The sequence below is a fragment of the Sturnus vulgaris genome, chromosome 3, assembly GCF_052056855.1.
Source record: "Sturnus vulgaris isolate bStuVul1 chromosome 3, bStuVul1.hap1, whole genome shotgun sequence".
Classification (NCBI taxonomy): Eukaryota; Metazoa; Chordata; class Aves; order Passeriformes; family Sturnidae; genus Sturnus; species Sturnus vulgaris.
In genome coordinates this window covers 47,558,356-48,026,601 of record NC_142245.1, presented here as the reverse complement: position 1 = coordinate 48,026,601, position 468,246 = coordinate 47,558,356, and the positions used below count along the sequence as shown (strand labels likewise).

Here is a 468,246-nt window from a genome sequence, read left to right as displayed (position 1 = left end):
CCTGGGGAAAAGATAGTATATCCACACAATTGGGAATCATTGTCACTACCCTTCCAAAAGGCAAGCAAAGAGAAGCCTTATTTCCTCTGCTGTCTTCACGAAGGCTCTTCCTTGATCACAGGAGCCAGAATGGAACGTGGTGCTTAGGGAGCAAACAGTTTGTAGCACACTACAGCATAGCCAGAGAGACAAGAGAAGGCAGTTATTTCATTATTATTCCTTTTATTTTATTATAAATTAACATTCTAAAAAAATTGGAATAGAAACACTAAATACAGTATTGCACATAGTGATCTTTGTTAGATGATCTATTATTTCATTTAGTATAGTAATATACATACTGTAGGTACTGAAGAGAACAGGAAGGCTACAAATGAAAACATGCTACTGTATCCTTGCACTTAGGAGCAAAGTTAGGAGGAAAAGACTATTGTTTACATAAATACAAACATGGATTTGAATCAGTGCCATTAAAATAGCTTTACTCTTTAAAGTTTTTTTTTTTTCACCATAAGTTAGTCATAACAGCAAATAATCTCTTATTTTCTCTTCCCCAAATAGTAATGTTACTCCCATCAACACAAAATTTTAGAATTCCATTCTTGGTAATTTATATCCCTGACAGAAATTACTACTAGTACAGATTTTCACATAGGTTTATCAACAACAGGAGACTTGCTTTTCACACAGTGAAAAAACCCATATTTTCTAGTGCTTGGTATATGTGAAGAATAACAGATTCCTGAGGTCATATTTTGCACTTCCTTTTATGACACCCTGTAGAGTATTTTAGCCTCTGAATAGCTCGGAATGTCTCTTGATGTGCTAAATTAGACAGGGAATAACACAACCCAGCAGGTTAGAGCTCGTTTGCCTTACCCCAGTGTCTTTCAGGCTCCAAAGCTCCGAGGCGTGCATCCAACTGAGTTGCGCACATGGTCTGCTTTCAGGAAAAATTAGCTTTGAAAGAAAAATGTTATCAATCAAGCTGATTGGTTTGGGGCTCTTAAATAAGAGGAAGGGGTTGTTATCAGCTGAGCAGTCCAAAAACTGATACAGCGAATTCTGGATTGCAAATAGGAAGTAAGCATGTGGTCTAAAATGGAAGCCCTAAGTCATATATTTCAATCATTAACCTCCTAGTCAGGGACACTGAAAGGCTGGAGGAAATGTCTATAATTCTAAGTGTGAGATTGATGTCAATTAGTTGGTAATCTATGTTCTGTCACTAGAATTGGCTACTGTTTTCCATAAATGTTGTCTCCATGTGCATCTTTTAATGGCTCTCTAAAGGAGTTTTAAATTAACTGTAAAGCTAATTCCAGAAGGGAAAGCATGTACATTTGGCCAAAAGCCTGTCTGACTTAAGTGATCAGCAGTTAAAACTATACCTTCTAAAGTTCATGTAAAAGTATTAGCTGCTTTATATATTAACAAACTATAATAGACAAATCTCTCATACTCTCTATCATACTTCTGTGCTCTTCTGTATTTTCCTGTTTTTTCACTTTTTTTCTTTTTTTTTTCTTTAATGCTGGATTTCTGACCCCCATACCACCTGGCATTCACTAACTGGCAAAAGATGAAGTAAAAGTATGCTGCCTTATCGATTTTAAAGATAGTTACAGTAAACATCTTGTTCCACAAATATTTAGTCATGGAGGGCAACCAAACAAGTTGGGAAAGCATTGATTATACTGTATAAACAGCACTTAACGATTCAAAATACAAATTACAAATGCCAACATGAAACGGATACAAACAATTCACTAGGAGTAACATTTCTTTCCCTAATCTAAGTGCAGTGCCATGAAGTATTTGTGTTAGATGTTGCCAGTAGGAATGGAAATGTTTTACTGTACCAAGTAGCATTCTTATGAAGTTCAACTTAATGCAGTTTTCAGCATGTTCAGAACTGATGCAGATGCCACTTTTTATGCATGCTGACTTGTCCTATTTGTAATATACCATACACTTTACAAAATACCATTTTTGAGTGGCAAAGGAGATACAGAGTACAGGGAAGGTGTTTCAAGTCCATACCTAGTCTATTTCTGGGCACTCCATTAAAGTGATTACATTCGTGAAGGAATGTACAATAACATATCAGTTGGTGGAAAACTCTAGAGAACAAAACACAAATTTTAAAAGGTCAAGGAAGCAAATGATCAGGATGATGTAGTTTCCTTCCCTCACTCCCCACCCACAGGCATGTTGAGTTTTGGTAACCAGGTAACAATGGCTTTTGAATTTCTTCTCTCAGATTTTCATACTTATCTTTGCTTTCTGAAAAATAAATTTAAAAAACAAGGACAAAATTTGAGTATATACAAAACCACCTTACACAAATATGAAAAGCATAGAAATACATAAGCAAATGTTTGATTATATTTACTGTAGAACTGACTTCACAACTAAACTTTGAAGCTAGAACTGAAGTAGACTACACATATGCACTGCTTGTGAAATTTTTTTGTTTACTTTCCTTTTCACTCATCAATTTCCACTAAGACTGAAGGTCCTTGTTTCAGTGCAAATAAGAATGATATGGGAATAATTAAGCAAATAGTTATTTCTTAAAAGAAATCTCTCAGTGTCTTCATATACAGTAGTATATAAGCAAGATGGAGAAATCCAAAACAATATTAATTTGGGGTGGTTTTTTGGAAATACCATGTCCATCTGCTTTTAAATAAAATTAATAAAATGTAGTTTATAATTCCTTACCAAGCTAGCACTCCATTTACATTTCTTGTGGCACTAACTACAGTCAACTCTTACTAAACATTCAAAACAAGGAACAATAAATGCAATATTATTGCTTCCTGTGTCAGATTATGTTAGTTAGAATACAGTAAATTACCACACGCTTCATTTGCAAGATGTGTCACAGATGATATGACTACACAGCTATGACTCCAAAGAATTAAGTCATGTCTTGGGGTGGTGGGGCGCAGAGGACACAGGCAGGGACACAGACACATGAAAAAACCTTCTAATATTTTTCAAATATAAATGATGGCCAGTTGCTACAGTTATGATTTAAATGTGAGGTACCAGAATAATTTTTCTACAAAATCAGACATGATCCTCACAATAGTTAGGCAGTCATAGGGGAAGGGCTTCATTGAATGATCAGAATTACTCCTCTATTATCACTGAAGTTTTTTATTTGTTTTCAAAAGAACGGTGAAAGCACGGTATTATCTTTTTCCAGCGTTTCTCTATTCCAAACAAATCCATATCAGTGATTCAGAAACCACTGTATTTGATACAGTGATCCAGCTTGAACATGTGTAACTAACAGAATTCTGCCTTTCATTTTTTATCTGTAGAAAAGAGAGTGAATACAAACTGAATAAGCTGGAAGACTGAAACTGCCTTTCTGCCTTCTATGTGCATCTTACATCAAAACCGGGAAGAACACAGATTGGGACAGTGGGGCAATAATAATCTGCTCTTGCTTGTGCTACATCTATTTTGTGGAGTAATATTCATAGGCAGATTTCAACTTTGTTAATTTAACACGTCTAAAGAAAATGTTAAACATTAAAGAAAAAATAAACAAAAAACCAACCCAGAACAAAAACATACATCAAAAATAACCTACCTATAAAATGCAAACGGAAAAAGGTAGAACAAGTGGTATAAACAGAAGTATTGCTACGATTTTTACTTACAATTCCAGAGTCGTGTTTCGGTCTAATATTGTATAGTGACTTCCCCTTTTTCTGCCTGCAGACTTCCTCTGCTTCTTTGACTCTGAAGAGAGACAAAATCTATAAATACTCCTGTACACCAACAACATTTACAAAGAAAATGCAGTATATAACTTACGAGTTAAGGCCTGAGGACACAAGTGGATAACTTTATTCTCCATATATTCATTAGCATGCTCCACAAAATAGTTCTTGCACTCCAGGGCTGTTGTAGGCATACCCAGCACTTACACAGACAGGAGTGATCAATTGCATAATCAATTCTAGTTACGAAAGCAATCAGTACTTACTGCAGTTGAAAATTCAAATGTATGAGGGTTTTAAATACACTGGATGACATGAAATTTACATTTCATAGCACTCATGCACATATTGCTAAGAAAACTCCTTTTTATCACTGTTTAAAATAATTATTCATCTATCCCAACATTTGTCACCAAGCTACAGTCCCTTCCACCCATTTTTATTTGTATTTAAAATGGCAAAATAGCTGAACCTATATTTCCAGTCTTTACTCTCCAACTTTCAGAACAAAAACCTTGAGGAACCTCAAGGCTTACATGACCACTGGGGATGAATGCACTTGGGCTGCTTGGATGTAAAGAGAGGAGCAGGTTCTAAAACTAAGGGTCCACTTCTTAGTGCTTCTTGACATGGCAAATAGTACCAAGTTAGTACCTTGTGAAATGCCACCACATTTTTGGTGAGAGAAATGTCCCTTTTTCATGCAGGCAGGAAACAAACTATGAAAGATAGAGGACTACATTCAGACTGGGAACCTGCCAGAATCAAGCTGATGGGTTCAATGTCACACTGTAAAATGTTTCTTTACAATTTTCACTCATTTTATATATCAACCTTGTAAACACACATGATTGCTGAATCACTGATAATAGAGACTTATGTTATGAATTCTCTGAGCTGCAAAGACCTAGATAAACACTTTCTATAAGAGAACATTAAATTATATGAATTTTTTTTAATGAGAGAGATGAGAATTTTATTGATAAATAAGAAAGTAGAAAACAAAAATGTAAATCCTATATTGGCATGATCTTGCAAAAAATATGGACTTGAGTTGGCACTTAGCCTGACTTTTCACCATTATCTAAGAGTGAAAAAAGAAACAACATTTAAATGATAATAAGAAGTAATATATCCTTGGCTAGTTCCTCTCCAGAACAGTTCATCTCCAGGCACTTGTATGTCTGTTCTTTCACTGAGGCTACACAAGGCAATATGAGAACTCAATTCTGTGTTACTATTATTTTTGAATATTTTTGTGTGTGTGGTAAGGGTCAAAATTTTGAAAATAAAATTCCAGCAGAGTCAGCTAAACACATTAAAAAACCTGCCTTAACATTCATCTCTACTTTATTCAACTTCACCAGACACACCTTGTTCTTTTCATAAGTTTCAAATTTATGCTTTCAAAAATTAAATTTAAATGTCAGTTCTTTTCCAGCACTTCCACAAGCTGCCCTCTTCATTTGATGGCCTTGTATGTTGCCAGTGTAGGGAGACCTTCATGTGTACAGGTCGGGAGGAAAAAACATTTGGAAACTTGTTATTTCAAGCTGCAATGCTTTCTTTCTGACTGCAAATCAGATAGACTGAAGCATAATCTAGAACAAAAATGTCAAGCAGCCAAGTAATTCACCTTTAAAATGTATTTAAATAGATTCAGTAAAAGTGGCAGCCAAAATGTGGTGATAGCTTCAAATAGAATCTTATGGGAATGATGCAGAATGAAGAAAAATTAAAAGACATTTTCTTTTCCCTATAACAATTTTTCTTCTGCTTCACATATACTTTCCTCCAAAGGAGGAAAAATATCTGTGACATTGGTCTATGATATTTTCTAAATATTCAGACACATTCTAACCTATCAAAACCCACTCTTACAAAGTCAAATATAAAACAGCACATCTAGAATATAATTTCCTCTTTTATAGAAGTATATCTGTCTCCCATCACTGTAGACATCATTTAAATAACAAAATAAAACCTAACTTGTGAGTAAATTAGTGTCAAATCCCTGTACTTGTACAGGGACTATACAAGTACTGTACAGTTTATCAAAATGACGGTTTTAACGAAGCAGTGCATGTAATATATGCAGGTATTCGGACTACTCAACATGAAATGGCAGCATATGTAACATACAAAAATATTTACCAAACCAGTTCACACAGATCCAGATGTTATTCTTGGGAAATGCCAGGGAATCTTCAATTCCAGTCTTTGTCCCACCTAAATATCCCCCTTCCAGGATGGATTACCCAGTGCTTGCTAACACACCAGGCCATGAAACAACACAGCTCCCTGTGGATCTCATGTTAATTCAAAACAAAAATCCTCACACAGTAAGTAAACCTGTAATTGTTATAACAGAACTGATAATGCAGTTCTTTTCTAAAGACCATTAAGTGTCACTGTCAGTTTAACACCTCTACATATTCCGCTTCAATTAGAGGAACAGCTTTCTTGAGAAAGGCTGGCTCTGCTTGAAACAGCAAAACATTAATAACACACCACCCTGTGAAGGAGGAAGTCAGAAGTTCTGTGTCCCTGAGACAGCACTTCAAAAAATGATCCAAAACCTCCAGACTGATAAGTGACAATCTAAAGGTTGTGTTACCCAAATTCCCAGGATTATGTAAGAGGTGCTGGTCTCAATAGTATGTTTGTGGTCCTGTGGTTTTGAGAGCTTTTATGAAATTCCTTGGAGTTTGAGCCTATTTATTCATACCAAGGGAAATACAGAAGATGAGAAGCATTACTCCCTAATGCACTTAAAGCTGAGAGCTAGCAACCACTCAGTTCCAGTTCCAACCATATCACTGAGTCACTGTGTGGGTTTGGGACAGTTCACAGCCTCCTGGCCCGCATCCTGCTCTCTGTGCAGGAAGATCCAAGTGGCTGGATAGAGCCTCAGTGAAGCCCATGTGACCCATACACATGGTTCTCAGCAAGAAATGCCCTGAGAACTGTAAAGATAGCACACCAAAGGCTCATTTCAAGGAGGTTTGTTTGTGACCATAATAAATCTAGAAGCATGGAGAACTGTATAAATCCACAGCTATATCTAAACAAGAAAAGCCAGCAGACTGGTGAAATAGAGCCAAAGGCAACTAATAGCCTTCCACAGGACTAAATCATAAACCAGCGAGTGTGGTTATCAGTTTTTACAGTGTGCAAACATATTTTGTGAAGGCTGATCATTCAGCTTAATTATGATCTTATTAAATGTAAAAATAAAATAAGTTATTCCTTCTGGAAGAGGAAAAGGATGTGTTTTGTAGGAACATCTGCACTGTTTAAACTGTGTGATCTAGAGAAACAGATAAAAGGTTGCCTCTGAAGTAAGGACAATAGTCTTAGTTCAGTTGGAAAAGAATTGCCACTGGCAAGTTTTTGTCATAGCTTTTCTCTGTTGGCCGTGAATGTTTTTTCATCTTTCCATGAAATTAACAAGATTTAGTCAAAACCACATTGCTTCTGTCAGTGCATGCCTAGTTCAAGCCATATTTCTCAGAGGCAAGCAAATCCCTGTGTACCTTCCTTTTGCTCAGGCTTTTCCTGCACTACTTCTCACTGACTTCAGTGAGACCCTGATCAGCATGAGGGTGCAAGATAATAATAATCCAAGACAAAAAAGTGCAAAAATTGCATGAACACTACTGATTATAGGTTAACTCAACTGTGGTGAGTTGATAGAGGTTTATGAAGAAACTAATGGATCTAATTAAGTAACAGAAGGAGGAAAAAGGATTTTTAGAGAAAACAACACAGGACTCCCAACAGTCACAAAAGGAAAAGCAATAGCATACAACAATATATTTCCAAGCTCCAGGCCAAAACGACACTACCACTGTGACAATGCAGAGCTCAAAGAGCAAAAAAACAGTTAAAAAGACATTTCTAGGAGAGGAGTGGGTACTCAATTGTCAGGCCTTGTGTAGAAAGATAGGCTGCCACTGGGGAGCCTCTGGAAGAAAAGCCTGAGGAAGGTGAGTGTTCCCCAGTTCCTGGGAATTATGACCATTAGACAAAGGCAGGCATGTGATAGAGTGATTTATTGTTTTAAAAATCTGTTTTTACTTAAACTATTTAGTTCTACACTGCTAATACTTTCTGTTAGAGAAGCTGTTTGCAAGTCCCCTTATAAAGCCATCACTCTCAATGGCAACCAAATTCCCAGAAGCAGGACAGATCTTCAAGACATGATGTGGGAGAGGAAGATGGAGGTGGAAAGGACATGGTGTGCTCTTGAAGAAGCCAGGTAGAACCCTCAACTTGATTAGTATGGTGGGAATGACTTGCAAGTTTGCATTGTGTTAAACTTTGCTGAACTGATGCTCAAACAATCCCACTTCATTTTTTTCAACCACTTTTCAAACTCACTTTATTTCACCAAATTGACTTTGGTTCATTTACTATCAACCCCTGTCCCATGTTATGTCAATTCTGGCACCAAAGTGAGCATAGGAGTTTGACAGAAAAGGTAACATCAGCCTGTGTTACTGTTAGCAATTTTTGCCTCTTTTCCCAAGTAGTTTCTTGATTTTTGTCTTAGAAAATAATTGAGAAATATTGAGAAAATAATCCTACAAAAACTAGTCTTCCCAGCCTAGAGAGCCAGAGAGTTGATTAACTCTCACTGTAGTAATCTGAAGAGCAGAGTTATACAGGCCCAGAGCAGATTCTAGAAATACTTATTAAGATGGTTCATCACTTGAATCTCCTTAAATTTAGCTAAAGCATTTCTTGCAGTATTTCAGAAAGAATATACTTCCAAATAGCCCCAACTATAAGAAAACATGTTGGGAACTTACAACACTGGGCAAGCAGTGGATCAGTTAAAAAAAAAATTAAACAAAAAATCTACAAGGGAATGAATAGCCAGTGACTTACAGAGCCTAAGAATATAGTCCTGAAATCTGCTACTTGATAAGATTGAGTCTACCAATTGTCACCTGTAACAAAAGAAGTAGTTGCTTATTTCCATCACAATAAAAACTTTCCTCCAACACTATCACCTCCTTGTACCTCATATTTATTGTGAGACAAACTTACAAAAACTATGATTAAGTTTAAAGACAGCCTGTAAGATGAATAAGCAAGTTACACTTCAGCATGCACACAGGAAAAAGAAACCAGACATGCTTAAAAACCTAAAAGAGTGTTTTTATCTACCTTCTAGACCAAAAGCCAGCCTGGCCACAACCTTATCAAAGCTTTGAGACTTTCTGTCATCATTCAATCCATTGAAGGGGTAGCCACTTCCCTGCCACTAAACATTAATAATTTTGTCTGAAGTATCGGTGGCAGACAGATTCATTTCCTACTGGCTCCATCTAGGCTTGGTCGCCTTACACTTCACTAGTGAGCACTATGACATGACAAATGTAATCACAGTGAGAGCACTGGAAAGTTATGCCTTACATAGCCGAGCTGCTCACAAAAACTTCCATGATAAACTCAGACAGATATTACTTTTGTGGGTGACAGTTTAGTTCACGAAACCCAAAAGATATTTTTCTGCAGATATTCTGCATTTTTTAACACAAAACAAGGCTGAGGTCAATACTTTTTATACTACTAAGTGCTTATTATCAGTTAAATAAAAGGAGTGTTGCCAAAATATTTTATGTAGCTTTATCTGGGTTGAAGATTGACTTAACTTGTTTATAATACCTTTACATATAAAAACAAATAAAAAAATCCTTCACTAAATTATCAAATGCCAAATATCTTTCAGATTTCAAAGGCAGAAAACTTTAAAACTCTCTCTCTGTAAATTCTTCCAAGGCAATATTCCTATATTTTATTTCTTGACTAAAATATTACAAATATTTTTGCTAAGAGAGAAACCAAAACATAAAACCCAGGATGGAAAATTACAATTTCCAATATAAAAGTAGAATAAAAAAAATGTAGACCTTTTACTTTCATGCCAATAGGGTTGAAGCGATGACACAGATATGATTCAGTAACTGACTGCAAAGACTTTATACAGATAAGAAACACATTGCAATGTACCTGGTCCCCTCAAACAAACTGATGAAACCTAACCTTAGCCTACCAACAGAGAGATAATGTATTAGACTATCCTGACATCCCTGCCAGCTCCTTGCATGGTTAATTCAAAGACTATGAGGCAGTGGCTGTTGCAAAGACACAGTGATTAATCATAATTTTACTCCGAGGATCACAGACAAATAGATTAAAATGTTTTAATCTGGCCACTTAACATAAAAAATAATCTGTAGCAGGACCCTGAATAAGATACCTCCTCTGTCAATAGTAGATGTTGAGGAATACATTTCATAATTTTTAGTGTGAATCACGTAAAATGGGCCTAAAATAAAACTTCGAGGCCAACTAAAATGAAAATTAAACTTTCCCATTTACAGTCTCACTGCGCTTCACCAAACACCTGAAAATATTCTCAAAGTATTTCACTTTAGAAGTATTTAGTATTTGGTTCTCTCTGGCAATCATACTCTTGGTGATCTAGGAGTTCTGCTCTTATCTGTGAAGAGATATACAGATTTGAACAAATCAAATAAAGATAATACTTTGTAAAACATGATTTAAAGACTATAATTTTAACATTAAAGAGGATTTCACATTGAAAATGGAATGAAATTTAAAAATTGAACTGTTCAAGAATGGCTATGTTTCTAATAAAATGCAAACATACAAATCCCCACTCAAATAAATTAAATACATTCAATGACCTTTGTAATTAAATTGTCAGAGTGGTCAGTATTTCAGGCTCTACCTGGCTACCTTCAGGAAAGATGGAAGTCACTTTTCTACAGACTTTACATATCAAGATTGAAATTACTCTAAGAAAAGATAGTCATCACCTTCCACTGTTTGTCTTGGAACTGAAGCCAGGTTGCTCTCAAAGAAGCTGGCTACATTTGGGATATTTGGTTAGGAAATTCAACAGGAGATGATAAGGAAAAAGAAGACGACTAGAAGTGAGGTAAAACTGGTAACATAATCAGCAAGCAAAAGAAGCTCATGAGTTACAGAAGTGTGAACTCTGTGTTATCTGTAAAACATTTTTAAGCACCAGGCGGGGTAAAAACAGGCAAACAACCCAAAGTGTAGGAAAGGATAAGAAAAGTCTCACTAAACAGACTACATGGAGAAGACGATTCTTAAAGAGAATATGGAAACACACCCTGGACAGAAGAGTTGCTGTACTGGGTGTGTTGGGGCTACTACACTGGATAATTGATAGCTACCAGATTGGTAGTACAAGCAAATATGAGAATTGAGTGAATACAAGGGATCAGCAAAGAGAAAACAAAAAAGCTGAAGTCAGCTGGAGAGCCACAACATTTAGAGATCTTCAGTGAAGGAGATGGGAAAGTAAGAGGCCTTGAACTTTGCTGCATGAGGTAAGACGTGCCCATCCTTAATTATGTAACAACTGAAAAATGACTGCAGACACAGTAAGATTCTTCTCAAATATGTAAGAAAACCTCCTGATATTAGACTATTTCCTATACTGATAGCATAAAACGTGCCCAGAGCCATGCACTTACACTTAATGGATGCTGCCATTGTGCCAGCTCCATGCACTGGTTTAGAAAAATTCTGGAGAGCAAAGAAATTCACATCTTCAGTAGTTCAGGATCAGTCTGGGTTACAGTAGGTTTTGGGAACATTTCAAACATTTGGGAACTAATGTTTAATGACAAATGCTGCTCATTTGTAAAACATTACAATGCTTTATTGCACCTCAAATGCCAAAGTGATAATTTTGCCTGGGAATAAAACCACTAATAAGTATAAAAAGTGTGGTGTCTGACAAGAGTTCTCTTTAAAATTTTTAATTATAGAATTATATTCACCAATATGCAAGTATCTATTGAATATGTAGCCCCTGTTTTTATCATAGAAAATTGTCATTCTTTATTCAAGAGGTGGTGAATCAGGAAAGGTTAAATAAAGATAAAAATGATCACCACATGGTAGGAATAATGGTATCCTATCCTATCAGTACAGCTTTGGCTATCACACCCAGTCTGACATTACAACCATGAAAAGAGTCTTTAAATTTCATTATGAAATTATGATTTGTAGCTACCTTCTTTTCATGCAAAACACACATACTAGGATGCAACATAGTGTGCCAGCATGATACAACACCATCACCAGATGCATATTACTGAAGAACCCTTTGCTGTTTACGTGGAGGCCATTCTGGAATCCAACCTCACACAAGTCACAAAAATTAGGAAATATAACGCATTTGGAACTAGTTTTTACTAGATCCTTCACTTTGTTTAAGTTTACTATTTTGTAAGCACCAGTTGGCCCACAGCTGCAAATGGGAATATCTTTCCTGTCTTATAAAACACAGGATTGCTTAAAAATATTACATTAAGGTATTCAAAAGGATTTTTCACCAAAAATCCAGACTGAGAAATGGATCTCCAAATGCTTTTTTTTCCACTAACTTTTCCCTAAAAAGCAGTGCTAAGAAATGAAAGTTCTGTTTACCTCCCTGAAAGCAAAGTATGATGATGCATTAATTAAAAAAAAAAAAAAAAAAAAAAAAAAAAAGACTAATCGCCAAAAAATGCACAAGGAAGAAGAAAACAAACCATACATGTTGAGCAAACTCTCTTATCTGGACAGCAAACAGTGTCTTTGCAAGGTAGTGCCTCACAGCTAGCTGCTGAATCTTTGGTGTGTTTAGGCTTATTAAAGTAGGTTTTCCAGGGCCCATAATAGTATATTCTGACCAGAAAGCTATTAAGGTTAACAATTTTGAAATACTCCCAAAAACGGAAGATCCATGTAATTGTTCAGTTTAATGTCATATAAAACTGACTTCTGTTTTGAAATGTCATTATAACTGAGTTGTAAACCCATGCCTACCAGCATGCAGCTCAGTTGGTTAGAGTATAACAAACACATTGAGATTAAAGCTTCTAACAGACTCAGCAAATGTATCTGCCCATGACTACTCACTAACATAACCCTTGGAGTTTTTAGTTGGCATTACAGGAGCATGCCAAGCAAAATGTGACCCCTCTAAACATACTCCACATGTTCATCATTTCCCTCTCATGTTGCAACTCCATATACATTTTTCTTCTCTTTTCTTCCATCTCTGCATTTCTTTGCAAGTACCTATTCCCATGTCCCTCGACTTCTCACTCTCAAGTCTGGCTCACTGGTTCATATTATAAGCGTTAAAAAAATATCCCTTAAATTACTCTAAGAGGACATTGCTCGTGCTATGGGATTTAATGCCCTCCTCTGCAAGCAGAAGTGGCAGCTTACCAATATGCTCCTCACTGTGCAACGTACAGATATCCCATGCCAGACTTTAAATTGCTCAACAGCAAGTTTTAAATCATCCTGCCGAGGAGTCTGTAGGGAGACATACCAGTCTTTCTGCGGAGGGAGATCAATGAGCTGTGGAGACATGCTGGCCAGGAATCTCCCTTTCATCTAGATATACACAGTGTGACACACCAGGTGCCAGCTTAACTGCTATTCTTACGGGAATGGGCAACTTCTGCATTTGAGAGATGAGTGCATTTTTCTGAGTTTATAGATTATTTTTAATGTGTCAAAGATTTATCATGGGAGTTAAAGGGTTGAATAAAGTCAGCCAAAAGAAATTCTCAAGCTTAGTGTGATGCAAGATATCAGGGACTTACAGAATTTTACCATCGTGTTGATCCTGCTTATGAACTCTCCTCTGCTGGTGTCCCTGACACAGCCTCTGTTCAGCAACACAACTCTTGGTAAAGGCAAGGGCCTTTGTATACCTTATACCTACGTGTACAGGGCACCTATACCTGCCCCTTGCTCCTTCCTCCTCCAGCTCTCCCATCTAGAAATTCAACTAATATAAGGTAAATCTGCCAAGTTGCACAAGCCCTCTAGAACAGCTAACAGTGTGAAGAGAGGGAAACACATCCAGAGCTGGAGAGGACTGACAAGGTAAACACGTCACTGGCACCCAGAGAAAGGGAAGGTGGAGCTGCAGTCCTGCATACCAGTTCCTGCCACATCACTGATCTGTTTCTAGTAAGGTCTGAACTGGTATCTATGACCTGAGGATATTGATGCTAACATTTGACAGCAATGCAACTTAAAAACTTAAAATTTCCTAAAGGACTGACTGCTTTTTTTGCTACTGTAATGAGCCAGGGTGTATTTAACGACCATAAAGAAAAGATGTAGTCCTAAATATTAATCATTGCTGTCCATAGCAATATGAGATTTTCTGATAAATAACTGTATTTTTATATTTTATTTCCATGACCAGCAGTTGCTTAACTTTTTAATTTTTTAGAACATTTCAAGATTTCCCTCTTGGGACGTTGCTTCATGAGCTCTTTTTATCCTTCATTCTTAGGACAGGATATCTTTTCTTGATTGTAGGAAAATGGTAGTGTCTGGGCAACAATTCTGCAGGCCTTTGGTGGATGTCAAGAAAAATAAAAATACTTCTTGCTCTCACAGAAGTGCTAGACTGGAATAGAGCACTTAAAATTGACTACATCTAACTCAGAAACATGAAAAAACATTTTTAGAAGCAAAAGAAAGATAAACGAGAAAAGGGTTAATACATTGATAGGTCAGCTTGTAAAAGACACCTTTTCAAAACAGGAGGGAAAGCCAGGCATTTGTAGATTGGTGGTCTGATTGCCTAAGAGTTTTCCTAAGAAGGGGAGACTTTTGCACAGCTGTTACTGCAGCTGTGAATTGTCTGAGTATATTCAGAGAGCAACGTGCATCTGTGGGTATGCAACACCTCAAATTCATGTATAGATATTAAGAGTGCTGAACAGGAAGCTTGTGAAGTCCAAAATCATACTCTCTCTTTTCAAACAGCATAAAAAAATATTAGGGAAAATGTGTGCTCTTCTAGTCTTTCTTGCTGATTAAGCACAAAATGCAGGCTATACTGACAGTAAATCTTTCAAGAGTTTGCAAAGTCTGAATGAAAACCACAGACTACAACTGACGTGTTATAAATATATTCAAAGGACAATGACAACAACACAACTGTAAAAACTCAAAACATGCCCCATTAAGTTTGATTATGGCTTTCCTTTTTTGTGTGTGTGTGCTTTTCTGCCTTTTATTTTTTTTTTTGGCAGGCTTTTTGTTTGTTTTGGATTTTTCAAAAGTTGCTTGATCAGAAAGGAGTAATATTTGAAAATTTTCACTTAAAAGGATATAATCAGAAATGTCAATCTCCACAAAATATCATCAAAAACTTTATAAACAACCCAATATCAATTTCTAATGGAATGATTTAGTTAGCCTTAACTGGAGTGTGACCACAAAAAATAATACTTCTCAGAAAGCCTCTTGGCAGACCTATGTTTTTACTTTAATTTTCAGGTGCATTTTTCTTTTTATTTCTACTGTATTTTAAAATTTATCATGCATAATTTTCCCTATAGATGGTATTTTCCAGTTCTGCTTTACTTCAAGTGAGAAAAGAGCAAAAGCAATAGAAAACGTCATAAAAATTAATTGTTTTTAACTTTGAACCATTTTTCTTTTCTCATCTTCTCATAAGGAAATATAAATTCTGACATTTCAATGTTTATGTTTTGCATATAAATGCCTGGCAAACCAATAGGCAAGTTGAAATGCCAAGTGAAAAGTGTTTAAAATAAGAACTGCCTGACTACCTTCTTTAGAACATACACGCTTAACATATCAGTAGCAAAATATAGCACCACCTTTCGTAATACCATCTATGAAAATCCTGTAGTTAAACTATTGTAAAGCAATAAGATTAAGGAGTTAAATTATTGTAAGCACATATTTGCATAGACTAAATAAGGAACAGCCACTATTAGTAGTCCATATGGAAACTGGGATACAAACTATTTTAGAAAAACCCAAACCAACCAGGGGTTGATAAAGATGATCGAACTAAAAAAGACAAGGGAATAAAGTTTTACATTTTATAAATAATTATTGTAAATAAAGTACGTTTCATGAAGCAGAAACCTGGTCAATAGCTCACCAAGGTGGCATTCCAGAGTCTTTGAAAAAGTCTCACCGTATCTCTCCCCTGATTTTGCTGCCAATGAACAATTACAGAAAGTTTCTCCTCAACTTTATCAGCAGAAAAAAAATCCAAGAAAATTGCCTGGGAAAAATCTACTTTCTTGAAATAATTATTTATATTTCAGTGGCAATAGGCAGTTTACAGATTTTTGTCACCTACAAATCTCTTGATCTAGGCTGAGATTTTGAAAATCATCACGATGTACATTCTTATACCTCTGGGCAGCACATGTATTTTTCCATTGAGATTTTTCCCCTTGGACTTCTCAATACCAAGACACCTTCACAACACACCATCTTGTCTTTTATTAACAGAGAGAAATACGAAATCAAGAAAAAAAGCCTAAAAGACAACTTCAGATATCAGGCTGAAATATGATTGAGACAAAGTATTTTCTGTGCAAAGACTTTGATAAGTCAGTTGTTTAACCAAAGAAGATTCTTAATTTTTGGGAAAATTATATGTCTTACTTGAAAAACTGTTACTCTTACTGCCAATTTGGCCAAAACATTCTAATTCCTAAAATGCCATGAAGAGAGCTTGACTGTGCTAGACCTGACACAGCAGCATCAAAGATCTCAGAGTTGAGCACAACCAAGACATCAAAGGTCCCCAAAGTCTGAACCCTGCCTCACCTGAACAAATTCAGTAGAGAAGAAGATTGAAACTCAATGAGGCAAGTAACAGCTGAAATTCAAACCCAAAAATCTACTTGTAATTCTCAAGATGTATTATTTTTAGTTCTAATCTCAGTAACTTCCTGGACTGAAGTTACAGAGTGAAAGCCTCCTTCAACCCATCAGTTCTGAGTCTGGGTTTGAACAATAGTCTCCCTGCTGTTCTCCAAGGGATCTCCCAGTTTCTTTTCCTACTCTAGTCCTTCTCACTGTCCTTTTCCTTCCCTGTCACATCTTGCCCCTACAGACATTTTGTAGGTTATACATGTTCAGTTCCTTTTGGGCTAAAACCACCCTTGCCCTAGAAGGGACAAGCTCGCAGACAGCGTTTTTTCCCTGCTGCTTCAACACATTCTCTTAGTATACACATACATTGAACTCAAAGAGGGTCAAATGATCCTATCTCAATCCTATTCTTCTCTTAAGCTTTAGATATTGAAGGAGGAAGAAGTTTTGTGCTAATTTAGTTAATGTCTTTTAAAGAAAACTATTTTGCAGTGAGAATCCTCTGGAGGATTTTTGTTTTTTTATAAAGAAAAATAGCTTAGTATTTTAAAATAAAAGGACACGTTTCTTAAATCCTTTTCCATAAAATATGGAAGACTAAATAAACCTGTATTAACTAGGCAGCTAAATCCCTGCACAGGAAACCAAAGATATTTAACTGTCAAATCAGTTTCAAAAGATATACTTAATTACATAAAATTAATTCAGACAATCAGTAATATGAAATAGATCTCCAGAGATCTGCTGTACTGTGTTAACATTTGCACCATGCTTTTGCTATAGTAGCAGAATCCAGGTTTTTTCACTGAGACTTCTTGTTCCAAATGTACCCACTTACAGCAAATATGTATGATATACTCGACTATATATATACATTGACTATATAGATGCTTCAGTAACTTTCTAAATCAGTAGTCAGATGTCTGTGAAAATTACATAGGATGAGTACACTTGGAAAAAGAGCCTTTTCTTGTCAATTTACCTAATAACAGGCTGAAGTCAATAATTTAATGAATGTAAAGCTTCAACCCCATCAATGTCTAGGCTCAGATGTAGCTTCAACTCAAGCTGCTAACAGTTGTAGGATTATATAACAATGCTTAGAATTTACATGTTTGAATTTAATTTTTCCTTATATGACATTTATTACTTTTTAAAAAACTGATTAATTCTTGGCATAATCTTTGTGAACACAATGGACTATCTGCATGCAGATGAGTACAGACTTAATTCTTCTAAAACATGAACCAGACACCATGGCTGATTTTTCAAAGCTACTGTCTCATTTCTTTATGCCATGTTATACCACACTTGCCTTTGTGTGCCCCAACACCTGGGCTGTGATTTGCAATACGATTCAGTCTGAGTCTTTTTTTAGCACAGGGCTAATTGACTTATTCCTTCTGTCTTCCTTTTTCCCAGCATTGTCAAAAAAATGTTTACAATATGCCATGTCTTAATGCCTTGCCTTTCTTTGACTAAATATGCTGCTGGTGAAAATCTTTAATCAACTTTCAGGCCTAAAACAAGTTTTCCATTCCTTGGATTCATAGTAGCATAGTAGTTCCATGCTCTGCCAAAAACACTGTTCAGGTGATGGACTCAAAAGACTTTAGCACAAGCTGGTATTAAAATCCCATTCAAAAATTAGGATGACTGGGGGGCTGTGGGTGGTGGGTGTGGGTGTCATGATCTGTTAAAAAAACAAAACCTGAAAAAACTCCAAAAGGCTTTCAATAGGTTGTGTGCTAATGAAGTGTGGCTGACTGGTTTCTGTGCGATTGCTCCCAATAACATTCTTTGAGAAAAGCCTTTGAACAAACAAACAAATGTACCTTTCTTGAAGAATAAGTTTGTTTTCCTTCTTCCAGAAGTCTTTGAAGTCAGAACTGAATTCATGCCAAATACTGAAGAAAGAATGTGGGGACACCTCCTTCTCGCCCATTTTTGGTTTCATACAGAAATAGGCTGTGGTTTCCAAAAAGCTGTCAAAGAAAGCAGAAATAGCAAATGCTTCAATACCCACTGTTGTATCTCTTTTTTACTTGACACTGACACAGCATTTAATTATTCTTGATAGGAGATCTAAAATAAAAGAATATAAAAACATAACACTTCTGAGCTCTTCATATACAAGTAGGTACACAATGTAAGATGATTCTTCAGTAAAGTTTGGATCTGGGATTTATCACAGTTTCTAGTTTTGACCAAAGTATTTTCCATTTCAAAAGCTAAAATGAACACACTGTCCACAGCCCTGCAAATCCAGATATCCACACCCATCCATATACTCCTTTTCTGTTGTGTTTAAAGATGTTTTCAAAACACAGAGTCAAAGACCATAAAGGACTGTAAATAAACTTCAAGTTCTATTAGATCTGTGCTACAACACAATAGCTTAGGCTGAAGACTACACAGAAATATTAAAACTCAAACCTGCTTTGTACTAAACAAGAAATGACGCAACAGAAAACTTGGCCCAGGAGCAGCTGTGCTAGAAAACCGGTGCCCATTGTGACTCTACCAGAACAATCCAACAATCCCTTCTGAGCACAGCAAGAGTACAACTAGTGTAGCAATCCCACAAGCTACTCCTCGAGCAAAAGCTACTCTTGAAATGCAAAGGTCACATTTCCCACACTGAGTGAGGATTGTGACTGCAACTAAAATTTAATGTATTTCTGAGTTTGAATTTTATTTCAGGAATGTTACAGGAAGGTACAGAATAGTTATTTTTTTTAAATATTGCTTGATTAATTATTATTCCATTTTGTTCTTTTCACTGTACATTTTGTAAATACTGGAGATTTTAAGAATGTTTTCTTGACATCATGCAAGCCACTGGAGAATTGCTTATTTTATGAAAAATGCAACAGAAAAATCTCGCTTGAAATATAATTGTAGGCGCTTTGTTCACTGATCTATTACTATTCATTGACGCCAATGATAATTTTCTCTGAATCATACATCACAGTTTTAATCACTCTAACTATGGGGAAAAATCCAATTCCAGCTAAATGGATGGAGATGTAGTTTTAGTCACATAACTTCATTCATGGATTATGACGATGAATATAACATACAAAGATTCAACCATTCAGAAGGGTCTCTCATGCTCACAAATTGTTCAAGGAAATGTTTACCCTAATTCTCAAACCTGAACATTCCAGTTGTTCTGCCCAACCTGAAAAATAATCATCTGCATATCATACTGCTGAATAAAAAAGGCTGCATCTTAAAAATTTAACATCAATTTACCAATGAAATTTTACATCACATATTTTCTCCTAATTTGCAATTAATTTTTCCATCTGCTGAAGCAAACTGAAGATGTTGCACAACAAAGATGTAGCACATAAGAAATAGAAAACATACTCATTTTTAAACCCATGACGTTACTCAAAAGCCACCTTATATGATCATGTCATTTCTTCAGCTCTCTCAGCCTATCATGGCACTCTGCTCTGTAACTCAGTGCTTAGCCAATAAAATGCCTTTTTTATTTTTTGCTGGGTTCTGTTGTGGGTTTGATTTGGGTATTTTTTTCAAATTATTTATTAATTATTAATACTATTGGTTAAAATAATCCCGTTTGCTTATTTACATTTTCCCCACAGTTTTATATTGGGAAAGATATTTATTATCAATCCTCTGATTTCACAGAATCACTCAAAAAGAATATCCCTGACATTGCAGTCAGCTGTCCTGTTTTAAACTTCTTCATATTATCACATAATTCCAAATTTTTCAAGACTGCAAATGTTATCAGGGAGGTATTTTTTCTCCCAGTCTCTTCCCTCAGACTGACAGCTCTGCAAGCTGGCTAGTGGGGAAGTCATATCAAAGGCTCATTTGAATTTTCAGAATGAACGGAGAATATTTTTGGAAGAACATGAGGAATAAAGAACAAGAGAGAAATCTTGAGGTATCATTTGAGTCAATGGCTTATATTTTAAGAAGCTCTTTGAAAGAAGTCCATTAATGATTTACAAAACAGAGCAAGACAGAATTTCATATAAGAAACCTTGTTTTGAGAAATGTGTTCAAAACATTTTGCAAATGACAAAGATAAGAAAAGAATTTGACGGTGAATGGCCATCCCAAGTAATCCATTAATATATGAGATAATGAGCTAGAATTCCATCACAGGAAAATATCCCAAGAAACAGGAAACCAAACAAAATTAAATTCATACTGTATAAGAGAAAGTTCAATTAAAAAAAAAAGATAAATAGCACTAATATCTATTAGAGATGCAAAGACTTTCATTATTTTTCAATTATTCCAACTATCCTCTGAGAGTAGGAGGAGATAACCAGTGTTTTTAATCTGGTGACTGAAAACCTCCCTGAAGACTACTTGTATAACCATTGCAAACTTGCACATTCATACAGCTGTGTCTAACAGCTGTAACATAATTACTAGGTTTACAGAAAGCACAGAAATGCTCATACAGGTTGCTTGACTCCCTAGCAGTTAGTTTGGGAGGTAAGGAAAATTAACTGTCTGTGAAATGTGAAACAGCAGCAGCATAGCAGGTTGTCATTGTTAGTATGTCACACCTTTCTAATGCCCAGTAACAATGCATAAGACATCAGCTGCAACACAATAATACTTCAGGGCACAAATCTCCACAAATCAAATAATTTTTTCTATACATGCAGATCAAACACTCAAGCCAGTTCTCATATTTTTTTTCCAACCAGAGAGGTCTACCCTTCTTTAGCATTAAACTCTCTTAGAGTTCATTTAGAAGACATATGGAAACCTGCTTGCTATACATTTGATGCTGTCATTTTTGTAGTACAAGACAAAATGGCATAATTCACACATGAAAGACAAAGCAAATAAAGCCAATCCAAATGCATCAAATAATAAAACATGGACAGCAATAAATCCTCTCTGTTTCCATGGTCTTTAAATATCTGATTTGGAAATGTTTACATATGTCAAACTAGACATATCTCAAGGCTAATTCCAGGAGGGGACATGCATTTTAAATACAAAGAGAAATTTTGATGACATTCCCATAGCCCCAAGACTAGATACAATCCTGTCAGACTTCAGTCAGGCAAAAAATGCCTTAAATATCTCTGGTGCTTTTCCCTGGGACAAGTCATACAAATTTTCCTGTTCACTCTTTAGCCGATTTTGAAACAAAATATCTGCAAATACCATTGTTACTATTCCTAACTGTGCATCACAGATATTTTGAATCAAGTAAGGGACTAGCTATCAAAAGCCTTTTGTTCCTATATTCAAGTTAATTTATGCATCATACAACCCTGAGAAACTCATCTGACCTGACTCATCTGAATTTCATTTCACCTTTTCATATGCAAGATTAAATATTTATTTTGAAACAAGTACTGCAAAGCTTGTTTAGTGTCCATTTCTCAAGTGGAAAGGTTCATACTTATCCATACTCTGAGAGTCTTAGAGGAAAAGAATGTGCATTAGAGAAGATCTTTGAGTCATGGAAGAGGGAAAGAAGGGCATGCAACTTAGTTTCAGGGATTAAAAGAGGTAAAGGAGGTCACTGCCTTTGCTTCTAACAGCCTGACTTTTCAAGCATGATTTAAAATATGACAGTGATGTTCACATTACCGTCTTACCCTGACATGGCAAAAGCCAGAAATATTTAAACAGGTTTCAGACTGGGTTTCATATCCCTTATGCTGGACCTGAAGGAGAATTAAATAATATCACTTTTCTCAAAAAAATGGAAGAGTTGCTCATCTCTCTGACAAGTAAGGAAGGAAATAAGATCAGGAAAGATAGTTCCTTTTCTTCCTTTCTTGTCTTCTAATGTCTTTAGTTCAAGTTTTTGGGTAATTCAATAAAAATCACTTCAGACTGATGTATGAACTCACTACTTACTCAAACGTGGAAATTTGATGAATGAATCACTGGACTTTTATGTGTGTTCCCTTGAGTACCACTATGAGTCTATGAAAGTGATTTTTCTATTTGGAGGGAAGAAAGGAACAGACGTACTAACAGCCAAACCAATTTAATCATATGAAAAAGAAGTTATTCACATTGCAAATGGCTCATTGACAGCAATACTAGCTAATAGACCTGATCCATTAGGAATATCTTAAGAGCAGCTATGGATTATTCAGCTTTTTTTTCCCATTCCATTCTGCAAACAGCTGGCAAAATATTGCAGAGAACAATTCCAACCCAAGCCTGATGTATGGGATGCAGTGGTTGGTTTATAAACATGTAAAAAAGCAAATCAACAATACTAAAACAGCAGTAGTTTCATCTCAGCATTATTTGATCTGGCTTCCTTGTCCAAACAAATAGCAAAGTAACCACAGGTACAGACACGCCCTGGCTGACCTTTCTGAGAAATGCTGAACACATGCACAAACACACATGTATCTGGTTTCCCCATGCAGCAAACGAAATCACCTGCAAGGGTAAAGATTTGCTCCAATGTGGATTTAAAAGCAGAGAAAAGTGTTTCTATTCTGCACCGTTTAACAGACTACGTATTTTGGTTGAAGTTTGAACATGGATATTCTTGCCTGTTTTGGCTTTATGAATCTCTAAGCATCACTTACGTACATAAGAGATTAAGAACAGTTATTGTAAATGGTGTAACCTGTTACTTCTGTGAAGCTGCTGTGTTTCAGAAGCAGTTCTAAATCAGGCTGAAATTACCAAAGCACCTTTCAGTTCTATTAAACTCACAAATAAAATTTAGAAATAAGAACATTCTACCAAAAGAAAGAAGGTAAAAGGAAAAGAAGACACTATATGTGCCTCCTACTACTTCAAATCTGACATAAGTCTTATTTAAAGCCAAACTGGGTTGATGGGCATGTAAACTCATTCAGTGTGTTGATTCTGAATTGTTGGCTACATATAGAAGGTGAGTACAATATATAGGTAATAGTATTTGCTTCCTGGATGCTAATAATTTGAATCACCATCTCAGTATCTCGTTTGTTTTATAAAGAGGCCAAGGCTTTGTATCTATTTTCTTAGTGTATTCGACATCCAAAAGCAAGAATTAATCTTCAGACAGAATACCAACAGTGCAACATGGTCACACAAAATTATGTAAAATAAAAGAGCATCAGCATCCTGATGATTAGCACAAGACTGTTAGGAAAGTTTATATGCAGAGCATTCTATGAAGGCTGTAATTTTCTGTTGATGTATTTTGTTGAGGGTCCTTCTCTGCACTATAACTTTACCTCATTTTCTTCACCTTTTCTTTTCTTTTAAAAAAAATTATAAATTCCTTTCCTCAGTGCTGTCTGTTGTTCTGCATAATTTTAAGTAGAAAAATGTAAAAAACAAGTATAGGTTTATTCAAGATATATAATACCTAAATGCTGGTAAGAAATTTCTTATTTTTACAAAGGAAGAAAAGTAACTTTCTTATATTAAAAAGAAAGTTGAGATAATATGCCAGCTTAAATTAGCTGCCAGAATCATTAATCTCTTCTCTTATTTGCCAATTTTTATTGTGTAACTATGTATTTTGTAATATTGTTCCTTAGAAAACAAAGCTCTCAAGAGATTTTTCCTTTCCTCTAAAAAAAACCTGCCAAACTTTTGCAATGTTTTGAATCCTAAGTCATCTCCCTCATGCTTGATCCCTTGCCTCCTATAAATTCATATAAAAGAGAAACTTTTTTATTGCTTCAACCATATGAAAATTAGCAGCTTCAGTACCAGCAAAAAAAAAAATTCCTATACCTTTGAAGCACCATTTTTTTTCTCCCAACAAAAGCTCAACAAAAAATATCCAATATTAAGAACAGAAAATTGTGTTTTGACAGGCCAGTCTATCTTGTTCATGAGAATTTTAACATCCTCCCTCCGACTAGTAGGAATGCATTACTAATTTAATGATCATCTACAATGATCAGTATAATCAGTTGTACTTAATTATTAGTAACATGAATGCAGAACTTCCATATTTTATACTAAAGGCAACAGACCCTGTAACTGAATGCTGTTACATAGTACAGACTGTTAAATTCAATAGGTATTAGGACTACAGCTTTGCACTTGAACATTTTGGGAAAAATAAAATTTTAGGAAGAATGATGATCTCATAGTGTTAACAGTGAATAAACCCTTCACATATCAGATGGCCATTTCAACTTCAATTTAAACTGTTATTCCAGACCCTTCTATTTACTTAATTCAATGGGAGAGTATTTCTTTACTCCTGTCTTTTAGGAACAAAGTGCCTCATAACAGCAGGTTGCAAAACAGCACAATAAAATGGCCATAACTAAATTAAATCATACTTGTGTTGAAAGGCAAATGTGAGCACTGAAACTTTCAAAATCTTTATTTTAGAAAATATTTTTATCCAGATTAAAGTACATTTGTTGGGTATGATGAAATTTGCCTAATCAATTCTTGTTGCTTATACGTTCTGGAAATATTAGGCTATCAGGGATCACAGTTAATACTACATTAAAAAAAGCATTCTGCAAGATCTTCTTTCACTGGTTTAATTATTTTTTAATTTGTATTTTTATTCTCATTCAACTTTAAAACAATAGGCTACAACTTGGTTTCTCTATATGTTTGGGATGGGTTTGGGTTGATTCCAGGATTTTTTGCATTATTCTGATGTAAACAAGTGCTCCAGTCATATAACAATACCATCTTTTATCCAAGGTGGCATATGATTCAGTGCTAAATTTTATCATGAGTGAGCTATCTTGGCGAACAGAACTTTTCTGGTGACAAAAAAAATAATGTGCTGAAAAAGACATTCTGCATATATTGAGTCAGATTCCAGCCATTTGAAAATCAAAGGTCAGGAAACGTAGGCTAGAGGTATTTTTGCTACCTTCATTATATCATGTGCAAAGCATTTGTCAGCTACATCTCACCCAGTAACGGGTTTATGTGAACCTAAATTCTGCTGTGAATATTTAAAGATTGTATTTCCATTCAAGAATATTATTCAGAATAAAATATTAATTGAGATAATACACTAGAAACGGAACTAACTTTGTCTTTTTTTTTTATTCTGACATTTGCATTCTAACAGGCCGCTCCACAAAAAAAATTAAAATCAAGCATTTTGTAGAGTGATTCTTCAAATGCATTTTTAAGTTGCATGTGCTTTTTCAATATAAGTTTGAAATGACAGTTTTATATCAGTTCAAACTTTCTCACAAAACCTTGGCTTGAGGTAGTTAAAGTTCTCTAGATGCATTGGTGTTAGCTGCAACCCACTGTTACCTGAATACTTTGCATAAATGTATATGCTCTCCATCTTGGACTTTAATGTTAATGCTTTTAATTCATGTTAGCATGGATATCATGCCCATGCCTGCCAGCTAAGCTGCTCCAGACATATGGTTAGCTCTGTGCTAAGCTAGACACAGGCAATATGAGCACGTGTAAAACAATACCATATAATTTTGTGCACTGGAGAGTCAGGCCCAGTAACATATCCAAGAGAAAACTATTTTTCTCTCTTAAAAAGACAAACATGTGAGCTTCAAAGATATTAAATAACCCTTGACTGGTTGAACTTCAAGAACTAACACGGTGCTGTTAGACACAGAATACAGTGGTAGAATGAATTTCAACAGCAGTGGTCTGACACAAAAGCTGCTGGCCTAAGTTCTGTAAGAAACAGCTAAAAGCCTCATATGAAAGCCCAACTTGACTTCAGATCTTTCTATTAACACTCCTTATGTTCATTTCTAAGCAACCATTATTACTTAAAGAGGTTATAATTGCACATGGAAGTAGTGCAGAACTGTTGTGCACTGTGTTAGAAGCTTATGATGTTTAAATTTATTGATTTCAGCCTCAGTCTTGTAATTTGCCTGCTCCCATGGTGTGGCTCATTTTTATAACTGAAATTAATGAAGAAGCAAAGTCAGGGTTATTTAAGAAAATAATAACTATTATATAATGAAATAATTTTTCTTAAATCTAGAGCAGATTATTTAGATACCTAGATGGAAACCACACACATGCTTTACAAAATTTCAGATACATATAAGATTAACTCATCTCTAAGAGTATGATTCAGCATAGATAAAATTTTATATATGTACATTGACAAAAATGCACTCTAAATCCAGCAAATGAAATGATTGCACAGGGGTTTTTTTGGCCTAAATTATTTCTATTTTGGTGCTCAAGCCAATTTAAGTTTCAGTTTCTCTTCTTTGAAATGGTATTCTTTATAGAATAGAAGTGGTCTGAAATACTTGGGTATTACAGAACATCCTAGCAGTTTAAAGGTCATTTGATGAAGTTTCACCTTAGCCCTTTGTGGTTGCTCTGGAGAGCATTTTTACCTAATTCAGTCTGAAAGAACTCTCTCCTTAACATACATCTCATATCATCATGGCCAGCATAACTATGAATAGAAGACTTCAATTCTTTGCTGAAAACGGAACTGTTCATGGGGGCCTTCATATTCTTAGAGTCAATTAGAACAAAATCCCATGAAGGGAAATTGAAAGACTTTAAAATCTGTATTGATGAACTGTCAGGTTGGTTTGCATTTTTCAAAGTTTAAGCACTTGAGATTCAAGTCTCAAGTTATCCCAATATATTCTCTTCATAGAAGTGAAAGAATCTTTGTGTAGCTGAGTACAGAAAATGAGCAGCATTTTCTATAAGGATTGTCTAAATGAAAAGGTGGCAGCCACTGGAATTAATAGAAATACTGTATTAAATAACCGTATCAATTCTGGATCATCAATATTCACACATCCAAGTAAAGCTAGACAAACAATATTCCTTTGGCCTGAGAAAACTATCTCACTTCTAGAGGAGCTGTTCCCATCCCTTCCAAGGAGGCTTCACGGTGTTTCTGGTCTGGAGTGACAACGCCCTAATTGTTTTCTTTAGGGTGAAGCAGGAAGTTTTACTTCCTCCACAGACTAAGGTAGAGCTATCTTTCACGCAGCAACTGAGAAAACAAGTGGGTGAGGTTATCTCATGAGAAGCCCTCCTTTAAGACGCAGTACAGAAGAGATCTGGCCTAGTAAAGCTGTTTCTGAACTAGCTCGTTAAAGCAGTCAAGAAACAAGGCAATGAGGCTGAGGAACAAACTGAGGAAGAGCAAAGGGACAATGCTTTTTTCTCTAGTCACCTAATCTCCATAGATGAGAAGCACAGCAGAGTTTCAGCATTAGGCTGAAGCAATCCCTACATTGTGGATTGGCTTGTGGATGGCAGCCTTCCATCAGCTGGAAATTGTTATGGAAGGAATGACCTATATTGCACAGATTATTACTGGATAGTTCCCAGATGAGTTAATACAGCAGTTTTGACCTAATTAAATCCCATCCCTGACGTTCTGCTTCTCTATTTGCATATATATGACAACAGCAACATACTATTGTAATACTTCAAGTAAATTGTAACATCCAGCAAAAAGAAAGGAACTACTCCCATGGCAAATCAGCGTAAGAGAGTAAAAGAGACACGTTATCCACATTTAAGTCACAGTCCTTGCAAATGCAAACACTGACTAGAAGGTCTTAGGAAACAATCTAAGCAAACAGCTCAGGTAGACAATATGATGAAAGAAAAGTCCTGCTGAACATAATCAGAAGCTGATGCACAAGGGGGAGGCACTGGAGCTAATCACACATACACACACGCAGACAAGCATTTTACTTCAGCTGCAACAGCTCAAGAGGAATATCTTGAATTTTTGAGGGCTACTCAGTGAAACCACCTGCTGAACATAAACTGGAAGCCAAACAGAATGTGACACGTTGAAATACTTTAATTCATGTATTTTTTCCCACTAATTTTATTAGCTACATGGTTCTTTTATGCTTTTCTCTTTTTTTAATCCTCATGCAGATGCCATATCATTAGTTTGGGGTTGATCAGACCCAAGTTATGTTAACTATATTGTTATCAGGGTGTTAGCTGTACTGTTGTCAATGCTATTTAGCCGTGGAACTGTAGTTGCATCTTAAACTAACATCCTTTATCTTTTACTGTAAGATCTAAGAATAACCCTCCACATGAACTTTAGAATAAGTTGCATAAAAATCAGTTTACATTGCAGAATATTAGATCTCTGAATTGTACCCCAGTCTGTTAGGAGTTATATTACCATTTGTTCATGCTAGCATTGAATGCCATTAAATGCAAACTCATTTCAAACCAATAAAATAAAATTATTTTTCAAAGCAAGTAGGCCAAAAATCTTCAAAAGAAAAGATAATGCTCTTACAGGCAAAAATCAATCATCCAAATGCTTAAGGACTTGACAAATATTTTCAGAAAAGGACAAGGACTTCATCTCCATATTTTAGAAGAGACTTTCTGACATAACTAAACTGCTGGCTAAGTTTCCATTACTGCATATCTACTGGTCCTGATATTTTGTCAGAGACAGGATACTAAACTAGAATGATCCAAACTGTTTAACAGACTGTAAGCTTCTTCTATACACATTTCCTCTGCTCAGCAAGTATTTACTTTTTGCTGATCCAACTAATGTATACCTACGGTCTGAAATGTATTACCCTTAGCAATTCCAGCCTACACGCTGGGAGCCACACATTGAGAAATAGACATAACAGTGAAGCAACCAACAATAGATGAATGGCCAGAGAGTAGTGAAAGACAGACTCCAATAGCATATTCTTGCCTTTCAGTTAAAAGTTTTCTCCTGTTTTTTTTTTTGTTTTTTTTTTTTAACTACATACCTCTTCCATTCTAAGCTTTTCACCAGTTTATTTGTATCATTAACTCAATTTTCACTTTAACTTTACAGTTCACTTTTGGAAACAATCCAAAACATTGTGTGGAGGGTAGCGAGGTGGGAGGAACATTTAATGTTTTAAAGGATTACCAGACTTAGGTGCTACATTTCGAGGTGTTGCTTTTCAGCAGTGCCATTGTACCATACTGTCTGCTATTTCTCTAAATGTCATCAACTTGTCAACTCATAAGCAGGTGTAAACCTTTGTTCCTCCCCAAGTTCTCATGTTCAGTGATGTCAATGGAAATCTGCAAAGAGTGTTGTGTCAAGAATACTGGGGTTTTTTTGCAGGCAATTTAAAGGTAAACATTTCTCTTCAAAATTAATGTCATTTTGTTGCTACAGCAAAAGAAAGCAACAACACATTTCTAACTGGATTATTAAAAGTCCTGAAAACAGAAGAGGTGCCTGGGAGGCTGCAGTCAGAAAGCACTTAAAAGCCCAAAAATCACTGGAATGTGCAAGTAATGGAAGCAAATTATAAATTAAACCAAATAAAAATATCCAGACATGGAAAGATGAGCACTTCATACCAAACCACACACATCCAAAACTCCCAGTTGATACTTACGTCAAAAGGCAAAAAGTCCTGTTTGACTTTTTATAAAACAAATATATATTCTCATAATGCACTGAGATTTACTAATGAAAAAATTAAATTCTAGGACTTTTTAAAAATCAGCGATGTACAGCAAGCCAGGACAGCAAGTGGTATTTCTGTCTTTCCAGGTCATGTTAGGCATCAACAGGAAAAACAGGTGAATGGTTTTAAACCACCAGCATATGGGACTGTTGACTCAATGACTTATCACTTCAAGCACTGTTATACTATCTGAAATACTAAAAACAAAACAAAAAAACAAAAACTGGAAAGATCTTTAGTATTCTTTAACATTTCCTGCATACATTGTCTCTTACAGGAGTGAAGTATGAGTTAATTATACGAAATATGAGTAACTGAGCAACTTTCAGTTCTGCTGAATTGAATTGAGAATCAAATGCTTCATTGTTAGACTGAGAAATATCAGGAAAAATTAAAGATGATCTGACTGTGTCTTGGATATTAAAAAAAAATAAATTTAATTAAATGTTTGAATAATTCCCAGGGTGTTATTCCAAGAAGAAACAAATGTTTGCAGATAAAGGGGAAGGAAAATATCATCTTAACTATTTAAATGGAAGTCATATCAGTATTACAATTCTGGATTTATTTGCTTTTTAAAAAGATGTGAAGCTGGAAGCCTTCTAAGGAGATGAGAACTTACAGGGTGAGGTACTATAAGAAGCAATAAAGTTACATGTTATTCCTCTAGAGCTATTCAGCTGTTAGATAGCAAGGCAGCGAATTAAGACCTTCAACTTCACTGAATACCATTTCTAGTAACTTCAGTCATGTTGTTTAGCTATTGGTTCTTCAGAAATGAAGTGCAAGAAGAGGAGTAACTAACTCATTTCTGCTTGTAAGTCTGCAAAATGGCATTTCTGCTGCTACTATTGCCTTTCATCCTAGCACGGCAAACAAGGTATCACTTGTCATATTATTTGGACAATAATTTTGTTGTAATCTTGGTTCCTACTTGCTGTGGATACTGTGATAAAAGTCTATCTCATTCTGAAATTGTATTAAGCATACCTGCAAACAATAATACTTAAATTACCTGAAAATATGAAAGATATTTAGCACTAAGTAAATTAGCATACAGAAAACAGAGCATATCTATAATACAAGTCTTGGGACATACAGCATTATTTCAAATCTAAAAATAAAAACAGAAGAAAAAAATAAAGGGGCACCGAATTGAGGACTCCTAACATACAGAAGCATCTCTTTCCCCTCCTCCTCTCTCTTTTCTGTTTTACTTCTTTCACCTCCCCCCAGAACGAGTGATTTTTGCTTTAACTTGACAAGTATTTCACAGTTTCTCAAGCATTTAGCAATGAGGATCTAATTGGAAAGTGCCAGGTTCTTTCTTATTACACTTTATCAATATTGTTAAGGGAATGATGTAATTGTTTGGGGTTTGGTGAAGACATTCCATGTCACTTCAGTGTTAATACCAGGCTGGAGCCTTCCTTGTCTGCCTGCGTAAGCTAGATAAACATAGACCTGTGTGCTTTCTTCTCATCTCAGGATACTTACTAAGAGAGATCTTGGAACATATGCCTATTGCGAGCTAAACATTTCACTTTTCATTTTATCCATGTGCCAGAAATCCATTCCTTGGATAAACACTTTACATACTGACACTCTTAAAGTCACTAAACACGATAAATAAAGAGAGAATACATCATTTCAAAACTGATTAAACATTTTCTCACTTGTGACAAATGAACAGCTATACACTGTATGGAGTCCCTGGAGCAGACATTCCATTTTCTTTGTCTTCTTTTTCTGTGTAAGATTAACTTTCCATTTCAGCTCATCTATTGCACAACTGAGCTTTTACAAAATACATATTACTGCATTTTCCCCAAATCATTCTTCATTTCAGAAACATTTTTTGTTATCGCTACAAGAGCTTTGCTTTTGGACTTTTGTATTTTAATGGAGACAAACTAATAAAAATAACAATAACAATAATAATTTTTTGAAAATCAAAGTTTTTAATGAAAGCTAAAGAAATGCTTCCATGCAATAGACCTGAACTTATACATGGGCTGAAGTCATCCACTTCAACAGGGAAAATCCAAGCACATTAATCACATTAACTTTGCTCCATCTAATCCATCACTTTTCCTTGCAATACTTGCTTGTCTTGTCATCCTATGCACTGCTATCTACCTATGATTAGTCAAATGCAACTAATCTTTCACTTAGCTTTTTAAGCTCCTATCATCTTTTTCACCCACCCCAGCCAAAAAGGATCCCAAGCATTTTATTTCCAAGCTAAATTAAAAATCTTACTGAAATAATCACACATACTACTAAAACTGTATATGAAGTTGTCTTCAGTGTTCTAACAAATACCACTAATCTGATCAAGAATTTCAGGGGGAAGGTAGAAGGAAGAAAGAAAATATCCTTGCTGGATATTCACAAAAAGGAGGAGCAGTGAAGCAGAATTTTGCTCTTTTACAAACTGTGCTAAAGGAGCTGGGAGAAGAAAGAATTAGGGAAAGCCAGGAGAAGCAAACCAAGCTGAACAAGAATTCATGGAACAGTTTGCTTTCTTCCCCATCAGGCTAATAAAACCAATACAAAGTTTTTGATATGATGGTTCCAGTCTAGTCTGGGAAAAAGATTAGAAAGGAAAGTGAATTAGACACCAAAAGATAGTGATAAATCACAAGATTTCTGAACAGATTGAAGATTCCACTGTCATTAGATTTCTGTCACATTCGGACTTGTATTCAAATCCATTTTTTGACTGGACAAATATTTTCCTCAAAAGAGCAATCAGGACCACAAAAGTCTCCTAACAGTGCCATCTTCTAACAAAGTTTTATTGTGAAGGAAAATGTTAAAGGTAAGAATTATGTAAGTGAGCAGATAAACAAACCTAAGAAATGTCAGGAATGCCTGTCATATACTTGAGCAAGAGGTATGATACTAAGCCAAAGCAATACCCTAATATTATGTCAGCTTGTCAGAGCATTGTGCTAATAGCACCAAGGTTGTGGGTTTGATCCCTTTATGGGCCACTCATTTAGGAGTAGGACTCGTTGATCCTTGTGGGTCCCTTCCAATTCAGAATGTTCTGTGATTCTGTAATGAAACTTAAGGGAACACAGACCCGCTCAAAGCAGCTGTCTGTGATTCTCTTATACTCCCTTACTGCACCAGCATGATGCCACATCACTGACATGCCACTCAAGGACCCATCATCTCCTTACAAATAAAAAGGGAGGTTCTTGTGGCACTCACTCCTCTTGGCTTCTTTTTCAGGTGTTCTCTTTAGTATGTGGCCCAAGGGAATAGAGAAAAAAAAAGTGATATTCTACCAGGAAAGACACCAACCACCTCATGGCATTACTGCAGGTAGCAAATTTGAGTGTTGGGGCCATAGAACGGCTAGCAAACTGTAGTAAAAACTAGAAACTTTTATAGTGATAACTTCTAGAGGAATCTTATTGAAGGACTTCATAATTCTGGGAATATATAATGGATATATTCATTAGTATGTATTAAGTGATAGCTGTAGCTAGTACAAAAAGAAAATGCTATTTTTAGTGAAAGAAACAAATAGACTGTGAGTTTCCCTAAATTTGGGCTATAAATGCTGTGCACCATATTTTGATCTCTTGCTGGGACTGATAAAAATCTGTCCCATTTAAACACTGCTGCTGGGGAACTCTCCAAAAAAATCAGAACTAACCACATATTGTGCAATGCAGACAGGCTCCCAGTTTTGGAAACTGTCTCAACTGCACACATCTATAATGAAATTTAATGATGTATTTTTCTTTTTACAACAAAAAATATTTGAAGATCTACTAGCTATTCTAGAAAGGAAGTCACATTTAATTATAAATCTTATTAGTTTATTAGAAAAGGTTATATTCTTTATAAAATAGACATTTTATAAGCACAGGAAGTGATACCTAATGAGCAATACTTGTTTGGGGAATGCTAAATATCACTCAATTCACCACAATTCTGGTGTAGTATGAACAGTTTTCTCTCAGTCCAAATGGTATACCCAGAATTTATTTTTATATAGGTTTAATGCATTTTCTGAAAGACAGGAGTAATGTACAATATTTCTTTAAAGAATTCCAATCTTTCTTCATTGTCAAATTAAACTTAACAATAACTAAATAACACTTTTCTTTCTGAGAGTAATTCTATACCATTCAAAAACACAGTAATGCTGGCTACCGATACAGCAAATACTAAAAACATACTTTTCAAAGAAAGGTCTTACTACATTGCTCTTTCTTACCTCTTATGTGTTTCTGTCAGTGACTTCTCTTCATTTTCTTGGTCTATTTTGGCTGTAAAAATACAATCAAATAATTAGCAACAAGGTGAAAGATAGGGATGTTTCAGGATAATTTCAATTTTAAATATGTCATGTGTAAAATATACTGAAACCGCCTGAGGATATTCTCATGTAGGTCAATTCCAAAAAAACCAACCATCTCCCCATTCAACAAACAACCACACAGACAAACTACACAAATTGGGATAACCAAAACCACCACTGCAAAAAGAAACAATTCCAAAATTCAAAGCCTTGGAAATGAACAAAAAAAACAAACCAAAAATCCTTCCAGTAATCTTAACAACAATCAAGTCATGAAATTGACTTAAAATCAAGTTATAAATAATGATTCCCAAAATTCAAATAATATGAGGAGGAGAAGCTGAGTAAGAACAGGAAGGATTCAGCCTTACATAGCTTTTCTACAAGTTACTTGGCAAATACAAATCAAATTCTTCCCTCTCCCTGTACACACATTCATTAGTGAAGTACTAAGGCTGTAGCAGGCCTGTATGGAAAACATGACTAGTTTTATATTTTATAGCATGTAGTGATCATGTGAAGGAAATTACAAATAAGAAACTGTCATTCCCACACATTGATGAAAAAACTATTTGCCACATGTTCTCTCGAATTTTCTGTGCACATTTCACTTAGATCGCTGAAAGAACACTTAACAAAAAATCCACAAGAATGTGCACATTAACTTAGGCATCACCAGTGTGCAAAGCAATTGTCAATCTGCTCTGTGCATGTGCCTAGGTTAGCTGAAATTTATATTTATGTAGTCATTCAGGTAATACAACTGAATTCTCATTTAAAGTCTGCATGCTTAAGCAGAAAACTTTTTTAATTTGGTACTTTATTCCCTTTTCAAGGGAAGTCTGCTAGACTCTGGCCTGTTAACTTGCAAGGAAAATTTTAGGATTCCCAAGAGTCAGAAAGTTTTGAAGCCTGAAAAGGCTCTGGTAAAAAATGTCAGTGGTATATAATTCATATAGAAATCTAAAAAAGAAACCTTTCAGCTATTTTTTATTCCACTTTCCCTACACAGCTCTACAATATTAAGCCATTAAAAATATTTTTCTGCATTGTAGATATACTGCCTTGGAAGATGTAAACCCTGATTTTAAATTTGTTGGGAAAAAAAGCAAAGCAATGGCATAATTAAGAAACAAAGATAACTTTTTCAGTTCAAATGTTTAAATCAACAGCAATTTACAAACATACACTCAAATAGGCATGTGAAATCTGTAGAAAAGATATACAAATGGAATTTCCCTATACTTTCCCCAGTCACAACAATGATCAGAGCTTTGTCTAGTGCTGCAAATGCTTTTTATTAGTAGCAATGTAGTTTTCTGAGCAGTAGCACTGCTGACTAGTGCCCAGATATTTGCAGTGAAAAACACTGTATTTAGTAATCATTACTTGAAGACTTGGGCTCCACCATTGTTATCCTGAAAGTGGAAAAAATATCCTAGCAAACCACAGAAAACTTGAGGGAGAGAGGGGTAAATGTTCTTAAGGAAATTGAAGAGCACGTGAATCCTGCCTGATTACAGGTTTCAATACTGACTTGAAACTTGGCCCAGATTCTTCAGAAGGTTTGTGAAGGCTCACAACCCTTTTGAGTGAAGTTGAGCCCAGTGCTGAGCGAATTTGGGCTGACTTGGAGTTTTTCTTGAAACCCTTGCATCGCTTTGGATAAGAAACCAGGTGAAATGCGGCAGCTTTTACAGAATTTCATTAATATTTTTTTTCATACTTCAATCCTGAAAATCAAAGTATGACCAGCAAAAACATATAGCCCAAAAGAGAAGAAGCTGTACACAAACTCTCTGGATGAAATGAGATCAAATATCTCATTCTGCATTAATACAATCACTAAGTATCTGTGGATACAATTCTTAAAATAAATAATTCTATTACTGAAAAATGCAATTTGGACTTCTTTGTCTTACAATGCTTAGAAGTAAGTCTACCATATTCCATACTGCAACAGACTTGTATTCATATGTCTCATTCTTAGGAATCTTTTTATCATTTCCAAGACTGATGCGATGGAATATCATTAGAACTGCCTTGTTTTAGTCCTTTCTTCTTTATTTCAAATGTTCTGCACATGTTTACAAACTATTATTTACCCACCAGTAATGGAGCAAATATTCCACCATTTATTTTTCAAAACAGTGTAAGCATAACATATTGTCCTAAGCTTATCAAAGCATATCAGAATATCCCCATTCTGGCACAAATTTCCTTTCAATTAAAAAAGAAAGTTATTGTGGTCTAGAGAAAAAGAAAAACAAAATAAAGCAAAACAAAACCAAGTTATTTTAAATAAATTCATAGAGAATTGGTATTACACAATAAAATGAAACTCTAGAAACCCTGAATGGCAGAGATACATATACTAGCACTTTTTTTTTTTTAATATTAAGTACTTATGCATAAGGCAGCTATTATACCCACAGAGAAAGATTTCATCCTCCTGCATCAAATCAACTCTTGGTATTAAACAGAATCTTGCAAGGGAAAGAACTTTCTCTGAAGAAGAATTTCCTTGTAGTTTGTTCCAAATGTGATGATATTTTAAAGCCTTCCTCATTTTATGAAAAAGATACTACGCAGGTGAAAATTTAATTTGCAATCCTTTTGCATTATCATTTTTCTAGACAGAAAAAGTTACAGATATTATGAAAACAATTCTGCTACCACAAGACAACAGGTGGCTTCAGTGAAAGAGAAAATACGATGTATACGCTCAGATCTGTCCCTGTCCAAAGAAAATAATCAGATGACTGCTTTTGCACCAGACACAGTAAACATCCAAGAGCTGTAGGGAAAACGGCTAGTTGAAGACATGCAGTGAAATTTAATCAGTAAGGGAAGAAAACCTCCTGTTATCAAAATGAAAATTTTTCTTATCATCTGGATACAATGGAATAACTATTAAATGTTAAAGCAACTGGAGATTTTTATAACTTGTGGAATGGGAATATTATCACCTGATATTAGTGTTATATGTACTTTGCTCTGTACTAATCACTCCATTGGTAAACTACTTCCAATTAAGTTTTCCTCTGAGTAGGGGAAGGAAAAAATTTAGTTATGATGGATCCAGGTGAAGTGTCCCAGAATGCATTATACTTCATCATTTCACTCAATATTATGCATCTTTATTATCACTTTATTATCACTTCCTCCTCCAAAGCAGTTCATCACAGGTGTAAAAAGAGTGCATGAAAGGCACTGGTTTGGCTCCTTCATTCTTGGCATATATTCAATAAGTGCCAAATGCCAGCTAAAAGGTGCCCACCTTGGAAGAACATTTAGGGGAGAAAAGTGTACTTTCTTTTACAAAGAGAACACCTATAACAGATGAAATTAAAAAAAAAGTATCTATACCCAGTCCACAGTGATCATGACCAACACAGAAAAATTAGATAAATCCTGGGATACCATAGCAGTTGACTATATCTGAGCACTCTCTTCTGCCTCTACAAATACTCTCTATCTTCTAGAAGAAAGGTTATTTCAAAAATATTATTTGATTTTCTTTGGAAAACATTAAAAGAAATCTTGTAGTCATGCAGTATCCATATCTGCTTTCATACATATTTGGAATCCATCAGCTAATACAGCAGTGACTGCTTGCAGGTTTACTGAGAGATGTAGGAATTTCTGCTTTTGGGTGAGTTTTCTTCCCAAATATTTCATATTTTATTGGCTTATCTTTTCTAACACCCCCAGCTAAGAACTTGATTCTTGACACTAATTTGCTAAAGTACATGCAAATAATCTGTTCCAAATCTATTAAAGACTATGTCATACCAGGAAATACTAACCCCTCTATTTTGTGTAATACATTGGTAAGCAAAAGTAACAGATTTATGTGTTGGCCTTGACACACTCTTTGTATTGTAGGGCTTTATATGCAGCTTTCATAATCCTAAAGATATATATATTCTGAAAAATCTACTTCAAATAGTATGGTTGAAAAATAACTTTAGGTCATATTGAAAAACATGGTCATCTCAAAATTCACAGCATTTTAGAGTCAAAGTAACCTCTAACAGAGTGAAGCTACTTTATCAATGGTTTACAACATGTACTGATTTAGTTATATTTTCCTTTTTTAGTTTGAAAGCATCTTTAATGCCTTCTTGTTGGATGACATTCCACTGTTTGCCTGCTTTTTCCATTAAGATACCTTCAGATTATTTAAAGTTGGTCTCCTTTTAGAGCAAGGTCTATACTTCCTAAACACTTCATATATTTGGTCAAAATTCAAGTACATTCCTTCCTCCCTACGTCATTGCTTACCAAGTGTGAAGACTGTACTATATCCAAGGCTCTTATATCAATTCTTTTAACTACAGGACATATGTATCTCTTCAAAAATTACTCACCATCAGATGTCCTAATTTCTATTTTATCACTTCTTTTTTAAATTTGCTTAAACTTACTGATTGGTGTTTTATAATTGGGGCATAAAACTCGATTTCATGCAATTCAAAATGAGCTTTCAAACAAGATCTCACAAACGAAATCTAATTAACTGAACTCTCAAATCTTCTGTCCTTATCAGCATATACCCACATTCCAGAATGATACATGCCATTGTTTTGTGTGTTTGCTTTTCCAATTCTTTTTTATTAGAGTCCTGCAAATATTACATATAAGCTTCTACAAAGGCACATATATGAATAAGCATACTAAAGTGACCTATGCATTTATGAAAATCTCATGTATCTCACCAAATTGAATGTGAGAAATAGACACAGACATTTTAGAAAATCCTGGTCTTCAGAAGAAGAAGGAAAATGCATTTTTCTATAAATAGTTCTTTGTTTTCAAGAAGCCTAGGAGATGAAATTAAATTAAATGGGGTTCAAAGGCAAGGATATAAACCACCGATTGACCACAAATTGTCCCCTCTGACCTCAGTGGACCATTTTGGTTGTCATGCTAAGTTCTCTGCAGAAATCAAGCCACAATGAATGAAGATAACTGCCAAGTATCCTTTCCTTTTAAGTCCAAAAACCTCTCTCTGCTAGTCTCCTCCAAATTTAACCACTATACCTTGTGCACTAAATCCGACTTTTAAAAAAGCTAACAATGTGAATATAGCTATTTTCCATATGTACAGACTATTTTCTCTGTGGACAGATATCGCAAATAATATCTATTCTCTCTATTATCAGTTGTTGCAATTTCTTGTTTGAAAGTGGGATATTTCACTCTATCAAATCTTCCACAGGATTAGAAAAATCTAAAAAAAAAAAAAAAAAAAATTTGGCTTACAACTAACTGGAAACTCAAGACATACAACAACTGTTTCAGACTAGGATTATTGTGCTCCAGTGTTACATACATATAATTAAAAAGCAGGAAAATTCATAGAAATCCTTTTTACTGAAGACAAAAAAATCATAAAAGAAAACAATTACTAATATTTTTACAAATCCTTGTTGGAGATTTACCAGGATCTTTAAAAAAAGACATATTTTCTTCCACACTGGTTATGAGTGAATAGTAGCTGGGGCTTTGGAAATACACTGAATATCTCCATTGGCAGAGGTACAAATTCAAAAAAAGTCCCAAGAAAACTAAACTAAGGACAAAAGAGAGGGAATTCGACCTTTTTGCTTAAAAAGTGTACGGAATCTGTCACTTCTGACCCATCTTTATTAAGGCCTGAGGACCTGAGGTATCTGAGCATACCTTCTGTAGGTATCTCAAGCATGTGACAGGGACAGAAAGAAAATGGATATAGAAAAAATACTGGTTGAACTACCAGGACAAGAAAGAGAATGAAGTTACTCTGCTATTATTTGGATCTAAGGTCCAAGTCTACAAGAGCTCTGTCAGCGCTTCTGAGAAAATTTCCCTATTCTCCTTGGTAGTACATATACTTTTAAACACCCTCAGGAAACTCCAAAATAACACTTAAATAAATTTTTTTTTTTTTGCAGTTAGCATACTATTCAAGATAGTGTTTTGAAAACCCTTGAAACACCAAAGCAGAATAGCAAATACATCAGAATCAATAGAAATTACTTGAGAAAAGTTTCTTCTCCTCCCTTTCTACCCCTACTCCCTTTTAGACTTTCGAATTTGTTTTGCCCCAAGTTTTGGATTTTGTTGGTGTTTGTTCTCTTTGCATGTTTTATTTAGTATGGTTGGGGTGTGAGTGGCACTAGGAAGAACTAAGCCAATTTAGATGGACACTATCAAAAAGGAAATGGGTTTTGGGGAAGACTGTAAAGAAAAGTTAAACAATCATTAAATTTTAAATGATAAGCCAGGGGCTTATGCTTAGTGGCTTTGTGAAAAAAAAAAAAAAAAAAAAAAAAAGCATAAAACTCAAGCTGAGAATTGAATATAAAATATGGGAGGGATTTGATGAGAAAAATAGACTCAAAGCTAGCAACTAATAAGAATTATAAATGTCCTCCATGTGTAAATGTACTAGATAAGCATGGTCACACAACAAGCTGACCCATTGGTGCCTATTCAGAAAGTATTCCAAGTAGATCTTGTAAATCTACTCAAACTGCATTCAAACACCCTGACAGAGCTTTTGTTCCACCAGAACTTTTTGTTGTTGGTTTGTAGCATGATCTTGACCTAGTGATTACTGTCTGTAGTCACCGTCTGGCCCCAATCCCTGCTGCAATTTAAGCTATTTCTGCTGAACCAGTTTCAAAGGGCTATGAGTAAGGAGATGCACGAAACTGCCATCCCTTCTCATCTCCCGATCTCTCTTAAGGGAATATCACATCTTCTCAGGTAATTGAATACAGGAATGCATCTGAGTAATCTCAGATGGAAGGCAACAAGAATCCTTTCATCTGCTTGTCGATGTCTTAAATATTTTTGCTTTTTTCCTCTCTTTTTATTTAAAGTGTTAACTAGTATTTGTTTATAATTAACTATGAATGTGCTTTCCAGTAACTTTCAAGTGGAGCCAGTTGTTTTTTTTCTTTTTTTTTAACAGATACAAAGCCTTTTCAATGACTCATTAGAGCTGAGTTGCTACAGTTTTGAGAATTTCTATTTACACTGAAAAAATATCCAAGTACATTTGGATGGCTTTTTATCAGGTAAATTCATGATAAGAAAGCTTTACAAGAGAATAAAGCAGGATTTATTCTGGGAATCCTATCAAGAGTCTTACATCCTTCTATACTTCCTATGACAAATGCATAATAGGCTGTAAGCACGAAGAATACCTGTTCCCCCTCGCCCATTTTTCAGATATTTTTATGCATACATGTAACAGAACACTTAAATAGAACATTCAAATTTAAACATTCAGACCCCAATTTCTTGAAAGATGACTTGGGATAGAACATCCAACATGCTGAACATTTTCCTAATGGTGTTGTTCCTTTTTTTCCAAAAATCTATGATCAGTTAAATACAAAAATATTTATATTCATTCCAGCCAATTATACTTGCTTATGATGTTATATCCTCCCACAACAGGAATGTAAATTATGTGCTAGAAATTGTGGCTGTCCAGTGAAGTTTCCAGTGACTGGAAAAAGGGAAACACAAAGTCCATTTTAGAAAGGTAAATAAGGAAAATCTGGGGAACTACAGCCCAGTCAGTCTCAAGTCAGTGACAGGCAAGATCATGGAGCAGATTATCCTGAAAATTGTGCTAAGGCAAATGGAAAATAAGGAAGTTATTAGTGACAGCCAGTATAGCTTCATTAAAGTGCAAAGACTGCCTGACAAATTTTGTGGCTTTCTATGATGGGGTTCCAGTGTTGGTAGATAAGGGAAGAGTACTGATGTATTCTGCCTGGAACCATACAAAGCATTTGACACTGTGCCCACATGACATCCTTATCTCTAAGCTGAAGAGACACAGGCTTGACAGATGGGACACTGGGTGGATAAAAAACTGGCCGATGTTCACACTCAGAGACTTGTGGTTAACAGCTCCAAGTAGAAAGTAGTGACAAGCAGAATTAGTCAGAGATTGGTTTTGGGACTAGCCCTTTTTAACAGCTTTTTTGGCAGCATAGACAGTGGGACTGAGGGCACACTCAACAAGACTGCTGATGACACCATGCTGTGTGATGCAGCCAACACCATAAGAGCTTTGTGGTGTTGGGAAGGGATGCCATCCAGAGGGACCAGGACAGGCTTGAGAGGTGGGCCTGTGCCTACCACATGAAGTTCAACAAGGCCAGGTGCAAGGTCCTGCACCTCAGTCATATCAATCCTAAGTACAAATATAGGTTAGGAAGAGAACGATTTGAGAACAGACAAGAGGAGTAAGACTTGTGTGTTGGCTTATGAGAAGCTCACCATGGCAATGGATACTCACAGCCCCAAAAGGCAACCATGTCGTGGGCTGCATCAAAAGCAGCGTGGCCAGCAGGTCAAGGGAGGTGATTCTCTCCCTCCACTCTGCTTTTGGGACACCCCACTTGGGGTACTATGTCCAGCTCTGGCACCTCCAACCTAAGCAGCAACCTTCTGGAGCAAGTACACAGAAGGTGACAAAAAGGATGGAACACCTCTCCTATGAAGACAAAAGAAAAGAAGGCTTTGGGGCCACCTTACAGCAGCCTTCCAGTACCTAAAAGGGGCTCACAAGAGAGCAGGTGAGGAACTTTTTACAGGATATTTAGTGATAGGACAAGGGGAAATGGCTTCAAACTGAAAGAAGGTACATTTACATTAGATACTAGGAATAAATTCTTGACTATGAGGGCGGTGAGACATTGGAACAGGTTGCCCATAGAGTTTGTGGATGTCCCATCCCTGGAAGCATTCAGGGCCGGGTTGGATGGGGCTCTGAGCAACCTGGTGTAGTGGAAGGTGTGCTGTGCATGGTAGGGGGTTGGAACCAGATGATCTTTAAGGTCCCCTCCAAACCAAACCATTCCATGATTTATCTGCCTTTGAAGGATGACATCTCTTGTCAGCTGAATTCAGGGAGAGAAAACTGGAGTCCAAATCCAACATTCTAAAAAACCCCAAAACATAGCAACAACCAAAAAAAACTCCAGAAAAATCACTCCATCATACTTAGTTATGTAATTTTAGCAGTTACTCACTATAATGTTGTCACGTCAGATTCACAGAAGTAAAATGCATTGTATTTTATGTGCAGCTTTGAGCTCGATGTTCCCTGCTACTGATCTTAAATCCTGCACTGCTTAAAGGTCTCAGTCAGGTCAGGACTAGGCAGGAAACAGATGTCAGTTAGACAGCATACCTATGACTTTAGGTACAGTAAAGATCCAGCAAGAGAATTGTTCATCCATGAGTCTGGCCTTCAGAGTGCTGAAGAATATGTGCCATTGTGATGAAGGACCTAAGTGCTCTTAAGCTTTAATGTCCTCTTAATTTTCATTTTCCACCCCAAGAACTATATCATAAAAGAACTCTTATTTGATTATATTTTTACTGGAGAAGAGATTTGAAATGTGAATTTTCTGCCCTCCCCTGCCCCCAACTATCCACAAGGTGTTTAGTAACTTTTTTTCAGAAGATTTTTTTTTCAGTCTTTTGAGTTGGATGACTTCATGCTATTGTGATACTCATACATTGTTCTCATGTGATGACAAAATATCTTTTCTTGCTCTACCACACCTGTGCTGTCTGAAACCACTAGGATGCCTACAAAAATGATTAGATGAGATCCTGTGCCAAAGGCACAAAACAGCTGACAGATCCAGTCTAAAAGTTTGGTCTTTCATGAACTTTGAAGCATGGTAAGGCTAATTCAGTGAAGCCTGGCTAGTGTTGCAAATGCAACACAATCTGAATTAGGATTATTATGTAAAAATGCACACCAATGGAGGTGCTGACATCTGAAGTAGGGATAAGTTTATATCATGCTGAAGTTAAACTATTTATCAGCATTAAGATGTCAGTGGGAGATTAAAAAAATACTTTCAGGACTCAAAGAACAAGTTTTAAAAGCTCCTTCAATAATTCAACAAAAAGAATACTAACAGAAAAATGTAAACATTCATAAAATTAAACTGTTTAAGTTTAATTCCTCCATCTTTTGTTCTAGTGAGTTTATTTTGTTTGCCCTTCATACTCCTCCAACATTTTCTTCTCAAAGGAAAAAAAAGGTATCTTTTAGATCTTAGTAATAAGTATATTTTGGTAATCATAATAATATTTAAAGTGAATGTCTCCACATAAATTACTAATATCCAATCTCTTAATGTTCCATGCAATTTTTTAAAGAACAACAAAAACACATTTATTCATTTATCTTCCTAATCATGTTTTGGTTACATTTTCCTCAAATTATTTTTAGAAAAACTATGAATTACTGCTGTGTTCTCCTTTATATTTATCAAATTATAAGAACAATATTTAAAGAAAATGGAATCTGAAAAATCAATCATTCTGGGTTAGAAAAGGCCAGAATGAAGATTACCCTAGCAGCACTCATTTTGCAATCATCTACAGTTTCTGGAGCCAGGAACTTAACCCAGACATCCAAGATTCAGTCTGATGCCTTAGTCTCATTCACAATCCATCATTTGATGATGCACAGCCTTTTGCTACTTGACCTAAAAGAACAAGTCATGAACAACTATCTGGTTGCAGCTACAACGATAAATAGAACTCACTGTGATTTATACATTCCTTTAGTAACAGTTTGGAAACTGGATTCCTGAATGCTCTTCCAGGAAGAAGAAGGAGATAGTTATAGAAAGTTCAACCAAAAGGACAATTTTAGCATCTTTATCCTGTAAGATCATGAGGATATGACTAGAATTTAGGTCTGGAGAAGAGTCTATATTATTGGGTCCAGCAGAACAAAACCTCGTGCTGGTATTAATTTACAATAGCAGAACTGCAGAATTTTGCAAAATAAGACTGGAAGGAGCAAAAGCTTGAATGGTTACCCTGTGGTCCCAAACTTAAAATCACACTAGAATAATTCTTATTGCTTTTAAATGAATTAGTCAAACATCAGACATTTTTGTTTGCACTTCGGCAAACAATGCATGTACTTCTCCCATGGCATAATTTTTTTTTTCTAAAGTCTAAAGCTAATTCTATTGACTTGGCTTCTTAATATGTTGTAGGATGATTTGCTCAGATTTGAAGTCCACAACATTTTCACAATTTATAGAATCTCAGTGGAAAACTGTGATTTCAACATATTGAATCTTACCACTATTCTGAGGGAGTGATGGTTGCTTCCTCCTGCCATAAGTTTCCAGCTTTACCAAGCTGACAAGAATGCCCAGCCTAGACAGCATCCCAACAGCAAACACCCAGAGACTGCTTTTCAGTGCAAAGTTAACCACAGTTAAAACCTGGAGACTACGAATCATTTGTGGTTCATGCACACACAATTCTTTCAGCATGAGCTGGCTAATATGTCCAGTGGGGACAAGGTTAAATTTAAATTACTAACTGCTAATGAAATTCCTCTACAAACTGCATAATAATTAGTACCCTCAGCATTTCCCCACTGTCTCATGTCAGACTCATTTCCACCAGGAAGCTTTCTGAACTGGTGGATGTGATCTCTTATGTATGTGCATCCCTATCTATCCACAGGTACACATGGAACAATGGAGACAAGGTTCCCAAATAGGGCTTTGCTTTCAACCTTTCTCATTCAAATTGTGATAACTTGTGGGGAATAACTGAAAGACAAAAAATGTCACTATATACAGCCTATATTGGGGACATGTAAATTTTAAATTCCTACTGTTTGGTATGAATACATTTTCATTAGAAAAGGACAATTGCTTTACTTAATTTCACAGTTACATATTACATATTGGAAACACTTATATAAATGGTTATAAGAAACTAAATAAGAAACAAAATAGTTTTGAAAAGTTTTGTTTTTTCTGACAACTTTTCTTCAATATCCTTTTTGAAGTAAATTTTCCACCATTTTTCCCCCTTTTCAAATCGTATAGCTATGGAGTAGTTAAGAAAAAATATAATTGACATTTGTAAGAATAAGAGAACCACATCATACATTTGGAGATTTGATGTGATCACAGTATGTGAACTCAAAAAGAGCATATGAAAAGAAAACAAGGAGGAGAAAACATGGAAGAAAACAAGAGAACCTGGAAGAACAGAGAGGAGGTTTTGAAGCACACAGACCCTCAAAAATCCAGTACAAAAGATAAATCATGCTTGCCAATTTTCGCTAAGCCAATGTAGAAAGGAGAGCACAGGTAATTTAACCTTCTGTTAAGTATATCGATCATTTAAGAATGATCATGAAGTCCTTCAAGAAGGGACTGGCATCCTGTCACTAATTTTATGCATTTAATGCAGTATACTTTAATGCACATGTTGATTGTTTAGCCTACAGACTTGGATAGCAAGGCAAATACTGAACAGCCTTCATCACACATACCACTATCATTTTCATCTAAAAATTTCATGATTCTGAGCACATTCTTGCCTCTTTCCCTTCTTTAGCTTTCAAATGAAACCCTCTTTACAATCAAGCTAGTGATATACAATTTTGTTTGTCTCTGAATCTTATAAAAGTGTTAACATTAAAGAATTTTTTTTTTAATTAATACATCATTAGCAACAATCAGCTAGACTAGTTGCAGTAACATAACTCAAAGTTATCTGGTTGCGTGTGACAGTAACTATTCTTATAAAGCATAGCCTTTCTAATCCCTTGCCAAGGATATTTAATTTGGTGTCCAAGTTTTCTTGCCTATGGGAAAACCATTTTCCATTTTAGCTGCTTGCAACATGTACAAGTGAATATGTTATAAGTAACTAGCTACTTTGAACTTTTGGGTCCCATTATGCACACAAGTTATCTACTCTGAAAAGGCATCAGATAAACATGCCAAATTATTCAACCTTATGAAAAATGCTTTTCATGTGAATTATAAGCTAAAACTTTTTCTGACTTTAGAGAAACTGGAACTTGAAAAGATAAAAACGTAAGGCTTGATTTTTCTTTGCCCAGAGCATATGTTATATAAACAAAAAATCCCCAAAAGGTGCCAAGAATTGTCCCTCTGTTTTTCTAAATGATCACGTGTGCAGTCTAGCTGAAAAGACTCATCGATTATGTCTACACAAACAACAAAAGCCCTTAGAAAAAATATCTAGATCAAAAGCCTGTCAAACACTGAACAGGAAAGAGAAATCCTGCTTTAAACATGGCCTCTTTCAAGTCGGAATTCAATCCCATGAAGTAAAAACAAAGGATTTCATAATGAAAGGTATTTAAATTACTATATTTTTGGAACTTAACCAGGGATTCTTTTTTGCTATATGTTAGCCTTTGTCTTTCTTACATTGGGACAGAATTTTGCGTAATAGGCCCCAAGGTTTTTAAAAAAATGTAGAAATTGTTTAGTCACACTTTACTGTGTTCACAATACACATTTCCAATTATTTTGATCAAAAGGGACAGTGATATTTTTACTGATATTATGGGTTTCTCCTTTTGTCAACCACCCAACAATGTACACTATTAATATGGGAACACAGCAAAGCTTGTAATGAATGTGATGGATATCCTTTTTTTTCTTTTCTTTTTCCTCACTCTACTAAAGCACAGACACATAATCACAAAGAAAATTGCATATTCTTTCAAAATCAGATCATTATACAGCATACATAAGATTATATTTTGGAAGGTATAGCCAGAAATAATAAAATAAATATAAATATAGATACTTAAAAAAAAATATGATTTCTAAAAGAAAAACCACAATTTTAACAAATTTTACTGTCTGCTGAGACACAACCATATAATCATAGAATGGTTTGGGTTGGAAAGCACCTTAAAGATCATCTATAGTTCCAACCTCCCTGCCATAGTCAGGGACACCTTTCTCTAGACCAGGTTGCTCCATCCAACCTGGCTCTGAACACTTCCAGGAATAATCCCCATGTTTGATTTCCTACTCTGTTAATAAGATTAAAATGAGATGATTTACAGTACGCCAGTAGTGATCTCTTATAGACAAACTTGTGATATCCCCTATCTATACATAAAAACTAGAACATAAACCTAATGCAAAACATTTGCTACATGTTCAGTCATACTCCTAACTGCAATATTTATATGCCATACACATAACCAGAATCCAGTTTTAGATCAGTTCATACCTGCTAGCACTGGAGACAACATCCTGTTTGCCAGGTTTGGCTAGTAGACATTTGTCTTAGAAAACATCAGTTCACATTTGACAATTAAAAATATTGGGTGTGCTCAATTTATTTCCTGTAACTGAAGTCCTATAGAATGGACCAGCACAGGAGCAGCCTGATCCAGTCCCCTCCAACCCAAACCATTCTATAATTCTGTACGTACTCCACTTACAACATTTAGATAGATAGGAATCTTGGATACTCTAACCAGGAAGATATATAAGCATATCTGACAAAGCACATTCAGCGCATATCAAATACAAAGCACCTTCAGTTAAGAACTATTTCTAGATATGGTAGCTCTAACACATCGCTAGGTTAATGAATTGATGAATAAGAACTAGAAACAGAATTCTCCCATAATTTGCCTGCTCAGGAGACAACAGGCAGACATCTTTGATTATAAGAGGAAATATCAAAGTAGAAGGAGCAGCAAAATGTTAAAATTATGTTGGTATACTCATCAGGGTATTTTAACCCTGATGCATTGAATTCTGACTTGTATTAAAGAGCAAAATGCAGAGTAGTATTTCAAGAGATGCTCTGACATACCGTTAGACAAAACCTAAAGTTATCCATATTTCCTATAATCTTGTCAAAGAAAGGTCTAGTAAAGCACAGTCTATTCATTTTTCAAGTGTTTTTCTACTAATACTCAGGATGCCAGTTGATCCTGGATATTTCTAGCATATTTTTTCTTGAAGTGTTAACTTTTAATCACATCCAAGTATTTCATATGGATTTGCATTGTATCTGGAAAACCTTTAACTACTTTTGTTATGCTTATTCCATGTTTTTGGCGCATACAAAGGAATTATCTCATTGGAATGAAGTTAACGAAACGGATCCAGCTTCAATAATTTTTGAAGGAACAAAGGCTGCAAATTTGTTTTCTACTGGAATGTTGAACTTAGAAAATCACATACTCAAGCCAATAGCATTTGTCTTTGCTGTCATGCAAAAGAGAGTGAATCACCTATGGTACAAGAGAATAACTTTACAAATCTGTTAGAACTGTGTGGCATCTGATTAAACTAATCCATGTCTTTCTGTGATGCCAAAATAAACAGTCCCTTTCCCACAACGTATAAACATTGTTCCCATAGCTTTCTTTTGAAATGTCATGAAAAGGTTAAGTGACGTTTCATTATTTACCTTGACTAATGAATTGCTCCATGTTGTCTTTGAAGGGCTGTAGGTGCTCTTCTAGTGATAGCTGATAAACTTTTGCTGCTTCTGTCTCACATGCTGAAATTGAAGTAACAGATTAGTTTAGGACGACACATCACAGCATGGATCTGCATACTGTAATAAAAGACACTAATTCCTATCCAGTGAAAATGCTGGAATATGTGCCTCAAACACACTACAAGTACAAACATTATGATAATAGAATCAGGAACAGTCATGCTCCCAGTTATATATTTTTATGTGCAGATAATTTGTGGCCAGCATGTGAGTTTAAATAAGTGGTAGCAAAAAAGTTAACAAAATCATTCAATTATTTTGAAGGAGAAAGACAAATTTAAGGGGCAGAATTGTATGGGAACAAAATAAAAAACTTGGATTCCAGGCTGTGTTGATATACCTGGCCCCAGGTTATAGTGCCTAAATAAGATTTGGATGCCAAACCTGCACCAAATAGTAGGAATGACCTTAATTTAGGAAGTTAAGCCAGATGAGGGCTTGATACTTGATAAAACCACAGACGTAGTGAAGAGTTTTGCACTGTTTAAAAATAATAGCGCAAAAGAATTAAAGTGAAAGATTTTAAGAGTATGGTACTTATGGCATGAACTCTGTGAGAGAACTTGAACAAGAACACCTTGCTACTTATTGGACTAAAAACCAAGATAGAGAATCTGGAGTCTAAAGCAGCCCTGACACAAAGATTATTTGTAGGTAAAGTGGTAATATTATACTTCCACCAACTACCCAAGATAATTTAATTTAGGTCAGGAGAAGACCTGAGAGTATTATTTCAGGTGAATTTTGTATTCCAATTTCCACTAAAAGGGAAATCTCTTTAGGCTGTGATAAGTTCTTATCATTCAACAGAAACGAATCCTGCTTGATTCTGCCTGAGAATTTCCAGTTCAAGTGCACACATTCCAAAACATGCATTTCCTTGCTTACCCTCCAGGGTTTCTTTAGGAAAAAAAGAATTATTACTATGTCTTTAAAGACAGAAAACTTGTCAAAGGTTTAAAAAATATTTTGAGGTAGCAGAAAGCATTATCCTAATATTTAAAATGCAGATATACCAAAAAGCAGAGTGACTCAAATAACTAGTAACTCCACACCAGTCGAGTAAAACCAGGGTGATAATTTTAATTATTATTTTTTTAAGGTTAGAGTGAAATAGAAATAATAACAGTAGACTTTCAGGGGAAAGATAAACATGAATATGTCTACTTAGGTAACCTACTTATGAAGCAATATTAAAATTGTTTTAAAAAATGAACACGCCCCCCCATCCCCCCAATTTAGTCATATAATATATAACTATATAATGGGAAGCCTGTAGTTTTAAAAAAAAATACTAGTCAATACATGTGAAATAGAGGTGGGGATCAAAATGATGATGGATTTTCTTACAACATATAACAGAAGAAAAAATAGAGGACCTATATACTATTCTGCAAAGGGAAATGTCCTGATGGTAATATATACAATTTGGATTTTCTCTTAGGCAGAAATACGTGTCAGAGCTCAAAGAGGCAACAGAACCTACCATAACATTTAATATCATCAAAATTCCATACCTTTTTTAAGAATATGGATTAGATATTTTTCAGAGCAGTACAGCATTATACTCTCTTGAATGTCTGCAGCTTAGTTGAACCAATGATCTCCCAGCAAATGTGAGAGAAATATATTATGAAGACTCACACCCACCAAAAATCTTAGCTCATACCCATTTCAACAAAACATGTAATATTGATTGTCAAAATGAAATTTCTCTTTCTTAACTGTTCAGATACTGGAAGCTCTCCCATAGTTGACTTGTTTTTGCACATATGTGTGGTGTGGGAAAGGGTGTGCATTTAATCATAGCTTTGTTTGTTCAGTTTTTGGTGGAGTAATTTTTGCTCTTTTCTGCCCACATCCCTCCCTCTGTGAAAAGACTAAAATCAATGATGTTCAGCAGAATAACAGTTCAGGCCCATTTTCTACCTTATTCCTGAATTGCAAACACTGTGTAAATAATTTAAAATCAAAAAGGAAAACACAGGGAAAACAATCCCTTTCTCTTGCTGTAGAGAGAGTAAATAAATTGTATATAGCATTCAGACTTTTAAAATTTAAAAATCCAGTCATTATTACCATATTAATGATTATTATGGTTGTTAAAACAAGTTAGTTCATCAGTTGCCTCCTCCATCAAAGAATTAATATACCTGTAAGCTCTTGCTAAGTTTCTCAATTCTCCAAATCACCAAGACTGGAATTGAAGTCTCCCTGCACAACCTGTTGGATATAGCACTCATTTATTATTTTCTGTAATTTGTCACTAGAATATAAAGCCCCACTATTCATATGAACTATTGTTACTTCTCATTGTAACTGAAGAAGTTAGTGTTGGTCAAATGAAAGTAGTACAGAATACCAGTTCCCAGTATTTCTACCCAAATGAAGAAATAAGATACTGAGTAAATGCTTGTGTCAGAAGGGTATTTCATAACTTCTAAGCAACGTGGAGAAAAAACACAGGGAAAAAAAGTATGAGAGGATACAAACAGCCTTCTAAGTTTTGTTTTTCGTCCTCAGCTTTATACTCAGACACATTTATCTCCATGAAACAGCTCAGCTAAACATCCCGAATATCAAAGGAATAGATTGGCAAAGGAGATCTGCTGTGACGACTTTGTAAAAGTTCTGTCTAAAGCAAAAGCTTGTCTGATTATTCTTAACTGACTCAAAACTTGGTCTTAAGTTCCCTATTCTCATGTTTAGCTATTCCGTCATTTTAGCAGACGTGTATGCAATTGAAAAGCTTAGAGGAAGCTAGCACGATTACTTCAAGATTTTAAATTTTCTTATAGTAAAAGAATGGAAAGGTATTCAAGGCACCACAAATGAGACTCATACAGGCAGTCACAAAAGCCAAGCACTAGGTAGAAATTTATCTCACAAAACTGAATTGTCCAAACAGGAATAAAGATACTTTTAGTTGCTTTGAAGCAAGGTGAAGGTTTTGGTATCCTCTAGTCCCAGATCATGCACTTGAGACCTTCCAAAGATCTCACATCCTAAGCAGAAATTGGCAAGGGCAGAGACACCTTTTCTCCAGCTCTCTATATCAATTTTAACATAAAAGCAACATATAAGCAATGGAAAGGACCAATAATAGTTCTAATTTCATCTCAAGATCATATGCTGCAGAGAGCTGTGTGTCATTTTTCACAGAACCAATCAAAATGGATTCCTGTGGGCAGTTCAAACTGGTACCTTTTTGCCCATACATACACAGGGGTCTCAAATGCTCCTGATCTGGAAATTGATGTGAAAAATCAGTGCCCAAAATCAGTTTAGAGATTTAAACAAATTGCAATGCTAGCTGTATCCAGTATCTCAAGAATTCAACTCATTCTCTATTTCTGTGTTAAAATAAAATTAATTGCATTTTTTCAAGCTATTGTGTTAGCCTGCTCATCCTACTTTTTTCTTTTATTTTTATTTAAGGTCAATTTACTAAAAAGACATTTAAAATTTCACAACAGCTAATGTCACTTAAGAGACATCCATACAGAAAAGGAAAGTGACAAACAGTCTGTGCTTTGCACTAACATTTTCAGAAAGTGATTCTGGTAAGAGATGTAAAATGCACTCTGTCTTATTATTAGAAATAGTTACTTTACCTTTCTGAAAAGGAGCAAAAAAAAAATTTTAACATTCAGAATATCTATCTTTTTAATGCACATTTCCCAGCTGGTTCTGTTGGATGCTAAATTTTAGCCCTGGAAGCACAAATCTCTTCTAAACATAAAAGATCTCTATTTGAACAAAATGGGTGAGGAGATGACCAGCTGCTCCTCAGGCTTACTGCATTTTCTTTGGCCAGGATAACAGTGGGCAATCGGATTTTTCTTTTCAACCCTCAAAACATAAAAACTAAATGAAAAATAAAAACAAACAAATAAAGGGCCCAAACCCAACAATAAAAAAGTCTAAATCTATCAAAAAAAGGGGGGGGGAAGCGAGCAAGCAAGCAAACTAATGAATTATCTTGTATGAGTAATTAACAGATCCATTAAGCTGTTTTTGTTAACTAATTCAGAAATGACGTATTTATCTATAGAAGTCTGCTAGAAGCCTGGTGGATTTTCAAAATAGTTAAAGATATTTGGGAGCACACCTTTAATTGAGACTTGATAGAATATTTGCTTTTAAGCCTTTATGGAAGCTTTGAACAGATGTCCCTAATTTTCTGAGGTTCTGAGTATTCAGACTTCCACAGGAGATGTGCCTGTGTCTTACTTGTCTGAAACCTATAGAACAACAATCGTTGCTTCCTCATCTTCCCCAGTGCTTTCTGGATTCCTTACAACTGCAACCTGTGACTATAAAGGGAAGTTTAGACTTTATCTAAAGGAAACAATGCTGGCCTCATCAAAAGACAAACTCTGATGAAGCCAGCCACAAATGCAGAAAGAGCTCTTAATTTTCTCCTATTTATTTTTTTTGGAATTGTAATGACTTACACTAAGAACTGCTGAGTCTTCAAGGGCTTCCATAGACAGCTCCTTGTTTGGAGTTTTAAGGACAGTAAAATATGACTCACAGATTGACTGAAAGCCTGGCTTTAGTTTACATCTGGTTTAGGTTTAGGAATCTGCATGCAGCATAGCTGCAGCAATTAACCCTTTCAGTGATAACTGAACAAACAGAGTTTGTGGATATACTGTTGTTAATGAGCAGGCAAATGTAAAGATTTAATTTGGTTAAAACAATACCTGTTTCTGTAAAGGTAGCTGGTAGAGATAATTGGATGACTGACCCAAACCACCACTGTTGCTATATTATTTTGCTATTAATTACCTTGAGTGATTTTTTTATAAAAGACTGTAGGATTTTTTCATCAGAATATGAATTTATGGATCATAAAAGAAAAATAAAAGATCTATTTTTTAATTGGGAAACATCTTCATTCACATTTACATTAAAACTATTGACAGAGAATGACAAAACCACAAACATTTCAAATTGTCTTAGAACAGATTTTTTTTGACTATGCAATGAATTCAAACTCCAAAGAATACTTTTTTTTTCTCATTTCAGTTCTCTCTACTGCAGCTCCCTCTTCTCTTGAAACATCAGTGTATGAGCACATTCAAAAAAACTTTTTGGGAAATCTCTTAGAATACACTTTATTTCACCAAACTTTAGTTTTTTTAAAAGACAAATCAGTAGATTAGGCTCAAGGCCTTTCCTTAATTGGAAAACCTATCAATCCTTATTGTCCCTCTCCTCCTTTAGGAGAGGATAATCAAATTTAAAAGTGCAATCTCTTTCCTTTCTTCCATCTAAAGTGGGGCTTTAAATGGCTTGAGGCTGATCAAGTTTCTTATTTGAAGTTAATAGCACTCTTGCTTCTGATCAAGAAGCAGCATCGAAATGTTGCCAGAGTCTTAGATCCATAATCGGAGCTGTGATGGAATACAGTCTTGAGAATATGAAAAGATACAAGGATACATGTGTGTGTGCATGTATGAGAGAGGGGCAAATAGAATGCTGCATTTTAAAAGTAATTTAGTCTGAAAACAGTAATATTACTTATTAAAGAACTAATAGTGGATGCAATCTTATTTTGAAAAGTAATCCCTGCACCTCAGACACAGATTTGACCATGAAGAGGAAAATTCCCTCTCAAACGACAGCTTGAGTGAGCTCTCAGGGTTGGGAACTCTTTCTAGGTATTGAGGGTAACTTTTACTGAGGCAAGAGGAATGATCAGCAAGCCAATTGCTGTCCGAACTCTCTCAGTGGCACATTGACACCATCCCAAATACAACCCTTAAAAGCCTTTTTATTGCACATGGTGGTACTTCCAAAGCTGTTATCACACAGCAGGTGTTAAACACGAGAGCACATAACAGCTCTACAGCTAGCAGGTCCAAACTGAATAGGTAACTTTAGGTGACTCTAAGAAGCACTGGAAAAAATAGCGAACGTGTATTTGTCCAAGATACTCTGGGGCTTTTCTTGGAACATACTTTTAAAATACAAAATGTTCTGCAAATGCTTAACACTTTATAAACATTCTCAGTCACATTTATTCCAAATCAGGGAGATGTACTGGGCCACACAGCCTAGCTTCTTTTGGATGGAGAATTTTCATTGAGTTGTAAACACTCAGAATAGGAAAAGAAAGCATCATACAAAAATAATATTTAATTATCATAATTATTGCTTGCAGTCAGTTTCAAATCAAGTATATTAAATATGACATTATGACATATAAACAAGTACTGACAAACTCAATTTCATAGCAATCTGCACTTCATTGTACTATTAATCTCTTGTGCTAGTCAGATTTACTTTCTGCCTGACATTGTTTCTAATTCCTTTTTAGCTGAGCTTCAGTGAAAGTTTTGCAATAAATGACAAGTGATGAATTAGTTTCTGATTAGCAAGAATAAACTTAATGCTGTAAGGCTAGAATGCCAATGTGTAGCCAAAGAATAGCTTCTAAACATTTTTAATTTGCCATAATTCTGTAACTCTCAAAGCCATTCTAGTGCTCTAGTTCTTTCCTAAACTAAATACATCTTGAAGAATTTAATCCACATCCATTGTGGATTTGGGCCACAAATCCAACATTTTCCTAAACCCAAATTTTATCTTGAGAGTGTCAGAACAAAGAGCTTTATAATCTTGACTGATTTCATACATGTATTCCACATCTTTCTGCTCTACCTGGAGCACTCTGAAGTGTCTAGAAAAATATACTGACACTAATGGTTATATAACAGAGGTCCTAATCAGTGAGAGTCACACACTGCTCCTGTGACCCTGGATGCCCAAATTTCTTTACATGGTGAGTTGATTTAAGTCATGTGGCAAGTGCTAAAGTTTCTTCTGTGGAATGACATAGGAACAGAAGTCATTGCTTGGCATGACTGCATCAAGGAACGTTGCTGACAGCCAGGAGAGATCAAAAGCAGATCAAGTTGCTTAATAAACTATATGTCACTGAAGTCAAAAAGGCTAAAGTGGGAATCCTGGAGAGCTGTGAAATCTAGGAGCAACAGATGGAGCCAAACTCACTTGATTTGTTAGTAAGAGGATCTACCTGTTTTTTTGTCTTCTATCTTGCAAAAAAAAAAAATCTGGTATTTAGATTTTATCCTTTGTATTATTTAAAACCCTCAGATTTCTATCTTACTCATCTTGGAACAGGCACATAGCATGCTTCTAAAAGTCTTTGGGACTTGCAATTTTAATCTGAAATACTAGAAGAGATTTTATTTTCTAAAATTTTACAAAACTGCCAAGGCATAAAGTTCATAAACACTTGAAAATGGAAAATAACCTTGATAGTCAAAAGTGAAGAATGTATAGAAGTTTGAACATCACAAGTCCTTTTTCTTTTTAACCAGTCAGCATAGCTAACACAAACATAAACCAAAACTCCAAACTGCAAAAGAACATGTTAAAAAATAATTTTACAGAATCATTAAGATTATTTATATCTGCATGTCTGTGTGTACAACTGGTATCTTTAGATGGAAAAATATACAGCAGTATTAAAATGAACTGCTATTGTTACGGCTATGAAACTTTTTAAATAATTGTCCTCTACTTTGTGGGTATTCATTGGATTTTTAAAAATTTTATGAAAGGATCTTTCTGGAATGAAGTTTACCTCTGAATAATGATCATGGAAAGTTTTCTAAGACAGCAATAAAATACCTGCAGAAGATTTTCTTCCTGAGTGAGCCAATACTTCCTTCCCAAATTGAAATAAGCATGATCTCACTGCATAGATTTCAGCATATTTGAAACTAACATGAACAGAATACCTTTAAACTGTTGATACTGCTTGCATCAGTATTATCTACAAGTTTCAGTTTCTCAGTGACAAAGTACAAATCTAACACCCGCCCTCACCAAATGGCGAAATCCACTCATGAAATCTGCCCTCTAATGACTGATGAATATAAGTCTAAGGTTACAGTCCACATCTCAGTATAAAATTCTAATGTATTCGGGGCATTTATTTCTATGCCTTTAAAGTCACTGTTTCCCAGGAATAATCAATGCTTATTTACTCGCACTGACTTCAAAAGAATAAGTTCATATTTAGAATTTTGACAGGATTTTCTCAGCATCATACAACCCTCTTGCTGTTCAGACATTTGATAAGGCACTTACTAGCTCTAGTAACTCATAAGGTTCCACATGTTCATTAGTAAATCTGGTAGCCAAGTTAAAGTAAATGCAGAGAAAAAGAACCCCTTTGAAGTAATTGTATGCATTCTGTTAAAATTTGTACTCTATTTAGAAATTACTGTCATTGATACAAGGTATTCTATCTCACTGAAATCATTACAACAATTAAGCTATCAGAACACACAGAATTTTTAGCATATTACTAGATTTTACTAGTACTGCTCTTGTGGTCATAAAATGTTTTAACACAAATGGTATTTAATTTATATTGACACTTTCCTTTGAAAAAGAAAGCTAACACAATCCATTTTGCTTATCTGGAGACTATTAAGAAGTCATGACCAATATTGCAGTCTGGTGTTGAAATTGTCGCTTCATATTCAGGATAGGATGAAGCTGCTGATGCTGTCCCCAAAAAAGGTTGTACACCAAATGTAATAGGGAAAGAGCAATAGTGTTTGTAGTTACTCTTCAGTTTCCTTAACTACAGAAAACGCTGACAACAGAGTCTTAAGCCTAATGGTTGGATTGGAAGCACAGAAAGAATTCAACTGCAATCTGAAGGCAGATCGAAGCGTGTAATTTCCATTTCTACAGAACCCCTGCTTTGATCACTGCACAGTGTGGATTTATTCTACAAGAGATTTATGTCTGCATGCAAATTTCAACCTTGATGTGAAAATATTCAACCATTCATCTATAAAACCCCATTTTTGGTGAATTTGTGAGAAATAAAATCTTGTATATTCATTAACATGCACTTGAATTCAAGTATCTTTTTAAAATAAGATCTAAGTATCTTTCTTCTACATGTGCAAGCTTTGATATCAGCTCTGAGATTATCTGGAAGTTGCAAGAAGTATAGAAGCAAGTTTTCATGACTGAATTCTGAGATTTTTGCCTCCTAGATTGTTCAGGAGCAGTAAATGGATAATACTACTGTTCACTCCTCAGTGTCACACTGAGAGACTATGATACAACTTTAAATACCAAAAATACTAAATAGTGTAAATAGTCAAAATATTTAAAATATTTTTTTAAATATCAAAACAAAGTTTTATAGGAGCAAGAAGAGAAGATCAGATATCATTTAGTAACCGTGTTATGTTTTTATTGTAATTGAGAGGTTGAAAACCTCCCATTCTAGGTTGTTCAGGGATTAATGGATTACCACACCATTCCTAGGTCTCTAGAGGCATGGCACTTAAAAGCAGCAAGGCAACAGTAATATCACTCCTTGATTTGTATCTCTCCCTCAAAGATTTAGCACAGTAACGTCATTGACCAGTTTAGCAGAGATCTTTTGCAAAAATATTGAAGATCATTGATCATTTCTTGGTTGCATTTCTCTCGCTTAACAAATTTAGTGCTTAGATCCCTATGTTAACAGAAATACATGACAAATGTTCTTCATTAAAGTCTAGCAAATAGATCTTAATCTTGCTGAATTCATTTAAAGAAAACACTTCATAGAAGGAGAAAAAAGACTTTCTTAGCATATTACTGTTCAGTAAAGTCCAGATATTTCAAGTGTCTCTAACAATGCCATGCATATTATTTTATCTGCTAGATAGTATTTAGACCTTGTTATAAACTTTTTTTTTTAAATCATCAACATGGCCCAACTATTTGCAGTGCTTTTTATGGTCAAAGACTTGAAATCACCTTGCACAAAGGAAAAACTAAATTCGTTTTTTGGTTTGGTTTTGGTTTTGAAAGATTTAACCTAACTGTTTTGACGCTGTATAATTTAAAAACATCTTACAGGTTATCTACGGAAAATTACGGACTAGGGCATAAATGGTCATATAAAAGCAAATTAAAGAAAAAACCAAGTAATTAAGAAGTTAAAAATACCCAACTATTTTTTAGATTATCATCTAATTTCTCGAAATGATACAAACAAGAAGAGAAGACATAAAATTGTAACATAAAATTAGCACTTAATGTAGGTTAAATACCTCGCAAATCTTTTTTCATTTTACGGAGATCTTTTTGAAAATCATCAAACTTCAGCTGTGACGCCTGGAAGAGATCTTGTGGATCCGGAAGAGGAAAGATGCATTGTTCTCTTCCAGCATCCTGACAAAAACACAAATGGACAGTTACATAGTGCTCATTATGGTTTTTCTATATTAAAATATATAAATGAAAGCACAGAGGATATATGTATATATTTTTGCATCTTGCCCGCAGAAGAGCGAATTTAGTAATTTGGGTTGCTTAACCTGAATTGAAGAGTTAATTTTAATTTTCACTCACCTCATCGAAATTACGCAAATAATATGAGACAATGTAGGATAGAAGACTTCTGCTGTTGTCCTGTATAGAAGAGGATAGAATTTGCTGTGTTACTGAAACTCATATTAAAAAAAAAAAAAAAAAAATCAGAAAAGATAATTCTGATAAACGAAATATTTAGTGTATAAAAAATACTTTGCTGGTTTGGTCCCTTCACTTAAAATAAAAACAAAAACACATAAAAAACCCCACTCAAACCAGAAACAAACAACACCCTGAAGTTCTATTTAATCATTAAATAAAATGAAGAAAGAGAAAGCACTCATGTAACACACTCCTGATTTTTTCAAGTCTACCTAATTGCAAACCAAACTCTTGCATTCTGAAATTTCCCAAGAAGGAAAAGAGAAATTGTTTCTGAGTTCACGTATACAAGTTCTTCTGCAACACTACAACTATAACCAAAGCAAAGTTAAATTAAGCAAAGAAAGTTATTTTTATAAATGAAATTTGTGGAGCTGGGGGAGGGGAGCATTTGGGGTTGAGGGAGCTTTTTAATTGCTTCCCCTTTGTAATCTCACTAATGAAACTTCAGCAGAAAGTCTTCCATTTGAAGAGGATTTCTGACAGAATTAAATTTTCAGGTATTTTCAGAAAAGTGTTTTGTAAGGACTTTCCTGATGATCAGTAGCAAATAAATTGAAAATGTACCTTGCAACTGCAAGCTTAATAGCCATATTTCCAGCAAATTACATACCAAAGTCTTGAGTTACCAAACTAAATTTAGTGTGCCTAAATTTCCTGCTGAGCAGAGCTCGAAAACTGGTGATGTATTGGATCTAGAGTCAATTTGAAGGTGCAGCTAGAGTAAGCTGCCCTAAACGTGTACTGAAGTGTCATTCACATCTCTGCTCCCTTGGTTTACCAAAGAAACAGCATATAAGAAGGAATTCCTCCACCCATTAAAAAAGGCAAATGGCTGACATTCTCTCTCAACTCAGGATCTGCTCACATGACCTAATCCAGTAGCTAAAAAACGCATATTTAGTGAGGGACCAAGAAGGGAAAACAACTCTCTTTTTTTTACCATTTGCAGAATTGAAGATCTTGACAGTGACTCACCAGACAGATGTAGGAAAAAAACTTTAAGGCTCAATAATTATTTTTATAATCTGCTGCATTCAGAGGAGGTTTTTCATTAGCCATAGAAACTCTAAGTTTATTATTTCCTTGTAAACAAAAGCAGATATTTGAATGCAAACTCCAAATGATTAGCCAAAGCCTAAAAGTGCTGGTAACAGAAATTACAGTTCAACACTGAGCAAGAAAAACCACTACTTAACATTCTCTTTACTAAGCTGACTAAACTAGACAAATCTTGAATCAATAAGTCCTTTACTCAGGTGGCTGCATGTTCCAATGCCAAATACAAACTCTGTAATCACAGCAGACAAAGAATGAATTTTGGGTTATCCCAAATGCTCTGGATGCCGATTCAATCATTTTCAGGAATTACATTTTCCTCCTTACAAATATTTTGAATTAGCATGGAGCTCCTTCCACTTCCATAATAAATTTTTAACAGTAAGATCATATTGCTTCTAATTACAAGAAAAGTTAGAACTATGAAGTGTAGTGAAAGTCAAATGCACATCAGACTAATATAATTTTAGGTATTTTTGTCTGTACAGTAGTGAAAAGAGATGGTTAATTTCCATAATTCTACAGAAATACATCCAACACTAGAAGTGGGATCAGATAAAGTAACAAAGGAAGTCCCTTCTACATGCCTTCATAAGCTTCACACCATTTATTCAGAAACAAAGTAATTTTCTGAGAATTTAACCTCCTCAGGCCTTCAGGAAGTCTCGAATCAACTTACACTGCTCTTGACATCTTTCAGTTTTGGCAGGATATCTAGTCCAAACCCATCAGCCTGTCCCCGTGTCCTGTTTCCACCATTCATGTAATTTCCAAAGGCAAGAACCAAACCCAAAACTCGCATAACTCCCGATTCATTCTTCAATGTCTAAAATACAGGGGAAAAAATTCTGTTCAAAGTTCCAGTAATATTTATAGTTAACGAGCAGATTTGTTGATGTTGTGTTTAGAAAGAATACATGTATAAAGACTCAGATAAAAGAAGCTACCTTCTACTGCAACACACAAAAGTAGAACAACATTAATATTTAATTTTTTTATGAATGGAGAATGCTATCTCCAAAATGAAAAATTAACAGAAAATCTGTACAGTATTACTAGACATGACCTATTAGAAAAACAAAATAGTAATACTTAACTGATACTTGACATTGTGAATAGTATATTTAATTTCACAGAAAATTCATCAAGAAGTTCATAAAACACTCAGATTGAACAATTAAAACACTTAATCAAATAAAAGATATTACACAGTAAACCATAAAACTGTTGAAACTGTTTTAAGTTATTAAAATACTGATGAAACCTGCATTTTGAAGATACATATTTGTTTTTCATGGGACTGCAAAATTCCAGGAATCTCTTTTGACTAGATACAACATTGTTTTCTCTAGGTGATTTTAGATATCAGAGATATTATTAAGTTGCAGATGTCTCAAGTCCAAGCAAACACAAGGTGAGCTGAACTGGAATTCCTTAGAGAAAGAGTGATAAAGGCGACTATGAAGAGGGAAGATTTTGCTTTAACAAAAGGAGAAGGTGCACTGTTTTCCAGAGACTGATACACACGGATGGCAAAAGCATTATATAATTCAGTAGCAAAAGCTAATCTTAAAATTCACTTTGAAGTTAAAGTTCAATCATAAAATGTTCTATTTTGCTATCCTTCAGATTTTTAATGAGTACTTTAAGTAAATGAAATGAAAACTTTTGAAATAATAGTAAAGCTTAAGATTAAAAATCAGAAATATAGACATATTTTTTCAGAGAGCACAACGTACCTCACACAGTTTCTGTAACAATTCAAGTTTGCGACGGATTGAACCAATGCTTTCTGAAAATGTTGATTGGAACAGGATGCAAAACACACGTTCTGAAAAGTTGGGAATCAGTGAGAGTTCATAGAGGAACCTGAAGAAGTGATTAAAGAAAATTATTTGAGTCAGTGTTAGTAGGTACAGGCTTGGTGGGTTTTTTATGTATATTTTACTACAACAGAGAAGGTTTTCTGAAATGAGCAAAATTGCTCTATCACAAGTATATTCTTACTGTTCTGGCTTATCCAAAGACTTGGCGTTTTCTTTTTCCTTGGATGCCTTGCTATGCTTTTCTATTTTTTCTAGTTCATCTGATTGTGCTCTCTGGAATAAAGGAAAAAAAAAAGGTTGTGACTAGCCAAGCAACAGAGATAAATATGTCTTTGTAACAAATCAAATTCATAGATTTTTCTTTTGTTTCTAGCAAGTGCTTATGGTAAAACTATAAGAGTCCACAAAGTGATTTTTAATTATAAATAGATCTGATGGAGAATAGAATCTCTTGCAAATAATAATATTGACTAATAGCAGTCTGCAAAGTATTTACTCATTCAATGATGCACTGAGAATCTTCATTCCCAGTTCCTTTTCTTTGCTCATTTATGAAGACTTTGAATTGAAGGACTCAAGAGGAGAGTTTTATTTATTTTCACAATTTTTTTTGGTTACATTTGAATGTGATCTGATCTTTAAATATGTATTTAAATACATTTTTTTAAGTAAATGAAAACAGCTTTGTATTGCTTACTGTAATTTAAATTTTATTTGGGATTTGAAAAAACACTTCAGAAAAAAACATATTTGATTTATAATGGAACTATCATACATATAAAACATAATAATTTTACTCCAAAGAATGATGCAATATCTTTTTTATCTTAATAAGCAAAAAAAAAAATTAGACATAAACTGCCTAGTTTCTTGAAGAACTCTGTGGCACACTGTGAAGTCTCTTCTTCAATATTCCAAACAATACAAACTGAGCCTCACTTCTTTCTGCACTCCAAGCTATGCTAAAATTTGTTTTCCAAACTGTAGTACTGGAAAATGGAATGGCATGGAAAGGAATAAAAGTGAAATGAAAATTTCTCCTTCTGACCCTTATTTTGACAATCACAGGAGTTATCAAAAGAGATTTAACACATTAATCTGCCCAAGAATTAAAAAAAAGTCTATCTACCTTTATTCCTTTAAGAAAAAAATACACTCATTTTTTTAACTTTCTCCACCACAGAACTTGAAGACAAAAGTGGAAAATTATATTCTGATCACTCAGACAATGGCAAAGTGTAAGATACGCTGCATCTGCATTCTCTCTTGAATGCTTTTGCAGGGTTAGCAGAAGAGGGATAGAGCTGTTTCAAATCATAGTGCCTGCTCCATCAGGAACCTGAAACTAGAAAGTTGGATTTGGACACTTTTTCTGAGATTGTTGAACATCTTCCCACTTGAAAAGGGAGAAAATACTGATATGAAATAGAAAGATAAAGAGTTTGAAGAGTCACATAGCAAAAGCCCTTCTGAATTTTTCTTATTACTTCAGTAAGTCTGGAATTGACTAAAAGCCACCTGTCTTGGATGTTACATAACCTAAAATTTAGTCAGCATTTCTGTGGATGTTCTTCAAAGGTCATCTCTAAAGCTGTCTGATCTTATATATTAAATACTTCAACAGATTGAAAATATTGCAGACATAATTTTTGTCCAGCAATCAACTTTGTTCTTGACACTAAGAAATTATAATGGTGGTAGTACCTGTACCAAAGATTAATAGAACAGCTGAGGTTTGAAGGGACCCCTGGAGACTGTCTAGGTGAACACTCTGACACAAAGCAGAGGCAGCTAGAGAAGCTTGCTCAGTATCATGCCCAACCAGATTTTGAATATACCCAAGGATGGTAACACTCTTGCAGTAAAAAAAACCAAACCAAAACAAAACAAAAAAACCCCAAACAGTTTCTATTTAAATGGAATTTCCAGTGTTTCAGATTCAGGAGGCCCACTATGTCTTGTTCTTATGTTGGGCATCCCTGAATCTAGATCTGTGTTCTCTACTTCCCCTCCCCAGCCAGGTATTTGTACATGCTGGTAAGACTCCTCTGAGCTTTCTCTTTTCTGGACTGAGCAGCCCCAGCTGTCTCTCAGTTCCTCCTGCTATAAGACTCCTCCAAGTCTGTAACCCTCATCGTTGCTCTGCTCTAGCCTTGCTGCAGCATGTCACTGCCTCCCGCCCTGGAGAGGCCACAGCTGCACACAGCATCCGAAACCTGGTCACACTAGGGCTGAGCAGGTCACCTCCCTCCACCTGTTTGGGCCTTCCTTCATCTGCTTCTTTATACAGCATCAGGCCTTTCTCAGTTAAGGGCTAGGCTGAGGCTTATTTACGAGTTTTTAATTCTAGAATACAGGCAGTGGCCCATTCATAACACTTCATTTCCTGAATTCCCTACCCCAGTTTCACTTCAGTGTGAGGAAAGAAACTTGGGGATTCATCCTCCAAAGGTACCTTTCTGCATAAAGTCAAGGCAGATATAGGACCAGTGAATATAATTACTGTAGCAATTGTTTCTTGTATAATGCTATCCTAAGAAGAAGAATGTTTCCAAGATACTAGGATCAGAAAATTTAATCTATTTTTAATCCAATCTTAGAGGACTCTTACAGAGACAGGATGAGGACTAGAAAAGATACAGCTAACTGCAGAAGTATTACCTTAAATATTGCATGTGCTGTTGAGGAGAAAGCTTGGGGTTGGTTTTGTGTTAAAAAAGCTGATGTAAATGAGACATGTCCACACTTAATCCAGAACACTCTTACTCAAGAGAGAGCTAAAAGAAAAAAAAAGTTTCCACCACTTTTCAAATCAATAAGACCTCTCTTAGCAATAGGTGAAATCTACAGATTTTAGAAATTGGAAGGATGCCAGGAGAGGTAGCATTGTTCCAGTGGTCACATCATCAGAGCCACTGAGGCCTAGGTGTGCAAATGCCATGGCTGTGTGGGAGAAGCTATTTTATTTATTCAACTTACATTTCAAAAAGTTCATGTATTCAATTTACACTTGTAAATTAAAAAAAAAAAAAAAAGCTTTTTGTAGAAGTAAATAAGATCTCATACTAATAATTTAAATTAATTTCTGACCAGTCTGTAAAGTATGTTCCCTTCTGTTAAACTGAAGGAAAATCACTTGACTTTTTTTCATAGCAGTTAAAGAGAAGTAAGTATTTTAGCACAGAACATAAAACTAAATGGTTATTTGCAAGTATTTCAGAATAAATACTTAAAGTTCTCTCTCTCCTGGCCTACAACACACAGTGAAATATTAGAGTGCTTATCACAGCAATCTATTACATACATGCATGTTCAAGCTCTTAATGTTTTTCTCCACCAAATCCCATGGGCAAAGGTTAGACAGACTCCCCATTCCTTATTTAAGCCATTATTCTCAGGTTGTGTATGCAAAGAAGTAACAACTGTCAAATGTACAATGGCTAAGCACGATCCACTCATGGGCAGGCCAGAGCAAAAACTCGAGAGAAAAGATTTACACCCTTCACCAAAATCAAGAAGTTGAAGTATATGGTCCAAGTTCAGAATCAAACCTGATTTTCAAGTCACCAATTATAGTTCAGGTATCCAGAATTGTGATCTATGGGTATTTTAAATTCTGACAGAAAAAGAACACTGTGTCTTTTGCACAGGCATTATCAAAGATAATTTTTCAGATTTTTTACCAGCTTTCTTTATTGTCAATGCCTATAAGTTCTCTCATTTATAGATGGATAATTTAAAAATTGCTTTTGTATTGCCCTCCAAATTTGTTTCAAGAGAGAACACATTCAATAAATACTTCTCATAAAAGTAATTAATCTGATTGCATTATCACCTCTTTGAATATTACTGCTCTTTCTTTCCTTGAATTTTAGCTATATATAGAGAGAGCATCAAAATTGGAAAAAATATCATGTACTAGAATTTGATATTAACTATAATCTGACAGCATAAATCTGAATTAAATTACTGCAAATATATTCTGCTTCAGTTTAATTCTTTTCCCATTTTTTTCAAGAGTACGAATTTAGCCTGTATTTGCTTTTACCAAAGTTCATAAGGGCCCTTTTTCCATATCACAACATAAATCTCATAAATTTCGTAGTTAGCTTTTTCTTTCCTTGCAATAGAACCTTAGCTCTGGGTTTAGATCAGTTTAAATGTATAGAATTTTAATTTTTTGCAAACCTGACTTTAAAAGTTTGTGTTCTATATTTCAGAAACATTGAGTGAGCAGTCTAAGGAATTTTGTTAACAGTAGCTGAAACAAGAAGGATATATAAAGATACACCCTGGTTAATAATAAATATCATATTCTTTTGAAGCTGAATCATCAGAACTCAAGTACAGTTTATAGGCTTTGCAAAAAAAGTATTAAGGCATCAAACTGTAACTGCTAGTTAACAAGAAAAAAATCACAAGAAACAATTGAGGAGGAAGTTTGAATCTTAGTGGCAGAGAAGTGTCATGTACTTCAGACTTCTGGATGCCTGTCTTGCAAAGGCATGTTTAGGTCTTTGAAAGCATTGACTTAAGTCTTTTAAAGACAAAGAGTGGTCAGTTTACTGGGAGTCTAATTATGAAAATATGCATGTTTGGTTTGTGATGTAAAAAGGGCAAACCCATAGATGAAAGATAATAAATTATTCAATAGCATTCTTAATCCATTTTTTTCAACTATTTTCATAATACAGCAAAGATGCAAGCAGAAGCAGACATACCTTGTTTCAGTGATACTTAAGCTACAACCCCAGCTGCTAAGAGGCAATCTGTTTTCCAAGTAAACTTTCACTGATTTGTAAACATTCACTGATTTGCCAATTGCTACATTTCTCATTACAACCAGTATGTCCTAACACAATACAGCAACTTGAGTGAATTTTACCTCCTTCTCTCTCTAATTATTGCTGTCACCTGATAGCATTGTTATTAGAGAAATTGTAAAAGCACATTTAACTAACACTTCCACATGTAGTTTTATCTATCAAGATTCTCATATTGAAACTGTCTAGATTCTAATACATAACTGATTATAACACGTATTTAAACAACTCTTCACAAAGCAAGCTACACAACCACATGTAAGAGCATTTGACTGTATGGTACAGTGCTGCAGTAACACAGTCCTTCTCACTTAATGCAATTCAGCTTAATAATATTAAATAAATTATTGAGGGCTTGGGTCTTTGGTGGGGTGTGGGCTTCTTCGTTTATAAAAAGTCACTAAGATATATACAATAACTTTGTGGTTTAACAGGAGTTTAATTCCTCAGTAAACAGGAATTGAGCCCTTGGGACTGTGGCTTTTGAAATTAGGGTGTGTTTAGGTTTGGAGACTGCCCAAATTTCATTCACATTTAAGAAGAGAAAGCACTATGCCAGACACATGCAATCAGAAAAAAATGACTACATTCTGAAGGAAGACTGTAAAACAAATGCTCCCATATGTTCCATACAGCTCAAATAGAAAGACTGAAGACTAGTACAGTGGTATTTAAATACCTATTAAAAAAAAATCTCAATCCACTAAATAAACCCTAAGAACTAAAAATTAAGTTAATGGCTACAAAGTAAACGAATGCTGCAAAGTTATTCCCACTTACAACACATGATGAGATTGAGAAACAAGGGAGGAATCAAACATGCCAGGCTCTCTGGTACCACCCATTGCTTACAACTGTTATTGAACAATATTGTTATAATTAGTGAAACTAGCAAAGGAAGAAAATGCAAGGTTTGAAGTGTTTTGACAAAAGGCTGACAGAAAAATAAGAAAACAAAAGTCAAGTAAAAATAAATCTTCTTTAAGACACAGTTTCATCAAAAAGAAGATCCAGGATTAAAATTCAGGTCCCCTTATAAAACCCTATCCAAGTAAACTGAGGGCTTTTCTTGCTCTCTGTTTGGTTTTTGGTTGGGCTTTTTGGTTGTGGTTTTGGGGTTTTTTTCTGTCTTGTAAGCAAGCAAATATAATAAAGCTGGTCTGGTCTGTTTTCTATTCAAAGCAAAAGAAATATATCAGACATTCATAAAATTTGAGTCTTTCCTGAGATTACCATATGGTATTTTCCTTAATCAGGACATTTCCTAGACATTTTCTGTAATAATTGAAGGTAATTACAAAATGAACATAATGATATTTGGTTATTTCAATTAACTGCAAATTTGCAAATAATTCATTATATTTGGATTCTGAAGTATATTAGAGACGACATTAAGTAAACATTTGAAAAGTATTAGTACATTATCAACATAAGAGGAATATTTTTTCAAAGCAAAATGAAAAAAAAAAATCTGGTATAAGAGAGGAAAGTATGCAAAAACTGATTATGACTGCAGTATCTATTTCATACTTCCCGCAAGAAAATCTCTCACATTCACACATATGTAGCACATAAAAGTAATTTTTTTGCATACTAAAAACTGCATGGCATGGGATCTATCTGTACTGTGTACGGAAGCAGATGAAAAATAAAAATGTTGTGGAGCAAGGAAGAAAAGTGTTCATAGAGATTTGGAATGGTGTTAGGTTTTTCTTTTACCATTATCTTCCTAAGCAGTGTTGGGTAACCTAGTTCTTCAGAGATTAATAGTAAAATTCCTTTCTGGCTCTTGTCAGACTTTTGGGTCTTTTTCTGTCTTGTTTAGCTCCTCTGTTTTTCTGGAAAGTGGACTAGAGCTTAATAACTCTCTTTTTGCACCTCAAACTGGATTATTTAGAGGAAACTTCATAAGTCATCAAATCATTCCAAAGTAGGTGACTAAAAGCTAAAGTCTAAAAACCAAATATCTGAAAGGTGTAAAATCAATTAACATTATCAAAACTATATGAGGGCAGCTAAGGATCCAGTACAATAGCATACATTGACCTTCAATGCCATTCTGTGGCTCACAGCTTTACATCTCGTGTTTCCAGGTTCTTTGAAGGGCAAAGAGAAAGCCTCTCCACTCTTCCAAGAGATGTCTAGCCAGACCTCAGCATAGCCAGGCAATGCACTCACAGAAAGGGGAAATGTTCACTGGCCTCAGCTAAGACACAAACATGTTTTTAAGATACACAATTTTGAATTTTTTATGACAGGCTTTGTCAAGTTTTAGAACATACCAGAGCATATTCTGAATCCCTGATTTTACATACCTAGAGGTGACATCTTTCTGATTATTACTACCGGACATTTATGAAGCCCCTGGGAGTTTATGCTAATTTTTATTACATTGCCTTAGAGAAGTTATTTTCCATTCAAAGAGTTAAAATTATTTTGGAGGCAATCCCTGAAGCAAAAATAATTAAATGTTCCAGTTCCACAAAAAGAATGATTTCTCTTACCAAGACTTTTCTTTTTAGTTGAACAGTATTTTTATATTAGTGAAATTACAAAGTGAAGTCAAAGGTGTGGAGGGTAAGGTTTGATACTATTGATCAAAGACTGCCACACCCAAGAAGCAAAAAAAGGAGCAGAACTAATGTCTGTTTAGTCATTTAGAAGTTGATCATGTTACTTATGTAGAAATACATGCACTTCATAAAACACACAATAGCAATAAATGCAATTAAAATACTTGTATTTTCATTGCTTTTGGGGAAGATAAAGTCACATCAAAATAGGACTTGTTCTACAAGCTTTCTGAATATAAACAATACCAAGTAAAAATACCTTCCCCATGGACACATAGTATTCCTACATTTTATAGACATCCTCTGATTACTCACATTCTCATACAGGGCTTGCAGCGTCTCTAGATCAACCACAGAGTTGTCCAAGTTCACAACAGCTATAAAAAAGAGAAAAGAAAAAAGAGTTAGTTGTTCAGGATGATAATCCAGCTGTGAAAGAAAGACTAGTCACAATACTCAGCAACAGTTTTTATGACCTACTGGTCATACAGCTTAAGGGTTTTAACTTTATTAATGCCTTGAATAGTGCCGTTTCTAAGAGTATAGCTGGAAACCTGGCAGAGCCAGGTGTCAAGTGTTAAAGAATTCATCTCCCTCCCCCCAAACACACAAACATGATCCCACGAGTATGGCCATAGTCAGAGATCAGAGATAAGCTTTACATCAGACTTTCATGGTCCAGCTGAAAGCATTATAAAAATTTGTAAATCTGCACCACAGCCACACACACACACTCACACAACAAAGCTCATTCCTGTCGCTGGTTGACTTCAGTCTTAAACTCATTAATCCATAAGTCAGCCAGTTAACTTCAAAACACCTGACAAGGGTCAAGTCTTCTATGCACTAAGCCGACACATTTAGTATGGATACAAAATATGCCTTTCCTGTTCCCAACCAATTCTGGTGCCACACACATACTGTATTTTGTTCAGCATTAAAAAGCCCCAGTGGACCAGCTCAAAGAGAGTGATTTCTATCTACCTAACCTGGATTAAAAAAAAAAAAAAAATCATTAAGAGGTACACACATTTAGAAATGGAATTCTGACTCCTCACTTGTTACAGAAACACTTCACAAGGCACGGGAAATATTTATGCTAAATACTGAAAAATTGTTCTCACCTAATACAAAGATTTAGTTTTCAAATAGTGCTTTTCAGTCTTCCTCTTACATGTTTTTGCAAGCACAGTGACCATTCATTTAAAACCTATATAAATCAAATTTTTCTCATCCAGATTTTATATCTTGAAATTTAGAATATTGCATTGGAGTATATGTGATGGCAATTAATAATTTTTATCATATTATACCAGTCTTTTCCTACTTAGCACTTCATTAATTTGTACCCTTTTTCTGTAATGGGCTTTGTGTGTGTGTGTACTTGTACAATAAGCTGAGCAAGTCCCTAGGTGAGATTAATCTAGAAATTGCAACATGGATCAGAGATAGAAACCTAGGTTATTTTTTTGTCCTATAAATCTATGTCCTTAACTGTCACAGAGAAATTCTGTACAGACTATAGTTCAAGCTCCTGTGTTTCTAATTGCCCTAAAGCATAGACTAGAGATAGCACTCTGAGTCTAGGACTCATCATGTTTCCCCTTTCCAAGCCTGAGACACAGTTTTAGTAGCAGTATAAGAAAATTATAAACAAAAAAACATTGACCTTGATTAAACTAAGCAGGTCACACTGTATCTCTAAGCTAACTTTTAGGACTAAACCAAAACGTAATTTTAAAATTCCTTTTTTTTTTTTTTTTTTTCAGAAATAATGTGGTTTTCCTATTTTATCCTTACCACAAAGCAATGTAACAGATAATGCCTATGTAACAGTTAACAGTTCAGAAAGCAACATGTTTTTCGTTTTCTTTTGGGGTAGGGGGCACATGCAGAAAGCTGCTACTAATTATTTGGGGAATTTATAAACTTCCCTCCCCATCCAAGTGTAATAATTGTTGCAACAGAGAATTAAATATGTCCTCTACACAAGGCATGGTATTATACATTGTATTTAATAAAACCTGTTGCTCAATAAGACTATCTGTAGGCTTAAATGTGCCAAATTTGCCTTGTAGAACTGGACACTAAAGTTAGCATGCAAACAGAAACTGAGTCTAGATAGGCTTGAGAGCTCTACTTTAAGAAAGCACTAACATCAAAGCCTATATACAAACAGCTTTATTAAATCCAGGATATATTATGAAACTCAGTTAAGACTATCTAACATTTCAGCACTTTTATACTTACGCAATGTTTTCATATATGGACACACTCACAACCCTTCAACTATTTATTTTGAGTTGTGGCTGCCTTCTCTCCACCCCCCTTCCTTCCAGAGGCTGTCCACTCTTGCTCTAAGAAACTTAACATAAGTTCCTGCCCTGACTTTTGCTCAACATTAAGATCACCCACGGATTACTCGGGGAGCAATAGAACACTTTTGTTTGAATGCTTGCAGGAGATAAGAGAACGCCTGGCAAACACAATGGTGCCAGGTCTGTGTACTTTCAACAACACAGGTATGCAGAAGAGTGTACATACTTCAGGGAGCTGCTTAAAACAAATTAGGCTGAGACAAGGACATGGAGAAGTTAGATCCTAGGATATATCTTACAAGTCTCTGCCTTCAAAGAGAACTAGATTTCTATATGTTTCATCTAAACCTATATATGTTCATAAGCAGCACTCCAACATCTCACTAGGATTTTTTCACGTTCACCTTAGGTGTGGTCCCCATGCTCTGAGGAGTCAGAATATGAGCTGCTGTTCTTAGGCAAACCTGTAGCATTGCTATACGGAACATAATAGTTGGCAAAACAAATCAGAACTACAGCGCATTTAATTCCATTATCTAGACAATTTGAACTGAAAGAGAAAGATGTTTCCTTACGTAGCCAAGCTTACTAGTTAAACATGCCCCCTACAATCAGCATGACTATACAAACATCTAACCAAAGGATTCCATATGTGGTGGCAATAGGATGATGAAACACAGACAAAGATTAATTTCCTCATATGAAAATATTTTTAGCCATGCTGCAGTTCTAGTATACTTTGATGCAAACAACTGGAGAAGGGTTTGTATTAGTCTTGCAGTTGCTGGATATTTTCACCCATGTCACTGGTTTAGAAAGCGATTTTTTTTCTTGTTTCAAAGCTGACATTGAAATTTCTTGGCCTTGACTGCTATGAAAGTGAAGAATATCTATTGGCTTTTGCTCCAACAGAAAGAACTTTAATCACATCAGACCCAGGAATTTAGTTCTTACTGTCAATATCTCACAGTTTTGTTATTTTCTTACATTCCTATTGCCACTACTGCCAATAAAACCAGATTCAGTTTCAAGCCCTAAAATTGTAAAATTATTTGATGTATAAATATAATTGTGTATATATATAAATACACAGACAGAGAAAAATAAATTCCGAAGGATTTATAGCCAAATTAAAGGGTTTAGGGAACTTTTGCGTCTCCTAAGCTTTCCTGATATTGTCACTGTTTTGGTCACAATCTACATGGAAATCTAAACTGCTATCTTTGTGACAGAAAAAAATATCTTATTATCTAATGGCAGAATTCGGAAATTTTAGCAGAATGGAAGAGTTTCCTTTCAATTATGTATTTCTACAATATAAATTGAATTAAAAAAAAATATATATATATGCAAACTCACATTAGAAATACCAATTTAGATATTAGATTGAAGCTAGAAAGACAAGATAAAAATGCAAGCAGAGAGACAAAGATTTACTATTCTTATTAATATCAATTGATTTGCAAGAGTACAAGTTACATCCCCTGACAGGAGGATATATTGTCATTAAAAAAGTGAGATTAGGGCACATGATCACATTCAGAGGCATATTTGAACTGAGAACTGGAGGATCTTCTTCCATATACACAAAAGACAATTTAGAACAGAGACAATTAAATAATAAAACAAAGCGAAAACAAACCAACAACAAGGCAAAATACTAAAAAATAGATCAAACAATAAATTATCACCACCACTGTTACAAGACAGTAACCAAGCTAACAACAAGATCAAACATTTTGCCAGCAAATGTAATCTTGAAGAGAATATGTATGAGAAAACACCATCAGCAGGAAGCTGCAGAATGCCCAGTATATTGTCAGGAGGACTATAAAAGGGACTTGCTGTACTTTTTCCTTCGTTAGACAGATCACTGCTGTTGATATTCATATATCTAGGAGCACACGAACTATCAGCTGCCACTAAGCCAAAGCCGATGGGCAAGGCAGACACAGCTATCCTACATTTCCCTAAGGCTATGACTCTAAATCCACCAATGGTACCACTTACATAAGCTGTTAGAGAAAAGACAACTTCCTACAGTTACCCAGTCCTTGGAAATGCTATTTCGTTTCAAAGTCAAAAACTTAGAGATTTCCTTTTAAAATGAAAAGGCCAAAATTCAAAGTTTCCCACTGAGTAGAATTTCAGAAAGAAAAAAAGTGTTATAAACCAGACCCTTTGGATCCAACTTTTGTGTCATAAAACTCTCATTAGTTCAATCACATATGGATGATTTTCAGAAAACTGGTATTCAGTTGAATTCTTAGTATTAGCCTTTCGTTTTCTCAGGGCAGGTTTCAAATCACACTCCATTTCTCTGGGCTTTCCAAGTATGCTTCCTAAGCTTTTCTGTCTCTGGACTCCATCTAAAATTAAGTGTCTCCTTCTTGAAATCTCCTGGAAGCACTGCTGTCTCCCAAAAAACTGACTAAGCATTTTCCAAATCCTACTTGACTGATAACAGATTACAGTTTAAGTCCTCATAAAGAAGCAGTAGCTGAATTAAAACCATGTCTGAACCTGTACTGCCCTACTCAGATCCATCCTTCAGGGAAACAAACTAGCAAACCCCTCATCCAAGTCCTTCCTGCTGATTTCCACCTCAATTGACTTCTCTGTGACTCTCCAAAAACCAAGCAACATTGCTTCAGGAGGCCACTCCTTTTTCCCTCCTGCACGTCTTTGCCTCCTCACTTTCACATCTGCTCTCTTTCTCTAGAACTCCAGGAGTTTCTGCAAGACTTCACAACTTCTCTGACAAATGGCAGAAACAGATGGTCAATACAGCAAAATACAAAGGCCGATCTATTCTTCTTCACTGAGTGAAGGACCTCCTGTTTCTGCAGCAACTAACCACAATACTCTTACCACATAGTTCTGTGTGTGGCACAGATTTGGGGGTTTCTCAGCTGTTACACCCTTCATGAGACTCTAACATGCAAGATTATAGGATACTGAGAGGTTCTGATTTCCATGGTACTTTATCCAGGCTTTGATCCCCCGATATTGCTCCCCCACTGAAATCATCTATACCCCAGGAATATTACAGTAAGTTGAAGAATGAAAGAAACTGAAAAGCTATCAACCAACCTTAAAACAAAAAATTGACTCTGCTGTTATTAGGAACCTATATCATTATATAGAAATGTAGAAAGAGTGAACTTTATATAATCAGAGTCGCAAAATTACTACATAATTTTTTAGGCAGAATGGTACCATTAAAATTCAATCAGCCAAATTTCACAGGACTTATAATTATTTAAAATTATCTAAAAAGGGTATTTGCAAGGAAAAAAAAGACACGTAAGTAGATGAGTAAGTCCAATGTCACTTTGAATGATCTTCCTTGAATTATTATTCCTGAGTTAATTAAAAACAATACTTTCCTCAAGAAAAATGTACAGACAGTAAATTGAAAGTGGTCAAAATCCAACACCATTAGAAAACTAGCATACTGGCAAAACCTTAAACTGAGAACTCTGATACAAGAAAAACAAGTCAGATAATATATAGTTTGATCATCTTATGCTTTTATCAACTAACAAAAAAAATGAATAGATACAGAATTGTTTTGTGGATACAGAATTGAAGTCTTCTTTAATAGGTGTCTTTGGAGGAAAATGCAAGGACATGACACATGCAAACACAAGCAAACTACGAAAAGTCTCAATGCAGACCATTTCATCAGGTTCATTGGAATGACTGACAGCTGAACTGCTCAATTCAGAAGTAGTAGAAAAAACACCTGCATCAGTGTTCTCATCAACAAAAGAGCCACAAGAGCCTAAGAAGGTGATCAAATTGCAACAGCTTCTTTTGCGCCTATAAACATTACGTTTGGATGTAATATCAAGCTACTTGCAAAATAAACCCAGATTTACATCCATTAAATACTTGGCATTTATCTATTTATATTTATCATGAAAAATTTTCAGTCTCTTATTGGGTACATAGAAAACCTACAACTTCCAAACTTCATATCCCTTGGTTCCTCCCTCCTTCCCACCCCCACCTCCCAATCCTGCGACCCAACCCCCTTCCCCCTCTACCCCGCTCCATTTTTTTCTTTTTCCCCATGTCACTTTTGGCATCATTCATCTAACATTCACAAGGTCATTTTTTTATTTGTAGTAGTTCCAACAACTTGACAACTACTGCTATTTTCTTGGAATTCTTTATCTTAAGTAATAGAAGTGTGAATCTCCAATGCAGAAAGTTAAATCCCATATGGGAATCTTTGAAATAAACGTTGTGCTTATGTGACAGTGCTAAAACCTTATGTCCCTGTGCTAACGCAAGTTGTGACAATTACACAAGGGTCATGACTGCATAATTTTTAAAGATTCTCAGAAAATAAGTGAAAGAAAATAATTCTTAAACATAACTTGCATAACAATTACCTCCTCACCCCCACTGAAAATTGGTAGGTGGGATATGGCAGCATTGAGTAGAGTTAGCATAAATTAATAATTTCATATTACTGTCCTCAGTATCTTTGTGTATATTTGTCTATTAAGAAATACTCAGTTTTCATCCTGCCAGTGTTAAAGTGCACAAAGCACAAGGGAGACTGGAGTTTCAACACAGGTACATACAGCATGGAGCAGAGGCAAGACACCACTTAGAACTGCTTGCACACAGTTTTACTGTGGCAGTAATTCACCTTGATCTAAAGCCTGTGTAAGAAACCAGAACAGTAAACAAAATTTCCAAGCAGAAGCCATGGATTAAGTTGAGCTGTTGCTTCAGACTGTTTTTAAATGACTTAATTTTAAATACCTTCAAGAACATGCACTCCCATTTCTAGGAAGCAATAAATTAAGAATCAATTAAGCATGAATATGTTTTGCAAAATGTGAAGTAACATAAGTAGAAGACTTCATTGAAATGAGTGAATCTTTGGCATGATTTTTCTCTTATAAACATAATTCAACTTTCAGACAGTTGTTCTGTTCCCAAACTTGTATCCCTAATATAAAAACTGTATCAATAGATGTTTTCTACATACATGCAAATATATATTCACACATGCAACAAAATATATCACCAGATTTTATACAGCTGTATACAGTTAATATAAACAGTTACATTATATATATTTCAAACAAGTGCCTACTTTGTTAAGGACAGCAGTTACTGATTATGTGAAGTCAAACTTCATACACCTATACAGTTTGTTTACAAAAAGTGTGCAAGTTCAGCTCATAGAGAACAAATATATTTTGTTTGACTCAGTATGTCGCCTTCTTGTCTAGGCAGGAAAAAAAAGGGGAGAGCAATGCTGTAATCCTTTCAGAATAAAATGTTTAAATACAAACATGATTGCCATTGTAGACTGTTTAATTTAGAGAGATTGTGTTTCAGTTCTGGCTTTGAGAGGTTTGCTGATTTGACTATAGAGAGTACTTCAATGCTTATCTTAATTGTTTAGATAAGATTTGTTTGAATTTGGCAGGTGAAAAAAACATGGGTGTGGGATATAGGAAGGTTGAGAAAAGACTGGCATTTTACCAGATTGTGCGCATTTTAAACTACAGTGCACAGGGGAGCAAACAGTCGCAATAAACCTGCCAGGGGCATCGGGGAGTGAATTTGAAGTGCAAGACTGAGTGGCAAGATTCAAGATTTTCAACAAACTGAAAAGGATTACTATGATAACTCCCAAAACACTACTTAAGGATTAACATAGTACACAAATGCAAATTATATAGGACACATTTAAATAAGTTAAAAAAAATAAAATAGTGCTTTATGATTATAATAGGGGGTTGCTCTCTAGGTGAACTTCCTGACCCTTAAATGAATTTTTAAAGTGTTTCAAGAATAAGATTTCACTATTGGCTTATAGGTATATTTTATATGTAAGAATTTCTCTTACAGAAAATATAATTGCTACTATAAAAAAACCCAAAGCTCTTGGCTTTTATTTCAGTATCAGTTTGTGCTAAGCTTTTTCACTTTCTGGGTAAGGTAATACAGCATGCCACAGGCATTTCCTTTAAAGATTCTCAAAAGCAAGCCTGTCATACCTGTCAAGTATATATTTTTTGGGGGCAGACTACTAAAACATGATATCTGAGGAATATATTTTGGGGATGTTTATGTGTCAGTACGTATTTACAGTACATGTTATAAAAAACAAACTGTACAAACACATCAGCTGCAAAAGCACATATGCAGTAGGTCTGGCATGGTGTATCAATCTGAAGACAGACATGATTTCTAGCTTTAAATTCATGATTCAGGTGACATAAAATTTAGGTTTCCTGTGTGTTAAACTTTTCTTTTAGATCCTTGGTTTCAATGGCATTAAGACTAGGAGTTCCACAGGCTAATTGTACCAGTGATTGTGTAACTGGAAGACATTAGCAAGACTTATTTGGAATACAAACGAGACTTCAGGCTTCAAAACAATTTTAGACTTTGAATTACATGTGGATTTTTTCAGAATTCAAATTTGCTGACTTTTGATTTAATCCCACCTAATCTATTTCTATTAGAATAGCTCACAGTAAACAAAGTCATGTCTAACTCTCAGAAGTGTAGCCCATAAGCAAAGAGACAAGATTTTTATTTCTTGCTTTAGGGAGCTCATTATAAATTATAAATTAAAATAAAATGTGGGAGGGGGAGGAAGAAGAAATTTATTTGGAACCATCCAGTAATGAGCTACTGCTTTTTATAAAGTTATCAGGGCAGATACCTAACACATTTTCTTTTCCCCAAATAATAGATTCTCTGCAAGAGCAACAAATTTGGGATCTTAGCTTTTTTTTCCCCCCCAATTTACCCATAGTTAGTGCATAGTTAATGAAGCTCCTGGTGACTCTGGTTGGAAATTTAGAATACTTAATTAAATTATTTGTTAACACTAAATGAGCTAATAACTGCCCAGCTCATAGATCTGAAAACATAATTGCTCCCGAAACATTACCACAAAGGAAAGAATATCTTAGGCCTTCATAGAACTCTGCTCTCAGCTTACACCAAATATCTTTATCAACATTAAAAAGAAAGATATTAAAAATAGTGATTAATCCTCAATGAAATCTCGGTGGCAACGCTAATGGGAGAGCTGCTCTTTGCTGAGCAGACCAAAACTCACCCAAAGAACTGCTTTGATTGCACTCTTTGTAATCATGATCAATGACTAATCTAAAACTCTCAAGGAGTGGCTAGAAGTTAAAGCAATTTTGGACTACAGCTAGAATCAGTGTAGTATCAAAAAGACCAACAAAGGAGACAGGGAAATGACCTCAAGAACTTGTCTTTCTATTGAATTGCTTGATCTATTTAACTTACACAAGAAAGTTAAGAAGCCACATGATTACATACCTGCATGACAAGATACCTAAAAGTAAATGGCTCTGTAATTTCACAGACCAAAAGCATGAAAGAATGAAGGGTATCTGTAAATTAATCTGGCAAATTCTCGATGGAAAGCATATTTAAAGTGCTAAAACTGAGGGAAAACAACCTTTTGAACAATGTTTCATGGGATATGTTGACTTCTCCACCACTTAAAGTATTTCTATGAAATCCTAGACTCACCAAAGCCAACTGCAAAAATTTCAGCAACTTCAAAGAAAGCAAAAGGTTGAAGGGTCAGAATTTCAGCTGGAACTCAAGATCATTTATACTGCTAAACCATTCATATTTATATAGACTAATAGCCTGAGGTAGAAATTAGCAGGCAATATTACAGAACTTGCCTTATTTAGCAGCCAGACTAAATGCTTAGAATGCTCTAAAAACCTAGACTTGAGCTGCATGTCTGCCCTTTGCTAAGTCTCTCTGAAATTCTCTAGCAGTCTTCTGTAACATCACCAAGCTTAAGTCATTTTACACAGACTACATGGAATGTTGTTACCATTCGATGATTTACAACAGAAAGTACTGGAAGTTCTTTTAGCCATGAAGACACCTATTATCACTCAGAAAAAAGCTTTCCCTGCTTATGGTTTCAGCTAGCCAGTTGTGTGTGATATCAGTACCCATACCATCAGAATTAGCCAGGAAGCACTGCACTGTGGAAATGTACAGGGTCTCAAACATCATGCAAAGCAGGTCCTCATTTGCCTATAATTGCTTTGCAAGCAATTGTTTTAGTCACAACTCGAAATGCAAATTTTCTTCGTCGAGAATTATGAAAACAAACCATTTGAGAGGTTTCCTCTCAAATCTAATTTTTTTTTCATTCTGTCAGTTGGTGGTAGTGTCTCACTGAAAAAAAATGTTTACTGTATTCTCCAAATCAAATTAAAATTTTTTTTTTTGGCACAACAGAGAGCATATTAGATGTTGCCTAGTATTCTACATGACTGCCCTGTCTGATGTCTGGATAAACACACCAGAGATTTCATCGTATTAAGGCACGTTAAGCCTTTCACCAAATATTCTGAATTTAGAGTACTAAGGAGCTACAGATGCTAAGAAAGTGATGTAATGATCTTGTGACACCACATTATAAGTGTGGTAGGATTATGAAAATAATGCAAAAAGATTTTTGGCTAGGAACATGACAGATGACACCACTTTACTAATTCAAATCACAATACTGTGATAGCTGAGTGCAGAGGGATGCCTGTATATGGTTTAAGTTCCATCCTTTTTCACACTCCAAAGCATTTTTTAAAAGCTGGTATTAATTCAAGGAAATAAAGGCTTGAATAGCCAAAAAAAAAAAAAAAAAAAAAAAAAAAAGGCCCATGTATGCAGAAAACCAAAATACATACATTAGAAAAAAAAAAAACCCTAAAAGTTAGTTGCTAGCTTGGCCTACTGAGTACTTTAAGATCATGGGAGGCATTCGACATTGCTTCAGTTCAATAACACTGAGCTGTATTTTGTGTCTAGGTAGCAAAAGCAATTGCAACTTGACTAAAAACAGAAAACACATTACACTGAAACAGATCCTAACACCCATTGCTTGGGGAGGTTTCGTGTGAAACAGCAGAACAACGCAAATTAATCTGATCTTTCACTGCCTGCGGATAACAACAAAAGAAGAGAAAGATGAGAGAGCAGTAAGTAGAGAAATCCAGGTACCTAATAAAGTGACAGGTACAGGAGCACCAAAAGACTGACTGCAGCATGGGGAGCAGCGGGCACTCAGACTAAGCAAAAACCCGTGATTTCCCCGGCACTCCTTCTTACTCTCCCCTACCATGGATGATGCATGGACACAGCAAACAAGTCACTCTACCATCTTCGCATCATGCTTTCTTTTCCCTGCACTCGGAGCTACTGTTTAAAGGAGCTATTCCCTGCCTGAGGACCGTGCCGAGAGACAGCGCCTGGCGGAGCCGCAAGGTCGAGCGCCTTGCCCGGCCGGGCGCCTGCCGGGCGCTGCGGCAGCGGCTCCGCTCTGCCGGCGGCCGGGCCGGCTCTCCAGGGAAGGAAAGGCGGCCGAGGTCCCGCCGGCGGCGGCAGCAGCAGCGCGGGCCGCTGTTGCCACCTGCTGCCCGAGCGGGGAGCCGGGCCCGGGCCGCTCAGAGGGCAGGAGGCGGCACCGCGATGTGCCCAGGGCACCGCGACCGCCCCGCCCGGGGAGGAGAGCGAAGCGGGAACGACTATGGGAGGCGAGGCGGAACAGGCGCTCGGGTAAGCCGAGCTCAACGGAGAAAGGCCGGGCTGTGTGAACGATGTGTGTCCCTAGAGTCATCTAACATCTGCAAAGGGAAGATTTGTATCCGCTGGTGGATGCAATGGTGTTCCGAGTGGAACAGAAGGACGATAAACAGCTTGACACTAACAGCGTAAAGCTGTACACGGTGCCATAAAGGCTTACAGAAGAAGAGAGGCAGAGAATACGGAAGAGAGCATTAGCCGGGTAAAATAAAGCAATTGAGTGTAAAAGATCTACCACGTTCCCTCTGGAGGAAGTTCAAGCCTAAATAGAAAAAACACAGTCAGTGCCCTCTTACAGGTCACTCAACAAGCATCTTAATAATGACTCCTAAATGGTATTTTACCATTTATGTGTAAGCCAGTATGCCACATAGAAAACACACCAGCGTAAGGTTTAATCTGTCAACCGTATTGCTTGAGCCATCATTCGGATCTAAATTTTACAGCATCAGATTTATTACTCAAAGGAATTAGGCAGATTTACCAAAAGAGGTGAAGTAACACCTGATCTACTTCTGAATAAAGTAAAAAGCACCTGGAGACATCAAACCAGCTTTTGCCAAAATTTTTCCATAGGATGAGGGAATAAGATTTTTAGGAGTAACATCATAAATTTAGATTTTACAACCAGAAACTAGCATAAAACGAGAGGACAGTTGAAAGCCTAAAAAAAGTCGAAGGTGAGAAGAAAGATTAAAGATACTCCATTAGAGCCACAGAGAAAAAAGTCAAATGATAAATTTAAATGTACCCTTTTCTCCTCCCTTGTCTTTTCACAACCCCAATATTCCTACTTCTCAAAATCACATATATGATTAAGTATAAAAGCATGGGGGACACCTGTAAATAAAAGATACTCTTCAAAAGTGGAAATCAGCCAAAGAAAACAAAAAGCAAAGTCTTGGAAGTTCAATGTAAATTGGACAAGAACAAAAAGGTCTAAACCCAACTTGCCAAATGTATAAAGCTAGTAATAAAACTGCTTGCAAACACATCACGTGTATGAAGCCTGACAGGAAACAGCTGGGCATGCAGATAATCTGGCTGTAAAAAGAGCAGAAAAGAAAGACAATCAGAAAAGGTTAAACAAAGTATTTTTGTAAGGATTCACAACCACAGAAAAGGTCAAAGAGGTTCTCAGACAAGTTCTGCACTGCATCGAATTGAACAAGCTTCAGAACATGCAAATGAAATTTTAAGAGGATTCCTTTGATGATACTGGAAACTACAATCCAGTCAATCTGCTTTTTATACCTGGAAAATGCCTATGTATTATACAGAAGGTTTTTTAAAGGACATGCAGCTAAACCAATGTAATGAGAAAGCAAGGTAACAATTTGTAGCAGGAATTCACGAGCAATAAATTAAGTAGTGTTCCTTTAATGGAGTGTCCACAAAGGCCCATGTAAGTATGATCAGGTAAATATTGAATTTGCAAAAGGATCCTTACTATCCTTATCTAATGTTTCAGAAAAAATTATGCTGTGGTGATATAAGAAGAAACATCTACTTGAATTAAAAGCACTCAAACCAACAAACAAAACCAATAAAAAACCAAAACCTGCTAAAAAAAAAAATCTATTACCAAAATAAATTCTTAGTTTCCAAAGTAGAAATTTACAGCAAAGATACCTTACTAGGACCTCTAAAGGTTACTGTGCTGTTTAATGACCTTGAGGTGTCAATGTTCTCAGATAGTAACGCCACTTAAAAGCTGACCACAAATACATATAAAAGGATCTCTCAAATATTCAGTGTCAATACATGCAAATTAGATGGGAAAAAAAGAACCCAGACTGTAAAAGTCCTATGCAACTGCTACCCCAAAAAGACAACCATTTTTTTCATAGTTTGCTGAAAACACAAACTCAAAAATTAGGAGGAGTGAAGGGCAAACAAAATATCAGCAACAATACAGACAAACAGAGCCCGAAGGAAGATGATGTGGTATCTTGGCACAGGCATATGGTGCACAAAGATCCTGAAAGCAGCCTGCAGAGCTGGTCAGTCACCTCACTTGCAAAGAGAAGAAAGAATCATGGACTGTAGACTGGGGACAAGGAAAAATCAAAAGAACAGATAACATGAATGAAAGCTGTTCCAAATAAACTTTTCAGTTTGAAGTGAACTACTACAATGAGACCTACAAAAATTACCTAATGAGCCGTGAGTGCCACTCACCTTAGTTTTTTATTTTCATTTTATGGTTACCTACAGAGTAGATCAGGCACAAAGCTAGATAGATCTCCACTTGGTCAAATATAACATATAGTTTTAATTGATTTTTTAATAAAAGACTGATAAAAATACAGTTATAGGCACACTGAAAGTAAAAAAAAGATTTACCTATTTTTCTTGCAATGATACTAAAACCCCATTTTAACGATCTTGTATTTAAATTATTAATTGTTAGCAGCTATATACATATAAGTGGCATTAATTTTTGAATGCAAAATTTTGCATGTATAAATGTATTCAAATCAAACAAACACATGAAAAATCACAAACTGCTATAAACAACAAACATATTTTTGTTTTAAACATTTTTATTTAATGAAAAAATATGTAACTATTATTAGAAGTTCTTAATTAATAGGGATTTCTTAATTTTAATAATGCTAGAACCCCTATGTAGTTCAGCAATGTATAAGAGTATGACCAGTGGAAAATACTTCTGCTATAAAAGAGACACAAGGTGCTCTTTTTCTCCCTCCTGCCACCCAATTTTGACACGGTACTAATGCTAATAGCACACATTTTGTTGCTTTTATGCTAAGAATTTTGTAATCATCCTTCTTCTGAGTGAGTACACAGTACACAAATGAGAAATAACAGTACTGTGGTTTTTTTTCCTTCTGGAAGAAAAGAACATTCCTAACTCGTTTTATCTAACTTTTAAAGTTAGCTCAGATTTGCAAGAAAAAACCCCATGGTTTCAACTGAACAGACAGACAATGCAGTTACATTTTCTTACAAAACTCCCCTATTAAATTACATTCATATGTTCTTAACAACAACAAAAATCTTTAATTATCCAAACTGCCCAATGTGGCAGTAATTAGTCTGTGCTGATTCAAATATTGTGAAGAAAACTCAATATTATTTCCCTCATTTAAAATGCTAAACTTTTGTTCTTTAAAATGCATTTTGCCTTATAGAAAAACACTTGTATAATTCTATACATTTGTTTTTAAGTGTAAATTACAAAGAGATATATGACATAAAAATTCACTTCATTTCTTGATAATACTAATATTTCTGCCCTTTATTATCTTGTTGTATCGTACATTTATTAATAGAAAATTATGATTGAAGTTGTATTTTTCCCTTAGCAACTGTTGCTATTGCTTTATTGACCTCTGGTCACTGTAAACTAAGTTTCAGAAAATCTTAGAAGATAGAGGAGTAGAGGCATGTTTTAAATACTCAGGACAGGCTTTCAGGACCTTCACCCACAGCTCAGGGGTTTATGCCAAATTCATTGGAAACTCCACTTGTCTCCAAGGACTTTTGTTGTCCTTCCTCCCTAACTGCATCTGACAGGAGTGATGAGACAAGGGCTCCAAAATCACTGCTCAATACAGAACACTGTGGGCATAATAACAGCATCAATACAATAGAAATATCTGCAGCAATACATAAGTATGACACTAATTTAACTCTAGCTTGTATGCTATAAAATTCATTTTGTGTATTCCATATTTTCCCTTCCCAATAATTTCCCAATAGGAGCTTCTAAAGTAATTATAAGTGAATAAAACATGTAAGCATACAAGCTAACAGCAGGAATAATGTAACAAATATGGTAGCATAAAGTCAAATAGAAGTAGAGGAGCAAGACTCAGAATTATGATGTGAAGTTTTAAGGAACTACTGGTACAAGAGACAAACTGCTGAATCAAACCAATCTTTACTTGAGTGCGTCTCTAAAGAATCTAGATAGGTGTTGGAAAGGCTATCAGAAGTTTACACCATAATCTTTTAAGGTTTTGAGTGCACTCATAATATTTGATTAGGAAAGAAAAGAGAAACATTTAAAGAATTTAAATTCTCTACTAATAAACCAGAAGTAACAGGTAAAGTTGCAGACTTTGTAATTAACCTGCACTGATTGCAATAACTTTATTTATCATCAATTTAATAAAGAAATAGACTTGCCACCTAAGAGAAAAAAAGTCTGCATATTTTCCTATAGCCATAATTTCCCCCCATAACTTTAATGGGCCGAAATAACAGTTTTGGGCAGCAGATTTACATATACTTTCTAGTATAACAGTGGCCAGATAACTTGATCCAATCATGTATTGTTTTGTCCTCATAACTTGTTTAATCAGTAAGATGTCTTTTAGGAAGGTACTGAAATATTTGTGAAGAATGGGTGCTATAAGGTCCAAATGATTGTGCTTATGCACACACATTGGTGTTAGGATAAATAATGCTCAGTTTACCTCTGGACTCTCTATAAAATAAACTAATCCTGAGTCTTATTTTCCAGATGTTCAGTCATTCTTTCCTGATTGCTTTCCACTTAGACCATCTCTTGGACCCAGACTACGTGATTGTTCAAAACACAAATAATTCCTGCTCAGAACATTGAAATAATGCAGTGAAAGAGACATTTTATCATCCTTCTCTAGTGAAATCATTCAGTTAAACCTTTGACAAAGCCTCTCCTTGCTCATCATTTCTACATGTCAGCATGACTGGTCAAGTAAGAAAACAAACCCAAGATTTTCTCTTGTTCTTTTGTCACTAATAGTCAAATACTAAGAATAAACATTTCTTTTTCGTTCACTTCCTGCACATCTGTCTTGAATTCAGAGCAGAAGATATGTTTGTTGTTCAAAGTTGTACTGCTGTTAGCAGAACAAACTCTGCTGCAGATAAAACTTCCAGTAAAATAAGCTTAAGTCCAGATTACAAGGTTGGTTTTTACCAGCTGTTAGGTGAATCTTCCTGCCCTTTCTGTAATATTTTTTCCTATTTAATTCTTTTTTGAGGCCTGTAATAGAAAATGTCTTGGCCTTCCCTTTTTTCCCCCCCCCTGCAGATATCAGAGTGGGACAGGTAGTTCCATCAAGTTCTGCTAATGTCTCAGGTGGAAGAAAAAATTACTTATTAAATGAGGAAAATGAAATTCATCCAAAACTCAGAAACAGAAATCTCCAAACTACTTCCAACAGAGCCAGGGCAACCACAAGGCACTATGCAAATTTTACAGAAAAATAGTTGAGTATTGTAGCAACACAGTCCCTGGAGTGACAGCCCTTGTTCAGAGAAACTTAATGAATTGGAAAAGATAACAGACAAATTCAAAAGACAAAGAACTGCATATGCAGTTTCTGAGAAAATTTAAACTTTCAATATTTACAAGACATGCTTAAAACTAAGACAATTTTCATGTCCTAAGGCCTAATTTCCATATATGAAATAAATACTAAATTAAAATATCACTGTGTAATAAATTTAAGATTTAGCTGCACAAAATACCAAATTTGCCTTTTTTCCTGGCTGACATCTTCAATTAATTTTTTTCTATTTCTATGCACACGCAGAAGAACTTTCTGCTCTTCCTACATCACTTATTACCTCTGTTGTAAACACAGAGGATGATACACTGTTTCTTTATAAATAAGGGGATTGGAGAAGTCACTGACAAAGTTATCTGCACCATGGCTGCAGTTTCAAACAATTGTTATATTTCAAGTGCTGACAGACAACTTGAACAAAGACGCCTTATTTACAAGACACGGTCCCTAAATGCAGACACAGCCTTAACGTGTAATTAGGTTTTAATGTATAGGGTGTTCATCACACGTTACTCTGTGCAGTTACACCAGAATCTTCTTGTATCCCTAATCTGAGCACAATCAGCATCTCTGAAACGTTAAGAAACCCTCACAAAATATAAATGTTAAGCCTTTCTCTAGGAAGAAAATCTGAACTATAAAGAAAAAGAGGCAAGAAGTGCTTGTCTGGCATTTCTCAAGTTTTGGCCTTATCATTCAGCCAAAATCCAGCAATATTTCCAGTGGGAACATAACACTGGATAAAGAATATTTGCGGTATAGTGAAAACACAAAAGCAAGCAAAATGCCGGGATGAAGTGTTTTGCATAGTTGATAGATGATTGCAAAAAAACCCAGGCATCAGTAAGACCTTGCATGAAATCAGAGAAACCACGAGTACTCGTTTTAGTGCTAATAACAGAGAAAGGGAACTTCAACTAAAGAACCAACATTTCTTACAGTTCTAGCCTTGTCTGCATAAAGTAGATGGGAGATCTGTTAGAAATTAGAATCTAGTAAAAAAAAATTCCCAAAATAACAGAAATTACCCTAGCAAACTTTGAAGCACTACTAGAAAGACACACTAGAGTTCAGAACAAATGTTCTCCGATTATTAAAACTACTTTTTTCACACTGTAAAAATATTTTAAAAGCAGAAAGGCTCTGGGCATTTGTCTTACTAAACCTATTTCCAAAGCTGGAAGCAGACAAATGGAATTCTACAAGCAGACACTTAACAACCATGTAATAAAAGAAAACTATTTAAGATGTATTACAATACACTGAGATCTTCTATTAAATGCCACATCTGATCAGATATGCAGACAATATTCTTTCAGGCAACATTTCGTCATTATTTTTTATCTTAAAAAGCAAATAAAACTATACCAAAAAGACCAACCAAAGAACAAAATTTTACAAGACATTAAATACAACATTTGACAAGGTCTCAAGCTATTCTAAGGGCTTCATCTAAGCACGATAAGATTTAAGACTTGAAATCCTAAATTTATTAGGTGGATTAGTACCCAGCATAAATGTTCTGCCTTCTGTTCATGTAGAACTTGAAAATTTTTCAAAAGCACCAGAAAAATACAACACAGTAAGATGCATGTAAAACAAGAAACAGAATATTACACAGCACTGAAAGTTTCTCTCTTTCTGGGTTCCTTTCTGAGACTAGTAAAAAAATAAAATTACATTTCTGTGATTTGCATGAACACTGCATCCTAAAAATATGCTTTATATTTGATATAGGGAATATTTACAAGAAAGCTGCAAGTTGCCTAGTACCACAAATTGTCAGGAGGGGGTGGGCGAATGTTTCATTTGACTACAGTACTTATTTATGGAAAACAATTTCTTGTATTGTACTGAGGTATGTGTAAGTTTACATGTCAGTGTACATCAAACACGAAAAAACCTCAAGTCCACTACTAAAACACTGGGCCAAGGGACAAAGAACACTAATCAAATTTTTTACTGTATTCATTGTCATAGAACTGAAATATTAACGTACAAAGATGCAAATACATCAACTGACTATTTTTGTTAATGCAGGCACTCGATCATTATTTGAATTTTTGTTAGTACATTCTTGTTAGTATATTCAAATTGCAACAGAAAACCTTAAATGCTATAACACTCAAATAGATGTAAAACCTTTATTTTTAGCAAGGAATTAACAACCTGTGGACACAAAGGTAAAGCTAAGTACTTGGGGTTATGATTCCAAAATTTCTGCATGGCATGGGCTCTATGGTTAGATCACTCAGAGACCTCTGCATGGAGTGAATGATGCCAGGAATACTTTTGGCTAATATCTCTATTTTCCTTGCCCCATCATGCAAATTTATTCCCTTATCCCCACATTTCCTCCATGCCTATTTTATTTTCTTACAAAAAACCCCCACAACTCCCCCCACCCTGATTTCTAGCGCCAACAATTTCCACAAATTCCCCCACCAGAAAAAAAGTTTTCTGGTGTTTGTTAATCACTTCTGCACAGCAAGGGAATAAAAGAACTATGAAATTCCCTTTTGCAAAGATTTTTGATTTTAGAAAACAGCTATTGAAAGAGGAATATACAAAATCTGCGCACAGCTCTTAGATGATCATGTGTGCTTAATATTGTAATAGGATAAAGGTTAAGAATAATATTGTTTGACCCCTTCAACTACTGACATTCATGCCATGTTATTGTTAGTGTTGCATGTTAAGCAAGCAAATTTTCAATGAACTTGTGTTGGCTTTACCACAGACACAGATGTTAGGCGGACTCCTTCTTTCATAAGGTTCTCATTATTAACTGAAACCAAGTTGAATATTTGACTGAAGGAAAGGACCATATCATTGTTTTCAGATTTTTCTCTATGACTTAACTGAACTACATCTGCCAGCTTTGGAAATACCAAGTACTTCTTGGCGCCAGCACTGGCGCCTTGCTCTATGACTACCATCTTAAGCGCTTCAGCTTGAGGAAGTCTAGTAACCATCAAAACAGCTTAATAAAACCTTAAAACTGTGATTACGAGTTACTCACTAGATGACAGAGTGCTCTCAAATTTGTTCTATTTATGAATAATTTCGCAAAATAAGTAAATCATAGTAAACTGAATGCATGGCTGTAAATACGTAGCCTAGAAAGTTCACAAGATGTTTCTGTGATTTATGAAGTCTGTGTTATACTTGAAACCACATTTATTTAATAGATAGGCTGGCACTTCACAGGATAATTCAATCTGCTTCAAATCTATCCAAAGCCTTTGGGAAACATAAGGGATGCTCTGAATATAAATGCAATTCCACTTTTCACCTTTTTGCACTACTGTCCCTTAGCATAAATGTGAAAAATATTACACTCCCCTAAAAGATCTCACTTTTTAAAAAATGCTGTTGAAGATGAAAGAATGCCACAGTTTGTGCTAACCCAAATAAAGGAACTACTTTGTAAAACAAATAAATTGAACACTATAATTCACTTTTCTGGATATATCCCAAGGTTATCTGAATTAAAATAAACAGCACATTATTCTTTCCTTTCTCAAAAAGACCAAAAATCAAAGTATCTATATTATATAACACTTATACAGCTGATGCTGAAAAGGGAATATAAATGCCAGAAAAAGCTATTTTCAGAAAATATAGTGCAAAAAAGGTCTCATATTAATTTATTTTATATATCAAAAGATATAAATATTTAGCATTTCCAGATAAATAATTATGTGTTCTGAGAATAATCAATAGTTATTTCACTTACCATGCTGAATGTCCTTCATGTCTAAATGAAGGCTAGACATTAATATTCCAACAGCTTGAGATCTTTTGTTACTTAACAACTTGACAACCTGCCAAAAGAAACACAAGTATTGCTATTTTATGCAGGAGAACGTACAAGATATTTTGCATTACTAATGACATATTCAAGAAATAGTTCTTTGTAGTCTATATACATATCCAAAAATGAGCAAATTTATTATCCTTAAAGTTTGCTTCTGCTGTATAAATCCATTACAAGTGTATGTAACTTTGTCACCTAGTTGAATTTAATCCTAAAAGAGTCACTATAAAGGTTCCCCTGGTCTTCCTTCTTCATTAGAATGCACACTTTACTTCACACCGATGTTACTAAGTGCATGAAACACATAGTCAAATAAAAAAAAATTCCAACTGTGTCTATCTTGGAATTGCTTTGATTTTTCAAAACCACACAATGACTTCCATCTTTGATGTAAGTTAAGACTGTGAGAATTTGTATTTTATTTGAATGTTTGACGTAGTAGGCGCCAATATGAATTTTATTTTAAAATCAAAATAACCACGTACACATTGGGGTTTTCTTTGATCACTTTAAGGATTATAAAAGGTCATAAAACTTTTTTGTTTTCAAAATAGAAAAAAAAACCAAAATCAAGCCATCAGAATGTCTTCCTTCAGGGGGTTAAAATCAGTGATTAAAATAGATTTTCATACACGTTGGTTTAGCAAGCATAAAAGCAGCATGCAATTCACAGACTACCTTACATAGGGCTCTAAGTTGTTTGAATTCAACCTGATGTAAATTTTATATCATTGTTAAGAGAAACAAGTAATGCCAGAAAAGGACTTTTATCTGTAAAATGACATGATTCTAGATGAATTAATTTTCAATGCTGGGATTCAACCATTGCATAGAGGAAAGAGGTTAAAATTTACTCTACATAGGTTGCCGAGTTTTACACTGTACTAAATGCATTGATGAAAACCTTCATGAGTTACTTGGAAGAAAAAAAGAAAAGACAGACAATCAAAACTGTTAGTTCATGTCAGGAATCATATACATCTTTTTTCAAGTTACACCACTACTGTTGTAGCACCAAGAGGCTGTATTATCTACAGACACACTGGCAAAATTATTTACAAATTAATTAATGGAAAAGAGATTATAAAAAGTAGAATTAATTTACCCAGAGTAAAGAATTTCATTATCCAATTCACATCTTAAAAATTCAAAAGTACCCAGAAGATGCCCTGTGACTCATCGATTCATTGCCAACTTTGATTCACTTACATTTTCATATACAAGTCTGTACACTGATATTTGAACAGTAGGAGAAAAGCCTGACCCTGATCTCGGCCACTGGAACTATTTAGGAAAGGAAACTTGAGAAACTCACTGTACTTACAGTATAGGTTTTCTAAGGATGTGGTTGGCTGGTTAACTGTTTTGGGTTTTTTTCCCCTTCTTAAATCTTCATAACCATTGATTAGGAAGATATTTCATCCCCCTTTTCTCACAGATGCCAAACTAGCTGTAGTGGAGTGAAAATATAGCTGTAGAAGGCCTGAATATAAGGCATGAATGTCTATGTCTCAAACATGAACAGCCAGATCACTGTGCAGCCAACCAAGGATCCTTGGTAATAATATGCTGTGAGAAGTAACAGGATGTGGCAGGAGAAGGGGAATTACTGGGGTAGGGCAGCAATTTTCTGGGACACAAATCCTTATTCTGGCTCCTGGAGCTAAGCACATCATGGTACAGTGCACATGCATTAATGAGGTTGAGAAAAGGGATTGTTGACCAAAAGCCAACCCGGTGGTAGAGGGGGAATCAAGACACCAGAGACCCGCCCCCCCCTACCCAAATCCCTCCAACACATTTCCAGAAAGGTCTAGAGGAATGAACTGTGCATAATAAGTTTCTTGCTTTCTATGCAAATCAGTTATCTCCAGGATGGAGAAAACTAATCTATAAATAGGCAGCCCCAAGAAGCTCAGGTATACATGCTCCATGACTCTGGAAATCCCATTAGCTGGATTGACACTGGAGCAAGGACTGGTGATCTTTCTCCCTCCCTCTCTCCAATTTCTCTTACTCACTCTACTTCTTTATTCAAAACCCACCACTGTGTGCTTATACTGGAAAATAAGGGAATAACATATCAATTTCCATGACAAGTGTATAATTTTGCTAATAAAACTTTGTAAGATTTTACAGACCTTCTGACTTTTGTAATTCTGTTTTGACCACGAGCATCTGCACACCTTTGTGTTACCTTTTCTTTTGGGGTAGGATGCCTCAACAGCAAAAATACTGTTTGTTAACTGAAAATTTTAACATTGGAAAACAAGTACATCATAATGATGTTCACAAGATCAAAGACCTAAATTCAAGGCATCACCTGTCAAAAATTATCAAGAAATTCCTATGTACTTTTAAAATCCATTTAATATACTATTAGAAATTTAAAACTGAAGTCAAATAGACTGAAATAGGATAGGATAGTCAGATTTTTCTGAATTCAAATGTAAAATTAATGTAATTCAGAAAAATACAATTAGGATAACCTGCACTAGTCTTCTAATAGGCTATAATCACTCTAAATATTTTTTAAATGGAATGAAAATTTCATTCAAACCTGGAACTGGGATAAAGCAGGGTCAATATGAGATCTTCTTCTTGTAAAGAGAAGCTGTTATCAATTTATTTCTTTGCAGCTACAAAAGGATTACAAAATAAAGTAGATCTTGGGTAGCAGGGTATAGATCAAATATTTCTAACAATTAAGTTGCAATCTGTAATAGCAACCAAACAAGTATTTTCCATTGTAAAAAAAAGTGTACAAAATATAAAAAATAACATAATTTCTCCAACTAATGTTGCTACAAAAACATACTTGCAGGAAAGGCAGAGCATCAAAAGAAACAATGCCATATGTTACATTAATAAAAGTTCAAATATCTCACCTAAAGTTGTGTATTCCTATAACATTGAAAAGATTTGGTTGATTTCAACTCCTATCATTATTGCGTAAGTCAGAAACATCTTGTATTAATAGCATGACTAACTTGCTGGTGTCAGCATATAGTGGGAGTCCTTTGTTGCCTTTATTTTGAACTAGAAAACTATCCCAAAGCTGGCAAATAAAGTGAATTAAAAATCAAATGCACACTTATTGCAAAAGTGCTATCAGAAAACAACAATAGTCACACAAAGTGGCAAGAGGTCATCTGAAGTAAGCTTGTATCTTTCCTGCCCCTCAGATTCTGCAAAAATGAAGTAAAAATTGAACTGATGCAGGATACTATGTTATGCTGTAAAACAAAAAAGTAAAGTAAAACAAAAGAAAATCGAGAGTAAAATATCTTTGTGAAGTGGTCTTCCACAAAAATAATTACAACTGCATTCATGTGTGAACCTACCTAGAACCAACTTGACCTTTCCAAGGGAAGCTGAACTACACTATTCCCTCTTGGAGGCCCAAAGAACAGGGATGAGTTGGAGTCTGCTCTTGGGAATGTCTCACTTCTAATTCATCACTCATGTACTATCATATTTGCTTCAAATTGTGAAATCACAGTTTCTATCTTCCCTCAGAATTTAAAAGCTCAGAGAGCTACTATGATCAGTCTTGCAAGTACAACAAGGGGATCAACACTAGAGAGAAAAGAAACAAATAAATTAACTATGTTGTTTTCATGCAGGCTAGAACATGATTCCTGTCAGACAGCAAGACCAGACTTAGTGACCTAGAAGATCCTTTCAAGTTGTGGCTTAAAAGTCAGCAGGAAACAGAAGCTGCTTTTTCCGAAAATGAGCTGATAGACAGGAGAATAATTCATTGCTGAGTGCCACATCTTGACAGTGATTAGAAGCAAAACAAAAAAAACCACTGTCTACATTAATAACTTAATCTTTGCTGCCAAAATTCTGAATCACGATGATCTCAAAAGGATGACAAATACCATGACTGTCAGGTGAATGGGTGCACAACAGCAATAGATAAAGCAGTTTCGCATAGCATCTACCAACTTCCTCTGGTTTTATTTAAAATGTAGGGTTTATATCAACTTCTATAGCTCATTCCCATTTCAGTCAATTGCATGAATACTGGAGTTTCTTCCAATAGAATGAATGTAACAATACAACTCTAATTCAGAAAATATGAACATTAGCATAAATGCCTAAAGCAATTCGCACATTTAAAAGTAAAACAATAAAATAAATCAGCTGCATAGTCTGGGCCTACAGGCTACAGACAAGGGACGCCATTTAAAGGCAGAACAACAAAAGTTCGATAAATCCAATCTCTACAAGATCTAAAGCCTCAGACACAATACACAGCTCTTTTTTAGTCTGGATCTGGAACTCTGCTTTAAACAAATATTAAAAGATAAATAAAAAGGAAGCTAGAGATATTATCTGCAGCCTGAAGTCTAGGATAAACTTTCTAATTGTTGAGTAGTTCTCATTGTTGAGCAGTAAACAAACTACATGCCAAATTTGTTCCTGATTGTTTAACACAAGCAAAAGTAGTCAGAGATATTTAGTGAAAGGTAATGCAAGACATATGTCTGATGAGAACCCTGAAGCAAAAAAATATGAAGATTCCTTTTCCCCAGAATAATATTTAGTTAATGCATGGAATTTTTCAATGATTCTTGCTTTCTGTTTCTGATTTTGAGAGTTTAGAAAAATTATCCCAAAGTTCTCACTGGTTAAGAAAAACTACTGTACATTACACAGTTACATGCAGGAAACACCACTTTACAAAGACCTATCACTCATTCATGCAAAAGAGAAGAGGCAGAAACAACAAAATTCCAAATATAATGTTAAGAGGCAGGATCAGGGCAGTAATGCAGTCACCTTCTTTTCTCCAGATTCAAGTGTATTTCAAGTGTAAAATGGGCAATCACAAAAGTGGACCCATCATATATTTCCCATGTATATCCTTCTTATAGGTATAACAGAATGATATACTCCTACAGGTGGGGCTTTTTATGTGTATTGTGGGTTTTAGTTAACCTTTTGTTCGCCTTTATTTAAAGGTAAATTCAGAAGTAACTTCTGGCTAGTAATGACAATTGTGAGAGTGGAAGCAGGGACTACTTCAAATAGTGTGGTCACTTTGGTGTAATAGGCAATCAAAAACTTTTCCTTAATATCTACAAAAAACCCCACTAACACCCAGTCCCAGTTGTCTAACAATATATCCATGCTGATGGCGCATAATGGCTTAACTGAACTCACTGAGCATCAATAACAAAGCATAATTTTCAGCATCTCTCTGTCTCCTATCCTAACCAAAATGGAAAACCCCCTCTGGAAACAAGCTAGTTTCTTTACCCACTGAAGAATTGTATAATCTATATCTTTCTCTTTCTCATATAATTTTAGATGCAAGTTGTTGACATGTTACGCAAATTAGTGAAGTCAGGCAGCCATGTCTGAAACTTGAGGGTAAAGATGAACCATAATATTTACTTTTCATACATTTTCTCTATTACCCTGTTGTGTTATTTCATAAATAAAGCTTTTACCAATATGGATGAAAAACAATTAATACCTTTTTGTGTTCTTTTTACACTAAAATAGCACTGTTTGAAATTAACATCTTAAAACTATTATTGTAGGAGTAATCTTTTACTAAGAGATTGCTGCCCCAGTTAATATTCATCATTTATGATATTAAGTGAAAAAAAATACTTAGATTGCTTAAATTCAGTTAGAAACTAGTTAAGTTAGATAAGTATTGTGCTCCTCAATAGGAGGCTGAGTAATACGAAAATGCCCCTTACTAAAAAACAAGAACCACATTCTAACTCTAAGGACTGGAGTGGCATTTTATTTCCAGAAGTATTGTCTTCACACAGCTTCTTTACGTCCAACTTAAATTTCAAATATCCTGAAATCATAATCTAAACTGTTTCATTGATACATCTTTTATGCACCTAAGGCTTTTGAAACGAAATGAAATTTTAGCAACCTGCTATTTATATTCTGAGGCGGAAACAGTGTTTAAATCTTAATGTCAATAGACTCATAGTGGACTTTCCACATGAGAAAATCTTTAACATTTTTTTCATTTACATGATAGATTATAAGCACATGGTCTGTGATGGAAAAGTTCACTGCAGTTACTTCAATAATATTTTCCAAAAGTACAGTTAGAGGATTACCAGCAAAGTTTCTAAAATGACTGTTCAAAAGTTAGGAAAGTAAGCTATGCAAGCCAGCTCAGTCCATTTTATATCCTTATGCTGACTGATATCAAGGGTTTCTGGTTATGTACCATTTTTCCACTGAACCCATTCAATGTACACTGGCCAATGTTTGCCATGCAAGTATATTCTAAATATTGCATTTACTATCATTCTTGAGTATGTGGCCTTAATTATGAGAACATTTTCTTCTTGCTTTACTCATTATTCGTGTTTTAAGTGCTGCAACAACTGCTATAAAGCAATTTTTGACACAGGTAACAGCTTAATTTAATAGGTCATCGTTATGTACTGTGCTCATTCCATGCAGATGGCACGAGCTATGGAAAGGATTCTATGGAAAAGACTACTCAGCCACATAATCAAAACTAGTATTGTAACTACATGGCACAGCTGAACAAGATAAAAGAAATTTGCCCTCTGCTTGGGTCAGGCACCACAGGTTTGATGAGACTGACAATTTGGTTTAGGGGATCATTCAGGTCAAAACCACCCCAGTCTCACAAAAAGTTTCTGCGTGAAATTATTTTAGACAGAATGAGAGGTGACACAGAATCACAGCTAATATGTTCTGTATTTTCAGCTGTCAGACCTCCTCAGTTATTTAATCCTTCCCCAGTTACTTTCTTAGTCTTCCTTTGCCTCCCCCCTCTTGGCTCCTGTTTTGCAGACTACCAGTAAAAAGTCAGAAAAAAATCTTCAGGGTTATACCTGATGTCCCTACTAAGCAACAGGAACAGAACTATAACCTGTAGAGTGTCAAAATGCAAGACACCCTTTATACAACTAAAATTTTACATATAATAAAATTTCTCCATAATTCAAGTCTATGAAACTATGCAGACATGAGCAAAACCAGACCTTGATTCCCTTCTTAACATTGACAAAATGAAGGAGACACAAACTGGGAGAAAAAAACCCAACCCAACAAAACTTGCAGTCTAAAGAGCTAAATGTTGGCAATGTTTTAACAGGGACTTTTCTAATGAAAGTCAGACCACTTTAATAGGTAGCAATGGCAGCCCCACCTACAATATAGTCTATAAAGGACTTTCTTTGAAGATTTAGTAGGCATTCTCATTGAGTGAGCCTGCACACATTTACAGCAGCTGAGAATTTGATATATATGCATTAGCAGAGCAAAATAAATCACAGTTTTTGCCATAGCACCAAATAAGAGTTAGTACGAATAAAATCAGCTGCATTCACAAATAAATAATAACATATCGTCGTTTCTCTTTCTTTAAAATTCTGGAATGGATTTTAATGCAGCCTTCATTCAATGCTAGGTGTAATATTGATTTTTTAAAAAGCGTTACAGATTTCTATTGTATTACTTGCAGATGATCATACCAAGAAAACAATTGCAACCAATGGATGGGTAGGGTGAAACGAACTTAATCATTAACAAAAAAAACCCAAAACCAATCAACTCAGAGCAATAAGAATAATTTTACCACTTAAAAAGTGCTCACTATTCAGAAATAATTATATCATGCATACCTATCTACATACACAACAAACATATGCATACACTCTCTGGCTTAGAGAATGAAAGCCTTGTGTGCAGAATAACAGTGTATTTTAAAATCATTAATCTTTCACCCACTAAAGCATCCCAAAACTATCAGATCTTTCTGCAGATTACCTAGAATTCTCCCTCCTGCCATGTACAAAAATACATTTTTATTTCAGCTTGCAATAAAAAAAGTTGTATTAAAAGCATATGTTTATACAGAGTACCAAATACTTTATACACTTGCAAGTTATCTGTACATTTTTGCATGACTACTATTTCCAGTGTAGCCAGTACTTTACATCCAATCCGTCTAAGCAATGCATTCATTCAGCACACCCTGCACATCAACTCAAGGAGCAAAACCAATTGCCAGACAAGAGCTTTTCCAGAAAGCAGCAGAGTGAGGGTCCTGGTCCTATTCTGTACAGTGCTTCTTCATAGCTCAACAGGTGACAAAACACATCTGCTTTGCATAACATGTCCCTGTAAAAGTCACTACAGAAACACCATTTGTAAGATCTTTATAGCACCCGGAACTATCATAGAAGCCATGTAAGTCAGTAACCACTTAAAGAGCACTTGGTGCTCCCTGTAAAAAACATACTTGTGGAATTACAGCCATGCTTTCCCCAAATAACTACTTCTTGTCCTAAACATGGATAGACTTCATTATCCAAGTGTTTACTGCAGTATAAATTAAGAGAATTCTAAAAATGAAGTCCTGCATTCCAAATTGCTGAGAGGGTGGAATATGTTTGTGAAGCTGTTCTATTTCAAATGTTTTATGTCAGTACTTTGAAAAGCCCTAACTGGATTCTCACACATGAGTATTTAACTTTGACATCTGCAATAAATGATAGATCTAACCATAGTTCTAATGAAAGCCTGTTTATCTGTTTAGTCAATCTTTTCTCCCCAGATACTACAATTCAACAAGCCATACTTCTCTATTAGGCAATTTCTTTGTATTTTTAAGACCAGTACATTTGTTTGATTATCAGAGGAAGAGAAACAAAATTCTTTCCTATGAATTAAGGTGGCCCACAGGAATGTTTGTCCTAGGTGGCAGCAACTACTTTGATTGCCTTAAACTTCTGTGGAAATTTCTGTCAGAAAAAAATTGTTCTTTTCAAAGAAGCCAAGCACAGTCAGTAATTTTAATTTAGCTTTGGCTACATTTTTAAAAAATCTACTGACAACATATCTAAACTTATGGCATTTGCAAGAAAAAGAAATATTTAGTATTAAAATCCACATCTAATGTACATTCATAATCATTGTCTGTCTTTAAGCTTTCTTCATGTTACAGAAGTAAGCAGTCATGCTTTCTACTCTGTAGAGAGATTTTCATCACCAAATCTTATGAAATGTGCAGGGACATACAGCATCACTTTTTCATTCCTTTTTTCACAACTATGACAGTAATTAAGCTAAGAATAACAATTAAAAATGGCTTTTTCTAGAAGGAGGAAAGAGGAGAAAAGGTCTTCTATTTTGCAGATTTATTGCAGGACAGCAAGATAGGAACAGAACTTTACATTTCCTCCCATCCCAGTTAGCACAGCCCAGTGCAGCACAGTGGCACATGTTTGCATTATCCTTCCCATCCATCCAGAGAAAGGCTTTACCCAACACCTCGGGATAATCATCCTGACTTCATCAGCAGCTCTGCCGCAAGTTGTCATCACAGTAAAGCACCTGGCCAAAAGGTGTGTATGGGGGCAAGAGCTCCAGAACCAAGAGGTGGAGAACTAATAAGTCATATTCAGATACAAGGTCTAGGGAACTGAGATTTTAAAGAGTCCCATTGTGTGTCCCATGTGGAATAAAGTCTTGTACAGCACTAACCTGCATGTCAAACAATGATGGAAAGAACTGCCTAGCTTTGAATTGAGCACAGGAACATGAAACCAAGATCAAACAAGAACTTTAACTGCTTTTTAGGACCCCACATAAGACCATCCCCTCTCTGATCTGAAAGTTTAATTGAAAATTACTTCACATACAACCACAATTTGATTTTTACACAGATACCAAGAAGATTACAGCCAAATAGTCATGTAAATATTCCAACTCAATTTTTTTACTCGGGGGTTTAAACTTCTACATTTTAAAGTATTCTTCCCATTTTTATTATGTTGAACACCATTCTGTCTCAAGAAACCGGTTTGATTAATGTTGGATTTTTCCCAGCTGTGCTTGTCATTTATTGTCTGTATAAACTTCATTTTCTTTATATACATAAACACAACACAAACTTAAAACCATTCTTATTGGTATAACACTAGGAATTAAATTCTGAAGCATAATTTTTCTCTGAAGTCATGGTACTTCATATGCAACTCATTATTTAATGTATAAAATTAATCAGAATAACATATATATTACTCCTTGAACATCTGCAGTCAATTTCAAAGCCTGATATATGCACCTAATTATTATAGTATTATTTTTGCTAAAGTGGATAAAGCAAAGATATTTTAAAGAAAATACATACTTGAAAAGTAATTTATGTAAAGAGAAATCTTCAGCCTTTAACATGTACAGCTTTGAAATCCATATACTACATTGTCTCCTTTTCTAATTTTTCTATAGTGTGTATTTATATATGGTAACAATTCCACACCAGACATAATTCATCTCAGCTGCATGCAAAAATCTGTCTTTATGAAAAATACAGCCTAGTAAAGATCTGAAATTAAATGAGTACTCACTTGTTTAGTCTTTGTTTTTGTAATGGTGTCCGAAATGGGTTTCTTCCTCTCTTTAACAGCTGTTTTAGAAAACAGTTCTTCAAACTCATGATAATCTATGGAAGGCTCTTCAATTTTTTCCCACACAAGTGAAGCACTAGAATCTCTAAAGTTAAGCAAAAGACCTATGTAGGGCAATGTCAAACTAAATAAGGTCATAAATGGAGGAATTAAAATATAAAATAGTAGCAATTTAAAAGTTGTTGCCTAAATTCTACTAGCAGCATTTTGATAAGAACTACTTTTGATTCTTCCTCACACTGCTGGGTTTTCTTCTTTTTTCACATGTGATATGGTCAGGCTTATTTATGTTCACCCACTCTACATGCACAGGAATAAAAATAGGCTGTATATAGGCTATAAAACATAGAGACATGGACAGGAAGAGAAGTAGAAATAGACAGTTATTTACAGACCACCTGTGAGACAGTGGCAAGAACTTGAAAAGAAGGAATAAATTCATCATTAAATAACAGCAGATGGGTTTTAAAATTATTACTCAGAGATATAAGGAAAACATTTATAAAGAAACATTTTTCATGACCAATAATGATCTTTTACAAACAAAAACCCTAAAAAAAATCAACAGCTGAAACCAAGTCATATCAAAGTAAGGGCTATCAGAATCGCTTTATGCAAATAAATTGCAGATTGAATATGAGTCTGCTGGGTGTACTTCTAGGTCACAGAAGAAAGGAAAGAGAAGGATAGAATGCCTTCGGCATATGTTCATCTAGAAGGACGACACTACCAAAACTTGCAAACTGCTCAGAGAGAAACCAATGCTACTTTGAAATTAGAAGGGGAATCACAAATATGACATTTGAAAAAAACATTTCACAGAGCACTTGGTGGAACACCATAACCCTAGATCTCTGATCCACATGTGATATGTAGCCCCAAAGGACACTGAAAACGCTACCATCAAAGAGTTTCCATGTGAAAATAACATTTGAGCACTCTAAAGAAAACAGAAACCCTATTTAAATATCCAATTACACATAAAATCCTGTTTGCACCGATGTCCTCTCAAAGATCTACCTATCAGGAAAGACTTCTGTTAATGACAAATAACACTACCAAGACAGCCATAAAGCAAAACCACCACTCTACACAACTTTATGACTTACCTTTTACTGTGGAGTTGAATTCTTGTCCAGTAAAGAGGCTTCATTGGCCGAGAAGGCTCTATCACATGTTTCCTGCTCCCTTTCTCCTGATTCATCCCCATTGCAAATAAACCAGATGGTAACGGCGGAGGAAGAAAACCACAGCCCTGTGGGACTACTGGGTAGCTGCCGCCCTGGACTGGTGCTGGAAGGGGTGGTGCACTTCCAGGCAATGGTGGTGGGGCTGGAGGAGGCATCCCCAACCCAGGCAAAGGAGGGGGTGGTGGAGGAACACCAGCACCAGGCAGAGGAGGTGGAGGGGGCACTGCTACACCAGGCAGAGGTGGTGGAGGGGGTGGAGGGGGTACACCCACACCAGGCAGAGGTGGTGGAGGGGGTGGAGGGGGTACAGCTACACCAGGCAGAGGTGGTGGAGGGGGTGGAGGGGGTACACCCACACCAGGCAGAGGTGGTGGAGGGGGTGGAGGGGGTACACCCACACCAGGCAGAGGTGGTGGAGGGGGTGGAGGGGGTACACCCACACCAGGCAGAGGTGGTGGAGGGGGTACACCCACACCAGGCAGAGGGGGTGGAGGGGGTACACCCACACCAGGCAGAGGGGGTGGAGGGGGTACACCCACACCAGGCAGAGGGGGTGGTGGAGGAGGAGGGGGTGGAATGCCCCCTCCAGGCAGAGGTGGAGGAGGTGGTGGCAGTCCTGCTCCAGGAAGCAGTGGTGCTGGGGGTGGCAATCCCAGGCCAGGCAGAGGAGGAGGTGGAGGAGGTACACCAGCTCCAGGTAAAGGTGGTGGTGGAGGGGGAGGTGGGATACCCCAACCAGGCAGAGGAGATGGGACTCCTACTCCAGGCAAAGGTGGAGGGAATCCAGGACATGGGAGGAGAGAAGCTGGAGGCATCATTGGTATCTCTCCACTTGGCAAATGTGGAGGAGGAGGGAGAGGTGACATGGTGCCTGGGAATGAGTGGTCCAGGTGTGTCACTGCTGAGACAGCAGAAGGGAGTCCTGAGTCAGGCAGGGGTGGTGGCAGTGGTAATCCTGCCGCAGACATGGGAGTAGCAAAGGAATGGCCATGTGCTCCAGACAGCGGGGCAGCCTGTTCAGTCGCTGGCAGTGATGGGGGAATGCTACATGTGGGCTCTGGGGGCAAGGAAGGGGGATGTTCACGACAAGTTACATCTACAGTACTTAGAGGCTGATGGGAAACTGACATTTCAGTCTCTCCCTCAGATGCAAGGGACAAATCAGCTTTGGGTCCTGGAAGAGGTGACTGCGGTATATTCTGCACTGCTTGGCTTGCATCCAGTGGCACTGAGATGAGCTTCGGTGACAGAATTAAGGAGACTTCAGAACAAAATGTGGGCTGTAGTTCTAGAGCTGGCAATTTCTGAGTAGGCCCTTCACTTTTGCCCCCTTCTAAATGCAGTGCCGGGGGTGGCTGTGGCAGTGCACTGGCTGAAGGCATTGTATGTGTTAAATAATCCTCTGTTGGTGACGTCTGTACAGATCTGGCCTGTGACACAGTCCTGGGTGTGGTCTCCTCTTCATTCCTTTGAAGAGTCACACTGCTGAGCTCCCCAGAGTCTGCATGTGCGTGCTCATTTTCCTGCTCCCTCCCAGCAGTCTGTACCTCTGTGGCAGGAAACTGTTTCTCTAGTTCTGCAATTTTTGTCCTCAGATCCTCAATAGTTTGCTCAAGTTGTTGGATGACACTGGCACGCTCCTCAGACTTCACCTCAAAATCATCCTTTCAAAGAAAACAAATAATAAACTCAAAAGAGGATAACATTCATCACCATATAAAAATTGAATTTAGATTAAGAATACTGCTATTCCAGAGGTTCAAAAATAAGCTAGTTATATCAACGCTTTAAAAAGCGAGGAATCATTTTGGCTAGCTACATTTTAAGTAGGAAAAAGACAGTTTTGGAAAATTATTTACTTCAGTATGACACTCCCTTCGTCAGTGCAAACATATTTTAGACTGTGATTATACTTGTCAAAAGCAAAAAAATCAGTAGCACTCCCTCCCTTCCTGCAAATAACCTGACTGAGAAAACATCCAACTGCTGAGCACAAGTACTGCAAAAGCACTTGCCTACACGCGGATGTGAAGATATGGTGGTGGGAGGGCTCAGCATTACTTTAATTCTCTTAACTGAAAAAATTTTAAGTGTTTTTTTAAAGGGATGCACCATGCATAACAGACTCAACACAGTATTGACTGCTGCATTTCACTATACAACTCAATAATACAACACAGATCAAGAATGCAGAACAATACACATGCCATCTTTTGGAAAACACCTAAATCTCAGAACAGAATAATTATGCTTTTCTCCAGCCAGTATGACTAGGGAAGAAAAGAAGCAAGAAAAAGCTAAGGGAGGACTTTCATCCTACCTCAAATTTATAACTCCTTTGCCAAGTGGCAGACTATGATAGGAAAGACCTGGCTGGAATGATTATTCTCTGTTTGACAGGTTTCACTTTTTTATCTCTTTTTCTAAAGCATCAGATCCTACTTTCTGTAGACTGAGTAGAGGAACCATTAACCTTAAAGGCACATTAATACCTACATTTCTAAAAAAAACCTGTAACAAACTGGACTACATTGAATAGATATGTGTTTTTGTCCAAACCCGCCAGTAGAAGCAATCTTGTCCAAAAATAGCCATTTGTGCTTATTCAGGATTGATGAACAAGAGATAGACATGCCCTTACAACAAAAACTCTTCTAATAAATAAATTATTTTCTAGTTGCATACATTTAATTTTTTGGCGCTTTTTTTTTTCTCTTTCAATTTAAAATTAGCCAGCACTTCAAGTATTTAGTTGAATTAATTTGGTCATGCAACAGGTTTCACAAGTTGTTACAGCAAAATTTGTTTAGTGCCTTTTTATTCCTTTTTACCAAATCATATGCTTCTCAGATGAGACCGTAAGCTTGCTTAATAGGAAATATTTCAAATATTCAGCTTATAGATTTTGTAAAGAACCATACAAAAAAACATACAATACTTAATATACCAATTGCCTTGATTTGTTTCAGGAAAATATTTTTCTCATCTCTTGACACATGAAACTATTAAAAGTTTTTGTTTTTTTTTCTGGAAAAGAAAGTCATAACTTCCAGCTGGGGATTATTAATAAAATATAATGTTCAATAATACATAAAAAATGCTTCTGCACAGAATTAGTTTTCAGACATAAAAATTCAATTTCTTATTTACCTTAGAATTTCTTAGTTGTCCTAAAGCAATCCCAAAAATAAAACAGCAACAACATTTAAACCAATTATTGCTTGATTTTGAAGTATCATTATCAAAAAACTTACAATCTCTTAGATTGTTTGAACTTTTTAGAACAGCAGTTTGAACCAAAGGTTGTGTATCACAACTAGGTCTCCCTGCCACAGGCTGACAAAAAATGTAAAACAGAGAATAGAGCATGAAAAAATGAACAGTAACGGAATTAACACAGACATAATAGCAAAAAGTATGATAAGGGAAAAAGGCTGAGAAAGACATTTCCATTACAAATTACTCATGATGCTTCAGTCCATCCAGGTTCCTTTAATAACTCAATACTGCATAGCAGCAACAGTTTTGTTGAAGAATTTCTTAATAAAAGGAGGAATACAATATTATTTATCCCTTTGTTTCATCTGCTCTTATCCCCCTACCAGTCACCTGCAAATACAATAAGGCCTATCAGTTCTTCAAAAGGCAACACTATCAAAGGAAATATGTTACTAGGATTATTGAGGCCACACACCAGTTTTCAGATGAGATCAAATCCAGTTTCCCAGACTGTAATTATCCTAAGCTCCCATTTTACACTGTAAAAACGCTCCATATGGGCTTTATAAGAGATAGAGTAAATTCATTTCTGCCATAAACAAACTGCAGCCAACAGGATTAAGCACAATATTCAATGGCTTTGAAGTGATTTTTCTTAAAAATGGCTGATCTCAGAACAGTTCACTGTTTTAAACACTCTTTTACTCGGGAGATTAGATTCAACTTTTAACAAGAAAAAGAAGTAATTCTTGAATACTGTAATACTACGTTAGCTGCAGGATAAACTTAGAATTCACTGTTCTACAAGACAATTTACCCTGCAGAAAATGAAATTTCTTTCAAGAGAAGAACTATTTTAAAAAGTTTTTTAAAAAACGAGCAATCCAATGAGATGAATTAGCGATTCAGACAAGAAATGAAAATGTACTGATGAGTTAAAGGGGCTGTTTAGCCATGCCCTAAGAAGCAGTGCTTCTGCTATTCTTGAAATACAGCATTTCAGACAAGCTAGTGACTTCCTATCATGTTATACCTAAGAATCACCAGCATATCCAGGTTTTCATAGAAACAGCATTAGTATGAACAAACAAGACTTTGATGTGAGTGAAGAGATATTTATCCAGAGGATATGATGTACTTAAATTTATTTGGTCTAAAAAATGAGGAAACCAAAAGCAAAACAAAACACAGCCCCCATATTTATGTGTTTCAGTAATTATTTTAGACAGCGATATTTTTCATTTAGATTTTTAAGATACCCTTAGAGAATTTTAATTGGATTTTTGCCTTTGTCCTCATTTAAAGTCAACCTCTAGAACTGAAAGGGCTTACCAAACAAATGTAAGTCACAGAATGCTTCCACTATCCTCAACAAAGAAGGAGATCAAAATTATATCTATCCAATCTGAAAATTCTACAATTTCTTTAGAGAATAAGCTAGAGAATACTTAAGTTTTCATACATGTAAAAGATGGTCAAAAGCTGTTTACAAGGACCAGAAGACTGAGATTAAAAAACCCACACATAATGAAAAGAAGTTTCATTTTCAATTCAGGGGACAACTCCACAGCAGAAACCTACAGGGTTTAAGAGAGATATGAGGAAACTCTGTCTTGCCTAGACTTCTTACCCAGGACCCAGGTACTGTGGAACAGTCTTCTTTCTGTAAAGAAAGAAAGAAAGGTGGAAGCTTAACCCTTGCTTTATCCTGGTGGCTCGAGTATGAAAGATTGAGCAGGAAAAAAACATTTCAGAGGTGTGGGGCTATAGAACAGTGCCCAGCATTTCTCAAACAGGCTGTACATGTTCCATGTGCAATGAGTTGGATGCTCAGTCTGGGACTGATCTCTTTGGGGTGCACTGATAGGATTGTTTGTACATGGATCTGGAAATATTTGCTTTACTGGCTAAAGGTTGTACACTTGGATCTGCACATGTACATTACATACAATTCATTCCAATCTTGTCAGGTTTTCCACATGTGCATTTCAGATGTCCAGCATAAAGCTGATCTATATAGATAGAACATGTCCAGGATCTTCAAACATGCAAGAGATCAGACTGCAGCTACCTCCTGCCACAGAGTTGAAAACCTAGTTTCTCAGATGAGTGACTGAAACCTATATATCCTTCTATAACGAAGTTTCCAGGCAGAAAAACCCCACATTTGTAAAAGTTAGCCCTAGTCTTATATGTATATATATGTATATATATGTATATATAGATATGTATGTACATTCGTCTATGTCTTTCTATCTCAGCTTTCATTCACTAACATGTTTTATAAACAGCCATAATGCATTTTTTTTAAATAAACATAATGACAGTTCTTATTGGTAATTTTGGCATATTTGAAAAATGAAGACATATTACAGTTTCGTTTTTAGAAGTTAATACCTTATACTATTACAAGTCAAAAAGTTGCATCACAATTTTGATAGTTTTCAGCAAGTTGTCACAGTGTCATGAAATTTCCTCTCTGGATGGAACTTATATTTGGATGATAGGATTATATTTGATTTGATTTCCTTTTTTTTTTTTAGCCAAAAAACTTTGAATTTTTAGTTTCTCCACATCAAAATTCATGAATCGGAGTCTGTGCTGCTGCCTATTTACAAGAACACAGAGGAAATAGAAATATACCGTTAAACACGATTAAGATGGCAAAAAGGCCCCTCAGGTCTTTTAGTAAGTGTGCCTGGGAGCACTTGGTGTTACCAGCAGTGCACAGGAACTTGGAAGGATGCTCTTTCCACTGCTCTATTAATAAATAAAGCCTCTTTTCTACGCGAAGTGAAACATTTTTGAACACACACGCTCACCGAATGGCACAAAGTAGAGCCACAGTAAGAATTTAATTCAGTCAGAGAAATGTGATTTCTATTCAGGTTTCTCTCTTTAAAGCTGTCTCATTTTCAAAGCTACTTCTTGCAACTGCAGATCAACCTTAAGAAAAGGAGACACAACATTTAGCAGGCATTTTTAGTGCTACAGTAATTGGCAAATGAGAAGTACTGGTGGAGACTTGATTGCATTCAAACAAAATAGCATCCATCTAATTAATTCTCACATTTCACTTAATCTCAAGGCCCATCGCAGCATTTTATTTTTACATCCGTAGAAGTTGAGTCAAAAGTTGGCAAACTTGCTGATAGCATGAGAGAGAATTACTGAAGGAATAGAATTAATATTAGATACTAGTTTGTTCCTCAGGCTACCTAATTAAATCTTTTTGAGAGAAACTTTTGCTATTCTGAAGTTGCACATATGAGAACAAGGGGTACATATTTTCATAATAGTCCATTTTTGTTCCTACAACTGCAAGGAAACAATGCAGAGCTCCCCAGTATAGCAATGAACAAGCAAGCCCTGAAACAAAATCAGTTTGGTGAATTGCCTTGCCCGAAGTCATAAAACTTCCTTGGTAAGTGTGAGCTACTGCCCACTCTGTGACACCTTGCAACAGATGAATTACAACAGGCTGCACTATGCTGGCAATGGACTAGGTAGCTCTTCCTGTTGTAAAGAGCTGGAACATCTCTAATCAACCTAGTGGTTTTGTAATGACCTATCATCTGTGACAAAACCTCCCCAAAACCACTACATGCCAAGATCAATAATTATTAAAATTCAAATAGTTCAAATACACAAACACAGAATCAACAGGGAACATACACTTTTGAAGAAAGATGCATGCATTGAAAATGCTGACTCGGAAAGCTGGAAAATAGAGCTTAGTTTCTTGAAGTTTCTGTTCCTGAAACAGCTTGAATTCCTTATCCCTGAGCTAAGCTTTTTTCAGAGGATAAGAGCTCAGTTCTTTACGGCACCCATTTTAATAAATAATCAACTTGAGATACATCAAAGATGGAAAGAGATTTCTCTTTTTAAGGTGTAACCCTTAACTTAGTTGGAAAACAACCTTAGGTTATCCCCAAGTTTTACTACGGTAGAAACTTCAAAAGAATTTTCATAGACTACAGACAAGACAAGGTAAAATAAAATCTCACAGAACCACTGACCACCCTAGGAGATCCACAGGAGCCGAGTTTAATTACTATAGTATTACACAGTATTACTTTAAACCTTCACAAATAACACTTGTGGAAGCTTAAGCCTCGCTTTATCCTGGTGTATCCTTGAGTATGAAAGAATCAGCTAGAAAAAAATACACCGAGAGCTGTATGGCTATAGAACAGTCCCCAGCATTTCTCAAACAGGTTGTGCATGTTCTATGTGCAATGAGCAATGATTATCCAGATTATCCTGATTATCCAGGCTGAAAAACCAACCAAAAAGTCCTTCTCAAATCTTGAAGGTTTCTGTCCTGGCCTAGATGAAATTTCATTATTCAAGAATTATGAAACAACACAGCAATAAATAAGACTTCAAAAAGGGTTTACCAATCCACACAGTTTAATTTAGCTCAGAAATTCATTTAACTGTTCTATCACTCATCCCGTGTAAAATAAGTATGTAAATGAGACTGGGTATTGAAAGAAAAGTTAAACTTTATTAATTTTAATATAATCTTATGTTGCCTGTTTCTGGTGTCTTATTTATTGTGCTGTGGATTGCAAAGAGACTGCGAGAGCAGATGAAAACATAACTAGAACCTAGCCACTTATGTCAGCAGTCCATAAGCAACAGGTAGCTTAAAAGTCACATTTCCTTAAAAGTTGAGATAAAAGCTGTCTGGATTTGTTCTCAATATTAGATTGCTTACTGAAATGCCTAACACATGATGAATTGCTTCCTTTCTTCTGTCACCTGTCTTTGTTCTAAAGTATTTCCACTGTGATACTAAAGTGTTCAGTTAGTTTTCCTGTGTATCCAGGCCAAGACATTTGAACATTACTGCATTGACATATTAGAGAAAGGTGTTAAACTTTTTCATACCAGATTTTTCCCTGATTTTCAATTCCACTTAAAACTGACCAGCAACCTCGAAAGCAGTCACTAATTAGTGCAAACTAATTCTATTATTATTTTGTGCCCTTTACATGCAACAGTTGTAAGCTTTTATGTTAGAAATAACAATATGGATTCTATGAGCCAAAATGTGAACACTAATATTTTAAATTTGAAGGGCTCAGAACACCTTTAGTCTCTAGTAGGGGAGATCAAGAAAGGGAATGATTTTCCAGATGAACTTTGCCACTTCCTGATAAGCAACTGCCCAGAGTATGATACTTCTACACAGTACTTGCCCTTTTCATCCAAGAGTTCAGCCAGACCACAAAATGGGAGGTTCACATGTTGCTTTTGCCTTAGGCCTCCAACAGGGAATAAGCAGCAAAAAATATCTGCAGTAAGAATAAATATTTGTAGATACACTGAAGCATGAGCCTACTACTCACAACAGAAAAGGTGTGAAGAAACAGAATGAGAGCCTTCACAAATGTATCCATGAAAATGCTGAAGGCAGGGGCCTGAAAGCCTCTCATCATCTTTAACCTTTTAAAAGCGTGAAAGCTATGTTAAAAACGAAGGTGTATCACTTGGAGTGAAAGAACCTTAATAAAAGCCAATTAAAATCAAGTAATCAAAAATGAACTTAGGTATTGAGAAGTTAAATCTTTCTGGCATCATGGGCTTTAGAAAAAAACAACTTGTATATTTAGAAAAAGCTGAATAATCTAAAAGAGTAATTACACATTCTGGAATATGTGAGTTAGTTTTCATGAATAGTTTCAAGCTTGTTCTCTATAGAATAAATACAAAGAAAAACAGGTATTCAAAATACAGAAAAGGAAAAAAGTGATTTTACGGCTTTTATTTATCCCAACTTAAGATGGAAAAAGTAATTTTATCTAAATATAAGTAGAAGATAAACTGGTTACTCTGCCTTGTATCCAAAGAGTAGAAATTATTCCTAGCCTTACTTTTAAGTTCTCATTCAGGTTTGGCAGTATGAAATAGTTTGAGGGTTTTGGGTTTTGGAGGGTTTTTTTTGTTTTTTTGTTTATAAATTAGTTAGGGTATTTCCAAGTTAAACAAATACTTATTTTTACTAAGAAAAGCATTTCTTATCTCCCTTCTACATAGAGGGTCCTGTGGAAAATCTCAGGATCTACACCACTGAAAGGTATCACCTGATATTTAGTGCCAAGAGAAATATAAGAAGAGCTTGAAACAGTTCTCACTTTTAAATGAATGAGGTCTCTCAAATACTTTAAGTCCACTTGCCAAATGAAATGTCCCGCTAGAAAAGTCATGACAAGTTTTCACATACTGATATGTACACACACACACACACAGTTTTTCAAACTGCTTTCCTGTATTTCATGTAATTTCTTCATCTGTTCACTTCAATTTCTGTGGAATTATTTTTTAAAAGGCTTGAAAAGTAAATACTATAGTACCAAAACTATTCTACATAATCCAGGTCTAGGATATTACCATTGAACAAAAAAATCTGTTTTCACTGCTCTCCAAAAGATGAGAGAAATTTCATATGTAAATAATGAAACTTACAGTACAAAAAATATTTTGGTATAAAAGGAGTTTACAGATTTTCATCTGAAATAGGATTTCTGATTAAGAGAATTTAAGAAAAAGAATGTATTTTAATAATTAATGAATACACCTCAAATTTTGCTCTAACCAGGAATGCATACATGGCATGATCACTACCTCAATTTATCTATTTTCATGAGCAAAAATAGTGAGGAGTCAGAAGATAAGAGAGAAAACAATTTAAAGAATTTTCAATAAGTATACAGCTAGCATGCATTTCTATTCACTGTTCCCTGAGGGAAGTTACAATACACTTATTATTTTACAAGAAACTCACTGTAAAAGGCAAGAGAAGAAATATATTAATGCTTAGAATCAAATACAGACAGAAAAGTGATCATTCTTTCTATACAGTCCCTATCCCATAGTTCTCCTTTTTGAAGGAGTGAGTCTCTCACATTATAGTCAAGGATTTAAAGTATTACCAAACAATTATTGTTAGAATAAATTATTTTCTCAGTTTTACTCATTCTCCTTTTCCCCATCACTTGTTGCCCAAACCCTAAGGTTGGTGCTATATTTCCAAGAATTTGTACCTAAAATGACAAAAAATCCCTGTCTTTTTCTAAGTATAAAGCATAATCAACAGACAAAAAGGAGAATTCCCATTATAATTAAAGGATGCAAAATCTATAGTATTACTATTTTTGTTGTTATTATTAATAAACATTCTCATAAAATCTGTGATGAAGCTGTGAAGTGAGATTAATCACAAGAACTTGACCCGGAGTTTTCTAAGAATTTTAATCAATGCCTGAAAGGACTTGAAATAGGATTAACTCACAGGAAATACAGGGTTTTAGAGCACACATTTTCATCTCTTTTAGCTGTTAACAAAACAATGCATCAGAAACAGATCAAGACTTACCATTTTACCACTGACTAGGCAAAGCAGGAAATACATATTACTATTACCTCATACCCATACTCAGAGATGAGCAAAGTCCTTTGAAAAACCACCAAATATCTAAGCTAACCTTGCTTGGAGGAGGGTGTTAGTGGAAAAGGGTTTGTACAACATGACCACCTTATGTCCACTCAACCCTGAACCATGCCATGATTTTTATGTGTTTCAGATCTATGATATATTGCTCTCTCAAAAATGGAAAAACAGAATAAAGAACCTTTGAAACTAAAATGAGCACAGAAGTAAAACTTCATTTTGACGTTAAGAACACAGATTAGAAAAAACAAATTTTAGCCTCACCATGACTAGGAGGAAGAGTGCAAAAATGTGTTATTGTAACTCCACTGAAAATAATAAAATGCATTGTTTCTTTTAAAAAGGCAAACACTGCCTTCAAGCAAAATAACAGAATTCAATCCAAGTATTGTGAAGTCTGGATATAATACAAAACACTAATGTTTGTTCTGAGAATTAACTGCTTACATTTTTCTACCGCACAGGAATGACATTCCATACTCCTGTATTTTCATTTAAATACATAGTCTGTGATTTATATTCGATATATATGTCAATTAGTTATGTCCAATGCAATTTTTTCCCTTTAATTTTCTTTAAACTTCAGCTTCATCAAAACTAAATAGAAAACGGGTTCACAATTGTGGTTGAAGAAACAAATTTCATCTTCAACAGAATATTGGCCTCTTTACTTAAATGATGGTAATTCACTGATAATTTGCTAATTATCACTTCAAAGGCAGTCATCCAGAAAGCTGGTAGACTAAACCAAATGTTTTCCTATAAATGGTTTAAAAACAAATAAACTAACTTAATAGTGACAGAACAGTGCTTTCTAAATATTTAGTGTTTTGAGGGGTTGGGAGGGTAGAGGATCTGCTTTGAGACAATCTCAGATTGCTAAATCTTGGTTAGATTAAACCAAGCGAGTAACTGTATGTACATTCTTAAGGCTAACTTATTAATTAGCAGAGAGCCACTCTTTTGACTGGGACAAAATAAATTCACATTCCCACTGCACGGCATCTGCAGGACCGCCCGGAATGATTTGCAAGCGCCTTGCAGTCCATTCAAAAATACTTAACTGCCATCTAGTGGCTGAGGAGGCAGACTTCTAAATAAGTACCTCCTTCCCTCGTTTCTAATATTTCTATTTGTCTTCTCATCCTTCTTTCATGGTCTAAGAAACCCAAACAGTATCAGATGACAGTACTTAATTACAAAGTGGCTACTAGCTGTTTAGGAAGCAGCACAGTCTCTCTGGAACAGACAGTCTCTGTTTAAACTATATTAAAGTCTCAACTCAGAGAATCTTACTTAATATTTCAAAATGTTCAGTTAATTTACCTGCTACAGTTTTAGAAAATAAATCATCTATTTGTGCTTGTAAGGCTTTCTGAAAACAAACAAAACAAAAAATCTGAAAGTGGCAGCACATTTGAACTGAAAAGTAACATCTAATAGTAAGAATCTAAGCATTCCATCAATAAAACTTGAAGTTTCTGCATAAAAATTATTTGTCATGAACACGGGCATAAAAGACTTGATTTGCCCTGGAATTCCACGAAGTTAAATTCCCCTTTACTTCCTGAGCAAAACGTTCTGCAATTCAGCAGTTCCTACGACTCTGACAGTAAAGTCTACTGCCAGGTTTATATCTCCTCGTTTCCTACAAACTTTGTTTCCTTTCTGTACGTTTCTGATAAAACGTCATTTACTCTGAATGCTAACAAGAAAACAGTATCCACATATGCTTCCTGAAGTTCATCTGCTTAAAGCTCAGATACCCCATTCTAACATTGGACCTTGAACTAGAATATAAATTCCTTCACAATCATATTACAAATCTGGGTTTATATTTTGCAAGATAAAAAACCCCAGATATATACCTCTGAATTTTCTGAACCTTTTGTTTTCTGAAATTTGGGTGTGCTGGCATGATTTTGCAGAAAGTTTACATTGATACAGTTCTTAAAAAAAGATACACAATTCTATTCACTATCATTTGATTCATATGGAAACATAAAATATTTGCTTCTATCATAATCCCTTATTTCCTCAATGAGAGAACTGTATATAGTAGATTCTTTTGATTATGTCATACTTTTTTTAATTGGCTTTTTTTTTTACCTAAGCATGTAACTTATATTTCCCTGCTAAAACCTAAGACTCTGGTAGTCATATCTTTATAGGAAAATAATTGTTTTAGAGTAACTGTTTATTGCTTCCTCAAGTCTTCTCTTCCCCCTTACAAAACATAACCTGTCAAATAGCAAAAGGATGTGAAGGGAATGACACTACTTCACCAGTTTTTCTTAATAAATATTTCAAGAAAGACCATGCAAAATCGGACAGTGTTAAAAGTGCCACAGTCACAGAACTGTTTGTGAGCCAACAGAGGATGAGTTCCCAATTTTCCTCAGGTTCCTGTTGAAGCCAGTGGTTCATTAGTCTTGTCTATAGTTGGTCTATGTGCTGATGAAAACCATGTAATACCAAAATAAAACAGGTTTTATACCAGACTACAAGTGTCATAACAGTCTAAAGCAGGTTTATAAAATCTCCCCTTTTTAAAGATTCTCTTTTGTATTTCACCATTTCAGATTAATCTTTCATCTACCTTCTTTATCTTACCTTCACCTATAAAGAATAATCTCTGAAATTTCTTTTAAGAGAGTTTTGGGCAGTATGCATGTTTCTGAGACAAATTCTAGCGGTGACATTTTATAATAATGAAAAGTAAATTCCAGTCCCACCAATGTTTTATACTTTCTAAACAGACTGATTATGTATTTATCTTAAAGGATTTCAGAACCTTTTTGCTTGTATTACTAAGTGTCAAAATTGGAACATTTCCAATATCACTAAACTATTGCCCTAAGGAATTATAATAAATCATAGTTAAAAACTAGCATAAGAAGAAAGGTCCCTGCTGAGAGAGGAATTACCAATAAAGTGGGGTGGTTAGGAATATTCTAAAGATACACTCCATGAATCTGTATTTATAAAGCAAAAAGTATCTTCAAGATGGCAAAACCTGGCTTGTAGTTTAGTTTTATAAGATTTGCATTATTTACCTATGATATAGCTGGAAAGTGCACCAACAGATTATGCAGTAGAAACTCATCTTCAGCACCTCAGAACTGGCAAAATTTTGTCTGGCTTTTAGTACTAGTGGAAGTACTTGAAACTCCAAAAAGGCATATAATTTTGGTTGAGGATTTGTTTGTTGGGTAAAATGTGGTGAACCAAACCAAATTAAGACGGAAACATTATGAGCATAAGAATTTTTTGATGACAAGCTTTTCTAACGTAAATATAGTTTAAATAGTCCGTGCAAACTATCTTATAGCCAAACTGCTAGAGACTGCAACAGCCTGACAAAACCTCCTCTCCTGAGGGAGGAGTATAGAGACCAGGCATGAAGTATTCATTATATCTGAATGCTGACAATTAAATAATTGTAACAAGCGCTTTATTTTTAAAATTGTGTGGTCCACAGAATAGACTTGCATCACAAATGATCAAGAATATAAATTTAAAATAATTTTATAATATGGTGATAAGACAATGTTTTTAAGTGCCTTTCAAACAACTTTAGGTTTCTGGCTCTGTGATGTCCCTCTACAAACCAAAGCCTAGTTTACATGTACTGTTTTACAATTATTCTTTTTTTCTTCAACTTTTTGCTAGTAACCTATTTTTACCTACCATATAAACAAAATCAAGTTACTCTGAAAAGTGAGTTAAAATGTAAGGAAAATTGCGAGGATAGTACAAGAGATCAGGGGTACAAACAGAACAGAAATTGGTTCTTGCACAAAGTTTGGCTGTTAAATTTAAAGATCAGGTTTGAATCTGGAGATTCTAAATTAGGGCACTCAATTTTTCTCTTCTTTCACTAAAGGAGTTAAGCCTAACAAAACTTTCTCTGTTTGTACTGGGAAGACTAAGCAGACATCACTGCTATTTGGCATTTCAAAAACAGGAATGGAAATGGCTGCCAATTTTTCTTCTTTTTCCACTGCTTAAACAATTCCTGTACTAAAAGCAAGAACACCCCCACACCCTCATTTTTTTAGCTGCAATTTAAAAAAATTAGATATTTTGTAAAAAACACTCTTAAAAAGTTTCAGGAATTATGCTGTAAAACATACAGACTGTATCTAATTTTGTGAAGATAAGGAAATGGAGAGGATATACATAAAGTAGCAGCTTCAAGTGACAAGAAAGTACAGAATCAACACTGTAGTACTTGTGCCTTTAATTTAAAATTATTCTGATTCTTTTAGTTAACTGTTTACCATAACAGATAATTTATCAACACATCATGTTACAGCTGTGTTTTGGCCAATAATCTTAGATTATATTAGTAGTATATCTTTTCCCAGAGAAAGGAGAGGGAAGAAGTCTGTAAGAAGACTTAGTTGATCAAGTCACATTTTAAACTAGAGCTCTCTCTCATTTATGTATGAAAAGAAAAAGAAAAAAATCATCTACTAGGCCACCTCAGCCAATGCTTCCTTTTTCAGAAATTAAAACTATAGACAGCAAAAGAGAGTAATCTCTAATAGAAACATATTCATCACTTAAAACATGTAAAAATAACACCAAGAATGATCTGATTGCAGTAAAGGATTTACCTACAAAGATGATGGCTATTCTACATTCTAGATGTTTTTATAGACTGATGTAGTTAAACACCGATGGATAGGTAAAATATGCTCAACTGCTTGGGACACTACAAAAATAATTTAAACACATGACAACATTTTATCCACATACATTTCCTCAAAAGAAAATACCTCCACTCTGATTTTTAAAATAAACCAGGATGATGATATAATACAGCAAAGGCTTGAAATTACTTTCTGCAAATGAGGTGATCCTGTCAGTTCTGCAGGTTATTGATGAATAATAGTACAGAATGGAAGAAGTCCATGTTACTGCCAGAAGAGATCACCACAGAGTAAGAGGGATGTGGATATCCTAAACACTAACAAATTGGACAACATACTCAGCTAGTTCTAAAAATAAAGGAAAGCTCCCAGCATAACTAAATGCCATTCAAGCGATCACGCAGTGCTCCAGAGCTCCTGGTTCAATTTCATTCTCATAGTAATTCTCATAATACTTTTTTTAGTAGGTGAAATAACTATGTATTCATAAACCTATTTTAATTAATTACATTTCCAATAAGAAAACCATTTATGGGTCATTTCTTGCAATGAATTCTAATACTAGAGACTGATTAAATATGCTTCTTACATGCAATAGTTTTCTGTAAGTATAAGGAAAAAGTGCTTTTCCACAATAAATACTGGAAACCATTGTTAGTGAGACCTGGGTGACTGGAATATGAAAATAGCATGAGAAAAATATATTTAGGTTAAACTTAAATTCCCGCAATGAAGAAGTATTTTGTAATATTATTTTAATTAATGAGCTGCAGTTTTTAATTGTTCCACATTATGAATGTAGAAGAATTTTGGTAACCAGCTAGAAGAACTCTTTAAAGTTGCTTGGCAATGCAAGCCATAAAGTTAATACACATACTCTCCCCATCCATGGCTCACGAAATACGTGATCAAGCCCAAATTAAATTTACAAGTCTAATGATGTATTTAATTACGCATTCCTTATTTTTCCCTGAAAAATCACTGACCATTTTCACAAATGCTGCTTGATACAGTGATGCTTGAATGGCCTTGTCACTAACACAAAAAGCCCCACAAATACCAAAAAAATTCTTAAACCTCACAACAAGCCACCCAGCAAACAAAACCAATCAAAAAAACACCCCATTAAAAAAAAAAATCCCGAAACAAACCCAAAGGGGAAAATGAGGGAAACAAGCTGGGAAACAGAGAAGGAAGAAAAGAGATTCCAAGAGCTTTTGGTCACTACTTGTTTCAAATCAAGATTTCAGAAATTATCCTTCCTTCTAATGACTTTCAGAACAACTGAATAGTGATATCTACAAGTTCCTGTTGAGGAAACAGAATTTGTAGTTTTTCAGCCCAATTAAACTGCACCGCCTTTAATGACTAATAGAACATGGATGTTGACATGCTAAAAAAATAAGACAGATTGTGTTTCTGAGGCATAAATCCAACCCAGAATGTCTCCATTGTCCCAGTATTACATTATCTCCTTTTTTAGTCCACTATGGCCCTCAAAACCTGTTCACATGCTACCACTGCTTTAAGCTTGAGGAGAGAGTCAGAAAAAAATCCCTGCTATTACTTACATGAACCTTTGTAGATTAGCTATTATAATAAGATCTTTTATAACTATTCCTTACTAAAGCCATCAGAGGGTTAACTTACATTTGAGTGGACAATAACATTTTGTAAGAATCACCTTCAGCAGGCAGGAACCTTCAATCCTTATGCCTAGATACACCATGGAGCATATAAAACAACCTCACTTTGGAATTTTTTCATACAGAACACAATGCTATTTCAAAAATGTCTGTAAAGAAATAGTGCTTTTTGCCCTCGTTTTAAAAAATGATAAAACATTTCTGTTAGAATCTTACCTGTGCCTGCCGAACACCACCTATGCATTGCTTCTCTGTTTCTGGGACTGTAGATTTCAACTCTGAATTTGAAAAGAAGATAGAGATTTTAAAATACTACAAATAAAACCATTGACCAATCTTTTGAAATACACATTAAGAAATTCATGAAATTAGTGTAAAATTAAAAAGGAAAGAATGTTAACTGTCCCACTTTCCAAGTTATCCCAAAAATTATCTGTCCTTAAAAACACGTTACTCTTGTCAACTGTTTTCCTTTCTTCCACTACCATCGAAATTTGAAAACTCCACAATTACATAGGTAGCAATATAGATCTTAAACACAGAGCAAAACATAAGACACTGCACAACTATATTCTATTTCTTATTTTAAAAACCAGATTACTTTTCTGACCTTAAAGAACCACACTGGGTCTCAGTTTCTTGCCCAATAGGAAATAATCAGAAAAAGGAAAGCAAACAAGCAAAAAAACTCCATGGCAGCTACACAGTACAAAGATCTTGAATCAGTATGGGAGCTACTGCTAATGATGTCTCTTTACTGATCATAGCCCAGGCATTTACACATAACAAGAACAGAACTATTTTTCTTACACCTGTGCAGAGACTATATATGTAGCATCTTTCCTATACGCTTAAAGGTACCAGTATTAAACAAGAAAATCTCTTGACCATTTGCAGAAAAAAATGAAGCAGCTGCGAACCAGAGCCTCTGGATTCATAATTCCTAGACATTTGGCCTCCTCACAGCTTTCTGACAATCCCAGCTTTTGGGAAGTGAGACATACAAGGAAGAGATTTCATTGCAAGTGTGAGTTAGGCCACAAGGCTTGAAAATTAACAGTGCACAACTTTTTTACCTGGATGTAGATAAGATGCTCCTGACAAGAAATAACTCATCATTTAGATTTTAGATTTCTCTGAATGAAATCTTAGTATCTCTTTGATCGTTGCTCACAACAGATTTATTCTATTTTCTAGTATTATATATTATATATGCACTGACAACGCTTAATATTTTCTGCTGTGCAAATTAGCACAACTACCTGCTTTACATAAAAGTACTTCAGAGAATAGGAACCAACCGCTCCTATGTATTGGTCAATATTTAACAATTTGACAGAATTATCTAGCTTATTTTTACCTCAGAAATGTTATCCTTCTAAAAAGGATTCTAAATATAAGCTGAAGAAGTCAGGGTGATCTGAGCAGTTAACTTTAACGTTAGCTAGATGAAATTTGGCCAATATAATGTATTCCAGCAAACTAACCATTTCTGCTAAGCAAAACAAAAGAAAACCCCCACTACCACCACAGTTAGAAAAAAAAGGTTTGGGGAAAGGAAAAAAGTGATGTTTGAGAAATGAAACTTTTCCTTTTGGCTAATTTTTTTTGTTTGGGGTTTTTTTTGTCTTTTTTGGTTTTTTAAGAGACTAACTTATATTTCAGGTTGTAAACCTATACTGATATTTAGTGGGCTGAGACCATTTCATTTTGCAGAAGTTGCATAGTCTTTGAATGTCTCCACAAGTGGTTAAACAGCCACATGTGAGACAGGATGACTGGGCTCTAGTGCCTGCTTACTTGCCTTTTCTGATATGTTAAATAGAATAGTGTCATCAGCAAAGAATTAAAATAACTGAATTTCAAATACCCTGCTGAGTTTAGATTCAGGCAATGTGCTGAGATGTGATAATGGTAGAGTGAAATGCCATAAGAAGAGACAGGAACAGATTTGGGTGTTCAAATAGAAAATCATTCCCATACACATTGATCTTACTGGTGATGTTGGCTCATTTCATCCTAAACTTTAACTGAATCCAGAACTGAAAAATGTTTTTAGCATAAGTACTTGCTGACTTGAACCTAAATTCATATTAGGTATTTCCAAATGCCCATTTTTAAATAAATAACCAACCTAAAAAATCCCCAAACAACAATAATCAACCTGACCAAACCCACTGCCCCAAAACCCCCAACCACTCTAATAGCCCTATTCACACATCCAGCAATGCTTCACATGATACAGAGCATACAGCAAGACTGTTAAATAAAAACTATACTAAACAGATGATTAACTACTTTGCTAATTTAGAATGGATTACCTAAAACCTTGCAGAATTTTGTCTTGCCTTAAAGTTTGAAGGCCTACTATTGTTCCAATTCTAATGTACATAATAAAAACAAAGATTCTATAAAAATGTCTTGTTGCATTCCTCTCTCAATCAATGCTTTTTTCTAAAATGCATGTTTTTGTTTATGAGCTACTGTTTCTAATGTTAATACATCTCTTTAATCCAAACAGCAATAATTCTATATAAAACAAAATACAGCTACACTGCACATAATAATTTAAACCTTTAAAAAAATTTTGTCCCCTACACACTGCAAAGGTGTAAATATACACTTTAGTTATTTTGTTACAAATTTTAAGGGAGGTGTTTATCCTCAGGTTTCACATCACTCACCTCCAGATTCTTCCAAATGGCAAGCATGTGAACAATTAAAGAAACTTAAATTATTAATCTGCCTGAGTTGTATTCAAAAGAATTATAATTTTTCCTTTTCCTCCATTCCCTACACTGAAAAAAATCACAACAAAATTTCAATAAACACATCTTAAGTACTACTTACATTGAACTTAGTAAAACCCCCAATTACACAATTTTAAACTTTATTTCTAATTATATTTCTTAATATTTTTGATCTTTTTTTTTGAGAGGGCAGTGGCTGACATCAGGAACAGACAAGTCCTGAGCACATTACATCCATGTAGTAGGTATAATAAACAGAAAAACATAGGATGGAAACCAAGCACATACAAAATGAATGCATTTAAAAATCATTATTGTCCTTTTGATGGAAATACACTTCTAAGTGCATCTTTACATTTCAAAATATTTTACATTATCTGCATTCTTCTAGATTTTAGAGAAACTAAACTCTTGTTGATTTACACCAACCACTGCTGGGCTAAAAGCTCAAAATAACCTAATTTGAAATTCACCCTTTTGTTTTTCTAGTGCACAGTATGTTCATAAATACTGTGATCACACATCCATTAGCTAAGTCCCCTAGCTGAGAAACACATCTCTTAGAGTAGATGGCAGTGAATTTTACCACATATGGAAGCACTTTCATTGAATGAACAAGAGATCATGGGTTAAAAACTGAACTAGCTCAACAGTCCAGCACAGCAGAGTTCCACACTCTGAATTGGATCAGTGAGATGGATGCAGAGATGTTTCCTTGATCTCCAATAGAATTCCTTTGGTAAAAGGCACAGCATAAACAGAATAATACATCAGTGTTGCATTTTTGTGGGCATCACTTGTTTTTCTTGTGAACACTGAAATAAGTGATACCAGTAAAAGTAAAAAGTTGCCATGGTAAAAGGTGTCCAAGCAAAAAATACTTTGCTCATGTTCCAGAGGAAGTGGCAGAAGTCCCAAAGAGAGCAAATCTGAAATTAACTGCACCCAAAGCCTACAAGTATTACAAAGAGATCTGTTGAAATAACAACTTAACTCCTCAAATCTGAGTAATGAAAAGGAGGAGTGCAAAGAAATGAAAATTTTGAGAATACTCAGTGGTTCTCCATGAAGGGCATAGGGATGAATGCAGTCTACAGTGTTGAGAGCTGCTGAATACTAACTAATTGAAAGCAAAGACTCCGGGAACCCATGGTATTTATGGATCAACACTACTAACAGAAAACAGGCTTGAAATCCCCTTCTAAATTTCCTTTCAACTACAAGGGAGGTTTTTTTCTTGTTTGGTTTTAATTTTCAGTGTAAACAAATTTCTTAAAGAGCATGAAGAAGATTGCAGAAATTTGGCTGGTAGCATAACCTCACAAATTTTAAGGTAAACTGAATTTGTAAACAAGACCTCATTTTATTTTTTCAGATACTCCTACTCCTCTGTCAGCTCAGGACTGCTGAATTTACAAAGGAATACCTTACACCACTAATAACTTTCAGTATAGCACTAGTCTGCTTCTGAAGTTTTACATATTTTTAAGAAGAAAAAAGAAGTCATATCTCATAGCTCTGAAGATATGCAAACTGGAAAAGAATAACAATCACAGCACCTGGCAAAATCCATTTCTCAACAGATGCCAGGTACACATCTTGGTTGCTAACAAAAAGAATGCATTTTTGCTGAATATTTTTTATTAGATTCATACTAGCTGACATTATTTCTGATGCTAATCCAAGACTCTCAAAACCAGCTGTTTGTTAGCAGCTAAGATACCAAGTCTATATTTCAGATTCTAAAACACAGCAGCTTCGCCTATCCTATACATTTATCTTCTCTGTATCCAAGAACTGTACCTTCTGAAATTTTGAGCCTTTGTTCTTCATCTGGAGGTTTGGGTGGAGGCCATGCAGATGGAATTCTCCTTGGAAAGCTTCCTTCAATGTAATCTGCTGAATGCGTGGGTTGGCTAACTGCAGCCCAAGTATAAAGCTGGTCTTGCTGTGATTTAAAAAAAAAAAAAAAAAAAAGTGGTGGAAAAGTTAATATAGAAAGACAAGGTCAACATATCTAAGCTTTTGTTTCCAGTACAAATAACTCAATATCCCCTATATCAAGACAGACTTTGTTTTATGCTCTTCAGTCTGATAAAGGCTAAAGAAAAATCTATATTAATATAGTTATGTTCATTAAAAATATAAAATTAAGATTTTAGTTTCCTACAACCCAACGACATGTTAGGATACAGTTCAGCACATTTTTGAGTAAGGAACTCTTTGACACTTCTTAGAGACACAACACATTCTGTCCATCATGACTGCATTTGGTCACATATGGCTAGTTTTATGGCTTGGAGGGAAATATTTCTCTCCACACAGTACATAATCATTTTACACCAAACACACAACCAAGGAAAATGAACAGAGTTATTTCAGCAGAAATTAAACTGATATATGCACTCTTTGAAGCCATACTTTTAGAAAAGCAGGTGAAACCGTGGATTTTCTTTTGGAGTAAAATGGAAAAAACCCAAACTGACAGCTAAAGGTATTCTCAGTCTTCTAGGCTCAAATCAGATTATATCCTTATTGCTCAACAGATTTGAGTTTGAGTCTGTGATTAAAAGTAGGACACAGAGTTTCTGATGAAAACCAGAGCAAACTTATGCTTTAAGCTAACAGCAAGATTTTAGATGACCACAATTCAAGTAGCTATTCTTGTGACTCCTAGTCTGCATCAACATGCACACCTTGTGATTAAACATTTAGAATTCTGTAAATTCTATGGAGATCATTCACAGCAATTGGACAAGTAGCCTAGTAAATTATCTGGAAAGATGCAAGTATTGTAGAACAAAACCAGAAAAAAAAAATCCAATCACAGGATGAAAATATAGTCATATCACAGTTATATCTTCTTACAAAGATGATGTTCGTTAGACTTCATTCATTCTATTGCCCGAATAAAAACTGGCACATATTTCATTTTTAGATTAAAACTTTTTAAAATTATTTTTTAATTTGAAAGATAATAAACTTTGAAGAGATATGTAAGAGTAAGAAGAAAATTCTGCTTGTTTTTAGGATAATCACTATTCTGTGTGACTAAGTTTCTACTTGCCTAAAAATAAATTCTTGTAAGAGTGAAAATGTTATTTTGGAAGCAACTTACTTGAAACAGACAAATGCTGGTAATAAAGTAAAAGGCTTTGCTTTACAGAGAGTGCCTCAGTCAGGGTCAAAGGAAACTCATTAGAGCTTCCCAGGAAGAAAAACATGGCAAAAATCCAGACATGCACATTGACTTTAGATAAAGGTAAAAATAAATGTATAAAAAGCTTAATAAAAAATAACATCAGGTTCTTTACATAGTCCTGAACTCTATGTTCCTCAAAAAGTCTGTCCATTAGAATAGTATTACCTTACTACTCTATTTGAACATCTGAAAAGGCTTGATTAATTCAGTCCTTTGAGTCAATTCTTTCCCTTTGTCTATTTCCAGCTTTTTAAAGGATATATATTTCTGAGTTTCTGCCCAATTTCCAATACTGTTTGAGTAAAAAGGAGAGTGAGTCCTACCTGTACATGTTGTGTGAAGAAAAAGTGCTGGATTTTTCTATTTGTCATGTTCCTGCACCATTTAAATCTCAAAAACACAGAGGAAAATAATACTTGAAAAAGTCATTGAGACAAACCAGAATAATTCTTTTCTTGCCCACTCTACCACCTTTTACAGTCCAGGGAGCACAGGGAAAAACATGCACTGCACAGGGTTAACTGACAAAGCACAGATGACTTTCAATAGGATTACATGTAGGGTTATAGGGCAGTAAAACAAAAAAACAACCAATTGTAGATAATGTTGACATAGCATAAATGAGGAAGACAAACAGTTCCTAGACATGACATTTCACCATGCCAGCTCTTGAAAGATATAATACTATAATTTGGCCATAGATTCTTGAAATAAGATTGGTCTACATGAATAAAGAGTATTAAAAAAACACCCCACCCTCAGAATTATTGTACAGATGGTATACATTTTGAAGGTAAGAAAATATGAAGTACCTATGTTCCTGCTGATACAATTTACAGTTTCTAAAATATGAGCAGTTATAAACTGAAACATCACACGACTTGCTAAAAAACTCTTAACTCAGCGTGGGAGCTTTGTTTCTGAGTATAAAAGACAGTAATTCTTGTTTGTATTGCATTTGGGGAGGATTTCATTATTTTCTATTCAATACAGAGAAGGACAATAGAATACACTCCTCATGTAATGGAAATTTATGGATGTAAATGTAGATTTTCAAAAACGCCTCCAAGGGACTTGCACTACAATGAAAGCATACCCATTTTCAGCATATAAACAAGTTATTTAACACCAACTACCTTTAGATTATTTGCAAGCTTATAAATATAATTTAAAATGTGAAAAACTCTCATAACAGAAAGGTAGTCTGAAGCTCTGGATGGAAAGCTGCTGGTCAATAAATTACACTTCAAAACAGAAAAGATTAACCCGGTCTCTATTTTCATGCCCTTCAAAAGATACAAATCATTTGAATGTCCTAATTCTTATGCACTGAAGCTATGGTCCAAAACCTAATCCTCTTTATGTTTTGTCTTTAACTCCTTGTCAGTTAATACACTAACTCATCTCATTTCTCCTTTATCAAATCTGATAATGCCATAAATGTCAATGATTATTAGAACAGTTTGAAGAAAGGTATGCAGCCAATTCTGTGATGCTGAAGTCCTGTTCAAGCAAAAGAAACAAAATAATACAAATTTAAAAATCCAGATTTGTTTTCAGTATTAATAATTACAAAGAAATCATCCATGAACCTAGATTTCTACATTCAAATTTTTATCCTTTAATCTTTTCATTTCAGAGGCAGTTTTTACTAAATAGCATTGTACTTATAGTAAGTGAATCAAGTTTTGCTTACCGTGATCAAATTTCGGCTATATCTGGAATTTCCCTTTCATCTTGCTCAAACACCACTGTTTAGTCTTTAAAACATCTCTTTTGAGAGAAAAAATAACATACATATCCTTGTAATAAGCCCAGTCTTATTTATTCAGACTCATATCTGGGCAGACTCTGGAAGCTTCAAGCTGTCTGAGTCCAGCGCACTAAACATGATGTCAAGAAGAGTTCTTGTTTCCACACATCCTTACACAGCACTTTCCACTGGTTCTTAAAAGTGCAGAGCATCTGCACATGGGCGAGGCAAACTGCCTGCAGGATCTGATGGTACCTAATCAATATACATTTTACCATTTATAGATGCTAGCATTTAGAATCATAGAGAGTCAGGTCTATAGTTTAACTCACTCTCTTCCCAGACAGCTCTCAGTATGCACAGAGAATGGCTTTATGTTACAACTTTTTATTCTCTGCTACCACAGTGTTACAGTTCAACTAGGTAATAAATTAAATATTAAATATTCACTTCACTGCTTGAGCTGGAGATTGTCTTCGGCTCATCTTTAAAGATGGAAATGAACATTGGAGGCTGCTCAAAGGCCTCTAGTAAATGTCATGTGGCTGGTGAACCCAAAACTAGAGCCATGAGTTAGACCTGCAGCAAACATCAGAAGTCATTCTGGCAGGCCTGGACCTTTCAGAAAAGGGGTTACAAGTTTTTCACACAGAGAGACCAGTTTTGTTCCCTGGGCCACAGACTGAATTACAGATTAGTACATCCCTCACTGTAGGAATATAACATGCAACCTCAAATGTATGCTCCTGGAAATACACAGGCAGTACGACTTTCTGCTCAATGTCATTTCAGTTTTTGATCAGCTGTTTATCTGCTTCCAGTTCAAAGAACAAAAAGTAGCCATTGTGAGAAAGGCTTAAAAGAGGTAGAGGAGATGGAGTTGAAATAGCAATAGGTATAGACACATTTGCCCCAAATGGTTGCAAAAGCTTGAATTAGTAATGTAAGGATCAAGCGGAAAAATTCTGACCAGGTTCATGTAGACAATTTTCAAGGAAAAAAATCAAAACACATTAAGGTGGGAAGGAGAGGCAGTACAGCAGCACAGTGCTCTAGTATTGGGAAGCAGTACAGGGAGGAAGCATTTTAGCAATACCTCTAAACTTTCTTACATGAGAGTGCATGGATACTAACTTGCCTGATGGTTCCTGTGCTGAGCTGTGATGCAATAGGGCTCTTTTTTGTAGAACTTCATTTTTTTTAATAGTAAACTTGAAAATTTTTTCACTAGAACCATAAACATTCAATGGTATCCTGAATAGGGAATAACAGCAGTATTCAAAAGTTCTCAGGCAAGTATAAATGGGCCAGGAATAAACACAGAGCAGTAGTTACAAGAAGGTTCCTGCTCATCAAATCATTCAGAACGACATTTTTTCAGTGGGAAGAAGTTGAAGAATGGGGAGGGGAAAAGGTGTAACTGCATTTAAGATGGACCGAGACAAACTCGTTGAGGAATTCCACCTCACGTTACTTGGGATAAGAAGGGATCAGACTCCATGCCTCAGAGGTGTTTTCCAGGCTAAGAGCTCCAAAGAACTTGTCCACATTTGTATAGAATTTCTTGTCATTTTGTCTGTTTCAAGTGTGTGGAAGGAATTTTTTTTCTTCCATGCAGGAGATTTAATCAATCATTCTAGTAAACAAAATATACAGCCTCTAAAATGAAAGAAAGTCAACTGCATGTCCTCACTGCATACAAAGAGTTAATTGTAGAAGCAAGGTTTTAGTCTGAGAAACTAGAGCCAGACTACCTCAAAATGCTCTTATCAGCAGGAGACTGCTTTATTTTAAGCAGCTTTTAAAATAAAGAAATCAATACTTTTAAGAATGGGAAAAGTAGTTTACTTTTTGAGGACAGGTTCAGTAACAAAGCTCTGTCTTGCCACTGACAGAATCAGAGCAGTGATTAAACATGGCCCTTGATTTGTGGTACCTTTGGCTGCAGTAGTGAGCACAGATGCTTTCCAAGGCTGAAAAACAGCAAGTCCTTCATAATGCTGTAATGTATAGCTGAAGCAGCACTATCCTCATGAACTAGATTTGTTACAGAAAAATTTTACTTGACTCAAAGGGTTTTTTTTCTTTTCAGGGAACCAATGTACCTCAACAATGAATTTTAAAACACTTCAGGGTGTCAAAAACCATGAAACAATTATTTCCCGTGAAATTACTTCAGCCTCCTCAACCAAAGAGAAAAAAACATGTTTGATCCGATCAAACTTTGGTCAGAATTCAACACTATATCCCAGGAGAGGCAAAGAGAGTCAATAGTCCTGCAGTTAGAGCTCTCATGGGGAAAGAAAACCAGGAAACTAAATTTCAGATTTCCACATCTATTCTCATTCTGTTCCAGTGTTGTTGCCTTGGTCTTCCTGCTCCCCAGTAACTTCTACATTTAATAGAGCTGAATAGGTTCAAGTGCTGAGCTTACAGTAGACTTTCCTTGGAAGAAGGAACAGTGGCTAGCCTTCAAGAAAACAGGTCAATACCTAGCCTCTCTACACATCCAACTAGAACACCCTCTTGGAAGGCCACATCCCAAAACTACCAGGTTATCAGCTACTACTGACATGACCTAAGGGTTTGTCCTCTCATTGACTCCTCAGAAAATGTAAGCTGAACAAGAAGCTGCTTCCTCAGCAAGTGTTTTCATTTACAGTGACACAGTTCTTCCGTAAGTTTGGATTCTGAAAAATTTGAATCACCCAAATCAAACTGCTTCCTTAGAAAATTCTATGCTATTTGACAATGTAATTTTTACGACTGTAAAAACTCTTTGAAAGAGATATGCAATATATGCAAATTCAACCCTCAATTTATTTGCAATTCTAAGTGAGAAAAGACATCTTTTTATGATTGGTGTTCTGAAGGAAAAGAAATAACCTACAGAAAGTCATAAAATATAAATATCTCGAGGTGACAGGCTGACCACCACCTTCACCATATGCACAACGATACTAAAAAATTTAAAGAGTGCTGCAAGCTTTATATTCAGTATATGGCTCTTGAATCAGTTCTTCAGAACAACAAGCAAGTAAACAACGCTCATTGCAAAAAGAAACCTGATAACCCAGCAACATCCTACACATAAAACATCTATGCTGAAAGTGTATACAGTAGCATCACCACAAGGAAGCAGAAAGAAGAAAGAAAAAAGAAAAGGAATAGAAGATTGCAGGGCCTGAGCTAAAAACTGTAAAATAGAATAATTTTTTAAATAACTAGAAGCAGGGAAGTATCATAAGAACAATACTTTGGCCCAATGATAAACCGTTTGCATTTTACTGCACTCAAAAACATTCAGAATTGCTCACCACAAAAGACCAAGTATCACAAAGTGTCACTGGGCAATGGAAGAGGAGACATGGGGGCTTTGGTAGCCTGCACTACAAACAAATATTAAGACAGCAGATTTACCATCTGTTTTCTCTGGTCTAGTCCACAATTTACACTTTTCACTTTTAAAGTCTTATTGAGTATAGACTCCAATGTACTACTCTGATAAAATTGAGTACTTCAATGTACTGCTCTGATAAATACTGCTCTGAGATGGGACTACATTCAGTCTTACATAACAGATGCCAAAGTGTTGAAAGTATGCTTGAAAAAATGCTGCATGTATTGCTGCTAGCTATGTGCTTCAGTTTTGAAGTGCTGCTAGCTGATGTCAGTATTTGGGAAAGTTCTTTGGAAACTTATCACTTGTATTTTGGCTCTCTGTCTTCTGAGAAAGGAGTCTATCTGCAATCTGTTTACCTACTAATTTTCAGACTGATATCAGCAGTGCAAATAAGTTAAAATTAAGTCAAGCCTTCATGTCACTAATTTCTCTTCTTTCCGACTTGCTAAGTCCCACCATCTGCTACTACTCAGCAGAAAGAAAGCAGCGTCTTTATTTCCTTAGAAAGCATTTGCATCACCACAGGTGGCCAGGAGATAATAGGAAAACAGACATTTTTTTTCAGTATTTTCCATTCATGCTATCTGTCTCTCTGCTTCCTTGGGGAAGGATTATTTCAGAAACAGATGACAGCCTAGTCAGGCATCATAATTGCAAATGGCACAAGGGGCAGAGCCTATCCCAAACTGTCAAACATGACTCTCTATAAAATCACATAAAAATACCATCCACTAGACTTTATTTAGCTCTTTCGTTATAGAATGTGCTGAAAGTCTTGATAAATCAAAAGCTCTTGATAAATCAACTATTTTAATTAACGCAGTAAGAGCTGTACTCAACACAGTAAGACCATTAAATGGAAAAACTGAAAAGCAATGTAGAGATATAGCCAAGTCAAAATAAAACCACAAACAAAGAAAGATGAAAGAAGATTATATTTTTTGTTATTGCCACTTGGAAAGTGGCCATTACTGGACCCTTCAGTGTGAAATAGAGATTAAGTTCCTCAAATGAAGAGAACAGTATGGATACTAAGGTATCCTCACTTTTCTTCTCAAAAGCACTTACAAATTTATAAAAGAAAGCCTCAATCACAAAATGTTTCATACAGATTTTAATTGTTTTAAGCCTAATGCTCAGAAACAACACAAAGTTACTTGAAAAGCTTACCAGAAAAAGGTAGGAACTTGCTAGGAAAGAAAAAACGCTTAGACTATACAACATGAAATGTAAAATCTGAAACGGGAAGTCACAATTAGGGACTACACATCCACTGTGCGTGCTAATTGCAACCACTGGATAAAATGCAAATACCAAGTACTGTCAGTATTTCTTAGCACTGAGATGCTAAAGAAAGTTGCCTCACATTGATAGGAAAATGCCAGCTTCTTCCTTGTTAAGAACAGTTTAAATTCTAATGCAAATAGTTATAATTTATACACATTACTGATGGCTCCCTGAAGATAGCTATCTTATACCTTAGGTGGTTATTAAGAGAGGAGCTAAGCAGATGAGACCTCTACTTATTAAAAACTGTGACCTTCCAACAGGCGAATGAAAGATGTTGTTACATTCTTGCCAAAGATGCACTCTTTAGACATGCCAATTTCGTGATTATTTTACTCTAATAGGGTAATATAATGAGGTAACATGCCAATAAACTTATGACTACAGCTGCACTACACATAGGAAGGTAGGTAGCTCTCACAGCTAACAAGTGACAAGACAAGAGGCAAAAGCTTCAAGCTGCACCAGGAGACGTTTAGACAGGGTGTTAGGTAAGATTTCTTCATTGAAAGGGTAGTCAGGCATTGAACAGGCTGCCCAGGGAAGTGGTGGAATCAACATACCTGGAAGTGCTCAAAAGGAATGTGGATGTGGCACTTGGGAGTATGCTTTAATGGTGAACACCATAGTGCTGGGCTAAAGGTTGGAATTGATTATCTTAAAGGTCTTTGCCAACCTTAACAATTCTATGATTCTATGGTTTGTGAATGGAAGATTTTTCACGAGGCATTAATGTCTTGCATATCTTTCACTCAGAAGATATTTTGTTTTAATTTGAATCTTTAGAAACCCTCTTGAATAACTCACAACTGCTAAAAAGGGAAAAATTTAAGAGGCAAAAACTAATCAAAAGGCAAACAATTTTTTCAGAGAACATGCTTTCTGCAGGCTTTTCCTAATCTATCTTTCTATAAGTTGTCCATTTACTTGCTTGACTTGATTAATTTTTTAGTTAAATCCTCTGGGGTTTTTTTTATAAAATACTAGCAGAAGCATGACAGATTAGAGACAGCCTGATGAGCAAGTTGCCCTGACATACATGAAGCAATAATTAGCAGCCTCACTAGCAAAAGGGAAACCAGCAGTAAGGGCAACATATGTCTAGACAGAGTTCCTGCCACTGAACATTTACTTACTTTTTAAGTTACTCTTTACATTGTAAGAGTAGGTAGGAAGAGCTATAACAAAAGCTTCCACTGCTTCTCAACAGCAAAATCTTAAAAACACCAACCCTTTTCTATTTATGTTACTTTTAAAGCTTTTTTTCAACTTGTATTTTTCAGACTACACTTTTATTCTGGGCTACTGCCATCAACTGTTTAAAAGAAAAAAAAAATTGACAAAACAGACCAAGATTGCACATGTAAGTTTTCATATGTTCTTGAAACAGTTCTAAAATTTCTGTCCTTTGGGCTAATTTGACAAAAAGTTCAGAGATACTTCATGAACATGTCATCTCCAATCATCATTAAAATTTACCCAAAGACCTGAGTAATATATAAGCCTTTGGAAACGGAACACTATCCTCAGCATAAATGTGGTGACAGCTGCTATTTCTCTGAAGATTATGCGCTCTCATTCAGCATTTGCTGATCCTTCACATTTGCCTTATATGGAAAAAGGAGTAACCATCACATCCGCAAAGCATAGCCTACACCAGAAACACAATTGCCAAAAATTTAAATTAAACTGAATTCTAGGATTATAAAACCAGCCCAAGAAACTAAGAGCTGTGAAAGTTTTCTTTACTTTTAATGCACTGCTTAATTGAAATCAGATAGAGGGGAAGAGAAATAAAGAGGATCTAAAAAGAAAACAAAAAGAGGGCGTGTACTATTCTTTAATGGCCTACACTGAAGCCTGGAATATCTTAGGAGGAAAAAAGCAAACCAGATCTCTTGCATTACTGAGAATAGACGCAAGATTTGAATAAACATTTCTAAGACAGGGAGAAGTAGAGGTGACCAGTGGCATGATTAATAAAGAAAATGAGAATATAATCAAAATGTGCAATTGCAAACATTTCAAGAGATTTCAGCATTAGCTATGTTAAATTAAATTCACTAGAGGCCATCCAGAAAAGGGGATCAGAGTGAGAGGATAGGACTTTTAAATAATCTATTTCTATTCATCTCAAGCCATGAACAACAGATCATAGAGTGAACAAAACTTACTGAATTGTTTTCATAAAATCTAACCTAACATCTTCAAAAAATAAAGTCTAAGGGACCACACTTAAGCAAGAAGAGAAAAATGGATTTTATTCAATTAAAAAAAAGTAGTACTTTAAAGTTCAGAAATATAAGGGGTAAGTCACAAAAGAGGAAAAGGATTCAAGGATGGGTTTCAGTGGAAAAAGTGTTGGAAATTCTGAAAAAAAAAATATATATATTCTGAAAGAGTGACATAAGAGACTTTACAAGCACCAGACTAAGTTGAAAATCAAAGTAGCCAAGGAAGTAACATTGAGGAACAGGCAAGCACCATGGCTTCAGGAAGGAGGGAGGAAGGCCAACAAGATGGCAGAGACCAGGACAGGAGCTTTGCTGATGGCAATTTCAGCTAAGTGAAAAGGATATCAGCCAAACTGGAGGCAATCCAAAATTGAACTGGGGGTCTGATGAACTCAGAGATGAATGAAGAATATGGGTCTGGCTCGGCTCTCAATTTTGGAGTAAAGTCAAAAAAAGATGTACCTCTTAATTCTTGATGAGTGAAAGATGGGTGAAATTTATGTCTTAAGGCTAGTCCTTAGTTAAGTCCTGATTCCTATGTCTTTATAATAAATATTAGATCAACATTGAAGTTTAGCTCTAATGAATTTTAAAAATACAAACAAACAAGAAAAATGTGAATAGGAAAAAAACCCCAAAGAATACACATGGAGAGAGATTAAAGACAGGATATGACTCATCTACCTTACATGTCCTTTTTAAAGTAATATTCAGTATCATCATAATTTTTTTTCAAGCTAATTTTTAATTATTTCATTCCCTTACATAAAAATTAGCATTTGTATTCTGTAAAATACTTTAAATTTACTCTAAGAAGAAAGGAGATGCACAATTTTCAAGTTTTCAGCCATTAAAATTTGTACTCAAAGTTGTAAATATTTTTTTTTAAGAACGTGCAATGAATAAACTGAAAAGGGTTTCTGTACCGAGGTCACCAAGGCTGCAGTAGAAACCTATTCCAAAACTCAGCATCAGCAGCTCTCAGCTGTGCACCATGTGGAATTCAATTATGGAGATCTGATGCTCAGGACAGCTGTATGCTCCTTTGAAGTACCATGAACTATTGGTTACATAACAGTGTCGTACACCACTTCTGACATTGTTTTACCAGGAGTGCCATCTATTTAGGGGATTTATACAGAAAAATTGTTACAGAAGCTGTGACATTTGTGGCTTACTGATAGACCAAATCAAATTAAGTTCACTCTAATCCAGCATCATCTTAATTTCCTGGCCTTGACAGATGGTTGACATGGCACTAGGCTACTACTATGCCCCTCCTTTTGGACATGTTAAACAAAAGATAACTAAAATATCTGTTACTCAGACATAGCATGGTATATCAGTTTAAAAAAGAGCCTTTTCTGTTCCTTTGAAAACTTTGAATTTGATAAAAAAATCTATTTAGAATGTAAGAGAAGCTTTTAAAAATATGGTATTCAATAATCTAAAGGATGAATATATAGTAACAGCAGGAGAGTGGAAAATGCTACTAGACTCTTAAACAACCTGAAAAATAAGAAACTTGTCTTTTCAAGTAACTTTTATGAGTATATTTAACCACAAGCACTTCCAAATACTGTGTGATTTTAAATTGCCTGGGTAACCTCAGTTTTATAGTTAAACTGCAGTTTTCAATTAATTTCAAAAACCAGTTAAAAAAAGTTTCAAATGTTGCATCTCAAAAAAAAAAAAAAAAGAAAAAAAAGAAAAACAAACCAAACAGTAACACCAAAGCCAAAACATACAATATTGTTAGAGGGACCATGGGATGACTTTGTAGATAAACTCAGTTATTTAGGAACACCTGTATAAGAATTCATTGGAAAAAATTATTCTCTCAGTTTTACCTTTATCAGTTGTGCTAAACTATTCTTCAGGAAAGATGAGAAAGATTTAAAGAGTTAAAAAATGATCATGTTCTCTCATATCTATGCCAAACCTTTTTTGAGTGTTTGTAACCGAACTTCAGCTTAAGGTGTAGAATAGGGATGGATCTTAACTATACCAGCAAGACATTATGTAGATTAGTTAATATTTGTATACTCTTTTAAAGCTAAATAGTGAAGACAAAATCTCGAATTATCTTTAGCCACATGAACCAATACAAAATGCCATAGGTTACAACAAGAAGACATCCTAATGTTGAATTAATTATCCAAGAGAAAGGAAAAGCATGTAAGATTATGTCTACATCCAGGTTTGTAACAGTGGGCAAACACCTGGCCAGATAGCCCACTACAGCCAGATAACACTATAGCCGGAATGTCAGAATATTTGCGTTGACCCCTGCACTATTTTGTATCAAAAGTATTTCCAGGGAAAAAAAACAAAACAAAAACCTAGCATAGACATCTAGTTTTTGTTCTGTAAAATTTTGTGACATGCTGTTCTCTGTTTTTCCTTTAATTTCTATTTTTTGGTGAAGTACCTATTGATGGAAATCTTGGTGTCACCAAGTGCTTTGATTCAAAGAAGACAACAAAGAAAACTGCAAAGGAAGAACAGACTAAGACTAAGATATGACTTAAAAAGCTAAGTCAAGTTATAGGAGAACATGCTTATGTGGCTACAAAAGCATACATACCTGACCACAGAAAAATAGCTGGTCACTCTCCTAAGGGCAATTTCCATTAAAATGACAAACTGAATTCTTTCAGGAGGAATAAACTATTAGAAAATCATGTCTTGCTTCACAAAAGAGACAAAAGACAACTTTTTCAGTACTTACATCAAACGTGGGTGTGCTTTGCTTGGCACTCTGGTTGCATGGCTCTCTGAAGCAGTCAGTGAATGGAAGCAAAAGACCCATGGCAATAATGCGGGAACACAGTTTTTCTGCTTCTTCTTGTGGTGCATTTTCCTGCTGGTTGAAGAGCTTTTCCAGCAGAGTTCGTCCTGCCAAAGTGATGAGAGATCAATAAGAATTCGTAGCTATACACAGGACACAAGCATTTAGGCATTACAGTGTGTACTGAAAATCTAGATTATTAGAAGTAAAAAATATTAAATAAAAAAAATTGAAAAATGTATCCGATAATAAGTCTTTAATAAAACATATTTCTACATAATGATTGCAAGTAATCTGGAGCCTGATTAATTAGGACATTCAAGAAAACATATGTATGTATTATATGCACCACCTGCACTGTGAAGTAGGAACAAAAACTATGAATTGTTATTGTAGCATCAATTTCCTATACAATTGTTCTGAAGGGAAAGTCAAGATATTAGCAAGAGAAACACTTCTTCCAAAGATGTCACAAAAAAGTTAGTATAGAGTTTAGCCTCCCAACTCCTGGAATGAGCCTTTGTTTTTTGAATCATAAAATTATTACAGTCTTTAAGAAATATTGCTGTTTCTTTGGAGAAAGTCTCAATAAAAGAATAGTAGCAAAAAGCCTCATAACTATTCTGTACAAAATTGTATTATATACAGCTCCAGAGTGGTGGAATACCCCAAACTAAAATGCAGTGTCACAAGCAGCAATTCAGAGAAGTAAAGCTTTTAAAGAGCAAGAAGATATTTGTTCCTCTTTTAGGGCCAGATTTCATGATCAAAGTGTTTTCTTTTGTTATCCAGCCAGAACATGAAAGGAAAGCATATGTTATAAAATATATTAGAGGAGAAAATGTTAGTGGTTTGAAATATGAAAATGCTTTGTGAGTTTAGCCAGAAATAGAGTATAAAAATTAGTTACATACACAGGTTGCAGTAAAATCTACAAGAATATGAAGTTGCTTAAGCTCTAAAATGTCAGACGTAAAAAGATGCCAAAGTTCAGAGTCACATGATTTTGATAAAGAGATTAAATAGATCTACTTAAAGAGAAAAGACAAATGGAGTAATAAAGTTAACTTCATGTTTGAGTATAAACTAGCTAGGAATATAGTTTGTACCTAAAAAAGTTTCTATAGCCTGTTTTTCCACCCACTCATTCAAAGCCAAAGGTATTTAAAAAAACCCCAAAAAACAAAACTGTGTTAAGAAAGAATTTTAGTGAAATTTAACATTATAACAATAATATTGATAATTATAATTCTGCTGGTTTTTACATGCACGATTTCTAACTGAACACTGACTTTTTTCAAAATGTAAAATTTCCCAGGCTGTCTGAACATACTAAAGAGATTTTTCTTTTAAACATCTGGAAGCAATTTTCAAGGGATACTCTAAGTGACATTTGGCAAGAAGTTTCTGTATTATTTTAACTTCATGTGGCAATACACTCTAAAATAAACAATGCATCAAAATGTTGGAAGTTGTTTCCACATCTAGAAGTCTGATAATTATCTGATTATTAGTCCAAGTTTGCTAGCCCTTTATTAGACAAAATACAATACATTCAAGGGAATAAAACAGGAGATAAGCTTTGAGATAAACTTGTACAAGACATAAATTTTGTTACTTTTGCCAGTAAGTTTGCCTCTGCTTGTTGGTTATGCCACTTAAAATGCAATGCCAACAAAACGGCTTATTCAACATTTTCCTCTATCACAGTTCAGCTATTAATTCTTCAAAATGGTTTATTAGTTCAAGGCAGTCTTTCTTGTTGACCACAGGGATCACTTTGCTCACACCCAAACAGAAAGAATTATGCAAGAAAATCACACATTTCTGTGATATATATTGAAAGGTTATCCATGACTACTGAATGTCAGACTTGAGAGATTTTCTTTTTGTTTCCCCCAGACATTTCACCATTTGAATAATCTTGTCATGTTTAGAGAGACTTCTTCTATTTAGAACCAGAATAACCCCTTCCTTTTCCTTTGACCTAATAAGTAGGAACAGTATCTGTAAATTAATAAACAGGAGATGAGGCTTTTTTCCCTTTTAATCCACCCATTAATTTGCTAATTTTTATAGCAATTAATGTCTTGCTCAAGTTCAAATACATGGTACAGAATCTTAGTTGCTATTTAGTTGGAGTTTAATTTTTTATAGTAGTTTTTGATTATTTTCTAAAAATAATTTAGTATTCAAACAACATAAAATATGTTTAAAAAAGTCATTAATGAATTTAATTAATGTAGATTACGGTAAGAGAAATTATATAATTTTGTCCATCTGAGCATGAAGTAGTATTGGAACAAATATGATAGCAAAAATTATTTAATAATTAGCAAGTACTTGATAACATAGAAAAAAATCAGCAATTTGATTTAAACTGATTTCAGGCTAAATTTCAACCAGCTACAAGATTTTGAGCTACAATTTTGCATTGTTAGTTTATAAATAAAAGGCAGCAGCAAGAGCTTTTGGCCTCAGATACATTAATCACCTCATATTCTTAACTTACATGAGGTAATACTTTCAGGAGATGAAGATGTTTGCAAATAATCTGGAATAATTAAATGATTAATAATCTCATAATTATTAGATGATTGGCTGATTTCTGCTACAGGTTGAAATGGGAAGGCAAAGAATTTCTCTTGACTGCCTTTACCTGCCATGAAAACAGTAAAAACTAAAACCAAGGTCTCTGAGATGTCTTTTTTCCCTAAGAGTTTAAATTACCGCTATTACTATTTAAAACATTTCTTCCTAGAAATCCCAGGTCATGAAGTTCCTGAATGCTATTCTTACCTTTCCCCTAATTATTTTGGCAAGAGATGGGAAGCATACTAAATTTTGAACTAGACAAGAACTTCAGCTTTAGATCGAATCAGTATTCTGAGGATCCTGCCAAAAATCTTCCGCAAGTAAGATGACTATAAACTCAGAAGATAATTTTTAGGAGCTTAGAATGACTTATTAAAACTGGTAAGGGATAAAAAGACTTATTTTTAGTTCTCTTGCAAGGGATTACACAATTAATCAACTGAAAGAATGGGAACATGAGATTAAGTTTGGAAGTATCAGGTATTCTGGCCTTCTGTGGATATGTTGTTGTAATTTTGCTACAGTGACTCAGCCAGAATCTTCTGGCTCAGCTTCCGAGTCCTTGTTCTCCATCTCTATACCATCTGCCTCTTTCTCCCATGAAGACGAAGCACAACTGATCTTGTCTCCTCCACTATGACACAACAGGTGCTCATCCAATCCCTATGATCAAGAATTGAACACCACTGTTCATGAAAGCCATCTCTGCAGAATATGTAATCTATTCCCTACTGAAAATTCACATGTCCCAATATGGTTTCCATTCATACTGTCTCCCTGTATGAAAAATGTGGGTAAAAGAGTGTTCAGTATTGTCCACAGAGAAATACAAGCAAATCCTGAATCAATGAATTCACCTTACAGATGATGGATATGCTCAGAAGACAAGCCTATCAAAGAGCTACAAGGTGAGCAAGAAAATCCTTAAAAAGCAGCAATATCATAGAAATGTTGTTAGCTTTGAATACGATTAATTATTGAGGGGAGGAACAGACATGAATGGAAGTGAGAATTGGAAGAAAACTGGAATGGTCATAGTCATACTGAAAACACACACACATGCACTGAAGCACTGCTCTGCAGCAGAGTTTGCAATAATACTTCCCTGAGGATCTTGCTGTTATAATCTCACATTTATCTTTAAAGATGTGTCTTCTATCCTCCTCACACTGGATTTGTAAAAGCCTGGAAGCACAGCTGTCAGTGAGCACCAGTTGAGACTAATGATCAAAATGAGTTATACTCCAAAAGCTCCCTCTTCTGCCAGTCTCAGTGACTGTCTCTCCAAAAAACCAGAGCACTACACCACACTTTCACCACGAATACAGCAGTTGCATCAGTCCATCTTAACCTACACACATTGGAGACAGACTTTCCATTCTTATTCTTCCTAATGCAGAGTGAATGGCTTCAGTACAACACCAGTTCTGAATGTTCTATTCAGTCACCTCAAGAGTTAACTTGGTTTATGCACATATTGCTCACATCTTCAAAAGCTGAAATCTGCTTGCTTCCTTTTCCCCAGTTTACTCCTTTTTTTGTCCATTTTAGTAAGAACAGAAATGCTCACACAGCAAAGTGATTTCATAAGCTTTGAAGCCAAATATACCATAGGCCTTGCTCTATTTTTGGGAGACAGTACAGGAAATAAAGGAAAAGGAAGAAGAAATAAACAAAATGGTGAATTTCCATTTACAATATTTTTTTTCAGTCTTGCAAAATGTGAAAAGCCAATCCTAGTCTTCTTACGGTTTCTCATTTAAAAAGTACTTCAATTACATAGTTTTATAAACAAAAAATAACAACAACAAAAAAAACCCTAACTAAAAAAAAACAGAGAGAAAATAGGAGGAAAAAAAGAAAGAGTTGCATTCTAAAGTTAGGAAATGCTGTGCTTCAGCTATCTGCTGTTCCATATTAGTCTAAATCATTCCTTCATTCCAATCCTTTTTGTATCTCCTTTTCTATGTATGCTGCCAGCAAGGCGGCAGCTGACTCTGGCCTCAGTCATCTGGTAAAGCACCTGAACAGTGCAGCACCAAACATGCTCCAGAATGCCAGAAGAGGACAAACATGTTAAGAGAGACAAAAATACTGCAAAAGCACTCATATTTTTAGCTGAGATAGCAATTGCAACTATAGATAATTTCTTAAATAATTTTCAGTACACATTCACACTTTCATCATATTCACTCAAATTATACAGCAAAAGCTTAATGAATAATTTTTCAGAGAAAATCAATCACACTCCATTTTCATCTTTTTGCTGTTCAACGTACTTTACCAGGTCTCAAACATATCAAGCACATTAACATTTTACATATAAAACTATTACCTCGATGATAAAAAAAGTATTAAAGTTCTCCAATGTTTTCCTTTCATTTTAAAATCTTTTCAAATTTCCAGTTTTTCAGCTAACCTGTACTAGTCATCCTAAATATAAAGTGCAACAGGTGACTGCTGAGAAAGAAGAGGTTTTCCAAGATGCACGTGCAACCTGGGGAATGAAACAGAAATTGTTATTCTAGCCAACTTTTCTTCAAATAATAAGCCTAAGTACTGCATAAGTGCATATTAAGTATGCATTTGCAGTATAAAAGAAGCAATTTAGTTTTGTCTGTTATTTGCCTGAAGACTGACCTGGGAGGTAATGCCAAATATTGCAGGATTAGAAACTTCATTTATTGTTCTTTTTCACTGCAGAGTTTCTAATCCTCTTCTGATTGGTAAACTGTTCTAGATTTTTCATCCTGTGAGGTTGCTTTAGCGGTTTTGTTGTTTTGGGTTTTTTTATTTTTTAGGGGATTGAATTTTTATTGACAGATACTATCCTAAAATCACATGACAGATTTCCTGGTTACGTAAAACATGGAAAACCTAGTAAGCAACAGGCCTCCACACAATACAGTTTCATAACAAAAAAAAAAAAAAAAAAAAAAAGCCACCTGCTTTGAATACGCACAAAATAAAACATGGTTTAAGTCTATAATTTCTAGGCAACATAAACCTTAAATTTAACAAAATCGGTCAAGGTCTACAGTTAGGTCACACATTGCCATAATACTGGAAAACATATTTCCTTTTGTTTTTATAATCAGTATAATAGCTGATCTCTGCCTTCACTGGTTGTATAAAAGCTTATGTTTCTAAGAGGAGAAAAAAACCCATACATGTCATATAATGATATCTTTATATATTTATACTGTATATTATCATATTATACATAAATTATTATTTTTTCGTATTTATACCCTTTATTTTAGTATTTAGAACATTAATAAAGTTAGGGATGTGTGGAAATACCAAAGAAGATTATCCTTCCTTCTCTGATGTTCTGCCTCCAGATTTCCTGGCTATGTTTACATGGATGGTATGTACTAAGCCCACACATCATCTTAAATTCAGAAGTCAAAGTAGAAAGCCTGTCTAAGCCTGAGAATTAAGAAAAAGCCATATATCAACACTATCTCCCTCATTCCCACAGTTTTCTATGTCTGCCTACACACGGTTCAATTTGAAAGTCAGAAATATCTGTTTAATACAGTGAACAATGTATTGATTGAATACATTCATAAACTATTCAAACAACTAGAATAAAAATATCAGTTACTAATTTTACATTTGTCAGTCCTGTACTTGATTGTCACAGTAAACACTATGCTTTATTTTTTCCAAGCTGTCTGAATTTCTTGGCATCTCAATCTCACTCCTTTTATAATGTCCTATTTCTCATAGTACCCTTGTTTACTGTTAAAAAATTTCCATGTAACTCTTCAGTAGCCCTAAGGATAGGACCAGAGTACATCAACCCCCATGCAACTTAAGTATTTTTTCCTTTATTTCAGCCTTACAATTATCACCAAAAATTTAAACAGATTCTGGGCTGTGCAAGACAGCTTTATTAAGCATATAAGTGAGATTTCAACTCAGCCAAGAACAAGCAACACATTACACAGAAAAAGAAAGAGCATCACATAATGCTAACAGCTTCAAGTGGCTGAGACATCCCAAAGAGAGCTAAGGAGCACGTATGCATGTTCCCTTTTGGAAGGAAGGGCATTAGCTGCCCCTGGAAGAGAATCCTGCCACTGCCCCCAGCCACCGCAGTGCACACAAGGGCTAAAGTAGCACCTCATTCAAATGGCCCTGATGGAAAAAGTAGAGGTCTGACAAAATTTGAAAAAAGGATTCTCCACAATTAAAGGTGAAAAAGAGAGATCACTGAACTAAGGAAGTAAAAAATTCACAGCAGAAGGGATGTTACAAACAGCTTTCAAAAAAACCGCATCTCCTATTTCATCTCTAGTTTGCCTTAACTGAACCAAGCAGCTGTATTTTAAAAAAACCTGATCATTTGTGCTGACTATGAGGCATGACAACACCACCAATTTCAGAATATAACGCAGTGGCCTATTATAAGATTACTTAAACACACACCATATTTCCACAAATCATGCTAGAAAGCATCTGAAAATCTAATTAATGCAGACCTTGATCCTGAGCAATGAAATCCTAAGGTCAGCTCAGTTCCTAATTTTGAAATTTGTGTCATAAAATAGAAAGACAGAAGCAGAATGAATATTTTACTTGGTAGTGAAAATATCAAGTCCTACAAATGCTATCGTCAGGACAAAGTTCAGGACACAGGTCTACTCTTGTGTTAATTATGTAATAAACTTTCCACAGCCTGACTGAGCCCATCAATCACTACACTGCAGGGAACACGCCAAAATGACCTTGTTCCTCTGGTGGCAGTGAAGTAACATGACAGAGTCCCTTATCTAAAACCACCAGGACTTTTCTTCTTTAGATAAAGGATTTGCAGTGTTACCAATTGCTATGCACGGAAATGCAGATGAACGCTTTCCTACCACTCTTGTGTTGTCTAGAAAGCAGCTGTAAATAGAATGTTATCAATGCAGTCTTACTGTTCTTTGCTAAAACCATGCTGCATTTTATTGTTTTTCTTTACCCTTCTGTCATATACTCAATAGCTAATTATATCTTATCCTTTCCTCCTTCAAGATTTGTTCCAAAGATTTGCTTGCTGCTGCAGTCAAAAACATGATGAATATTAGCTTGATTATTTACAATAGCAATATTTTACTTTTTATAAAAAGCAGGTATTATAGCTTTGCCATCACCAGAGCTTCCAAAGATATTAAAATATTTGTGATTTTAGGCTGTGACAGTGCTTTCAGCATTCTTCCAGATTAGAAAGCCTGTGAACTATTCTATCTCCCTAACTTGAACATAAGCTCCATGAAATTTTGCTTCCATGGTGACTAAGATTTTACACCTTTCCCACACAGTGAATTTTCTTACATATGACATATGTATGACAGGATAAGCTGAGACAGAATATAAAACTATTATTTTATCCCCAACTTTTGCTATATGTCATTTATACATGTCATTTAGTGACATACATATGTAACATATATAGGAAAAGATAAATATACCTTTTTCAGAAGCTGAAGATTTAAAATTTATTTCTAAATACCAGACAACTCCCCAATTATGATGTAGCAGTGGCACAGGTACAAAATATCTTCCTAAAAATATCAACAAGATGCCCTCGCACCCCAACAATTAAATTATATGTGTCCTTCCACCCTGAATTCTCTTCAGGTTTTAATGCAGTATCATTTACAGAGGTATATTTATAAAGCTTCCCTAATTATACCAATTTATTATGAAGGAGAATCTATATGTGTCTCTTAGGCACCATATGTATCTTTGGCAAATTTCATATTGTGTTTTCTGGGTACTTAGCTTCCTCTCAGCAAGTATTTAATTCTGTCCTCTTTATGCTTTTAGTTTCTGTGGTGATTTGTAATGTGAAGGCAGCAATCTGTGCCAGGTTCTCACAGACTGCTGGAAAGCCACAATTCTTTCTGTCTAGCTCTTTTCAAGTAAGAAGCTCCTCTGGTATCTTTTTGGGCATCTATTACTAACAGCATTTTTTGTCAGTCCAGCCTGACACACACTGTTCCTTACAAACCAATTTCGTAAAACTTTATTCCCAATGGTTTGACATTTCATTCCACATTCAATACAGTCTGGCCTCTCTCTACCTTAGAAGTAAATCCAGGTGTGTGCTCAAGCAGCCAAAAGTCACAAGGCACAACTGAACTCAACCAAACTAGGCAGTCTTTAAGGTGGGACAAAAATAAGACATTTCTTTCAACCAACTTATTAGCTACCAGGCATGCCTTAGCTTGCTTTCTCTTCCAGGACCTGTGTTTCCAAGGCCTGCTAATCTCCAGCTTTAGTAACTGCTTTTTAATATTTATCAAGGTGTACAAAAGCTTTTCTTTGCATCTATAAACAAACAACAGTTAGATAAAGAAGGGGGAAGAGCAGGAAGTTAGAAGTACATTCCACAAAAACCAAAACTAGACGTGCACATCTATGTATTTCTGCAGATATATTCTAGACTTCCTTTGAAGAAAACCTAGGAATACAACTCCCTTGCTCTAACTGGGCCTTTATATTTTTTTAACTGATGTGATCAAATATTTCCCTCAACAATTTCTCAGCATAAATTATTTCTTGACTCTTTGCATGAAAAAATAGCACTTGGATATACAACCTCTTTTATGAGGGCAATGTTTTGGGGTTTTGCCTTTTTTTCAATGAAAACTCCCTTTTCTTCCATTACTTTTAAGAGATGTTAATGTTGACAGTTATTGTGATACTACAACATAGATTTCTTTTTTACAGTGATTTTTTCCCCTTATCAGTGCAAGGAAGAGGAAAGGATAGGTGTTACCTCTTCCCTGGTACATACTATCTCTGCCTCTTCAAGGGACATCTGAGATCCCAGCATCAAATGAGCTCTAGGATGAAAGGTGTCTTCTGTAATTAGTTCCACAGTAAAGTTATCTGTGTTTTCTCCTGATTCAAATTCACACCAGGTTCAGAGCTCTGTCATTCCTGAAAACTTTTATATAGATCCCAAGACCAAAAAAATTTCACACTTACACTGACAAATAAGAATGTCTCAATAAATCTCTTTTTTTACTAGGCTTTCCTGCCACCACTTAGCTATATATGTAAAAAAATTAGATTCTCAATATTTGTGTACTTCTATATTCATGTATTTACATTTAGCTTTATACAGATTAGGGTTTACTTTTACAACTTCTGATGTTTGCCCAAACAATTTCATAACCCCTGCTTCTTACTATGGCAAAAATGACAACTTATTAATGGTTCTACTGCTGTGAACTACAGATGAAAGAAGTAATGGTGAGTATTTATCCAAGAATAAAACAAGGTTTAGCATCAGAAAACATAACCCACTTCCTGGTCAGAAAGCCTAGTTATTCCATTAGCGTGAAGAAAAAAAAATTCTGGACAGCAGCAACATAAAAACACAAGGAGGAACAGTAATTTTTTCACTCAAGGTAACACAGCCCACCTTATTGTCCCTGATTTTTTTTGCATGAACTGCAGTGTAGGAATGCAGGAAGCTGCTGCTACTTCGAGAAAATAATAGCATGACACAGCTATGCAACTGACCTTCTATTATCATATGAAGAGGCAGGAATGAAGTGACACAATGTAAAGTCCTAACATCTGTCCATCACCTTCTTTCACAGCTTCTTTCTGCTTCTGCCCTGTACCCTTTGTACCAACTCACCCCATTCCCAAAAAAGATGAACTGCTTGCATAAAAGTAAGTTTCTGGAAACTTGCCGTCCAGCTAACTTCTACAGAATGATGTTTTCAAATGTACCTAAAAATAACCAGAGCTGCAGTCACCCACACCTACACATATACGGTTCATCACCGCTACTCCTTATGTAAGCTGAAATTTTGGCAGAAGTAGTTCATAAGGAGTACACTTGGCCATACCTTGAGCTTGATTAAAACAAAATATCTTGGGTAATTAGTATTTCTGTAGTTTTTAATCACCAAGATTCACATTAAAACTTAATCCTTCATATACAGTCAACCTAAAATATCCCTAGAGCTGATTTTCAAATCCAAGTTTATTTTTCCTTAGACAGAACAGCAGAGGGAAAAAAAGGTCTGTTTCAAGAAATAGGGGTTTTTTTTCTGCAAATAAGTCCTACACACAGTTGTTTTTGTTTTTTAATAGACCAGCCATGCCCCAAGCTATTAAAAAATACATGCATATTTAAAAAAAAATAATAAAACACAATTAGATCCAAGAAATAGAATCAAGCAAACTCCACATAATTATTCCCACTGCTCATTTTACAGAAATTAAGTCACTGAAGCACACAACATCCTTTAATGGTCAGTTCCAGACAGATGCCTTGTGTGACAGATATTCTAGTGGTACTGTGTCTCAGAACCAAGTAGAGATGCATAGACCTCAGTTATAAATCGTCCCTTTTCTTTTCCCCCTTTGCACCCCAAAAAAGACCATAAGACAACCAAGACCACACATTCCTACTGCAGACATGTCAGGCTGCCAGTCATACCTCAGAATGTGGTGCTGCTCAGAATGTGGTTGCCCAACAGATAGAACCACTCAATCTCATGACCAAAACCTGCTATTCTCAATGCAGTTCTAGATAAAGATCAAAGTATCAATCATGAGATTCCATCAAAACAAGCCTGTGGCAGTGGTGAATTCCAGTGAAATTACTCATATGGCTCCAAATCCCATATTGCAGTGCTGGCACAGTAACATTAAAGTAACTTATCAGCACTCAGCTGTCTTTCAACAACATATTGCAGCCCACTTTCAAATACATTTTAGTACAGTTGAAGTGCAGTATTGGAGTCGTCCCCCACCCCACAAGTTTCGTGTGTACTAGGCAAAAAGAGGAGGATCTTTCCCTTCAGATGCTTGCTAGCCACACTCAGTCTAGCGTGTGATCACATACCACATGTAGGGCTGTAGTTAGAGTAGGCAACACCCCATCTGATAAAAGAATTATTTGTATTACTGCTAACAAACATCAGCAGTGAAACAGCAAACCATAAGTAATCTTAAATAACAGCTGCCTGATAAACAGTCCACTCAGGGTGCCAACAGACACAAATCCATGTTGTGTGCAGCATCACATGAATTAGAAAGAAAAAAAAGCCTTGAAAAAGCATTTTAAAAAATCTACTTTATGTATCAGAAGTAAACTTTGATCCAGTTTTTTCAAGTTTTCACATACCTATCTGTACTTAACCTTTGTATATGCCTGTAGACACTGCACTGCAATTCCAAGTGGGAAGATGGTGTTAGCATAGTACAAAATAAAGTGGCAGAAATCAGAAAGCAGATATGAGTATACCAGCACAGCACTGGTTTCAGGTTTTATTTTATGGTAGCCAGGAGTTTTTGTCTCCTCTTTACAGATAGAGCAGAAAAAAAAATCTCTGAAGAAAAATATAAAGATAAATTATCTCTTTGAAAGAGCTTCATTCAGCAAGTGTGTTACAACCAGCCAACAGAGAATAGGAAGGGCATGGGCTTGTCTGGGTCAAGTTTAATTACCATCTGGGGCAGCTGATGGGACTCATTCAATTTATGCAAAAGACACCCTTATTAGCTCCTCTGCAGTCACTGCACCTCAAATTAATGCAAGAATGAAATCCTTTTTACTGAATCTGTCTATTGTCTCTTTCATTTCAGTGATGTTAATGTTTGGAAACATCAATTTCATTTTCCCACCAAGATACTCTCCTCACGTTAGTGTAAATCATTCACTGCCACACACCAAAGTGAAGGAACCAACTCTTATTGAGCTCTTGCTCTCCTGGGACCATGATATAAAAACCATGGCTCCACTGTGCATTGGGTAATCTAGAACTTGTAATTACTGTCACTACAAATTCAAATACAGGTGTCCACAGAAAAAATGAAATAGATCCAATGCTTGAATTACAAAATGCCCATAAACTAGTGCATTCCACTTTCCTAAGAAATGCATCGAATTCAAAACACTGTACTTTCCTTCTTATGTAAAATAAAATTAAAATATGCAAAGTCTCTGCCATTCAAGTCCTTGGCTTCCATCTACATTTTACATTAAAGCAGTCTTAAAGAGTTCGTATGGCTCACTGTGAAAACCAAATGACACACAGCCAAACCACAACATGGTGTGAAAGTAGGCCAATCATCTGCATAGAACCCGCTGTCGCTGAAATCAATGATAAAGTGGTGTGGAATATTTCACTTGATTCTAGTTAGAAATGCAGAGCAACACTGCAGTCACTGCACAGCAAAATGGAATTTAATGCTGTAGGAAAGAAGATGTTTGGGATTGGCTTTGCTTTAGTTTTGGGGTTTTTTTAAGCTAGAAATATCCCACTATCAAGAATGTAATTTCTAAAAGCCTGATGCTAATACCCAAATTAATGTATCTCATGCATGCAAGTAAAAGACAACATTTTTCACAAGTAGTATCAAATTTCAAGGAAATTATTTCTGTAATCATTACTGTGAAGAATGGTTTATTTAAAGAGGCTTTTCTGATCTTACAGCAATGACAGTTTATGGAAATAGTAACGTGAAGTTTAATTTCCCTTGCTTATGTACGCTAGTTGCTATTTTTTAAATTCTTGACAAATTTTAGGTTGTGAACACATTTTTTAAAACTATGAATGGCCAAACAGAGATGAGTCATTTCCAGTTCCCTCACTTTAGGCTTTTCTGCATGAACTGAAAGATATAATTGTCCTCTGCCCGTAAAGACAGCTGGTATGTACATGCAAATGAGGGTCACTGTAATTTCCATAAGAGATAGAACTACTGTTGCACTGGACACTGGTCCCTTCACAATAACAGTCTAAAGCATTGGTGGGAAAAAAAAAACCAAACCGAAACAAAAATGATCAGTAAGTAAATCAGAACCTTGTGAGGAAACATGAAAAAAATATTTCCTAGAAAAAAGGTATCTAAAAAGAAATACCATGTTCTTGAAGTTTGCCACATACCATTTATTTCCATCATGTCACCACCATAAAGTCTAATTACTGTTGTGGCAATTGAAAAATTTCTGAGTTGTTTATAAGCTGTCAAATGTTGAGAGCTAAAAAAACCCTAGTATGCTTTTTATATGCTACAAATCTGAAAGGAGTGAACACCTCACACTAGAAAAGTTTAGGTAGCATGTCTGAAATTAAGAAACAGGTGAAAGGGATTTAAAACAAACAAACAAACAAAAGATTCAGCTCACTTCACAGAGGGCTAGTCTCAGAGGGGACTGATTTTTCTGTGTTAAAAAAATTTTCTAGACTAAATTTGGGGATTTTTGTCCAAGACTACTGAAGAATGAAAGCATTGTGATTTGAATCTAGAAAATAATTTTAGTTATTTACTTCTTAAATCATACTCTTTTGTTTACTTTTCATAAAGCCACAAAAAACTCATTCAATTTTTTGCAAAGAGCTTGTGCACATATATAGTTGCTGTGCTCATGCATCTAGAACTGACTTCATTGAAGAAAAAACTTATTTCATCTAATAGCAGGTGCTCTTAGGGTATGCTCTCTTAGTTCTACAGGTTTCTGTAGTGAAAAATCTATGGAATATGTTGCTGAGTTTTCTCTGTATACATACCTCCAATGAGGTAAATATAACCATTTACTCACACTCCCTCATTTGTGAACTTTCTATTCCCTTGTCTTTGTGACAGGATGTAAGATGCCTAACAGGCAAGGTAAAGAATACTTTACTGAATGAGTCACCTTATGTAGCCTGAGCAGCAGCCTGTCATAGCTACCAAATTGTACAACCCTCAGTTTCCCTTCTCCTCCCCTGTTTTTGCTGTCTTTCAACATATTAACATTTTTTTCTTATCCTCCTTCCCCCTTCTGAGGAGGAAATTGGTTTCTCTCTGAAGTGCTGTCCATCTGTGCTTGCATGGCTTGTTCCTTTTTGTACTAAGCAAATCCTCATAATTTCCTCAGTCTAACACCAGGTGCAGCTCTCACATGTTTATTGTACACTAGAAGAGTACCTAGCACAAGAAAACCCCAAACAGGACCCTGATTACAGAAAGCTTTGCATTTGAGAGATCTATTTATGCAGAGAGCTGGTCTGCCTACAACAGTTCAGCTTTTACCATTTTCAACAAGAATAACTTTAGGCATTCAGCCTTTTCCTACAGGATGTAGACAAAGGAGACAAGTAGAAAGAAAAACTTCAAAGAGTTATGCACTTCCTTTACTGGCAGTACTGCCAGACTCATGAAATGTGACTGTGTTTGTAAGATCAGGCCTTGGATTTTAAAGCTGTCATCACACATAAAGATGACAATGCACGAAAAGTATTGCATGCAACGAATTAAAATATTTTTAAAATATTTTCAAAGCTGTTGTGGGGGAAAAAAATCCCCAAAACAACCCTTAATACAGATCACTCACCTGAAAAGACATTGGGAAATGTCTCTGTGGAAGCCTGGACCCCTGAGGACTTTCTTGAACGAGTCAAAGGCACTCTTTCTGCTTGAAACTTCTCTCTAAACCCCTTGTGCTCCAAATAGTCTGCAGAGCTCACTTTCTCTGTTATCTCGCTTTTGTGATTAGACACCTCTTCTGTCCAGTCTGCAGAACGACTGAACAAACCTGCCAAACTAGCAGACCTCTTCTTCCTGAATGAGACTTTTTCCTTTTTGTGGAAGGATTCCTGCTTCCTTGTGAAAAGCGGGCTCTGGGATGGGGAGGGAGAAGGGGAATGGTTGGGAGAACTCAGTTGCCTAGTTGTGGTTTTGATGTAACAAGGATTAATTAGATAGGGCTTAAAACATCGGGAACCAAGCATCGGGCTGTCTGCTGTTCCTTCAGAGGACAAACTGCCATTTTTCATTTCCGTGGATAAACCATTATGCAGCTCCTCTTGACTGGCTGACAGAGTGCGTTTCCCTTCCTGAGTCTCAGCAGCATGATCACGGCCTGCATCTGAAATACTACCCTCTGTTACCGAGCCCTGAAAATCAACAGCCTGCACTTCAGCAGTTTTAGCCTCAGCATCAGCCACTGAAGCTGGAAAAGGTTGTGTGGAGCTGTGTGTCTGAGACCCGTTTTCTACTGCAGTTCTATTCGAACCATCTTGTAGTTCACTGGCTACAGCATCCACTCCAGCAAGGGGCTGTTCCTCAATCAGTGGCTGACGTTCTTGTGTTTCAAACAAGCTGTTACCAGGAGAGCCTGTGCCATTCACTGCTCCTTTCGGTTCGCGTTCAGTTGCACAGGAGACGGGAACGTTTTCCACAGTTTCCGATACTGCTGGAAAAGCCCCCTCAGTGCCTGGGCTCCTCTCTTTGTCAGTGGTAGTTACTGAAAAAAACCGTTCAAAATCCAAGGGGGTTGCTTGAGAATTAGCCATGTGTCGGCCCATTGTTTTGGTGACAAGGTCCTCAGTTCCAATGTTAATTGCCCCCTGCTGCTGCTGCTGCAGTCTAATAGCTTGCTGGATATCAGAAAGCAAATCCTCTTGTTCTGCAGCTGAATGGAAACTGTATATATCTGTATCAGAGCCAGAGCTGGTCCTTTGTCCATCCTGTGTCTCCGCAGCAGCTGGAACAGTTTCATTTCTGATTTCAAAATGTTCAACATCTGTGTCTGAGAGACCCCCTTCATCTGCAGAGATGCTTATATCGGGAGTTTTGGTTACAATCGAATGAGTACTGTCCAGCTCGCCAGGCTGCAAGGCCTGGCTTTCCAAAACATCCTCCCGTGAGCTGCTATTCCCATCTTTTGCCTTGGACAGATTTTTTCTGATCCTCAGATTTGAAAACACAGAGGGCTTGGAGTCAGACTTACCCTTCTTCTTACCCGATTCGGTCCCTTTTGCATGCTTGCCCAGTCCCTTCCTGCCTCCCGATACCTTCTTTGTGCCGTCTGTATCCTTGGGCCCAGAGGCATCTTCTCCTCCTTCCTGCACATCACCTGTATTTTTCTTTAGCTTCCCATCTTGATTCCCCATGATTTTTCGCAGTGCAACACCTTCGGCAATCAAGCCATCCTCCCGGATTTCATTCCTTTGGCCTGCCGGCGAGATCCCCTCTAGCGATCCAGGTTTGTTTTCAAGCGGTGGTGATGCAAGTGAGGCAAATGCTTGCTGTGCCTCTCTCCCATCTGCTAGAGCTGCCTTTTTGCATAATGTGCTGCTCGCCCTGGGCTCCGCTGGGACATGCTCAGTACAGCACTGAGAGCTGCAGACAGCTCCTTCCAATGGCTGCTGCTCTTGGAGCTGCCTGCTCGCCGCGTTTCTGCTGCACTCTTGTTGCTTTAGGAAGGATTCTGTGAAAAGTGTTTCCTTTATAAAAGTCACTTCTTTTTCCACGGTTTTTATTGCCTGCATTGCAAGCTCGGCTTGTCACCAAATCATTTATAATTTCCGTACTTCAAGCTCCTGAAGAGAAAAAGGAGAAAAAAATAAAATTAAAGCAAAGTATTTTAATTACTCTGGAACTGCTTTGCAATTGCTTAAACAAATAAAACTAACAAACGTGGAAAGAAAAATATTGTGATTATTTAATAGTTTATAAGGTGCTTAAGCATATGCTACTTTGACAGATTACACAATACCTCTGGTGATTTATATGCTTGCTTTTAAAAGCCACCAAAACAATATAGAATTTTAAAATAAGAGTAATTCTTCTTTTAAAGTAGACAAAATAAAGATAAAAAACAAAGTTCTTTCCACAGTTTTAAAGAGTTGCACTCAAAATTCAATGCATAGTGGTAATTATGCTATAAAAAGCCTCCCACAATTTGTATTCAGAGAAGGTAGATATACTGTTATTCCCAGTAGAATCAGCTCATCAATATTAAAACACATCACCATTGTTTTCCCTGATAAGAACATCTGGCATGAAACAAGATAAAACAAACAAGAAAAATAACAGTATTCAAATGCTACTAAGGAAAAAGATATGGTAAAGTATTCCTCTATTTCACTCTACATATTTAATAATTGATTTAGATGCTGACACTTCCTAACTATTGCTGCTTCTCCTTCATTTTTGCTTTAGGTGTGTAAGCTTCAATATTTCATAAATACATTTCCTGAACTTCTAGACAGATATTTCTTTCCACTTTTAAAATTTAGAATTAAATAACTGGAATGGATACCGAAGGACTTGAGAATGCCAAATTGCCAAGTTGGATCAGTTCAGCTGTCCAATACCTTGGTTCAACACCAAACAAGTAGTAATTAGATAAATTTTCTGTTCATAATTTACCATCGCTGAACTGCCCAGTCTATTAGGCTCAGTTTCTGTGAAAGACTTTATTTATTCCTCATGGCTATAAAATTTCCTTTTCACCAGAGATCGCTCAAACCAAACATCATTCCAGGGAAACACATTCTCCTGGTTTATCTATCTCTTACTTTTGATGTAATTCCTACCAGAGATTTTACTTCTTTCCTGTGCCTTAATAGATGTTAAAGAAGAAGAAGAAAGAATATCATTCACATTAAAAAAAACATACAGGCATATCTCCCGCTGCTCCCCCTTCCTTCTTCCAAGGTATACACTATTTTTTTCCTCCCAATGATTTCCAAGTAGCATTACAAATCTAGGCTCTGGTTATATAAACAGTAAATAATTGCTGTGTATTTGGTTTGGACACAATAACACTGTTAATAACACATGCAATTTAATTATTTTGAACTATTATAATTTCTTCCTTGTGCTTCTTGGTCACTTACTGCTCTGATGTAAGCCCTGTCCTGAGGGGCTTGTGGTTCAGGCATGAGAAACCTCTTGCCTACAAAAACTTGACTGTTTTATGTGGATCAGATGACTTTGTATACTCAATGGGATGATTTGGTTGTTTTTGGGTTTTTTCAAGTTATTTTTCCTTATCTAACCATGCCAAACGTCTAATTTTTCCACTTTTAACGCTTAAAAACTAAAAATATACTAACAAGAACTAGTATAGCAAAACCTGCAAGAGCATGTTATGTGATTTTGCTTTTTAACTCCATTTCTGCTTTTGCTTTCTGTTATCCTGCTTAGTTTCTACTTTGTTGCAGTATTTTGCCTCTTACAACATTATTATATATTTTCAAAAGGCTTTTGAAAGCACGTATAATTACAGTCCAACTGAAGATACATGTTAAGATTTAAGGCAGAGTTTGAGAGAACCATTGTAGTAGAATAATACCTTGATGGGTATTTTCACTGACTAGAACTGACAAGGATCTAAGCCCTGATTACAACTGGAGTACTTGTATCTTCCAACATCACTTAAAAACTCTTTCCCTATTAAAGTCTGCCAGAAATTAACATAATGCAGGAGTAATATACAGATACAATGGACTGAATTTGTAAGGGAAATGTAGAATTAGTGTAATGCTCTGAAACACTCCCTTTCCTTCCTTCTCTGTGAACTTGCCTGGCAGATCCTATACACTTCCATTACAACTCATAACAACTCACCAGCACTGATTGCTCTGCAAATTGTGTTACAAAACCAAGTCATCAGCAGGTAGGCTTATAAGAGAGTCAAGTTCATTTTTTAATTAGATGCTAGAAGCTTATAATAGTTTTAATCATGTAGGTGCATTATTTCCTAGAAGTTTTCATACAGCACATACTGATGAGTCAGTTCTTTAAAAAGACCCACATAATGCATAGCCATAGATATTTTCAAAATTTAAATCTATCACAATAAACAAATGTTAATATTTTGGGGTCTGATTATTTTCAGTCAGTCTTTCAGCTTTTTAGAGAGAGAAAAACATGTTAACAAAAGTCAAAAGGATACCAGAACATTTTGGCATCAGTACAAGCTACATTTTAAAAGCTAATATGGTATTTAATATTCTACACCAAACAAAGAGAGACTTTCAACAGACACTAAATGGAGAAAAGGATTTAGGTGTTCAAGAAGGATATTTCATTTGAAAGAGTGATAATAACTCATTCTGAATTACTATAATTTATTCTTAGCTTGCAATAATTTTTCAACAAACTACTGAGCCTAGTCATTCTATATGTGCCAGGGCTCAACCCAAAACACTGAGGGGTGAGACTACAAGAATAGACCTGAGATCCTCCTAAGCTCAGGAGGTGCAAATAGCAACACACAGAGAAGAGTCAAGACTTACAACTCAAGGCACGTTATCCTTGCACTCCCAGAGACCTCCACATTAACACATTACTGCTAAAAACACAAAACCCTGTTGCAGGACTGTGATTATTTTCAGGATAGTTACCATTTCCTGCAGCCCCTCTGGAAAGGTGAGCAGCTCCCCCAGCACTGCCTGCCTAACCCCTTGATCAGCTGGGAGGGGAAGGGCAGCACAGATTGCCCACACCTGGGGTCAGGACTCAGCCTCCTGGAGCACAGCCAAGGCTGAGTGCTTCCCTCCAATTCCTTACAGAAAGGCTGGGTGACCAGTTTGGACCTATGGCAAACATGGGGTGCCTGGAGGAAAAGAGAGCTGCCTAGGGGAGCCTGCTCAGTGGAGACAGAGCTTTTTGGGGGTGGATGAGTTTTCACTATGCTTCACTGCCTGTAATATTTCATTCTGCTCTCAACAATGGTTGTTGAACAAGTCCCAGTAGAGTGAAGACAATATCTTGTTCCTGCCTCAGGCTGTGCCTGCTGGAGTCCAAGCCTTTGGGCAGGGTTAGGCTTTACCCACAGGACTCCAGGAAAGGGTTTAATGCACAGAAGTGCTGGCAGGATGCAAAGGACCCAAAGCAGCATCCCAGCAGTGATGCTGCACCATCACCACTGCGCAGCCAAGATGTGGAGGGCAAAGAATGAGCTGTGCCGTGTGCCCCAGAGACTGAGGGACAGGCTCTGTACTCACAGCCAGCTCTTCCAAGAGCCCAAAGGGGCTGGTCAGGCTACATACATGTGTCCACATGGCTCTGTGCCCTGCCACTTCCCTGCTGGGACACTCAGGGGAGATGAGGCTGCTGCAGCCCAAGGCAGGTGCTCTCCTGGGCATAAGACACAACATGGCAGGCCAGGGTAGAGGCTGACTAGAGGGGGCTGAATCTCAATCTCCAAGGACTCAGACTCTATACAGAGGTGGGCTGAGGCAGCAGCAGTGTGAGAGCCTCAGCCCTAGTGTACTGCAGGCCCTGGGAGCTGGGCTCTGCTCTCCCAGCACTGGGTGCCCTCCAGCCTCCTCTACACCACTGCCAGAGAAGACAAGGCTCCAGGGGATCCTCACGTCTGCCATACACGCCCGGCAGAGATTAATTTTAATGAATGGCTCAATGTGCATGGGTTTGGTCTGGAGATAAAGGCACATAGAGTTACAGGAGTATTTTAAAGTACTCTGGTGTCACATTAGTGGGAAATGGTAATGTAGAAGGTGTGAAGAAAGACTTGTTTAAAGCAGACCAAATAATTTCACCCATCTATATTACTAAAACCTGAGTTTTCATACTCATTCTCATTCAACTCAGTGCTGGAACCTGATCCCAATTTCTGCTGTCCTGTGGCATCAAGAAGCTTTCCCTGGCTGCCATTCTGAGCGTGATGTAAATTTTATCTTGCCAGAAGGCATCAGCTACCATTAAATATCCCCTTACACTACCAAAGTCATGCTCCAAGCTGTTGAAAATTTTTTACGGCCCCCACATTTCCATCTCTTTCAGCTATAGGGATAATTGCCTTTTAGGACTTCACAAGCTTTAGGTGTGACTGGCAAGGGACAAGTCAGGAGATCAGAAAATATAAAGTGAATTAAGAGACCATAGTGGCCAGAATTAAAGCTAGTCCTGCCCTTGCTTCATTTAGTTTCTAGTGGATATGAGATTCTGTTCTTTCTTTTATTACTTGTTTAAGCAACATGAAACCATGCCTTATGCATTGTATTTATATTATGTATAGGTGGTCCAGCTACTGGGAAACCTAGTTTACCTACTAAAAGGCTTCCTTTAGGAAGGTTCAAGGAGCTTGAACCTAGCAAGCAATGGTCCTAGGTGAGATTTGACTTGCTTAGGAACTTTCATTTAGTGCATGAAAAAATGTTGACTAGGATTTTCAAATGCCTGCTAGTGCTGAACTTTCTCATAATTTCTATCTAGTGAGAACTATCATTTAAAATTAATGTATCTGAAGAAGCAGTGTCTCCAGCAATGCAATGGTTGCCAGCTACATGCTGCAGAAGGGCACTGGCTAGGAGCCAAAATCTCTATGAAGCATTTAACCTCCTGAATTTTTCACCTAAATGCAATAATTCATTTATGCATTGTGAAATAGAGTGTTTTTTGTTTAAAAATATGATCAGCTTGGCACAGCAAAACTCATACATATGCCAATAAGTCGCTTTATTGTTTTCCCTTTGCATTTCCATATTCTTACTGCTTCTTTATTGTAAAATATACTTTTCATCATAAAAGCTATACAGAACCTATCCCAGTTACTTATACGGGAGGAGTTGGCTGAACAGCTGCACACAAACCTCTGCCAGCATTCCGGAGATTTATGCATTGCATTTCAGGGTTAGGTCACAGAAACAGGCTCCAAAAGTCCAGGCCTCCGCAAATATTACAGCCAGAGACTCCTGTATTTGGAGCACAGTGACTACACTGCTACCGTATCCAAACCCAAGCAATGAGGAAGTCTGGAAGATTGGAAGTTATTCCCTATTACAGACTGAAAAGTGAGGTATCTTGTGACACAGCTTCCCCTATTCCTTGCATGAAGTTTATTTCAGACAAATTGTATGCTGAATGCAGGTTGCCAGCATTTGTTTGCTAGTATATGCTGAACGAATTCAATGCAACACATTTCTTGGCTACACCAAGAAAAAAAAATTAGCAAAAATATCAGATTACCAGACTGTTAAAGTAAAGAAAAGCCAGTTTCTACCATTTAAGCCACTGTTAAAGTACAATCAAAAAACTGGAGTAATGGTCTAAGTTATAATTTTGTTTTCTAAGGAATGAAATTTAAGCAATAAGGTTATTTCTTCAGACCTCATAATAGCTTTTGAACACAATAGGAAACATCAACCAATCTTTTAAGATGGAAATCATTAAACCCCTGCAAAATTCACATGTGCAGAATCACTTTTTGCGTAGAAGGGGGAAAGATAAGCAGAACTGACTGTGTCAGTCGATCAAACAGGATTAACGTAGTTTATAACTACCCACCACAAGCAAGTATTTCATAGGAAAAAATGAGAGTGGACAAGATTTATTGTACTGGAGGATAGAGAAAGGAACAAAGAACACAAAACTGTAGGAAACTGGGCCTCCTCATTTTCATTCCTTAGAAAAGAACATATTCTGTTAAATCAAGCGGAAAATTACATATTGTCTTGTTGGTTTTCTTGGACAGCTCCCAGAGTACTTAATGACAGGTTTGAAAAATGTAGACTTTGATCGTATCAGTGAACCTTTTTGCTTGCAGAGAGCCCAAAACGCCATGAAACAATGGTGTATTTTTGAGCCTACTCCTTTTCTTCAGGAGAGAAGGGATTAACTAAACTACTTAGTGCTCTAATTTTATATTTTCTACTGGAGAAATTATCTGCTAGTCTGAAGGAAAACTTGAGAAAGATTTTCCTGAGACTAATTTTTTTTTCCTAAATCTCAACCAAGTACATGGATTGTTTTTAAAAATATGTGAAGAGAAGAAATAATGTTAATTTTTACCCTCTTATTTTTGGCATCAGTTATTATTCTGCTGCATGCACATATATGGATGTGTACAATTTGGATCAAAGAAAAAAAAAAAGAGAGCATTTGATCAGCTTTCATTTCTTGTTGAAACACCAACCATTCTCCTGTCAATTGCCATAAGTATGTTCTCCATAGAAGGAACAACCTTGGGGCAAACTCTGTAAAATCCTTGGACAAGTTTATAAAACGTGATAATTTTTATTTTGTACTAATTTTTTACATTGTTTCAAATACTTTTGGCAATTAGAAAGCAGGACAATGGACATCAACTGGTCTACAAGTCTACCTAGACACAGTACTTGCTAGCAGCCAAGCAGTCCTGGCTGCCTCACTAGGCTGAATTAGCTGTGATTAGAATTACCTGCACCGAGACACCTACAACTATGCAAAATGGGCTCTATCCATAATTTATGTTTTATGTCCTCAGCTAGACCTTAGCATGAGGGACATAAAGCCTAGTTAGCACAGTGAAGTCCTATTGGTTTTGTAATTAAAATGGCTTTCCTTTTGTGAGCTGAATGGTTATCATAATAAGCTGAGCTAAGGTCCTGATCATCAATAATGATTGCACAGGTGGAAAACTATTTAACTACAGTAAGACAGAAGAAACATGGTCCAGATTAATAACCCAGATGCTTAGATAAAGGTAATGAAATTCAATTAGGATGATGATGTTTTTATATCGAAAGTATTATGATATGTATAGAAGCTGCCACTGAATTACAGCTTTTGTAGGGCTACATATGTAAAGCAATTAGTGTGATCCAGACAGGGGACTGAATGTTTATTCCATGAACAATAGAAAGCTAAATTTTACCAGATGGCTGTTGTGCTCACTATGCCCATTCCCAATCTTTCATAGTCTTATGCCTTCTTCCTCAACTTCAACATCTTAATCTGACTAAGTACCTAATGTCTTACTTAATTTTTTGTCTTGAGCAACTCTCCTTTGAAGTACTCTCCACCACTTCTGTATACAAGAATTTTTTGTTTGATGTCTCTTTTCATTCCAAGATTTATCCAAGGTCATCCACAGACCAAGAACATCCTCAATATTATGGGCAACCTGCTTCTAGATACAAAATGGCTCCTCTTTTTCTATATTGGTTTATCTTCATTAATTTCTTTTTCTGAAGTTGTTGATCATTTCAAATGATTGCATTCATTTTGCCAGTTTCTATTGCACCTCCCCTTGCAGTGCCTTTTTTCCCTCCTGCTAATTAACCCCATTCTCTTCTATACATCATAACTCTCCTGTCCTTAAATGGTGTATCATCAGGTTGTATTACTTTAAAAAGTAAAAAAAACCCAGGATTTGGACTGGAGATACATCTGGTTCAACATCAAGGTTCTAGCAGCTGTCAGCCTGACAGACTGCAGACAATGATGTAGGAAACACTCTATGTGTAAGCAATGAGAAATTTATTTCCCCAAGTCTGTCATTCACGTTAATGGATGTCCTTAGATAAGGGGGTTGATTTGTTTATTTTAATTGAGTCTCACAACTCCAAACAGTCTTGTGGTGGACACCTTGTTCAGGGTGTGTATCATGTTAGCTATGTTTTGTGCTCACAGAGCCAAACGTGAGACCAGCTGCACCAAACACTAAGCAAAGTGCTACAAGCTCACTGTTCCTACAACCAGAGAGCTGATAATCTAAGCAGACTCACATGGATAACCTCATTAACTCAATTACATTTATTCTCTTCCCCCTGCCTGTCACCGCTTTCACTTTAGCATCACAGTGCAGTGAAAAGGTATTTGATGGACAAGTATCAGTAGCCTTCCAGAAATAGATTCTTAATGTGGAAAGGATAGACATCCTGGCCTAGTAAAATTAAGTGGTTGTTTCATGTTTATAGCAAATATGTGTAAAGTGGGAAAAGAGAGTGCTAAATCTGTCAGTACTTTCAAATCAAAGGACAATGAGCTAAAGAAGGGCTCAGGTCAGTACAGATCATAGATGTCACTGACATGGGATGAATATGACAGGAAATGCTCAATAACAATATAGCATTATAAGGAAGTGAAGGAAAGTAAAGGAAGAATTGGAAAAGGAAAACTGAAGACAGATGGAAGATCTGTCTATTCCATAATACATCATAAGGAAGTATTGCTTTGAACTGCCTTGAACTCTCTGATTTCTTGGTTTAACTGTGGCTGTAGACATTAATTTCATATTTCCATTGCATCCAAATACATGAATTCTCAAGCCCTGAAAAAGCAAAGACGACCTTTGCTGTCACACAGATACCAAAGTCCTGGACTTCTCCTGCACAATTGCAAGAAATATAATTACTCATGTGGCTGTACTAAGCTTTATTTTCAACCATTACTGTTACCAGTGCTACTTTTGTGACAAGGTACTGTAGCTCAACCTGAGTATACAAAGAGAAGGAAACAGGACTGATATTGACATTAGGCTCTAATATAGACCAAGGGCTCACTGTGCACTAAGCATCCTGTAAGCAGAGCAGAAGACAAGGCTTGGGGTTTTGGCAAGTCTGCTTGGTGATTTTCGTTGGTGGTGGGTTTGGTTTCTTTTATTTATATATTTTTTTAAAATTTAACTTGGGGCACAAGGCAATGACTGATAAAGCAAAAATATGCGATATTAGAAAATACACCTGATTTTAATCCTATCAGATAAATATCTTATGCCAGTCTGAAAAACAACGAGAAAAGAATTTGACAGGATATTTACAGATTCTGCTTTCTTTCTGTTCCTCTCCACTGACCTTACTGTTATTCACTCCCATTAGGGACTATTCATACACAATTGTTTTTCTTCTACCATCATGTCAATATCTGATTAGACACAAATAAGCTTCTTCTGTTCCTTCTAATTCAATGCTAATAAAAAATATATCAAGTGCCATAACAGGCTTCCAAGTAGTCCAAAGTTTCTGTGTGAAATTTTATATTAACAGTCTGACATTTCTCCTTCTGATGTGGAAATCCAGCTGTGTCCCAGAGAGAAAATCAGATGGCTTTCCATTAAACCATGGCTCTCAAGATTGTCTGCACGGTCAGGAATAAGTCATTTGGAAACAGTTGTGAATAAACATCTGTTTAGCAGTATGCTGGATATATGATTTTTTTTCTGATAATAGAATTTGAAAAATTTCCATATATATGTTTATCATAATTCCTTTTAAAGATATAAAAAGCATAGAAGATATAATATTTAAATTCAACTCCTATAGTCCTCAGCACGGTTGCAGTTCCTTAAACTGGCATTAACCCAAATCATGTATTTATAAGTCTGCCTATGTTGCCAATTAAAGCCCTAACTGCATGGAAGGTTTCAGGGAGACCTTAAGGCAAAACCCACACCAAAGCCATCTCGATTTACAAATATACATGTATCCTGACACAGCTGCCTTGATCCCTCAATTAGGGTCTGCTCCAGCTGTGTCCTAGAACCCTTGATACTCCTGTTGTTGTAGCTTGGAATGAATAGATCCTGCCTGCTGTTTTCTGGGGAAGGCTTGCAGATAAGACAGAAATACCTGGTTCATGACCTAGAAAACCATTTCTTACTCAAATATTAGCATGCAGTATAGCTTGTATTTCAAAGAGATAGAATGTCATGTTACTTAAAAATTTCACTAATAATAGTGTCTGCTGTGAGTTATTCTATTTTGATTATGTTTCATTCCACATTTTCTTCTGATTCTATCCTGAAAAGTAGTGCAGAGAACAGAGCTTTGAAATATTTATAATGAGTATATGTCAAGGCTGCTTTAGAGAATGCAAATTTAAACTCTCTATTGAAATACAGCCTGTACATAAACTGCTGTGTTACAGAGTATAACATTCAAGGAAGTGATAAAGTTCTGACAGAAAAGACTCTAAAGGCCCAGGCTATTGCATGAAGCACAGAAACCTTCAGATCGGAATGTAAAATGATGAAAGGATTGCAAATAAACTGAGTTTTCTTATGTACAATTGTGAAGACACCATAAAGAACTTAGTATAAGTAAGGATTAAACTTTTGAACACGTAAACATTTTTTAAACTCAGATCTTCATAAGGAACAAAGATTTCTTTTCATATGCTGCAAAATGAATTTAATTAAAAAAAAAAAAAGAGTTATTGTAAACACCAAGAATTTCAGTAACTGGAATTGATTACAAGATTATTTCAGATCTATCTGAAGTAAATTCTCACTACTTACTTGTCCTTTTACCTGGCACATCTAGATTTTTCTGTTATAGAACCATTTCTGTAAAGACTTCATGAAAGAACATTCAATCTCACTTTTTTTCCTGTTAAAAACATTTCTTAATAAAACCTCAAAACAAGATGTTTTGGAATTCTTCTACTCTTGAGTGCAACTGGTTTCTACAGGACACAGATATAACTTTGATTATGTGGTATTAGTTATTACACTGTTTCTTCTGCTAAAGAAATATCCACAGAAACTGGGTTTATATTGCCACCTCATTTATCATCTCAAACCAGATAAAACTCGTCTGATGTACTAAGCCACCTACTTGGTTGGTTATTTTTAAACACTGGGGGTATAGCTTTTTGTCTGTAGTAAGATTTCCCTCTGCTTCTCACTCAACGTCTCTAGACAACTCATAACTTTTTATCAGTTAAAAATGGTAAGGTAATGATGACAATCCAGCTTAGGGAAAACACCAGCTTAGAGAAAACACTTGCAGATCTTGGAAGACTGAACACGAGCTGCTCTAAAGCATCATTATCTGCTATTTATTTATTTAACACACTCATCATATTTTTCTTTGAGGATTTGTCTTTAAATGAAAATCCCCATCCAGCATAGATAGGATGAGCACAAACAGTCTGACACTACACCAAGGCTATTTGGGAAATATTAGTCTCCTTTGTCAAATTAATTGGCACCTATTTTTCCTAGTTTATCCCTACCATACCTCCTCTTGGAGGCATGTAGGAAATAACTTTTTTGATGAAAGAAAATTAGAAAAACAATCCAAAACAATCCATCCATTCAATCAGGTAGCCTGGGTCACATAAATATAAGTTAGTCCAGTGTTATATAAGTGGGCAGCATGAAGACCCTGCCATGTAGTTACAAAGGAGAAAAAAGTGCTGTCCTGCCAAAGCAGCAAACCTCCTGTGTGGTGAAGCTGCTTCTCTGCCCTGTTCCTTTCCTACTTGTGCACAAGCAGAGCAAAGAGAAGAAAAACAAAACACAAGGGACTAAATCTGTCATACTCTTGCTTCCATGTAGCCAGGAACATGCAAACAGTACTGGGTAACGAGAAGGTAGCTGGAGACTGGGGAGAAAGAGTTAATTACTCTTCTCTGTTTCTCCTTTCAGAAAAGTAGCGTCTTAACACACACCCTAACTATCTGCATTGGCCATTCTGAGTTTAGGCTTTAAAAATGTCCTAAATGACAGATAAAGTTTAGAGAACTTATCTGAGCCTATAATTGTGATCAACGTTTTTACAACAACAAAAAACCATTTTCTTTTTTGGACTGTGAGCTTCATAGGGAGTTAGGAATTCAGTTACAGATCTTCTGCTATGCTTTTAGACCGTCCAATTTCTCTGAAAATATCTGCATATGTCAAGTCTTCTGTCTTAAATATATTTAGCTACACTAACACCTTTGGAGGCAAATGCAAGTGCAAGTCTGCAGCTGCTCCTAGTCCACCCATCTCTGACTGGCACAGTTTTCTGTCCTTGATACCACCCGTGCAACACTCCAAATAAATTTCATTCACATGTGCACAGAGTTCAGTTTATCTCTCAGTCTTCATTGCTAAAAACGCCCTTTAACCTTATGCACAGCTGGTTGCATTGTGGCATTCCCTCTACTTAAAAGGTGGAAAACCTCTTAAGAGCCTTAGGCTGTTCAGATCTACTCCCTGGAGCAGTTATCCCAAATTCAGCCTTCTATCCTGTGAGATAATTCCAATGTAATCCCAGAAGAGTTTCAGATACTGCTAGCAACATGTGAGCCACTTAGCCCTGTGTCCAGCCAGAATCCTTATTTAGATCATTGTGTTTTTCTCCAGCTCTTAGAGCATTTATTTCCCAAACATACCTTAATTAAAGGTAATAATGATAATAAAGTGGTCATAATGCAGCCTTACCTTGTTTCCTGCCAAAACGTATTCTGATGTGAACTCAGCAACTTCTACTTCTGCTCAGAGAAACATTTCCACACAGACTATACTTATATGAGAGTCAGAATGTCTGGCTTTTTTGCTCTGGGCACCATTTCCAGTCACATGAACTGGGAACAGTTTGATTCAGAGGTTAACAGCCACCGACATTTGCAGGAATGTTAAAAAAAATAAATCATAAATGCCTTAAGAAATTTCACTGCTTAAAAGACTTAGCACAAAAGTTGTTAAAAAAGCACTGTGTGTTTTTTTTGGAGGAACATAGGTGTTCACAGTAATATGTCACATAACTGTCTATTATGTTATGGAGCAAACCATATTATGTTTTCTTCCCAACTTTTAAGTCTTTACAGTCTCACTAAAGTAGAACTTGTGTGCAAATCAGGGAAAAATCTGACATTTTAATTTTAAATGGATATTGGAGTTTGAGAAATTAAATGAGATTAACTCCACAAACTGACAAAAGTAGTGGATTTGAATAAATCTGTGATTGGTACCTAAGCTTCCAGTAAGCTCCCTTCACTCCCTTTATTTATTTTAAACACAGTTTTTAATTCTGTAAAGTGATTTACTTTTATTGTCTCAATTTGAAGGAGCTCTGCATCAAGGGGAGGAGGGAAGACGACAGATTTGTGGTTTACATTTCATAGGACTGTGAATACAGCTCTCTGTTCCAATTCATTTCATGCTCTGAGGAAGTCTCATGCCCAGAAGGTGACCTTCAAGGGGCATTGCTCTGTGCCTGAATCACTGTATTACAGGATAAGTCTTAGCTGACAGACTCTCATTCCCCTCAATGTAAATGGAAGTTGCATGGATTATTTTAAGCCTTCCTCCCACCTGAGATACTTTCTTTTTGCACTCTCTGGCTTTTTAATGTGAACAAAAAAATAGGAAACCTCATGAAGCCTGCAAGGAGTATTCAGAAGTTTTGAAACCTTTTCCCTTTTAAGGTCAGTGAGAGAGGAAGAAATAACTCCAAGCCAGCTAAATGTAGATAAAAGCAATACATGCTCATTGTTCCTTTACAAATTCTTCATCATTCCGGGAACAGAATATTGGTATTTTTCTAAGAAGAAAACAGAGGAATAGAAGCAATCTATTTCCTCATTCCTCATAATCTGATTCTTACAACTCCTGCACCTTCACTAAAGAGGTAGCCAAATGATTAAGAAACCAAGATTCTGTGCTATGCACCAGAAGAAAAATAAATTGGTGAGTGTGCAGTGACAAGTTTAATGCAGCTGGTAAACTCCTGCTGTCCTGTGCAAGTTTTGCAGGAAAAGCCTACGCATGTTTTGTGGTCATCAGACTTCCTAACTAGGCACAGATCACCTGAATCATACTTCTGCATTAAGTCCATCAAACATTTGTCAGAAAGGGCATTTTATTGTCAGATTTTTTGTGTTTGGATGAGCAAAGGACAGAAGCAAAGAGTATCCCTTTGTAAATGACAATTTTTTTTGTTGTTCAGAAGTTAATGGTAATCTAAATTAATGATCACGTCCTTCAGAGATGAAGTACTGACAGGAAACTGCCTCTTCCATAAGAATTTGGGACACCAGAAGCTTGTTGTACTGAGTAAGAATGAGCTACACAGCCAGTGCCATTGTTCCACAGACATGGCTGGGTGTGGTGTTTCAGTAAGAGCTACTATCCTATGGTGTAGCACCCATACTGGAAAATCAGTTTGATGCCTTCGAGTAATTGAGTGCAGATATGATCTTGCAATTTGTTTTGAAAATTCTCCTGAAAGATATACAATTCTTGAGTATGACCCTGCATGTACATCCCAAAAGTTATATGTAATGAGGCAGCCAGTAGAACAGTTGCTTCATTTAGTTTGAAAGCATGAGATGTTACTGTTTATTTGCCATATTTTCAGTCTAGATTACAGCTAAATTGTTTCTTTAAAACAATATATACTTTTAGCCAAAATGTGTGAAATTTCCACACTCTAGAATAAAGAACTCCAGCAACCTTCAAACGCAGCCATGTGAACATGACAATATTCCTGCTTCATGAGATTTTTTTCCCCAATCTAACATTTAAAGGACTAGATCTAAAGGATATTATTGAGCCCACTATTTTCTCCATCCTCACAATTACTGCATCATCATTATTAAGACACAGAATTAGACATAGACATGACCATCTGAAAACTCCACAATTCAAAATGCAGGAATTAACCTACCCAAGTGGGTTATGCATAGTAAATTATTAAGATTATCATGAAGACATCATTTGAGATTATTTCTTGAAGACATCTTATGAAGCAAAGATATCGAGAAGAAGGAAGATAGCATAAGCAATATAAGAAGCTACAGGACAATCCAAAAATTCAGAAAATATATTTTCTTTAAAAAAAACCTGAACACCCTCTACCCCCAAAAAAAGCCCCAAACTGAAACAACAAAAAGACACTAACAAATTGTGGCAAGATTGCTTTAGGAATTTAATGGAAACATTTCCTTTTGACTACATTTTGTCTATGGATAGAGTTGTCACACAGCAAATTAAACAGATACTGAATGTGCTCCTTCTCACCAGCCTACAGAGCTCCCTCCACTTCAATTACAAGACTTTGTGTGGGATCCCCTGAACTAACAGCCTTGGTTTCAACCCTCCATGGAGGGCTGTGCACTGATCATTTACCAAGTCATATGAAGGTGGATTTGTATCTTTAGCACTACATGAGCTACTTTAACTGCAAGTGGAAGTCAAAGAAATTGCTCCTGAACCTGTTTTCCTCCAATTATTAAATGATTCTATCTTAATGTTTACACAAATATGATAACTAATGCCCTGCAAGGAAAGCGCTTGAATGGAGGTGTTGTGCTTCATCTCCCAGTGTTACAATCAAGAGAGGAAAGTGGGGTTTGGTTTTTCCTATATGCCAGGAAAAAATAATATTGAGAAGTTGCGATATTTAGTAACATTGTTTAGAAAATCACAGCAGTGGAAGAGCTGGAGAACGTGGGATTTTTTTGTTTGTTTTTTTTCTCGGTTGATTTTGAGTTTTTGTTCATTTTTTGTTGGGGTTTTTTGTGTGTATATTTTTTTTTGTTTGGTTGTGTTTTTTATTTGTTTGGTTTTGTGGGTTTTGTTGAAGTTTTTTTGGCAGTGTTTTTTCTTTGTAGTTGTTTTCCTTTAGTTTCTTTGTTTGCATGTTTGTATTTTGTTTCTTTTTGGGTTTTGTGCAGGACATAAGTAGAAACCTAACCTTGGTGAAATATAAGCAGAAGGCAGTATGAATTAAAATCATTGCCCTGCCAAAATCATGCCTAGGCTAGCAACACTGGAATAGTTTTCCACTGCCCAAAGCAGCATCTAGAGCGAGGTGGAATGAGAACACTTGCCTTTTACCCCATAGGCCGTTGAAGACAAACTACAAATGTTATTTCTTGGAAACTGAGTCACCAGCTTTTTTGAAGAAGAATCTTGCAAAGGTTCTCAGTATTAAGAAATCAGAACTCAGCTTTCTATATGTAATATAATCTTCCCAGAGGAGAAGATTCCATATGCTGGAAATGAAATGTTACATTACACTTTGAAGCACTGCAGGGGCCTTAGCTGTAACAAGTTCTAATCCTACCTCCATTGCCAAAAGGGGGCTTTAAGATTGAAAGCCACACATGTGACTTAAAAACTGTAACTTGGGACATATCGCTCCAATGTTTTAGAAGTGCAAAGCAAAAAACAGACTAGTTTTAATATAAGGAAATATGTTCAGTAAGTACACTTTCCCTTGTTTGAAAGTTCAGCACTGGGCAAACTCTTTCACTACTCTCAAATCCTGTGGTATCATATTTGATTTGATTTCTTGGTTCTGTTAGATGTGTGATGCACCAGTACTTGTGATGGTCTAGGCACTGAAATTCTTGCACACAGAAATACTAAGCATTTTAAATTGAATTGTTGATCAAGATAGAAGAGGATCACACCTCAGTGAAGCACTCCAAAGACACAACAAAAAACAATTATGGAGGAGCATAAAGGTCTGCACTGTCATTATAACTGCTCAGAAGTATATCTACACATACAGGGAAAGAAAGAGAAAATCTCCTAATATCCTTTTTTTCCTGTTTTGCAAGGTGAATAATTTCTCTAGCACAGAAACCCATAAAAGATTATGTGATGAATCTCTATAAACTTGTATTTAATTTTCAGTCTTTATTTTACTTTCTGGTCATTATTTCGAGCCCATTTATGGAAATACTGCTGAACATACTGTTTTGTCAGAGTTCCTGCAGAGTAACTTAAGGCAGTTACTTTGAATTAGCATTTTTCTATGTGATATAAAACATCCTCAGAACACCAGATGGATATTATTAAATTTTATGATAGCCAATACAGAGATAACACTCATTTTATGGAGACAGAAAGAGTCATAAACCAATTAGAGTATCAACTTGGTCTCTATATTATGTTCTGCATTTCAAAGGCAGAGGCACAATTCCCAGTTAAGTCCCATCAGACAGCACAAATGGCCAGGAATAGTACAGAATATGTCTACAAAACAGTACTATTGAAAAACATGCAGTTCTTGCCCTCAGCCAGAAATAGTACTTCATTGCTCTACTAGCTGCTGTCAACTGCAGGGAAAAGCACCAAGCAGGGGATTCTGAGGAGAATCATAATCCCAGTATATGGGATAATACCCTATTACCTCAGAAATTAGGTGCATGCCAGAGAATATACTCCAAATTTTAACACTGTGCCTACTGGGTGTTCCATGCAGCTTCTAAAAAAGAATTTGTGTGATGGGAGAGAAAAATAGCAAGAAGATAAAGGGAAGATGAAAGCTGATAATTAAGAAAATAAAGCTGTTGACTTTGTTTACAGACAACCATAAAGTTTCTTTCTGAAAATTGCAAGGGTTGGGAAGACATTTCACAGTTCAAACTGAAATTTAATTCTAGTGTCTGTCATGGTTTTCTGGCCAGGTCCTGGGTAATTCACACAGCTGAACTTCTATATAATGCTCTACATGCTTGGCAAAAACCCAAATCAGGAGGGGTCCAACGACAGGAACCACACTGACACCTCAGTACTGTTTTGTCCCTTTTACAAGCATGGAAGCATGGACAGACAATGTAGCCTACCAAAACCTGTCGAAGAATTAAGCAATAGAACTGCCTCGAGCCAAAGGGTCGTGCCCAAGTCACTGAAGACCACAATCCTTACCAAAAAAGCCCATTGCCTAAACTAAAGTTGTATCCCTGTTTTGGGGCCCCAGCTGGCCCTCAGACTCCACTTGTGAGAAAGGTCTAAAGCTGTACCTGCATGGTGGTGCCAGCTGCACCCAGCAAGACAGACACTGTCTAAGGACAGAGGGAAATGTGGCTGTAGATGCATCTGCTTTTAGGTGCTTCTCAGGGAAGAGCTGGACCCACCATGTGCCAGCGGGCACACAGATTTATGTTCTCTAATGTTTGTTACAAAAACAAACGTATCCTGCCTAAAACTGAGGCTACAAGTGCTGGGACAGATTTTCTCACATTGCTTTCCAAACTCACCCACCAGCCTGAAATTTTCTACTGACAAAAGAATATTGTTTTGATGTACAGCCTGTATACCTTATATGCCACTTCCTCACTCTTCAATTATTTTTTCTTCATTTAGTGCTCAGTTCCTTCTTTAAAAAACCAAACAAATTTGCTTATACATATTTTCCTCCCTCCACAGCAAGCTCTGAATATTTTAAAATATGTGCATCAATGAAACTTTGCATAATATTCCTGTTCTTGAACTTGGTGACCTTCCTGAGTTTTAGTTTGAAATAAAGCAAGTTATATTTTGCTACCAGTTAAAAGGTTCCTACCCTTAAGTTATAAAACATTAGCTGTATACATGTTTTTTTTTAAAAAAAACATAATTATTTCTGCTTGCAAAAGGCTTCTTAAAAGACATCTTTATCCTGTAAATATAACTTTCACAGAGATAATATTGTCTAAAAATAATAAAAATATAAGAATACCTCCTGGAAACATTTTAAAAATTCTGATTTTAATAAATATATAAAGATACATTTCTTGAAACAATATCTTATTACCCAGTAGAAATCCAAGGAAGTCACTAAAATGACAGCAAATCTTACCTTAAGAAGAATCAGCACACAGCTCTAGTTTTTCTCTTACCTCATATTCAATCAAATGCTTATGGCAAGACTTAATGCTGCCTCCTTCCACCTCTCTAGTGGTCAAAGAACAGATAGACAGAATCTAAACTCTCCTCTAGGTTTGTCGAACTGAATGGGAGGAACATCTGGCTTTCTGCCTGAAATTAATTGGAGAAATGTATTACAGTCTGTGTACTTATCATCAGCTGCCAAGAAGCATTTAGATAATGCTTCTTTACAAGAGGAGAAAGGAAAATTTTTCATTTTATTTCCAGAGAGATGCATGTACACTGTCAGGCAGATAACAATTAAGGACTGACTGATAAATATCCAAGAAAAAAACTGACATAATTTAGTTTTTCCTTAAAAAAAAAAAAGTAATAGCAAATATGGATTTCAGGATGAAGAACCCAGTTGATAAAGTTTCAGTTTTAAGGTGCTTTGCCTTTGTGTCTTGTTTAAGCACTGAAAGTCAGATCTACCTTTCCCTCTTTTGATAAATCATCAGTAGAAATTACCGTTTCTTCAGGGCTGTGAAATTGCACCTGTGCCTCCTTAGCCCCTCTTCTGACTCTGCCTCAGGTGTCCCAGTGCCTATGTTAGGGCTGCATTACAACTGTTAGCAAAGGATATTCAAATTGTTTTCTCTGTGGGCTCCTACAGGGAGGAACCAGAAAACAATAAAAGCTGAAAAATATGGGCAAAGGGGAAAAGAAGAGCTCCCTGAAGAGTATAAGTTGAAAGACTCTTTCCTGCTAAAAGGCCATTAACATTGCAATGTATATGGTACTCAAAAGTCATAATAATCTCTGTTTATTATTCGTACTGTTTATGATTATATTATTATTATTGCTATTATTGCTCTTAAGCAAGCAGCTCAAACCAGGCATACATTTGGATGAAGATGGATGAATATTATGGCAGATAATAGAGCAGGAAAAAGAAAATAACAGAAATAAAACAAGGCAGAAATTAAGCAGGAAAGAAAGAAACTAGAATAGGACACAAAAAGGGTTTGGGTAGAAAAAATACGGCATAATCTTTTTTCTATTCCCTTTGCTTCTTGGGTCATATCACATGTCAGGAAAGGCCTGGAGTGGCAGACATTCCTCAAGAGTGTGACCATCAGCCTGGCTGCCTTGAGAGGAGGGTCCCAGCAGGATGCTTTAGGCAATGGCAGCAGGAGGGTCTCCCCAGCCCAGGATCAGCTGTGTGCCCACTGTGACTGGTGGGGGATCAGGGCTTAGCCAGGCACACAGGGCTGTGTGGCAGGAGACTCGGTGCTCAGTGAAGTGCTGTGGGCTGCAGAAACAACCACACTCTTTCAAGCAGGAGGGAGCTGTTGAATGCCTTCCCATAAGATTGGCAGTCCTGCTCGCAGAGCAGGAGGGTTTTTTTGCCTCCTCGCTGGTAGCAGATCCTCTCTGCTCTGCCTGCATGGTGAAATACAAAAATGTGAGGGCTGGCACTGAATTCTTCTGGAGCTGTTTTATGCAGAGCAGATGTAGCATGGCTTAACAGTCCAGAGTCATTCACTGTAGGCTGGCAAGGCAACTGGAATGGAGCTGCATGATTCCCAGTCTTTTGGCATTAACATCGATGAGCAGCACCAGTTTTCCCCACGCATAAAAACTCTTTTAAATCATCCCTGCAAATTTACCTTGAGCTAGTCTGAAAAAATCAAGAAAAGTTTGTTTTGTGCACAGTAACATCTGGCACAAGTTCTGAAGCACTGGAGTTATGCTTGGTGAGGCTCAGTAAACTCACATCTATGAAACAGGGAAGGTGCTGCCCACATAGGGAGCTGAATGCAGGTAGAGTAATGAAGAGAGAGCTGTGGTACAGCACAGAAATTAGAATATAAATCAAGATTAATCTCCATGAAAATATTTTTATTTGGGTCCTGACAAATACTTTATTTCAATTAAAAGCAGTCCTACAGATTATCAAATTATTCCCAAATTAATTTCTGCAAATCTTACTGTATTACTGATTAAATAATTTCATATTTTTATTCTAAAATGTGGTGTAAATGAGCACACACGTAGCAGACTTTTATGCTTGCACAGAGCTGACTTTTCAATCACTTAACTAAAAATGTTACAAACTAATTCAGCCATGAGAATAAGGATGATGGCCCCGTATGAGAATATATATATTTATCAGCTCTTATACTTACATTTTAATTAAATGAGGTCTCTATACTGGTATAAAGGCAAGTATGTGGATGGTTGAACAGAAAAAAGCTGCAGGTTCATATATCTGATAATGATTCTACGAGCTACACTTTCATCAGGAAGTCATTATAGTTAAGCTGCGATAAACTTTGTGCATATTTGTGCATTTTGGATGATACTAAACATACCTGTTTCATTTGGTTTCATATGGATTTGTTAGGCTTTTCTGCATAGCTGGATTAGCAAAATAGCATAATGGAAAAATAAACAGTCCACAGGCATGGGTTGTCTTTCACATTTATTGATACAGCAAACTAATTAAGTGGAGCTAGGCTTAGCCACCAAATTAAAAATCTAATGCTGAAATGGGGAATCAATCTCCCTGTTAGTATTGCCAGTGATGTCAGCAGGACAGCACTTAGGAAAGGTTATATTGGTCTCTTTTCTGTTCAATGTTATGTTCTTTTCTTCTGCATCGAAATAAATAAATATGGCTAAGATAGCAATCTATTTGAATAGTTGCTATTATTCAAATATAGGTCATAGATTTTGAATCAAATTTCTCTCCCCTAAACCACACAAATAGGGAATTTCATATAACTATCCAACCCCAGACAGTGGAGCATTAGGAAAACACTGCAGCATGACACCAATTTGATGGAAGCTGCTGGTTTGGCAGCTTTTAGAAGTCACTGTATTTCTCTTTCTGATCCCCAGTTTTCTCTTCCTAGGCTCCTTTTCTGATCTTTCTTTTTGTATACCTTAAAGCAGCTCTCTTTCTCTAGGCCCTAGTTCTTTGCTCTTCCATTTCTTGGCTCTTACTAAAAGAGTTGTCTTTTTCTGTTAAAATGATATGAAAAATTTCATACCTGGAAATGAATGTGAGAAACCCCAGGCATGATAGTGGGACTGTTAAGAGGTTACAGTGCTTTTATTTGTCAGTTGGGTTTAACAGGGAAAGCAGGCTGAAAAAAGGATTGTTTACTGCCAGGGCAGAAAGAAAGATTATACAGGCTAGAGGCTATTAGTTCTTGGGTTAGTTGATCCTGAAGGAAGCAATATACTAAGGTAAATACTTTTAAAATTAAAGCATTTGTACTAGCAGAAAAAAAAGTCTTTCTCGATGTCAGTGGCCCACATAAATATGCAAAGCTTTAGAGCTTGTTGTGAGGTGAAGGCTGCTGAAAGTGGTAACTTATTGTCCTAGAATATTGATAAAAAGCTGCCTAAACCAAACAAGCAGAAAACCCAAAGGCTGAGACAACATCTCAACAGTTTTCCGTTTCTGAGGTAGGTGTATCCATGTACATGGTGTTCAGAATTTCATGTGCCCCCCAAAGAAGAGCTTTCCAACCAAAGTGGGTGTGCCCTTGTGTACAGACAAGAATTAGCAGTTGTACAGTGCCTTTGCAGAGCAGGAATTGGCTAAACATGTAGGAAACATGGGAAAGGTGAAGCTCTCAGTCAATATGGCCAGGGGAACTCACTGGTCACCAGTTAGAGAAGGGTAGTGTTGGATCCCAGAAACCTGGGGTTTTTGAACTTTCTATGCTTTCTGGCACTGACCCCCTAAAAAACACTACTTTTAACCTGAGGCCTTAGAAAAAGCTTCTAAATTTAAGTCATAAAGTTAAAATCACGAGTGTATAATTAAATAAAAGTGTGTACTTTCGCATAGCAAAAGGATTTAAATTTAAAGTTTTTATAGTACAGTAATAAATATAGAACAAAATAAAAAATTTTCAGTGGCGTCTCTTTCGGTGTTCATCTTCCTTCTTCATGAATTTCAAGTAGTTGTTTCTAGTCAGTGTCACATTGAAAATCATGGAAAATTAGTTATTAAGTTAAAAATATAAATAAGTGTTAATTCTCTATTGAACTGTTTAACTTAAAAAACGTTATAACAACTAAATCTTCCTCCATTTTACTCACTTCTGACACGTAGCTAAAAGTGCTGCTAAACGCTTTGTACTTTTTAATGAAATTTAATAAACAACCAAGCCCGAACACAAAAAAATCCATTTCCTTAGTGTATTTTTTAATGCTGACTCTAAATAAAAACAAACCACTAATAAAGTGGTGCAGAACTCCCACCACTGTTACAGGTAGGAGCTGGGAGAGGCGGGCGGCAGCTCCTGCCCACTTGCTGAGCCTGGGGCAGAGCCAGTCTGAGCTGGGAGAGAAGGAAGCCTAGCGCAGGAGACTCGGACTTGCTGCAGCATAGCTAAAGGTGAACCTCTCCTTCCCGACCTCTCTTCCAGGAGTCTGTATGAGCATTGGCTCACAGGGCCTTCTGAAAGAGAGACATTCTGTGGAGTAGGTGTTCAGATCAGCCTCCTCAGGTCCATATCTCAGCTACTCTTTCATGGTCCTACCTGGAGAGCTGGCAATAGAAGGCTGTAGTAAGATTAATGTATTTTGCTTAGAGTGAAAAACCCTAAGATGACACTGATCTCTCATGATTAACTCCTAGTTGTTCTGCCTTTTAAGACAATACCAGAGGAACAATATTAAGTAGTTCTGTTACAAATTTTCTCTTCCCCTGTGGCAAGTAATATTTGCTTTCACATCAAGAACCACAATCAATGACTGTTTTACCACAGAGATACCTTCTGGTTTTTATTTTTCCAGAAGGTGGAATTTAGAAATAAATACTATTTATCATTGCATACTCTTTTATTTGGAGAGTATATATAGTGTGGGTATGTATAGATATATAGATACAGATAGATACTCATATAACTATATATTTAATGTTAGAGACTTCAAGCTAATTTAATGGAATATATTTAATAAATTTTTAACAAGCTACATTAAAAAATTTCAGATATTAACTATCTTGATATATTTTCATGCTTTCTTTCCTTTCTTATATTTTTCTTTCTGTCAAATGATCAGGCAGTGCCACCTAGTCGTTGCTGCTGAGGTTTGCAGAGAAAACACTTAATTGAAAACAACTACTTCTCTGAAGGGTTATTAAAGAAGTGATTTTCTTTGACTCTTGGGAGGAAGGGTGCTTAGGTTGTTCCCTCATTATTATTCTAACATCATTTATTTACAGAATATTTAAGAATTTTACTTTTATGTCGATTTTACAATGCTCATGTTTATTACTATGGCATACAAGACATATTTATCTGAACAACATACAAAGTTACCAAACTTCCAAGACAATTAAGAAGTGATGCTTGAGAGGAGCAGTTACAAAAAAATATGAATGGCTACAGAAAAAGAATTTCCCTCTACATGTTACATGTGGAGGTCAGAGCAAGAGGTAGCTTACATTGCAGTCACAGGAAAATATGAATGTTAGCATGAACTTGTGGCAGTAGCACAGCAACTCCTTGGGTCTGATCCTGCACTTAATAGATGGACACCCCTCAGCCCAAACAACAGCAGCCATATGGTCAGCCTCAATTTAAATATGCAGGTATAATATAATCATAAGAGGAGCGTGACTGGTTGCTTTTCAGGTCTTAGAATTAGGGTGTGTCTTGCCACAGTTGTATGAAAACTTTTCTGTTTTTCTGCGGATCTGCATCCCAAATGTTTACGTGGTAATCAGCACCTTCATGTAAGCAATCAAAAGGCAAACTAAACAAAAAAAAGTAGGATTCCAGCATGTAACAGATACAGAACAGAATTTGAAAACACAGACATCAAAGGCTTAAAAGCTCAAGTGTTAAAGAAATTATTTCTCCTACCTTCTTGCTTTCTTTAAATATACATAAATATATTTTAAAGTCCCTAATTCTGGGAGTACTAATGCATGACATTTGCAGTCTTAGTGTTAAAACTGATTGTATATCTTAGATCAAAACTTTTTCCCCTCAGAGAAATGGTGAATTAACAGATTTTTGCAGAGGAATGATTTTGTGCAGGTTTTTGGGTGTCTTCTAGGGTATGTAACAGGTTCAAAGAGTAATGCATGATACAAGTTCAAATTCAGGTCCTTTATAAATGAATAAGGGCTAATATTTAATATTAGCCATCCTAACCGGTATTGTCCATTCCATCTGACTTTTAGACTTTCTCTTCATATTGGAATTTTTGAAAGGTGAGTATAAGGAAGTGTCTAACTAATACAGGACAGCTTCCTGCAAAACTGAGAAGCTCCATGCAGATATAAGAAACTAATCCATTGAAAATCTAACCAGACCAAGAAATAGGCTTTTTTCTTGATTATTTGTTGATCTGTTCAAGAAGATCCTGTTCTTTTAAGCAAGTATCCTTAAAAAAGCTTTTAGGATCACCTGGTGGTTTAGAACATCTCGAAGAACATCTGTGTGAAAACACACAAAAAAATCAGTGGATGGCACTGTTGGCTTGCATGTAAAGAATCATCTCCTAAATTACAAAATATATATGGATTTTAAGGTTAGCTATATATATATAGATTTGTGTTTGCCTAGTACTTTACAGATTTTGCTGTATTTGAGCAAATCCATTTTTAAAAAAATGTTCATTTTCATGCTAAAGCCTCCAAAATTAAGAGTTTTTAATTCTAACATTTTGTGGTTTGCTTGAAACAGAAAGTTTTTGGACTAAGTATTGGACAGAATAAATCATCCCTTAAAATCACTGCAACGAACAGACTAGGTCTTGCAACACTGAAAAATGCCTGATTTTACCTTTTTACTCTTTAGGTACAAAGAATGACAATTTGGTTTATTGAAATCTTGAACAAAAACCCACTTTTTCTGACCTATAGACTACCTCAGGAACCAATTCAGGCTCTGATCACTTTGTCTCTGTTGATCACAATTAAGTTCCCTTAGAGCCTTCAAACACTCTTTGAAACAAGGTAAGACAGAGAAAATTATATTGATGGAAAAGCATCACATGGTCAGTGTGGAGAGGCAACACAAACCCAGTGACAAAGCAATTGCCTTTCCCAGAGCACAGGGCTCTGAGAACATTTGATGCTTGGCAGGATTTATTCTGTCCTGCAGCTTAAGTGTTGCATGTCATAAGGAGGGGGAATTCTGCAAATCTTTCTGATGTGGATCTTATGGGTAGGCAAAAGAATAAAAAACTGCCAGGCTCCTTTGCCATGGGTAGAGAGGCTGAGGCTGCCATCATTCACAATGGAGTTAATCTGAAAATAAAGTATGCTTGGAAGTTGTACCTTGGGTTTGAATGCAAACCAAACCACAGCCTCAGTGTCAACCTTAGTTTGAGCCTGCACCATGAACACAGTGTTGTACACTCTGTTTGTGAGCAGAGATAAAAATGCTCATCTCTGTGTGACAGATGGACCAGGAAAATGAGGTGTGTTGTGTCTATGCTTTAGCTTTACAGCAGGATTTGCTATCAAGTGAGCCAAGGGGTCCCCTCCTCGGTGAACCCCCGTGTAATGTGGCAATGGCACCAAAAGATTGTAAGTAGCCCACAACTTACCTCATTGTTCTGACAGTGTGGCACTTATCTGCAGGTGTGCTACCCAAATATGCACATGAGACTACAGGAGCTAAATCAGGAGACCTGCTAAAGCTTCCAGAAGCTTGGAACACTTTAGAATGCTGTAGGATCTTTCCAGGTAGGGAAATATAGCTTGAGGGCCAGAAGCAGTAAGCACTGAACACAAAAGAATGATTTCCACTGAAATTAAAGGGGTCTCTTTGTCCTCGGTTCTAAATTCCAGCTGGATGGATATCTAGCTGTGGCCAGAGGGAATACACTTTCCCTTCCTCCTTCCTATTAGGGTTTTTGCAAAGATATTTCTGTTGTTACATTTTATTGGAACTGAAATTTTAAAACTATTTGTTATTTTAGTATGGGAAGAAAAACCTGACTTTTATTTTTTAAACTGAGCACTGTAACTCTAATGTACCAGTCAAGGTCCTAGAAAGTGGAATACAGACAGGGATTGAGTAAAGACTTAGGGATTATTTTCCATTCACTTGCTGTAGAGCTTACCCTGCCTCTCTTAAATTGAAAATAATATGAGTTAAAACACCCTCCAAGGGACTTTAGTTTTGTGACTCAAAGGTCTTGAAGGAGTCTTTTATCATGTCAGATAATGCATTTCTGGCATGTCAGTTGCATCTCCACACTTTTCATCTAGGCACCCACGGTTGTCATGACTACAGTATCCATACTCAGGAAAATAATAAATAAATAAAACCCCTTTGATCACAGTAGAGGAAAATAATATTTTTTCTGAGTACATGAAAAGCAGTTTTCTGCACTAGACTTATTTTAAGATTACAATTTCAAATTATCAGAATTTTGTTGCAAATTCAGTTTTATGCCCCCAAATGTGAAGCTGGAATATACTGGGTGCATCTAATCAACAACCAAGCTCACAGCTGGGCACTACTGGAATAACAAGAAACACTGAAATAGCTAATGAATCAGCATCTCTTTGTACTACCCCTGAAATCTCCCCTAGAAATTTGGTAGGTTTTTTTATTGCAGAAGGGGCCAAGATTCCTTAATCATGAAGATCAAATATTTCAAGATGGATGTAGCAAAAGATTTCTTCCATGTAAGTAACATGGGAAATGCAGGCAGAGTCTGTGGTGTAACTCCATTAAAAATGGAGGGATTCAGCTTCAGGAGCACAGTTAAAAATGACATGTTTCCAAATGTAATCTCGGAATAATTCTGCTAACCAGTAGATGACTCTGCTTTGAGCCAAATCTTCTAGGCTCAGGGATTGAAAAGAAATGTCACAGAGATTTAATTCTCTCACTATTGAGTTTTGTAAAGCTAGCACTACTATAGATAGATCAAAATAATGCTCTTGTCAAAGTTTACATAAGGCATCGTGCCTTATCAGACAAGGCAGACAGTCCCTGCTGCCTCACTCATGGCTGTTGGGAGGCTTTTGTGAAACTCAGCACGATCTCCTTGTCATACAATCCTTTCCCTCTGGCTGCTTGCACTGGTCTCCACTTGAGTCCCACAGCCAAATTCTTACCTCAGTTGTGCTGTTAATAAGCAAATGCCTTCACTGTGGTGCATAGGCATAACGGCAAACAGGGCATGCAAATTGCACAGCTTGCCTTCACTTGGTATCATTCTTCCCAAAATGTTCAGAGAAGCCTGCTTACATTACTGGTTGTCAGAGTGTTTCTGTAAGGTCAGACCTTGGCTGCCACGATGCTTGCGTAGATTTCTTCCTTATTGAAATGGAATGGCTCCTCTGCCCTGTCACACATAAACAGTTCTGCTCTGGATATTGTCATAGGTGTCTGAATCTGAAAGAATTCATTTCTTGCTGGCAATAGCAAACCTACTTGCTAATACAATTTAGTATTAGCAGCACCAGGCTGCTCACAGAGCAGCTCCCAGACATCTGCCATACATTTCCCTTATCTGACAGGACATTTCCCAAGGCACATGCCATTTATCAAGGAAGGCATGTGATGCTCTCTCTTACCAAAACCTGTTCTCTTAATGCATGTGTAATGAGGTGGCTAATGCTTTGTGAGTAGGAGTGCCCAGCCTTAATAAATACTGACATGCACTAAATTATATCATAGGCTTTGGAGTTATCCTGAATAAAACCTCTCACATATATATTTGCATACAAAAAAGTTTCCAAGTATGATTAAAAATCGAATATTTTTGTTTAATTTTTTTGGTTCTCTCTGTTAATCATACAAAAACAAAACAGAAATTTCACTCTCTTGGTGTTGTAGTAATATTAACAAAAAGAAGCCCACAACACCTATGCCCAAAGAATGCCTTATAACTAAACATTTTAAAGCTAAAAGTAAACATTTACAGAGAGGAAGGAATAGTTAAACACAATGTATAAGTTTAGGGAGAAGACCATCCTTATCTGGCCAATAGCCTTTTTCAGCTCAATATTGCAGACAGCAATTCGACTTCTGATTTTTGTGTGTTCTGAGAAAAATTACAGGTTCTTGTCTTCTGGTATAAGCATGACTCTAATATCAAGAATGTTTTTAAAGGCAGTCTTTCACCTTCTCTCTGATAATCAATACACATATTCCTTTGCTTCCTTTTTCCTTAGGAGGTTACACCACAGACTCTTCACCTTTGCTGTGCAACATCTCTGCAGGCAAAAGCTGCTGTTGGGACCATACAGTCTCCCAAGTCCAAAGCCCATTATACCAAGCACTGCCTTCTTCAGTTGCATGGCTAACAGCTCTGCATTTCTCCAGAACTACATCCTCTGATTTCTTATTTCATTCTGGGGTTTTTCTACAGCTATTCACCACAGGCTGCTTGGTACAGACAGCTGCAGCCCCACTCAGTGATTTTAACAGTAGGAAGCCCAACGTAATTTTAGACAAAATGTTTCTTACTGGGAGAAACTACTCTACCCCCACACAATTTTGCCCAGCTGAGGCTAGGGTGTCTTATTTTTTTCTTCACAAAACAGCTATTATTTAAAACCCAAAAATGCGCAGCATGTGCCTCATTGGGTTCTCCCTGAGCTGGCATGCAGGGCTACAGCCACCAACTTGGTTTAGCATCCTGGGCAAGCTGCTTCATTTCTTTGAGATGTTATATGTACAGCTGGAATAGTCTTTGAGACTACATAGCTGTCTGCCATTCCCTCCACAAGAACAACCGTGTTAGCAATTAACTGATTTATACGTTTATAGGATTAAGGGATCTGTTTTCCCTTACTAGGTCAGTTTACTCTGCTGTAATTAGCCTTATCCTCTTCTTACAATTAATGTCACACCAAAGCCTCAGAGCTTAACATGGGCAAAACTTTGGGAGTGATCAAATTTGTCTCTCACAGTTATAATTGAAAAGAGTTTGCAATCCTGTATAACTCTGTATGTTCTACTTGAACATATACAAGACACTTTAAAATGATAATTTAGGCTTGAATGTAAGAGTTTTACCCAACACAGGGATGCTGAAAGTGACATAGGAGTTTCCAGAGAAACCTGTATAATAGGTGAGCACACAGCCCACTGCTGAATGACCTACCTTCACGTCACTGAACCAAGCTGGCTAGATGTGAGCAAGATCTGATTTGAAAGCAAGTTTACCACCAGCAGGACTTATGGACGTGTTGGAGAAATCAATGCTTCTAATAACCATTCCTAGTGATGCTCTCTTCAACACTGTCTGGAGCTTCACAACCTTTGCTCTTTGATCGTCTTGAATGATCTATAACTTACCTCCTCTCTTTGGATAATTCTTGACTCCAGTATTACATGTCCCACATGTAAACTAAACCACAAGCAGGGAACTGTTTAGCAGTGATAGTCATTCTAAAGCATGTAAGAAGAGTTGCAATTGCTGTGCTCTGTGAGTAAGGAGATGCTGAGAGACTGTGCTCTATCGCCAAGTGTTGCACACATTTATCAGTCGTTGCTCCTTATGACAGAAGAATGGTCTGTATAGTCTTTCTACATAATAAGAGATGATGCCCATGTATGGCATATAATCCTCCTCCCATCTGGGACACCTGTGGCTGATGAAAATAAATGCCAAAATAACCCAGTCTCCTCCTTGCAAGGGAATGAATGGGCTCAGCAGAAGAGCCAGACCTCTTTGTGCTTTGTGTGAAACCCGCATTGGCAGGCTTCCCCTGTGTAGCAAAGCATCACAGTTTCTGATTCTTGGGCTTTAATTTTACCTTGCCCATTTGGAGTCAGTGTCCTAGATTAAAAGCAGCTTCAGAATCTAATCCATCAAGAATCTCCCTTATATAGCAGGAAAAAAGTCAAAACTTTTCAGGATTAAACCATTCCAGTTAAGTTTAATTTCCCTCAAGTCCCCTGAATTTTGGCTGTCCTGTCTTCAGCTCAAAATAGCCCAGGTTTATAAAAGACTTTTTCTCTGTTTCTGTAACTTCATAAAAATAGTAGATGAACAGATAGCAAATTTAACTTACTCAAAATGTGTCTAATATATTGCTTTAACTATTCTATGGTGTAGTACTGGGCTGATGTTAATATATAACAACAGCTAGAAGCCGGGTTTTAAAATTCTTTAAAATTTAATATTGTGTCATTAAAATGGTGAATATCTGCAATACAAAGGAATTCTTGAAGAAATTGATCACATGTAGATTAGATGATCTGCCAGTCAGGTAGCTCTAAATAAGTCTTCTGACAAGAAACTACCAGCAACTGGAGGTCAACTGTTGTTGGACCACTCACTGAACCTCGTGGATGTTCCATGCATACTCTTCAGCAGCCGAGACTGACTCATGAAAGAAGGCCTGGTGTTCACAGAGGGGAGGGTTATCTGTCTGATGCTTTTGCAGCTCCTTTCCTTTTTGGTCTCTTCTGAAAAAGGCGTTCAAAAGAAGGTTAACAACACCCCGTATTGACAGACAGAGAATTCAAACCACACAAAAAATTATGAGAATTATCAGAAGACTGAAGACAAGATGTTATTTTCTCTTGCTTTCTGTAACAGAACCAGTCTGTAATGTAATAGACTTGGTCTCCATGTACACTTCCTATACCCTTGCAGTTAATTTTTATTACAATTAAATAGTTCTTACCATTGGAGACATTCCATCTCAACAAACCATCTGCTAAACATAAACTAGACATGAAAGTCTGGGCATTTTATGTTCTATTACTGTTGCAAATCACTCAAGCAAAATATATTCCTATTCAGGAGGGATCAGACTCAGCCCTGAAAATTAGAAAAATTTAATTTCATTACACTTAAAGTAAAAAAACAGTTTCTGAATCTAATACTATTTCTTAAAATAAAATCCTTGAAAGTCCCAGATAATTTTCTTCCATGCACTGTCCTTTCTTCTTTTCCCCCTTCCATCCAGTTTAACAAAATACTAGTCTTAATTCTCACAAGGAAAGATGCTGGCAAAGAGTGTACATCTTCAAAAACAAGGCAGACTCATTTTTGTACTATATAGCTAAAATAATTCTGAATAAAAAAATAATAAAACTGTAAGTACACATATAACTGTAGCTGCTCCATATCATCCTTCTCTCTGCACTCAGTAGATCTCTCTTGTTAACAGTTACATCCAATTCTTATTTTTCCCTGTTTTTCCACTAAGTTTACATAGGGAATACTGCTATGGTCAAAGCAGTGTACAGACTTTCTGCCTGTATGGATTGGATCTCTGTTTGGGCACTCCTGTCCTGCCATCACTTCTCATATATATCAAGAGGAAAAGATATTTGGCAAAACCTTCACAAACTTCACAGCTTGGCATATGCCGTGAAGGAAAAAAGTGCTGTTTTCACAGCATCTGTAGACTTTTATTGTTATAGACAGGAGAAGCAAGAGGCAATTATTTCCTCATTTCTAAAATCTTTTGACCACATTAGTAATAAATACAAGGGACTCTTGTAATTGTTCTCATTCTGTTCAAATAATCCAAAACCAAGACATATTCATGCTATGCAAGATCCCTCCTAGCCTGTTTTGTGTAGAACTGCCATTAAGGTAATTATCTTTCAGGCTGGCTACAATCAAGATGACAAATCTTGAAAAGTGCAAAAAAGCACAGAAAATAAAACTGATGGGTTTTTTTTCCCATCATATTAACTGGAAATTTTTGTGCTGCTCTTGCTTTGTATCCTCAGTGGATATTTTTTGGGGAAAAAAATCCCATCTTTTTGTCTTCCAAGTTAAGCAGATTTTAATTTAAGCCATGTAAAAGTCTGCTAAGTAGCTAACTTCATAGCTACAGAAAGATACCTATCATATTTCAGAGCAACAAGTCTATATTATTAATGATAATGCAAATCCTTGCTGAAGCAACTTTAAGAAAGTGTGTGCTAACTTTGGGAAACAGACTATTGTCCTCAGGTTTGAGCAGCATTAGGAACTGTATTACTTTTTCTTTGACCTCAGCTGAATGGCAGTAACAAAATATTGTTGTTAAACCTTTTCACAAAGTCTACTTCCCATGCTTCCCTGCTGACTTACTACTCCACGGCAGAAGAAACAGCTTCAGAGAAGATACAAACAACTCACATGTAGTTGCATTAAGTAACACAGTCAAAAAGCTGTGAAGAGTTGCATCAGCTGTCTGCCGTGAGTACTGAAAAAACACAGCATATGGATAGTTGTACAATGAAGCAGAAGTAAATTTCCATTTTGAAAGCATCATCATGAAATAGCTTGCTGGCTAGAGGAAAGTGTTTGTTATTTTACATTTTCTCATTGCAGCGACCTACCAGATGTATTTAGCTGCCATAGTGGCAGCTATAACTGGTTACAGGACATAGCTTACTGTTTTATTTGACAAAGCATCCTAAATTATATTTATAATGAGGGCAGCACAGTCCCTTGCATTAAGGAGACGATTGAGGATATTCAGAGAATTAGGAATGAATAAGCTTCATAAGGGCTATTATCAGGGTTTCTGAACAGGAGTTGGACTATACAACTTCCAGGTACATGCACCATAGTCCCAGTCCAGAGTTTCTTTAGAAATGCTTAAGAGCATCTTTGAAACTCTAATCCAGGATTTTAATCTATAACTGCTTTAGCCTTACTTGGAGCATCTAACCTTTGAATGCAGCAACAAGACTTGTAAAGACAGATCTTTCCCTAGCATGCCAATAGCCAGGACTTCTTTTAGTCTGTGCCAAGCAAACTTACCAGTCCATTTCAGCCTCACAAGGTACTGCAAAAAAAACCAAGCCAAAACAAAACAAAAACCCTCAAAAACCAAAACCTTCCCTTTCCTTCTCTCCCCTCTTTATTTCACCTCTTTCAGCATTAAATAGGTCAGTTTGTATCAGCTGTGAAGGCACTCCTAATCTGGGTGGAGTGTCAGCACTCTCAGCTGTAACTGGGAGCGTGTGTTGTCACTCATCTCCCTCCTGAGTCTGGCAGGAGCAGCTCGCTGTAGATCAGCCGGCTGGGGCTGGAGGAGTGGCACCCTCAGCTGCTCCCTGCATCCAGCTGTTATTCTGTGAGTTATTCTGTGATCCAATGTTCACAATCATTCCTGAAAGGGTCACAATAAATCTACTCCATCCTGTAACGAAAGGAAGGAAAACGGACAGGTGAAATTTGATAACGATGAAAAAGAAAGGCTCATGACACAAGCAGATGCCGAATGACATATTATATGACAACAAAAAATAATCCACCTTTGCAATAATGATAAAAAGCAAACATGCCCATTTCACAACATCAATTTCCCTTTTCTATTATGTGTGGTTCATGTCCAGGCCTTGTCTTTGTCTTTTTGTATTTTATCTATTTTCTCTACCACCTTATTGCAGAGATCATATAAAATGACATGTTTCTAGCTCTCATTACATTTATATTCCTCAGATCAGCAAGCAGAAAAAGAAGTTGAATCACTGGAAGAAACCCCTCCAGTTAAGCTCATTCCTCCCATGACCTCTCTTTTATAGCATCTGTAGATATGAAACTTAAATGTCTGCAGATGATTGCATTTCATAGGAACTAGTGGTCCTTGATGTATGGAACATACATTCTGCACCCTGTTACACACCTGGCCTTTGGGCTGGACCAAGGAAAAAGCTGGAATTGTGCAACCATTCCAAATGGCTGTGAATTTGCAGGTACATCCCATAGTGTACAAGGTGAGGAAAGTACTTAAGACCTCTACAGGTTGTGCTTGTGGAGGAAAGTTCTAAAGCCTTTCTTTCAAGATGAAAGGAAACTGGAGAAGTACTATTTTACTGAATCAAATCTCAACAGTGGGACTGATATTTTAAGGTGTTCTGCAAGTTCGACCCACATTCATTGTTGTGAGAGGTCTGAATACCCCACACTTCAGAGAGCCTGGAACGACACGTGGTATGATGTGGAAGCCTTCAGTTAGACAGTAAAACCAAATCTTGTAGGAAAAGAGAAGGAGTTCTGACTTTTTGTTCCCCTTCACTTTCTGATGTCCTCTTGGTGTGAAGCACTGAAGTGGCAATCCCTTTCCAGGACTTCTGCAAAGTGTATCCCCAAGTTCTCACAGCTGCACAGGCAAGAACAGCCCATGTATTCAATGAGAACTGGAAGACATAGTTAAGAACTCAGTAACTATCTCTTTTAGTAAGGAACAGAATTAAAAGTATTTAAATAATGTACTGGATATAAATGACAGCTGTGACAGGAAAATGAGAACAACTTTCATATTTTTATTGCTGCCTTAGAAGCAATTGATAAACAGTACACTTCATATATAAATGAGCATGTGTCAATATATGACAACAAAAATAAATTACAGTGACATAGTATTTAACTTTACAAGGTTGTACAAAATTTCCAAATATGAATAGATTTCAACTTAAAAATTTGAAATAAGTTAAAACTTCAACTATTCTGAAGACTTAAAAATATACATACAGTTTCACTCAATCACATAATTTACAGTATGATTTTTTTTAAGCTGTTTATTCTTATACACCCATATATTTTTGACTGTATTAGTGGAATATATCCTGCTATATGCAGCTTTGCTGGAGTGGGATAAAGGGGTTCCCTGAGGGCACAGAACAGGCTTTGAGTTTACATTTTAAATAATTTTATTACATTTATTAACTAGAAATATAAACTCAAAATGTTATTTATCTGTCCTATAGTGAGAGACTGATTTATCTGTTCTTTCTAGAATTTCCATTGATGCTAATGAGAATTTTGAAGAGAGCTTAACAGGGTTGAACTAAACTAAGTCTGTTTAGCCAAGATGAATTAGGTAAAATTATTTAATGAACTATTTGAAGAATATCTGTTTTGTATTAGATGTCATTATAGATTACATACCTAGTCCTGGCTATGCACTGACATATTTGCTTCCATAAATAATAGGAAAATATACTTGATATGGTACTTTGAAACAATGGGATGGCTTATGGATTGGCATTTTTAAACACCTCATTTATATGCACGTGATTACTTTATTAAATATTATGAAGATTAAAAGCATTGCCCAAAACTCCTTGGCTGTTGAGTATGTGATAATTGAGTATGTCAAGGATCGAATTCAAGCTGTAAAATAAGGTAAGGTGGAGGAAATTTGTACTATGACTGGATCCCTCAGGATAACTTCAGCTAAGGGTAGTGCAAACAGACTCTGCACCAGCAAAAAGGCAAAGGCTTGTAAATTCAGAAAACATTTGTGAGGAAACAGACAAAGAAAGAAGTTTGAACAAACTGGCACATGTGAGAAAATTGCTCAGTTGTCAAAAACACAGGAAGACAGTTGTGCAGAGGTGGGTCTCAAATTGCCTGGGATGAATTTGGCAAGAAATAAAATAGAATTCCAAGATGTCTATTTGTGAAACTAGATTTTCTCTTCTCTGAATATGTTAAAATATCTATCAGAATGCTGCGCCAGTTATCCACAATCTTTCCTCCAAACAAATAAATGTTCATTTAAATGTGAAAGGAAGAAAAGAAGTCATAAACAGGACAGAGCTGTGCAATTCCTCATTTCCATTTTTCTCTAATGTTACTGGTAATAAAGACCACTGCAGTCTGCAATTCAGCTGGAAGTTATTTAGAAGCCACTGGTTTTTGTTGTGTGAATATGCTGTCATTGGGCAGCAGGAAGGAGGAAGGCAACTGGAAGGAGATGTACATACATATACACACACACACATACATATATATGTAGGTATGAAAATGGCTGGGGGTGGCTTGCCCTGTTTGCTCTATATTTTCTGAGAGAATTTCTTTACAGGCTCATGCCCAGGGAGTGAAAGGTGGGGGGCACACAAGTGGAGGTCTGTAATGCTGATGGGAGGACACACAGTGCAGCCCCACACTATGGTGAGGGGCCTGGCTGCCTCGGGCTTTTCTGGGGAAGAAAGTTAATTTCAGAAGCACAGAGGGAGCCCTTCCATCAGCTGGAGCTGGGCTTGGATCAGGCCCCAGAAAAGGCTGTTTTTTTCACTGTCGCTAAGAGAGCGCAGAGCAGTTTCACTGAGCAACAGGCTGGGTCATTAAGTGAATTAATAGCAGTCAAAGAATACTGTAGCATATGACTGGAGTCAAAACTTCCTTCTACAAATCCACACCTAAGTGGAGTCCTCCCAGACTGAAGGGAAGGACAGTTTCCCCAAAGGAAAGCATCTACATGATGAAGACTTCAAAATATTTTCTAGATTGTTTATCCCTCTTGCAACTTCTAATCTCAAATTACTTCAATCAAAACAATTACATTTCTCTTAATTGCTTGTTCTGTGTTCTGCCCCTGTTTTGGCTCCTGAGAGGAGAAAATAACATGGAAATATATCTCAAAAGTTCAAGCAACATCTAGCAGTTATGTAAACCTTACCTCACCGCCTGCTTGGCACACAGTGTATTACTGTACAATCAGATATGTTTTTTATATCCCATAATTTGCTTTTTATCTTAACTAGCAAGCCACTCTATGAGCAGCAACTAAAGAAATGAGTTTATCTGCTTATATTAATGCAATTGTTATCAGGGGCATACAGGGTAAAAATCATTTGTAGATTACAGTAATGTATTTGCAGGGAAATTTCCACACGGGAAGGTGCCACCTGATTAGTTTTCTGTGGAGAGTTAAAAAAAAAAAAAAAAGAAAAAAAAAAAAAAAGGATGTTAAAGCATCTTGGCAGGAGAAAATCTCTTAAGAGCACAATGTTCCACCGTGATAGTTCAGTGGGAGCCAAGTTTTAACAGCACATTTTGGGCTGATACCCATGCGGTGAAAGGAGAAATGTGAGCTCTCATGGGACACTTGACCTGGACCGACGCATTGATTTTTCTACCAACACACAGCCATCCACCTTCTGCCCTCAGGACTGCAATGGTGGCAATCATGCCAGAGGAGAGAATAAAACATTTGAGTCTCTCTCAGTATATCTTCTCTTATTCTCATTTTTATTAGCTACAAAAGGGAAGGTTCCTCTAAAACACTGAAGCCAAGCAAAACGATTGCTCTTCATCATTACCTGCCTCTACTCTTCCAATTACTGTGCTAGTGTTTTGCAAACTGCTGGCAATATGAACTAGGGCCAAGTATTCTTTCTGAGAGTTTACCAACACATAGAATTTAATTTCTTGGCAGAAAAATTGCTGCACAATAAGGTAGGTGCTAGCAAAAAAAGATCAACTTGGCCAATCATTTAAAATATGTTAATATTCAATAGACATCAGATTTTAAGTGAATGCTCAAGCATTGTCTTTTTACATGGCAGAAGTTAAGGGGCTCCTTTGTACTGTTTCCTGTAACTTTATGAGTTTACAGTACATTCAGCTCCACTGGTTTTGCTGAGGAAAATCAGTTTTATAAGGTGTAAAATTCCAAATTCCTTTTCATTAAAACTATTTCTGAGGTGCCTAATTACTTCATACAATTTCTCCATATATTTCAAAATCAGAAAGCAACCGGCAAAACTCAATTTATTTTAAATTTTCAAGCCTTAAAAGTATGCATTCAGATATTGTCTCTGGGATTTGTTTTGCTCCATTACCAGCAGAACAGAAAGCTTTCAAGTAATAGGAACATATCAGGAAACACATAAAATATGTTCATCAGATTCCTGCAAATGTTATCTCTATTTCTATCACAAAAATACCCGCTATCTCCAAATAGAAGCAGGAAGCTTATGGCTCTTTCTTGTAACAACTTGACTGGTGTGGCCCACACCCTTCCTGCCGTGGGGTGGCAGGGGCAGGAGTTCAGTTCCAACTTCCTGTGAGGCAGAAGTCCCATGACTGCTGGTCAGCTTTTAGGCAAGGAGGAATTGGGTTAAGAGGCAACTGGGTGGTGGGGCGCCTCTAGAAACCCAGGTATAATTAATATTTTAAAAATTACATCTGCTTCTCTGACATCTTCTAACATCTACAGCTTACATCTACAAAACTTCACATTTTAACATTTTCTCACTTCTTTTGGAAAGCAATGAATCGTAATTCAGGCTTTTTACAGCTTTAGTTAAGAGCTCTTGTGTGCACTTAGTACATGGACTTCAATGATCCATCCCTATGCAGCTTGCTTTTGAGAGCAGCTGTCCATCCTTGGCCTTTATATTCCATCTCTAATGATGGATTCTGTGTCAGTCAATATGCATTGCAGAGACTAAAAACCAAAATAAAACAAAACCAAAAGTGGCACCTGTGCACATTAGTTTAAGTCTCTCGCATTTTTCATGCTGATCCTTCCTGTCTCACAGCAGGAGAAATATGCAACTACATAACGTAGCTGTACTGTTTTGAAAACAAGAGAGAGGACCTGAAAAGACCTTCCATCAGTGAAGTGCAGGGGCAGAGCAGGAGATAAATGCTGTTCTATCCTTTACACAGAGGATTTTGTTCAGATCACATTATTGCCAAGAAGTCACACTCACTTTGAATAAAGGAACGAAACATTTACTCGGATGTACTTCTACAGGCTGAAAAGTGAAAAGTTTTGGTCCTAATATCACTTGTAAAATAAACATTGTTAATGGCGATATGAGGCAAGAAAATGGAATGTATTTCTGAAACAGAAAAATTCATGCCAGTAGAGGATAAAAGCTGCTTAACTCCAGCTATATCTGATTTCATATAGCTTTGCAGATGCAAAGAAATGAGTATTTCTATATTGAAGGCAGAGGGTATTCAATAGGTATATTTAATAAATATATGTGATAGGTGTGTCCAATAGGAGGGGAGAGATCTATGAGAAGAATAAAGGTAATGAGTGGAAAAAAAGTCCTGAGCATCAGGAAATACAGCACAAGCCCATTTCTTGTGATGTATCTGCATAAGCAGAGTGCAACACTGTGAAGGGTTCAGAGTAAATTGGCTTATTTCTTTTGCCCCATGGTGTTATTTAGTCTGTGCCACAATGGTAATAATAATTCTTAATTTGGACACATTAAGCACAAATTAATGAAGGCCATTTGGCCATTTCCTGATTCCTTTGGCATGTCTGGAGTAGGCAGTATTTCAGGAGTGACTACATTTGGTTTGTTACCCAAAGATTTCAAAAGAGAAGAAAGACAGGCTCAAGAAGACTGGATTTTGAAACTACATAAAGAATCAGATTCTTGTCCAGGGACTTTATTTCCATGATAGTGTAAAATTTTTCAGATCTTTTGAGTATTTTCAGTAAATTAACTATGCCTGTATGAATGAATTGAAAAATAAATTTGTCTTGGCACTATAATATCCTATGCTTTTCTGATTGTTAGGCACGGTTGAGTGATGATTACCAGATCATTGCAGGAGTAGTTTCATTCCAGAAATTGCACTAAATAACTTTGGACCAGGAGCGAGAAAGAATCTCCCATCCTGGAAAATACATATGCACCCAGCCAAACAAGCCCTGCTTACATATTAAGGCCTTGTTATTCAGTCCTAGAGTGATATAATAAGGATCTCTTCACAGAGGCCTGAGTGGGGTGTCAGGGTGCTCTGCCAACAGTGTAGCTAATGGTGATGCTTGCTTTTGGCACACAGAGTCATTCATACACTGAACTTCTTTGGGCACTGTTTACATGTGTTTATTCACCATTATGCAAGGAGGATGTGCACATCTATAAAGCCTTTAAATGTCTGGGGGTTTTTTCCACATTTTCTGCCAAGTTTCATAAATTTTATAGCTTCACTAGCTTGGAAAAAAGTTACCTCTTCTCACCACCATTAGACTGAATGGTTTTATCATAATTTTCATAAGACATTCCCTTAAGCCAGCATCATACAGTCAAGGATTTATTGTTTGAAAGCCCAGAAGGGGGTGAATGATCTAGATATACTGGGTATTTCTTAGTCTTACCAGGAAAACAAGGTTTTTAAAGCCTGCAAAATTCCACCCATGGGACTGGCAAATGAAAAGCGTACCATGCAACAGAAAGGGCAGAGCAATAGTATGGGATGAGAGAGGATGGTAATTTTTTACCCTCTCGTTTCTAATGGAAGGAGTGCTGTTCTTACCTCAAAGAATTTGCAGTGGTAACTTGCCTTTATATGTTTGTGAAATTTGCCTCAAACAGTTTTCATAGTGACTGGATTTCTCTTTCAACTTTGAGAAAGTGGCAGTGATGTTCACATGGACATAGGAGTTTCTCTTACACGAATCTAGATAGAATCTAGCCTAAGAGGCCTTTTTTTCTTACTTGAAAAAAGGCAGCGTGAGTTTGGGTAATGTAATGGAGTTAAACCTAGTGCAGCCTTGATGCAATAGCTCAGTAAGTGAAATACGTTCATGCATTTCTAAATTTTGGGTAATGTCTAAAAAGCCTGCTCAATACACTGAAAACACCATATCCAGAAACATGGGCAATGCAATTGTAAAAAATATGCACTAAGGAAAGATGTGGAAACTTTTCTTGCAAATAAGCAGAAGAGACTTAAACACAATTTCACTGTCCAGTTACAACTGATGAGGCATCAAAGGCAATGTTTGCCGTGGCTGACAATTTCAGCATAAGTTTGTACATACCTCTATAAACATTGCTCTAGATATGGTCTGTAGATCTCTCTGTATGTCCATGCACAGTAGAGTCACACATATGTTATCCTGAGATATACACAGTGCAAGGAGAGGTATAGGTACAATATACACACCATACAACACATATTGGAATGAGCCATGAAATAAGTAGCACTTTTCTTAATGTTTTCCCATGTTATCTGTGCTCCTTCCATTAAACGACCCCTGACATGGATCGGCTCTTTTGAGCTACTTTGATATCTAAAATTAAACAAAGCATCCTCAAGCACATCTAGGAATGTATTTGGAAATAACTACAATTATATTTCTCAAGGAAAAAAAATACAGTCTATGTTATATTTTGAATGTGCAGTGTGAGTAGTGAAGAGGAAAGTCCCAAATGCCAGTACAGCATAGGTAATGAATTTGCCAGTTAAGATTGTGAAGAACTGTCAGTGACATCAAATACTGTGATGATCAGTCTCAGCCAGCTGCAGTGCTATGGTGTATGAAATGAAATAAACATAGTGTAGAATTCCCATTCATACTCAACTTGTTTTCAACAAATAGCACAACTGCATTATCTCTACCTTACTTTAAAAGCTGAAGCACAAAAATGCCCAAGTATCCAACATTACAAATCAACGTTTTGCCTGATATCTTTCTGGCAGCTCAAAAATATAGAAGCAGAAAAGTGCAGATGCTATAAATGATCTATGCCTGCTACAAGGAAGAATATCCTAATTAAATTAAGTTTTTAACGTCATGAAAACCTGAATGTCATGCATGCTTTAGCTAAGCTTCCAAACAGAAGTGTTTGGGTATCATGGGAGTGCAGTGCATGAGTCAAAAAAAGCAGCCATCATTATGAACACCTCACCTCCACCAGACATCTCTGCATACCCTTCAGGCTCACAAGAAGCAACCTACAAATATGTATCACTTTGAATTCCTCCCAGAAGCCAGTGCAGTGGTATTTGAATGGGCAAATACATAAAAGATAAAAAGAATACATAAAATTGAAAATCACAGAGGGTGGAAGCAGGTCGTAAATAGGGACAGCAGTTTTGCATTAGTCAAAGAATATTCAGAACTACTACAATGAATATGTATGTTTTTTAAAATTTCCAGATGCATTAAAATACATGATTATTGATGATCTGCATGAAGTTCAAGCTAGTGGGGGTTTGGGAGAACATCCCTAGGGACAGGCCATCCCCTGGTCAGGCTTGGTGAACAGACCATTTGTGGCACAGATAATTTCCGCCAACATGGACCTGGCAAATGTGAAGCCTTCTCCAGTTGTTTTTGGTATGTCTTATACATCTTTAGAAAAGAAAGTATCAGAACTCAAAACTATTAAACTAATGTAATTAGTAAAGTGTCTTTTGATAATGTAAGATCAGATAAGTTTGCATAGGGAGATTGTGAAAGGGAAAAGAAACCTGCCTGATAACAAGGCAGGCTTGTAGAGCATCTTTTAGCATAAGAATCTAGGAGCCATCTGGAGGAAAATGAGAGTTTAGAATCCCAAATATAAATTTGAATAGCGATGCATAAATAATTAGATGGGTAAGGGGTGAGTGTAAAGCAGTTTATAAATAGTATGACAGTGCTTGATCATCCCAACTGTATATAGGGTAGCGTGATGAAAACTTTTAAAAATTATTGATGCTGCTGATTAGGGAAAAAAAATTAAAACTTCCTTTTGCTTTGATGTTTGCGTTCTGTAGAGGCAAACCAAGTGTACTTTGGGATCTCTACTCACTTTTTAGATATATAAGGTTGATAATGGATCAAGACTTTTAAGAATCTTCTTGTAGAATAAGAAATATAATAATCAAGACAGCAAAGTAAGAAAATGAAGCTGTACATAATTGAGAAAGCTCACCAACTCTCTCTGAATATCTCTGGGCATATTTCTACTGCCAGAACCCTTTAGGCCATTTATTGTTTAGGTTACACAGATCCACAGGTTTAGATCCTGGGAGCTACTCCGTCATTTCCTATATTTATTTAGCTTTAGAACAGTGCCAGACTGATTTGCAGTTTACTTTTGTTGAAAGTGTGTTATGCAGGAGTAGGAAAAAGTGCTTCATGCACCATGGCCCCTGCCCTCAGATCTTCAGATCAGATATCTCTCACTGCCTGTACCGGTACAGAAGTAATAAACTTCTATCACAATTTTACAATGAAAAAGCCAAACATATAATGTATTTTTTGCCTGTTCAGAGGCTGACAGTGACTGGGGTCTATTCTACAAAGCTTTCTCCAGACTACCCAATGGCTCCTGTCTGGCTATCGCTTCTGACTCTTTGGTCCTCTTCATATGGAGTCTAATCTTGTATTATTGCAATTAACGGAGACTGGTCTCTGAAAAGCCAGCTTTCAGAGCTGTGAGGAGAGTTAATGGGACTGAGTTGTTTGTCTGCCATCAAAATGATGCTTTCTACTGCGATTCTGACTTAATTTTCCTCAAACCAGATGAAATATTACACCATTTGTACTTCTTGAAAGTAATTCTGTGTCATTGGTCTTGCATTGTTCTTCTGCAACCTATTATGTGCTCCTGTGTTCATAAATAATATATCCACTAGTTCATACAGCTAAAATTTTTGTGTGTGCATGGGTTTAAAGCAAACATAGAAACATATAAAATACAAATTAAATTGATGCCCACTGTACTTGTAACACAGCCAAATTCTTAATATTTTATAGTGCATATTCCATTAAATAAATAATAACTAAACTGATCTATGCTACAATATGTGTATACATACACATTTTATGATGCCTGTAAATAACATTTTAAAGCCTGTTCACACATCAAAAGACAGGTTGTTTATTTCTCTGTTAAAACAAGCCAAGAATTGAACTCCTCCTATTATGTAAACAGTGGTGACAGACGCTTTCAAGGAAGCTTAACTTCAATAAAAATAATAGTTTCCCATTTTAAAATCAATACTAATATACCATAAATCCCCCGATGAACTCTGGCTTCCTTACATGCTCTCACATTTTGTGTATTAGGGGCACAGCACTACTCTAGATATCAGAATATAATAATATGGCAATATATATAGATATAGATATATATTTAAATGTTAAAACATTTTCAGGTCAACTTGAGTAATGAATATATTTCAAATATATGCCTTTTTCTATAAATAAAGGTAATTAATTTTCTTTGCAACATGGGTGCCTTTGTATGTGGCTAGCAAACTAGCAAAACAATTCTTGTATTTCAGTTCAAAATGCACTTGTGCCATAGATGAAGCTTTAACTTTTTTCTTTTTCGTACTAAAATTGTATTTGCAGTAGAGTTTCAATATAATTTGTGAGATTTCTTTAGGGTAGACATTTTAAACAACTCATACAAAAGAGAATTTATCTTATTGACAAGAAAGCTAGGTATAGTCTATTCATTTCTCAAGCAGACCTTTATGAATCACTTTAAAAGGACACTACAGCTGAAGACTGAAGAGCAATATTTATCAACATTAAATAAAACATTCGGTGAAATATGTATAAATATTTCTTCATATGAACATAACACAAAATTAAATAGTTCAGATACACAGACACCATTTAATATATTTCCACTGTTGTCAAAATCATCTGTAAACACCATCTCACACTGAATACAAAAGCAGCTTTAACATCAGTTCTGTGTTCACAACACTGATGCCCCTTTGTAAAATAAGATACTTGTTTTATTTTCAGCAAAATAAGAGTCTAAGCAATTAAAAAAAAAGTTTTGGTCAGTTCAAAGGAGAATACAAAATAATCTTTCAACATGTAACTGAATCAGATTTAGAGCAACAGTTTAAAGTACAATCCTTTCCCCAGGGGACCTCTGACTTTTATAAATCATGTTCGGTGCAGACCACATCACAAATACCAGGAAATACTGGTCATATCTAAACTATAAATATTAAAGCCCTTTTAAAATTGTCTTTATCAAAAATTGCCAGGTTACAAATTGGCAATATCACATTTTTCACACCACTGAATAACCTGGCGTCAAACAGATTTAGGTGCACTTCTCCTGATGATTTTTAAAACAGGTTGTGGAAAACAAACATTTTTTAGTGAGCATCCTTCACGTGCAAAAATAAGCATTTCTTTGAATCAAATCATTTTTATCTGAAGATCACCTGGGCAGACAGTGCAAGCAGCAGGGCTCCACCAGCTTTTGTCAGAAAATTGCAACTTGAACTTTCATCGGAAGCCGTACAGATACTGCACACAGGATCTGAGCTGGCTCTGAGAAGGGTGGTGCATCCCCACGGTGCAGCTCAGGACAAGGTGTTGCAGGAGCCATGTGTGCCTCCTGTGCAGCACAGCCTCCCCAGCAGGACACGGGGCTGCTGCTGATGGTTGTGCCTGGCTCCTGAGCAGCTCCCTTTGAGCACTGGTACCGTGCAGCCCAGATCTGGGTTCTCATCGTCCTGTGCCCTGCAAAGACAGCTTCATGCTCTTCCCTGAATGTAGCCTTCAATTCCTTTCCCCTTTGTATCTTTTAAAGAGGCATGATCACTTTGGGGAGAGACTCTGCTCAAGATTAAGGTTTTACTGGGCAAATACCCCATTATAAAACTGTAAACTCACAGGCTATGTTTTGGTTTTCTCAGTTTGAACTGCGGACACTGTGTTTTGGTTCAAGAGATAAACTTGAATTTCAGGTGGCAAATAATGAGCTATGTAGTTATAACACAATTTTCTGACTTCAAAAAATTTCAATCACATGTAATCATGATTGGGGGCCCTGTAAAACCTGGAACAATAGGTCACCTCTTTCCTGGTATGCATTTCAGACGTGTGAATGCATGCTGTGCATACACACACACATTCACACATATATAACATCAGCTGAACACATTCTCAGATACTCAGAAATCAGGAATCAGGGATACAATTAACAATATACCAGAAGAGAAGTAGACAGGAAGCTCTACCGGGACAACAAGAGGCAATTTTTCAACCTATACAGTGTCTCAAATAATTTCACAATCCTGTTTTGCTAGGTTGCTACATATGTATGTAACTTGAATTTAAAGTTGTTGGATTCCTAGGAAAAAGAAGAGTTGGGCTAGCTAGATGTGCTTACCTGAGATCCCAGAGTTGATTATAATCAAAGAACTGGGCAGATCAGTAATGGGTTTATAATTGCTATACAGTTTCTCACAAATTCATAGGAAAACTTTATTAAATCTTTCACTCCTTAGTAAAAATGTTGAAGTTTCTTAGTTTTTGCTGAATGTGGATTGACTTTTATATTAAACTGGATTTATTGAAAGGATAAATAAGCCTGGCAGCTGCTTTCATCTCTTGATGTTTAAATCATAGAATCAGCACCCTGGAACCACCTTCCCACCCCACCCCATCCCATCCCTCACTATCCTGCCCATCCTGCCCATGCCATCCTGTTCTGTCCTATCTCATCACATCCCATCTCACCCTGTCCCATCCCATCACATCCCTGCTTCGTTATTTTTTTATGTAAAAAATACTATTCTAAGAAGCCTCCCTAGGGATCCGCTTATGAAAAATGACGGACTGCCTTTGCTGATACTGCTGCTTGCGTCGTTTTCGTTTGTCACACTGGCACAGCAGCAGCATCTTGAAAGTGTTTCTGAATGTTTTGTTACACAGTGCATAGCACATGGGGTTCACTGTGCTATTGATGTAGCAAAGCCAATACCCCAGGTGCCAGAAAGTTTTGGGGATACAGGTGCAAAAGGTGTTCACCAGAACCATGATGTTATATGGGGTCCAGGTAATGATGAAGGCAAACAAAATGGCACTGAGTGTCTGTGCCGCTTTCTTTTCTTTGATGAGTGACATTCGTTTTCGTTTTGTGATCTGACTTCTGGTCTTCAAGGCAAACTTTTTTGCCAGGGTTGCTTCCTTAAAGGACAAGGGCAGGGCTGTCGACGTCTTGGTCACTGACGAGATGCCATCAGAAGCTGTGGTTGTCTCTTCTGACTCTGGTTCAATTGGAAGCTTAGTAAAGCTCTTTTGGAAATTTCCACCATCCTGAACACTTTTGGGAGGGTGCAATTTTTTAGGTTTCTTTTCCTTGGATTCTGTGTCGGATTTCTGCAGTTCATCCCCTGACTCATGCAAATCTTCCGAGGAGGGTAGTTTTGTGGAATTGAGGATAGCACTGTGACCAGGAAGCTTCAGCACAATTGAATAGATGGCTCTGGTCTCTGCAGCAATGTCTTCTTCATCAGAGGAGGCTGAATTTTCAAGGGAGGCAGCAGCATCATTGTTGTTCCAGCTGTCACTGCTGCTATGCTCTTGGTCCCCCTGATCTGTGCTGGGCTCCCAGCTCTTCATTGTGAGCCAGAAGTGGCAGCGTCTGTATTTCTTTCGGGAGCTGCGTTTCATGTTCTGCCGTTGCAGCTCGTAGCTGCTGCAGCTCCGGGAGCTGCCTGTCTGGTGCACAAAGCGTGCTGCCTCTGCTTCACTGCCCGAAGCCTGCAGCCCTGCTAACTCTTTGGTGCGTTTCTCCGTCTCCTTGTAGATCCTCCAGTACAAAATACTCATAATGGTGACCGGCAAATAAAAGGCAGCTATGGCAGTGCCAAAAGTGATGACAGGTTCGGTTAGAAACTGGATGAAACATTCATCAGGAGGCACAGTCCTCTTCCCAACAAAATACTGCCAAAACAAGATGGCAGGGGCCCAAAGAACAAAAGAGACGATCCATGCTAAACCAATCATTATCCCAGCCCTTTTAGTTGTTCGTTTGGCTCTGTATGTTAGTGGCCTAGTGATGGAAAAATACCTGTCAAAACTTATCACGAGGAGATTCATGACAGAGGCATTACTGGCGACATAGTCAATGGAGAGCCAAAGATCACAGGCCAAACTTCCCAAGGCCCAGTGGTCCATGATGATGTACGTGGTATAAAGATTCATGGAAAGAACACCGATGATCAAATCTGCACAAGCAAGGCTCAGCAAGAAGTAGTTGTTGACTGTTTTCAGTTGTTTGTTAACCTTAAACGCAACAATCACTAAGATGTTTCCTATGATGGTCACCAGTGCAAGAATCCCAGTGAGGAAAGCAATCAAAACTACCTGCCAGACAGTGTGTCCACCCAGAGGGTCTTTGCTTGTGGCATTTAGGGTCATGTTTGTTGATTCCACAGTGGAGAAAGGAAAACTCTCTGTAGTCTGAGGAAAATCATAGCTGCCAATGAGTGATGCTGCTTCATCAAGGAGTCCTGATCCATGTGAATCTCTCTTCCAGAGGGAGCTCACATTTGGAAAAAGAGGCGAGGATGAACTGTTATTTTGCATGATCATTGTGGCTCTCTGACATAGTCTGTAGCAGAGAAAAACCAAACAAAAATCAAGTGAACAGGTGAAGATATTGAATAAATAATTGTCCTCATACTTGTACATAAAATCACTTTAGCACTTTAAAAGATGTCTTTAAAAAGTCAAGCTGCCTATGACACATTTCAAGGCAAACCTGTATGTGATAGTACTCAGCTTGCAGACTGAGATTAATGTGAGCTCTTTATAGTGATCACATTGTCTTTCCTTATAAACATTCAATAACAGAGGAACCAAAATCCCAGGAGAGTTTGAACCCACAGTAGTATTAAAATGCCCCTGAACTCTAACTCTGAATTAAAACAGTCCTTGCTGGATCTGTCCTGAACTCAACATTTGAAAAATACACTATTCTGCAACCTTCAAAAATTAAGTTCCAATCATATGGAGCCACAAATCTTCCAAGTTCCAATCAACACTGGTCCCCAGTGCTATCCTGGCTCTAGCAAAACAGAGCCACAGCCTCTGTTGCCTCTAGCTACAGCTGATGACAAACAAAAATATTGTTCTGCTTTTACTTAAACTATGGACATACATCATTTCACTGTGTCAAGCTACTCTAACCGGTGAGGTGGCAAAACTCGTCCCATTTTCATTTACCTTTCAGCTATCTGATAAAAGTAGTAAAAGTTCTCATTAGGACTTTTTGCACACGCCACTAATAATTTATTTCATGTACGTTTTTATACTTGGACTAGGGATTTTGCACATCTAATGACTTCAAAATTTCTTTAAGGGCAACACATGGTAAAAATTCCTTTGAAACTATGGTCTCCAGAGTCAGGAAAAACCTTTGGTAGATGTATGTCAAAGCAATCATTAAACACTTTGGGAAAATAGGGAAAAAAAAAAGCATGAAAGGGATTAATAATTAAGCTTTAATCCTTTTCCCCAAGTACTAACATAAAATGAAAACATGCTCAGAATAGGAACTTGCATTTATTTTATTTCATTAGCTTCTCTAGTCATCTGACTGGATCCATAGTAATAAATGAATTATATCATCAAGAAGAAAAAATTATGATGAAAAAATCCATCATTGACTGTAAGCATTGAGCAAAATATGCTGTCAATGTTTGTTTGTTTGCTAAATGTGAGTTCTTCCAGAGTCAATATATAATGGCACGAGATAATGAGTATCATAATACAGTGATCTGACACAAAAATATTTACCCAAAAGAGGAGGGTTTGGTTCTGTTTTTCTAATTATTTCTAAATTCATCTTTCCCTTGAATTTTTGCTCAAAATGTTTTTGTTACAAAGCCATAAGACACTGTGTGATATTAAATGGTGCAGTTTCTTTGATATATGAAGTAAATAGACCAGCAATTCCTTTCCTTCATTCATGCACAATAACTAACACAAACCTCTCCCCTATGTTGATATCTAGTGTAAATGAGGTATTATTGTTTCTTTTTATTTAAAGGAATACAAGGTTACAATGACGATGCCATATTATAATCTAATTCAGTCCACTTTTAATGCATTCATCATTGTGTAATTCAGAATATGAACACAATATAATAATGAATAAATATTGCTCTGGTAAATCATACAGTTAACTTTTAAGTCTTAGAATGATTGAAAACTCAGAGAAGCTCAGCTTCTAAAAAATAAAATGCTAAGACAGGACTTCTGGAAACCATCCTTCTTGCAATGTTTTATTTAGGAAGCAGGCATTATTTCCAGAGCTGTCAGAAAGGATGAGGTCAAAACCAGAATAGTATGAGAGAGATCTCAAATAATGATATTTGCTAAATATATGCCAGAAATTATTAATGTTATAGGGTGCAGATCTTCCTTCACTCACACTAGGGATGAAGAGCAGAGGATGAAAGCCAGAAAGCATCTGCTCTGCAGCCCTAAATTTCTAAAACCTCTGTATGGCAACAGCCAATCCAGTCAAGTATTGGTTGAGAAGTCTGACAGGTACACTTAGATGGCAATGATGTCATTATGCTGTTTTTTCATAAAAAAAGGACAAGCTGGTATCTTCTAACACATAAGAAAAGATCAGGAAGAATATATTAATAAAGGAGACCAACCTTCCACTAAAATGGATAGAATAAAAAGCTATGTCACTTAGAAGTGATGGTAAAAAATAATTGCATTACTAAGAAATAAAAATAGTTAACAGTTAGGTAGCAGTTCCCATTTTCATTGTATTACACAACCACGAACTAATCTGTTAGCCTTGGAAGTCCAAAACAAATACCACGTAAGAGATACAAATAATCTTGCAAAATTAACATGTAAAGGCCGCACTCTCTATCACTACATCCATAAACCAATTGTGAATTCTATTTAACTGTAGACTTTGAAATGGAGTTCCAATGGAAATGAAATGATAAATCCTTTTGGAAATGCCATGATTCAAAAGACTCATGATGAGGAGTCCTGGGATCATCATAATTCAGCTCCAGTCTTTCAGACACTGACGAAGTGTTGGAACCAAACCTTTCTTTCTCAGGTCAGTTCTTGCATGTCTGGACTTCAAAGTAGATTCTCTAAGTTATTGTTTCAATGAAAACATGAACAGTCCTTAGCAGTCCAGTAACTGAGGAAAAGGAGAAACTGAGAACAACTCACCATCTGTCTCCTTCTGTCCAGTGCAATCCTGCATCTGAAATTTGGCTTTTTAAACTCCACAGGGATTAAAGGGAACCCTAAACTTGCACTGACTGCACTATTTGATAAAATGGAAGTGCTAGTGGGATGATTAGTACAGTCTTTTGTTATTCTGCCTCATCTACAAGCTCCTGTAATTGAACCATTTAATTCAATAAAAAATGTATTAACCACATGTTCATCTGCACAGAAAAAAGAAAATAACACTACTACTACCACCATTATAACATACCAGATCAGCACAGCTGGATTTTCTTGCCGTTAGGAAGCCAAGGCAAGCTACATTATCCATCATTTTCCAAAGCTGCCATGCAGTTTCTGCTTTCTGTATAAGTGCTACAGGGAAAGAGTGTCCTGGGTTTGACAAGATGACAGCGGGAGTCGCAGTGCAGCCGCCAGCACCTGCCCGGCAAGCCAAGCTCGGACAGAATGATGTGTGACCAAGTGGGAAAGCAGCCACACATACTTTGGTAAAACAAACAGTGCAGCACTGTCTGAGTGAGGCAAACAAACCAAACTGTGAAATGATTATAGCTTTACATACCATGATAAGAATTCACAAATCATTGGTATGATAGACTACATCACAATTTCAAGGAAGGGAGTAGCAAAGAAAACTTCTTTTAGCTTAAGAATGTATAATTACTTACCTAAGATCATAGTAATGGCATTCCCTGTGGGTTTGAGTCTTTTAGTTCCTGTTTCTGCTTTTTAATAGAATCTTATGAAAGGTACAGGCCAGAGAACACCAGATGAAATGTACACTTCCCCGGATTATTCAGGAAAAGTGTAGGCCCAGTACAGGCAGTGGCCATAGAGACTTTCATACACATCCATCCAGCACACCTCTGCTCTCTGACCAGCCAGAGGGAGTGAGATATTTGATATCCCACTAAGACCAACTGGAAGGGTAGGAGAAAGCATCCAGAAAAATGATCAGCGATTTCAATAAATGGGTATAACCCAGATTTAAAAGTCTGAAATTTTGACTAGTCTAATTTATTTCACATTGCTGTAAATAGAAAGTAAAATAGAATAAACAGTAGTAACAGTTCTGTCACATATTTTCAGTGCATTTAATTTCTCTCTGCTTATTTAATATTTAAATGCTTTTGTGCATACTCCACATTTTGCCAAAATTTTTCTTTTCCTTAAACCTCCCTATTCAAGAAGTTTATTTTTCTTGCTGTCTTTAAAGTGCTCTAAGAAGCATTTTCTGGAAAGTGAGATGGCATTCTGTGGGCTTGGCTATCTGTGAGCTCAAAACTAGCAAGCGCAAGCCTTTACAGCTGAAGAATTTCACATTGCACCTGTTTACACAGACAAGAAAATTACTTACCCTATTTTTCCATTTTTTTCTGCACTGCTGTTATATATACATTAGCCTAAACAGCAGAGGGCTCCATGCAGTGATTTATAAAAGACTTTTCTAACACAGCGAATGGAAGCCTTCAGAATGCTTAATACAGTTACCTAAACTAGCACATATACTTTGCTCCAAAACTATTATTTGTTAAAATAAAAATATGCATCCTAGTTTTAAGGTCTTCCTAAGATCATTAGCAATATTATGTATAACAATTTTTCAAAACACACAAAGGTTTTTTTGTTGGTTGTTTTTTTTCTTTTCAAAATACAATAAAGAATTTCAAAAGTTCATAATGGAAGATGAAAGCATTCACAGTTTTACATTTATAGTAGCTCATATCAACTGAAGTTAGTGTAGCACAAAGTACAGGATTCCATATGAATGTTTACGTGGCAACAGGAAGCACAGTGTAATTATCAGTGAACATGACCTCAGATTTACCATAACTAAATCACACTTATATTAAATATATTACACTAAATATAGTTTTGCTTCTTTGCTGAATGAGAATACAGAACCATAGAAATCAAGCACACCACAAAAAATCCTGGCCACTGTCTTGCACACTCACAGTAGCTAAAAACAAATGACTATCATATACTTTTTATATATGTACATTTACACATAATTATATCTACATACAAATGTATGTCACATACAGTGTGACGAGTGTACGTATATAGAGCTGCAGATGAAAGTATATGTACATATACACCTATGTGTGTACACACACACACACACACATATCTGCAGCTACATATACATATAATTTTGTCACATTATTCCAAGTATTCTTATGAGGGAAGACTATACCTTTCACTTATTAGCTATCAACTTGATACAGATAATGTTCAGCCAAACATATCCCAGTTACACTTCAACCCAAACTCTTCTATTTTGAATCCATAAATATGTTTCGTTTTCTAAATTCACCTGAATTAAATGCCAGTGCTTTAAAATCACTTTTGTGATTAATAAATTAGATTTGCTCATTAAGTACTTACTCTATTTCTGCTGCTAGTTCGAGGTCTAGCATGAGCAAGTTAGGAACTCATTTCTCTAATCATATGGATCCTTTTCATTACTTTGAAGAGTGTATATAGAACCTAATGCATAGCACTGAGCTACCTGATCCATCTCCCTGCAGCCCTGCAGTCACAGGAAAGGAGCATCCCTGGGGGGCAGAGGCAAGGGGATGCTACCTCAAGTGCTCCTGCTGGGGCACCCAAGGATGCCACACTGGGAGTCTGGCACACTGAGTCTGTGTGCCTGGCACAGCAAAGAAATACACTCTAAAGCTGGGCCATGGCAAGAGCCTCTTCTGTCCCTAAATTTGCTAATTAGCTTTTGCCAAACGTCTACCATCTCCTTCACTAGGACTGACAGACTTTTGTTCATATTGCTCAGCTGTACCTGCAACGTCCTCTGGGGATGTGATTGCTTAAGCTGTGTTTACTTTTACAGAATATGCTCTTTCAAACAGCTTACTTCTTGTAGTACAAACCCCTCACCAAGGGCTTTTGTATTATAATAGAAATGTAACTTTTAATGTGTTTCAATGGCCAGCGACTTTAGTGGAAACATCTACTTATTTATATGGCCTCAAAAATAAGAATAAATACTGTGTTGTCATTAGGATCAGAGAAGATAAATCTCAGACGTTGCACCTGTGCAAAACTCCAGATATGCACTTCTGATCTCTTTCACTTAAGACTTCCATCAAAGATTGAATTTATTATACAGCCTGTATAATTCTCTTGCATATCTTTTTTTAGAAATATGCCATCTATAACAAATATATATCCTAGTCTGCATAGTTAAAGGACAGTGATTTTTACAGATTTACTGAGTAAGTGTTTCTGTACTATTTATTATTTATTTACTCCATGACCCAATACTCATTCACACCATGACTTTCAGTCTTGAAATCATCTTGAAATCATCTAAAATGATTCTTAGAGGTTTCAGAAATGGGCTACTAATCTCACTTGTGATAGGCCTCAGGGCAGTGCACAGGTGTCTCACATGTAGCAGCAGCAGACTTGCCAAAGGAAGGGTACTTGTCTTTCTTGGACAAGTGCACTTAGTGGTTATTGTCTAAACAAATCATATAGGACAAATTGAAATCTTCAAAATGAGCTTGGACATGCCTAGAGTTTTCAAACACTTGAAAACCAGAGTAAATGAAGTCTCGCCTAATTAAGATTACAGTAAATATCGATTATCGGCTCAGTTAAATCTTTGCAGTACAATTCTATAAAGAGAGGAAATTATTTAAATTCCAGGCAGTTTCAGTGAGCCTTATTAGAATTACACCCCATCTGTCTAATTGACATTGGAGGAAACAGACATGCAGCTTGAAGTCAGTAAGAATTACAAATACTGAGAGTTTTATTCACTTTGAATAAACCACTGCAAACTGACATTGTGGGTATCTAGGGACAGGAAAGTTTGGAAGAAAGATTTATTACTACACGGAATAAAAATACGGTATTAAATTTAAATGAAAGAATATATGCCATTCCATTATCTCCTGTATTTGTGAGTAGTGAATATTTTTCCCTTGATTAAAACCTGTGCTGTAGCCGTGGAAAGGGGTTTTAACTCTTTAAGTGCAGCAGAAATAAGATGCACAGCTACATGGTCATCTTTCATGACAGGGAGAAAGAGACAAGTTTATTCAGAAACACACTTGGTTTTATAGCATGACTCGCAATTCCAAGAGTAGAGAAGAGGTGATTGGTTCAGAGAGAAGACACCCCATTCCCAGGGCCTGGTCACACACCACAACAGGTGTTCTATCTTGTTATTAATTCCTTTTTATTTTGACCAAATTATCACCCTGGGAGAAATTCTCCCTAGCCTTCAGCTGGACCAGCTTATCGGCTGGGAACAGAGCTGAAAAGCTCCAGCCTGAAATATTTTTCAGGCTGTAATTTTCTTACTTTCTCAATATGTGTCCCACACTGTGCATCTCAGAGAGTTCATTTCAGTATTTTATTATATCTGCACTTTTTAACCCAGGATTTATTAATATTTTGTTAATTAGTATAGGTTGGATCAGAGTTGTGATCTAGGTTTTCAGCTCTCTCCTTATGAAACCCTGTCCATTGACTCCACAGATAATCCTCCCAGTTAATATTTAAAGTAACATTAACATGTTCACTATGCTAAATAAAGGGAACTCTTATGCTTAATGATAACATTCTCCCAGATGTTGTTAAATGTTAGAATACCTTGAATCAACATGGAAAAACAGTGTCTAAAGAGAATAAAAATCAAGCCTTGTAAGTGATTTCTCCTCTTTTACTGAAATGGAATAGTCCTTTATAAAAATAAGCATGTCTGACTATGTTCATATTGAGAAGAACTTGTTATGAATTCTAGATAAAGCAAAAAAAATATATTATATTTCTAATCCTGCCCTACTTTTAGTAATACTTGCATGCATTTAAATTCCATATTTAATGTGAATATTAGCCATGAAGAACCTTTACAGGGAACAAAAAAACCTCATAGGCAGATCTCTTTACTTTCTTAATTGGTACTGGTTTAAAATGAAGTAATCAATTGATTATGCCTTAAAGAGAAATAAACTTGCTTTTTCTGTTTGCTCACTACACAATGCACCTCCAGAGAAAACTGGAACACCATACAAACACTTTTCAAGTATCAAAGAATTCAGAGAGCATGGAAACTGAGCTCTAAAGAAGCTCACCTGACACCTGACACAATCTTTTCAATTTCATTTGTCTGCAAGAAGAAAATAAAATGACAACATGTCTGTCAAGCCTTTAAACCAGAAAATTGAAAATATTTTTTTCTGGAAATCTTTTTCATGGTGGGAAAATAAATAGCCCAAACAACAACAACAAGAAGAAAGCTGTAAAAAAGCCCCCTCAAACCACAGATTTTCTGCTTTTCAAAACAATATGGTTTTTACCTTCAGAAACTAATTTAATTTTCTCTCAACTTCGAACTGAGTCTCAGATATTTTGTGACAAGAAGTGCTGAAAAAAGACAAGTTCCATTCCATTGTTCATTGAAAAAAATTATAAAAATATTTGTGTTTCCATCAAGGTCTGGCACAGAGCTGTCCAAGTCTCTGGACACGATGTGATGTTTCCCTGGTGTCAGGTCCTGTTATATGAAAGATCTCTAACATACATTATTTAAATGTGTTAAACAACAAGAATTTGAACTTCCCTGGAATGTCAGAGAATCTAAAAGTTTCTAAATTGAGCTATTGCTGACCACTAGGTATCCTACCGTAACTATGGCACTGCATGCAGGTATTAAAAGAGGAGACTATCTACTTTGGCTTTTATTGATGATGGACAGTGTGGCAATTAAACGTAAGATGCAATAAAGTGACTTGAAAAATGCTAGGAAATGCTCTATTAAGGGAAATTTATTGTTATTGGCTTTGGTGATTGAAATATTACTGCTATCTACTGTGGCATACCCAATACTCCCACACAGGACAGATGGTTTACTTAAAAAGTGAAAGAAAAAAACCCACAACCCTGTTGAGGGGTTTCAACTAGAGAAGAAAAATAACTTAGAAAAAGCTACTGGCTAATGAAATCTACTTAGTTTTTTGGACATAAACTATTTATATGGAAAGGAAATTTTATGAGAAGTTTTGTCAGAGTGCTATGATTTTAATATAAAACACTGCTTATTATTTTGTCTAAATATTGCCTCGAAGCATGCAATCATAATAATGTGTTAAAGCTTTTTTTCTTGGTGACAAGTAGTGACAGTTCATCAGAAAATAACATTTTTATTGTATTTATTCATTTAACTGTTTTACAGAATGGAAATTCCTATCATCTGAGATTTGGGGATATATTTTCACACTGATAAGCTTATGAATTGTGCTAGTAATTTATTGGAATGGATTAATTGCTGGAGAGGTAAAGAGTTCTGTGTGCATCCTTTTTATGTATATTTCTTTAATACAATTGCAAACAAAATGCTATAATATGGTAAAAACTGAATATTTTTAACCTCAGAGGAACACCTTGGTAAATAACCAAGAAAAAAGGGAAAATACTTTTTGTTTTAACATGTCACTCATTTATTTTAATAAATACTTTGTTTCTTTATTCACCAGTATGTTTAAAGTCCACCTTTCTATCGATTTAAAAGTGTAGTTTAACACTCACTAGGTGGCACAATAGTTATTCAGAACCAAAAGTCTGGACTTTGCAACAAAATCTTAACCAGTCTCTCATAAAGCCTTTGTCTTATATACAGAAATTAGAAACCAAGTTATATCTATTCCTTGATAGGGACAGCAGATAAAAAAATGCATGTCATCCAAGTACTGGTCTAAATCAAACTAGCAGCCAAATTGCAGAAAACGGTGTTTTCTGTTGTAGTTTAAGTTCAATTCTTTTTTTTCCCTTTAGAATAGACACATTTGCAAGTCCTAGTGGAATTCTGTAGATTAATCAAAATGGCCCATTCCAAACTTCAACCCCTTTTATGCATGCTGCCAGGAATTTGTAAAGTCTCTGGGAAATCGATGGTGGCAGGCACTGTGGATTTTAATGCATGCAAGTGATTGCTCTTTAGTGAGATACAGACAAGTAATCAAATAATGCTCCAATGCTATGCTCCTTTTTTAGTTTTTTTTTTTTTCAGGGCTTGTGGGTTTCTTTGGCTGTTCGCTCTTTTGAGCTACAGAACAAAGACGTGCCCAGGTGGGCATATCACTAAATGGAGACATCTCCAATGAAAAGACTTGACAGAGAGGGAGGAGGTGCTAAGGAAAAATTCATTTTCAGTTATTCTGCATAAATCCCTGTTGTAGCCCTCATGACAGTGTCCTCTTTCTAAGATTTCACTAGATTTGCTTGACTATCTCCTTTTCTGCCCACTTGAAATATATCCCTATAATTTGAAGGTTTTGAACTACAGTTTTAAAAAATCACTGCTAGTATAGAGAATACACATTCACAAGGTAGTGATTTTATTCTGTGTGCAAAATGGATCTGCTCCAGAAATTCACTGCAGTTACACCGCAGAGTATTGATTTCTTTAAGACTCTTGTCTGATGGTTGTAGCAGGTTTGTAGTAAAGGAGGCACAAGGCTGAGGAGGGAAAATGAAGTACTCAGGGTTAAGAAAGTTAAATGTGGAAGTCAAGTGTATTCCTAATTTTGTCACAGTATCTCCAGACACTACAGAAGGAGTGATGTGTGCTGATCTTTAAAATAATATCCTTGAAAGGGTAGAGCAAAGCTGAATTTAGTAAATCACAAGTATTCCTCAACTTTCATATATGCAACTTGGTAAAATGAAGGATCTTGAACTATATCTTTGTAGGGCTTTGTCTACACAATTCTGAAATTTTAAGATCATTCCATCAACAAAAAGGACTGGTTTTATATGCAGCAACTATATTTTCATTTATTTCACTACAAATTTTCTATTCACTATCTAGCTAACACAGCCATGGTACTCTGCAGTCCCTCCTTGTTTTTGTTTCTGAGGATTCAGGCATGTTGCACATGGTAAATGGAAAGACATGGAGATATAATTACATTAGCTATAAAGGTTGCTATCTAAGTAACAGGATTTTGCTTCTAAAATAAGAAGGTAGAGTGGACTCATGATTGTTTGCATTTTCCCTTTCAAGCCTATAAAGCCTGCATTTTGTAAACCCATTACAGTCTAGGACAATCAACAAAAGACTTAAAATCAGGAGTCTTACATAAATCACAAGGAAAATATTTCTCCAGCTTTGATAGGGTTGCTCAAATGGCAAATATTTTATTTTCAGAAAAGAAGAAGAAAGCTAGAAGAAAGAGAATCTGTACCTGGAAAAAATATCTCCTGCTTTAAAAGGTCAGAAGTATTTTAATGCTTGAACTAAGAGTAGGGATACATGCTGCACATCTTTTCACAAAGTCCCATTGTCTCAAAAAAGTAGCAATAATGCAGCATGATTTGCTTCCATTCTTCTGTATCTTCCAGCTGCTCCACTTTTACTCTTTGATTTGCCACTGAGCTGTACTTCTAGGCTGCTGTGAGTCAATCTGACCAATTATTTTTTAGAATCAGAAAAGAATTCTCTATTTGGTTGCCACTCAGGAGAGTATTTTCCTTGTTGTTCTTTTAATCTTTCTTGCCAGTCCTACAGAGATACATGTGGGTAAAAGCTCCTAGGACTGAGTAATCTTAATTAGGTAAGTATCTGCAGCAACCTGTGGACAGACTCCAGAGAAGATAAAATGGTTTTGGATTTCTACTGGTGGACATCAGAGAAGAGGACAAATTTAAACTTGCTGCTATTGGTACCTCCTCTCCCCATTTCTTGCAGGATTAAAGGTTTACTGTAGAAAGACCAGTGCAGGCTTTGTCTTTTTTCTCCTGCATGACCTGAGCAGCAGCTCTCAGGGGTGGTTCAAACCCAGTATTCCCAGTTTGCAGGACTTGTCACCTGGATCCTTGTATTCAGCAAGAAATGTGTACTGCACTGTAACTATATTCTTCAAAAACTGTTCTGTGGGCCAGGGCACGTCCTTTGGAGAGAATGAGGTGTGAGTAGGATTTGCATCCAGGGCAGGGATACCAGGGGAAGCATAAACTGCACATGCTCGTGTGCTAAAAGCTCCTGCACGAAATTTCACTGCACAAACAAAACCAATCTAGATAAAGATAAAAGGGACACAAATTATAAAATACAATACAAAGATGTACAATGGTGGAATGTTGTAACTCCTTATGGAAACCTGAAGTCAACAGGTAAAGCAGGGAGGGCATGCAGACAATCCTTCCTTTTGGGATAACGTTTCTTGTAACTGAAAGTAGCAACAGAATCACTTGAAGGTAAAAGGCATGTCTATTAGTTGGAGCAGAAATTCTCTGTCATCAGTTCTCCCTCTTCCTATGGTGCTCTCATGGCTAAAAGAAAGGCTCTTACAACCACATGTAGTCAGGAAAGGAGTCCAGGTATAATGGACTGAACAGGTCAAGAACAGCTGGGGCTGTAATGCTTCTACAGAAGAAAGCATCTTCAGCAGTGAATTACTCAAGAGGAAGAATTGTTTGAAAATGGCTGGAAAAATGCCACTTTCCTAAGAACCTAAATTTTTGCTTGTCATGGTAGAAATACAGACTCAAAGAGTAGGAAGAGAAGAACAAAGGTTCTGTTAGCATCAGAATTTTATATCAGAACAAGACAAATGCATGGAGTTGTTTTGGCATATATTATAAACAAATCAATGTCTTATTTCTCATATGTCTGACAACAAAAGTGCCAGTGATGATCTTAGTGAAGAGAAGGAAGAAGCCACACTGCCGCCTAGGCTTTCAGGAAACCCACACTTTTTGTTAAATAAATACATAAAATCTCTCACCCACTTATATCACTTTTATACCATTTCAGCTGAGACTTGAGATCTGATTGCTGATGCTTAGTACAGCAGTATGAAGAACAGAATCAGGTTTCCAAAGAGACCAGGCATCATGGCAAAGCCAGTGAAGCTGTGAGCCAAGTGATGGCAGATAAACACGTGGATTTCTAAGTCCTGCTTTCTGCCACTCCAGTTGCTGCAGGCAAAGCACGTCCACTATGCTTGCTCCTGAAGTAGTCATTGCATAGCAGTCATTGCACGGGATCTCTCTGATTCAGTATCATTTTATGAGAGAAAGGAAGCAGGGAGAACTGAATCTCAATAAAGTAGTCAGACATTAAAAGTGATAGACGAGAAAAAAAATGCATTTCCAGGCTTAACCTGACATCAGTCAATGGCAGTAGCTGGGACCCTCAACAACTCCTTGCTACCAGAGAGGCAGTGGTTGATGAAAGAGAAGGAGTTTATGGTATTTCAACAAACCTATGGGCACAAAGAAAATACACTGGATTTATCTGTGTCACCTGAAATACAGGAGCAGAGGACATGTGGAAAAAAACAAGCTGGCTGTTCAAGTGGCTCCAAGCCAAAATATCTGAAAGATACACCATATCTTTTATACCACAAAATACCATAAAAGACCTGGATTCCACATCCCAGATGGCTTCTCTATATTTTTTTCTTAGAAGTGATATTCATATTATAGTGAGAACTAAAGGCAAGGGATATAGCAATGTTTTTAGGAAAGTGAACATGTTAATGTTGTAACATTTGGAAAACCCTGGTCTTCAGGAGGTCAAACACTTGCAATGTAGTACTGTTAGCACTAGCCAGGCAACACGGAGCAGTGTAGGAATGTGCCTGAGCTGCTATATTTATGTACGTCATCAATACTGCACACAGCAGGATTTTCTAGATTTTTTTGCTGTATGTGGATTTATCATCAAAATTGTGCAGGATTTCCTTGCCATTCTCATTGCTGCCGGCCAAATGTAAATTTTCTAACTAAATAATTAATGAAAATTAAAGCATTGTAATACTTATCCATCACTGAAAAGTAGCTATTGACTTTGAATAGGCATTTAGCATTCAGCGTCTCCAGGTTTTTCAAAAACCCAAAAAATCCTACCTCAGCAAATGTAGCCCAGTTTCAGAGATTAGGATTATCTGCATTTCTGCTGAAGTTACTGATAAATTTTAAATTAATAAAGAAATTGAAAGATTTTGAAGGAAGTAATATTAATTTAACTACTGAAACTTCAGAATATTAATTGCTGCCAGAATACTGGTAAGACTTTCAAAAGCCAAAATGTAGCCATGAGGGACCGTGTTGAATCATAGTCACTTGGATATGTATTAATGTTTACCTGAGCTTTTGAAATAGAGACTAACACTTAAATCTCACTGTAGACTGTTTTGATCTGAGCTTGCTTTTCCAAATGTCTCTGTGGCCCCATCAATCCCTTTCACTAATCCTTACTGCTGCTTCAAAATTTTTCCAGCTGAAAATGTATCTCTCCTCCAAGCTCTATATTATTAGTGAATATAAATAAGCTGTGACTCTTTCAGATTCATGTAAACCTATCAATATTCCCATGCTGGCGGTGCTTTCAACTGCAAGAGAAACACTCCACACCAACATCTCCAGCATATTAAAAATAAAAAATGAGAGTTTTCACGGCACTTGCATATTTCTGCCCTTTCATTTGTCCTCTATCACTCATTTACTCACAGGAGGAAATTACTTTTCCTGCCAAGGTAGAGGTAAAAAGTGTCAGACAAGGGTAAATTTAAAAAAAAAGAAAAAAAGATTCATTAGTGAACCAGAGGAAACAATTTCTGAGATACAAAGTATCAGCAGAAATGAGTTTCTACTGTTGCATTCCTGTGACCTTATTCAAAAAGGCATAATATACCATCTATTTTTTGCTACTAGAAATAATTTTCAAATGATAGTATCTAGCTGAATCAATGTTTCACTAGACTCTCTCTACTTATAAATACTTGGGTTTTTTTTCTTTCACAAAAATGAAGAAAAGCTTTTCTGAGAAGTTGAAATAAAAATGTCTGCTTTACTTGTAAAAATCTGAGAGTTGGGAAATTATAATAAATGCCAGTGTAATTGGAAATACTGTCCCTAATTCCAATGCTGCAAGGTTTCACACTGAGTTTATTTCAACACACTGTTTGCAATTTAAACTTCTTTTCTATTTGAGTAATTTAAGCACATTTGCAAAGCTTCTCATTGCTCTTAGTTTGTAAGGTAAGAAAGAAAGAAAAAGAATGGAAACCAGTATAAAACAATCTTTACTATTACTTAGGACTAAAAAATCTGGCCATTTGAAGAAAGTAAACTGAAGCCATAAATATGCAGATTGGCTGGCATGGGCAGTGAGAAGTTCATCTGGAAATGGGGGGCCCTAACCCATAATGGAAGAAGAAAGACAAATACTTGTATCAGAAGAGGGAAATGGAAGATATTGACAGTCTGAGCCATATTACAACCTCTAGTACAGGAGAGTTTCAGGGAATGATGGAGATGTGGCTTACAGGGAGCTCATGGTCAGTGACAGCACACAGAATCTCTAGAGCTATTACCACATTTGCAAGCTGTCATTACCCCAAGGAGATGAAAGGCTGGGATTTTACTCTATATGTGCCAAAAAAACCCAGGTAAGGGAAGCCAGTGCAAAAGGGTCTCAGTTTTGTGATCTGGGTGCCTGGCTCCCAAGTGCTGACTTCACTGTGCTTTCCACTGGCTGCAGTTTTTCCAGGTGCATTGCTGGGTTGGGATCCTGTGCAGGAAATATCGTATGTAATTTCCCACTAACAGCCCCCACAACACAGCAGGTCAGAGTTCACTTGAGACTGCCAGTATTTGCTAGGTTTTTTCATTTATTCATTGAAACATCTGTCCAGAAATCAAGCCAATCAGAAGAACAAGAGATCAAATCTGGAAGCCTGAGTAAACAAATGACAGATGATTACACTTACAGTGCCTTCCTCTGGCCTAGTCAAAGCACCAGGTATACACAGACCTATACGTGTATGGGTTTATAACCTAAACACATAAGTGGAGTGAAAAACGACATTGCTAACAAAATATTTAGGGCAAACTGATGCACAGGGACGCTGGGCAGGAGTTTGGTAGGCCTCACTCATTTAGTAGCTATTCAGGAAGGAATTCATGGGGCTTTCACTTTACTGTATAAATATACACACATATATGTTTCTCACTCATTTTGCTGGCTGCATCAAGTACTTTTTCTTTCCACAGTCTGATACACATCAATATAACCTAACTCTGTAACTGTTTTTCAAAAAATCTACATCAGTATTAAAAAATAATATCTTTTTGCAAACTAGGAAGTTATAAAAGAATAATTTCTCTACTAGAAAGTTACTTTAGGGCAGATTTTTCCATTAAATAATCTCACTGCAATATATACTTAACTTGAATTGATAGAAGTGAAATGCAAGCAAATTCAGACAACTTAATTGTCCAAGAGTTGCATATTAAAAGTGGACGGCAATGAGGTTTTTCTTTCTTTAGGAATATACTTTTTTTTTACTTCTAACATGTAAAGAATTTTCAGAACAACCAACATTTTGGTTCCCTTGATGTTGTAAAAACCAGTTCATAAATCAATACATTCCAGTAAAAAGACCCATTCAAACATCTTCTCCGTATACACTTAAGCACAGAGTCCTTGTGCATGAATTATCATGTGGTTAGAGAAGTCAACAGGTTACACACAGCTCCGTTTTCAAAAGGAGTCACTGGTGTGCCATTCTGTAAATCACTTTAATCCCTTAATTTTATAAATGTGTGTAAATCCCTTTACCTAACAGCTATGTCCAAGCCCCAGCTGAATTATTCTGCAAGACATATTCATGCCTTTGGAAGGAAAGACCTTAAAGCTAATAGCAAACAGCTAATAGCTATTTAATTTGACCTTTTCCTTAAAGCCAGGTAAATATCAAACCCCAGTTTGCATGTCTAAATGAAATTTAGTTTAGAAACCCAAGTGGAATAATGATACCTTCCCAGGTCTTGAGTGAGGCTATTGCCCCTAATTAGGACAGCCACTCAACAGGACCCTGACTCTGCTCCCTTTGCTCATCTTCAGGAGTGGACATAGACAGTGCAAGTAAACCTAGAGGGGAAATTCAGGTCATTCAACATTGCAGAAGATTGCCATCGACTGTATTAATAAATCTGCACTTTTTAAATTGGCCTTGGCAGGTTTCCCTCTGTGTATGTGTCTCCTGCTAACCAATAAAACCTGAAACTTAACCTTCAAGGGAGTTGCATGGGAGACTCCCACTGGTTCTCAGTGCAGCCTGTTCCATGTGCTCCAAAGCTCCTTGGAGTCACCTTCCTGTCCTTATGAGGCTTCTGTTAGACCACTCATGTTCTTCACTTCCAGGCTGCTATGCAGTCATGCTCTTAATAGACTTTGATGTAGCCTTTAAAATAACAAACAGTCCTGATTCCTTTTTCATTATTTTATTCTTCTGTTTGCCATAAGATCTTCACCTGAACCTCTTCTAAATATACGCAAATGTCAGTGCTTCTTTGTATCTGTGCTAATATGACTTTTCTAAAAATTTTTATTGACCTCTTATTTTTCACTCAGTTCACTTCCCTCCATGCAAAAATGGAATAAAGCCCTACTGTTCTTTATTCTAATAACTCACAGAGGCAAATAAGTTAAGAAAGTATAAAAGAATGAAGAAGGACTATTTTTCAAGTATTTGTTTTCTGAAAAAACAATATTAAGTCTGGATCATAGTAAATGATGGACAGCATTTATGCTTTCACTCAAAATGTTCTCAACAGGAAGCAGCAATTTCCAAATATTCTGGTAAAGAAGCCTTTGTTTCCCTACAAGCTTAAATCTACAGCTTATAGAAAAGTATTCTAAAAAATTAATTACTAAACTGCATTAAAATTGCATAAAACATATAAGGTACCATAATGGTTAGCTGTATTTTCCACATTTTCACTATGCAGAAAGAAAACAATGATCTGTATACTTTCTATATGCTGGGGTGATATCTGACATTATAGGTAGGGATATACACAACAAACAACTTTTTCGTTTTTACACTGAAAGAACTGGTAGCATATATCCACTAGATTTTTTTTTTTGTGTCAGAGAAGTTCTAAAGCAATTCACCACTGGACAAACAGTGTTTTATAAAATGTTGGAAATTTATTATATAAAGCTCCAACGCTAAGGTGTAACATATTGATTATTTCTCTGACTAAATGAACACTCTATCCCACACACTGAAATGGTAAAAAAAAAATCATGAAGAGCCCCATTTGTAACCTAGCATATTTCCACCAGCCTGAGGCATAATTGATCCTAATCTCATTCAACATATTTAATACAGCTTTTTTTTTTTTTTTTTTTTTTTTTTTAGGCTTGTGTGTGGTAGGTTTTGGTTGCTATTATTTTGGGGTTTTTAATCCCTTAATCTCCTGTAGTTCATCAAGGACTAGAAAAGCATACTAGAAGGAAAAGAAAATTGTTAAACAAAGAATTGAAAAAGTTAATTCTTCTTGCTGAGGACCAAACTTTGACTATTTACCAGCCCTGACAAAAAAAATGGCCTGTTTATTACCTTGCCCTTTCAGCATTTGCCTCTGTGAATGCCCAGCCAACATTTACATGTTAAGGAGCTGCTCCTCTGTGCCACATCCTCCCCTGACAATGTGATGGCACTTTCCTTAAGACAGCAAATGGAAGATCTCCAAATAAAGCTGCTTCTTACACAAGCACTGCACAAATCCTGGTGGAGGTCCCTTGATCTCCTTAGCCATTGCATGGTTGACCAGATATACTAAACAGAGAATCCAGCAAATTATATCAAATCAATAACTGCTTTCTCAAATTCCATGAAAAACCTTTCCTCATAGTTTTAGTAGTTTATCTGAAAGGTATTGGTCCCACATCTCTAATGTAATTGATGTCTCCAATGAAATAAATGCCTTGAACATACAGGAAGTCCAGCTGCTTCTAGATCTCAGCACGGAAAATATTTTTCTCTCTGACTCTATATTACCTATTTCAACTGAAGCTTTTTGAAATCTATAATCTAATTTAAACATAATTTTGTGATTGATGACAGAGCTTCAAATAGTGCTCTATGAAATATGGAAAAATACTGGCTACATCTAAAGATAGTTATAATTTTCTTAGCTCGGTGAAACTAAATTTGGTTTCCAGGTATCCTTGAGGCCATAATTAATGCATGCATTCAGGCAAAGGGAGGATAAAGTGCACCTGGACTTCTAAAACTATAGTTTGAGAAACAACTTTCCAATTGCAGAATTTTTCCCAACATTCTTAATGAAACTACAAAATCAATATGGTCTTATCCGTGTAAAAATGGTAAAAAAAACCCCATGACTTCAAGCAGAGAAAACTTTAAAAATACTAACTTGATGGAATGTTTGGAGCAGCTCAGGACAAGCCATGAATAAAACTGGGCATGTGAAAATTCCTTTTTTCTCAGAAGAAATGTTCCTTTTTTTCTTTATGTTTTGTTATTGTAATGAAAGGCAATAGCTCAAATTCAGACAAGTTTGGGACTTTTTTCTATTTTATTTTATTTGGAATAAAAGGAGGTTTTTGTAATAAAACTATTTCAGTGTCAAAAGACTTTACTTTCATACTGTCATTAAGTGTTTTAAATATTTAAATTTTAAAAATATCAGTAGTTAATTAATCATTAATCTACATAAGGCATTTACACCCTTTTACATCCAAGAGATATAAATAGAGTTGGTAGATTCCAGAGAAAGTCTTCCATTTCCTGAAAAATGCTTTTAGCAGTGGAAATTTCCTTACCAGAAGCTTTCTGGCCAGGTCTCTTTGTAAGGCTTATAAATGTGTTCCTCTGGTGAAGTGCAGCATGATCTTATTAGAAATTGTTCAAAGTAGAGTTTTTCTACATCTTTTTTTTAAAAGGCTTGTATCAAGCATTGAAACTGCTTGACGGAAGACTGTTTCCATCAAGCTGTACTGCAGTACTGACCTAAAAGGCCCATAGGAAGTTCAGGAGAACAAACTGAATTAATTATAAGAGTGTGTGTTTCCCTTGGTCCTCTAAATGGCATCCATGCCCAAAGTGAAAAATTGATCCAAGAGCACTCATTTTTGACCCACCTGAAGAATCAGAAGAACTGTCACCAAAGGAATTAAAGCATCAATGCTCCAAAGATGTGACAGAAATCTCTGTCTTCATGCACAGGAGAAAACCATCAGAGACAATATGGGAATACTGTCCAGTGGCAGAATCAGATATAAGGTTATGCTAATTATGCCAGTATGTTTTTAGAAACCATTAACATAGGTATATGGCATTCAAGTATTGTCCCATAACTGCATCTCATACTCACTCATATGATTCTCATTTGGATTATAATTAAAACCAAAACTTTCAAACTTCAGATAGCTAGATGGAGCTGAGGTTTTTTACAAAGTCCCAGGGTTTTGGAGGATCAATTAATAAACTTTTAAGGAAAAAGAAGTTAGGTGATAATTTTAGAGCTAAACTCCCAAATCACCCAATAAGAGGATTCTGCCGCACAGCCTTTTGAGAAGGATCTGACATTGATGACACTTATGAGAGTAGGGTCAACCATTTAGTTTATTAGTCAACGTTTTTTCTAGTTCTTACAGTGAGTATGTGACTTTGTAACTAAGTTTCTCATGATATAATTTTCAGGAGTGCTAGTAGAGCTTTTCACCCTAAGCTATTGACTTGTGTATATGGAAAGTCCAGAAGATTAAAGATGGCTTAAAGTGAACATCAAAATGCAGATTCATATAAACTTTATGATCTTGGCTTTTACCTGCTTTGTGCCTCAGTTGCTTTATTCAAGTAGAAATAAAAAAAACCCCAAACGTATTTAATTGTCAAGACTACAGCTAATTATTTACAAAAGCACTGAGTCTTTATAATTAATTTTTCATTTCCTCAGGTATCAAAGAATTGTTAATTTGTCTCGAATTTTTTATTATCTCTAAACATTTCAAACTGCTCTGCCCAAGCAAACATAGAATCCAGCAGAGTTATAAGAAGTACCATAACAGAAGTCATGGATCATGTTTTTCAATAAAGCAAGTTAATGCTGCAAATATTGCAGCAGGGCTTTTTTTTTTTTTTTTTTTTTTTTGACAGAATAGATTTCCTATCAAGGGCAATTGCCCAGGTCCTTGAATTACCAGTTCATCTGTACTTGGCAACCTTGCCAGCTCTATACCTCATGGTGGTAGAGCTCTGCTTTACATCCAGGAGGAAGCATTTTCCTCAGACTGACGTACTCCTGTTACCCTACTACTGCAAGGCAATTCTGCAATGGTATCTGGCCAAATATTATCTTCCACTTTTTCAGTTTGGCAATATCCATGTACCAAACTACTTTGATCCTTGCCACGGATCAATATATTGTTCATTTTTGCATTTATACAAACACATACAGTCTAGCTTACTTAAATGAACAGATTTTGAAAGCTAAAAGTACATCATAACAGGAGGGAAGAGAGGACAGTTTGACATATTGATTATGGGAATTATTACTACCAATGTCACTACAACGTATACGTGTATTTATAGAGACTGCTGGCAAGATTGTCTCTTTTCTCTCAGACCACATCTTTAAGTCCTTCTAACAACAGCTTATTATCAGAGACAGGTTTATCAAAGCTGTGCAGATCAGTTAGGAGTGAAGACTTACGTGTGAGAATGTGTGTATTCATGTGCAAACACTCATATATCTTTCTACTAAAATGTTTGCTCAGAGTTATGGAATATTTGTGAAACAAGAACAGAATGGTTATCAATTTATCCTACAGCTCCCCGAATTTTCTTGTACTATTTATACACACCAAATTTTGTTTTTTTTACAGACATTTTTCATAAGACACAAGAGAAATAGGGAATAACTAGGAAGACTATATCTATATATTGCAGTGAGCTTCTACTACAGCATTCATTAATTTTCTGTGTGCTTAAATGAGAGGAATGAATTCTCTATAACGTGAGTGTTTGCCTGTAGTGCACAGTTAGCTCTGTCTCCTCCTGGGGAGGCAGGCTGCACTGAGATTCCTTACTGGCTCTCTGGCACAAGAGGTACATTGGCTGCTGAGAAACAAGAGGCTTTGCTCAGCTTGTTACTTTCCAGGAGATTGGTACTGCGCTCTGCACTGCTATCACACATATCTCACTCAGGGAGAGCAGCAGCTGGAACTGTATCTCTGCACAAACAGGGAGACAGCAGCTTTTTGCAGTTTCTGTCCTTCCTGTGTTGAATGCCTGTACAAGATTAGTAATAACACAACCTTGAGTAAAATTTCAGCAGCTCTGAGGAAGAAGCAATTTGCATCCCCAAATTGTTACTTCACACTTAGGCTTCCAGTTGCCCAAGGTGCCTAATTTTATTGCATCAGTTGTAGCATACTAAGCAGAACCTGTAATCTGCAAATACCTACTATTTTGAATAAATTTAGGAGTTAGGCTGGGGTAGATTTCTTTAATGGATATTAATTGAGCTGATAAGGATTTTCTGGGTGGTAATGGAGATCCTGTACACAAAGGATAGGAGCTTCCTGTTCCTTTTATAGGGTGTTAAATGATAAGGATGTGAACTGGAAATAACAAATAAACCAAGCTCCAACAGAAGTCCTGACGATGGTCAGTCCCCTTCGTTTGAACACTCCTTTTGGTTTACTGCCAGTTTCTCATTTACTTTTTCCTCTGCCTCTGTATCTCCATCTGAGATCCCCAAGGGTACTTCAGCAGAATCCCTGAAGCTTTTCAGATATTTTCCAGTCATGCAGGGCTGCACACAAGATTCCCTGGCACAAAATGGAACCAGACATATATAGCAAATTTGGCTACTTTCTTCCTGATAACAACAATTGTCAGACTGTAATCTACAGGTATGTACAATGGTTGGTTGGGAGTAAAAATGGTTACAGAAACTTCACAAAATTCTAGGAAAAAGATCAATCAACACGTACTTCATATTTCTATTACAGCAGCACCTATGGTTTATTTTTGCCTGCAATTCCTCTTGCAATAAACAGCGTCAATTAAATAACCAGAAAGCAGACATAAGTGAAACGTGAACTGTCTCTTCCTGAAAGAATTTCTCATGTGCTGTGGTATTTAATTCTGGCCCACCTTTAGTGGACTGCAATGACGTACAGCACTCTGCACCTGTAACACAGGCAATAAAGCCATGCAGTGTTCACAAGTTCCATTTTTGTTTTCTGGCTAGTACAGCTGCCTCAATATTCAGAGGCAAGAAACTTCCACAGCATACTGAGAGCAGATGAAAATGAAATCAAGTCATCATCTATAGAGCAAAATCTACCTGAAAAAAATCATATTGATTTTTACCAAGACAATACTTCTACTTCTAGAAAGTTTTAATGCAAATATTTGTACTTCTTGGAACTTGTACTTTTACAGGGGCGAAAAAAAAAGAAAATAAAACCCAAAAAACTAAAAGATTGTCTTCTAGGTTTCCAGCGAGCTAGAATACAATCACAGATGTTAAGTATTTGAGTTAGAAAACTCTTCATATCCAAAAAGTATTTTTGCATATTTTATATCTAAAACACACACATTTGTAGCAAAACTACTTTGACAGATGCTTGGAAATGAATTTCGTAGAAAAACCTATTTGACTAGAAATATTAAGGTTCTTTTCTTCCGTTTGTTAATGAATCAGAATCCTAAATGCCAAGCAGCAAGTAAACTGTGGGCAAGGGGCTAAAATAATGGGAAGAAAATGGATACTCAGTCATTGCTAATGGATACTGCATTAACTTCTTTACTATATCAGTGCAGGAGCAATGGATAGTCTCTCTGCACTACCAAAACCTGAAAATTGGAGGAATTACAAAAATAAATGACTTTGGAGAGACATCATCTTTTGCTGTGGTTTTTTAAAAATTTGAATTAATCTTATTTTAGTAATTTTTAACAGGTGAATTGAAAACATCTCAAACAGGAATGTATTTCAAGCTAAGAGTTTCAAATTGATTCAGCAGAACCTGATATCCTTAACACTTTAAGCCTACATGGGAGCTGTTTGCCTCACACTACTTCAGCAGTAGTAATAACATATATTGCAGTAAGGGAGAAAGTTCTTTCGAGATTCTGAAGTTTTGATATATAAACAAAAGAAAAAAATTACATGACTATTTTTTTTTACCAAAACAAGATTTTACCTTTTAGTTATAAATTAATTTCAATTTTACCTTAGTCATCTTAGTGACACACAGCCTTATGTGAATTTCTATGATACTTCATATTGAGAAGACTGAAAGGTTGCAAGATACATCTGGTTTTACCACAGCATAATGGAGAGTTTTGTTCCAGCCAACTTAATCTGCATAAGATACTTACAAAATAACTAAAGATTAAATTAAAAAAATAGAAAAGTTTGAGGAGCAGAGGTCCTTGAGTTATGGGAAGAGAGTGAGGAAACATATTGTTTAAACAAAATGACAAGAACAGGAGAAATATTTAAAGTGTAGAAGGACACCAAGTAATTTTGGAAATTGTAACAAAATGAGTGAATCATTATTATTTTCACATATTGTGTCTACACCTTCAAATAAATTATTCACAGCAATGAAGCGCAAGTGACTCAAAAATAATGAAGAAGCTGAGAGCAGGGGCAGAACCCCCAACAGTGCAGTCCCAAGAAAGGGAGGAGCTTATTTAGTGTTAGGAGGGTACTCAATTATATCTGAGCAAAGGGAAGATTATTTCCTGGTGTCCTGGTTTCAGCTGGGGGTTATGCTATGACAGCTGGCACCATGAACTATTGGTTTTTAGGATACATATGAAGTTCTAGAGAAAGTTCTTAAAATGCCAAAATTGCAAACAAACTAAACTGGCAAGTGAGAAATACTATAAGAAAGAAACTCTTATTAGCAAAGAGGTGGACTAGAGGGTTCAATGAGTTTTAGCTGTCTAAAGTCTTTTCAAGTGTAGAAAAATGTATAGTTTTAAAATTTATTCTGAGAGAAAGATCTATTTGTCACCTAAATGTTCTGCAGTGGAAGAATCCAGTACTAGAGAAATTAAAGACTTGTTCTCTGCTGTTATAGACTCTGAGAAGATATTTACCTTGCCAGATCAAATGTTATTTGTATCAGGAGCAACTGTAATGAAAAAGGCTTACCTCACAACATTTACACCTGAAATTCAATAAAAATGTGACCACAGGTTGTAAAGTTTTCTTCTTCTGAAGGTCTCTTACCTACAATAAAAAAAGGTTTACAACAACTTTTGATAGGAATCGCATTTTTGTGCCCTTTTGTGCTTGTAGGAGCTTGTTAGTTTTCATTTCCGATGAAAAATACTTTTATTCCTTTAGGGCTTTTTTTAGTCAATTATGATTTGCTTGCATTCGTGCAAAAAGTACTAATAACAGTAATTTGAATAATTGTTCCCACCAATGAACACTTAGACTATATCCAGCATAAAAAAATCTTGTTGCTTTGAAATCTACAGATGCCTGTGCTATAGGATAGCCAGCCTGAGACATGAAGCTCCACTGAAATAAGAACTGAACAATGATGATAATGAGAGCTAAACCACTTCTGCACAAGGAATGGGGACATCTAGGGAGTATCATTTTGGACTATATCCACTGACGAAGATCAGTGCCTAATGATTTTTTAATTTCACACTTCCTCAGAATTTTTAATTCTGAGTCTTTTCCTTTCTCTCAAATGGAGCTGAAATTGCTGTGAAAACCTCAGGAATGCAATCAGAAAATATATATCATTTTATCTGACTGGTGGAAGTGAGGAGTTATTGAAAACCTGTCTCTGCCACAGCTTAATAACTAGAAGCGAGTGAGAGGTGAAGGTGTCAGCTCAGAAAGGCCGAGATACTTTTCATCTTACTTAGGTGAAGTGAAAGAGTGTGAAAGGAAGTGTCACAGCACTGCGGGTGGTGTGTCACCACTCCCCTGCTGCTATGGCCACACAGCAGCTGACCAGTCAGCAGGAGATTATGGAGGGGTGAGCTCTGCTTTTGCATCAGCTCAGTCAAACAACACCCCTCATGCATCACAGTCACACATAAACAGCAGTAATCCTGGGAAATGCAGTTCACTTGTCTCCTGTGAATATGAGAAATCCAGATTACATGGATAGGACCTACATCAGAGATATGATTCAGCATCTGGAAACAAGCTGGTGGAACAATCTAATAATACCAGGTGCTCTTACCCTGAGTTATACTTCAATTAGTCTGTCTAGACAAAGGTTTAGACCACAGCCTAATTTTAATTACTAGGTCTTGAGAGTTCATATTTTGAGTAGTTATTTAAATGATTTTTGCAAATTCAATGAAGTAAGTAAAGGATGATCAATAAAAGTAACTAAAAGGCAATTCTGAAACTCCAGTCACATCAGTACTATTTCATACAGCTTATCTTTAAAACTAAAGCAAAGCAATACTGAAGACAACTAGTAAAATCCATTTGCATCTACAAAACTACTGCATGAATGAAAACTATAAATTATGGTCAGTGTTGTAAACTACATACAAATACAGCTATTGCTGAGTGCAGGAAGTCAATACAAAGTTTTACTGAGTTCATACTAGTCTCAAGAAAACAGTTATTTATAGGAATTATCTCTAACTGCAGATAGTACTCTTGTTTCTAAACACTAACACAGCTATATTTGGAAACTAAGTAGGAAATGTACTGGGTGTCCAGGTGAAGTCTCTACTATGCTTTATTTATAAAACTTGATGGAAGTAGAATAATGCAGTAATAAATAATTTTAAGCAAAATATATTAATCCTTAAAAAATGTTATGAATAAGATCTTTCCTTTATTAGCAAGCCCACAGACGAAATGCTCAGCATCTGGAAAGTTTTGCTACCCCTTCACTCCTACTTGCCTTTTAGCCTCTAGTACTAGAAAGATGTCATCACAGCATATAATTGTATTTTTAACTGTGGTTCTTCACAGAAAAATAACAGATATCACTAACAATAACATTTTATCCTAGTTTTGGCACCGCATTTCTTCTCAGCATATTTAAACCAAAAATTATGAACATATCTTTACTTTGGGGTCTGTGTACTGAGGGCCTTAGATTTATGACCAAATTCTTACAAAGATTTTCTTCACTGTGGAAAGATTTTTTTTTTCATTTGTGACAAGCTTTCTTGTTAGTTTTGCTGAAAACTTTGATCTTAGACATCCTTAACACATTTTCTTCACAATCTAAAAATTGATTCATTCTTCTGAAAGTGGCATGCTTCTTTAATGCCAGCATATAAACAGACTGCTGGCCTAATTGGAAATATCCTTTAAAAAGGAAGTTTGAGATACAAAATCCCTGGAGAGATCAATTACAAGAACAAGCTTCTCCTAAGCAGAAGAAATATAAAAACCGAAAGACCCTGCTGCAAACAACAGTGGCTGAGAAGAGCAGAATAGTCACAAAATGTCCAATAATATTAGGTTTGTAATCCTCTCTGTTAAAGCAACTATTTCAATAATATTTTCTATTTATTTGTGATACAAAGAAAGAGAATGTAGTTTGTTGCTACCAACACTGTAGGGTGTTAAACTGCATGCAGATTAGTCATGCCCATATTTTTTTAAATGGCAAAAATGAAAAAAGTGGTAGTCTATTATTTTTAAGATATCAATTGACATTGTCATATAGTAGTCTAACCTGGAGCAGATTATGAATAGCCTGACTAGATGACATTTATTTCCAGAGATTTACTAGGAGATGAAATGTGATGTTAACTTGATGTGAACACTGACTGACCTCTAGCTAAGGACTGTGGCTGATTATATATGAGCTCAAATGCAATCCATATGATTTGGATCTGCAACATTTCTTAAAGTATGGTCAACACCTTCACTGGCTCTTTGAAAGAAAAGTGAAACCAATGATCCCTCATATCAGGAGTGGCTCTCTTCCCTGTGACTCCGCTGCACGTAACAACCAGTTTCAGTGATTACAAAGGGTAAAACGCTTACTATAAAATGTTACTTATTGCTGAAACAGTCATTAGAAGATTTTAAGTGTGTGACTCCTCTCAAGAAGGTTTCAGAAAGGCAAGAAGAGCCCTTCAGGATATGAAATACATTAGGAAACAGCTCACAGCCTGAGCTGGAGGCTCTATTTCATGGCATCTCACCATCTCATATTGCATGATTTTTACACCTTTAGGCCATTCATGAACAATTGTCTCCCATTTTGTCCTGCAGTCCTCTCCACTCAACAAACCATGTAGAGCATGGGAAAGCCAGGCCTGAACATCAGCTAAAAGCACTTGAAGAAAGCTGTCTGCTTTTTCCTCAGGGCTGACTGCTCTCCCTATGTCTAGTCTGCTACTGTGAGCCAAGGCTAAATACTGTGTTTTAGAAGCCCACAACATCTCAGAATAAGACAAATCCATGTATCCAACAGATACTCAATTACTTTTCAAATGGATGTGGCATCTGTGCAGATTTTAATGCACTGCACAGAGCAAATGGCAATTTTCCATCCGTGAATGGGGCTGCAGCAATCAGCCTCGCATCCAGACCCAGCTCTACATTGTGTCTACCAAAAAGCAACAAAAAATAAAGAAAAGAGATATCTCTTTAATCAGCTGCAGAAACTCTGGCCATTTACAAAGTATCCAGCCAGTCTCACATACACACGTCCTGCACTGAGTCATATTGACTTGGGCATATAAATCTATAGTGTCAGAACACAAACAGCATGACACGGATGCCTTTTTTGGGTGTCACTAGCATCTTATATATAAAAGTTGTCAAAAGCACAGGAGGTGCGGAATTATCGGATTCCAGGACAGAATTAAATGAAAAATCTAAAATATCAATAGACATATGTTTTATCAGTCTTTGATGGGTTTTTCAGGAAGAGAAGGATATAAGAAAGATCAAGAGAAAGGTTTGTGAGTGAAAGCAAGGCAAGTGAAAAGTCATTCTAGTCCTAATAAAACAGGATTTATTTGGTTAATAAATATATTCAAGTGCACTGAACATTGTACTAAGATCTATATTCAAAACTGGGCTAAAAGCTTTTCATTTGTGTAAGCAAAATGAATTTATGAGGAGAATGCTGCTGGGGATAAGAGCCAGAAACAGTTCAATTTTGATTTGTTGTGCAAGATTTCTCTACCTTTCTCCCTTCAAGCTAATTTCACCTCAGCAGAGACCCAGGGGCTTTTCCTATAGAATTGAGCCTATATTAATGTTACAGAAGGCTGAGACTTGACCACAAGGTATGGGCTAACTTAAAGTTTCCCCTACTTTTGCAAATAGGTAACATAAGCACCATGCTGGGGACTTACCAGGGACTGCTCCCACAGGCAGTGTGGAGGTAGGGGGGCATCCCCCTGCACAGGGCTATTATGAAGTGAAGGGCATTTTGAGAAGATAAGGAGGGAAGACACTTCTGCATCAGTCCACATTTAAATCTAAATCTATACATTGAGGAGAAGTCAAGGAGGAAAGGACAGCCAAGGAGACTTGTAGATAAATCTAAAATACCCCAGGCAGCAAGCGAGAGATTAATTCATGACCTGTGGAGAGCAGAGCTGGGGAAGTGAGTGTCTCAGTTTCAGGAAACCCAATGCCTGTGGTGCTCCTTCAGCATAGTGCCTCCTTAGGAGGCTGTAGAGCCTGAAGCAATAAGGAACAACAGACCTCCAGCGGACCCAGAACACATTTTTTTTGAAACTAAATTATATTCCTTAAGTCTCAATGAAGGTCCCAATAGAATAAATCTAATTGCAAAATAATAACTGTATAAGGAAATTTTAACAACAGCTCAGTTACTAAAAATGCTGTACTTGATACATCTAAGCTTGTCCTTGCAAAAAATGCACTGTAGAGGTTTTGTATGCACAATGATTTTCCACACCTCAGGGATTTCTCCACTTCTTGACTTTAAAATACAAACTAAAAACAGAAATAGACACATACAATTTTAATTTTAAACCTCCTTCAATTTCAAAATCAATTTCAAAACTCAAGCTCTTTATGCTATGTTTTCAAAGTGGAAAATGTGCTCATGCAAAAAGGTAGCATAAAGTTTATGCAGCAGCCAGATCCCGATAAGGTTCCAAGAAGACTTTGACTTAAATTATTTCCTGAAGCTGTGTTAGTCTTCTCAACAGAGCTTTATTTCATCCTAAATGAATACTTCAATTAATTCACTATCCAAATGCGTGTTAACAAAAATGCAGTTTCTCTACAAGAATACCAGAAGAATACCAAAACAGTACTGGTTTTTACAAGAATAGTTTTTACCTCTACAAACTGCCTTCATCTTATACACTATTTAAGCAGCTTACATATGTCTGTGAAGCATATTAAGTTTTTAAGATAAAAGCACTTAGATAAGAGTATAACATCTGTATTAGGGTTGTTATGTACATGGGATGATAAAAGTATTGTTTTTCATTTATGATATTTTCCAAAGATATTCAATCAACATATAATTATCACCTAGTCAAAGATGAAATAAAAATAAAAGTCACCAAGCCTGCTCAGCTTTCAAATATTTTATCATGCACTAATGAAAGGTAATTGGAAATTTATAAATAAAATGAAAAAAACAGAACTGTGATAGCTAAAAGTAATTATAATTCTTAATTATAATTAAAGTTATAATATAATGAATTATAATTTTAATTCATTTAAGTTACAACATGAATGTCTCCACAAGTTCTGAATTTTATTTCTTGAAAATGTAGTTATAGTTCCCTCTTAAGTGCAAGGGCTGGCATATCCAGCCAGGCTTGATTGGAACATCACAGCTTAATTTGACTAGTCTTGAGTTTTTTCTGCAACAATTTTCTTTATTTACATAAAAACATAGGCCAGATTGCAACGAAAATCTTAGAAACACTAGCAACAATTGTGACTGGTGGTGTTGTTATATTAGGCTTTCTCACAGCAAACTGAGCTGTAGCAAGACCATTCCTTCGTTCCCTGTTGCTATAGAATGTCCCTGCAGTGATGGCCCACCCTATGACTGCGTCTGCAATAACTCCAGGCACATTTGTGCTTTCAGTGTACAACTGACTTAATGCTTCCAGCCAAAGGAAAAAAGGTCCCTGAATCTTCTCTAACATGTGGAAGGTGGTAAAACCTGCCATCTCTGCTTTTGTCTCAAATGAAGAGAAGACATGGTTACACATTTCTGAGTTCAGTTTTCAGATGTGGAATGACAAGGCTTCTGAGCTGTGATTAAAACTGATTAATCAGTTTAATCTCCTGAGAAACAAATATTTCACCTCTTGCTGCCTACATCTTCCCTCCCCCTTCTCCCTTGGAGATTCCCGTGCCTCTAGAGAAGCAACAGAACATAAAGAAAGCCCAATCAGTTTTCTATTAAACTTCTAAAATGCTTATGTTCTGGCTTCCTTTCTCCATGATTGTAACTATTAATTGCAACTACATTTAAGTCTTGCTCCAAATCAGAAACACATTTTATTCTATTCAGCCTACATTTTATTCTAACAGCTCTGCCGTTATTATTGTTCATCTGGTTATTAGCAGTAAGTCCTAAATAATCCAGAAGTTCTTTTAGTATTATTAAAGGTCAAATTCTACTTTGCAAACACAGATTGATCCTGTAATACACCAGCTTATCTAAAACACCACTTAACTTTAACTAGGAAGTCAGGAGTCACTCCAAGCTTAAGTTGATGTGACCTGAAGTAAAATTTAGTCCCGTTAATCTTTCCTTTCCTTGATTTGTCCCATAAAAAGCAGCAAAGAGTAGAGGAATTTAAATTTATTCAGTGTATTTTATTTCCACAGGACTCTGCAAATATGTAATTTTCAAAAGAAAAAGGAAATGCTGTTAATTTTCTGCCCTGCTTAGAGGTAACTTGGAAGATGGGTGCTGGGAGCCGAAAAAGAATCATTCTCCTGTGATCAGCCCTTGAAATCCCAAGATGAGCATGAATAATCACAACTAAGGACATATGAGTATACATACAGCTGTTGATATATCCTCTTACATATGACTTTGGAAGATGGGGCTAAAAGACTGTAATCCATTTTACTATTTTAGCATCAGCTGGTTTGATGTTTACGTTGGTAAGACACCTGTTAGTATATCCCTTACAAATACAGCAATTTAAAGTAGCTCTGATTTAATTTGAATTTTCAAAACATAGCTCCCTCCAGTCTAAATTAATTTTCATCAGTGTCAAGCCTTGTTTGCATCATCAAGCCAAAACCCTATTTTACAGTTGCCATCACAAACCAATAATTAGTTTTGTTTCATTATCAGAATTATTCATCAGTAATTTACTAAGGTAGAACTTCTGCCTAAAGCTCCACCCCACTAACCACATCCTAAACCATCACCTGCCAGACATTATGAGAACATTTGCTTTCCAGACCAGGATTCATACTCCTAATTCCTATGTATTTGATTTTCATTTAACTGATTTGGAAGGAAGGACGCTCATATAAAACCTACTGCCTTCTGCATACTTCTTTTCTTCCTTTCTCCTCCTCTCACACAGTTTTATCACATGTCCTGGGAAGACAAAATTTTAAAGCTCCATTTGGAGGTGAATATATTTTTGTCATATACTTAAGCAAATATTTTCCAAAACATATATTTTGCAACAATACAGGATTTCTTTTCTAATTTCACTAAATCATCCAATCACTGTGGAGTAACATAAAACAAGCACATGACTGCTGACTGCAAAGAGCAAGCAGGAATAAGGACTTGGTCTGTGCACTTCCCTTTCATTCCTAAAACTATCCACTCCCAGCTCTGGTGGTAAAGAAGAACTGATTGGCATTAACATTTCCTTTTTCTGTCTGCAAAGAGAACTAGACAGTGTATGCTGAATATTTTTGTGGATATACAGACCCTGTCATAGTGTAGCATTCATAACAAACTGTGATAGCTATTTCTACAGGTTGGCAGAGCAAACAAGATTGGATATAGCAACTGTAATTCGGGTTTGTAAAGAAACTTGGTGGAGTGCTGTTCAAATAAAGAAAGGTCCTATGGTTATTTGCACTGGCTTATTTCAGGAATAAGTATTTTTTCCTTTTAGTTATGAATTGTCCTTGGAAGCACAATAGAAAAATTGGTGGGTTTTTTCCTTATTTTCATAAGGGTCATGTAAAAAATTAAGAATGACAGCTCAGACTTTTTTATAATTCCCTTTTATTAAATGCAAAAGCTACACACAAAGAGTTTGCCACACAGAGAATACTAATTTCATTTTCCAAACCCTAGGCAATAGAGCTTCTAATCAAAAAGAGAGACATTACAACATACTTAAAAGTTGTACTGATATATATTAATGGCCATTAAATTACCAAAGAAGTTTCCTGGCATGACATACACAACTCTTGTCTCTTCTGGAAATGGCACTGGAGTGTTCAGTATAAATACTGCTCCTTGGAAGCAAGAGACTTTCACTTTCTAGTGTAAATATGGGTTCTGTGCTTTAAAGACATCCAAAATCACCCTTCTGGATGACTCTGAAGTATTTCACTATGATGCAGAGATTCCTACCTCCTAACCCTTATTTATCAGATTCCCATATGATGTCTCAGAATTCTGACTTGTAGGTTAGACATGCAAATATTTTCTTTGGAATGACTCGGGAGGAGATCAGCTGAAGGATCTGCAGGCACCACTCCTCCACTGCTGCTGCCTTGCTTCTTTTTCTGCCCTTCTTTTCCCCAGAGCCTCCTGCCTAAAGGATTGGGAAGTTTATGAGCACCCTGGAAGCACTGCACTATCTGATGATAGCAGATGAAACCCAGATGTGTGATATTGTGGGGTCTGTGTGGTGACCCTAGAAGCAGATTATTATTATCTGCTGTCTGATGCATTGATCTCAGTTTTAATTATGTTGCCAGGTTTTCATGGTCAGTGCACTCAGAATAAATTCTGAGTTTGGGCAGAGCTCAGCTGCTTTTGAAATACCTAAATAGCAGCCAGATTTTGCTTCCATACAAATTGTATCCACACAGTACTAGTTTTGCTTCAATGCTTAGATTATGTGTTTCACATGCAAATGTTGCAAAGCTCCTGTAAAAAGTAATGCTTATTTTCTGAATAGTCGTTCTTAACAGGAGAAAGGAGGAGGAGCATGTGAAAGAAGAGAGAGTTTCTTTCCCTGCTTAGCTGGAGCACTGTGCAGGAAAATGGAAGAATCCTGGAGTCTGGAAGTGGGTGTGCTACAGCATGACCCTGGCATACTGCATGGCAGATTGCAAGAGCACCACCAGTCAGAGCTGGCTGCTCCTCTCCAGCTCTTGAAGATTACCTTGACAAGAAATTTTTGTTGTCTTTCAAAACAAATTGAAAAATTAAAGCAGAGCAAGAAGCAATGTGAAGAGGGCACAGTGGATGATGGGGCTAGGGGAGGAAAAAGGGAATGAGAGCAGTAGAGGTCAGAAAGGTTCAAAGTAATTATTCCTGTCACTTTTCCTCAACCTGCTCTTTGCAGTGAGGTTGTCAAGCATCAAGGCTATATATCAACATGCACAAGTCACCTCGGTTTTGACAGTTTATATTTTTTCAGAGCTTTTGATACTGGAACACTAATAACAGATCTTTTAATATGAAGTTCAGAACATAATTTTGATCATCAGCTCTTTAAAGATCAAAAGTCTGAGTTGTTTTGAGGAATTCTTTCATTAAGGATTCTTTCCTAATTTGTACATATAAAAGCGTATTTACAATTATACACTGTATTTTCTATATAGTGCTAGTCTCAGTATATATTCCATCCTTCTTAGACAAAAGACAGTCATACATTGTGATTTTAATTTACTGTAAACTTAATAACCAACTTAATTGACAGTAAATCAATATATAAATAAATAAGTAGTGAAGGTCAAGGATCAAGAAGCCTGAGAGAAACCAATGCTCAGAATACTGATTTCTGATAAACAGATAGCATTCAAATATTTCTCAGTCTGACATTTAGCTGAAAATTGAGTGTTGATCACAGTGAAATGATTTCACAAGCCCTTGCTGAGACAGGCAGTTCTAATCAAAAAGAGAATGGAAACCTCTAATAGGAATTTAATCTTTTCAGAAAATGAAGAATGAATGTTTCTTGTACAAGCTTTTAATTTTTTCTAAATTATCAGCAGCGTTTTGACAACAAAGGAGATGGATTATAATGGTTCGTCCAAATGCAAAGGAAAAAATCTTTACCACATGAAGGAAACATGCATGGTTGCATGCCTGTATGGACCATGTAGAATGAAGATATTGTTAGAAATGATGGAGCAAATTAGCCAGTTTGATAAAACATGTGACAGCTCCCTGGATTTGCTGACTACTTTACATAATTACAGTAGCTCTTCAACAATATCACTCTCCATAGATCATTTTAGCAATTTTCCCAAGGCATGTTATTTCTTGCTGCTTTTCTAATTTAACTAATTTATCTCATTCCAATTTATCCAAGTTTACTCCTTTTTTTCCTTACCCTTGATTGTTACCTACTGTTTAATGTAAGCCAGTACTATGAATTCATGGCAGTCATTTCAGGATAACAGAAATCAGGAATCAACTAGGTTGGAAAAGACCTTTGAGATCATCCAAGACCAAACCATGACCAAACACTGTCTTGTCAACTAGAACATGGCACTCATTGCCATGTCCAGTCTTTTAAACACCTCCACCACCTCCCTGGGCAGTCCATTCCAATGCCCAGTCACCTCTTCTGTGAAGAATCTTTTCTTATGTCCAATCTAAACCTTCCCTGGCACAGCTAAAGAATGTATCCTCTTGTCCTAAATGTGAACCCCCACTTACACAAATATGATGCACAAACCAGCAGACCTGCTGCTGATGCGCTCCTGTTCCCTGAGGAAATAAAACTGTGCCAAAACTGCATGATAAACCTACACACTTAAGTGTATGAGCACAAACTCAAGCGGTTGATTCAGAAACTCTGACTCACTCCATAATTGCTGGACCTCCCAGAGCACACAGAAAGCATATGGACCTCAATTCTTCATCTAGCCAAACCAGAAAACTGTGCTGCCTTGTCTGCCCACTCTGGGTCCCCAGACTACTCTGGACTCATCTTCTGCCTGTAGGGAAACTGAGTGCTGGCAGTGATGGTATTTCATGTAGCAGGAGAATACATCATGATGACAATGAACTTCCCCATGAATTCCCAGGAAACCTCGAGGGAATTCCTGGGCTTTCTTTGCCAGTACACCTACTTCCAACCTTGACAGTCATTTAATACCCTAGAATCACAATCCAGCATGATTTCCTTTCAGGTTATAATTACCTTGCAACTGGCTTTGTTTCTATCTACCTCAAACAAAAGGCAACTTTTATGAAAGGAGTAATTGTTCACAGCAATACTGTGTGCTCAAAGGTTTATGGGCTCCTTCTGCTTGCCTGGCACAGTGTACAAAAAAAAAAGAGAGAAGCTGTGTCAGAACTCCACAGTTTGGAAGATGTTATATACTTGGTACAAGCAAATACTGAATTTTTTTATGCCCAAATGTAGTATTACCTCAAAAATAATCTCTGTACCACTTGCCTAGATTAATTATCAATTCCCTTTTCACTCAAATGCTGCCTTTTTCAAATTCACAAAGTATTGGCTAAACTTTTTTTCCTGGTATGCAGTTATCCATAGACTGGGAAGTTCATAAACTAAAATAACTGAATGGTCTAATTTGGAACAGACAAGCCACTCTATCATTCCATACATTAAATGACAGAAAGCCTGATGACAGAAAAAGACAAGAAGAAGAGTAAATAGAAGCGAGTTTCCAAGCAGCCTCTCAGTATTCTTCTTACACATTATCTTGGATATGATCTGGATTGTTTGGTGCCATAAGGAATGTCACCAGCTTTCCTGCCAGAAACCCCAGGGCTCAGGGACCCTGCCAATTAAGAAGCTGTTACATGAATAGTTGCTTAAATATTATCTTTGTTAAAGAAACAAGAACAGTCTAACAAGAAAAGAAACTGCATTAAGAATGTAGACTGAAGACACTTGTAATTCTTGTCCCTGCACCCACAGGGATTCAGAAATGATAACCAATTTGTGCTGCACCGTGCAGTGGCTGCTATGGCTGTTCTTTGTAATGCCTCAATAAACACATGTGAGTAGGGCACATCATAGCAAAAGTTGGACTAAGTACCATTTTATCTCTGAAGCTCCTATGGAGGGAATGGCATAAGAGGTTATAACTTAGAACACCATGCAATGACCTGAAAATTATGAGTTCCAAAATATTTTCCTGAACTGGAAGAGTTTAGCTTCTACATTAAAAATCTGTGCAGAAACTGCAAAAATATGTGCCTACTAGACTCCTAAGCTGCTCATAACAGGCAATTTTGATAATCTAAGATGACTATTAGAATCTGTTTTGCTTATTTTGCTATGAAATTGTGATTTTTTTTCCCCCCTTAAACTACAAATCATACTGCCATATTTCATACCTTTCTGTCATTTTTTTCTATTAGTAGCTTAAATAAAAGATAAATACAATTATGACATAAATTTTGGTTGAACATTTCAAAACAATTTCCAAAGAACCATTCACTTCCTGGCAGTATTTCTTTTTTGGCTCAGGGAGCTATTCAGCTCCACTAACTCTCCTATCTTCAGACTCATCAGACCTTACTCACCTTTCTTCCATCAACAGTTAGAAAAATAATGGTGGCTTTTTGAATAGGCACAACACCAAAATCTGGTAAAATTCTACCACTATCCATTAAAGGCTCTGAGGGGCCTCTGATTTTTAATTGAAAAGGCTCATACCTGTGCACATCTAAAGTACTTAAAAAGCCCCCCGAGATCCACTAAAAATAAAAGATTTATATGTTAACATAATATGAATGTGACATATTTCACTATCCAGATAATCTTTATTGCCTTCTCAAAAATTAATTTAGCAATTTTTTTTAAAATTGCAAACAGAAGGTTGGTTGGAAAAATAAAGGGCTCATTCTTGCAGGTATCTCCGTAAATAAGAGAAGCTGATTAAAAAAATAAATTATTTTATAAAAAGAGAACTTCCTTGAAATAGGTTTTCATTATGTATCAAGGATTTGTGAAGGTGATCTAATGTCAGTGCACTTCGAGTTTTGGCTATTCTCACTATGCCATTTAAGTATTATAACCAGTTCTGATCTCATAGCTTGAACGGTATATTTCAGATTTACATGAAAATGAAATGCGGGAAAATAAACAGGAAACGGTAACACAAAGACATCCATCTGCAGAAGAAAACTGCCTCAGAATATATTTGCTTAGAAATAAATAAATGGATATCACAGAACCTGACACTTAATGTAACTTGCATTGCAAGCTAGTTAGAAAGGAAAGCAGACCCTGGGTGAGTTGGTTTATATTCAAACCTTTCCTTGGAGACTTCAGTGTCTCTGTGATCCAATGTTAATACAATTTTATTCAAGCATCACCCATTCTGCCTTTAGAGTGAGTTTTGTACCAGTTAAGCCTCAACAAATGGTAACTCACTAACAAATTAAGATACAGCTGCTGTCCAGAAGGGCAGACAGTCATGATTTAGTGTGACATTAGAAGCATACTCATATCATGAAAAGGGCATTGAGCAAACAGAAAAGAAGGACAAGTGTCAGTACAATAAAATGACAGAAAGTTATCTGGAAGGTTATGTCCTAGTTGTCCTACAGAAAATGAGAGCTGAAAGGCTGGAGGCATTTCAGAAAGGTGTACATCTGACAACTGCATAGAAAAAAACAGGGTCATTCAAGGAAAAAAAGACAGTCAAGTTGATCTACTTTAGTTTTGAGCATTCTTGAACATTCTTTTATCATTTCTTGATTTTTCAATGAGATTTGCCTTATATCTGCTTACTTTGTACCACATCTTATTCCTTTGACATCAAACTTGAGAAAACATCTCATGACATATTTAATCTCAGTGTAGCTGTGTGTGTCAACATCACTTGCTCCTGGCCTCACTCTTTCAGCCTCTGTCTCCAAGAATAAACTAGACTGGGGAGTGCCCAGTGGCTCCAGAGAGGTGATCTGGTGATTTACCCATGGAGCACCACAGCACACTGAAAAAAAAAAGAGGCGCTGGACAACATATTAATCTCTACACAACTTATGTAATCACTCAAAAATAGAAATCTTTATGACTAGAGCTAGCCTTTCTTAATGGATGGGTAGTCCATGACACTAGGTAGGACAGCAAGGGGCTCTCTTTATTTTTCAGGCCTCATTTCAGTCTCTATTGTGCAGGTTTTCTCATTTTGCATTCATAAGTACTGAAACTGTATGAAAAATTTCACTCTAAAATTTAAAACTCTTTTACCAAATGTTACCCAGAAGTTATTGCTAGCCTTAACCTCTTGCATTTTACCACCTAGTGGTTTTTACTGAGGCAAGCAATCCTTTTCTCAATACTGCAAGGTTTGTAAAGATTGGCAAAGATCAGAATAAAAAAAAAAAACAAACCACAAAAAACCCCTTTAAAAATATCAAATATAAACTTTGCCTGAGATCATGCTAATGTATACTGTTAATGATCAAACTAATGTTGTATTTATAGTCTCAGTCAGTTGCTTATTAAAGTCCATAAACATTTTTCTTTTAGTCCTTCTAGCACTTTATCTTTTATTAGAATGGTAAGGTTTCTAGAAGATATAACCTGTATCTTATGTTTGGCTTTCTTACATTTATCATGGGCTTGGAACTTTCTTTCACTTATTACCCTGGGGTTTAAGTTGTTGTTTTACATTCTCAGTTGCAACCTCACCACAATTTTACGTGTGAGTGTGTGTCAGGAAAGCTGCTGCTTTCAAACTTCAGTGGCACACTCAAAAGTTAACAACCTCTTGAATTAGAGCACCACATCCTATGTAAACAACACTCAGTAAAACTTCAACTCACCATGGCAAGAATTAGTCTCATTTATAAACATGTTTGGCCATGCCCTGATGTGGCAGCCTTCAGATGTGGCTGCATATTGTTGATTTTCTGGACTCTGAAGAAGGAATGTGGAACAGAGGCACTTGAAAGAACAAGCCTTCACAGTCAGAGCTGAAACAAATCCATAGCAGAGCAACATAGAAGTGTTTCTGAGAGCCTGTCAGATGCTGATTGGCATCCTGTGGTGCCTATAAAGAAATTGGTCAAGTCTCATTGAAATTCCCAGAGCTGTAAGAGAAGCAAATTCTTTTTTTCCTTCAGCTTGATCTATCAGACTTATGAGAAAACCTGATGATTGCAGGTTTGCTTTTTTTGTTTTCATGTTTCTCCTCTCTCCTCCCCATTCCCTTTCAGAATTACTGTGTGGATGCAATTTGATGAACTTCTCCATTTATCTCATCCAGCAACTAGCTCGGCAAAGCTAGTCTGGAAAACCATGGAATACTTCTGTAGTGGTTGATAAGCACCATATAAACAGGACCCTGACATGTCATTCTGCAGAATAGGCTGCATGCTGAGGCTCCAAGGATTTGTTCCCGCATGAGGAAATGTCCTGCAGAGGTGAGAAAGCTGGCTGTCAGCCAGGTGGTTGCAACCAGCCTGCCCTCAGTTGTGCAGCTCCAGAACAAGCCCCTCCACTTGAGTACATCTCATTCTGCAGCTGAGATGTCTTGGTTGCATTAGTAAAAGAACAAGCTGCTGGCAACCTTCCTCTTCAACTGCAGCTACGCCTTCCGACCTCCACCTTGTGTCAGCTTTAGAGCTGCTGTAGATAAATTCCATCTATCCGTCTGTGGGATGAATTTGTGGATGGATTGGACCACAGAGCCGCTGGTGGAGTCCCAGGGAAGGAGAGGAAGGGACAAGCCAGGGCTAGCAGACCTGCTATTGCCCCTTGCAGCTCCACCTGACTCTGTGAACCTTGAATGCACCGATGCTCAGAAAGACTGGAGACCTGCATGCTGCTCCACACTGCTGATCCACTTTTTCTGTCCCAGGGATCATTGTAACAAACAGTGTTGTGTCACTGACAGGAGTGCTACCCATCATCAGGGACTAATAACAGTGCAAGCAGTGCTTGACAGAAGACTGTAGAACATAGCAGGCAATACTGTGCCTAACAGTAAAAGATCAAGGCTTTCAATGGATCAATCATTAATGTGATCTACCTCAAACCTTACGTGCGTGACATTTGCTTTAAAACAAACTGCCTTCAAGAAATATCCAGAGCAGAGTCTTGGTAAATAACCTGAAATCATCCACCCTTTTACAAACTGAATAATGAAACTAAATACACTCTGTAAAACAAGAGTGATGAATATTTCTTTTCAAATTTTAGAGATGTTAAATGTGCTACTGCAACATTTCAAAATTCAGCTACATTAACAGATTTCCAGGCTCCTGATAGGTGAAAAGTAGTAAAATAATAATTACATAGATTAATGAGACAGCACTTGAAATTCCAGTCAGAAACATCTAAAAGAAATGCATTCTATTATAACACTCATTCTGTAGGAGCTCTGTGGACTTCACAATCAGAGAATTTTAAAAGCTAGGTGCTGGGACCTTCAGATCCAGCTAAAATGATAGCACAGTTCTGAAGTAATACAGGAGAAAAACAGCACACTTTAAGTCATCAAGCAGTGTAAGTTAAGAACTACACTAACTTTGGCTTCGTACCTATATTTATCTTGCAACAGCTAAGTAAGGGCTGGACGCAGCCATAAAGATAACAGGGGTGATATTAGCTCGTTCCCTGGGATGTGACTCTTCCCTATCCCATTCCCCACATACAACCACAGAGGGACCCCAGCAAGGAACGTACAGTGTGAGGATCAGAAGATTCTTCTGAAGCAAAGTTACATCAACAACAATGACAAAATCAAGGCAAAAAAGAGGCACATAAGAAGCACAGTTGTACAGCAGTTACCTACTACACAGACAAGATATTTATATCCCCTGAAAACTTCTAATTGTTTTTTATTGGATTTCACCCTACATTGACGCAAGCAGAAAAGCTTTTCAAGTGCTTTTGTTGGAGAAGTGGAAGTATGAGAAACTACACTGTGCAGGACTCTGGGCCACTAAAGGACAATGGAAATCTCTCTCTTCTGTCCATTTGGTTTGCAAGTTTGGGTTATGCTTTGTCTCCCCTTAAGTAGGCTCTCCATGCTGCACAAGATTAATGACTGTATTTTTAACCCACTTCAGTGTACATTTTTCCAGCTCTGAAGATACAGCAAAGAACTTTAGATATGGAAAGAGAAACCTAAAACTTGCTGAATTTGGTTTTGTTGTTTGTTTTTTTTCCTCTATCTAGTCCTTGCCAGTTGCTTTAAGGTGCCAGGTGCTTTTCATCCAGCTCTTTGGTGTGCTGTTCCTTCATTTTAATCATGCTGCCCCTGCATCACAATCCCTGTACTTTGATTTTTTTTTGTGATTTTCTTTGGTTGTTTTATTCATTTTTTTTTTAGTTTCCAAACACTTTTCAGCCTATAATCTTAAAAAATGATATCATCTGTAGAAGAGTTTCTCTAACTTTTTGATAACCTCATTCATCTTTTTTTAGTTGTCTGCATTGTTCCCACAGAAGACCTGAGCTGTCTCAGAAGCTTTTCCAAAACTTTTTCAGTAAATCCCAAGGACTTTGTGTTCCTCAGGAGTGTTTACAGCTCACTGCTTTAAAAACACATTTTTGCAACCAAATCTATTCCCAACTCTTCCTTACTAATTAATTGGACTTAAAATCTGACAATGCAAGAAGAACGTATCAAATTAACTTCAGGAAAAGTTAAAGAAATCCTCCAAGAAACCACTTTGATTGGTACTCAGGTTAGTCAGGGATTCATTAATTGCCTATTTACCCACCTAATTAAAACACTTTCCTGAAATATCGATGAGGAAGCATTACAGAAAATTTTATTTTAGTCTCACATTTCCCTTTCAAAAACTGTCAGTGCTTCATCTTATGAAAGTTAAATAGGATAGATTCACAAAACAGTTCAATATAGAAAACTGAGCTGAGGCTATTTGATTTTTAACAGCTTGTTCCCTTGTATCCAACAGCTTAAACAGTCCTCTATTTCAGCTTTTTGATTACTACTCTGTCCTTTTGGAAATATCTGTGGGGTTTATTGATTTTTTGAGAAATTATTTTCTGGTTTCCTATCAGGCTGTAAGACTGTCAATGTCCTTATGATAAAATTCTTAACAGAGCTTTACAAATTGGTCTTGTTTCTCCTTCTTTCATTCCCCTTTTATATGCCTCGAGAACATTTTCCAAAGGCACCCAGATTCTTTAATCTCCAAATAACCTTGAAGTTCATTCTACACCAGCCCTCAGAACTTACAGGCTGTGACCCTATGGTAGGAGTGAATATGAGCAGGTTTTTCACCAGCAGCAGCTCCCACAATTGGAGAGAAACCTGGATGATTTCCAGCTGCTCCAGTCAGCTCAGTTCACCACTGAACAGCTGAGTTTGCACTTTCCCTAGAATTATTTATATTAATAAATAAAGTGTTATGAGCTATAAGGAGAGGATTGTAAAAATTCATGGATCTTTTGGATGTCAGCTGACAACTCTCACAGTAGGCACTCCTTATTGTTCAGTGCATATCAGTGTCTCTCTTGGGTATCTCCAGGACAAGATCATTTCTAGGATTAAAGCAGAGTAGGAGTATTGATCCAAAAAGGGGGAATAAAGTTCTGAGTCTGCTGAAATACTGCTTTTGGAGTTTCCAGAATTTAAAGTTATAAGAAAAGCTATGGAAAAATACAAAAGACTCAAAAACATGTGAGAAAATATGTCATGTCCCAGGAAATCTGGGCACCTAGTTCCACCTAAATGGGAGAAAATCCACAGGTTGCCATCTGTGCTCCCTGCCCAGTGAGGATAGGGACCTGGCCAAGTGGAGTTGGCTGGGAGTGGAACTGCTGAAGAAAGGATTGCCTTTCCAAAAGACATTACAGCTGCCACTCCTGTCTGCATTCACTCTAGATCCCCGAAGGAAATTCAGCCAGAACTTCTTCCATGGTCTTCACTGCAGTAATGGGAATCCCTTAAATAAATGCCATAGCATGATGCAATTACCTAATCCTAACTGCAGGTTAGACAGAGGTCTAAAGGAAATTGTTTACAACTATACAACCAGACTAGTTTAAAAGAAGCGGTGGGAATTTGAGTTGAAAGAGGCCAGTAAGCATTCATTTAAATAGCAAACAATTAATTTAAGACATGAACTTAACAGATTTTTCTTGCTTTTATTCTAGTTTTTGTGGGGGTTTTTTTGTATGACTAAAATAATTTTTATAGTTGTTTTTATGTAGCATGCTGGAAAAAGTTAGAAGGCATTCAGAAATGAGAATTCCTACAGTTTTTTGAATGCTGTATGTCTTCTGCTAGTTAAAAAAAGCAGTTAAGTACTGAAAGTACTGTTTTTACAACTGATGTTAAAAAAAAGTGTCAGACAACATTTAAAGATTCTTCTAAATTGTTCTAAACATTTGAAAACCTTAGTGAAGCTGAAAAATTACTAATTTACAAATTAAAATTTCCCTATTCATATTTTGCATTTGAAAAGTTAACAGGGGAGAATGAAATTCTCTATGAAAAAAAAAAGAGTTTAGCACATCACTTTATCTTTTATTTATTTTATTTTAGAGGAAGATCCTCAGTTCCCACAGTCCATAAGCAGAAGGCTGGCTGCCTTCTGTACCTGTTTAAGAAGCTGTATGCAACAAAAAATGCATCTTCTGACTTTGGCAGACATCATAAATGGTCTCTGTAGTGACTGACAATACTGATACTTCTTAAAACATGCAAACAGAAAGCCTCTGCACTCCTTTTAAAAGTAAAGTTTCAACTCAGGTTTGATAATTATGTTGTTTCTTACATCATATATTAGTGGAGTATTTGTTGAAAGGACAATATTCCTCCAGCCTGGGACTATATAAATTTGATTCATACAAGTCTCATTGTTCCATGCTCCACTTAAAAGAAATAGAAGAATTTAGAATGATTTTTCCTTAAAGCCTTATTTCTAAGCACTCTAGGGGCATTCCACAGATGCTGCAAGCCTCTAAGTTTTGACATTAACACTAAATAAAGGTGCTGTTATATGCACATTTGCAAGATGAAGTGTCAAAACCACTCATGTACAGAGAAAACAAATGTGGATTTCCTTGTGTTACACTGATCCTAGCAATAGAAATGTGAATTACAGACTCTGAAACAAAGCCCCATATGTTTGTTTATGACTGCTTTTTCCTTTTCTATGTTCTTATTTATTAACCAATTAAATAATCCGGGGTTGGATCTTGGCTTTTTTTTTTAATCACCTGCAGGTCACAGCATAAAATGAAGCTGGTCTACGAATGCACTGAGAAATGTCACATAGTTAAAGATTCACCCTTGGTCTCCCTGTGGCAGAGGAAAGAATCAATACAAGGCAACAAACATCCAGCACAAAATATTTCCTCTACAGTGGAAGCAGATCAAAGGCTCCAGGCAGCCCTGGAAGAGATCCTCTCTGTCAATTCCCTTTTTTGACTTGGGAGGTTGGTCTTCTTGACCTACAATATGCAATTCAAACAATAAAAATAAACGATGTATCCTCATTCCTCTGAAGGGATGTATTCCTGATTCATAGTCTACAAATTAAAAAAAAAATCACTTTTTTTTTTACTTAACTTTGAGAACAGCTGAGCTGGACAAAGCTGGGCAACAAGTCACTTAAAGGCAAGGTCTATTTAAAAAAAAAATCTTCAAGCACAGCTGACTTCCCTAAGAGCTATAAACGTTTGATAACATATTCCCTCAACCCCTGCAGATGTGGAGTTTCACTAGTACATCATATTTTTTAGAAGTGCAGCCAATTAGAAACTAATTTAGGAAACAACAGAGGGATCTAGTGGACTATTCTGTAGCCATCCTAAGAATTCCCAAGCAGTAAGAGTAAATAGTCTTATTCTGATATAGAGAGAAACTTTCATGATTTAAAAAAAACAAAACAAAACAACCCTATGGAAAGTCCAAGAATGAGATGTTAGATCTGCAAGGCACTATATCACCATACAGACGACTTCATAGCAATTCCCCTCTAAAGGAACAATATTTGAATATTAGAATTAGGAAGTCTGGTAAATTCATGCCCCTTCAGTGGATAAAATCAAAATATTTCTCCAGTTTTCAGATTAAAAATATTTTCAGGCCGCAATCCCTCTTTTTTACATGTTTATATGGCAACTATGACCACAGCCTCTGGATGACTTCCAGACACAGTATCTTTTGAGACAGAGAAATGCTAATGCTTCCAGGGAGCTAAGAGGGGTGGATTAAACCACTGGTGATGGTTATACAGATAATTTCATAACATGATAAGGAGTTATGTGTTTAGGGCCTTCTATGGCAGTGCACAAGCAAGGGCACAGAACTACACTTCTGACTACAGCACAGATTTGTCCTTGGGGTTTGTCTATCAGGGCTTAATTTGGGGATCTTCTGGGAGAAGCTTGGGCCCAACAGGAAAGGCATTGCTATGAGCTTGGAGCCTAACAGTTTTCCATAATTGGCTTTGTACAGCTTCTTCATAAAGATATGATAGAGCTTAAGTTGCAGCATCATGAATTCTTCTATCCATCCATACTATTTTCTCTTAAGCATACCCAAAGAATGTGACTAGAAACATCTTTCACAGAAATACTAAGACATGCTGATTTGACCACATGACATAACAAAACAGAGATATCACTGGCTTTACTCAGGTGGGAAAAACAATCCTTGTGATTCAACATTGTCCAAAGAGAAGCAGAATATATTATGTTTTTGCCTTTTTTTTTAAAGGTGAAAATCAATGTAAATGGAGAAAAAACATTATGTGCTAAGGAAACGAGTAAGTTCCTTAATTACTCCAACTTGTGTAGCTAGTATCTTAATTTACAAAGAACATAGATACTACATAGTTGAAACTAAATGTCATTAATCATTGCTCATCCATTCATTTTATTCTATAGGATGTCAGGCATGTCAGGGCTTTAACATATGCAAAACTTTCCCTTCAGGACGGACTAAACAAAATAGCTGCATTTTAATGCCATAAAGGGTGATAATTGCCCAAAGACATCAGTATTGGCACAGCTGCAGAAGCATGGTGTGGTTGGGAAGAAGGGGAAATGGAAATGCGCTGCAGCTACATGATGATGTGTAGAAGCTGATAAGTACACCCTGTGTGCCAGAGATTAGAAAAAAAGTCAAATGGCAAAATATGATTTCAAAAGCAGAAATAAAGTGGAAAAGAAATTGAGAGGATGGTCAAGAAAAGATGTGGTATGCAAGACAGGAAATATGCTCTAACTGAAGTAGGATTATACTTATCCCACAGAAGTTTTTTGCTGTCGTAAGGTCACATCATGAGCCCACTGTCCAAGTTCTGGGCTCCTCATTACAAGAAGGACATTTGAGTTGCTGATGTGTGTCCAGAGAAGGAAAATGGAGCTGGTGAACGGTCTGGAGCACAAGTGCTGTGAGGAGCAGCTGAGGGAGCTGGGGGAGTTTAGCCTGGAGGAAAGGAGGCTCAGGGGGGATCTTATTGCTTTCTACAACTGCCTGGAAGGAGGTGGGGATTGGCCTCTTCTCCCAGGCAACAAGCTGCAAGAAAGCACAAGGGGAAATGTCCTCGAGTTGTATCAGGGAAGGTTTAGATTGCATAATAGGAAAATGTCTTCAAGGAAATGGCTATTAAGCACTGGAACCAGTTGCCCAGAGAAGTGGTTGAGTCACCATTCTCAGAGGTATTTAAATAATGTGTAGATGTGGCACTTAGGACCAGGGTTTAGTGGTGGATTTAGCAGTGTTAGGTTTATTATTAGACCCAATCTTATAGGTGTTTTCTAACTCAAAATATTCTACGATTCTACAAATTTAGCAAAAAATGGTTTGGAATATCTCATGTGGTTCTGGCTTCCTGCCTTCAAGGAGGAAGAACCACCAAACACAGCAGCAGTGGAGACAACTCGTGAGGAGAACAAGGTGGATTCATCCTGGGAGTGGAGTCATGGTGGAGACTAAGGAGCATGACCTAGAATCACAGAATTGTAGAAATATCAAGGTTCGAAGAGACCTTTAAGATCAGGAAGTCCAACCATCAGTCCAGCACTATGACTAAGGACCATCAGGTAAGGATTTCTGCCCATGAACATAACAACAGGTACCTCGTTCTCCCTCCCATAAAGAGGAAAATGCATAGTACAATGTTTTAAAAAATATGTAAAGGGAATTACAGCAGTATTTGAATATAACCATACTGTCAAAATATGTTTAAATCTCCTCTCCATTATACATCCCAAGACAGATGGAAAATGTGACTTAATATGTTGCTACCCTTTTTGCACAGTACATTTCACTTGAGTCTCTTGATATACATTTCACTAGATTTATACTCTTAGTTAAAAGACTCATAACTTCTTCAGAGTGAAGAAGCATCAACTGCCTACCATGAATTTGTGCAATGATGTGCTCTTTCAAGATTAAAAGATGCATTAAATGCCCTGGAGTTGAAAGAAAGGAACCAAAAACTATCTAGGCCATCCATTAAAATTACTGATCTGTTTAGAAATAATAGAGCAACGTAGGAGAATAAAAATAGGATTTTTGTTCTCAGAAAGTCACAGAGTGAAAAATGCAATGTTAATGCAATGGGAAAAGGAGTTGATATTCAGTCAAATTTTTGTCTGATGATGCTTGTACATGCAGCCATGTCCACAGCACATGAGCATATGGGGGAATCTTCCCCATGCACAGTGCAAATGCAGGCACAGCCATGTGCTTTCATTCCGACATGGTCTCTGCTGCCTTGGATTTCTGTTCAGTGAAATGAAGCGTGTTTCTGAGGTGGAACATATCGACTGTTTAATGACACGCAATGGTTGTCTTTATTAGCCAAGGATAAAATGCAGGAAGACTTACAATATTGTATTTAACACTTCCTAACAGGGGTTTCCCTGTAGCAGTCTCTCTTGCTAAGTACAAGGAGGACCAGAAGCTGCACCTTTCATCCTGCAGCTTGCAAACCAAATCATGGCTTAATGTGTATGAATTCACAGGAAAACATACAGGGGTAGGACAGAAGCATGAATATATGTGGATATTTCTTCTTATGTCATATGACTGGCAGACTATTTCCCATCTGAGACAATTAAGTAACTGTTGAAAATAATGTTCTAAACCATTCCTTTCTCCCTTTCCTTAATCTCCAGAATTTCAGACATATAAAGGGGTTATAAAACTGAAGAGTCAAACTAAAGCGGCTAAAACTTCATCCTCTGCTAGTAAACAAAGATGAATCTGACAATTTGTAAAATGTCACCATCTAGTGAAATGAGAAAGGTCTAGTGAGGCTTGAAGCATTATTGTCTCATGCTTAAAAAATGTCTTGAAACCTTAATAGCTTGGAACTCAGTTAATTCCACAGCCACAAGGAAAGAGGCTACACTTAATTTAAAGCTGTAAATCCTTTTGAGGGTATTTAACAATTTGAGATATTGGGCAATTTCCACTCAGGGTTGACAATGACAGTAAACTAAAAAACAACCAATCAACCAAAAAAAGAAAAACCCAACAAAAAAACCCTAAACCAAACCAAAATGACATAAATAATAATAATAAAAAAGATACTTTTGGCTACATTTTGGGGACATGAGCCATGACCTCTATCATCTTGTCTCAATGCAACATCAAGCACACAACATTAAGACAGGATACCAGGCACAAACACTGACATTAAATTAAGAGGTGGTGAAGAGAACTGAGAAAGAGAAAGCCTGTTGTTTAGTTGAACAGTCAATAGCTTCTAGCACTGCCTTTTTATAAATGCTGAGGTTCCTTTTAAAGAGTGCCTCTTTATGAAAAGGGAAGTTGCAAATTATTTTCCCACTGAGATGGTATCAAAGCTAGCAATGGAGGGAAGGATCCCTGAATCCTCTCTTAGCCCAGGATTACTCAGATGGAAGACTCTGACTTGGATCCAGACCACAAGTAAACTTTGATGAGGCCAAGTTCACAAGTTTTTGAGGCTTCTGCATTTCTGCAGGAGATGCTGCCATTTTCGCAGTCTGTCTAAAATCAGCCATGGCTTGCCATAAGACCTGCCAGCTATAAAAGTGGTTTGCTGTGCCTGGTTTGCTCCACAGAGTCAGGGCCAGCACTCTGCTTCATGCAGAACAGCTCTTAGCAAAAATGCCCACCAGACTTTGCTAGAAATTGGCAAGGAAAATAGCAAAAAGTCTGTAGGGTAACCCGATCCTTTACCTTTTCCATTCCCCTTCAGCATATCAACTTATACCTATTTAAAATACAGCCAATAAAGACTACTGGTGTGCATATAAAATCATATGCAAGAGTCTGAAAAATTTATATTCAAAGCTGAAATTCTATCACAGGAAATCCCTGCACCCCCTATTTTTATTCAATCCTCAGCAAGAGAAAAAGCCCCAAATGGGAAGCATAGCTGATGTCCTGAAGCTTTGGTGAGCAAGAGAAAATGGCTACTTCTCAGAGAATTTTTCTACCATCATGTTCCTTTTGTAATAGCTAAAGAGTTCCTGCCTTGCCATTTTTTTGCAGGTGCAATTACTGCAAGGCATTGCAATGACAGAGGCAACATTACATTATCCAGATCACAGTGGAGGCGTCATACATTAATTGAAGTTATCTCTCAGTATTGTATCTCCTGGAAATCAGTATGAACTATAAGAAATAAATGTCATGCTCTCTGTACAAGAAACAATTTTTAGTGGACAGAGACTGTTAGAGAAAAAACAATTGATGGAAGATTTTTCATTAGAAAATGTTATGTCAGATTTGAAATGTTTTGCTGGAACATAATGCTTTGATTACATCTTCGGGAACATTTCAAAACAATTTGGTTCCAATACACAGTATTTAATTTTGATCAAACTTGCATTCAACTAAACTAGTGCATGTGATAAAGTGTATAGGATATGTTAAACCTCTACTTTATTTCAATAATTCAGTATATTTTATTGGCCATTAAAATTCTGTGTTACAGTACAGTCACATTAATACCAAACAAAAAAAGAAGTAAATGCAAGATTGGATTCTTATGTCTAGAAGCCAAATATCAAAATATCACTTTCCCAGAAATAAAATTTGTCCACCACTTCCTTTGAGAAAACAAGATAGGACTCATGAGACCTCTGATGCCCCATGTCTGAGAGCCTGAATTTCCAAAGGACAGGGAAGAAAAATGAGGTAGTAACGAAACATGGGGCACCCCTCCTATGAGGAAAGTCTGAGAGAATTGGGATTATTCAGCCTGGAAAAGAGGCAGCTTTGGGGTGACCTAATTGTGGTGTTCCAATAACAGAAGGGGGCCTACATGGAAGATGGAAAGAGTCTTTTTACAAGAAATGGAGTGAGAGGACAAAGGGTGAATGGCTTGAAACTGAAAGACAGTAGATTTAGATGACATGTTATAAAGAAATTCTTTATTATAAAGGTGGTGGGGAACTGGAACTGATTACCCAGAGAAACTATGGATGTGCTTAAGTCCAAGTTGGATAGAGTTCTGAACAAGTTGGTCTAGTAAAAGGTGTCCCTGCTCACAGCAGAAGGCTGGAACTAGATCATTAAGGTCCATTCCAACTCAAACTACTCTATGATTCTGTGATTCTATGTTTGTTACTTTAACATCTAAAATCTGTAAGGTTTAATAGCTGAAACTCACACCCTTCCAGCCCTCAAGAGCTCTTGACCAGTGTGTATCCTGCACAGCAAGAAATTCAGCCGTGTAAGAAGTGGGACAGAAAGACTTTCTAAGATAGGTCTTGATGATCCCTCTCAAACCTAGGTAAAGCAATCCAAAATAAACCTTTCCAGGTGGACTCTGTCTTGGAAAAAAACTTATGTTCAAAGGTACTGCTGTTTTTATCTCTGGGAAATTGTAGATTAGGCTAACACAGGACTTCTCAGAGGCTATTGGGAACAGCACCAGCATCCACCAACATGCATTCATATTAGCAGATAGCAACATGACTTCTGCATATGCCTGCCAAGTCTTCAAGTCCTACCTGAAACACCAGGATGTCTTTATCCAAAATGATTGTCATATTTATACAAGCTCAGAATTTTAGTGGTAGAAAGCTGGCATTATATTGAGGGAGCAAGTCTCCCTCAACTTAACTTTGATTAAAATTGAGATGATTGAGATGCAAATTTGCCAAATTCCTAAGCACCTTTTTTTTTTTTTTTCCTTAGGAGTGACTGGAGAAAACCAATAGATTTGACTTCAAAAAACCTCCCTACTGACTCTCCTCTGCACTGTAGCAGAGATGTGTGTATAGAACTGTGAGGAACATAGGCAACAAATACATTTGATAGAATGGAGCAGAACTAATAACAGGAATCAGTGGATGTAAAGACCCTTGAATTTCCAGCTGAAGGAGGTGTTTTACTGCACCTCTGCTCTGCATTGCAGCTACATCACATCGAGTAATGGGTGTGGGTCTGAGACCAAAGCCTGAGTGAAACAATGATTTAGTTCATTAAAGAAATAAAGGCATAATTATTCTAATTTCCATCATTATTCTAATTTCTGGACTTAATAGGGACAACCAGTGGTTGTAGATTGAAAATAATTTTATAAAAATTGAGCTCCCTGTACTTGTTTTCTAGTTATATCTAAGCTAAATAATATATGCAACTCTGCAGTCATGGCACAATAATGTCTGCATCATTTAGGTGCTGTCCCCAGTTCCTGAAGGTGCTTTGGTCTCAGTTACTAACCGGTATCACAATCACTTTTTGTTAAGTAGTATTCTTGTTTTGCTTAGACTTCACTGCCCTTCTTTAGAACACAGGAAGAAAAAATACATTAAGGACAGAGTTGGATTTTCAAGGATCAAAGGGATTTAAAAACAGTTAGTTTTTGTTTGCCTTTTTTTGTTGTTGTTGGTTGGTTGGGGTTTTTTTTTTGTTTTTGTTAGTGGTTTTTTTGTTTGTTTGGGTTTTTTTCGGTGCAGTTTCTAGCCTTGCTTCTTAGACAGTCATAGCTTATATATAGAACTGTATTTATGTGTATGTATATGTGCTTTTTCTATCTGCCCCTTACTTTCTGTCCTCCTCTTAAAAATGCTAATTTAATTCACATTTGATATGGAAGAGAAGACCTCAGAGGTATGAAATGCCTACACATTTCATGATAAGAAGAAGAGATCCTGCTACAAGGTAAGCAGGAGAAATAAGACCTTAAACTCTGATTGCAAAGAGGTGTTAAAAAATGTATCAACTATAGGAAAAACATCAGAATCTCTATCTTAGAGAATCTCATCTGAGCACATTATCAACTGGAATAAAAGCTTCATTCATTTAACTTCCTATAGTTTTTTTATTTTTCCTGCTAATACGAATATCATATTCACTCTTTATTCACTTGGATAGCATACAAATACAAATGAAGCATGTATTTACCATGTGGCATCAGATACAAATTCTCCAGAAATTTAAAAGTAGACTCATATATGATACCAGGGCTCATTTCAATTTGGTATTATTTGGTGCTGTGCTGAGCATAACTTCAACAGTCCAGCATAAAACCTTGCTTTGCATATTTAATATTTATTTGTGCAGAGACAGTGTGAAAAGTGATCAAAAAGCATTAAAACGCTGAAGTCTTGTAGAATCAAAAGTCTTCATTTTAAAAATGGAAGAGGTAATGCAAAAAACTGCTTAGCAACTCGAGAATAGATAGCAAATGTGATGGACCAAACATGGAGCTGTCAGAATAAATTTTCATACAAACACCTGAAAAAACTCAGAAATCTGCTACAGTGGAAAAGCCGCCTCACTAGCTTAATATAATGTAGGAAGGCATGTTTTGCCAATAAGAACAAGTCCCCAGAATTAATACAAGAGTATTTTCTCAGGTTCAATATTTGATATATCACAAGTGCCTACTTTCAAGGAATAATACCATCTATAATTATTACTTCCTTTTTTTAAAATTTATTCTCAGAAAACTGTCCAACTTTTCATTACTTTGTATCAGAATAAGTGAGGATGGAATATAACATCTCAAGAAAATTAAAATGCTTTAAGTCTAGATAATGAACAAGAGGTTCTTAGCCCGTGAATCAGGTCTCTCAACCTCCATTTCTCTCCAGCCTCGAATGGATGTACAACTGCCTTCTCTCAGAGTCCTCTTGAATTTTAACCTGAAACATGTATGTAGACCCAGTAATATATTTCTATGGATAATGAGTGCTTGTATCTCTCCTTACACAACATGAAAAGCCAGGTTTTATTGGGTGAATCAAAGTAACAGCTACTCAGCTTGATTTTGCAGTGTCCTGGTGCTGACTCACGGACAGGAGGAGCCGAGTTCTGAATCCTTCTCATGCCTACATGATTTAGATCTGCACCTCCTTTAATTTGACTCCTCAAAACTCACAGGATTTCTCTAGCCCTTCTAGACACAGGTCATGAACTCTAATAAGGAAAATCATATTCTGATTACTTAGGAGTTACTTAATCAGAGATATAATATTATCAGAAAATCACCTTATTCCTCCTCTGGCTATATAAAATTAATCCTCTCACATCCTCTACTATTATTTAAAACTTTTATGATAAGTCTTCTATTATTTGTATAAGTTGACAATTAAATACCTTGAAGATCTCATAGCTAAAATACCTCCTTTCCTTGTCAAATTCAAATCCTTTTAATCTATCCCATTGCATCGAGCTACATTCATTTGGAGTATCCTAATCAGTTAGTTTAATGCTTACACCCCTCAAATGCTTGCAGATCTTATCTTCCCCTTAGAAAGCATATTTGTGATTTGATTGTCTATACCTCTGAATTACTGTGATTTTGATCAATAAATTCCATTAAAAAGCTTGCAAAAATCCACTCTGGATCATGGTAAAATATGGTATAACACACCAGCATCTGATCTAATAGTGAGACAAACCAAAAATCAGATAGAAAATTATGTCAATTAAAGGCAGGAAGAAAGTGTACAATTAGGAAAAATCCCCATAACACCTAAAAGATGAGCTTTTAAACTTGCCTGTTGGGTGGAAAGAGACACTATATCTCAGTGAAATGATTTTATTTAGGAAAAAAACCAGAACACTGAAGCTAGAGGAAAGACACATAGCCTCCTCTCCCACACTCCCCACTCTCTGAGCCAAAGTACAGCCAAGAATAATGTGTGATATTATCAGCAAGTATTACTGCACTTCTCTGTAGGTGGCAAACATAATACAAGCATTGGCAACTCAGCAAATAAACTAAGGGCAATTTTCAAATCCTGTAATGGGAATGCCAGGACAATTAAAGAAAGGTCAGGAAAACATACACAGTGGCAAGGATCCTAATACTTATAAAATAGCTTGAAAAAGATATTAGAGAGGTTCCATTAACTCCTGAACATACTGTCACTGAAGGACAATCATAAAATGATAAAAAAGTATGAAAACACAAATGTTAATTTATGCATTTACCTAGTTATCACAGGAAGCATCAGAAGCATTTTCCTCTGCTCCTTTGGTCTTTGGCTGCTGTGCCACTGCAGCCATCTGAGGGACAGCTCCTGCCTCCCACCTCCTCTATTGGGAGCTCCCTCCCTTCCTCCTCACTTCATGGATGAAGCATGTCCCTCATCACCACACATATCCAAACAACCTGTCTTGGCTTAGCTTATCTCCTCATTGGACTTCTCCAGCATGTAGAACACACAAACACCTCCTTTAATAAAGAATGACTTCACTCTATCGCTTGTAAAGCATAAAGCAAATTTGCCCCAGGAAAGTCCCAAAACAAAAAAGCCCCTGTTCCAGTCATTTGATTTAGTGAGTCCTTTGGTGTATAGGTCTCATGAAAGACACAATAATTATATACAATAAGCATTTTAGAAAACTAAGGAAGTCCCCAATAAGACCACAGCTGTGAGAAAGTTAAACCATTGTCTTTCTCATTGTTCCTCCTGAAGTTTCATATTTTCTGTAATATCCCTGTAGATAATTGAGGTACTCCATCACTTGTATCAAAGGTAAACTCACTAATTTTGCATATCTGACAGATGTGGTTTGAAAAGCAGTTACACAGAGTAAGAGAAGGCAGTATCCTGAATCTAAATTGATTAATACATAAGACAAGCATGAACAGAGTTAATGTGGCACTGCACAAATGTGCCATGTGGCACCATAAATGAAGATATAAGAAGTTACAAAGTTTCAAGCAAAAATAACAGAAATGCTAAAGAAACCATTTTCATCAACTAAAAAAATCTGTAAAATAATACAAATCAATGAAATCTAAATGAACTGCCATTTTTTTAATCCATTCCAATGTTACCAACATTTTGATTTTTTAAAAAAAAAGATGCATTGAAAGTATTAAAATATTCAGTTATAACATATCCAAGATAAAATATAATGATTCTCAATTTGGTATTATGTCTGTTTTTGATATTTGCATTACATGTTAAATTATAAACATTAGAGAATCTATCAAATGTCAGATGATAATGCTGATAATTTCAAAGAAGATTTTCTGGGTAGTACAAGGAATTTAGACAGTCAATTCTGATAGAAAATCAAACTACAATTCAAAGCCCTCAGTATTCATCAGAACACGTTTTTCTGTCTTTTATAGAGTAGCTGTTAATGTCATTGTCTTTGGTCTGGTGTTCAATCACATAAAACTTTTAGATACTCTAGTACATTTAAATATCAGCTGTCTTACTAGAGAAACATTATTTTAAAATATATTTGAATATATGCAAAAGAAAGAACTATGAAACAGGAAAGGAAAAAAGTGGAAAATTACTTAGAGTAAAAGCATTGGTGAAAATCAATGAGGACAAAGTAGAAAACACCCAAATGTAAATTTCATTGGGATTTTCAAAATCATTCATTGTTAAAAGTGCAAGCCTAATGTGGAGTAACTCAGTATCTAAGCTAATTTTGCAACTAACAAGAGCAATTAAAATGAACATGCATTAATTTTCATTATTTTTTTAAAGCATTGTGATAGGAAAATAATTAAATTTACCTTTGCATAATCTTTAAAGAGAGGGTGGTGCACTTGGAAATCAGATTCAGTTTATACATATCCACATACCAGAGAATCTGCCAGACAGGGACAGCTGCAGCATGAGGGGGGAAAGGGGAAACAGCCTTCACATGGGAGCCCCAGCAAAGAGCCCCAGCTGCTCCCCTCCTTACCACCTGGATGGTGCAGACTGCCCAGCTACCACCAAACCTTTTCCTTCTCCCCAGTAAACTCAGCCCTGCCCTACTTGCTGTGCTTCTCTTTCTAAAAAAAAAAAAAAAAAAAAAAAAAAAAAAATCATAGGGGCAGACACACAAAACTGCATCAATAGCAGAATTGGATTAGTGACTGCTGACAGGAAAAGTAACTAATTTCATATTACTAACCTTACACTAAGAATTGAATCAATACTAATATGAAGTAAGCTGCACGTGATATACCCATTACTGAGATGTTCATGATATGGGATTACAGCTCCAACCTCCTGTGATTTTATCTAGAGATGAGAAATACAAGTAAGAATTATGAGCAAGCACAACTTGTTTTTAAACAGCTTGCAGGAGATGTTTATAAATTTACATGCATTTTTAGATGCATATTAATAGTGGGAAAGGTACTACTGAAAGTAAGCACAACAATTTTGCATCTGTGAATCTTAAGCCACCTGCAAAAATAAAATAGTGACTAAACCTGCTGTTTAACAAAATCTGAATTTATAAAATATCCAGCTTTTTATTCAACAAATATGTGTCTTTTGCTATTAAAATTACTATTTATCTAAAAAAAAATATATTTGAAAAAAGTTAAAATTTTTGTTAACATAGCTTTTCTGCAGCTGTGATGGTATAAGTAGAGACCAAGAAACAGCCTGAAGGCATAGGTATTTATTTTCTAATCTTCTCTTTATTTTCTAATCTTCTATTAGACAAGTTGAGATAATTAGGAAAAGCGGGTTGCTTTCAGATTCAGGCTTCCATTTTCTTTGTCAGGGAAGCTAGTGTGAAAAATATCCTATGCCTTTATTGCAACTCCTCACATTTGTCACTACTGCACTGCATATGGGCCATAGGGTGCGTTTTATCATTAATATAATCCAGGTTAAAAAAATACCCCCATTAAGGAGAGGTGGCTTCTTGTTTGTTAACGTTTTTCTTTTTGTTTGTTTTGGGTTGCTTGGTTTGGTTTTCTTAACTGATTCACTGATATGGGTAAGATGTTGTGTTAACCTCATTCAAGATAATTAGATGAAGCAAAATCCCAGGTTGGAACAGGTCAGGCATATATATATTTGCTTAAATTAAAATGTTCTTCAGTTACTTGGGTAAAACAGGGAGGTGGCACACTTAAAGGCCAGAACTGATAGGCTAAGAGGCTTTGTGACAGAGAAGGAGATTTTTTTGGAAACAGATTAGGAGATGTGGCAGCAGAAAGACTGTAAGTAGACATAAACCAAAGGTCTGTGCTGAACCCATTATTTTTTTGGTAACCTGGAAAGCTTTGAATTTCACTTCCTGGACTCATCTACTGAAAAACTTTTATATGCATCTCATAGTGATGATGGTTGGGTTTAACCTCAATGGAAGGTGTTTATTTGGGGGTAATCAGCGTCCAACAGTAGCAAAATATTTTTATTCTTTTTATGTCAGTTGTCTGTAGAAGTCCACAGGTAGTCATAGTTGATGGTTTTCTAGAGGGCACTGAATATGCAAGACACAGCATAACCCCTTTGGGTTGAGCATATGTAGGATTCATGGATTTTAAACACTCTTATATAGGGAACACATGTTCATAGATTTTGGGTTATGGCTCTGGTGGTTTAATTCATTACATAAACAATTAAAGCAGTTAAAATAAATCTTTAGGCTTCACTGACTACTGGCAAGATCACCACTGTCCATAGTGGAAGATTACCTGCTTCATTCATATGAAGTCGACCACCCTCCTGAATTTATGTTGTCCTACTCTCATTACATGCACATTAAGCATGCTTTTTTTTATAATTATAAATTACTTTCTTAAAGCATGAATAGACATGGCTCTTGAAGAAGGACCACACAACTGGAGCCCACCAGATCTGACATTGAACTTCTGAGCTACTATCAGAGCACCATTAAGTAGTGGAGAGACCACAGGCTACCAAGGCAGATCTGCACATGCTTACAGGGATGTATCCAGAAGGATAAAAACCCTTGAGTGAGAAGGCAGGTGGGAAAAAAAGATTGCTCAATTCTCATGCTTGTCAAATTGGCATGATGTATAGCTATCTGAGAAGAACTAGTGAACAACCAAAGTACATACGAGCTTTAAAACTTCATTTTTAAAACACAGACTTGCACTGCAGGGTGAGACTTTACAGGATGAAGTTTTTCTTTTGGGTTATCTTTTGTCCTCAGTGATTTCAGGACTTTTGTTCTGAAATCATTGAGAGATAATGGAGGCTCATTATACAATTTTTTAGTTAATTTCAGCAAAAAACCTCATTGGAATTGGAATCGTGTCTTTAATTAGCTTCTTGATTTGTTATTTGGGATTTCTGTGAATTAGGAGAGATATTAAGAACTGCTAATACCCTTGCATGTGACCTTCACTCTCACACTTTATTGGCCTCTCTAAAGGACAGAACAAGGAAATGTGAAGGCGGGTTATAAATGTATTTGTTGAGTTTCTATTTTATCTTCTGAAGTACATTCACTCTTTCTACTTACAATATTTATTTGCTAGTAGTTCCCCATTACAGTTGTTCTAAGTCCTAGACATAGTGCAGCTTTATGTTAGGAAAACAGAACAAGAATGCATCTTCTAGATCACAAAGGTAATGTTAAGAAATCAATTAGATTTCTCCTCTGCAGAAGGACTACTGCAACATCATCCACAGGCTAGTGAACAGTTCTGAAATGGAGGAACCACATAAACAAATTTGGTTCACTTTGAATTTAGAATTAATTTTAATTAAAAAGAAAAAAGAAAATTACTGCCAGTGTTATGAGAAGGAGGCTCTGCTTCCCGTATTATTCCATTCCCAATGTGCTGTGGGCAGCAAAAATAGTTAAGATGGCTCAATCAAGATAAAAGTAAAATTAATGTACTACGGACAGCACTATCTTGCAGGCACAAAGCAAGTTGCTTTATAAATGCCTTATAAAAATTATACAAGGTTCAATTTTACTAATCTTAAGGTCAAGTAAACTTTGTTTGAACTTAACAAGACCAGTTTCCCTTTGAAATTCCTGCTCGTTACTCAGTTGTCATATTTAGAAAACCTCCCAGGAAATATGAAAAGCTCCTCGTTGTCACAGCTTCCTCCATAAAGACAAATTGAGCATTTCACTAAAAGGATAATCTCATTTTTCTTAAAGTAAGTTTTTTCATTGGACTGTGCACCAATTTTTTAGACATCTTGAGACCAAACAGTTTTAATTTTCTGATTTTTTGACTTCACAAAACAGTAACAGAGGCTTTATTAAACTCAAGCATGGTAAAACTTAATAGTGATAGAGATAAAAACAAACCATTAAGTAATTCTATAAAATTACTAATTTCAAAGCTGTTAAAATAATACAGAATTTCAAATTCTACCATAATTTACAGCAGACTTTTTTTTCTGGGGCAATGAATCACTTTCATTCTTCTCTATGGGTTTATTATTTTTCCTCTCATAAAGGAAAAATATAAAAAAATATACTGCTAAAGAATCTGAAGTGAGCAAAACTGGCCAGATATCTCATTAAAAAAAATTGCACTCTATAACTTGTGTCTTCTGTGGAGATTATGCAAGCAAGATACAAATATTAAAATAAGAAAATGCAGGGACTTCAAAGGCATACTTTTAATGAAATTTATCAATAAAAAGAGAATTATCTTTAAAGTTATAGATAAGGATTTCACCTTCAAATCAGTGAAATGTCTGTGGCTTTCCCATTAAGAGAGGTGATCCTACTTCCTCCTTTCCCTAAGGATATATTAATGATTTTTTTTTATTATGAAGTATCAAAAGTACTTCAAAAATTAAATGATTGGATCACTAATAATTTTAATTAAAATATATTGTAAATTTTATAAATTTTTCTTCTAATGAAGCATGTTTGTTATTTCATTAGCCTTCATTTCTCTAAGAGAATTACATAATAGTTAATGTAATGCTACATGTTTGTTTTTCTATCCCTGAACATTCACAATTTCCAGGGAACAACCCACTTCCTGTGAAATTTACTGTTTTCTAAAATATGACCATCATTCCACTATTAATACATTTACTAACTAAACTTTGTACTGAATTGAATACTCATAGAAATAACATGTTTATTCATCCCAAATAAAAATGAGCATATCCTGCACCACAGAGTAATTCAAAATCGCAAAAGGGACAAGTACCTCTGTATTCCCTGTCTTCTGTGAGGTGAAGTTTTTCAATATCCCATTCTCAAGCAAGGCTCTGAAGCACAATGCTTCACATCAGTTGTTTTACACTCAGTCACAATGAGTTAAAACACACGAGGATCCTTATTTTCAAAGTAGGATGAACAGTATATACAGTACAAATATAACTGCACATTTATTTAGAGGTGACTTCCCTGGCCATAGTTACTGGAAGACTAACCAGTCTCTAGAGTAGGGGGATTCCTTTAAATCTGCCTAAGTTCTTTAAACTTGTGCTTTTCTAAATATTTTCTTCTTTTTTTCCTAGAATATTATCAGCTATCCAGGATTCTCTTACAAACAGCTTAGCTTTGAGCCTACTTGTTTTACCACGCTACACACTAAACCAGCACATTCATGGGATGAATACAAATTAAACACAGACGGAGTTCAAAGGAAAGGAACTAATTTTTGACACTGAGTCACCAACTGTGTGTTAAATTTAAACAAATATTTTGAAAGTAGAGCATGCAAATACCATATGGAAAACCAAAACAATACAATTAAGAACCTAAACCAGAAAAACTTTAGTTAGTTATATATTCAGAACACTACTTGGACTAGAGAAAAGTTTTCTTTAAATGATTGCTTGAATGTTTGTATTTTTCATTTTTGTCATCTTAACCCATTCAATGATTATGTACTGGAACATTTTAGGTATCCAGAGTGATACTTTGTGTCTCCTCTGGAATGTGTAAGTAGGAATTAAAACTTTGGACAGGTCATTTATCTGCTAAACCAAGGCTCTGTAAGTTTTCTTTTGTCCATGCTAATTCTTTTACCCAGAAAGGCAGATTTCTAGTGTATTACATTTCACACATCTACCACAATGTACAGCACTGCTCCTGCTAATACCTACTTTCAATTAATACTCTTTAGGTTGAGATTTCAGTCCTTTTAATGCATAGAAATAGGTGTAACATATACATAATCACTTGAAAAATTCCTGCTTCAGAAATACCTTACTTTACTATTTCCAAAAAACAATACCTGCCTTTGCATAAGGATTTTCAACCTAGAAAAAACACTTTTATTTTTTCATATGCTACTATATGTGCTAACCAGAAAAACACATTAAAATGATTTTAAAAAGAAAGAGGTTTAATTTGTGCCATAGTGCAAGAAAGTTCTCCAAGTATCCGGGACAGGAAGTTACTGCTTTATTGAACACAATGCAAATGAGGAAGGAACTCTTTTTTGCTGAAAGACTTATGTGTAAACCAGCAGTAAGATGCACCAGCCCTTTTCAAGTGGAGAGTAAGGGATAATTTAAAATAATCAAAAAGGATTCCTGACCAGAATATGTTCGTCCTATCTGTACAGTGTAATACATGAAGTGTCCCAGTCCTCAGCCACTCACAGTTCCAGTACAAAAACCCTTTGAAAGCAAAGCTCTGCATGGACTGTAGGAGTCTCGGATCAGAGACAGTATCTACAATAGTGAGCAGAGATCCTGAGGGTGATTCTTTTAACATGATTTTTTTTCTTCATACACATCTAATTTTATTTCACTACATAAATGTGGTCCTAACAAATGCATTCTTTTCAAGCATAATTTCTTTATAAAATTATACACTGTTTTTGATCCTCTGGGGCAGACTTCTAGTCATACTTACTGAATGGGAGGTTTGGGTTTTTAAGAGAATTAAAGTAAGACTATTAACAATCCCTACACCTTGCTGGAGTTTTAACATCAGGTTCAGCCCCCTTTTCCTGATCTGCAGTAGATTAGTGTAAATAATTTTAATTTGATTCTCACTATAGTTCCAAAAAAGAGTTTGTTTAAAATCAAGTAAATTTCATCTTGGAAAACCATCCCACAGGCAGAGGAGAGAAAAAAAATTTAGTTGCAAATGCACAGAACATTAGGATAAAATAAGACATGAAAGAAACATGAAACTCTGTCGGCAATTGTGATGTTTAGGCTGAGTTTTCCCAAACTGCTGCTCTACGTGGCCTTTGCATAGTGTGAGTGAAGGGGAGAAAGGCTGTGGAACCGAGCCTGCATGTCAACAGAACCCCTCAAATGAGCTGTAGCAAAACCCAGCAGTGCTGCTTCTCCTGTTTGGTCCCCATTGCTTTCAGTCTGCTGAAACTGCTCTGGTTTACTGACAGGAGAACTATGATTTACACTCTATATGGCTTTCACATCACTGAAAGCAAAACACTGGTTAAATATGAACACAAATGTGCACATTGCCTTCAGATGTACTCTCCACAGATGAATTGCATGCTGCTTGCCCATCAGCATAGGAGCCTATACAGAAGGGAACTCTAAGAAGTTTTGGGCTCCACTGCTGTGCTGATTACCAAAACAGGCACTCATAGAGGCAACACTTCTGACATCACATAAGTGGAAAAGGAACCATTATGGACGGCTGGACTTTGATAGCTCTATGAGAAGTTGCAGTACAATCTCAATTGTACAAACAGCACTCTCAAACACATTCCTTCTGGGATGGTAAATGAGTCTGTGTGTCCTGATTCATATGAATGAGGGGTATAAAACATCCAGAGTATTCCTGGTCATCGTGTTGAAGCAAGACAGCCTACAGCAGCTACAAATGCAGAACAGTGAGATATTGGGTTTTGATACTGCTGTTGCCAAGACTGCTTGGAACACCTCACTGGTTTATGACTATAGCTCCTGACTCCTTTTAAGTACAGAAGAAAGAAGTAGCATTTTAGTAGACATTCCACTACCAGCTGGCTATGCTCCCCAAATGGACAAAACTTTAACTAAAGTAACCATAGTGATAGCAGTATGTGTGCACTGACCCCAGTCCAGCTGTCCAAAGGCTGGGCAGCAGCAAATCTGCAGCACAGAGCAGCAAAAGAAAAGCTTGCTGGATCTGGTTGCTCTTTCAAGCTGTTGGGTTCATAGGCCTGCACACAATTGAGCTGTGTCACAGCATGTCACTTTTCCACAGTGCTCAGATGTAAGCAGGAAAAATTTTAGATGCTAGTCCAAACCTGTGGGGACTTTTCCACATTTTTCTGAATTGATTCAGAGAAGGAACAGCGATGCATAAAAAGAAGAAAAATCACCTGAGTAGCTGCAATGGCTATCCTTTGCTATCCCTCCTGGGGTCATTTTCAGGGTATCTTTAGCCAGTCTCATTAGAGCTCTCAGAAGAGTTTCATTTCTATCGATTGAGGAAACGTTCTAAAGACAATTGATTAGGAGAATGTATTCAAGAACATCTCTAGGAGTGGAGTTATTTCTACTGTGTATTTCTAAGCTCATTTTTCAGCACTAGTAGGTAGCACTTCGGTACGAATGTCCAGGTAGCTGAGATGATGTGTAGCTGATACAGATGAGACACACAGACTCCAGACGTTCTTTGTGGGCTGGAAGACAGAAATCACACACTTTATGACTGCTTCTTCAGTGAGTGACCGACTGCAGCTCCTACAAGGCTCAGATTTTCCAGGATGGTATGGCAAGTTTAGACTGTTGTTTTCCTTCCCTAAAGGCTGATCATACAGTCACTCAGCAACAGTCTTTCAGCAAGTTTTCGTCCTTGATTTAGTATTAAATAAATAATACTATTTATAACATTTATACAATAATAATTTTATTGTGTTCACCTTCAGTATAACAAACAAGGTAAAATAGGCTGTACTAGAAAACAAACAATAATCTGTCCGAAATGCAGTATGATGTGACCTTGACACTAGTAGATATAAATGCTGCCCTACTTCAAAGTCTTCTGCTTGCCAAGTTGCTTTCCTAGAATCTCCAAGAATTCTGTCAGGCTAGCTCAGTGCCTATGTTCAAGTCACTGCTGCTATATAAGTACTTTCCCAATGTGAACCACACTGACAGAAAAAATGCAGACAAAAAACTCACATAGCTTTTTCACCATTCAAATCTATTAATATACAGACCACTAGTTCTACTGCAACCACTAGTGTGAATAATGTTTTTTTTAAAGGTCAGCAGTTCTACCTACTATTACTAAGTTCTCCAAAATAAAAACTCAGATTTGGTGTCTCTCCTCATGGAGTAGAACATAGTAAAGACACCACATTTAGATGTCACTCTAGTCAATATATTTATAGATAAAACACCCAGCATATACTGCTTTTCTTGAAGGCTGGCAGATATTATAACCTTCTTTTGTTCCCTCGTGGAAATAACAGCTTGACTCTCAGAATGGTTTGAATATTCTCAGTAACTGGAAACTCAGTTTTTCCAAAGCATTCCCCTTCCACATTAGGCAATATTGATCAGAATATCCAGGCAATAGCAAAGTATGTAATAAAAGGTCTAGAAGTTATACTTCTCTGCCCCTCTCTCTGTGCCTACTCCACATACCTGTAAGACCCAGATTCTGTGGTTTTCTTAAAGGTTTTCTCCCCCTTATACACATAAAAACAGTACAAGGTTCAACTTGCCAAGGTCATGGTTACTTCCTATGTTCTGAACTCTTCTTTCTGGACTTAAGCAGACTGAATTTTAAAAAGATCTGGGAAATGTCTACAGATCACCTCAAAACTACCTGAATTGAGAGCATTTGCCAGAGTAAGTCACTTGTTTAAACTGACTGAACACTTGGATGTGAGACACGAAGATGAGTAGCATTATCTACCTGTCAGTATACGCCAGATACTGTAACCAAGGAAAGATGTGACCTTCCAATCAGAGCTGCCTATGATAAAAAACAGGTATAAAGAAGAAAACAACAGGAAACACATGGCAACTTTCTTCATCTAATAAACTTGTGTGTCTAGCATTAAATCATGGAGACAGTGTGATAAGAGAAAAGGGAAGAATTCATATACAGTTTCTTCTCTCTGATGTTAAAAGTTCCTGTGCTACTGCTTAATGTAGGATACAGATTTCTATCTGTGATTTCTCTCTGTCTGTTTTGTAACATCACATAAAATATTCCAGTGGTGGGAAACTTTCATTAAATTACTACCAGCTATCCTGGAGCTGAGAAGCAACTTTATAGATTATAGTATAGTATAGCATAGCATAATGTAATGCAATATATACAGTTTAGATACCATTGACTGTTAGTGTCTCAAATACAAACTAGCAGGACAACTACAGTTATCTAACAATCAAAGAAACATAGAATGCCCTGGATTGGAAGGGACCTTAAAGATCATCTTGCTCCAACCCCCCTGCCACGGGAAGGGATGCCTTCCACGAGACCAGGTGAGTCAAAGTCCCATCCAACCTGGCCTTGACAACTTCCAGGGATAGGGCATCCACAATTTGCCTGGGCAATTCCAACACCTTACCACCTCACAATAAAGAATTTCTTTCTTATATTGAACATAAACCTATCCTCTTCCCATCTGAATCTCATCCCCCTTGTTGTGTCACTACATGCCCTTGTAAAAAGTCCTTTTCATCTTTCTTGTAGGCTCCCTTCAGATATGGGAAGGCTGCAATTAGGTCACCCCAAAGCCTCCACTTTTCCCGGCTGAACAATCCTGTCAATTCTCTCAAGCTTTCCTCATCGAAGAGGTGCTCCATCCCTCTATTCAACTTTGTACCCCTCCTCTGGACTCCAGCATGTCCTTCCTGTGCTGGGACCCCAGAGCTGGATGCAGCACTGCAGGTGGGGTCTCTCAGAGCAGAGGGGCAGAATCTCCTCCCTCCTCCTGCTTTGGATGCAGCTCAGGACACGTTTGGCTCTCTGGGCTGTGAGTGCCCATGGCTGGGTCATGTCCAGCCTCTCATTCACCAGCACCCCAAGTCCTTCTCAGCCGGGCTGCTCTCTCTGTTCATCTCCCAGTTTCAGGGGTTGCTGCAGCCCAGGTGAAGCACCTTGCACTTGTTTAAACTTGCCTTGTTAAATCTTTCCCATGGGACTATTTCTTGAGCTTGTCCACGTCACTAACTCTTACAAGCACTATCTACATCTAGGTTATATAAGAAAAAAAAAAAGTTGAAAAGTCATATTTTTAATCTCAAATGAATGTTACCTTACCTTTCAGCATGAAAAATTTAGCAAGACTTGTCAGTTCAGCTTCCCCTCCTAAATGGGCATCACCCAGACTGTTGCAGTCAGAGGTGCCAACGTGTGATGTTTGGAATGAATGGTGCACAAACAAGGCTGAGCTGCTGAGCAGACTGTACTAGAGGGAGACATAACTCTTTGTGAGAGGAGATACCTGAGTGAGGCCTGAGAGTGACCTCTTTGTAGAGAAAGTGAAGATTTATAGTGCTTAACGTCAGTAGTGTGTTATGCAGACAGATTCCATTCTCACCTAAATGTAAATCTAAGATGGGTTACGTTAAGCTAATTGTAATACAATTAATGAACAATGGCCTAAGAGGGGATCTGGGTAACTTAGTTTTCTAAGTTTAGGTTTTATAAAATCAGTGAACTCTTTTTGAACTTCAACTTTTGCTCAGAAAATGTTAGAAAAGGAATTCTGTGCTGTACAGAGATCTCCTTATGAGCCATTCTCTTTAGCGACTGCACCTGTTTGCCACTGTCTTGTTTATAACACTAGTAATGGGAACAATAAGCAAGAATTATGCAATTAACTGTTTGCTTAGGTGTAAATTGCCAAAGAGATGGTTCTGCGAAATGCAGTTCATATTTCTTAATTGAGAACTACTCAACTGAGGGCAATTTGAAGAAGAAAAATGGAATCAATTTTGGGAAAAAAAAAAAAAAAAAGACCGAAGGAATGGCACTCTTGGGCAGTTGGAAGTTGTTAATGTAAACTTCTAAGACATCAGGAGTTACATAAAGTAAAAAAAGAATTAATGTAAAATTTCATTGAGTTAAAGAACAGAAACAGGCTGCAGAAATTTCATTTCTAAAACCATATATACATGACTATTGACTGTCCATGTTAATAGAAGGAGATGCACTAGAATGCCTGAAGAAATAAACAGTTTATAGGGGCTGTAAAAGCAGAGAGAATAAAGATAACTACGATGATGACGGACTGGACTTGAGCTTTATTTCAAACTAAGACTACAAGACTTCCTGCTAAATTTGCACTAAATGCAAGGCAAGATTTGTTCCTTTTTTAGAATATATTCTGAGTTCTCAGCTCCCTAGAACATATTCCCATTGCAATAATCCTTAAGTGCTGTAGCAAACAGGTATTAGTGTAATATAGTAAGCTCTGGCTGCACATCCACTGCTGTTATCTGCTTACAAATATTTAAATTGATAAAAAGCCCAGAGATCCTATATCCATATTGATTTAGCTTTGAACTGCTTCAAAGTGAAACAGCATGCAAACCAATGTCCTGTTGCCTCTGTTCCTCAGACTGCACAGCACAGGATCAGAAACAGCTTTGTGTGTTCTTTTATGGTTTCTTGCACTCTACTTACCCTTTCAACCCTGGACATAATGCTAATGTTACTGATGATGATTCTTGTAAAGGATTTACATATGCCTCAATTTCAAATAACTATTAGAAGAAATGCAAGAGATTGGAAGCAATTCCTCTTACTTCAAAGCACATATTCCAAGTATGTCAGAAAAAAAAAAAAAAAATCTATAGCAAAGACAGAAATTGCCAAAACCGTCACGAATTTCAGCTGTGGTCAGGAAAAAGATAATCAGTTGAACATAAGAGAAAACTGTCTCTTCGGGAGAAGAAACTGCAGGAACATATGAACTTTATAAAAGGAGGCACACAGTTAGGCTTGGTCCTCTGAAGATAATGAGAATAAGAATCTCATCAAAAGTGTTATGATGGAACAGGAGGAAAATTGGATTTGATGTGGACTGCAGACAGAAGAGACTATTTGAGTTCAGAAACAAAGAAAAGACTGCTCTGCAGCAAGATGCTTTAAAGAAGGGCAAATTGAATTTATCAGTAGCATGGAGATAATCATGTAAGAGATTATTTTTATAATATAAATCAAGACATTTTTTCATGTGGGAAATTAGAATGTCAGAGGGAAAATACAACTAAATTATTTCAATTTACTTTTCTGGTATTTTCATCCTATACTCACTTTGAATGTATTTCTTTTGTATATCACACAGAAAAAAACAAAATAAAACAAAACAACAAAAAGGTATATTTCTGCTTCTAGGCATATTGCATGCTATGTGCCTTCTTCATTGAGGCCAAGGTAGAACACAAGCGTCAAATAACATAGAGGAAAATAGAATTTTTTAAACGAAATATTTGCAAGAAAGCGCACAACACTTAAGAGAAGGGTAAAAACTGGGTTATGCAAGTATAGTGGTGTAAACTTAGATCAGTGTTATGATTTTTCTCTGCTCATCTGGCATAAACCTCTTGCATTAATCTTTGGTAGTCCCTTCTGTCAAGAGGTACCTTAGTCACTTGCTCTCCATAAAGTCCACAAGTTAAACAAAATCCTATTACAGTGCTTTTCAGTGATTTTTCTTTATTAACAATAAAAATAAGATAAACTTCAGCTCAACATTTCTGTTGATGCTGTTTCATTTCATTGAGCCTGTTGCTAAGATGATAACTTCGGGACTTCTGAGCCCACACCCTAGATTCTATCTTCTCAGGCAGCTACTTCCCCCTCTTACATCCAGAAGTTATGAGTCATCTGCCTCCCCGTGCCAACAAATGTCTCTCAGCCTTTTTCAGGCCTGAGAGAATAACAGCAGAAGGAGGTGTTCAGGCAGATTCTAATAACCTTTAAAATCAGAATAACTGTGTGGGACAAAATTTGGTCTTAAAGGTCTTTCAGAAAACACATGTTAGAAAGTAAATGCTAATTAATATGTCATTTCAGATAGCATGTCACATTGAAACACTATCTAATATCTACCAAGGAGGACAGTTTCCAAGTCTGTAAACCAAGCTAAACAGAGTGAGGGCTCTTAAGCATTGGTGGCAGTGATTTATTCTGGAATGCCAAAACTTCATTATAATTTTGCATTCAGAGTGTGATCTTGCACTCCTCTTCCATAAATAAAGTCAAATCACTTACCCTGCAGAAGCTGTGAAGCCAAATTAAGGTTTTAAAGAGAATATGCATTTTAAATTTTCTGAAATGCCTTTATTCTACCTTGCAGAAGTTTAGAACATTTCTCATAAGCATGTTACTGCTGCTGGAGGAAGCAAGAGATGCCTTAAGCTGTTCTGTATGCAGCCAGTCCGGGGCTCTCAAAACATCACAGGCAGGTCCTTTTTCAGTCAACCTGACTGTCAGGCTATCTGGAGAGATGGAAAGTAGCAGAATGCTGGATAGATGTTTCCAGTCTGCACTAAAAGAGTTTTTTCCCACTTGACAGAAGGCAGGGAAATTTCTATTACCTTACAATACGATATACACCTATGAGAGTAAGATAAGGTTTCTTCCCACTGAGCATAAAACAGAGCTTCAGAAGAAAAGGATATCAAGTAATGGATCCATGGTCTAATCAGTAAGACAGCTATGATAAATTAGGTAAAGGAAGAATATTTAGTTCAAAACTGACCAGCTAATAGAGCTATCTGTCAGAAAGGTATATTATTCTTTTGAGAAAATATATAAAATGTAATAGCAAGCATGTCAACTTGAGAGGAATAGGATAGACTATCATTGTGAAGGCTTAACTGCCAATTTGGTTTCTCACATAAGAATACAAGGGATGTCTATTCCAACCACTTCAGTTATCCTATGTAACAGTAAAACACCTGTGAACTATTTAATGCTAATTTTATCGCCTTGTTAACACTAAATGTCACAGCAAAACTACTGAATAATCGAAGAGAGGTTTTTTAACCACAGTAATTATTATGTTCCAGTGATGCCTACAGAATTTTAATCCCTCAATTCTCCAATAATGTGTTTGTCATGGGTGGGACCAATTAAATAACCTGAACACTGCAGCTGTGTCTGTGATGCTCCATAAGCTCATTTTCCTACACCTGTCAGTTGGTGTGATGGATGGCATGTTCGCAAATCTGTTAGGATATTCAAAGGCAGGAGTGAGAGGTCATGGGCCTCTTGCATTTCAGCTCACAACATTTACCATGTCAGAACACTTTCATAAGATATCAAACTATTTTTTATTACTCGATTGTAATGGAAAATAACGGAAGGGGGTTTTCTACCTTGGTTCCACCACAATTTTGAGAGCATAGTTCTGGCTACCTGGTTTGAAAGAGGCAACAAAGCTATCTCCTTTCTTGGTCTTTCCCCACATATTCTTTATCTTCTACCTTTTAGTGGATTTATTCCCAGGAAAGCAGAGACACAATTCCCTCCTGTCAAAGAAATCCATAGCAGAAGCTTTGTACTTTTCACAGTGCTTCACACTGTTTGTATTTAAAAGGCTAGAATGCTATTTGATATTTTATTTAATGTGCCCTGATAACCAATAAAGGCAATCACTGTCAAAAAAAAAGTTCTAACTGAATGATCTGCAACATTTAAATACAAATGCAAACAATAACAGGTTGTAAACCTGCAAATGCCTGTAAATTCCATAGCTTTAAATCAGTGTTATTAATTGTATGTGTCAAAGCTAAGCCCAGGGAGTATTTAAAAACTTACAGGATAAGGTGTTTAGACTATTGAACATTACAAAGCATATTTTTTCCTAACAATTAGAGCATTAGACCAAGACTGAAGATACATAGGTTGCTTCTTGTAAGTCAGTAGCCATCTACATTACCTGGGGAAATAATTGCATCTACTCTTCAGGTGCATTATCAATGACATTAGAGTCAAGGACATTTTTCAGCTTTGCAAACTGATATACAATAGTTAAAGACATAGATGCTTATGCTTTGGTAGTTTAACTGTACAAGACAAACAAGCATAATAACTTCAGAGTGAAATGGTATTTTTTCTTAACTGAAATTATGCGGAGAATGTATTTAAGCAACTACAAATAGACTGGGATACTAGAACATGCATAAATGCTCATTAATGAGAATCCAGAGAGACTGCTAATGTCTGGCTTTCAGACCTAGGAGGAAATAGCTCAGAGATAAAACCTTCCTTTGGAAAGTTATTCACCTCACATGCCTTCGTTACCATCTCTTACTGGATGAGACACCCACTCTCCAAGCACCTCTCTCTAGGATGTCCACTGGCTGGGACAAGATGCAACCTTTTACATGGGAAAACACCAGGAACATAAATTGTAGACTAAATGTTTGTCAGAACAATCATGATACAAATATCTTGGGTATACCTACCATTTTTCAGGCTATCTACATTTATCTTCTCATATGTATTAGCCACAGAAGATAACTGAACTCCCTAAGGCAATTCTAAGGGAGTTCTAGATGACATTTTATGTATATTCTTTCTCCCACATAACCTGAAACAAGATTTTAACTTCTCTTTCTATGTTTTAAATAAATTAAATAAAGAATAATGCTAGAATCCTAGAAAAGCTAAAATGTTAACTCACAGTTTTAAAGTTTCATTTCAATTAGAGGAACCCTATTAAAAATAGCAAAGCTTAAATATTTTGGAAAGGAAAAGCACTTGGGAGGGGCAGAACATTTGAAACATATTTCTAAAAATATAAAAACTCATATCTTTGGGCTCTTTTCTGTGCTTGCTAATTCATTTTAAGTGAAAAATGTTTCCATTCAATGTTATCTGTATTTTATCTCCTATGCACCTGATGTTCTTAAACTGTCTTTATTTACCTGCATATACTGTATACTGTGTTGTTAGTCTGAAAATCCCTCTATCATCTTATTTTTGTCATTTATGGAAGACTACAATAGTCTAGATTTTTAATTCAGTTTGGAAAAGGAAATCTGTGATTTCTGCTTCAGGAATGGGCAGCATATCCATCAGTAAGATCTTCACAACCAGTCTGGTTAGTTGGCTGAACATCGGCAAAAAAACTGCATGAATTCTCAAGCATTTTAGACATTACGTTGTGCTGTAGTCCACAGGATTTTCTTTCTAGATAAGAATTGGTTTTCTCTTAGTGAAGTCATGATTTCAACTGGACCCAACAACACCATAAGCAACTCTTTGCATTAGTAGTCTGAGTAGACTTGCACATGTAATATGCACAGCATATACAGATCTATATTCAGGACAGAAATTTATTTTCAAGCTTTCAAGCTTGGTCTTTGATATTAGAAAACACTTGTGAAGTATGGTGAGTTATTTGCTTTGTGTGCTTAAAGAGTTGAATAAAGATGCGATTTTTGGTAAATATTGATTTCAGTATTTTCATTAGAACAACATGGCATAATTCAGTTTAAAGGAAATTAATAATTTCCCTACTGGTCTCAAAAAGCACCCAACAAACTAATACAAGAAGTGAGCTCTGTAATGGCTTGCAGCAAGAAACTATAACCACGTTGTTTTAACAATAAAAGACCAAAAATACAAACAAAGCACATGTGAGCCTACCTCGGTGCAAGAGGAGTAGTCACACAGGAACAGCCATGACTAGGACTGTTAATAGAGCACAGGAAAGGACACTTTTATGGACACTCTGCAGCATTCTGAGTAGTAGACAGGTGTGGGTAACATGCACACCACGACAATAATGTAGTGCATAAATTGTGCTTCTTTGTTCAATAAGCAGTACATGCAGTTACTGAGGTATCTCCAAAGGGAGCCATACCAGCTCCTTTATAGTTCAGTTGGGGTTAGCTGGAGCTAATTTCATCATAACTTAGAGTACAAAGATGTTCCACATCCCAACGGGCTCTCAGTGAGCCCACAGCTCTTCAGTGCTTTGCAAAGGAACATTGAACTTTTTTTTTTTTTTTTATTATTAGCTAACATTAGTAATTCTTAAGGTTTCTGGAGTCAGTTTAGTACCCTGATAGATGAAGTCCTCAAATGCTTGGGGTAGCATTAAAGAAATGATAAAATCACCCCTGCTTAGGCTCCTTAAAACATCTCCCTTTAGTTTTCTGCCACTATGACAACTTCCATAAAAACCGGACAATGTACACAGATTGTGCATCTGGTGTAGGCATAGTAAGTAGTTTTTCACTGTTTTCCTAAACTCAGTTCTAAGCCCATGGGACAGTTTATCTTCTTTTTATTTTCAGTATTTTTATTGTGTTTGCACAAGAAAGCTCCTTGACAAGTCGCTGAGACTGCCAAAAGAGAAGGCAAGTGAAGTGAATGTGCAGAAGTGAAAGCCATCCAAGCAGAACAAGAAAAGTGGCCTGTACTCTGGGCCTGTACTGACTAATGCCCAATGGTGGATGGTGGCTAAGGCCCAATGCAGGTGGCTGCAGCAATGGAAGAATTGGCAAGGCAGGGCTAAACCCACCTGGGCTGCTGCACTGTGGCCAGACACCACTGCATGGGTAGAAAACCCTGAAGGGACATGACATAGATGCTCACATCCCCAAAAGTCACACCACTGAATATCATCGAAACAAACAACAGGTAGATAAGGTTGTCAAAATTGAAATAGCTCAGACTGAAGCAGAAGTATGAGCTGTTTACAGCCTGATGGCTCCATGAAACACCAGGACATCCTGAAAGAGACGCAACACACATACAGATGTGCCTGTGATCGAGGGGTGGATGCTGATTTCATCCAGTGTTTTGGCTACAGTGAGCAGTGCTGGCACAGCATCAGAGCCATCTCTCCAACCTTCCACCTCCCAGCAGTAAGCTGGATATGGGAAAGTCCTGAGAGGGGACACACGTAGCTGACCCAAACTAGTCAAGGGGATATTCCATGGAGGGTGCATTTGTTACTTACAATGTTTGCCTTCCTGAGAAACCACTACACATGCTTCCTCTTCCCAAGTAGTGGATAAATATTGTCTGTTGATGGGGAAATAGTTTTGGGTTTTTTTCTCTCTTTGCTTGTTTATGTACAACCCTTTACTTTTGCTTCAGTAAACTGCCTTGTCTCAACCTATGAGTTTTCTTCCATCTTATTTTCTCTCCTGCTTTGTATTTCCCCCTGTCCAGCTGAGAAGGAGGATTGGTAGAGCAGCTTGGGGGATACTTCGCATCCAGACAAGGTCAATCCAGCACATGTTGTAGGAATACTAATAATTAAATAACATTTAAATGACCAGACAAGATATTCCACCTGATTCAGGGGCAATCTAATGAACTTCAGTGAGGTCAAACTAGTTGAATTCACTTGGCTTAAAATAGTTAGGATATAGATCAGTGTTAAAATTTCAGCCCAGAAAAAAATTAGGATATTAAACTATTTTGCAGAGGGATACGTATATCTACAGCTACGGTAGACAAAATACAAAGTACAATCAGTGGCTGGGTGAAGAAGTAATTTTCCTTTATGGTACAGTTATAAAGCAAGTACATTACAGTTGTTGTTAGATCGTTATTCATTTTTACTACAGTAGTGCCTAAAACCATGCAAAAGATGAGCCTCATAGGATTTTATAGTATGCAGACACACAGCAAAAGACTATAGCTATCCTGAAGAATTTGTAGGCTAGGCAAACAATACAGGATATCTGAGGAGAAACTGATGCAAAAAATGAGCAGTGTGAGCAGTGCAATTACAGAAAATGTTAGGTTTGCAATGGGAACGAGAGCACAAGATGCTGAAAAGGCATGAGGGGGAATAAGGGGGCACTAAGAAAGGGACAGTTCAAGCAGAAAAGACAAAGAAATGTAAGTGAGCAGGACCAGGATGGATACACTTGGGACAGAAGTTAAGTAAAACTGAGGTGAAGGGTGTTGGCAGAGATTCAGAGCAGACATTCACTAGGTAGAGGGGCAGAGGCAAGCCTGTCAAAAGTGCAGAGATTGCTGAAGACCATAGGGGTAGTCTGCAACAACATCTGTGTGGACTCTCTGAACTCTCTGTTTGCCCACACGATTGCCCTAGAGCTGGTGAGAGTTCTTCAGCAGGTCAAGAGGTATTTGGAAACAGGTTCTGCTGGATGTATCTGAGACAGATGATGCACTGACTTTTTCTTGTATATGCTCTTATAGAATTATATTTATATATTACCACACCATAGAAAATAATTTATTTGTCATTTTGGACCACAGAACTATAAAAATAAAGCACATATGACACCTGCCTTAAAAATTATACTAGCTGTCACTCTCTGATTGAAACAAATCAGCTTTGTAATCAAAACAAAGTGAAATTAGGGACTTCATTCTTGAACATATATTACCAGTGTGTCTCAAAGAATTAGGATAAATGTCAGTCATAATGCAGTTTTGCTCTTCAATATTTACTGATATATTTTCTCTGCCCTGAGCACAGAGTAAGAAGGCAGTGAAAATCTGACTGAACATAAAATCTTTTCAGCAAACAGCAATTACAACTGCCAGTGCAAAATTAACAAGAATATTGGAGATAGAGTGGGTTGGTTTTTTTTTCTCTTTGGTATCACCCGATGAATTACACAGCAGAGAAGCAAAAGGACTATTATATATAACACTGCTTGCAAATTCAAGGTAAAGCACACATGGATACAATTTTCCAGGAAAAAGGCTGCTCCTGTGATCAACTCCGGGAAGGGAAATCTCTGATTCCACAGAAGTCCATGGAACTCCTTTGGTGGGGCATTTGGTCAGGAAGGCTCTAGTTTCATGACCTCCATGAAAAATGATTTTAAAGGTGTTCTTTATCTACTGAGCAGGGACCCAAGCTAGAAATAGTGAATATAAAGACCTCTTGGTTCAAGCAGACTAAGAGATGTTCCTAAAGGAATCCTTTCATAAAGGAATACAAGGTCAATAAAACATATGAATAAGGCATGTGTTTGCACAGATGTATAGGGGGAGTTAATTTTATCTCTGTGGATAAAACTTCAGAAAAAAATACATTCCATTCTGGTGGAAATGTTGTCAAAGAACCAGAAAATGAAGAATAGCTGCAGAATACAGATTTTTTTTTTTAAACCCTGTACTTTTTCTACCTTACTGAGAAGAAAACAGATCCATAATCTATTTAGTGTATATATTCTATCAAAAAGAGAAAATAATAAAGCAGTCTTCATTCTGTCAGCACTGGACTTAGTGGCCTGGACCTGAAATAAACATCTGGAAACAAGCAAAATGCACACATTGTCACGAAGCATGGTCCTCCACTACAAAATCCATCAAAATAAGCAACTAATCCTCTGTAACTTGATGTCTTATTCATCATTCAGAAGGTCACTCTTTAATTTAAAGCATTTTAGATCAACACACGAAAAATTTGGTAAAATTTAATGATTTCTGGATGTTCTGAATGTTTTCTGAACAAAAATATCTGTGCTAGGTACAAAACAAAAAAAAAGCAACATGGATATACATCAGGAACTACTTCTCCCACAGCTGAGGAAAGTTCAGCTTTCTTGTAGCAATCTCCCTGATACTTCCCAGCTTTTCACTGACCTACCCTTTCAGTTCATCCTCTACAATTTTTTTTCTTTTAGCTTCTTTAAGGAAAATTATTCTAATATGACTGGCATACAACTATTTAACAATCTCAGTAAAACTGCAGCTGAAGTTGAGGAGTCTTTTCCAACGGTGATTTCTGCCATTCAATTGACTGGTAGAAGACATTCCTCCTATATAGATAGCAAGAGTGTTTCTCTATTTCTTTATTTTTTGTTACCAACAGCTTCATTACTATCTTCAAATTTACCTTCTTCTATTGAGGTAGTGTGCAAAGCCAAGCTGAACAAAGAAACACTGCAGAGTTATGAAAATACATTGGATTTTCTGAATTCAGTGCCAGATTCTGTGTGTTTGCAATCACAGCAAACTGCTATCAAACAAATGTTACAGGTTTTCAGTTAGAGAAAGAAAAGCAATGAAGCTACTTAGGAGCAATCAAGCAAATAATGAATGCAATCAAGAAGCCCACCCAGGAAAACCTCCATGGTCCTGTCAAGTCCATGACACAACTGTCAAGGTGGAGAACAGAGAGATGAGGAAATATCAAACCTTGGAGGTCTTTGGGAAAGAGGTGGAGACGGAAGTGTAGAGAACAGTTCAGAGCTTCCAGGGCAATGATCACAAAAGCTGTCAGCTTGAGCAGGGATAATACAAGGAACCTGAAAGTAGGAAAGGTCTTTTATGCTTATAAGATATGGAACTAACAAACGTGGGGGAAAACTTCATTATTTTCTTACCAGCTTTTATGAATAAGTCACATGCACAAAGTCCTATTGTTGTGTGACTGTTTGCTTTTGAAGGTTAAGTAATAAGTAATGAATTATGAATAATTCATCATTAATGAATAAGTAATGATCCTTTTCAAAGTGACTGGGATTGACTTGCTGCTAGCAGTATTCCAGAAAGAAAAAGCTTCCAGTGAAAACAGGATCATTCTATTGAAAGAACGTGAAGAAAAGATAGATGGATAAAGGCTCTACATAAAACTCTTAACAGAGAGATGGAGGAAGCCAGGTTTATTTCTAGGAACTGTCTTAGAAGCATCTCTGTGGGAACAGGGGATTAGGTATAATTTCAACCTCCAAACTAAAAAGTAAGTTCTTAAGTATGAAGAAACTTTTCCTTTTTTCTTGGAGAGCCTTCAAAAAATGGAGCTTTCTAAGAATTCATGCAGGGAGTACTGAACAGAGGCAGGTCCCAGTGTGCTGGCATTGTGAAGTCTGTGTAGGCTTAGCAATGCCTCAGGCTGGCTACATGAATGGTACTCAACATCACTGTTTACAGGTTTTGTAATTCTGAAGTGTTTATCTCCAAAAATACCACTTCAGAGATGATTGACTGCTTTGTATCAATGGTGTAATGTTAAAGGAACTGCCACTAAACAAATTTCCTCTTCAAGATCAAGGAACTAGGATAAGCATTCCTAGACCAGATAAATGAAAGACATGATTATTATAAAATACTTCCTTTTCCTATCCTGTTCTCTTCCCATTAATTTCTCCTCCCCCAAGAGTTCTCCTGCATCCTTAGCTCCTATTTTGTGCTCCCTATTACAGCTCTGACAACGTCCACTACCCTTCATTTGCACTAATCACCTGAATTTTTCATTTAGTTGAACACATATGCCATTTGCCCCTCCACTGGACTGAGTTACATTGCTCATCTCACAGACAAGCAGAATGCACTTATGTTCTGGCTAGAAGGTGCTTACACCTGTTGGAAGGGGTGCTCTTCTGGCCAGGTTTTGGGGGAAACTCAGGACAAACCCTGCAGCCACTCCACTGATGAACTTTACATCATGTCAGTAGACCAAGAAGAACTCTGCTCTTCACTGCAGGTGAGCAAAACCAGGCACAGGCATGAGCTTTATCTAGGGGAAAAAAGTCTGCATTTCTGTAACAGGCATGAGGAAAAGTCACACGAAAGAACTTAAGCTTAAAACTCCTCCCTGTATTAGCTTTTTCTGTGTGAAAGAATTAGGATTTTGAAACACAAATTGAGGTGAGTTAGGAAAGGAGCTACACTTCTGCAAACTCATGTAACTATATGCATATTTACTCATCTTACTAACAATCTTGACCAGTATCATGAAAGCATGCAGTTATGAAGCTTTGTCTGAACAGCACTTCATTGAAGATGGAGATATTTTTATTTTTATACTATTTTTTATTTTTCCATGTGCTGAATGTCACCAGGACGTCCACTGGGTAGCTTGACAAGCAAGTCGCTCTGCAGTGGACTCTAGGAAAAATCCACAATCTCACATTTGATTTGATAGACCTAAACAACATGAACTCGTGACATATGAAAAATGACAAATAGGTCATGTAGCTAACTGTGAAGCAAACTCCACTGAGTATAGCTACAGCAAAACATCTGCCATGTATAAAAAATGCTATGTGCTGACTTCATTTATACTTTTTTTAGAGAAAAGCACACTTAGTCCAACTTATAAATTGTTCCAATTTCACACATGTGATTTTAATTTTGGATTTACAGATTGCATCAATTTATGTCATTTTCTTCACATCAAACAAGAAAAATGAAATCTGTATTATGCTAACACGAAATATGTTTCCCCCAAAGCATTTCTTCCTGTCCACAGTAATTAGGGTGGCAGCACCATTACTGTTTGCTGTTCCCACAGCTTCTATTTTCCTATTGAAATCCAAATTTGTTTTTGCTGTTGACTCAATTACTCTAAATAAGTTTATTTGGAACTTACTTCAAAGAAATGTTCTTAAAAACAGAGCCAGAGTAATTTTCATTGCCCTGAAGGAGCTAATTCAAAACATTTTTTAATAGATCATAATGCGGAGGTATTTTCCCAATTTTGGGGTTTTGGTCAGTAAATTTTATGTACTTCAAGTGTCAGCAGAATGAAGTATCACTAACTTTTCTCCAGTGACACAAACAAAAAGCTAAATTTTACTGTAATTGTCAAGTCTAGATTCCAAACTTTAACAGAAAGAGCATTTAATCTTAACCAAATACAAAAAGTGCATAAGTGTAAATATTTACACATATGTATGTATATATACACGTATACACATTTGAATATATGAATGCACATGACACACAAATTGACTAATCCTGCTATTTATACTTAATTGCTACCCCAATATCAACCAGTAGCACAACCTTGCTAAGAATCTGTTTGTGACCTAAATGTACAGGCTTAGCAAGAAAAAACAGGATTTAAAATAGAAGTAAGGGGTAAGAGAAGAGGCTCTCTAGGGATATTAAAAACTCTTTTTATGATAACTAAATATGTATTAAATATGATCACTTTACTGCACATAAAAATATTGCACTCTTTCAAAACAAATTCTGAAGCTATATCATTAAATGTTTATCTCAAATCACCAATTCTGAATACAACAGTATCCATAGCTTTGATATTTCATTAATCAACAATGATCAACAAAAAAATGCATAAAAGATTCGATAAATCTTCATAAAATTGCATGTCCACTGTTTGATAAAAACTTAGGTTTTATTTTTTTCGTAAATTCCTGTGTATAGAATTTGTCTTTTTTGGCTCCAAGTCCATATATTTTGGCAGTGTATTTTTACATAATACAGGTTAACACAAGGTCAACACTCAGAATTAACCTTGTTATTTTTCTATACACAAAAAAAAAGAGTTTTCACATTAATTGATTGCTTTTATTAGGGACTATGAGCACAAAATAATCTCCTCTCAATCTCCTCTCTCTGCCAAGGGTACTGCATGCACATCTGGCATGCCAGTCCATGCTGAGAGGGAATCAGTGATGCTTTCCTCATATCAACATCCCAGACTCCTGAGAGGACTAAGTGTGCCACACATCTATCACAGACATTTCACTACACAGTTAGATATGGCGGCCATCACCTCTCAGGGCTGTCATTAAAGTTTGCACATGTTTGCTGATTTCTATTGCCATCATGTGCATATTAAGTGCCAAAATGCCATCACTGCAGGCTTTGCACTCTGGCACTTGCTTTCCATATTTCAGATGTAACTGCTGGTCTCGTGAGTGCCTTCTGTTCCTGGGTAAAAGTGCTGAGGATGTGTCTCATCCTCTTGCCTGACAGAACCCAAAGACACCAATCCCTTCTTTCAGAGATACAGCAGTAATTCTTACACAGTAAACCTACGTTAGTCGCACACACAGTGTGTTTCAAAATGTAGTGCTGAGCTCACAGGTTGGGGTAAATAGGAAAGCAGCAGCTCATTTTATCAAGTGGATGTCAGCTGAAACACATGACTACAACCAAAGAAATGTGAATAAATGGTTTTGGAATTGATCTCACAATTTTCATGCTTTATTACTGCTTCAATGCAATTCGGTAAGAAAAAATCCATCATAAGACCACAGTAAATATGGTTAATTGACATCTATTTCACTCTTCTAATATAGTGTGCATCTGTATCTTAAGGAAGCTCCTAGATGATTAATGATTTTTTTTCCATCTCTCAGACTAATGGATCTAGGGCATTTTACTTTCTGAAGCTTTAAATGATATTGCATGCTGTACCATAACTGATACTATCCATAACACTCCACATAGAAGAGATAAATCTTTCTCAAAATGTCATATATATTTTGGAAGACGTTCTAAAATTATTTCGATATAGGAAGTATATTGCAGATATTGTTCTAAGTGTTTTTATCACTCTAAAGAAGGACTAAACTGTCATTTAAGCATTTATTTGACTATTTCAGACAATATTTTGGGAAGGTGTTTGGTCTGCTTCACCTGGAATCACCTCATCGGTTTTACTACCTTATCGGTTTTATGTGTTTGATAAAAAAAGAGATAAAGTCACACATCAGCAGATAAACTTAATTCACTTAAGACACTAAATTCAGTTAAGACACTGACAGTGAACTTCAGGCAGTAAGAGTTGAAGACGGGGAGATAACCTACACAGAACACCCACACTAAGCAAAAAGTATACTGTGATTAGATTTAAAAAAAAAAAAAAAAAAGGAAAAATTTCCTCACTGACTATGTGAACCAGAGAGGAGTATCTAGTACAAATTCTACCCTGTCCTCTTCTGAATATGAGTCTCACATTTTAATAAATAAGGTTTTAGGACTGGAAGCTCCTGAATTGATCCATATAACACTAATTTTAAACCTTTGTATCTTAGAAAATATATAGAAGAAATATTGATCAACCTAACAACTCTAAAGAGATTTAAAAATAAGACAGAAGGAATTGAAGAATCCAAATTTCAAAAAATTTTACATCCTTGGAAAGAAGTTACACTGAGAGGACTGTGAGCTGTGTGGGATTTTACGTCTTTCTCATGGTAGGAGACCAGAATATCCCTAATAAGAGTGATATAGTTAGCAATCTGTGCTGTTTAGTCATTCTTCCTCTGATCTGGTGACTGTCACACAGCTTACATTGAAAAAAAAATCCTTTTTCTCCCATATTCCAAACTCCATTTTATTTCTCAGTAGTTCCAACATATTAACTGTAGATATTATGTGTATTTTTTTCTTCTCACCTCTGCCTAGACACTGTGTTTTCATTTGAAGCTTCACAAATAATTAAAAGAAGCACAAATAACAGTTAAACCTACTGAAATGTAAGGTACTTCCAAGTATATTGAACTGAGGAAAACAACAAAGCAATTGCCAATAACTGAAAACCCTTTTCAGAACTTCTTCAGCCACAGAGTACTTATTTATTTTTAATAATTGACTGTAAGTCCTCAAAATTGTTGCTGTTCTTATTTTGATGTTATTGAATTCTCAACTGAAGGCAAGTTTAAAATAATGATAAACTGAACTACGTTTTCTCTTACTTCCATAGGAAACAAAATCGTCTATTAGAAAAGAAGGAAGAATCCAGAACTTAATAAATAAAAAACTGTATTAATTTTTGGCATTAGTATTTCCATACTTATAAGATCATTAAAATATCTTTACTATTAGCAATTTTACATAAAGAAACTATTAAAAACTAACTTTCTTTTCCTTTTAATATTTCACAAGTAAAAGAAGAAAATTAATAATTAATATATTAAGAAATAATTTTTATCTGTCTTTGTATTTTTCTGCCAGAATCTGAAAAGCATTTTTCAAATTATAAGTATCCCTCTATGGTGACTCTTTCTATTATTGACATATTTAGAAGAATTGAAGTGGGAAAAGTACGAGTGACTGCTGAAAGTCAGAATGAATGGCAAAAAAGAGTATTTCAGATTCTAAAGTCCTGATTACCCACCCACAGTCTTCATCACACAATGATGCTCCTCTTTCTCTAAGAAGACAAAATGATTTACCACTGCCTTCTCAATAATTGGAATATTCATTAGCAATTATAGCTGTGTTCAAAGAATGTCCTTGGACTGAAGCTCTTGAATAAAACCATTATCAAGGATTTTAAAAAATCACATTTTCACAGAAATTAGTACACGTTCACTTTACTTCAACTCTATTTGTGAAATTCATGGAATTGTACAGCAAGTTTACTACATTTTCTGCACTTCTAGAGAACTGAAGTCTGCTGACACCTATGACAACTTGGATTCCAAACAAGAATTAAAGTCATCGTGATCCTATTGATGCAGAGCCACAAACTTAATGACCTACCAAATTATCTTTCTAGTTTTACATATAAATCCTGAAATAAGCATCAAGGAAAGAAAACAAACAAAAAAACCCCTTCAAATTTACCAGAGGAAATGCAAACAATTCACAATACCAGAGTGAGTTGAAAGAGTTGTAACTTAGAAAGCAACTTTTCAACTTCAAAAATTATCCTTTTAAAAAAGCTGTAGTTTGTCAGTGCTTCCTCTGGAATGGAAAAGCAAGATTTTGGTTATTTTACTTCAGTCTAAATACACAGAACTTCCAAAGGGATTTCACCAAGTTTCAAATAGGCCCCTAGAAATCTAGAGTTGAAAATTGAAATAAAAATAAGTACAGCAAACAAGCTGTTGCTGCAATAATATCTCTTCTCAGTGCAAACCAGGCTGCTCTGTATTGGTGCAGCAGATCCAGCCCATCCTGCACTAACACAGAGCTTGGATTTCCCTTTGCTGCACTGAGCGCTTCACCTCAGGCAAAGGGGGAAACAGCTGGGCAGCTCTGTGCCAATTCCACACTCCAGTCCTGGAGCTGCTGAGTGAACACCCAGTTCCAGTGTGCCTTCACAGTGCCTGGGTGAAAGCAGGGGCACAGGCCAGCGCTGCTGCAGCCACCTGCCAGCATGGCTTTTCCAAGCAGCCCGGCTGCCTCGCAGCACAGGGAAGCACGAGCTGACAATGAACGGTTCCTTTCCGTACCCAGAGAGTGCAGCCTTTATGGAATTCATGTGCTTTAAAATTCCACCCACATGAACCTGGCTCTACAGCAAACCTGGAAGACTTTGTGCCAGTGATCTTCAGGCTGAAAGGATTTAGTTTAAAACTCAGTTGCACACACTTTGAGCCTGGAAGGAGTCACAAGACACCTCCCTCCCTGCCAGGCGGCTGGGCAGTGCAGTACCCCCACAGCATTCCCTATAGCACGCTGGTGACACCCAGTCAAGTGTGGATATCGAGCTCTCCTGGGGACAGGGCCAGGAGGGGTGTGGGCAGCACTGCTTCTGGCAAGCCTGAAAGCAGCCACTCGTCGGGATGCAGAATTCAGAAAAGGCTGATGCTAAGACCTGGGAGCACAGAAAATTCATTGAAAAGTGAAACAAAAGGTGACATTCTAGCTTCAAAACATGTGGCAAAACCCATCATCTCCTTACTTTATGAAAACAAGAGGTATGCTGCTTACAAGCAAGTTAAATTGAGCTAAACTTTTGTACTACCAAAAAAGTGAACTTTTTGTATCCATGGGTGGCCGCATCCTGATAAACTTTACTATGAAATAAATACCACTAACTTTGCAGAAGGTAACAGGAAATTACAAGACAGCTATACATACACACATATTCTTAAACTTGCATGGATTCTTCCAAAGAAGTTGATGGTGTCTTTTCTCTATTGAGTAAAAATGATGCATTCTTTAAAACTAACTTTAATGACTTTTATCAGGTAGAACCTGATAAAAAAAGACTAGTAGTAGGTTGTCTCTCCAGGTATGTTTACTCTCTGGCAGTTTTAAGAAAAGTCATATTTACTATGTGGATTTATTTCAGATATTTACAATAATCTCAGTTACAGAAAGTATTTCAGATGGGAAATAAAACTTACTGGTACCTCCTTAATCAAGTAACAGAATTTCTGCTTTCAGTATCTAAATGTAATAATGGGCTTATTTCTCACTAGAATTTGATCATAAAAATGAAGTGGATAATGGCAGCCACTAAAAGCCACGAAATCCAAATTTCAACTGAAGTTCAATATGCTTTCCATGTGAATATTCTGTATTTCACCTAAAATCACATTTCTAAAATCCACAGGTAAAGAGAGTTTAGCTATTTTGAAAAAACATCATTGCGATTTATTTCTGGCAAAGAATGTAATGCTTTTTTTTGAACTATGTGACTTGTGTTCTTCCCTGCAACCACTGTGTATCCATCATTCTACACATTCTGAGGTATGATGCATTGGAGAAAAGCATCTGCTATACAAGAACCCCTAAGCTGGCAGCTGTGTTTTGCTGACAGACCTTGGGAGTTAGATGTTTATCGAGTTCTTGCTGGTGGATGGGAGCACAGTTCATAATATTGCAGGATAATCTCTGTGGACTCAACTTTTGCAATAAAGCAAGATAGGCTCTGGCTGTAAGTTGTAAGAAAAGTGACAGATATAGACCATTCCTAAAATTTCATCATGATGGTGAAGCCATTGGAAGGGGAAAGTACTTGATGCATTAAGAGATATTATATTTCACTAAACTTCCTAGCATTTCAGTTTTAGGTATTTATGATCCTCAGTTTTTCCTTTAGAGCTAGATGAGAATGAATAAACACAAACACCATAAAGTGAAAGGGTGTAGAGGCAAATTCTTTCAATTTGAACAGATATATGGGAAGCCTACCTTTCAAATTTTGGCTTTTAAAGTTACTGTCTTAGAAAACAAATAATCAAATGCAATCAAATAGAGAATTTCTCCAGACTTGGTGGTAATTTGTTGCTATATAAGAAGCAGTGGAGCAATAAATGTAATACAAAGGAAAACGCCAAACTCTTCAGCCGAAGAGAAGATCTGAACTGAAAGAAAACTTTCTATGGGGCTACTAAAGAATTCCGTTAATAATCTCCATACTTCAAGGTTTCATTTCCACAGTGAAAATTGCTAAAATCACCTTTGAAATCAATGGAAACAGTCTGAAGTCTTTGACAGGACTCACAACATGTACATTGTTAACCTCCAATTTCTCCATCATCAGCAGAGTCTGTTTGCTAAAGAACTGGTCCAATATGTAGTTAAGTTACAGTTAAGTACAATATATGCACAGAAAGGTATGTAAGAGGATATCTAAGGTAAAGGAGAGATACAAAAGAAGGCAACATAAGGTGATGACTGCTTTTACAGCACTGTTCTTCCTATTTGTTCAATGTTCTTCAATGCCTTGTATTTAAGCAATATGTAAAGTGACTCTTAGTCCTAGGGAGTTCAGTTTTGGAGAAATACACATACATGCAACCCTGAGAAAAGATAATGAAGAATGAGTCCCAAGAGATTGAAAATTCAAATGAAGTTTAATTGAAAAAGTTGAAAACCAGAGGAAAACATTTTTTTCCAATTATTTCAGCTTCTGCTATAAACAAAGATGAATGTTTCTCCAGTTTTTTCCCCATTAATAATGTTGCTGTAAAGCTCAAGTATGCAAAACAAAATTAAATAAACAGGACTGATTCATCATTACACTCCAGTTGTTTTGCAGTGCTCTGGTGAAGCAGTAAATGTGGAAAAAAATATGTTTTAGACCAACTTTATGGCTGTTCTACATCACCAAAGTAGCACAGAGCAACTTATTACAGACAAGTAGCACAAAACAATTTGAAAAACCTCTTTCTCATTCTTCCCATCTCTGCCCTCTCTCACTTTTCCAGCAGTTGCCCAAGACTAAGGAAACTAGCTGCCTTCCTGCTCCTGCTCCTTTGATCCCTTCTGTATTTAAAGCCACATACAATTACTTTCCTGTTGCTACTCACCCCTGAAGCTGCTCCTCAGTGCAAAGCTGGTTGAGTGCCGAGACGATCGCTAACCTTGACTCCTGTTCTACAACTGTGCCTGTCTGCAGCCCAGCATGGAGCCAGGGCAGGACTGGGATCACTGAATATAAGCTCTACAAACAGATGAACAATCCTAACAATGTGTTACTAAGAGTTGTAACCAAAACAGCAGGGAAAAACCCCCAAAACACAAAACCAAAAGGCAAAACCTCAGGAAAACGAATGTGCCTGTGATGCACACCTGCAATTTGTAAGACACTGCTCAGCAAAGCACTTAGACTGCCATGGCTGAAGTTGAGCTTCCTTAAGCACTTGAGCACACTTCACTTTAGGATGAAAACTCTTATGAACAATGACAATTCCTAGGCAGTGAGAAAGGAGCATCCACTTCTGCACTAAGCACCCAGGAGATGAGGGAAGCAGAACATGCAGCAAAGGTGGCAGGGACATAGCAAGGGTACTAAATGCACTTTAGGCCTGCATTGTGTGGGAGAAACTGATCCACAGCTCCTCAGTTGGAGGGATGCAGTTTCCCTTGATATATTTGTCTGGCTGACTGTCAGCTCATTTCTGAGGTAGGAAGTGAAAGTGAATCTCCTTACCCATTTGTTTTCTTTAGATCAGTGAAAGAAATTATCACCTGTTGTCCAGGCCAGGAGGTAACAAGGTGACCTCTCCTTCCAACTCTGCACTTTCACCAGCTCACTCACCCTTCACATTCGCAGCCTTGCTGTGGCTCTCTACTTTGACACTGCTATCCATGGCCAAATCCACAGTGGAAATGCAAAGCCCACATTTCCTTACACTTTTTTCAAGCTCAGAACCATTTAAATCCATGTTACCAGCTGAACTAAAAATCATATTTTCCTGACTCGTAGAGAAAATAAAAAAAGTGATTTGCATATCCTTTATCCCTTTTATTTCCAAAAAAACAGCAGAAAAGTTCTATTCTTATGAAAGTCCAGGCAAGATTAAAAGCCGTTGAAAATTATGTAGTTAAACAAAGTCCACCTAGAACTGCAGCAGGAATAATACACAGCAAGATTTAGATGCAAATATGATGGTCTAGAACGTCACATAAAGAGTTTAAATTCACTGGCATACAGACAAGGAAGAGATCCACAATGATCTCTCAGGGAATGATTTTCAAGCCCACAGTGGATATATTTACCAACTAACATTTAAGAGATGACAACCCCTGACATTTACTATCTTAGACTACAACTCTCCAATGCTTTACACCTACAGGATAAACTACAGGCTGGAGAATGAAGAAAGGTACAAGAAGTTGATATGGACAAATTTTGAACAGTCCAGTTCTCACATCACCAAAGCTTGCATTACATGTGCTTGATGCTCCTGGAGGTTTGTCTGAGGATTCCAAGTCCCAGGTTTTACCCACTCAGGCAAGGTTTTTGTTAGATTCAATTATAGTTTAATAATGGTATAACTGAGGTATACCCTAGGACACTGATCTGTTCAGTTACTGGCAGCATTTTCAGCTCAAGTGGTAGTTAAATCTACAGCATTTAGAAATCTGAAAAGCATTTATATGGTTTTCAAGAAAATTATGCATACACATTGAATCATTCCCTCCTGACATCTTTTCATTGGCTGTGATCACACTCCTTTGAAATGAGAAAAAATCACAACTGTGCATACATGATTAACTTTAATTAGCAAGCACCTACAAATCGATTATTAGACTGTCACCTAATTAGCTAATTACTATTAGGAATAGTAAATTGTAAGCAGCTGAGAGATATTTCAGAGAGGAATGAGAAAACAAACAGTGCCAAGCACGCATGAATTCAGAGCCAAGTTCAGCACCACTGAAGAGGAACTGAGATGGGGGTCTAGGAAGCTCTGGCTTGTCTTCCAGTTCAAGTAGTGAGGACATGAAATAATTTCTGTAAAACTACACAGGTCCTCACTCTGAGCACAAGAACCAGCAAATAGAGCTGTACCTAGACGTTGTGTTACAGCACCATGCTGTTCCACAGCACACAAGCTGAGGACTTAGGCGATTTTATTTTCTATGTATTTTAAAAATATTACATCATCTGAAAGATTATTTTAGCCACATTTTATCAGGCTGCAGAGACAGGAACATGTTTTGCTACCCTGACCTCCATTTTTTCCCTGTTGTATCTCCCTTCTAAATCTTGGCTCAGATACAGAAATATCAAGAGGATTTGGTGGGTAGGGCAGCCAGGCTACTGACACAATTGCAGTTTCTTTTGTTGAAATGGAAGGGATCCTTGCAAGAAGTCCTATGATCACAATTTTGGCCATAATAACAATTCATGATTAAAAAAACTCTGAATGGATTCATTATGATCACAGTTTTTTAATATTAGAGAACATACATCATAAATCATTCTAGTCTAGGATAAAAAAAAAATGATTAAAATTTGCATTTCCTGACAAGGTTATTGCATGAGCAGATGCATCATATGCTCAGGGTGGAGAGTAGGTGCTGGTTTTGGAACAGGGTAGTTGGATGCAAGAACCATTCAAGTGATTTGGTCCTAACAACAAGTATGCTGTTCAATCTCTGGAGGGAAAAATCCCAGATCACCTCTTGGTGGATTGCGCCAAAAAGGAATTGAACTTAAATTTTCTTTTTGAAGTAGTTTACTCCAGTAAACAACTACTGAAGGGAAAAAAACCCAACCAAACCACTGAACCACCAAACACATATCCTTTCCTTTCCTTTTCCCTTCCTCAAATGAAATACCTTACAGAATGATCTTTATTAATACTTTTTTTCCAATACTGCTATTTAAAACATTGTCTTTCTTTATAACTAATGGAAAAGCACTACTCATGTAATTGGGAGTTCTAAAAATTCCAGTGTGCGGTTGCTCTTTATATGAAAAATCATCTATTCTTTTAATATGCAGCGCATAGAACAATTCCCTTAAGTATTAGCACTTCTGGCTTGATATGAATTTGGCTTTCTTCCTCTCTCTTCTGTTTTTCCCATTTAACAAAATTGTATCAGCACAAATGGTATTATGCAATGTACCTTAGAATGCTCCTAATGTAAAAGCTTGTCTTAGTCTGCATTCACCAGAGAGTTCTTACAAAGGTAAATGAAAGAAAAATTTGGAGCATTTGAAAATGTTTATAAAAAGCTTAAGATGGCATATCTTCATAACAGAAAAGTAAAAATACATTTTTAGAAAGTGAGTATTTAAGAACGCTTTGCCTAAAGTACAAGTTTTAAACCAGAGCCAAAGCCTGCCAGCCACTGTTATGAAAACCATCAGGCAGTGGAGGCAGGCATGGAAATGGTTGGGGTAGTGAGCTAGCAATTTCAGCACCACTTAGGCTTTCTCCTTGCTGAGCTGTACATCAAAACTGGCTTTCAGGTAGAAGAAAACATTTTATTCCACATCTTACTCTTTCAGAAGGCTACTCAGAAAAGTACAAGAGCTAAATGCCATAATCACCTCAGACTGAGATACAAAGATTACTGTGAAAACTACCAAAGTATTCACAATATCATCTGCATTTCACATGCTACGGAGAAGGTAAAAAACTAGGATCTGTAAAAGGAAGCGTTTTCAGACTTGTAGTACAAAGTGCTGCCCTTTTTTCTGAGAGGCTTTCACCAGAACAGTAATCATTTATGCAAACTGTGTGCAAAGTTTTGAAACCCACTCTTGACATAAATATCTCGTAGGGCATATGATAAGAAGATCTTTTATGCAAAAGCCAGTTCATTAACTGACTATCTTAGTCTTGAATTGTAATGGATTGCTGTGTGAATTTCCTGGATGATTCAATGTCTATTTAAGATCATATGTTTATGCTGCTCTCTACAAGTTGATTTTGCTTATGAAATGATGCTTCTTACTGAGGACATTTTTTTTTCCGCAGTATGAGAATGATTCATAACCATATTTTTGTCTGGATCAGAATTTATTATTTTTCTTGATGTATTTCGCACCAGACTGATGGGTCAGCCAGCAAGAATGTCGGTCATGCTAGAAAAAAAAGATACCCTCCTGTTGTATTGACAATACAAACTGTTCATTAAAAGAACACATGACCAAGAAAAAAAATAAAGCAGGTGGAGAGAAGATTTTTTGCTAAAGCAAGCATCTGAAATCCCTTTCAGGCTTATCAGCTTGAATTGAGGATTATCTACTCCTCATGCAACACTAAATATGATAAAGGAAAACATACTGCCTTTTTCAGCATTTGCAGTAAGAGAAAATGCTTCTCTTTGAGCTGAAATAAAAGCACCAAGAACATACAGCTGCTGCTAAGTACTTTGTACAGGCAAAACCCCTTGATATAAGGAATAAATAGTTTTGCAACATTAGATTATTACATTCCCAGTACTGTAACAGATTTCAAGGAGGAATTGTCACAAATTTCCTTGTGGATTTTAGAACAGTGCAGTGAGAATAACATGTTATCTATACAAAACTAATGTGATGCCATGACTGGCCCACACAGCTGCTTTAAAAAAGACTTTACAACCTGAGAATGAAAACAGAGCTTATCCCCTAATTCCACATAACAGTTATTAAATTTTTAATACGCAGAAAGCATTTCCCTCTCTTACCTTGGACAGGCATGTGCTGAAAGGATGCTCTAAGATATTTTTCAGGATGCTAGTGATAGAGGAATCCCTGACTTACATAGCTCAGCTGCCATGGCACAATACTAAAAATTTCAGATGAAGTAGTCAGAATGACCCAGTGGCTTGATAAAAATAAGCTTACATAGATCTAATCTAGAGATTACGTACTGATAGGTATGTGTTAGAGAAATGGCAAATATGAGAGGTCCAAAAGGACAACTGAGGAACAAACTGTGAACTTAAACTGCTATGCCTATTAACATGACTAGTATAAAAATGCAATGTTAGTGTTCCTCATCCTTGTAAATGAGTACTGTAAAATTTATCATATCCAGAGTTCTCTTTTGAGCAATTCTGCATAATATTTATGCAAATAAAATTACAATTATTTTGAAAGGATTAGAGTAACTTCCAAAACTGTCTCTCCAGAGAGGAATCTCCCAAATGAGCTTTAGGTTCTTGATATGAAAGGAAAATTCTATTTACTCTTTGCTATTTTACAACCTCTTAAACTTATTAAAATAATGAAAACACCATCCATGAAAAAAAGAATTCCAAGAAACCCCTCCATAATATCTCCTGTGGGTCAACAAAAAACAGGGCATCCCTAATGAAGAAACACTGAGACTTTTCAGAAGAGTTAATAATCCAAGTATGTATATTATCAAGCAAGCCAGTCAGCCCTATTTTGTGCACCTTCCTGCAAAACTATGAGGCTTCTGCTCCTGGATGTAGTCGTGCCTGCTCTGACCTTTCAGACAGTTCCCTTTTTGAGCTGCAGCATTTTGCATCTGCTATTTCATTTGGAAAATGTTTGCATTTTAAGATCCATTAATATTGCTCTAGTAAAAAAAAGACAGCTAATATTACTTTAATATCCTGTTGCTGCAATCAGCAACAGTGGGACAATTGTTACTTTTTGTATTATATTAACTGCATTATCTATAAGTCAGCAAAAAGTAACCACAGAACATAAATGTTTTTGTTCAAGGAGATGAGCAGTATTTCACAAAATTAAAATTAATCTTTTGAGTATACAACCATAGGATTTTAGTGTCAACGCTTATGGAAATATTACACAAACGAAAACAAACATTTTGCCATCATCTCATGAGAAATAAAGTTTAGCAAAAAAATAAGATATATTGCAACACAGCTAACTAATTCGTCATGTTTGCATAAATTAGAAGGAAGTGAATTCTTATAAGTGCTAAGGTAGACCAGTAAAATAAAGATTATCTGTCACTAGTGTAGAGGGACAAGTGTTTCTATGTCTGCTCTTTATTACCACTGCTAACATAAGTGATTAGGGATAAATAGATACATTTGCCTTTATTTAAGAAGTAATCTCTCTGCTAAGTGTAAAGAATAAATTCAGAACACAGCAAATACCACAATAAAGTGTTTCATTAAGTAGACTCTTCCTGGAATAGCTGGAAGGTAATGAAAGATTGAACTTCTGTCAACCTGAATACAACTAAAAATCCAAACAGCATAAACTATCTCAATTCTCAGTCACATGTAAACATGGGTACTACTGCATACAACCATGAGTTTGTAGTAAAAAAACCACAAAATGAAGGAATATCCTTCCATGATCTCTGCTGAGGAATCTGGCCAGTACTCAGTCCTTACCATTTTTTATTAGTAACCTTATAGCACACAGTAGTTCTGCAGATACTTACTAACCAATACAAAAACGTTGATGAAACCTTGTTTTGGCGCTAAGTCTTCTTTTAAACTGAAAATGAAGACAATTTAAATTCTGCCCCAGATTTTGTATATACAAGTGAGTCTCCAAATCCAATCCAGGAGACTGAAGAATTACATGCATTCACAGAAATATATAAATACTCTGAACCTAGTGACACAGACATGTGCAATGGAGGTACCAACACTTTTACTTTATATTCAGATGTAAACTAATGTTTGTCTCCGGGTTCCTTGCAATGACAAAATAATGGTTCTTGTGAAAGCCCATATCAGTGGTCAACCCAGAGCTTTGTTCATTCTTTCAATCCCAGCTGTCAGGATTTATCAGGAACAAAGGATGCTCCATTCTTTCTGGAGTGTGAAAAGAAATGGTGGCACATCAGTTTATTGATGTGATGTGTAACATGTCCTGTGCAAGGAATATCTACCTCTACCTTTAGAATAGAATAGAGGGACAAAGGATGTCACATTACTTTAAATCTTGGAAATAGGGAAGCAGAAGTGGAGCTTCTCTTTGGTGGCAGATTAGTTGGTCACTCAGCTTTCTCCAGTTTCAGAATATAAATTTCTAGTGCGGCTGCACAGCAGTTACAATTCATTTAAATCAAGGATACCACAGGCTTCTGCTTCCTCAAGTCACTAACCCCGGTCACTCTACCATCACTGGCACACCTGTGAACCAGAGGAGTGAACTGGAAATTAATCATTATTTGTAGGACTGCACTGTCCGTACTTGAATGTAAAATGATTCCTAGCTTATTTTTGGATGTTGGTATTAAACATACTGTAAATCTTAAAGAGTTGATCTTCAGTTGTATTTCAGGGAAAAAACCGGGGCCACAGGCTCACACAGAATTGAAGAGTTGGATGCAAAGGGACTGTGAAGCAGTGCTCCCCTGAAGAAGAAATGAGATATACTCGTAAAGTTGAAAGAGTAGGACAATTCTACCATGAAGAAAGCACCCCAAATTCCCCACCTGACACCTCAATCATCAGTTTTTCATGGAAGATTTTAGAGCAGTTTAAGAAGTAGCCTTTGCCCATTATGCACATTTTATGGACTACAGTGCATAAAATAAACTGTCATGAAAACACTGTGAGCAACTAAAAGTCACTTATATTAAAGAAATAACAACTTAAACATACCTTAAAAATGTAAAGTTAGATACAACCTCTAGGAAAAGGGAAGCTTTGGATTTTATAACCCAGTTTAGGGAACACAAGAAGGTGGAAGGGTAAATGCCAACAGCACAGCTGTATTCAAATTAAATCCTTGTGCAGAAAGGACCAAGAAGGGTCTTCAAGAAACACAAATGTGGGAGAGGAGAGGGACTGCACTTGCAGGAGGGTACCTAGAGTAGATGTAGCCCCAAACATGCAATAGTTTATTTGAAGCAAAGGTTGCTGCAGTCCCCCACCCCTCAGGCCTGAAGCGATTAATATTGAGCCTGGTCAGCCCCTTGCAGCCTCCTGGGCTCTCACACATGGTGCAAGAGCAGGGACACAGCACAGGGCTGACCTGGGGCAGGGGCAGAGGTGCTGCTGAGACTGCTCCTGCCAGGACAGCTGCCAGGGCAGAGCAGCTCTGGGGTGTGGATGCTCTCACCACATTCACATGATATCTATGGCAAGTAAGAAGGAGCCTTTGATTTTCTACAGATAATACCATCTTTGGTGAAACTTGCTGAGAGCAGTCTCAGTCTAACCTGAGAGGTGGGAGGCACATTATTTCTCAAGAATAAAGTATTTCTCATAAATAGTGTGCAGGACAAAATCCTTGCAACTTAGAGCAAACCTACATTGCTGAGGAAAAAAAGATGCATCTCTAACCAAGCCATGAGTGTAAACAACTGAAAAGGTCAAGTCCCAGCATATAAAGAAATCTCTCTCAGGTGTGAGCTAAAGCCCTTCTGCCACAGCTAGGTGGATGGAGGCAGCATTAATTTCTGAAATGCTCCCTGGGGATTTGACAGGCTAAGGTATCATCAATCTTAAAAATCTGCAGAAAGGAAAGACTTTTTTTGGGAAGCCAAATCAGTGAAATATTGACCATTCCCTAAACAATACTTCTATCCTACTTATTGAGATTTCAAGTGAGATTTAGATATAATTTATTGAAGGAATTAAAACACATTTATTGTGAAGTCTTAGTCACAGGATTTTAGCCTACATCTTTCAGCCCTGTCACTCTCCTCTCATTTGTTATGCTGCTGTCACTCCCACTCCTCTTCCTTCTCTGGATCAACAATACTGGAGAGAGATAATCAGGTCATTTGAAAAGACCTTAATTTTTACAGAGAGCTGACAAAACCCCTTCAAGTGTATCAAAAAAGTAGAAAGCTGATATTTGAAAATGAAAAGCTTTTAAAAAGAAAAAAAAATCCTCAAGGAAAAATAAAACCTTTAAATTATTCTCCTGAAGACCTCAGAGGACAAAATCCTTTAAATCCATTAATATTTTGGCATCAGTTCGCAGTTATTAAAATCACGCATGACTGAAGGTTTTTTTCATAATGCTGAGTATAAAGACACTACACAGAATTCAATGACTTTGCTCGATTATGTGCTACTTAGTTCAAAATGATGCTGTAAAAGAAAGGAAAACTCAAACCCACAACCCCCCTCAAAATCACATAAAATTGCCCCCTAAAAATCCCAGCCTTCCCAGACATGTAAGGAGGAAGTAGCACAAAGCCCTTGCTTTGGCTTTCACTGACACCTTTCCCTGGGATCAGGATTTCAGAGGAGTCGCCAAAACAGAAGCAGAATAAAACAGATGATACAAACTGCAGATCTTTGCATTTACATGAAAATATTCAAGTTATCCAGGAGGGAGAGGAGCCCCTTATTCTCTGAAGGCCACAATCCTTTAGGTGTGCAAGCACTGCTGAGCATTGGTGCTTTAGGCAATGCAGGGTTCTGCTGGCAGCACTGCTGGGGAAAACCCAACAATAGGGCTTCAGACCTGTGTTGGGGCACTCTCTGGGAGCAGGAAGAATGTGTTCTCCTCAATCAAAAGATTTTCCTCAAACCTATATTGAAAAGATAATTTTTTTCCTCCAACTACAGTGAGTGCCAAAGGCTGCTGACTGAATGTAGCAGAAAACTCATGAGTGAAGATGATGTTTCCCTTTATCCTGCATGAAAGATGTGCTACAGATCCTCCCCTACTCAGCATTTTCTAGTGGTTCTTTTAGGGAGAGTCTCACACACTGTGATGGCTTTTTAGGTGCCATTTCCTATATACTGTAGAAGGTGCTAGGTTTACAGTTTAAGCACTTGTAATAAAGTATACCAGCCAAAAATGCTGTTTTTCAATAGTGAGTGTCCTACAAAAAATAGCTGGTTAAGTCTTGACATGTCTAGGACTTATGGTATTGCCAAAATATTATAACAAAGCCTGGATTAAAAGTCAAAAGCAAATATGTTATAGAATTTTAACTTTGAGGCAGGAAATATTTTGTATACATATATTTCATAGATAGTATAGTGGCATAATAAAACATGCGACATTATTTGAGTATTATGGCCTTTAAAATTAGTCAATGATTATAAAATAGTTGGTCAGACAATAATTTGGCCCTGATAATTATATCTTTTTCAGCTCTATGATTAGCCAAAATACAGAATTAACTATGAATGATGCATAAATAAGTTACTGTCAAAAACATGTATTTGAAAATATATACATGGATCCAAATCAGTTCAGCTGCAACTGAAAGAACACCAATAGATACAGTTTTCGGAGTTTTAAGATTAACTGCAGCATCTGGAACATATTTAATATAATTTAATAAATCCCAAGATTAGGGAATTTTCAAACTTTCTTATTACAGACAATATATAATTTCATGAGCTAAGTTTTGGCTTTCTCTTCGTCCATATAAAGCAATATATGCTCAGTTTCAGTGACATGAGCTTTCATTATAAACACAAGTATTACTTGAGAAACCTACCATAGATTAGTAGCTTTATTGCATACACTCACTTGTATATTCTTGAATATATTGAATGTCCTGAACATTCTAGGCAAAGGGAAAGATGAATTTTCCACACTAAGCAAGACGAATAACTAAAAAAAAATAGAAAAGTTGGGATTGTTGATGCAACGTTAATTCCTCGCCCTTTGCACTTTAAGGACCCTTCCTCCACCAAAAAACCCCAAACTTTAAAAAACTGGTAACAATGCAAAACTAATGATCATAAACAAGAGTAGTAAGAGATAATACTAATTGTAAGCTCTGCACTGATTACAAATCCCGTGTCTACTATAAATAAGGAAGACCTACTGTAAAATAAGCTCATGGAACATCCTATAAAGTGGTTTCAACATGTTTTCTATGCCATGCAAAGTCTAGGAAAATATAACTTTGTGCCCTGAAACACTTTCTGATGATCAGCTCTCCAGGCCCATCACATAGTTTTCTAAAGTCTACATTCTTTTTAATATTTCTATGTTTTTAATCAAGAGCAGATTATTTTGAATGATAGTTAAGGAACATGCTGGATTCTTGCACGTGTGTGGCTCCAGCAAAATGATGAGTTGTTTGTTGCCTCCTGATTCCTGATGCTTTCAAGTTAAAATAATATAAACACATCTAAATTATTGCATAATATCAGCACACAGTAAGTCCTAACAAACAAAATCAAACAACCAAAAAAAAAAAAAATGTACTCCAAAAGCAATATTTAGGCCAAGCTTACCTTTCATCAAAGTTCAGCAAAACAATGGTTTAGTTTTTGAGTTTTTTAACTTTTAAAATGTTGTAATTTTATATGAATACATATGGGTTATTGAATTTTTAATTTGTAATTTGAGATGGAAGAGCAGGAAAGATCAGTAGAAAGATTATTTTACATATCAGTTTTGTTTTGAGACCACAGTTTTCCTTTATTTGCACCCTGGGAGAAATATACAAGTGTTTTATTCCCATTTAATGAGAGTAAAAGTAATATGTTCCTCTGAAATGGAATTTGTAAAGGAAGAGGTTATTTGGTATCAACAAAGGCAGAAGATAGGCTGTCTTGATGACACATATAAAAAATGTGAATCTGTGAGCTAAGTATCTTTGAGAATTCGTTAAAAATCCCCAAAAATCTCAAAGAATAAAAACAAAAGGCCAAATAAATACAGAATAGATCCTCTTCTAATTTGAGAAGAGCCATGCAGGAACTCTCATTTATACTGAAGCCAAGTTCAGCACATATTTTATTACTAAATTCTGCTTATATCATATAAGATTATGAGGGGAACTCACAGAGAATTTGCCCATTTGACTGTTGTAAAGAACTGCATTCATCACAAAGGCAGAGCTGCTTCCAAAGGACATTAAGTGATGAGGTAAAGTTGCAACTTTTGCACACCAACCAGGTACCAAACTGCAGTCCTCATGAGCCGGAGAGAAAAGCATGCTCATATAGACCAAAAAGCAGGAAAAGAAATGCCTCTGAAAGTGTCTAAGACCACAGAGCAACTTCCTGTTGCAATACAGTTCTGAATTGTGTCAGTGGCCAAAGCGTTTGTCATTGTTGCTTAGTTAATTAGCTGGAAAAATCTAGCTCACCTTTTGTAGTTCAGGGTTGAAGACCCTAATTAAAAATGTATTCTGGGTTGCTCAGAATGTAGATGTATTACATAAAAAATAAACATCAGGCTTTAATACATTTGCTGGTCTTGGCTTTTCAGTTCCAAAGACAGCCTAAGAGAAGCCTGCAAATATTCCCATGCATTGAGGCATTGCAGAGTAATCGGCATAATTCAAAATCAAATGTGGCCAATGAGACTCTGGTTTGCAGAGCACACTGCTTTAAATTCAAAGGAATCCAGTGTATTACCATACTAAAGACTCTTAAGGGATGTTTATTCATCTTGCACTTACCTTTAAGCATAGCTATAAAGTTTGCTCTTCAGGAAAATATGCAGAAGTATTTTAGTATCATTGCCAGTGCTAATGTCTAAGCTGTCTGATTCCATTTGGTTAAAAATCCATTGGCGAGATGGTGAGTGCACAAGCCACCTAAATCAATGCAAGGACTGTTCCTAATGGTCCATTTCACATTCCCTGCTCAACTGAAATCCTGGAAGCTTTAACAGTTCCATAGGCATAGAGACTTCAGCATGATGATCTGAAGGTTAATGATGTCTGCAGTGACGTGAAGCCCAAGGTGAGTTTACACATTGGCTGCACAGTCTGACTGAGAGGTTTGGGAGATATGTGGCTGCTAACATGAACTGAACTCTCTAATTATCCCAGATCCAGCAATTCTAAGTGAGCTGTGAGGTGTTTACATGAGGCACATTATCTCAAACGATTACACTGTAGCTACAGCCATCAGTTTATCACAGTCTGGTGGAAAAATACTCCATGGCCTATTTTGAAAACAGACCAATATACATTTTGCAGGACCTTTCATGATGCCACTGTGTTCTTTTCACATTGCTAACTAAAAGCTAAGAAGGAAAAACTGGTAATTAAAATTTTAAATGAACCTTTGAGATGAAAGATACGTAAGACAAAATATCCCTAAACTGCTAGTGTTGCATAGCAGTCTCATTTTATCAGATCTTAACTTGCAGATTTTTTTTTTAAATATCTTTTGCATGTAATATGTTGGCTTATAATGTCATGGACTTGGAAATACTAGGTTAATTGTTGGAATTGATGATCTTAAAAACCTTTTCAAACATAAAAATTCTATGATCCTACGTAATTATTTTATCGATGCTCTGATTCTCCTTACCTTAAGTACTGATGGTGTAGACCAAGAAGTTTAGCAAAACTGATCTCTAAATAATGATGAGACCTAAGGATTTCCTGCAAGGCTGTTGTTTGTTTTTAGCAAACTGTTTTCTACTCACATCCTTTTGCATGAAGTACTTTCATACCATCAGTGTAGACACAGATGCATGCTGAAGATTTTTTCTGCAATATACAGTGCAGAAAGCAGTAAAGGTTTTTGTGAGCTGGAAAGCTGAAAAATAATGATGATATGGACTGTGATTTTTAGCCTATATAAGAGACCAGAAATTTTATCTAAAATTTTTCTTTTTTGTTCTTTGCTAGGCTGACAGCCCAGCTTGTTATCCCTTTGAAAATATTTACCTCTGAGAAAGCACCGCAGTCCAATATTATAAGTATAGAGAGTTTCTTTTAAAAGAAAAACCTTACCAGCTTCAGCTACTTCATAGTCTGTGATGTCTCTAAAAGTCAGGAACACCTGTAGCTGATTTTTTTTTTAGGTGTATGTTCAGGTCAATAAACTAGTTACACTCATTCCTAAAATTCTTTCAATTTATTCACTGGACAATGTTGACTGTAATCATAAAAAAAATAATAGCTACTATTTACTGAGAGAGGCAGACACTTGTTTCCAGTGCTGTCACCAAAGATCTCGCAATTGTTTTCATTCCTCCAAGGAGCTTCATACAAAGAGCACCACAGGGAATTATTGATTACCTGAACTCTGCTAGGAAACAAGGCTGAAAACTATACTAAGTACGAGAGATTCAAAGAAGCCCTTGAAAATGCAAGCTGGCTTTAGGCACTTTGTAGTTCTGAAGTATCAGTAGATACTGGTCCTTCCTCTTCTCCTTCCAGACTTTACAATGCTGCAGGATTTGAGGTCCCTCTCGAGATGTGCTTGTATGTGGCGAAAGGGGAGAATCACTTTTCCCTCAATGAGAGACACATCAAAAAAAGTATTCAGAGACAAAACGGCAGCAAAATGGTAACAACGACCACTTTTGCCTATTTCTTTACTGATAAAAATTTACAGTGTACTCTTATGAAATGTTACAGATTAGTGTAACTTTTACCTATTTTATGGATTTTAAGAAAAAAAACCCCACTACAAAATTCATAGCTGTTTCTTTCTCTAAATAATTAATAATAATACAACAGGAAATAGAACCTTACTACAGAGAACTGAACAGTCACCTGCACAAAAGAGCTACTAATAAGGAACACAAAATATGCTGTGCTGGTTCAGACTAGTAGGCATCAAATTGAGCCTTTTTTGCTCTGGCAATACCCCCGCAGGTATCTGCCAACTATGCTACTCCAGTTTGCAGCGAGGTGTCATTTAGCTTCCTCAATGGCTTTGTAGAGTCTAGATCTGAACACATCTTCTGAGTTTCACATATAAGATGCAATTACTCCAAAAATCTCACAATAGATCTAACCAAAGTAATTATGCTTTCATCCGAAATCCCAAACAGAAGCCTCAGAAACCAAGCTTTGTCTTGGAATTTGGCATATATAATAAATCTACTCCTGCTACCAACTGATACCTATGCTGTCCCATATTATTTCTTCCCATTCTTTCCCACTGATGGCTATTGCCATTCAAATTTGAAATTCCATTCACTAACAAATTACAATAAAAGCAGTGAACACAGGCATAAGGAAAACCAAAGTAAACCAAAGAGATAGTCCAAGAAATCAAAAGCACATGGTAGAGAAGTGAGCTTCTTTTTTTCCCTGATAGCATACATACTGCCGTTATAAATCAAGGATTTATTTATGGTTGCCTGTTTATACTCACTGCCCCAGCTGCTCACCACATGGAGACCTAGCTCCCACTAAAGTTCTCCTCACTACATAAATTTCAGTATAGACCCTCAAAGGTATTAAAGCAGCAAATTCCTGAAGAGGTTGGTGACAGAAAGGAGAACTCAAGGCAATCATGTTCATGTGGGCCAAGAAGAAATGTAAATGGTCATTGCTAAGAGACAAAATGTGGATGGGATAGCAGGAGCCAGGTTTGAGGAGGAAACCAACTCTGTGAGGATTTTTTTTTTCTGGACTAAAATATATATCACACCTAGAATTTATGATTGAGTTTTCTTAATTTCTGCAAAACCAGGAAGAGATTACATTGTCTATAGTATGAGATCATAGATGCTTTCAGCACTTGCCTATGCTACACAGGGAGAAATCAAGACAGTTCCCCACCTTTTTCCGTACTCTTCCAAAGTCAGTCCACCTTTTGATCAGTTCTTGGCTCAGCTACTTTGATTCCATGCTGGCAAAATGTATTATTTGGAGGGGGCGGGGAAAGTCCTAGTCATGAATCAGAAGGTCTACAAACATCATTTAACTGTTATCTAAACCAGATTCAAATCACACAGGAAATTAATCTGGAAAGAAAAGTATGTGTGATAGGCTAATCTAAACACTGGTGTAACTAGTTTAAACTGTGGTTAAATAGAGATATGCTCTTTTGGAAACTGTCTTCTTGTTCCTGGAATAGTTCTGCATGCATAGGAAGATACAGAATCTGACTTTTCAAATAGCTCTATACATATTAGAAAGAAAAATGTCTGCAAGAAAAGGACTCAAAGGCACACGCCTTCACAGTCACATGGATTAGAACATTCGAAAAACAATGTTTAGAGTATTACAGGTATCTCAACTTAATGAGAAAACAAAAAGCAAAATGTCTTTCCGATTTTTCTAAAACATCTGCTATTTTCGCTTGTTTTTTTAACCCCATATCACATAGTTAAGTTACTGTATATAAGATTTTAAAAAATAAAGCTGGGTTCTTGTTAGGGAATAAGAGAGCAATGGTTTAATTAACTGTATTTGTCTGTGGCTGACCGAACTGAAAAGATGGAAAATAAGGCTGAAAACATGGGCCACACCTGAGTATCAAGATTGTTTACAGCAGTACACAGAGCATCTCATTTGAGAGAGTTTTGATTTGTAGTTAGCATATGATAATTCCTTTAGCATGTCTGCATTAATGTGATAAAAGAAAACAAGTAGAAACAAGAATAGAAGAGTTAAGAAATGCTAAAATGCTAAAACTTTGAAATGCAGACAGTGTTTTTCTCTAGAGTAACAGGAAGAGCTGTGCTTTGAATGGGCACAATACAGTTTTAAAACTTTATCTTCTGCCCTTATCTGACATTTTTTTGGAGAAAATGAAAGGTGTGGTCTCAAAACCTTGCCAGTTAGGAGGATTTGCCACATCACATAGGTGCAGTAATTTTGGTCTATGTGGAAAGTCTGAAAATGGCTCACACAGGCACTTTTTCAATACTGTTTCATTCTCAAGGGATGGGAAGAGAATTAACATTTTTCTTATTTAGAAAGTGACCTTGCTTCAACAGAAACAGCACAAATAGAACTGATGTACATGTAAAATATCCCTTATATGATATTTGTAAAAAACAAATAATTAAACATCTTCATCTCATCAAAGGTTAAAATCTAGTGGGAGATGGGCTCCTAATGGCTGAGTGAGTGGCAACATCATTTACAGTATATCAGAGATTTTTCCTAGACATATAAGAAATCTTGAATAGAGTGAAGGTTTCTGATCCCTCTCCATGTGCGAAAACCAAGCCATTTTCTCCTTCATTCAAAGTTTGTCCCTCCTGAATGCTTATGAGCAGCAAATTACCTCAGTGAGAGATATCTATTTGCTCACCATTTTCCTGAATCTCTTCCAAAGCTTCCACTGTGACAAATTTAGTTGTCCCTTTTCAGACTGACCAGGAGATGACAAAGAGAATGGCAGAAGTTTTGTTTTTGAAGGAAAGCAATTTACTGGGGAAACATGCAAAATTAAAATAGGACTTCACTGTTACATGGCAATGCAATTGTGATGAGAATACTGATTTATATTTTCATCTGCACAACAAAAAAGGTCACAAACACTAATGGCAATATCACTTAATGAGCAAGTCCCTAAATGTGATTACATTTTGGCAATGCATTGTTCAGGCTGATGCATCTGGGAGTAATATTTCAAGTTGTCCTCTAGGGACTTGGGCTTTTTACAAACATGTGACTTTAGTTTGTTGGCAAAATAGAAATTTCTATGGAGATACTGATTACACAGAAATAGAGTAAATTTCCCTAGAAATTTGCCAGAACATGAGGAATGAATTCCCACAGAAACAAAGGACAAGCACAGTCTTGCCTTAACACTTTTTATTGTACCTTATCAGTGGGAATGCTTCAAGGTAACACCTTCCACAATGGAACACAATACTGTGTGTGCTTCCTTGCCTATGTGAAAACTAATCGATCTGCATCCAAAATATATTACAGTATTGCTGTGGTGAGGACAGTATTAAGAGAGCTGGAGAACAGCATCTAGCAAACTATCAATATGACTGGTATAAAACCAGAAGTGGTTTGTGTTTCTAAACCTTATCGCTAACTAAAAAAGAGTGTGTATTTTGGCCCAAATTTTTAAAAGTTTCTAAACAACCCCTGATTAAGAGGTTTGAGTTATGTTCTACTGTTTTACAGTTTCAGTCTTTGTAACAGAAAATAGTTGATTAAAAGAAAAACCATACATTTAGAATGACCAATCCTGACTGTAGACATTGAGAAGCACCCTGAGTATAGTATTCCTACTGCAGATTTTTTCTAGTGGCCTTTGAAGACCATTGCATAGAATTCACTTTTCAACTATTAAAATGGAATCATGAAATCATAGTGACATTAAACAGATGTACTTTTGTTCAATTTTTGTGCTACAGCAACCTTACCCCTTGTATTACATGCCAGCTTGCTCTACATCACACTTTGAACAGAAGACACATACAGCATGTTGATTTTGTTGAATTTTTTCCCTTGCAATGCTGATCTCTGCTAATTCTTTAACTTCCCCTAAAATCATACTGAAGCCTAGACCATACCCACTCCAGCCCACTTGTTACAGCCCTCTGTGGAGGGCTAAGCATAGCAAAAGATACAGACATCTGCACCTGTGAATAAATAAGAGAGTGCTGTGCTTGCTGTCAGACAATGATGTTCTCAAGTCCTTGCTACCAAGGTCCCATCTGAGCTGGCAGCCTCCAATACTCTATCCACGCCTCCCATCTAGCCACTATTGGAAGTTGCAGATTGAGATTAAATGTCCTGCTTCCTTGATCTAGTACATTTGTGAGAGACACATATCAGCCCATTCAGCCACTGCCAGCCAAGATGCACGTGCTTTTCCAAGAGATGTATTTGCACGTATACAAACATTGATTTGGCTTGGGGTTTTTTCTGATGAAAAATAGATACAGTGGCCTAACCCGACCACCCCACTTTCCATATGTCTGCACGGAGGTGGGAAATGAAATAATGCACAGCTTTTCCCAGTGCAATAATATTGCTGCTGCTTCTCAGCTCCCTGTAAATGGGGCAGAAAAATTCTGGGTTCATGTCCCTCCCACTGGCACAAAGCTCAGAAATCATGTGCTGCTCCTCACTGACCCAATCCTCACTTGCAACTGAGTTTGATATTCTGGGTCAGGAAACTGTCAAAAACATACAGTTTCTCTCAAAAAAAAAAAATTAAATTCTTGTTGAAAATTAACTTCCATTAGACATGTTCAGAATAAAAAAAATAAACAGAATTTTAAAACAAAAATATTGATGAAAAAACATTTGATATCTCTGATTATCTTCGATTTTAAAAGTCAATTTTTGATAATGAAAATGAAAAATTAAAATACATGTTATTACATTGAACCATACATTTCAAGAAAAAAGATTTTTTCATTCATGTTAGGTTACTATTATTAAAAATTGGAATACAAAGTCCAGCCTTTTTAAACCATTAAGTTAACAACAGACCAAGAACAGTTACCTGCTTTTCTGTATTTCCATTATCATATGCTTATTCAAGCCTCATAAAAAATGAACCAGTAGAATTCTACAGTTTTTAAATCTTTAGTTATGAGAACAAATGTAAAAAAACCCAAATGCATGTATACATAAATAGGTAAATAAAGGAATCCCTTTTGATTAATCTTCAGGGAACCTTCTATATCTGATATAAAATACATATATTTCCCTACATTTTGGGATCCTTATAGCACAAATTGAACCAGAAAATTAATCTAAATAAATGTATTATTTATTTATGTGAAAATTGTCCTAAATGAAAAAGGACCAAGAAAGAAGAAACCAACCACGTTTAGTCTGTGTTTTTCTCAAGCACCTAATTCTTGATCCTCTAGTTCCCTACACTGAAATAGTGGAAGCTCCTCAGTACCTCATGGAGATACATTCAGTTTGTATACAAGTCTTTAAAGCTATGATTTAGAGGGATTTTTAGCCAGAGAAAGAAGCTTTGAGATCTAATCGCTAAGGTAGCAAAACCTGGACTCGCTAGAAGCTGAGGTTATAATTCTGGCTGGCTCATTTCAACCTTTCATCTTTCAAAGGCAGATTAAATTCCATGTAGGTTAGCATATAGAGGTCCTCCACAGTACTTAAAAATTATCTCCTCTGATTGCTGTTAAATATAATATCTTTTTTTTTCCCCTCTTAGAAATAAATCCTAGAAACATGAAATCATTTTTCTAAATACATTTCTCTCCACCTTCTTGTCTTGAAGGTCTGCAGCTGTATTTCTTTGATTCTTTATTTTAGTACAACAAACCCTCTTCTATAGAATTGTTCTATTCCATGAGTGGCATTAGCAGAATCAGAGCTCAAACAAATACAGGCATTTCCTCCCAGTTTAAGATGTGCTCCTTTAATTTCTTTAAATTGCAAGAAAGCTCGTCAGACACACTGAAAGAACTGAAATAAAATTTAACACTATCTGTATAAAGAGGAAGAAACCTCAGCAAATATCAAAATAACTATTGACTGTCTCCCACAAATCTCTGTGTACTGAGAAACAATCTGAGGAAATTGACAGTGGCTACAACAGCTTGAGCTGAAATTTTTAGAGCTAAAACTGTTAATACATATTACAAGCATCAGTGATTTTACATGTGTGCACTAGGGACCTAATTTAAGCATTTAATGACAACTAATGCATTATACAACCTTATATATTTTGGTAGGTACTTGGTACAGTTTGTCCCAAAGGCTTCTTCAGCAATTACAAAGAACCAAAAAATTGCTAATAGAACCTGTGATAATGCAAAATATCTTGGCAAGAGAGAAAGTGGGATTTGTGGGTCCTAGTCCTTAGGTTTTTGATTTTTTACCAATTAAATAAAAAGAGTAATAAGAAAATTAAATTATCAGTACTTTAAATCTTTCTTAATCCTGAATGGGGTTTAGGCACATAATCCATAGTCCCCAAAAAAAGATGCCTAAAGAAAATGGATAATAATGATTGGACAACCTTGGCTGATCTTTGGAAAAAAAGAAATCCTAGAAGTGGATCATGGGAGGAAAATAAAACAGTTCAAAGAGGCACTGGCTTACACAAATAAAACCACAAACTTGAAAGTGTATATCCTCTCCCCAAGAAGCTGTCGGGAATACTTTGGTGTATAATGCAACATATTTCTGTCGAGAGAGAAATAAAACAATATAGTATATCACAGCCAATCTTGGTGTTCCCACTTGAAACACCCGTTGTTTCTTTCCTGAGGGTCCCTTTCAGTACACCTAGCTCTTATTAACCACGCAATGTCTGCTAATATTTCAGACGGGAAGAAGATACACTTTTAAAATTATTCAGAGCAACACAGCCTGGAGACCTGGCTCAATGCTTTTGAGGATGCACATTGTTACAAGTGTTGCTGACAAATTTTGTGTTTAAAAGTCACTTCTCAAGCTTTGTTTTACAAGTCCTTCAAGCTGGTAAATGCCAGACTGTGAGCAGCCTGGGACATGTTTGCCAGCCCTCTCAAGCCTCCAGCTGTTCAAATCCCTTCACACAATCCCACCAGGGCTGCAAGAATCTTAGATTAAGTGGTACAGGAGTGGTGCACTTTAGGCAAATCAGACAGTAGGCTGAGAAGTTCTCTCTTGCAAGCTGTGCTGCCTGCAGCTCTGTCACCCAGTGATTGCAAAGGGAATGGTCCACAATTACAAACTAGACTTTGAGACCCTGGACATCAGAAGAATGATGTGGAAGTCAGAGAGCAGTGGAAAAAAATCACCAAACCACGAAAGTGTTAGGGTTGGAAGGGACCTCTGGAGATCATCTAGTCCTATGCCACTACCATGGCAGGGTCATCCAGAGGAAGTTACACAGGAATGCATTCAGGTTGGTTTTGAATGTCTCCAGGTGGGGAGACTCCACAGCTTCCCTGGGAGGTTCCTTGCTCTGCCACCCTCGGTGTAAAGAAGCTCAAACTACGAGACAAATGCAAAAAAGTGAGCACTGAGAAAAACTGAAACAAATATTGAAAATGCTTTGGCAGACTGCCATTTACAAGTAGAAGCAGAGGGCATTAGGGTTTTCAAGTCTGAGTTCTTGTCACTTTGCTGCCGAACACCCTTCTCTCCATTGAACAAATTCTCTATGGATATGTCCCAAGTGCTGCAAAGCCTTGTCATGGGCATGTTCTGGGCCACTGTGTGACAATGTAAATTTGTTGTGCTGTTTTGAAAATACTTTTCAGTTCACTTTAGATGAATCAAATAAAATAAGCATCAAAGCAACAATTTTTTTAATTAATTAAATTAATAATTTGATTCATTTTGAGACAGGTTTCAAATTCAAGAATCATCATGCATCGACTATTTTAGACCTAGAACACAACCATTCTTAAGTTCTGCTCCTTTGTGTCAGTCTGTCAGCAGAGACAGCTGTTAATATAAATTAATACAAGGTATGGAATATCCACAACTAAAAGAGTTGCAGATGCACACTATTAATTTCTTCTTTTCTATCAATCACTAGGGTAAGCCTTGCAAAGCTCTCCAACAACATAGTTACAGTGAATGTGAGTCTAAGTCTTCTCTCATGCACAGTGTCCCAGTGCATGTCCAAGTCATGCCTAATTTGTTCTCAAACAATGAGCTTAGTCATAGTCACCTATTCAAAATCCTCACTAAAATATATATTTTAAAACATTTTGAACATGGAGGAATCTTTTTTGCTGTGTTTGGTGTGTTTTTTTCCCTATACAAACAATTGTATTAAGCTAGATTTAAATCTATATAGGGACAGATGTTGAGAGTCACTATACCTTAGGGTATGATCATTTCTGCAAGAGGGTCCCAATGAAATTTAGGCATTTTTTCAGGAGATATGCACTGGCATGAAAGCATAAGCTTTGTAATTCCCTCAGCACCAGGCAAATCAGCAGTGACCATCTTGCTAGAGCCAACTGTGAAACTTGCTAGCTTTCCTGCACACATGATGTACTGTGCCAAAGAATAGAGTATAAATCTCAGTTTTATAATGGTGTCTACAATTGAAAAAAGCTTGAAAAATCCCAGAGAAACAGTACAAATGCAGCTTCTTTGTCTGAATTGTTTCCTTTTTTCCTGAATTCAGTGCTTCAAAGCCACATTGATTACTGACTGCAGCGGGACTGACACCTCCAATGTGATATCTGGTAATATTTATATTTTGATAGCAGCCACTAATACATCACACACAATGCACTCCTCACAAAACTCATAGGATAAATAAGAAAACAACGGAGAGATGGCTAGCATCTATATAGATGCGGTCTGTTTTACATTGCATCTTTACACATCTAGGTAACTTAATGCACCCTGAAGTATTTCTGGCTTTAATGCTGCAGTATTTCATTTTCAATCGGTCACCACAGTGTTCAAAATAATCTTTTAAAAAAGACTATGATTTGAGGGGATTTCAAGAAAGTGCTATAAAATCATAAGAGGCAATATGAAAAGCACAAATAGGAGATGAGAGCAGTCATTCAGAAAAACGCAACTGGAAAAATCGACCAGGCAAGGTGTTGTCGTATGTACAGAAGACTGAAAATATTTTGTTATGAAACTTTCGGATTTTTGACATTAAAATATTTTCCTGTCCACATTAATTGTCCATTTGAAAGCTGACTTTATTTTAAGTTACATGGAAACAATAGATTACATATTTGTTTGCCTATGATTCATATTCTGAATAAAACACGCCCATCTACTGCCTTGCTGTCATTCAGAGCACGGGTTGGTGGCTGGGTGGCAGTGCATATGAAGACAGAGTGCATGATTAAATGCACAACTAGTCAAGTTAACAAATTTGCAAACTCCAAACAAATCCTCACTTAAATGTTCCTCATTAAAGGAATTCCACGGTTCCTCACTATGCACCTGTATGACAACAATATAAGCATTCCAGTGAAATCCTAAGGTTATATGACTATGATAAGGGTTAAGTTCCTCCCTAAGTCCTTGCACATGAAGGCTTACAAGGAGAACTCGACTGTCACCTTGTGCACCATGGGTCTGGAGAGGGGCAGGCAATGCAAGGGCAACGCAGCTGCAGTGAGAGCTGGGAAAAAGGACAAAGGGGCTGCTGCCCTCCCACACCGTGTGTCCACTGTTTGCTATCAACCTCAATTTCTCCAAGGACTCTTGTTTCTTTGTTACAATTGAGCAACCAGCTCTTTAAGTAGGATATGAGTCATCTTAGCCTGCTGAGTGTATTGGAAATTCAAACATACATTTACCTACAGAAATATGGACCTCATTGCACAAAAATTTTAATGATGAAGTACCTTTTTATTCAGCCTACTACAAACCATCCCAACCAGAGAGCTAAACTAAATATATGGTGATATGTGCATCTTAAATGCAACTTAAACTTTTTAAAATAATAAAAAAATATACGTTTATTAAAAAATAAAATTATTATCTATTAACTGTAAAGTTGGTCAAAAGGGATAGGAGACAAGAAAGGGAAAAAATAATTATGTGAACTTTAATTGCCTAGTGAAAATGTTTTTTTAATATATTTCATAGAATCATAGAATAATGTTGGAAGGGACCTTTAAAAGTTGTCCAATCCAACAACTCCTGAAATCAGCACACACATCTTTCATTTGATCAGGTTTCTGAGAGTCTCGTCCAGTCTGCTTTTGATGACTGACTTCTAGAGATATGTCGTGCACAACTTTTCAGGGCAATGTGTTCCACTACCCTCATAGTAAAAAAAAAAAAAAAAAAAAAAAAAAAAGTCTTCATTATATCTAGTCTGAATCTACCCACTTTCAGTTTAAAACCATTAACCTTCATCCCATCTCAAGGCCCTGATAAAAAGTCTATTCCCATCTTTCTTATAGGTCCCTCATAAGTAATGAAAGGCTGCAATAAAATTTCCCTGCAGTTTTCTCCAGACTGAACAAACCTGACTCTTTCAGCTTTCCCACAGGGAAAAGGAACTCCCAGCCCTGAATATTTTCAGGTTCATGTCTTCCCTGTACTGAGGTCTGCACAGCTGGACACAACACTCCAGGTGAGTCTCACCAGGATGGAGGAGAGGACTAAAATCCCCTCCCTTTCCCTGCTGGCCACGCTGCTTTGGATGCATCCCAGGACACGGTTGGCTCTCTGGGATGCAAGAGAACATTGCTGGGCCATATCCACATTCTCATCCACCAGTGTGCCAAATTTTGGACAAAGTTAAAAATAATACAGAAAAACTCCTATTTGCCCCAGTAGATTAACTTTGGTATTTCATTAGATTTCATTACCTCTATTGTTTAACCACCTGGCAAGCATTTACAGCAGGAACAAAAGCTATTTTTGAATTACAGTCAAATAATATTGGAGGGAAAAAATTCTGTAAAGCAGAAAGGAAAAGGAAATATTTTCTTAGTATATAAAATGAAACTAACCTTATTTAAATGTTAATGAAAAAGCTTAGAAATTTTACTGGATAATTTTTTCTTTGGATTTTTGTGACTAAATTCCTTTACTTATTTTCATAAAACCTTTAAGGTCTGTATCAATAGAAAACATGTCTGATATTTTGTACTACCTTTTTCCTCATGGTTTAGCTAGCCTACTTGAAAATCTCAGGTCAACAAAGTTTTTATTCAACCCAGCATTAGTTTCAATTATTACTGCTTTTTGAAAGCACTTCAAAAAAGTGCAAACATTTTATAAATTAGGGAAAAATATGTGCATAGCCTCTTTTTATATATTTCAATAGTGTTAATAACTAGCTGCAAACACTTATTTTCCTATGTAAAAATAGTTCTAATAACTTAAAATTAAGTGATATGAGCAGAAAGCATGTTTTAGACTTAAATAGGGATTAATTTGAAATTAATGGCTTTTTTAAAAGTTGACTCTAAAATGGAAATAAATGTGAGATATGAGATTGGCCTGCTTTTATTATACAACCTGCTTCAGCTCCTGTAAATTTATATGTGCTTAGATTATCTCTACAGAAACCCATACTGCAAAGTTGTCAATATTAGAGGAGCTTGGCAGTACAGATTTACTGCCCTCCTTGCTATTAGGAAAGACAGCCTGATTTAGTTCTGCCTGTAAAGGCTCGTCATGGGGTGAAAAAAGAAGACAAAATAAATCACTCTTAAAATTAGATAGTTCACTGAGGTTTTCCACTAGTTTCCTCTCCTAGAAAACATATTATCCTCATATCTTATCAGGCTCCCTTGCCTCCAAGTTATCTTTATGGAGTAGGGAGACTAATGGATTCTGTTGCTTGTGTTGCAGTCCCTGCTCAACAGTTACCCCTGCAAAGAGCAAGCTGCATAGCTTTGATGAGCAGACTCCAAAATATTCCTACAGAAGAAAGCTTCACCCCCTCCATTGTTTTGATACAAAACTTCAGGCTGAGCTGAGAGACTCAGATCCAGCAGGAGTTTGATAAAGCTGAACATGCGTGACACAGCGATATAATCTTCTGTCACAGCCTGATGCTCCGAGCGTTAGTCACCCGTAATAAAGCACTGAGAAATGAAGGAAGGCAGGCAAATAAAACTATACTGATGTACTGAACACAAGGGCTGGGAACACAAGATGGGAAAGAATTGCTCCTGTTGCAATGACAATACTTTTAATTATATATAGTCAATGAAAAATAAACTATTAGAGAGAGAATAAAATACTTCCAATTAATGGAAGTAATGCAATGTTCAAACTTAAATGAAGTATTTTTCTCTTGAGGGTTTTGCTGTACTATTTTATTTAGCTTAATGTAATTTAAATTATAAACAGAATGGTTTTGTAAGCCCCCAGAGAAATGTACTTTATTTATAATGTATTTCCTTTGAAGTGGTTATGGAAATCATGCTCTTCCTGAAGTCTGTATTTCACATACCACCTACAGCTGCAAGCTAGTCAGTCCTCACAAGTTAAATATGTCTGGTGAAGTGCATTACAAAAAAACCTGAGTTTATTTTAAATGCCAGAAGGAATAAAAATTTGTAATTCTGCAAACTAATAGTCTTTCTTTCAAAAAGTTATTGAAAAATCTTTGTTGATAAAAGTTATGTGTTTTCAGAGGGAATGGAACTCAGCCATTGTCACTTTACTTGAGTTTTAATCCACATAATGAAAGAATAATTGTTTATACTATGCCCTAGAGAGAGTTTCAGCTGGGAAAAATTGTGTTTTGTATACTTAAATTTAAACACATAAATATTTCCATCTTTCATTTAAATTAAAAAATCCTTTAAAATTTAATTTTAGGATTAAGAGAAGACTTTCTTCTAGGAGGAAAATTACAAATGCCTAGTTTGTGTCACCATTTTCCTCAAAGTAATTACAGTTATCTATTTACACATAAATAAGCAGCTACAAATGAATAAATGGAACCCCAATCTACGTGCTCTCCTCACCATCAACACGTACTTCATCGAGTTGGTTAAATAATTAGAGACAAAGAGGAAATTGTTTCTAGAAAATTCATTTTGGCCATTAACCATGGATGGTAATGGTTCATCCATGGCCCTCATGGATGAACCATTAGCTTAACACACCAGCAGAGACATAAAATAGTCTAAGCTGTGATGCTTCTCCTGAAATAATGTCACACCAAGTCACTTCAAAGGGAACAGACAATTAAACACTGTAAGATTTGGCTGACTGCAACTGCTTACAGCATCATCTCATGACAGCCACAGTCACAGACTGCATGTGCTTTGAAATGATCCTTCCTTCATTCCTTTTGTCAAACCTACTCCTCTGCTCTAACCTACTACCAAAGTAGATAAATAAAGAAGTAGAAAAATAAATTAAAATTCAAGTTTTCATTAGCTGTGGATTAAGAGTTTGAATAATTTTTCAAGGGGTAATACATAGGAGCAAATATTTCTTTGTAACTACTCTATAAAACAAACATCAGTGGTCTGGTGTTAATTTCAGATTGAGTTGGTAGTTTTTACCACTATCATAAACTTTCAGGTAGATATTTAAATCCATTAAAATATTTACAAGCAAATTTATGAACAAATATGAATTAATTTTTACTGTTGTGGTAATGAGCGACATAGGGACCCCAGGCAGGTGCAAAGCAGTGCTCTTTATCACCAAAAATCAGTCTTTTTAAGCAACTAGCTGGTTATCAGTTTGCATTGTTTTAAGGCACAACAAGCCCAAGCCTACCAGCCATCACACAGCACGTCTGTGACTCAGAGAGGAGCAGGGGCAGAGAAACCTGACTCTCCCACAGCTCCCTTCTACTTTGCCAAAGCAACAGGCCAGAGCCATGTTACCATGCCTTCCCTTTATAAAGCCTTACCTACCAGTAACATTTTACAAATTGGGTTTTTAAAAATACTCTTTCTCCATATACTACTGCAGAAACCTTTTAAGATAACATTACCTCTGGCCCTTCTTAGATCTGACATAATCCAGTTCTCTCTTGAAAGTGACACCAATTGTGTTAGACATGGCACTTGGTTTTAAAGATCCAAGATGTACCACAACCTTTGCAAACATCTATGCTTTCCTAAAAGCTACTCAAGCACAAATACTACTTGCATTACATGGCAAATGCACATCATAGTGACCATTATCTTTGCATTTGAGGCAAGATTTTAAGATTCTGGCAGCCTAGCTAATGTACCTGTGCTAAGCTAGATAATGCTGTTCTTCTTGATGAATGTAACATGTTCAGAACAACTGACAAATTCTGTTTAGTGCTCTGCACACTTGTGGATAATAAAGAACATTATTTTATTATTTCTTTATAGATATAATCCTTTAAGAGGTAGCATGACAGCACAGTGTAGATATAAAGCAAACCATCAGATTTATTTGCATTAATGGCTTTGTTGCCATTAATTTATTATGAAGAGAAAAAACAACCAACAGATATCAACCCCTGGATTTTCTGAAAATGGATTATAACCATTAACCCACTTTAACCCTTTTTTTTCTCACTGTTTCCACACAGTCACATCAGAGTCTAAGTTACAAATATTACACGTCTATACAGGAAGAGAGATGTGGACAGTAACAAAATGTACAGAAGTTAACTGAATTCTTAAATGAATTCTTTATTACTTTCCTTTCAGACTGAAACTGAACACAGTTCCAGTTTCTTTCAAGTATCCTTAAATTTCGCATCAATTATAAATTCTTTTTCAATGGAACAGTTGTGCCACTGACACCCACAAAACAAACATTCTCCCATTCTTCTCAGACTCTATATCCTCTCCAGCATAATAAATGTCTTTTGGGATTGCTTCCCTACCCATCAGTTACAACTGGGAAAAACTTTGGATACTCAAAACAGAAAAAATTAATCTCTTTTCCATCTTGGAGATAGCAAGCCATTTACGAATTATGATAACTTATATTTAATTTTAACCACAAAATCAGAAAAGTATGTTTTGAGTATTAATTAACAGAAATACTGCCATCCTAGGAAAATAAAAGAAAATAAAGTAAGAATCCCAAACCACAACCTTTCGCTTTCTACAAAATACCTGAAAAACATCTAATTAAAGCTGGAATATGGTCAACACAACATGAAAAGCAGCTGTGTATGTAACAGCATGCAATATACCTTGTCATAATTTCAGCATAAAAAACCAAGGATAAACATTATTATAGGATTCATCTGAGGCACATGTTGTTAAAACTGAAGCTATAAAAAATTCAGCCAACACACCCTAAAAATGCTTTATTGAGACGACTTACTTAGAACCCCTCTCCAGACAGAACTGAGTGACTGAAATCTCAAGACACTGCAGAAACAATCACAATAAACTTTCAGTGTCACAGTTCCAAAAGAGAATGTGAGGAGAGCTGTTTGTTATGTGCAGAGACTGTGTCAGCATGTGTAAATACAGGCCATCTAAACAACTGCTACACACCCAAGCTTATAGTTAATTTCCATAAAATTAGAAATGTAAACCAAGGTAGAGCTTTTACACTGTAAGGAATGTAAAAGAAACACCAATTATAATGTAGGCATAAACTCTGCATCTTACCAATTCATGTGAATTATTTTAAGTGCCACTGCAACTGAGACATAAAACAGCATAGCATACAAGGGAGAAAGCAGTCAAGAGACAATAAATGCTGGCAATTTAATCAGAACAATTTAGTCCTTTGCCTAGGTCTGCTAGCTCAGAGGGAGGTGAAACTAAATGCAGCTAGCATATCAAAGCAAAAAGGAAAAATACACTTTTCAAGAAATTTAATATAAATTGTTGGATTCACAGCTCTTCTAGAGCAAAACTGAATTATTCTGCAGGAAATCCTGTTGATAGAGTATTGGCTATGTTTTATATTTTGTCTGAAACTCATAGAAAACTTGAAGATTTGTGCAGAACCTCAAGATGATCAGCAGAAATAACCTGAAGGGATCTTTCTTCTGATTATTAATACCATGATACCCATCTTAAGACAAACATTGAGGTTCATGCATGTAAATCTGTTCAGCCATGCTCTTACCTGGCCAGCTCTTATTCTGTGAGCTGTGTGGCTGTAATAACAAGAAGCTCAAGGTTTACTAGCTGCTTCAGAACTCATTCAGTTTCTCTGCTGGGTTTTGTGCCTAAGCTGAAATTTTCACCACTGCAGCTGCTACTGAAGTTAGCTCAGGTATGCCTACAGGAATGATGGCCATCACCTGTGGTCAGCACCTGCAAGTACTTAAAACAGACATGGCAAGAAGACTAAATACATTGTGGCATATGACAGTCTGCTTTTGTGCTTCTGTTGACAATAAAACTCATCAAAAAGTTGCAGGGTCTTAATGATATTGCAGTCCATAAATTCCAAAAGACCCCAATTCCACAAAGTGAGCATTGTTGCCAAAACCCAGATGTTTCCCAATATGTTTAATACTTTTACAGATGTAGTGTGGATATAAATAGGTTTTTTAAATTTTACCTACATGGTCCAGTGAGGATCATCAGAGCAGCTAGTTGGATCAGACACTGTAATTCTGTGAACTCCTCTTTTGGAAACAGAACTGGTACTGTGTCAGCATGTAGGCTATGAACAAAGTGAAAGATAGAAAAATTATTAATATAGATTATAGAAACATGAGGAAAGCACAGACATATAAGCCAAAAAAGCTTCGTTTGAAGGAAGATAAAACAAAAGCTTTTAATACTTTTTATTGCCAAATAATACTGGTTTTTCCTTTTTATTTTTTTTTCCATCTGAGAGACCTAGTTGGAAATAAAACAACTCAAGCATGCATTTTTCACACAGAGATCTGGAGCAGTGGAAATAATATGGTACTGACAAGCCTTTGGGCTGCTCACACCTGTCTCCAAAGGGCTATGTATGATCACAGTATTTTCAGATGATTTTTTTTTTCTTCAAACCTGGGGACCAAACTGGAGTGAAGAGAACACTTTCTCCAATATCGTACAAGAAGTCATAGAATCATAGAATAAAGGTTGGGCCTTTCCTGGCAAAAGCACAATCTTGACAAGGTAACTCAGCAAACTGTCCAGCTGAATCTTGAAAGTGATCAATGATGGGAGATCCAATACTTTCCTGGGGAGCTTATTATTTTAAGGCTGCAGCTGCATCAGCAAGCAAACTTGTGTAGCTTGTATCTGAAAATGGGCACCTCTAGCAAAGAGGAATGATGAGCCCACTCAAGGAGCAGGTTGCCCCAAAGGCAGAATTAAGAACTAGGGTTTCCTTTTCTTCCCCAAGTGGTGCAGTCTTTTAAGCTAACCACTTTAAAAAGTTGGTCTGGAATATAATTTGTCATGAAAAAAATATAACAAAGGAAGAAAATATATTAAACAATATATATTAAACAAAACACTTTCCTCTGCAGAAGTTGTAAAGCTCTGAATTCCAAAGTGTAGGAGAAAGATTAATGACTGACCACCATGCTCCATTTCATTACATTTAATGTAATGTAGTAGAACCAGTAGCCAAGTAGAACCATGTGCCATTGTTATCCCATTTATTGCATGCCTTTGCAGCTTAAGGCTTCCAGACCCCTTTGAATAACTTAAACACAGAAGAGTGAATCTAATCAAGATGTTTCTTAGTGTCTCAGCCTTTACCAGAATGCCAAGAGATTTTACTCCCAGGTGTTATAAATAGGAGGCAACAGAGCAGAGAGAGAATATATTCACTATGCTGCATGCTCAGTTTCTCGAGTAAAAAAAACCAAAAACACCACCAAAACCCAACAGCAACAGCAGGAGTGAGGTTACTAACAAAGCCGAGACTATATTCCAGTTAATTTTCAGAAGGAAAGAAAATACACATTTATTACCCATGTACATCGCTGCATGCCAGCCTAACTAAGACTTGTAACACAGCTCTGATATGCCTTTAACCATGAAGGTCTCCCCCTCCTCTAGTAAAACACACTCCTGGAAGAAAGCTGCTCCCTCCACTAACCCTGTACTGTCAAGAAGTGCAAAGAATCAGAGAGGAAGCCAAACTGAACAACCCCTTAAACCAAATGAACACAGGAGAGGCTGTATTTGAATGAACAGAAAGGAAACAAATCAGATTAAATATGGCCAGAATTTGTATAAATTGACTTAGAGGGAGTGCAAAGCAGTTCTTAGTTGGACACATGATTGTGGCAACCCTTTCCTAAGAACAGGCTTTGAGATGGACCCTCTCAGCCCAGCATCTATGTTTAGATCAGAGACTATCACTCCAAACTCACTTCCTGAAACATTTCTTTTCCAAGGCATTTCTTGGCCAGCCATTACACCACTGTAACACTCTGTTCCCACCACTGCTCCCAGACTGACAGTGCACAGGAAGCACAGCACAAGACAGAGTGTCTGCACTGAGGGTCTCAGAGACTCCCAGAGAGAGGCAAAGAGCAGCCAGGGAGATCACATGCATCATTAACCCCCTCCCATCTGAAAGGGTTTTCACTCTAAAGCTCTGGAAGGATCTCGTGGAGCCTTTGCTGCTAGAGCTTGATCTTTTGGCTCAGGAAGGATGGTTACAGACTTCTCAAGACAGCTGCTCTGATTTTAGTAGTTCATTCCAGCAATGCAGCAGTGAATCTACATACACACTTATAATTCATTCACATAGTAAAACTACAATTTGCACAGCACGTACCAATTTTTGTTTAATTAAGGTCCCTAGAGGTCATTAGTGGACAGCTTACATAGAGTTGGCAATATGAAACAACAATGTCAATTACTCTTAAAACAAACTTGAATATTTAAAAATTAATTCATCCTTTTTTTTTTAATTCAGAAAGTATAAAGGTCGAAAAAGATTTTTCATTTACATTATCAATGCAGAAAAATAATTTTAAAAACTCTGCTACATGATCAAAATCAGTTTTAAATAACTTGCAAAATTTTAAGACTGAAAAACAATTGAAAAGAGAAGTCGTTTTTTAGTTAGCTGAGCCTCCTTTTAGTTGAGGAAATTAGGTGTCTGGCAATTAAAATATGAATTTTAATAATTTCCCTCTCATCAAGTTATTATGCTTTAGGTTAGCAAAAAACTAGTTTGTTATTAAATTAGCTTTTCAAGCCATCCTCAATTCAAAAAAAGAAAAAAATCTTCCCAATAATTTTCTAATACATTTTAGTTTTATGCCATTACTACCAAGACTCCAGTTTTACCTACCTAATAATGCAGGTTGTGACTCAGAGCTTTGGAATTCATTGCCTTAATTTACAATAAACTAAGTCTCTTCAAATAAACCTGTGCTGTTTTTATATTCAGCTACAAAGCTAATACACTCTACTCTTTCTGAACAGTGACCAAGGCCAGCTGACAATCCAGCACGTGCAGAACATCAAGCTCCAGTTGAACAGCCCTGTCAACAAACCCCCCAAAGCCCCATTCCAGCTGTCAGCATGAACCCTGGACCTATTTAAGCCATCATCAGCCACTTCAAACCTCATTTACTATGTCTGTGCTAGAAACTTTTATTTGAGGGGTGCTTCTGGGCATTGGCATCCAAACTCTGCCATAAAACTGTGAGACTGGTCCTAGCAGGATTTTAGCTTGGGTGTGGTCTGGGAGGCAGCACAGCCAATGAATTTCAGTTATGCTCTGCACACATTGGCACACTATGAAGAGGAGAGGACTAAAATTTGTAGCACCACAAATACAGCTGTGATTTCAATACCCCCCAAAAAAATGCTGCCGTCAGGACAGGCAGGCACTCGGTGTTCCAGGTACAAAACTGAAAATCACATTTTATCACATTTTACTTGTCCAATTCCTTTCCTACATTCATGAGAACCCCTACTTAAAACAAGAAGAGACACGGTGTGCTACCTTTAGCTTTTTATTTATCTTTGATAAAACCTCACTTGAGACTAGAATGTCAGAAATGAATGACTAGAATGTCTAAGTAAGAGAAGTATTTTCGTGGAAAGCAAAACTATGCACACAGTAATTTCTACCCTATTTACTTGACAAGACAAATTTGCATGCATTGACTCTGCACGAAGAAAATTAGTTGCTATGTTTCACCAAGGAGGTTCCTCTCTATGAAAAATAAATTTCACAGACTGGTAAAACTTTATAACATAATAAAGTAAGTATTTCACATGAGTGAGTATCAAGAGAGATAAAGGTGATCTCATGTGTTGTGATCTTTTAAATTAATTATGTCCAATTTTTGCCTTGCTGTGAGGACAAAAAAAGGTCTCAAAAACTTGATTTAGCTACATATTTTTATTTTCTTGCTGAAATAACCTATTAAAACCAACACTTTTTCATATCACATTTTTCAACCTCAAAAATGCTTACAGAGGTACCTAGATAAATAAAAGGCATTTAAATAGTTGAATGAATATGAATAATAATGAATATGATCCTGATGCCAAAAAAAAAAAAAAATCAGCAAGAAGGCAGTTTCTATTTCCAATGGACTTTAAAGAGCAGAAATCTATTTTGATTCTTAAGCTTCAGGCATAAAACAGTCCGCAAGCTGGAAGCAGCATCTCTGTCTTGTACTTCTTGCAGTGGATCTCATTAGAAAGAAGTTAGGACTGTTCTGGACCAAGACAATACCAAAGATGGATGGTAAAAGATTGCAACTGCAATATTTGTACACTTGAAAAGTGCTTCCCCACTTATATGACAGAAAAATATGCAACACGTAGATCAAAACGGAATTTCTTTGCTGGGACAAATTCAGTATCACAAAAATTCATCCAACTTGCTCTACTTTGTTTTTAGCCATCCTGAATAAATAAATCATTTAATGCTCCTTTTATTCAGTTAAACACAGATAAAAACAAATTATTAACATTCTGATTTAGGACCATGTTCTTGGTGAAGACATGTCAATTCACAGTACTGTCTAAGTCAACTCTCTTTCAGCTTCTGAAGAACTAGAAGCCTTTATTTTAGTTTGAAGTTCTGAGGAGTATGGTAAAACAAAATCCAAATATTTCAGATATTATTTTAGTTTGGTAGTCTCATAGCTCAAAAATTGTTCAATCTAGACATATCACTTTTTTTTTTTTTCACTCTAGAATAGTGCCTTCAGTGTTTTACTGACAAAGCTGAGCGCCTCTTATGGAAATACTCAGTTAGGACTGCTCAGCATAAAGGTGTTCAACTCAGTGCAGTTCACATACAAAGCATCTCAGAAGTGCACTACAGTGTCTGAATAATCAGTAGAACAAGCAGCTAGGAAAAAGGAAAGCATCACGAAAAAAACACTAGAAGAATACTTCAATCTAATTGCTCTATTACTTATGTTTTCTATCTGGCATACAACCATGAAAGCTTTTTAAAATATGCAAAGTGATTAACTCTCTTAGATTGTTGTTCCTTCAGGTGCTTACTGACACCTGACTACTAGTGTCTCTGACAAAGATTATTATTTTAAGTGAAATATTCTAAATGTCATATATAATTTTATATAACACTGAGAGATCATAATGGTTAAACAGACCAACACAGGAAGCTCAATATTTAGTATACAGCTATCAGCATTAATAATTTAGGAAGTGGTTCCATATCTTTGCAGCTACAGGCATCTACCCCTGAGCTGTACAGGCTGCACAGTCAACACAAGAAAAGCTACCACACCAAAGAACGATTCAACAGAGCTGATGTGTTTTAGTTGTTGGCCCTAGGATGAGAGGAAGTAAGCTTTGGGAGGCTCTCATGTTCACCATCCATTATGCAGCACATCTAAATCTGTTTTGATTAATCCCTTCCTGATTGTTCATTTCTCATGATCACATATTGGTATTCTTAATTGTTTTTACCAATCCCTTCCATCCACTGCTTAGTCTATAAATACTCTGATCCATTTAGCCACTTAGAGTAAGATTAGGCTCCACTATACACATGGGGAAAAAACCCATGCCCCTTCTTGGGGAAGACAGCCTTATCTGAAAAAGATGTCCCAAGCAAACATACTGCTCCATTTCTTTCACAGTTTCACTTTAAAAGTTACTAAAAAATTTCAAGATATTCATGACTCCCATCTCTGCAGCTAATAAATCCCCCTCAAGGTGGTTTTTAATGTAACTGATTATTCTAAAAAAAAAAGTCTCACAAAACAGTAGAATTTTCAACATTTGAGGAAATATTTGGGTGTGACTTATGTACACAAGGTATGTCTGGTATGTTAAATCCGAGAAAGTGGGAAAGCATAAGTAAAATTTTGAATTATCATGAGGCAGCTGAATGTGAAGTGAGTAATATGCTGCTTTATCAGTTGGAAGCAGATGGACTTTCCTGAAAAGGGATTGTGAGTTTGTTAATGGAAATGTGCAGCTTGTTCACTGGAATACCCAGGTAGGAAATGTCCCATAATTTGGCCTTTCCTAACTATGCCTGCCAGCCAGTACAGGAAAATCCAAGTAATCATGAATTTCTTTCTAAACTCCATTTAGTATCAAGGATACACAAAACTACTCAACGAATGTCTTAAAGATATATCTGATGAGAAATTATGGGATTAATGATGTTTATAAGCAAAGAGACAAGCTGTTGTCAAGAGGTGCAATAATCTCTGACACTCACCTACCAAAATCCACTATTTTACATCCACAGTACAGTCTGGCATGGGGTCACCTGCCCTGCTCCAGCCTCAACTGGAGCTCTTGTGGAGCAGGTTCCTTCCTCTACCTGGGGGCAGGACCCTGGGGCATTGAAATGGAGATGTCCATGCCACCTCCTGGAGCTATTCCCAGGTACCCAGAGGGTCCCTGGGAAGGTAAAGACAACAACCCTGCATGCCCCAGGGACAGCAGCAAACATGGCAGCACTGACACAACCTCCAGGGTGAATGTCACTTGAAACAAGAAAAGAAAATCACCTAATTAGGAAGCTTTGGATTCACCTCTGCTCTGGGCATCCCCATCCATGCTGCAGGGTCCCCTGTGGAGAGAGGCAGGGGATGCCTCATGCCAGGTGCAACCTGTTCCAGGCAGTTCCCTGTTCCAAGTTGCTCCAAGGCAACCACCACAGGGTATGGATGCAGCTGCACTGGCAGTGCCCTGTGGGATGTGTGTCCCATGGAGGGCCAAGCTGGAGCAGGCTCATCCTAAAGGACATCCAGCCAGTGGATGCCTCAGGCTGGAACAGGGAGCAGCTTGAGAAAGGAGTGGCAGAGAGGAGCTACCATCAACCCACCACAACCCTTGTCCCCTTGTGCCACATGAAGGAGCAAAAACCAAGAGAAAGCTTCACTATGAGGAAACAGTCCTGACCCCTTATGGGAGAATATTTTAAGCATGTTTTGGGACTGCAGCATGCCTTTGCTCATGTCTGAAAACGTTAACCTCTTAAGATCCCTTACAGAATGTTTCTCTGTGCAGCTGAAGTTAAACATCTGTTATTAATTTTGTATTGAATTAGTATACAGAACTGTAGTATTGGAAAAAGCAGCTCAATAATTTCTTTCTCTATCAATATCTTGAATTTTTCTTTTTTTTTTCTTTTTCTTTGTTTGTTTGTTTTGGTTTTGGTTTTTTTGTTTGCTTTAACAAAATAAAAAGCTAAACAGCTTTTACCTGGTGGGGAGGCAAAAAAAGGAAAGGAATGATATGTGGAAAGGTAAAAGCCACTGACACGAGGCTCTTGTGTCATGCCACATTCTGTCATTAAGTTCACAATTTAAACAACAAATTGGATCCCCAAAATTACAAAGCATACTGTATCATCCCAATGCTTTACTAAAACTAGACAGCCCAGAGAAAATAAGCCAGTGGCTTTGCTATCACAGTTTTACTCTTCCACTCAGATAATGCAGGTTTAGCTTTGCTTGGGATTTATTTAATTCTGAGTATTAGGAAAAGCTTGGAACTGATTACTACCAAGGGCAGTAGTAATCAACATCTGTTGTTGATATACATTTACTCAGATGGGTTAATATGAGTAAAACAGTGTAAACGATTCCAAAGTACATAAACTCCGTGGTAGGGGAGATTAGGCTCTAATGGGATATATCTATGAAAGCAGCAGAATGACCTATACCCTAACCAGGACAGAGGATCAGAGCAGACCAGAAGGTCTGTGTGCTGGTTGCAGGCTTTGACTTCCAGGGGCACTATCATAAGAGCAGGCACTTCTGACTGATCCACTATAATCACTCCTGCCATGCAGCACGGCTTTGCTATCATGAGATTTCTCAGGGCATTATAGTAATGGAAGTGCTGTCACCTAGACAAAATTTAAAAGTACACATTTCTCTTGAGAACTGATGGCAACCCCAGCCACATTTTCTAGCTGTAATTAATATGGGTTTTGCCTATGCATGTTTCCTTCTGTATTTCAATTCAATCAAAGAGAAATTGTTGCTTCTATATATTCACAGTAAAAGTGATGTTCCCTAAAGCATAATGATTTTGCTTTTCCTGTATGTACAGTTTTCACAGCATTGCTTTGGAAAGTAAAGAAAATGATGGGGTTTTTCCGATAGATTATATGACTGGAGGTGACTTAGTTTTTTAAAGATTTCAGAAAAATTAGATGCCTTAGAAACTGGTGTTTTCTTTTTGTTACAGGCTGAAGTATGGAAGTGGAAAATCCTTTGCATCTTCAAGGAAAGCTTAAGCATACCAGTCTAATCCCAAAGTGATGTGAACCAATGCTACCTACTAGCAATACTAAAATTTTCAGGTACCTAGCTAGATTCTGTAAAAACTAAGCTAAACTATCTTTAAACCAATAGCCAAATCTAAAGGCAAGATGAAAAGTAGTCTGGTTAGATTGGCAGGGACTGCTGTGTTTGGCTTTATTATTGCCTTTCCCTGGACTATGAGAAGCAGTGTTTTTCCTAAAAGTAATGTCATCTTTTCCACTTCTAGAGGAACTTAAGTTATTGGCAATATCCTTCATTTCTTATACTCTCTTTCTGAAGTATCTGTAATTGTGACTTCTGATTTTTTAAGTTACATATTCAGCAGCCACCAGGAACATACCAGTAAAATGTTTTATGAACCATCTGATCTAGAAATTTACTGAGTAGTTGCACCGTTGGGGAACAACCCCTAAAACCACAGGTACTTCTATTCCTACGGTACACAATCACATTAGCTTTATGTTTCTGCTGAAGAAATGCAATTCAAGACTTAATAACAATATTAAATTGCATAATTAATTTAGAGGCATTAAAGAACACCAGGATGTATTGAGACAATTAAGATCTTTAGCAGCATTACCTTATGATATTTTCCGCCTCTGGAAGGCAACATAATACTAGCACAACATCAGCCCAAACAAAGGCTCTCACTGGGATAAAATTTTAAATTACTTAATAAAGACTTTAACAGACAAAATTCCACAATCATCTTTATGGAGTTCATAAGTCAAGTAAGGTCCTGATTTATTACAATCTAACAATGTAATTACAGAAATTATGCATCTTGCTGACATTACAGAAAATGAGACAGAAAGCTCAGCCGTTTTTGTAAATGCAGCAAAAGGAATGTCAAAGAGAGAGTGAAAACCCTCAAGGCTGAGCTCAGTCTTACATTAGTATAACAAAATACCAATGCAGAATAACCAACAGAATTCACTATGACTTCTGTTTTCCTTGCCAAAAAGGTGTCAGTATGGGTAACTTTTGAATTAACTGCATTCAGGAGGAATAATACCACTCCAGTGATACAAATATTATACCTGCATCAGTTCTAAAAAGCACTCAATTTTTTTCTGTCAGAAATATCTCTATGGCTTAACTTCCCAGAGATGTAAGAAATACCCTGAAGAGGGCTGTTGATAATATGTAACTTAACTATTTATTTTATTCTGATATGAATCATTTTTTGCAGGAGCTTCTCCCCTCCCCAGGATCATAGGAAAAAGCCCACTGGTTAATTTAGATTAAACATCCGATACCTCAACAGGTAACTTTAGGCAAGTTGGATTCTCCCCAAAACTAAGCCAAGAGTCTGAATAAAAATCTATCCCTTTCCTTCTTATAAAGCAGTGACACACTCAAGGTCTGAAGATTTTTCAAGCCAGAAAATATCACACTCTTCCCCACCATCTGAAAACGGTCTGAAATCCACTGCTTGCTAAACTAAATTACTAAATTGCTAAGTTGCCAAGTAACTAAACTCACTCATTAATTCCTGCATTTCTACCTGATTTGTTTTGCTGCTGCTTAATTAGCAGCATTTATGAACAGAAATCTAAGCATTAAGAATGTGCAAGGAGGAAACGAGTCTGATGTATATAACTATATAATAGGTAATGTTAAACAGAGAGAAAATCATACCACCACCAATCTTTGTAAACATATGTCAATGGAGAAATCAGCTGGCTTCAAGATTCAGAGCTAAACTTTGGTTTTTGACAAGAACTCTTCCAAGGATGGCATGTTGTTGGACTGCACCCTGAAGCAGGGAGGAGAGCCAGGTGTTACTCTGTATGTCTGCTCCAAATAGAATGTATCCCTTAACCACCCTTATTCACAGGAAAGAGGCTGTCCTCGCATGGATGGGATTATTGTGAGAACACAGTATTATTCTGTGGCTACACTATCAGCCTTAAGATACCAACCATGCTGCCTTTGTTCCAGCATAGGTTCTCTGACCTGCAGATATCTTGCTCTGTAAACCTTGGTAAAGCATAGGTAGCTTCAACTGGCATTAAGGCAGTACTTCAAGCTCTCCTGTTTTTTTTTAAACAGTGCTGCCAGCCAAGCAAGTATTTGTTACAGGCAGGAACAGCAGCGGCTTTTACTCTGAATGCTATCATATTCTTTTTTTTTTTTTTTTTTTTTTTAAGAAGAAGAAGAAGAAAAAAAATCTGTGTATCCTTTTTTACAGTCCAGGAAAAAGTTCATAATCTTCTTCTAGAAGTCAATGAAAGAAATCCTGTGTCAACACCCAGGAAGAAAAAATGATGTAAAAAGAGAATCAAATATTCCTAATTGCTCAATATAGGTACTATTTTAGAAGACTATTTGGCAAAGCATTGCTGAGAACTGTTTCTGGTGTCATCTATTCCTTTAAATAGTATCGTTTTCTTATGGGGAGTTGATTTAATGGCAATATCAGTTCAAATCATAGAGTGGTTCTTTAATAGCTAGTAATTTTCAAGGACAGCCTTTAGACCTTGCAGCAAATAAACAAAATACATCTACAAACTTTCCCTATTATATTACTGAAACAAGTCAACTTTTCAAGGTTCTGCTATTTGAAAATAGCTTTTCTGCTATGAAAATAGCTCTTTCTCAGCCTGGCAAACAAAAGGAACAATTGGCAAAATTTTAATAAGACTGTAAATTCAAAAAGCAGTATGAAATTATAAAAAGTGTGTTGATGCCTCAAACACTGTCATATGTGCATTAGATGTAAAAATGCCATTTATTTAAAAGCCTACCACTCTGAAAAAGAAAAAAGTGTAAGGAAAGCCATGATGAGTAATACTAATAGTAAGGGTCCAGCACTGCAAGTTCCCAGCTGAGGCTTATAAACTTTCAACCAAATAATCTTATTTCAGGGAGAGAGTAGCTGTTGGTTGCTTACTTGCAAATATAACAGGTGAATTTCAAAGAAAAGTACGTTGAGACAGAAATTTGCACTCATGCAGAGAACAGAATTTTATAATGTACATGACTTTGATGATTACTTTTAATTAAAAGAAGCCTCTCTTTTTTACAACAGTTTAGCATTCAAATTACTTAGTAAATTCACAATACTCTCCAGCAAATTGATGTGCAACCAAACTGTGCCTATTTAGGCAAACCTTTTTCTCTAGGATTTTGTACTTCAGTGAAGAAGCATGCACCTTGTTTGGGGGAAGAGGGGAAACTCCACTCAGCAGGTATCTTCCACAGATTTTTTCTGGTTGTTCTAACAGTGCAAAAATCAAATTATAAGACTGGCTGGGCTTTAGTTTTCTTCTCACTAGTCTGGGATTATTAAAAACCCATAACTCAGATTACAGGAAAAAGCTCACCATCAACATACTCTGCTGTTCTGAAGGGGTTGGTTGTTGCCCATATCCTTACCTCATAGTAATCCCAGTTACTAAACTGCCTCAACCTAGATACTCTACTCTAGCCAAAGTTCACCTCAAAAGGAAGAGGCACAAGAAAAAGAGTCTCTCTTTTCCACTTCTAAATGCACTGTGCTCAAGATGAAGAATTAAGGTCACTGTTTCTTAAGAGATTATTTTGATTAAATTAATGCTTATTCACTCCTAGATTCAAAAGCTTTTAGCGAAAGAAAAAAAATCCAAACAATTCACCCAAACCCCAGCCAAATACTGCAGAAGCAGAAAGCTTAGGTGATTTGTATTATAGTGTTGAAGGGAATTTTTAGTTTTTGCTACAATATTTCTGCTGTGCTGAGCACCCTGCAAGCCTTGATGCCAACCCACTTGTACGGCACAGCAGTTCCACTGGGCTGCTCACAGACAATCGAGTCTCAAGCCAGGATCAGCTCCAGAGTAAACAGAGGAACCGCACTTGTGCTCCAAAACAAAGCCTCACAGAGAAATTTCCAGCTACACTCTTCTTTATTTCCTCTTGCTTTTCTTCAACCCAGAACAATTTTCCCTAGCTTACAGTGCATGATCTATACACTCTTCAATACAACTCTATCTCTTGGTTGAAGAAAGTAGTTTGCTGAATTATCCTAAAAGAATTGGGAAGATGGTAAGATTGCTACATGTTTTGCAGTGGCATATTCCAGAACATTGCCCTGCAAGTTGTATCTGAAAATATGTTGAACTGTAACTCATTGACTACAAGGAAATTAATTTTTTCTTCTGTCAGGGAACCACTAAAGTTTCTTATGTCCAAATTAATTGTATCTACTAACTTTAATTTTCCAGACACAGGATGAGAAGATTGGCTACTTGGGAATTCTGTATCTGTAAAGATACAAGTCAAAAACAAAAAAACACCTTATCTACATTTCATCTATTTGACTAGAGAAATATCCAATTATAAATCTTTTAAGAGTTTAAATGATGAAAAACTTTTTTTGTTATTAAACAGAAGTTCGACTTTTTCAGAAGTGACAAAAATAGCAAATTCCTACCTCAGGTTTACACATCTTTAAATGCTAACACTATACCAAGAAAAGGAAAAAGGACAATTAGAAAATGGTCTCACTCCTAATGTCTTCTGGGATTTCATGTTTTTTTATTTTTTCACTTGCAGCAATAAAAAACAAGTTCCTCTTTACAAGAAGGCATTCTAACATCATTGTATTGTCACTGTTTGGAAGATTAAAGTACTTTTTATTGCTAAAGGAATTCAAAGAATCCAGCCATATGCAGTCTTTTCAATTAAGGTTATTTCTTCAAATAGAGCTCAAGCAGATATAAAAATATTCCAATTTTATATGCTTACTGAAAGTGAAATTATTTCTTTGAGCTTTTCAATTTTTAGCTATAATTAGGTTTGATTTGTGCAGAAAAATGTTGAAAAAAATGAAAATAATCATAGAAAACAGTTGTTTAACTGAGATGTGGTGTTTTTCCCTATCCTTTTTTAATTTTTTGTTTTAAATGTGTTAGCTAAATTTCTTCAAGGTTTTGGGGTTTTTTTTCCCTGTCAAATACTTATCACAACAACAATCTTGATTATCTAATACAATGATCAGTGACACAAAACAGGAAGCAATTATTTACAAGTAACTGTCAAGTCCACTTGTGGCTAGGCAACAACAATTTAATTTTACTGACAAAAAAAGATGCTTTCTATGTTTAAGTTTCCTGTTACCAAAGTTAACACAACAGCATCTGAGATTGGCTCAGTTGTTTCGAGGCTGGTGCAAATAATACAAAAGGTTGTGGGTTCAATTCCCATATCGACCATTCACTTAAAAATTGCACTTGATCCTTTTGGCTCCCTTTGAACACAAAATATTCTGAGACCTGTGGTTTAATGCTAGGCTGGCACATGTTTTGTAGTCCTGAAATTCGAAGCTGAATCTCCATGCCAAAAAAAAACCAACAAAAAACCAACCAACCAACCAAAAAAGCAGTTGAGTTGTACTTACAGATAAACATTCTCATTCAGGGTGCCTGAAATCCCACAGGCTATATAGTACCCCTAGTCATGTAATACAAAACTACAGCCTAAGAATGCATACCATAAAAAGAAAAATTTACAGACAAAACTCACATATAAGGCAAATATTCATTTCCAACTTAAACTAAAATTGTCTAAGCCTTCTCTTCCTTTGCCTCTACTTTGAGCTTTGTTATTATTTACTACAACTCGTGTGTTTGAGGTTTTCACATGCTGATGTGAAACACAGCAGCCATTACAACAGTGATCCAACTGTCCACATGGCTTGTGGATGTGCAGCATATTCAATTTAAACTGAATATTTGCAGCTCCCAGCTGTATAACAATCTGCATCTTTTGGCTCTCTGGCAATATATAACATGCAGATCATTTCACTTCCAAAGGGCACTTGGAGAGAACACATTTAAAAGGCCAAGAAGTCCTTTGTTATGAGAACAGCTCAGAAGTTCTTCCAGCGTGTCAAGCCCAGCTGCCTAAGGAGCCCACCAAGAGCCAGATGTCAGAAAATATCTTTCAAGAACTTGCCATTTGCATCCTGTGATTGCCATCCAAGAAGGAATAAAAGGTGGATGAACCATCTGACGGGACAGGATGGCTGGCAATCCCTGCAGAGTTGTATCCTGATCAAAAGATTTACAAGACTGAAATAAGAGATTAAAATTAATGGATAACTAATGATGGACAGCACATTTGCACCTAAACCTAAACATACATTAGCAACGAAAATACATGCTTGTTTTGCTGTTTAGGTTTTTTTAGTTATATGTTAGTTAGATATATTGCCAATTAGTTACATATTTTTGCAATAACCTAACTTGCTTACTACCACAGCTAAATTCTGGGACATTATGAATACCTAGAACAGTAAATGTGGTGAGAGTGATTTATTTTTTCTTTGCATTAGTTTTGTGTTTAACCATACAAAATTAACAGGGTTTTTTTATTTCACATTAGCCTGGGGACAGATACTGTGAACAAGACCAGTATTGGGTCCAGAAGTAGGTAATAAACAACTAGTGAAATGGACAGATTAACAACATGTTTTGAAAGTGTTAGACAAATGTTCAGCTATCAGAAATAACACCTATAAACGTGTAGATATACTTAAAAAGAGAGTTCCTAAAGCATAATCTCTTCAGCTTTTGTACTCTTTATAAGATTTGTGGAAACCTAATAAAAGCATGTATTCTTTCTAGGGAACTGCAATTAAATTTTACTGTTCACAGATCCAAAATAAGCAGTTTGTGTAACCTTACTTTAAATTCATTAACAATAGAAGAATGTTGCCATGGGGATATACATGGAGCTCAGATGAAGAGACAGTCCATAACCCATGCTCTGTCCTTGAACCAGCATTTCCACCAATATTTTACTACTAATTTCTAAAACAATCAGATAACTTCCCCTTTGAATTGTGACTTCAAAGCACTCAAAGTTTTGGATCTAAAAAAGTTTTCTGATTACATACTTAATCTAATAAAAAATAGCGTACAGAACTATTTTTAAAGTATTTTCCTACAAAGGATGAAAATTTCTTTGGAATCTTTCTTGTTCCAAGCAACCCTGGGATCATCATTAAATACTGGCTGCACAAAGATTACCCCTATGTATTTACCAAATCAAATCTTACTCCAGCTCTGACAAGATAAGATGAAAGAATAGTGTTATTAGCCAGGGTCAAAATTATGGCAGACTGAAACGCAGAGCATTTTGCATGATAACAGCATTTTTTTTTAAATAAAATTTTGAGTGGGTTTTTGTTTGTTTGTTTGTTTTTGTTTTTTGTTTTTTTTGTTCCCTAGGTTTGCAGTTATTTTGGTCAGTTGGTTTTGGTACTTTTTTGTTGTTGTTGTTGTTTTGGGGTTTTTGTTCCCCTCAAGTAGGAGAAGTCATCATAAAACAAGCAAATGGAAAAGAACAGCATTTTCTAAAGAGACAGCTGAAAGAGTCCAGCACCTATATAAAATAAAGGAATATTATGCATGGGAAGGGAAAAATAAAAAGATATCTCTAAATTTTGTACAAGAGTCAATGCAAAACATAGGTTACTTCTGCATGCATTGTAACTGATGTAATCTGATTTCAGAGCCAACATTTTCTTCGTGCAACTCTCTGCTTTTTCTTCCCTCTGGTTATATTTTTAAGCACACTTGATCCACTGTGCTTCTCCCATGAGGATGCTCAAAGCAAACCCATGACCAACCTGGTTGCTGCCTAGCCCACTGTTGTCAGGCAAGGTAGCAACACCACTCCTTTTTCCCTCACAAAATTAAGTAGGATATAATATTCAAAGAACTCTTTAAAGAGAAATGCTGGCAGCTTTTGGTCTGAACCTGAATATACAAATCTCATGCCACAATTGAAAAGGACAAATTAGATTATAATTTATAAAAATACCGACAATAATGAAGTCTATGTGTTTTTTCATGCTCCTTTCAGTCTTTGACTTACTTTCCCTTCCACCCCTGTAAACAGAATTTCAATCTCTTAAATTGCTCTTGATCTGTAGCATGTTTTTTTGTGGGTGTTGCCCCTTAAACCGCTAAATATGTTTTTTTTTTTATTTTCATGTCCTTCTCCTCTGTCTTTCCCTGCTACTGAGATGTTCTCTGTTCCTCCCCCTTCTTCTTGCTAGATCGCAGTTCTCTGAGCCATTTCTTTCCTTTGGCAATTTCTTGATAGCCCTTTTAATGATGTTTTTTTCAGCAACAGGGAGCACCTGAACTGCTGCATCAGTGCCACAGCAGTTTAGAAGCTAAACATGTTTAAAAGGTGTGTTAGAAACTCTTCTGTCACAGACTGTTTTATTATTTATACTTTTAACCTTTGCATTTGACTGGGACTCTTCAAAGAGATTTTGAAAGAAAGCAAAGATGGAAGCAGAAGCACGTAAACATCATAGGAGTGCTGGAGACGGTTTGCAAACAGCAATCTCAAAGCAAGGACGAAATAAACATATTGCTGTCATTTCACTCTCAGGTGCCCTCAGAAGGCCAAGAAGTGACTTGTAACTCAGTCACATCATGAAGATTCACCACCATTGTTCCCAACAGAACAAGAGCAGAGCTAAGCCTTCCTCTGCCTTCAAGTAGGGAGTAGAAAGGACAGATAGGATTTGGACATATTTCTAAAAGTTGCCCTAATTGCCATAGAGAGAGAAATGAGCTAATACATTACCTCTGTTCTAATTTATCTTTACAGTATATATGCCAGTTATTTACTTCTATATATGTCCCTTATAAAGTATAACAAGAAAGACATAAACCTGGAAAGGCTCTTGAATAAAAGCAAAACATGGAAGTGGATCAGAAAGAACTACTAGGTGTCATTAAAATGACTGAGGACACTTCTTCTAAAGAAAGTTATAAAAATCAGATGAGTCAGTCTGGCAAAAGAACTTGCTGAAGAGTCAGAAAACTGTAGAAAGCTGTGAAAAAGCCAATCATCTAGCTGACAATATTTTTTTCAGATCCTTCTCATATTTCTCTGTTTCAGTTCATTTCATCCATTGCACTCAATTAAATTTCTTTACAAGAAATAAAAACAACTCTTCCTAACCACATTTAGTGTAAGCAGAAAGGCAAATCTTGTGCAAAAATGCTTGCTGTTCACATTTATCTCCAATACTAATTTCAATCAACATCCAAACACTGATATTTCTAAGTAATTTTAAATTAATGCACTTCAAGAATACAAGAAGTACGTGTAAGAAAATTTGTTTTAATGTAAGCAAGTCCATTTCTGCCACCAATGGACTGAATGCTTTGCTTCTAACGCAGATTAAAGCACTTAACAAAAAGACACTAGTAAATAGTAGAAAGTTACTAGTATAAACTGAAAAATGATATATTGTTATTGATAACTTGAGAGTGTCAGTTGATACTATTGCTGTGACTGATTTTAAATAAATTAATTGATTTTAATTCCTTGCATCAAATTTTCAACCCATTTCAAATATTGCAGAAAAATATATTTATTCCCCCTGTGCCTGAACGCTTCATATTTAATCTGGTTTTTTTTTCCCCAGCACTGTACATATCAAAGAGCATGTTAGAAAAATACTATCTTCATTTTCTAGAGATTTTGTAGACCTGAAATGCCTACTCTCTTAGAGACACTTACAGAGTGCACCATTTGGTCTCTTATTCCAGTTCTCCAGGATGGAGAATATGACTACTGGTAGCAGCTTCTCCATTTTTCATAGAATATCAGTATCAGTGGAACTTTGCCAGAAAAAGGCATGACTGCAACTTGCTTTCTGAAGTGGGATCAACAGGCAAATATATACAACAGGTCATGGCAAACTATTGAAATTCCCAAGAAATACACAGGCAAGCACTGACTGAACTTGCCTTCACACCCAGCCTGTGTGTGCAGCAGAAGCCATAAATTGTTTTTCTATCTTACATTTCATACAGCACTCTCCTCAGCACTCTCAGAGCTCCCTGTTTGATGTTGACTTTTGCTAAGCATCTGACTCCACAAACTGTGAGATGCTCATTTCTGGGCTAGAAATGCCTTAGGCTAGTAATTTTAAACTCCTGCTTTCACTTCCATGTGTTTCTTTAATCTCCTGCATGCTGGCTGTACTGTTGTGATGTATGCAACGATTAGGTGGTAGAAACTCCTTGTAACAGGGGTTGAAAAATTTGAACAGAAACAAACAAAAGAGTTTTGCCTCTTCTTGGCTCATATTTGTATTTATGGATAATCCTGTAGGGTACAGATCAGTTACTAACGACTATGAAAATATAGCCTGAGATACTGAACTTGGAAAGATCTCTATGTAATAATGAATTTTTTTTCACCTTATAAAAGAAAGTGCTAATTGGTGGTACGTCAAGTATTAACACTTTTTATAAGCACTACAAAGCTTCAAAGGGTTTAATTGACTTTTGCTGGTACTGTTGCATGTCTGAAAACAGTTTTCTGTCAGTTTTGGTTCACAGCAGCTTCAGTATTAAATGGCTGCAGCAGAGTTACTCACAATTACAGTTTTGTACGTGGAGAAATAGGTTCACAGCATTTAACCAGTTTTTAACTTCATACACTCAATTCTAGACCTAATTGCAAAATGCTTCTGAATGATGTTTTAAAAACTGTAACTTATATCACTTTTGTCACATGGAGGTTATAACCAGCAGGCAATCTCTATGGATGCCTACAGAAAATTTGGTTTAGGATATAAAACATTAGACCATCCCTTGGTAATTTCCTTTCTTCCTTTTTCTACCTCTCACAGAAAAAGATGATGAATTACTTTTTCAATCTGTTTCAGCACATAGCTGCCCAAGCAGCTTTGTGGTAACACAGGGACAGCTGACAGGCACAAACACCAGACTTCAGCATAGCTGAATACCTGTATTGTGAAACCCAAGACTAACACTGCTTTGGAGGTGTTGGTGCTGCTGAGACCACAGAGTATCCTTGCCTTTACATGACGTTACTGGAGACAAATTAATTATTTATGGTCCTTAAAGTTCACCTCTGCAGGAACAGAGACAATTAGGAAATAAAGCAGAATCTGCTCATTACAAGATCTACCCCTTTTTTATTGCAGAAGCAACTTTACTATTAGCACAGTTATTAACTATCGTTAATAACTCATATTGACACTGTAGAATCATATCCTCCTAAGATGGATGTAGGAAATAGATAACAATTGCCTAATTATTGTTCATGATTAAATACAGAAGAGAATCCATTTTAGAGTCATAGGTTGAGCTAAAAGCAACACCACTTGGAAGAGAACTCTATGTTCACAAGCTATAGATACATTTCACCAGGATTATTAAACACCTGACCTTATGTGAGCTTCACAAAAAACTTCCACAAGAAGTAAAATGCACGATTTTATAAATGGAAAAATAATTTATGAATGATGATTTTTAGACTAGTCTAATGCTAACCAACTTTTCCATTCAAACAAGAAGGAAAAAATCAATTTTCTTCTTTATATAAACAAACAATACCGACTCCATGCCTTTGCCACATGAAAAAACACTTTCTGAATCGAATTGTGAAGCACTGCATTTGACACAGTGCCATTTTGAAATTTAGAAAGACAGTATGCGAAGGCCATTGTGAACATTTATTCTGAAAATTTACATGGAATATTTCTCAAGTGACTAGTGAATCTGGTTTTCCATATCTTCAGCTGAACACTTGAACGACTTTTAGTGGTCACTTAATGCCAGTCTTGAGCCCAGTGACTTGTAACAGATGATTCAAACATTGAATGCCATAAGCATGCACAAAGAAAAGAAATAGCCATTCTGAGAAGAGTTTTGAAAGTTTTTCTTTGAGCTTCATTCACATGGATGACAAGTAGGCTTGATAGTGAAAAGTGGATAAAAGCTCATCTACTCTGTTTGAAACTAATTTAACACAATAATCTTATTTGAAAATAACATATTAGAAACACCAATAATTGTGTTAGGTTGTTGTATTAAAAGATAAATTGTTGTGTCTTGCTATTGCCAGAAGATTGGATTGCATGCATCATTTGCATGTGGAAAAACATTACAAGGATGCTAGGAATCACATTGAAAAGTACATTAAAATCTTTACATCACTTTAAATTCCATTGCCGTTGTCTTTGCCTCTCAAAATTTTAAAAGGGTAGGAAAGTAACAAAGTTACTACAGTACTAATATCATACTATAAACGTCTTCACCCACTCAACAGCAGAAATCTCCCAAGACGTGCCTTAATGGCTGGTTGGGAAACTTCTAGTGACAGAATCACAGAACCATTTAGGTTGGAAAAGATCTTTAAGATCACTGAGTCCAACCTTTGACCCACCACCATTCTTTGTCAACCACATCATGGCACTGAGTGCCACATCCAGTCGTTCCCAGAATACCTCCAGGATACTGACTCTAACTCCATGAACAGTCTCTTTCAATGTTTAACAGCCTCTTCCATGATGAAATTCCTTCTGCTGTCCAGCCTGAACCTCCTCGGGCATAGCTTTAGGCTGTGTCATCTCAGCCTGTCGCTGGTTGCCTCGGAGAAGAGACCAAAGCCCACCTGGCCCCATTCTCTTTACTGGTAGATGTTGAGAGTGGTAAGGTCATCCTGAGACTCCTTTTCTCCAGGCTAAACAACCCCAGTTCCCTCAGTATATGGGCTCAAGGCCATATTTGAAACTAGCGTAACTGTTACATAAGCCAGAATAAATCAGAGCAAGTCAGAAACTTGGTTTAAGATCTGAGTTGGTTCTTGGCTGCTTCTGAGCACGGATGGAAAAGTGAATGTGCATGGAAAGTACTTATGTATCTCCCCTCAGAGTTCCAACAAATCTTCTACATGCCTCTGAAATAGGCCTTTAAAAACATCAACTAGGACAATATTTTTGCAAGCAATGTAGTTGTTATAGCAAATCGAATTTATCAAATTGTACTAGATACAAGTACTTAGTAACGTAGCGTTACCTTTAGAACAGCAAATTTATTAGCATACATTACCTAAGAAAGAGAATTCATTTTAAATACCTATTTTTAATAACTTGTAGTAGTTACAAGAAAATTGCGGTTCAGTAAATTCCTCTTGTTCAACTGAAGATTGTTTATATGAAAATCTAATTGAGTACTTCACTGATTATTGTTGCATTTAAAGATCATCCTAACCCCTTCTTGTTCAAGCTGTGAAATGCAATATTTATTACAGCTATAACTCACACATAATCACAACCTTAATAAGGATGTGTTGGTAAGAAGAATGTTAGATCATAGAAATATTTTGTAATAAGAAATTTATTCTCATTTCCAATTTCCAATACATTAAAAAAAATGATTATACATGAAAATCTAACATGCTTACAACTAACTTTACTGCCTTCTTCAAGGGTTTGCAAAATGAAACCTATTAATTTTCAAACTGAGTAAATTAGCATGGATCATTAAAACAATCTGCTAAATTCCTCAAATCCAAAAGTCATTATTAACTGTTATTTTGCACTTGAACTAAATTAAAATTTGGGCATTCATAGTTGCTAGCAACTTCCGTGTTGGCAAAAATATACAAGCTGAAAGTGGATTAAAAACAAAACAAAAAAGGCACTGAGAATTGCTTAGGTATTACACAGAGAACAACATTTAGTCACATGGCTACATCCTGGAAATCCTTTGAGCCTTTGGTTGGAGTAAGACATGCATTTCTGACAAACAAAATAAAATCTACTCCATCAAACATTCGTGTGTCAGCCATGCTTAGCAAAAAATCCTTGACTGCAGCTACCTTAGTGAACTTTAAGTTGTGCCATGCATTACTTCAATTAGATAAAGTTTTGGAGAATAGCTAAGCCTTTTTTTTTTAAATTTATTGTCTTTGCAATCCTGACTGGTTATTTGCTCACTGTACCAACAGTGGATAATAGGATTCTCTGTAAGGAAAAAAGCAAAATCTCAAAATAAAGTGGATAGTCCAGTTTCAGTTTGCTAGCAGAAGGGTGTAGGGACAGAGAGCTCTGAGCAAGAGCTGACAGAAAACAATTCCTTAAAACTAGACAGACAATGGGATTAGCATATTTAATAGAACCTGAAGGCTTAGTTTGAAAACACCTCATTATTTACACATTTCTCTATGGGTAGAGAATTTACCAACTCTGTCCTTCACATATATCTCTGACCTTCCATGTAGTGATGGTTATATTCTCACTGCTGCTCCTGTATTTCCTCATGTGTAATTGTACTTCAAGGGTACATCTCTCTGACAATGTGCAAATTCCTGTTTGTGATCAGACCTCTATAAAATATGAAGACTTTCTCAACAGTAATCTCAGCAAAGTCAGCAAAAGAGAATTATGCAAAAATCATTGCTGTTCAAAATGGTCCCAAGGACCAATTTCCCATTTTGTCAGAGCTGGGAAAATCCTGAAACTGTAAAAACAAGTAAGACTCAAAAGCGTCATTCTCCACCTTGATGCTGTTTTGTCATCCTTCCCCAAATTCCTAAAGAAGGCACCTGATTAATTACCACTGGGCTGTCACAAGTCCCTCTGTGTCCCCCCCAGTGCTCTGGTTTGGTTGCACAACAGGAAAAACAGAAGAACTGGGAATGGCTGCAAAAGTCAATTATATATTTGAAAACACTTGAGATACACAGACAATAATACGTGAGATTACTCTTTTGACAGGGTATACACTGTACCCTCAGCACATCTCTGGACTGAAGTATTTCTTTGAAATGACAGCTCTTTCTATCTTTTTGAACTTTAGATGAACCAAAGCAGAGAATTCATATATTTCATATCTTTTCTTAGAAGTACACATATAGGATGTAAGATCCCATGAAAGTTGCAGTATAAATCAATCGTCATCATCTGTCATCTTCAATATTGACATTGTTTCTCCAAAACAGAATAAACTGCTTGAGAATGACAGATGATTTTCCCTTATGGTATGACTTGCACATACTTTTTCCCTTCCTCTTTCTTTCCCAGTTTCACTCTAGTTTTATTACTATTGGTTAGAAAGTGCACTTTAACAAAACTTAACTAACTTGTGTTCCATGTTCAGTCCAACTTTTAGCAAAGCACTGTAGGAGCCCTTGGAGTGAACCAGTGGGGAAAAGAAGGTGCTGGGTAAAAAACAGCAAATGAGGAGCCCCAAGATGCCAGACCAGCCCCCATTTCTGCTGCTGCCAGAACCAGAGCAAATGAATCACGTGGTGAGTTGGTACAGTTTATTTTTTGATCTCTTTACATCAGTAGCACCTCATTGTCACATCCACTACTGGCTACACTGAGTTAACATGAAAGGCCCTGCAGTATGTATTGTATACTTAACACCTAGGTACAACATATACTCTTACATATCAAAAAAAATCTTCACTCAGAAGGCAAAAAAATGGAATATAAATTTGTATCAACTTCAGAGAAGTCAGTAAGTTTACATCATCTCAAAGGTTCAAAGGGAAGAGTCTGGAGCCCTGCCTGGGATCTTTTTGAGACTGAAATTTGCTCTGGCTAATGTCAGACCAATGTAAATTCTGCAGAAACCCACTGAATAAAAATATCTATATCAACCCAATACAAGCTGGACCCTGTTTTGGGGTCTTCTCACTGCCTATAGAGACACAAGCAAAAATACTAACAGGTTTGCAATATAAATTAAGGGGTTTTGGAAATATCATAATTTATCATGTCATATCTAAATGTCACCTTTAGTTCATATAAATGTCACCTAATTAGTTTACATAAATGCTTTTTCTGAAATTACATCAGTCTTAAAATTTTAGAAAGGTCAGAATTGATAAGCAGAAGCACATGCATTCTCTCTGCCCCTGCTTAGAGCTATTCTGCAAAATACCTGACAGACAATTTTGTCTTTGGTAACTAATGTAAATAAGACAACCTTGAGACAATGTTTAACACAGATGTGTGTTCCAGACAGCCCTCAGTGGCAAGACAAACATTATTCCAACTAAATTTTTTAAAGCAAAAAGCACCAAGTTTATACTCCATATACAGTGTCCTACTTACTCAGTAACCTTCTCATTAGAAAAGAGGAAAAAATAAAAATCTTGCCACAGGTTTTACATAGATCCTTCCTTTAAATATTTTACCTTCTCTTCTAAATACATAGCAATTTTTTTCAAATAAAGCCAAATCATAGCCTGATCATAGGAGCAAATAATTTGCTGAATTTTATTGGCTTTATCAAGTCCTTTTATTTACATTTAATATGTTTAAGCACTGCAGGATATACCTCTTTGCATTTTAAACTGGAGCCCGAGAATAAGCCCAGTGTGGAGTTGTATCCCAATAACCCATCCATAGGAAATGCTGATAAACAGGCCACAAAACATGACAACAAATATTTCTAATCCTACATATCAAAACTCCAATAAGAGGTTTTACAGTCTTTAGTACTGCATATATCAAAACTTACTTAAGAGGGTTTTTTGTTCCCAAGTAGACATAGATGCTTCAAGACTGATTACAAATTTTATTTCTTTTAAAGCAAGGTTTGAAACAATTGCTCCCATAATTGGTTTTCAGATTAAATAAATCTCAAACATCAAGCCAATGACAATGAATAAAGAGAAAAACAGATCATTTCAGATTTCAAATTGTTTCATAATTTTTTGTTGGTATCCAGAAAGCACTATACTGAAGCCTGAGAAATAAAAACTGAGGCTCTTACAAATTTTTATAGTTTCAGTATACTTCCTAAGGGATAGGCTTCATAATGGAACATTCTTAATATTAACATGAAATTAATTAATCAATTAAAAAAATTACATAAGTGCCTTTTTGTTTTTCATACCAAAATCAATTCTGAAGTCATTTATGGAAGACTAGTAGGGTTGGGGACAGAAAAAAGGCTAATTCTCCTTTCTGCTACATTGGCATATTGTGGAGCATTTAAAACACCTCTCAAAAACCAAAGAAAAGGAAGCCTAGATTAATACTACTATCTGTTGGGTTCAGATTTTTCTTTTGTTGTTTTTGTTTTTTTAAATCTTTATTTCATATGCTGGTAACCACCCAGAAACATTGCTGAATATGACACTGGACATATTTCAGGCCAAAATTAAAGAATGCAGATTCAAGTGTTTCCTCATTCATATTTAGTGGAAAGACTCAAAATCACAAGCGAAAGATTTTGAGAAAGAGGTTATGAAAGAAAATGAATTAAAACACGTGAAATACATGGAATCTACAAAGTACTTATAATTTTGCCTTCTAAACTGCACTTTTTTTTGCACTTTAGTTTCACCACATATGTCTACTTTGCATAAAACAAAATGGCTCTGCAGCATCAAGAAAATTGCAGATGAAAAGATTTCCTCCAAAGGTGCACTACTGACCTAAACTAAAACTCTCAGTAGTTCAACTGCCAGTGAAAGGTCACAGTTCATTTCTGTCAACCACCTTACTCCTACAATTATTCTTCTGTATGAAAATGTAAACAAGATATCTGTATGTATAGTCACATTAGGCAGTTACTGTAATAGACTGTGTGACATTTAATATTTGCTTTCAACTCTGCTGAACTGCAGAGTCAAAATTCTTGCTCTTAAGTAACTATAAGAATATAGTTTATATTTGTATAAATACATAGTTTATATCTGTATAAATGACCACTGAAATATACTTGAGAAACAATGAGAAAAGACCAATATCAACTTCAACAGAAGACAGTTCAACTAAAACAGGATTTCCTTTATGGCAAGACAGCAATTTACATTCTAAGTCTTCTTTACTCCTTTCTAAAACTTGGAATCAAATGTGAAGAAAATATTTTAAGCTAAAAAGTCAGCATCTCCATGTCTTTCTTTTAGTGGTGTGCATTCTTTGACCAAAAAATGGTCATGCACCTAGACAGGGACACCTTCCATGAGACCAAGCTGCTCAAAGGTTCATCCAAACTGGCCTTAAGCACTTCCAAGGATGATGCATCCACAACTTCTCTGGGCAACTGTTCCAATACCTCACCATCCTTATGGTAAAGAGCTTCTGTCTTGAATCTTATCTAAACCTACTCTCTTTCAGTTTGAAGCCATTACCCTTTGTATTGTCATTTCACTCCCTTGTTAAAAGTCTCTCTCCAGATCTCTTGTACCCTGCAGGTACTGGAAAATTTCAATTAGGACACCTTAAAGCCTTCTCTCCTCTGGGCTGAACAATTCCAATTCTCTCAGACTTTCCTCATAGGAGAGGTGCTTTACCTCTAATCAATTTAGTGGCCCTCCTCTGGACTCGCTCCAACAGGCTGATGTCCCTCCTATGCTGGGGACCCCAGAGCTGGACACAGCACTCCAGGTGGGATCTCACCACTGTGAAGTAGAGGGGGAGGATCACCTCTCTTAATGCTGGCCATGCTCCTTTTCATGCAGCCCAGGAAATGGTTGGCACTCTGGGATGCAAGCACACATTGCAGACTTATGTCCATCAGCAGCACCAATTTTGCAAGAGGCAAGATACACTGAATTTGTAAGAGCAAACAAATTGTCTCTGGAGTCCAAAGAATGTGGCTGTAAAAACAGGCCAATACCCTAGTCAGGATGCCAATGCCTAACTTTTCCATATAGAAACAGAGGTTGAATGTGTTAAGCATACATTTAAACAGTCTTAAATCTCTGTTCTTTTTTTTCCCTGTTCATGCAGCAATTCATTCCTATTCCCATATTTTTCTCTCTCCTGTCCTTCTTGTCTTCTGCTTAAATTGTGTGGAAAAGCTTAACAGAACTCTGAAGTGATGTAATTGCTGTGATAGGCCAAAATGCAGTCAGCAGCCTTGCTTCAGGCCAGAAGTCCAGTTACTCTAAAACTCTCCATATTTCACTCATCTGTTAGAAAAGCAAACTTTGAAGTTGGACCTCTCCATTCCATCCTCTCATCCCCTCATATGTTCTTCCAAATGATTAGGACATTTGGGAAAATAATGTAGAAGAATGTACAGACAGTAAAAGGAATCTAAGCTGATATGAACATTGTCTCTCTTTGAGAGACAATACATTCTAATAAAATTACTACAGATTCCGACAGAAGTAAGGAAAGGAAAATTTTAACTTTTGAATTTCAAGAATGTATTTTTAAGGTTTTCCTTCTCTATTCTCATATGCCATTAGAATGAATGGGGGGGGTAGCTGTATATAAAGATGGCCAATTTCCATATGCAATCAAATCACCTTAATGATAAAGAGTGATGTGATTTCTCATATAGAAAGATGATTCTAATACAAAACTGAACCTTCTAGCTCCACACAATCTTCTTCTGGGCCATGGGAGAAGCTCAGTGTGGCTGGTCAAAAATCCTAGCTTATTCTTTGAGATAAGAAAGAGACCTAAGTCCTCACTTTTCTGTTACAGCTAACCTGAACCCAAATGCAAGACACATACTTTTAATTTTTCTTTCACCCTCTTCTTAATTATTGTGTGTCACAAAGTCATTTCCTAATATAAAGGTTTTAAATTATATATGTATAACAATGTAAACAATATTTATTAAAAGTATAAAGCTATAATATATATATCCATGTTTTTAAAATATAAACCTTCTATTTATATATAAGGTAAAACTGATATATACATAAATTAAGTAAAAATCAAAAGAATACTGGAGAAAATTAATAGTAAGATGCATGTTTTCATGGCAAATTCTTGCAGTTTCAAATGTTTGCTAAAAACTTTCAGATGAAAATATGCGAAGGTTTTTTTCAGTTTGTTTGTTTTAAGATTGATATGGATATATGTAATGGCTACCACTGTGTAATTAATATAATGTTATAAAAATATTTGGGGGTAAATAGTGCGTGCAACAATTACTGGTTATTTACTACACATCTGAATATATTTTCTAAAGAATCTGTAAGTGAATACATATATCTAAATATAAGTTCTAACATAATTTTACAATTTCTTTAAGTTCAAGTTATACATGAATTCACTGCAAAAAGAAAATCACCTAAAAAAATTCTCCGTTAAAAGGATTTGGAAATGCTCACAATGAAAGCAAGAAGTTATATCAGGATCAAACATAAGGAAAACTGAAGCAACCCCCCTGCAGTGCACAGCAGCATTTCTGCAAATGAGGAAATGTACTACTGCAGGTCACACGGACTGATGGAAGCCAAAGGCTCTGTGACAACACTTACTACAAGCAGCAGATGCAACTTCAAAAGCACTGGGAAATGTCAAGATAAGAGCAGTTGTTCTGGTAAAGCAATTCTGCTTGTCCTTTGCCCTGGCATAAATAACTTTGCAATAGAACAGTACAATCTGCTCTTTCTTCTGCCCTTACCATCTGTCCTCCTCTTGCATCACCATGATAGGCACCTCAGCAATAATCAGTGAGGTAGGGGAATTTTATCAGACAGACATGGAGAACAATATAAAAAAACAAAACAGATTTCTGAAAGGAATCTAATGAAAGGTTAGAGGAAAGAAACCCTGCACATTGTTTGTTTTTTCTCTAAAGAAACACACAAAACCAGAATCACCAGGACAATTTATGTGAATTATGCCCCAATGTGATCAAAGTGAATATCCAGAAAAAAAACCTCAAGAATTCTCCAGGATAATGAAGTTTGAAATACTTTGTTTTGTAAGTAAGTCATCATTCTATTTACCTACTTTCAGACAGGTTTCTGTTATCTTACAATCATTTAATTGCATTTTTCTTTGCTTCTTTTCCAGTACCTGTTTGTTTTTCAGTATTTATGATGATTATACTGGACTACTCCACCTAGTTGAAAGATCCATTATTGAAAACAATCCCAATGCATTTTGAAGTAAATGCTTATGCTGACACAATGAAAGGCTTTTTCTCATTGACTGTATCTTTGCATTTAGTAGAAATCACTGTTCTTCTAGTGAACAGACATTAATTTTCCAAATAAAAACAACCAAAAGAATCTATTTACAATAAAAATATCGGATTATTTCCTTCAGGGAAAAATCACTACCCTGAGAAGCACAGACTTTCAAAACACCTCAATGAAGTAATTTTCACACACTAAAAATACAAGGCAATTTACTCACTACATCTTATTAATAAGAAATTAACAAGAAGCGCTGAAAAATAATAAGTTATAGTCACATCTGCTGATGTTTTAGTAAAGTCAATATTCTCTCAATTAAACACAATGTGCTAAGTTACCAGTGGCATTACTCCCTGTACAGTGTAATATAAATACACATAATGAAGGTGGTAGCTCTTTCCTTGGCATGTACAAATTACTATTAAGAAGCACCTTCTGGGTCATGGAAGGCCAAAATCCTTGAAGCTCACAGCAAATCCACAGTCCTGTATTTGACTTTTCTCAGCTGCAAAATACAGAGATGCTGACAATCATCCATTTATTATTCCCCTGTATTTCCCTCTGGGCATTTGCTATGGGGACAGATGGATGCTGTTCAAATAGCTCACTTACCCTCTGTCATTATACTCATAGAATAGATTATGGGTACACAGTGCTAATGAGACCCTCAGAACAAAATATTAAATGTCAGTCACCCTTGGAAACACGTAGCAAATTAAAACTAATTTCATGTGTATACCACAGAATTACAAATTGATTTTGACATGACCAGAGTAAGATAAAAAGCCTGTAACAGAAAGCAGGAGGATCTGGACTTTATAATTAAATAAAATACAGATGTACATTAGAAAAAAATAACACAGGTTGGTGACTCAGCTACATCTCGTGGGTACTATTACAACGAATGAAGGCAGCTCCTGGATCAGTACAAAGTTCTTAATCAGACAGTCTCCCAAATCAAATTACAAGTCAGAACAATAGGGAGGCACCTCAGAATAGCCTGTAGCCTGATGAATAACAGTAGTACTACAGCGAGGTGTTTTGATTTCAGTACATCCTTTCACATTTACCTTTCTCTTTTCTGCCCACCCAAAGAAATCCACAGGGCAAGTGCATCCTTCCATCTCCTGCTGTCCTGTGAGACTTTAATCGGATGTCACTGGAAATTCTCAGTCAGGTTCAGTGGAGCCCTGAGTGATCTGATCTATTGAAAGATGACCCTGCACATGGCAGGGAGTTGGGCTAGGTGGTCTTTGAAGATTCACTACAATCCAAAGCACTCTGTGGTTCCATGATCTGTGGGAAATGCTGGGGCAGGTTACAAGGAAATCCTACCTATGCCCATATGTTGCCTGTGCTTACGAAGATCTGGCCTTTCATATGGCAAAAGAATTCAGAGAGCCCATGAACAGAGACAATAAATTCTCTAATTAGCATCATCACATGAAGTAGATGCTAAAGTACAATTGTTACAAAAGAGAAGGCAGATAACTGCTTGAAGAACCAAATGTACTTGTGAACAGATTTTTCACTACCCCAGAATTTCACTGGTAGGACCCCACTGAAATGAGACCATGTTAAACAGAGTGGGGACAAAGATGGTTATCTTTACCACAGAGCTAGCCTTGTCACCCTATATTTCCTTTACAGAGCTACTGGTAGTTGTTCTAAGATGAATTTTTTTTTTTCTCATTAAGGCAGTAGATACATCTGAGTCGTAAGACTCATTTTGATAGTTTAATGGGACTTCTGTGGCTTATATGCCTTATGCTATCACTGTTGAGAAGAGCATTTCATTGGGAATGCACACGTATGAGCCCTGTCAGACTGAGAGGTCTGGAAAACCTAGAGCTGAATATTTCACCTCCTTCTGAAGTATTTTAAGCCACTTCCTCAGTCCTTTAAGTGAAGAGGGGATCGCTTTTCCTGAAAAACAAAAGTATTAATGATCTTGGCATACACAAAATGTGGGCTTCTTAAAAGAAGATAAAGTATTAAAATATCAATTACTTCAAAGATCATTCTTTAATGAGAGTTCCTCCTCTTAGCAGCTCAAGTGATAGAAATCACCTATAATACTATTACATAAATGGACAATGTGAAAATGGCTATAGTTTTGGTATCAAAGCAGGAACCATAGTATTTCTTTTCCTGGCATCACAGCTTGAAACAAGCAGACCTGAGATGAAATCATCACCTGTGTTCAACTCAGTTTTTCCTAAATCAGCCACTATGAAATTATCTACTAAAATGCTTCCTAAGGATTGCAAAATGTTGCAATGGAGTGAACACAACTAGATTTGAAATACTATCCTGTCACAAATTAACTTTTCAGCATTCAAAACACCAGTTGTAAAGGGGAAGGAAGATGGAGAGGGACCACAGCAGTAAACATCCTGTCTTCTTTAGAAATTGCTGCAAAAATATAATTTTCAAGTATTTTCAACTCTTATTCAGTTGAACATATTTCTAATTGAAACCTTCCCAGAAACTCTAAGACCATATGTCCTTGAGTGAATTAGGACCAAAGGTAAAATGACTCGGAGGTTTTGGTGCATGAGAAGCTCAACATGACCTGGTAACACACACTTGCAGCCGAGAAACACAACTGCATCCTGGACTGCCTCAAGAGAAAGTGACTAGCAGGTCAAGAGAGGGGATTCTACTCCTCTACTCTGCTCTCACCGTAAGACTCACCTTGACTATTGTGTCCAGCTCTGGGATTCCCAACACAAGAGAGACTTTGACCTGCTGGAGCGAGTCCAAAGGAAGGTCACAAACATGATCAGAGGGCTTTTCTCCTATGAGAAAAGGCTGAGTGAGTTGGGATTGTTCAGCCTGAAGAAGTGAAGGCTCCATCAAGACCTCACCCTTCCAGTACCTAAAGGGAGCCTACAAGAGCTGGAGAGAGACATTTTACAACAGCACAGAGTGACAGAACAAGGGGAAATTACTTTCAACAGAAAGAGAGTAGGTTAAATTAACGATTAGGAAGGTATTATTCACTATAGGAGTGATGAAGCACTGGAACAGGTTGCCCAGAAAAGTTGTGGATGCCCCATCCCTGGAAATGGTCAAGGCCAGGCTGGATGGAGCTCTGAGCAACCTGTAGGTGGTGTCCATACTCACAGCAGAGGTGGAACTAGGTGACCATTTAAGATCCTTTTCAAACACAAACATTCTATGATATGCAGATCAAAATCTCAAACCACAAAACTATGATTTTTCAACTTCTTTTCAGAAACTTATAATCTCTCTCCAGAGGCACGAACATTTACTTTTCCTAAATCTTGCAGTTTCAAAGTTTTCTTTACACAGCTTATGATTTCAGAATGAAGTAGTATATTACCAGTCTTCTATTCCTTTTCTGCAACACTGTCCAGAAGCCTATGATCCCATTCAGAAGAGCACATGCTATGGCTGTCCTGACAAAGACTCTGAAATAGATCCTAAGAGGGAACAGTTTTTTTAAAACCTCACATGTTTCAAAGGCCTAAGAGAAACTTTTTGAGTCCTGTGAATGGGGATGAACCCTGTCTGTTATAAACAAAAAACTCAGCCATGAACACAGACAGGAAGGGATGTCCACTTAGGAGAAAATTTTGGCTTTAAGAAATTTTAAAAGGAAAAAAGACTCTTCCCTAGCCAGCATACATCATGCTGATTGGCTAAAAAGAAGCTGTGCAGCCTAACCTAAAGAAGGCATAAGTCAGCGTTTATGTCCCTGAGCACAAGGATTCCAATGCTTCAAACCGACTGCTTTGATTCCTGTTCTTCAAAGACTGCTTTGTTACATGTCTAAGGAAACATTCTCTACAGTGACAAATTCAATTATTCCTTACAAAATACATGTAAATAATTCAATCTAGGGATATTATAGGAAAGAGGAGGGATTCTCTCATTGCATATTTCCATGATTCCATCAGAGAAGCTCTTAATAATGATAAACAATTTTTAAATCTCAGTTTAAATATCTATTATACTTCAAAAGTCTGCTTATCTGCATTACAGTATTTCTGTATTAGACAAAGCTTTTATTTTTTAAGCCTAAAATTAAAAAAAAAAAAATGGAGACAATAATCCTAATTTCCTAACCTCTTCAGAGACATACAGTAAACTTTCTTCTCAAACAAACAGAAACCACTCAAATGAAAATGGTTTATAATACCTATTAAAAGGCTGGTGATGGCATGCAATGGAAGTAACAGAAAGCTCTGTCTCGTACTACTTTACAAATTTAACAACCTTCCATAAGCATCAATTCCCACAGGCAGATTCTCAGAAAACTAATAGAGAATTTCTACTATGGTGTTAGAAAACTTACAAGGCATAATTAAAATCACTATCCAGGAGAGAGAAAATGTTTGCATACAAAACCTGGTTTAAAAATCATCCTTCATCCCTGAGATGCATTGGACCAGTCACGATTTACATCCCAGCCATCAGCACCTCCCTTCCTGATGCTCTGCAGCTACCAGCCTCTGGAGCAGCCCAGCACAGCTGCTTGGTGTGATGTACTGGAAGTATCCAGGAGAGACTAAGGCAGCCGAGACAAAAGGAAGGTGGAGGGGTGTGTATGGGAAACAGCTGAATGTAATCATGCACCCTTGCTCTCTTTTGCATGCAGGAGGGAGATTGCCCCAGTAATTCCTTACTAGGTCTCTGATGAGATCTTGTAAGGAAAATGTGCCTAGAGAGCCTGTTGTCTCTTGCTGTTGTATCAAGTTCAATTCCATGCAAGAAAAACATAAGTTCAGTCTCAAGGCTTCAGCAAGGCTTGAAGAAATTAGGGCACATTGCTTCCAGTGACTGATTTTAGAACATGACACAGAACACTGGAAAACAAGAGCTATAATGAAAACGAGGAAAGGAGTGATACTAACCCACCTGCTTTTTGACCTGAAATGAGAGAGATGAGACTCAGTGACTTCGACTTGCCACTAAGCTATTTTGGCATTGTGGGTAATTTCCCTAGATAAAGTATTTTCACTATATAGACACTCAAAATAGAACAAGCATCTAAAATGAAATAGTTAGCAAGATATCATCCCCTGCCTTGGTCAACCTACTCCTCTAAGTATAATAAAAAAAATTATTAAGGGCCAAAGTGGTTGGTTTGTTCAGTTTCTCCTTCTAAAAAAACAAACAAACAAACAAACAAACAAACAAAAAAACCCCACAAACCAACAAAACCACCACCATCAAAACAGTCCTGTCATCTTAGTGACAGCATTTAGCATAGACAAGATTTGCAAGATGCTCACTAGTATTCACACTAAGATTCACTACCACCAAGTTCAAAAATCAATATCAGTTACAGTAGGGTGTAAGGGGAGTCTAAAATATTTTCTATTAAGGGTAGGGAAAATATCTCTCATACAGCTGAAATAAGCTGATGATATCACTACAGCCAAAAAATGTGTATCTTTTTCAACCTTCCCTATTGGCTTCAATCTATGAATGATCCTCACACTCACTTCAAATGCAAGTAAGGACATTTTATAAACACAACATATTTTTTATTGTTACTACATGGTTTTTCAGTCTTCAAGAGAACACCAGAATGAAATCTGGATCTGTGGAAAGCCTATCTCACCTCACTAGAAAAAAGACTATTATTCTGTGCTCATTATTTTGATCCTCCAGAAGTGATTTTTGGGAATAAGAAATGTACTGGTGAAAAAGTACACAGGCTATCGACAAGGCTGATTGCTAACATTAAATGACTTTAACAATTATTAGGTTTTTTTAATTAAAACTTCACTATTCACAAGTAAAACTTTTAAAGCTGCTCTCTTTCTCCCTGATGCTCAGACCTTTAATAAGTAACTGGTCTCTCGGTATTTTATGGGCTGTGTTAATAGCTCTCTAAGGTGTTCTGCACAGTTAAGAGACCAATGTCTCTAAACTGCATTAAGAACCCACATCAGACATGTAATACATCTCTTAATGTTCAGAAACGATGCATATAGGCTATGGCCCTCTCTGTCCCTTTTATTTCCTGTATAATTATCCCTATAATAAATTATTAATGTGATCCAGCATTTTACTGACTCATCTGTACACTCGTTTCAGGATCAGAGATGTAATACTTTGAACAGTCCAGGGTTGTAATTCATAGTCACTGCCTAAAGAGAAAGTTTTGGTGAATTATTTCTTATGGCAATCTCACCTAGGATGATGGGGAGAAACCTCAGGAAAAAAAGACTAGTATACTTAGATATTTCTGAAATTTGCTTTGCCACAGAAAAGGTCAATACATTTTTCTTTTCTTAAAAAGAGTCCCAGTGCATATTATCAGTAAAAGGCAGAAAGTGTTACTGAGTTTCAGTCATTAACTTTGCAGGGTCAGAAAGTACCTCCTGAGTTGCTGGATGGGGCTCCTTGCTATTACACAACATTTATAATCACAGTTAAGTCGAGTAATTCTAAGGGCAAATCTTACCAATTATCTTTTGTATACTACTGTCAAAGCTTGTAACACTAACAAACCTAATTGCATATGTAATTAGCGAAACCCCAATAGACCCAGTAAAACACTGCTACAATGGAATAAAAAAATCAGCAAAAAGTCTAGTACTTACCTGCCTAGAAAGCAATTTTTAAAATCCACAATAATACAATAGCCAATGTCCTGAATGAAAAGTTAGTTGTTTGTTAGGTTTTTTTTAAGAACTATGTAAAAAAATATATATATTTAAAGAAAGATCTGGGACTGATGTGTCTGGATGTCTGAATAAATCACCACAAAGATTGTTCTAGATTTTGTATACCAGTATACTCCCTTCTACACTTACGTGACAATAAAAATATCTGAGCTGTCTGGCACAGTTCTGCAACTATATGGAGAGAAAAATGAAAGTCAGGGACAGCGTCCAGCTGAAAGTCAGCTTGGATGTCACAATCTGTAGAAAAGTGCCTGGCAGCACTGCAACAGTGGCAAGGTTCATGGATTAATTGAATAGACACCAGAAATCAATTAATGATCTCAATGACACGAAAGGCAAAGGCCTCGAGGAGCAAGGGGTGTAAGTACAGGAAAAAAACACTGCACCTTTTAGAGGGAAGTTGTTTCTGAAAGACAGATATGGAGTTCGGATGCCTGGCATGGGCTTTTCATCTCTGGGATTCCAGAGAGCGCCTGCTGAAGATCACAGCTAGGCTTGGAAGAAAAGTTGCACACATATACACACACATACAAAAAAAGAAAAAAGAAAAAAAAAAAAAAAAAAAGAAATGAAAATCTGGCATGGAAGAGACTATTTGCTTTCTAATATTATCTAAAAATATATGGAGCAGGGAGACTGATCAGGAGTTAAATGACAAACGTTTGCTGTTTATTTTAAGTGCATGGTTGCAAGATTTTGACTGATGGAAAGGAGTGAAGCAGAAGTGAGGAATGGAAAAAAGATGAGAGAGAGCACCATTTGTACCCATCAGACCAACTCTTCAGACGTAGGAGAGGCAAGAAGCAATTGTTTTCTGCTGCGAGCATGTGAAGAGCAGGCTCCAGGGGTCCCTTTATGGTTTGTTTCTCCCTTGATACCTTCAGCACATCACACCAAGCGGCTGTGCTGAGCTGCTCCTGATTGAGGGCATCCCCAGGGCTTTGGGGAGAAGAGGCAGCAGGATCCCAGGCCAGTGCAGGGTTGCCTCAAGCAGGTGGCTGCAGAGCCTCAGGAGGTGAAGGGACGCATGGATGGGCAACTAACCATGGCTGGCCCAGCATGTCTCAGAGTACAGTGGATTTTAAGCCAGAGTCGTATCTATATTTCCTCTCTGTCCTGGGATGACAATTTTGCATCTCCCTAACAGTTTTTCTCTTGCTTTATATAGAAGTGGTCTATTAAGTTTCTCAAAATTTTCTTTTGAGAACTGTTATGGAGTGCTTTTCTAATGCCCAAATCAGTTTGCAAGGACAGGGACTTTTCATCTGTAGGAGTTTCAACAGGCTGAACATTCCATCTTCCCTTCTTTTTACTTGTACCTAAGCGTAGTGGCACCTCTCCTCCTCCACTTTTTTCCGGGAACAGACTGCAGAAGTGGTTTTGTAATTAGTTCCCAGATTCCCAGCGTTTCCTATACAGTCTCTCTGCTGTAACACCCTGAGCTGTAAGAGGCCTGAGCTATTTTCTTCATTGCTTGTCACAAATGGAAAGTTCAGGCACGAGGCTGGAGTTCTGCCATGCCTCCTTGCAGACTTGGACTGCCTCAGCTCTCCATTTCTCAGCTATCCTTCACCAAGGAATTGGGACATTTTTTGTGCTGGATGCCCAAGTTCTGCTCTACCTAATTTAAGTGTGATGTATGAACTCAGTTCTGTGGAATGTGGTTGTGCACACGTGTCTATAATCAACTAAGGTAACAATCATATACAGAGTTAAAAGCTTTGAATTTAAAGATCTTGAGCAAATCTGAAGTTTCCATTATGCTTAGTCACAGACAGTATGTTATCCTGATCCCAGCTACAGACTGCAGGATTCTCATTAAAGAGAGCATGCCATGAAAACACTTTATAAAGATTCGCCACTTCATCAATATTTCTGCAGCAGAAAATGACAAATTAGGATACAGAACTTTTACAGATAACTTATCAAAGGGTAAGAATTTCATTCTAGGTGTTATTAAATCTAACTGGTATTAGAGCTATCTCTGTAATAGAGATTTTGCCTCTCTTAGAAGTGATACATTATGAGAAATATTACATAGATGATTAAAATTATTCCTTCCCCCTGAACACTTGGTAGAGGACACATGCCAAGAATTCAGAAATTAGAATAAGCTACTAATACATTGTGAGAAAACATTTACGCCTGTTATTTTCAGAGAGAAGTAGCAATCAAATATATTAAAACACAGAAGCCTGCAGAAAACACAGGAAATTTTGAATACCACTACTTAATGTTATCTGTCCCTTTTGTGCTGCTGGAACAATATTATAAATTGTAAATTTATTTATTTATGGATGGCTGGGACAGAGGCAACTTTTGATTTAGATTTTTAGTGCTGTTTTGCTGAGCAAAAGGAAAAAAATAAAGCTCTGTAAAATAACCGTGGCATAAGGACAAGTAGAAAGTCATTTGCTCAAAGGTTAACATTCAGCCAGACTCTCAAACTTCATGGATATATCTCCTCACAATTGCACCTCTAGTATCGCTCCAAAACAAAGAAGATTTTTCTGTGACAAGACCTCACTCTGGAGGCGAACAGATCACCCAGAATTACCATAAGGAAAAAGCATCAGGTCTATATCCCCTGCTGGATGTGCAGTGACTGTAACCGAGTGGAGTGCTCTGACACAAAGCAGCAATGATGAGGCCCCTTTACAAATTTCTGTAACTCCTATTGCCAGGTCAGGCTACCACAACTGCTTTCTGCTAACGCTGATGGATGGGTGGCTATCAGAGGAACACTTGCTCATACCATTCCAGAACAAATTGTTCTAAGTGCACGAGAAAGTTCGTTGTGCAATTTGCTGAAAAGAGGAAACCAAATGCCCTTCCCAGAGTCCCCCGTCACAAGCAACCTCAGAGCAATCTTTCCAGGACAGGAAAAAGGGGACCAAGGCTATGAGCACACTCTTAGGTGGCCACACAGTATCATAATCTCCTCCCACACAACTGGAGGCTTTGACCAGTGACCACCAAGGAGAGATATCACCTAGCCAGCCCCGTTTCCTTTAAGGAACAGGCCTTTCCTTGTCACCAATCCTGTCCCTTCCTGGGATCAGCATGCTTCCATGCTATAGCTAGGAAAACCCCAGAAATGCTCCAGATAATTCAGCAAGATGCTCTCCTAAGTGATTTGACAGAATGGGTTAAGGCATATATGGAGCTATGGAAGGATTTAGCAGGATTTAACAGCAAATTCAGAAAACAGAAAAGTGACATGAGCGAATAAGTGGAAACACAAACTGCTTTCTGACATCATTATTCTGCAGATGCTGAGCTTCTTCAGAGGGAACTCAGTAAAAACACATTTGAAGTCTGTCATTATGGTCCATAAAAAGAAGGCAATTGGAAATGCTCCTAATCATTCTTATGTAGGATTACTTATACCACAAGCATCACCTTACTCTTTCTTAATAAGATATATCTTTAATGGTAATGGATATTGACTAGTCAAATAAAAAATAACAATAAACCATGAAAAATCTTATTATTCTCTTATTTTACATAAAACCACTACTGCAGTATCATCTCTCCTGAAATATCTTGTAGGGTGTTTGAGGATATTTCAGTGAGAAATAAATATATTTTAGAACCACCTTATCATAGCGAGTTACCAAGGCTTGTGACAGAGACCAGTTTTTGACTTGTGGCAGTGATAACCCATTTAACAGAGACATACAACTAGTAAAGATTGAGCTATGCTCTACACAGGCATATTGTATTGCAATCTTGAAAAACAGCCCTTATCACAATTTATGGTATTCTGCGAGGAGTTCCCTGATTAGAAAGCTCTTAATCTTCATCATAATTACAGAAGATGAAACTTTTTTCCCCTTTGAAATATGCAAATTGCTTTCTAGTAAGGTATCAGTGCACTCATTCCAGATTTTAATCAAACAGCACCCGCTGTTGGAATAAACCTGATTATTTCATCTACTATTTTGCTTTCAAAGCTTAAAGTAATACTTTTGTTTTGTCAGCTCTGAGGTGTACTGTCCTTTATCTCCATCTTACAGGTCACATGCTCCTCCACAGGCAGAAGCTGACTTGCCCATCTTACTCCTGGAGATGGGACCAGAAGAATGAGCAGAGGCAATGCCAGAAGCCCAGGAGAGTGAGAGGCCCCACCCTTGGATGTTTTCAAAATATGAGTGGCCAAGATTTGGGATACAGCCCAGTCAGACTATGACGTTAACCTTGCTAGAGCAGTGGATAGAAGAAAGTGCCTCCAGAAGTCCTTTCCACCATAGAGCAGCCTTTGCTTCCTTTTTCTTTCACCCCCGAGAAGTGCAAAGGTCTGAGCATAACAATATTAGCTCTTGCTGTTTTCTGCATACCTCTATGCCAACTTCGGTTCACACTGAGAATAATATCTGCTAAGGACTACTTGAACAACATACAATAAGATCTCCCTAGACACAGGAACGTGTTTATTTCTTAGCTCCTAACCTGTAGATTTTGGCAAACATGAGTCACATATTCATAAAAGAGCTTAATGTTTAATAAATACCTTTTGAACCTTTCTCCTATTTTTCATTTTGACAACTTTTCATCCAATATTTTTGTTTACAAGATAAAAATTTTCTTAGAAGATCTCTGGAGTTCATATACATTGCCTCTTTTCCTATTATTTCAGTGGAAATTTTTAAAAAAGTAAAAAACTGCAGAAAGAAGGTATTTGATCTCTGCTGAAAGAGGGAGCAGATGAAGAAAAAGGCAGTCAATAGGCTTCAGAATTACTGTGGAGAAATAGGCATGTTTGGAAAGTACAAAATGTTGCTGAGAGCACAAAACATCACACAAAACCTGCCTTAACAGTTGCTATTTCACTATCTACACTATCTGAAGAGGCAAACTGTATGCTCTGTTTATTTTCATTCACCATAAGCACTCTGCACTTAGCAGATCCCAGCATATGCTTTGACTAGAAACACACAATTAAACTCGCTTGGAAATAACCAATAGGTGGGGGAATAAAGACATGTTGAGCCACTTGACACTAGCTGGAAGACAGCAGGACAATCTATCAGCCACAGTAGCCAACAGAACTTTAGGAAACCGAAATATCTGACTGTATGGAAGTTCAACCGAGGGCTGAACAGTAATTGTTGATGTGAGGTGGAAATAGTTCCCTACATAGAACAAAAACCAGCTGCACATCCTTTACAGGGAACCCTTTGCAAATGACTGAATTGCTAGTGTCTTTTTAGTCTAATTTATAACTCTTCATTGCCACGGTTGAGACTGCAGTATTTCTGGTTGTCTGGGGTTTTTTTCTGAGAAAATACCCCAAACTCTATAGACATTTAGCTGTGGTTAAATGTTGCATTCTGCAACTTCCAACCCGAACCATGCCCCACTATTAGTCCTTTGTTTATACATTTTAGCTTTCATATTTTTAAGCTTTACTCGTTCCATACACTCCATTTTATTTTTTGTCCTACGTTCACAATTTCATTTTCTGTCAACAAGCCAAAAGATTCTCCCCAAGAGACTAGAAAGCCACTTACTCCTTTCCCATGCTTTACTGACAGTAAACACAATTCCTGAATCTTGCTTGTGCAGCATTTTAAATGTGCCCCTGGAGATTCCTGAGCTCTGGGGCTAAATTGCTCAGCCCAGTTGGATTGCTGAAACCCCTGTTCCAACATGCCAGCATTGGCAGGCATGAGGAAAGAAATATCCTCTGGAAAGCAACAGTTCAGAAGAGCCTCTTCAGTACACTATGTAACAATTTATGTAAAACTACCTGACTGAAAAGAAGAAAATAAAAGCTGACTAAGAATGGACTAGACAGCTAAGAAACAGAATCAGCTACCAAAAGTTCAGTGATTAATAAAATTTTAACTGCACTCTACTTAACACCACCCTTCTGTCTCTCGGTATCTCATCCAAAGCAAAACAACATGTTTTATACTAGTGAAAGCTATTAACAATTATTTAAAATGTTATCTTTCAACCATCTCTCAAACAAGAAAAGTTCCCTCACAGATATTGACAGAAAAACAGAATATGCATGAAATTAAATTATGAAGACTTAGTTACCAAAGAATACTTGCCAAAATGCATGTTTGAAGTATTTCCCACTTTATGTCACTATTACCATGGGAAAAAAACCACACAAACTGCTATAGTGATAAGGATCTTGAGATGCCTCTGTGGCGTAAATAAGAAGAGAAGAAAAGACAGAGAATGGAGATCTCCCACCTGCTCCCTCTGCTTCTTCAGCAGCAATAATGTGCAGATTAAACCACAAATTACATTTATTAGACATTAATGTGATGGCATTTAAAGCTTTATAACAGGAAAGAAGGCTAAATTAATGCCATCTTCAACAACGTGTGAAAAAATAAGAGACTGTTCAGCGGCAGGAACAAGCTCAAACACGGTGATGAGAAAATCAACTGACCAATTCATTAGCCACAAAATGCACCTCGTTTGAATACAACTTTAGAAAGCATTGGCATTGCTTCTGTTGCTTGCATTTTCTAGGAGCCTGAGCTATCCTCCATGTAGTGAGATATTTTCCACATACTTCTGTGACACTTCCTATAGAGTTAATCCTGATTTTTCCTGGGCTAGAGAAGACTATACATTAAGCAGCACGCATTTAGGGCTCAGCCCTGTAGCATGCTGAGTGCTCTGGCCCCTGGCCACCAGAGCACTTAGGCACATGTTTTATTTTAAACACATGAGCAGTTCTGCTGAAATTCAGAGAGAAAGTCACAGTATGGAAAGGGCTAGATTATGCCTTGCAAATGTTAAGCTATATTAAAAATGAGCAAAGCTATTTAAAACTAATACAATTATTTCCCCGAATCAGGTAAATCTACCTGGGTAGATAAGATGTTCTACAACACATTAATAGAGTCAGAGAGGCCTCTCAGCCCCACTCATGGCTCAGGTATGCTTCCAAATTTGACAAGCATGAGAAAATTGTTTTGCAGAAAATACTGTGAGCATTCAAAGTTCAGCAATATCACTCACTGCCACCAAAACCAAAAAGAAAGGCAGAAACTGAAACCTGGAGGATATCCCCAGTTTTCTAGTCCAGCTTGCAGGGTTCTGAGCCGTGAAGGATGTGCACGCCCTTCACAAAATTGTTCAAGTTTACATCACCTTTTAACAACTACCAAGGTCTGGCAAATTTCTTTCCTTTTCACCACTGACATAAGCAATAGAACTGCATGAATTATTCCTCGAATATGCTATTAACATTTCAGTGTTAAAATTACCCAGTGTCAAGCTGTAGACAAAAAAAGAAAAAGTTTAATAAGTTGAATGTACAGACTACATAAAATTTCAGTAGACTTAGTGCTTTGAGGATAGGATTAAAAAAACAAAAAAGACATCAAGACCACTTTTACCTGTCTACCTAAATTTTTACTCGTCTTTCAGATGAGAAGAAAAATTGTTATTGTATATATTGCGTATTATGGCCATATTTTCTGAAATGTGAATGGTACATAGTGCATCAATTTTATTTGAAAACAGATCTGGTTTTAATTTTGAGAACACAAATTAATGTTAGCATATTTTATATCTCTTGCTCAAACACATCAGAAACAATTTTAATAATTTCTGTTACATATTGTAATCTGCACCTTGAGCGACAACCTCTGCACTGGTTATCATCTTAGAGGGATGAGATAATAAATAACCCCCTGCTTCAAGCAGTATTTATAATGCAAAGTGTCACAGCTCTGGAAAGCAGTGCTAGCACATCTTAGCAAATTGTTGTATCAATAACATTTTAAAACTAGAGAATAGGCCAACAACATTCTGTGATTGATTTTGCAGCACATGAATGTGTAATGCTTCCACCACTGCAGTTGAGAGCATCTTAGTTTCTTAACACCATTGTATTAAAAATAAAACAAAATTTTAGCAAGAAAGGAAAAGTCTAATTACAAGAACTTTAAATTTTCAGTAACTGCTGGTATATCCAACATCCCCACCTTTTCCCCCAGTGAAATCCTCACTTGATTTTACCAGGTTTGATGGGAAACAGCGATTGAGAAATTTGGTTCAAGGCTTTGGGCTTCCTGATGATAGGATGAAACAACATGCATTTGAGCCACATGTTGTACAGACCTCTGGTATCTGTACAAAATCTTGCAGCTGAAAGGAAAAGGTGGGACAAGATCTTGAGAAGCAGACTCCAGGTAACAGTTCATACCAGCCCTTGGAACACAGGATGTCTCTCAGCTACCTGGGCCCAGGACACAGACCCACCACCCCCAATTCTAAGGAATTGCTCAGTTTGGAAAAGCCTCTGTGGTCATTAAGTCCAGCCATTAACACAGCACATCAATACCATGCCTCTAAGTACCATATCTACATGTGTTTTGAATACCTACAAGGCTGGTGACTTCACCACTTCCCTGGGCAGCCTGTTCCAACATTTAACAACCCTTCAGTGAAAGGCTGTTGTCAGATGCAAAACACTTAAAATCTGTGATTTTTTTTTTTTAATATTTTAACATCTACCTTTTTAACATCTAATTTTTTTTTGTGACAACACACTTGAAATGCCTTTCATGTGCTGAAACATTGCCAGCCATTTCTGCCTCTGTGGCAGGTGTGATGCACACTGTTCAGAAGAATGATTTCAATAGACTTGCCCAGTCCTGTGAGACCTGTTTATGACTCTTTTCGAGGCCATACCTTGCAGTGCTTAACTCTATCAGTTCTCATCAACACAACAGATTAGATTACTAAATCCTGACAGTCTGTAGAAAAACACTTAGTTTGAGACACCACACTATCCATTCTGCTTTTCCTGATGCCAGAGGCTGCTCTGTAGAAGAGCTGCAGCTGGAAGTTCTGTATTTGCTTGTCGTAAGGGGGATCCTGTATGGATACAACATGATTTGATTATGCTGACAATAAATCTGTCCTGTTACATTGCTATGCCATCATGTCTCACTGAGCTCTGAGAAATTACTGAAGCAGGTACACTCTTAAAAGCCACCTGTGAACCACTGATGGTACATATACAGATCAAGCAAGGTGAGCTTCAGATACTGAGGTGCTCAGCAGCAAAGGGTCATATGACTCATTTAACAAATTAATTCTTTGCAGAGGTTGCTGCATAGTTCAAATACACTAATGATGAAGAGATTATCTTCTAACTCCTAAGCTACATTTATACATAATTTTTAAAATTACTCTCTTTTAATGAGTGTTGGTCTTCATTAAGGAAAAAAAAAAGGCAAATCAAAAAAAACCCAACAAACCCACCTTAAATCAGCACCTCAATAAAAGCCAAAAGAGTTTGGAAAAACAACTAGTGGGGAAAAAAAGCAATAACCAGTTTAGATACATAAGTAAGAAAAAAACACAGCCTATTATCTCATTCCGTACAAAATCAAAGATAAAGCAAAGACTTGATCAAGTCAGAACTAAGTAAATACCGAAGACATCCATTAAATAAGCAAAAAAAAAGAATAGCAACTTTCTACTCATATTGAAGCCCACTGTAAACCTCACTTGGTCATCAGTTAGATCTTTATTTTGACAAATCACTAAACACAAACAGGAAACACACCCAAGCCCAATCAGACTTACAAAAAATACTTCAAGTAACTACTCTGCTGCTAGCACTGAATGAGCTCAGGAGCGAGGGACACAAGCAATCAGGCCTTAAAGCTCCTGGCAAACAGGGGCACAGGAGCTGTGCTGGACAGCATCCCCCTCTTCACATCCCCCTTACCAGTTGATATTAGTCCACATATTTTAACTTTTCCTTTTCAAACTAAAGTAAGTGATAAAATCTCTGCAGTGAAGCACAAAGAAGTTGAGACAACTACCATCATTCTACACCAGATTAACCAAGCAGAGTTAATCAGAGCAGTTTGAACAAGTAGTTATAAACTAGAGATAAGGAAATATATATACAGTAGAGTCAACTGCTTTGTTCTATTTCATATGACCCATAAGATGTGTCTAGAAAAGACTCATAGCAGGAAAAACACTAGCGAACTCAGACAGCTAATTAATACAGCTAATTTAACTTGTACCCTAACACATCACTCACTTATTGTTATCTGCACTCCATCGAGGAGTAGACAGTGACAGTTCTCAAGCATTGCTAGTAAATTATTTTCATTTTGTCCTTTCCTTCATAAAAAAAGCATCACAGTGACAGAAGCTGCTTGACCTACTTTCTAAGAAAGATTTCCAAAGAAGCACACCCCCCTCCTCCCATTATTCTTGATTTCTGCTCTATTTATACCTCCAGTATGGACAAGAGCACACAAAGTAGCTAGTAAACTGATTTGCATGTTTTATCTACTGTGTCACAGATGTTTAAAATTAATGTCACCTATTCTTTTCCTGGATTATGTATTTTAAAGTATCCATACACTCCATAAGTAGAGAGCAAGCCCCACAACCATAGTGAAAACATAAACAGACAAATAGACATAATGCTAGTTTATCACTTATCTCAGCGAGACCCTTGTTTTCCCCAAATCTTAGGGATCTGCCAAATTTTAAGATGCTACAAAAGAGCTCTGACAAACATTCTGTGAATATCATAAAAGTGAAGCAACCTCTTGAAAAGGTCGTCTTCTCTATCTTTTAAATAATTTTTTAAGCTTCATTTTTTTCCACCTCTGAACAGTTGCAATTCCTGAAGTCGTACAATGATGCTATGCCGTGGGGCTTGCCTTTGGAACCCTAGTGTCAGCTTCTCCTGGACAGCTACATTTTCACCATGGCCCTGTTTTATATTTGCCTTTTCTTTCCTGAGATGCCTGTTCCTTCAATTTTTCTGCACTTTGAGACCCTCTGAAATGGCAGTCTTTTCCTACCAAGCATGTGCCAGGGCACAGCAACTTCCATCCTCTCATGGGAGTCAGGGGAGTATGATCTCTGAAATGAAGTACCAACAGAGAGGTGCTCACATATTAGGAAGCAACATTCTTTTACCAAAGTAGAGGCACTTTGAAACTCTTACTTCTTATGCTTAGTGCAATTCCTCACATGATCTCAGTGGCACATGAAGATTTACACCGTATCTGTTAATCATGGATAAGGGGGATTCATTACACTGGAATCCCCACCAATAACCCAAGAGGGTGGGGGTAAAAGTGATGGCTTATTGATTATAACTGAAATAACACAACAACCCTCTCTGGGAAAAACAACTTAGTTTTACAGTTAATTTAATGGAAACCAGGGTGGATTTAGTTACTGTGGTTAAAAAAAGCATTCACAGAATTTAACATTATTTTGGAACACTGCAAAAAATTAACACGGACATAGGAAACTTACAAAAACCTCAGACCTCAAAAACTTCCTGGAAACTCATAGTTCCTAAGAATGGGTAGAGATGGGCAAAATGTCGCTGGGAGATAGTGACCTCTGTGCTGCCTGGGGCTGAGGAAAATGGGGAGCACATTCAGCTGCAGCTTGGAATGAGCTCTTCTCCAGTCTGGTGATCCAATGCTATTCCTGGCTGGAATGGTCAAGCAGTAAAACATTTCTTAGTTGATTTTTCACCTATCACATCAGGAAAATGAAACCTTAAGGGTAAATTAGAGAATTTGAAAAAATACATTATAGCTCTATAGTTCATCAAGTGTGAGAAGTGATAAATTCTTCCAATAATTTATTCCAGACCAAGTACAGGCAGTTTTTTAAGTGTGTTGTATCAACACATTCAAACTAAAGCATTCTTTGCAGCATAATAACCAGATAATAACAAATTTGCACATGAACATGTGTCTTGCTCTGACTTTCTTCTCCTACATGACAAATTTAAGTAAAGAGAGAGGAAAAGGAGATGAAGAGTAAAAGAGGTTTATTTCAGTCCTTCAAATAGTTAGGAGCTTATCAGTAATCACACACTGTATAATCATGAATTCAATCCAAAATGCATAGAACACTGGGAGCAAAAATAAAAGTCAAACATAATCAAAAACTCTGTAAACAATGATATGGCTCACAGAAATGTGGTATAAAAGCAGCTGCATAAAACAGTTTACAAGCAAGGTTTATATCTTTCTTTGACCAAATAGAAGGGGAAGTCAATGTTAGCAGTCATAATACTCACTGAGGTGATGATAATACGACAGCATTATTTATCCTCTGAAATAACAATGACTCTTTGTGAACAACGGAATTAGCTGTTATCTTATAAACTGCTCAGGGTTACAGACATTTATGTAAGAGCAGAGGATACACAGAGCCTTCCCATGGATAGCCCTGCAGTTACATGCACCTTCTTTCTTCTACCTGTGTCACCCACAAAAGACTGAGAGCGCTGGATGATGTCACCCCATGTGCCATCACCCTGTCCATCCTAAACACAGAAATTAAGTCACCCCTTGTGAATCATTTCTCCCCAGGCTCTAGTTCTTCTGGTTTTAAAAATCTGTATTAGAACTCTAACAAACATGGCGAAATTGTGCTTGAATCAGCTCAAGTATGTATATTTGCCAAACAAAAGAAATTCTGTGAGTATTCCTGCTCCACAGCTGACTCACATTCAGAACTAAATCCTGCACACGATTGTTTTATGGCCTTGCTTGGAGTCAACATAAAGCTGAATTGCACTGCAATTTAAATTACCTCCAAATCGCTTTTGGCAAGAATAACTTTACATATTAACAAAATTATTCTTTAGAGACCAGATTTTCTAACACCAACACCTGAATTAATTTAATCTGAACTTCTAAGACTCATTGCTGTCACCTGCTGTAGATACTAACATTTTGCTTCAGGCTGTTGTTGGATAGTTTGATGCCTAAATTCTCACAGGATTTATCACTTTGAGGCAGGTCCTTCACTTCCTCTTCCCAAAGCACAATAACGTCCACAAATCCTCTCTTCTCAAAAGCCTTCAGCCACTCTTTCATAGCTATGTAGTTGGGCAGCATATAAAGGAATAAAATTATTTCCCTAACATAAAAAACGATCTCTCCTTTTTCTAATGTTGCAAAGACAAAATATCAATAGTCTTTCAGTTAGGAAAAGGTGGACCACGAGATATTTTAAATACTTGTGGTGTTATGTATTTCTAAGCAGAATAATTTTTCCAGGCATTTGAAGCAAAGCCACCTGGAGGAGGGGACACAGCAGCTGCTCACTGGAACCAAGCAACAGAACAGTTTAGAGGAAGAATTAAGAGAATGAGAGACTATATAATTGAAATTATTATAAAAAGGCTATAACACCAGACGTAAGCTCAAATCTGGTTGATAACCTGAATTGACACAGTTTGTTTTATTAGTACAAGTAGTTAAATTAAATCATAGCGTTATCTCTCACTCAAAATGTTTCAGTCTTAAAGCATGGCATTGATTAATTTGAACTACACAAGAAAGTCTTGTATAATGGAGTCAGGTCATTAACTTCACTTGGCTGAAGGTAAGACTTGGGCTGTAAGTATTAAATCCTGAAAAGAGCTATATGTATTCTCCAAAGGGAAATAATTTCCGCACGACTAAAATGCTCATGTTGCTCTGCTGAAACAATCACTATTTAACAGAGCACCAAAACATCCATTTCACTGAGAGGAAATGAAGACTGTCTACTACATATGAGTAAACATTTTCCAGTAACAAGTAGAAAATGGTTCAAAAAGTCTTGCTTCTCATGAGTTTTAAAATTTATTTAAACAAACTCCTAATTTTAATAAAGTTAACATTCTGTTTATATATAAAAAATGCATCAGGTAGCATGCAAAATGGAAAGTGTTTTGTTTCTGTCAATGTCAAACCATTGAGTTCCTATAATTTTGAGAAACCTCTTGTATACCTAAAATGTACAATTCATTGAAACAAGTGTGGTTGCTCCAGAGATGCAATTACTGCAGCTCCAACAAAATAAAATGAACTATAGGAAGCATTGGGTTCTTCAGGCTTATCTTGGCCTTTGTTTTTTAAAATAAGAAATAAGAATATTGCATGCACAGACAATTACCCAGAGGGTAATATATCCCCTTCTATGATAAGTATCTAAGTCAAATGCAATACAAGAATTGTCTTCTGAAGCTGCCTGCCTCTCCCCATGGACAATTTTAGAAACACCAGGTGAATCCTACCTTTATTATAATGAACCGAGTAATAAGAGATACACAGTAATATTTCAGATTTCAGATAAAGTGAGCAATTAAGAAAAAAAACCCATAATTTTAAATGAAATATTATTTTCCAAGTTTGCTCTTCTCCTTTTTTTTTTTGTCCCACCAAAACAACTTGTTTAAAGTGCCTCTGTATAATTTAAACTATTATTGCCTCTTCTGATAGTTGTGCACATTTATATATATATATATATATATATACAGCATACTGAAAATACATACAGGAAATGAAATTAAGATATAACAGCAGATGTTAATTCTTAGAATAATGAATATCGTGTCTCACCAAGACATTAGTACCAAGTATTCAAAATCAGTATTCTAAAGTATTTAAATTGTTTCCATATTAGCATGGAAAAGACCAACTTTGGATACTAAATCTATTTACTGCCTCATTTAAGCAAATGATGTAGCAGGAAAAATTAAACTTTCCCAAGAGAAATGCTTATATACAGAAATGTATAGCCCAAATTAGTAGCTATAAACTGTTGTAAAATGCACTCAATTCACATAAAATACAGTTAGAAGACACGTTTATATAAAACTGAAGGTTATATAATACAAAGAGAGACAAAATGAGAAGAAAGCTAATAAAAGAAAGTATTACATATTTTTACAAAAAGCAGAGAAGGATACTAAAATGCTTTTGTCAAAAGCAACACCACATAAGATATTCCTTAAAGTTATCAGGATTTGAGTTGGTTTACTCCAACTTCAATTTTCTGGTAAAAAAGGATATCAAAGGGTATTTCACTGAAACCAGTGAGTCTGAAAAGATTATTATCTACAAAAATTAGTAATTCTATCAGAAAGTATGACTGATATACTTGGGGAAATCTGCACTGATATAGTTTTGATCTTGTTTAGATAGTTCTATCCAAGCTAACAAATTATCAATATCTAGATGGTGAAAATTATTTGACAACATTAAATGAAAAGAAAAAAACCAAAACGAACCTTGAGCCTCACAAATTTCTGAATAAATTTGCTCAGATGTAATGCAACCCTCATCTCAAAGCAATGAATTCGAAATTGAACTGTGGATGCCTGTTGTAACAACATGAATTAAACGTATGAATCTCATTCCTCTCCTTCTCAAGCACTTAATTAGTTTTTGAATGCCTAGATTTTGTTTCCCTGAGATGAGAAATATAAATTGCTTATCAGAAGCTCTATCTTTTCTACCAGTTTCCTCTTTCCACCATTTTTGCTATTGCTGATGCTGGCTAAAGGAGTAACCAGTTAGAGGAGATACAGACATCGTATGCATTTGAGCAGTTGGAAATCACAGAATTGCAGTGATTATCACCCATTTTCCACATTGCGCCTTGCAAAGGGACTTTTCACGTAAGTCTTAAGATATTATACTTAATTTGGGTACATGCACTTATAACTATTCTCTGCTATTAGGAAAACTATACAACAACACTGATATATTGACAATAATTAAAAATAAAATGAAAAATTAATTCTTACCTCATTGTAAAGGCAAATTTCAGCAGCCTGTATTTTTCAATAACTTCATTGGTGACCTGATTGCACAAGAGGCAACAACTGACAATAAACCGGGGGCAGTGCTGACATAGCTCATGGCAGTGTCTTTAGCCGGGAAGATTTTTGCACTCTTGAGGTTTAAGCCAACAAAAACTTAATGTCCTACCCCAGGTGCCAAGGTGAGTTCATTTCATAGAATAATCCCTAGCATGAGTAGGGACGAGGTGTGGAAGGGATGGGCAGGAGCCCTGGCAAGGGCAGAAACCACATCTGCCCTCATCCAGGTGGGCATTGGTCCTGGACATTAGCATATTATTAATTTTAGAATTATGCCTATATAAAAAACTATTTCCAATATCTATATTTATATAACACAAAGCTTCAAAATAATAAGCCTTCAGAAAGGAATTCTGCCTGCTATATATGAAAGAATAAAGAAAAAATTACTGATTTCTTTAAGCATCATACCTTTTTTTTGCCCCAGAAATCCCTATTGAATCACTTCTGTGTCAAACCTGGGAGTTATCAAACTCACGTTTCCCAGGGATATTGAAAGCACTACCTGATCCCAACAGTCAATATCCACCATATAGGAGACGTGTATATTTAGTTTATCTTTAGAAGAAACAAAGTTCCACTTTCTAGGCATATTTTTGGGTGATTAATCCTAGTTAATTTTTAGGTCCTCAACTCTTCTAGTAAGCATTTAGCATAATCTTCCCAAGCTAGGTATCCAGAATTAAATCTGTGTAATTGATTACACTGCAAACCTGGCTGCTGTGCAAGTCAGTAGTGCAAGCAGGCACGAGAGGTGACACGCTGGACAGTGACACCATGTGTCTCCTCCTGCCAGCCCAGCCACCCTGAGAAACAGCAGAGAACACCTGGAGCTGATTTGCCTAGCACTTACAGAGGCTGAAGTAAGCAAAATTCATTGGTGAATCCTCAGAACTCATCTGTTGACACCAAGAAGAACCCAAGAGAAGCGGTGAGGATGCAGCTGCTGCATCCACAAACCAGTGAACTCAGTTACAGATTGTCTAAAACAATGCACTTCTCCCTTCAAAATGGTATCTCACTGAGTTAGTTGCACTAATTTCATGCAGTTCCTCAAGGTTTAACTTTGAGGAGAGGAGGCAGTGCTTCCTGGGCACCACAAGCAATTCGTTGCCAATACAGCTCTGCTTGATCACACATCATTTAAAAACTTCCAGTTTTCCAGGATCCTCCCCATCAAATGTGTTGGATAGTTCTGCAAGTTCTGTACTACATTTTGGTTATCCACTGGAAACCTTACCTTCATAGCAGGACTATTTAAAAAAAAAAAAAACCAAACAAATAAACCCAAACAGATCTTAAGCACTCAATATATTCTGGTATTATTTTTAATAAGGAAAAAAAACCACAACAAACTAGATTAATATTCTAATAAAAAAAAAATAATCAGTTTACTAGTGTTTGCTTGTCAGGTTTTTTTTTACCCTAACAAAACTTGAAAGCTCTTAGTCTTTTGTAGAAAATGGCTGCTGTTGCTTTTTAACAGCAGCACAGTAGAAAAGCTAAAAATGAAATATTAATACATCGAATATATTTTCAAGCAAGCTTGCTCAAGCTTTAAACCCAGCTTTTCCTTTAACAGCCTGCTACAGTTAAAATTTAAATCCAACAGTAGGATTACCACAGAACCTCTTCTGATTCCAAGCAGTTTAAAAAACCTGCTATGTTTTTTAAATGCAAAAATCTCACAGCAGTAGTTACTTGTTGCAAATAATTCATTAATTCAAAAGAAAATTATGCAGAAATTCAAAACTTTAGAAAGTGAAAATACTTTCTCCATTCAGATAAAGAAATTGCTTGCAGCAGTTCATTTAAAGCCAATTCCTGTCACACTCACAATAGAAGGATGCTCTTTAAGAGAAAATAAAATGACACACTGATTCATTGGCTAGCTCATTAATCAGGACATGCTGATAGAGAATCATTAATCAAGACTCCCTACTAATAGAAAATCGTTAGAACAAAGCACATCAGCAGCAATGCCTCTTCACTTACCGAGCCTTTGTTTAACCAATACCTAACCTTGAGGCCAGTTTCTCAGTAGCTCTCAAAGCTTCTATGACATAATTTATTCAAGACCCTTGACATAGTGCAGTCCTTCAGTATCACAACATCAGCTTGAAAATTAAGTACATAAAGGTGTAGGGAAACAAGGGCAAAGGGGAGTTCTTTACTTCATATGAACGTATTGAAGCAACATGAGTTTAAATTCACCCAAACCAGAAGTTTTCAAGACAAATGCTAACATTATTTGTTTCTATTAGCAAAGGGACCTCAGTCAAGGATATATCTCAGTAGGGTTAGGATTACTTTAATAAATAATACATGCTTCATTTTGATTTTTTCAGTGTACCTGCCATGCCACTTACTCTTTCATCCAAACAAAGTCCATGATGTGTTTGGACAGCCAGACTAGCAGGTGGCACAGATGGACCCAGGTTCACTGAATCCACCTGTGTGAACTCTGGTGGAACAATGCTTTAAGCAAGATCAATGGCAATCTAGAGAACCCTGAATATTTCCACAATAGGCAGAAAGCAATGGAAATAATAAAAACTGGTTTTAATACTTATTAATGATGATTTTCATTTAAAATGGAGCACTTCAGTAACAACACTATCTGTAAACTGTGAGAAAAACTATGTGTAAATTTGTGCTGTGAGAAGCCTCCAGCACAGAATCTGAAATAAGAGTTCAGAAGCAGAACCAGAAAAAAACGCAAGCTTCCATCGTTCAGTGATGGTAGAGGAGGTTTTAATACATGATTTTTGACAGATTGTTTTCGATTGAGAAACTGAGATATAGGGCTAGACTTTTTCCATGTTTTCTTCTCACTGCCTTTTTTTCCTTATTCCGTTTTTTTTTAAAGTCGGGTAAGAATGTTAATCTTATTTAGCAGCAGCTGCTATTGCTTCTTCAAGTAATTATATAAAATACATAACACTCAGAAAATACAGCTGGTAAATGTTAAGAATACCTGCTACGATTTTTAAAATTGAGCTTTCTAGAATTATTCAGTCTAAGTAAATGAAGGCAATTCTATATTAAAATTCCTTTGTTATTCTTATAACCATATGAATTTTCTCAATTTATAGCAGACAATTAAGATTTACACTTTTTATTGTTGTTTGGCTTTTTATTGTTGGTTTGATTTTTGTTGTTTGGGGTTTGGTTCATTAGGATTCTTTTAAATCTCAGTGCTTTCCAGAAACCAAAAAACCCTTACCAAGGTTGATATCAGTTGGTCTAAAGCAGAATGAAGATCAGAAAGCACTCAAGTACAGGCTTGAATATTGTTTCCTCTCTTGTATGGTTTGAATTTGACGAGTGAGGCTTACTTATCCTCTAGACATCATTCTGCAAGCTACTGTGGTAAGGGTAGAGAATCTTCTGGGTTTCACATCCTGTGTGATGGCATTCAGTTTACTTCCTGATGCTCACCCTAGCTTTCCTCTGGTTAGAAATAAGCAGTGGAGTAACTCGTTGGCCATTTGAGAGCCTGTGAGCCTTGAGTGGATACAGAAGTGAAAGGAGGATGAGGATGCCCTCATACATGGTACATTCTCTTTGCTTGAAGAGTTTGACTACAAAGAAGAGCAATTCTAAGAATGCCAATGCAGTGTTTTTTTAATTGTCAGGACAATGTATAATGACATTTCTTAAACAATTGAAGACATCATCACACCTTTATTTTTTTAAGTATGGCCTCAATGGAAACACTGTGGATTGGAATAGATTTTGTTCTCCTGCTGGTGGACACAGGGAATAAATGCAGTAAAATGGCAGTAAAATGTACGTAGCAGACATCTGCAAAAGGAGACATAATCACATATGGGATAGACAGTTTTCTCTGTTTAAAGAAGTTAGGTCTTCAATGAGACCTGTCACAAAGCCCTGATTTAATGATGAATCACTGCACACTCAGGATGTATAAACAGGCTCAGAAATGTATGGCACATCACTGGTAAGGAAAATGAGAAAAGATAAGTCTTTGAAGCAAATCTGCTAATTTGGCAAATACAAAGCTTGCTTAGAGAACGATGCAGAACTCAATAAATACCCAGGGCAATGCTTCACAGAACCAAGAGGTGGTGGATAACCCATCAAACAATATCAGGTTTGCCCCCTCAAAATTTGCAGGAGGAAACAAGCAATAGCAATTTTTGCTATTTATCTGGTTCCCTTGGTTTCAGAGTGGTATGGTTACTACTTGGGAGACATAAAATTTGAAATGAAATGCCAGCTGAAGTTGGTAATAGAGAAGCAGGCAGGAAATGCCCACCACAGGATGAGAAAATGTTCTACCTGGCTGTCCGTTTCTCTGCGTAAATACCCATTTTCACCAAAATAATAGTAACCAGTTTTGCTGGTGAACACCTCTATCCACTTACATGGGATATTTAAACACATCTTTCTATTACCAAGTGCAAACACACCTCTAGACTGCATTGCTTTTATCTTAGTTCATTACAGCAATTAAGCATACAATAAGAACAGCTTTGACTAAACGCCTTATGGCATTAGGCAAATTGACATTTGTCTCCTTATTCTCTTTACTTTTTTCACTACTTCTGCATCCTTCTAACAACTCTGGAATCTGGAGCAGAAAAGGAAAGATACTTTTCCCATCATATCTTTTCTAACCCAACACTAGACAGAAACTTAGGGTAACAAACATTTATAGGCAAATTTTAACAGTGGCTAAGCAACTACTCCAGAAAATTCAGGATCATTCATAACCAAACTCTGGCATAAGAACCAAATCTAAACCCTCAACAAGGAGAAGAGTGAGAGAGTCAAGATTTTAACCTCAGTTGCTTAACTTGGATTTTGGAGAGGAGACTGGGCTGCAATTTCTGGTATCTTAAGGAGTAGTCAGTGGAACATTCTGATACCCAAATTTGGTTTGTCAATGTGTTTAGCCAAATGAACAACGAGTGCTTTGGATCTCATTATTGTATGTCTGGACACCAAAGCAATAATTCAGTTATAATATGAGGAGCCTTGCTTTCAATATTATTGATTATACAATGCTTAACAGTGTTCACAGATATTATAATCAGATTAACTGTAGGCAAAAAACAGAGAAGCAGTGCAACAATAAGACTGAAAAATTATTTCTAAATATTTCATCCAATTAATTTTTTTACTTGTGTTTTATAGCACATTTGTAACACAGTTATGATTATCTTATTCTTAAATACATTGTGGTACATGCCTGACCAAAAATAACATTTGGTTGGAATCTAATTTGAACTAGAAACAGTAAATGAAGGTGAAGATGTTTTCAAGCTGAAGGGAAAGAACATTTCAAGTTGTGTATCAGGATTTTTGCATAGCTCTAAAATAATCCAAAAATAGAAAAGTTCTATACAGTTATTTCTGAACATGGGTTTTTAAAACATTTTCAAACAGCTTACGAAAAAATAATGGGTTTTGTGTAGTCAGTAAATTGACAACTCTAGGTAAATCCACATGAAAACAATGGGAACAACATCCAATGTCGTCACTGAAAAACTTTTAGTTCCTTCTCTGAAACATTTAATATATATGTACAGAAGCAAAACTCACCATGGACACGGAAGAGGAGAGGTATATATCATGTTTCAGATGACTGTATATCATCCAACCGGTAGTCCATTATACCATCGGCTGATGAAAGATTTTGCCATACCATAAAGATCTCTAGAAAAAAATAGGGAAGTCAAAAGATAATCACTGAAGAAGTTAAAACTGAATGTTCCTTATTTAAAATACAGTTTCACTGCTGTTTAAGGCATACTTTTAAAACAACAAGAACAAAAGAGCCTGTTCTACATCATCACCATCCAGCAAGAGGTGGATACACATTCTCTTGCAACCACTGCAATGATATTTGCTCAGATACTTCATTTGCATTATTTTACTGCAAAGGCTATTTACAGATTTTTTGACTTCCAGCTGACTTCAGGATTCATCTTTGTTTTGAATGTTGTTTAACGATGACAGTGGTATGTACTGGCGTTCTCAAAACAATATTTTTCAAGTGCTATTTTCCTTCTTGTTTCATTTATGCAGGACTCCACTGCACATTTTCTACCAAAACACAAAATCCACATGCCAAAATTAACTACAAAGGTGGATGATGGGGAAGACCACTGCACATGAGCAGGCAGCTGACAAAATCAAACCTCTAATACAAGATACGCTACTCAGCTTGGGTTAACAGCACATGCAGAACAAGGGACACCCACGATCCCATCATCAGCTATTCCTTGTTTCTCTTTTGCTAAACACAAAGGCCAGCGTTTTTCCAAGCTTGCTCGAGGATCTGATCCCAGAGTTGCATTTTTAAACATTGATGAAGGGCAGAGTGGCGAGAGAGGTGGTTCTAAGCTAAGTGGCTGTATAGCACAGAAACAAAAGCCAAGGGAGCTTCACTGAAAAAATTAATATTAGCAATTTTCAGAAATCTTGTTTTCTCTCAATTAATCTTTAGTAGGCCTCCTTGAAAGAATTTTTATACAGAACCATTTCTTCATGGTTCCTCAAAGTTCACAGAAAGTGCTACAAGTTAAACTGAAACAATGACTCACACCAGAAAACCTTACAAATTTGGGGTTATTGAATTTTCTGGTTTCTGTTTGTTGTGGGGGTGGGAGTTGCTTATGTGTGTTGGTTAATTGTCATTATTGTTGTCTGCTTGGTGGGTTTCTTTTATTTCATTTCCTCAAAGCAAAAAAGGGATGGGAGGCCTCCACCACTCTAGATGTATCCAGTTTCAATAGTTTTAGATTTAAATATTTCCTCTCAAAAGAGGCTTTCAAGTTTAATTATATTTAATGTCAAATCTTAGGTTAAAAGAAAGTTAGGATTAAAGTGAAAATGTGACCCCAGCACAGTAATTCTTCTCTCATGGAATCCTTTTTAAGTCTGATGTTCCAAAACACACTTTTTATCAGATAGAGAATGAGATTTCATGAGATTTCAGGGATCTCTCTGAAGTGAGATTTTACATTTTCCACAGAACTGCAAAGAACTTAAAAGCTAAGAAATTATTCTCTTTTCACCTTTTATGAGAACAACTTAGGTAAAATAAATATAATTTTCTGATATTTTTCCACAGACTATTTTTGTCTGTATCAATCACACTTTTCTTTTGATCTCTTCTTCTGCAATTTTCCATCTAAATTCTGTTGATAATTTGAGGACAGCAACATGATCCTGCCAAACATTTAACCTTCCTAGTCTGCTTTACTCCTCTAAAAACCCACTAAAAATGCTGAAGATGGGTTCAATCAAGTGCACGAGTAGAAAACATCATCTCACATATTTAGAATAACCAACTCTTATCAAGATTTTTAATGGAAGGAAATTAAATTCTTTTTTTTTTCCTAACCATGAGAGTATTTTATCATGGTGGAGACCAGCATAAAAGTCAAAACAAATATGCCTGGGTAAAAGCATTTTACTCTCATACAATAGTTTTTGTTGTATACTTTTCTAATACTCTTTTACACGACAAAATTACATACTTTGAAGTATAATAAGGCTTTTTTCAAACCATCAGAAACTTTTAGGAGGTTCTACAATAGGCTACTTATTGCTGCTACATCTCACATTGCTGCTGACTTTTCAACACAAATGAACAAGAGTGAGGAATTGGTCCAGTCCAAGAAAAATATGTGAAAAACTTGTTATTTTTATAAAGGCAGGTCTGTTTTCTCCCCTTAAAATACTACTGGATCCAAAATACTACTGCAATGAGTGAAGTATGCAGGGGTAGGCACAGAGAGAAGATAAAGTACCTCACCTGCCACTGTTACTTCTGAAATGCACCCTTGTTTTGAAAAAGTATTATATTGGTAAAGACAGTATTTATATTAATATACTGGCAATTTAAACCAGTATTTCGTGTTCACAGCTTTGCTATGTCAATGCATTATGCAGTACAAGCTTTTAAAATTTTAGGCTTTCTAAAGACAAAATGAAATTGATATTCCTTTCCTTTACTATAAAACAGTGTATTCCACAAGATTTTTGGGAAGTTTGCAGATTCTTCTTTGCAGTGTGAGAAGCTGTAGAAAGCCATCAATATGCACTATGAGCAGGGCCTGGTAAGGTAACTGCTGCAGCTGTATTATAATTTCTAAAGAACTACATTTTTCTTTAAATAATTACATTGTCTTAACTTAGAAATAGATGTTGTTTAAAGTGAATGCACTCATATGTCAGTGGACTAGCTACATAGAGATGATCAATCACTGTGACTCAAATACAAGAGAACTGACTTACTGCTGTGAAGTGCAAAGTTATTAAAGCATTTTTACAGAAGCCCCTGACCATCATTCAGTCATATGATTGAGGGGTTTGTCTTGCAGGACTAGATTTCTGAGCTGCACTTAAGGATGCTTTAGTGACCAATGTAAAAAGCTGGAAATGGTGTTTACACATTCTGCTGACAGCCTTAATCTGTCAAGAAAATGTCTGCAGAGCCAAAACAATACAAGTTTTGGCCATCCTGTGGTAGTCTGACTTCCCATAAAATAAAAAGCCATAAAAAGACTTCGATGTTTTCAAATACCTTAAGAACATGAAGGAAAAAAATAAACTTTGCAAGGACTAACATTGTTGTGTTTTTTGAGTACGCACAAAACCAAATAAGGTATTGTTCTCTACAAAGAGGCTTTTTAAGGAAGCTATTTAATATTAACAAAAGTGACAAAACACCTGAAATACCACCAATTAAAAATCTCCTCACTGTAGCCAGAGTCTTAATCTGTTCCCAGCACTTAAATGTCGCAGGTGGACAGTAAGAATTTATTTGTGACTTCTCTGCTGGACACAAGACAGTTGAATTACAGTCTCAGAATTACATAAAAAACAGCAGTCTCTGGTTTCTGCATTATATTGGGACCACACATCCCTTCAGCCAGCTCCTGCAAGATCAGCAGTAGCCCAGCACAGCTACAGGGACTGACACTAGCACCCACCTCAGCACCAAGGGCTGCCTGCTTCGAGAGCAGAGCCTCTAAGGTCCCTAAAATACAAAAATAATGAATCTGAGAATGAAGTAAAAACGCTATCCTAGTTTCAGATCTCAGAAATGTGGAAAGAGTTTTAGGCTGTGCACGTCTCACTGTCACTGCCACAAAAGCCTTTTTAAAAAATAGCAATTTCCTGTGTGTCTTATGTAGCTACACAACCACCCAGATGGAACAAGAATTAGCAATCGATTTCATTAATTAGAAAAGTAGCTTTGAAGGAACGGAGCATTACTGACAGAAGCAGTTTGTAAGCATTGTTCTCTAATGAAATCTAAACTGTCATTTCAACAAAGCCAAAGGGTTTTTTTCCTAACAAGTAACCTGCACTGAAAACTAATTAGAAGCCATAGGTATTTTGCTGCACTTCACACTCAGTGAGAGCTAATCTCAAATAGCCAATTGCAACCAACAAGTCGCTTGAACTTTCCTGTCGTTGACCCTTTATTGAGCCCATATTGCCAGCTTACACAAGCCAGTGCCAGTGCTGCTCATCTGAAGGGGCAGAGCGGAATGTGCTCATTCCCAGAGCCTGCCTCTGTTGCTCTGCAGGCACGATGCATGCTGGAGACATGAATTTTCATTCCTTAAAAGTGTAACACAGAGGAGAACATTTTTTGTACCTGCACCTTTAATTGTAAGTATAATTCTTGATTCTTGTTCTTTTTTTCTCTATATCAGTCAAACCAGTGGTTACTACCTGGTACAACATAACAAAAGGAAAACGAAATCCCAGCAGTGCTCCCAGCTACACGCTGTGCAAAGCAGGATGGACACACCGTGTAAATGCACACAGGTGCTAAAGAGCTTTCATGACAAAACAAGTAAGCTACACGAGGTTTTCAATCATGGGCTATATTCAAACTGATTGCTATTTATACAGTTTTCCTTATTTAAATGAAAACTTCTCATCAGGTTTGGTTCTGCTAAAATTTGTATCAACAACATACTAAATGGCAGTTGCTTGTTCTAACACACTGAAAAATAACTATATATTAATTATTTACAAAAAAAATCCTGGATGCATTTGTCCCCTTAAAATTATCAAAACTGGATTGTATTCAAGTGACCAAGAATTTTGGCCCCTAACACCTAATACAATTTGTTTTAATCAAATTTTGTTTTGTGTTATGAATATGCAAAACTTTAAACTGTGGAACAGCACATTATTGCTTGAAACTCTCATGTTTGTTTTAAGAGTGAGACCTTATAACCATAACATCTAACAAGTCCTGATAAATGACAATGATAATGAGTTCTTTGGTCTTTAAACAAACTGTACTAGCCACTGAACTATATTCAAGTTTAACCAAATCAGCTTGCACTTATAAGAAAAAAAATCTACTACTCAGAGGAAAAATAATATGATCTTCATTGAAATACTATTTTCCAAAAAGAAAAAAATGTAGGGGGAAAAAATTGAACAAAGCTGCATTTGAAGCACAGTTAATTAAAAATGCATCTGGCAGCATACATTTAAAAAAAAAAAAAAACCAAAAAACGAAAAAAACACGAAAATTCTGGTTATTGGCACCAGTACCCACCTCCACCACAAAGGGCAGCATGCTCTGGGAACAGACGTTCTAAGCTGAATGCAAAAAGACTCAGATGGTTTCAGAGGACAAAGTAAAAATTTTGTCCTGGATTCACTTCACTGTATACAGTTTTGGATTGCACGTGTGTTTTACTGTCATTGCCACAAAGACCTTTCTAAAAATTGGCAATTTCCTAAGCGTCCTATGCAGATATACAAGTATCCTGAATGAACACAAATCAGTAATTTTCACGAAGAATTGGCTGATATTAACTTTCTAAACAACGGATTTTCACTCAAAGAAAGGAAGGACTATTTACCTGGGATTTCTGAACAGCGAATTCTGCTTGAGCAAATGAAACTATGAAACATAATTTACATTTCTCTTGCATCTTTCTTTGCTTTTTTCTCATAGAAATCCCCTACCTTATTATATTCTTACATATTATATATGTGAGATTATTTGTGATTATATTATAATTTATTAAAAATTTCTAGTAACGAATTATTTGGCAAAGCAAGTATTTGTATGCTCATATTATATGACCCAAATAATATTTTCAGGAACTATAAAAATTCCCATGCAGCCTGTTGTGCTACATAACACTTAAATGAGCAGATTTTCTGCACAATGATTTTGTACAAAAATTACTACCTTTTGCCTGTGTAAGATATGAATAAAGTAGAAGAACAAAGTATTAAGTCAGAAGCGATGGCTTGAACACATATTCTAGCATTTAGCAATAATAGTTAGATAAAATGTAAAGAAAAAAAAATTACTCCTTAACCAGGAAATAATCCTTATCCAGAACTGATTGTGGATGGAGTTTGAAAGCAGAATCATCTTACACCCACAAAGTAGCAATGCAGTTGTGCTTAGTATGTGCCCCCAAAACCAATCCTTTAGTGAACTAGTGTTAGTAAACAATAAATCTCTACACAGACCAGCCATACCATCACTTGTAAAAAAACCAAACAAAACACAAACAAAAAAACCCAACCTTGAAATACTCCCTCTCATATATTAATTATTTTGTAATAAAACTTCTCTAGGAGAAATCAGGTTGCAACAGCTTCATGGCACATCCTCCTTAATGCACATCAACACCAAGATGGATTTGGACTCAAAAGTGAGGGGATGAGACTGATTTTAACCTCTTCAGAAGTCATTCATCCTCATCTACAGTAGTATGAAGAACATCCAACCTGGTGGAGCAAATACCCACTACATACACTATTAGAGACTACAAAATCTGGAAGCCAAGGTAAATTTAAGATGTGGTGTAAAAGCAAGTAGTCAAAAACCCCCAAGGATCTCATAGTGGTTCAGACTAGAAACATAGGGGTGTTTCTCAAAGGATGCAGCAGGCAGCACTGGAGAGAAAAGATAATTAAAAACTGTTTGGGAAGCAGTGAAAAATGGTTGGCAAAGCACTTCACATTCTTTGTTTGTGGTTGACTTAGTGAACATTTGAAATGTTGATTTACTGTGAAGCTGGCCTGTGATGTTCTAAGTAATTCACAGGCCACCTGTCCAGAGTGCAAGTTTTGGGGAGAGAGAAGGTAAGAACCTCAAATCATGGATTATAGGAACCAAGAAAATTATTCTTTGTCTCTTGGGGAAGGGAGACAGCTGGCCCATTTGTCAGAACTTTTTCCTTACAGGCACCAAAGACATAATGGAATAACTGAGACATGGTCATCAAATTTTCTCATTTCTAGAACAACTGCATAGGAAGTAGCATCCTGAAAGTAGGAGTAAAATCACAAAAGACGGAAAGAAAGAGAGGTATAAAGTTTCATGACACTTTTTTGTGTGTGTGTGAAAATACTGTATTTCAAAATCACTAAGGACCAAGTATTTTTTATAATTAATAAGACATACAATATTCAAAAGAATTTGAGGTAGCAGAGAATATTCATCAGTTTACAATACTCTTTAAATTGCTGAACAAATTAGTTCAGAAGATGTTCTGTTACTAAGGCATAAGTACATATTGTACAAATTCCAGATAACCAAGTTATATTACTGATTTCTATATGGGTGATAAAATACAGTGTTTAAAAACCTATTTTTATTACTGCTTTAGCATAATTCCTATTTTAACTTAACTCCAGGCACACAGAGAGAGAGAATTAAAGAGAGAATAAGCAACCTTTTCCCTCAAAATTCTAGTGCTTTCCTAACCAAGATGCTGTTAGCCAAATCTTAATAGTCTTTTTCTGCATTACTCCTGCTCTGTTACTTTGTCTAGGAAGATCCTTTTTTCAGGAAATAAGAGGAGACAGAGAATATTTTTTCTGCTAATATCATCTAAGCAAATAAGATAAAGAATTCAGATACTACAAGGACGTACTGTTCCCTATGTGGTAGCTTTATTAGTAATAATTATGAGACTAAGTTACACATAAAAATCATTCAAGAGAGATTAAAGGCTTAGGCTAAACTTATAAAAGCTATGACCTAAAGGCTAACCTTCAGATATTTTAAAAAAATTCCAAAAGGAAAAGAAGAACATGCTATATATGGAAAAATAATGACTTCATAAACTTTAGGCAGATGTCTCAAATAGGCAACTGCTGAAGAGGGAGAGCATGAAAATGCAACACTTGCTATCACTTAAAAACTAACTCATCAGAGAAGAGAGTGATTTCGAGGCTGGTAGAGGCTTAAAAGACAGGTTATTGTTATATTAAACATGTTATAAACAAATATGTTATATTAAACGTTCTATTTAAAAATCCATGATACAAAAAAACCCTAACAAACAGAAAAACAAAACAAACAAAAAACCAAAACTAATCCAACAATAAAACCCCAGAATAATTCAATAGAACATCAAAGAAAAATGCTTTCATTAAAGCAAAATTTTCTTCTTTGGTCACTCTTTATCCCTCTTTACCCATGATTATTCATACTACCCACAGAACCATGCAACCTTGTAACTGCTTTTTACAGAATAACAGGATAATTGTGTACTTAACAAACCTTACAAGAGTACAAAACTGTGATCCTACAAGAGAACAAAACACTTTTGCAACTGGTATCAAAAGAGTAAGGGGGAAAACGAAAAGCAGCTATGACACATTATACTAGAAACCATATAATTAATTCCACTTAACAATTACAATCTGTTTATTGTCTCACTTTCCTTATTTTTTTAAAATTAGATTACATGTAAAAAGAGATTTGAATTTCATTCAGGCACAATCCAGAGCTTGTTGTATTCTGGAACTACACCTTTAAGAAAACCTCAAAATTGTGTTTTGTTTTGTTTTCTTAAGAGACATCCTTTTTGCGTGAAAGATGATTGACCATATTGTTTTATCAATTAGAATAATTTTTAAAAGTAATAAAGGTTTCTGAAAAAATATTCTAAGTTTTGAACACACTCAAAAAAATTGGTGTGTTTGTTTCCAAGGAATAAGTTAGGAGTAGGATGGGGGGAATGTTTTTTATTTAGATTAGGATTTGATTAGTTTTGTCTTTAACAAAGAGTTGAGTTCCTGTTAAAAAAAAAACAAACTGATAACTAAAATTGTTTTTAGTGTTTCATTCACATCAGTATTTTGCTACTGCTGTTGTTTTTAATAAAAAGATGATGCCATTTCTAGACTTTCTTCACAGAAAGTCTGCTGAACTTGGTGTCCATTCATTTTGAAATAAAATCTGTAAAGATCAATACTAGCTACACCTGTATCTGCAAGAGTACATGACAATCCTGAACAGGGTGAGATCTAAAACACAATGTCTTTTCCCTCCAAGTAGAATTAACCAGGAATTCCTCAGACACTCTAGTGAGAGGGAGCTGTGTTTATATTTTAGATAGTGACTGTGATAAGCCAAACATTAATGACCTCCTCTTTCCAGGGAAAACAAACCATTTTTGTAACAAAGTTTGTTTCTTCAAAGGTTTCTAACAGACAGTAATTGTAAGTGTATGATTTTAATCTCGTCTTAAGGAATTTGTGCTGAAGTTCACTTTGTACATCCAGCCAAACTAAAGATTTTCATGCCCTGTGAACTGAAAACATTTGATTCTCACAAAGATGCTAACATTTTTCTTTATAAATCAGAATGTAAGCTACCAAAGTGAGACAGCTGAAGACTTCCTAATAAGAAATACATCCATAAATTGTCAATATTATAGTTGTTTCTTCCCAAGTAAAACCTATGCACGAGTGTCCGGTTTGTTTTTATTTGCTTTCATGTTTTTCCTTTGCTTAGCTTTTAGTCATGCTTGAAAAAACTTTACTGCCTTTTAAAACACATTTATTTCAGAAGCTTGTAGGAACATAAAAGAACTGTACTGCCTCTGAAAGGAGTCCAAAGAGCTCAGACTGTCACTTCCAACAGCATCCAAAAGCAAATGCCCAGGCAGTAACATAAGTTATCCACAAGAATAACCCACCTAATTCCCCAGCTTCCAGACACTTGACAGAATCACTGAGCCACATATCGTGGTGGCTTCTGTGTATGGTATTATCTCCATTTCCTAAAATCCCTCTGCAATTCTGTCCATTTCCCTCACGTTTATGCCATCAGCAAATCTTGCCATTCAGCTGGTCTCCACGTAAATATACGTTCACCTGAATGAGAATTTTTAATGTTATGTTAATAGTTTTTTTTAATATTAGATATAATAAAATCATGATAATACAAGATGAAGAAACATCCTCATTACAAGGGGTTTTGTTTTTTCAGTTCTCAGAAAACTCTCCAAAAAAGGAATGCAGATATGAATCTAGTCTCTAACTTGTGAGGTTTCTACAAGTTTAACAATGAATATGTAGTGAAAACAGCAGCAATGAAAGAAGGCCTTTTAAAAATGGGCAAGAAACACTAAGTATTAATCTGCTTTGCCTTGCAGCCATTCCATCTGCTGGCACCAGGAGTATCTGCAGATCTGTCCTTTCTGAATCAGGTCCACCCAGAGAGAGGATGATAAGAAAATGTAGATGACATAAGACAGAAACAGAAGTAGCAACAAATAAAGCTTAGTTATTTTCTTTGCTTACAGAAGAAATGGTTTCAAATTCCTGATCTAAGTGAACATCCCTGTATTAGGGGAAAAAAAAATAAAAAAAGATGTTTTGGTAGCAAAGAGTTGAATTTCCTGTTCATGTAAGAAAGGAGAAGAGAAAGCAATAGAGCGTAGAAAATACACTTTTTTTTCTATAAGAAGGGATGTCACAAAGGGAAAGCCCTATTGCTGTGAAAAATGGCCAGTTATTATTTTCCTATAAAGAGACCTTATTGACTCAATGGTAGATACTGAGAGAGGTGAAGATGTGAGTCTACATTGAGGTCTGCCTAAAACTAAGTGTGCCTGGGATTGGATGCATGACTTGGAATATGCTCTTCATCTTATGCATCAGAGAAATTCTGTCAGTCCCCATCACCATAAATAAAGCATCCAATGGCATGCCTGGTGATAGAGGAGCTAATCTATAAAAAAGACTTTCCAAGCCCAGTGAACTTTTGCACCTGCCTAGTGAGGTGGTCCTTATTTCCTGGAAAGACAGAAAGGCTCCAAATGTCCAAAGGAAATGTCCTGTGGGAGCAGAGAAACAGAGGGGAATGCGTCACTGGGGGTGTCAGATGGCAAAAACCTGTATTCACACCTGGTAAGTTTCTTTCACCTTTCTTCTACCTTAATATTCCAAGGTTCACAGAGCAAGCAAACTTTTTAAAAAATCAGAAAATTACAACAACACAAAGAAAACCTTAAACTTGACTCTATGGGACATTTTTTTTAACTTGCATTGTTGGTGAGACTTCAAATGACCTTTCCAAAATCTTGTGTACAACCTGTATAGTGGCCCATTGTGCCAGAAATTAAGTAATATGCCTTTGGCAAGGTTTGGGAAAACAAAATTAATGAGGCAGTTGTGTTACTGGGACTGCTTCTTGGACCTCCCCAAATGCTACTGAATACACAGCTTACTACAACTGCTTCGTGTGTGTGCCTATAGATATGCAGGAAGTGTTAGAGAAATACAAACAGGTATTCTGCTGGGATTGCATAACTCTGTATTCTGCTGGGATTGCATAACTCTGAAATCCACAGAAATCTCCCTGATTTCAAAGACCTGACTCATCCCTAAGCTAAAGGATCTTAAAGACCCCTTAAAGCAACCTGAAGAATGTATCTTGCGATACAGATCAAGAATAGATTTAAAAGTGTAGGAAGCATTTTTGTGGTAAGAGGGGAGGAACACTTCCAAACTGAAAGGCCACGAACAATAATCATATTTTAGGGGCTCATCACAACAGTTCCATAAATTAAGGAAAGTAAAAATCAGTGCACATGCCAGGGAAGCAGCTGCTGCTGAGTAGGTACCTGTGCACCAACTGATTGGCCAACTTCTGCATTTGATACAGGGACAGAATTTGTCACCTTGCCTCCTTGCTGGCAACTGTTGAGAACACAAAACACAGCAGAAGGAAGGCAGAAACAACTTAAAGCTCTCTCAATATCAACAGCTTGGTACTTGCATAGTATTTACAGGGGAATGCTGCCAAGACATTGACCTCCAATAAAGCCTGGAGTGTATGAATCAGTGAGGTTCAGCATAATCCCCTCGTAAAATCTGGTGGTGAGTCACTATCACAAATAGCTTCCTGCTCATTTTGAAAATGAGGAAGAGGCAGGAAAGGGATGAATGAACAAATGAATAAATGGTAAATGTATTTCTTTTCTCTGAAATGCTGGCTCTGAAGAGGACACAGATGAAGAGAAAACAGCAGCAGTTGCTCAAGGCTATCACACATGAAAAATGGTAAAGAGCCAGAGAAGAAGACGTAAGACATGGTTCCAGACAAAAAGATTAATGTCTTCTACGAGACTGATTCTCAGACATATTATCAGCATAAGCACTGTTTAACAGTTTTGGGCCTGAATGAACAGTGCCATGTCTTCTCCATTGTAGAGCTTTTAAAATCTTTCTTGCCTAAAAGACTAATCATAAAATAGTTTGGGCTGGAAGGGACCTTTAGAGGTCATCTAGTCCAATCACCCTACAATTAGAAGGGACATCTTCAATAAGCCCAGATTGCTCAGAGTCCTGTCTAACCTGACCTTGAATGTTTCTGGGTATGGGGCATCCATTACCTCCCTGGGCAACCTGTTCCAGTCTTTCACTGCCTTCATCCTAAAAAAAAAAATTGCCTTATATCTAATCTAAATAGAACTCCTTCCAGTTTAAAACCATTACCCCTTGTCCTATCTCTACAGACCCTGCTAAAATGTCTATCTCCAGAGTTCTTGGAGGCCCCCATTGAGTACCAAAAGACCCAGAGCCTCCTTGTCTCCAGGCTGAACAACCACACCTCTTTCAGTTCTTCCCCACAGAAGAGGTGCTTCAGCCCCTTCATCATCCTCATGGCCTTCCTCTGGACCCCCTCTAAGTATGTACTCTCTTAAGTCTAGGATGTCTTTCTCCAATTGCTGCAAATATTCTGCGTTTCCAGATAAAGATATTTAAATGACCCTTCGTATCATAAACAGCTTTATTAAGTTATGACTGAACAAAACTCCCAGTGTACATACCCATATATCAAAAAATAAAAAAAAAAGTAATCTGTGCTTCCTAAAGGCAAAGAATCAGAGGATCTGTAAAATCATTTAAATTTTGATTTTAAGACATGAAAAAAACCTACCACATACAAAGCCACTTTGAATGTCGTGTGAGAAAATAAGTATTTTAAATGACTACTTTCTCCCTATGAAGAAGTAAAAGGAAAAATTTCCCTTACTGCTTGTGCCAGGTAAAGAGCTGTAATTATACATTTTTCTATGAAATCTGCTAACACCTCACACGTAACTCACTAATTTTTCAGTTCATTGCTTGGCTAGAGATACCTAAATTAAATTTGGACATGTCACGTCCTTGGAGTCACCCGTTTATACCGGGAGAGTGTCAGGAAGAGATCGGCTTTCAAAGACAGCAGTGTCAGCAAATGCTGTTGTAAACAGGGTACCAGACTGACTTTCATCAGTAATATGATCTATTCCCTGCTTCAAAATACCATTCCTGCAAGGCCTTGAGAAAGTCTCTTAACCACTTACACATGCCACCTTCAAAAATGAGTCAGGTTATAAAAATTACATCAAGAACCCAGGTCAAATCAGAATATACTTGGATTCAAATTAATCATATCTCCCTAAAAGGGATTCCCATTTCTTAAATGTGTACATTTGTTTCTGAAAAAGGTGAAAATTTAAATACATATTTTTAACTGCTTCCTGCTTTAAATGTATTGAGCAACTCTGAAATACTTAAAATGCTTTGGCATGCAGTCAAATAATATGAAAAATGAAATTAATTTGTATAATTTTCTGTTTTCTGTTGTCAAAATGCAAGTTTTCTCTGGTTTGTCATCTTCCGGGAATGGCCAGTTTTACTAATCACAGAAAGCTCATTTGGCTATTTACAATCCTCTTGTGCTCTATAAAAGGCAATTAAAACAAAACTTCACATTAAGATGTCTTTATCTCATCAGATGCATGAATGATTCAATTCTGCTTAATTACTTTGCTGTCCAGCTAGAATAAACTTGGTTTAGGATAGCCAAAAAAATGAAGGAAACAAACCAAAAAGGATGGCTGAACAAAGGGAGTCAAGATACCCAATGCTTTTATCTCAGAAAAGCATGTCTGTTGGAGTTAAAGGAAGCCTTTACATATCAAATCATCATTAACTTTGAATGTTTTTGTCAGAAATTCACAGGGAGGAGGCCTTAACTACAGGAACAGAAAGCCAAGAAAACATAAAACTACCCTGCTCCATTCCAGTGCATAAACTTACGGTGTCTCCAGGTGCCTTTCCATTTCTATTGGAGGAGCTGAAGTCACAGTTAAGAATCCAGAGACTAAAACTGCGAGCAAAGTACTTATTTTGCAATCAAAATCAATTTTTTGTAAAAAAAGGATTTTTTAGTGAATTTGTTACCAAGGCAGAGAGGTGCTCCAAGGCATATATATTCTTCCAGATTTGTGCCAGCAGAAGTGATGGGACATTCCAGAATTATTTTTTTTTAGTGCTTATTAAAAAAGAAGAATGGTTCCCAACTCTTAAAGGAAAATAAAAACCTAAAGATGTTTCTCCTTTCTCAACAAATCCCACATAGCATATTCATTGCTGTGCTATCAGACAAGAATTTTTACTATTGCTTTGTATTCAGTTATTTGTAAAGGAGCAATTAAATGTTGTGAACAAGTTTTTACTCATTCTTGAAAACATCCAGAAGCAACAATGTTTGATATACAGTTATTGGCAGTACACAACACAAGGGGTTCTGCCTTACAATCACAGGATAACAAATGAAGCGCTGAAGTTTTCTGTATTTTTACTGTTTAAAGCTGCATTTCATATCTATTTCATTTTTAATCATCTTGCTTTGTAGAAAGTTTTTCTTTTATTCCTGTCAATTTCCCCCACACACATTTCTATTATGTGCAATAAAGTATGACTTTCTGCACAGATATATGCCAGCAGACTTGTCTCCATGATGCAATATAAGAATGGCAGTAGTAGGAAAAGCATCTAAACTTGTCAGAAATTTTACAATTACTCTACTGACAGGCATAAATCAAATTACACCACAATCACGAAAACTTGTTTTTAAATCTCTAATCATTCAGTAATGGGACATCATCAATATCACATACAAGAGAAATTACTTGTTTCTAGAAGTTATAGCCTGAAGTCAGAAAGCAGAGATTTCCTTTAGAAGAGATCTATAAATTACATTCCTGAAAATCTTCAAAGTGAATGAGCGATCTCAGGCAGAGAATTAGGAACTTCCAATTAACTTCCTTGAAATCACCTTACCAGTTTGCAGCAGAGGAAGGGACACAGAAATTTTTCTCTCACTATGTTGCCTATCAGGTGGACTACAGTAGTCTGTTTTTTAAATTCTTACACACTATGTATTTTCTTGTCATAACAGATGTTGCTGAGGCATGGAGCAACCAGAAGGCAAAATAAAGGATATTGCCACAACACACTGTGCAGCTTACACACCAAACAGAACCCTCAGGATTACTATGATTAACTGTTACTGTACCACTCAGAACTGGTACATTTAGATTTTAATTCAGAAGGAGAGTGGCATGTGGGAAGAGTACAACATGATATTTTTAGTGGAGGGATTGATAGAAGGGAAAAGCCCTCTAAGTCACTCCTGCCCAAACCAAGTTTTCAGACAAGGGCTCTAGGTGCATGCTCTCCGCAGCTAAGAGCCTACCTTGGACTTCAAAACTGCAATTTATTCATTAATTTGGCCTTTGGGAACATATACCATGGCACTGGAGCAGCAGACTGTGGGGTGAGACCCTTCTGCAGGCAACAGCAAGGCACTCAGGACTAAAAAAACATCCCAAGAGGGATCATTTGTTTTGTAGCATCTTCTCCAGGATGACGAACTTCCCACAGCCACACAGGAAAGCCTGCAAGCCTGTGTCATCTCAGATCAGAGCATCACCATCCTCATACCTGGCCACCCTGGCACCCCATTGTCCAGCCAAGGCACTGCTCAGAAAACTTTGTCTTTAGGCCTGAGAGGATGCAGCTAGGGTAACACGTGGACCCAAAATCTAACAACTTCTCCCAGGCCATACAGTGCAAGGCTGTGTCTGTGCTATTAGCAAATACATAGGTCTACTTTGAAAGAAAACTGGTGAAGCCACCTGAGAGGGAGGGCAGAAGAAGCCACACAAGAAGCCTGAGTAAGGGACTGCTCTAACAATAGTCACACAATAGTAGTGTCTCTGTGACACAGGAAAGGTCAGCAGGTCATACAGAGGGGATACTGCCACAAAATACATTTAGTAAAGCACGTTGATACACCATATCTATAATGGGAAAAACAAAAGCAACAAGCTGTAGACAAAAAGGAGCCAGTGGCCAGTCAGAAATCACTCAGAGAAGATGTCTTAGAGACATAAGCAAAGACATTGGTGACAGAAAGCGAGATAAGCATGTAATCCTTATTGAAATAAAGGATGCTTCCTTTCTGGCACAAGCCACACTAGGTAAGGGCCTTAAAAGCATAAGCTATTAAAGCAGCCATTGCCCAAAGACTTACTCATGTGTTAGAAAATGCCAACAGTCAACCGAGAGCAGACTGATCAGAACTGGAATAACTCCTTGACAGTGACAATTCACTGTCACTTTACAGCAGCTGAAGCGTAATAGACGCACAGAGCACTGCTGCAGAGAGGTTTCCCACCTCCCCCGGTGACAAGGTGATCCTTACATTAGATATCCTTTCTGAAAAAACACTATGGATGTTGTCCATCTCCTCCCCAAAACAACTTGTTATTTATTTGTTTATAAACAGTATCACCTGTCAAACAGACAGTTGCAATCTACTTGGAAAACCTAGTTTTATTTTTTATTGATTTTCTTAGATGTGCATATCATCTCAAAATTCACTTGAATTTGCTTGTTTTATACTACCAGACCAGCTCAGTCTGTCCAATGTGTTAAAACCATGTCCTCTCCTGCTTCGTTAACTGGGGAAGGCTTCTAAGTGCTTCTTCTGCCCAAAGTGCAGCAAGGGATAGAAGAGAAGACAAAGACAGGCATAATTAAAAAAAAAAAAAAACAGCCCAAAATATAAACGAACAAACAACCACCAACAACAACAAAATAACAAAAAAACCAACACACCCCCCAAAAAATAAAAACAAAACAAAGCAAACAAACAAACAAAAAACTAACCACCACACCCATGTTCAGTAACTCCCAGGACAAACATCTTTATAATGATGGGGGTTTTTTTCTTGACATAGATATTTGTCTGCTAGGAACTTTAAGAAGACTCTGAAATCTGTAATACACATAAGCTACAACCAACTACACCAAAATATCACAGACCAGTACAGGAAGCACATGATTTAATAACATGACACTAAGGCTAAGAGGACATTTTTGAACTCTTACATTCTTCACTGGAAAGCATCCCTGTGCTCATATTTTCATGAAAAATGTTTCTCAAAAGATCAAGTGCATAGACTTGCAAAGCAGGAAAGAGAGAGCCACCACACAAAACCCAGAAAAAGGATTTAACTGAAGCAGGGTATGCCCTCCAGCACCCCGCACCCCCCACACAGATGTAAGGGAGAAGGAGAAAGGAGAAAGTACATCCATCTATTATTTTATTAAGACAAAATGTAGACTTCTCAATTTTTGTTTCCTCATTTGAACAAAACCACAATTTTCAAAGTGCTTTCTAAAAAGCAGTATTTTGGTTTTCAACAAGCACTAGCAATAATCCATTACATCAAGTGTCAGCTCCAAGCATTTGAAAGCTGTAGATCACAACAGACATCTGCTTTTAAAAGGCAAATTGCTGACTCATTTCTGATCCACCATGCTTGACATTCACATCCTCTCTTAATGACAGCACAACCCTTTTGTTTCTTCCCTGCACTTTCTTAAATAAGCTTAAATTAATTGCCCATTAGATATAATCAGTGTTGAGGATAATACTGAAGCATATTTCAATTCCTTTCATAAATCAAATGAAAAATGCTTGTTATATTTTCTTAAAGGATTTCTTTTATGCCTGTATTATCATTTAATGTCTACAATTACCCTACCAATTAATTTTCAAGTTTACATACACATTTTAACTAATCAAAAACTAATTTTTAAAAAGTGTTGTTTCTGAACCAGTATAAATTGAAACCTTAGCTTCCAATTCTTAAAATACAAAGGCAGAAAAAAACCCAAATTTCCTTTAGAATAGTTTTAAACAACCCGCTAACTATTTATGCACACTTTTTAAAGATGAAAAAGTTTAAAAATTAAAATTTGCCTTTACCACCATGAATTTTAGAGGAACCTTATTTTCTTTACAAGTGCTTCCCACAAAGAGACACTACCTCTAAATTCAACAAGGGGAAAATGTTAAAAATCAAAAAAACACCAAAATCGTCAAACAGGAAAAAGGCAATTAACTTAAATAATAATTTAAAAGTCAACTACCAAGAAGGGGGGAAAGAAAATTATGAAGCACAAGGCTCTACGTTTTCTGTTTTATCTGCCTTAAAAACGATTATAAGCTTGAGCTAAAATTTCAAGCAATTTTATAATTGAAGTAATGTAATCTCCTTGTGTAGAAAAGAGACCGGGATAAACTCCACCGGTGCGGATCTGAAATGGGATTTCTGGTATAATTTCCTCTGAGAAGCCAGGTCATGACTGTCAAAGCCAGGTAATGAAGCAACATGCAGTAAGTAGGGACCCACAGGGGCTTTGTGTTATAAGCACACCACTGATCAGAAAAGCACTAATGCATTTCCAACCAGTGAGGGATAAAATACTGGAGCACAACAAAATTGTTTTTTCTTTAAAAGACAAAACCTAAAGTCATGGTAGCAGCAATGGATATACTTTTGTTGCTTAAAGAAATTGGTTTACCTAGACTTAAATTAGCTTCATTATTAATTTTGTTTTAGCTACATTTGAAGAGGAGCTAGAGGCATGAAACTGTGTCCTCTGCTTTCAAACTATAAACCACTTCTTTGTGCAGTGAAGAAAAACTAAAAATATCATAAAACAGATCCTGCTGCATGACTGTATTTGTGGAAGAGGAAAAGGTATGAGCCCAAAAGCAGATCTCTCAATGACAAAAAAAAAAGATCCAGGTGTCATCAACAATTCATTTTTAATTGTATTCATATAAAAATATAATTTCAGACATATATATTACCTGGAAAAGACAATTTTTAGCTTTTCCCCTGTTACTAGATTTGATCAGTGTAGAATTATATGAACAAGGAATCTGCCTGCTATCACTAAAGCATAGAATCTAAAATTACTATTTGTCAATTCACATAAGCAGCCAGATTTCTAAGATACTTGGGCGCCTTGGAACTGCCTTGATTCTCAGCAAAGTTGCTAGTTGCTAAATATGTTTTCAAACATAACCAATTATTTTAAGCCAACTTATTTTGCAAAGCCCAAATATTGTTCCTTGAGGGGAACAAAAATTAAAAGCAGAATGAGGCTTAAGAAATTTAGTCCCAAGGCTGTTGGCTTTGAACACTCCCACTGGGAAATGGTACACAACATCAAAGTTGTGTGTGGATGAGCTTGCCCCATCCTTCCAACTTGTTTTCCTTTAACTTTATTAAGTCCTTTTAGCTTTGTCAACTTGCTGTAATTGCTTTTTCATGAAATTGATAACATTGTGCCTAGCGCTCAACTTTCACTTTATTAACCAGAGCAAAGCACTCTCCTGTAAATCTCCACAATACTTAACCTTTGTGATTCAATGATCTTTGTTCATTCTCCAACAATTAAAGGATTGTCTTATTTTGGTATACAGGACTTCTAGTTTAAATTCCTAGTTTAAATTTCATAGAAAATGGGTTTAACTGAATACATAAGGTAGATTCTTGGAAAATAAACTATTCCTCGTTTCCCTGGCACATGAACAATTGCTGTCCTTCTAAGGATAAATTAAGATTTATGAGCTCTCTTTGTCTGAACTGCCATTTGCAAGAAAGGGTAATTACCAAGGCTTTCAAACTAGCTATATTAATTCAAGAAAAGTAAATGGTAAGTACTAAACAGTATTACCACAGTACTTTACTACATCAAAAAGATGGAAAACATGGCTCATGCTAAAAAACTTTAATACTTAGCATTCTTTTAAAAATAAATGTTATTTTAAACACAGAAGAGCCTCTTAAAAGTAGTTATGTAGAAATAAAAAAACTACTGCTTCATTGCAAAAATTAATATAAACATTACAAACAGTATTTTTTCCTGTTTTTCCTTCTCCTCTCATTAAAATAATTTTACCACCATCTTATGATTCTTCAGTTGTCTCTCAGGTGTGCATATAGCACAGATAGATCCTGCTATCTACCATGGCACAGTAACTGAAGAGTCTTTCACAAGAGAACTTTGTTTTCATTCCTCTGATAAATATCAGTTAACATATTTTAAACCAAAACGAAACAAAATAACACAACAAAAAAAGCCAACTAGAACTTTTTGACATTGAATAGCTTTAGAGATTGACTATCTCTATGAAAATTTTATTTTTAAGAGGCATTCCCATACTGGCACAGCCCTTGGTGTGCTGATCAAGGGAAGTATTAGGTGACAAAAGCAGCACAAAAACTAAACTTCACCAGGACTGAACTCAAGAAGGTGAAGTCTGCTCAAGTACACCCACTGGGCAATGCAATGCCCGAATTTAAACATTACTTTCTCCTCATTCAGTTGAGCATTTCAGCAGCTTTAGACCTTTTAATATTATATACTTGCATCTTAAGTAAATAAAGTATTTCAAGAATTTTCCCCTCACCCTCCAAAAGAAATAAATTACAAAAAGAAATCAATAAATTGCCCAAAGGGTAGTTTTTAGAGGAACTGTTCTCCTCTGAAGAGGGATAATAATTTCATTCCCTAGTGTAAGCCAAACCAAGTTCCACAGCCCTTCTCATCCACACTGCCCTCCTGCCCTCACTCCTAATATTAACCTAAATATCTGCTTCAGTGAATTAAGATAAAAATATTTTTAACTTACGTATAGATAGCTTCCAAATCATTGCTCATTCTTTTTATACTCAGCCAACTATCTTAATTGAATGGTAAGCCAGTGCAAAGGTAACAAGTCAGTGAGATTCAGCAGAAATACAGAAATGTCACACAGAACAGCAGTAAAGTAGTAGGGTGATATAAGAGATGCTGCTCAGCAAGAGGTTTTGGCATAAAAACATTTTCTCCTGCTAATGATATAATTCAGATTATCTGGCTGCATCAAAGAGAGGCAGAAGCTAGTGTCTAAAATGATGAAGCTACTGAAACTGTAATAAAGACTTGCACTTATGAGCAGAACCATTAGATAATGCTACATGCCATAAATTAGTGTGCCAATAACACATTTGGAAAGAAAACTCGTCATCTATCACCCTTTTATGCTGTGCCTTAAGCTTTTAGGGTCTTCACCATGTACCTTCCCAGAGGCTGAACACCAAGTATTGTTGTTGGGCCTCCCCTACACACACAGCACAGCTGAGTTATTGTTGATTCTCCCAGACAACCTTTAGGATGAAAAATTCTTTCCTGTGAGCACAGGTGTGCTCACACCTCTCTACTACATTTAGGAAAATAATTATCTTGTTTTAAGTCTCTCTTTTACTTCTTGCTGCTGTCAAGCCAAAATATATGGCTTTCTCTCATTTCTCAACAAAGACACACCTGAGCTAGCCTTTTGCTAATATCTCCAGTTAACCTATGGTTTTGCACCACATTCAGATAGTGTCCTTTGCCCACTGCACTGCTCTAATACAAAAGATCAGCAGATTTCCTCTGCTCTTCCAAGGAACCTGTCCCTGAACAACTTTAGACCATGACAGAGAAGTAAATTCTGAGAAAAGGAGAGTTCTCTGACCCTGCAATTTACCGACATATCAAGATCATCATGGGACCTAACCCTAATTCCTTCATGATAAGTGATTTTTAAACATCCTACACTGTCTCAGCCACAGTGTGGATATACTGCTAATTGCCATGAGTAGGATGCCACTTGAACACATGGCTTAGTTAAGAAGGGATCTTTTTCACTACTTTAACATCAGATTATCAGGTTGGTAAATCCTCAGATGCACCACCACATCAAACCCTGCTAGTTGGAACTGTCTAGTGACTTTTCTTAAGGGCTAAAACTAAATGCAAATTTTGGGAACAGAAAAATGAGTTGGCTCCTCTGAAGTTATGGCTACAAGGCAAATTGAACCTACCACAAACAAGAATCTTGAAATAATTGATTTTGCATCTGTACAGAAATACAGCAATAGCAAGTTACTGAACCATGAAAATATAGAATTTAAAAGGTAAAAAAAAAAAAACACCTCAGCTTTTTAGTCTATTTTTCTAAGGAAGTTGGCACAAAGCCACATAAAACATAAGTTATGTTTTCACATAATTGTGTTGTGGATCATCTTGAGAAGGACAGTTTCAGTCTTTGGTCTTTGCTCAGGTTCTAGATTATAAATCCAGAATTAAGAAAACGTATTAAAAATTCCATATAATACCAAAATATTGTAGCTTTATACAGTCAAATATATAATAACATATTTTCCAGAAGATATAGTATGTAAAACTATAAATTTTACTCTCTTGTTATTTCTACCAGATGAAGAAATCTCATTAGACTCACAGCCCTTCAGCTGTTCCTCTCTCTGGTCAAAAAGACATATTTAAAATCAGGATTTGAAGAAGACAGAAAGAAATCAAGAAAACCTGGAAAGGTATAATTTCTAAAGGGGTGGTTGTTTGTTTGTTTTATTTTCAGGTGTGCAATACTGTTGCATCTTTCAAAAATCCAGCCGTGTATATGTGCATGCTCTTAATGACATAAAAAATTCAGATAACATAATGCTTAATGTTTTTCTCACAGAATAGTAACCAGAAAATATCCTGAACTGTATGGACATCCAAAGGTCGAAACCCACGGAAACTGAGTTGAATGAAAAGTGTAAGGTCACTGATGTGAAGAAAGGCAGTTTAGTTAATATTAGCACAACTCTCCAATTAGCACTGCTGAGAAGCAGCATTTAACCTGAGCAGAACTCACATCTGACAAGGCACTGCTTATTCCAAGTTAGCTCAATTATTTTCACTTGGCAGAACATAGTGCCGTGGATGCACCAGGAGTGCTGCTGAAAAATCATCTCTCACAGAGGACCGTAACAGCAGTATTTTTACTCCCTGCCTCTAAGAAACTCAAGCACCACTTCCTAGAACTATGCTCTAAGCAGGTATTGTAAATTACTCTTTTCCTCAGTCCTGATGTTTAAGGGACAATCAAGTCAACAGATATTCAGAATTAATATATACATAAGAAAAATGCCATTTGCTGGCATTTTCCTCAACCAAGGGACTCATTTGTGAAGAACACCAATCTATTCTGATATACAAAAACTGTAAGAATGAAATTCAGCCAGCTGTAACTCCTTCTGGAGACCTCGATGTGGTTTGAAGAAATCTAGGACTAAATTGATATTTTGCCACTGCTTTAGGACAATATTAACAATTGATCTCAGAGGGATCAGGCAATGGTACTTTCAGGAGTATGGGCTCAAATCCAAGTACTAATCTTTATTTACCAGTGTTCACTTCTTTTTTCTGTTTTATGCACAAGTTGCTTTGCATATACAAAATCAGACTTTTTGAGTTACTTGAGCTATCTGCAGGAAATCAGAACTGTGAATGGATTTCTTATCAGTTTTATGGTATTTCTGAAGAACCAGGAGCAAGGAGATAGAAACTGTGCTTTTTTTTTTTCTCTCCCTTTTCTATTATTAATTATTCAATAATAATATTATATCCTTTTCCCCGATTTTCTTTTCCCCCAAGAATTTTTGCACTCTGAAAAAAGCCACAGCTCCTGATACTGCCAGGTTTTTGTCAGACTCCTGCCTTTGAACTGGCCAAGATCTCTCAACTCAGGTATTTAAAACAAGATATTTAGCCTCAGTCAATTTCCAATTTCAAGATCTATTTTTTGTTTGCTTTCAGAAAAATTCTAACCAGCTTTAAACAATTTGCATATCCATACACTGAGCTTCTCAGAAATTGCATTTCAACATGATCTGAAGTTCTAAACAACAAAATCACAGAATTAAATAGTAGATTAAAGCCAGGAAGAAGTATTAACATGAAAGGTATAGAAGAAATGTGTTTTCAAGTCATATTTGGAAAGAAATTTCACCAGGAATTCGAATTCATGAAGCATTACACATAAAATAAGCAGATTGGAGCAGACGCATCACTGTGAATAGAAACACAGAGAAGCAAAAAAATAGTGGAAAAAAGTTTCTCAAGACAAACTGAAAGAACCCTACTATGCAGAGGCAGAAGTACTATTTTCAGGATAACTGTTTACACATTTGTACTCCACAGGAGAGGGCTGGCAACTGCATTTTATGCATACTGGAACAAAAGGTTTTGAACTCTTACAGGAAATGCTGCCAGGCCACCATCTCCTTCCCACTTCCCCAGCTCCCAGCAGAGTACTAGGTAGCTGATTTCAGGACATGTCCCTGAGGGACAGCCACTTTACAGGCACTGACTGCGTAGCAGAGTGCTGCTTCTCCAGACGGACACGGGACAGAGCTCACTGATCCTAATTCAGCTCATGGCACCACCTCTCACAAATTTCCTTTCAAATACCTCACAGTTACAGTCCATAGAGGTGTGCTAGCAAATTGCAGTGAGGCAAGCCATTTTTTTCATAAAGAAAAAAGGCAACTCACTAAAACAAAAAACAGAGAGAGTCTTAACTAAGAATTTGAAGCAGAAGTACCAAACTGAATTTGGAAATCATCTTGTTCAGAGATTTTTTTATCATTTAATTTTAAAAAATGAAGATAAAGGTAACTGTACAAGAAAGTAACAGAAATCTAGGCAGAACTAAATACCATCTAAATAAATTACATATCTTAGTCAAGTTTGGAGATAGACAAAACTGAGTCAAAAGCCTCTTTCAGAAACGTATCTAGGAAAAAACCTTGCAAATTATGAAGCTGATGCACAGTAAGACTGAAACTATGTCACATGTTCTACAGAGCGCATCACACAATAGCCTAATCTTTACTTACACACATAGGCCTCATCTTGAAACTGAAATTCTGCTAGATTGATGTGCTAGGATACTAAGTGTAATCACAGAAGGGACACAGAAGATAAACCAATCCTTTTTAGTGTTGCACCACACTTTTCCACAGTGCTCTAAAACAGAATTATAAGGGAGTCCCAATCTTTCTAACCAGAACTATTAATTTTTTGGCATGGATATTTAGCAAGAATGTTTCTATGTTGACAATACTTTCTCCAAGGTAAGTTTCACTGTATAAATTCCAGTCTCCTTGGTGGCCAGATGGATAGACTGCCACACCTGCCAGAAGTTTAGCAGTGGGTATACGTGCTCCCCATCTCCTCCCTGTGAAGTATGAGCCTCAGCATTGCTGCTAAAGCACTAGAAAAGCAGAGCCAGGCTTGATGAGTTTGGGCATCACTTGATCTGGTGGTGGGTTATTTTTTAGGGGAAGGGGGCGAGGAAGGGAGGGGTGCAAGAGGAGGAGAGGAAGGGACCAAAAGAAAAAAAAAACCTTCAAAGTGAAAAGTTTGGACACAATGTGGAAACCAGTTCAAAGGAATAAGATAATACTGGATGGTTCTAGGGTGAAATGAAATAGCCATTATCCCTCCTCCTGCAAAAGGAAACGTCACACATCTGAGAAGAAGAAAACTAACAAGGAAGGTAAAAACTATGCTTACAGTAGCTACTAAGTCTCTAAATAAGAGCTGCAGTGTCTTTTAATACTAATTGTTTATTTCTATGGGTGGTTAAAATTTCTGTCTTTTAAGGGAAAATGCAAAAAAGCACCATGTATGGCCTCCTGATCCATTTGTATTTTCAAAGAAAAACAAACAATGCTTGCTTTGGAAGAATATCCAAGAAAACATCTTCTGAAGTAAGTCCCTTAACAAGTAGAATGCTAACAAAGAGTGTAGGTGAAACATAACTTCAAGCCCAGCCTCTTCATATGCAACATGCACAGAGTAAGAAACCGCAGATGATTAATGTGTCTACATTCAGACTTAAACTCGCAGTTTCTACTAATACCATAATACTTCTGACCTAACTCCATTTTCATACGTCTGTACAGCCTTGTAAGAGCCAAAAATGATTAGGTGCATTATCATATCTGCATCTGATTTCACATTCATCCTTACAGAATGGCACAGATGCATGCATTTAAATCCATGCTGGATTATCACACACATCTCTTACTGCTGATAATTCTTAATGATGACATAATTAGTTCTGGCATTATACATAAATATTCTATTAACTCTGTCATCATTCATATGTTAAAAATACAATCTGAAGTAAGTAAAAGAAAACTATTTGACCAGGATGGCAAAAAAATTCAATTTCCCATTTTCTGGGGGAAGAAAAAGTTCCCATTTTTGGCTGTGGTATCTCAGAATTAAAAATTGTGTCTGTCCCATCAGTCTAAAGGAATGTATCCACACACTGCAGTCCAAATTTATATTATTGTAGTCTAAATAGCATTTTTTCTTTCTTTGCTCTATCTCTTCTCCCTAAGTTCCTGACAATCATTTGCTTTTAACTATTTGGGCCATTTTTTCCTAGGAATTATCTGTTGCAGTGACATTGCCACAATTCTGAAACTGCAGATCTGAACTGAGATTGTGTAATAATTTACTTTAAATACAACAATAATAATACTACTAATATTACTACAACTAATAACAACAAAAACAATTCAGCGTACATGCCTATCAAGGAATAATTTTCTCAACTTTGAAGGCAAAATGAATTAATCTATGTGATTTTCAGCAAATCCCTGTAAGTAACACTGGACTCTTAGGTGCTCCAAATCCCACAATATTTAGCGACCCTGCAGATTCCCTATCTCACCAGAGCACAAGGGAGATGCAGTGTTTCACTCATGGGGTTGTTTACTGCCAAACCATAGCCCTGCAAAGAGTGGTATTTGTTAAAATTGAGGCATCCAGTTCATGGTTTTAAAACACATAAACTTTGGAATGCAGTCCTGCCTTTGAACACCTTTAAAGCAGGCTCTGTGTGTAACTCCTGTGATCTAAAAAGCACTGGCTTTCTCCAGGCAGGGGCAGGGCTCATCCCCAGGACACAGAGATCACCTGCAGGTGTGCACACTGGATAGGGAACAGGCATGCTGCCAGCCCTGCCAATACTGGGGCTTGTCAGGAACCAAAAATCTGAACCCAAGCTAGAATTATAACTAAGAAGCTCTCTGAATGGGAAAATATCATTCCAAAAACCTGGGAGGGTGGTGATGGGATGTCACACGATGTGACCATGCAGTGTGGTCATACAGTGGAAGGAACCAGAGAGGGGCTGCCTGCCGAGCCCCTGAACACCTCTGCTGGAACACTTGTGCTGACAGCAGGAAAGAGGGATGAGAATTGGCTCTCTGTGAACATCTAGTCTCTGCTCACCATCACAGGAGACAAGACACACCTGCCCAAACATGCTTGGAACTGCTCCTCCCACTTGTATACCCAGAAAATCTTTTCTTTTCCCTGCCTCCAAGTTTTGCAAAAAAGTGCAAAAAAAGGAAACAGTATGACCTGGAGAAATTAAGAGGACTGCCATCTGTAAGCAGCCTTTAAAAACATCTAAACATGCTATAGCCTTGCAGCCACTGCACCGTCCCAGGGAGGAAATACCTTTCAGGCAGAGGAAGGAACCAAGCCCAAGTTACAGAATTATTTTATAAAAAGATGACAATTACTTAACCTGCGGTAGTTTTCTTAACACATCCTTCCTTTTCTGTTGCTTTTTTTGTAACCAAAAAAACAGTTATTCACATTAGCTTTACAAAAGCTCTTCTAAAATATCAGTGGTTTCCTTAAAGAGACAAGGGCCTGGTTGTGGACGGGAGAGAGGGAAAGGGTCAATCACATGGCACACACCACGTCCAGCTTCTTCTGGGCTTAATGTTAGGATAAACAACGCACATTTAAAATGCAGTCCACATCTATGGTTTGTTTTCTGATCCCCTCTATCATAACATATTCCTCATACATGAATGACCACAAAGCCCTTTTTATTACAAATAAAGGAGAAGAGTTATTTAGTCACAAGCTACCTGTTCTTAGACACAGTAAGTTAAAATAACAATGACAGCGGCCAGCTTAACTACTAATAGGAATATTTTCCTTCAAATTAAAAGCAAAATTCAGGAAGGAAAGAAAAAGTTTAAAGTTTTGTTAATGAAAGGTTAAGGTTGCCAGCCACAGTGTGGTCTGTTTCAAATACCTCATTTGGTAGTAAGAGAAAAATATATCCAGAAGAAAGTTTACAACCAGAACGCCATTTAACATTACTTTTCTTGAGTAATACTCTCATTAGGATCACCTACATTCATCCATTTAGATCATTCTTTTGATGTTGCAGGACCTTTATCAGAGAAATATATTTGTCACCAAGTAGATTTCATGATGGAGAAAATCCACATTTAATTTCTATAAGTCGTACAAATACACCTATTTGGTGTAACAAAAGGATAATTTGGGACCTAAAGGTAACAAAAATCTTTAGTTGCTTATACCACAAAAGAAAATCAAATAACATTTTACTTGAGAGCTGCTGTAATTTCTGAATTACATGGGCATAGCTTATGGAATTTACCAGGGGAAAAAAATCCAATCCCTTTCTCCAAAAGAAATCCCAAATGCACACTTCAAACAGGAGAGAGAATGACACGAAAATTCAAGGACTCTAGTCCATCTGAGTGAGAGGGGTAAATCAGGTGAGTTGAAAAAAGCAGGGATCAGAAGCTAAATACATGCAAGAATGAACCCCTTTACTAGATGCTGCCATCTGAGATAAACCAGAGGAGCTATTAAAAGCGTGTCCTCTGCACAGGTGTCACTTCCTTCCTGTGTATTTTAACTGGGAAGACAAGTGATGCAATTTACTCTGTCACACTGTTTATAATGCTTCCTCCTTTAGTAATCAGCTCAGATGTGGGAGTGGGAATCAGTGTCTCCTACAGAGAGGATCTGGAAAACACCATTTACCCCTCAGCTCTTTATTTTCTCCCTTTGTAAATTACTAAGTACTTGCCTCTGTTATATGAATGTTACCAAGACTTTGATGTCTTCAACATTAACAACTGCAGCTGGCTTCAGCATTTTCTGGTATCTATAATCATACTTTTACATCATTAGAAAATAGTAACTACAGTATAACAGTATGAAAGCATCAGGATTAGTCACCAACAAATAAAAAGATTGATCTGTTTTCTTTGTGAGTTCAGATAACACAAGCCATGCTTAACTGGTTCATTACAAGGAAGTGAAAATAAAACTGTAAAACTAAATGAATTGCCAGTACAGACGAATAATTTCATATTTACTCAAGATGATGGCATCCAAACAAGACTATTGCATTCCAAAGCAGATTACTTAATTAATGTTCTTTATGTCATGTTATAAGAAGGTATCTTTATTTTATACTTAAATCCAGAATAAGATGAGCAATGTAAAACAGTGCAGTCATTACCAGGCCATGTAAGGAACAAAATGAGCTACCAAGTTTAATATTATAGTTTAAGAATCCAGTCCAAAAATGGGAAAGGACAGGAACCAAGAAAAGATCAATTAATATTATGTTTTTCATGGGTCTGGGGATTTATATGATAGCAAAAAAAGAGGATGATTTGTGACTGTATTTCTCCTTATGAAGAGTTTAGCCTAATGTTTCTTTTTCACTTTAAATGTTCTCAAGAAATATATTAAGACAAGTTTAATGTGATAAGACAAATGGTGGTGATGTGCTGAGCAATCTTTTTTCAGCCTTAACCTGCAATATCTCTGACACAAACCAACTGAAGAAGAAAAGGGCACTTATTTTAAATTATCCTTTATTATGGGACAGAAATTCAAGGAAAAAAAAATACTAAATCTGCCAAAATTATTTTAATTCTACCTTGAAACAGACATTAAAGTAGATTTTAATGACAGGAGATTCAGTACCTGAATATACTCTGTCAGCAAAACTTCCAAATGGCAACAAAAGGACAATGACAAAGTTTTTAGAATTCCAAATACAAATAAGAACTGTATAGTTCATAGATAAGCAAGAGTATGTGGTTTAGAACATCTTGTGAATTGAGGACAGGCATTCAGAAAGGGAGAAGAGTTTTATAAAAGCAATTTAATTTCGTTTATTGACTAGTCACAGTTCCTTGAAACTAATCTACTGAAAAGAATCTAGCAGAAATCCATACTGAAATGAACGGGCATGAAGGAATGGCATGAATTACAGATATAGGAAAGAACTATATTCAAACCTGAAGAAGAAAAAAATGAAGAAATGTATTGAAAGATTCATTGATACTCAGACATCAAAAACCCTGGAAAGACAGATAAAGGCCAGCACATGGAATTGAATATTTTAAGCTCAAGAAACACTCCGAAGCACTTCACAGAAATAGCATATGAAAGGTTACATTACACAGCACGCTTATTTCTCAGAACACACTTTTTAAAAGGTATGTGACTATCTGATTATACGTGCAAAACCATGTCTCTTTTTATCAGAAATGCCATGCAAGAATCCACGTTGCACAAAAAATAAATTTTTCCATTCTTCCACAAAGTTTATACTTAACTTTGACTTGTTAAGGAGGAAATAGATAACAATAAGTTGGTGTATTTATGAGTTAATTAAATATACTGGGAAAAATATCTGTTATGACTTTCTCCTAAAAATCTGTGGAATGCTATAAAAAGAATACATTACAACGATAATTATTACCATCTCGCCTTCAAGCACATGTAAAAGAGAATTGTTCTGTCCAATTTTAAGAGTAAAACTCATTCTACTAAAAAGGATTCAGTTTATTCAAATAGTTTATTTACAATTAAAAAAATCTTTCAAGTGATGAGCTACTTCTCCAGGAAGTGTATATATATTGTAAATACATACTTAAAAACCTGTGACTGTCAAGACTGTCATGACCAAGGATTCTATACAAAGCAGAAGAAAGTAAAACAACTTTAGTAAAATATTAGCACATTAACAAGCAATAATAGAAAAATGGCATAAGCTACCAATATGCAGCTCAAAGCTATGCATTATTTATCTAATATGCATTTGCTAGTATGAATATATGTAAGTAGAATGCTAAGCAGCAGCTCCAGTACTTTTCATCAGCAAATTCAAATTACTACTTAAAAATATATATATATATATAATATGGGTAAGAAATGCTCTATCCCTTGAACTGCCACTTGGAAATCAGCAACACTTCCAGAAGACTGAAAGAAAGCTGTTACAATATTTAGCAAGATTAATTCGCAAACAAAAAAGCCCTACAGATATTATGAGTTGGTCAGACAACAGAAAGTGTTAATTCATCAAAAGCAGTAATGGAACTCAACATAACTAATGGTTACTCAATATGAGTTTTTGAAACATTAATTTCTCAAAATTTATATTTGTAAAATTACAGACTTAGTTAAGTTTATTTCCAACATAAATTTGTTTTCATTAAGGTCTGGTACAACACAGAATCTCAGTTAAGAAACTAATACAATATAAAAAACAGTACAACTTTCACTGAATTGCTTAAAAAAATTGAATTAAGAAAATATCCTGCAATTAGCCCTACTAGGTATTCATTTCTTTGTTCCTTCTTTTCCAACTTGCTCAGTCAATTTAAGACATTACCAGCCAGGGTTTTACCACTTGCTCAAGAACTAGAGAAGAAAAAATTTAGATGGTATAAAATGGTAATTCTTGATGAGACAGTTTTGATTTCAAAATTATGAATCTCTTGAAATTGGTTTTAAGCACCTATCTTTGATTAAAATTAGTTGGTTTTTTTTTTTTTTACAATGGTCTCCATAATTTACATCCATGTTGCGAGACAATCAGGATTTCTGATCTCCCAATAACATTGAGAAAATCAATCCATTAAAGACTAGAAGTGGACCAGTGGCTACTGTAACACTTTAGATTAATCACCTTTTGTTCTCATATTAAAGGAAGTGAATGTTTCCTTTTCTAAACAAATATTGTGGCATGCAATACTGGCCAACTTAGTGTGGCAGCCTTAATGGAATCTGATTTAAAAGTCAGTTTATCCTTCACTCTTAACATCTTCTTACAAATCTTGCTGAAACAGAAAATTGAAAATATTAAGAATATTTTCAAATGATTCATTGGATTCTGAATAACACTGTATAGGCTGCATGTTACAACAAGTGAAGGAAAAACATACCTTATGCCAGTATACACTTGTGTCTTCTCAAAATGCTAACAAGATAATATAAAAGCTTCTAAAAGTTTCTGGAAAACTATGAAAAAAGCCAAAGCTTCCATAGAATTGGAAATAATCTCATTTGTAGGACATTTAACTGTTATTACAATTTAGACATCTCTTGGGTCAAGGAAACATGGACACTAAGAATCTTATACTCTCCCAGTTTAAGAAACATTTCTTCAATACTTTATACAACAACAACTCAGCCTGATGTAACTTTCCAGTAATTCCAGAAGGCCTGGCATGCACAAAATATAGGTCAATGTTGAATACCTTGCGCATTTATTGTAACTTAACCCTACTATGCCCAGAAATACCTATAAAAGAGAGCCCAAAATTAGTTGTCCTTATCACTAAAAAAATTTAAAAGTTACTTTGCAACTTGCCAAATCTGAGCTGCTCAGATATAGCTATAGTTAATTCAGTAGGTATATTACTTATAACTTCTTTAAAAGAGCTGCTAACAAAGCAAGAATCTCAATTTTTTTTCTGGACTGGAAGAAAATAAATGTTGTTTAAAAAAAAAATGGGCTGATCACAATTGACAAAGTGCAGAGCCCTGAAAGTAAGACATCTGGTTTCTGAGACTGACCCACTCATTGAGATTAAAAATAAAGAGAAGATTATGAAAAATCTAGTCCCTGATTCAATAAAGCATTCAACTATGTCTAGCTTTACATATTTAAGTTATCCTACTAAAACTAATGAAATTAGTTACTTAAAAAATTATCTCTATGCTCATAGACAATGCTGGAGGAGAGAGTGAAAGTGACTTCAGGGAGAAAAAGCAAGGCAAAGGATTTCAGGGTCAGGCTGCACCTAGCATTGTGCAGAAACTCCACAAGCCTCCTGTTTCAGAAGAGGCAAGGATTTGGATTCACTGTTTCCAGATAAGCAATGAACCCCATCCATGCAGTGATCACTTCCAGTATCACCTAACACATGTTCCAAGCAGCCTGGCTGAGGGATAAACAGCAGCAGAGGTTTGAAATGGAACATCTGGGAAAAGGAGCTGTTAAGCAACTCCACTAATCCTTCCCTTGGCAAGATGAACGAGTTGCAGACACTAATTTTCTGTATTTTTCAGGATACATGAAAACCAAAATTTACTAACAATGGATACTTCTAGCATAGCTTCTTCTCCTTAGTGACAATAAAACATGCACATGAACAACTCAAAGAAGAATTAAGGTATTACCAACTGCTAAGGGGACATTAAATGCACTGACGAAATCTGTTTAAAAGAGCAGCTTACTAGGAAAATAAAAAAGAAAGGAAATTGGTCAGACTTTCATTATAAAATTACCAATGGCTGCAGAATAGATTGTTACATTCTTGTCTCAAATGTGGTAACATTCCATAGGTTGAAAAAAAAAACTTACAACTGAAATAACATCCTTTAGAAATACTTAAATAATCTGAATTATTTTACTGAAATAATAAATATTCCTTAATATTCCAGATGATTTTTTTTTCATTTCCATTTGTTAAACTAACTGAAAATTAAGTTCAAAAGCAGCAGCTGTTGAAAATTAATTTAAAGTTCCAGCTACATTCTCTTATGGCAAATGCAGTTCTAGGAAGTTGAATTGAATCTCAAGAAACCATCATCAAACATGTTGAACTATAAGAAACTTTTGTGGTCAGAAAAGGATGTGTCTTGAATTAGGCGAGGCTGGTACTAATTTTCACTTTTTCATCTATACCTCTCAGCAAAGTTGAACTGGAATATTTAGCCATAAACTATTTCAGAGAAAATAATTAAACAGCTCTCAAAAGAGCATGAAGGCAGGAAAATCAACAACAAAAGAAAAAAAATACTTCTTAAGGAAAACAAGGAGTTGTCTTAAACTATTTTTGATCACTGAAATAAAATTATCTGAAATGACTCATCAAACTCATGTCAAACAAGGCAATCACTTTCAATTCTCTTAATCTACAAAGAGAAACTTCAGTAATTCAAATGCTGCTATTTTCCTGATTTTGTTCATTTTAATATAATTTGCAGCTAACAGATAATGTAAGTATAGGAAATCTCTCCTCTTCGGATATGCAGTTTGTTCAGCTTTTGCTGACTGTCTTCTGTGGCTAAGAAGTAAAATTATAATAGGTATTGAAGCAGTATAAATTAATTATCTCCCAGACTCCAGCTCTAGAATGTTCCATTTTAAAAAAATTGTTAGTTTTATAACGTGATTTTAAAATAAGATTGGGGGAAAAAACTGTTTTGCCAATCAAACTTGCTTACTTAGACACTTAGGAGTCCCTCAGTACCTAGTTTCTATGTAGCCTAAGTCCAAGGTTAACTGGTGAAATTTCTGATTTTCTTCAGTTTAACACCTGTGCTCCCTTCCTTCCGCAAACAGGCACGCACATCTTCTGCCTCTTTCTAAACTTGTTGTAACTAAATAAATAATGCATTTTTTTTCTCCTTACACAGTTCATCTTAAAGAAAACAAATCAACTTTTCCCGAGGTTTATCATAAATAAAATTAAGAGAAAAAAAATCACCAAAAGGACTAAAGTAAAAGCACCAAATATAAGTAAGCAGCAACTACACTGTGCCAGTCTGCTTGTTGATAGCTATTAAAATGACACAAATGTTTGCCACCAGTCAAGACAAATGAACAGATTTATTGAAAGGAGGTAGAAAAGTCATAGGTATATTTATCCATTGGAAGGCAGAAATATAAGTGAGGATTTAACTTTTTCTTTTCATAATTGATATTAAATGTCATAAATATTTTTGAAGTGGCATAACTTGCCACCCTTATCTTCAGTATGTGCTATCTCATTAGATAGTAAAAAACTGAGTCAATAAATTTACTAGCACTGTCTACCCTAATCAAATATTAACCAACCCTCTTCAAGCTATATACTATGATGGATATATTCTGCAAAGGATTTCGTTTAATAAAAGAAGAGGAAGAGACTTTGAAAATAAAAGGAATTTGGAAGATCATCTTCCTGACTCACACCTTGCTCTGCTGTTTTTTAAGAGAATCAATTGAAATCTTATATTTCTTTGAATATATTACTGAAAACAAATTTACACATTTCTCTGTTGAAAACTTGTTTACACTTGCAGCTTTAATGTCATCCAAACATCATGGAAATAAGAGTATTCAGGAATACAGTCACTGCAGCTTTTCCTCTTCAAATTACATATCGAAATTCCCAGTGACTGTGTGCTGGGAGATCTGCACGAGCTGCTCCTTATACCCCAATAATGTGGGAGTCAAAAGTAATCTGGTTAATACTGAAATGAACCTGCTGCTTTCACATTTTTTACACCTTTTTGCACAAAGAGCTTCCTTTTTTTTCAATAATTGTTTTGTCTATATAAACACAAAAATGTATTTAAATTAATTAAAAAAATCACTCATATGGTTTTCAGATTCAAAGGAGAGATTCTTGTGTCATAATCCCTGATATCAAAAGCAACTCTTCAGAGTTTATCCAAATGCCAAAAGTTTTTTGTGCTTTATGCAATCATGCTAATGATGTCAGACTGACTGGCTTCATTCACCTACAAATTTAAGGTAAGACTTCATTTTTGTTTTCACTTTTTTAAATGGATTTGCTTTGGGATTTGTCCTTTTTTTAAAATTTTTGTTTCATATTTTAATCTGAGAGAATAATAAACTTAGGTATATGTTTATATCATCAATGAGTATTTGTGAGTAGAAGAACAGAGAACTACATATTTTCAGAGAAAATATTAAACCAGAAGAAGTTTCCAGTGATTGTCTATGCTAACCCAGCTGCTCAAGCAAGGTCAGCTAAGGTAGGTGGTCCAAATTCATGTCCAGTAAGGTCTCAAATACCTCCAAAGATGAAGCTCCACAGCTTCTCTGGGCAACCTGTACCAGTGTTTGTTCACCCTCACAGTATGAAGACGTTTCTTGATGTTCAGACAGGAAGTCCTGTGGTTTATCTTGTGCCCACTGCTGCTCAGCCTGTCACAGGGCACCAAGAAATTCTGTCTTCCTCCTCTTCAGTCCCTCCCTTCAGGTATTCCTTTACAAGGATGAGTTCCCCCTGAGCCTTTTCCTCTCCAGGCTGAAGTCCCAGCTTTCTCAGCCTCTCCTCACAGAGAAGATGCTCCAGGTCCCTAATCACATTTGAGGCCCTGTGCTGGATGTGCTGCACTATGCCCACATCTCTCGCATACTGGGAAGCCCAGAACTGAGTCCAGCACTGCTGATGGGGCCTCACCAGTGCAGAAGGGAGGGGAAGGATCACCTCCCTGAACTTGCAGGCAACACTTCCCCTAATTCAGCTCACTCCCGATATGCATTTCAGTTCAAACTGGAACTGAAGGTCTCTTGGCTCCTTGAGGCAACCATAAGAACATAACATTTTTTCAGATAAAACAAGTTAAAATAGTAACACTCTGTCTCTATCCTTATTCCTTATATTCTTATACTTATTCTTATATTTGTCCTTATACTCTTTGAAGAACCATGCAGGTCTTGGTACTTGACCTACTCAAGTATTTTTTGGCTAATCATTCCCTCCTGCACTTGAATTAGACATGGTCCAATTATAGCCTTTGGAAAATTATATGCCAGTGTGAAAATTTCTAATGCTCCAAGATAATTGGAACTGTCTCCTGTGTATAAACTGTATGTAAATGGAGGAAGGGAGGAGTTATGAGAAAATGCAACTCTCTAGCCTGGTGGCAAGATTATTCTCTTGGGAAATGAGACATCTGGTTCCAATCCCTGCTCCCCTGAGTGTTTAATTTTGTATACAGAGCAGAAGAACAAACCTTATTTCTGAGTTCTTTCTAGTCTGGTTATCAGAGTGCTTTCTTCAGAAAGGGAAGGTGCATGTTCAAGTGTGCTTAGGCAAAAATAGTGAGTTCAATCCGAGTTTACTACATGTAATATGACCACCCTTATTACCAGGCTAATAGTTTAGTGCACTATCAAAAGCAGTACCCAGGCACTTGGTTCTTTCCCGGTTTCACCACTTTTATAATATAAGTTATTTATAAAACTTATAAATAAATAAATAAATTAAATAAACAAATAAAACACGCATTAAAAAAAACCAACTCCCAAAGAAACACATACGAAAGAGCAAAAAATGCCTAACTCTAGTTATTTTGCTTCAGATGAATATCATATTTGACACTTTTTTTCCAGTAGCAATTTTGAAATTTGACTTCTTCCACACTGGGAGGGCTTGTTTTAATGAGAAAAGATACAGCATTATACAGCTTTAGTATTTTACCTATTCACCTATTCATTATGTTGAACCACCAGCAGAATTCTTAGAAAGGATGAAGAGAAGGGACCCTGCTCCCCATCCATCAGCCCATGTGACTGATACACGCCTTACCCTGCAGCTCCTCCTCATCCCACCTGCAGCCTTGGAATAAGGCTGAATGAGTCTGTTGGTGTTGGGAGGTCAGACTACAGACCCAGATACCAAGGCCTATCTGACAGCATGACCTCTTTACACAGGTCATAGCAATGAAGAGAAGTTTTATTCCAAGCAACCAGCAATTTCCTTTAATGCAAATTGAAAAAAAAAAAAAAAGCATGTCTAGAGTGTATGTTATCATATCAGATCAAATATTTAGGGTAAGTGCTTGAGCCTAATATTACATGAAGTATGATATATAAAAATAATACACCAGGGCACTTGATATCATTAAAAAAATAAAAAGAATATGAACTGACCAGATATGTCAAGAAAACAATTTTGAAAAGACTGGTATATAACATAAAACACCGCATCATCATTCAGAATTACATGATTATGTATTTTATGGAGAAAAATTGCTTCCAGTCAAGTCTCATTCCTTCAGCTTCAAAAACCAGCCCAATGAAAATCCACTTTCCTTCAGTCAATAAAAAATGAGCATTTAGGGAAAATCTCTTTCCCAAGAAACATTCAACCACAGCTTAAAATTTTAGAAGTGGCCTACGAAATTCTGGCAGCCAAATGCCATTAAAATTTACAGTAATTTGCCACTTAACCCTGATGCATGCCACCCAAAACTGCAGGAAAGGCAGCAGTCCCATGGCCTCAAGGGCAGTGAGAAGCAGGATGCTGCAGTGCAGCCACCCAGAGTTCCTCTCAGCACTTTGTGGATGATTGCACCCACATGCACAATCTTCCTGAAAACTGCTTCACATGATCAGTTGAGGAGAAATGGGAAAGTGACTTTTCATGAACGATAAGAAATAAAAATATCTAGGTGAACTGTCTAGCCTAATGTTGACAGGGGTGATTCACAAAGCCTCTAGATAAGAAGAAAGTTTCTTAGGAAACCAGACATATATTGAAAGATAAACCTGTATTTTGAATAATAGATTTCTCTAAAGATTTTGAATTATGTGCAATTTTAATGTACACTTATTTTTTCAACTAAATGTTTTGTTGTACACAACATAATGCAAACACCAATGTGTGATGTCAATTAAATACTTCCATATTCTCGTGCAACAGCACAAGAATAAACCTGGCTATTTCTTAATGATAAGGTCTTAAAGTAATTGTGATTTAGATATGAAAGAAACTACAGCAATGTCAAAAAACGTGGTCTCTGTGCCCATGCATCTCAGAGATTTTAACAGCTCCTCAGCAACGTTTTCTTGATCCCTACACAAGACTAGCCTCTGTTTTCCTGCTTTTCTTTTCTAACTCTACCAGGCCCTTCTTACCTGAGAGTCTCCATAATAAGTTACTATACAGGGAGAAGGCAACAAACATTAGTAAGAGCCTGTAGGAAATTAATTTGAAATTAATCTTGAATGTTATGCAAGAGGACTACAGAATAGATAATATAATTTTGAACCATATAAGAATGTGATAAAATACAAATAAAAGCTGAAGCTTGTCTCTATCAGACACATGACTGGAAAACTGCTGCAGATAGATCAGAGTAGCAGAAATGAGCAAAATTATGGAAGAATTTACTTTGACAAAAATGTAGCACACATGCAGAGAAATATGCCCAATTTGCATAAATGGACACATATTCCAGAGTCTCACAGAGCAAGAAAAAATAATTTGATGCGCATACACATTTAACACTGATAACAAAGATTAAATGAAGTAAGGAAAAATTGAGTTTTTTTCTTTTAATTCTTCTGAAAAGATGAAATCATAAGCTAAGCAGTAAAAGAAAAGAAACTTCATACATGTATATGTCAAAGTAAAGTACATAAAGGGGATGCTCACGTAAGTGGGGGATTCACATTCAGAAACACTGACAGCAAATGTGACCTTGTGAATTGTGTTTTAAGAAAAAGTAGGGTGACATCACCTTATACTATAACAAAAAATGTCAAGCTCCTAGAACGAGGTCCACCTTGAGATTAAAAGACATCCATCTTATTTAACTGACCTATAGACACCTATATTCAAGTGTCTACAGGTATGTTGGATAAGATGACCATTTAAGATCCATTTGTTTCTTAGTCATAGGTACCTCGATTAGGCAAGTGAGACTCTTCACATGGCTTTAGGAGACGACCACGATGACAGGTATTTCTGTGCCCTGCTAGGAGCCCGTGGTCACACCTATGACAGACAGGTTCAATAACAGACAGCCAATTTGTCTTTCAAAGTATTCTACTCTTCCACGTTTGTCAGATTCACAACATTTTTTAAACATCATCTGATAAATGCATAAAGCATTCTGCCTTCAGTTTGGTTTTCCACCGACAGAGAAAGCACAGAGAGATCCCAGTAGTAACAATTTATATTCGAATTACAGTTTGCAGTGCTGCAGACATATCACACACATCATTTCAGCTCATATTTGCCAGAAATGGCAAAATAATGCTATTTTCTAATGAAACTTCAAATCAGCAGCAGTTGTCATCAGATACCTTGTAATTTCTCAGCTAATTCCTTGTGTCCAGCTCAGATGCCAAAAAGTCGTTTCTTTCTCAAGTACATATCATTGCTTACTCCTTATTTGTTGACTGGTTCTTTGTTTTGGTTGGTTGTTTTACCATTTTTAATTACATAAGAGCCTCTAAAAAACTAGAAAAGATTTCATTTAAAAGCACATTGCAGTACTACAACTTTGCTACAGTAATTTTAAAAAATGGTACTTCTAAAATTCTTTCAGATAAAGCAGATCCACTAGGAAAGAAACTATCAGAGCACATCTCAGCAATTTCTAAGTTTTCTTGTAAGTTTATTTGTCAATTGCAAATTCTTTGCAAATTTTTGTTCCATTGAAACATAATTGGAGGCTCATTTGGGAAAAAAACCTCCATGGGATCAGAATTTGAGTATTAATTAGAATACAGGGTTGAGAAAAATAGTTTAAAGGATTGCAAATTTATTGCCCCACTCAACTGCTCAAGGAAAAGAACAAGAGAAAAAAATTAAAAATAGTAATATTAAAAAAGGTAAGCAAGTACTCAATAAGACAAAGGCTAACATTTTCACAGTGACCTGCTCAAGGCCATGAGTAGTAGCTCCCACTGCCAAGTTATCTAAAACTACAGTAATACCTAGTTTTTCCCAATACCAATACTTCATTTCCATGTGAACTAGTCCCACCACCTGCTGTGTTCAATAAGCATTAAACCAAACCTCAGTACTGGAGGAAATTTTTTGGAAACAGACTGAACAGCTCACAGAACATTGGAACCAAGGGCATCACACCTCATATGCACAAAACCAAGCTGTAAGCAAGAAACTTGTCTAGCCAGGAAGAACACAAAACCTACGTGTGGATTGCAGCACATTCAACTGAGCATAGCAGAGATGAGGTTTCTCTTGTGCTCCTAAGTGTTCTGAAAATAAAAGTATGAATGCTTAATGCCATCGTGGAAGCCACATATGTACCTCTGTCTGCAAATGAGGGAGCTTCTGCAAATAAAGATAAATAACTAAATTACTAAAATCCTCTAAATGGTTTAACTAGAGAATTTGTAACTTCAAACTATGTTGAACCTGGTGGCTCATATTGCTTGATGGCATGTGCCCTCATAGAGGACACTTTGCCATACGGTGTCCTGGACAGGGAGTCAGATGTTTGCAAGAGGAGCATCCTTCTTCTTCCAAGAGCCAGGCTGAAAGCTCCTAATGAATAAAACCTGCATCAAGTTGAGCAACCAAAAGTGATGAAGTTTACAAACAGAATGGGCTACCCTGTGTTTTGTCAAACAGCTTTTAGTGGAAAAGTGTTAAGAAGAGGAATTTCAAATTAATTCTACCATCTCTATATTAAATGAAATCATACTTGAGACTTTTTTTTAATGAATAGTGTTAACAGAAGGAGTTGTACCTGCATAATGTCAGAAGTATGCACCTTAAGGAAAATATTGTATAAAAAGGCTGGACTATGACATTTCGCAGCCTTTGTACCTGGAGTGCAGACAACATCTGTTCCTTTATGTAAACAGAAACACTTCTTCCCTGCCCTAACTCCCTGATTCACCAGCCCTACAAATTATCCTGAGACTGGAAGTTCAGGCTCAGTGTTTCCTTCACAACTTATCTATCACCACCAATATTACAGGCCAAGCCACTCACTTAACTGCACCTGTTCAGCTCAACCAAACCTGAAGTGCAAATTCACTGATTTCTGGAAGAGTAAGTTTGTATAACATAAAAGATCTAACTGTCAAAGCTTGAAGTGTGATTGTACCAGATCTTTTTATTTATTTAATTTGGTGGCAGCTCATCTGTTATTGCAGGGCAGGAATATATTTTAAAGGGTTATTCAATACTGTTTGCAAGAACAATGAATCCTAAATACAATGTTTAACATTTGTCCATCCTTTAAGTATAGGAACAATTAGACTCACTTTCATCTATTTCTGTTCTCTGAAGGTAGATTTGATGGTGCCCGCAGAAAATTTAATGTAAGCACTTCAGGCAAAGAGGTCTAAAAACATTAATGTTTTTCAGTTTGTAGGGAGAAAGTAAATCATATGTTCATGAGATCCCTTAATTTATCTGTATAGCGGAATAGTAACTGCAGCAGAAAACAGCTTACTGAAATGTAAATAAAGCTTTTCATGCAGTGCTAACGGGGCAAGTTTATTTAATATAATATATTACACAGAGTCCTCATTGCTACCTTTTAGTTTATACTTCTATGGTAACAAACTTTAAATAAACAGAACACTTGTGTTAAAATCCAATGCAAAGTATCAACACTGATCCTTTTCAAACCTTAGAGATCATTTAGCTCTTCACTCTTCACTTTTTAGCTTTAGGTACTAGAATTATTTTAAAAAATAGTTTACTTATACTAATAGTCAAATTATTTTAAAAAATAGTACTCCAAAATTTCAATTTAATTCTTACTCTTGAACACTGAGTAGCTGTAAATTTAGTTAAATTTGACCAACTTTACAGGATGTGGTAACAGAAAAATAGTTTTATTTATATCCAAAACTGAGAAAACAATAATGCTCAATGTACATTCAGGTATTTTACATTTAAGCTTGAGTCTGGCACTGTTGTATTTTACATGTTAGAAAAAGAATGCCTGAGAACCTTACACTGTTAAATTTTCAGACACTTCCAGCACTTAATAGCAGGTAAATTAGGTCCTTCATTTAAAGCCTATGTCGAGTATCAACACTAGAAGATAAGAACTGCAAGAGAATTGATAGTGCAACCTGATGTTAAATGGGCTCCAAGAATTCAGGATATTGGAGCAGCTGGTACAATAATGACTGCATAATTATTATAATCAGCGACTCCCTTGGCACCCTGAAATCCTGAATTTTGGCGTCTAGACCTCCAAAATTAGCAGATACTTGTGCACAGGTTCTTGATACACAACTGAAGGAAAAAGTATTTCTTCCTTCCCTCAAAACAAGAGGTATATTATCACAACTCTTTGGAAATACCTTATAGTGCAGATTAAATTGATAAAACAGAGAATGAGAAAAATAAAACGGCCACATAAGAGAGGGCATAAGGATACACTGTTGCTGGTTCCTCACCTCACAGGGCAGGCCTGTGTACCTGCACAGGCTCTGCAACCATTAAGTTAAAGAAAAATTTAAGTAGTATTGCAATAAGTATGCAAAAGAAAAAAAAAAATAGAGGAAAAAAGAGAGTGAGCAAGAAAAAGCACATGGCCAATGAAATAATAATGTGAGAAGGGAAAAAAAAGCTATCCAGCTGTTTTCCATTCAAGTACATAGGACTCTTCTTGGGATTTATTATTCAAACACATGCGACTCCAGCTCTTAAACGAAAGAGCTGCAGCGCATTTTGGGTTGTCTCTGCTGCCTGTAAAAGGGTAGTCATGCCCCATAACCTGTGATCTGACATGGAGGAGAGCTGCCAGACATACAATGACTTGCAGACACAGAACAACAGCAGCGGTGAATACTATCCAGTACAAAGATAACTCAAAACTATTGAGTTTTTTTCTTTCCTGCTTCTTCTAGATGCACTTGCAGCTCAGAGGATTCTCTCCTGCACTGCTGGGCTTTCTCCTGCACGCCTCAGAGAAAAGCCCATGAGGGCCAGGTTCACACCAGCCCTGTTCAGAGCACCAAGACATCAGCAAAGAAGCAAAGAGCACTGCTTTGTGGTTTCAAGCCATCCCAGCAGGAAAGGCTGCTGCTGCATACACACTGCTTGGGTGCTGGGAAGGCTGAGCCCGTGGGGCAGGACTGGGCATCCAAGGTGCCATCTGCTGCTGGATGCCATGGGCAGGACAGGAGCCACTAACCACCTGCCATGCCCAGCCTGCTTAGTAAACACACCTTGGGTGAGATCACTGATGGACACAGCACTGCTCTGCTCATACAGGCACACCACCCAGCCAACTCCCAACAAAGGAGACAGGTCAGCCTTCACAGACAGGCTCAACCACAAGGGAGTTTTTTTCAGGAACCATGGTGACTGCTACAGTACAACAGACCCTGGACTGAAGAAAATGCCCAAACTCTTCAGCTTTAGGTACTATTTCCCAATTTCCAGCCCTCAAGACCAACACAGTGCCAAGCAGAGGCTCATGTGCTGGTGTTTCCCTGCCTCCCATCCTTCCCATTGGGTTTGACTGAGCTTTTCCAAGGCCTTTCCTCCTCACCAAGTTGGATGCATTCTACTCCGGATGTGCCTGAAGGCAGTTCCAAGAGATTATGACACCACTGAATAGTAGCCTGGGGTGGGTGGGGAGAAAGTTGGTTGTCCAAACAGTGGAGACTAACTCCAGAGAGATGGTCCAGAGGAGAGACAGTCAACTAATCAAAGCCACGGCAACGTTTGGATAGTAAAGATCATGTTTGCAGTAGAGGTGGGCAAAAGGAGAAAGGACCATCTGCCTCCCGGGTTTCACCTTGACCCAGACTCTCCCTGCTGCCCAGACATCCTGCAAAAGTTTACAAGCAGGGCTGAGCCCAAGGACTAGGCACATAACTGCAAGCAAGATCAGTGAGTGCCCCAGACTTCTTCTGCTGGAGATTTTCAGAAGGAAATTAAATCTTCCCTCTCTAACATTTACATCTTTTCCCAATCTGTTTTAACTGCACAGCAGCATATCTCCCAAGTATTATTTCACAAATAGCATAACAGAGACAATTATCTTGTTTATATTTGTCTTATGTCTTTAAACAACTTAATTTTATTCTCAAAAGAAGATATCCACCTTGAAAGCAGCATATATGGAGGAGCTTATGGTTTGTGCATGCCTGGCTACTGCATGCATGCCCGTTCTTTAAAGTCAGGTTTGTTTTAGAGTTCTCCATTAATTTATTTTTTTCCCTGCAATGTATTTCTTAACAGAACTGCAAAATTTTAGTCAATGATCAGACAAGAATAGCAAGTTGTTAGTAACCTCTTTCTCATAAACAGGAAACAAATACACTTACCCTAATTTTACAACATGCTTATGGAAAGTGCTGACCAAAAACTTAAGATAGTTGTACCACCAATCCTGTCTCTCTCTGTTTTACAATATGTACAGGACAGATTGCTCTTTTTTTAATTGAGAAAACAGTCTGAGACACGAATGATTCCTACATTTCTCAGTACAGCTCTCTCCCACCCTTGGAAGGCATTTACACTGGACAGCATGGAATCAGTGTGGGAGAAAAACAGAGACAAAGGAAGTTACAGAAAAATGGCAAGGCCCTATTGAGCTTAAGAGTAAAAAGCATTACATAAGACTCTAAATTCTTCTGGACTACATTGAACCAGAAAAGTTCACCAGCTGCTACAGAGAGGTAAATGTGAATCAGTGCTGTGGTACAACTTCAGCTCGCAGTGCTCCAGTCAATCAGTGCTAGTGCTTGCCTTTCCTTTAGAAAGGGTTCTCAAGAAACAACCACGTTGCCTTCCCTGCACCTTTCAGTGCAGGCAAACACCACCCACATCACAGGATAGAAGGGAACTGTCACTGCAATCCTTTCCTTTAAGCTTCCCAAAACCCACAGAAGTACAGCCAAGACCAGAGGCGAGCATTACACAGAGCAGAAGTTACCAGAACCATAAGGTAGCAAAAGTCCCTCATGGCTTTGGTCTCATGTGGTGGCCCAGCTCTAACACAACCCACTAAACAGAGCTCAATAGCACTCATTAGGAATAATCTGGGGAGTTTCAATAAACTGATTTTAAAAGTTAATATTTCACTGCATGTTTCACAGTATCTCAATACACGTTTGTATTTCTGTATCATTAAAAATTAATATTCTACCATTATTGTTAGCATACAGGCATGAAAACTAGAAGAAAGTTTGTAAAGGTCTAGTATTTCAATCTTTGGCAAAAATAGTCAAACTTGCCAGATACACTGTGACTAAAGGCGAATTACAGATACAGACCAACACACTGACATAGAACAAATTAGATTCTAAGCTTGTCAGTGCCAAAAAACATGCCCTAATACAAAATCGCCATGTTTGTATAAAAAAAAGTTTTCCTTAGTAGGCAAGGCAAGGAGCCCTGGATACTTCTCATGGAGACAAGTTAGCCGACTTTCACATACCCATACAAATCCCTTTGGGCTGTGCTGTATCATCTGGGTTTTTAGAGAAATTACAAAACTGTAATAATTTTGTCCTCTTTCCAAAAGTCTTAGCAAGAAAAAAGAAGCACAAAAATTTTGATCCTGCATTAAATTTACAGTCCCAAGTAAGCAAGTTGCTCCACAATAGCAGCACGTTTCAGAAAAGAAAACTACCGAAAAGACACATCTCAGAACGAAAAAAGCCAATTCATTTTGAGTATTTTCCCCCTTTTTTCTTTTCTTCTTTTTTCTCATGCTTATCTGTCACTTGTTCTCAACCATTTATCACAAAACTATTTTGGGGATAGGACCCAGTATCTGGACATGGACCCAAACTATCAGGTATTTGCCAAGATCCTTAGAACATTTTACAGATGCTGTGGTAAATCATTTTTTGACGTGCAGTTTAAAACCAAGGTACACTAACCTAAAAAAAGTCACAAAAAAGTAGGACAGGAGTTGGACATTTAATTTGATAAAAAAATGCTTCTTGTTAAAAAACCCTCCTGATCTAAGAGTAATTTTTGCCGCTTTCACTACCACATAAAGTCTTAGATTTCACATAAACATATTTCTGTTAAATACTTAAAATAATGTACAGCTGAAACACAGAACTACAAAGTTATCACTCCTGCAAAGGCTGCAATATATCCGTAGCTTTGCTTCTTATCAACGCTCCAAGAACACAGGGAGAATGCAAAATATTGAGCACATCCTTTTCTCCACCACTAACAAGCTATTCCTTCCCTCCCTGAAAGCCCAAAGCTGCTTTAAACAGGGTCTGTGAAAGAGAGCACAGTCCCTGTGGCTGGTGCTGCTATTATAGTCCACTCATGATGATTCCTTTTTGGGAAGGATCAAAGCCACCCTCCCTGCTGTGCTCCCATTCTCTCCTTGCCAGGGGTTTGGCATTAAATGATCCCCATTTCAGCACTGCTACCTCAATTTCCACTGTAAGTCCAGCAAGATCACCTAACCAAGTGATTCACAGAAACACAAGTAAAAAGTAAAGGCTGCAACTAAATAATTCTTCCAAAATCAGAGAATCAATGCAATGATTTTGTGACCAGATCTCAACTGTCAATTTTCATTTAAGTGAAACAAGAACACCAAACAGGAGTTAAAACTGTAACAAAGACTTAGACTAGTTTGGTAGAAGGCAACCACCCATACCTGTGACAGGTCACTTGTGAAGCTTTTCAGAGTGTCAAGGATTTACTTTTATCACAAAACTGACTGTAAATACTTTGTTTAAACAGTCAGGACCCCAAAGCCATTGCCATGAATAGAAGGCAATCTTGTTCATTAATTACACAGATGGGTTTAAAGTGGTCTTCATAGCCAGGCTGAGCTTTTAAAATCCCTTTAAAAATGTGTGCCTTGTTCCTTATTTAAATACATAATAAAATACAACCATGACTTATGATTAACTAAAACTCTGGCCCCTAAAATGAACAGCAAGGCTCCTATTGGCCACAGTTGGTCCCACCTATCTTACCTGCTGTAGCTGGAAACAGGAATAATAGGACAACACAAGTCTTAACAGGATGTAAAGCCATACTTTAGAGATTCATATAAAGATTTTGTTATTAGCTTTGTGTTTTCTGCCCTTCTTTTTTTCTATGTTTACAACACCAGAGGAAAGACTCCTTTGCTATATTAGATTAAGGTACTGACTTGGGAATGATCATTCCCAAATTGTAGTTCCAGCTCCAATACTCACATACTGCAGCAGGGCAATTCAATTAACCTTCCTCTGTATTTGCTTACCTTCCTGTGTAATGGGGATAAGATCTCCAGAAAAGTGCTCTATAAAGCTTAATCTTTATAAAACTCCTAAGATGAAATAGAAATATGCCATACTAAATAAAATGTACATAAATAAGTTACTGTATACTACAGCTAGTTGGAAAAAAATTACAACCAATTATCCACCATGAAATACTGCTTTCTTGAAATCGAAATGCTACACACAACTCATATCCATTGTGCTGATATTTAATATCAAAAGATTTCTTCTGCCAGTTTTTGAAGCATGCGCATGGGTTCATCTGGAATGCTAATAATAAAATATTTTTTTAAAAAAATACAGTTCTCCATAAAACAGTATTTATTTTCAATAACTTTATTTTTAAACTGCTGATATGCACTACATACTTCAGAAATTTTATGTAAAAAAATTTTAACTGTGCTTTAAAACACTTTATCCTTTTCCAATTTGACATTTTAATAAAGTTCTTTGTGATCTGAATATATCATATATGAAAAACACAATCCACAGTTTCAGTGTTAACTACAAAATTTTCAATTATATGCTGCCACACTTCCTATGACTCTCGTAAAGTGAGTCCGTATATTTAGCTAAACCTATTCTTAATAGGATTTTTTTTTTTATTTAAGCAATTATTTATTAAGTTTAATACACAGATCCTTTAAGCAAATGTCATGGTGAATTAAGTCCTATTCCTCAGATTAGAGACTTGTTGGTTTTGTATTGTTTTTATTTTACTTCCTTAAGAGAATACATAATCTGAACTATTATTAAATATTGGAACATTTTTTTCTGCCTTTGTAGAGCTTTAATTTTTGTTTTCATTAATTATGTATGAAAAACAACTACTAGAGGAAATTTTGCTGAATTCTTTTTTACCCTCAGTTAATGTTATCTACAGTTACAAATGGAACTGGGGATTAAGAAGGACAGACACTGCGCACCTAAGAAGTCCTTAGAAACTTTATGCAGAGTTATTACTTCAGACTTCTGCAACCTATTATATCTTTTTACTGCAATAAGCATGATTACTGCACCCTGAAGCACAGTTTAAATGTCATAATATATTGGTTTACATTAGATTTCATCTACAAGGGGTATGTGGTTTAAGTAAAATGATTAAAACTATCTCTTTTTCCTGTCATTTAGGAATGATTTTTATCCTCTGTTCTTTGAGGTAGGTTAGAAATTCAGGTATCAATGTAAAAAGCAGAAGCCTTCAAATATTCTACCGAGTCCCTGAGCCCCTATGGAATTTAGGTTTCCACAAACATCCTCAAATGCCCAGTCTCCAATTATAAACTGGCCTTAGTGGTCCAACAATTAAAAAGCAACAACAGAGTCAAGTCCACACAAATCTTCAAAATATCCACCAAACTGAGCCCTCCCCTACCTTAAAAGCATTTACAAGTTTCTTTTAATTAATGAAAAAAGGAGGGGTTGTGGGAGAAGAGAGGTGGTAAGGTGATACCACATGCACTGCTCCTCAAGCAATAGCTCCCTGACCAAAGAAATTGTTTGACAATAATCCATCCGGGTCTCTCAGGCAAGGATGGGTACCAAGGTTCGCCCTTCTCCATAGGCAGGCTCCTCAGAGTTCCACCAAATGCTTGCCTACTCCTGACCATGGAAGTCTTCCTCTCAAAATTTCAATGGCTTCCATTATTGTGTAGAACGGAAAGGTTTTAGTTTTGGGGGCTTTTTTGTTTTTAATTTTAACTTCACAGTTTGAAGAATACAAAAAGCTGCAAACCTTACTTATAACACAAAGAACTACATATTCCCAAGAACCAATCTGCTGCCTGCATGCTATAAACACATCAGCATTCAAATCCTTTCCACTGAAAATCTGAATTAGAGCTGACTTGAATCAAATTTGTGGAATTGCCTATATATACACCCATCTGTGCATAGTTTAAGATTATACTTATTCTAAAAAGAAGAATTTTAAGCTACACTAAAATAAATTTTAAAGATAAAAAAGTTTAACTTTAAACAAGAGTTTCTTTAGAGACAGAAGCCATTCCAACTATTTGAATCAAGTACACAAGGCTTTGTTTTATAATTATTCAAGATCAGTGATTCAGGGGATCAACATGCTCTCCTGGGTAGAAACACTGTGGCACAGTTGAAAAAAAATATTTGCAGTCAGATGTGTTTGGATAGTGATTCAAAAGACCTCTGGCATAAATTTGCCTTCTCATGGCTTACGCAGATGCTGCATGTCAGGTAACCAACAATCATCAACCACATCCATGACTTCAGTTCCCTGCAAATGAGGTCAACATGCAGCTCAAATGAACTACTGTAACCCCTTAAGGCAAAGTATTTAAGGCAATGTTTGAGTCCTACAAAAAAAGTCTAGCAAGACCTATTTTATAAACACCAAATTGTATGTTTAACTAGCATTGTTATTCTGTCATCTGTTCAATCAAATCAGAAGACCAAGAGGAAAATAAAGTTCCTCACTCTAGTCAGGAAATATGACGAGCTTGAAAGGTTCGGGGAGATGAAATCACCAATACTAATGAATTAATCAATATCCTTCAAGGTACTTTTAAAATCAATATTAAATATAAGTCATGTGTTAAACACAAAAGCCTAGAAGTGTTGTTACACTCTGGAGTCATTCTTTTAAGGAACTTCTCGATTTTGTGATTTTGTTTGGAAAGGAGAACATGCATATACATCAAAAAGCTAGGAAGCTTTACAGAAGCCCCAATAGTTACCATGCACAAACCGACGTAAAAAAAATTTATTTCCCTTTCCTTTAACAAGGCTAAAATAAGATCACTATTGAGAATTCGAATACGAAAATAATGGATGCTTAGGTTGTAACACAAAACATATGGATATTTTAATAAACTTAACCTCATTTGTGAAAGTCTGACACTATGGCAAAGCTTCCAGCTGTCCTGTAAAATAAGTTTTCTCAGTTTTACATCTGCAATTCACACCATTGGGGCTGTACCTCAGCCTTTACCACAGAGTTTATATGCACATTGTTTATGACAGCAATTGCATTCATAGCTTGGTGACACAAGCACAAGTGTCAGACTGCACTTGGGTGTTGCCAGAGATAAATGTCATGATGGACCCCCTGGAAGGAAGCTGCAATGCTGCTGTCAAACCAAGGCTCCGTGCTGCTCCCAGCCTCCAAACAGCCTCGCCACAGCAGCACGGTGGGGACCAGCTTTAGAAAACATCAGGTCCAAGAAAAAATCCAAACCCATACAGTGACCTTATGTGGAACTCTTCCTGAACGCTTTAGCACCTCTGCTACAACATTCACATTTACCTTTACAATAAAGATGAAGTTATTTAATACTTTTTATGCTTGGCTGCCCTTTCATCTCCCCATCCCTTCTAAGCCTCCTGGCCTTCCCTTTCACCATTTGTGCATACCATTTGTAGCAATGAAGGTTTAACTGATGAAGTCTTAAGTCACGGTATATTTACTGGTTTATTTTTCTCTGTGGTGCAGTTCCCTTGTGTTATTCTTATTTTGTTTGATTTTAAATTTACTTTTATGTAAAACATCTCTACTTACACAATCAAATGTCACGAGGAAACAGAGGAAGGACTAAGGAGGCTCCTGATGTGCTCTTCTGAATTACATTTAAATTTCTTTCAGTCTTCAAGGATACAGATTTCAGTTTAGTTACTAGAGCACGTAAAATGGTCACATGAAAATACATTTTTATTCAGCTGCTTCAACTTTGGTTATCAAAAAATCATGTTTCAGTGTCAAGTAAATAAGCAACACCAATGTTTCATCATGTTCAAGGAAATTATTCCAACTAGGGGATGTAGTAGTTTATTAAACAAATCATTTTCCAGGATATGTGTACTTATGTTTCTTTTTTTAGGTATGTTATGTTCTTTTCTGCTCAGTTTTGTGAGAAGCATAACTGTTCTACAAATGCAGTCTCCCTGTCCAAAGTGAAAATAATGCTTATGGCAGTAGCAGGCCTCTGCCCCATATGTTTCACATTGCTCATGCCAGGCAAACCATGTGCATTTTGGAGATTCCTCTGAAGACTTCTTCATTTGCTTTTCTTCAGTTTGTTTCTTTATGTTAGGTGCTATTCAAGGTTTGCATTGAAAGTTAAATAAATATTTATTTAAATATTTAAATAAATAAATTATGTCAGAATTTATTATTGTTGTCAAAAATCTAAAAATTCTTACTGTATTTTTCCCACAAAATGGAAATTTGTATTTTCTTTTTTTGCAGAATGGTTCTCACTTGATAGAATCAAGTACAGGTATCACTAAATGCTTTGCAATCCCATTTTTTATTAGTTAATAAAATTAAGCAGGTCTTAGAGCTTTTATATGAAGCTAATAGCATGAATATTTAAAGTGCTACATTGCTCATATTTCTGTAATAAACTGACATCTGATTTATTTTCGTTTTCCTAATTGCACACTAGCAACAGTTATTTTCTTAACAAAACACAAATTAGCACAACCTTCCAGCACATCTTCCCTTTCAGTAATTCTATTAGTCTTTACACAGCAGCATATGGCAGAAAGTATTAAGGGATCAAGAAATAAAGTTTAGAAAAACTACTTTTATTTTACTAAACTTCATTACTACTCTGTTTTATAAACAGAATCCTCCATTTTTTCAGTATGTTACTATTACTATGAAACCTTTAATACAGCAAGTAGCACAAAGAGGTAGACATGCTCAAAACGTTCTAATAGCAAAATATGTCATGCCAAGGGTCAGGAGCACTGCTTATGCTTTTACAGTTTTTCCCAACAAACACCCATTCCTTGCTATCCTGTTCATGGAGTAGATCAGGCAGATGTGAGCACATCTTTTAGATCTCTCTCTCTGCCCCCAGTGGTAATGGAGAAGCTAAAAGAGGAATGGAACACACAGCTGGCTGCACCATGCACTCCTGAAGATGCTCACAGCTAACTGCTAGAATAGGATTTGTTGCTTTCCTTGACATCCTTCCTGCCCACACTTTTCTGTGCCACTGCTTGTAACACTATGGCCACAGGACAATGGCAGGTCCAGCACTGCAGTTCCTGAGTTACTCCTCTCTGAAGCAAAGCCCTGGCCTACTAAGGAAGACAGATGTCAACAGATACCACTGAATATGTATTTGGCACATTCATGCCCAAAGTTTTATGAGATCAAAGCATGCTAAACAGCTGAGATTTGATGCCTGTTTCAAACACTCACTTCAATGATTGAGTATAGCATCAGTTAAATATATACAAAATGCTTGTTACATCAGCATTAAAAATGAGACCAGAAGTTTTGGTCAACATGGACTGTGAGCTTCCCAGTTCACAGAGGAGACACAAGAGCACCCGGGCTCCCAACCCATCCCACCTTAGTTTCACTAAAAGCTATATGCTAAGAAGGCAGGAGTGAGTTGCCATTTTTTTCTTTTTTAAATGTCAGGATGTCAACATAGATAAGTGACAGCATTACAATCAGGCCAAAAATGGCTCTTTCCTTAATATTTTTGTGATTTTTTTTTAACTGTCTACAGAATAAGAAAGAAATGACCAGCAGCCAACAGCAGGAGTGCAAAAAAACAGAGGAAAAAAAGGGTTGATAAAAGCTGCACCACAGACCTCAAGATTTTGAAGCCACAAGTACTTAGAAGATTTACGGAGGTAGAGACCAGTTATCTGTACTTGACTACGAATTTCTTTGAAGAAACAAATGTCTGGGAGGTTGGAGCATCCTACTGTTCAAGGTACCTTCACAGAAGTCAAGTGGAAACTTTTAGTTTGAGAGTGGTTTTCCCTTGGAAAAACAAAGCATCCTTGAGAGACAATGCTGAGATTTTGATGTTTTACCTTTACTGCCACACAAATCCCTGATTATACAATGATTTCTCTCAGCATTTCAGCATACAAAAGAACTTAAAGAAATTTATGGTACAGACAGTCAAAAAGTCAAACATCAAGATAAAAAGCACTTGAAGACCTAAAAAAGGGATCAGCAGGTAATGATTTAACCGTTGAACAGAAAATAATGCAAAAATAACTTCTTTGTTCACATGTGTACTGACCTCAGGAAATGCACTGCATGTGAGGTACAAGATTAAAAAAAAAATGGATGATAAATTTCAAAATCCTATGGAACACTGCTTTCAATAAATACACAACCTTTTCCTGGACTGGAAACAAAACTCCCCAAGAGATTAATAGCATAGTGATTAATAGCATAATGATTGAGCAAACCATAAGGTACACATTAGCACACAGGCCTTATATTCCCTTTATCTTCCTTCCTTCCACAAGGTGAGAGTATAAAAATAAAAGTACTAATAATACCATTGTATGATCAGTGCTGAAAGTTAACAGCCTAAATGTTCTTTCCTATTTTTAACAGTATTTCCAGCATACTACCATATCCAAAACAGCTGCTAAATTAACATTACTTAAATTAATTTTGTATATCTTACTTTTAAATTATTTGAATGATATAATGGAGAAAAAGCTGACATTTTTGACATTTTCTATTGCTATGGGGCCACCCATGTCTTCAAAGATACTGATGGAAGCAAAGAAAGCAGGTTTTGTTCTTCAAAAAACTCCATCTCTTTCATTAGAAAAATTGCAAGGAAGTGGCCATTCCCCTCCTCTCATAGTTGAATGAAGAGTCCCTGGAAGCATTTGGTGCAGCAGGGAAAAACAGCATCATTTGTGGGTACAGACCAAAAGAGAGCTCTCTCCCCTCTGCTTCTCCCTTTTAGGGTTGCTGTAATAAAAAGCAACAATAGTGGTTTTGGAAGTTTTTAACCAAGAAAAACAACAAAAACCCCAAACAACTACCACTAATTACTAACCTTAGTGAAAGATTCTTTAGGTAAGTAGCTTACTGCTGATATAATATCAGAAGCAACTGAAAAATCAGCATTTTAAATTAACTCTCATTAAACTTCTAAAATATTTTTCTGGTCTTTAAACCTAGGGGAATTTTTTTACTTAATCTTCTTTAAGTGAATAGAAATTATTAACACACTAATTAATCATTGTTTCATGGAAGGAAACTGTAATTTAAACATCTTCTGGTTATTACTGCAAGACCAAAGAATTACTCCCTTATTGTTTCCTCCAAAACAACTAGCACTCCGAGGCTAATGTGTCATTATTGTCAATTCTTCGGAGCCATGACAATAAAATTTAAGACTAGGATCTTCATTAGGTCTTCCTTTGTTTTACCGTTAAATGAGAAACTAGAGGTTGTGAAGAGCTATTTGCACTACACAATTTGCTATAGCAGGAGCAAGGAGACACACAGATTTAGGATGATAAATTTTATTCATTTTGCTTTTTATTAAAAAAAATTTCCCTGCTTTAAATAGAGCTTTTCAGATTTCTATTCTAATAGCTGAAGTTAGAGCTTCAACACAAAACCAAAATACACTGCTAAGTAAATTCTGAGAGCTTTATCTCCACAAGAATATATAACTTTAGAAGAAATACTAACCAGTCCTCTTTAACTAACAGTACTCAAAGACTTAAAAATATTAAATATTTAGAAACATCTCAATACAGAGACTATGCAAAGGCAAAAAATGCCAAGTTTTACCCTTTCTGAAAACTTCTTGAATAAAAAAAAAATGCTCAAAGAGGAGGATATCTTGGTATCATTTTCAAGATATAAAACCAAGGCAAAAGAAAGAACCAGACTTAAATGGAATAAAAGGTTTCTGGAAGAGTGTCTCTTTTATTCCCATTTTCTTTTGAGGTAATGATAACAGATGTTCTAGAAGATTAACTAAATCCTGTGTCATGAGGACATAACCAGAAAGTAAAGTGGTCTGTGAGCACAGTTACTGAAGGCACCAACGGAACGTGTCCAATAGTGGCACTAACTGATGCAATGCAACTGAGCGATATTTTAACTAAAACCACCACATTAGCAAGGCAATCATACAATCCCTGTACAGACAAATTAACCATCAAATAATTTGGGCTGAAAAGGTCATACTTTAAAGGTCATCTATTCCAGCCCTCTGCAATGAACAGGTACATTTTCAACTAGATTGAATACCAGGTAGCTCAGAGCCCATCTGTCCTGACCTTGAGTATTCCAGGGATGTGGCATCTTATCTCTTATCACCTCTCCAGCAAACCTGTTCCAATGTTTCACCACCCTCACTGTAAAAAAATCCTTTTTAAATCTAGTCTGAACCTAACTTCTTAAAACCATTACCCCTTCTACTACACAACAGCAGCCAATAGTCAATTTATCAGTAAAACACCAAGAACAGTCCTTTGAGGTACAACAGCATTTAACCAAATTTAAAGTCAGAAGATATTATATCTATACACCAAGATTTTTTTGTTGTTTTCCTGATAGTCTGTACGTTGCAAATCTCACTTCAGTCATTTAATCTGCTGTATTTAGGTCTGCTAGTGCTAGCTTGCCAAAGAAGGTTTGTCAGCCTAGTACAGAGGCGTGATGAAGGAGTGCTGGGGGCTGGAGAGCCTCCACTGATTCTGGTAACTTGTCTCTTCTGAGACTAAAATCTGGACCTTGCTCTCAGCCACCCTGCATCTAATCACAACATTAGAGAAGAAAATGCTTTAATACTTGTCCTTTCTTTTCAAAATTCCTCTGTGCCATTATTCTATTAACTTCCAATTTTTGATTTTGTTAGCAAACTTAGCTAGGAAGTTTTGCTCTGTTGTTTGTTTTGTTTGGGTTTTTTTGTTTGTTTTGTCTTCCCAGAGACATTTATCCTTAGTTCTTGAACATTTGCTTTTCTCAATGTTTTCCTCCTCATTCCTTAACACTTGTTTTCAATTCATATAAGTGTCTAGGGTCAGCCTCACTGATCTCAACTGTGGTTTTTTGCAGATACACAAACACACAGATATACATATATTCCCAATATATATATGCGCATATTCTCATACATACATATATATATGTTTTATATGAATTACAGATATCATAATCTTTTATTTTCGACAGCACCACCTAGGGGACAAGGACTCCGTCAAAGTCCAAGTGTTTCAGACTGTGATTCCCAGCCTTGTGACTGGGGTCTGTCTGATGTCCTCAGTATTAAAAACTGGCTGCTTCAACTGTGAAACTCTTTTGATTTCACCATCGTAGCTGTTTACTGTTTTGATAAAATGTGTAGACAACATAATTGTCAATGATTTCATCTTTGTTTCTAAATCATTAACAAAAATAATTTCAGGCTCTGAAGAGATGGAGGCTTCTTTTTGAAGAGCCACTTTTGAGATGGCATCCTTAATCCATTTAGCATATGCTTTATTGGTAATGTAGTTAGCGCAATAAAGTGATGAGCACATTCCCAACTTCCATTCTCTGCTTCTGCAATTGCTCACTCATTTTATGTTAGGACTCACCAGAAATAACATAACCTGCCCTGGAAGCAAGGAACAAAAGCTGTTCTGCCCCTTCCCAGCAAGCACCAACAGACTACAAAAGCTGTTTCTGCTGCCTTCCAGTCCATACACATAAGGTACCTCCCCTCAAAGGAATAACTTCCAACACTGTGGGCAGTTACAGAAGACTGATCTTGCATCATCTTCCTCTAGCAGGTGAACGAGTCCGCAGACTCCTCACATGTTTTCCCTCTGTGTGACCTTCCTTCCTTTCTTGGCTGCTCAGCCTGGGCTGACTTCCCAGCACCAGTCCCAGCCAGCTCTTTTTAAGCCCTTACCAGGGCAGTCAAGAATCTCCAAGGCGACTGGGCCACCTAAAGCTTTAGTATGTCTGGAGGAGTCAAGGGAAGAAATGCTCTTCAACCCACAGAGAAAGGCCAACGATCAGAAAGCTCCCTAAGGCTTTTATTTTTTTCCAGTCTGCATTCATTCACTGCAGGCATCCCTCCCTTTCCCAAATCACTTAGCACTAGTGGGCATATAACCTTCCATATGCTGCTTCACTTTTCACTTTTCTGTATTGTGGCAGAAATATTAGAGCATCGAGACATTTTTTAATTATCACTCAAAAAGCAAGGCATAAATTTCTTTAGACAGAAATTGCTGCATTCTGAGATGCACTTTAAGTGCTCATTTCCTCTGTTACATAGTCTCTCTCTATAAACTAAAAACACTAGAATAAAGTAGAATTATTCAAAGGAACTGTAAAATTAAAATACACTGGAAGGGGAGGTGGTAGGGGTCTGCATCCTCCCACAGCTGAAAGCTAAGCTACTTGACAAACTTTGCAGTGGGCCTTAAGCACAGTGTAGATTAATTGAATAGATCAAAGTTAATTTCAAAGATGAATTTTAAAAACAAATAAAGAAGAACTAACTTTTGCAAAATTAGCAGTTTTTAGAAAATGGCAGATATATTTTACTTTGGGTCAGCTTTAATTTCTAAACAAGCCAGGACACAACACACATTAACAACTGCCATGCTTTATACAGATGAAAGCCACTGTGTGAGACAGTGCAGCAGCCCTCATAATATACTACAGTTACTCAGACAGAGATTAAAATGTCAGTCTCAATTAAACTGACCTTATTTTTTTTCATGTTTCCTGACTAAACACGCCTATTCCTTTCTCTACAAAATTTCAGAATGAGTTGTAAATTTTATTTATTCCAAGAGGTATTTCAGACCAAGAAAGTACCACCTTAAAATTAATCCTGTGAACTCTAAATATCAACATAATTTCAAACAAATAAACAAAGCCATACAATCACCTTTGGAGGTAGTTTTGATGTTGGTCATAGTTTTCGTAGGAGGCTTAGATTTCAATTAGTATTTTTCCAGTTTTTCATGAATATTTGAAAACAGCATTTTTATTATTTCACAGGAAACTAATCCAATAACATAAAAGCATAAACAAAAAAAATTAATTTTTCTAATAGAAAATAAATATACTCCACCTATCTTCTCAATTTACTATATTTTTGTTTCTCAAAAATTATGTTCATCATTTCTATTCATGGGTATATATTTTAAAGGAAGTATGGACTTTGAAACTAAGCAATCTTTCAAGGAAAAACACTGGAAATAGGAGAGCAAGAGCAAGGCACACCAACAGTTCAAGATGCATATATGTAAAGATTATTATACAGTGATGTAGCCTTTACTTATGTTTTTAGTAGAATAAACAAAAGGAGTCTAACATAGTCAAGGAGGAAAAACAGTGGTACTCATGTCAAGTAAAAATATTTTTTAGAAAAAACAATTACCAATACTGATATACAGTAACAAAGCAAAAGAGACGTATATGAGTAGGGAAATGCTGAATCAAAGTCTCCAGCTCTTTTTTAATGCGTATTAACTAATGACACCTCATATGTGAGGATAGCTCCATCTAGTCCTAAGGACAAAATACATACATTGGAGAGAAGTATCTCATTGAGTTCACAATATCACACCTGTGAATTACGGTTTTAAACTGCACTTTTTAGAGAGATGTATGAAAGCTTGAGTGCTCTCACAGCATTTAACAATGTTTAACAAATTCCTATATTGGTGAAGTATAATTATGCAAATCTTCACACAAAATAAATAAGCTAGGTACTTCACAGCATGCAAAAAGGTGTAACAAATTCTCATGTCAAAAAAGCTTTTGTAGGAAAACAAAAAACCTAAATTTTGCATTAGGTATACATTTCAGGGGAGTAGAATCAAGCAGTGTACATGAAATGGTCTCTTTATGGAAGTCACTGTTATGTGTGGCAGTACTGCAACAAAAACCCACAAACTTGTTACTGAGAACCATCACAGAGGTGGAAACTTTTCAGTTATACTTTCAAAACCAAATCTTTGTTTATTTGTAACCAGATAGCTGATGACCTTCATTGAGAGAAGCCTTAAACTTGACCTAGCAACAAAATTTAAATTTAGGAAACTGTATCACACCTGCAGTTTAAATGCATCCTCACCTTTCCTGACTGGCATATGGCCTATGTGAGAGGTTTGGGTGTCCTGTGTGCAGCCTCAGGCTGCTATGCTTCAGGAGCAAGTGTGATCATCCTTGTAGATTTAAAAAGTTCAGCTGTACCAGAAACCTTTGTGCTTCATCCATTCTCACAACAACAACTTTCCTCCTGCATGCGACTATTTCATCTCCTCAACATCCATGGGTATTACTAGATCAGCGTCATTATGATTACAGTAATATTTAGTTCAGTTTGGAAACTAGAACAAGGTCATGCTATGGTTCCACATCTATGTCATATTTCACAGAAAAACCTTATTACAATGATAAGAGTATCAGTAATTGCACAAGTACATATCAGAATGGGCTGTTAAAACATAACATTTAACAGTATCTGTTTATACACCTTCTGCATAATAACTATATTGCTCAGAATACATCTTATTTCCTACTCGCTCCAACTCAAAATAGGTTCTGCTAATAATAAAAACATACATTTTTTAAAACCAGTTATGCAAGACAAACGAATTCAAGTCAATAAATCTTTAGCTCACAGGTGAAGGTTTTCACTCTTCAAAATGGTAATTATTTTAAAACAATTTTAAGAAATGGGAAAATTAAAGCGAAAAGACTCGTGACAGACCATTCAAACCATGTTAAAGTGGGAATGTCTTCTAAAAAAATGAATGTTTTTATTCAGGCTGCCCTAGTACTGGTTCTGTAGCCCTAGACTCATAATAAACGGAACTTTAATCTAGGTACTCTTGCCTTGCAGTCCATCGTGCTTTCAGAGTTCAAAATAGTAAAGTAAAATTATGATTTTAGAAAAGATAAACACTTCTGACTGACTGAGTAAAATGATGCTAAGGAGAAAAACACAACAAACAGACCACAAACACCACAACATTCTATTTCATGTTTTACATAAGTGCTACAAACCTGAAAGATGCAAGCAGTCGAAACTGCACTATCAATGCTAATATACCTGCATAGTAACAGCTACTAGCTTTTCCTTTTAAGGTTTTTTTGTACGAATTTCAAGAAAAAAAATTAAGTCCAACATACTGAACTTAATTGGGCCCTCTTTCTGAATTAATTTCTTTTGGCTCATACACAGGAAGAATTCAGTGCATATTTCCACCAGCATGTTTCCGGGAAAGAACTGGGCACAACGTTTGTATCAATTCCAGCATCATTCATCTCAATTAAGCATCTGATGATCAAAATGATATTCAACTTATTTCTTACAGATCTACACTGGCATCCCAGAAAAGGCTATTCAGTATCCAAAGTGACAAATTTGGATCATTATGAGCTTTGTATGATTATTTTACGACTCTCATACCACAGATTAGTATCTCTATTTGGCTGTTATCTCTATAGCAGAGCAGCACACTAAACATGACATGCAATTGCAGGCACCTTCAGCTTAAATGCAAATCAAAAGCAGGAGTTCAGTAGAGGCACATCAGTAGTTACAAATTCTGTTTTGACAGTGGGTAATAAAAGACAAGATCTTGCAAAAATCTGAGTACATAAACAAAACAGTGTGTTTATAGCACCTAAAGAGCGCTTTTGGCAAGACCAGAGTTTTTCTAGGCTCAATGTACAAAGCACCTAGAAGAGACCAAAAATTAGATGAAGATAAGGGGGAAAAAACAGCAGAATCAGAGATTTTAGTCAAATGATTTCTTCATTACTTGATTCCCACTACAGAAGCCAACAGAGACTTCAAATGGATAAGTGAAGTTTTCCAGCTCCTCTGTCTTCTCAGACAAGTCTCCTCTCCTCCTGTTACCTCAGGGAAATGCTAGCAGTGCTTTGCAGTCATGCAAAATCATGCATCTGTAAGAAGCAATGAAGCTACAGTGAAGTCTTACAAAAGCAGCTTATAACTCCAAAATTGAACTTAAACTTGAAAGCTGTTTAAGTTTATATTTCAACTCTTTGTTTCACCCATGAAAGTTTCCACTTGTTGCTTAAAATAGCAGACGGAACATTTTTGTTTACTTCCACCCAAGAACAAAATTCCCTGAGATATCAAGGCAATGAAGAATATATATATGAGAGAATGGAACTGCTTCTGTGGCCAAATTAGTCAAGTACTTTGTATATGGAATTAAGTATACCAGGAAGAGCTTTCTGATGTCAATTTTTGCCTAGTAATAGAAAGTTATTATTGAATGCAAGTTTTGTATTCTTGAAAAAACTTACATAAAAAGAATAAGAAAATTATCTAAGAAATGCAGTTACTGTACGTATACTAACCTCTAAGTAGGCATAGATGCCCAGATAACTTAGCCTAGACTCATTCATCATTTTAAATGTAATTATATAAGACTCAGTGAACAAAGCTCTTCCTACTCCCGTTTGCTCATCACTGCAAGTTATCTGGTCTTTTGAGCAAACAAAAAAAACCAAAAAACTCACATAACTGTACATGATGACAAGAAGGGAATTGTGAGCTTCTAAAAACATAATATGTACATGTAAATGAAACTGAAGAGTAGTTATCATTTATGAAAGGCTCTGCCAGGCTCCTGCAATATGAACAAGAAGCATGAGTTTCAGAATGGTGCTTATATACACATGTATTTAGTTATTACTCCTGAAAGAAGGTGCCAGTAAACAATTTCCAACAGTATAATCTCTACCACAACTATGCATGAAGGGGTTTGCACTGTTGGTTTGGGTTTTTAAAAATGTTTTGCTGAGAATTTTGCTTTGCATTATGACTTGGAGTGACTTAACTTTTAATTCTTTCACACTGTTGTTTTTTGGGGGTTTTTTTATATGACAACACAAGAAATTCTTTTGTCTTTTAAATGAAACAGTAAAGCAAACAAATTCAAATTTTCAATCAATTGATTTCAACCCAAATTACTATATTTCAAGATTTTTTTTTAAGGTAAAACAGAGACCAAACCGAAACATCTTCTGTCAATTAAATATGTTACACTCAACCAGCAGGGAAAAGATGTGTAAATAAAGACTTAAATCTGAAAGAAAAGCCTATGCACAGAGTTTGGTTATCAGTCAGGCCAAACAATGTCCTCAGAGGCAGCACAGAATTGAACCCATGGGTTCAAGTGTTCATTTCTGACTTCCCAACGACACAGCTTAGACATGACTTTTCTTCTTGGCAGGGCTTTTCTCCAAAGGCTTTGAATGATGAACAGGAACAAGGTACACACAGAGACTGTCAGCCCCAGCTGTGTTCCTGCCCTTGCTTCACAGACAGTCCAGCTACTCCTGTGGTAGAACCATGATTTCTCCATGTTGTAGCTTTTGGGCAAAGCAGTGGTGACTTGAAAAGCCCAAGACAAAGCATGGCTCTTGGAAGGCTGCTCAGTGGTCAGTGCAGTGACAGCAGGGGATGCAGCTACAGGTCAGCCATCCCCCAAGTCACATGTGACTTCATGAGACACAGGCACTGGACCTTCCTGTTGAAGCTATACCATGGGATATGAAACACATGGAGGAATAAAACATCTGACCTACAATCAAGACAGAAAGAAGGATACTTGCTAAGAAACAAAGAGGGATGTGACAGCAAGGCTGCAGGTCTTGCTCAGGTATGTATGTAACTCAGGTGGTTACAAAAAATACAACCAGGATCTAAAAGCAATGCAAACCAGAAAAGCTATATGTTTGAGGAAGTTTCCGAGAAAAGGAGAAATCTGAAAACTCCTCAGAACAAGGCACCTGATGCTACCTTGTATGGCAAATAAATTATCTATTCTAAGCTAAAAGATTCCCCCTTCTTATCCAGTGATGTGTTTTATCTATGTGCAGGCACTGAGCTAGATTGTTTCTAAGCATTCCTGGTCCAAAGTCTTCTCTGGAGAACACATTTTTTGCCTGACCAACTCATATCTTGACCTGCAAAGATGTGAACTCAGCCCTTATGATAAAGAGCAAATCTACCCAATCTAAAGAAATTGTTTTCACTTTACTTCCTGAGAAAGCAGAACAACTATCTTTTCTGTTTCCTTTTCAATATTCAACCTGACTGCTTTCTACAGTCAAGAGTAATCCCATAGCAGAAACTCTTCCACTTGCCCCAAAAGGGGATTAGGACTTCTTGGAAACATTATCAAAATAAACAGTTTCCTTACTGTGTTTCAACAATGATTATTTAAGCCATGGAGTCAAAATGACTCAGAGGAATTGTACTTGTCATTGTACAATTTTCAGCATGATCTACAATGTGACTGGGCAGCAATGACCTGTATTAATCACAGGCCAAAGTATAATCTAGGTAAAATTAATGTACTGTGACGGTCTGGCAATTGCTGTCCATGTCCTCACCCCTTCTCCTGGCTTGCCAGACTACTGTGCTTATGGTGGAGAAGTGGTCTGCAACTGAGGAACACATTTTAAACAGAGCAGACTCAAACAGACTTAAAAAAAAAAAGGAATCAATTTGTCTGACTATACAGAGGAATTCTTTACATCTTGATTATGGCAAAAGCAATAAGGCAGAAGAGCACTGTTAAATCTACCCAGTCCCCTGTAAAAGAGCTTCCAAATGCCTTAATCCACAACCACCCTTGTGGTACTCACTTATTTCTCCAACATACACAATTTGCTTCTCTCCTGTGACATGCTTATGGTTCTGCTTGTAGTTCACATTAATGGTGAAACACATCTGCTATACTGACACATAGTACCGGCTTACATTTGTCACCAAAGGGTTTTTCAGCAATCCAGCTTGTGGAAATATTTGACTACCACAGTCTTATAGTTTAGCAAGAAATATACAGAAGCCTCAGAAATAACAAACAGTTTCAAGAAAGAAAACTGTAACAGGTGGCTGGGAAACTGGAAATACACTTCCAAACTATTTCCTCAAGCTAAACACCCAGAAAAAACCACAAACATATGACCCACATCAGGGTCAATGTTTCATTGGATTAGCTGACACAGAATTATAACAAATTTTTGGGAGGAGGGGAGGGTTTTTGTTAAAAATTAAACCCTTTTGTTAAAAATTAAACCCTTGAAGATTTATTAGTAACCAGCAGTTTACAAACTCACAAGTACTTTGGGATACAGCTGCATCCTACCATGATAGAGTCATGTTAAAATTATATACAAAGACTTCCGGGAGCCAAAACTTGACATTTCTCCCTCCTTGAGAAGTGCCTTTGTGAATGCTTACACGTTTCCAAGTCAGGGACACATGCTAGGGAACTATTTCAACATCACTTTCCATTATCTCATGCCTGCCATTGCCCCCAGGTTCCCACACCGCACAATCAGACAACTTGCTCTGCCTGGTGGAAACTAAAATATCTGTCTAGATTTTCAAGGCATAAAGGTAATGCCAATGTTTGAAAGCACTGCATTTCAGATTTATGAATGACAGAAATTTAAACTTCCCCAATTCCTTCTCATTGACTAGAGTCATTATAAACTCTCTTGGGTGGCCAGCCTGTCTCTGCAGTAAGCTAACTATCCTCAGCTCCTTTTTCTGAAAATTAACTAAACCTAGAGGATTAATAGGAACAGCAAAGGGGAAATCTTATTGCACTAACTCTGAAAATTAGACATCTGCTGTTTAAGCTAGAGAGGTAGTAATAGAGTTGTCGTAGAACAGCAGAGATGTATAGGTCATGCCTGAAAAATCAGGTAAGTTCCCTTAACTGTAGTTAGTTGAGTAATTTTTACAGGCTTTGTCAGAAGAGTAAAATTACTCAGGCCAGACTTATTTCTTTCACATTTCTTATTGAAGTTGTTATGTAATAAAGTCACTTGGTAGCATCCAAAGTTTTGAGTATTTCAGCTCAACTCTCATTACAACAATTTCAAGGAACTCCTGAAATACAGGATTGGCATTCAAAGCATTTAAGTATCAACAGGGGAATTCACAAATCACTACTTACACGCTTGCTTTTCCAGTATGGGAACTGCAACACTTAGCTGGCATTTTCAGTGACTTCCATCTCAGAAAGATCAACAAACAATACAGAAAGAACCAAAAGTGTATAACACCAAGGGTGTGCAAAAGGAAAACAAAGCAGCTGGTACACATGTCTGCTTACAGAGTGCCTTTTTTTCCCCTCAAGAGGCCTAAAGAGCTTCAGCTGTAGTTATTTAAAATTCTCAGGGGTGGCAGAAGCTGAGTGCACACAGTTGCTATTCTGTAGATGATTTCAGAGGAGCTACAAATTGATGTAAGTAACGGTGAGCTAACAGGACACGGCTAATTCATAACCACCCTGATGTTAGCACACATTTCTTTACATTAACCTCCTGGGGATAAAATGTCACAATACACTTCTATGGTTGTTTGCACATGATATTTACAATTAAAGAAGAAAAACTAGCCTTTCAGTCAAACGTACTGTGCATATTCAATTTTGTATCATCTTGTGGTGACAGTACAGACTCAGGAACATAATTTCCTTATTTCAATCACCTTTTCTTTGCATGTATCTGAAATTTTTGTTTACTTTATATGACCATGAATTTAGGTGGAGTTCAGATGGCTAGCAAACAACTATTTTGCAACTGAGAAAAACTTTAGTCATTTATCCATTTTAAGGAATTAAGCACTACATTTCTGCTGAAGCCATTTTCACATATTTACAAAATATTCCAGCGGACATAACATTTCACTAAATCCAGATAGTAAGAATTTAGAAGCAAAGTAAAGCCTTGCTTCTAAATAATGCAGTCAAATAACTTATTAATATCATTGAAAACCCAAGCAGTTTTCAACAGCCTACTGATAAGAGTCACTAGTTACTCATCTTTTTGTTCTATGTATTACTCAGCTCTCAATCACCTCTCAGCTCTGTCCAAATATTGCTGGAATGATAAAATGCCAAAACAACACAAATCCATCATTAATTCTACTACTAATACAGCTATACTACATCAAGGATCTTTCACTCTTACAGGCTGATTCAGAATATGACTTTCTTACCTTCACATGCACAATACAAGAGGGATTCCTTCCACAGAACCTCAATTCCATTCCGTGTGTGACATTTCACTCAAGTTTCTCCAATAGTTCATGTTTTTTTCCACATTTGACATCTATTAACAAAACCAAAACTTCCTACCCAAGGTTTTATGAATAAAAACCTTTATTCTTATGATTTTCTGAGTAATTATCTATATAGAATGTTTATTCCAGTTCCATGATTCTCACTAGTCTTAATATATATATGGATCACTGCATTAGAAACAAGCTTGCAGATAACATATAAACAAGAATATTTGGAAAAATTACATACAGCTAACGAACAGAAGAAAAAAAAGACAAGACTAGAAATTCAAAAGGGAAGTTATAATCTCCAAATGAAAGGTTCTGGTCTGGTTCTTACTCTGAACTAGGATCAGAGGAAGAATATTGCTTAAGCTTATCTTCGTATGAAAATAGCTACACATATTATAGGTTTAATCTCATTTAAATTAATGTAATTTAACAGCTGCAAATAATTTGGGGATATTTATTTCAATTTATTTTTCTTAAGTTGATTAGGACAGGCCTTGAAGTATATTTTGCACACGTACACTCCAAGCACATCATTAGCTAAAACAAGACCAACTGGCCACACTCTTCTAACATTTCTGTTCCAATTTAACCAAGAGAGAGTAATATCTTTGGTAGAAAAAATGGAAAGCTCAAAAAAATTATAGAGAAACACACAAGTAAAACTGAGCAGAAAAAAGTCCTATGCTTTTCCTTGCCTGAGCTTAAAAAATAATTTAAAAAGTAAAAGAAAATTAAATATAGACTAAAGTGAAACCTCTATTTGTCCAAATCCAAAATAGAAAGAATACCCAACCTTTAGGTTAACAGTATTTGGTGTCACCCCACACTTAAAAGTCAGATAGAAACAGTCGGTGTATATATACAACTACAAATGTAAGAATGCTCCTATAGTGCTTCCTCTTTATCTTGTACCTTTTAAGTTTAACCTTCTCCATGAGCTAGTCAAGCATGACTAGTGAAACTTTTCTGCATTTAGTCATTGCTCTTAATCATTAATAATCCAGGGCACTTGGAATTTAAGACTGGGAGAGGGGGAGAAGAAGAAAAACAGGAGGGTAAAAGGAAATATCAGCACTACAGTTTTCTAGCAAACACATTCAGGCTCAAGCTTAACCTAAGATCTTAATCATTAGACTTCTCAAATGCCCTACAGAAATGTTTCTTTTTAGTACTTCTGTCAAAAAACTATGGCAATTATCTTATATTCCCTAAACCGACAACATTAACCTGCAACTGGCCATGAGTCAGGTGCGAGAATTTTCACAATCCATGCAAAAATTAAATTAATAATTTAACATTGTAGATTCAAGTCACTTACCAATGAGTCCACAAAGCCATGAATTTGTTTACTCTCAGGTCAGGAGCAGCAGCATTACCAATTGAAAAACGAAGTGAAAGGCCATCAAATGCTATTATTACAGTAGTAAAAAATAAATATATATAACAGAAAATAGCTGCTCAGTCTAAAAAGAAACACAACCTCAGCTTCAAGCACCTGGTCAATTAAAAAAAAAAATTATAAAATCAGAGTAATTCAAAGGACCAGTATGGAAATCCAGGGTTTCAGTAGCCCAGCATTAAGATTCAGAAATACTCTCCTTAATGGCATTGCAACACCGAATTCTAACTAGAATCAGAAAGCAGATTCAGAGTCATACAAGTCACACAACCACAAAAGACTGCAGCCCAAGCGTCCTCAGTATTCTAGTGTTCTTGGTACATAATAACTTATTCTCACTGGATATTGATTTATGCGAGCCATCTCCAGGAAATGTTTCCATCTGGTAAATCAAAAGGATACGATTTTGGGGTTGTGTCTGCTTTTTGATTGGTTGGTTTGTTGGTTTTTTTTGGTGGGGGTTGTTGTTTTTAAGGGTTTTTTTTTTAAAGGGACCTTTGCTTTCCTTACCTTCTATAAAAACAGTGCAACAGCAAAATTTAAGAGAAGCAGAAGCAAGACTGTACAGCTGCTGTAAAAGGGATGCCTTATTCCTAGAAACAAACCAATCCATCCAGCAACAACATATCAAATGAAAGAAGTTGATCACATCTGACACAGAAAAGGATACTAATCACCTGCATGACTCCCTGCACCATGGAAAGTTTCCAACTGATGTAACAAGGATAAGACCTATGCATACTAATACTAGAGGGTTGCTAGGTATTAGTTATTTTGTGACATTAAAAAGTACATTAAAATTGTTTCAATTCCAATATTTTCTTCTTGGAAACAACATACATGATCATATTTATCTTTGAAACTCCATTTTCTTAGCTTGCAAATATGACAACTTAAAACCGTGAAAATATACTAAAACTGGGAAGGAAATTAGGCAAGATGAGCTTTTTCGTGTCCTATTTTATTTCAAGTTAATTTGAGATAATTTTTTTCCTCCTTATTGTTGCTGTCAGCCTACAAGAGTCACATAATCATCATTCTTTCATTTCAGGCATTTAAAAGTTTGATTTTGCCATAACCATAATTCCAGAGTAGAATTCAGCAGCAGATTTCAGTGCCCTGAAAAGCTTCAGCATGTAAAGCTTCAGCCTACTGATATATTTATAAATCTTTTGTTGGCCCTGGCTGGACACCAGGTGCCCACAAAGATGCTCTATCACTCCCCTCCTAAACTGAGCAGGGGAAAGAAAATGAAGCATGAGACTCAAGGATCAAAACAAGGGCAGGGAGAGATCACTCACTGACTGACATCATGGGCCAAAGAAACTCCACTTTGGTGACAAGCTGTAAAATTTTCCCTGTCAGAATTGGAGTAGGATAATAAAGATTAAACCCAAATCTTAAAAACATTTTTCCCCCTTGATCAGGGGAAACTCACAGTTCATCACACATGACCTCTAATGCACCTTCTTCCTCAAGGGGAAGAAATCCTCACACTCTTCCCCTGAGGGACAACTCCTCATGTTCTTACCATGGGGTCCCTCCCACAGGAGACCATCCTCTACCAGCTTCTACAAGCTGAGTCTGTCCCATAGACTGCACTTCTTCATGAACTGCTCCAACTGTCCTCTGCAAGGTCACAAGCAAACCTGATCCAGGCTTTTGTGACAGAAAATCTGCTCCAGCATGGGCTCCCCTCCCTGGGCCCACAGATCCTGCCAGAAGCTTCACAGAGTCAGAGTCTCCTCCAAGCATCCCCTGCTCAGGCATAGGCCTCCTGCATGGGTTGCAGGTGGATATCTGCTCCATCATGGATCTCCAGGAGCTGCAGGAGGACAGCTGCTTCACCAGGGGCTGCTGGGGAATCTCTGTCCTCCTCCTTCTTCTTCACTGAGCTTGGATCTGCAGAGCTGCTGTCCTGCACAGTAACATTTTCCCCTCTTGAATGTGTTATCCCAGAGGTGCTACCACCATCACTGATGGGCTCAGCCTTTGTCAGCAGTGGGACTATCTCTGAGCTGCCTGGCACTGGCTTATTCTGACATATGAGAAATTTCTAGCAGCTTCACAAAGAGCCTGCCCCTGCATCCCCCCGCTACCAAAATCCAGCCACGTGAACCCAATAATCGTTTTCTTTATCTTGCTTGCCTATTTTTGCCTCTTTAGCATTCTCTTTGGCAAACAAACACAGCTTTCATTGAGCTGAGTGAGAATGAAAATTACTGGCTCAGTAGTGAACAGTATAAACACCGTCTGCTGCTTCTGAAAAGTACAGTTCATCTTCACCTTCCATATACTTGCTTTCACAAAACAACTGAATTTTTTGAATGGAGATATGGAACAGGAGGAAAACTAACAGTCACTCACATTTTTATTTGAAAGTCTTAGTAGGCCTTGTGCTTTTCCAGTGAAAGCTACATGTGGGACTGAAAAGGAAAAACCTGACAATCCAAGGCACATACCTATGACTGTCCATCAACAGGACAGTCAGACACTGCCTTCAGACTTGTTGATGCATCCTCATATCATACTGTAAATTAACACCAAGAAAAAGGAGAACCAATACATGTGCCCAACAGATCTTCACCAGCCAGTAGCTATTGAACTGTAGTGTCCAGAAATGGGAGCTACAAATTGTACTCATTGCTTTTCTATGAGTTCCCTTTGCATTGTATAGCAGTGTTTTTGGCAAGCATTTTCTACAGCACACTCCTTTACCCCTCGAGTTGTAGTTCTGTAAGTTTCTCTTTCACACATATTTACTTCAATGTAGACCTTTCACCAGTGTTTGCTCTAAAGTCATTCTTTGTTGGTTTTTTTTTAATACTGTTTCCAGACACCAGAGTTCAATTTCTTGTCTCTTGCAGTGGAAATAATTTTTTTCTTCAGTGATTTTTTCCATCTCTTTCACAGAAAATACAAGACAATTTTATACAAAACAATGATCAGGAAAATAATACTAAGTTTCCAGAAACAAAGAAATCGAGAAGTCTCCCCTGCAAGCCTCCAAACTAGATTTACATTTCCTTAAATTTCCTTGAATTTACCTCAGCAGCTCCAAGCCTAAGAAGAATACAGTCCTTTTTTCCAATCTCTCCTTAAGAGACGCTGCTAAACTGACTTTACTCAGATGCTATCTGAGCTACTAGATGCAATACTAGTTCTGCAATAGATATTTCAGAACAATATTTACATAAATAAATAGTCCAGGGATCATTTGTCTTCCAAGAATACTGGAAGTAAGACACTCAGCATTTCTTCACTGCTGTCTTTTGTAATGCTCTTTTAGCCTTTATTGCAGAATTTTCTCTAAGATTTCCTAGTTAACAAAGCCACACCACCATGCTAATAAAAGGAAATACAAAGAGATAAAACATGAAAAGAAATTTAAAACTTCGACTGCTTGAAAATGGTAACGTTGACACTATGCAGAGGGCTCTCAAAGGCTCTCCAAGAAGAGGGGCTCTAACAAGAGAAAGTTGCAGAGGTGTGGCCTTGCATGCCATTGCATATTCAGTATTTATTTCCTCCCAGTTATTACCAGCAAGACAAACAGTCCGGCAAGGGCAACCACAGATGGTCTTCTGGATGGTGGGGGCACTGCTAGTAAAGAAATATACTGCTATAGTACACAGAAGAAGCAGCCTAGACATCTAGCAAAGCACCATAAAGAAGCCACCCACTTCATGACGAGGAGGAAGAATCCACAAAACAACCTTTTCTCCCCAGGAAACCATTATGTCCTTCCCAAGCTGTCTACCACAGGCATGTTCTCCACTCAGCACCTAGGGTCACATGGTTCCATTTTTTTCTAGGTCTTTCACAGTTTCCCCTTCTTTTCTCTGTCCTGTATGTATACAAGAGTCACAGGCTCCTAGGATACTCCCTTCAGACCTCCCTCTTACAAGTACTGCCCCTCCTTTGACTACCCTCTTCATTCCCTTAATTTATGGTTTTATCATTCTTGCCCTCCACCTGTCCTTATACTTTCTTCTCACACAACCTTTTTTCAATGCAATCAGCATCCTTAGAAGCATAGCTCCCCCTAAAGATTTATAAGCTTTCACTATCTCAATATCTATCAGAGGTAATAACATCAATCATAGATTTGCAGTGCCAGGCCTTTCCGTTTTTTTCAGTGTTCCTTGGATATTTTACACTTTCACACTCCTTATCCCTCCTGATTTTTGTTTATGCATATGTGTAACTTCCCTTGTGTGCCTGTTATCAAGAGAGATGACAAGGTAAAATGCAAATACTAATCCACTCCAATGAAAAATATGCTTCCACTGGTGAAAAAGCAGAGATAAAGCACTGTCTAATTCTGCCTTCATAAATTTGGAGTATTTGCTGTCCAGCTAATCCTGAAACCTACTTAGGGTTTTCCAGCACTTGCATTGTCAGGGCTGAAGAACAATAATACTTTGAGAGAAGATGCAGCAGTTTACATTGAAACATTATTATCAGAGATAAAAATCTCTAGAGTATTACACAGAATGATGTCTTTTTTTTTCCGAGGAGACACAGTGTGCTGCAATTACTTTGTTCAAAGCACCTATGCACCTTTTTACAGCAACTGGAGATGATTAATAAGAAGAGAACGCTGAAATTTTCAAGTTCTGTTCTTTTATGACAGTTTTGAGTATTTGCATTACTCCCCTTCTTTTTAAAAAGTTCGTTTCTTAATCCTTCAAATAGTTCTTACAATTGTGCTTATTACATATTGAGATTGAATTCTCCTACTAATTGCCTGCAGTGAAGTTCGAAAGGATTTGTTGCTATAGCAATACTTCGTGTTGATTCAGAAATTATTGATAAAAGAAGTGGCAATTAGCACTATTAATTTTTACTAGAGAAACATGGAAAAGTGCTAAAAGGCTTCTGTCCCAAAAAAAAAAAAAAAAAAAAGGGCAGTAAGATTTTGCATGGGTGACCAATATAGAGCTTGCAGCTATAAAAGCAAGCATAATGGATATTTCATGCTTCAGTACATGCAGTATGAATACTGCTGCCTTAATACCTCGAGACAGACTATGTCTCTGTTGTGTTGCAGGAATTCCCATAAGACCACCAGGATGTGTCTCCTTTCACACATAATGGAACCCTGTGGGACAAGTTCCTTGTCCTTATGGGACAAGTATCAGGAAGGGCAATTGAATACTTTTCTCTACAGCTTTGACACTGTTCTTTCAGTGTTTTGCAGGGACCTTTCTTTGGCATTTTTAGTGAATGGAAGTATGTTGCTTCAAGATAATGACCTGCTTATTCTCATCACCGATTAACAGCCATGAAGCAGACAAGTGTTTTCCAGGTCAAACAAAACCAAAAGAGGTAATTAATTTTCTACACCAACACCGATATTATCTCACCAAATTATTTGGTTTTGTGGTAGCCCAGGACCTTCTACAAGGTATTTAAATTTTTGTGGTTTTTTAAAGGCTTGTTTTGTTATTTCCATCCTAGAAAGGATACAGAGAAAGGCTCTATGTGACTGTAGTGCAAGGCTGAAGAAAATGGAATGCTTTGCTTCTTCAGTATGTATCTAGTAAGATTTTTAAAATGTGTGATTTGACAGCCTTAATAATGTATTTCCCACTATTAGAATCCCACACAATTACTGAACTCAAATTTACTTATTTCATAATGAAATAATGAAGGCTTTTTATAAATCCTTCTGGATGATAGATAACATTTTTCCCCTTCAAAACGGTCAGGTTTATTTCCTTTAGGTGCTACAGCTGATACCTCAGACCTTCATGCAGGAATGTTGGGAGGTTTTCTTAAAACCCATTAATCCTAGATGCTAGAAGGGTCTTCTCCTAATCATGAGAAGGACAGAGGGGAACAAAGAGGCTGCAGGACGATGTATGTTGTCACGACTTTACACATTTGACCTGAAAAGTTGTCCCTCCATACTTCAACATGGAGTCTTAAAGGTCCAAGAAGAGCCCTCAGCATCTGGCTCCAGTCCACCTAATGCTGTCAAATAAGGTAGTAGTGGACAAAATGTTACACATAAACACAGCTAGAGCTCAGCAGGGAAACAATATCATACAAAGCCCTGTGGCCAACCCCTGGCACCAAGATTAGATTGTTTTCTTTAAGAGAAGAGATGTACACACAGAGACGTGTCCTAGTAACTTCAAACATCTTTTTTAATCCCTTCCTTCCAAATTTCTGTGGTCTATGAACTTATTTGCATGAGGTAAACTTTTGACTTTTCTTATTATAAACATTTGCATGCCATAATTAATCTTCTTCCCATGGGAATAAAGAAGGACAGATTATCATCCAAATAAAGTGAGAGATTAACCTTACACATCATCACACAGCCTTCTTATCCAGAGAGGGAAAGGAAAAATATAGAAATTATAGAAATATATATCATTATAGAGCACAAGTCTATCAACTTCCTGAATGTAATTGAACAATCCTGGAAGCTCCCAGTCACATTCACTACCCCTACAAGAACTGTCTACAAACTTGCAAAGCAGCCACAACCTCCTGGAGATCGAGACTAGGCCTAATGCCCACAACAGAGAACAGACAATTTATCAGAACTTTGGTGTTCGTGACACTCTGATACTGTGGATAAAGTGTTATATTGCACTGGGCTAAATGGACAAAACCTTGAATTTGCTTGCAGGAAATTGTTTTAAATTAAACAGGGTTTTTTTTACTCCATCTTTAGAGAGAAAAGAGAGAAGGAAAGGTGGCATTGACAAGTATCTGCATTTTCAAATCATACCCAGGAAAACATTTTCTGATAATCCATACTGAAACTGTATTATTATTTCTCTGTAACTATCTCCATCAAGATTAATTTAGAGAAGTATTAAACTACCTCTAGCTCTCATTGCAGCAACTGATTATTTATCATTTGTAATATAAATGACATCTTATGTTTTTCCAAAGATTTTCCAACCACAGAAAAGACTGTGCCTTCAGTTTGCAAACATTTAATAAAGAAACTCACTTAAGGCTTCCATCCTTTATACCAACAGATGCCTCTGGCATGAAATTACATACTTAAAAGATGCAAGGGGGTTAATCGTTCATCTCTGCCTATTTTAAAGTCACTAATTTCAACATTTTACATTCACAAGAATGGATTCTCTCTTTGCCCTCACTGAATCTCCTAGCCAGGCGTGCATGGACAAGGTTGTGTTCTGCTGGCACTCAACCAAGGCACAAGAAATAGAAAACACTGCAGCCTGCTCTTATCCTCTCTTAAAACAAAAATAAGACATAAACAACTCCTGAGCATGAAGTCTTAATCTAATCATGGTACACCAGGCTTATACTAAATGTATTTATAATGTTTTGCACCCCAACACCGTCAGGAACATAGCCTGGTATATGCTGCAACACTGTTGGGTAGACGGGAAGGCACAATTCGTGCTCGTAGAGGTGCAAGTGATGGACACTCTCCCAGCACCTCTGACAGTTTCAGATGTACAGCAACCCATGCAGCCCAGCAGAACTGATATTCTTCAATAGAGAAGAGACACAGAACAAAGTGACAGAGAATGTAGCAAAACTGTTGAATGGATTTGCGAAATTGATAACTTTTGGTGTTACCAGGCTCTTTATTTTTATTGCAAGTTTACAGATCCATTTAAACATCTGATACAAATTCACTAACTATGGTACTTAAAAACAGATAAGGATACTGAGATGGAATTGCATATCCTCCCCCACATAATCTTAAAGATAATGTTCCTTATTTTAAAGCTTAATTATATATCTTCGCTAAATGAGTATCTGCCATTACAGTAAGGGATACCATTAATATTAGTAAGCCTTCCATCGTATTTTGTACTAAACTAAGCAGCCATGCGTTTACATGCACTGAGCAGAGCCTTCATTGCCTTCAAATATTGCACAGATACTTTGTCTTCTCCTCAGAACACCACCTCCTCTTAATGGCAAACAAGACGTAATACGATAATGAATAATATTAATTAAGGTCATCCAGATCACTTCAAACGTTTTCCTAGAGTCAAGCACCTTTTGCACCCCTTCCTTTTTGAGTCACATAACACTGCGTAAGCACAGTAATTGCTGGCACAAAGTACACAATTAGGCTGTCTGCTACAATGAAGACTGAGGGAGAATAGAAGATATGAACATAAGAACCGTAACACTGTAGCATTCACGTGGAAGAAATTTCCACATTAGTCATCACAAGATTTTCTTCAGCATTTCAGGATTTGACCCTGAAAACATTCATAGCATTAAGACTAAAATCCAAATACTAATTCAAGAAAGGGAGGAAGGATAGTTTTAGAGTAGCTACTATAGGTTAAGAATGTAGAATGTAGTAAGTGTGACAATTTTTTAGACCAGCTTACAAATTAACCAAGACATTTTACTCCTTAACACTAATACCTAGAACTGCAATTTAAGGCACCATTGAGCACCGTGTTTATGATGTTTCATATGGGCATGGTTGGTTTTCACTATGAAAACCTACCTCTGAGACTGCTGCTCTAAAATACATTAATAAGTTGTTGGATGCAGATTATATTACTATGAGTAAGATGATTTTTTTTTTCAGTAACAGAAAGAAAAATGCACTGTACTTGACAATATACAGACGCATGATAAAATGCATGCGATCAGCTCCCTCCAGAAAGTTACTATTCATCTACTTGAAAATGAGATAAATTTACACCTCATGACAGTTTCTGTAATAAATTAGGTTAGGTTCTATTTCTTTTGAATTAAACGTGAAAACATACAAAACTGAATTTCTGATTTTGATGGCAAAATGTATCTGGTAGAAGAAGAGAACACACAACATGTTTTGAGATAGCTGCCAGTAAGTCAGATGAATTCCATACTGGATTATCCCTGGAGCATTTCATATCTTTGTTACTAAAATCCAGCAAAACTGCTACATCCAAAGCAGTCCAAGAGAATTGTTTTCAGTGTTTCAGCTCAAGTCAACAGATTCTTGTTCCCTTTTGCTGGAGTTACCCTGTTAACATGCACATGACACTGAAATAAAAGCACATTACTTTGAATGAGATTCAGCACTGGAAAATGTAGTCTTCATATTGCTCCATAGGACAATAACGTACACATAAAAGCTACTGGTAATAGCAGAGCTATTAGAAAAATAAACAACTCAGTGTATTTTTTAAAAAATAAGAGAGCACAAAACACACGATATCAGAAAACCCTACAATACTTCTTCCATGCCATGGAAAATTGGTACTGTATGAGCAATGTGCTCGCTTCCAAGCCGAGGCACGTTTCTGAAAGCCATCAAACCAGGCTTCCATTCCGGAAAAAGCAGCGTTCCCTACTGCAGTCCTGGTCCAACACAAGTAAGCAAATCAAACACTGCCAGATTAAATAGAGGCAGACAAAATAAAATCAATATATCATTCACCAACTTTGAGGTGTATAGGCAGGTAAACAAGCAAACAAACAGTAGAAATGCTTCAGTCAATGCAGGATGCAAACACAGGAAAATATATCCCTTGGACAAAAACATCCTCAGGACAAGTCCTGGCTTTTGCTTGCTGTTTTTAAAGTTTCTCGACCTGTGTCAGCAATACTGAAGTTATAGTACTTCTGTCTGCGATTACTTCTATATATGGTCAGCACAGATATTAGCTGGGATTTGCGTTTTTCCAAAGTAATCCCAGGCAATCAGAAGGCAGTTAATCAGTATGAAAACCCACATGAGCGGATCCATAGCCCTGCACACGAGTCCATTTGGGTTTCTCTGCCGCGACACTTACACAGCGAAGGGAATACGGCTAGTTCTGGTTTTAAGTAAACACTCGGGCTCGGCTTCAGGCGCTCCTGTGGGTGCGCTGGCAGCGCACACCCTACCCACCGATGCCTTCCCAAACTCCAGCCGCACGACAGCCCGCGCTCCGGGGCGCAGTCCCGAGGAACCTCGTTGGATCCAGAGCGGAGCGGACACGGCACAGCCGCGGGGACTACCGAGCACCTGCCCGGGGGAGGCCGCGCACTCCTCGCTGCCCCGGCGGCACCAGCCCGACAGCGGGCGGCACGTCGAGCCCCGCTCCGGGCTCGGGGCGAGCCGCCAGAGGACGGGACGCCGCACCGGGCAGCCGCGATCGCCGACCCCACCGACCCAGGCGCGCACGGCGGCGGCCACGCTGCTCGAGGGGCGCAGCAGCCCCCGGGAGCGGCCGCTCCTCCGAGTGCCCCCGGAGCGGGGCAGCCCCGCCGCGGTACGCGGAGCCCTCCGGCGGCCGCCGCCGCTGCCACAGCCTCGGCCCCCCGCCCCGGCTGGACAGCGGGTTCTGCGGCTGCTCAACCGCTTCGAAGCACGGACAGTCCGCACAACTTTCCCCGCGGCGAGCCCCGCCGCGCTGCCGGCCCGGGCTGCGCCGCACGCCGCTCCCCGCCGCTGACACCCGCGCACGCTAGGGAGGACAAACGTACAAAAGCTCCTCAGACCCGCCCGAAGCCGCGTTTCTCCTCCTTCCTACCTGCCCGGTTCCCGGCGACCCCAGACCGCCCGCTCCGCGCCGAGCGCTGCCTGCGACGCCCAGGTGGCGTTAGGAGCGCGCTTCCCACGGGCGGCGCGCCCCCGGCGGCCGGAACATCCCCCGCCGGGCGCCGCCGGGAGGAGGGCGCTCCGCACCCGCCCGCGACACCGACACCGCCGACACCGCCGCACCTGTGTTCGGGCAGCGGCACCGCCCCTTCAGTCCCGGCCCCTGGGTGGGCGGGGGCGCGCCGGGACCGCTCGCCCCACGCCCGCCGCCGCCGCCCTCCCCATGCAGCCGCCGCACGAGGGACACCCCGGCTCCGCCGCCCGCCGCGCCGCGCCGCTCATTGGCCCGGCCGCGGTGACCTCACGGCGCCCGCCCCGCCCGCCGACCCCGGCCCGCCGCCTGCCCGCCGGCTCCGCGCCGCCCGCCGCGCCGCCGAGGTGCGAAGCGGCGTGCCCCGACGGCCCGCGGGCGCTCCGGGCTGCGGCGACATTGCGGCGGGGACGAGAGAGAGGGAGTCTGCCCGCAGCCCCCGCCCCGGGGTGCAGGGAGGTAAAAGCAGAGGGTTGCCAAAATCGTCCCTCGCCCTTGCCAACGACCTGCGAAGTAACGAGGACTCGCAGAAGATGAGGTTATGTGGGAAAGCCTTCCCTCAGTCTGCGATGGTTTCTTCTCTCGCTTTTTCTTCCCCTTTCCCCTCCCCCCGCCAATTTTTTAATCTATTTTTATTAATTTTAATTGAGACGTGTAAGCAGCTATTGCTTGAAGATTGTGGTCCTGTTTGCGGAGAGCAAATCATTTTCTGTTGCATATTAAATATGCTTCTTAATGAGACATCAACCAAGTCACATACCCTCATATAGCTCTGTAATATATATTAATACGATATTTATTCATTACCATCAAGTTTTCGAAAGGTCTGCTTAAAATATTCTCTTCTCTCAGCTAATCAGGGTGTGCTACAAACTCATAGGAAGCCAAATAATTTATTAATATATGCTTTTACTCCATTAAAACAAGAAGACTGCAAGAAATCTGCATTTTAAAAGATCCTGTAGAAGTATGTGATAACTTACTGCATCAAATTGAGGTGTCTCACACTGCCATGTTTCTTCTGTCCTAAAAGATTAATAGATTTAAATTCCAATCCTTCAACACAAAAGAAGTTCAGCGTTTAGCAGTTGTTTTTGCGAGCAGCCTTACTGGCCGCCAAGTTGCTATGGCATAAGGGAGCAGGGTGTGTTCTGCTTGCCTGCTTGTGTATTTCTTGGCTAGGTGTAAGAGAAAAGTTACAAAGTAGTGCTCTGGAGAACAGAAACAAAAAGCGGTGTATCCTTTCGAGGGCACCAATTCTCTATTCATCTTATAAATCTTATATTATCTACTAGCTTCAGAATAAAATTTTACAGACTTGGGGGCCGTTTTTTATCCTATGTGTTCGGTGAGGAAGAATCACCTGCGCCCTATGTCCTTACGCCAAGGTTTTCACAGCACATGCCATAGGATCCTTCTTGGCTAGCAGCCACAACCAGAGCCTGTGAAAGAATATGTAAAATTCCAGGTTTCAATTTTCAACACTTAGAAAAATTGTTAATCTGCTGGTTTTAAATTAACTCAGTGGTAATTCTTGACACTCTGAAAAATACCTGTGGGATGAAAAAGAAGAAAACGAAAACTACTTACGTATGATAAATGAAGATCTCTTGCTGTGCAAAGATTCCTCTGCTTTTGAGCTCTGGGTATGTTGCTTTACTGCCCGCCTATCTTTTCTTTTTACCTTGCATCTCAAAATAGCATCAGAAAAAAAGCTCTGTCCGGTGTAATAGGAAGCTGGGGTTTCAGAGCAGCTGTGAGCCCTTCTGAGTCGTTCCAGGTGACCCTTCACAGTACGATTGTCCTTGGAGTTTCTGCACCTCAGCTGCCGAGGGCTCAGCACCCCCACATGTTGGAGATGAGCTCACACGATGCACCACGGGCTTTTAAGATTATATTAGAAATAGTGCATTTATTTTTGTGCCACTGGAGATGTAGCTGAAAATTCGACCATCTTTTCCCCTTTTGTTGCTTGTGTTAGCTGTTAAATTTGTGTAAGGGCTTCCCAGCTGTAAGCGCACTAAATATAGATAAGGTAATCTCAGGTTGAGATCTTTATAATGCATGGACCCTTCATAAGCGAGAAGAAAACCAATCCAAGTAGTAAATTACATTATTATTAGGCCAGTGTCAAAAAATGCATAGCTTTGTACCTACCACAACCTCATTAATTTCTGAGGTTGTGGCAAAAGTCATCTATATGCATAACGCAGAATATATTTTAGAAAATACATTCATTTTTAGATTCAAAGCAAGCTGATATCAGCTTGGCTTTGAATTTGCCATGTTTTAAGGCACATATCAATACTTTATAAATCAGGGCTTGGTTGCCTAGTACAATTGTATAGCATAAAGGTATTTAACCTTGAGTCATGCAAAGTGAGCCTTTGAAGCAAGTGTACACACACTAAAATCAATGATCCTAGAAAACCTGTATAGGACAATGTCTGTATTAAGAAGTAAGTGTCAAGGCAGGCAACGAACTGGTTAGGGAAGCCTAAGGTATGGGAATAAATTTTGCAATGATACTGCTGAATAATACTCTTCACAGAAAATATCCATTGATTTTAACAAGATCTTTAGCTAAGCAGAGACCAGAGGCTTAAACTTGCCCAGTACAGCTTCTAGGTATAATACAGGTCTTTACATTATAAGAATTTACATTATAAGAAGGCACAGAGGTGGAGATGAATTAGAAAGCCGTTGGTTTTTTGGTGTTTTTTTGATTGTTGTTTTGGTTTGGTTTTTCTTTAACTAGGAAATCTTACCTTTTTTTTTATGAGGTATCTATAGGAATAAGAAGGAAATCTGGCATCATAAGTTGCACATCTCTCAACATTTTAATTTCTTTTTCCTCTCACTGAACAATACAGAACATAACTGACATGTGGGATGCCCTGGAAGATCAAGACCAAGTCACCATGAGCATGCTAACCCTCCCAGAGAGCAGTGCTGCAAGAAATGTGGGGATGTACAAGTGGATGACTCGACAAATGATGGAAAATACACTCTTGTTGAGAACCACTGATATGTTGAGTCAGCAGCCTTGAACTACTGTGCTTTTTGTGCCTGTGTTCACGGCACTGCTGTTCCCAGAATATGTGCATTCATCCTCTGGATATTCTATGGTTGTGTATTTGCAGCTAAGATATAAAAAAGCTCATTAAGAAATCAATTGAGCACTCCTTGAAGTTATCCTTGAAGGACCTTCTTGGATGGCATCACTTCTTTGTCTGTTGTTTCATTCATTACATGGAATCAGGAATCATGTAGTTTCATTCAGAAGATCAGATGATAAAGATCATCTTTTACATTTTGCTCCTGCCCGTTTTGCTCTTCTGGAACAGCAGATCCTCACATCTATAATAGTTAGGAACTTCTAATTTTAAGCCTTAATTTATTTCTGAGTACTTTATTCCCATTCATCTTGCCTGATGATACTAGCCTGACTTGAGCTAGCTCACCATTCTCCTGTGTTTTAATGTCTTTATAATATCCCCTCCATACTTTTGCTATTCTAAACCTGTGCTTCCATAGTCTTATTTTGTAAATGGGGTCCTTCTCTTTTTTTCTTTTTTGCTTATCCAAGCTGCATTTTTTAATCTTTTTGTATTTTTTTTTCATTTTAGGTTGAGTTTCCTTCAATATAGGTGAAATTATAAACCTGTTTTGAACAAGGTGCTAAATACACCCAGTCAGAAAGAGCTCACTGTGGTGAGTGCCCTGGACTGTAAGCAGGTTTCCATTCTGCTGCTTCCACAGCTCAATCACATTGCTAGCTAATAGTTACCTTCTTGCCAAATAGTATTGACAAATATTTCTTTTGCTTCTTTTGTTTCCAAATTATAATGCCCAGCTCACAACAGAAATTCCTGCATTTAGCTTCTATGTATACTATTCTGTTTTGCTCACTTTATTTCTCACTTTGTGCCTTGCTGTGACCTTATGGGCACTCCATTTTTTTTTTTTAGTCTAATCATCAGATATTTATCAGGCACCCCTGGCACCTCTAAACTGTCTCACCAAGAGCCTCAGCAGGCAGATGCCTCACCTTGGCCAAGCAACTGCTGCTCCATAAGGAATTTCACCAGCAGTATGCATCCAGCCTGCTGATTGTGTCAACACAGCACACCTCATAGTCACCTCTTTGTCCAATGCCTTACTGTATTGACATTCTTTTACTAATCCTCATCCTCTTCAGCTTAACTAACAGTTTCCCATGTCTCACTGTGCCAAAAGTTTACTGATTGCCAAATAGATCAAGTCTGCAGAATTACCCTTGTCAAGAAAATTATCTTGTCTAAAGAAAGGGATCAAGTTAGGCACAATCTACTAAAACTGCCTTTTATCCGATTTTCCTCATGTAAATCAGTGCAAACCACACATCACTCCATAAACTCAGATCCTTGTAGTATAAGCAAAATAAAAGTCGTGTTAATGGCTGATGATCAGGGTCATCAACTAAAGCCAGCAACTAAGCATAGCTGAAACAATGAGGCACAATTTGTGCTGTTTTCTTAATACATCTAAAGAATATGGTTTCTTTCATGTTTCACAATGGTTTCAGAAAATATCCAGCAAAGATTACAGTGGTTCACAATTTTCTAAATTGATAATTTCAAACATCATTGAATACAACACCTGACAGTTTGTTCATGAGGAAAACAAATACAAGCAGACAAGCATGTTCAGATGGAGCCTTGTCTAAAGCTGGTCTAGTCAAGACAGCAATTCAAGTTCTAGGCCAAATATTTGCTAACATACTAATTTGATTTTTGTAGCACTTTGATTTCACATAATGGGAAACACTTCCAAAACAATTAATTAGTATTTTGAAGACATTTGTAAGCTTTATATCATTATTTCCTAATTGTGAAATGCATGCAGTAGCAATAGCAGATCTAACAATGAGGTAAGTAGAAATGTTTTTTTCTTAACATGGTACAAAGAAAAAGACATTTATCACCTTCCTCCCCTGACACCTACTATTGCCCAGCAGAAGTATAAATTGAGTGTATGCTCATTTTAACAGCAGTTCTTCCCTTTAAAACCAGCTTTTCCATAGCTCATTTTCAGTACTATGATTTCTCATACTCTTTACCTTTCTTATTTTAAGCTTCCACTTGTTTCTCTGCTGGGAAGAGACTCTTAAGGATGCCACGCTTCAGTCTGGGCAGAACACTTTGTGCAGGATGGGTGGGAGGAAACTGCATGGAGAGACTCCAGTGGCAGTGGCTTAATGGGGGAATTGGGCTGTAGAGCTGAAAGGGTGGAAGTCTGTGGCACCTTATGGGTCCCTAGCCCACACAGATGAATTTCTGTCCTCAACCAGGCTAGGGACTAGCTCTGCATAGAGCCCAGCAGCTTCATGATAGTATCCAGTATTTATTTTCTTTCTTTCTTTCTTTCTTTCTTTCTTTCTTTCTTTCTTTCTTTCTTTCTTTCTTTCTTTCTTTCTTTCTTTCTTTCTTTCTTTCTTTCTTTCTTTCTTTCTTTCTTTCTTTCTTTCTTTCTTTCTTTCTTTCTTTCTTTCTTTCTTTCTTTCTTTCTTCTCTTCCTTCCTTCCTTCCTTCCTTCCTTCCTTCCTTCCTTCCTTCCTTCCTTCCTTCCTTCCTTCCTTCCTTCCTTCCTTCCTTCCTTCCTTCCTTCCTTCCTTCCTTCCTTCCTTCCTTCCTTCCTTCCTTCCTTCCTTCCTTCCTTCCTTCCTTCCTTCCTTCCTTCCTTCCTTCCTTCCTTCCTTCCTTCCTTTTTTTCCTTCCTTTTTTTCCTTCCTTTTTTTCCTTTCTTTCTGGCTTGTTGTGTTTTTTTTTCTCTCTCTTATACTTTTTATTTTCTGCCATTGGGACCATTTTCTTGTAATGAGACTCCTGTCCCTGCAGATTCCATAGTTCCAGTCCATAATCATTGTTCAGGGTCAAAAAAGGAGATAAGGAAAAAGAAACACGTGTGAAGAGGAGGATTGTGCATTCTTACTTGAGAAAAGACGTTCTGACTGTTTTCAGCAGCAAATAGAATCATTTGCAGTTATGGTGAGGGAAGAGTTTGCAATCAAAGTAGTTAGAAACTGGAAAGTAATTCTGGTAGAAACACTTTTCAAGGGATCAGATTTCCATATTCTCTCAGGTAATGTGATCCAAAATATCTTCAGTACTTAAAAATAATTTAAGTTAGATGGGGAAAATAAAAATACTTCGCTATTTAACTTGAATACAAAAGTAAATTTGTGAAATACTAGCAATTTTATCTTCTAGGAAACTTTTCGGAGTTACTAAAAGCATTAATAAGGTATTTATCAGCTGCTAGACTGCACAAAACACTGAAGCAGGCAAAATAAAGAAAACAAGTTTAATGAGGTAGGAAGGCTCTCAGTGTCAATGCAGAAATGAAAAAAATAGATCAACATTGGAGTCTCGACTCATCTGTTGCAAAACGTGTATGCACGGGCTGCTTAGAAAATAAATGATGCACTCAAGGCTGGTAGAGGAATGCTATTCCCAAGCAAAACACTTCTCTTTAGCATGTAATCCCACCACGGCTCTTCTCTGCTATACACACTGTAAAAGGTACAGATCTGATATGTCATTATGCAGCTGCAGCACGCTTAAACATTTCTAGTTACTGCAGGCTGAGAGCTATTTAATACCACAGAATAAAAAATACAGAGTTGTAAAAAATAGAATGTCACTGTAGTAAAAGACAGATCAGTAGCTCTGTTATGACTCAGTAGCTCACGATAAATTATTTAAACAACTTGAGCTCAAGAATGACCTTTCAGCCATTGCAAGGCAGGAAAAATATTTTCCTTTCTTAACCTCCACAATTCAAATTCTGCTTCTTCCATCAAAATCAGAGGACCAAAACGTGGGAACTCGATCATTAATTTCAGACTGTGAAGCCCTGAAGCACCATCAATCAGGTGTAGATGGTGGCATGGTAATGGAAGCATTGGGAGAGGGTTTGCTGGGCAGAAACCAGAGGCACATCATATTGCTTATCATAAATTTCTAAGCATTTCTGACAGAATATTTAAAACTGATAAATCCTTCAGATTATTCAGTTTGGTAAGACTCAGGTCAGCATATATTTTAATTGATTCTAAGTTATAAAAAAAAACTTTAGGTACATGTTATTCTTTACAGATATCCAATGCACATCCGAAATTTGCAGGCCAAGCTCCATTAGCTCAGAGTATCTAGACAGCTGCATCCCTTTCAAATCTGACCTACTTCACATGCTTTTAAGAATAGGCCATGCACTTGAGATTTGACCATTTCAGAGTCTCCTTACCAGCTCTGCCAGGTGCCGGTGGGGAGGTGCTGGCAGGGAGGAGCTCCTGTTGGAGAGGCAGGGGCTGCCCCAGCTGGGCACAGCCAATTCCAGACAGCTCCAAGGTGCCCACCACAGGGTTTGGCTGAGTCCTGCTCCGGCTGGTTTTGGAAAAACGTGGTTCAGAAAGGGCCAAACACAACTGTTTTAGATGGTGAAAACCAGCAGAATGAACAGCAAGGAGGGAGTAGCAGCACATGGAGGATGGTGCTCCAGGCACCAGAGCCTGGTTTCCCTGCAGCCCCAGGGAAGGGTTAGCAGAGAGCAGTGCAAAGGGGATGGAGCAGCACAGGAGAGCTGCCACATGCTGACCACAGTCCCTGTCCTGACTCTCTGTGCTGCCCAGGGCTGGGGGAAAAGAAGTGGAGCTGGAAATGAACGAGTAAAGTTGAGCCCGGGAAAAAAGGTGAGAGGTGGTGGGAAGGTGTTTTAATTTTTGCCCTCTATTTCTCACACTGTTACTAATTGGTGATAAGCTAAATTAATTCTTGACAAGTCAAGTCTGTATTGCCATGAGAATACTCAGTCAGTGGTCTCTCTGTTCTGACCCGCAAACTTCTATTTTATTTTCTCCTTCCTTCCTGTCTAGGTGGGGGTTTAGGAGAGAGTTGCTGTATAGATGTCTGGCAGTTGTCCAAGGTTAAGCCACCATGTCTCTATAGCTGAATTTGCAATGCTGCTGAGGGATCTGTGTGGACAGCCACTATGGTGTGTGTACTGTATGGGGGAAAACCAACACATCTAGTGGCTAATTTGGTGCTGTTTTGAAGAACACCTTGGAAGAATGAAGTTAAGCAGTTTTGGGGGACCAAAAGTTAATTCTGGAATAGTGTCACACAAATATCAAGTCATTTATCCCTAGCATGCCCAAATTTGAGTTCTGTTTAAGCCAAGAAGATCCTAATTTTTGACAGGTTTAAGAAAATTACATACTGTTTCTGAGAGTTTAAAATTGTTGGGTATTTTTGTTGTTGGTTTTTGTTTGGCTGGTTGTTTTTTTCCCCCAGAGATAGATGTGCCACTAACAGAAATTGATTGAGTCCAATTCTCATATAGAGAGCACACTGAGGAATTTCTTCAGTGAAGTATCAAATGAGCTGGAGATACTTCTTCACATTGCAACAAATCAGCACTCTGCCAATTCATGCAACTCCACCTTTAGGATGTAGGTACTGTTTCTTGATCATTGACCTGGAAATTTTTCTAAAACTGTGTGTTTGCTCCTCCTTATTTTAAATAATTAACTTTCCCTTATTTTTGCTAGAAACAATGAAAAAAAAAAACCCATAGGAATATTTTGAAAGGGTAGTGATTCACACAGAAATTGTGAGAATGAGAAAAAGGCTTTAGAGGAGTCATCCTTAAAGGTGCATTAAAGTAGGTATAGACACAGGAAATCTGTGTTTATGTGACTGCAACTTTAGCCAGGACCTTAGCATGTCAGCAAAATGTTCTGTGATAACAGCAGATATCAAAACATGGAAACTCTTCACATTGGTGCCTAGAACATGATATATGATATATGATATATGAAATCCAATAAATATGATAAAAATGTGATTAGTTTCTAAAGCCTTAAGGTTGGTAGGCAGAGATTTGAAGGGTGTATAATTTTGATAGCAATACATAATATTGGCTATTTAATACTCATACACATCTTCCATTTCCATGGTATCATAATAGCATGATATTGCTAACTGGGAATGGGGATGCTGGATCCTGAAGGGAGCTGAAGTTGTACAAGTTTTGGTAAATGCTGCCTGTATATGTATATATATATATATACATACCTGTATGTGTATATATATATATATATATGCCTGTATATATATAAATAATAGTGAGAAGGGGAAACAACATGGAAAAATACAAACCTATTTCATTCTGTGTACTCACCAAGTAGATTATGGGAATGATGACACCAAGCTGAGTGGTTCAGTTGACAGACCTGAAGGACAGGATGCCATCCAGAGGGACCTGGACAGACACAAGAAGTGAGCTAACAGGCATCACATGAGGTTTACCAAGACCGAGTGCCAGCACTGGGGTTGGGGCAAGCTCCACTATCAATAAATGTTGAGGGATAAACAGATGGAGAGCAGCCCTGAGGAGAAGAACCAGGGGGTGCTGGTGGATGAGAGAGGCTGGACATGACCCAGAGACGTGTACTCAGCCCAGAAAGCCAAACGTGTCCTGGGCTGCATCCAAAGCAGCATGGGCAGCAGGGGAGGGAGGGGATTCTGCCCCTCTGCTCTGCTCTGTAAGACCCCACCTGCAGGGCTGCATCCAGTTCTGGGGGTGCCAGCACAGGAAGGACACAGACCTGTTGGAAAGGGTCCAGAGGAGGGACACCAAGTTGATTAGAAGGATGAAACAACTCTCCTTTGAGGAAATGCAAAGAGAATTGGGGTTGTTCAGCCAGGGGAAGAGAAGACTTCGGGGCTGAATTGCAGCCTTCCAGTACCTGAAGGGAGTTCACAAGAAAGGTGGAGAGAAGACTGTTTATAAGGGCATGTAGTGACAGGAAAAGGGGGAATGGCTTCGAACTGAAAGAGGGTAGGTTTAGGTTAGACATTAGGAAGAAATTTGATTCTATGACTCTATAAAATTTGCTTGTATATACTTTCAAAGGTTGAAGGCAAACTCTGGCAAAACAGAGAAAATATTAATTGGCCTCTAATGTTCATTGCTTGCACATTCCAATCTTCAATCCTTCTGTGCAGTATCCTTTTCATTTGTGAGTGAGGCTAATGCATATTGCTGGGAAGTAGGAGCCTGAGAGAAGTTTGTTTCTCCTAAAATGAGTACCACTGAATACACAAGACAAATTCATATAGTGTCAATAAATGGAGCACATTTGGCACTTTTCCTTAGCTTCTCCAAAAGCAGACATTCAAGGAAGGAAAATGTGCCACCTGACCACCTGAAATTCCTGTTTTCTTTCTTTCACACAAAGGAGTTTACAGAGCAGGGAGGCAGAAATCCCACTTTGGAAATGCCTCCTTTTCCACCCCTCAGATATTTTTCAGCAGGTTTCTCTGTTTTGCCTGCCCCTGCCTGGGAGCATACAAGTGAGTATACAGTTGACTGGAGCCTGTGTGCTGTGCTGTCACTGTTCACCAGCTGCCTGTTATTCAAGAGATGTTGTAAACCATCTCAGGGAGTCTATGACTAACACGGTTTCAGTAACGATCCAGACACAGCCACTAGAGCAGGAGTTAATTAGCAGCCACCCAGCAGCACCAGAGTGAAATGGGAAGAGTCTGTGTTTAAAACCCCACCACTTCTCCAATCTACATAATTCACTTTCGTCACTCGCTGTGCACAAGCAGGCACTTAACTCTTTGATTCTCTAAGTGCAAAACCGAAGCAGGGCAAATCTTTCATATGTTCTGTAGTACCAGCTGCTCTACTGTCCTTTTACAGCTAATTAAAACCACATGATTTTCCAATTCCCTCAGTACAGAAAAATGTGTATTTCGGTGCTATATCACTTCAAAAGAACATGTCTTGCTGCATATTAGAGAGCAATAACTTGAGATCCTGTTGAGATCTGAAAAAAGAGTGAACAATTATGGTTGGCCTTCATCCTCAGGAGCCTTAACAAATTCTCATAGAAGTCCCCTGAGATATAGTGAGATGCCATCTCTGCAGCAAATCCCTGCAGCTGAGCAGTGTGGGAAAAGGATTTGGCAGCTTCCCTAAGATAAGTATATTCAAGTGGAAATTATTCAGAGGGAAAGGTTTGTCTGTATGGCTGAAGTTATTTCCAAGGAGGCCAGCAATATGCTTGTTCCAGGACTGAAGAAGCAAGGAGAAGCAGCTCTTGAAAGGAAAGATGAAAATAAGGGCAGGGAGACCATTTTTTTCATGAGTTGATGGGTTAATAAATTAGTATTTGTGATCTATTTTGAGGATTCCAAATAATAAAAAGCAACCTATGGGTGTTGAAATCCCACTCTTCTGAATTTGCAGTATAACTGAATTTAGGAGGATTATGCAGTCAAAATGTTCATAAATCAAGTTGTTGGGTTTTTTGTTTGTTTTAACAACTTTCTCTTTGAGGCTAATTATCTGCTTCAGAGTCAGTAATGGATTTTTAATACATTTTCTATGTTCATATTCATATGCAAAAGTCGTGCCCATAAAATAATATATTCTTCAGGGACATTCCAGCAGATATTTTAATCAGTTAGGAAAGTTGATCAAGAAACTAAAAGGTTTGAAAAGCACTTTGCACTAATTCAGATTAAGATTCAGACAGAGTATGTGCTGAAGTTTATATTTTTAAAAAACCCCAAATAACGATAGAATTTTCTCTTTATTACTCCTTTTTTTTCTTTTTCAGTTTGCTGTGCTTGTTGTAATTTCATTATCATAACTTCCAAATGCACACACATTTAATTTTTGCTCATAGCAACCTGTACTCAAAGTTTCATGCAGAACTTTTTCTAGAAAATATTTTTCATCAGGGTAACACATCTGAGAGAGAAGATTGAGAATTTCTTCTTTTTAAATATTCAGAATTTTAAAAAGTGCAAGCGAATGGTTATGCCAACACAGACATGGATTTATTACACACTAGTGTTAAACATGAATCACACTAACAAATGTAGAATTCTATTGTGTATATTTTGTAAATATTTGGTTTAATAGTTTGTGAAGCCAAAGCCTAAAATGTACATATTTATACTGATAAGCATGTATATGTTCATAGAGATCATGGTCATTTAAAAGGTAGTAAAAGAACTACTCCAGATTTACAAATTAGTAGACAGGGACTGCTTTATTGTGTTCAGAATTCTTATAGAAAGAAAACAGACCCTTTCAGAAGACTTTTAGGAAGCCCTTAGGACAGCAAATCCTGGATCCTGAGGAAGTAATGAAATTTCACAGTCTGTAGAAACATTATTTTCAAGAATTCTATACCTTGTAGCCTTTAGTTGTGTCACTGTAATATTATGGCCGTAACTGTAAATGTAGACGAAATGATTCAGTGTAATATTCTCTGTTATCTTTTGACACAGCAAGAATCTTGATTATTCACTGAGTGAGGAATGACTGGGAAACCTCTGCTTTTGAAGCACACCTGAAGAACGTCTGTCAGTGCAAGTTATACCACGCCAATACACACAAATAAATATGGTCAGAGAGCAGGAGATCAATGCTGTATGTCATACACTGTATAGTTTCTGTGAAAGTTATTCTGAGGAACTGCAAGCCTGTCAGACATCAAGGTGCAAATACTACAGAAAACATAAAGGAAGCAAGTACAAAAGGATGAGCCTATAAAGGTCAGCATTTTTTTGTATCAACTCCCTTTATGTAGAGTTTCCTGTGAAGATGATCAGAGCAGGCTGCTTTGTGGTGTTTGTTCCTGCTAGTCTTCTGCTACTACCCTTTTAGTCAATGTCCACTCACATAGTCAGTCTATAGGTGTTAAATAGTATAGGATTATATAAGAACAGTAAAAAATATC

The 468,246-nt window shown here is 36.7% G+C and overlaps 2 protein-coding genes across 4 annotated transcripts; both read right to left on the bottom strand.

Annotated features, from left to right (window-relative positions):
- Positions 1–202: 202 nt before the first annotated feature.
- Positions 203–154,201, bottom strand: FMN2 (formin 2). Of its 2 annotated transcripts, XM_088161548.1 has the most exons (19): positions 152,432–154,201; positions 137,434–137,600; positions 124,627–124,771; positions 120,290–120,351; positions 107,938–107,970; positions 103,008–104,752; positions 101,839–101,983; positions 91,379–91,466; positions 70,695–70,756; positions 63,165–63,256; positions 62,897–63,026; positions 61,837–61,983; positions 59,976–60,035; positions 59,675–59,795; positions 49,473–49,565; positions 34,113–34,164; positions 18,320–18,469; positions 3,681–3,762; positions 203–2,286 (listed from the first exon to the last, which is right to left on the bottom strand). In XM_088161548.1, exons 1-19 carry the CDS (start codon positions 153,990–153,992, stop codon positions 2,260–2,262), a joined length of 4,962 nt encoding a protein of 1,653 aa, XP_088017674.1. In that variant the 5' UTR covers positions 153,993–154,201; the 3' UTR covers positions 203–2,259. The 2 variants fall into 2 exon arrangements, with proteins under 2 accessions (XP_088017674.1, XP_088017675.1); XM_088161549.1 differs by lacking the exon at positions 107,938–107,970.
- A 34,920-nt stretch (positions 154,202–189,121) lies between these two features.
- Positions 189,122–455,391, bottom strand: CHRM3 (cholinergic receptor muscarinic 3). 2 transcript variants are annotated; one of them, XM_088161547.1, is made up of 5 exons: positions 455,343–455,391; positions 376,986–377,099; positions 320,283–320,383; positions 319,838–320,037; positions 189,122–202,731 (listed from the first exon to the last, which is right to left on the bottom strand). In XM_088161547.1, exon 5 carries the CDS (start codon positions 202,710–202,712, stop codon positions 200,910–200,912), a length of 1,803 nt encoding a protein of 600 aa, XP_088017673.1. In that variant the 5' UTR covers positions 202,713–202,731; positions 319,838–320,037; positions 320,283–320,383; positions 376,986–377,099; positions 455,343–455,391; the 3' UTR covers positions 189,122–200,909. The 2 variants fall into 2 exon arrangements, with proteins under 2 accessions (XP_088017673.1, XP_014746185.1); XM_014890699.2 differs by lacking the exon at positions 319,838–320,037.
- Positions 455,392–468,246: the final 12,855 nt, after the last annotated feature.

Bases quoted from the DNA above. Each gene is read 5' to 3' on its own strand.
- CHRM3 (XM_088161547.1), bottom strand. From the start codon at position 202,712: ATGATCATGCAAAATAACAGTTCATCCTCGCCTCTTTTTCCAAATGTG.
- FMN2 (XM_088161548.1), bottom strand. From the start codon at position 153,992: ATGGGGAATCAAGATGGGAAGCTAAAGAAAAATACAGGTGATGTGCAG. The intron at 101,984-103,007 runs GTAAGTCATAAA...GCTTAACTTTAG, and splicing joins ATTCAACTCCACAGTAAAAG to AGATTCTAGTGCTTCACTTG. The intron at 2,287-3,680 runs GTAAGTAAAAAT...TTTATTTTTCAG, and splicing joins CGAAACACGACTCTGGAATT to AAAGCAAAGATAAGTATGAA.